The 502,659-nt window shown below is 47.5% G+C and overlaps 3 protein-coding genes and 3 long non-coding RNA genes across 18 annotated transcripts in view; 3 read left to right on the forward strand and 3 right to left on the reverse strand.

Annotated features, from left to right (window-relative positions):
- Window positions 1–48,649: 48,649 nt before the first annotated feature.
- On the forward strand, window positions 48,650–52,757 carry LOC132685906 (uncharacterized). The gene is made up of 3 exons (XR_009613340.3): window positions 48,650–50,947; window positions 51,888–51,950; window positions 52,427–52,757. It is a non-coding gene; the product is annotated as an uncharacterized LOC132685906 (long non-coding RNA).
- Window positions 52,758–116,827: 64,070 nt separating this feature from the next.
- DNAH14 (dynein axonemal heavy chain 14) lies at window positions 116,828–440,257 on the forward strand. Its single transcript, XM_078440753.2, has 86 exons — window positions 116,828–117,005; window positions 135,004–135,109; window positions 143,684–143,835; window positions 151,411–151,542; window positions 157,207–157,337; window positions 160,189–160,341; window positions 161,721–161,833; window positions 171,172–171,234; window positions 175,948–176,092; window positions 179,855–179,986; window positions 187,712–187,962; window positions 193,501–193,630; window positions 201,145–201,424; window positions 201,924–201,969; window positions 202,061–202,158; window positions 206,076–206,242; window positions 206,961–207,305; window positions 213,208–213,549; window positions 216,026–216,395; window positions 218,123–218,310; window positions 221,244–221,489; window positions 228,230–228,351; window positions 230,167–230,338; window positions 238,869–238,973; window positions 239,062–239,180; window positions 239,931–240,005; window positions 245,416–245,503; window positions 248,615–248,868; window positions 253,196–253,427; window positions 254,135–254,188; window positions 255,576–255,721; window positions 257,408–257,476; window positions 258,285–258,471; window positions 259,420–259,496; window positions 262,599–262,770; window positions 273,098–273,187; window positions 275,191–275,325; window positions 284,053–284,268; window positions 286,865–286,958; window positions 288,234–288,442; window positions 289,204–289,456; window positions 300,703–300,787; window positions 301,901–302,130; window positions 309,836–309,952; window positions 313,411–313,569; window positions 315,149–315,281; window positions 316,879–316,940; window positions 317,860–318,047; window positions 319,237–319,365; window positions 321,220–321,357; window positions 323,099–323,266; window positions 324,165–324,335; window positions 328,140–328,307; window positions 329,134–329,226; window positions 337,920–338,117; window positions 340,528–340,689; window positions 343,112–343,303; window positions 344,372–344,553; window positions 345,081–345,189; window positions 346,139–346,264; window positions 348,883–348,977; window positions 352,759–352,918; window positions 358,974–359,105; window positions 359,472–359,567; window positions 369,812–369,952; window positions 371,075–371,290; window positions 374,546–374,776; window positions 376,037–376,158; window positions 377,966–378,210; window positions 381,540–381,958; window positions 382,036–382,234; window positions 388,274–388,510; window positions 390,518–390,603; window positions 393,207–393,363; window positions 394,680–394,890; window positions 398,368–398,470; window positions 400,132–400,359; window positions 409,572–409,769; window positions 410,780–410,976; window positions 415,325–415,485; window positions 416,922–417,118; window positions 433,985–434,097; window positions 434,993–435,132; window positions 437,563–437,726; window positions 438,784–438,930; window positions 440,025–440,257. Exons 1-86 carry the CDS (start codon window positions 116,903–116,905, stop codon window positions 440,238–440,240), a joined length of 13,983 nt encoding a protein of 4,660 aa, XP_078296879.2. The 5' UTR covers window positions 116,828–116,902; the 3' UTR covers window positions 440,241–440,257.
- On the reverse strand, window positions 410,357–412,926 carry LOC144614860 (uncharacterized). The gene is made up of 3 exons (XR_013553094.2): window positions 412,482–412,926; window positions 410,844–410,987; window positions 410,357–410,629 (listed from the first exon to the last, which is right to left on the reverse strand). It is a non-coding gene; the product is annotated as an uncharacterized LOC144614860 (long non-coding RNA).
- A 652-nt stretch (window positions 440,258–440,909) lies between the features above and the next one.
- On the reverse strand, window positions 440,910–463,945 carry LBR (lamin B receptor). Its single transcript, XM_078440752.2, has 14 exons — window positions 463,823–463,945; window positions 460,206–460,384; window positions 458,549–458,752; window positions 455,926–456,009; window positions 455,002–455,191; window positions 454,115–454,311; window positions 453,070–453,124; window positions 450,134–450,325; window positions 449,395–449,498; window positions 448,442–448,567; window positions 444,691–444,859; window positions 443,139–443,219; window positions 442,919–443,041; window positions 440,910–442,786 (listed from the first exon to the last, which is right to left on the reverse strand). The coding sequence occupies exons 2-14, from the start codon at window positions 460,368–460,370 to the stop codon at window positions 442,626–442,628; spliced, it is 1,851 nt and encodes a 616-aa protein (XP_078296878.2). The 5' UTR covers window positions 460,371–460,384; window positions 463,823–463,945; the 3' UTR covers window positions 440,910–442,625.
- A 166-nt stretch (window positions 463,946–464,111) lies between these two features.
- Window positions 464,112–466,555, forward strand: LOC132676221 (uncharacterized). Its single transcript, XR_013553008.2, has 2 exons — window positions 464,112–464,857; window positions 465,724–466,555. It is a non-coding gene; the product is annotated as an uncharacterized LOC132676221 (long non-coding RNA).
- Window positions 466,556–497,305: 30,750 nt separating this feature from the next.
- Window positions 497,306–502,659, reverse strand: part of ENAH (ENAH actin regulator) — a 136,406-nt gene continuing 131,052 nt past the window's right edge. For all 13 annotated transcript variants that reach the window (XM_078440789.2, XM_078440799.2, XM_078440798.2 and 10 more), the window contains 2 exons: window positions 500,770–500,827; window positions 497,306–500,234 (listed from right to left, as the gene is read on the reverse strand). In XM_078440789.2, the coding sequence (XP_078296915.2) occupies window positions 500,197–500,234; window positions 500,770–500,827 (96 nt within the window). In that variant the 3' untranslated portion in view covers window positions 497,306–500,196. The remainder of the gene's footprint in view (window positions 500,235–500,769; window positions 500,828–502,659) is intronic.

A 502,659-nucleotide genomic window follows, 5' to 3' on the forward strand; every position in this document is an offset into this window, starting at 1 on the left:
CCGGAACCCAGTGTCCAAGACCCTCAGGGCCGGACCTGCACCCTCCCCAGCATTGGCACCAGTGGCTGTCACTCCATGTGCTTTGTGTCCCCGAGAGATGACAGGAAAGGAGACTTTTCACTGGCGTGTCATGAGGGCCTGGGCTTGGACGTGACATAAGTGAAATCCTCTGCTGAGCACGAACATGGTTTTGTGCTTGGACCCTGACCCCACGCCCTTGAGTTCCCTTGGGGACCACTGTCCTGTGAGGGGGGCGTCCCTTCCCAGGGGCTCCCACGTCCTCCCACAGCTGGACCCACGCATCTTAGGTGGATGCTGGGGTGAGGACCGACCGTACTCGGCCACATTATCCACCCCGCGGGCGGTCTCACGAGGGGCCCCAGGTGTCTCGGGGGCTTGGCTGAGCTTTGCACACAGAATCGGCTCGGTGAGCACAGCTCCTTCCTTGCATTGCAGCCTGTTGAGTGCGGGCATCCTGCCGTTCCAGCATGCACCTGTCCCCCAGGAAAGCCAGGCTCCTGCGTGGACCAGGCACCCCAGGGGCAGACACACAGCTTTTGGTTTAGAGATGCACTGGCACCAGGAGGCTGTTTGGCTCCTAGAGGGTGACTTACATACCACCACGGCGTTTCCGTCCCAAATGCCGTGATGGGGCTCTGAGCGGCCAACCCTGTCTCTTTCAGAGACACCTGGTACCTCAGAGAAACAGCACCACCTTCCCCGTAGGAATATATTCCTCATTCGAGGGCAGGGGAGGTAGGGAAAATGAGAGCTGGATAAACACCAGTCCCCGTGTGAAGTTATGATGAGACACCCCCATCAGGCCCCAGGGCTGGGCACAGTCTGTTCTCCGAAGCAATGGGGACAGCAGGGGCGGAGCTGGAAGCTTCCAGGGAAGGGTGGCCGGTTAATGGTATCAGAGCACAGGTCCTGTGATGCTGTTCTGATTTTCCCGCACTTCCATGGAGAGTAAGTTTGCTTTGGGGTGGACTTCTGGGCTCCGCGGGCTGCTGAGAGCCCTCTCCACAGAGGGGACCAGGGGCCCCGCGTCATGCCCAGACCCCAGGGACGGCCTGCACCCTGCACCCTGGGCAACTGGTCTCCAAAACCATCAACTCTTTGTGCCGAAGGAACATTTCACGATTGGATGAAGACAACTTAGCGCTTGCCTCCCAGGGAAGCAGTAAGGACACAGCCGCATGTCCAGCAGCGGCCACGTCTGAAACGAGAAAATGAGACACGTGTCACTTAGGGCTGCATTACTGGGAGACGCCCGTCCTAGGTCTGGGGAAGCTCGCAGTTGGGGAGCCAACCCATGCCAGACCCAGGTGGTCAGGGCAGTGGGATGATGGGACTTCCTAGGGAGACACAGGGGCCCCATGAGCGCTGGTTCCTCGGGCAGCGGCATCCTGGACACTGGAAGGTCGTCCGGATGGGGCGCGAGGGCCTGGCACTGAGCCCTGTCCCGTTCAATGGTTAGTAGCATCCGTGACTCTCACGTGAAGGCCACCGATCCATCCCAGGAGGACACAAAGCTGAACAGGATTCCATCAGGACAGGCTCAGAATAGGAGATGAGGCTCCGAAAAAGCAGGAAAATCCAGGCGGGGCTAGGAGCCCAGGGCATCTGGCGGGCAGTGGGTCCTGGCGCTGAGCTGAGGCAGGGTCAGCTTGTGAGGCCCCTTTGTGGAAAGCGAGGGTGGGTCCCCAGCGTCCTCGGCCGCCGCCAGCAATCCCGAGGGGCACTGTTCAGCTTGCGGCCGCGTGTTTTACGAGGGATACCGGGAAATCGCATGTGCCCGGAGCAGGGCATCCAGAGTCCCTTTTGTAGGCTGGGCAGAGAAGCTTCAAGAAGACTGTCTACAAAGAATCCAAGGTGCCACGAGGGCGGAGGGCAGGGCCAGGGTGGAAACACCCTGCCCCTCCTTCCAGGGCGGTTCTGGAGATGCCGCAGGTGGAATTGGAGCTCTGTGCTCGCACACCTGTAGGAAGGGCAGGGCCACGTGCCCTGCAGACTGTCCCCAACCTACCTGTGCAGGGAACTCTGGTCACGGTGTCACAGGGGGAAGGCTTGCAGGGCACTGGCTGTGAACTGCAGCCGTGGGGAGGAGTGGGGCAGAGCCGTGGGGTCGAGGGTGGCCTGACAGACGAGCACGTCGGAGGGGGTGGGATGGGTCCACGAGGGGGGAACTAAGGATCGGAATTAGTGTGAGAAAGTGGGCTTGCCCCAAATTGGACAACAGCATAATAATTAATCCACAGAATTCAAATGCAGATAAAGGCAGGAAGGGCTCGATTCAGGATCCCATGGATTATAAACTCTCTCTCTTTTTTTAAGTTTATCTATTTATTTTGAGAAAGAGTGCGGGAGCAGCAGAGAGAGAGAGAGGGAGAGAGAATCCCAGGCAGACTCCGCACTGGCAGCACGGAGCCCGACGCGGGCTCAGTCCCACGAACCGTGAGATCGTGACCTGAGCGGAAACCAAGAGTCAGATGCTTACCCGACGGAGCCCCCGGGCGCCCCGTAAGCTCTTGGAGGACAGGTTTGCATTAGGAAGCTCCAGACCTGGGGTTAGTTCGTATTAGGACGCAGCAAGTAGATGTCGAATGGAACGAGAATCACTTGTGGAATCAGCGGGAAACAGAGAGAGCTGCTCGGGGTGTTAGGAGCCGGTGTCCTGGGAGGAAGGTGGGGGAATGACTTTAACCCCGACTACTTCCGCAACATCACCCACGGTGCGGGCCCAGCTTTGGGGCCGGTGGGCCTGGTCCCAGGGAGACCGGGCAGTGGGCAGGGTGCAGCCGGGCCCTGGGGGTCTTGTGGCTCCGGGCGTGGGGTCACCATGAGCCTGACTCCATCTTCCATGCATTTGCCCACATCTGGGCCCGCGGATGAGACAGCCTGTGTGCTCCCCCGCTCGATGCCGGTGGGGAGATCCAGCCACACACAAGCCGGCCTGTGCGACGGACCCCTTGCCGAGCCCCACCGCTGATCACAATAGAAGCCGGGGCCGCCCCCTCATCACTCTCACACCCTCCTGTTGGGGGCCTGCTCCGCTCCCCCGAGAGACCCATCCTGTCAGTGATTAGACTCCGCCTTCCTCTTGGAGCGCCTGCACCATCAGGCCCAACATCCGAGTCGCGTTTTGAGTGGGGGTTGGTGCAGCCCCCATTCCAGGGCGAGCAAGACCCGTGGTGACAGGTAGACCCTGGATGCAACGGAGGCTGGTCAGCGGCCCGCGTCACGGTCCCCGGGAGACGCTGCTGGCAGGGGGCCTTCCGTGAGCCCCTTGGAGGCTGGGCCCTTCCATCCCCAGGCCCCACCCGTCCAAGGCCCTTGGGCTTGACGGTGCTGTGCACAGACCGGCGGGGGCAGGGACAGTCGCACCACAGGCCTGTGAGGGGGCAGGTGCGAGCCGTGCACACTGTCCTCACTGTCCGTGGCCCGGGGCTCACCGGCTGCACGGAAGGCGCCGTGCAGCCCGTGGTTCGGTGAGCGACACCATCAGTGGGTCATGGAGGGAGGGGTTAGAGGAGAGAAAGCTCCGGGCTAGTGCCGCACGTTTGTAATTGACCTTCTGGACAAAGAGGGGGAAGGCGGTACTTTTCTCCGTAATATCCTTTCTGGCTGATTTTCATCCTTGAGGACTGCCTTCCAGAGCCTCGCTGGTGGCAGCGGGGTGTTGTCGGGGGGCAGGAAGATATGGGGTCCCGTCCCCTTTGAATTGGACTCCGCAGTTTGTCCACTCACCCACACCCACGCACACTCACGTGTGCTCACTCACACACACACACTCTCCACACACTCACATGTGCTCACACACTCGTACATGTACACACATGTGCTCACACTCACACATGCTCTCACACATTCACCCCCACACACTCACATGTGCTCACACACATACACGTGCATACATGTGCTTACTCACATACACGTGCACACACTCACACACTCACCCACATACCTACATGTGCTCACACACACTCATATACACACTCACATGTGCTCACACATACTCGTGCATGCTCTCACACATTAACCCCCACACCCACATGTGCTCACACACATACATGTGCATACATGTGCTTACAGTCACTCATACACGTGCACACGTGCTCACACTCTCACACACTCACCCACATACCCACATGTGCTCACACACACTCATGCGTGTGCCCGCATGTGCTTGCGCTCACTCATACACGTGCACACGTGCTCACACTCACTCATGCACACTCTCACACATTCACCCCACACACCCACATGTGCTCGCACTCACGTGCACACACCCACACACTCGTGTGTGCACGCTCACACACACATGTGCATGCCCACACGCACACTCATGCACACTCTCACACATTCACCCCACACACCTACACGCACTCACATCCATACACTCTCACATCAGGTACCACACTTATACACAGGCATACACTCACATCACACACCGCCTACCCACACACACTCACATGCACACACACCCTCATATACACCCCCTCACAGTCTTCTACATTCACCCGCACTTACACATACCACACACATATGCAGTCACATTCACACATATGCTCACACACATATACATGCACACACATGCAAATGCTCTTACATCACACACCACACTCACACACACCCCCACTCACACACACACACACACATTCACACGCTCTCACGTCGCACACCCACACACATCCACACAAACTCTCATAGCATATACCACACTCACACAGCCCTACACACTCATGCATGTGTACACACACTCACACACACGGACACCCACACCACACACACACGTTTACACTCTCACGCATGTACACACAGACGTGCTCTTATGTCACATACACATTCTGACGTATTCACCCACACCTTTACACACTCACACAAATGCTCACAGACTCTCACAGCACATACCACACTCTTACACACACCACACACACACCTCATATACACACCTTCACTCACACTCACACACCATACACATATACACACACACACCCATACTCTCACATGTGCACTCACACATACACACTCACATATGTGCACGCACACACTCACACACGCTTTTTCTCAAGATCAGTCCCTCGGGTCCCCTGTCCTTCTAAGCCTCTGGTGAGAAGGAAAAGGAAGAGGCAGGAGACCAGGAGGGGAGGGAGGGCTGAGGGCAGAGGGGAGAGGACGTCAGTCGGCTGTTTTAAGGACATGAAAGTCCTCTCCTAAGTCGTTACGGTCTTGCCAGTTCATTTCTTTCAAATGGAGTTAAAAGGTAATCTGATAGGTTTCATTATCTTCACAAATAATTCATAAATTCAGATGAACTCGGAACCACGACATAGCGTGTGGGAAGATTTCAAGGTCTGACAAGGTGATAATTATGGGGCCACGCTGGAGCTGACAGCCGGCGTTGCAGTGATCTCCTTTCATTGAAATTCTCTGTGTGATTAGAAAAAAGGCAACGAACGGAGTTCAGTGGGCACTCCTGCCCCAGCGCAGCACCCAAGAGGTGTGTGGTGTGTGTGCGCGGGTGGCTTCGTGGGCAGAGGACTCTCATGAATAGCCAATGACAAGAGCAGCACAGATGTCTGCAGAAGAAGGGCGTGTTCAGCTGCAGAAGCCTGAGAGAGTCAGAACTCTGTTATCAGCACAAGCCAGCTCATGGGCGAGAGCTACTGCTCTGCTCAGTCTGGACACGCATCTCTGAGGCGAAGACAGAGCACACGTGTTTGTCTGGTGGACCAGAAGGAAAGGCAATGACTTCTGGAAGGAATAAGGCATTGCTTTGTGCTAAGTGTGCTTAAGTTGGCAGAGTATCTTCTACAACCTTGACATACACGTAAGCTCATGAAATAAACCATGAGTTTCAGGATAACCACACAGTGAGTGCCATCCATCCATCATACATCCTCCATCACCCCCATCCTCCATCACTCCATCCCTCCACGCACCTATCCATCCACCCATTCACCCACTCACCCATCCATCCCTCCACCCCTCCATCCACCTACCTATCCATCGATCCCCTCATCCATCCATCCACCTATCCATCATCCACTCATCCATCTATCCATCCACCTATCCATACACCCATCCATCCATTCATCCATCCATCCACCCACCCATCCATACATCCCTCCATCTATCTACCCACCAATCCATCCACCCATCCATCCCTCCATCCATCCACCCACCCACCCACCCATCCACCCATCCACTCACCCACCTATCCACCCATCCATCTATCCATCCACTCATCCATCCAGCCACCTATCCATCCACCCATCCACCCATTCATCCATCCATCCATCCACCCACTTATCCATCAACCCATCCATCCACTCATCCACCCATCCATCCACCCATCCATCAATCCGTCATCTACCCACCCTTCCATCCACCCCCCATCCATCCATCCATCCACCCACCTATCCACCCATCCATCTATCCATCCACTCATCCATCCACCCACCTATCCATCCACCCATCCATCCACTCATCCACCCATCCATCCACCCATCCATCAATCCATCTATCTACCCACCCTTCCATCCACCCCCCATCCACTCATCCATCCACCCACCTATCCACCCATCCATCTATCCATCCACTCATCCATCCACCCACCTATCCATCCACCCATCCATCCATTCACCCACCTACTCACCCATCCATCTATCCATCCACTCATCCATCCACCCATCCATCCATTCACCCATCCATCCACCCACCCATCCATACATCCCTCCATCCATCCACCCACCCATCCACACACTCACCCACCTATCCACCCATCCATCTATCCATCCACCCATCCACCCATCCACCCATCCATCCACCCATCCATCCACCCATCCATCCACTCATCCACCCATCCATCAATCCATCTATCTACCCACCCATCCATCCACCCCCCATCCATCCATCCATCCACCCACCTATCCACCCATCCATCTATCCATCCACTCATCCATCCAGCCACCTATCCATCCACCCATCCACCCATCCACCCACCCACCCATCCATCCATCCATCCACCCATCCATCCACTCATCCACCCATCCATCAATCCATCTATCTACCCACCCATCCATCCACCCCCATCCATTCATCCATCCATCCACCCACCTATCCACCCATCCATCTATCCATCCACTCATCCATCCAGCCACCTATCCATCCACCCATCCACCCATCCACCCACCCATCCATCCATCCATCCACCCATCCATCCACCCCCCATCCATCCATCCATCCATCCACCCACCTATCCACCCATCCATCTATCCATCCACTCATCCATCCAGCCACCTATCCACCCACTCATCCACCCATCCATCAATCCATCTATCTACCCACCCATCCATCCACCCCCCATCCATCCATCCATCCACCCACCTATCCACCCATCCATCTATCCATCCACTCATCCATCCACCCACCTATCCATCCATACACCCATCCACCCATCCACCCACCCACCTATCCACCCATGCACCCATCCATCTATCCACTCTTCCATCCATCCACCCACCCATCCATCCATCCATCCATCCATCCATCCAAAGTGCTCATTGGATCCTCATCCTCAGCAGATGTCGGAGATTCCACTGTGTTTCAGCCGCCCAACATTATAGCTCTGTGAAACTCTGAAAGCCCTCCCGTAGTTCCTCTGTGTTCCTGTCTGCTGCCATGCTTGAACCGTCCATACTCCAATGCATTGGTGTGAACACAGAGATTTGCCCCATCATGGCTTTTGCCTCTCCAACTAATGTGGCTCAATTATTTTGTGAGTTTAGTAATCTTACATAAGGTGAAGGGGAGCGAGGGGAAGAGCCACTGTAGAGGCTTCCCCCTTCACCCCTTCCTCTTTCTCTTCCTATGTTTCCTCTAAAGGTACACAAGTGAACCCGACTTGCAACCCTCCCCACCCCACGGCACACACACACACACATACACACACACACATCTTCTAGTCTCGTATTGAATAAATCATGCCCTGAAGACTCAACTTTTACCCTAAGTGAGTTAGTCAAAAACTGTTTTCTGAAGAAACCTTTCCAAAAGGAAATCTAGAAAGAAAAAAAATTCTTTCCCCCTCTACTATGTATTATTTATCTACGTAGATTCTATCTTAAAACCCCAGCGGAATGTCACTGGTCACCGAGGTCAGGTTTCCTCATGTGGCCGTGAAGACGGATGTCCCAGCACAGGGGCCGTGGGAACAGCATCCTAACCTAGAGGGGAAATGATGCACAGCCAGGCAAACTGATGGGCACGTCTGCTCGAACAATCACTCTGTCAAGCTGAAGACCTCGCCTCAGTCACTTCCCTTAGCAAACAGAAGTCCGTGTGTGCAGACAGCAGCTGACAGCGTCGAAGGTCCCACGAAAGATTTTCTCTGGGACACCGGTGTTTAAATGTAACCATTCCTCCTGTTGAATTTTCCCGTCTCGTGGTTTGCCTTTCAGCGACAGAGGAAGCAGGGGGTTTTTGAAAGGTGACAGGGCACAGATCCAGTGGGTGCCTTCCAAACACACCCCCAGCTGCTTTTGCCAATGCAGGAGAGGCTAGGAGCCAGAACCCCCCTGTAGAATGTACAGAAATCACTTACCTACCAAGAACTTCATCCCACACTACTATATTTTTTGTCTCATTCCATTTTTTTACGTTGTTTTTCTGTTTCTGGTGAATTCTTCTTCACCAAGCCAGCCAACAGGGAGAGTGGAGAGACGGGATCCATTTCTGAGCCAAGGGGGTGTTCACTCATTCATTCAGCCGTCACCCGGTGAGCATGTGAGGTTCCTACAGGGCGGTGGCCTATTCCGAACTCATTCACCATCCTCTGACTGTATTTACCAAGTGCTTTTCAGCTCCCTGGCACCCTGGTAGATGCTGTGAAGTTGGTTTTGTTTTTTAAAGAAAAAAAACGCAGAAAGCAAGTAAGAGAAGCAAGCTTCTCGTTCCTAAAAGATCTTGAAATGCCCCCGGAAAACTAAAATTAACATGAAACGATCAAGAAACGTAACAAGACGGTCGTTTCCCCCCAAACAATGGGACTTTATGTTTATGGATCCTTCTGTGTTCTACACATTCATAGAAACTTCTCTCGTGACAAAATGTAGAAATGATCCCTGAAGGGTCGTCTGAAGACAGTGACGAAGTGCAAATTTCTGTGGGAGCACCAAACGTGCAAACGGGGGCCGGCCAACAGGAGCCGGTGAAAGTCAGGGAGGCTTCTCAGGGGAGGTGTTGGGGGCAGATCTCTGCCAGCAGCAGTGGGCTTGCAGGGGGCTGCTTCCAAGAGCCCGGGACAGCAGAGTAAGAAGGGGGTGCTCTGGACCAAGTCCCACCTCCGTGACCTGGTTTCATCCCGAGCCACACATTGTTCCACGTTGCACCTCACCCCTCCCCCGCACCACCGAGAAAGCCCAGAGGTGAGGCGGATTCTGTGATGAGTACTCAGGTTCAGACTGGATCCTGACTCCTCAGCCCACACCCCCGAACCCCCCGCCGGTGCCCCCGACCCCCCCATCCACAACCCAGACCCCCCAGCCCGCACCTCCAACCCCCAGCCCACGCCCCCTTCAAGGACCCGACTCCTGGGGTCCAAACCCCGGGTCGAGGCCATCGTGGGGATGACCTGGGGCCAGGGCGTGAGCCCCCAGCCTGGGGGACTGGTATTAATCACCCCATCTGGAGAAAACTGAAGGAAGAAATAAACACTATCCTTAAGTACCTCGAAGCTGGTGACTGATGCGGATTCCTCTGGAGGCATCCGAAGAGAACTAAAGGGCAGTGACCACACAGTTGGGAGGTTTGGGGTCAGTGCCCTGGGCTGCTGCCCGCCCTGACGTGGCCGACATCTCTGCATAGGAACCGCCCGTGAGGGGCCCTGGGGTTCTCCGAGGGTGGCCCCGGGCAAACCAGGAACAAGAGTCCCTTCTCTGGGTCACCCTGGTCCAGCCCTGCCCATGGGGGCCATGACCCCCAAGATGACCCAGTGGCCCTCAGTCCCAGGGGTGAGTTGGGCAGAGAGGGAATCTGGCTGAGACCCCCGGCCCGGGTCAGAGAGGCCGGTCGTGGCTGGGCCCACCCAGCGACGCCCCAGCTTGCGGGCACATCGGGAGCACATTGGGCGAGGCCTGGACACAGGACGAGGATGCGTGACCCTGATGCCCGGTCATTCGGGGAGCAGCCCCGCCCCAAGCGGGGAGCCACCACCTCCCCCTCCTCCCTTGGGCTCCACACGAGGAAACTCATTCACCATCTCGTGGCTCCTGCGGGACGCGTCAGGCACAGTTCCTGACAGTTAACGAGACTGACTTTCTGAGCTTTTTAAAGGGCGCTATTGTCTCTGGAGTAATTTTAATTTGATCTCAAACAGGAATTCTTTTAAAAATGGAATGGTTTGGGGATGCCTGCGTGGCTCAGTCAGTTAAGCTACCGGTTTCAAATTTTTTATTCATTTTTTGAGAGAGAGAGAGACAGAACACAAGTGGGGGAGGGGCAGAGAGGGAGACACAGGATCCAAAGCACGTTCCAGGCTCCGAGCTGTCAGCACAGAGCCCCACACAGGGCTCGAACCCACGAACTGCGAGATCATGACCTGAGCTGAAGTCGGACACTTAACCGACTGAGCTGCCCACACGTGGTGCCGGTGACAGGCCGGCTCCAGGCTCCAGGCTTCGCTTCAGCCCCCGGCCTCCTCGACTCTGCATGGCGGCCCCTCCCGGGAAAGCCCAGCAGTCTAGCTTTGTGCCACTACGGGCCTTTGCACGTACGCAAGGACATAAAACAAGTAAGACACGGTCCCGGCTCTCAAGACCCGCACAAATCCTCCCTCGGTGGAGAAAAGCAGATGCATGGAAAGGGAAAGAATGTGCCTGTGAGCAGGAAGTGGCCTGGGAATGGGGGTGGAGTCAGGGAGGGCTCTCTGGAGGAAGGGGCACTTGCTAGAGCTACACGGAGTGAAGCAGGGGTAGGTGCTTGGGCTCTGCGGTTGCCTGGAGCCGGGGTGAGTCTTCTACCGCTTGGACGGGTGTCCGTCCTGTCCACGCCTGTAACCTGTGGTGGCGTTAGGACCACTGTCCTGCACGGCTGTGCTGGGGCCCGTGGGCTGCCTGTACTGTGTAGACTGGGCGTGGGGGCAACGAGGCCAGAGAGGGTCAGCCTCGTGCTCATAGGAGGGTCAGGTTGCCAGAGCCTGTCCCCTTCCCTCTGAGGTGGGGACACCCTCCCCCCCCTCGGGGTGAAGCCGTCCCTTGTGCAGCTGGTGAGCCTGACCGGTAAGCCATCCGGAAGGAGGGGGTTTCAGAGAAGAAAATTCGCTTCGGCTTTGTTCCTCAGAGCAGTTCCTCTGGCGGGAGGTGGGGAGGCCGCCAGGGAGAGAGGCCACTTGGGGGACAGAGAACCCTCTCGTGCCTCCCGGATTTGTGCGGGTGTCCCTGTGCTGTGAGCATGCCTGAGAGGAAGACCGGCTGGGACCGCTCACTGCCTGGCTTGTCTCTCAAGGTGCCCGTCGGGTCTGGTCCTCAGTCCCGCAGACTCACCAGAGAGCCAGCTCGGGGACCCTGGGGTCCAGGCTCCTCAGGGGGCCCCCCGCTTGTCCCATCCCTCCCCTCACCTGGGCCAACCCCCCAGTGTTTCCAGAGCTGGAGTCCAGGGCCTGGGGGACCCCGGGGTCAGCCGGCCGGCTGAAGCCTGGCCGCGGTGTTGGACTTTCCCGATGGAGCCTTGAACAGGACACTGGCTTGTCCACTCCCTTTGACACGTGTCCGGCCTTTCCTCCCCCCGGGGCGAAGCGTTTCCCTGAGTGACCGACCCTGGGTTCCTGCAGCGAACTCTGGGGTGGGGGCTCAAAACCCACACCCGCCAAGGAGACTTCATTTCTGGGATGGGGCTGTCCCACCAGAGGCTCCCATCCCCGGCGATCCCAGCGCCCCCTCTGGGCTCCCGACTGCACACGTCCTCTCTCGGCGCTGACCGCCTCGTGTCCCCGGGGGGCAAGCGGCCTGACGTAACTCACCCTTTGCAGGAGAGCATCACTCTCCCGGAAGGGCTGGCCTGCGGCAAGACAGCGGCGTCTACGAGGCAGAAGCGCTGGGTAAAGATAAGCCACGCTCATTAGGCGGTTCCCTGCCCTGCACGGCTGCCCCAGACGTCCCTCCTGTTCTGCCCAGGTGGAAACAGTGTCCCTGTTTAGAGACGGCACGGTGGGAGGTAAATGAATCGGCCAGGAGGGGCTGATCACAGCTCATCGCACCGAGAAGCTTAAGAACCCTTTATGTGAAAACGCTAACGCCCGTCAGGTGGGGCCCGTGCCGGAGGCCTGACGTCCTTTATCTCCCGTAACCCCGGCCCTGCGAGCCTCCCCTTCTTCCAGCTGACGAACGTCGGCCCGGCAAAGCGAAGCAGCTGGTTGGGGCTCACGCGGGTAGCGCCGGGGAGACCGTGCGTCACACGGTCGTGTGATTTTCACCAGACCCCGCTGCTGGCGACGCACCAGAGCGCCGAGGCGATCGGGACCGCGTTAAACCCGCTTCCCTCGTGAGCGTCGGGCGATTCTTGGCCTGATGTTGGCCGAAGGACGGTCTGCGGAGAGGCTGCTCGGGGCGGATGAAGCCCGAGGTTCACCTCCCGCTGCTGCTGTGGCTGAGACCCCCCCCCCCCCCACAGGCTGCCCGGGTCCCAGGCTCTCGGCCGGGCTCCCATCTGTGATGCCCTCGGTGCCCTGCCTGCCGGTGTGCGCCGGCCTTTCCCGGGCAGCTAAGGACAACGGCCCTTGGGATCGTGAAGGAGTCCCCCAAACCCCGTCCCGATTCCGAATCGGAGACAAGGGGAAGGGTCAGGTAGAGGACGCCCCGCAACCCCCCAGCCGCGGACAAGGCTACGTCTGAGGACACCACGAACCCCGAGATCGGGGGGCTTCTGCCGCACGAAGCAAGTCTGAGGTGGGCAAGAGTTTGCGGGCGGCGGTCTGGGAGCCGCGGTGTCGGGGACGGTGGGACGGAAGCGGGGCGGGCGGTGGGAGAGGGGTGCCATCCCCCCTAAGGCTCGGCCGGACCCTGGGCGCTGGCGGGTCTTTCTGCTTCCCCGAGTCCCAGCCATTGGGTTCAGGCTGCCGTGGAGACCTTGGGGGTGACTTTGGGGCTGGCAGCAGAGGGGACGAGTCCTTCAGCCCCCAGAGTGGGTCCTGGCGCCACAGGGGAGCGCCAGCAGGGGATGACCCGCCCGCTGGATTCGTGGCACCCGTTGTCCTCCTGCGGGTCGGGGGCCGTTCCCCCGACGGGACGGTGACTCCACTTCCTGCCAGGTCTCCCGGCACAGGTCTCCCGGCACGGCCGGTAACTCAGGCCCGGTGGTCCTTCCACTGTGTCCCGGTGGGAATGGTCCCCATGCTCACCCTGGACCTCCAACCCTACACGGCCCATATCCCAGGCGTGCGTAGCTCAAAATCCCCAGCGTGTCACCGGCAGTGGCGGTACAAAGGCCACATCGCCACAGCTTCCTCCCGCTGAACCCCAAATTTGGGATTAGCGGTCCAGTGGGTCAGGGCTCTCCCTCCACCCCACTCGTACGCAACAGCCCAGCCGATCCCCCAAGGAAGGCACTGGGTCGAGGTGGCCATCGTGCTCTTCCCAGACTGAGGGACAGGGGTCACCCAGGGTGAGGGGGCAGGCACACCGGTGTTTTATGGTTGGGCCCTCCCCCGATATGGAGGGACTCAGAGAGGGGTGTGAAGAGCGCGCCTTCAGAAGCTACTGTTCGTGGAGAGCTCATAGCACCGGCCCTGCTGAGCTTCTCCTCGCTCTTCCTCACAGGCAACCATGCTGGAGCCCTTCTCCTCAGTTTCCCTCAGTTTCCCTCACAGCCCCCAAGCCGAACCCTTCTCCTCAGTTTCCCTCAGCTCCCCGCAGCAGCCGGCCCTGCTGAGCCTTTATCCCCTTTATCTCCCTCACAGCAGGCCCCTGATGTGGGGACTGTCTGCCTCCAGTTTGTTAGTGATGAAGTGAAGCCAAGAGGGGGCACCAGGGTTGCTTAGTGGGTAGAGCTGCAGACTTGTTTTTGTCTCAGTTTGTGATCCCAGGATCCTGTGGTTGAGAGCTGAGTGGGGCTCCGTGCTGCAAGGGGAGCTTGCTTGGGATCCTCTCTCTCCTTTCTCTCTGTCCCTCCCCTGCTCGAGCTCCAGCTCCCTCAAATACATGAAGAATTAAAAAAGAAAGAAGCCAGGAATCAAGCTGAGTCGACCCTGAGGGTGTTTGTGAAGCAAATTCCTTGCTTTGTCTACATCATGGGGCTCCGGTCCACAGCCCACTGGACCTGAGGTGCCAGGCCTGGGGCAGGCCCCGTGAGCTGGCACCCAGATGGGGCCCACAGCCCGGGTTGGGATGTGGTCGGGATGGTTCCGTGCATTCTCTGAGCCTGTGGTTTTCCACCGCTGGGTTTGCCCGAGGAGTTTTGAAAAGAGAGACGGGGGCGCCCGGGTGTCTCAGTCGGTTAAGCATCCGACCTCGGCTCAGGTTGTGATCTCCTGGTCCGTGGGTTCGAGCCCCGCATGGGGCTCTGTGCTCACAGCTCAGAGCCCGGAGCCTGCTTCGGATTCTGTGTCTCCCTCTCTCTGCCCCTCCTCTGCTCGTGCTCGTGCACTCTCTCTCTCTCTCTCTCTCTCTCAAAAGTAAATAAACATTAAAAAAAAAGAGCCAGATGGCCCGTCCACATCCCTTGAATAGTTTGCCTCGCTGACCTTTGACCTAGGGAGGGCTGCCCAGGTTCTCTACAGGTAGGGCTGAAGTGGAGAAAGGCTGGCTCACCGCTTGCCTCCCTGCAGAGGCTGGGGGCCTCCTTTAGTTTCTTATCAGCAGGTCTGGGGGTTCCTGAGGATTTGCACCTCTACATGTTCCTGGTGCTGCTGGCCCTCAGGCCCCCACTTGCAGAACCGCTGTCCTACCGTCCCGTTCGTGGTCTCTGACCCGTCAGCATCCTGGTGGCAACACGGCAGTGACCAGAGGTGGACGGTGGCTGTCCCGGCTCGCTGTGCACAGCCTCCCAGGGTCCTCCTTGATTTGCTGCAAACCGCCTTCCACTCTTGAGCGAGCTCTGCCCGGGCCCCTGGGCCACAGCGTCTGCAGGGGGACCCGCCTTTGCCCCCGGTTCCCCAGCCCGGACCCTTGGTTCCTCCTCAGTCTTGCCCTGAGCCTTCCTGCACCCGACCGCTGACCGCGGACGCCCCCCGGGGACCACATCCAGCGCTGGCTCGTGGGCAGGCGTCCCGAGGGGCTCCAGGAGGAAGGCCGCCGGTGCCGGTGTCAGCGGTGAGGATATGAACGCGCTTCTCAGCGTGGCTCCCGTGCTGGGACGATAGCCTGGCATCATCAGGAGCCACCGTGGTAGTGCCGTGGCTCGCGCGTCTCGAGTATGTCGTGCGGGGCAGCTGGTGCGCCCAGCGTTCGCGTGGCTCCCCTGTTGGTTTCTCGTCTCTCCGACTCGACCGCGCATGCCCAGGGCCTGGGTCACGTCCCGCACCGGCGCTCACCACCGCACCACTGCAGGTTTCAAGCGGTGGAGCTAATGGTCTTGCGTGGCTTGTGGTTCACTCCCCCGCCCCCGGTCCCGCTTTCTAGTAGGCAGCGCGCTGTGAGTAGTTAAAAGAGAGGGGAGATAGTGAGGCCCGTAGCAGGGCTGTCTTGCGTCACCGGTGAGTGCCGTGACCTGGGAAGCTGCATGGCGCCCTCAGCGGCGGGGAGCACCGCGGGGGACCCTCCGTCCCGCTGCGGTGCCGAGGGCATTCTCCCCCTCCCCCTCCCCCTCTGCAGCAGGTGCTGGGGGGACGCCCGGACAACACGTGTAACTAATCCTGGGTCATCGGAAGCACAAGGAAAGCCCAGGACCGACGGCGGGGATGCCAGGGATGGCAGGATGCGGCTGATCTGCAAAGATCCGCAGATCATTTGATAGCCAAGGGTTCCAGAATTGCTCCCGTCCACGCTTCAGGGCGGCAGAGGCTCCCGCTAAGACGTGCGGTGAAATTCTAATCTCTGTTCTAGGATCACGTTTACGTACCTGACTTAAGACTGTCTGGCGGTGGATTCAGGCTCTTTCCGAAGGCAGACTTCCAAGGGCCGCCTTACAGAGACCGTCTGTAAATATTGGCTGAGGTGATGTTAAGGAGAATAACATCCACGGATTGGAGAGCTCTCATCAGAACCCAGCCCTGCCGGCTCCTGGGTCTTGGATTCCCCACCTCCAGACATGTGAGGAATAAATGCTCAAGCCCCCGGTCGGCGGTATCTTGTTGTAGAGCCTAAGACACCGTCCCAATGTGTGGGGGACCATGGCCGAGTCTACCTCCCCTCCATTCTGGCCCGTCAGAGGCCGTGCATGAGGGCGCTGGGCTGGGAAGGACTGGCCGCCTGTCTCCCGCCTCATCCGGAGCCTGGAAAGTGACCCAGGCCTTCAGTTAGCGCGAGGTGTGCCCGGGGTGCAGGGCCCCGTGAGCGGATCAGCATCCGGTGGACAGTGTGGGACGGTGGGAGCCCCTCCCCTTCTCAAGCCGTGTCCACAGGATTTGCTGATAAAATGCACTTTACAGGATTTGAGAGGATGAGAAAGCGAACGATTCTCAGTTGAGAGAAGGACTCCGAATTTTCGGGGAGGCATGGATAATTTGGTCGGGTCCCCTGGAGACTGGCCTCTCCCCTGGCCCCTCTCCGAGCACATCCAGACATCACAGCCACAGAGCAAGGGACCTGGTCTAAAACATGGCAATTGGGCTTGGGGGACTGTGTTCTAGACCTACACCCTAGTCTTGGCCCTTCAGATGTCGCCGCATTGATGAGAAGAGTCCCAAGGACAAAATTAAATTCTGGAGTGACAGTGTCTCCTCGACCCCCGGGTGTGGAGGAGAGAGAACCCGGGAGTCTCCTTCCAAGGGAGCGTTTGAATGTGTCGGCTCAGCGCTTGGGCTGGAACATCCCCATCAGAGAGGAAGACGCTATCCAGTAAGAGAGAGAAACAGATTCCGGGACGAGGGGCGGGGGCCCCAGGAGTCAAGAGTCACTTGGGTGGGTTCCAGGGAGGATGTTCTTTGGGAACACCAGTGAACATTGGAATTGCTGTCACGAGCACAGATGAGACCATCCTGTGCCCTGTAATCACTGTTAACTCTCCTATGCCCTCCTCCTTCCGACCATGTACTTTCTGAGTCTCCCCCCACCCCCCAACCATGGTCTCGTTCCGGGACCTAAAATTTGGAAGAGCCTTGTTGAGCCTTGAACCTGTGCACCTTTCCAACAGCCTCAGGCACGTAAGAAGCTCTCCATTTTCTTGAATCGATTCTGCGCCCTGGAACAACGCTTGCAGGCAGGAAAGGAGGCTTGTGAGGAGGTGCCGCTGCTGGTGTGACAGAGGAATCGGTTGCCCTGGGGATGGGAGCATGTTTACTTTGGAAGGCAGCTGCGTTCACGACGGGGGGATGTTTACTGTGATGGCTGTGCTTCCCGAAGGTGTGAAGGTTTGGGCGTCTTCTCCCACAAACCGGAAGATGATCGCGGACCCGTGAATGGGTACAAGAAGGAATAAAACCGAAGACTTGGCTGGGTGTATTTTGAACTAATGTCCGGGCAGCTGGGTCCCCTTCTTCACTAGCAAACACTTCGGTTTGTCAAACTGTGTTTCCTGGAGGTTTATGTTGGGCAGGGCTGGCCCAGGGGTCCGCTGATGAACTCCCAGCAACAAGAGCCCTCAGGCAGCCCTAAAAGACAGCCGATCTGACCCGTCCTCTGCGGCCCCTTCGGGAGGTAAAGAAATCATCCCAGTGGTATATTCTCACTACCCTCAAGCCTCAGCCTCACTTGAAAGGCACACAGGAGAGGAGAGCTTTCGGGGCGCCCCAAAAGCCATCTGAAGAGGGCCGGGTTGTCAGGACACAGCCCCATCGAGTCCTGTTTACAAGCTCTCCTGGGTTCTTCCTCTGGCGAGTGGCCCCTCTCCTTGGAACCCTCTTTGTTCCGGACCCATTTCAGGAAGAGTAAAATCGGGGGAGCCGAAGCCTGTGACGCCCCCAGAGGTTAGAGAGTGTAGTTAACTCCTGGTCGTAGCTGCTTTATTCTTCTGCTAACGACCTGGCCTAGTGTTGTCCCCATTGAGGACGTCAGTGAGATACCAGCAAGGTTTTCGCGGCATCTCCACGAAGGTAGTCCTCTGACCTCCTCGTGGCCACCATCCCTCTCGTTCTCGTTGTAGGTGTGCTGTGTGCGTTAACCACGCCTTTTCCTTTTCTGTATTTTCTTATGTTTTCACATTCCGGGGCCCCGCTGATCCTGGAGAGACAACTCCTCCCAGCATTAACTAGTTCCTGGAGTCGTAAAGGTCGTGAAGGTCATGCCAATCAACTAATCTGGAGCCCACACGCCCGACCGTCTGGGCTGTCACAGGGTGCTTACACTGTGAGTCTCTATCCACCTGCCCTAGTCCCCCGGGACAGCCCCTACCCACCTGACACCACAGCAACCGCATCAAAGCTCTGTGCCCACCGTCCCCCCTCCCAGCCTGCCGACCGGCCCCGTGTGGTCCTGCGTGGCCCGCACGCTCCCTGCTCCTGGGGACCACAGGGAGCAGACTTTCTCAGTGATCGTCACCCCCTAATCCACTGTCTTCACGGTGAAACCTACACTTTAAGACACTCTAGCACAGTGTGGGGGGCACGTTCATGACACTTGGTATATACTGTTGAAGGGACACCAATGGACTGCTTTGCCCGTCAGAAGGTGCCTCCACGGAGCAGGAAGTTCCTGCACGTGAGGCCCACTCCCGGTCGACTGAATGCCAGGCCAAAGGTCACGGCCAAGGTTAAGTTCATGTTTCTATCATATCTGCCACATCCTTCAACCAAACTTCCCAGAGCCCAGACCACGGGAAGGTCCCGGAACGATGCCACGTGGCAGGAGGAGGGCGGGCCCCAAATCCGCTGTGTCCCCGTGACACTGGAGCGTTCAATGTCCCCTCCATAGCCAGAGCGATTCGCTGTCCCCCGGAGAAACGAATGCTCCCTGAAATTGCAAACGTTATAGCGGTCCTCGCTCGGAGGTCTGCTGGGGGCCAGGGTCTCTCCTGCAGGAGCTTGGGGCGTCTTGCCCCTGAATCCACGGGCTGTCTCCGCGCTTCCAAGCTGGGCTGACTCAGGGCCACTGACTCAGGGCCCTTTCCAAAGCTGCCACACTACTTAATCCTGCAGCGTCTCCGGAAGAAACCCCCAGATGTGACCATCACAGCAGCTAATCATCTAAGGAAACGGTGATCTTACACGAGCAGCCATCAGCGGGAAGCATCCTACGAGATCGCAGAAGTAATGAAATTCAACACCTGTTCCTAATAAGTGCTCTTTTAAAAATTAGGAATAGATGGAAACTTTCCTCACCCGATTATAAAAGTATCCCATGAAACAGTGAAGCAGGCGGCCCGGCTGGCTCAGTCAGCACAGCATGTGACTCTTGATCTCGGGGCCGGGAGTTCGAGCCCTGTGTCGGGCATGGAGCCTCCTTAAAAATTTTTTTTTAAAGTTTCACACAGTGACATTATGACAAACCAGGCACAAAGCGAGGAGGCCCATAATCACCATTATTATTTATTTTTCTGGATGTTCTAGCAAATTTGATAAAAAGAATAGAGGGGAACCTGGGTGGCTCAGTCGATTGAGTGTCCTACTCTTGATTTCAGCCGAGGTCATGATCTCAGGGTCATGGGATCAAGCTCCATGCTGAGCATGGAGCCTGCTTGAAACTCTCTCTCTCCCCTCCCCACCCCTCCCCCACTCACCCATGTGTGCGAACACACGCTTTCTCTTTAAAAAAAAAAAAAAAGGAAAACAAAGTCCTAAATATTGTGAAGAGAGAACAAGACTATTGTTGGCAGATGGGAATGCATCTATAAAAATTGAAACAAGTAAAACTGGGGGAAAAAATGAGAAGCAATGAGTAGCTGAGACGCATAATAGAGTGCATTCAGAGTAGCTGAATGCATAATAAATACATAAAAATTAATAGCTTGATTTTATAACCTAAAAGCCAGATAGAAAATATAATAAAAACTGGAATCCTGATTATAGTAGCAGTGAAAATACAAAATGCTTACAAACAAGCTGAACAAGGAAATTGAACAATGTACTTGGAAAAAAACTATAAAACTACAGCACGTTCTTGAGAATTAGAAAAGCAAACGGGAAGGGAACGGTCTCGGGATATAATGATGTCAATTCTTTATAATGTACTCATTCTATTTAATGTTACTTAATTTGATCGTACGATGTGATAGTCTCATTAGTGGGGACAAAAATCATTCCTCCTCTCATCTGGCAGAATAAGCAGACCAAAGTATGAGTTAGGGAGGGAAAGTTAAATTACTAGGTATTAAAATTCAGAAAACTTCAGTAGCTCGAAGGTTGGTATTTGTACGGGAACAAGCCGGGGGCTCTTGCCATGAGCCGTCATGGCACACGCTCTCTGTTCTCCTTGGCTGCCGGACGCACCAGAACACATGATGGTTGGTTTGATCATCTGAGCTGTCTTCTACCCCCGGGCCCCCGAGGCCTGGCCATGTCTGGCACACGGCGGGCACTGAACAGATACTTGCTGAGCGAGTGCATGGAAACAGAAGAACGAGGGAAGAAACACATTCTATGGCAGATCAGGAACCCGCCATCTCTCATAGGAAAGAGACTGTCTTCAACGAATGGAACTAGGTTAAGTGGCGGGGAGTTGGAGAGAGAAGTCAGTTGAGCCTCATCCTACATACTAAATTCCACACCTGATCCCACATACTGAGCTAAATGCTTGAAGGAATGAGGTAAATGTAAAAGCATTAAACCATGGAAGAAACAGAAAAGAGAAAGTGGTAGGTATTTCCCAACCTTCCATGCTTAGAAGCGGGAAAGACTAGCATTTGGCAATATAGACTTAAAACAATTTTTTTTAATGTTTTATTTATTTTTGAGAGAGAGAGACAGAGCACAAGTGGGGAAGGGACAGAGAGAGAGAGAGAGAGAGAGAGAGGGAGACACAGAATCCGTAGCAGGCTCCAGGCTCTGAGCTGTCAGCACAGAGCCCGACTTGGGGCTCGAACCCACGAACCGTGAGATTCGAGCCAAATCTGAGCTGAAGTTGGACACTTAACTGATTGATCCATAGATTTTAAAGGCTGCTGTAGGTCCCATAATCAATCATGAACTCAGATGTAAACAGATCGCTAAAATTAAAATTTCCCATACTGAGGGAGAAATGACAGAATAAACAGGACACCTGTGTCCTCTGAGAGAATGACGTACCGATATGTGTGCAGGAAAGGAAGGGATCAGACGTCAGTAGGGGTCTCGGTGCAGCCCTGGCTGGGCTTTGTATCGAGGCCAATGAATGTCTGAGTCTCAGTTCCTCCATTTACGATTTGGTGACGTTAGCGTCGACCTCGAGAAGTCATTGATAGGAGTAACGCAGGTAAAGTCCCCGGCGAGTGTCAGCGCTCAATAAGGGATCCTGATTATTGGCCGTTATGACTATTTCATATCTAAAAAATCTATTTCAGATCACAGCTAACTATGAAGTTAACTTTATGCACAAAGGTGTTGACCTGGGTTCCGTCCAGTCAGAAATGCCCTAACTGACCTCCCAAGGGAGCAGCTACATAAACGAAGCTTCCTCTGCTGGCTGGGGTACCTTGTGGCCATTAAGATGTTTACGAAGTTTACAGAATACGTGGAAAAGCGCTCACAGCAAGAGGCTGGGTGAGAAACTGCTTTTGTGGCGTGTTGACAGCCTTGTAAGGGAACGATGGGACCACGGTTCAACAAGAGACCACGAGAGACACTGAAATCGAGACACTTGTTATAGGTCCTGGAGGGAGTGCTGGGCATGTGTCCAGGGGCTGCGTGGGCAGGTTGAAGCAGGAGCAGGCAGGGAGAGGTAGGACCCAGGGCCCATGGGCGGAGGGACTTGGGGTTCCCGGGCTAGGGCCAGATGAGTCTACTCAAACCCAAATAGTGGGGTTTGGGGGCGCCCCACGGGGGTCCCATCCAAGGGGTGCACACGGCACAGGGGTCTGGGAGGCGGGGTAGACGCTGATCACAGGCTGGTGGGGAAGTGCTACCAGGAGCTTGAACCTGCTCTTGACTCTGTGGGCTGCTGTCCGGGCCGGTGCTGGTGTGGGCTGCCGTGGCGACTGGCTTCATGTCCCCGCAGGCTGTTAGGCGGAACGAAACGGATGCTGAGGCACCAACCACGGAGTCACTGAGCTAACCTGTTGACAGTGTGTCCTGTTGAGACGAACTTCGTCCACCACGAGACCTTGGGGAAATCGCTTCTCGCGTCTGAGGCTCAGTTTCCAAACCCAGGAAGTGACTTGCTTACAGGGTCGCTATAAAGCAGAAATACACAGTGGCTGGCACACAGCAGCGTTGCCCCCGACGAAAGTTAATTTTCCTTCCAGAGAGAGAAGCCTCCAAATCACATATTACTGTTTACGTAATTAGCCGCTATAGACTGCTCTTTGCAAACTTTTAATCTACAACTTCCACTTAGAATAAAAGCTCTTTTTTTTAAGCAAAAACAAGTTCTTTAAAAATTCTTATTAAAAGCAATTGTAGATGTTTTCATGGCAATATTAAAATACTTTCATACAACAATTGCAAATATGTAAACTTGTACAGAAATATACAAACTAGCTGAAGGTACAGAGAGGAAACTTATTTTTCCCAACTCCCCAGAGGGAACAGGAAAGGGGACATTTATTAAACAGTAGTCTGCAGCCACGTGACGTGCATTGTCTTACTTATTTAAAGCTTTTGGCCATTTTCTTCTTCGTTTTTTAGCAAATGAGAAAACTTCGGCTCAGAGATAGCAAGCAACTTGCCTAAGATCACACAGCAGTGAAACCTGATTGAACCCTGAGGCTATTTGACTTCAAAGCATGGACTCTTTCCTCTGCCAGTTTTGGGAACCAGCCCGTAAAAGGGGTGTCGTTAGGGCCTCGCCCCGATTTCCTGCCCCTTCTTCTCCTTCTCCTGGGCCTCTAGCTGTGTGCGCCCTCAGAATGGCAGGGTTTCCAAGGCAAAGCTGAAGCTGGAACTTAACATCCTCTGGTGCGTGGGGTTGCGCGCGCTCCCTAGGACTGAACTGTGTGATTTAATGCACTTGGGAGTTTATGTGTTTGCTTGCTCGTTTTTGGCCAGCGGAGGAGGGAGGATCCAGGGACAGAGATGGGCGGGAGAGCTGGGGAGGAGGACTACGCGGCTCCCTGGTGGGCCCTTGTCATCTGTATTTGTTCGTTTTTGGATCCCAACGTTGGAGCCCTCTTGGCGTATTCGGGACTTCCATGGCGTGAGTTGAGAATGCGGGCAATTGTTGTCCTCGCCTTCTTGCGGCCCCGGGTGCAGCGTGTGACCGGGGCCCGGCCTTCAGAACAACCCAGCAAGGACTCGGAGTTGGGGGCTGGTGGGCAGGGGGAGGCTTGTTCCAGAAGCTGAAAGGTCAGTGTCCCTGATGGACCTTGTCAATATCCGGGAACTGTTGGCATCTCTTTGGGGCCAAGAAGCAGCGCGACCCAGTTGGAGAGGGGGCCGTCCTTCCTCTCGGTTCCCAGGACCCGGGGAGCAAGGCCCGGCTGGTACCCTGAGAAGTCCGGCTTCGGAGAGAAAGTCTTGGTCTCAGCATCGTCCTGGAGGGCGCTGGCCTTGGAAGGGCCAGGAGCAGACGGCACCTGTGAGATGCCCCCCCAGGGCGTCCACAGAGACCGGGGCCGGGGGGGGGGGGGTTTCCTCACAAGGCCGGCCTCTGAATACACGGTGGGAAAAGGGCCGTGGTGATTTGGGACAGACGGGGCTGTGATACGCGGGTGACCTATGCGGTCCCGAGGTCTCGACGCCTCCACCAAAGAGTGTGGGCTCGAAGCAGTAAAGACCCAGTTCACATCCACCTCCAGCACAAGCCAGGTGCGTCAGTGACACGGCACAGGAGTGGGGCCACGGTGTCTGCACCTGTGAAATCAAACCTTATCTGCTGTTTGCAGAGGTAGCATGAATAAGTGAGTCTCTAAGAGCAGCACAGTCTCGGCGGGGGAGCTGGGGATTCAGTACTGGTTATATCTGTACCGCGGAAAACACTGCCTTAGCCAGTGCCAGGAAGGTGAGAGGCATCCACGGCAGAGTTTTGATTTCCTTATGATTGCCTCTTACACATTAAAAACATTTTTTTAACGTTTATTTATTTTTGAGAGAGAGAGAGAGAGAGAGAGAGACCAAGCGTGGATGGGGGAGGGGCAGAGAGAGAGGGAGACACAGAATCCGAAGCAGGCTCCGGGCTCCGAGCCCGAGGCGGGGCTCGAACCCACAAACTCTGAGATCGTGACCTGAGCCGAAGTCGGACGCTTAACCGACTGAGCCATCCAGGCGCCCCTAAAAGCGACCCTTTTCAGGTGTACAGTTCAAGAGTTTTTAGTTTATTTACAAAGTTGTACAACCGTCTCATGTTTTTTAATAGATTACCCGGGGCGTCACTCTCTCTGGGGTCCAGTGTGGGACAGACGCATGGGGTCACAGGCCTCTGGTGCCGCACGCGAAGGCAGACCGGCCATGCTGGCCCATCGTGTCTGCCTTTGGAAACCACCTTTCCAGCTTGTTCTTTGTAGGCCCAGCGGGTCCCCCTCCTGGACGTTGCAGAGTTCGCTTCTGTTGCTCTGCGTAAAGCATATCTCAACAGTCAGAGAGCTTTGTAATTTACGTAATGGAGACAAACTGTCGCTGGAAGCAGCTTTTGATTTTAAAGGGGAGGGTGGTCCCGAGATGATGGCGGTAGGTTCTGAGAGGTGCCCTCCTGTGGCAGGGGCTGGGGGGGGGGGGGGATGCGAGGAAGAGCCGGGTGGTGCATCTCTCGGCAGAGCCACGGCGCGTGGGGCGTGGACACGGGCTGAGGGGAGGGCTGAACCGCTCCGCTAGCAAAGTGGGGGAAGTTTCCAGAAGATAAGTAAGCCGAACAAGACGGTAGGAGGCTCCCATTGAAGAGAAAGCGGCCAAAGGAATTCTGAGAATAAGGGCGACGTATCTGTTGCTAAGTAGTTTGTTACTTCAGTGTAAACCCAACGTCCATTTCCCCTGGGGTGAACACGGGTGCGCACGGATGCCTGTATGAGTGGATGTGCACGTACGTGTGTGCGTGTGCACGTGCCTCCGTACGACTGAGCGTGAGCGAACCTGTGTGCGTGTGAGTCAAGGCAAGACGCGAGGATCCGTGTCTGGCAGGACGTGGTGTGGAAGGGGGTGGGAGACCCAGGAAAGCAAGAAGATTCCTAAACTAAACCCTTTCAGCCAAACAGGGTGGGCTCACCGGCCCCGGAGAGCCTGGACGGTACACGGCCCTCCCCTGCGTGCGTCTTCCCGTTAATCTCGGCGGGCACAGTGCTTCAGCTGACATTGGGTCGTGGGATGTGGACTCACGTGTGCGTTTTGATGGCCCAGAGAAGAGCGTGGGAGACGAGCACGAAGGAGCCTGTTCCTCCTGCCAAACCACAGGCGCACCTGTCCACACAGCCTGATGCCTGGGGCCGCTTGCACCCGATTCGGGCACAGCTGACCCGCCCCACAGGCTGTGTGGACGGCAAAGCCTGGCAAAGTTCCTCGGCAGCCCTTCGAGGGAGAGTTGGCCTGTTTCTGCCTCAGAGGCCAAACAGCCTCGTGGGAATACGTCAGCCTTTGGGTCAAGGTTTAAAGAAAAACGTCTTACTATGTGGCCCCATAACCCCGAGGTGAGGTTACACTGTTCATCTCCAGAGAAAACAGCAAATCCAAAATAAGTACAAGAATGCCTTAAAAAAAAGCTTTGGTCAGAGACTTTCTTTTCTTTTTTGTTTTTTGTTTTTAGTTTATTTTGAGAGAGATGGAGAGTGAGCAGGGGAGGAGCAGAGAAAGAGAGAGAGAGAGAGAGAGAGAGAGAGAGAGAGAGACCCAAGCAGGTTCCGCACTGGCAGCGCAGAGCCTGATGTGAGGCTTGAGCTCACGAACCGTGATTATCACGACCTGAGCCGAAAACAGAGTCCGACGCTTAACCGGCTGAGGCCCCCCCCGGTGCCCCTGGTGTCAGAGAATTTCTTAATCCTGTTCTTTCTACTGCCAGAAGCAGCCTGGTAGAGGCAAAGGGCACAGGTGTGGGGCCGGTCGAGGGTCACAGGCCTGCACCCTGGCTCTTTAACACACTGGTTTCGTGACCTTGAGCAATGTGCTCGACAGAGACACGTGCCTCCTGGTTTGTCAGCCGGCGACTGAGGCCCACGTCACGGGGCAGGTGTAAAGGCTGCAGGGTGTGACGATGCTCCTGGAAAGTGGTCGGTGCCCCCCCCCCCCCCCCAGTGTATTGCTGTATTTGGGGCATTTGCACCGGCAAGCATCCCGAGGTCTCTCTTCACTGCTCAACAGTCGTAACTGCGTGGACGGGCCCAGCCAGGAGATGAGAGCCGGCCGAGGGAACACGCTTGGGTCCACTCAGAGTCTCCACGTTAGTCTAGTGGGGAGGGGATTGGACCCGCCTGTCTCCCTAGGATCCCCCACCTTCTGAGCCCCAAGTCCCGTGTCAGGGCCTCAGTGTGTGTGTGCGGAGAGGAGGCCGAGGCGGTCAGGGGCTTTAGGCCAGACCTGGCGGGGGGGTGGGGGGTGGGGTCGGGGCAGCGGCCCCATGGAGGAAAGGTCCAGGCTGAGCTCTGGAGATGCTTTAGGACAAACACCTTCCCCCCCTTGGGAAGTGGTTTGCTGGATATGTGACGTGACTACGGGATCCCCGCTTGAGCCCGGCAGTGCCCCACCTGGTCCCACAGAGGAACCACCCGCCTACCGCATGGAGAGCACGTCACAGACGGAAATGAGCCCACAGCTCAGCCACCAATGTGGCCTCGAGGTCTGGCCTCTTGGACTGGACTACGTGGCGGGACTCGGGCGCCCACCGCGCTGTCTCCCGCTTGGCCGCCAACCCGGCAGCTCCCGGGAGCGCGGGATCAGGGGAATCGCAGCCTCCTGGGTCAAGTTCAAAGTCCCCTTCGGCCTGGAGAAAATCGTTGTCACCGTAACGCCGCTGGTCCCACCACGGGCAGAGCTCTTGGTGAGCACCAGGGGTCTTGCACAGACCTCATCCTCCAAAGGCTGGATCTCAAAACGGAGGCGCTAGGGTGTTAAATCACTTGCCCAAGACAGAGCGGTCAGGTGTTCCCCCGAAGCCCCTGTGCTGGCTGTGCTCGCCTCCAGGCCCCTCCCCTGGAGGCTCTGACCGGGCGGGTCCGGGCGGGTTGGTGGGATTTGGGATTTGATAGGTGATTCCTGTCACCAGAGAGGTTGGGAAATGCAGGAAGTCCTCAACCCCCTCCCCCACGGCCTCAAACTGTGACATGTGGAGGCTGAAGGCAGACTTGCACAGGACAAGGCCAACAGGCCTCTGAGGACACCGTCCCTTGTGAGCTCCAACGTGAGGAGGTGGGAAAACCCAGTGAGAACAGCTCCCTTTCCCCTGGGCCCGACTTGACTCCTCGGGGACAGAAGACACGGCTGGTAACCAGGACCGGGGGACGGCACTGAATTAGCATAACCAGCTGCTGTAGCCGAGATGGGAAAACCAGCCAGAATGAGCTGATGACCGACAGAGGGGGACTTCTCCGGCTGCAAGGCCATCGTGCCTCAGTGCCCCAGACACCTGCAGATGCGAGGTCACCAAGCCGCAGGCCACAAATGTCAGCCAGCCGTGTGGCCTGAGTGGCTCGCGGGGTGTCTGTCCTACAGAGTGAGCGTCCCTCCTCCCAGCTGCTGGAGATGTGCCACAGAAGGCCCGCATGTCCATGGCAAAGACAGGGACAAAGAATTTAGAAAAGCCCTTAATTTACAGCAAAACTGACAAGAAGTCTTTTGCGTTGAGACATTTCAAGGATTAAAACAAAATCATAAAGCATTTATCTCCAGGCAGAAAGCCTTTCAGAAACAGAATCGCAAAGAAAAAGGCAGGGACCCAAGGGAGACTTTGTCTAATGTTCTGAACGGGCAGGCAAAAGAAGAGGGGAAAAAAAAAAACACAGAAAGACCAGAAAAGAAAAAGAGAAAAGAATAAACAAAAACAATAGCAAAATAATTTAAAAACAGAACAAACTTTTCTGATTGTCTAGGATGAGAATCCTTTGGTCCTGTTACCACCCAGAGAGTCTTTTCTGCTGGTGCGTGACGGCCAGAAGAATCCTTTCTCAGAAGTATCTGTTCGGATCAGGTCCAAATGTGCACAATGGAAATCAACAGATAAGCGAAAGTGGCTTCCACAAGATAGTTCTCTCCATCATAAGAGAAGTCAGAGGGAGGTTGTCCGGAGCTAAAGTGGCCATTCAGAGTCTTGAAGACCTAGGCTCCAGGCTCCCTCTTCCCACCTGCCCTTCCTTCGGCATTTGTTTTCTGCCCCAAGAAGGTTGCTCAGCCTCCGGCCATCACGCCCACAGTCTACTCTGCAAGAGTGAGAGAGAAGGTGGCAAAGCGTGAAGTCGTGTGTCTCACTTCGGATCGCGTCTCACCGACCAGCGCTTACCCCGTGGCCGCCGTTAACTGCAAAGGGACAGAGGAAACTGGTCTTTGGCACAAGTGCCCGACTAAAAACAAGGGATTCTACGTCTGAGGCAGGAGGGGCCCACGGGGAGTCGAGTGGCACACCGTGGTTCTCACCACGAGACGTGACGCCCGAGCCACAAGGAAGCGGCCTCTCGCTCTGGGTTAGGCAACCAACGGGATGCGGAATAAGCCTTTCCTTTCGTGCTGTGCCCCCTCCCCTAAAGCGGGGAGCCCTCTCTTGACCCCCTCAACCGTTCCACCCCAACAAAGCTCCAAGGAGGCGGCCCAGGAAAGCTCTTGCCGCTCTGGGAGGTTGCCCATGCCGCCAAGTCTCACCCGCATCTCGCGACTGACCGTGACCGCCGTGGGGGCGGCGGGCTTCACTTTGCCGTGTCACTCAGAAGCGGGCCGGTGAGAGCTTCCGTGCAGAGCCCACGTGGGCCCAGATCCCCAAATAAGACTCTGCCCACGTAAGCCTGCAAGCGGCCCCTTTCTCCCCCCGCTTCACCCCTCCTGCCCAGCTCTGCCGCGTCTGTGCAGCTGTCAGTCTGCTAGCAAGCGGGCAGGGCATGCACGGAAAGGGATAATTTATTCCCCTTCCCTAGCAGCTGCGGGGGTCACCTCCCCGGGGACAGACGCTCGCTTCCTGTACAGACAGAAAGAGGCAAAATCTGGCATCCTAACGAGCGGCCAGCTGGGGCTTCACGCCTGACGCTCTCGGGGAGGAGGAAGGGGGAGGCTCTCGTCCCGATGCGTGCGCGCGCCGCGGGGGGATGCTGGCTGGCTGCTGGGACCCGTGAGAGCCGGTGCCGCAGGCCCCGGATGCTTCCGGAGACCATCAGAGAGGGACTAGGCTTCGAAGATGAGAAGGTTAGAAGGTTCGCTTTGGGGGGCGTCTGGGGGACTCGGTTAAGCGTCCAACTTCAGCTCAGGTCATGATCTCACGGTCTGTGGGTTCAAGCCCCACGTCGGGCTCTGTGCTGACAGCTCAGAGCCCGGAGCCTGCTTCGGATTCTGTGTCCTCCCTCTCTCTCTGCCCCTCCCCTGCTTGCACTGTCTCTCTCTCTCTCTCCCTCTCAAAAATAAATAAAACAGCAAAAAAGAAGAAGAAGAAAAAGGAGGAGGAGGAGGAGGAGGAAGAGAAGGAGAAAGTTTGCTTTCGTTGTTGTTTAGTCTCAATTTTTATTTTTCTAATAAAGTTCGCCTATTTGGTTTCTGTAGCCATTTTCCCCATTGCCCATGGCCGGCCAATACTACAACCCTGTGGTGGTTCTATCAGATTCAGACCCGTGGGCAGACGTCACGAGAACAACTTCCTCGTGGCAAGTCTCCATCCAGACCAATTCTACACGGCTCATAGTGGCCAGAAGGAAAAAATGAATTAATTGCTCACAAGATCATCTAACTCCTTCTGGAACTGAGACCTTAAAGGAGTTTCTGCTAGGGTTCTTCATAAGGCGGCCTTTGTGCCACAGCGAACAAGGTAATAGGATATTCTCCTGATTAGGATTGCCATTTCTAGCCAATACAAATACAGAAGACCAGTGAAATTTAAACTTCACATAAGCAGTGAATAATTTTTTTAATGTTTATTTTTGAGAGGGAGAGAGAGAGAGAGTGCAAGCAGGGGAGGGGCAGAGAGAGAGGGAGACACAGAATTCGAAGCCGGCTCCAGGCTCTGAGCTGTCAGCACAGAGCCTGATGGGGATCAAACCCATGAAACATGGGATCATGATCTGGGCCAAAGAAGGACGCTTAACTGACTGAGAGCCTCCCCAGGTGTCCCCCCAAAATTAAAATTTTAGAACGTTGATGTTCATCTGAGATTCAGATTGAACTGGGGTTTGCATATTTTATCTGGCAGCCTGACTTAGGACAAATTCAGCATCGAGGCTCGTAACGCTGCTTTCATTCTGTTCCTGTGCCATCTGATTTCCAGCCAGGCTACGTGCACAGTCAGGAAATCAGACTGTTCCACCCGGCTTGCGACACTGTTCCCTGTAGTCACTTCTCACAGCTCAGAAACAACCCTCTTCAGCTCCTCTGAACTCTCTGGCGAGGAGATCTGGCTCCGTCTCTCAGGTGCTAGGCTTGGACTGCTGTGTACAAGATGAGAACATGAGGCTTCACCGCCCTGCTCAGGCAAGCTTCCCTTCTCCGCAGCCTCCCGAGAGAGTTTCAGGGTCAATTCTGACCCCATCCACAGTCAGGGTTTACGTCACTGTGACCAGGCCAATCCTGTTCGCCAGCCGAGCCAGTCACATTTCCTTTGTGGCAGAACTTTTTGGGAGTTTTCTGGGGGGGATGTTAGTAATGGTCTTTTTCACTTAGTTTTTAAGGTGTTTATCACTAACTCGTCCCAATTGTGTAAATCCTTCGATACACTCGGCCACGCCGGGCCTTCCATCAACGTCATCTTCTGGATGACACCCTTCCCCCCTCCCACCTGCTCCCATGTGAAGTGGTTCATCTACTGTCCAGCCTCACCTGGGGTGGCCCTCGCCGGCCGCTGGGGACCGTCCCTCCCCTCTCGTGCTGCATCACCTGCTCCCTGGAGGCAGCGACTCCTAGTTCTCGGGTTCGCTCCCTCGTGTTGATGGAGCAGACCCCTCCCAGCCCTCCATACCTGCTGGTCGGATGGGCCACGAGAACCACGTGTGGGATGAAGACCAGAGCCTCGGAGGGTGGCCATGCCCTGGACTTGGCTTCGCGTGCGTTGTGGTTCCTGAGACAAGGTCTGGACCCCGTCTCCCTGCCCCCACCTGCAGCCCCTCACCCTCCACGTGAGCTGTCGGGGTGAACCGCACCGGTGAGCTACCTGACGAGCGGCCCCGGTTTGCGGGTCCCCTGCGTCCCGTGGGCTGGGTGCGGCCCAGGGACACCCAGGTGCCGTGCTGTAGGACCCACCAGCGAGAGTGACGGGTGGGGGAGCGCGTGGCATGCTTGCTTTGTGCTTTCTTCTTCACTAGCGATTAATTAAATACAGTGCCATCTACCAACTGGAAAGGGATGGTTCTCAAAGGGGGCAGATTCATTTTCTGTCTCCAGAGTGTTCTGTTTTCTGATTCACACGGTCATTCTTCTCCGTCATTCACTGCTCCACCCGACAGAATAAACATCGTGCAGGATGAACTCTCATGGACGCCCCTCTCGTGCACGCTGGAGACAAGCGCCAGGCGCCCCTGGTCTGACCAGAGGTCATGGCAGGACCACAATCGTGATGCTTTGTGGCCCAAGCTATCCATGTGGATCAAAGTCCATTTGTTCGAGGGCAGAAGGGGCTTCCCTCCCCGCGATGACACATGGGTCGTGAAAGACCAAGGAATCCAAACGCCTCTCTTATCCTGGACTCTCGTGGTAAGAGCGAGGAGTGCCCACCTCCGATCCCACTGTTCGGCAATTACTTGGTCACGACTTTGCTCCCTGCTAGAAAGCGTGCACCTCTGAGACCATCTTATTAATTTCCACAGCCTGAGAAAGTGCCAGGATGCTGGAAAGACAGTCCGTGTCTAGAAAGTTATTTCTAAACAACAAAATCTGTTGGCCGATTTCACAGGTAACTGTTTGTTATTTAATGACAGTGATAGCTTGCTTTTGAATTATACTTTATAATTTTCAAAGTAGGTTCACATACATGATCTGATTTGCTTCTCGGAGCTGACTGTGCAGGAGGCAGGGCAAGTGTTAAATAGAGCTTATCCAGAAAATTCCATCACTTCCTCCTCCATTTTGGAGAGATGATAAAGCCTGATAATACTGGTTATTGTGTGATGAGAAACCACGGGGACCAGTGTGTGCTTCATCAGAATCCTTTTGTGGGATTCTAGAAAAACAAATTCTAGGTGGCCTCGGAATTCCTCCTAATCATCTGTAGCTGTGAACAGATGGCCTTGTTCCCCGAGTCAGGATGGCAAAACTCAGGCACACATGTGCAAAATTACTCTTGAGGCTATAAACTCAGCAGCAAGGACAGAAGGTTGGAGAACAAATCTATGTTATCTTTCAGGGTGTGAGCCACGACAGCTCGGGCTTCTGCTGCATCACTGGTCCCTCTGCTTTGGGGTCCACCATCTGGACCCTAGGAAGGACCGCACTGGAGTGGAGAGAACCCCAGGGTAGCCGCTGAGCTTGGAGGAAGCTGTCTTTATCCCCGTGTGTGGAGAGAAGCTATAAAACTATGATTCTGGGGGCGTCTGGGGGCTCAGTCAGTTAAGCATCTGACTTCGACTCGGGTCATGATCTCACCGCTGGTGAGTTTAAGCCCCATGTCCGCTCTGTGCTGACAGCTCGGAACCTGGAGCTTCTGTGTCTCCCTCTCCGCCCCTCCCCTGCTCGGGCGCGCGCTCTCTCTCTCCCAAATCAAAATAAATAAACGTTAAAAAAATTAAAACAAAATTATGGTTCTGGGAACGGGGGAGCAAACAGCAAAGGTAGTCTGAGAACAGGCCTTTGTGCGTCTTTTCCTGCACGCTGCGCCCCCATTCTTGTGACACCTCTGACTCCTTTGAAGAAACCCTTTCGCTCGGGGAGGTTCTGGCCAGGAAAACCCGCTGGCAGCTGGGGGACCACGTCCAGGGCAAGCAGGGGACCCGGCGTGGCCGGCGAGGGTCTCCCACCTCCCTCTCGGCAGAGACTGGCTCGTGGGAGCACAGACGATTCGAGTCTCTGCGGACTCAGCGGAGGCCCTCGGGAGAGGCGATTAGAAGGAGACTAGGAGCGCGGGGCTGGGGGGGCTCACCGCGGCCTGTCCGGGGTGAGGCCCAGCAGGAGGAAAGCAGAAGAGAGAGGAGACACGGGCTCAGTGTGCTTGACCTCCTTCCGTCCCCGGGCACGGCTGCACCTGCTCTCAGTGCTACTGACTTTGGCCTTTGCAGTGACGTCGGCTGATCCGTACGTAGTGAGCGGAGAGCTCGTCCTTGGGTTCACGCGTCTGCGCGGGCGTGGGGAGGACAACGTGGGCGTGTACGTGCACGGGGAGGACGTCGTGCGTGGGGAGGACGACGTGCGTGGGGACGACGCCGTGAGGGCGCACGGGCCTGGGGAGGATGGCGTGGCCGTGCACGAGCGTGGGGAAGGCCGCCGGGGAGTGTTACTCGCTGGGGCGGCAGGTGCGGGCCAGACCGAAGGAGAAAGATCGGCGCGGGTGGGTTGTCAGGAGGTGTGGCCGGGAAAGCAGAGGTAAGACCTGGCCGCAGTCGCCGTGTTTGGGTCCAGGGAGCACTCTGTTATCAGGCCCTGAGAAGCACCTCGGGACCGTGTACGTCGACTTGGTACAAGTTATATGGTTGACACACTTCCTTCGGGGTAGAAGAGGTGAAGAGGAGGGGAGTTGACTCCCTGCCTGGGGTCCCCGGCTCACCGATAGGCCTCAGAGGATCCGTGAGCCTCCAGGGCTATGTGCAAACACTGCGTGTACGTTCGTTTTTCTGAGCAGAGGGTCCTATGCTCCAGCAGGAAGATGCGTAGAGGGGAGGTGGTTGGACCTGAGCGGACACCCGTCCCACCCCTCCCGCCCTCCGTGCCCCTGGAAGCAGGGGTGAGCCAGGGCCTGCCTGTCTGAGAGACGGGCGCCGTGGCGGGGCTGCCCTAACTCGGGGAGGCAGACGGCCTCCGAGAAGCAGGGACGGGAAGGTGGGCCCACGGCCCGGAGAATGAGGCGTGAAGCGGGTGGCCCCGCAGATGAGTCGCGATCTGTGCTCTGGGTCGCGGGGGCTCGCTGGTTCCCGGGTCAGGTACCCCTAGCGCCCGAAGCCTGGTTCCGCCTCTGCCTCGCCACCTGTGACCCGCTCCGAGCTCTCTGCATTTCCCTCCTCTCTCTTTTCTTAAAAAGGGACCAAGTGAGGGCTCCCGTGGTTATTTCCTTTCTTCTGCTAACGTTGGACATAGCCGGTGTTTTTTTCTGGCTCCTTGAGATGCAAAGTTAGGTTGTTACTTGAGGTCTTGGTTCCTGTTTCATGTGGGCGTTTGTCCCAGTAAACCTCCCTCTTAGGGTTGCCAGTTGCCGCATCAGTGGTTTTCTTTTCTTTTGTGTCCAGGTATCTTCTGTTTCCCCTTTTGGTTTCTTCTTTGATCCCACCATCGCTCAAGAGCCTGCGGTTTAATTTCCACCTATTTGTAATTCCCATCCTTCCCTACGCTGTTGACTTCTAGTTTAGTCCCTTGTGGTCAGGAGATTGGTGGGGTCTCAATCTTCCTCCGTGTCAGAGATTATTTTTTTTTTAATGTTTATGTATTTTTGAGAGAGACAGAGTGTGGGCAGGGCAGGGGCAGAGAGAGAGAGAATGAGATGCAGAATCCAAAGCAGGCCCCAGGCTCCGAAGTGTCAGCACAGAGCCCAACACGGGGCTCGAGCCCACAAACTGTGAGATCATGACCTGAGCTGAAGTCGGATATTTAACCGACTAAGCCACCCTGGCGACCCTCTCGTGACAATTTTTGACGTAAAGTCGATTTTCTCTGACGTAAGTATTACCACCCTGTTTTCTTGATTTCCATTTGTGTGAAGTATCTCTTCCGTCCCTTTGCTTCTGGCCTTTACACGCCCTTGAATCAACATAAAGTGAACTTCGAGCCCATGGTTGGGTTGTGTGATCTTAACTCATCTTGGTAACCCTGTAAGTAACACAAATCCTTCTCATTTCCGTTGGAGAGGGAGGCCCCGGTGCTCACAGACTACATGACCTGCTCAGCCCCAGTCTCCCCGTTGGTAAAGCAGGGCTGTTTCCGCAGACCCCCCACCTCTCTCCCTCCCGCCCTTTTCCTCCAGGCACAAGAGGACCTGCCTAGAGGTGGGGCACAGACGCCAGGCGAGGAGTCTGGTCTCAGGCAGAAGGGCCCCAGAAAACCTTGGAAACTGTAGTCTTGGTGGTCACAGGCTGACATGCTTGAGGGTCCTGTGGTTGGTACGTTATCGTGGTTCTGGCACTCAACGGTATTAGGTGGTATTATCTGTCCCTTTCTCCGTATCATTTTATCATTAAGTGATATCACAAGTTAGGTGATCTCCATCCACTATTGGCGGTTGTCGTGGGGGATCACCATGTATCTCTGCAGGCTGCGATGGCCGCGGGAGACAGCAATTCCGCGTGGGGGAGCTGCCCACAGACGTTAACGTGGCTCAGAGCTCCTCCGCCAGCACTGGGGGGGGGGGGGACAGGGAGCGTGGGGGCGCGTCCACACGGCTTCAGCCTGGCCACACCTTCCCACGTGCACTCCGGGCCGGGGAGGCTCCAGAACGTTTCCAGGAGGCTCGGAATACTTTTGGAAGGTTTCTTTCTCTGCGGAGGCAACATAGAAAGTTAGAAGGAATGGTTGGGATTTGGACGAACCAGTGGCTTTCACACAGTTTTGGAACGCGATCCACAATACGAAACGTGTGTGTGTGTGTGTGTGTGTTCACACAAATGCATGTGTGTAACAAGTATTAAACACATAACACTTAACGCACGCTGTGGCCTCCTCAGTACTCCGATGATTCCCTCTAGTCAGATAATTCGTTCCGGTTAGTTCTGACCCACTAAATACAGTTACCACCAGTGAATCCACCCCAGGTCGCGAGTGTGGGTCTCTGCTCCCCTCCACTTCCCCGTCAGGACGGGGCAGGTGGGTGTGACGGGGACGTGCCGTCCGTGCTCACCGGGCGTGCGGGAACTTTCCCAGCACAAGCGCAGGGCCTGGCCCAGAGTTGCTGGTTGTTCGTACTCTTCTGCACCCCATCCTGCCCGGTGCTGCGGGAGGCGAGTGAGGTGTGGCCCTGTCGCGCAGGCCTTCACAGGGAGAACGATCTCGGGGCCTCTGTATCCACCGTCAGCCAAACCCGCGTCTGTAAATAATTAAGGGTAAAGACCCAGGAACGGCACTGGACTGGACCCGAAAGAAACTTCCTAGGAGTTCACCCGATGGAAGCAATAACTCAAAAACTGGCGAGGAAGACGAGGGACGGAGCGTAAGCCTGCACTGCACGTGCACAGCGGGTCAGAACGGCTGCAGGGCCCGCCTCTTGTCGTGGATGCATTTCAGTGCGTCCGGGGGAGGCTCAGGACAAGCTGTGAGGACTTCATCATGACCTGGAAGTGACGGCATGCCGTCGGTCTCCATGGCACGTGTGCGTGTTTTGTACTCGGTCCACACGGTGGATGTGAGGCTCCTGACGGCGCCGGGGGGACCTGGAACCCTTAGTACTGAGAAAAAAGCCTTTGCGGTAAAACGGGGTTCGTCCGAGCCCTGCCACCTTCCAGCCCCCGTGGCCTTCGGCCAGTGGCTTAATCTTGCAAAACGGGGCCGGTGACCACACCCACATCACAGCATCTTTGGGAAGTGGATTCAAATACTCAGAACCCTGCACGGCTTCTAGCGACGACTGGATGCTCCAGAGCTGCGTAGACTCTCCCGTGTTCACTGCCCTGTGCGCTCGGGCCCGAACCTTGGAGAGCCAGAGAGAGGAGGGGTCACCGCCACGGATGAGGCTTCCCCTCACACGTTGTTCAGGCTTCCTGGAGGGGGTCGTTTCCATGGTGGGGGAGGCTGGCGGTTTCCCCAGCCTCAGAGAAGGTGGAAACAGCCCAACCCCCCGAAGGAGAACACGCCTGGGTCTCAGCCACACCCGCTCTGCGAGCTCTGCCATCCCCGGCACAGGCGGGGTCACCGTGTCTCACCCGCTTCTCTGAGGTTGACAGAAACAGACATGAGGCAGGTTCAGGAGCAACTATTTTTGGTGACACAAAGTGGCTGCAATCAGCCTGTCCTTTTTCCTGGAATAATCCTCTGCACGGAACACAGCATGTTCCATGGTTCCTGCTCTGGACTTGGCGGTGTCCTCCCACCTGGCGTTGCCCTGCCCCCACCCCTCCTCCTAACACACCTGCCCCGCCCTTGGGGGAAGGGCTCTTCCTGCCCCAGGGGCGGCAGGTTCTGTCCCCAGCCAGACATTTGGCGTCACCGGGGCCCTGCTGACATCCCGCCAGCACCACACATATTGGAGCCCAAATACTTAAAGCTCCTTCCACGTCCGAAACTGCCACCCTGTCCTCCAGTCTGACCCTGCTCCTCCTGTGGGGGGACAGACGTGATGATGAGGGGCCCTCAGGGGACAGCCACACGCGGCCAGCCTGTTGGGTGTGGAGGGGCCTGGCTCCCAGGCCGCACCTAGAGGTCGGGGTCTTCAGATCCGGCCGCTGTGTCCCAGGTGGACGGTTCTCGATCAGCGACCTGTCCTGGGGAGGTGACTGTCGCCCCGTGACCAGCAGGTGCCGCGTGCTCCCTGGAGATGCGCGAATCAGACCTGTGACCCCGCCGCTTACACCCCACCAGGTGGGTGTGGTGCTGTGGCAGGTGAAATACGGCGCCCCCGCACCTGGGCCAGCCGTGTGACTCGTCTTCACACGCAGAGCGCGTCAGGCACGCCGCGTGACCACCACGCCTGGGCCTCAGCACGCTTGCTGTCCCTGCTCCTGTTCTCCAGGAACGTTGCTCAGGAAGATGGCATTCAAGATGCCATGGCCACCCCAGTGACCGAGCGCGGGGGCCCGAGTCGGCCCCGGCAGGACCTGTAGAAGCACCTGCTCAAGCGGGACCCGGAGGAACGGTGAGCGGTCTGAGCCCCCAAGTCTGGAGCCGGTCTGTTCCCCGGCACCTGCAGGCTAGCAGAGAGAAAGTTGAGATTTGGGGCCGCCTGGGAACGGGCCCCAGGGGGTGGGGGGGTTGACGGGCAGGACCGGTTCCAAAATGTCCTTAGTGGTAATGAGGCCGTGTTCACCTGTAGGGCCTTCTGGTTTGCGGGGGTCTTTCGCAGACTTTAGCGCCATCGATTCTCATAGTGTTCCTTCTGGTTACGGGCTCCCCAGAGACAAGGAGCGGGTGGTCCCGTGTGGGAGGGGCTTCCAGGAAAGCACAGGGAGGGAGAAGGCACCGGCCAGGGCTACGGCATCTCAGGCCAAGCTTCTTCAGGTCCTTCCCGGGGACAAGGAAGCCAGACTTCATTCTCTGTGCCTCTTGGTCACTGGTGCAGGACTGCCGGTGTGAGGGGCACAGAGAAAGGAGAGCCAGTTTCCAGACGTTTCTCGCCTCCTTCCCTGGGGACAGAACTTTGGAAAGGAGCTGCAGGCCCTGTTTGTTGGGAATATACCAGAAGCAGGCAAAGCCGGGAGTGTGGGGAGCCCCTCTGCGCTGGGGCCTGGCGCCCAGGCACAAGTCCCCGCAGGGCACCTGGTGCCCTGTGTGCCTCCACAGGGGAGTGAGGAGCCAGTGGCAGGCCCTGAAGGGGCCTGGGAGGACGTCCAGAGGCGGGGCTCATGGTCCTGATGAGATTGGAGGCTTTCTGTCTCGTCCCACCCGGGACTCCGTCACTAGGAGACAATGTGGCCGCAGCATGGCCCTGACTTGCATTCTGTGTCCCTTTATGGGGTCATCGGTCAGGTGAGACTGTGAGAGGAGGCCGAGGGAAGGCTCAGGAGCACAGTCCGTTACGCTCCCAGGTGCTGGCGGCGGAGGCTGCGGGCTCACAGGGCCATGTGAGACACCAGGCGGTCAGGAGACAAGACAGGAGCGAAGGAAGCGTCAGGCCGGAGGAAAAGGCAGGCAGGGCTGGTGAACAGGTGAGGACGGGCCGGCCAGTTTGAGGCCCGTGGGCCGGGGGCTACGGGATGTCCCCAGTAGTACGTGGCCCCGGGATGGTCGAGGCAGAGGAGGTCCCCCCCAGCCACGCATGGTCACTCTGCAGATCAAAGGCACGAGGGGGCCTCTGCTGCTCCAAGAACTGGTTCTCTAGAGGGGGCAGTCCCTCCCCAGCCCCAACAGGCTTTAAGATGTCAGAATATCCCACCATACGTCCAGAATATGAGAAATGTTTGTGATACAACTTCTCAGCAAAAGGCGTCCCACCTATGATTCTTTGCTTCTTTCTTATTCAGTTTATTTCTTTATTTTGAGAGCGAGAGCGAGCAGGGGTAGGGACAGAGAGAGGGAGACAGAGAATCCCAAGCAGGCTTTGAGTGGTCGGCGCACAGCCGGATGCAGGGCTCCAACTCACGAACCGTGACGTCGTGGCCTGAGCCGAAAGCAAGACGCAGACGCTCAACCGACTGAGCCACCAGGCGCCCCTATGATTCTTTGCTTCTTGAGAGAAACGTCCCGTGATTTATCATTATCGAACTTAAAAACAAAGTGATGGCAAGTGTCCCAGAAAAACTACCTTCACGTGTCAGTTTTAAAACCGTGTTATGTGCTGTTTGTCAGATTAGAAGCTACGTTATAATCAGTTTGAATTGAGATGTTTCAAAAGGGTGACTTTGGTTGACACGAGCAGCCAGTGCTCATCCTACATTTAACTATTTTGAAATCATTTCAGACCTGGAAAAGTCATAGTACAAAGCAGAGCCTCCGAGCTGTCAGCACACAGCCCGACATGGGGCTTGAACCTACGAACCGTGAGATCGTGACCTGAGCCCTGAAGTTGGACGCTTAATGGACTGAGCCACCCAGGCGCCCCTCTCACACGCTGAGTTTATGTCTGTTTTTATTACAAGTGAGGTTCGCTCTGATCCTGTGTTCACAGTATCATGTGCCAGATTTACCCATTGTCAAGTTAATGTGGTTGTCTTTTCTGATAAGTATTTGTGGGCAAACACTTTGAAACTGTAAATATCCTGTTTCTCGTGCTTTCTCTCACGGCATTCGTCTCTTGTGAGTGGTTCTGGCCTGAAGCGATTCCGCTGTGCTGCTTTCCAAGTGGGACTTTCCTATTGTCCGTGATACTTTTATGAGTTGGGAAAGCTTCTCCTTCCCCCCATCTATTTATTTGTGTCGGTGTGGATTCGTGGGTTCTTTTGTTTTACTGGCTATAATCCATGGTGGCTTTGTGGTTCAGATTGTCCCGTATTTGGCCAGCAGAGCGGCTCCAAGCTGCCTCCTCTGTCCTTAGTCGTCCCTCATCTTTGTGAAGCATCTGCTTGGTTTCTGGCTCACGAGATGCTCTCGGCTTCTCCTGTGTACTCAGTGCCCCAGCCCTGGAGCAAACCATTTCTCCAAGGAGACGTGCCTTGTGATTGGAAAATGAATTCGGAAATCAAGGTCTAGGCACGGGGTATGCTCACTGGGTTTCCCTTCTCTGGGGTCAACGTGAGCCTCCTCGGTGAGCAGACCTAGGACGTGTGTCTTATGGAAGTTTCTACAACGTGAATATGCTCCTCCACACCCATACCCACATCTGCGTGTGCGTGCACGTGGCCATGAGCTCAAGTCCACGCTGACACCTCCAGGTCCCCTGCAGCACCACACAGGGTTTATTCTACCACCCCCCCTTTTCTTATTTATGAGTTTCTTCTCCAACAGTGAGAAACCCCTCTCACTGTCTGCAATGAACAGTCAAACCTTGGTTTGCAAGCATCATTCGTTCCAGAAACATGCTTGTAATCCAAAGCACTCGTATATCAAGGCGGATTTTAAGAACCATCGGCTCAGTTGTGATCATGTGACGTTCAGCGTCACGTACAACTCGTGTCGCAAGACATCGCTCGTTTATCAAGTTAAAGTTTATTAGAAACGTTTGCTCGTCTTGCGGAACACTCACAGAACAGCAATCCAAGGTTTTACGGAATTAACTCATTTACTCGGTGCTAGAATAGAGCTAAAGTTGCATTGGAGTTGGTGACCCCATGAGCCCCAGTGAAAACAAATCCGCTAACTAGAGCACAACATCCATTTACCTACAGTAAGTCACTCCAGTAACGTAACTTCTGTTCCCTGCGCCCCTTACCTCCTCCAAGTGGTAATTTTGCTCGTTGAAGTACAGTTCGGGTCACTGTACAGACACTAACATGATTTTTTTTTTTTTAACATTTATTCTTTTTGAGAGAGAGAGCATGGGCAGGGCAGGTGTAGAGAGAGAGGGAGACACAAAACCGGAAGCAGGCTCCAGGTCCTGAGCTGGCTGCACGGAGCCCGACGTGGGGCTCGAACCCGTGGACTGTGAGATCGTGACCTGAGCCAAAGTCGGAGCTTAACCGACTGAGCCACCCAGGAGCCCCTAATTTTTAATACGTTTTAACGGAGGAGGGGGTTCACAAATGCAAAAGCACGTAGGGCCCACGCAAGCCACACCGTGGCCCGTGGTGATGCAGCTGGGGCTGCAAGGTTTTCCACTCCGCACGCTGTGTGCTTTTGGCCCAGGCCACGTGGGGGTCTGGACTGCGTGCAGTTCCACTCGAGTTCCACTCGAAAAGCTGGAACGTGAGGGTTGTCTGTAGGAGCCACGCAGGAAGCTGCGTCTTGGGGACCAGGAGAGCCAACGAGGCGGGACCCCCTTGTGGCTCTTCCCCGTCCCCCGGAGTCCAAGGGATCTGGTCAGGAGCGCCCGTGGGAAATGAGGATTGGTGCCCAGGAAGCAGTGTGTCAGGGAGCGTGTTTAAATCCACATTACTGTCTGTGCAGCATACGGACGATTTTGATGGGGCGGTAACGTCCCCCTCAGCAATTGCTCACATCGGCAGTTCGTACGCGGCCAGTGTAACTTTGCCCTTTTCTCCACTCCTGGGTGCTGGCCGCAGTGGCCCCGGCGTCTGCATCTCTCCGTCTCTGCTGACACGCTACACCCTTAACAGGTGGAATTTAACAACATTCCACCGGATTCATTTGAGATTATAAATAGACTTACCGATTTTTTTCCAAGTCACTTGTATTTATGCCAGTTTATGAAACGTGCGGTTCTAAACACCACGGACGCGACGGTGTGGGGTGCAGCCCGAAGAATAAGCAATTATTTGCTGCGAAGAACCCAAAATAACCCCGTCAGGTGGTGCCCAGGGGCTTCCATCAGGGGTGGGGAACGAGCCGTTGTCAGTGTCACTGCACCGTGGCTCGATGTCACTGCTGTCCGTGTCCTTTGTTCAAGCATGGGCTCCTCGACTTCAGTGCCTGTATGACACGGTGAGCCTGCAGGGAGACGCGGAAGGGGGGCCATGTGCCTGCCCCCCAGCAGGCAGGACTCGGTGACAGGTGCTCAGGCCCTCCCCCTTCTGTCCCCCCCCCCCAGGTGAGCCCAAAGGTCACAGCGGCCTTGTTTCTGTGACTTCATATGCGAGTGGCTGTTGTGACATGTGCCCTTACAGGAGGGAGACACTGTCCTGTTGAGAGACACAGACCCCAGCGTGCCACACGCAGCTCCTCTCCTACCCCCATTACCCCCAAAGGAGAGCAAGGAGCAGACAGGGGAGCCCGAGCTGGGGCCGGGGCCTCGGGGAAGGTGATGGGCGCCTTCCTCTCTGGGTGCTGCGTCCCAAGAGGGGGCCGGGGACACCCCTGGGATCGGTGAGCTTCGTTCTCAGTCCCAACTTAGCTTTGAAATGACAGGAAGAGCTTTCCACCTGTGAAGTGAGAGTTTTGTCAGATTAACCCAGAAAGAAAAAGTAAACCCCAGGTCAGGGGCCCATCTCTGCCACCCCCCACCCCCACCCCCACCAAGGCTGCTCTTGGAACCGTCCTCTTACCAGAAATGCAGCTGGGCTCCTTTAATGGTGCAAAAAAGCCCCTCCGTCAAGCACTGGCTTGGCTCATTCAGTCCGCTGACGACTCGAGGGCCCAGAGAGAGAGTCACAGGTCACAGCCTGGTCCACCTGCTGGGTCTGCCTCCCGCCCCCTCCCCGCTGCTGCACCTCAGAGGAGACACAGCTGCTCCTTGGGCTCCGGGCTCCGACCCCACGGCTGCCGCTCTCTGGGGACCTCGGCTCCGGCTCCGAGCCCACTCCCCTGGGGGCGCCAGCCACGTGTCAGGACGTCTAGTTGGGGTTTTCTTGTAGAGGGGGCGGAGAGCTGGGCATCATCCGTTTCAGTGTTGCTGGTTTCCCCCGGTTTACGGTTTGCAGTAGCCAACTAGGGGCAAGGGCAGCATTTAAGGAACGAAATGGAACAGGGGTGCCCGGGGTCTCGGTCAGTTGAGCGCCCACTCTGGATCTCCGCTCAGGTCGTGATCTCATGGTTTGTGAGTTCAAGCCCCGCGTCGGGCTCTGTGCTGACAGCTCGGAGCCTCCTTGGGATTCTTTCTCTCTCCCTCTCTCTGTCCCTCCTCGCCTCGCTCTCTCACTCAAAATAATTAAAAAAGAAAAGAAATGGAATAAAAACAGCACAAAATAGATGAGGGCCCGGCACAGGATGAGCCCCAGGAAGCTTCTGTTGTGTTTGTACGAGTGTGAAGGTCTTGTATGTGGGACCATAACGCTGGTTTCTTACGAGATCGTCCTCACGGAAGTTTGAAAACCGCGGGTTCTATTTTACCACGTCTCCGACTCCGTCTGCTGGATCACTTGCCTCAGAATTACCTGGAGGACGGCCTGGTAGTTAACACGCAGGGTCCAGATGCCCACAGGGCACGTCTGAGGGCAGGGGTGGGGAACCTGCACTTTGGTCCCCTGGTCTGGTCTTGTGTCCATGTGCCCCCCGTGCTTGGAGCTGCTTGCCCTGCGGACCAGTTCTCTGTGGCTCCTCTACATCAGGACCTGGTCCATGCAGGGGCGCGGGGGAGTGGGTTGTGTGGGGCTCAGTGCCTCCACCTCCCTGCCTGGTGACTCAAGCACTCAAGTTGGTGGTCCTGTCATTTTAACAAGGTTTCACGGAGCAGAGACCCAGAGAATCTCATGTAGCAACTGCTCAGATCGTATGTTTTTATTTTATTTTATTTTTTTTTTTTTGAGAGAGAGAAAGACAGTGTGAGCAGGGGAGGGGCAGAGAGAGGGAGACACAGCAGCCGAAGCAGGCTCCAGGCTCTGAGCTGTCAGCACAGAGCCCGACGCGGGGCTCGAACCCACGAACCGTGAGATTGTGACCTGAGCCCAAGTCAGATGCTCAACCGACTGAGCCCCCCAGGCGCCCCATGCAACGTGTTCAAAACTCTAAACTGCATTGTCCTCCCTCAGCACGTGCGATGTCTGCGTCTTTGAACCCGTGTGAAGATCGGATGCAATGGCATGTCTCCCTGTGTCACCTGCGAACTCTCCCGTTGGAGCCCCTGGAACCGCCGCCTCCATCTGGTCCCCTCCCCTGCTGGCTTGTGCTGCCTACAGGGGCCACCGGTAAGTCTCGGTCAACCGAACATCACAGAACATCACGTCGAGGGGCGATGGGGGCGCTGGTCCTCCGGAGAAGGGGCCGAGGGCCTTCTCGCACTCAGCCCCCTCCCACACTGGGGGAGCCCAGACAGCCCTGTGTTTCCTTTCCTGCTCCTGTCTCGTCAGGGGGACATCGTGTGGCTCCTGGCTGTTCCCTGACACCCCTGCCTTTCCCTGGGATGACATTTCCTGACCTGTGTCACCAGCCGCACAAGGAGAGACCCCAGCCTTAGTTAAGACCCCCCCCCCAAGCTGTTCCTGGAGTTTCTGGGGAGGCTCTCATGAGAACCCACAGAAGCCATCTCATGTCTTCCCAATTGCCCGTGAAGCTTGTCTGGGCTCTGATGCAGGCACGACCCCACCTGTGTGGGGGGAGGCCCACCCAGCTGCCTGCCCTCATGAGATGGGTGTAGACTTCACTGAGTTAGGGCCACCCGGCCCCAAGCAGGAAGGAGGACAGGGCCCCTGCTCTGGTCAGTGTGTGTGCTCCTGGGTCACACAGAAGCCCCTAGAACCTCCACCCTCCCTGCAGCACCTCTCAGGGTGTGGATCCCCAAGTCCCAGTCTCCCAGCAGCCCCCGTCCCCTCCTGGCAGCCCCCATAATCCCAGCCTGTGGGCTCTCCCCCGCCCCATCCAGGTCCCCTGGGCGAAGAGGTGCCCCCAGGTGCCCTACTGCACAGCCCGTAGATAAGACGGCTCTGAATCCAGGTATGGACCCGGCGGGCGCAAGCTGGGACCTTGTGGTCCGGGTGTTTCCCTCGTGTCTGTGCCGGCCCTGGGAGGAGCCGACACACACAGTGAGGGCCTTGCCCCTCTGGGCACCCAGCTCAGAGCAGCAGAGCGCTGATCATCAGATGTCACATGACCACAGCACTGGCTGTGACCGGTGAGCCAGAAAGCCTTTCTCCCGGGAAATGAGCCATGACAGGTGTCCCTGCTGGGTGTCCCTGTGGAGCTCAGCATGTGGACCCAAGTGCCCTTCTGGCCTGCTGGGCTCTCCTGCCCTTGGGACCTTCTGGAAGGCGTGGGACGCAGTGAGAAGCGGACCTTCCAGCATGTTCCCTGAATTCCCATCCACCCTCCGCAAAGCCCTGCTCCCCACCGGGACCAGAGAGACCTCTTCAAGGGCACAGTTCTGGCTACGTCCCTCCGGGGCCTGAAGCCTTCAGATTAAGGCCCAAATCCTTCCTGTGACCCTGAACTGTTGATGGGGTTTTGGGGTGATGGGGGTTCGCAGCTGATGGTCAAGAAAGAATTCTCGAGACATCGTTGGTGCAAAAGAAGGTGATTTTATTGAAGCACGGGGACATACCTGTGGGTGGGAAGAGCTGCGCTCTGGGTCGTGAGGAGTGACTCCTTCTCTACTGTGGAGGTGGGGAGGAAAAGGCAAAACGGAGTTTCTAGAAGGACTTGATACGCTAAAGAGGACCCAGCAGACACCAGGGGCCTCGCTGCTGTCAAAGTTGTTTCCCTCTACTAAGGCCTTACCACCAGGAGGGGCGGGGCTCCTGGACAAATGCTCTGCTCTGTATTTGCCTCGAGCATTTGTCCGCGGGCTTCAGGTCACGAGGATGCTCAGTTTCAGCCCCTGTTTCCTTCTGGCCTGTGTTCCCCCATCCCTGTGGAGGGGAGGGTGATGTGGGGGCTCCGGGAAACTGAGTCTACAGGTTTGTAGGGATGAAGCCGTTGATAAGACCGCCTTTGCCTTGTAATTTACTAACAAGATATGTGTAAACTGATCTCAGCCGTTTGTTTTTCCCTTTTGTCCTTGGGCAGCCTGGAGTGCCTGAGGAAAGAATGTCACCCATATCCCACCTGGGGTCCGGGGATGCTAGCTTGTGCTGGGCCTCGGCCTGCCTTGTGGTCCCTCATCACTGTCACAGCGTCAGTTAGTGTGTGAGGTAATGGCGGGCTCTTGGTCCACGTGCAGGCACGGGGCTGGGACCACGGGGCTCCTCGGTGGGTCCCTCCCTGGTCCTTGACGGTAGCTGGACCTTCTCACCTGCCCCTGGGCTGCAGGCTCCCAGGAAGGACCAGCAGGTTCTGCAGGGGCCGTTTCTGAGCAAGTGTCGGGGTGACCGTGCCACGGCCGCCCTCTGTCTGAGCGATCGCTAGCTCCACCCAGACTCGGGGAGGCCGGGACCTGCCTCTCGATGTGCTGTCCATGAACTCACAAACCTGCATCCTCCCAAGTTGTGGCGGGATGCGGAACAGCCAGATAACGGGGTCCACCTGCCCTGACGCCCCATTTATGTTTCTGGGCTCGACACCAAAGCACAGAGTTGCGATTTTAACAGTCTCGTGCACCGGCCCTGGGGTGACTCCTAGCGGGAAGTACTCAGCGTCTTCATGAGATTCAGGGTGAGAGGTGGGGCATCCACTGCTCCCCTGGGGGCAGCGGGTGCATGTCCTGAGTCAGGAAGGAGACCCTCACCTCCCCTCTGAGCACTGAGCAGCAGCGTCATGTTAAGTGGCTTATTTTCGCGGCTTTTCTCCTCGGGTGAGGGGGCCCCAGAGCGGTCGTGACTCCTACGCGAGCAGGCGCCTGCAGACCAAGGCTGGAGGGAGCCTTGGAGCAGGTGTGGCTGTGCCGAGGGAAGACCACAGAGGATGGGTTGGCATCGGACGCAGAGGCTGGCGGGCATTGGAGGCCGTGAAGGCGCAAGGCCAGGAGACGTTGGCACAGTTCTCCCTGGCGGATGGGCAGCGGGTACCTGTGCCGGCGGGGGTCCGTGTTGAGGTGGAGGTGGGAAGGGCCCGCAGCCGGGCTCTGATGGACACGATTGAGCCCTGGGGTGCCCATTACGTGGGAGACCCTGTCACTCTGTCACACACAGGCGAGCTGCGTGCTGTGAGCAGAGCCTGACCCATTGAGATTCCCCCAAGGTGACCGTCGGGGTCACAGGTTTGTTAAAACACTGCGCAGGGGGGCGCAGGGGGGCGCAGGGGGGCGGTGGGAACAGCAGGAGCGTGGCCCTGCCCTCCCGGAACTTCGACTTACCTTGGGGAGACAGATCATAAAATGCTAAATGTACCCATAAGCACACTACTTCAGTAGTCACGCCATGCTGTCACGAGAGTGACCGGGTGGTGGGGGGGTGGGGCACAGGGGTGTTGGGAAGTACTTTCCGGAAAGGCTTCTTGGGGGCCGAGTCCTCCGAGGTGAGACTTGCAGAATTCAAGGGGCAGAAGGACCTTCTGGCCGGAGGAGAGAACAAACACGGAGGCCCCGAGTCAGGAGGGAGGCAGGGAGGCCTGTGGGGTGGGAGGGGAGCCAGGGGCTCGCCATCCAGCTGGATTTTGTGAGGAGTCTAGATTTTACTCTAAGGGGAAAGGGAGGGGTCAGACCTGTGGGGCTCACGGGGGTGTCCAGTGCTCAGAGGAGGCCACGGGGGAACTGGGTGCCCGTTCTCAGGAAGGTGCTCTGGGTCACGCTGGCCTTCCCCGTGGTCCCGTCTCTCCAGGTGGGCAGCCGTTAGAGCTCTCAGCTGAGTGCCCTCTGCCTTTGTGCTCCCATTCACGTCAGGATATTAAAGCACAGGAAGCGTTCGGTAAATTCCGCGTTCCTCAAGAGGACAGCGTGGCAGTAAGAGGCTGTGATGGGCGCCACGCAGGAGGGAGGCCATCGCGAAGCTGTCCCGGAAGGGTGCCGGCTGCTTTGGGAGAAGAGCCCCGGGGCCTGCAGCGCGGACGCTGGGTCTGGGGCCCCCTTCGTGTCACCCCTGTAGGGCGGTGTGAAAGCCATCACGGTCCCCCTTCAATTCCGGATGCCTCTTCTGGGCTTCCCCGTCGAGCACGGGGCCCTAGCCTGGCGGACTGGGGTTACCTGTGGGCTTTGGTGGCAGTCACGGTGGCGTTCTGCTGCCGCTGTCTCTTCGCCTGACCTCGAGGGACCCGGCTCCGCCTGCCTCTGGGTCACGTCGCTCATCTGGCCCCTTGGCACCCGAGTCGGTACAAGAGTCAGGGGTGTTGCACGAACATGCCGAAAGGCGGGCAGTTTACTCCCTTCTGGAGATCGCGATGGACACTGTCTCCTCCTCCACCAGGTCACAGACCCTGGTTCACCCACGTCCACCCTTCGCCATGTGACTGGGATGCTGGAACGCGGCGAGCGGCGTCAGATCCCGTGCGCGGGGGCTGAGAGGCCCTGGGGCGGAGCATGGGCGGGAAATCTGTTGAGAGGATCAAGTTCGAGGCAAGGGCACAGGCCCAAGAAAGACGCCCATTTGAAGCCCAGAGAGCTTCTCTGACACAGACGAGTGGGGAGTGTGGTCAGACGTGGCCACGTGGGTGAGGGGGCTTCTCTGACGCCGACCTCATACGCAGCTGCTCACCCTGCAGCCCTTGCTGCGTTTCCAGGGATAAAACCCTAGATTGCAGCTTACCGCTGGAGTGACGGTGGTGCCCTCTTTATTCCTCCTCCAGGGCCCCAGGGCTTGCTTTTAGGGGCCACATGATGTGGTCAGAACGCTTTCCCTGTCCCCCTTCATCAGCGCTTCCCACTCCAGGCCACCGACGCGCCTCCTGGAATGGCCAGTGGCATTGATGGCACAATTTTCTTGCCTCCCACAACGTTAAGTCCGAGTTTTTCTTTATTTTTTTCTTTTTTAATGTTTATTTATTCTTGAGAGAGAGAGACAGAGTGTGAGCAGGGGAGGGGTGGAGAGAGGGAGGGAGACACAGAATCAGAAGCAGGCTCCAGGTTCCGAGCCGTCAGCACAGAGCCCGATGCGGGGCTCGAATTCATTAATTGCAAGATCTTGACCTGAGCCGAAGTCAGTCGCTCAGCGGACTGAGTCACCCAGGCGGCCCCGTGTTTTTCTAAAGGAATATTTCCTGTCTCCGCTGAGGCTATGATGATTTGCAGCAGTGAAAAGAAACTGGTAACTAAACATTCTGCTTTCAGTTTTCTTCTAGAAGTCTCTCCAGGTGAGCCACATAAGTATAGGAGGAGGTGGGGCGTGGAGGGGTCCAAAGTGCTCTTCTGTGTTCTGAGGTCAGTAGCGAGTTGAAATAGACCCATTAGATCTTGGGGAAGAGGTCAATATTCCGAGGACATCTACTGAAAGCGGTCTCAGGAGCGCTCAGAGGGAAGGGCTGATTAAATTCATTTAAACAAATGCCACCTGTTATTGAGCCTGTGTGTGCCCGCCAGGTCCTGCGGGAGCCACACAGGACTAAATGGCCCTGCCTACCGGGCACATATAGATTTCCCAGGGAGCCTGCCCCTCCATGTTGGAGTGGCTCCGCGCTGGGCGGTCACCGGGCAGGGGCGCTCACCAGGGGAGCCCTTTGATCCTCTGTCCTAGGAAAAGTTTTACAGCGTTTTGTTCTGAGTTAACCTTAGGCCAGGAAATTAACACTGACGCGGTACAGTTAATCAGCCACAGATCTTACTCAGAGTTTGCAGATTAGCCCACAGATGTCCTTTTTCTGGTCCAGGATCCTGCATTTAACTCTCATGCCCCCTTAGTTTCCTCCAGTCTGCATCTTGAGGAAGTTTTAGCTCGTAGGTTTGGGGGATTCCCTTTCTCAACAGCTTTACAAATGCAGGTCCCCCTTCGGGGACCTCTGCTCCGGAATATAATACCGATACTGATAATAATACTGTTTCTAGTAATTCCTAGTAATGGTGAATGTCTCTTAGGTGCTTCGTGTACCAGACGCCGTTCATCATGTTACATTTCGCATCATGTGAACCTCACAACGAGCCTGTGAGTTGGGTTCCGTTACCGTCCAAATCTTTCAGCAGAGGAAGCGGGCACAGAGAACTTAGGCGACAGAGCAGCTAAGCAGCGGAGCCGGGATTCAAACCCGCGCAGGCGGGCTCCAGAAGCCCCGCGGGTCTGGAACCGCCGTGGTCGTACTTCCTCCGGGGGCCGATGGTGGTTCTGTGATTGCAGACCGCGGGGCGCTGCGACACGGCAGACGAGATCTGGGACACAGGTGGTCAGAGCAGGGCTGTTCCAGAGTTCTGTCCACAGAGGAGGAAGTCCTGTCCCCGGCCAGAGAAACTTCCCGGAGCAGGTGGCAAGTCAGCTCATCCAATACTCACAACCCCAGGTGATGTCTGCCGGGAAGTGGGGACCTCCCAGGAGACAGCTTCCTTGTTCCCCACAGGCTGAGTGCAGACGAGGCTGTGAGGCCAGAAGGGCAGGCCTGAGCAGGGCATGTGAGGGGCCTCCAGTGCCGAGCCAAGGATCGCGGTCGGCTCCCCGCGGGGAGGGGGAGATCTGAGGCAGGGGATTTCGCAAAGATGTAAGTCGGCAGAGTGGAGGATAGATCTGGGCGGCGGGTCCCAGATTACATGCCCAAATGTGAGCTGGAGGTCACAGTCAGAGCAGTCCAGGGAAGGAAAAGCACCTGCAGAGAGGAGGGGGGTGGGTCGTCTTTGTTACACAGAAAGCCTGACCGAGAAATAGATAGCTTCTCATGGGCAGGTCTTTGTCAACACGTGGTGTCCTAGTTTGGGCCCCTCAGAAGGGGACCAGATATGAGGGCTCTGAGGCGCAAAGCCGACCTGAGGAGCAGGGGGCCAGGGTTTAGTGAGGAGATGGGGGAGCAAAGCAGCCTCCTTTGTGAGCGTCCCGAGCTAATCCCTGGGAAGCTCAGATGATAATGTAAAACAGGCTCCTTAGAAAAGACCCCCGAAGGGGGAGGGGTCTGAAGTACTTGTACAGGGACTCCTGTCTGTGACCGTTGAGGGCAGCTCCAGGGGGGTGTTAATTCCAACCCCTGCCCGGCCCTTGAAGCAGAGAGAGACATGCCCCCCCAGGGGTCAGGGCCCCAGAGCAATGGGTGGGGCCACGGAGCGTCTGCTGACAGGGCTTGGCGGATCCAGGAGAGCGAGCGAAGCAAGACAGATCTTTCAAAATGGCATAAAGTGACATGTTTTCATCAAAGCCACAGAAGTTTCACCTGTCAGCTTTCGGTGGTGGAGGACACGTACACAATGCTGACACCATTAGTGTCACGAGGGTGGGAGGGCCTCGGGGAAGACCCGGGATTTAGCCCAGGGTGAAGGACCGGCGCATTCCAAGAGGCACAGTGGCATCCCCGTGGAAGGGTCTGTTTGGTGGGAGCAGTGCTGTGCACGTGGAAAGGGATGGCGTCGTGCCTGGAACAGAGGTGTCGGGAAGAGGGAGGCAGATGCTCTGATGACGTCCGCAGGGAGTCCCGCAGGGTCCTCTGTCCACAGGGAGCTCCGGGCTGAAGAGTGAAACGACGTGTTCCTGAGCGGTGGGCACACGAGGTAGAGAAGGTAAGTGTGAGGGCCCAGAGTCAGGACCCCCTCCAGCCATGGGGATCAGGGCAGGCTGCCCGGGAGCACTTCCGTTAGATCCCGAGAAGCAGGTGGGGTTGGGACAGGTGAAGAAAAGAGACTCGGAGCCAGATACAGGGACAGATTTTCTCCCCTGTGCTTGAAGAAGTGTAGACTTTAATTGATAGCCGTGGAAGCCTGTTGAACTGGGACCGGCAGTGTCAGAGGACAGGTCGGCCAGGGGACTGCGGGGGGCAGGAGCTGGAAACAGTGAAATTGAGAACAGGACGTATGATCCGGGAGATGAACCAGCCGGATCGTGCGTGACGCCAGGCGAGCGGCTCACGTCCAAGCTCGTGCCCTTTTGTGGCTCAGAGCGAGGTCCAGGCTTTACCGTTGAGGCAAATTCGGTGGGGCTGGCCAACCTTGAACATGTCTCACGGGTTAATTAGTTTAGGTTTTCCTGCTCTTCCAAGATTTCACTCTCGCAGCCGTAGCTGCCTCGCTGCCAGCGGGAAGCCGTGGGCAGATCCAAGACGGCCGGCGGGTGAAGTGCATCGAAATGCATCCGTCCAAAAATTCTACAAGTCTGTTACCAAGTGACAGTGTTTACTGCCGTGCAACAAAAGTTTGTTTCAAATGACCTTGAAGGAAGTTGGACCGCCTCCCGTGTCAGCCACGAACAGATGGAAATGTGTGCACAGACGGCAAGAGAAGAATTTATTTTGAAAGCTCTTGAAAAATCATGTCTCCTACCAGTGTCAGAACACGTATCAATGTAAGAATACACTCTTCTGGCATAAACAATGAGAATCTTATTTTACTCCCGACAAACAGTGTTTGTTATGAAACCATATGAATGTGTGCTCTGTTTTCTCCATAAAATGATGGAGAATTTTTGTTTTAATTTTAAACGTAGCAGTCAAAGAACAAGAAGCCGGAGGTTTGCAATTTGAGGTAGCCCTAACTACTCCCATCATGATTAGAAATGGAAAGAAAAGGAGTCTCCTGACGGGGAGAGCCCACAACATCACCGTCGCGAGATCTCTGTGGCCGAATGCATTTTCCCCCAAAGGCACGGGGATATCTCTGCTTCTACGCGTGCTCCCAGAGCATCACCGCCGCCCCCCACCCCCAACCCAGAGGTGGAGTCTGTTTTCCCTCCACTTGAAATTGGGCTGGGGGTCAGGGCTGGGTGGACTTTGCACCTGCCTCAATTTTAGACTATGGTGGGAGAGGGACTCCAAGGTCATGGAAGGTGGGATGACTCCTATCCGGCTCACTCTGTCTCTCAAGACCCTTGCCTTTGGGGCTCAGCCACATGCGGAGGCCACGTGTCGCTGCTGTCGTGTTAGACTCGCTGACAGCGAGCATTAACCACCAAACACGTACCTGCACCCTCAGAGGATTCCAGTCGCCAGCTCCAGACCATCCTCACTGAAGCCGAGTAGAGCAGAGACCAGCTTCCTCCACCCGGCCTTGCCAGACTGCAGAGTAAAATAAATGTTGTTTTAGGACCCTGAGTTTTGGGGGAGCTTCTTAGGCAGCGATAACTGGAAAAGTCCCCTAAAGCTGAAGCCTGGGGCAGAAGAGCGTGCAAACAGGATGGCCGTGACTTCCAGGTGCCCGTTTGGAACTCTTGACCACGAAGAGGCCGGGCAGCACATAAGAAACTCAGAAGAATTGCAAGGATTTGTAGCAGTCCGGCCCACGAGGAACCTACGTATGTCAGCAAGGTCAGGTTCAGTGCTGCAGGGGGATCGCTTTCGCAGAAGCACAGGCGTGAGCCCAAATGAGCATGCGCACAAGCAAGGCTCACAGTGTTACTGACGGGATCGAAGAGCCTGCTGACAAACAGCGATTCGTAAGGAAGCCCGAGCCACGGCTCCTGGACCACGGGGGCAAAACCACCACCGAGCGTCCACCTCCCCTTCCCAGTGAGGACCACTCAGCCCAGCTCTTTCGCCAGTTTGCCCATCGGTACAGAACTTCAGACACGTATCACCAAAATAGGTACATATCTTTATTGATAGATTATGTCCGTATACAGCTGTGCCGGTACAATGCATACATCTAAAAATTATGCAAAATACAAAACATTAGTGGAGTTTTCATATTTAAACCCTGTCCTCTCGAACACTGGGTTCTCTTGGGCTCCACTTTGCGGACCAGCGGTTTGGAGTTTGGATCTCGGAAAAAGCCATGACCAAATCACTGCATTGCCGTGCCGTCTTGAGTCTGTTACTTAACCACTTTAAGGTGCATCTCATTGTGAGGGTTTGGATAGGCAACAGCTGACAAAGAGACCCAGTTGTATAATGGCTGTAACACAATAGCCTTTCTCTTTTTACCTTTTGATCCCCCCCACCCCCCCAACCCCCGCCCCAGCCTTGTCTGCCTCTGGCGACCTCCAGTCTGTTCTCTGTATCTCTGAGCTGGTCTTTTTCTTCCCTTTTTTTTTTTTTTAGATTCCACTTATAAGAGAGATCATACAGTATGTGTCTTTAGCTGAGCTCTTTCGCTTGGTGCAATGCCCTCAACGGCCACCTATGATGTTGCAGGTGGTAAGTTTTATTCTGTTTATGGCTGAATAATATTCCGTTGCATACAGAGAATGCAAAGCAGGCTCCAGGCTCCGAGCTGTCAGCCCAGAGCCCGACGCGGGGCTCGAACTCACGGACCGCGAGATCGTGACCTGAGCCGAATCAGGACGCTTAACCGACTGAGCCATCCAAGCGCCCCTGAGTTTTTAAGGAACCCCCGTACCGTTTTCTACAGTGGCTGCAACAATTTACGTTCCCACCAACAGTGCATAAGGGTTCCTTTTTTCTCCGCATCCTCACCAACATCTGGTGTTTCCCGTGTTGTTAATTTTAGCCATCCCGACAGATGTGAGGTGACGTCTTGCTGTGGTTTGATTTGCATTTGCTTGATGATGAGTGATGTTGAGCATCTTGTCACAGATGTATCTGTTGGCCACCTGAATGTCTTCTTTGGAAAAATGCCTATTCCAATCTTCTGATCATTTTTAAAAAGTGGATTGTTTTCTTGCTATTGAGTTGTGTGAGTTCTTTATATATTTTGGATACTAACCCCTCATCATAGATGATTTGCAAATATTTTCTCCCATTCCATAGGCTGTCTTTTCATTTTATTGATGGTTTCCTTTGCTGCGTAGAAGATTTTTAGTATGATGTCGTCTCAATAGTTTATTTTTACTTTTGTTGCTTTTGGTGTTGGATTAAAAAAATCATCACCAAGGAGTTTATCCCCTATGATTTTTTTCTTACAAGAATTTTATGGTTTCAGGTCTTATGGTCAGATCTTTAATACATTTTTTTAAAAGTTTATCCATTTTTTTCAATACGAAATTTATTGTCAAATTGGTTTCCATACAGCACTCAGTGCTCATCCCAACAGGTGCCCTCCTCAATGCCCATCACCCACCCTCCTCTCCCTCCCACCCCCCATCAACCCTCAGTTTATTCTCAGTTTTTAACAGTCTCTTATGGTTTGGCTCTCTCCCTCTCTTTTTTTTTCCATTTTGAGAGAGAGAGAGAGAGAGAAAGAGTGTGCAAGCAAGGGAGGGGGAGAGAGAGAGAGAGAGAGAGAGAGAGAGAGAGAGAGAGAGAGAGAGAGAATCCCAAGCAGGCTCCACACTGTCAGCACAGAGCCCAATGCGGGGCTCAAACCCATGAACGGTGAGATCATGAATTGAGCCAAAATCAAGAGTCAGATGCCTAACTGACTGAGCCACCAGGTGCCCCTACTCTTTAATCCATTTTGAGTTAATTTTTACATATAATGTAAGATAATGACCTGGTTTCATTCTTTTGCACATGGCTGTCCAGTTTTCTTAACATCACTTATTGAAGAGACTGTCCTTTCCTCATTCGATATTCTTGGCTCCTTTGTTGTAAATTAATTGACTACAATTTTTTAGGTTTATTTCTGGGCTCTCTATTCTGTCCCATTCATCTACATATCTGCTTCTATGCCAATACCGTATTTTTTCATTACTACAACTTGATAATATGGTTGGAAATCAGGGAACATGATGCTTCCAGGTTTATTCTTTTTTCTCAAGATCTCTTTGGCTGTTTGGATTTTTTGTGGTTCCATACAAATTTTAGGATTATTTTTTCTGTTTCTTTGAAAAATACCATTGGGAGGGGCACCTGGGTGTCTCAGTCGGTTAAGCGGCCAACTCCGGCTCAGGTCATGATCTCGCGGTCCGTGACTTCGAGCCCCGCATCGGACTCTGTGCTGACAGCTCAGAGCCTGGAGCCTGTTTCATATTCTGTGTCTCCCTCTCTCTGACCCTCCCCCATTTATGCTCTGTCTCTCTCTGTCTCAAAAATAAATAAACGTTAAAAAAAAAGAAAAGAAAAGAAAAAGAAAGAAAAATGCCATTGGGGTTTGATAAAGATTGCACTGAGTCTGTAGATTGCTTTGGGTTGTGTGGACATTTCAACAAGACTGATTCTTCCAACCCATGAGCACAGAATATCTTTTCATTTATTGGTGTCTTTTTCAATTTATTTCATTAATGTCTTGTAGTTTTCAATATAAAGGTCTTTTGTCTCCTTGGTTAAATTGGCTTCTGGGTATTTTATTCTTTTTGATGCAGTTGAAATTGGATTGTTTTCTTAGTTTCTCTTTCTGACGGTTTACTAGCATATACAAATGCAATCGATTTTTGTATGTTGGTTTTGTGTCCTGACACTTTACTGAATTTTTTTATTAGCTCTGACAGGTTTTTGGTGGAGTCTTTAGAGTTTTATAAATAGAGTATAATGTCATCTGTTCATAATGACAGTTTTACTTCTTCCTTTCTGGTTTGGATGCCCTTTATTTCTTTTTCTTGCCTAATTGCTGTGGCTAAGACTCCTAATACTATGTTGAATGAAAGTAGGAAGTGTGGTCATCCTTATCTTGTTCCTGCTATTACAGAAAAAGTTTTCAGTTTTTCTCTATTGAGTATGATACTAGCTGTGAGCTTGGCATAGGTGGTCTTTACTATGTTGAAGTACATTCCCTTCATATCCATGTTGTTGAGTGTTTTTATCATAAATGGATGATGAATTTTGTCAGATGATTCTTCTGCATCTATTGAGAGGATCATATGATTTTTATCCTTTATTTTGTTAATGTGGTATGTCACAAGATTTGTGGATGTTGAACCATCTTTGCATCCCTGGAATAAATCCCATTTGATCATGGCGTGTGATCCTTTTAATGTGTTGTTAGACTCAGTTTGCTAATATTTTGTTGAGGATTTGTACATCTATGTTTATCAGGGATACTGACCTGTAATTTTCTTTTCTTGTGGCATCCTTGTCTGGCTCTGGTATCAGGGTAATGCTGACCTCATAAAATGAGTTTGGAAGAGTTCCCTCCTCTTTTACTTCTTTGAAGAGTTTGAGAAGGATTGGCATTAACTGTTCTTTTAATATTTGGTAGAATTCATCAGTGAAGCCAACTGGTTCCTGGACTTTTGTTTATTGGGAAGTATCTTTTTAAAATTTTTTTTTAATGTTTGTTTTTTAGAGAGAGAGAGACAGAGTGTGAGCAGGGGAGGGGCAGAGAGAGAGGGACACACAGAATCCAAAGCAGGCTCCAGGCTCTGAGCTGTCAGCACAGAGCCTGACGCAGGGCTCGAACTCATGAACCATGAGATCATGACCTGAGCTGCAGTTGGATGCTTACCCAAGTCACCGAGGTGCCCCTGTTGGGAAGTTTTTAATTACTGATTCAATCTCCTTACCAGTAATCAGTTTGTTGAGATTTTCTATTTCATCATGATTCAGTCGGATTGGTAGGTCATACATTCCTAGGAATTTATCCATTTCTTCTAGGCTGTCCAATTTGCTGGCATGTAACTATCCATAGTGTCTCTTATGATCCTTTGTATTTCTGTGGTATGAGTTGTAGCATCTCTTTCATATCTGATTTTTTAAAGTTTATTTATTTATTCTTGGTGGGGGGGGGGGGGTTGGGACAGAGGGAGAGGGAGAGAGAGAGAATCCCAAGCAGGCTCCATGCTGTCAGTGAAGAGCCCGATGTGGCTGTCTCTCATGAACCATGAGATCATGACCTGAGCTAAAATCAAGAGGTGGGTACTTATCTGACTGAGCCCCTCTGATTTGATTTATTTGAGTCTTCTCTCTTTATTTCTTGGTGCGTCTAGCCAAGGGCTCATCCATTTTGTTTATCCTTTCAAGGAACCAGCTCTTAGTTTCATTGATCTTTTCTATTTTCTCTTTACTCTCTATTTCATGTATTTCTGCTCTGCTGTTTGTTATTTCCTTCTTTCTACTAACTTTGGGCTTTGTTCTTTTCCTCGTTCCTTGAGGTATAATTTAGGTTGTTTGTTTGAGACTTTTCCTGTGTTATTGAGTTAGGCGTTTATTGCCATGAATGTCTCTTTTAGGACTGCTTTTGCTGTGTGCCACGAATTTCGGTATGCTGTATTTCCATCTTGGTTTGTCTCAAGGCATTTTTTGTTTTCTTTTTCGATGTCTTCTTTGAGCCCTTGGTTATTCAGTCGCATGTTGTTTAACCTCCACATATTTATGAATTTTTCCGTTTTCTTCAGGTAATTAATTTCTCGTTTCATACCATGTGGTCATAGGAGATACCCATGTGCACACTTAGCACAGGGCTGGCACATTAAAGGTGCAAAATAACCAGCAGCCTTTCTGGGGAGAGAGAGGCAGGAAGGGAAGGGGGGAGGTGAGGGGGTGGGAGGCTTGGATCCTTGGTGTGACCCTGCCACCAGCTGAATGACCTTGGACAAATCACTGACTCACCCTCTGGGCCTGTTTTCCCACATAGAAAATGAGCAAAGCAGACTCATCATTTGCGGGGTTGCATATGTTTGCACACTTTAACTCACGTTACTTTTGGCTTATGTTTTCGGTCCTCATTAGACTGACCTCCTTGAGGACAGAGTCTGTAGCTCTTACCCCTGGCTTTCTATGGAGCCCTTCTGTCCCCTCAGTTCATTCCACTCCTCTCCCAGCTCTCAGGCCCCCAATGCTGTCCAAGGTCATCCACCCCCTGGCACTAGAAAAGCGACTAGATACCTACATGCTCATCCGTCTAAATGTTAGAAAACCTCATCCCATCTTGGTTCCGTTTGAGTGAAAAGGTCTGATGGGGCGGGGGGTCTTTGGTTCTTAGAGATTGCAGGGTCTCTTAGAGCTGAGAGGCCTTCCCAGAGCCCTTACCCCATTGCAGAGTGTCCCCGCAGGCTCATCAGCCTTCCAAGGGAGAAGAGGCTAATTTTTTTTTCTGTCTTCCAATTTATCTTTCCATAAAAAAAAAAATGTTTATGGATATTCTGGAGGCCCAGGGGCCCTGCTTCGTCCTCCTGTGTTCCACACCACCCACCGAACTCATACCCTCTCACTGTAGAGCAATCAAGCCACGATCGTTGTGGGGACAGATCTGTGTTTCCGGACGGCTCACCTATATGGGCATGTGGACCTTCCACATGGCCCAGAAGCCACAAGCAGAAAAGAGAAATTAACAGAAGGACAGAGCACAAACATTTATATTATTAGCTGGCACGTTATTTCCGGAAGACTTGCTTTCCCCAGGGAAATAGCTTGTCACAAGCTTAATTCGTTGGCAGAGAGCAGGACTGAACCGTTTAGAGAGCACACTTTCATATTGATCGTCTTATTTATTTGGGACTCATCGGTGAAGACACAGAGGCCCAGAGAGGCTGTGACTTGCTCAGGGTCAAACAGCTAAGAGGTGGCAGAGACTAGACTGGCACGCAGGTCTTTGGGCTCCCGATCGAGTGCTCTTTCCTGGGCTGAAAGCTACTTTAAAATGCAGAGCTTTTCGGGGCGCCTGGGTGGTTCGGTCGGTTAAGCATCCTGCTTCAGCTCAGAGTCATGATCTTGTGGTCTGTGAATTCGAGCCCCGCATCAGGCTCTGTGCTGACAGCTCAGAGCCTGGAGCCTGATTCCGATTCTGTGTCTCCCTCTCTCTCTCTCTGCCCCTCCCCTGCTTATGCTCGCTCTCTCTGTCTCTCTCTCAAAAATAAACATTAAATGTTTTTTTAAATGCAAAGCTTTTCAAATCAAACATTAACCTCTTCAAAGAACCGATCAATGATGTAGAAGGATTCTTTGGGCTTGTTGGCAGAACTTTTCTCCTAAATTCTCATCATCGCTACAGTGTTCAGAGAGACTCGATGGTGGGGCTGACGGCGTTTACTGCACATTGGGTCCCCACCTGCCTCCTAATTGCAGTGATGCCGTTGTCACGTTCCAGTCCCTGACTGATGTCCTGCCCTAGCTGTTCCCCACCCCCGCCATACTCCCCGCCTTTATTTCAAGCAGGAAACAGGAAGCACGGCCACGGGTACAGCCACGAGACAGGAATGCAACATTTGCTACTACATCCTTCATTAGACTCCAAAGTTAAAATAATTCATGCAGATGGCAAGGTCATCAGCGCTCTGCCGGTTTATCTTCGAAGTGTTATTTTCCACAATTCAGATGCGGGCTGGATGCCAACTCTAATAAGGTAGAAAATTCTTACAGTGGAAAACCGAGTGTGTGTGTGGCTGACAAACTCTGAGGACCCACAGTGCGTTGCCTCATGTAGAGATTGTTTTTGTTTCCTGGATCATGAATAGGCTCGATGTCAATCTCAAAGGCAAATGTATGTGGAGATGTAAAGAAATGGGCGAGTGGGGAGGGGGGCAATTTAAAACACGACAGGGTCTCAGCAAAATGAATAATTAAATTCTGGATTTGTTGTCCAACAAAAGTGGTAATACGGGCAGACGCCGATGGAAGTGTGACCGTGGTGTTAATGACCATGGATTGAATGAAACATTGCGCTGTTCTCTTGTTGTGTGAAGTTGGGGTGAGGGAAGGAAACGCATTTACGGACAGAGCGTCCCACGGAAATGAAGGCAATTCTGCCGTTTTGTGATCTTGCCACGGAATTCGTTTGTCCTGACTCAGAGTTTTATTCTCTTTCATTCTATTTTCTCTCTCACTCTTCCTTTCTCTCCCTTTCTGTTCTTTCTTTCCATCTATCCAGCCCTGGTTAAACACCTTGATCTATTCCTTGATGCTGAAAAATTAATAGGTTAGGAAGAAGGCATTTCGTACTACCGTCCACGTTCGCAGCTGATACACGGGCCACAGCAGCAGTGTTCACGGTAATCGTAGACAGGAAGCTACCAGCCAGGAGCATGGATCAGATGTAGCGTCCCCACCCAGCAGAACGGAGATGACCTATAACTTCCTGCTACAGTGTGGGTGAACACCACCTACACAACGTTCAGCCAGAGGAGCTGGACAAGAGAGAATACGCCATAGGAATCAATTTACAGACATAGAGCGTAAAACCAGGCAAAACCCAACCCGTCCTGTTAAAAGCAAAGGCTGGGCTCATCTTTACAGCTTTTAGTGACAAGGCAGGGAGGGGACCCCTTGGGTTCCTGTAATCTTGCTTCTGGATTTGGGTGTTGGATCCACAGGTAGAATCTGTTCGGTTTGTGAAAAACCTTTGAGCTTAGCGATCCTTTTTTGCACATAGCTTTTATTTTATTGTTTATTTTAAAGAGAGCATGGGCAGGGGAGAGGGGCAGAGAGAGAGGGAGACACAGAATCCGAAGCAGGCTCCAGCTTCCGAGCCATCGGCACAGAGCCCGATGCGGGGCTCCAACTCACCAACCGTGAGATCATGACCTGAGCCAAAGTTGCATGCTCAACTGACTCAGCCACTCAGGTGCCCCAGGAATAGTTTTTACAAAGGGACTTAACAAATTATCATGTGTACGCATCCGGGACCCCAGCCGGATGGGTGTTGGTGCAGACGGAGGAAGGAGGTTGACAAGCAGAAGTCATCACACAGCCGTGTCCTTCCTTCCCTGTGCTCTGCTCCCTCCCGGCTCAGCCTGGGGTTCTGGGTTGTCCCCCTACTCTCTCCAGCTTTTCCAGTCTTGCCCATTTCACTTCATTCTGGGGAGTGACACCTGCTGGAGGCCACCGTGGGGTTAAGAGCCACACAGGCTGAACAAGTCACGCTGGTGGTGAGGAAACAGTTTGCACCTTGTTTGATACAAAGAGAACAGTGAGTGTGCCTGCGACCCCTGGGTGAAGAAGACAGCCCCCAGGGCCCCAAGCATTTGCAGGGTCAGGGAGGTGGGGCAGAAAGGAAGAACAAAGCACAGCACTGGGAGCACAACCCCAGAGGGAGCACCCTGGACCGGCACTCGCCCAGGCCGGAGAATCGCGCTGGAGTTGCGTCCCCTGTGTCTGATCTGTCACACACTCATCATCCACGATGGGACGGCGCAATCCAGGCACAAATCTGATCTCCCTCCAGCTGTCCAAGATGCCAAAAGATAAAACATCCAGCTCCAAAGGGACTCCCCCGCTTTGTCATCCGGCCCTGCTACGGCCAGCAGCTGCAATCGAGTCTGGAAGCGTCTCCCGCGATTAAGGACCGGGCCTTGGGCCGCCAAACCACTACTCACCTGCGGCAGGTGGCCCCCACACACAGACCAGAGACAAAGCAGGAGAAGACGCAGAGGCAGTGGGCCCGGATGCCCCCCTGAGAAGCCCCCTGACCCTCGAGCAGGGGTGGAGCCCGTCGCCACCCTGGGGGAGGGAAAAAGCTTCCCCCGGCACTGGCAGCACATGATGGGGGCCCCCTTGAGCACGCTGTCTTCCTGTGGCTCGTGTCTGCAGAGCCCTGCATGGTCCAGGGGAAGGCAGGCCGGGCGGCCCGTCCACAGGCAGGCCCGCACCCCTGCCGCGGTCTCACAGGTCATCCCGGAGACAGCGGCGCTCAGGCTGGGCTGCTGGAGGCGATCAGGACCAGCTGTGGCGGGAGACGGGATGGGATCCGCCACCACTGGGTGTCCACGTCCCGCGTCCCGAGCCGCCGGCTCACGGGCTGAGCTGGAAAAGGCAAAGGATGAAACACTGGCCACTGAACCGGGCTGAGTGGACGCTGTTGAGCGTTCTGTACACAAAAGTAATAAAAATTCAGCCAGTGTCAAAAACACAACCCCACCCCCCACCCCGAAATCTGACCAGGCCTCTCCCACCCAGGTGGCCTGTGCCCTGGGCCCGTGTCACACGCTGGGAACAGCCCAAGTCTGCCCGCCACATGACCGTCTGCCCGCCTTCCCGGCTCATCTTGTGTTCTCCTCCTCCTCCACCTCGAAGCCCATTCCTCTTCTGACTCGTGGGTCCTTCCTTCTGGAACACCCCCTACACGTCCACACCATTACCTTGCGAGTGGCAGTGTCCGTGTGACCTCTGGCCACCGTCCCGTCAGTTCTGGGACTGGCTTGTCACTGAATAGAGACCATTTCGGTTCCTTCCCCGAAGCGTGCGTTCCCTGCCACAGCCGGTCGGTCCAGAAGTGAACACCTGGCCAAAGCGAGTGACGTAATGACTTACGGTTTTTCTGTGGGACATTTTGGAACTAGAACAGAGAAGGAGAAATCAGTCTTTTGCAGGAGTTGGCTGTCGTATTTAAGAGCCATATCAGCCGTGTTCCCTGAAACTGGGACACAGAGAAGCCCTTGGGAGAAGGAGGGGAATAAAAATGAGGGAGGGACAGAGAGATGTCATAAGAAGGCAGAGCTGAATGCCGGAAAGTTCTGACAGTGTTCAGGTTCTTGGTTACATCCTTTCCCGAAGGCCTGCGGCTTCCTCGGGGCCACAAGGTAGCCCACTGTCCGTAGTATAGACTTCTGTTCCCTTCTCTTTCTTTAAGTTTATTTATTTTGAGAGAGAGAGAGCAGGGGAAGGACAGAGAGGGTGAGAGAATTCCAAGCAGGCTCTGTGCTATCCATGCAGAGCCCGACATGAGGCTTGATCTCACGAGCCGTGAGATCATGACCTGAGCCAAAATTAAGAGTCGGACACTCAACGGACTGAGCCACCCAGGAGCCCCAGCTTCTGTTCCCGTTAAACAAGACCCTCGGTGGTTCTAAAATTGACCAGTATCTTTGGGTCCTCACATTCACAGTCTGACGGCGTTGCTGGTCAACTTGCTCCCCATAAGCAAAACACAAAGTCCTTATTTGTAGCATTTGCAATTTCCATGACATAAATACTCCCACCAAGGCCAGTTTCGAGGAACCAGAGTTTTAACAGGCGGAAACCGATGAGCGTCCACACTGGGAGAAGCCGGCCCCGTGTGCCCCTACCACGGTTTCTCAGGTCCCCGTGCGCTCCTGGTGTTGTCTTGTGGCATCTCCCAGCAGCTCTCCCGTGGCCTGGTTACTTCCTCGGGGCCCATCTCCTGCACCACCTCCTCCCCAGAACCTTCTGGAACCCCCTCGCCACTCCCTCGGTTCCCTTTGTTTGCTCCTGTGGTGCTTGCGACCCAGAGCTGAGGTTCACATGTAGACTGTGTCCCCCCCACCCCGTCTACAACAGCCATGTCTCAGTCACGTCTGTGGCCCCGTGCCCATGTGCCTGCTGCATATGGCTGAGCAGGAAGGGGCTGGGATGCCCTGCGAGCCATCTGGCAGGTGGTCCCTGGCTAGGACCCTGCAGCGGGGACCCTGTGGGGACGGGCGGCTGCGTGCTGGCTCCTCGGCCTTGGCCCTGAGACGCTTCAGGTCAGGGCGGCCCACCGCTGATGGGGACAGCAGAATCAGGGAAGAAATAATCACCGGCTGGAGCTTGACTCTCGTCCTGGGAAAATGGCTGTGGCTGAAACAGAAGCAGCACCAGACTTTCCGGGGAGAATCCAATGCCAGGAGTTAAGAAATACCAGTCTTTGTGGCTAAATGCATCAGATGAGAGAAAAGTGCTCAGCTCCCAAACGCTTCCACCTTCGAGGCCGTCTGCCGCCCCCTCCCCACTCCCCTGTGCCAGGTGTCTGACTCACAGCAGCTCTGTTTTCTAAAGTCTTAGCACTCTTTTTCTTTTTTTCTTTTTTTAATGTTTATTTCTTTTTGAGAGAGAGACAGACCATGAGCAGGGGAGAGGGAGAGAGAGGGAGACACAGAATCTGAAGCAGGCTCCAGGCTCTGAGCTGTCAGCACTGAGCCCCACGTGGGGCTCGAACCCACAAACCGTGAGATCATGACCTGAGCTGAGATCAAGAGTCACTTAACCTACTGATCCACCCGGGTGCCCCCCACAGAAGTCTTAGGACTCTGATCTACAGCATTCAGTTGCCAATTAATCATGAATTGATTATAATATTTAGATAACTTACATTTTTATGAAATTCAATTTTGCGGCACCTATGCATATCAGTGCCAAGTTTGAAAGCCAGGAGCCGTGATTGCGCCTTTCTGTAGGAGGTATTCCTTGGTGTCTTTGATCGTGCCTGGGAATCGGGTTTCTCCTTGGATGCTCACCTAGAACAAAGCCAGAGAGCCTCTTCTCTGTGTGGGGGACGGCTCAGGGCCTGGCAGCCAGCAGCTGGGGACGGTGCCCAGCACTCAGGTTCACGATGCTTCTCTGTGAAACGCGAGCTGCGTCTTCCTCCCCGTCTGAGGGTCACGGCTCAGACAGAAAGGTTGGTGCTGCAAGAAGGTGGGACCCCTTGGGGCGCCTGGGTAGCTCAGTCGGTTAAGTGTCCGACTTCTGCTCAGGTCATGATCTCATGGTTCATGGGTTCGAGTCCCGCGTCGGGCTCTGTGCTGACAGCTCGGAGCCTGGGGCCTGCTTCAGATTCTGTGTCTCCTTCTCTCTCTGCCCCTCCCCGACTTGTGCTCTGTCTCTATCAAAAATAAATGTAAAAATAAAAAAAATTTTTAAAAAGAAGGTGGGGCCCTGCAGGGGCCCCCTGATCACAATGTCACTCTGGGATCTCGCAGCCCAAACTTGCCCTTGTGGTTCATGAAGCGAGCCGCTCCCGATCCTGCTAATTACGGGACATTATCTGAACCAGACGCTTTCACGTGAGGTGAGGCCTTTTCTCAAAACCTACCTGTCCCACCAATGGAGTCTCTAATGTCTGTTTATTTTTGAGAGAGAGAGAGAGAGAGACAGGGCACGAGTGGGGAAGGGGCAGAGAGCGAGGGAGACACAGAACCTGAAGCAGGCTCCGGGCTCCGAGCTGTGAGCACAGAGGTGCCCCACGCACCCGACCCCCTCACCCCATCCCGCCTCAGCCCACTTCTGCCGAGCGTACTGAACTGAACGTCCCGAAGCCCGGGGTTTAATAGCGGGCGTGATCACAAGGCTCCGGCTTCAGGAATGTTCTTATGGCACGTGGAGCCTGAGGAACGCCAGCTCCGGCCAGGGCGCGGGGCCCTCTGCTGGGGGCGGACACCTGCCCCGCTTGCCACGGGGGAAGGGCAGGTCACTGGCTGGGAACAAAAGCGGGGGAGTGGCAGAGGCTGGTGAGGGTGGTTTCGGCTCCGCTCCTCAGCCTGCTCCATCCCACCCCGTTCCCGTGACAAACACGGAGTCTGGAAAGTTCGGAGGCTCCTCGCGCTGTCCTGTGTGTCTGTGTCGGGGAAGGTCCGGCCTAGGTGGCGAGCTGAAGACCCCAGTTCAGGGGCGATGCGCTGACCAGAGCCCCGCCCCGCTCGACGGGGAAGCACCCGGGACCCTGACCGGACGCCCTCCCGCTCCACGGGGAACCCGGGGCCCCTGCGGGACCCCCACCCCCTGCCAGGGGTCTGAGTGCCCGCTCCCAGGGCACGGATGGCGAGCCGGGAGCGGCAGAACACGGCCCGGGACCCCACGTGCCAGCTAACACTGCAGGCCTTAGGAGAGGCAGGCCGGCCCCCTGCACTTACGTGTTTCACCTACTCACCTCTGCACGCGCACGCTCAGGACCGCCTCACCACTGCCTGTCGGGCTTCCGCCGCTCTGTTTCTTGGTTCCTCTTGGGAAACAGAGTCAGCATTTCGTCTCAGCATCGCAAGGCCCCCATCTAGCAGCCGTGAGAGCCAACTGCAGCTGTGACCGTCCCCTCTGCCCCCTGGGAAGTCCCCGTCCTTAGGAAAAGCCAGGGTGATGTTTGATGTGTGAGTCAGAACTGGTGTCTAATGCGGATTGCCGACGCAGAATGGGGCGACCGTTTTAGGGGGGGGGCGTGTGGCACTCACGGAAGGGAGTTTGCCAGGACGACACTTGTGCGGGGTTGGTGGGGGTGGGAGGGTCCCCGGAGCTGGCTGGTGGCCTCGCTGCAGGACCCGGGACGGTGGGTGGAGGAGCTTGGCCCTGGCGGGAAACTGTCCCGAGACGCCACGGGATCAGCCTCGAAAGCCACCCCCGGCCAAGGCGTGGCTCCCAGGGAGGGGTCGGCTGCGGGGGACGGGGGTCAAGTGCGTGGGTTTGGATCAGACGCGCCAGCCGTGCTCCCGCTGAAGGCATTGACCTCGGCGCCCCCTCTGGAAGTTTCCGGAGGATGCACCTGCGGCGGGGTCACACCTGGGCCCCGAGGGGGTGCTGTGAGGGTTACGAAGGGTGGATGGAGCACGTGCAGGGCATAAGCTAGGTGCCCCCCACCCCCACCCCATCCACGGCGTCGCTGTTAATGCCTCCCTTTCCCTCGTGGATCACTTTACTCCCCCACCCCCACCTCCGCAGCTTTGACTTGCTTTATTCTTACCCAGGTGTCTTGTGTGTCCTACTTGGGTAAGAGGACAGCAGACACACCCGTTGCTATGGTAACGGGAGCAACACAGCCAGGGCAGTGGCCCCTCCACGCCCACACCTGCAGGTGCAGAAAAGAAGAGGCGGAGAGGCCACAGGACGCCTGGAGGGGCCGGGGGGAGCTGTCAGGGTGCAGGGGCTGAGGACCCGAGGCCTTTCCCTTCGCCAAGAGCCAGAGAGGAAGGCGCCACCCCACGGGGTGCCGTGGGCTCTCCAGGCTTGAGGAGTGGCCGTGAGTAACCTGCACGGACCTCCGCTTGGGAGTGCTCTGCGTGTGGGAGGCACCTGCCCCGGGAGGGGCTGCGGCCGTTTTGCTGGAGGCAGAACCTGCGTTGGGGTGGGCAGGGAGCTTGTGAGCGGCCGGGGGACCGACCGCACCAGGGCGGTGGTCCCCGGAGCAGGGTTCGAGAGGAACCGTGAAGCGTGTCGCTCGGGTCCTGTCCAACCCCCAGCCCACGTGGAGAGGCCCCAACTCCAGCTCCCGAATGGGGTGGAGGAGACGGAGACAGAGAGGGCCCGCTGTCGAGGGGCCCCACCTCCGTGAGTGCCCTGTAACCCCGTGGAACGGTCTGTAGCCCCGTGGAAAAGTACATAACCCCATGGAACCGTCTGTAACCCCTGGCGCAGGGCCTGTCTCTTACAGTCCCTAAGTGTGACTACTGCCCTGGACAGGTCACCAGCTGCGACCCTGCACGTGGCACAATAACGCACGGTCTCTGTGCTCGAGGAGCTTCTGTCCCGGGAAGGGGGGAGCCGCGGTGCGTGGGTAACCCGGGCAGTGAGTTTTTGGTGAGGGCTGCACGTTTTTACCGACTTCTTTATGGAGGAGACAGATGCTTTGGGTCGGACGTCAGTATTCTTAGGTGAGTTTGTAGCTGAACAGAAGACCAAATCCAGAGTCCTTAATTAATAGGTGCCGTGCGGGTGGCAGCATGGGGCAGAAATGACCCAGGGGACTCCCTCCAGGTTGTCTGCACAAGCAGCCAGCTCGGCTTCGGGGCATCTGTTCCCCTGTGGCACATGGGAAGTGCCCGTGGCGTCCTCCCGTGAGCTCTGCGGCGTCCCATGGCCCCGGGTCCCTGCTGGTCCCCCTGCTGGAAAGCAGCTTGCGTTCCCAAGAAGGCCCGGGAGCAGCCGTCCCCCAGACCCGGGCGTCCGGGGAGGTGGTTCTCCAGCCCCTCCCCTGGCCCCCAAGGTCACACGGAGAGGGCGGCTGTAAGGCCCTGGCCCGCCCCCTCCCCTGAAGACCTTGTGAGAAAGGACGACCCCACTCTTCCCTGCTCCTGCAGACCGTCATTTTTTTTTTCTTTTTTTTTTTAACGTTTTATTTATTTTTGAGACAGAGAGAGACAGAGCATGAACGGGGGAGGGGCAGAGAGAGAGGGAGACACAGAATCGGAAGCAGGCTCCAGGCTCCGAGCCATCAGCCCAGAGCCCGACGCGGGGCTCGAACTCACGGACTGCGAGATCGTGACCCGAGCTGAAGTCGGACGCTTAACCGACTGAGCCACCCAGGCGCCCCTCGGACCGTCATTTTGTAAGCTTTCCCCTTTTCCTGGTGGGGCTGTTCCCTGCCCAACCTGCCTTACGCCGTGAAATGCCCCCAAGTCCTGGCACGTGACTTTGTACCCCACGTGACAAAGATCTTCCAGATGGTTCGGATTCTGTGTCTCCCTCTCTCTGCCCCTCCCCAGTTCGCACGTGCTCACTCTCTCTCTGCCTCTCTCTCTCTCTCTCTCAAAAATAAACATTAAACAACATTAAAAAAAAAAAAAGGAAATACTTGGATGGTGGCATCAAAATTCCGAAAGGTCTTAACACGTTGAAGTTTGGGGCCCACACGCTAGAGAGGAGCCACAAGGTCAAAAGAAATTTGCCACAAAATGGGAGCATTTGTCTGCATAGGGGGTCATGTGAAAAATACCTGGGGCTTTTGCAGAACGCAGCTCCTTCCACGCCCCCAGTACCGTGCGGTTGACAAAGAAGCCAGTTCAGCCTCAGGTGATGGCAGGAGCAGGGACAGCATTTCGTTCCGGCAAGGTCCCCCCCCCCCCCCCCACCCTTGGCTGGCTCAGATCCGGAACGTTCCGCACAGCCCGGGAGCCTGTGACAAGCTGGAGGGCAAGAACAGTGTCGGGAACGGAAGAGACGGAGCTCGAAGAACACAGCCTTCCATTTACCACAGAGTGGCTTTCTTTAAGAATGTGACCCTTGTCCCACCAGCGACACGTGTCCCACCGCTCCATTAAGCACTCACTGTCACACTGAAGGGAAGCGTGGATGTGTCCGGTGTGGTCTCATGAAGCGGAGCAAGTACAACTTGGCAAAAGTCACAGGGAAAGGATTGTCCCAGCCCAAAGCAAACGAAAGAAAAAACAGAGACCCTCAGACATTTATTGTTCCAAAACCGTGGCAGGCCGCGTCACAGAGAGGTGCCCTGCCGCGTGCTGAGGTCGTGGAGGCAGAGCCCTGGGGCCGGGCCTTGCGAGGAGTTTGGTGGGGGGGGGGATCCTGGAAGGAGGCTCCCGTGGCAGACCCTGCCAGGTGCCTCTCCAGTGCACACTCCCCCCTCCTTTTAAAATATAAAGCCCTGATTTTAACTTAAAAAAAATTTTTTTTTAAATCAGACCTGATTTTTAAAAAATGTTTTACATGTTTATTTTTGAGAGAGAGGGAATGGGAGTGGGGGAGGGGCAGAGACTTCCCTCTGCATTTTCTTCCAAGCTCTGTAGTTAAAATTTCCTTCTAATTTTTTTTTTTAATGTTTACTTATTTTTGAGAGAGAGAGAAAGAGAGACAGATCGTGAGCAGGGGAGGGGCAGAGAGAGAGGGAGACACAGAAACCGAAGCAGGCTCCAGGCTCCGAGCTGGCCGCACAGAGCCCGACGCGGGGCTTGAACCCACTAGCTGTGAGATCATGGCCTGAGCCGAAGTCGGACGCCTAACCGACTGGGCCACCCAGGCGCCCCAACAGCCATGTTTCTTCTGCAAAAACAACGCCCAGGAACGTACCCAGGGGAACAGAGAGGAGGAGAAGCAAGAAAAGGCAGCGTTTTAGAAGCGGGGTGGGGAATGAACGCAGACGAGAGGATTTGGAGAGTGGCCGTCCTTGACCTTCAAGAGGACAAAACTGGTAATGAGCTCCCAGCTCCCTTAAATTCTCTAAACCTGAGTCTCTTTCCTCTCTGGAGCAGGTTTACAGAATCTTTCCTTTTTATGCCTATTATTGAGATGTATGTTAAAAATAGATTTCAGCAACTGTTGGGGAGCATAATTATTCCTGACACCAGAAGTACATCCAGTACCGACTTCTTTTGTTGTCAGTCTCCCGAGTGCCACCCAGGATCGCACACCGTGCGGTGGCGGCAGCTGGTTTGCAGCCGTTGACGTGTCGAACTGAGAGGCTTTTCACGAGCGGCTTCACGACGGCTCGTCTGCGGGCCTGAAGGGTGTCTGTGTGCCGTATGCCTGTCTCTCTCAGAGTAATAAATCACACCGCCGACATCACGACCAGGAAGCACACGTCCTCCTTCTATCTTGAGGGGTGTGCAGGTTATGTTTCTAAAAACACTCCTTCTGTGAAAGTGCCCTTTTTAAAAAATTTTTCATGTTTATTTATTTTTGAGAGAGAGAGAGAGAGAGAGACAGAGCGTGAGTGAGGGAGGGGTCGAGAGAGAGGGAGACACAGAATCCGAAGCAGGCCCCGGGCTCCGAGCTGTCAGCACAGAGCCCGACGCGGGGCTCGAACCCACGAACTGTGAGATCATGACCTGAGCTGAAGTCAGATGCTTAATTAACCGACTGAGCCACCCAGGCTCCCCCTGCCGCCGTGAAAGTGCCCTCTTGATTGTCAGGGGGGCCGTGGGCGGTTGTAAACATCCCCAGGCATTTCCGAAAATGGTCTGTGTTTGAGCGGGAGGCGGAGGGACAGGCAGGCAGGTGGTGGAGTGGCCTGTGTGCAGCGCTCCCAAGCCCCGCCACCTTCTCCCTCTGTCGCTCCATTGTCCTGGCCTCTGCATGCTCACCCCCTCCAATGTTATTGTCTTTTAGTGTTGTTTTATTTATTTATTTTGAGAGAGAGGGTGCGCAAGACGGGGAGGGGCAGAGAGAGAGAGGGAGAGAGAGAATCCCAAGCAGACTCTGTGCTGACAGTGCAGAGCCCGATTGCAGGGGTCGAACGCGTGACCTGTGAGATCGTGACCTGAGCCGCAATCAAGAATCAGACGCTCAACCGACTGAGCCCCCCAGGCCCCCACCCCGCCCAGCATCCAATGATAACAGCACGTTTCTCTCCGTGCTTCACATGGAGAATGCAGGGCCTTCACCGCTGTAACAGGTGCTGCGAAGTTATTTCCTGGAGGACGAACACGGCCACGATTCGGGGGTGGCCGGATGGGGAGCAGGGCAGAGGAAGGGGCCCCCGTCCGGCTGTCAGGGGACTTCTCGGCAGAGCCTTGCGGGCCAGGAGGGAGGGCGCGTGCTGTACTCCAAGTGCTACAAGGAAAAAATTGCCCAGCTATCTCTCCGGTTCTGTTTTGTTTGTTCAGACTTGTGCAGAGACAGTCGGTTGGCCTTCGGGTCCGGCTTCCGTCACTGACTTTACGCATCTCAGGTCTGCCCGTGCTGATGCGTGTGCAACGATAGTTCAGCCTTCCTTATTTGGGGCGTTATTTTGTGTAAATGTCCCCCGGTTGATCCACTCGTCTAAGAGCACGTGGGTCCCTTCCCGTTTTCGGCGGTTGCAAATAAAGCCACTATAAACATGTGCACGCTGGTTTTTGAGTGAAGTGACATTTTCCTTTCCCTTGGGCAAATATCTAGGAGTAAGGTCGCCGGGTCATGTGGTCAGTGTATGGCTAACTTTGTAGGGCGCCGTCGGGCTGTTTCCAAAGTACTCGTGTTTTCTGTTCCCGCCAGCAGCATGAGAGCTCTGGCGGTCCACGTTCCCGCCAGCCTGCCCCCCGCCCCCCGTAGGTGGGCCAGCGGATGAACAAATAGTGGCATCTCCCTGGTGGCCACTTATGTGGAACATCCCACGTGTGCTTCTTGTCAACCAGATGGTTTCTTTGGTGAAGTGTCTGTTCACATCTTCTGCCCATTTGAGAAACTGTGTCGTTTGTTTCTTTAATTAGTGAGTTTTGGGAGTTCTTTGTATATGCTGGATACAAGTCCAATGGTGCAAATGTATAGATGTATTCTCCCAGCTGATGGCTTATCTTTTCATTCTGTTAGCAATGTTTCTTAAGTTTTTTTTTTGAGAGAGAGAGAGAGAGAGAGAGTGGAGGAGAGGAGCAGAGGGAGGGAGAGGGAGAATCCTGAGCAGGCTCCGCACTGGGCACAGCCCTGCGATCGTGACCTGAGCTGAAATCAAGAGTCAGATGCTCAGCCACCTAAGCCACCCAGGCGCCCCATTGTTTCTTGCTTTTAATAAAGTCACACTGGTCTGTTTGAAAGCACGGTTTAAGGAGAAGAACACGGAATTCAGACATCCTGAGATTTGCAAGATGGAAAGATGCTGGTGCTGTGGACACAAGCTGGTGACATGTATGTGTGTACGTGTGTGGGCTGGGGCCTGTGTGGTATGCACGCGTGCCCGTGTGCATGCAGGCACACGCGTGTGCCTTACGGGTGTGCGGTGGTGTGGCTGCGCGTTGTACGTCTGTGAGCATGTGCACAGTGCCCGGGTGTGTGTTTGGGGCGGAATTAAGAAGCAGCTCGTCGTAAACTTTCCCGGATACGTTTATGCCCCAGTTAGGGAGACTCAGGACAGAAGCAGCTGGAAAGAAGCACAGACGTCATAGGCCACCTCTCATTGGATGTTCTCTACGAAGTGTGTCATGTTTATGAAGTTCTCACATACCTCAAGCATCATCCACGTAAGTGGCGGTAAAATACGGTCTGCGTTTTCTTCATCCGTAAAAGTGAAGGGGAAGTAAATACGCCATGGCCTCCTTTCTGTCCAAAGTACTGTGTTTCAAACACACATTTTCGGGAGGTACAACCATCATTTTTTAATTTTAATTTTATTTTTTATTAAAAACTTTCTTTTAATGTTTATTTTTGAGAGAGAGAGAGCGAGCGAGAGCAAGCGAGCATGAGCATGGGAGGTGCAGAGAGAGAGACACACAGAATCCGAATTAGGCTCTAGGCGCTGAGCAGTCAGCACAGAGCCCGACGCGGGGCTCGAACCCACGAACCACGAGATTATGACCTGAGCTGAAGTCGGACGCTTAACCGACTGACCCGCGCAGGCGCCCCGAACGATAATTTTTTTAAAAGTCCTCAAGGAAAACAGCAACCACGAGAAAGCCACCGTGTGGAACAGTCTGGCTGTCCCCTGTCCCCTGTGCCTGCAGCCGTCAGCAGGGCCCCAGGACGAGGCAGGGCGGCCCCGCGCCCCGTCTCCAGAGAAGCCGCCAGAAGACCACAAAGGCGGGAGGCAGGAGGAGGGAGGGACTCGGCCAGCTGTGGCCCCTGCCCTGGTGCACAGTCAGCAGGCTCGCTGGTCGCCTGTGCTCACTGACCTGCTCGTCCCTTTCTGTCCCTTCCCCTCGCTCGGAAGTGATGCTCGGGGGGCCCCACCTTTTCGGTAGGGCGCTCGATCCTCCTCTGGTCTCTTCCCACCTTCAGATTACCCCATCCTCCCTGGTCTCTTGCCACATATTCACAGATGCCTCTTTCCCCAGTGAGGAAGCCAGGCCGGAAAGGGGCTCGGTGGCTCCCCCAGCCTCGCACAGCCGCTTGCGGCGCACTCACCAGCCCCGAGCAGAGCTTAAGATCACCGCATCCTAGGCTAAGTGACACCTTAAGTCTCCCCACGGTCGCTCGCCAGCGAACACTGACGCGGACTTCCCCGTTTCTGCTTGTCACCACGGAGAGAGCCGGTGAGCACGGTCCAGACCCGGCCCGGTTTCTGAGCGGCGACCAGGGATGGGAGCCCGGGAACGAGGCTGGCTCCAGGCCCGATGCCGTGAACTGATCCCGACCACGGAAACCCGCCTGTCATCCACCTGCAGGACTTCTGGGTCTCTTCGCCTCGCTCTCGAAAAGGCCGGTGTAGGGTCACCTTTAAAGACTACACTTGCGTTTGGAGGACGTCAGGTGCTGATCTCGTAACGTAAAGACTGATTCGTAAATGCGTGGGAACAACAGCTCTCGGCATGCAGTGGACTAGATCCTAGAGGTTGCACTTGGCGGGGCTCAGACGGTTAAACGTCCGCCTCCTAGCTCAGCTCAGGTCTTGATCTCAGGGTCGTGAGTTCAAGCCCCACGCTGGGCTCGGCGCTGGGTGTGGAGCCTGCTTAAAAAAAAAAAAAAAAAGAATGACTAGAATAATTAGAATAATGACCAAAGGAACCCTATGTTGCTCTATGCATATACATTTACATACGTGTATAAACAGGAATACTAAACAGAGCTATTAAATAGAAATATCGAATCAGGTTGACAGCTCGTAACTTTTTGTGGTTATTTTTCTTTTGGCGTAAACGCCCAAACGTTTCCTGCCCAAGCTGAACAAATCGTGAGGCCTCTCTTGTTGCCGCCACGCTGGACAGTTGAACCCCACACCAAAGTGACATCTATGAAAAGATGATGAGCCTGTGCCTGGAGAAGGCTGTGTTAGTCTTAAGGCACCTGTTCACGCTTGGGAAAGGAACAGCCTTTTACTAAAAATGCTTGATCTCTTCCGGAAAGAAGCCAGCTTTCGGCGTAAGTCGGTCTGGCTCCTAGGGTGACTTAGGAGAATGGTCCTGACTGGCCCATAACGAGCACAGAGATTCAGGCAGGTCAGAAAAGAGCAGAAACCTAGCACCGCAGCCATTTAGAAAGGAATGGGCTGTGAGCATTTGTTCTAAGGCTATAAAAAGGGTAATTACCTTGGCAAGTAGTTCATTTTCTGCCCCATAAAGGCAGCTGTAGATGGGTTATAAATAAATGATGGCTCATAATTCATTAAAAACAAGAAGACGGGCAAAGTTTTAAGGAAGCGTGAGTTTTAAGGAGAACCTTGAAAATTCAGGAAAGGGCACAGAGTTCTGGAACAGCCTGAGGCCCACTGCACACTTGGCATCGAGATAACCCAAAGGGGCTTCTTCCCTCACGGGGGCTGCACCTGCCCAGCGCCACCTGCCGCAGGCGCGTCCCTGGGGCCACCCTCCCTCCGCAGGAGCAGGCAGGACACAGGACTCGGAGTCAGAAGGATTAGATCCAGTTGACTCCCTGTCTTCTCGGCGAATCGCTTATGTCCTGGAGCCTCAGTTTCCTCAACTGCAGAATGGGTAAGAGAGCACCTGCCTCACAGAGCGGTTGTGGGTGTGGCTTATTCACTCGACAGACACCCGATCAGGGACTGAGGTCCTGCCTTGTGCCGGGCCCTGGGGGGGGGACAGCGCCGAGGATGTAACGCCAGGCCCGGCACCCCGAGAATCCAAGCACCGCTGTGCAGGGCTTCCCTGAGGCCAGCTGTGTCCCAACGTCTGGGAGGGGCCCTGAAGGCCGGTGCCTTTACAAGATCCCCAGGCGAGCTCAGGGCTAACTTTACCTCCACGGCCAACGCCACTGCTGGAGGTAAAATGCTAGGTAAATAGCAGGCAAGGGTTTCACAGGTGGTCTGGACAAAGGCACGGCAGGTTCGGCCTTGACCTTTGGACTCTAGGAAGCCCAGGACGCATTGGCTCATGCCCGGGAGCTGAGTTCGAGGTGCAAGGGAAGGTGTGCCCACGGAGGGACAGGTGCTGTACTATCGTGAAGGCAGTGGGGAAGACTGGTGCTTTCCATGTGCACATGGACGGGGCCCAGGATGCGCTACCCCCCAAATGTGGGGGATTAAATATTCCTGAGCTGAAGAAATAGCAGAGGCAGGACGGTCACCCTGACCTCCCCAGCCCTGGCCCCTCCTCCCTGGAACAGGCCATGACACCCCATGTGGAAGTGCCCTCCCTGTACCAGGAGGACAGGAGACAGTCTCGTCACCAGAGACCCAGAAACGGGGAACTGGGGGCCAGGAAACCTGTGCAGACAAACCTTGTTAAAGCAACCTCACCTTCCTAGTTACTTCTCCACCACTCACCGCCCCCCCCCCTTCATCTTGAGGGTGCTTCACCATCTATCCCTTTCCTGCCTAGAAGCTATAAAAGCCTCTTGTTCTGTTTCAGACCCAATCAGGCACCCCAAGAGGGTCAAGGGAAAATTTTTGACAAAAAAGGAGAGCATTTGACAAAAATCACCACCCATTCATGATAAAGCACTGGAGGGAATGTACGTCAGCATCGCAAAGGCCACAGCTGACATCGTAAACAGTGAAAGTGAGAGCTTTTCCTGTAAGATTGGAAACAAGACAGGATGCCCATTCTTGCCACTTAGTCAACAAAGAGCTCAAGTCCTGGCCACAGCAATTAGGCACAAAATAGAAAGAGAGAGAGAGATAGAGGGAGGGAGGAAGGAAGGAGGGAGGGAGGGAGGGAAGGAAGGATGGATGGATGGATGGAAGGAAGGAAGGAAGGAAGGTAGGGAAGGAGGGAGGGAAGGAAGGAAGGATGGAAGGAAGGAAGGAGGGAGGGAGGGAGGGAAGGAAGGAAGGATGGGTAGAAAAAAGGAGCGGGAGGGAGGGAAGGAGGGAGGAGATCCAGATCAGAAGACCCAAAACTGTCTCTATTTGCAGACGATATGGTACTATATATAGAAAACCCTAATGACTCCCCAAGAAACTCTTAGAATGAATAAATGAATTCAGTAATAATTCATGATTCAGGGCATTCTGCTAAGTGAAATAGTCCAGACAGAGAAAGGCAAACACAGGAGAACATCACTTACGTGTGGAATCCAACCCTCCCCCCGTCCCCGAACTCATAGCTGCAGAGAACAGACGGGTAGTTGCCAGAGGTGGGGGTGGGGAGTGGGCCAGATGGGTGAAAGGGGTCTGGGGGTGCCCACTGCCAATACCAGAAGAGTAAGCCCTGGGGAGGCGAGGCACAGCACGGTGACTGTGCATGGTGACTAATACCGCATTGCGTATCTGAAAGTTGCTAAGAGTAAATCCTGGGGGTTCTCATCACAAGAAACACAAACTGTGCTCTGTGTGGCGACGGATGATTTCACGATGTGTACATAAGTCATATATTGTACACCTGAAATTAATACGGCAGAAACACTTTGTTCAGGCCCGGCCAGGGGACCTCAGCAGAGCAGGAAAACATCTTCCTCCCCTGCAGTGTGTTAGGAAGACGAGTCAGACGCCAGGAAGGGGATACTCCCGCTCTTAGAGAGGACGCATGGGGGGTAAGGACACACATTTGGGTACCAGACCGCATGGGCTCTGTTCCTGAGGGGGTCACTTACTCGCTGTGCTGATGTTGGGCAAGTGAGTGCCTTAACCTCTCTGTGCCTCACTTTTCCCAACCACAAGTGTGATTAAAACCAATTTCCAGGGGTGCCTGGTGGCTCAGTCGGTTGAGCATCCGACTCTTGCTTTCAGCTCAGGTCATGATCTCGTGGTTCATGGGATCAGGCCCTGAGTTGGGCTGTGAGCTGCTGGTGCAGAGCCTGCTTGACATTCTCTCTCTCTCTCTCTCTCTCTCTCTCTCTCTCTCTCTGCCCCTCCCTGCTTGCACTTTCTGTTTCTCTCTCCGAATAAGTAAATAAACATTAAAAAAAAAATTTCCATCTCCTGGCTCTGTGGTTCGGATAAAGTGACCTCCTTGTCGTGAAGCAGTCAGAGCAAAGCCAACACTCAGCAACACTGTTTGTTACCGTCAATTTTCTTTTCTTTTTTTTAAATTTTCTTTAATGTTTATTCATTTTTGAGAGAGAGAGAGAGAGAGACAGAGACAGAGACAGAGTGTGAGCGGGGGAGGGGCAGAGAGAGAGGGAGACACAGAATCTGAAACATGCTCCAGGCTCCTAGCTGTCAGCACAGAGCCCGACATGGGGCTCGAACTCACGAACCACAAGATCATGACCTGAGCCAAAGTCGGATGCTCAACCAACTGAGCCACCCAGGCGCCCCTTCTTTTCTTTTCTTTTTTCTTTAATTTTTAAAATTTTATTTATGTATTTATTTATTTATTTATGTGTTTATTTTAACTACTGTCATTTTTCAAGTGCCTGCTCCAAAGCCCCTTCCTCTGTGAGCCCCATCACGCCTGGTAAACGCCTCTGTTTTCTCCCTGCCATTTGTATGGTGGTTATGTATCTATATGCTTCTCTCCGGAGGCTGTGAGCCACCCAGGGGCAGGACTGGTCTTACTCATTAACCTGGCGTAGGTCTGGGGCAGGGACTCTCTGCTTATTTATGGTATATGATGAAGTTTTGATTAACTTAAGAAAATAAAAACTACTAAAGCAAAGGTGTTTGAACCACCAAACAACAACCTTTTATTGTGTTTTAAAAGACCGAAATCAGATTTTTTTCATGTGTTGAGAAAGGGCATGCAGAGGCAAAGACATTTCAGTACCTTTGTTTTTTTGCTGTTAAGACTTTGGCCTTCTTGTGGCATTTTGGATTGCTGCAAACCCAATAAAATATTTAGTTTCCTAAGCACACTGGACTTTAATCCTTGTAAGGAACCCTCCGTCTGGAAACATCTGGCATAATTTATTAACTCCTTTTTCTCGCACACTGATGGTTATAATTCTGCATTTCTAATTGGGAGCTGAGTTGCAAATACAGTGGAAATACACAATGGGATGAATCACTTTCAAGGCACAGTTAAGGAAGCGTTTCAGGATGATTTTGCAACTCTAGTGAATGCCTTGTGCGGCCTGATTCATGGGATGGTTTCAGCTCACGGGGGCTCTGGCTGGTCCCTCTGCCCAAATGCCTCCCCCCACAGGTATCCCAGAAGCTGATGCCCTCACCCCTTTCAAGCTGAAGGGGAGTAGAATACGTGACCCCAAATGCGCCTCTTTGGCATAAGGGTTATCTTGAGTTGGTTATTTTTATTATTTATTTCTTTAGTTTTGCATGTTTGTTTATTTTGAGGGGGAGGGGAGAGCAGAGAGAGAGGGAGGGAGAGAATCCCAAGCAGGCTTCATGCTGTCAGCACAGACCCCAAAGCGGGACTCAGTCTCATGAACTGTGAGATCATGACCTGAACCGAAATCGAGAGTCGGACACTTCACTGACAGAGCCCCCTGGGCATCCCAAGCTGGTTATTTTTAAGAAACAGCAGCCATAAGAGAAGCTCTGGGAGGGGTGCCTGGGTGGTTCAGTCGGTTAAGTGTCCAACTTCGGCTCAGGTCATGATCTCACGGTTTGTGAGTTCCGGCCCCACGTCAGGCTCTGTGCTGACAGCTCAGAGCCTGGAGCCTACTTCAGATTCTGTCTTTTTCTCTGCGCCTCCCCCACTCATGCACTGTCTTTCTCTCTCTTTCTAATACAAATAAACATTAAAAAAAATTTTTAAAAAGAAGTTCTGAGAACTGACTAGAAGTGACCCTTTCATAAGACACCTTGGGGCGCTTGGGTGGCTCAGTCGGTTGAGCGTCCGACTTCAGCTCAGGTCACGATCTCGCGGTCCGCGAGTTCGAGCCCCGTGTCAGGCTCTGGGCTGATGGCTCAGAGCCTGGAGCCTGCTTCTGACTCTGTGTCTCCCTCTCTCTCTGCCCCTCCCCCGTTCATGCTGTGTCTCTCTCTGGCTCAAAAATAAATAAAAACATTAAAAAAAATTTAAAAAAAAAGACACCTTTACGTTTATAAGGGAAATCTCCATCTGTACAGTGTCTCCCTCTCTGCACCAGGAAGGGGGAGGATGACCAAAACTCCAGAAACTCTTATCGGCGAAGAAGGCAATGTCCTAAAAGTGCCCAACAGCCCTATCCCTTACTACTATGTTTTGTCTGAACTCACATGACCGGTTCCCCAGCTGCCCACCCCTACTTCCCCAACCCCAGCCCTACTCCTGCAGTCTCCTTTTGTCTTTAGCCGGAGACAGTATTTAAGGTGACGATCTGGGCCATTTCAGAGAGTTACTCTGGGGTCTCTCCCGTGGATGTAGGAGGTACATGTATCATTAGACTTCCCGGGGTTTCTCCCGTTACCATCTGTTATGATGAGAGATCTCAGGCGAGAACCTAGAAGGGTGGATGGAAAATTGCTTTTCCTCCCCTGCAAGGTGCCTCTTCAAATTTACACTCTCTCCTCCTGCAACCCACCTCCCCCTCCTTAGGCATCCCTGGCCCCCCTTTACCGTACCGCTCTGTCTCCTTCACCTTCCTGGGCTGGCTGCACCCTCACCCCAGCGGAACATGAGTTCTGAGGGCTGGGCACTCTGTTTTGTGCCCCGATGGAGCCCAAGGGCCCAGGTCAGTCCCCTGCATACAGTTGGTACTCAACAAACATTGGTTGTATCAAGAACCAGCTCCCCAAGATCACCAACATCAACCATTGATAAGACATAGCTGGAGGGGAGAACACCACCTTGACCTCAGGGTCTCCCAGAGGGAAGGGCTGGTTGGAGTTTACTGACGGTTTGAAGTTGGGTTTAAGGCAAATCTCACAAAGGGAGGGGGCATCCTAGTAAGTTTTTAACGCCTTTAGAAATACCTTTAGGGGGCGCCTGGGTGGCTCAGTCGGTTAAGCATCTGACTTCGGCTCAGGTCACGATCTCACGGCCCGTGAGTTCGAGCCCCGCGTCGGGCTCTGTGCTGACTGCTCGGAGCCCGGAGCCTGTTTCAGATTCTGTGTCTCCCTCTCTCTCTGACCCTCCCCTGTTCATGCTCTGTCTCTCTCTGTCTCAAAAATAAATAAACGTTAAAAAAATTAAAAAAAAAAAAGAAATACCTTTAGTATCTTCAAAGCTTTAATATTACATTTTATATATTTTTATTTGTTTATATTATCCTGAAACCAGGAGGTCTCTGGATCCAGGCAGATGATTATTTACTTAACAGCAATAGCTTTAGAGTTCCCCCACAGGCCAATTCTTGCCTCTTTTGGGGCGATGTGAGAGCCAGATGTGTGTACGGGGGGCTCCCTGCACCACAAGACAGGAACCCCGAAATTGTCAATCTGTTTACATAGGGCTTCATGTGCCGTACCCCGGATCCCCATAAACACGGTCTCCTTGGGAAGAGGCAGATCCCCCTGGAATGTAACTAAATGTCTCTGGGGGATACATAAGACAAGCCTCTCAGGACTTCCTCACAACCCTGGAGTGTCTCTATGTGCATCGCCAGAGAGGTGATCCTTTCTGGCGTTCTGTTGTATCTACACGCCCTTCGACGTCTGAGGCTTGTCCTTTGACCAGATCCCAGTAAAGCTTGCTCAGAGAGCCCTATGAAAACGTTTACTTCCCAACATAGCGTTAATTGGGACTGGGGGTGGATCGCGACACAGCGGTCGCCGGACCAAAGGAAGACCATCCACATGAGAAGAGGCAAAGACTGTTTATCAGAGCAAAGACGTCAGCCACCATCGCCTGCAGTCAGCACAGAGACAGAGGAAGGCAGGGGAGTGGGAAAAAGGGAAGTCACGTGTGTCCTGATTGGGGCCATCGGCACCGGGAAGGTACGGGCAGGCTGGCCAGACGCACAGCATCCGATGCAACTGGTCAGGGGCACATGTCTGGCTTTCTCCTTCCGTCGGTCCGAGTGGGAAGTAGGAAACCAGGCAAGTATTGATCGAGTCCTGGCTGCTTGAGGCGAGTTACAGGCGTCACTGCTTGGCCTCCTGGACCGTTTGCGAGAGACGGTGGGCTTTCTCAGAAGTCCAATCTGCAGGTGGTGGGTTGGCTTCCTGGGCTGGTTTCTGTTGACGGTGAGTCTGTTCCTGGGCTGGCCGCCGCAGACGGTAGGTCAGAGCTCCATATGTGCGGTCTGGGCACTGCTCGTTTGAGGATTGTGTCTCCCGTGGTTTAGAATGGGTGGGAAACGGGCGCCCGGGATGCTCAGTCGGTTAAGCCTCCGACTTCAACTCAGGTCATGATCCTGTACCTCATGGGTTCGAGCCCCACATTGGGCTCTGTGCTGACAGCTCAGAGCCTGGAGCCTGCTTCGGATTCTGTGTCTCCCTCCCTCTCTCTGCCCCTCCCCTGCTGGCACTCTGTCTCCCAAAAATAAATCAACATTAAAAAGATTTTTTTTTGAATGGGTGGGAAACAGCAAGGCAAAGATTTTGAAGCAGAGAATTCTTAGGCTGCAGTCCCTCTGTTGACGGTTCCTAGGCAGAGCTGGTGAATCTTTGGGACGTTCTTCTAATGAACAAGCGGGTTATTTGCTTGGAATAGTAAGGTTACATTAATGCAGACGGCTCTGCGAGAAGGGCGGACGGGTAGTTAGGGTTTCCCGGTGAATGGACTGAAAAGAAGGGAAGGGAAGAATTGAGATTTGTCTAGTGTCACAGACGTCCTCCATTTTAGCCCCCTCCGCACCCCCTCAGCTACGTGTGGCTCTGGGATAAAAACGAGATGGTTCTATTTCACAGGAAACCGAGATTCAGAGTTTCAATAGGCCGTCCGGGGTCACGCTTAAATTCACACCCAAAGCCAGCTGTGCAGGACCTGTCATCCGTAAATACAACAGAGCCACGATTTCACTGGCAACATGAGTCTATCTGGGACGAGCGGAGGAATTGCAGTTCGGGACGAGCAGACATAGCAAAGCAGGGGCAGGTCTGAGGGGACAGAGGGCAGGTCAGATTCCATTAGATTTCAGGAGGAAGTGGGGAGGGGTGTTCTGAGCAAGCGTTCGTGGACGAAGAACAGGACGTTGTGCGGGTGTCTCCACGGCCTGCTGCAGGGAGGGATTTTCCTTTTCCCTAGGAGTCAGAGATCCCGCGTGGAAGGTGTCCTCCCTCCCCCTGCTGGGGGTCCTCGCGCCTTAGGGACTCTGGTTTTGGTGAGGTTTCCCTTCTCGTGCGCCCCCTCCTAAGCCCCGTGCTCTCTCTAGAACCGGGTGCTGCCATCCCGAAGTGTTAGTATCGCCCAGATCACCTGACTGCCGTTGCCGTGAGTTCGCGCAACGGGTATAAACGCATGGATGTTTTGGGGGAGACCGAAGGTGGGGTAGACCTCGGACGGAAGGAGGACGTTTCGAGTGTACATGTTTTTCCTGGCTGTTTTTAGGGCTGAAGCCAGAAGTGAAGTTCATGTCTGCCCTTCATTTCAAATATTCTCTGGACTGAGAGAAGGCCCTCTGAGCTGCTGAATTACAGTAACACGTTTCTCCTTAATTCCTCGTACTCCCCCCCACCCCCACCCTTACCAGTAACTGGCAAAGCAGCTGGCGTTGGCGTCGAGTCGTTCAATGTACGTGATTCCCGGGAACCGGTTCAGATTTTGCCCGCGCTGTGCCGCTTCCAAGAAACACGGGGACGAAACTTCGGGCTGTTCCCAGATCCACAGCCTTCGCGGTGTGCCTTCTGTGCCGCTGGCACTTGTACCACGCCGGCAGGCTCTCTGGAGAGCATCGTTTTATCTGTTAGAAACCATTACAACAATAATTAGTATTGTTATTACCTTCCTCGCCGCCGCAGGGGCGTGCGGAGATCGGCCTCCGGCTCACGAACGCGAAATGCTGGCAGCGACGTCGGGGGGCCGGGGAGGGCTCCGTGCGGCCTTCGTCCGAGCCGAGGCCCTGAGCCGTGGGTAGGAAAGCGGCGGGGAGGGCTGGGCGGTTGCCACGAGCCCCTGCGCGCGGCTGTGTTCCTCTCTTCTGCCCCGGGGCGGGGGGCAGGGGGAGGTGAGCGACTATCCCACTTGCTGCGTGTTGGAATCAGCAGGGAAGCTTTGCCCGCAACCCACCCCCGGGCCGGACCCCAGACCCGTCAGTCAAAGCAGAAGTGGCTGGGCGTTAGTTTCTCCCACGCTGCGCAGAGGACTCCCAGTTCAAGGTCAAGTTGGGGAATGAGTGGACGAGAGCCCAGTGCAGGTGTGTTTCCCAAACGCCCTGGGAATCTCCGAGGGCGGTTCCCGAGAGTGTGGAGGAAGGGGGCGGACGCTGGAAGCGACGACGGTGGCCCGGGGCCATGGGTTGTCAGGCGCTGGTGGCAGCTGAGACTCTGCCCGCCGGATGGCTGCCTGGGGCCGGAGGTGGGGGTGCATGTGTGTCTGCGTGCCGGACAGGCTGACGGCTGGAGTCCTAGACAGACACTCTGGACGCCTGTCTGGGGGGCCCAGGGGCAGGTGGGGATCAGCTTCCCCGGAGGGACTGCTTCTTAGTAGCTGGCGGAGTGTAGACCCGCCTGGGCAGTGCTGTGCGGGAGCGGGCACTACGGTCTTGTCCACAACACCCACTGCCCAACCGGCCCTGAGCACCGTCACCGGCCCCCGGTGCTTCTGAGCGGCCCCGGCAGGCTCCACGGTGACAGCCTTCGCGGATGTGTTCAGGGACGGAAAGGAGCCAGCTCAGGGCTGAGGTTCACGTCTGTCTACTCGGAGGTTGGAACGATGACCACTCAGCTCAGAAAGCTGCCTTTCTGCGGGGGATGGGCGTCTCCTCAGCAGGCGCACATCCGGGTGAGACCGAGTCCTGCTGGCCTCCACTGGTGACTCGGGGGCACGAGGCACCCCGGGCACGTAAGTGGGGGGTGGCTGTCGGCATAGCCTGGACTTCTAGATTTCCTCTGTTACCGCAGTTGATGAGGAAGGTCAAGTATCCACAGAGTTTCCGCAGAGGCCAAGAAACCAAACAAGGGGTACAAAGACCCCATATCCTGAGAGCTCGTCTACCTGCACAATTTCTGGAGAAGGACGGTCCGATCCGTGACGGAAGAATGCCTTTGTGAAATGCAGTCACCCTCTGGCGTGTTGTGGCAATGTCAGATCGCCAAAACGTTTCCACGCGCTCCGCCCCCGTGTTTATGCCTTAGCGGCCTAGAGCAGATGCGCATCGCCCTCCTCTGATCCACGGGCCATGGGACTCAGGCCAGGGGGAAGAGAAATCCCCTCCAGAGCTCAGCCACGTCCCCGGAGTAAGCAGGGACTTCAATGTGATTCACACTAGAAAGGAACAAAACGAGAGGCTACAGAGAAAAGGGGGGAGCTGTGCGTGGGAGGTGTCCCCGTCCCCGGGAGGGGCAGGGACGGAGGTTCTCGGGGACCAGGACGCGGGCTGCTCGCCCTCCGTAAGAGCCTGGCCCAGGCAGCCTCCTGCCGTGTGGGGACACCTTGATGGAACGAGGCTAGAGCCACACCAAAGGGAACGGAGACTGGAGGGAGGGGACAGCGCTGAGTGGCCGTGGGAGGCGTGCGCTGAAGCGGGGGCAGGGACGAGGAAACCTCACAGGGCAGGGGGCCTGGGGGGGCGTGCCTGCCTCACGGAAGGCCTGGCCCCAGGTTACAGCACCAGCCAGAAAGCACTGCACCTGTCCCCCACCTGGTCCCCTCCAGGCCCGCTGTGGCCTCTGTAGCCTGAGGCCAGGCCAAGCTGGGGAAGGGAGACTGGATGGGGTCCGGGCTCTTGACACTGTACTGGCCTTGATGTATTATTGTTTTGTTTTGTTCTTTTAATTTTTTTTTTAAATTTATTTATTTATTTTTGAGAGAGGGAACCAGTTGGGGGCAGGGCGGGGGCGGGGGCGGGGGTGGACATAGGATCCGAAGTGGGACCCGTGCTCACGGCAGCAAACCTGACATGGGGCTCGAACCCATGAACCGTGAGATCATGACCTGAGCCAAAATCAAGAGCCGGACTCTCCACCTACGGCGCCCCCCCCCCCCCCAGGCGCCCCTGGCCTCGATGTTTCAATACCTGGAAGGATAATAGACTGTTTGTTACCTGAGAGTAACCCGGTAACCACTCCGCGGGCCCCTCGTGTGAGAGGTGCCCTCCCCGTACCTCTGCAAGGAACATTTGTCTCCAAATTGAGGGACGATGGGAAGACGCCAGACGAACAGACGTTGCTAAGTTTCCCGTTTGCTACGGTTAGCTCGTATTCTGCTTGTTTTATGTCCCCGTGACCTCCCCCTCTCCAGCAAACCCAGCATCGAGGCGCTCGGCTTTCACAGTTTCCCTGAGTCTTCATTTGCTTACGGAGCCTCTCGTGTTATATAAAATTTTTTTTCCTGTTATGTTTTTCTCCTGTTCATCTGTTTGGGTCAGCTTAATTTCCAGATCCAGCCGGGGACCCTAAGACAGTTGAGGAAAACGGTCTCTTCCTCTCCTATACTAGCGTTGTTTTCCTGGACCCGAGGGTCCGTGCCTCGGTTTCTCATCTGTGAAATGGGGAAAATAGAGTTGCTGTGAGGATGAATGCATGAATGAATATAAAGCATTCGAAACAATGTAGGAACATTGATTATTAATCGTGTAGGAGTCCCCTGGCAGCTTGTTAGAAGTACCAGGGGTACCTATGCATTAAGTCTGGGGTGGGGGACCAGAAAACTGCATCTTAAACAGATACTCCCAGATTTTTGATGAGGGCGGATTGGAGACTATTCTGTGAAATACTTGGTTTAGGGGAACACAGTGTCCCGTGTGTAAGACATTTGTTCTGGTTAAATGGGAATGAGGTTAGAGGGTTGGGAGAGGCAAATATTAGAAACTAGTTAAAATATTCTGCGGTCAAGATGGGGCGCCTGGGTGGCTCGGCCGGTGAAGCATCCAGCTCTTGGTTTTGGCTCAGGTCATGATCTCACAGTTTCATGGGTTCGAGCCCCGCGTCGGGCTCTGTGCTGGCAGCTCGGAGCCCGGAGCCTGCTTCGGATTCTGTGCCTCCCTCTCTCTCTGCCCCTCCCCAGCTCATGCTCTGTCTCTCTCTGCCTCAAAAATAAATAAACATGAAAAAAAATAATAAAAGTGTTAGCTATTATTTAAAAAATAAAAATAAACATAAATAAGAATACCTACATCCCATAAAGAACTATCACAGCAGGTGCTGCATTCAGTGGGCGTATGTATGTGAAACACGTAGATAAAAATAATGATGAGTGGGTTGTCCTCATTTTTAAATAAATTAAAAATAATGAAAAGTTGTTTCACTGGGGGAAAAAAGTCCTCTCTGAAAGAAACTTCATCTGCAACCAAGAGATCACCGATTATCTGGAAAAACTCATCTCCTCTATTTTTTAAAAAAATGTTTAAACATTTTTTTTTTTTTTTTTCCGAGAGACAGAGAGAGACAGAGCGCGAGCTGGGGAGGGGAGGAGAGAGAGGGAGACACAGAATCCGAAGCAGGCTCCGGGCTCCGAGCTATCAGCACAGAGCCCGACGTGGGGCCCGACGTGGGGCTCGAACCCACGAGCTGTGAGATCATGTTCTGAGCCAAAGTCAGATGCTCAGCTGACTGGGCCACCCGGGCTCCCATCACTGCATCATTTCATAGCCATTTGCACAAAGGACTTCAGCACTAGCAGATTTGGTGAAAGCAAATTGTATGAAGGAGATTTACATGAAATAAGAATTGATTGAACTAGGTGTCTGTTTCCTGTAAGTTTCTAGTGGATATGTCTTCTTTTTATTCACTAAGTCAGAATGTTTGGGCCATGTATTTTCTATCAAACACCATTATATTTTATTTTTTTTATTTTTAATTTTTTTTCAATATATGAAATTTATTGTCAGATTGGTTTCCATACAACACCCAGTGCTCATCCCAAAAGGTGCCCTCCTCAATACCCATCCCCCACCCTCCCCTCCCTCCCACCCCCCATCAACCCTCAGTTTGTTCTCAGTTTTTAAGAGTCTCTTATGCTTTGGCGCTCTCCCACTCTCACCTCTTTTTTTTTTCCTTCCCTTCCCCCATGGGTTTCTGTTAAAGTTTCTCAGGATCCACATAAGAGTGAAACCATATGGTATCTGTCTTTCTCTGTATGGCTTATTTCACTTAGCAACACACTCTCCAGTTCCATCCACGTTGCTACAAAGGGCCATATTTCATTCTTTCTCATTGCCACGTAGTTCTCCATTGTGTATATAAACCACAATTTCTTTATCCATTCATCAGTTGATGGACATTTAGGCTCTTTCCATAATTTGGCTATTGATGAGAGTGCTGCTATAAACATTGGGGTACAAGTGCCCCCAGGCATCAGTACTCCTGTATCCCTTGGGTAAATTCCTAGCAGTGCTATTGCTGGGTCATAGGGTAGGTCTATTTTTAATTTTCTGAGGAACCTCCACACTGTTTTCCAGAGCGGCTGCACCAATTTGCATTCCCACCAACAGTGCAAGAGGGTTCCCGTTTCTCCACATCCTCTCCAGCATCTATAGTCTCCTGATTTGTTCATTTTGGCGACTCTGACTGGCGTGAGGTGATATCTGAGTGTGGTTTTGACTTGTATTTCCCTGATGAGGAGCGACGTTGAGCATCTTTTCATGTGCCTGTTGGCCATCCGGATATCTTCTTTAGAGAAGTGTCTATTCATGTTTTCTGTCCATTTCTTCACTGGATTATTCGTTTTTCGGGTGTGGAGTTTGGTGAGCTCTTTATAGATTTTGGATACTAGCCCTTTGTCCGATAGGTCATTTGCAAATATCTTTTCCCATTCCGTTGGTTGCCTTTTAGTTTTGTTGATTGTGTCCTTTGCTGTGCAGAAGCTTTTTATCTTCATGAGGTCCTAGTAGTTCATTTTTGCTTTTAATTCCTTTGCCTTTGGGGATGTGTCAAGTAAGAGATTGCTACGGCTGAGGTCAGAGAGGTCTTTTCCTGCTTTCTCCTCTAGGGTTTTGATGGTTTCCTGTCTCACATTCAGGTCCTTTATCCATTTTGAGTTTATTTTTGTGAATGGTGTGAGAAAGTGGTCTAGTTTCAACCTTCTGCTTGTTGCTGTCCAGTTCTCCCAGCACCATTTGTTAAAGAGACTGTCTTTTTTCCATTGGATGTTCTTTCCTGCTTTGTCAAAGATGAGTTGGCCATACATTTGTGGGTCTAGTTCTGGGGTTTCTATTCTATTCCCTTGGTCTATGTGTCTGTTTTTGTGCCAATACCATGCTGTCTTGATGATGACAGCTTTGTAGTAGAGGCTAAAGTCTGGGATTGTGATGCTTCCTGCTTTGGTCTTCTTCAAAATTACTTTGGCTATTCGGGGCCTTTTGTGGTTCCATATGAATTTTAGGATTGCTTGTTCTAGCTTCGAGAAGAATGCTGGTGCAATTTTGATTGGGATTACATTGAATGTGTAGATAGCTTCGGGTAGTATTGACATTTTGACAATATTTATTCTTCCAACCCATGAGCATGGAATGTTTTTCCATTTCTTTGTATCTTCTTCAATTTCCTTCATAAGCTTTCTATAGTTTTCAGCATACAGATCTTTTACATCTTTGGTTAGATTTATCCCTAGGTATTTTATGCTTCTTGGTGCAATTGTGAATGGGATCAGTTTCTTTATTTGTCTTTCTGTTGCTTCATTATTAGTGTATAAGAATGCAACTGATTTCTGTACATTGATTTTGTATCGTGCGACTTTGCTGAATTCATGTATCCATTCTAGCAGACTTTTGGTGGAGTCTGTCGGATTTTCCATGTATAATATCATGCCCTCTGCAAAAAGCGAAAGCTTGACTTCATCTTTGCCAATTTTGATGCCTTTGATTTCCTTTTGTTGTCTGATTGCTGATGCTAGCACTTCCAACACTATGTGAAACAACAGCGGTGAGAGGGGACATCCCTGTTGTGTTCCTGATCTCAGGGAAAAAGCTCTCAGTTTTTCCTCATTGAGGATGATGTTAGCTGTGGGCTTTTCATAAATGGCTTTTAGGATGTATCAAACACCATTTTAGGTGCTGAGGAATAAACTGATAAGTGAATATATATCCAGCCTCTAGGAATAGAGATAAATATAATACCTACCTCTGTAAATATCCATACATGTAAATGTGAAGTCCTAGAGAGCATAGTCAGTGCCTTGGGGCGTCTCAAAGCTGCCAGTTCAAGAAGCAAAAACATATGCGACCCCACTGGTTAACTAATAGGATTGTTTGGGGGCAAGTTACAGAAATCAGCTTGAGACACTTGAAGCAGAGGGTTTTCCTAAGGGCAGGGATGCAGCTGGGCCTCATGGAGGAATGGGATGGAAACCAGGAAATTCTGGCTCTTGTTTTGGTTCCTCTCTGCCGGCCTCTTCTCTTCCTCTGTCGTCTTCTGTGAATTGATCACTAGCACAAATGTGGGGCTGGGTTTAGAGACCCAGCTATGCAGTTAGTCTGTTTTCTTTTTAGCTTCCTTCTTCCCCCCTTCCATTTCGATTCCCCGCATAACCGAAAGCACCCCAAGCTGCAGGGAGCAGAACACCCAGCCCAGGGTAGCTTGGACCCTCATACTGCAGGTGTGGTTTATGGACCAGCATCGTCACTGTCACCTAGGGAAACACAATCTTGGGTGCCACCCAGGCCTGGTAACTCATGGCCGTACTTCCCGAGACCTCAGGAGGGTGGACGCACGTTAGTTTAAGAAGTGGCTGAAACAATAAGGCCGATTCATCCCCTCCTGTAACAACAGGGCCCAGGACATGGTCCCAGGGCTGGGGGTTGGGGGGCTCAGCAGTCACCAGCGTCCCCCTCCTGCTTTGCTCTCCTCCTCTCGGCCTCAGCACGTGCCGTCTTCCCAGGATCCCCACCCTCGTGCAGTAACACCCTACGGCTGGGAGACAGGACGCTCATCTTTCTAAGAGAGGAAAGACATTTCCAGTCTCCCCTGTGCAGACTTCCCTGCCTGCTGCTGGCCGATCGTGCGGCGTACCTATTCCTAGATCTGTCGCAGGCACGGGGATGGCCTTGCCCTCAGTGCCAGACTAGCCAGTCCACCCGGATCTGGGGCGGCCCTACCTTGACCAGAAGCAGAGGGACTCCCACTCTCTAGACCAGAGTTTGGCTCTGAGATCAACGACCCTGGGACGAGTGGGGCACCCGCCCTGCCTGCACGGCAGCAAACAGCCAGGTGGCCACAGCACATGCACGTGTGAGTCTCATTCCTTAGTGCCACCTGTTAGTGGGGGAGGAGCTGGTGCTCAGACAGGGACACACGAGTTCTCTGGTCATTTCACATCAGTTCCCCAGCAACCCCCATGTTCACAGACCTGCACCAGCGACCTTCACCTCTTTGTCAGAAAGCACTTTCTCCAGAGAGACCACCAGGACGAAATGAATGCTCTTGCATTTGGAGAGCCGGGAGAGCAGTGGTGAGATGGCCGTGATGCTTTCTGGCGTGACGTAAGTCACCGCGAGAGGCAGAAAGTTTTCCTTTTCGTTTTAGTTATTCCATATGATCTGAGTCAACAACCCAAACTCTGGACTGATATATCAACTAGTAACTGGAGTTTATTGTCAGGCACTGTTCTAACGTGCTCTCCACGAATTAGGCAATACGATCACTGCCTCAACCCTATAAAGTATATACCATTATTACCTCCAATTGACAGAAGAAAAACCAAAGCGGAGAAAGGGAAGATAACTTGCCGAGGGAACACTGTAAGGTACAGACGCGGGTCTAATGCCAGGGCTCGTGTTCAGAAGCTTTGCAGCAAAGGAGCGTCCCCTGGCTTTTATGCACGTCACCGTCTGCAACTGGAAAAATCGCTGGTTAAAATGATCTCAGGCAACATCCTGAGAATCCGGGATTAACAGAGGAAGGAAATACATAAATGATGTCCTTCTTTGGGGCCAATATTAACCCGCACAGAAATTCATTTCTGAGTTATAAACCCCTAGGAGCGCTCTGCCCTTGGATTTTTCTTCATCTGTCTAGTGGTTTTATCATTTATAAATAAACTCAAGGGAAAGAAATGAGCTCATTACGTAATAATGCTACTCGCTGGTTTAAACACTTGGTGATCGCCTCTATATCCTCGCGTGTATATGTCCCAATTACTGGCTAATAGTGTGGGGGAGAAAGTATTATAACTAAGATAGTCACAGGTTAGGATCTCCAGCTTTCTATCAGCTACTGGTTTTTAGTATCTACCTTAGGATGTGATTTAGTGGTATATGAAGCTAATTTAGTCTACACTCCAAAAGGTAGTTACGGTTTCATTATTCTTGGGTTGTTTTTGAAAGAAAAAATTTAGGTATCTTTTTATGGTTATTCAGGAAGGAGTCTAGCAGCCTTACTATATTGTCTCAATAAATTCTTTTGTTTTAAGTGCTTGGAGTTAAGTAATAGTATGTAATTCCTGGATCTCATTTTTTTCTAAATCAGTTCGTTCTGTTGTCACCATGAGTCCTTACCTCCGCGGCGAGTTCAAATGGGCAGATAGGAGGTGAGTTGTAAAATTTATGGATTTTTAAAATACTAGAGGATTTATAGGCTCACACGAGAGAATTGTTAAGGTATTAATTCATCAGTGACCACGGAACTAATCAGAAGAAAATGTTATCATCCTCAGATTTTAACAAACAAACAAACAAAAAAACCCTAAAACACACATGGAGTATTCTATACTTGAGTTTTCCATTAAGTAATGTTAACGCTGGTCTACCAATAGAAGAACATTTGTTGGAATTGCATATGAAAATTATCTCATTTAAAAAATTTTTTTTAACATTTATTTATTTTTGAGACAGAGAGAGAGCATGAACGGGGGAGGGTCAGAGAGAGGGAGACACAGAATCTGAAGCAGGCTCCAGGCTCTGAGCTGTCAGCACAGAGCCCGACGCGGGGCTCGAACTCACGGACCGCGAGATCATGACCTGAGCCGAAGTCGGCCGCTCAACTGACTGAGCCACCCAGGCGCCCCGAAAATTATCTCATTTAAACTGAGGGCTGGAAGATGGTGGCAGAGGAGGAGGACCCTAGGCTCACCTTGTCCCATGAACACAACTAGATAACTATCAAATCATCCTAAATATTCTGGAAATCGACCTGAAGGCTGGCAGAACAAACTCCGCAACCGAAGGTAGAGAAGAGGCCACGTCGAAGAAGGTAGGAAGTGTGGAGACATGGTTTGGGAGAGAAGTGGATCATGGCTACTGTCATGGAGAGGGAACCATGGTTGCAAGAAGGGTGAGAGACAGACTGGCACAGGGGAGCTCACGAGGAAGACGAACCCCCAGAGCAATTGACTTGGAAAGCAAGAGGGACTAAATCTCCTGAGTTCTTGTAACTAGTGGGGCTTTAAGCCTGGAGTTCTAAAGGTCAGCAGGCTTGGCTGGCATAGAGCCTGGAGGGCTTTGCACTGCTCTTGGGTAGCAGGCAGGTAAACAACGCACAGACATGCAGCATGGAAACAGTGCTCTGGAGAGCACCTGGGGCGCACAGTGGGGAGGTCATTCGCTCTTCTCCAAGCACGACCCTGAGAGACAGCATTCACAGAGAAACCTCTCTGGGAAGCACAGGGCCACCTTTGGGAACTAGCACAGAGCCTACGCTGCTACCTAACTTGCTTACACCAAGCCCCACCCCTCCTTCCAGGGGATCGTCTCTTCTCGGTCATGCTTGCCTCAGTCCCAGCACGGTGGGCCCCCTCACCTAGAAGACTGGCCCAAACCCCTGCTCGCAGTGTGTCTCTGGACACAAGAGTTTTGTAGAGCCTCAGTTCCAGTGGTGGTGGTGACAGGCCTCATTCTGCACCACATTCAGGCCAGGTACCAAACACTGCCCATAGCAGAGAAAGAGAGACTCTATAGATGACTGGCCCTAAGGATATAGCAGCCAGGACAAAGCAGCAGAGCACAAAGAGCACACATTAGAGACATTCCTGGATGCACCAGGCCCTGGAAACGGGACACTACACAACAGGGCACTATAGGACCTCTTCCTCATAAGGCCATTACCCTCAAGACCAGGAGATGTTGCCAACTTTAACACATAGAAATAGGCACAGAGAGTTAGACAAAGTGAGAAGACACAGGATTTGTCCAAAATGAAAGAATAGAACAAGGGTACATCCAAAGATCTAAGTGAAATGGATATAAGTAACATGCCTGATAGAGAATTGAAAACAACCATTGTGAGGGTACTCACTGGACTTGAGAAAAGAGTGGAAGACATGAGTGAGATCCTCTACAGACAGATCAGAAATGACGTAGCAGAGATAAAGTGCTCAATAAATGAAATGAGAAACACACTTGATGGAATAAATAGCAGACTAGAAGAAGCAGAAGAGTGGATTAATGACGTAGAAAACAGACTAATGGAAAGTAATTAAGCTGAACAAAAGAGAGAGAGAGAAGAATTAGGTAAAATGAGAATAGACTTAGGGAACTCAGTGACTCCATCAAACATAATAACATTAGTATTATAGGAGTCCCAGAAAGAGAAGAGAGAGAAAAGGCGGCAGAAAATTTATTTGAAGAAATAATAGCTGAAAACTTCCCTAATCTGGGGAAGGAAACAGATATCCAGATAGAGAACCCCCAACAAAATCAACAAAAGCAGATCCCACACCAAGACACAATGTAAGTAAATTGGCAAAATAGTGTGACAAAAAAAATTTTAAAGCAGCAATACAAAAGAAGTCAGTAATTTACGAGAGAAAACCCATAAGGCTAGCAGGAAATTTTTCAACAGAAACTTGGCAAGCCAGAAGGAAGTGGCATGATGTATTTAACATGCTGAATGGGAAAAATCTGCAGCCAAGGATACCCTATCCAGCAAGGCTATCATTCAGAATGCAAGGAGAGATAGAGAACATCCCAGAAAAACAAACATTAAAGGAGCTCATGACCACTAAACCAGCCCTGCAAGAACTATTAAAGGGTACAGTTTGAGTGGAAAGGAAATACCGAAAGTGACAGATTGAGGTGGAAACAAAAGCAGTAAAAAGGAATATTTCTGTAAAAAAGCAGTCAAGGAACTCACAAAAAAGCACATAAAATATAATAACATATGTCTAAAATGTGAGAAGAGGAGAAAAGAATGGGTTCAAACTTAAATGACCATAAACTTAAGATAGACTGCTATTTGCAGAAGAGGCTATATACAAATCTAATGGTAACCATATATCAAAACTACTAATAAATATGCAAAGAATAAAGAGAAACAAATCCAAATACATGTCTAAGGAAAATCAACAAACCACAAAAGAAAGAAAGACAAGAAAGGATCAGGTAGGATCTTCAGAAATAACCACAAAACAAATAACAAAATAACGATAATTACATACTTATCAGCAATTACTTTCAGTATAAATGGACTAAATGCTCAAACAAAAAAAAATACAGGGTGACAAAATGCGTAAAAAAACAAGGCCCATCTATATGCTGCTTACAAGAGACTCATTTTAGGCTAAAGACACCTGCAGATTGAAAGTGAGGGGATGGAGGGGCGCCTGGGTGGCTCAGTTGGTTAAGCGGCCGACTTTGGCTCATGTCATGATCTCGCGGTCTGTGAGTTCGAGCCCCGCGTCGGGCTCTGTGCTGACAGCTCAGAGCCTGGAGCCTGTTTCAGATTCTGTGTCTCCCTCTCTCTGACCCTCCCCCGTTCATGCTCTGTCTCTCTCTGTCTCAAAAATAAATAAACGTTAAAAAAAAATTTAGAGAGTGAGGGGATGGAGAACCATCTATCATGCAAATGGACATCAAAAGAAAGCTGGACAAAGTAGACATTATTGGACAAAGTAGACATTAAAACAAAGACAAAGAAGGGCACTAAATAATAATAAAGAAGACGATCCAACAAGAAGATATAACAATTGTAAATAATTATGCACCCAACATGAAACACCCAAATACATAAAACAGTTAAGAACAAACATAAAGGAACTAACTGATGATAATACAATAATACTAGGGGGCTTTAACATCCCACTTACATCAATGGACAGATCATCTAAGCAGGAAATCAACAAGGAAACGATGGCTTTGAATAACACACTGGACCAGATGGATTTAACAAAACAAGCCATCCTAAAACAGTAGAGTACACATTCTTTTCAAGTGTACATGGAACATTCTCTAGAATAAGTCACGTATTAGCCCACAAAGCAAGCCTTAATGAATTCAAGAAGATCAAAATCATACCATACATCTTTTCTGATTACAACAGGATAAAACTAGAAGTCAACCATAAGAAAATCTGGAAACACCGCAAATACATTGAGGTTAAGTAATATGCTACTAAACAATGAATGGGTCAACCAGGAAATATAAGAAGAAATTTAAAAAGTACATGGAGGAGCACCTGGGTGTCTCAGTCAGTTAAGCATTTGACTTTGGTGCAGGTCATGATCTCACGGTTCGTGAGTTCGAGCCCTGTGTGGGGCTCTGTGCTGATGGCTCAGGGCCTGGAGCCCGCTTCAGGTTCTGTGTCTCCCTCTCCTCTCTGCTTCTCCCCTGCTTGTTCTGTCTCTCTCTTTCTCTCTCTAAAAAATAAATATACATTTTTAAAAAGTACATGGAAACAAATGAAAATGAAAATACAACAGTCCAAAACCTTGGGATGTAGCAATAGCAGTTCTAAGGGGGAAGTTTCTAGCAATATAGGCCTACATCAAGAAGCAACAAAAATATCAAATAAACAACCTAACCTTACACCCAAAGGAGCTAGAAAAAGAACAACAGACGAAACCTAAAGCCAGCAGAAGGAAGGAAATACTAAAGATTAAAGCAGAAATAGGGGCGCCTGGGTGGCTCAGTCGGTTAAATGTCCGACTTCAGCTCAGGTCATGATCTCGCGGTCCGTGGGTTCGAGCCCCGCGTCGGGCTCTGTACTGACAGCTCAGAGCCTGGAGCCTGTTTTGGATTCTGTGTCTCCCTCTCTCTCTGACCCTCCCCCATTCAGGCTCTGTCTCTCTCTGTCTCAAAAATAAATAAACATTAAAAAAAATAAAAAATAAATAAAGCAGAAATAAATTATATAGAAATTAGAAAAACAATAAACAGATTGATGAAACCGGGAGCCGGTTCTTTGAAAAACTCAATAAAATTGACAAACCTCTAGCCAGACTTATCAAAAAAAACCTGAAATGACAAATGAGAGAAGGGAAATAACAACCAACACTACAGAAATACAAACAATTATAAAAGAATATTGTGAAAAACTATATGCTAACAAATGGACAACCTAGAAGAAATGGATAAATTCCTAGAAACATAAACTACCAAAACTGAAATAGAAAGAAATACAAAATTTTAACAGATGACCAGCAAAGAAATTTAATCAGCAATCAAAAACCTCCCAAAAAACAAAAGTCCAGGGCCAGATGGTTTCACAGGCCAGTTCTACCAAACATTTAAAGAAGAGTTAATACCTATTTTCAAACTATTCCAAAAAATAGAAAAGGAAGGAAAACTTCCAAATTCATTCTATGAGGCCAGCATTACCCTGATATCAATACTGGATAAAGACAGCACTAAAAAAGAAAATAACAGGCCAATATTCCTGATGAACATAGATGCAAAAATCCTCAACGAAATATTAGCAAAACAAATCCAACAATGTGTTAAAAAAAAATCATTCACCACGATCAAGTGAAATTTATTCCCAGGATGCAAGGGTGGTTCAATATTCACAAATGGATCAATGTGATACATCACATCAATAAGTGAAAGGATAAGAACCATATTATCGTTTCAATAGATGCAGAAAAAGCATCTGACAAAGTACAACATCGATTCCTGATAAAAACCCTCAACAAAATAAGTTTAAAGGGAACACACCTCAATATAATAAAGGCCACATATGAAAAACCCACAGCCAACATCATCCTTAATGGGGAAAAACAGAGAGCTTTCCTTCTACGGTCAGGAGCAAGACACCAATTTGATTCACCATAGTACTGAAAGTCCTAGCCACAGCAATCGGACAACAGAAAGAAATAAAAGCATCTAAATCTGTAAGGAAGAGTTAAACTCGCACTATTTGCAGATGACATGATAGTATATACAGAAAACCCTAAAGTCTCCACCAAAAAAACAAGTAGAGATGACAAATGAATTCAGTAAAGTCACAGGATACAAAATCAGTGTTCAGAAATCTGTTGCATTTCTATACACCAATAATGTAGCAGCAGAAAGAAAAATTAAGAAACAGTCCCGTTTACAATTTCACCAAAGATAATAAGATACCTAGGAATAAACCTAACCAAAGAGGTAAAAGACCTGTACTCTGAGAACTATAAAACATGGATGAAAGAAATTAAAGAAGACACACAGAAAGACTTTCCATGCTCATGAATTGGAAGAACAAATATTGTGAAAATGTCTATACTCCCCAAAGCAATCTACACATTTAATGCAATCCCTATCAAAATACCAACAGCATTTTTCGCACAGCTAGAGCAAACAATCCTAAAATTTGTATGGAAGAGCAAAAGACCCTGAATAGCCAAAGCAATCTTGAGAAAGAAAAGCAAAGCTGAAAATATCACAATTCCAGATTCAAGTTATATTACAAAGTCATAGTAATCAAGACAGTATGGTACTGGCACAAAAACAGGCACATGGATCAATGGAACAGAATAGAGGACCCAGAAATAAACCCACATTGATTTGGTCCATTAATCTTTGACAAAGGAGGAAAGACTATCCAATGCGGAAGAGACAGTCTCGTCAACAAATGGTGTTGGGAAGACTGGACGGCAACATACAGAAGAATGGAACCGGACCACTTTCTTAACACCACGCACAAAAATAAACTCAAAATGCATTAAAGACATAAATGTGAGTCCTGGAACCATAAAAATTCTAGAAGAGAACACAGGCAATAATGTCTCTGACATGGACTGTAGCGACATTTTTCTAGATGTCTCCTGAGGCGAGGGAAACAAAGGCAAAAGTAAACTACCAGGACTTCATCAAAATAAAAATTTTCTGCCCAGTGAAGGAAATATTCAACAAAACTAAAAGGCAACCTACAGAAGGGGAGAAGATATTTGCCAATGACATATCTGATGAAGGACTAGTATGCAAAATCTATAAAGAACTGATACAACTCAATACCCAAAGGACAAATAATCCAATTAAAAATGGGCAGAAGACATGAGTAGACACTTTTCCAAAGAAGACGTCCAGATGACCAACAGACACATGAAAAGATGCTCAATATCACTCGTTATCAGGGAAATACAAAGCAAAACCACAATGAGATGCCACCTCACACCTGTCGGAATGGCTAAAACCAACACAAGAAACAACAGGAGTTGGCCAGATGCTTCATCAAACTTTATCAATGAGCTCTCTCTCCTCCCCCCAATTTACTCAGTGCACTAGCTTTATTCTTGCTGAGTGTGGACGCGGATGTCAGCCTGGAGTTCGTGGGCGGTCTCCACGTGGCTTGTGCTTCCCCGGGTCCTGCCAGCCGCGCTTCAGACCGGGTCTGAGAATCCTTGTCCAGGTGTGACGGGGACACCGCTTCCAGCCTGTCGTGCAGGCACAGAGCCGGAAACGGCCAGCCTTTCCCGCCCCTCGCGGGCTTGCCCGGGGGCTGAGCCAGGCCTGTGTGAGCCATGGTGGCAGAAGATGCCTCTTTGGCAGCAGGGTTATTATGAGCGGATTATTTTGGGAAACAGCAAACACAGGAAGGAGAAGCTTTGGAAATAGAATGGACGTTAGCCTTTTCTAAGGGACTGGACAATGGCAAAGGGGATCTATCCCCCCTCCTGTGGCAGGGAGAGAAGGATGGCTACGTCTCAGGACACGCTCACCAACGGAGAAGACACGACTCAGATCTGCATGACGAACCTCAGTCCCGTTTACTTTTCCTGGTCACCTGCCCAGAACTGGCCTCAGCCACAGCTTTGCTCTCTTCGATTTAGCTGAAGCTGTACTGAAGCCTGAGTTCCAAGCCACCTCTTTGAGATGTACTTGCTTCTCCCCAGGCGTGTCCCATGTACACATGAGGTCTGTGTATTAATAAACTACTGTTTGGAGCGCCTGGGTGGCTCAGCTGGTTGAGTGTCCGACTTCGGCTCAGATCGCGATTCTGTGGTTCACAAGTTCCGGCCCCACGTCGGGCTCTGTGCTGACAGCTCGGAGCCTGGAGCCTGCTTCCGATTCTGTGTCTCCCTCTCTCTCTGCCCCTCCCCCACTTGCAATCTGTCTCTCTCATAAGTAAACATTAAAAAAATTAAAAAGAAAAAAATTTTCTTTCTTTCTTGTTAATCTGTCTTTCGTGGCAGGACCTACAGCAGAGAATTTAGAAGGGCGAAAGGAAAATGGTGTTCCGTCTCCCACACCAGAATCTCCATCTGTGTCCACCTTGCCCTTTCTCTCACTGGGCTGCCGGCGCTCAGACTGCCCACTTTCCAGTGTATTCGCGCATCCCGTTTACAAATTTTCTGGCTTCTGGTTCATTTCCTAGCATTCTCTCATTGCTGATCCACAACATTGTCCCATATTCCGTGACAACGGCCATGAGTCCTTTCCGCTGCCCTGTGTAAAAACAAGTTCCTCCCACCTGTATAATATTCTGTTCCGTGTGGCATTTGTGCTCTTCCTGTCTCCGTAGTGAAGACCTTGAAAACAGGCAGCTGGTCTCACTCACCGTCGTTTGGTTCAAGGCCCCCAGGAACTGTAGAGAATTCTCAGCACATGGTGACTCCCCAAACTCCCCGTGCTAAGAGACATGAGCAAACGCGAACACGGTTTCTGTCAGGCTGAGGCCAGCGTCCCTGGGACAACCCAGCCCTGCTTTGACCCGTCTGGAAAAGCTCAGAGCTGTGGAAAGAATTTACGGTTTGTTCTAGCCAACACCTGCCAATCGGCCTCTGACCTCTGTCTCTCAGAGCATTCGCTATAAAGGGCATACAGTCGTGAACGTCTCTGTCCCTCCGAGGTGTATATGAATCTCCTGTAACTCCGGGTGTCTCTCTCCGGGACATGACAGCCATCAGGAAAGACAGGGCCTCTGCCTCCCGATCCGGTGGGTTGATGGTCTTGACTCTGACACTTGCCAGCTAGCGGACATAGCTGCCTAATGACGTTTACACTGGCCTGTGCTTTGTCCTTTTTCACTTCTGTGATGACTTGTGTCCCCCCACCCAACTTCTCCCTGTAAAGTCCCCAGCCACGTCTGCACAAATCGGAACGGAGCTCCGCTCTTCCCTTGCCATCAGCAGGTGGCGAATGCCGTTTCCATCACCTTGACTGACGCCCGGCCTTGCTGCTGTCCGCACCCTAGCACGGGCCGTGTGCGACAATGTTTGGCAACGCCCGGAAAAGCCTGCAAGGCCAGTTCGACTATGGGAGTGTGGGGGGCTGTGCAGCGCGATGAACGCATGCATTCGTTCACTTCTGCATTTGTGAATCGCGCCCCGGGCGCTGCGGCATGCCACGTGACCCACAGAGGCCGCACAAAGGGAGGACCTCGGGCTCCCAGAAACCAGCCCCCGCCACCATAGCACTTTGTGCAGACCCCGCGGCGTGTGGAGGGCGGATGGAAATTGGGCAGGCTGACAGATTTAATCACAAGGGTGTTGTGGCATTAGAAAACGTAGTGTATTCTTTGCATTTCGACGGAGGGTTGTAAAAGCTCAGCGCTCATGATTTTGTGAAGTAGATATAGCAAGTAAGAGATCGTTTGCACCTGCCTTCCGGATTTGCGGTTTCGCAAGGTTTTTTCGGTTGGTTTAGCGTCTGCTGCTTGATGTCGTGTTGGAAATAGACCTCCGAGAACCCTACCTGAATGGTGCAGAATGAGTTCCAGGTGTTTTTCCTTGTTTCTTCACCCAGATATCAAGTCACGGGCTTCTCAGCCTTGTGATCATATGCCAGTACTCCGCGAGGTGCTCAACCCCTGTGTTCGATTCCCCAATTATATTGTCTCTCCCCCCTTCCTCACCTAAAGGTTACATTTACATAAAAGATATTCAAGGATGACACTTTACCATCGAAGAGGCTTGTGTCCTTACGTTACAGGCTGTGGCGGTGACAGGCCGGTCTGAGAGACTTCTCGGCGATCCGGGCGCAGGCTTCGACGTCGTCACTAAATCGTCCTCATTAGGGAGCTGTAACATTCTAGTGTCTCAATTACCGCCTGTTACAAGCCTCCGTCCCACGCGTTGTCTTACCAGCCTGACTTTCGTCATGCTCTCCCATTAAAGGTAAGAAATGGAGAGATTATGCTCAGCTCTTGTGCAGTTCCCAGACTGAACCACGCATCAGAATCAGCTGGGGTTTATACACACACACACACACACACACACACACACACCCTCACTCACAGAGAGACAAATTCTGTAAATCAAAGGTTGGAGCGCAGGAATTTGTATTTTTTTTTTAAGTTTGTTTATTTATTTTGAGAGAGAGAGAGTGGGGAGGGGAGAGAACGAGTGGGGGAGGGGCAGAGAGAGACGGAAAGAGAGCATCCCCAGCAGGGTCTGCGCCGTCAGCACAGGGCCTGGCTCGGGCCTTGAACCCGTGAACTGTGAGATCGTGACCTGAGCTGAAATCCAGAGTCAGACGCTTAAGCGACTGAGCCCCCCACGTGCCCTGGGATCTGTATTTTTAAAGCCTGCCGGGTGCCATGGACACATACCAGGACTGGAAAACAAGTACCTACAGAACAGAAATGTGTTATGCAGCCACGCCAAAGGAGGGGTGTAGTAACCACAGGCAAATAACGGCCCGGAATCCAAGCGCTTCCCAAAAGACAGAGTAGCGTTCTTTGCCGAACCCTGTCCTCTCCCCCCCCCGCCCCCCACCCCCCATCACAGGGCATGTCGGAGTATAAATACCTCTCTATGCACCCCAGCATCACCAACGACGCCCCAGGAAGTGTGAGCTCATGTGAAAAGCAGACACCACGTCCACGGTGGGAGGGCCAGCCAACGTTTTAGCAAGACTTCGTTTACCTTACATGTTTCTTAGTTTGCTTGTCCCTGAAATAAACTCTTAAGACAAGGGCTTAGATGCAAGTGAGGGAGCGGGAAACGTGAGCCAGGGGAGGGAGAAAAGCCAATAAGGACGTGCCATCGTGCGGGCTCCCCCTGTAGTGACCAGGGCTCGGTCCTGCAGTGTGGATGTCCTGCAGCTCAGGATGTTCCAGCAGGGGCCCGGGAAGCAGGAGGACTTCCCCACCGGCAACCGTCCCAGGCCGACTGAGGGTTGCCACTGGGGCGTTAAGTCCCGGACATTGGGGGTGGCCTTTCCCGAACAGGCAAGCTTGTGGGGTGCCTGGGGAAGTCTCCGCAGAGAAGCACAGGTGTGGGTCCCAGAGTCTAGAAGTGGCCCGTGTGCACAGATGCTGTCCGCTGTCACTGCAGGCGAACTGAGAGCAGGCAGAGGGCATCCAACATCCGTGACAATATCTGAAGCCTGAATTTTGAGCCATCTCCAACTGGACGTTACCTGGGTGTAGTCTCAAAGGCCCTGATACAAAGGAGTGACCGTGCCAGACTGACCTGGGACGTGGTCAGTGGGAAATAAAAGACCGGAGAGGACCAGGCCACAGACGTTTCCCTTCCCATGGCCACGAAAGGTTTCATTTCCTGCGAGGTAGCAGCTACTGGAAGGCATTTCTAGCACTGAACTACCTGCTCTCAGATCCTGCCTTCCTCTGTGCTGTGTGGCAGGGAACATCTTTTCCAGACTCGCTGGCTTCCTGGATAGGTGGACTTTGCCAAAGACGGAAGGTGGGGGCAGGGGATAATTCCAGAGCATTCCATCCCACCCCCCGCTTTGAGGTTGTTCCTTCAATCGCTGCGCTCCTCTGTGACTCGACCTCCCATTGGACAGCCCGTCCCCAGTCCTGGAGATCAGAATTCCAAAATGAGTCTCACCGGAACAAAACCAAGGGGTGGGTCCCTTTCCTGCTTTTAAGCACTCTCTGGTCCACCCAGATAATCCAGGATGATCTCCACATTTTGAGGTCAGCTGATTAGCAACCCTAATCCCATTTGCTACCTTAACTCCCTGTTACCAGGTAATGTAACATATTCCTAGATTCTGGGAATTAAGATGTGGACATTGTGGGGAGGCCACTGTTCGGCCAGCTACACCATATTTCTAAACTATCAGCAACTCTGTTTCTTCTTTTTAAAAAAATTTTTTTTTAATGTTTATTCATTTTTGAGAGAGAGAGAGACAGAGTGTGAGTTGGGGGAGGGGCAGAAAGGGAGGGAGAAAAGAATCTGAAGCAGGATGCGAGCTTTGAGCTGTCAGCACGGAGCCCGACGCGGGGCTTGAACCCATGAACCGTGAGATCATGGCCTGAGCCGAAGACGGACACTTAACTGACTGAACCACCCAGGTGCGCCAGCAACTCTATTTCTTCTGCAAAACAATGCCTTTAGGTCGTGGAAGCATGCATGGTTACATCTAAGGAAAAAGGAGAGGCATGGCGATATGTAGCAAATACGGGAAGAATGTCCATCTAGTAGGGTCATGGTGAGTCATATATTTTGCTTTCTCCTAAAAGGAAGCTGGGTTCTTCTGTCTCTTTGTCCAATATTTAGTCCACATAAACACTTACTAGGTACAAAACACCCTCCCACAAAGGAGATAAAGGTAAATCTGGCATGGCTTTTACACTCAGGTAACTTGCAATCTACCAGGAACTTACACGTGTCCACAAATAATACAGGAAGCAATGAAGGGAGTGAGCAGAGCTGAGTGAAGTTCTGCACAGTCACAGAATCGCTACATCAGCCTCGAACTTCCAAGTTCAAGCCCTAGTGGTTATCTTCCAACCTTGGGAATGTCTTAAACGTCACCCTGGGGTAGACAAGGGAGGCTCAGGCTGCAGGGAGATATGGTCACAGGACACTGAACATGTTACTCTGTCTGAATCACAACTTACATGTAGGATTTATTCTTGAATCCTTTGGGACAAACTGGACGTGCCCTTCTGTTCTTTCTACATCTCATGAGGTCATCGAGCAGACATTTACTGCCGTGAACCAGGGGCTTGAACATCTCCACGGCCTTTCATTTTTTCTCCCGCTTCCAGTGACGGTCCCTGTTCCGAGCTGCTTCAGTGTTTAATCCCTTTAAGTATCCTGCATTTCAAAGGTGTCTTAACCTTAAAAACTTGCGTCTCTAGAGTGATTATTTTATACAATCACAATTGATCTGTATCGAAAAAGTTACAGGAGATCCTTGCCATGGTGGAGGTCATGTTCAGATAGAGATGACCGTGGGTGGGGCAGGACTGGGGGGCTGGGCCCAAGGATTAGACTAGACTGAAGGGAAACAATCGGGGATCAGATAGGACATTTTGTCATAAGTCACGAGAACCAATTCAAGTTTTCAGGGGAAAGCTCGGGGAGGCAACTGGAAACTAAGGGCCGTGGAGATGCAAGAAAGCTTTGTTGCTCATCTCTGCCTCTCTCTTTGGGGCTCTTCTCTTGTCCTTTACCTACACACTCGCTTCCCCATCAAGTCAGCCAACGTTGCACCATGTGGCCCCACACAGCGATTGCCTGTCTCTCAGTCCCAGTCTACACCGGTAGGAGGAGAATCTGACTCACCAGTTTTGGTCAAGGGTTGACCCCATGTCTAGCCAACTATGGGTAGGAGGGCAAGACCATGTAGTGTGAATGAGGCCATTCTCAGAGAAAGAATAATCTCCAAGAGCTTCAAAATGACGACACAATGGCGGACCATGTCCAATTTCAAGTCCAGGAGAGGCAAAAGGCATCTGTCTGGAATTAGCCAAACTCAAGCTTAGGGGCACAGTTCTCTAGACTGTCACGTCCGTCCAAGACTTCTGACAGCAACTGCAAGTTTACAGGTTTCCCAGAACTACCCTCAGGTTCCAGATCTCACAGAACTCACTGAGAATCGTTATACTCACGGACACATTTACTACAGGGAAAGGGCACATGTTAGAATCAGCCACAGGAATAGACAGAGGACAGTCCAGGAAGCTAAAGATGTGGGTTCCATTGTATCAGGTAACTCAGGTAACTTGCGCCTCCCTGGGCCCTGATGTGTGGCTATACTCAGTTGTCAGTCCTAGAAGCTCAGCCCAGCTTTGACGTCCAGAGATCACACTGAGGCTTCGTTACCTAGGCATGATTGATTGATCAATTGCCCACGTGTTTGAACTCGGTTTCCAGCTCCCCTCCCTGGAGGTCAGGCTGGAGGCCCCGGTGCTTAATCACATGGGTGGTCTTCCTGACCTGGCTTGCCCCCACCCTAGAGTACTAGGTGTGTCCCTTGAATAGTCATCTTAGTAGGATAACTCTCAGGTGTGGTCCAAGGGGCCCACCATGAATGAGAAAGACACCCCAATCGGGAAATTCCAAGGAGCTTACCACGTGGAAGCAAAGATAGTAGCTATTCTGTTTAAATGGCCTTAATAAGCAAAACACGATGAAGTGCGCTCTAATTTTAAAGAAAGCTTCACGTTTTCTGCTCTGTGGTGACCACGACAAGCAGGGTCAGAGGCCTCGTGGTGGACTCCGTCCCTAGCGGATACACCGGCCCACAGTGGAGTTTACCGCGGCCACTAGTCCTAGGTGGCCGGAGAGGATGACGGTTCCTGCAGCGCCGAAGGGCATTCGGGGCCACGCTCGGTTCCAGTGAGCAGGACGGGTTCCACGTCCCGTGGATTCGGTGAAGTCGGGCTTCCAGATTCCACCCCCTTCCTTTTCTGTGTCCCTGCCCGGTGTCCGGGGCCCTCACAGCCGCCTTCTGCAGCAGGGACCCAAACCCCAGGATCACAGCTTCTTCTTTCCCGCAGCCGGCTCCATTCACACACCCCTGCCCACAGTCCAAATCACTCAGCTGCCCAAGAGGCTCGGAGTCAGGTAAACTCATGCAGACTTTCAAGTTTAGTCATGTATGTCCTTCACGAATCCTCTTCTGTTTACAGGGAAGGAGACTGGAAGTAAGAATTCAGAGTGAAATACAGTCAGGGACTAGGTTGTGAAAGTTGCCGAAAGCAAATCTGTTATTTTAAGCAATTTGATGCGAACTTGGTCAGAAACACGGGTTCAAAGAACGGGAAATCAGGCAGCACAAATGAGTCAGGTGGAGAGCAAATTATCTCTAATTGTTGGAAACAGACTATTGCAAGGCTTCCCACAAACTCAGGTGCACAGACTCCTGCCTACTTCTTCCTAGAGGATCTAGGAAGGATCGTCTGCCTACTGATGATTTTAGCTGAGAGCACAGGTAGAGAACAGAAGCCGTCTACACCAGCAATTCTCTGAGGCAAGTTCAAGGTGACGAGTCCCGGACAAGGGACTTTCAAGCTCCACCCTGTTTCAAGCTCCCTGTTCTTCTGAATTGGAATACAAGACCTATTTGTGAACGCTCCCAATGGGACCAAACTGTGCAAGTGAATTGTGTGGAAGCAGAGAGAAAAACGAGCTCATCTAGATGGATCTGAGCCTCACGCAAGCCTTCACCACGAAACCCAGTGTGAAAACGATGCAGAAGTTGCGATGCCGGAGAACCAGCTCAGCCTCATTGGGTACGACGAAATGCAAACTCGGGGTGGCTCCCAGGGCTGAGGTCACCAGGCTTTCTCCAGACTCAGTCTCCATGTCTGTAAGATTCATGCTTGAGCGTGTCGATGTGGGAACTGCCCATCAACTCAACTCAGAACAGAAAACGGAATCTGTTTGGTGACCCGAGAGACAGAATACCTCCACAGAGGTGATACTAGTTCACGCTCGGGGGACATTCTGGACTTGGGTGAATTCCCTGGGAGTGGCCTCCGTTACCGACATCAGCAGCATGTTACCAGACAAGAGTCTGAGAAAAGTCTTTGGATAACACTGGTTAGGAAATATTTTTTTAAGTTTATTTACTTTTGAGAGAGAAAGAGAGAGAGAGCATAAGCAGGGAGGGGCAGAGAGAGACACACACACAGAATCCGAAGCAGGCTCCAGGCTCTGAGCTGTCAGCACAGAGCCCGATGCGGGGCTCCAACCCACGAACCGGGAGATCATGACCCAGGCGCCCAGATGACATTGGTTATTTCCATAGCAGGCCTAGGGAAGTCCTCAGGTTTGTCTCTAGATGGGTACCGATTTTTACAACTTGATTTACAATTGGGAATTTAAGGTTCTTGATTTAAGTTGACAGATTTGTGAGTCTAAATTATTGCAAATTTCTGACTATGCCAGTGATCTTATGTGCTTAGACAGCACTGCTTTGGACGGTTATGTTAATTGCTATAATTTTCTTCTGCCATTTTGAATCAATTTCTTTTGTGTGTGTGTGAAAACAAACTGTTACAAATCGCCATTCTGCACCACAGCTTAGCAATCAATTACAGTATATTGAACTAAAGTGTTTCTGTTGTAACATAGAATGGAAGAAATTATCAAAATTTACTATCCATACTGAAAAGCTTGGTGTTCATTGTCTTTTGTAAACATTAAGATTAAAACAATTAGCAGGAAGAAATGAATTTTGTTTCTGACAACAAACACAATCAATTCTATTCATCTTTTCTGGTCTTTATGGAACCCATTGTTCCTTCTGTGACAGTTGGACATATTTAGATGTTATTCTCCCAGGCTTCGTTGTGAATTAAACACACTCAGTAAGTACTTACAGGGCGCTTACAGTTGTAGGGTGCTGCTGGGGATACAAGGGGACAGACCTGATTTCTGTCCTTGAATATTTAGGCTCACATTGAGATATAAAGGTCCCCGTTCAGGGGTCATTTTCTAGGTATTTTTATATTTTTTAAGGTAGAGAAAGTACTTTTGGTAAATGTAAGCTATATTCTAAGGTAGATATAGCACTGCGACTGGGGGCTGAGGTGTGAGAACGTTCCAGATGACAAGTGAAAGGACCCTCAGTGCGTTTCCAGACAGAGTCAGGTGCCCGCCTGTAAAGAAAGTGCCAGAAGGGTTTGGAGGAGGTTGTATAACAACAATTGCAGAAATCTCCCCGGGGAGTGATTTATGAATCTCCATTTCTTCTTGGAACCTCTGCTGGGTATGTTTGACCCCCTCGTTCTAGTTATTTCTTGGAGCAGATCTAAATTTTGTAGGTTTGCCTTTGTAATGGAACCAACGTGAGTTCACTCCTTGGTGAGTCGGAAACCCCACGAGGTGCATTGTCGCACGAACTTTATTTGCGGCAAATGGTTTCCAAAGTGGTGACTCCCGAGGGAGGATGAATGTGTTCCTCTCACTTAGGACGAGTATTTAGGAAGGAAAGCCTTGGGACTGCATGTAGAGGCAGGCACGAGGTCACACGTGTGCCTTTAGGGAAACATGCCTGCACATACGATGTACGTTATGTAAATGAGGCCTTTGCTCCTCCTTGGGCAGAGCTTTTCTATTACAATGAGGTAAAGTTAGCCGTCAGTCATTCTAGAGGTCATTCCATGGTCCCTCTGTGCAGGTGCTTGTCGGGTTTCACGCAAACGGGCCTGGGTGATCGGGGTCGGCTAGAGGACCCGTCAGGACCATTGCTGTTGCTGCACAGGTGGTTTGCTTTCCACGTGCCTGAGTTAAGCTGGAGAGAAGAGTCCAGGGAAAAATGTGGGATGGAGGTCAGTGAGGAGAAGCAGGTGGGCGGCCAAGGTCAGGTCTTGGGGTCCAGCTGGTGACACCTTGACTTCTCTGGCCTGCATTTTTCTTTCTTTCTTTTTAATGTTTATTTTTGAGAGAGAGAGAGAGAGAGAGAGAGACAGAGCTCAAGCAGGGAAGGGCCAGAGAGAGAGAGAGGGAGACACAGAATCCGAAGCAGGCTCCAGGCTCTGAGCTGTCAGCACAGAGCCTGATGCGGGGCCCGAACCCCGAACTGTGAGATCATGACCTGAGCTGAAGTTGGATGCTTAACCAACTGAGCCACCCAGGCGCCCCACACTTTCAAGGATCTTTAACAATAAAGGCTTAATTGTTGTGTGAGTTACCTAATCTCCCCTAACTTCTTCATCTGAAAATAAGGTTGAAAGTAGAACTCACTTCATAGGGTTGGGATGGGAGGCGAACGAGTCAATATACTTAAAGGACCCGCGGTTTGATCCCGTCTGGAGACAGAAACCACACAGTAGGCTCAACTCGGGAAGTTTCATGTGAGAATGTATTAATCATGATGAAAGACTAAGTATACGGTAGAGGGAAACTCCGTGTGGTCCCACAGGCTGAGGGAGGCGGGCAGGACAGACCTGGAAAGAGCTCAGACCTCCGTTGGAGAAGATGTGGGTCAGCCCACGAGTAGCAAAAAGTGACCTTGTTTGGCCAGGCTGGAGCTTCTGGGAGAGGAACAGACCTCCCTCTGGAAAGCAAGCTGGCGATGAGCAGGCATGGTTGGGGCTTGCAGTGGGCGTCCGCAGGGATGGGAGCCCTTCAGGGCCCACGGCTTCCATGTTGAAAGGGCTTTGGAAAGTGTATCGCCAGGGTCACAGAGGCACCAGTTTGGGCCCGTGGCTGGCGTGGGTTCTGCTGAATGAACTCACGCCTCTACCACCGACCCCCGCTTCTGCCGGAAAGGGCAGGAGGGCCCCCTCCTCTGGCAGTGTGTTTCCAGAACTCTCTACTGAGAAAGCTGGATGCTGTATTCACTCGAAGGGGGAAATATTCAAAGGAATTCCACTGTAGATCAGAGCTTACACTGAAGGGTGGTCGGAACTGAGGGAGGTTATGGGGGTCACTGGTATGGAATTCAAAACGGTGCCTGGTTCTGGCTCCATGCTGTTACTCTTGTGTTCCTTTCTCTGTTTAATAACCTTGAGTGAGGGAGACACCCGTGTAGCCTGGTGGGGACCAACAGTTGTACGGGATGTCGTCAGCTCTTCTCAGTTTTAATTTGAGAGCCAGCAGATTCTTTCTCTCGTATGAAGGGTTAAGGTTGATACAAAAAAACAACCCTTAGCCCGAGTGTCTTTAGAGGTGTTTCTCCAGTGGGGTCTTCCCCTCCCTGCCGGCTGATTGCCCTGATTATTGGGCACTGATGCAATATGGAGGGGTCTTCGTACAAAATCAAAGACCTCACTTCTTTTTTTTTTCACCTTTGTTTATTTTTGAGAGAGAGAGACAACGTGAGCAGGGGAGGGGCAGAGAGAGGGAGAGACGGAATCCGAAGCAGGCTCCAGGCTCTGAGCCATCAGCACAGAGCCCGATGCAGGGCTCGAAATCACAAACCAGGAGATCATGACCTGAGTCGAAGTCGGACGCTCAACCGACTGAACCACCCAGGCGCCCCTTATTTATTTATTTTGAGGGGGCCAGGGGCGGAGAGAGGGAAAGAGAGATGATTCCAAGCAAGCTCCACACTGTCATCACGGAGCCCTATGTGGGGCTTGAACGCACAAATGGTGAGATCATGATCTGAGCCAAACCCAAACTGAGCCATCACGCGCCCTCACCATTACTATTCTTGAACACATCTACTCTCTTATGTTTTGGTAAAATCAGCTTTTTAGATGCAAATGTATTCTATATACACCCCTGTGAAATTGGGTCATGGTGGATTTGGTCTACTGCTCCAGTTAATTGGGGTTCTCCTGGGTCATGGCTCAGTCACCTTACGTACCCCATTCCTGTTTTACGTTGTACACACCTAAAATAGCATGCCATACACGCCCACGTCTCAGTCTCTGAAAACAACTCGTAATGAGATTTGGGCCAAGGGCAGGCTAGAAACATGATGTTAGAAATCTTTCCCAGGGCACGGATGGCTCAGTTGGCTAAACGTCTGACTTCAGCTCTGGTCATGATCTCACTGTTCAAGAGTTCGAGCCCCGCGTCAGGCTCTGTGCTGACAGCTCAGAGCCTGGAACCTGCTTGGGATTCTGTGTCTCCCTCTCTCTCTGCTCCTCCCCTGCTCATGCTCTGTCTCTGTCTCTCTCTCTCTCTCTCCAAAATATACATTAAAAGTAATAGAAAACATAACTAAAATGGGCACGCATACAAATAGAACCTGGTGGCGGAATTGCTGTGGATTTAACCAAAAAGGTGGGTTTTGAGGTGTGTGTTCAGATTGTGGGGGAGTGCGAATTCACAGAGGGTAGGAAGAGCTTTTCAAAAATAGATGAATTTCAGTCTCTAAAATTAGAGCTAAAAAGTGGAAGAAAGATATGACTCACGTGGGAGCTGATGTTTTTGCAAAGAAAACAATGCTAATTTATTTATCAATCTTACTTCATTTGTGTGATGTTTGTGTGATATTTGTTGAGAATCTGCTGTGTGTTCACCACCGCGAGAATGGTGTTGAACGAAGCAGAGAACAGGCCCTCACGGAGCAAAGTCTAGTTGGGGTGACACACGTTAAACCAGTAATTATACCGATAAACATATAATTATAAAAGGTGATGTGATTGCCAAGGGACACAATTTAGATTGGGGCACCAGGGTAGGCTTCTTTAAGGAAGTGATGTTTCAGTTGCTGCCTGGAGGGTGAGATGAAGTTGAAGAGGTGAGGGCTTCGGGGCAGACAGCGGAGGCAGAGGCATCAAGGTCACGGTGAGTGGCCCGTGGTCCAGAGCGGAGGAGTAGAATGACAGACGGGCTGGGCTCTGGCCATCCTGGGATAGAGACCTTTACAAACAATTATTAGACAAAATTGTTTTGGAAATCACCTTTTGTGAGATGAATGAGGTACTTTTTTCCCCAAGTACTTCACATCTCCATGGGAAACATGATTTATTTCAGCTATTGATGGGATTAAACAGGGTTCAGCAATTCTGGTCCTATTTTTCATTTTTATAGCTGAAAGAGGCAGCACCCACGTTCATATAACTACAACAGGTAAGAATGAAGGAGTTTTGGGGCGCCTGGGTGGCGCAGTCGGTTAAGCGTCCGACTTCAGCCAGGTCACGATCTCGCGGTCCGTGAGTTCGAGCCCCGCGTCAGGCTCTGGGCTGATGGCTCGGAGCCTGGAGCCTGTTTCCGATTCTGTGTCTCCCTCTCTCTCTGCCCCTCCCCCGTTCATGCTCTGTCTCTCTCTCTGTCCCAAAAATAAATAAAAAACGTTGAAAAAAAAAATTTAAAAAAAAAAAAAAAAAAAAAGAATGAAGGAGTTTTGTTGTAATTGCTTGAACCCCCGAGTTACATGCGAAAATCCAAAAAAAATTCATCGTAAAAATTATTTTCTATAATCTATCAGTTAACAATTTTATTAGATCTTCCTTCAGTTTTTTTTTTTTTTTTTTAGAAAGCAAAAATTTGGAAAAGATTGATTTATAACCCTATATGCCCTAACATTCACAGGGCTGAATGTAAAGGAAGCCCCAAAACATATATTTAACTCTGTAAAAATATACAGTTGATTCTTGATATTTCCAGAAGCTAGGTGGTAAAAAGTTGCTGCAAGCACTGATTTAGCAAATATGGAATCATTGCTTCGAGGGAAATACAGGGTTAGGTTCCTGAGAGCATTTACTCACAGCATTTTTATCAACTGATCAATCCATAGCCTTGTTTTATGTATGTTTCTGTTTAAAGGTGTTTAATATGTATTATGATTCATTGACATTGAACTCAGAGCCAAGAGCACTGTAACAAAGCCTTGAGCTAACTGTATCTAACACATCTATTTTCTCTCTAGGACACATCATAGCCTTCTTGCACTTAGGAACACTAGATAGCACTACATTTGGGGGCCATTTAATACAGCCAAAATACCAGCAAAAGTCATAAAAACATGTGAAACATGGCACTGGCTAGGTCTGGAAAGATCGCCTGTTCACAGTATGAGGGCTGAAACGAGAGGTCAGGGCATCGCCTCCTTCAGCCTCAGCCAGGAACCTGCCTGTTGGGCCACTCAAAATTGTCACCACTCTGTGCATGTCCACACATAACCACAAAGCCCCACAAGTACTGATTTGGGGGATACACACACATCTGAGTGAGCAGGCAAATGTACAGATCTAGAACCCATGAATGAAGACGGGCTGTTGAAATCAAATTCATACATTGCCAAGTGAAATAGATTCTCTGGATCTCTATCATCATCGATCTATCTCTTTATCTACATATAATGACATGGAAGGCTAGATTTAAATTTAGAAGTATCAGATCCCTTGGGGTTCTACGCAGGAGTAGAGCAGGAAGAGTCTACTCAGCTTGGCCGGACGGAAGAGAAGGGCAGAGGCTTTGTGCGGACTCCCTGCTCCCCCGGGAGCCGCCCAGCAGTGGAGGAAGGTCTCAGGGTGGTACTGATTACCTACCCATTCATTCTCTCAATTTTAGACAAGTATTATCTCCAAAATATTACCAAGATTTTTATCAAAGAATTTAATTATACTGTTGTATCTTTTTACCCTAACAGGTGCCTCACTTAAACCAATGTTTTCAGAAAGGGCTAGGAAAACAGAAGTATTTTAAAACATTTTTAATACACTTTTGATAATACAATTTTAAAGACTCTTATTATTTTCATGTCTTTCAATAATATCTTTTTGCCAAAACCATGAGACCATCAGTCTGTGGATTTAGTTAACTGAGTTTATGGAAAATGTCTGCTGTTTATGAGCATTGCCAAATCAATTAGGTAAATCGGATGGACTTTCGATCATAAAATTTTACTTCAGTTTTTAATTCAAACAAATTGATTAATAAACATTTCCAAAGCTATTACAGAAAGTACTGTGGAAGAAATTATGGATGCATTTTTAGAAATGGATTAATAAAGCCAATCAAATCAAGGTTAAGTAATGTAGATGTACTCATATTAATAAGCTATATAAATAAGAATAAATCTATATACCATTTCTAATTACTTAAATTATAATACTGCCATGTAATATGTAGTTAAAAGATACATGATTCATGAATGAAGGGTTGTGATTAAAAGCATGCTACTTCTTTGGTGTTGAAAACTGATTATCAGCTTTTGTGGTAAAGCATCGTAGAGATTGCTTTGGAAATAACTCTTTATGTCATATATGTCATGAGCAAAATATCTCTACGTATTTAAATGAAGGATGTGAGACTAAAAACATGAATTTTTTTGATAGTAGAAAACATTACACATATTGTGAAATAAAATGAGAAGAAAATTCAATGTAATTTAACTTCATAGTTTATAAAATTAAATGATACTTCATGGAATAAATTATATCTATAGTTCATGAGATAATTAGATAAAATGCTTTAACTTAGTGTATCACAGGATGAATTTAAAATAAATCTCATAACATTTTAGTCCTCAGGTTTTGTCCAGTGTGTTTTTGAAGAATCTGGTGGTCTAGAAAGTATTCTAGTTACATTTAGAAGAATTAGTGTCACTAACCTGTTTGAAGGTTTTTTATTGCTAGCTAGTGTATTCTGGGGAATGAGTGTTATGAGCAGCTGAAAAATATTGCTTACATTTTAATACTTGAAATAAAAGCCCTATTTAGTAAGCAATATTTATTAGTGATTCTGTTTTGCATTTATTGGATTCTCCATTAAGAGCAAAGAATTATTTGACGCTGGTCAGGGTATGGAAGAGATGAGTCCCTTAAAAGAAAATCCTCATGAATCCATTGGCCACATTATGTACAGTAATCTGCCATCAGGACAGCCTAATGGCTGTGATGTCTAACATCCCTCTTTGCTCTTGACAGAAATAAAGACAGAAAAATGGGAAGGCTTACAACGTGCTTACAGATGCCTTAATTAATCATTAAGAGATGTGCCTCATCCTGATTTCTTCGTTTTTCGGTTTTTTGCACTGGCTTTTTGGTGTCCTTGCAAGTTTTTGTAGTGGGATTTCAGATAGGAGAGCACTTGTCTTTCTCTTGTAAAGTGGATGAAGGGATTTTGAAAGAGGGGTTAGAAAAGGCGAATCTTCAGGCTTTTAGCAAAGGGTATATATGAAGGTCTGGATCTATAAACGGATTCCTTTAAAATCATCACTATCCGCACAGCCCTGAAAGTCTGTGATTCCTCCAGAGGCACCGTTCCCTAATTTGAAGACCATTGCTCTGCCTACGGCTGAAACAGTAAGGATGGGAACAGAGTGACAGACCAAACATAGTTTGTGGGTAAAACCTGCAGGACTTGGTAATAAATTCAACTGGGGTGGGGAATAGGAGAGGAAAATGTCAAAGAAGATTCCACTCCAGAGACAGGGAAGACTGAAGAACATGGTTTCACAATCTGTCTTTTTCACCTTGTTTTGTTTTAGACGTTGTGTTGACGGATATTTTATTGAGTTGACAATCAACGTTTTGGCTAATTTTATCAAATATAAATGATTATTGGCATATAGTATTTCCAAAATGATTTTTCCTTTTAACGCGGTAGCTTTCCTCACCCTCAACACTCAAACCCTCTCAACAGCTTCTCAAAGGCTCAAAGGCATCAGATTTTGTCCTGACATGCGGAATGATTATATATTCGAGCTTATTAACATTAAATGTGGGAAGTGTATTCTTTTTTTAAGTTAAACACACTTTTAGATACAGTAGACCCTATATTGTTTTTCTGTGGCCTCTACCACGAAATGTAAAGAAAGGGGCCTATGTGCCTTGTGCACCTGGCATATAGTAAGTGCTCAATAAATAGTTGGGCGAGTGAGACACAGGACATTCCGTGTTGGTTTTTTTTTTTTTTTTTTTTTTTAATAAGACACACAAAAAGGAGGTATTTTCACACCCACGCTTCTTAGAATGTTTCTCCTAGACCCATTCTATTACATCTCCATATACAATCTTTTGCTATTAACAGGTGCCTATTCATGCCCCCGGGTTGTGAAAATCTTAATCACTCCTGTCGTTGGTCCCAGAGCCGCCTGATCTGCAGTCACCGGTTTCTCCAGCATTCAGGCCACCTTCAAGCAGGTGAGAGAGAAGTTACCCCCGGGTCCTTGGCCTGCTTCTTGTACCGATCTGATCCGCCCATGACGCGCATTTCTGGGTCCCGGAAAGGCATGGCCGGTGTCACGACGCCCCCCCCCCCCCGCCCCCCTCGGGTCCATCGCCTGGATGGGGGCCTCCGTGGAGCCACCGCCCGCCTCCTCCCTCACCTGCGAACTCCATCCCCAGCCTCGGACCCCAGCATGCGTTGCGCGAACCACTAGCCCCAGCCCCCAGCATGCGTTGCACAGGCCTTGAGGCCCTTTTCCCGGCCCCGAGGCCCAGCACGCAGGACACGCTGCGCAAGCAGCCCCAGCATGCACTGTGCAGGCCTCGAGGCCCAGCACGCAGGGTGCACTGCGAGAGCCGTCCCCCCCCCCCCCAACCCCGGCCCCGGCCCCGGCCCCAGCCCCCAGCATGCACTGCGAGGGCCTCAGGACCCCAGCAGCCTCGAGGCCCCAGGCTGGCCGGCGGTTACGAGCAGGAAGGGTAGCGGCGCCAACCCTCGACCCTCGGGGTTGTCCTCGCCCGGCTCTCTCCGGCGTGTGCCGGCCGGACCTTCGCCTCTTGGCCCGAAAAGCGGCCGAAGCGGCCGTGCGGCCACGGCGCTGTAGGTGAGGGCGGGCGGCTGGGACCCTCGACGGCCCCCTAACTTTGAGGGGGGGGGTCTGTCGAGCCGGGCTTGGGGGGAGGGGCCACGCGGGGTGGGCAGGGCTGGGGCGGGGCCGGGGGAGCCGGGCTGAGGTGTGGCGGGGGGAGGGGCCAGGAGCGGGGCGGGGTCAGGGGTGCCAGGCCTGGGCCATCGGGAGCCGGGAAGGGGCTTTATTTCTGAGAGTTTGTGCCATTACGAGGATTCTCAGTTCTTTGCGTGTTGGAGAAAGCTCGTTGGCCAAACTCCCGTGGCCTCGTGTCTTTGCGTAAAGGAGAGCCCTGTGGGCACTCTTCCTCTCCTTTCCTCATCAGCGTTTAGTTTTATTGATCTTGATTCTTGCTCGTTTTCTGTTATATTAATTGCTTTTACTTTTAGCTTGTTCATAGCCTGGCTTCTTTATTGAACACATTAGCCTTTAAAATATTAAATGCATTAAGGGCGCCTAGGTGGCTCGGTTGGTTGAGCCTCCGACTGGGGTTCAGGTCAGGATCTCACAGTTTGTGGGTTTGACCCCCCCCCCCCCCCCCCCCCCGGGCTCTCTGCAGGGAGCCCACTTGCAGGCTTTTGTCCCTCTCTCCCTGCCCCTCCCCTGCTTGAGCTCTCGCTCTCAAAAATAAGTAAACGTCAAAAAAATAAAATATTAAAGGCATTCAGTACTCACAAATTTTAATTTCTAAGTCTTAAGAACTACTGTAGCTGGGTCCACCAAATTTGAGTATGTGATATTTTAATTGTGGAATGGTTCTAGAGGGTAATTTCCTTATTTTTAATCCATGGTTTACTTAGGAGTGCTATTTCAGGTTTCTAAATAGGGAGCACTTCTAAAAGTGCATTTTTGTTGACTTACAATTTATTTGCATTATATTGGAAAACGGGGCCTGCATAATATTGAGTCTGAGATTTGTGAAGTCTTGTTACGAAGGATATGGTCAGTTTTCATAAATGCTTTATATGATTTGAAAAGTGCATTCCTTGATTTTTATGTATAGAGTTCTTTGTTAGGTCAAGCCTATTAATTGTGAAGGTCAAATACTTCCTTTTTTTTTTTTTTTTTTTTTTCTTCTTTTTTAAGAGACAGGGACTTTTTAAAAAATTATTTATTTATTTAATTAGAGAATCCCAAGCAGGCTCCATGCTGTCAGCGCAGAGCCGAATGCGGGGCTGGAACTCATGAACTGTGAGATCACGGCCTGAGCCAAAACCAGGAGTCAGATGCTTAACTGACTGAGCCACCCAGGTGCCCCAAGGGTCAAATACTTCGTTTACTTATTACTTTAGTTCCCTTGATCTGTAAATCATTGAAATGGGTGTGTTAAAATAGCACACTGTCACTGTTTTTTTTGAAATGTCAGATTTTCTGTCATCTGTCAGGTTTTGCTTTATATATTTTGAGGCAGTGTTAGGGATGTAAAAGTTGTAAGTTGTAGCTTCTTGATGGATTTTCCCTTCTATTATGTTGAGATGCAGTTACTCCTTACTGCTTTTCCCTCACTTTGTCTGGTAGAATATTGTTACCAGTGTTTTTTTTTTTTTATTAAATATTTATTTTTTTAAATTTATTTTTTAAATGTTTATTTATTTTTGAGAGAGAGGGAGAGACAGAGCATGAACAGGGGAGGGGCAGAGAGAGAGAGAGAGAGAGAGAGAGGGAGACACAGAATGAAGCAGGCTCCAGGCTCCGAGATGTCAGCACAGAGCCCGATGCAGCGTCGGAACCTATGAACTGCGAGATCATGACCTGGGCTGAAGTCGGACGCTTAACCGACTGAGCCACCCAGGCACCCCACCAGTTTTCTTTTTGTTTGCATTGGCATAGTATGCTGTTTTCTATTCCTTTATTTTTTTATTGTGGTAAAATACGCACAACATAAGATTTATCACTTTAATCATTTTTAAGCATACAGTTCAGCAGCTGTACACAGCAGATTCACACTGTTGTGTAACCATCACCAGCATCTATCTCCGGAATGTGTCATCATCCCAAACCGAAATTCCATACCCCTTGAGCAGTAACTCCCCTATTACCCCTTTCTCCACTCCTCATAGCCGCTGGGAACCTGATATAAGTAGAATCGTACAGTGTTTGTCCTTTGTGTTTCGCTTAATTTACTTAGCATGATGTCTTCAGTCAAGGTTTATCCATGTGGTAGCACGAGTCAGAAAATCTTTGTGTGTATGTGTGTGAGACACTTGGGTTGTTTTTGACTCTTGACATTGAGAATACTGTTGCAGCAAACATGGGAGTGGAAATGTGTCTTCAAGATTCTGTTTTCATTGCCTTTGGCTGTATTTCCAGACGTGGGATTGCTGGACCCAGCTGGAGCCATTATTACTAAAATAGTAATCTCGTTTTAGTTTAATGAGGAACTCCCTACTGTTTTCACAGTAGCTATGCCAGTTGCATTCCCACCAACCGTGCACGACGGTTCCCTTTTCTCCACCTCCTCGCCAACACTTGTTATTCCTTTTTGATAATGGTCATTCTCACAGGTGTGAGGTGATATCTCATTGTGGTTTTGGTTTGCATTTCCCTGACGATGAGTGTGTCGAACACCTTTTCACGTACCTATTGCCCGGCCGTTTGTACGTCTTTAGAAAATCTGCCCATTTGAGTTGGATTGTTTGTTTTTTTGCAGTTGAGTTGTGTGAGTTTGTATATTTCGGATATTAACCCCTCATCAGAGGACTGGCAGGTGTTTTCTCCTGTTCCCTGGGCTGCTTTTTTGTTTTGTCGATGGTTTCCTTTGCTGTGCAGAAGCATTTTCATTTGATGTGGTTCCACTTGTTTCTTTTTGTTTGTATTATTATTTATTTGTTTTTGGTGTCATTTCTTTTGGTGTTTCTTTTTGCTTTTATTATTATTATTGTTGTTGTTATTTTTGTTTTTGGTGTCATCTGAAAAAAATCACTGCCAAGACCAATGTCAGGAAGTTTATCCCCTATGTTTTCTTCTAGTAGTTTTATGGTTTCAGGTCTGAAATTTAAGTCTTGAATCATTTTGAGTTAATTTTTGTGAGATAATGTGATTCTGTACCCAATTCCAACGTGTGTGTGTGTGTGTGTGTGTGTGTGTGTGTGTGTGGTGGGGGAGGGCGGGGAGGGGGGGGTGGTTCTTACCACCAAGCAATGCCCAGACACCTGGTGACGTCCTGCAGTTCAGCTCACTTCTGACACTATCCATCTGGACATCCCATCCCATCTCACGGGTTAAGGGCTCAGTCCTGTAACCGTGTACTCATCCTACCCCTTCCCCACTTCAATGCCAGTCTCAGGCCCAGGTCATCACCTGTGTTTCCGACTGACCAGCTGTAGATAGGAGGCTGTAATGACTCCTCTGTGGGTTCCATTACTTTGCTAGAATGGCTCACAGACCCCAGGGATATATTTCATTTATTACCGGTTTGTTATAGATGGGTATAACTCAGAAACAGCCAGATGGAAAAGAGGCCTGGGGACAAAGTAGGGGGAAAAGGCACGGGGCCTCTATGCCTTCAGGTGCACCACACTCCCTGAGTCTCCATGTGTTCACCTGCTCAGAAGCTCTCTGAAACCTATCCTTTTGGGTTTTTACGGAGGCTTTATTGCATAGGCACGATTGGTTAAATCATTGGCAGTTAATTCCACCTGCAGCCCCTCCCCTGTGTCCAGAGGTCAAGGTGGCGGGGCTGAAAGCTCCAACCCTCTCATCAGTCATGTGGTTGGTTCTCTTGGCAACCAGCCTCCATCTGTAGGTGAGGTCCAAAAGTCGACTCATTAATGTAGCAAAGGACACCTTTATCACTGTACTCATTTAGGATATTTTTGGGAGTTTTAGGAGCTTTGTGCCAGAAATGAAGACAAAGACCAAATAAATATTTCTTATGAAGTACAGTATCACAGAGGTGTGAGACGGTGGTCCAGTTTCATTCTTTTGCATGTGGCTGTCCGGTTTTCCCAACCATTTGTTGAAGAGACTGTCCTTTCCCCATTGTATATTCTTACCTCCTTTGTCATAAATTAGTTGACCATGTATGTGTGGGTTTATTTCTGGGCTCTCTTTTCTGTTCTTTGGTCTGTGTGTCTGTTTTTATGTCGGCACCATGCTGTTATGATTACTATAGCTTTGTAATATAGTTTGAAGTCAGCTTCTAGCTTCAGTGTTTTTTTCTCAAGCCTGCTTTGGCTATTTGGGGTATTTTTTGGTTCCAAACAAATTTCAGGATAATTCTGTTTCTGTGAAAAATGCCATTGAAATTTTGATAGAGATAGTACTGAATCTGTAGATTGTTTTGGGCAGTGTGGATATTTCAATAATAGTAATTCTTCTAATCCATGAGCACAGAATATCTTTATTTGTGTCTTAAATGTCTTTCATCAGTGTCTTAGAGTTTTCAGTGTTCAGATCTTTCACCTCATTCGTTAAATTTATTCCTAAGTATTTAATTCTTTTTTGATTCACTTGCAAATGACATTGTTTTCTTAATTTCTCTGATAGTTTGTTGTTAGTGTGTGGAAACACAAATGATTTTTATGTCTTGATTTTGTATCATGCAACTTGATTGAATTTGTTGGTTCTAACAGAACTAATCTTTCCCTCTTCAAAGCTAGCCCGCAACAGATTGTTGTGAAATAATAAGAAACGTATATATTATAGGTCGCTGATCCTGGTTCCTGATGCAGGACTCCTAAACCCCTTGTAATTTTTTGGGTGATAGGAGTTTTTCATTTTGGTGGTGGTGGTGGTGGTTCTTATGAGGTTCCTCTAGGCAGGCTCTTGGAGGCTTCTGGAGAGGGGGGGCTATGTTATCAGAAAGACCCAGCCATGATCAGGAGCTTGACATTTGCAGCCCTTCCCATCCCTCAGTGTCTAGAGAGGGAAGAGGGGCAGGACGTGGAGTTAATAGGTGGTCGTGCCTGTGTGGAAGTCCCCATAAAAACTCCAGTAAGATGGGGTCCAGAGAGCTTTCAGTGTGGTGAGCACGTTCACATACTGGGAGGACGGGTCCCATCTCCACAAGGACAGAAGCTTCTGCACTCGGGTGTAGACTTCAACCTGTGTATCTCTTCATCTGGCTATTCATCTGTATCCTTGATCACATCCTTTAGTAACTGGTAAATTTATGTCATTGTTTCCCTGAGTTCTGTAAATGATTCAATTAATTGGGAAGGGGGTCCTGGAAAACTAATTTTTAGCCAAGTCAGACAGAAGTTGCGGGTCTCCTGGGGACCTCCGACTTGCGATTAGCATCTGGAGTGGGGAGCAGTCTCCTGGGATTGAGCCCTTAACCTGTGGGGTCTGACATGGTCTCCGGGTAGGCAGGGTCAGAACTGAGTTAAATTGTAGGACATACGGCTGTTGTCACAGAATTGTTTGGCGTGGGAAAAACCCCACTCGTTTGGTGACCGGAAGCACTTGGGTGTGGCAAATAATGTGAAAGGAAAAGAGATATATCGGAGGAAGACTCAGTTTTTCCAATTCTGCTCCACATCACCCTGATACTCTGTAATTTTTTAAGTCCTCTTGTCAAAAACTTAAAAAAAAAACTTAAGATTTTGAATGGGGTTTTATTGAATGTAAAGATCAGTCAAGAGACAAGTGACATTTTAATGTCTTTCTATTAATGCTTAGCTCTTCTGATCTTCTCTAGTACGTGTTTGTTTTCTCTTTGTTAAGTTTCTGCTCTAGGTTTTTTTCTGAAAATTTTGTTTCCGGTTTTATTGAAGTACATTTGACAAAAATACTGTATATATTTAAGGTGTAGAATGTAATGATTTAGCATACATATGCATCGTGTAATGATTACTGTGAGTAAATTCACACATCTGTCACCTCGCAGTTACACGTGTGTGTGTGTGTGTGTGTGTGTGTGTGTGTGTGTGTACACGGTGAGAAGCTTATACTCTTGGCAAATTTCAGGTATACAACATGGTATTATTAACTACAGTCCCAGTGCTGGAGTTCACCTTAAAGGTAAAAACTACCAGTTATCTTACCAACAAAAGGTGGGTTTACTTGGGAGTAAAAGAGAATTGCAATCCAGGACAAGCAAGCTGTGGCAAAACCCCAGACAAGTCTGGGGAACAAAGAAGAGGTACACTTTTTTAAGGAGAAAAACGGTAAGTTGGGAAGCTGTTATGAGCTAAAAGTCCACTGGAGTAAACTGGGAGTTCAGAGTGTGGTGGCTTCTCATTGGCTGAGCTGTTGTGAGGGGCTGGGGGTGGGGTTCGGGGGGAATGAGGAAATTGTCTCTTCCTTCTGCCAGAGTAGCAGAGTAGTATCCACAGGCAAAGGTAAGGTCAAGTTGGTCTCTTCCTGTTGGGTCTGCAGTTGCTAGGAGTGGTAGGGCTGAGATCTCCCCCTGCCGAAACCCCCGACCACATTTTTACGCCGTACGTTAGCTTTCCAGAACGTAATCGTCTGGTAACCGGATGTTTGTATCCTTTGACCAGCATCTCTCTGTCCCCTCCATCACTCGTCCATCATTTGACTCTCTAGGAGTTGAGCCTTTTTTTCTTCTTCTTCAGATTCCACATATAAATGATACCGTACAGTATTTATCCTTCTCTGTCTGGCTTATTTCACTTAGCAGCACATCTGCAGGTTCATCCGTGTTGTTGCAATGGCCTGAATAATATACCGTCGTATACACAGACCACATTTTCTTCATCCATTCATCTGTTGACAGATACTTACGCTGTCTCCCTGTCGAGGCCGTCGTGAATAATGCTGCAGTGACCATGGGGGTGCAGATACCTCTTTGAGGTGCTGATTTCATTTCCTTTGGAGGTGTGTCCAGAAGTGGGATTGCTGGTCATGTGGTAGTTCTATTTTTAATTTTTTGAGGAATTCCAGAGTGATTTCTATAGTGGCCGCATCAATTTACATCTCTCCTAACAGTGCACGAGGATTCTGTTTTCTCTTCATCTTCGCCAGTATTTGTTATTTCTTGCCTTTTCGAGTCTAGCCTCTCTAACAGGTATGAGATGATATCTCTTTGTGGTTTTGATTGGCATTACCCTGATGATGAGTGGTGTCGAGCATCTTTTCATGTCTGTTGGCCACCTGTGTGTCTTCTTTGGAAAAATGTCTGTTTAGGTCCTCTGTCCATTTTTTCATCCAATTATTTGTGGGATTTTTGCTACCGAGTTGTAGGAGTTTGTTACATATTTTAGATATTAACTTCTTGTCACATCTGTGGTTTATGCACTTTTTATACCACTCTGTAGATTGCCTTTTCATTTTGTTGATTATTTCCTTTGCTCTTCGGAAGGCTTTAGTTTGATGTTGGCCCCACTTGTCTATTTTTGCTTTTATTACAAGTGCTTTTTTTGTCATGTCCAAACAATCATTGCCAAGACCAATGTCAAGGAGCTTTCCCCCTCTGTTTTCTTCTGGGAATTGTACCATTTCAGGTTTTCAATTTAAGTCTTTCATCCATTTTCAGTTAATTTTTGTGTATGGTATAAGATAAAGGTCTAGTTTCATTCTTTTGCATTGGAATATTCAGTTTTCTTAACACCATTTAGTAGAAAAACCTATCCTTTTCCCATTGTATGTTCTTGGTGCCCTTGTCAAAAATTAGTTGATGTGTATATGTGTAAGTTTATTTCTGGGCTCTCTGTTCTGTTCCTTTGGCTTATGTGTGTATTTTTATGCCAGTACCGTACTGTTTTGATTACTATAGCTTTGTAATATACCTTTTAAGTCAGAACATGTGATACCTTTAGCTTTATTTTTCTTTCTTAAGATTGCTTTGGCTATTTAGGGTCTTTTGTGGTTTCATACAAATTTTAGGACTTTTTTTTCAATTTCTGTGAAGATGGCATTGGAATTTAGATAGAGATAGCACTGAATCTGTAGACCATTTGGTGTAGTGTGGACATTTCCATTATATCAATTCTTCCATTCCATGCTCATGGTAGAGATTTCCATTTATTTGTGTCTTCTTCAGTTTCTTTCATCAGTGTCTTAGAGTTTTCAGTGTACAGGTTTTTCACTTCCATGGTTAAATTTATTGCTAAGCATTTCATTCTTATTGATATTATTTGTAAATAGGATTGCTTTCTTAATTTCTTTTTCAGATAGTTTGTAGTTAGTGTCAAGAAATGCAATGAGACGTATATGTCGATTTTGTATCCTGCAACTCTACTAATTTATTAGTTCTAACAGCGTTTTGATGGAGTCTGTAGCATTATATATATATATATATGTATATATATATATATATATATATATATATAGAGAGAGAGAGAGAGAGAGAGAGAGAGAGAGAGCGCGCGCGCATCATGTCATCTGCAGTTAATTTTACCTCTTCTTTTGTAATTTAGATGCATTTTATTTTTCTTGCCTAATTGCTCTGGCTAGGACTTCAAGTACGGTGTTGAATAGAAGTGGCGAAAATGGGCATCCTTTCCTTATCTTTGAGGAAGGGTGTTTACTTTTTCACCATCGACTATATATAAAATTATCTGTGGTCTTGTCATATATAACCTTTATTATGTTGAGGTATATTCCTCCTGTGTCTAATATGTTGACAGTTTTTTCATCATAAGAGGGTGTTGAATGTTGTCAAATGCTTTTTCTGTATCTGTTGAGATGATCATATGGATTTTTATCCTTCATTCTGTTAAGGTGGTGTGTCACATTTATTGATTTGCATATTTGAACCATCCTCACAACCCAGGGGTAAATCCCACTTTATCATATTGTATCATCCTTTTCTTGTGCTACTAATTTGGTGTGTTTTTTTGGTTGAGGGGTTTTGCTTCTGTATGCCTCAGGGATATGGCCTGTAATTTTATTTTCTTGTTTCCTAATCTGACTTTGGGATCAGGGTAATACTGGCCTCATAAAATGACCCTGGACGTGTTCTCTCTTCTTGTCTTTTTCTGGAAGAATTTGAGAAGGATTGGCATTAGTTCTTCTTTAAAGGTTTGATAGGGTAATGTTGGCATTAATTGCTATGAACTTTCCTCTTAGAACTACTTTTGCAGCATAGCATAGTTTTTGGTATGTTGTATTTCCATTTTCATTTATTTCAAGATATCTTTGATTTTCCTTTTGATTTCTTCATGGACCCAATGGTTGTTTAGGAATGTGTTGTTTAATTTCTACTCACTTGTGAATATTTCAGGTTTCCTCCTGTTTTCGATTTCTAGTTTTATAACATTGTGTCTGGAAAAGATATGTGATATGATTTCAAGGCTTCTTTAATTTCTTAAGACTTCTTTTGTGGCCTCATATGTGATCTATCCTAGAGAATGTTCTGCATTCACCTGAGAAGTATGTATATTCTGCTGCTGTTTGATGGCGTGTTTTCCATGTATCTGTTATGTCCATTTGGTCTAAAGTGTAGTTCAGATAAAAAGTTTCTTTGTTGATTTTCTGTCTGGATGAAGATTTATCCGTTCTGAAAGTGGAGTACTAAAGGCCGCTACCTATTATTACTGCATTGCTATATATTTCTACCTTCAGATCTGTTAATATTTGCCTTATATATTTATGTTCCCTAACGTTGGGTGCCTATATGTTTACAGTTGCTATATCCTCTTGATGAATAGATTCCTGTGTCATTATATAATGGCCTTCTTTGTCTCTGGTTGTAGTTTTTGACTTAAAGTTTATTTCATCTGATATAAGCCGCCCCCCATCCCCAGTCTTTTTTGGTTACTGTTTGCATGGAATATCTTTCTCCATCTCTTTTCTTTGAGCCTGTATGTGTTCTCAAAGTTGAAGTGAGTCTTTCATAGGCAGCATACAGTTGAGCCTTTTTAATCCAATCAGCCATTCCATCTTTTTATTGGAAAATTTAGTGCATTTACATGTAAAATAATTATTTGCAGTTAACAGCTTGTTAAATGTTTTCTGGCTATTTTATAGTTCCTTTGTTACTTTCTCCCTTCTTTGCTATCTTCCTTTGTGGTTTGATGATGTGGTTTGATTGTGGTTTGGTGTGCTTTGATTCCTTTCTTTTACCTTTTATGCATTTACTATAGGGTTTTCCCTGGTGGTTACCAAGAGGCTTATATACAACCGCTTATTGTGATGATAGTCTGTTGTAAGCTGAAAACAATTTGACTTTGCATACAAAAGCTCTGTCCTTTTACTTCCCTCTCCCACATTTTATGGTTTTGATGTTATAATTTACATCTTTTTATATTATGTTTACATTAAAAATTATTTTAGCTATAGTATTTTTAATACTTTTGTTTTTTAATCATTATACTAGAATTAAGTGATTTATATACCCCCATTATGGTGATATTCTAAATTTGTCTATATTATCTTTACCAGTAAGTTGTAAGTTTTATACTTGCATATGTTTTCATATTACAAATTAGCACCCTTTTATTTCAGCTTGAAGCGTTCCCTTTAACATTTCTTATAAGGCAGGTCTAATGGAGATGAGCTCCCTCAGCTTTTGTCTGTCTGGGAAGGCCTTTATCTGTCCTTCACATGTAAAGGACAGCTTTTCTGGGTACAGTATTTTTTGTTGGCAGATTTTTCCTTTCAGTACTTTGAATATATCATTCCACTCTCTCCTGGTCTGCAAGGTTTCTGGTGAGAAATCCCCTGATTGCCTTACGGGAGTTCCCTTTTATGAGATGAGATTGTTTTGTCCCACTATTTTCAAAATTCTCTCTTTTGATTTTTGATAGTTTGAATACAGTGTATCTTAGTTAAGTCCCCTCTGTGTTGAATCTGTATGGGGATTTTTTTTTTAAGTTTTTATTTAAATTCCAGTTAGTTAACATACTAGTTTCAGGTGTAGAATTTGTTGATTCAGCACTTACATAAAACACCCTGTGCTCATCACAAGTGTACTCCTTAGTCCCCATCACCTATTTGCACCCGTCCCCCACCCATCACCCCTCTAGTGACCAGCAGAATGTTCTCTATAGTTAAGAATCTGTTTCTTGGTTTTCCTCTCCTTGTGCCCCACCATGATCGTTTGTTTTTTCACTTAGCGTAATATACTCTACATCCATGTCATTGCAGGTGGCAAGATTTCATTCTTTTTTGTGGCCGAGTGTCAATGTCCCATTGTGTATTTGCACCACATTTTCTTTTTCCAATCATCAGTCACTGGATACCTGAGTGGGCTCTTATTAGCTTTACGCACCTGGACGTCCCAGCTTTCTCCCCAGATATGGGCAATTTTTAGCCATTGTTTGAAAAAACGTTCTCCTCCTTTCTCACTTCTTCTGGGACTGTCATATCCTAATATTATTTTACTTGATAGTACCCCACATATGCATAGGCTTTCTTTAGTCTTTTTCATTCCTCGTCCTTTTTCTCTGATCGCATAGTTTCAAATGATCAAGTCTGCTGTTGATGCTGCTGCATGTTTTTTTCATTAATAGTTTTCTTCAGCTCCAGAATTTGTTTGGTTCCTTTTTATGGTTTCTCTCTCTCTGTTGGCCTTGTCAGTGTGTTCACATTGTGTTTCCCTGATTCTGTTTAGTTGTCTGTGTTCTCTCGTAGCTCACTGAGCTTCCTGAAAACAGTCGTTTTGAATTCTCTGTCCAGAAATTCATACGTCTACGTTTCTTTGAGATCTGTTAGGGGAAAATTACTGTGTTCCTTGGGTGGTGTCACGTTTCCTAATTTTGTGGAAGCCCCGTGTTGATGTCTGCTTTTGGTGGGGCGGTCTCTCTCCCAGCTTTAGGGACCGGCTTTGATGGTTAAAGACCACGTGCAGGTGGATGCAAGGGCACTGGCTGGGGGCAGGGGGCACTTCTGGCTCTGGGAACGACCCTGCAGCATAATGTCCGCATAGCGTCTTCAGAGAAGTCGGTGCGGGCATCGATTTGTCCCCCTGTGAGGGCTGTTACGGTTGAGGGGATCCCTCTCAACTCGGGGTCTGGCTCCCGACTGCCCTGGTAGTGGTGGCAGCACTGGTGTCTGACGTGTGGGCGCTTTGGGAGTGACAGGAGCTTCGGGGTCTGAGTAGCTGGTTACCCCACAGTGGCTGCCGGGCCTGCGACGTGGATGCCTGCGGAGTGGCCACGAGTCGGCCTCTGCCTCTGCGTCGTGCACACAGCTGGAGCACTCGGGGCGCCGGGACCCACGGTACGTGTGGGGTTGCAGCCCGGGGCAGCAGAGCGGCAGCCCCTTCTGGGGGGAGGGCTGCAGCAGTGTCTCCACGCGGAACGGTCCGTGGTAGTGGGGGCTGTTGGTTCCCTCGGTGGCTAAGGCCGCTGCTGTCCTCTGTGGAGCAGCACGCTGGGGTCCGCGCGACTCACACTGTGGGATCCTCCCTGTGAGCGCCGTGGGGGGTCTGCGGCTGTTGTGGGGGCCGCTGAGATCCTCGGTGACGAAGGCTCCCAGGGTCCTCTCTGCAGAATGTGCCACTGGGGACTGTGATGGCAGCCCCTGTGTGGCTGATGCTGACAGCCCGGCTCCTTTGTCCTCAGCAGGCGGCTCAGCGCAGCCAGTCTCCGCAGGGGTCCTTCTGTGCAGTTACTCTCTTCTCTCCTCCCTGTGTGGCTGCCGGTTCTTAATTGGACTCTCGAGCCCCCCGGGCCTTTTTTGCACGTAGCTAGCTGTCTGTTCTTTTTGTGGGGGGACAAAGAGTGGGTTCTCCTCCTCCATATCTTGCTGATGTCCAGAGGCCTGATCTCTTCTCTGTTTTTTTCTACTTTCTTTGCATTTATAAAGTTTTGCTTTTTCTAACTTCTTAATTTAGATAGTCTTTTTTTATATGAGATCTTAAAGCTTTTATTTACCTATAAGTACTTCTTTAGATGTATCTCACAAGTTTTAATACTTAATATCTTAGCATCTAATTGTTAATGTTTTGGATTTTCATCGTGATCCCTGAGTTACGTAGGTTTTTCTTAATTTCTGGATTTATGAAATTTCATTTTTTATTCCTTTACTTCTAATCTGGTTGAATTGTGGGTGTGGAATTTGGATTGTATGAAGATAAATTATTTGAAATCTGTTGAGATCTGCATTATGACCAAGTAGTGGTTAATTTTGAAACTGTGCCCTGTGCACTTTAAAATACATGCATTCTCGGGGCGCCTGGGTAGCTCAGTCGGTTAAGCGTCTGACTTCGGCTCAGGTCATAATCTCCCGGTTCGTGGGTCTGTGCTGACAGCTCAGGACCCTGGAGCCTGCTTCGGATTCTGTGTCTCCCTCTCTGTCTGCCCCTCCCCTGCTCATGCTCTGTCTCTCTCTCTCAGAAGTAAACATTAAAAAATTTTACTAAAAAACTACATGCATTCTCCATTTCTTGAGTTGTACACAGTGTATTTGTTAGGTCATAGTTTTAAATTAGATTAGTAAAATCTGTATCCTTACTAGTTTTGTTTTTGTTTTGTTTGGTGCCAGAGGGGGTTGGCCTGATTAACTGAATTTGTCACAATGTTTCATTATCATGCTATGTTCATTTGTTTCTCCCTATGATTCTGTCAGTTTTGAATTGTGTATTTTGTATTACATATTTTGAAGTCATGTTGTAGGTGGAAGTTCAGAACCGTTTCATTTTTCTGGTGAAATGAACCTTAATCATTATATAGTGAACTTCTCTAGATCTAGTGACTCTTTCTGCCTTACTGCCTATGTTTCTGATATAAATATAGCTATAATATCTTCATTTTGCTTAATAGTTGTCTGGTATATCTTTTTCCCAGCTTTTACTACATCCTTTTGGTATCCTTTTGTTTTAGATACTTGTCTTTTAAGATCTACCTGGATTTCTCTCCACCCCCCGGTTTTTCTGTCTTTGTCTTTGTAGAGAATTTAGTCTACTTGTAGTGACTATAATTATTCATATGTTTTGGCTTATTTCTGCCACCTTATGTTGTGGTTACCATAGAAATTTTAAGACGTATGCTTAACTTACCAAAATGTCAATTTAACCAATTTTAATCTTCCTGCAGAAAATACAAGGATCTTAATTTAATTTTGATCATCCCCCTCCTGACCTGTGTGCTGTTGTTATAGAGTCTGGTTCCACCTCACTTTTAATCCCCCAAGAAATGATTACTGCTTTATGTGGTTAGTGTTCATTTAGATTTACACATATTCATTACTTCTGCTGGTAATTATTTCTTGTATCTTAGACCTGTCATCTTGGGATAGTATTCCTTCTTTTTTAAGTCCTTGTGGAGTACATTTTATTTGTCTGTTGACTTTATTTGCCTGAAATGTCTTTATCTTGCCTTCATTTTTTGAAACACATTTTTGCTAGGTATAGAATTCTAAGTTGACAGCACATAGAACATTGGAGATGTTATACTGTTGTTTCAGGGGTGTGTGTGCACGTGTGTGCACACGCATGTGTGCTATAAAGAAGTTCATACTTAGTCTCATTTTAAGTAATCTGTCTCTGGCTACTGTTAGGATCTCCTTTTTGTCTTTGGTGTTCTACAGTTTCACTGTGTTGAAGGGGTGTGTGTACACGTGCATGTGTACACTTATATATGTATACGTTCATATATATGAACATATGCGTTAGAATTTGTGGAACTCTGTGAAACTGTAGATCAGTGTCTGCAAAACTCTCGGTCATTATATTCCCCATTATCTCTCTTCTTCCAGACTCCTGATGAGTGTTATGTCAGATTTACCATTCTGCCGTCTCTACTGTTTAACCTGTCCTCATTTTTTCCATCTCTCTCCCTTGATAATTTGTTCAGATCTACCTAAATAAAAGGTGGGTACTATTTGGGAAAGGGAAGGAGGGATTGAATATTATATGGGCAGCCTACTGAAGTCAACCACAGTCATCCTTTGTTTATTTTTTTTTTTTTTGGTGTTTTAAATCCCTGTTTTGTGTAAACACAGAGTTGTGTTTTGCTTCTGATATTTTGAAAGGTTCATGCATTATTCCAGTTCTTCTAGACTTACAACATAGAATATATTTTAACCTTTATTTTGTTATCTATGCACTTTAGGTATCATCCGTTGACTCCATGTTGTGAAATGAAGAAATTAGAACATAATTCATGCATTTACATTCTTAACTGGCACCTCATACTCCCAGATTTTTATTGCATGTATTATAATTTTAGCTCTTCTTGTGGGCATCTTTATACTTTTAAGTAATATAGTTAGACTTCTCTTATTTATCAGGTTTAAGTAGTGGCTGTTGACCTGTGTATTTGAAAGATGAGGAACACTCATGCTTCTAATATTCCATTTACTTTCTCTTCTCCCCCTCTTGATTTTTTTCAGTACTAATACTATTTTTCCTGTACAAAAGTGTTCGGTTCTGTAATCATACGTCCAATAGTTGTTTTGACCTAATTCTATACTTGAATGAGTTTAATGCTCTTACCTTTGTTTTCTTTATTGCCATATTTTTGCCTTCATCTCTATGCAGAAATTATTGCATACCTTTTACAAGAAAGGTCCGTGGACGATATCTTCACTGAATTCTGCACGTGTGAAAATGTTAGCTTCATACTTACATGAAAACTTGGCTCTGATAAAATTCTTAAGCCACTCTTTTCTCCTGAGGAAATGTTCTGGCATTTGAATGTTGCTGTGGAGAAGTGTGAGGTTGACTTGATTTTTTCACTTGTCTTCTAGGAAAAAAGAATAACTCATTTGATTTTTTTTACCAACTCATTTTGATTTTGTTTAAGAGTGAGATTGAACAACTTTCCTCTTTTTTTTTTTAATGTTTGGTGGTGATGGTGATGGCATGAAAGTATAAGCCACTCCACAGTTAAAGTAGCTGTTGGGACTGATGTCTCCTCTCTAGTGGTGGCTGGCAAACGATGGCCTATTGGTTGAATCTGGCCTGCCACCTGTTTTTCTGTGTCTACAAGCTGAGAATGGTTTTTATGAAGGAATAATGACAAGCAGTTTGATGATAGGTAACACTAACTTTGAATCCCAATCACATAAAATGTTGTCCTTCTCAAAAGAATTCTATGTTCTTCATTAAAAGGTTTGTATTGGGGTGCCTGGGTAGCTCAGTTGGTTGAGCATCTGACTTGTGATTTTGGCTTGGGTCACGGTTCCAGGGTCGTGGAATGAGTTTAACGCTCTTACCTTTGTTTTCTTTATTGCCATATTTTGTACGGCAATATCCCCTCCCTTCGAGTCCTGCATTGGGCTCAGCGCTGAGCAAGGAGTCTGCTTGGGATTCTCTCTCTCTCTCCCTCTGCCCCTCTCCTCCGCTCATGCTCGCTTGCTCTCTCTCAAAAAAAAAAAAAAAAAAAAAAAAGGCTTGTAGTAAAAACACTTATACTCAGCTATTTTTGTACATTGAATTTCATCAATAAAACATTTGTGGAAATTTGTTTTATCTTTTGTTGTATGACTAATACGTAAGTAACATATTTGATTTTTGCCTTCTGATCCACAAGCCTAAAATGCCCTTTGGCCTTTTAGAAAAATTTTGCCGACCTCTATTCTGTTGCAAATCCAGAATGGGTTTGATTCAGGGATGCTTTTGAATCTAGTGGGAGTCTCCCTTGGATTCGTCTCCTTGTCTCAAGTGTGGGCCCCAAATTTGTAGCCTTCAGTTCTTGGTTGCAGTAAATGATCTTTCTGTGGCCGTTCCTGGTACTCTTTGGGTCTGATTTCTACACTCTGAGTCTCATCACCAGATAGACCTGTCCCGTGTTGATACTGCTGTTGTTGGCTTCATAGCTAGTGTAGAACTCTCTGTCCTTTCTATTCCAGTAAGAACTACTCTTGCCTCTGGCCTATTGCAGTCATAGTTGATTTGTCTGATGCTGAGTCACATGACAATTAAAGCTTTTTCCACCCTACATGGATTCTAGACTAACATCTTGCCTTAACTTTAGTTACAGTATACTTCCACGCCTGGACAGAACATCATCCTTTTTTGGAAGATTTCTGGATCTTGTTAGATTTCCCTCAGGAATCAGAAAACAAGCCTTTCTTTTTTTTATTTCAAAACCCGCTCCCTTTTGTTCTGTCTGAAGAATGCTGGTGGTGTATGGATATGGCCTTTTCGCACTTAGTGAATGGTGAACGAGTTTAATAGCTTCGCCACTGGTTATGTTGACTACCCTACGTTCTTTCTGATGATTCTTCCTGAGGGAGGCTCTTAAACCTTATAATTACCTTTAGTATGGAGTTGAAGGGAAATTGGAGTTATATGCACACAAACCCGTCTTTGTAAGGAGGAAAAAGCTGCCTTAGAGGATGTTAGAGAATACAGAGACTGCCCTGAGAGGAATAGCTAGCCTCGTGAAGGGTCAGGAAATTCTGCGATTCGGAGAAAATACTTGAAGGTCATGGAGATGCTAAATTAAGCCTAGTGGGAGGATGGGAACCACATATGCAGGTTTGAAACTGCTAGTCATAGCTGTGAAAGCATCCTTTATGTTTAAAAGATAACATGAATGTATATTTTGCAGCCTGTTATTTCAGAGTCCTGTTTAGAAAAAAAAATATCGAAAATATACCCATTGACATGATGACAGATGAAGACATGAACCAGGAGAAAAGCAACACAAAAGCAAGGTAAAATAAGATATAACCAAGTTAACATTTCAATACTGTATGCTAGCGGTAAGCCCTTCTGACGGTGAAAAATGCCAAGTGTCCTGGGAGGAGTCCTGGGAGGATCGGATGATGGTGCCGGCCTTTATGACGGAGTGGTCCTTAGGCGTGGTGCCGGCAGGACGGGCGGATTCACCCCGGCTCCTCGCTCCTTCCCCAGCCCAATCCTGGATGTGCCAAAAAGTGAGAGAGGAGTTGATGGAAATGAGAAAGTGACCAAAAACTGAAAAGCCCCGGGAAGGCAACAGGTGGTTAGTTGTTGGTGTCGATGGTGGATGGAAAACGACAGCTCAGAGCGGAAGAGGCAGCGCAGAGTGGAGAGGAGGTTGGAGGGACCCTGTGTTTTCCTTTTTCACGTTCCTCTCGGATCAGCATCCACTCGGGAAGAAAATAAGGAAACGCTGATGGGCTCAGGGTCTCCTTCCTGAAATCCCACTGAGCTGGTAGGAGGAGACTACAAAGGAACGAACCCACAAAGGACGGAGGGGGGAGACAAGAGCATGTGGGAGACACCGGAGGAGTTCTGGGAGACCAGAGACACGGTTAAGTGACTACGGACTCCGCAGAGAGGACACAGCACACCCCAGGCGGCGGCAGGCGAAGCCCGGAAGCAGCTGCTTCACCCCTGCGTCTCTCCCCGCCTCTCCTCTTCCCTCCCCTCCCCTCCCCTCGGTGAGCATGCTGGGGCTGAGGGGGCAGTGGCAGTGAGAGCAGGAGCTTGGGAGTTTGTAGAAGCAGCAGGTAGAAGGCAGGTGCCCTTCGTTCACCCCACTCAGCCAGGAGAGTGTTTCTTCCTTCATTCCGATACGAGAGTTTCGGGATGTGGGGACAGCAGACCCAGCTGAGGGTAGATTACTGTCCCCGGGTCAGAGGCGACTTTGGTATTCTTCCTCCGCTTGCCTCTGAGAACACTCACAGCCAAAGGTAAGAAAAGCGTCCTCTGGGAAACTGACCAGCCAACAGGAAAGATCGACACCTAATGCCAGCGGGGAAAACCTCCGATTATCCCACAGTGAAATCTGCCATTTGACAGCATCCACCAGAGCATGAAGAGTGGCCCCACAGCTTGATCTCGGTGAGGATTCTTAAACACGAATGGGTGACCCGTGACCATGGGAGGGAAGTTTATAGCTTGATAGAAACTCAAATCACAGAAGCCTATCGTGGATCGTCAGGTGACCGAGGAAACAGCAAGGGGAGAATTAAAAATGAGGAGTGTTTGGAGGCAAAATATATTTTGGAAATTAAATATATAATAGCAGAAGTAAAGCTGAGGAAATTCTCCAGAAAGAAGAATGAAAAGGTAGAGATAGAAAATTGGGGAGTAGGAGGGGGAGGAAGATGGCGGTGTAGGAGGACGCTGAGCTCACCACGTCCTGCAGATCACTTAGATTCCACCCACACCTGCCTAAATAACCCAGAAAACCACCAGAAGACTATCAGAACAGATTCTCCGGAGCCAAGCGTAGACGAGAGGCCCACGGAAGAGGGTAGGAAGGGCGGAGAGGCGGTGCACGCTACATGGACTGGCAGGAGGGAGCCGGGGCGGAGGGGCAGCCCGCTGGCAAAGCAAAGTAGAGGCCCCGAGTCTGGCTTGCAAAAGCGGAGGGCCCAGACAGAGTGTGTTCTGACAGCAAGCGGGACTTAACATCTGGAAGGTTATAAGTTAACAGCTCTGCTCAGAGAGCGGGAGGGCTGGAGGACAACGGGAGGGAGGGTTGTTGAGCCCCGGATGACAGAGCTCAGCTTGGTGGAGAACAAAGGCGCTCACCAGCGCCATCTCCCTCGCCCATCCCCCAGCCAGAATCCCAAAGGGAACCAGTTCCCATCAGGGAACTTGCTTGCACTGCGCAAACACCCAACGCTGTGCTTCTGCAGATCCATCCCTCCGGCGGCGGGTCTGACTCCCTCCCGGTGCCGCAGGGCCCCTCCCGAAGCAGATCACGGAAGGAAAAGCGAGCTGAGCCTGCCCTCCCACCCTCATGCACCTTGCCGATCCACCCCAGCTAATACGCCAGATCCCCAGCACCACAAGCCTGGCAGTGCGCAAGTAGCACAGACGGGCCACGCCACCCCACAGTGAATCCCGCCCCTAGGAGAGGGGAAGAGAAGGCACACACCAGTCTGACTGTGGCCCCAGCAGTGGGCTGGGGGCAGACATCGGGTCTGACTGAAGCCCCGCCCACCAACGCAAGTTATTCAAGACAGCACAGGGGAAGTGCCCTGCAGTCCTACACCACTCCAGGGACTATCCAGAATGACAAAACGGAAGAATTCCCCTCAAAAGAAACTCCAGGAAGTAGCGACAGCTAACGAACTGATCAAATACGATTTAAACAATATAACAGAAAGTGAATTTAAAATAATAGTCATAAAATTAATCGCTGGGCTTGAAAACAGTATAGAGGACAGCAGAAACTCTATTACTACAGAGATCAAGGGACTAAGGAACAGCCAGGAGGAGCTAAAAATGCTGTAAATGAGCTGCAAAATAAAATGGAGGTGACCACAGCTTGGATTGAAGAGGCAGAGGAGAGAATAGGTGAACTAGAAGATAAAATTATGGAAAAAGAGGAAGCTGAGAAAAAGATAAAAAAATCCAGGAGTATGTGGGGAAAATTAGAGAACTAAGTGATGCACTAAAGAGAAATAATCTACACATAATTGGTATTCCAGAGGAGGAAGAGAGAGGGAAAGGTGCTGAAGGTGTACTTGAAGAAATCATAGCTGAGAACTTCCCTGATCTGGGGAAGGAAAAAGGCATTGAAATCCAAGAGGCACAGAGAACTCCCTTCAGATGTAACTTGAATCGATCTTCTGCATGACATGTAGTGAAACTGGCAAAATACAAGGATGAAGAGAAAATGAAAGCAGCTAGGGATAAACGTGCTCTAACATATAAAGGGAGACTGATAAGACTCATGACAGATCTCTCTACTGAAACTTGGCAGGCCAGAAAGGAATGGCAGGAAATCTTCAATGTGATGAACAACAACAAAAAAAAATATACAGCCAAGAATCCTTTATCCAGCAAATCTGTCATTTAGAATAGAAGGAGAGATAAAGGTCTTCCCAAACAAAAACTGAAGGAATTCATCACCACTAAACCAGCCCTACAAGAGATCCTAAGGGGGATCCTGTGAGACCAGAGACATCGCTACAAACATGACACCTACAGACATCACAATGACTCTAAACCCATATCTTTCTATAATAACACTGAATGTAAATGGACTAAATGCGCCAACCCAAAGATATAGGGTATCAGAATGGATAAAAAAAACAAGACCCATCTATTTGCTGTCTACAAGAGACTCATTTTAGACATGAGGATACCTTCAGATTGAAAGTGAGGGGATGGAGAACTATTTATCGTGCTACTGGAAGTCAAAAGAAAGCTGGAGTAGCCATACTTATACCAGACAAACTAGACTTTAAATTAAAGGCTGTAACAAGAGATGAAGAAGGGCATTATATAATAATTACAGGGTCTATCCATCAGGAAGAACTAACAATTATAAATGTCTATGCGCCGAATACGGGAGCCCCAAATATATAAACGATTACTCACAAACATAAGCAACCTTATTGACAAGAATGTGGTCATTGCAGGGGACTTTAATACTCCACTTACAACAATGGATAGATCATTTAGACACACGGTCAATAAAGAAACAAGGGCCCTGAATGATACATTGGATCCGATGGACTTGACAGATATATTTAGAACTCTGCATCCCAAAGCAACAGAATATACTTTCTTCTTGAGTGCACATGGAACATTCTCCAAGATAGATCACATACTGGGTCACAAAACAGCCCTTCATAAGTATACAAGAGTTGAGATCATACCATGCATACTTTCAGACCACAATGCTATGAAGCTTGAAATCAACCACAGGAAAAAGTCTGGAAAACCTCCAAAAGCATGGAGGTTAAAGAACACACTACTAAAGAATGAATGGGTCAACCAGGCAATTAGAGAAGAAATTTAAAAATATATGGAAACAAACAAAAATGAAAATACAACAATCCAAACGCTTTGGGATGCAGGGAAGGCAGTCCTGGGAGGAAAATACATTGCAATCCAGGCCTATCTCAAGAAACAAGAAAAATCCCAAATACAAAATCTAACAGCACACCTAAAGGAAATAGAAGCAGAGCAGCAAAGACACCCCAAACCCAGCAGAAGAAGAGAAATAATAAAGATCAGAGCAGAAATAAACAATATAGAATCTAAAAAAACTGTAGAGCAAATCAATGAAACCAAGAGTTCGTTTTTTGAAAAAATAAACAAAATTGATAAACCTCTAGCCAGGCTTCTCAAAAAGAAAAGGGAGATGACCCAAATAGATAAAATCATGAATGAAAATGGAATTATTACAACCAATCCCTCAGAAATACAAGCAATTATCAGGGAATACTATGAAAAACTATATGCCAACAAACTGGACAACCTGGAAGAAATGGACAAATTCCTAAACACCCACACACTTCCAAAACTCAAACAGGAGGAAATAGAAAGCTTGAACAGACCCATAACCGGCGAAGAAATTGAATCAGTTATCAAAAATCTCCCAATAAATAAGAGTCCAGGACCAGATGGCTTCCCTGGGGAATTCTACCAGACATTTAAAGCAGAGATAATACCTATCCTTCTCAAGCTATTCCAAAAAATAGAAAGGGAAGGAAAACTTCCAGACCCATTCTATGAAGCCAGTATTACTTTGATTCCTAAACCAGACAGAGACCCAGTAAAAAAAGAGAACTACAGGCCAATATCCCTGATGAATATGGATGCAAAAATTCTCAATGAGATACTAGCAAATCAAATTCAACAGCATATAAAAAGAATTATATGAATTCAATCAAGTGGGATTCATTCCTGGGATGCAGGGCTGGTTCAACATTTGCAAATCAATCAAGATACATCACATTAATAAAAGAAAAGATAAGAACTGTATGATCCTGTCAATCGAAGCAGAAAAAGCATTTGACAAAATTCAGCATCCTTTCTTAATAAAAACCCTCGAGAAAGTCGGGATAGAAGGAACATGCTTAAACATCATAAAAGCCATTTATGAAAAGCCCACAGCTAACATCATCCTCAATGGGGAAAAACTGAGAGCTTTTTCCCTGAGATCAGGAACACGACAGGGATGTCTACTCTCACCGCTGTTGTTTAACATAGTGTTGGAAGTTCTAGCATCAGCAATCAGACAACAAAAGGACATTAAAGGCATCAAAATTGGCAAAGATGAAGTCAAGCTTTCACTTTTTGCAGATGACATGATATTATACATGGAAAATCCGATAGACTCCACCAAAAGTCTGCTAGAACTGATAACATGAATTCAGCAAAGCCGCAGGATAAAAAAATCAATGTACAGAAATCAGTTGCATTCTTATACACTAATAATGAAACAACAGAAAGACAAATAAACTGATCCCATTCACAATTGCACCAAGAAACATAAAATACCTAGGGATAAATCTAACCAAAGATGTAAAAGATCTGTATGCTGAAAACTATAGAAAGCTTATGAAGGAAATTGAAGAAGATACAAAGAAATGGAAAATCATTCTGTGCTCATGGGTTGGAAGAATAAATATTGTTAAAATGTCAATACTACCCGAAGCTATCTAGACATTCAATGCAATCCCAGTCAAAATTGCACCAGCATTCTTCTCGAAGCCATCAAAACCCTAGAGGAGAAAGCAGGAAAAGACCTCTCTGACCTCAGCCGCAGCAATTTCTTACTTGACACATCCCCAAAGGCAAGGGAATTAAAAGCAAAAATGAACTACTAGGACCTCATGAAGATAAAAAGCTTCTGCACAGCAAAGGACACAATCAACAAAACTAAAAGGCAACCAGCGGAATGGGAAAAGATATTTGCAAATGACCTATCGGACAAAGGGCTAAGTATCCAAAATCTATAAAGAGCTCACCAAACTCCACACCCGAAAAACAAATAACCCAGTGAAGAAATGGTCAGAAAACATGAATAGACACTTCTCTAAAGAAGACATCCAGATGGCCAACAGGCACATCTGGGGGTGGGGGTGGGGGTGGAGGGGTGGCCTAGGTGGGTACAGGAAGATCTGCAGAGAAGATGAGTAAATTAACTGTTCAATGGCAGTTAGTCTGAAACACAATATCAAATTTTTAGGAAAGGTATGAACAAAATAGGCTCAATAGGTAATAGGGAAGATGAACTTTTTATCCACTAAAATTGTCGTATTGGTAGTTATGAATCATGACTGACCCCCCCCCCCCCCACACACACATACCAGGCTCAGGCACATTCCCAGAGTTTCTGAGTTTCTAACAGGTTTACAGGTTCTAACATAAATTCAAGAAAAAATAAGTCCAGTCTTTCACAACTTCTTCCACAGAACAGAAAAAGAGAAGATAGTCCCTAAATTGAGTTAGGACATAATCTTCCTAGTCAGTTTCATTCACAACCTGAGAAGTAAAAAACCCTAGATGCGTTATAGGTTACAGGTTACTTAACCTGTAACCTACAGGTTATAGCAGCTTGTAAAAGTAGATGATACACCAAGATCAAATTGAGTATCTCATCTCAGAAGTGCAAGGTTAGTTGAACATTAGAAAATGCATCGATACCAATTACCATTAGTAGATCAAAGGAAGAAAAGCATTTGATAAAATGCATGCATTGTCTGTTAATGATAAAAACTGTTAGCAAACTACATGATTAAGGGCATTTACCAAAAATCTGAAGCAAATATTTTTAATGGTCAAGAGCTAAAAGTGTTCCTTGTAAGTTGAGAAAAGTGACAAGGATATTTGCTATTGCCACTTCTATGTGACAGCCTATAAAAGGTCCTAGGGCAGTAAGACAAGAAAAAAAAAAAGAGGACAAAAGGAGATGAAAGCTGAAAGGTTTAAAAAGGGAGAAACCGTAATCATTTATAAATGATGTCTAGAAAAAAGTAGAAAGGAATTTACAAAGTTTCATAATTAATAAGTGAATTTAAATTAGCAAGACTGCTAGATTAAAATCAATTTATGTAAGTGAATTTCATTCCAGCGATAGATTGAAAATGTAAATAAATCATAACTACCATTTGTAATTGTAATGAAAAATCCAGTACCTGGAAAAAATCATTTTTGAAATTATATGTTTGACCTTAATGGAGAAAATTACAAAATATAATTAAGAATGCAACACAATTTGTATAGAAAAGCAAAGGGCCACGAGTGTGTCAGCACTCTTCAAGAAAAAGAAAGTTGGGAGTCTTACCCTACAGCTGTCACAACTCTAGCAATTAAAGCACTGGGATACAGAAACAAGGAGAAACCAATACAAATAAAGAAACGGGTGGATAATGGTATATACATTTTGAGTAACACGGACTTGTTGTTACAGGTCAGGGAAGGGAAGGACGGGGGTGTTCGATAATGGTGCTGTGGCATCACAGATCCTTATGGGAGTGTGGGGGGGAGGGCCTGCCCCACACATCATACCCAAAGCTCAGGGATTTAAGAACCAACATATGATGTATAAGACTTGTAAAAGGCAAAACTTTAAAACTGTTAGGAAATAGTACAAGAATTTTGTCAAGATTGGAGTAAGGGCAGATTTCTTAAGAATAAACACAAATCATACAGACAAAGATAGATAAATTAGCTTATATTAAAGTGAAGAACTTACATTTGTGAAGACTTCAAACCAGAAGACATCTTCAGCACATATAAAATGGCAGAAGGTTACTTTCCAAAGTGCATAAAGAACTAAGCGTTGTTAAGAAAGTGGTATGCGATTCAGTATAAAAAACGAACAGAGGGTATGGACTGACATTTCAATGAAGAGGAAACTGTTCAAGGAGTTTTTAAACTAAGGGGACTCAAAACACTCAAGGAAGATTTAACACCTAAGGAAAGTATCCATGAGCAAGTATAGAGAGGTCGTGCTCCGTCTTTGCGAGAAACTTCCCTTCTTGTTCAGGTGATTAAGTGTTTTCATTTACTCTACTGGTAGTTACTGTTTCCCACCGAGCAGTATGTGAGGATCTACAGAACCCTGAATTTCCCCCGCCTCGTAAAAACACGGTCTGTGGTGTAAGTCATTTGTAGGCAGTGATTGTGAATTCGGTTCTTATGAAAAGGTTTTCCAGCATTTACAAACAGGCAGTTGGCTAATGTATTGTGAAAAGATTTTGGTTTGAATCTCAATAAGTGTGGTTGTGGGTGATTGTTTTATAAAGAAGGGTACTGAATTCCAGGAAACTGTATTCTGACCTCACTCTGCCGCTAATCGGGTAACAGTTCTTCATCTTTTAGGTTAGGTGAGGATTCTTAAGTCCTTTCCAGCATTAGAATTTCAACAATAATGTCAGATCTCTTTTGCATTTAACTAGATAGACTCTCCTTGTTCAGATCTACTTTTTAGAGGGTCTATCAAAAATTGTTTGAAAGGATAGATGTTATATTGTATAGTATAAAGATTTAAGCGTCAAGTCCTAGAGAACGTCGACCACGCCATCTGACTTTCTTTGTCACATCAGGCTTCGGAAATACGAGGAACAGGAGTATGGAGACGACACATCATCAGAGACTCAACCAGCTAAAGCAGCAGCAAAGGAAACCTTAAAATATAAGACACTTGAAACGTTTTCTGTAGCCTTGAAGTCAGGACAGACAGAAGAAATCTATCAAGGTTACTATCCAGGCATGTCAATTTATGTTTTCTTTTACGGAGATGGGAAGAAATTTCAATAGTGTAAACTGAGAAAACAAGTAATGTACGCTGAAATACTAGTTCACTTTCAAAATACGAGGTTTGGTACTTGACGGGTTTCATTAGTCTTGGCAGTTGGTAATATCTTCAGATAGAGAGCTTGCCTCTTAAAGGGGACATAATCTAAATGCTGTCATCGTAATCAAAATGACAACGGTGATCTCGCTGCCACCACCGAGAAAATCTGACGTTTCTGTAACTTTGGGGGTTTTTGTGAGGCAAGGACTCTAAAGTTGGCTCAGCATTCCCTGAAGGCCCCCGTACCTCTGGTTGTGCCGTGACCTCCTTTGTCGCTCTTGTCTGTGGGGGCCCTGATTACTCCTCCACACGCCTCCGTTGGTTCGGTCTTCTTTCTGCTCGTCTCAAATTCTGCCGTTAACCATATGTAAAATAAATTAAAATTTTTTTTAATTTTTCAACTTTTATTTTGAGAGAGAGACAGAGACCGAGGGCGAGAGGGGGAGGAGCAGAGACAGAGGGAGACCAGAATCTGAAGCAGGTTCCCGACTGCACGCTGTCAGCACAGAGCCTGACGCGGGGCTTGAGTGCACGAACGATCACGACCTGAGCCGAAGTCAGGAGTCGGACGCTTTCACCGACTGACCCCCTGGGCGCCCTGTCCACAGCTCTTTTATGTCCTCACCTTATGAAGGTTCCTCTTTGGTCTCCACCCATGGCCCCCTTCTCCCTCCAGCAGCCTCTGTGATACCAGTATCCTCCGCCCTTCCCACTTCTCTGCTCCCGGGTTGTCAAAACTTCAGCGCTACTCAGTTTAATTGCCGGTTTTCCCTGCTTTCCCTCTCGGACTGGTAAGCCTTTTTGCAGAACGCTCTCGCACCCTTGTCTGTGTGGGTTCTGTTCCCCGAGTCATGGTCCCCAGCATCTGTGGGGCACTCCGCGCCACCTGGTGCCAGCTGGCCTGCTTTTAGCTTTGCCTCTCGTTGCCCACGGCGTCTGTTTACCCTGTTGCGGTTCAACCTTAAGCCTCTCTTACCTGTTTATGCTTCCTGCTTTATGAAAACTAAAAATTAAAATCGAGGTAATCACATGGAGACATCTAACTTGTAGCTCCCCGGCCCCACGTCGGTACTTGTCTCGCTCCTAGAGTGCTGGGCCTTATAGCTAAGTGTCCGCAGGGCTGGCAAAGCTTCTGCTCCAGCAGAGTGAAAAGTGGAAGAGCTGTGACCCTTCCGTCACTTTCCTCAGTAAACGGGGGGCAGAAATACAAGGCTGGATAGGAATACAGGGGCCAGGCAAAGTAACAGCTTGTTGGCGGTGTCAAGGATTCAGGTCCTTATCTTGCGAAGACAAAAGCCATGGCGAGGGTCTAAACAAAGAGCTGACATCAGATTTCTACTTTGAAAAGATCACTCTGGCTGCAGATTGAAGAATAGACTGGAGGGGAAGAAGAATTGATACAGGGAGCCTTTGGATATTCTTTTTTTTTTCTCCATTTTTTTTTAATTTTTAGAGAGAGAGAGAGAGAGAGAGAGCACACAAGCAGGGGGAGGGGCAGAGGGAGAGAGAATGAGAGAGAGAGAATATCTTAAGCAGGCTCCATGCTCAGGACAGGACCTGACACGGGGCTCGATCCCACAACCCTGGCATCATGACCTGAGCGGAAGTCAAGAGTCGCATGCTCAAGCGACTGAACCACCCGGGCGCCCCGAGGCTTTGGCTGTTCTGAAGGCAGGATTATCAGTCAGGGTGGTGGGTTGGTGAGAGAGAGGTGGTGTCAAAGGTGAGAGCTAGGTTTCTGGCTTGTCTGATAGAACGAATGGTGGTGCTGTTCTCTGAGACCGGGAGCCCTGAAGAAGGGTCGGCCTGTGGGGGCTGGGAGCAGATTGTGATTTCAATTTGGGCCACGCGGAATTTGAACTGCCTTTGGTACACTCCGGGAGATGTCAAGCAAGCAACCGAATATATGTGTCTGGGGCTCAGAGAAGCCAGGGCAGAGACGACGTACTTGGAGTAGTTATGTGGGTGGCGGCTTAAACCGTGGACGCGGTGAGATTCCCGAAGGAGAGAGTACGAAGTGAGACGGAAGCGGGACCGAAGAACTGGAGCAGCGATGACCCGGGTAAAGGAGGGTGGCTGTAGTGGACACGGGGGGATGGTCAGAGCCAGGCTAGATGGAATGATGAGCTAGAGGATGAGTACGTGGTGTCACAGAAGCCAGAGGAAAAAACTACCAGGAACGAAGGAGTGGGTCCCGGTTCAAGATGGCTGACGTAGAAGGATCCTGAACTCCCCTCTTCCTGCACGCACACCAAGTATACAGCTACGTGTGTGACCGTTTCCACCGGAAAACACCCCAAAACTAGCTCATCATCGGCACATTGGGGAATGAAGGGAAAAGCCCCATCAAAATGGGTAGGAGAGACTGAGGCACAGTCTCACCGTAATCCCCGCCCACGGCCCCGTAGCCCACATCCAGGAGGGGACTCACAGTCCTGAGCCTCTCCCTGAGCCACACTGGGCACCCCAACTTTGAAGGCCTATCCCTGAGAGATGAGCCCCGCAGACAGCTAGCTTTGAAGTCCAGGGCTTCGATCCAGGACACCTACAAGGCTACAGGGAACTGAGAAACAATTCTTAAAGGACTTAGCGGTCACCCTCCCCAGGGCCTAGCGCACAGGCAGGCGAGCGAATGACTAAAACGTTCCCGGCCTTTCAGTGAACGAGGCCTATCAGATTATCCTAAAGCTCAGCTCTGAGAGTCAGGCTTCTGACATCCAGGGCCCTATTGAAATGCTCTCCAAAAATGGAGACTGGCAGGTGCCGTCCTGACCCTCTCCCTGTGCCTTGCTCCAGGGCCCCAGCATCTCCAAGAAAGGAGCACGTACACTCACCTGGCGCCCTGAGTTTCGTGGCTGCTGCCCTGGGGGAACCCCTAGATGGCCTGACCGGTGGCCAGAGGGGCTTACACTGCAGGTCCCACAGAACTGTTATAAGGGTGGAATTCTTACCTGGCTCCACCCAGGGCCCAGCACAGACTCAGCAGACTGGAAGAGACCCCCAGTCCTTCTGAGAAAGGGGTCTGTTGTCTTGTCCTGAAGCTTCAGCCTACAGGGCAGGCTTCTTTGGTGAACATATGAGGGCCCACTGAGATACCCTCGGGGGACAGAGCCCAGTGGGCACATCTGGTGGGGGGTGCTCTCCTCTATCTCACTCTGGGTCACTGGACTCTCCTGGGGTGGGGAGCTGGCGCACTAGTCTGGCACCCTGACTTTTGTGTCTGCCACCCAGGAGACCCGTTTTGACCTCCTGGGCCTGGTGACCATGGGGCTCGCACATGTGAGTCCTGCTGAACTGTTACAAATGGAGAAATAGCTCTTACAGGCCATCTGTCCCACAGATCAGAGAGCGTAGTCAGGTGCATCCACAGTCTGTCAGAATAATCTGTGTAAAGGGGGTGGGTTAATCACTTATATGCAGAATACTTATGAAGGTTAAGAGATTAAAGTAGCAAAAAGAACTATGACCACGAATTGTTGTTAATCAATACACAGGATAAAAAAGTAAATTGTGAACATCAAAGACATAAAAATGTGGGATGGAGGAGAAAAGTGTAGAATTCTAGAATGCATTCAAACCTAAGTTGCCATCAACTGAAATAGATTGTTATAAGTTGTTTTATGTAAGCCTCATGGTAAGCACGAGGCAAAAACCTATGGTAGATACACAAAAGATAGACAGGAATGTAAGAATACACTATAGAAAACCATGAGATCACAAAGGAAGAGGGCAAGAGAAGAAGGAACAAAGGAATTGCAAAACAACCAGAAAACAGTTAACAAAATGGCATTAAGTCCATTCCTATCGTTAATTACTTCAACTACAAATGCACTAATTCTCCAAACAACAAATACACAGTGGCCAAATGGATAAGAAACAAGACCCGTCTATATGCTGCCTACAGGAGACTCACTTCAGTTGCATAAACACACACAGACTGAAATGAAAGGATAGAAAAAGATACTCCATGTGAATGGAAACCAGAAAAAAGCAAGCTGGGGTAGTAATGGACCGTAATAAGAGACAGAGACGTCAATATATAATGACAAAGGATTCAATACAGCAAGAGAATATAACGTTTGTAAATATGGACCCAACATAGGGGCACCTGAATAGAAATAGATAGCGAAACAGTAATAGCAGGGGACTTTAACATCCTACTTACATCAGTGGTTAGATCATCCAGACAAAACAAACAAAAACAAAACCCACACTCCAAAACAATAAGGAAACCTTGGTCTTAACGTGTGAGACCAGATGGATTTAACAGATGTAGTAGTACATTTCATCTAAAAGCAACAGACTACACGTGTGTACATGGGACATGTGTGTACATGGGACAGACATTCTTCAGGATAGATCATACAGCAGGCCACAAAACAAGTCTCAATAACTATAAGAAGATTGAAATCATATCAAGCATGTTACCTGTCACAATGGTAAAAAACAAAAAACTAGAAATATTTACAAAAAGAAAACTGGAAAATACAGAAACATGTGGAGATTAAGCAGTGTGCTACTGAACAACTAAGGACCAAAGAAAAAATTAAATACCTTGAGACAAATGAAAATCTAAATACAGCATACCAAAGTTACAGGATACAGCAAAGTAGTTAGAAGAGGGAAGTTCATAGCAGTACAGGCCTACTTTGATTAAGTGAGAAAAATCTCAATCTAACTTTACACTTGAAGTAGAAAAGAAAAAAGTCAGTAGAAGGAAGGAAATAATGAAAATCAGAGCAGAAATAAATGAAATGGAGACTAAAAAGACAATAGGAAAGATTAATGACACCAAGAGATGTTTCTTTGAAAGGATAAACAGTTGAAAGACCTTTAGGAAGAATCGCGCACGTGCGCGCGCGCGCACACACACACACACACACACACACACGAAGACTCAAGTGAAATGGGTGAAGGTGGTCAGACGTACAGACTCCAGTTATAAACAAGTTGTGGGGATGTGATGTTCAGCATGGTGACTGTTAATGATACTGTCTTGCAAATTTGAAAGTTGCTAAGAGAGTAAATCTTCGAGGTTCTCATCACAAGAAAAGAAATTGTAACTGCGTGGTGATGAATGTTAGCTAGACTCTTTGTGGTGATCATCTTGCAATATATACAAGTATCAAATCATCGTGTTGGGCACCTGAAGCCAACCTGATGTTATTTGTCAATTATAGCTTAAAAAGGAAGGAGAGGTTGAAAGTAATGATACTGGTGAGTAAAATGAGGGCTGAAAGTGTGCATTGAAGTAGTAACCCCGAAGGGTCAGTCGCAGGAGTGCTGTGTGAGTGGAGGTCCAGAACCTGCCCAGAAGAGAAAAAGAAGTGGCAGAAGATGAAGAAACAGAATACTGATGACGTGCAACTCTTTCTAGAAGTCTGTGACGGAAGGCAAGATAGAGATGGTCAACTGGAGGGGAGTGTGGTCTAGGACGAGGTGATTCATGCTGGGAGCTGGACACACAGAGGAAGAGAAGAATCGTTAATAGTGTAGGCATGAGGGGGTGGTGTGGGCAAAAGACGGAAAGGATTGGTTTGGATGGGAAGAGAAACACACCCCCCCTTATTTAAGTCAGAAGGGACGGGAGGGAAAGACGGGCGCAGGTGTGGGTTCGTTGGCTTGTGTAGTCGTGGCACGTTGAGAGAACTCCCGCCGGATGCCTTTGTGTTCCCCGGGAAGTAGGCATGAAGAGCAGGTGAGTAGAGAGCGGAAGGTGGAGGTTCAGAGGTTTGAGGCGCATGGAGGAATTCTAGCCACCGATGAGCCAGAAGGGCAAGTCAGCCAGGCAGACCGGGATTTCAGGTTGTGATTAATAAAGGTGACCTTCGGGAGTTACCGATCCACTCGTTGTGGGCCTTTGTGTGACGGCACTGGGCTGCGGGACGTGGGCACGTCGAGCACGCAGAGTTGGGTTCGTCCAGGGCCGCCGCTCTGCCACGGAGATGAGATCAAAAGACGGTGAGGGTGCAGCGTGTTGGCGACATAATTTCAGCTGGATAGAGAGAGAGAGGAAAATAAACAGAGGGATGATGGATCGTCAGTGATGGGCCACGAACTGGAGGTGCTGGTGAAGTTAAAAACGTGACGCTGGGAGTATTAAGTGTGCAGGAAGGAGACGGGCAGGTGACGGCAGGTGCTGGGCTGTGATCGGGCTAGAGGTGAGGCTGTTCAGGGAGCGGGCCAGGGTGTTGTATCAGATGCCAGAAAGATGGCAGGTCTGATTTGGGGGAACAGGCCCTCGCTGGAGCCTGGGCCCCAGACTCATCGGTGGATGTCCGTGAGCTGTGCAAGAGTAGGACGTAGTGAGAAGGCACGAGTTTCGGGCGTAGGGTCTTGTTTAAGGGGGTGAGACGTAATGGTTCGGGAGTGGAAGTGGGAGCGGGGACGAAAACGAGCCCACTTTCCAGGCTTGAGGCACGCGGGGTGCAGGACTGTCACCGACCACTGCTTGAGAGGGCTGCGTGTGCGTGACGTCTGGGTGATCACCGGGTTTCAGTTAAGGCACAGGAGTGTGAGAAACTCCTGGGCTCGATGTTGGGGAGAAGGGAAGGTTTCACGGCTCTTTCCCACAGACGTTCTCGTGGCCCCCTGGACGGTACTTGTGTTTTCTTACCTCTCTCCTCCCCAGCCCTGTCCCCGCCGCAGTGAAAGTGCTTACCCTCCTCGACATGTGATTCCTCCGGCCGGATGGGTGTGTGATCTCTGACTCTACACATGGGATGTTCTCTCTGTCTGTCTGTCTGTCTGTCTGTCTCCTCTGACTTGGGACTTGGGTGGAAACGGAACCTACCGGCTGTGTCGCTTGTACTCATTTTGTGTTGTGTGTAATTATCGTACCTTATTCCCTACTTAACTGGAGGCTCACCACACTACATACATTTTCATCATATCAAGGAGAAAATGTATAATTTGTTTGCTTTTGAAAAGTGCATTTTCAGTAATTTCTGCCTTCTTCATGCTGAGATCCCACCGGTCAGGTGAGTCATAGAAGGAATCTGGGAAATTGGCCAAATGTGACTTTTCTGCATTTGTATCTGTTTCTGGCCTTGTTACTAAACCGCAGTTAATAAAAAAAAGCTTTTGTTGTAGATTTCACAGGAGCATTCTGCATTTTAAAGGTTTATTGTAACAATAAAGTTAATACTGGTCTTTGTAAGCACTTACCATGCGCTTTAAACGTAGGAACCGGCTTCAGCCTCTAACGCCCTCCGAGGTTCTCCCTGGAACAGTCCTCGTTTCCCAGGTGAGGAAAGGGAGGGGGACGGTTCCTCACAGAGGAAATCACAGGACTGGGCAGGGAAGCTCGGAAGGGCGCGTGGAGCTCGGGCCGTCTGACCCGGAGCCTGTGCTCTTAGAGACGGAAATTGCACTGTGATCTCCTGCGTGGCCTGGCACGTAGCGGGCCCTGCCATCGTGTATGGCGCGTGCTGGTTACTCAGTTAACGATGCTTTTGTTTTCAGAGTACCTTCAAGAAAGTAGAACTCTGCAGGAGCTTTCAAAGCCAGTTCCTCATAAGAAGAAAGAGGTATCAAAGGAGAAAAAGGGCCCAACTAACGCTTGTCCAAAAGTTAAGAAGAAAAGGCTTGCGTCGTATGACAGGACAGGTACGTAGCATCGCTGACCCGCCTTGTTTAGAAGACATTACGTTCTTTCAGATTATTTTGTGGTTTTATGTGCTTAAGTAGGACACTGATTTTAGAAGAAACAGTCTTACTGAATTCGGGTTGCTTAGAATTGTTGGGTTTCTTTAAATCCTTGAAAACCTAAAATATCAATAGATCAAAAAATTGACAGATGGTTCACTATGTTCTTAATTAGGAACAATCCCTGAAGGTTATGGTTAGAGAAGTGTGAAGAAAATGAAGTCGTGTGGTTTTGTCTTATCCTTTCAGTAAAATTTTATAGTATCATTAGATTTAATAATTTTGTGTCTTTGTCTGACACGGAGGTTAAGTCCCCAAATAAGTAATTCATTGAAACTGAATTTCTTACTGACATTCTCCAGTTTGTACTTTCTCTATGCCTCCAATTCTGATTTGTTTTAATATTTTCAGTTTGACAGGAAAAGGAAACTTTTCTATGTTTTACTGACATACCACGGTCCAGGGCAGATTAATCGTAAAGCTATTGAAGCTTAAATTTCCGGGCCTGACATAAACAGGCTTCATTCTTTTATTTTTTTTTTTTTATTATTTATTTTTTAATGTTTATTTTTGAGAGACAGAGACACAGAGCATGAGCAGGGGAGGAGCAGAGAGAGGGGGAGACACAGAATCCGAAGCAGGCTCCAGGCTCTGAGCTGTCAGCGCAGAGCCCGACAAGGGGCTCGAACCCATGAACTGCAAGATCGATCGTGACCTGAGCTGAAGTCAGACGCTTAACCGACTGAGCCACCCAGGCGCCCACTATGTGGGTGTGGGGGTTTGTGCTTCCGCAGTCCCTCCCTGCGAGTACAGGCAGGACCCCAGCGGGATGGAGCCTTGCTCCCAGAAGTAGGTCATTCCGTGTGGCATTTCTGAGATGTAGTTAAGGCCCTTTTTCCTGGGCAAGCCCTCCCTACTGATGGGCCTGTAAAAGAGACCAGAGGCAGTAGTAGATGCCACACTGCCGTCACCGAAGGGGCAGACTGCCATGTTGTGGGCGGGGCCCCATCGCAAGTAGCTCACGAGAGTACCCCGCCAACAGTCAGCAGGAAAATGGGGACCTCGGTCCTGCAGCCACAAGGAAACGGGCTCTGCCAACACCCGAGGGGAGCTTAGAGGCGGATCGCTTCCTAGCGTGTCTCGAGATGCGGGCCTGGTCAGCCGACATCTCTGTTTCAGCCCCGCAGACGCTGAGCCGAGATCCCTGACCCGGGAAACTGTGGGGCTCTGAAGGTGTGTTGTGTTAGACCCGGTTTGTGGTAACTTGTTACGCAGCAGTAGAAAGCAGGTACAGGGGTGACATGGTGCAGGTGTAGCGAAAGGCAGTCCCCTTTTCTGCTGCCCGTTCTCTGGCCCCAGTTACAGTTCACGCCAGCGAACGGTTATTCTGAAATCGGTGACTCGTTTCCATTTACGGTTTTATGCATTTTCTCTATTTATATTCATCCATCATGGTGGTTTAAAAATTTGTCCACATCTGTTCTGACACCCCTTCCTTCAAAAGGTGGAGCCTTGCTCTTCTCCCTCTTAAGTGAAGGCCAGACTCACAGCCTCCGTTCTAACCAAGTAGTATGGTGGAAGCGACAAAGTACGGTGTGGTGGAAGGGACAGTGTGTGACCGCGCATAGCGGTGCCTTCTGCTTTGTCGCGCTGCTCACTCTCTGGGGGACGCCAGTGTCACGTGGGACACTGCAGCCCTGCGGGGAGGTCCACGCAGTGAAAGAGCTGAGGCACCCGAGTGCGCTGTCCTGGAAAGTGATCCTCCCGCCCCAGAGCCTTCAGGTGACTGTCACCCTGGCCGACATTTTGATTGTGCACTCGTGGGAATCTGGGCTGGAACCACCTAGCTAAGCTCCTTCTGAATTCCTGACCCATAGAAATTGAGAGATGATCAACATTTCTTGTTTTAAACCTCTAAGTTTTAGGACAGTTACTTACACGTTGGTGGATAACTAATACATCCATTAAACACATGCATTATTTTGTGCGTGGGAAGGTCACACAGAGAAGGATACATGCGGTACGATTCGGTTATATGAATAAACCCTAGGAAAAACTGATCCCTAATCTTAGAAATCAGCGAGCGGCACTTCTGTGGGAATGGGTCGAAGCAGGAATGGTAATAGGGCAGGGCTTCAGGGGGGACGTTAGGATGGCTGATGTCACTTCCTTCCTGACTGCTGTGCACGAAGTCCTCTACCTACGCGTGCCGTGTGTGCTTCCCCGTGGATGTCACGCTTCAGTGGAAGTGTTAAAGTCTATGCCTACGTGACATTTTATTGTAACCTTTTGTAACCTGTCTTTTTGAGATGATTCTTGCTGACGTGTGCCTTTGGAATTTACTCCTTCGCTCTTTTTTTGTGTGTAGAATGCCCTCTTTTCTTTTTTGCCCGTCTTGAGCCTTATGTTAACATGCATTCTGTGAGTCTCTTAGAGCTCTCAGCGAGGCCCCTAGAGTGCAGCGGCGTCCCGCCTCGGAGCTCACATGGCACTCAGTGGCAGTATGGCTGTTTGACGGCTTTTCATTATGACGACACGTTCACATGGCGGGATAGTGTCATCACTTATATCTTTGACTCTAAGGCAGCAGTTCCGTTTTAAACTTTTCAAAAGAAAAGTTTTATTTTCATTCTGAAGATAATGTAATTTTCCCCTTAAGATGCCAGAACTTTTCTTCGCCACTGTCTTCACTGTCGCTGCTGTCGAGGATTCTGTCCTGTGGTAGTGCCTTTTCAAGGCTGTGAGCTGAGAAGGCGAGGGAACTAGAAGCTCAGCCTCCATGCTCGCTGGTGAGGTTTTGTTGTGTCTAGAACAGAAGATGCTGTGCTGTGTCTACGTAGCACAGTTAATGTAGTCTTTATGCTGCTCTCTCCCTCTCTCTTTTTCTTGTTTCATGGTTTTTCTCTGGAAGGCTTTCTCTTGAAAGTTACAATTTCCTGACCTGACTTCTGGTGCCCTTATTCTTTTTGTTTTGTTCTGTTTTTTTTGAGTTCCGTGATTATTTGTTTTGAGAGAAACGGAGAGAGGGCACGCACACACGTGAGCGGGGAAGGGGCAGAAAGAGAGGGGGAGAGACAGAATCCCAAGCAGGCCCCGTGCTGTCAGGGCAGAGCCCAACGTGAGGCTCAATCTCACGAACTGTGAGATCATGACCTGAGCTGAAGTCAAGAGTCAGTCGCTCAACCGACTGAGCCGCCCAGGCGCCCCTGGTCCCCGGATTTGTGACTCACTGCGAAAGTGGGATGCAGGCTTATCTTCTATTTCTGATGTAAAGAATTGCTGTCTGGGATCGTACCGTGCACCCAGCATGCTAGGGCAGGGCCTCACACCCCAGTGTTAAGGTGTGTAACCACTGTCTGGTTTTAGTAAATATCTGTGATTTTCTGAATTAATCTGGCTTTTGACAAAAATTTCCCCCCGGCTTTTTGGAGGATGTATGTTTTCCTTAAATTTACTATTTATTGTGAAAAATCATTTTTTTAAAATTTGCCCTAAGTCGCTTCCATTCCCCAACGGCCTCCATCAGTTCATTAAATCTGCCAGGTAGCCACCAAGAACGGACGTGTTCCTTGATGCTTTTACAATATCGCGTAAGAGGAATACTCTGGTCGGCAGTTGATATTTTCTAATTTAATATTTTGCAAGTCTGATGGGTGAGAATGAATTTTCATTATGATTTTAAATTGTGATTTCCTGAATACTAACTGGGTTAAACATTTTTTAGTATGTTTACTGGCTGTTTGTCTTTTCCTATAAATTGTTCACCTTTGTATCAGAATGTTTATTTCTTACTGATTGGGAAGAATTTTTAAAATATTTTATACATTAATCCTTAGCTTCTTACATAGGTTATAAGCATTTTCTTCTCACCTGTTAATTATGCTTTAACTTTATTGATGGTGGCTTTTTTGCACATAAGTTGCTAAATTTGAAGAAGTCCAATAACATGCTTTGATTCTTTTTCAGGAACATATTCTATATTTTCTTCTAATATTTCTATCATTTTCTTTTCCACATTTACTTCTGTAATCCATGTGTAATTTACACTTGCATATAACTGCATAGTTTCCAAGTGGCTAACCACTTTGCCGTTGTGATTTGTGAACAGGTAGTGATTCCTCTATTGATTTGAAATATCTTTTTCACTTACTAGATTGTCTTTTGTAAATGGTCCTATCTCTGGACTCTAATAGGTTCTCTGATCTGTTTTCCTAGGTCATAACCATATCCTTTGATTTTGGTAGGTAGGTGTTTTTGTACCCTCGTCTGTATTCCTTACGTCTTGGTCCCTTGTGCCGGTCTCTGTTTGTACTAATATTCACTAGCTGTCTTGTCAGTTAAGAATTTTAAGTTTCTTTCTGTGTTTCAGCAACAGATAGGGCCCAGACGAGGCTGAGGCCAAGGGCACAAGGTTTAAAGAGGAACCGACTCTTGGGGTTTTGCAGGACCTTACCCTCATTCTGTCCTGATGCTGTTTTACATAACAGTTCAAGTCTCCCTTAATCCTTAGCAGAGACCCTGTTTCGATCAGCTGGTGTTTGTTGTTTCTACATGACCAGAAGTATTTTTTTAAATATTTTTTTAAATGTTTAAATGTTTTGAGAGAGAGAGAGCACAAGCTGGGGAAGGACAGAGAGAGAGGGGGAGACACAGAATCCAAAGCAGGCTCCAGGCTCTGAGCTGTCAGCACAGAGCCTGATGTGGGGCTCGAACCCACGAAGTGTGAGATCATGACCCGAGTCGAAGTTGGCTGCTTAACCAACTGAGCCACCCAGGCATCCCTAGAGGACCAGAAATCTTTAGAAAAAAAATTTTTTTTAATGTTTATTTCTTTACTTTTGAGAGAGAGAGACAGAGCAAGAGCAGGTGAAGGACATAGAGAGGGAGACACAGAATCTGAAGCAGCTCTAGGCTCTGAGCTGTCAGCACAGAGGCCGACGTGGGGCTTGAACTCACAAACCACGAGATCATGACCTGAGCTGAAGCCGGACGCTTACCCATCTGAGCCACCCAGGGGCCGCAAGAGGACCAGAAATCTCGAACAACTTCATAGCGTTGCCGGTTTTGCCAGCATGGCGTTGGGATTGCTTCCCTTCCCGTGATGTATCAAGAAAAGCTTAAGGGCTAAGAGGGACAACCTGTAGGCATGGCAGATACAAACCAAGCAACAGGAACGTTTCCAGAAGGAGAGAATCTTTAGCCGCTAAGAGATCAAGAAAACAAAGGTCTCAAAGGTGTCTGTGGGATGAGTATCTTTAGGAAGCATATTCCCACCGTGGGTGGTCATCACTTCTTTCCCAGCCCAGTGTAGGCTTCTGTTAAGAAAACCTTCTAACTGGCGCCTGTTCCAGTGTCTTCTCGTGCCACCAACCGTGTGATTGTGGAATTAGGGCTTCTGCGATACCTTTCTTAGACGGAAAAATATTATTCCTTCTTTCCAGCTTATGTTAAAAGTAAATTTTAAGCTATTTTTTCTCTTCCAATTATAGAGCCTTTGTGTAAACTTTTAAGTTCCCATTAAAATATTTTCTCCGTGTAGAAATATTTGGAGTAGTATACATTATCCTTAAGTGATGCCCATATTCACACTTCTATTGGATCTTTTTTTTTAATGTTGTAAACCAGAACCGGAGGATGATGATGTGACAAGACATATTATAAGGCTACGAGAAAAGTTTGGCTGGCAAACAATGTTACCGCAGCGCTGTTTGGAGTACAAAAGTTCCAAACTTGCAGTTCAGAAGATTATTCTAAAGGTATTACTCTGTTTTATTCAGTTTTGTGCTATAAAAGTTGTTATTGGAAAGTGTATCTCAATCTTTATTTCATTCACTGCACATATTACATCAAAATTAAATATCCCATTAACATCAAATTAACAATCATGATTTCATAGTACATGCTTATAAAAGTGTTGGATGTCGGGGAGCCTGGGTGGCTCAGTCGGTTGAGCGTCCGACTTTGGCTCAGGTCATGATCTCGCGGTCTGTGAGTTCGAGCCCCGCGTCAGGCTCTGTGCTGACAGCTCAGAGCCTGGAGCCTGTTTCAGATTCTGTGTCTCCCTCTCTCTCTGACCCTCCCCCGTTCGTGCTCTGTCTCTCTCTGTCTCAAAAATAAAAAAACGTTAAAAAAAAAAATTTGAAAAAAAAAAAAAAAGTGTTGGATGTCAAAAAAAAAAAAAAACAAACAAAACCCAAAACAATCAAAAACTGAAAGTGTGGGGCATCATTTCATTTCACTTATTCCAAGAACGGAGAAACAGATACAACATATGTCCAAAATTTGAATCTATTCTTATGTTCCTGTTTATCAGTTATTTTGCGATTTAAGAAGAAATCCTAACGTGTGTTTGTAGCATGTATCTGCACCCTTACTGCTTGTGCCCCATTTTCTGTCTCATTATCTGTGTATGTCCTTATCCCTTCCTGTTCGGGGAAGTACTAGCATGTCCTGGGTCACGTGACCGGGGAGTACAGGCAGCCACAAGCACTGGTAACTCTGCCTCCTGTGACCTCCTTCATTACAGAAGATGAAAGACTGGGCAGGACCCTCTCGTCCTACTCCGTAGACCCAGGGCGCTCAAATGGCAGGCCCCAGGCCAGCAGCATCAGTGTCCCCTGGAGCTTTTGAGCAGTCCGAAGTCCCCTCTCTGCCCCCGACTTGGGAGTCAGAGACTCTGGGGGTGGAGCCCAGCGATCCGTGTTTTATGAAGCTGCCCCAGGCGATTCTGGCGCACAATTGAGAACGGTGTTTCTAGACCAGGGGCCGACTTCCCTTTTTCCGAAAAGCGCCACATGGTAAATATTTTAGGCTGTGCGGGCCCCCTGACCTCTGTCGTAACCACTCAGGTCTGTCATCGTGGTGCGGGAGCAACAAGTGGGTGTGGCTGTGTTCCAGGGGGACTTCATTTACTGAAACAGGCGCGTGGGCCCGGCCGTGGTTTGCTGGCCCTGCTCTAGGCTGTCACCAGGAGGATAAGTGCTCTTTTGATCATTGTCGGAGGCAGCGTTAACGTAAAGGCAAGCACCACGCATGATGGAATCGGAGTCTCCCGGGTGTGAGGCTCTATTTGTACGCTCCCGGCGTTATTTTGGGCAAGTTCCTGGCCTCTCTGAGCGTCGGCTTCTTTGATGTTGAAGCGGAAATAATAGTACTTAACGTTAGGGAGCTGTGGCCAGGAAATGAGGCAATGCGCGTGGCGTGTGCCTGGCAGATGGTGGGCGCCGTGGTTTCACAAAGCTGTCCCTGAGCTGGATGCCCCTGGACTCACTGACAAGGTGTGTTTCGCGTGTATGTGAAGAGAGGATTGAGAATGTGAAACAAATACTTGTTTTTAATCGAAAGACAATATTTAATTGGAACATTCTGTGCTTCTTGTACGTGGATGACTTCATTACATACACGACCCATTGGGAGAGTCGTGTCTGCGTTAAGGTTCTAACATCCTTAACTTTTTGAACGATAATTAGAACAGAAATGCCTCGAGTGGCCCAGTAACTGGAACACAGCCGCCACCGTGCACGTCGCCATCCAGAGCTGAGTTATTAACGTTGACTCGCGGTTTGTAGACTTGTTTCTTAAGGTTTCCAGGGATGCATTGTGTCCGGTCAGAACAAGAAAAGGGAACGGTTGAGACATTGAGAAGGAACACGAAGGGTCTTAAGGGAAGATGGTTTTTTGAGAAGTAAAACTGGATCCAGAATTTTAAATTCCAGTAATTAGAAACTGTTTACTCAGTTCAATAGCTTCTGAAGGCATCACTGAATTATAATTTTTTTAATAATAAATTTTAATTATCCAGGAATGACTAACTTGAACTTTCTTGTAGAGGGTTCATAGTGACAGTTAAAAATTTTCAAAGCTAGAAGAAAGAAATTTCACTTAGATTTTTTTCTTAATGTGGAATGGCTGATTTCTCAATAATGCCAGGTAAAAAAGAAGCAGGTATTAGGGTAAATTGCAGTGTGTCGGAGTGTGGGTTTGGTCAGACACATGCTCACATCTTAGCCTGCCCCTGCCTGTCTTTGTGACTCTTCTCAAATGACCTAATCTCTCAAACTAGTAATTTCTGCATCTGTTTAACGATCATCATCCATGGTTAATTTAAAAAATTAAAGCAATTAAATTCTCGTGGTTATAAATATAACATGAAACAGTTATTACTTATTAAATATTTATTATTTACCTAACAAATTATTTACCTAACAAATATTAGCTATTGTTACTCTAATACTAAGCCACCGTCATTAACAAAATAAATGATTAATGTGCTCAAAAGGCTTCCGGTGTTGGAAGATTTACTGAAGGTGGAGCGTGTTGTAAAACGTATGTTGCCAAGTTCTTTGTGTGAATAAGCACGCATGAGTGAACACATAGATCAGTTTTCGTGAATGTTTTTTCACCACGCTGTAAGAATGAAAATTATATATTTTAAATCTTTCATAAGATTGATCTTGTTGAACTTTGGACGGACACAATTTGATGTTAACTTTCCTCAGGGATATTATTCTTAATTTTCATCTAAAATTGTTTCAGTTTATTGAGTAACCTGTTCAGCCATTTTACTACTTAAGTTGATCAAGTTAATTAAAATTTTTTTAACCTCAGGAACCTTTAAAAGATGATGGAGAATTTGTATATTGCCTTTGTCGGAAAAATCGTAAAGGTGTCTATAATCCGTATGACCTCCAGGTGGTCTCTGCTCACAGAGCTAGACATGGCAAAGAATTCTGGATTATTACAGCATCATCTGTCTCCAAGGTAACAGAGGGCGAGCGAGCTCAGCTTGGAGAGTCATAATGGAAAAATATTATTCGATTTAGAATATCTTTGTGTGTTTCAGACAAACCTGGCCATTTGAGAAGTAGCTTATGTTTCAGATCCTCTTGGGGAGAAAGCTTTTTACTGGCGAGGTTCCTTTTCTTTTTTATAGAGATTTAGGTTTGGGGATTCAGTTTTATCTCAAATACCTTAAGTGTGTGTGTGTGTGTGTGTGTGTGTGTGTGTGTGTGTGTTTAAAGAAAACTAGACTACAGGGATTTGCTGACATCATAGGAATTATAATAATAAAAGAAAAAACTGTTTTCTCAGGTTGGTCAGAAACTTCATTGCCAGAGGTAGAAACCCCACTCCCCCAATACACTCAAATAGTGCTTTGATACTGATTACAAGTTGTGATCGTACAACTTGTTACTTGTTTGGGCCGTTTGTTTAGTGTCTGTGGTGCCAGCCTCCCGGCTACACTGTAAGCACGTGTGGGCGGGGCCACATCCAAATGAAGCAGATCCGTAGGTGCACGTGTGGGGACGCCCCGTGTGTGTTATCAACTGAAGATGGAAAGAACGACTTCTATATAAACAAAAGTATGCACGTAAATACGTATATGGTGATATAGACATACTTTTATTTCTAGAAGACATTTAAGAAAAGGCTGCCATTCGCATGGGGGAGAGGGGTTCTTGGGAAGAGAATTCCTTGAGGGAAGAAAGTCCTGTGGTTCTTGAATGTCAAAATGGGGTATCTTGGGGCACCTGGGTGGCGCAGTCGGTTAAGCGTCCGACTTCAGCCAGGTCACGATCTCGCGGTCCGTGAGTTCGAGCCCCGCGTCAGGCTCTGGGCTGATGGCTCGGAGCCTGGAGCCTGTTTCCGATTCTGTGTCTCCCTCTCTCTCTGCCCCTCCCCCGTTCATGCTCTGTCTCTCTCTGTCCCAAAAATAAATAAAATTTGTTAAAAAAAAAAAAAAAAAATGGGGTATCTTGGCAATGGGATTATTAGCCCCTCTGGAACCACTCTATCCCTGTAGTTAAAATTGAGCTCATAAATACTACCTGCATAGAAAATGTGAGAATTACGAGACTGAAAAGAACAGGTATCTGTGGAAAGTATGTCAAGGTGAGGAAGTTTCCCGTATTCTTTATCGGAGCACAAGAAATAGCATTAGAAAAATGGCAAGAATAGAAGTCGTGTGGGATGGGAAACCAAGTTTGGGTAGAGACGAAGTGGTGGAGGTCGTATACAGAACAGGCCTCATTATCAAGGCAAGCAGTTATGAGGCAAACCCAGGGTTGCCTAAGTCCTTGAAAATTGTGCATATTTGTTTTAAGGCAATAAAGTCGTGCTTTTGTGCTCTGTGTTTACAGGTTACTAACGTAGGTGGCGTAGAAGAAGTAGAATCTGTACCGACTGTGGAATGGCTTTTAGAAAGAACGTGTTACCATTTATTGCAGCAGTTCAGGATATTTTCCAAGTTTCGGTGAGATGAAAGAAAACGCAGCCAGTTATTTGCAGTACGGTCCTGTTGAAACAGGAACCGCTCAGCTGACACGTGGGTTCTGCCGCCCGGTGCCGCCTTTGTGGGGAGTTACAGAGGAAACGGGGTACTCCATAGGGGTGTTTTAGGCTAGATGCAGGTGCAGGAAGATCCTGAACTTACTACCTCCCACAGACACAACACACCTACATGTGGAATCATTTCCTCTGGAAAAGTCCTGGAAACGGAGGACAGAGGCCGCATGGAGACGGGTAGAAGAGACAGAGACACGCTCTCACCAAACAGCCTATCCCCAGTGCGGCAGCCACAATCAGGAGAGATCTCAAAAATGTGGGGACTCTCCCTGAGGAGTAGGGGATGTTTCACACATCAGGCACCTCAATCGTTGGGTTCTGCACCGGAGAGATGAGCTGCCAAAATGTAAAACAATGGGGATTGTGTCCAGGAAAACCATAAAACTGGGGAACAGAGAACCTGCCCGTAAAGGGTTTGCACGCACACTCAACTCACCCTGGGACCCAGAACAAAAGCTGCACTTTGAGAAGCATCTAGGCCATACCGAAAGGAGACTGACCCCCTTATTCCTGAAGTGAATGCCAGAGAAGCAGGATCTTTCTGCGACAGGTGTCATTTTGCAATCCCGTTGTACTTTGCTAATGCCAGTGTTGGTATTAGCCATTTTGGCAATCTTCCTGTAACCTGGGCATGCCCCATCACTCCATGCCACAGCCGCACCACAGCCAGCTGGGCAAGCATCCTGTCTTCCCCTGGCCGTAACTGCAGCCACCTTGCCAGATGAGTGCCATGCCTCTCAGTGCCACAGCCCCGGCCTCCCCACAGCCAGCAGATGCGAGTAGCCCACACTCGGGACTGCCCTGGAGGACCTGGCACTGGTGGCCAGATGGGATTGTGCTTCTCGGCCTCAGGGGTCATCTACACAAGGCCACTTCTTCAAGACTGGGAGAGGTAGCTGTTTTGCCTCATGTATAGAAAAAAAAAAAAAACCACATAAAATCAGGCAAGATGAGACAGAGGACTTATCTTCCAAATGAAAGAACAAGACAAAACCTCAGAAAAAGACCTTAATGAAATGGCAACATCAGTAAATTACCTGATGGAGAGTTCAAAGCAGTGGTCATAAAGGTGCCTCCCGAGCTTGGGAGAAGAATGGATGAGCGCAGTGAGAACTGCCACAGAGAGATGGAAAACACAAGAGACTACCAAATGGAAGTCGGAGAGCTGAAGCAGAACAAATAACTGAAGTATACGCTAAAGGGGTTCACCAGCAGACTGGGCGAATCAGAAGAGGTCGGAGAGTGAACCAGAGGACAAAGCAATGGGACTCGCCCAGACAGAGCAGCAAAAACGAGAGAGATTTTTTAAAAAATGAAGACAACTTAGGTGACCCGTGGGACAATTTCAGGCAAAGTAACATTCACATTATAGGAGCCGCAGAAGGAGAGAAAAGGGGGCAGAAAAACTTATCTGAAGAAATAATGGCTGAAGATTTCCTTAATCTGGCAAAGGAAACAGACCTCCACATCCAGGAATCCCAGAGAGTGCCAAATAAGAATCCAAAGGGTTTCACCCCAAGATATAATTAAAATGTCAAAAGTTAAAGGTAGAGAATCTTAAAAGCAGCAAGAGAGAAACAACTTGTTTACACACAAAGTAAACCCAGGAGGCTATCAGCAGGTTTCTTAGCAGAAACTTTGCAAGGCAGAAGGGAGCGGCAGGACATATTCAAAGTACAAAAAAATTGCAACCGATAATACTGTACCCGGCCACTCAGAATTGAAGGAGAGAGAGAATTTTCATATAACAAAAGCTAAAGGACATCATTACCACTCAGCCAGCCTCACAAGAAGTTCTAAAGGGACTTCTTAAAGCTAAGAAGAAATGGCACTAATTAATGACAAGAAAACATATGAAAGTGAAAATCTCAGTGGAAAAAGGTAAGTATATAGTGAAGGTAGTAAATCATTTATAAAACTAATATGAAATTCAAAAGACCAACATAGTAAAATTAACTAAAACTACAATCATTAGCTAAGTAATACATAAAAAGTTGTAAAATGTGACAAAAAACCTAAAACATTAACAGAGGGGGATGACAATGTAGAATTTTGGAATGTATTCACATTTAAGTTGCCATGAACTTAAAACACATCATTATATACGTACGATGTTGTATCTGAACCTCATGATAACCACAAAAACTTTCAATGAATACACAAAATGAGAAAGGAATCTCAACACTAAAAGTTATCAGACATCAGGGGAAGAGAGAAGGGAAGAATAAAAGAACAAAAACTGTAAAAACAGCTTGAAAACAATAACAAAGGGCAGTAAGTACATACCTTTTAAAATTAAATGTAAATGAACTAAATTCTCCAATCAAAGGATGTAGAGTGACTGAATGGGCTTCTAAAAAAAAAAAGTCTCCTCCGTATGCTGCTGACAAGAGACTCAGTTCAAAAGTAACGGCACACAGACTGAAGGTGAAGGTATGAAAAAATATATTTTATGCAAATGGAAATGAAAAGAAGGCTATGGTAGCTTATATTCACACAAAATAGACTTAAAGACTTATAGAAAATAAAGTAGGGCATTAAATAGATAATGATAAAGGGGTCACTCCAGCAAGAGGATATAATATTTATAAATGTATATGAACTCAACATAATGTTTAATGAACCCACAAAATGTTTAAAGGAAATATCAACAGACATAAAGGGAGAAAGAGACAGCGATCCAATAATAGGAGGGGACTTTAACATCCCACTTTTGTTAATAATTAGATCATTCATACAGAAAGTCTGTAAGGAAACATTGGCCTCAAATGACACATTAGACCAGATGGACTTAATAGATCTATATAGAACATTACATTCAAAAGCAGCATAATATGTTTCATCTTGAGTGCACACGGCACACTCTTCGGGGTAAATAACATGCTAGGCCACAAAAACATCTCAGTAAATTTAGCAAGATTGAAATCATCAAACATGTTTTCAACCATGATGGTGTAAAACTGGAAATCAGCTACGAGAAGAAAATTGGAAAAACCACAAAAATGTGGAGATTAAACAACATGCTACTGAAATGAAGGGACCTTTGAAGGAAAAAAAGGAGAAATTAAAAAAAAATACCTAGAGACAAATGAAAAACATATCAAAAATCTACAGGATGCAGCGAAAGCAGTTACGAGAGAGAAGTTCATAACAATACAGGCCTACATTAAGAAGAAAAATCCCAAACAGCCTAACTTTAAACCTAAAGAATTGGAAAAGAAGAGCAAATGAAACCCAAAGTTAGTACAAGGAAGGAAATAATGAAGATCAGAGTGGAAATAAGTAAAATAGAGACTAAAAAGACAACAGAAAAGATCAATGAAACCAAGAGCTCGTTCCACAAAAAGATGAAATTGGTGACTAATGAAGAAAAAGAGAACTCAAAATCAGAATAAAAGAAGTTATAACTGACACCATAGAAATATGAAGAATCCTAACAGAGACAACAGTCACACACAGGCAAACCGGACAACCTACAAGAAATGGATAAATTCCTAGAAACATATAACCTAGCAAGGCCGAATCATGAAAAGGTAGAAAATTTAAATAGACCAATTACTAGTAAGGAGATTAAATAATAATCCAAAACTTCCCAACAAAGTCCAGGATCAGAATTCACTGGTGAATTGCACTAAACATTCAAAGAATATTTAATACCTAGTATTCTTAAACTCCTCAAAAAAAAAAAAAAAATGGAAGAGGAATGACAGCTTTCAAAGTCATTTTATGAGGCCATCAGTTACCCTGATATCAAAACCAGAGCATACCACAAAAATAAAATTACGGGCCAATATCCCTTATGAACATACATGCAAAAATCCTCAACAAAATATTGACAAATCAAGTTAGGAAATACATTAGAAGGATCATACATCATGGTCAAGTGGCATTGATTTCAGGAATGGAAAGGTTCAACATCTGCAAAACAATGTGACATACTGTGATACACCACGTTAAAAAAAATGAAAGATAAAAGTCGTATCATCTCAATAGATGCAGAAAAAGCATTTGACATAAGTCAACATTCATTTATGATAAGAACTCTCAACAAAGTGCATATGGAGGGAATGTACCTCAACACAATACAAGCCATATGTGACAAACCCACAGCTAAAATAATATTCCAACTTTGAAAAGCGAAAAGCTTTTACTCTAAGGTCAGGATCAAGACAAGGGTGACTACATTTCTTAGCAGAGAATTGGAAGTCTTCGCCACGGCAGTTAGGCAAGAAAAAAATAAAAGGCATCCAAATTGGAAAGGAAGAATTAAACTGTTATTATTTACACATGACATTATACTATGTATGGAAGAATAAAGCTGTAGATATTGCAATCTCAGATTTCAAGATCCACTACAAAGCTGTAGTGATCAAACAGTATGGTACTGGCACAAAAATAAACATGTAGATCAAAGGAACAGAATAGCAAGCCTAAGAGTAAACCCACGATTATATGGCCAATTAATCTTCCACAAAGGAGGCAAGACTATGCCATGGGAAAAAGTCTGTTTAACAAATGGTGTTGGGAAAACTGGACCACTTGCTTACACCACACACAAAAGTAAACTCAAAATGGGCTAAAGACTTGAAAGTAAGAACTGAATGCATAAAACACCCAACAGAAAGTAGGTGGTAAACTCCTTGACGTCATTGTTGGAGATGTTTTCTTAGATCTGACTTAAAGGCAAAGGCAGCAGAAGGGAAAGTAAACAAATGGGATGGCATCTAACGGAAAAGCTTGTGAGCAATGAAGGAAGCCATCAATAGAATGGAAAGGCCAACTACTGACTGGGATAAGATGTTTGTAAATCATATATAATGAGGAGTGAATATCCAAAAAAAGAAAAAAAAAGGAATTCATACAACTCGGTAACAAAAATAATCCAATTCATAAATGGGCAGAGGATATGAAGAGGCATTTTTCCAGGACCTGCATACAGGTGGCCAACAGACACATGAAAAGATGCTTAACATCATTAATCAGGGAAATGCACGTCAAAACCACAATAGGATATTACCTGCTGCATGTCAGGATGACTATTATTAAAAAAAGAAATCACAAGAATTGATGGGGATATGGAGAAAAGGGGCCCTCGCTCACTGTTTGTGGGAATGTAAACTGGTGAGGCCACTATGGAAAACAGGATGGAGATTCCTGAAAAAATTAAAATTAGGACTACCAAACAATCGAGCAATTCCACTTCTGGGTATCCTAAGAAAATGAAAAGACTACTTTGAAAAGATAATGCACTCCTTTGTTTCTGGTGGCTCTATTTGCAATAGCTAAGACATAGAAACAACCAAAGGGCTCTCACTGATAGAGATGAATGGATAAAGAAAAGGTGGTACCTATATACGACAGAACAGTACTCAGCCAGAAAAAAAAAAAAAAAAAAAGAAATCTTGCCATTTGCATCAACACGGATGGGACCCTAAAGTATTCTGCTAAGGGAAGTAAGACAGGGAAAGAACTATACCACATCATTTCAAGTATATGTGGAAACCGAAACAAAACCAAGACTCATAGATACAGAGCGCAGAGTTGTGTCTTGCCAGAGGGGAGAGGTGCTGGGTGGGGGATGAAACGAGTGAAGAGAAGGTACAGACTTCCCGTTATGAAATAAGTCACAATGATGGAATGTACAGCCTATGGAATACAGTCCGAGTGCTGTATTAACCATACGGTCACAGATGATAACTACATTTATTGTAGGCATCAGTTCACAATGTCAAATTACTGTGTTGTACACCTGAAACTAATATAATACTGTATGTCAATTATACTTTGATACAGTTTTCTTTAGATAAAGGAAGCTTACCCATTTAGGTATGAAAACGCCCATCTTTTTGGATAAATATTGTAAGAAAAAGATTTTTTTATGGTCAGGTTTAAGTTGACTATAATGACCTTAATTTACCGTGTATTTTTCATGCATTGATTCATTAAATGAGTATCTATTGAGAGTTTGCAAGAACCACGCATTGTTCTGGATGCTGGAGAGACTCTGTTGAACAAAACGGTTGTCTTGCTCTCAAATGTCTTGTAGTGGGTAAGAGGTAAAAACATCAGTACGTGGAATACCAGGGGCAGAAGGAATGTTATAGAGGAAAATAGATCAGAATTAGGGGGCTGGGGCGGCTTGGTTCGAGATCATCACTTAATAACTCATCTAGTTCTGAGTGACACGGCGGGACAAGGACAGCAGGGTTTCTGCGAGTCTGATCCTTCACACAGAGGTCCCAGATTTGTTCTCCTAGTGTTTGTACCTGGCTTTTTAATTTCCTTTTGTTTCGTGTGTAGTCGACACCTGATGTGACATTAGTTGCACCACGCCGCACCCGTCCCCGAACAGAACGGTGCCGTTACCATAGTTTTTTTGTTTCTAATGTATGTATTTCCTTGTGGTCTGCTGCTACCTGGTGGAGACTAGGAGAAGAGATGTCATATCTTAAATGGTTACATTTGATATCAAATAGTTGGAATAACTAAGAACCTGAGGAAGTTTACTTGTACAAGAGAAGTGAGTGGATTTTGTAGCAGAGAAGTTACTCACTTACAAAACAAGTATTTATTGTGTACTTTTGCTCCACCGTTCTGGGCACTGGAGGTATCCTGGTGTAAAAAACGTACAATGTCTGTGTTCCTGTAGAACTTCATTCTAATGGAGGGAGATAGATAACAAGTAAATAAATAAGATTATTTCAGCTGGTGACAGGGGCCAGAAAGATAATAAAGCAGAGATGTGTGGTTGCTACTTTAAGTGGGACGGCCAGAGAGGTGCTCTTTAAGCGGAGGCCTCACCCATGAGAAGGACACGTCCACAGGGGGTCTTGAGGGAATAGTTTAGACAGAGCACATAGCAAGGCCGGAAGTTGGGAGGCAGGATCAAGGTCGCCGTGTATCCAGAGGTAGAGATGGTGCCGCTGACGCCGAAGTGTCGGAGAGGTTGGTCCGCAAGGACGCGGGCTCTGGCTGTCTGTGCGAACCTGAGTCACATGCCGCGTGGGTGACTGAGAGTTCTGAGAAGTTTGTCTTCAAGAAAATAGATGATCATCGCATCCCTGTAAATTAGGTGCCAGTGCAAACTGTCATCATTGGGCTTTCCACCGTTATCCTTGCCTTGTAACACATGCTTGGGGTTCGCTCCGTTCTAAGTAATTTCAATTGATTAAGCTTTTGAAGCATAGTTGGAACTGGGATGAGTCATCTTCTAGGACATTTAGCATCAGTAAGTGCATGGTCAAAATGGTTCATTTTTTTAAAATTCACGTTAATCAAAGTATAAGTTAAAGTTTACGCAGATTAAAACCTATAAATTCATTTGATTTAAAAATTTTATTTTTAACATTTTGTAAAGTTTTTTTTTTTTTATGACTAATAATTGTAACAACATGTCAAGCAGAAAAAAGGTGAATCTGAAGGGTTAGTGGCTCACAGAGGCGACGTGCTGTGTCCGGTGCAGGGGGGGTTAGCGGCTTATGGAGGCGACGTGGTGTGTCCAGTATAGGGGGTTAGCGCCTTACAGAGGTGATGTGTGTCTCGTGCAGGGGTGACTTGAGCTGCAGTGCCCGCCTTTTACCTCGTGGGCCGTCCCGGAGGACTTGTGCCATGGCCTGGTGTGGACACTCATCACACTGTCGTTGGGGTGATTCGTCTGGTTTCCAGGGTTCTGGAGTCCTGAGGTTCTGTGACCGGATGGAAGTGAGACGGGAACTTGAATGCCTGTTGGGAGCCTGATTTAGGTCACGTTACCAGATCTGAGGTGTTTCTAAGGCCTTGGGTGTGCCTGTTTGTGTGACATCATGGGACGCTTTCTGAACTGCTTGCTTGTCCCTGGGGCTCCTTCAGTCTTCTGTGGTTCAGAATCAGCCAGGAAGATAGGCTGGTTCCGATTGGCCCCTCAGGCGGTCCTCTCCCAGTTGGCTCTTGCCTGCCGCGTAAGGAATCTCGCTTTGGCAAACAAGTGTCACCTTGAAAGTGTCATCAAGTGTCACCGTTACCATCCTTCTCAGACGGGTTCCTTGAGGTTTTAAAATTACAAATGCATCCTTTCAAAAACATAAATTAAATATCAATATGATATACACTATCTTAATTTTTTATTTACCAGTATACAGTGATTTCTTACCAACGTTACTTTTCTTACCACTGAAAATTGAATCTTGACTCTTCTCGAAATAGAATCTCTTTTAAAACCAGTAAGCAGGGGCGCCTGGGTGGCTCAGTCGGTTAAGCATCCGACTTCAGCTCAGGTCACGATCTCGCGGTCCGTGAGTTCGAGCCCCGCGTCGGGCTCTGGGCTGATGGCTCAGAGCCTGGAGCCTGCTTCCGGTTCTGTGTCTCCCTCTCTCTCTTCCCCTCCCCCGTTCATGCTCTGTCTCTCTCTGTCTCAAAAATAAATAAAAAAAACGTTAAAAAAAATTAAAAAAAAAACCCAGTAAGCTAATAAAGGTATAAGGGAAAAGAATATGTTTTTATAGATTTATATTAATTGGGATGTGATAACTGTTAGGGTCAGGCGTAGGCTAGGGTAAAGGTAAGAGTCAAGAACTATAAGTTTTAGCAGTCAAAGGCTTTATTGGGAACTAAGGTCCCGGGCGAGGTTCCGTGACTCAGGGAGAGAGAGAGAGGAGTTAGGGAGGTCGCGCCCGGTTGTGGTGGGGTAGGGCTTTTAAGCTGCAGCGTTCCGGTTCCGGGTGGGCCTTTTTCGCGCCAGGTCATGCTGTCGCTCGGTGATTGGTTGACCTCCAATTCGTTCTGGCAGCTACTAGGGGCTTTTCATTGGGTTGCACTGGCAAGATGGCCGTCCCCTCCGCTGTGGTTCCAGGGACATCCTAACAGTAACTAAACTAATTATGTGTCTATGAGAATTATAATGAGTTTTGATGACGCTTACTTTCCTCTGTTCTGTTGATAGTTTGGGAGAGAAGTGATGTGGTCTGGTATTTGCTTTAAGTAAAGTTTATGATGAATGCAACCTGTTCTAGGAAATCTAGGATTTCTAAGACGTTACTAAATGTATTCCAAACCATGAGAGACTCTTACAAACTGAGAATAGACTGAGGGTTGATGGGGGTGGGGGGGGTGGGGGGGATGGGTATCGAGGAGGGCACCTGTTGGGAGGAGCGCTGGGTGTTGTGCGGAAACCAATTTGACACTAAATCTCATATTAAAAATAAAATAAATGTATTCCATATAAATACATGACTTACAAATATAGAATGTAAGAAATATCTTTCCTTTCAGAATTAATAAAGCATTTGTTACTTGGAAATTGAATGTTAGAAGAATTAAGACAGAGAAGAGCAGGTAAGCTTAAAGAGGCAAATGCATTTTTAACTATGTTAAGGGGAAACCTTATTTTAAATATGTAGTATGGAAGCAGGTATAAATCACTTTTCACTCAGTGATTGGAAAGTCACATCACGGTTATGAGTAGGTTTAGTCAATCTTACTTTCAAACACCATTTTTGTATATCACACGTGATGATAAACACTGACGACATTTCCCAGTATGTCAGTCTGCGGCATGAGGAGATGATAGTTCTGTGAACAGCTTACGATGACTTCCCCTGGTCGCTTGATTGACCTTTCTGCTTCCAGAAAGGGGAGTGACTACGTCATAGGAGTCAAATGGCTGTTAATCCTGTTTTACGGGGTCTCTGGCAGCCCCGTGTTGTTGTTGTTGTTGTTGTTGTTGTTGAACTTTGTACTTTGAGGTAACTGTGATTGAACGCAGTTGTAAGAGATGATGCCGGGAGACATCCTGTTTCCCCCAGAGGTAGAACCCCCAAACTTACTGTACAACACGGCAGCCAGGACAGTGGCACTGACGTCATCAGGATACAGAAGACTGGTCACCGCAGGGTCCCTCGTGTTGCCCCTGTACAGCCATACTCGCTTCCCTCCCAGCCCCACCCTCTTCTTAGCCTGTGGCAGGCACGACGCGGGTCTCCATTTCTGTGAGTTTGTCTTTTCGAGAATGTTGTATAAATGCAGTCATGCAGTATATGACCTTTGGGTTGGGGTTGGCTCTCCCCTGAGCGCAACTCTGGACTTCCGTCCAGGCTGCCGCATTTATCCGGCGTTCCTCGATTGCCGGGGAGCGGCGCGTGCTGGGAGTGGGAAGTACACCTGCTGTTCTCCAGCTTTTGTTTATTAGAGATAAAGCCCTCTAAACCTTCATATGTAGGTTTTTATGGGAACACAAGTTTTCATTTCTCTGGGGTAAATGCCCAGGAGTGCAATCCTGGGTCATACGGCGATTGCACGTTTAGTTTTGTTTTGTTTTTTCCATCCCCGACAGCAATGTGGGAGTGATTCAGCTTCTCTACCTCTGTGCCGCCATTTGGAATTGTCACTGTTCTTTTGTTTTAGATATTCCGGTAGTTTTCTGGCAGTGTCATGTTGTGGTTTCAGTTTGCGTTTCCCTAATGATGTTGAGCATCTTTCCATGTGCTTATGGGCCATCTGTGAATCTTCTTTGGTGCGATGTCTCTCTATGTCTCTCTGGTGAGATGTCTCTCCATGTCCCTTACACATTTTCTGGTGGGATTGTTTATCTTTATACTGTTGAGTTTTTAAGGGTTCTTTTTATAGTCTAGACACGAGTCCCTTGTGCATGGTTTATAAACATTTTCTCCCAGATTTGGCTTGTCTTTTTTTTTTTTTAATTCAAAAATATTTAGCATCTCTACATGCCAGGCATTAGGCTAGAGTTAGCCTGCTTTGTGAATGGGTTAACGTAACTTTCTAGCCTCACTGCTTCATTGGCCTGGGTGGCTTTGATGCGGAGAGCTGAACTCCTCCTCTGTTCAAGGGACACCCTTTGCTACAGGGGTGGTTGGAGGGAGGGATGTGGGTGAGGGGTTGGGAGGAAGGGGGGTTGTTGATGGCCATTCATTTCTAGGAGACAGCATATGGTTTGATCATGTTTTCAGATCCGTCTGCCAATCTCGGTCTTTAATTGCTGTGTTTAGACCCTTTACGTTCAGTCTAATTATTTATTCGTTAGGGCTTAAGTTTGCCATTTTATTTTTTGGTTTCTGTTTCTTCCCTCTGCTTTTTGTCTGTTTCTTCTTTCTGTGGATTCTTTGAATATTCAACTATAGCAGTATTTCTTAGAATTCTATTTGGATTTTTCTATACTATTGTTTAAAGTATGTCTGTGTAGCTGTTTGGTGGTTGCTGTTGGCGTAACATCATACATACGTAGCGTGCAATTTACTAGCGTTGCATTTTATTAGTTTGAGTGAACTGTAGAAACCTTACCTCTGTGTGTCTCTGCCCTCCCCCATTTACAGTATGACGGTCTTAAATGTTTCCTCCACTTGCTTTCGGCACTGTTACCGTTTTTGCTTCCACCATCAAATATACATTGTAAAACTCGAGAACGAGAACGACAGTCTATGTGTTTTTAAAATGTATTCAGTTTGGTTTGTTTATCATGCTCTTGCTTCTCAATGTCGCAGGGCTCCTTGGGCTGTTTTGTTGTGTATTTCTGTTGCGAGAACTTCCGTTAGCCATTCTGTTAGGGCAGGTCTGCGGGCAGCAAAGTCTCCTGCTTCTCCCGTGTCCGAAAACATCTTCTTTGTTTCTCCGTCATCGAAGAAGATTCTGCTGAATATGGGATTCTGAGTGGACAGTTCTTTCCTCTGAGCCCTTCTCCTGGCCTCCATGGTCATTCGAATTGCTTTTCTTCCGTAGTTGGTTTTTTCTCTTGCTGCTTTTGACACTTTTTCTTTTGGCTGTAGTTTTCAGAAGTTTGACTTTGATGTGTGGTGGTTGGACTTCTGTCTTTATCCTGTTGTAGTCACCCTGGCTTCTAAACCTCTGGCTCGTGCATCCGTTGACAAACTTGTTGCATTTTTGTCCATATTTCTTCAAGTGTTTTTAGCCCTGCCCTCTCCTTCCTCTGCTTCTAGGACTGGGGATGCAAATGCTAGATCTTTTTTATGGTCCTTCTGGTCCCTGAGGGTCCGTTTATTTTTTTCAGTCAGCCTTTACTCTGTTGTTCAGATTGAATGCTTTCTGTTGTTGTTCTTTCAGTTCGCTGATTTCTCTGTCCACTCCGTTCTGCTGTTGAGCCAACATACTGAGTTTTTCATTTCAGTCATTGTATTTTTTAACTTATAAAATTATATGTCTTCTGTTCTCTGCTCACCACCACCCAGGGAGGATGACCTTCCCTATTCCCTGCTCAGCTTTCCCTGAAAACCCCCAGAGGACCGCTAGGGAAGCTCACTACCAGTTGCCCGGGGCACGATGCCAGGCTCTCCACGTGGCCTTTCCCCCCTGTGGTATCTCGCTGGGATAGAATGGTGGTTGTTGAAAAGTTTTCTGTCTTGCTCGGCTGCCCCTTTCTGGCCCTCGAGCCAGACAGCAGGCGTTTCTGTCCGCACCTGTTGGCATTTCCAAGCCTGGGCTGTAGAAGGCAGAAGACGACGCGCCTGATCACCCTGTCACTCCTGGCCGGTCTGTCTTCTCTACCTCTCAGTGTCTTCTCCCGTTCACTTCATATGTAACGTTCACAGTTTTTAGTTGTACCTAGAGGGAAGAGTAGTGGAAAGTACACTTACCCCATTTTTAGAGGAGCCAGGACCTGGGTTTTAAGAGATTTCTGTGATATATGTTCTAATGCCAAGCAGTTCAATCTTGTGAGTCAAGTTTGCGAGAATGTATTTAGCTCTCTAGTACGATACAATGGAAGTTTGTTGGTGAGTTCCTGGTAACACCTTTGCCTGAATAGTCATCAGATGATGCATTATTTTTCTCTTGTCAGATCTCACCATCACAGTTCTAAATGTTTTCATGCTTTCCCCCCCTATAATTGTTTTCACAATGAACCCTCCCTAGTTTCCTCATATCTGTGTTAAAATACACACATAAAGTCAATTATATTTTTTTAAAGGAAAGAAGAAAGCTTTAAACAATTCTGGGTAATGTGGATTCATTACTATGTGAATCTTCATCATCATTCTCTCGTGAATAGATCCCAAGATGGGGTTTGATTTTTTTTGTGGCGGTTCACTTTTTGGAATGTGCCATTTGTCTTTAGTATGATTTCTTTTCTTCCCTGTACTAGATACCCAGGGGAGTGTCCGTGAACAAATTCCACCTCTGTGAGTAGCTCCAGGTTATGCGAGGCCTGTGTCATTTGAGGAGGCCTTTATGACAAAGACCACAAGGCCTTGGGGAGGGGAAGGGCAGTGAGAAAAAAGGGCCCAGGGAGCTTCTTCATGGTGGATAAAGCTTTCGCCAATAAAATGGAAAGACAGGAAAAGGCTAATTTCTGATGATTATATTTTTATATAAAATATACCAAAATCAGCTATAAAAGTTAGCCGCCCACAAGGGATCGGTGAAGGGCAGAAGCCCCCCTCCCCCCCCCCCCCGCCCCCTTCTTTGATACACTGTTGCACAGGGAGGTTCGCTTTTCTTGATCCAGTTTTTAAGGAGCCTGATCTCTTTCACTTTGCTCTTTTCTCCTTCAGTTCTGTCTTGTGTTGTTAGAAGTGATAATACTCACCTTTGTGACCACGATCGGACCGGCAGAAAGGGGCAGAGGAAAGAGCAAGGCTCATCTTTTCTATTCTAGGATATAGGTGGTTGGAGAACTTAAGAAACATTCTCCAAATGGTTCCCAAGTCTAGCTAATTTTTCTTCCTGTAATTGGGGAAAACATAAATTGAGGAAAAGTATTTAAATTTAATAGGGGAAATATAACTTATGTTGTACATCGCTGCCTACTGTTTCAAAGTTGTTAGAACTCAGTGGCATAAAATTATATCATCACTTGTTTGCCCTCGTATTTTTTTACTCAACACACCCGATACCAGAACCTTGCTTTCAACATTATCAGCCAAACAAACCCCATTATGCTTACTAACGTTTATTAATGTCATTTAAAATACAGTAGATATAATACATATGGATACAAAACCAATTACACAGTTCCGTCTAAGTGAATTGTATTCATTTTGAACAGGAGCCAGATAAGTCTGGAAAGTGTTTACCTTTCAGGTCATTTTTGTGCCGCCATCTTTTTGGGGCTGATGAGTTATTTCAAGGCTGTCTGCTCTGTGTGAAGGGACTTTGTGAAGATGCAATTGATCACAAACGTGGAAAAGAATATGAAGAAACCCCGTCTGCCATTTGCCTCATCAAGGTGAGGAGCAGCACACTGCCGTTAGTCTCTGTTTGCAGGTAGAAACCAGGAGGAACAAAAGGAGTTTTGAACCAAAGGAATACCTGTCTCTAGATCCGGAAGAAACCATCACTACGGATGACTAACATTCCACAATAGTTGCAAAGAACATCGTTTCCGTGGATAGTCATTTTTAATAATTAATAACATTCCTTATTTAAAAAAATTCTTTTAAGTGTATTTACTTGAGAGAGAGTGAGCAAGCAGGGTAGGGGCAGAGAGAGAGAGAGAGAGACAGAGAGAGAGAATCCCAGGCAGGCTCCGCACTGTCAGTACAGAGCCCGGTGAGGGGCTTGAACTCACAAAACGTGAGATCATGAACTGAGCTGAAATCATGAGTTGGACGCTTAACTGACTGTGCCGCCCAGACGCCCCTAACAACATTCTTTATACATAGTTTCATCCCTCAATTCAACCTAAGTCTGTTATGAGGCCCTTTCTTTATTTTCAAAACTCTGAATGTGCAATATCATTTATAAATAGTAATTTCTAATATATAATTGTCAGCTACCTGCGATGTTCTTCTCTCTCAAGATTACATGGCAAGAAATTGTCATAAGTTGCCACTTGGAGGTTTTGCTTCAATTTATGGGTTTTTCTGTTCCACAGTTCTAAGAAAGGGTGACCTTCTTTTTAAAAAAATTTTTTTAATGTTTTTATTTATTTTTGAGATAGAGACAGAGCACGAGCAGGGGAGGGGCAGAGAGAGAGGGAGACACAGAACCTGAAGCAGGCTCCAGGCTCTGAACTGTCAGCACAGAGCCCGACGCAGGGCTCGAACTCACAGACTGTGAGATCATGACCTGAGCTGAAGTCGGATGCTTAACTGAGCCACCCAGGCGCCCCAGAAAGGGGGAGCTTCTTCCTGAATGTTTTAGTTTATATAGTTCTTTCTTTTTTTTTTTTTTAATGTTTTATTTATTTTTGAGAGAGTGACAGAGTGAGGGTAGGGAGCAGAGAGAAAGAAGGGAACAGAGGATCGGAGCGGGCTCTGTGCTGAGAGCAGGGACCCTGATGCGGGACTCGAACTTATGAGCAAAACCATGAGAATGTGACCTGAGCCAAAGCCAGACACTTAACTGACTGAGCCATCCAGGCGTCCCTAGCATAGTTCTTTCAGAGAGGTTAAAGTATATAGAACTATATGTTTTAAGTGTTTAGTATACAATTGAACAAGATTCTAGCAGCTTTTGCTTCATTTACCCACTGTGTGAAGGAGGTACTAAAAAGTAAAATTGATAGTCATCTAGACTTAAAAATAGTGAAAGGATTTGATAAATCAACTCGAATTTGATAATCAACTAAAAAATTAATTGTGTTGACTGTATATGTGTAATATGGTTAATACCTATAAATCAGCGTATTTTTAGAATTGATTATATATAGTGGCTGATACGTAGATGCTTAATAAGTAGTCTTCGAGTGAATAAAAGAATTAATGAAAAAATGAATTATTACAGATGAAGTGTATTTTTTATAACTGTATTGAGATTAATGTTTCAAAAGGATTAAATTCAAGTTAAGTATGAGACATTTCATTGAAGAGTACTTTTATATGGTTTTATTCTAGAAGGAAATTGGTTGGACAGCTATATTAGATTGTTTTATGAGTGACTGAGTCACAGAATTTACCAGTTAATGGTGGGCGTTAAGGCAAAGGAAACTTCAGTATATCTGTGAAGGCTGTGCCTCATGGATGGTCATGCTCACAGAGTGACAGAGAAGGGATGATAGGACTCTTCCCTGGAGACCTTAGACCCTGTAAATATTTGTCAATTACCTATTTTATGCAGAGGAGATGGGTAAAACTAAAAATGAGGTATTGTTAATTTTCCTTTGCTCACAGTTTATTGGAAGAGATGATTCTTTACATAGAAAAATGATTGCTAATTCTAGAGGTAGTCCCTCAATTTTGCTAATCATTCTAGCCAACCAGGTAGCAAAATAGAAGGCAAGGAGGATTTATCGGCAAACAATGCTTGTGAAATGCTCACGCCCCAGAGATTCAGGGGAAGCAGAGATCAGCCTTTGCAGTGGAAGTCTAGGCGTGTTGCGGGAAAGGAGGACGTGATGAGCTGGGCCGTGCTGGATTTGAGGAGCTGGGGAGCTGGGTCGGGTAGGGGGGGGTGTATGTGAATGTGAGGAAAGCGCTCAGTTTATGTTCGATTCGAAAGTTAGGTTGGGTCTGAACGTTGGGCCAAGAATAGCAGACTAAGGGAGAGCTAGGAGCTGAAGCTGCTGTGAGCGGGGGCGCTCCTGGTGGGGGTCGTGAGGAAAGGTCGCAGGGACAGGAGTTCCTGAGACCCACTGGAGAAACCAGGCCCAGAAGGAGGGACAGCAGGGATTCGTAGCCTGGAGAACCGAGTCGGGGGTCAGGAGTCAGAAGGTGGACTGCTGGGGGCGCAGGTACCAAGGAGGGGTCCCCGAGGCAGGTGTGCACGTGCTGTGTGGACGAGTGTGTGCCACAGGGCCCCAGAGCGTCCACAACAAATGGGAAAGGGCCTGCGTTCTCATTTCGTCCAGACCTAGGGAGACCGGTTTATCCAAGGCCATAGAACCAGCTGGAGAGTTGGGATTTGCGTTCAAGAATAATTGTGTCTTGGGGGCTCAGTACTTTGCCTTGTGCACATGTGACTGTTTGTGTCCCACCCCTGGCGGGGGAGAGTGCAGTGGGCAGTGCTAGTCACCTACACGTTTCACAGGCTCCCCGCGCGGTTCTTCTGCAGAGTAAACTCTGAGAATTATTCTTAACAGTGATTGAAAGTTTCTGAACATGTCATTTTAGGAAAATTAATGTGATGTCACTTTGTGGGGGCAATGGAAGGCAGGGAGAGGCAAAGAGATGGTTAGAGCACTAGAATAATGCAGGTGTGAGCAAGAGTGACTTCAGTTAGTGGTTGGCAGTGAGCTCAGAAAGGAAGCGACATTTTGAGACACCTTTACTGGAAAGATCAGGGCCTGGTAACCAGAAAAAGGACGAGGAGAGGGAGCACACAGAGTTAATCCAGAGTTTTAAGGTTAGGGGAGCACTTTTCAGTTTTTTTTTTTTTTTTTTTTTTTTTTGCAAGCCTACACTTACCAAGTATTAGAGTACCACTAGGGATAAAGGTGCGTGTTTGTTGATGAAAATGCGTTTTGGTGAGAGAATTAACACATGGTGGGAAAAACAGGAAAACACCGCAAGGAGGAAAGACACTGGGCTACCGTGAGTGGGCGAAATGTCTGTGTGCTGTGGGGCCCAGTAGCACAGCCGCTGGGATTTCCCCCGTGCTGCATGCCGAGTGAGCTCATGCACACTTCACGTCATTTGGATTATTTAATTTTAGCCTCTTTATCTGACGTTTAGTGCTCACATCTGTAATTTTACACGCAATCGAGATTTCAAGGGTAAAAGCAGTTCCTGGGTTTGGTGGCTCCCCGGGGCTCAAATATTTCAAAACACCTCAACTCCTGAGTTCTTCTGCTTAGGCTTAATCTTCGTTACAGTTAAAATAATAACGTATTTTTCTGTGTTTTATTAAGATGTAGTTTAACTGAGTGTGTGGATTTGAAGAACACGGAAAGCATTTGGTGTATAAAGCATAATGTGTATGAAAGAGAGTTTAAAATATGCTCTTTATGACATGAAAGGATGACCAGAATGTTTCGTGTCTTTTTTTTTTTTTTTTTTTTTTTTGTAACAAACTTTGACTTTCCAACATTCAACATCTATCGGGTGAGTAGCTGGATAGGTCCCGAACGTATTCTCTGGATGGATTTTGTGAAGAACAGGCACGGCAGGCTACCCAGGCAGTGAAACAGCTTGAGGATATCAGAGAGAAGGCTATTTGCGAAATGAAACGTACATTTTTAAAGGTAATTCTTTCATTCTCTCCTCTCTCTCTCTCTCTGTCAGCCTGTAACATACTGACCGAAGCAGCGTCTCCGGGTTGCATGCCTGGAGGCAGAGTTAGAAATGGGCAGGCGGAGGGACAGAGGTGGTTCCTTAGGCCAAGCAGCTAATGCCGCATGGTCGCCGGGCATGGGACACTTTGCAGGGGCCGTGTGGGGTGCAGGTGTACGCGCGTGCAGGTATATCCCCACCCCCCGCCTTGTGAAAGTTCATTTACGCCACTTTGCTTTACAGCAGATGTATATGCATAGCTGGTTTGTTAGCTGAAATCCAGAGAGGATGTTGCTTTTACAAAAAAAAGGCCAGAAGCACAGAGAACCCGCCGCGTCTATTACAGCGGCGGTTACGGGGCAGCGAGGGCGCCGGCCCAGCGGCCCAGCTCCTTCCCCAGGCCCCACGTGGCCGGGGCTGCCAGCGGAGGCGTCTCTGAGCATCAGTTAGTTTTGTGCAGCTGTCAGCAAAGCCTTTTGGGGTGTGGGAAGGCTCGAAAAATTTCCATATAAATTAATGGTAATGGCTTCTTGGCTTTATGCTGCTGCGGCTTTTGGAAGGTTTCGTAGCAACTCTACCTTTGGAGAGTGGGGAAGCCTGCATAAGAGTGTGTGTGTGCGCGTGTGCGTAAATGCACGCGTATGGATGTTTACGTATGTACCTTCAAGATACTTAAAATCTAACCCGACCTGGCATATATAGGGAAATACGATTTGTTACAAAGTTCGGTGTTTATAAGACAAAAACTCATTGCTCAAGAGAAACACAACCAGATGAGACAAAACTTGCCTGAGGATTTTATGAAAAGGACTCAATAATTCAATGAGCAATGTCCTCAGAACATTGTTCTCTGAGATGCTGTGACTCACTTGACAGGATTATTTTACGGAGCTTCCCCGGTCGGGGAATGACAGTGCATGGAAGCGTCATTCACAGACGCCCTTGGATGAGGGACTGATGCCGTGTTGTCTGGTTACAGGCTGGTGGCCTCTCTCCGCTGCTTTGGCCGAGTCCAGGAGCACAGCGGAGGCTCTCCGGGGGAGAGGTGGACCGGGTCCCCCTCGGTTTTCAGACCGAGTTTCTCTGAATTAATTTCTGGTGGAGACTGGGTAGCAGTGAGTTCAAGGCTTCGCCTGTTGACAAGAAGATGCAGCGCGGCTGTTTTTCATCAATGGAACAAGGACTCTCCTTCCTCATCTGCTTCCTCAGTCACCCTAACTTCCTGAAGCCCAGTCGTGTCCCAGGCAGACTCCGGGACACTGGCCAAGGGATTAACGGCATCTGTCTTGGGACCCTGGTTACGGATTACTCGCAGTCTGGTTTCTCCCATTCAGCTCCATCAGGGTCTCGTCATAAATATTTGTTAAGAGGTTTCCATTTAAGTCGTGATAGGCAACAAGTCCTCCCTCCTACAGAAACTAGTTTGATTTGGTTTATATGACTTATAACTGAAATGTTTAGACTTTTTTTACTTTAAGTTTTTATTTAATTCTCGTTCATTAACATATATGGTAAAAATTGGTTTCAGGTGTAGAAGTTGCTTATTCGTCTCTTACATACAACACCCAGTGCTCATCACAGCAAGTGCCCTCCTTAATGCCCATCGCCCCCACCTCCCTCCATCAACCCTCAGATTGTTCTCTATAGTTAAGGCTCTTATGGTTTCTCTCTCTCTCTCTCTCTCTCTCTCTCTCTCCCTCCCTCCCTCCCTCCCTTTATTTTTCCTTCCCCTATGTCCACCTGTTTACTTTTTTTTAAATTTTTTAATGTTTATTATTTATTTTTGAGAGACAGAATGTGAGTGGGGGAGGGGCAGAGAGCGAGGGAGACACAGAATCCAAAGGAGGCTTCAGGCTCCGAGCTGTCAGCACAGAGCCCGATGTGGGGCTCGAACCCACAAACCACAAGATCATGACCTGAACCAAAGTCGGATGCTTAACTGAGCCACCCAGGTGCCCCCCCTATCTGTTTTGTTTCTTAAATTCCACAAATGAGTGAAATCATATGGTATTTGTCTTTCTCTGACTCACTTACTTTGCTTAGCATGATACACTCTAGCTTTATGCACATCATTGCAAATGGCAAGATTTCATTCTCTCTTCCCCCTTCCCCCCCCTTCCCTCCCTTTCCCCTCCCTCTTTCTCTCCCTCCCCCCTTCTCCTCCCTCTGCCCACTCCTGCATGCTCACTCTCTGTCTCTCTCTCTCAAAAAAAAAAAAGTTGCTACAGCTGAGGTCAGAAAGGTTGCTGCCTGTGTTCTCTAGGATTTTGATGGTTTCCTGCCTTACATTTAGGTTTTTCATCCATTTTGAATTCATTTTTGTGTATGGTGTAAGAAAGTGCTCCAGTTTCATTCTTATGTGGTCACTATCCAGTTTTCCCAATACCATTTGTTGAAGAGACTGTCCTTTTTCCACTGCATATACTTTCCTGCTTCGTCAAAGATTAGTTGGCCATACGTTTGTGGTCTATTTCTGGGTTCTGTCTTCTGTTCCATTGATCTGTGTCTGTGTTTGTGTTAGTACCATATTGTCTTATTGGTTACAGCTTTGTAACACAGCTTGAAGTCCAGGATCGTGATGCCTCCTGCTCTGGTTTTCTTTTTCAGTATTACTTTGGCTATTTGGAGTCTTTTCTGGTTCCATAAAAATTTTCAGATTGGTCTAGCTCTGTGAACAATGCTAGTGGCATTGTGATGGTGATTGCATTAAAGATATAGATTGGTTTGGGTAGTACAGACATTTTAACGATGTCCGTTCTTCCAGTCTGTGAACATGGAATGTTTCTCCTTTTTTTGCGACATCTTCAATTTCTTTCATAAGTGTTCTATAGTTTTCAGGGTGCAAATCTTTTATCTCTTCAAGTTAAGTTTATTCCTAGGTATTTTGTGGGTTTTGGTGCCATTGTAAATGGGACTGTTTTCTGAATTTCTCTGTCTGCTGTTTCATTATTGTATAGAAGTGAAACAGATTTCTGAACATTGAGTTTGTATCCTGCGACTTTGCTGAATTCATGTGTTCTAGCAATTTTTTGGTTGAGTCTTTCAAGTTTTCTACAGAGTATCATGTTGTCTGCAAATAGTCAACGTTTGACTTCTTCCTTGATGATTTGGTAGTCTTTTATTTCTTTTTGTTGTCTGATTTCTGAGGCTAAGATTTCTAGTACTATGTTAGATAGTATTGGTGAGAGTGGACATCTGTGTCTTATTCCTGGCTGTAGAGGAAAAGCTCTCTGTTTTCCCCCATTGAGGATGATATTAGCTGTGGGTCTTCCATATATGACCTTTATGATGTTGAGGTATGTTCCATCTATACTTTGTTGAGAGTTTGTATCATGAAAGGATGCTGTATTTTGTCAAATGCTTTTTCTGCATCTATTGAGAGGATCATATGGTTCTTATCCTTTCTTTTATTAACATGGTATATCAGGTTAATTGATACACAATTAGTGAATCAACCCTGTAGCCCAGGAATGAATCCCGCTTGATCATGAGGAATACTTCTTTTAATGTACTGTTGGATTCGATTTGCTAGTATCTTGTAGAGAATTTTTGCATCTGTGTTCATCACCTGTTCATTCTCCTTTTTCGTGGGGTCTTTGCTTTTGGAATCAAGGCAATGCTGGCCTTGTAGAACGAGTTTGGAAGTTTTCCTTCCATTTATATTTTTTTGGAACAGCTTGAGAAGAATAGGTATTAACTCCTTTAAATATCTGGTAGAATTCCCCTGAGAAGCCATCTGGCCTCGCACTCTTGTCTGTTGGGAGAGTTTTGATTACCGATTCGATTTCTTTGCTGGTTATGGGTCTGTTTAAATTTTCTATTTCTTCCTGTTTCAGTTTTGGTAGTTTGTATGTTTCTAGGAATTTGTCCATTTCTTCCAGATTGCCCAATTTGTTGGCATGTATATATTTTTTTAAATTTTTTAAAGTTTATTTATTTTGAGAGAGAGAAAGCTCACAAGCGGGGTAGGGACAGAGAGAGACAGAAAGAGAGTTCCAAGCAGACCCTGTGCTGTCAGCACAAAGCCCTGTCTGGGGCTTGAACTCACAAACCATGAGATCATGACCTGAGCTGAGCTTAAAGTCTAATGCTTAACCAACTGAGCCCAGGCACCCCTTGGCATGTAATTTTTAATAATAGTCTCTTATAATTGTTTATATTTCTGTGGTGTTGGTTGTGATCTATCCTCCTTCATTTGTGATATTATTTGGGTCCTTTCTCTTTACTTTTTGCTAAGTATGGCTAGAGGTTTATCAATTTTATTAATTCTTTTGAAGAACCAGCTCTTAGTTTTGTTGATCTGTTCTGTTTTTTTGTTTATGTCTACATCATTTATTTGTGCTCTAGTCTTTATTATTTCCCTTCTTCTGCTGGCCTTAGGCTTTATTTGCTATTCTTTTCTAGCTCCTTTGAGGTGTAAGGTTAGGTTATGTATTTGGGACCTTTCTTCCTTCTTTTGTTAAAATTTTTTTTAACGTTTACTTTTTGAGAGCAAGAGAGAGAAAGTGAGCGCAAGCAAGCGGGGGAGGGGCAGAGAGAGAGAGAGAGCGAGACAGAAGATCCAAAGCATGCTCTGTGCTATTAGCACAGAGCCTGACGAGGGGCCCGAACCCACAAACCGTGAGATCATGACCTGAGTTGACGTCAGACGCCTAACTGACTGAGCCACGCAGGTGTCCCCTTTCTTCCTTCTTGAGGTAGACCTGTATTGCAGTATACTTCCCTCTTAGGACTGCCTTTGCTGCATCCCAAAGGTTTTAGACTGTTGTGTTTTCATATCCATTTGCTTCCATGTACTTTAGTTCTTTAATTTCTTGGTTAACCAGTTCATTCTTTAGTAGGATGTTCTTTAATCTCCATGTGTTTGTGGTTATCCGAGTTTTTTCTTGGGGTTGACTTCAAGTTTCATAGTGTGTGGTGTGAAAATATGCATGGTATGATCTCAATCTTTGTGTACTGTTGAGGCCTAATATTTGATCTGTTCTGAAGAATGTTCCATGTGCATTCAAAAAGAATGTGTATTCTGCTGTTTTAAGATGAAATATTCTGAATATATCCATTAAGTCCATCCGGTCCAGTGTGTCATTCAAAACCACTGTTGCCTTGTTGATTTTCTGCTTAGATGTCGTGTCCATTGCTGTTAGTCGGCTGTTAAAGTCCCCTACTATTATTGTATTATTATCAGTGAATTCCTTTATGTTTGTGCTGAATTGATTTATATATTTGAGTGTCTCCAAGTTTGGGAATAAAAGTTTGTAATTGTTAGATCTTGATGTATAGACCTCTTAATTATGATATAACGGCCTTCTTTATCTCTTCTTACAGTCTTTGGTTTAAAAATCTAGTTTGTCTGATACAAGTATGGCTACTCCAGCTTTCTTTTGACTTCCATTAGCACGATAGATGGTTCTCCATTTCCTCATTTTCAATCTACAGGTGTCTTTAGATCTAAAATGAGTCTCCTGTGGGCAGCATATAGATGGGTCTTGTTTTTTTTTTTATCCATTCTGATGCCCTGTATCATTTGATTGGAACATTTAGGCCATTTACATTCAGAGTGATTATTGATAGATATGAATTTGGTGCTATTGTGTTATCTGTAAAGTTGGTGTTTCTGGTGATATTCTCTGTTCCTTTCTAGTCTTTGTCACTTTTGGTCTTTTTTTTCCCCCACTCCTAAGAGTCCCCCTTTAATATTTCTTGCAGGGCTGGTTTAGTGGTCACAGACTCCTTTAGTTTTTGTTTGTCTGGGAGACTCTTTCTGTCTCCTTCTGTTCTCAGTGACAACCTTGCTGGATGTAGTATTCTTGGCTGCATATTTTCCCCCTTGAGTACGTTGAATGTATCCTGCCACTCCCTTCTGGCCTGCCAAGTTTCTGTGGGCAGATCTGCTGCGAACCTGATCTGTCCTCCCTTGTAGGTTAAGGACTTTTTTCCCTCGCTGCTTTCAGAATTCTTGCCTTGTCTGTGTGTTCTGTGAATCTGACTATGATATCTTGGCAGTGGCTGGCTTTCGTTGAATTTGGTGGGAGTTTTCTGTGCTTCTTGGACTTCAGTGGCTGTTTCATTCCCCGGATTGAGGAAGTTCTCAGCTATAGTTTGCTCAAATAAACCCTCCGCCTCTTTTTCTCTCTCTTCTTTTGGGACTCCTATGATACAAGTGTTACTGTGCTTTTTCCCTAAGTCTGTATTTGTGATCCAGTGCCTTTCTTTCCCTCTTCTTTTCTGAGTCATTATTTTCCATAGTTTTCCCTTCCATGTCACCAGTTCGTCCCCGTGCTGTGTCCGTCCTCACTGGCATTGCATTCAGTTGGGCTTGCAACTCAGTTACAGCATTTTTAATTTTGGCCTGACTGGGTTTTAGTTCTTTTATCTCTGCAGTAAGGGATTCTCTGGCGTCTTCTGTGCATTTTTCAAGCCCAGCTAGTATCCTTATAATTGTTTAATTCTAGTTCAGACATCTTAATTATGTCTGTGTTAATTAAAACCCTATCTGTTACTTCTTCCTGTTCTTCCTTTTGGGGTAAATTCCTCCATCTGGTCATTTTGTCTACATCACTGTTTTTTGGTGTGTGATTGTTAGGAAAGCCTGAGAGTGCTGGCTATATTAGGAAGAGGTCCAGAAAAGAAGGGGTGAGGCAGCCCCTCTGCACTCTGCTGTCGTGTTCTGGCTGCTCCTGCCCTCAGGCCAGTCCTTTGCAGGGTTTCTCCTTGCCTGCATGGGGGGTGTTTGGACCTTGTCCTTTCACCGTATGGCAAGTTTTAACTAGATGTGTTTTGGTCTGCTCGTTAATAGAAGCTAGGTCAAAAGAAAAAGAAAAAGGAAGCTAGATCCTGTTTGCCCTAGAGATGAAATTTGCAGCCTCTTTGATGAGTAGACTTGATGCGTGGGGGAGGTCTGTGCTGGTCTTCTCCGTGAGGGGCCTGCAGCGCTGACTCTCAGGCGGACTTGCCCGAACGAAGATGCACCTGCAGGGCACAGGGGCGCGGGCGGTGTAGGTGGCTCCTGTCTCCACTGGGGGGTGCTGTGTTCACTGAAGTTCATCAGTGCTGGTGGGCTGGAGCTGTGGCAGTGGCAAAATGGTGTCCCCCCCCACTCTTGTCCCCAGAGTGGCGAGTTCGCACCTGTCACTTTTCAGGAAAAGCAGACAATCACCCCTCTCGCGTCCCCAGCTTCCGTCAGATCCCTGCCTTCGCCCTGTCTGCGTCCGAGCTGTGTGCCAGGCGGCACAGTACTCCTGTGTGTTATCTGAGGCACGTGGCTGGGTGTCAGAACTCCACATTTTAAGGTCCCACGTGGCGCAGACCCCCGCCGATCCTCTGGAGGAGGGTCTCACTGTGCTTTTGCCATTTGCCGTTTGCCAAGGAACCTTTTATTTAGATTTGACTCTCCCCCGTTGGCAGCTCTTAGTGTACCTGAGGAGGGTCCCTCTATGCAGGAATGCTTAGGTAATCATCAGTATGTACTTCCCGTTGGACTTCCATAAACTCGTCTGCTTGTAAGGGACACCCTGAACTTCATAGGCCTCTTTTGGTCTGCTCTTCAAATACAGTGCAAACATGAAGTTTTTGAAAGTTGTCCTAATAACGTTGAGTTGCAATGTTATTTAGACTAATGGAAATACTATATATTAGAAATCGTGCTGTATGCACATAGAAAGTTGTCACTTGTTTCTCCATTGTTTATTGAATTGTAGGTGGCAGAAAAGAAAGAAATTAAAGAATATTTTGAGTCAAACCTCTCTGAAGACTACACAACACATTTCAAGCTGTCTGAATATCGACGTTTATTAGAAACAATTTTGAGGTTTCTGATGCTGGTTGACTACATATTTCAGGAACTCATCCGTCAACTGATGAACACTGCCGTCACACTGCTTTTGGAATTATTTAATAATTCTGCTAGAGTGCCATTTTCAAGGGAAAGAAAGAATGAAAATCTCATCAAGTAAATCGCACTTTTTTGGCTTGTAAAAAGAATTTATGATCATAATGTAATATGTCGCCACTTACGGAGGAGATATCCAATAACTTAAGCTAGAATTTGAAAATTCTCCTTGTAAATTATATGTACTCAGTTTTTGCAATTTTCTGAACTTCTTATCTGGTAATACCTTCCTTAATACTGTCCACGAAATTTAAGAAAATTTCCCTTTTCCCCTTTCCACCCCCAAATTCTGCATAGGTTAGCTTGCCCTTTGAAGTACATGATGTCCAGTGAAATTTGAAATTCAGATTAACAATGAATAATATTTTAGTACAGTATGTCCCAATATTACCTAAATTATTGTTTATCTTGGAGTTCAAATTTAATTTGGTGTTCTTTATTTTTAATTTGTTAAAGCTGGCAATCCTATGGGTAGGTATACTGTATCTTCAAAGTTCAGAACTAGCCCTTAAAGATGTGTGAGGATGATTCTGGAAGTAGCCACAAGGTTCATTTGGAATTTGGGTCAATTCCAACTATCTACTGAAAACAAAATGTTTTCACCGTCTATTTAAATACTGCCGTTAAAACATTTTTCTTATTTGCCGCAACTGGATCTATCACTGTGCCTTGTGAGCCATGGAATATGAACTGAGACCGTAGGATACTTTATGTTCAAACTGTCAAAATTTAGCAATATTATTTTAAGTCAAATCAGAGTTTTAGTATCATAACTGGAGAGTGAAAAATATATCAATTCATAAAATTTTGAAGAATTTTAAATATGTTATTTCTCTAATTTATTATTGGATCCAGCAGAGCTTAAGTCATTGATCTAAGGCCTCATAAGTGATTTGAGTCAGTGCCAGGACTTTAACCTATATAAGAGCACTATTTAGTAATAGCACATTATAACTTTATTTCTCCTAAAACTACAAGTATGTGTGTGTGTGTGTTTGTGTGTTTAGGAGAAGTTTTTAATTTGGAACTAACTAACTTCCTTCCTTCCTTCCTTCCTTCCTTCCCTCCTTCCTTATTTATTTATATTTTAGTGTTTATTTTTGAGAGAGAGAGAGAGAGCACAGGCAGGGGAGAGGGGGACAGAGGATCCAAAGAGAGCTCTGCACTGACAGCAGACAGCCCAATGTGGGGCTCGAACTCATGAGTCACGAGATCATGACCTGAGCCAAAGTCAGACACTTAACCGACTGAGCCACCCAGGCGCCCGAACATAATTTTTTAAAATATATATTTATTATTATATTAAATTGGTCATATAATAGAAAATATTGAAAACAAAAATTACCCTAATTCCATCACTTAAAGACAATGTCTTATTGTTTTGGTACAGTTTCTTCTAAATTTTTCCTATGTATTTTTCCATGGTACTATTTCATAGCTTATTTTAAAAATACAACATGCCTTGTATACTTTTTTTTAATGTTACAGGAGAAATACTTGTGTATTTCAAGTATACGTATTTTTGGAATCATACCACCTGGGTTAATCCCTGTTTCATCTCTGACATGTGTGACTTAGGTTAGCTAGTAAACTAACAGGTTATATAAATTCTTTAAACCTCAGTTTCCTCATCTATAAACTAGAGATAACAATAATACCTATATCATTAGGTTCTTTGAGAATAAACAGATTAAATGCCTGCTAAGTAGGTGCTACCATTACTGAATCCGTTCCCACTGACCTCCTTAACAGTATTGGTTTGTATTTCCGTAATGACTAATGATATTGTGCATCCTTTGGTATTATTGGCTATCTGTATATCTTCTCAGATAAAATGTCTGTTCAAGTCCTTTGTCCATTTTTATTTTTATTTATTTTTTAATGTTTATTTTTGAGAGAGTGCAAGCAGAGGCAGGGCAGAGAGAGAAGGGAACAGAGGATCCAAAGTGGGCTCTGTGCTCTCAGTGGAGAGCTTGATGTGGGGCTTGAACTCGTAAACTGCGAGATCATGACCTGAGCTGAAATCAAGAGTCAGACACTTAACTGACTGAGCCACCCAGGTGCCCCCGTCCATTTTTAAATTGTGTTGTCTTGGGGGACCCTGAATAGCTCAGTCGGTTAAGCATCCGACTTCGGCTCAGGCCATGATCTCACAGTTTACAGATTTGAGCCCGCATCGGGCTCTGCTGACAGCTCAGAGCCTGGAGCCTGCTTCAGATTCTGTGTCTCCCTCTCTCTCTCTCTGCCCCTCCCCCATTCATGCTCTATGTCTCTCTATCTGAAAAATAAACAAACATTAAAAAAAACTGTATTGTCTTTATTGTTAAGTTATAAAGAATTTTAAAAATATATTTTGGGTACAAGAGCCTTATTATTATCAAATAATTACTTGCAAAAATTTTCTTTCATTCTGTACATCATCTTTTCACTTTCTTGATAGTATCCTTTTGAACACAAACGTATTTAATTTTGAAAAAGGCCAATTTATTTTTTCTTTGATTGTACTATTTTTAAAAATTTTTTTAACGTTTATTTATTTTTGAGAGAGTGACAGAGCACGAGTGGGGGAGAGACAGAGAGAGGAGAGGGAGACACAGAATCCAAAGCAGGCTCCAGGCTCTGAGCTGTCAGCACAGAGCCCGGCACAAGGCCCAAACGCACGAACTGTGAGATCATGACCGGAGCTGAAGTTGGACACTTAACTGACTGAGCCACCCAGGCACCCCTCCTTGATTGTACTTTAACTGTCATATAAAAGAAATCATTTCCCAATCCAAGTCATGAAGATTTATACCTTTATATTCTCCTAAGATTTTTAATTTTAGCCGCTGCATTTAGATCTTTGATCCATTTTGTTTTAATTTTTGTATACGGTCTGAGATAAGGGTATAAATTCATTCTTTCCCGCGTGGATATCCAACTGTTCCAGCACTGTTTCTCAGAAAGACTATTCTTTCTCCATTGAATTGTGTTGGCATCCTGTTGACAATCAGTTGACGATAGATGTATGGATTTATATATGGACTGTAAATTTTGTTCAGCTGATCTCTATGTCTGTCAGTACCACAGTCTTGATTACTGTAGCTTTGTAGTAAATTTTGAAATTGGAAAGTGTGAATTTTATAACACTGTTCCTTTTCAACATTGTTTGGACTATTCTGGGTCCCTTGCATTTACTATGAACTGTAGAATAAGATTGCCAATTTCTATCTAAAACAAAAACAACAACTGGAATTTATGTAAGGATTGCACTGAATCTTTAGATAAATATGGGGAGCATTTTTATTTTAACAGTATAAAGTTTTCCAGTCCATGGATGCGAGATTGTCTTTGCATTTATATGGGTAGTCTAATTTCTTTCAGTAGTCTTTTACGGTTTTCAGTGTATGTGTCACACTTCTTTTGTTATGTTTATTTTGAAGTATTTCATTCTTTTTGATGCTATTGTAAACACAATTATTTTTTAAGTTTTATTTTGGATTAATTGCTAACGTATTGAAATATAGCTGATTTTTGTATATTGATCTTGTATCCAGCAACCTTGCTCAACTTGTTTATTAGTACTAATGGTGTGTGTGTGTGTTAACTCCTTAAGATTTTCTATACAGGATTATGACACCTGTAAATAGAAATCGTTTTACTTCTTTTTTCCCCAGTCTGATATCTTTTATTACTTTTTGTTGCCTGATTGCCCTGGCTAGAATCTTCAATACAACGTTATTAGAAGTGGCAAGAGTGAACATTCCTGTTTTATTCCTTGTCTCAAGAGGGAAACTTTAAGTCTTTTATCATTAAGTATGATGTTAACTGTGGGGTTTTTGCAAGTGTTTCTTATCAGGTCGAGGAAGTTCCCCTCTACTGTTAGTTTGTTTAATGTTTTTGCATGAAATGTTGGATTTTGTTAAATGCTATTTTTCTGTGTCAGTTGATCATGTGTTTTTTACTTTATGCTGCTAATATGGTATACTACATTATGTTACATATATACATTTTTGTATGTTGAACCAACCTTGCATTTTTGGGATAGTTTCCACTCAATTATGATATATAATCCCTTGTATAGGTAGCTAGATTGAGTTTGCTAATATTTTGTTAAGGATTTGTGTGTCTCTATTCATAAAGGTATTAGTATTTCCTGTAGTTTTCTTATGATGTCTGTGTCTAGTTTTGGTTTCAGGAAAATTCTGGGCTCATAGAATGAACTGGTATAATTTCTTTCTTAAATATTTGACAGACTTCATAAGGAAGCCTGTCTGGGCCCAGGGCGTTCTATTTTGAAAGCTTACAAATTATTTGTTCAGTTTCTTTAATAGATGTCCTATTCAGATTATCTGTTTCTCTGATTTTTGTGACGGGATGTGGAAAGATTTTTTAAAATGTTCTGTGCCATTCTCTTGCTGCCAGAAGCTCCTAATAGTTTTATTTTCTGCCCTTTTCACCTTAAATTGAGATGCCTATCTTATTATGGTTAGATATTGCTTTTTAACTTAATCCAATAGTTTCTGTCTTTTAATTAGGAAATTAAACCTATTTAGATTTAGTAACTGGTATGCTTTGCTTTTGCGCCTCCCATTTCATTTATGCTTATTATTTATTTTACTTTGGTTTTTTTCCTCTTTCCTTTTCTGTTTTCTTATTTTTCTTGATTCACTCAAATGGCTCTTAATTCCCTATGCCTCCTTCTTACCTCCTTGTTTTAGTGTTTCTTATGCTTTGCAGTGTGTTTACGTATTCTCCATCTTCCTAATAATTATTATTTAAATTCTATTTCCCTGTTAGCTTATATTTGTAAATCTTTACTTTTCCATAAAAATGCTTCACTTATTAAAAGCTTATTTTTAGACAGAGGGAGACAGACGAGCAGGGGGAGGGCAGAGAGGGAGGGACAGAATCCCAAGCAGTTTCCATGCTTTCATCGCAGAGAGACTTTCTGTCTATGGATTTACCTACTCTAGGTACCTCATTTGGTGGAGTTACACGATATTTGTTCATTGTTTCTGGCTTATTTCTCTTAGCATAATGTTTTCAAGGTTCATCCATGTTGTGACACGTACGAGAATTTCCTTTTTAAGGCTAGATAATCATTGTATGTGTATACTAGATTTTATTTATCTGTTCATCTGTTAGACATTTGGGTCATTTTCACCTTTTGGCTATCGTGAATGATGTTGCTATAAACATTGACGTGTAAATATCTGTTTGAATCACTGTTTTCAGTTCTTTCGTTTATATGCCCTGAGCTGGTGTTGCTGGATCACCTGGTAATTCAACAGGTAACTTTCTGAGGAATTTCCCCGGTATTTTCCACAGTAACCGCCCTATTTTAATTCCCACCAGGAAGCACCAGGATTCTAATCCTCACCAACACTATTTTCCTCTTTTAGAGAATAGTAGCCATCCTGTTTGGTGTAAAGTTACATCTCATTGTGGTCTTGATTTGTATTTCCCTAATGATGAGTGATGCTAAACATGTTTTCATGTACTAATTGACCATCTGTATATCTTCTTTGGAGGAATGTCTAATTATTTATGTGTTCTGGATATTAGTAAGATATCAAAGTTTAGAAAGACTTTTTTTTTTCTTATTTCTTAATCTAGAATATACAAGAATATCTTTACTTTCCCTGGAAAGATAACAAATGATGGTGAAGAATTTGCTGGTAATTCAAATTTACGTGCCACTCCTGTTTCAAAGTCAGAAGTGAAAATGGAAGCAGATATTAATGAGGTAAGTGGTCTTTGAAAAATATAAGCACAGATTTTTAATGTAAAATGAATAAGTTTTGTAATTAAAAATGTGACTTATGATTACTCACAATTGTTGGCGCACCACACACACATACACGTCCCTCCCACTGTAGAAAGCTGTAATGACACTCATCTCAGTTGGTTCATTTGTTCACGCATTATCGAGTACTTAATATACACCGGTCACTGGGCTCGGCTCTGAAATTCACCAGCGGGTGGAACGAATTCCCTGACCTCTTGGAGCTTATATTCTGCGCCAGGAGAGACAGGGACTGAAGTGATGAGTGCAGGGAGGAAGCACAAAGGTAGACAAGGGAATGCGGAGTGCTGCCGTATGCTGCTTTCACACGGGACTGGTGCGGGAGGGCCACCCTGTCTAAAGTAGCAGTTACCCCCTCCGCCCCCACTATTGTCTACCTTTGACTCTTTACCATTCTACAGAAAACAAATAACAAAAAAATGTTTTGTTATTAACTCAAAAATGAGACAAGCCAAATATGAAAACTCTTAACAGAATCCTAGAAAAACTTACACTAGGAAATCTTTTTTTTTTTTAATGTTTGTTTATTTTGAGAGGGAGAGAGAGTGCACGTGAGTGGGGGAGGGGCAGAGAGAGAAGGAGAGCAAGAATCCTAAGCAGGATCCATGCTGTTGGCACAGAGCCTGATGCAGGGCTCGGTCTTACGAACCATGAAATCATGACCTGAGCCCAGATCAAGAGTTAGATGCCTGCCTGACTGAACCACCCAGGTGCCCCGGGAAATCTTTTCTTGACATGAGGAATTGTATCCTGCCCCCGACAATATTTTCTCGGGATTAAACTTTATACAGTAGATACTTTTCCTACTTTGCAAAAGCAGCATTTTCATGAGATAGCACTGTATAATATGTATGTTTTACATATTTTTTAATATTTTAGGTAGATTTGGTAACAAGGGAAAATGTTCACATTTTAAATTTCAGTTTGTATTTCTCTTATTAGTAGCTTAATTCTGTATTTTTAAAAATACGTTATTGGAGGGGCGGCTGAGTGGCTCTGTCGGTTGGGCGTTCGACTTCGGCCCAGGTCATGATCTCACGGTTCGTGAGCTCAAGCCCCGCGTCAGTGTCTGGGCTGACGGCTCGGAGCCTGGAGCCTGCTTCGGATTCTGTGTCTCCCTCTGTCTGTCCCTCCGCTGCTTGCACTCTGTCTGTCACATTGTCTCAAAAAGAAATAAACGTTAAAAAAAATTTTTTTTTAAATATGTTATCGTAGACTCATATTTTGTCTTCTATGTTTTTTGTCCATTTATCTGCTGAATAGATTTTTCTATTATTTTGTAGGAATTCTTCATATTTATATTGCAATGATCTTTTCTGCTAGATGGCTTGCTACTTTTATTCCCTCATGGTAATTTTTATCCATAATTCTTCATTTCAGTGTAGTGGAATTTATCAATCCTTTTATTTGTGTTAGTGTTTGAGATTAAATTTGCCATCCTGAGTCATAAATATATTTTCCTTTATTTTCTCATAGAAGCTTTAGAGTCTGGCCTTCACACGTATCTTTAATGTGTCTGTGTGTGGTGTAGGCTGGGGTCCATTTTCAGGTATTTCTGTGCGAGTAGCCATTGCCCAGACGTAGTTTCTTTACATCCTTTCCCTGCTGATCTGCACTGGCAGCTCTTCCTTTATCATTTACCATCCGATTCCCATATGTGGGTCTTCTGTTCCCCAGCTGTTACTGTCCTGTTGATCTGTTTGCCTCTCACTGTGCCGATCCCACACTGGATTAATGGTATATAGCTTTGAGATAAGTCTTCTTTTATTCTCAGCCATTTGCTCTTCTGTATACAGTTTAGATTCAAACCCTATTTGGATTTTGGTTGAAATTGCCTAGAAGATGGGGAGAGTTAATATTTTCTGATATTGAATCTTTCCGACATGATTGTGCTATTTAAGTCTTCTTGAATTTTTTCAATGTCTTTTATAATTTCTCCATAAAAATCTTATATATTTTTTTGTTAGATTTAACCTGTGAGCCTTGTAGCCCCAGCCTGTACTGGGAGTTGTTATTTTATTTTATTTTATTTTTTTAATTTTTAATGTTTATTTATTTTTGAGAGAGAAACAGAGCATGAGCAGGGGACAGGCAGAGAGAGGTAGACACAGAAGCTGAAGCAGGTTCCAGGCTCTGAGCTGTCAACACAGAGCCCGACACGGGGCTCAAACTCACAAACCGCGAGATCATGACCTGAGCCGAAGTCGGACGCTCAACCGACGGAGCCACCCAGGCGCCCTGGGAGTTGTTATTTTAGATGCTTCTACTAGTTGTTTATGAACACTTTGGAATAGAAATATTTTTAGATAAAAACACATGCACTGTTTTTTTTTTTTAATTTTTTTAATGTTTTAAAATTTATTTTTGAGAGAGAGAGACAGAGTGTGAGTGGGGAGGGGCAGAGAGAGAGGGAAACACAGAATCTGAAGCAGGCTCCAGGCTCTGAGCTGTCAGCACAGAGCCCGATGTGGGGCTCGAACCCATGAGGTACGGGATCATGACCTGAGTTGAAGTCGGAGGCTTAATCGACTGAGCCACCCAGGTGCCCCTGCACTGTTTTAATTTTTTCCTTAGGATTAATACTCAATCAGCACAATAGGCCTTTTTGCAGTCTTCCATTTGCAGAGTATCTCTTTAGACAAGGTTATACTGATTTCTATTAAAGAGTGCCTTTTACATGTATCCTGTTTTATACTGACCGTTGCTTATTGATAACTGAAATCTCAGATTAACTGATCTTTTTACTTATTACTTGTAGTGGGTGTTTTTCTTATACTTATTAGCTATTTGTATTTCTCATTTTTATGACCTTTTGATGTTCTTTCCCATTTTTCTTATGGCGTTTTCTCTTCCTTTTTCTTACTGAATTACAAAACTATTTATAAAGTACCGACCATAACCATTTGTTATATCATGAAAATGTAAATCTTAATGCATTGTTTTTTGTTTTGTTACTAGTGTTTCCAGTATGAGGAAGATTTTTTTTGAGTGATTAAAAACCTGCCCCACCTGGGTTCACTGGTAAATTCTACCAAACATTTAAGACAGAAATTATACCAATTTTCTACAGTCTTTTTCAGAGGAATGCAGAAGATAGAATACTTTCTAACTTATTCTATGAGACCAATGTTACTTTAATACCAAAACCAGACAGACAGTACAAGAAAGCTACAGACAGATATCTCTCATGAACACAGATGTAAAAATCTTCAAATCATAATCCAGCATAGAATTGTACACCAAGTGGGATTTATCCTAGGTATGTAAGCTAGTTCAACTCTTGAAAGTTAATGCAATCCATCACATCAGTAGGCTAAAAAAAAATCACATGCTCATATAATAGATGCAGGAAAAGTATATGAGAAAATATAATACCCATTCATGATAAAAGTTCTCAGTAAACTAGAAAGAGAAGGTAACTTCTTCAACTTGATAGAGAATCTTTACCAAAAAACCTGTAGCTCACCTTATATTTAGTGGTGACAAGCTTGGAGCTTTTCTATTAAGATCAGGAACAAAGCAAAAATGTTCCCTCTGATTAATGCTTTTCAACATTGTACTGGAAATACTAGCTTATGCAACAAGACAAGAAAAGGAAACAAAAAGTATACGGTTTGGGAAGGAAGAACTAAAACTTCCTTTGCAGATGACATGCTCATCTATGTAGAAAATCCAAAAGAATCAACAAAAAATCTGGAACTAATAAGTGATTATAGTGAGGTTGCAGGCTACAGGGTTAATTTTAAAAGGTCAGGCACTTTCCTATATGCCTGCAGTGAACAAGTGAAATTTGAAGTTGAAAACGATACTATTTACGTTAGCACCTTCCCAAATGAAATACTTGGGTATAAATCTTACAAAATACATACAGGGTATATAGGAGGAAAACTACAAAACTCTAATGAAAGAGATCAAAAGAGAACTAAAAGAATGAAGTGATAGTCCATGTTCATGGATGGGAAGACTCCGTATTATCAACATGTCCGCTTTTCCCAACTTGATCTATAGTTTCAATGCGATGCCAATCAAAATCCCAGGGCCTATTTTGTGGATCATGACAAACTAATTCCAAAGTTTATATGGAGAGACAAAAGACCCAGAATAGCCAATACCATACTGAAGGAGAACAAAGTTGGAGGACTGACACTGTCTGACGTTATGATTTACTTTAAGGGTATGATAATCAAGACAGTTTGGTATTAATGAAAGAACAGTCAAATAGACCACTGGAACAGAATAGAGAGGCCAGAAATGGATTCCCATAAATACAGTAAAACCTTGGTTTGTGAGCATAATTCATTCCAGAAACATGCTTGTAATCCAAAGCACTTGTATATCAAAGCAGATTTCAAGAACCATTGGTTTAGTGGTGATCATGTGATCTTTGGTGTCACATACTACTCGTACTGTAAGACATCGCTTGTTTATCAAGTTGAAATTTATTAGCAACATTTGCTCGTCTTGTGGAACGTTTGCAGAACAAGTTACTCACAATCCAAGATCTTACTGTATAGTCAACTGATCTTTGACAAAGGAACAAGAGCAATACAGTGGAGCAATGATGGTACTCAATAAATGTGCTGGAACAACTGGACGTCCATGTGCCAAAAAAAATGAATATAGACTCAGACTTCACATCTTTCACAGAATTAACTCAAAATGGATCATAGACCTATTTGTCAAATGCAAAATTAAAGAAACTCTTAAAGGTAATATAAGAAAAAACCTAGATGACCTTAAGTGTGGCAGTGACTTTTTAGACACAACACCAAAGGCACGATCCATGAAAGAACTGATAAGCTGGACTTCATTGAAATAGAAGACTTTTTGGGTCTCCTGGGTGGCTTATTCGGTCAAGCATCTACCTCTTGGTTTAGCCTCAGATCACGATCTCCTGGTTCGTGAGTTCGAGCCCCACATCGGGCTCTGTGCTGACAGCACGGGTCCTGCTTGGGACTGTCACTCCTTGTCTGGTTCTAAATTGTCCTTGCTCTAAATTGTCCTTGTTCTAAATTGCATTTCTCTGATGACAAATAATGTGGACCACCTTTTCATATGCTTGTTTGTCACCTGTATACTTTCTTTGTTGATGTGTCAGTTAAGGTCTTTGACTCATTTTTAATTGGGTTATGTGTTTTCTAACTGTTGAGTTGGAAGGGTTCTTTGCATATTTTAGAGAACAGACCTTTAGCAGCTATGTCTTTTGCAAATGTTTTCTCCCATCCTGACTTGACTTCAAGTCTTGTGGCTTGACTTCACTCTTGTAACTTTGGCTTGACTTCACTCTCATACCTTTGTATTTTGCCAAGAAGCTTTCTATTTTCTATTTATTTATTTTGCAAGAGAGAGAGAACGGGCAAGGGAGGGGCAGACCCATGACTTCTGCCTTACCACATGCTGGCAATATAGCCTTTAACAAATTAATACCAGATTTTTTATATATAATAGTAATAATTTCTGTCCAGGTTGCTGTGAAGATGAGGTGAGGGCAACTTGTTTACTCTAGCGCCTAGGACATGATAAGCACTCACCCAAGAGTAACTGTGTCCAATAATAGAGTGTGCTAGGAGTATACTGTATCAGGTATACTCAAGCAGTGGACACAGATACAAGTATGCCGTATCGAATAGTAGTTGTACTACGTGCATTTCAGGAATGATTCTACGCCAACTATTTGTAATACTGTAACATTAGAAAGTGTGTAGGGCTCAAGGTCCAGTCGTTACCAGGATTAGAGGTTATTTTCCAGAAGAAGCTATACAACGCATCATGTTTGTTTGAAATTGTCTTTGAACTTCTTGATTGTGATAAAACATACATAACATCCACTTGCCCGTTTCGAGCATATTTTACACGTGAAATTCAGTGGCGTTACCACACGCGCGGTGCTGTGTGCAGTCACCATTACCCACTCTGCAGCAGTGTGTCACCCCCCGAAACTCCCGCGTTTATTTGTGTACAACCTCTAAAGATTGCGTGTCCCCTTCAGCATCTGCTCAGGCTCTTCCTTAGCGGCTTCACAGGGTGCTAACGATGTTTGTTTACAGTGTCAACTGCCTTTATTCGTTATGGAGTAGTTGAGGTTCTGGCAGGTGAGTGAGACAACCACTCTGAGAAACCCTGGATGCCTCCAGAACAGCGGGCTGTGTGTGGGTAAGAGAGATGGATACGTTAGTTGAGAACACCTGCCTGGACAGAGCCTACGAGCAAATACATTGTCTAAGAAAGGTATTTATCCGAGAAATAGTCTGGCTGTTTCTCAGTAGGGACAGGTGCCCGTACCAGAATGGGCATGTTCCAGCAGGGACGCGTACCTGTACCAGGATGTGCATATTCTCAGTACATATGCTCTGTACCAGGATGTGTATACTCCAGTAGGGACGGGTACCCGTACTAGGATGTGTATACTCCAGTAGGGACAGGTACCCGTAGTAGGATGTGTATACTCCAGTAGGGACGGGTACCTGTACCTGGATGTGTATATTCCAGTGAAGAAGTCAGACCTGCAGCAGTGGTTTTGAAGGAGAGTCCCGATTTCTAATTCTCAACCGTGAGTACACAGTAGACTCACTTGCACAGCTTTTAAAGGATTCATATTCTTGGTATAAAATTGTTCAATCAATGTATTGTACACCTGAAACTAATATAACATTGTATGTTAATTATACTTTAATTACAGAAAGATTCTTGGGCCCTGCCGCAGATCTTTTAACTCAATCTCTGGGGATGGGGCCCAAGAATTTGTATTTTTAATTTTCTTTTTTTTACATTTATTTATTTTTTTGAGAGACATAGAGCACAAGTTGGGGAGGGTCAGAGAGAGAGGGAGACACAGAATCTGAAGCAGGCTCCAGGCTCGGAGCTATCAGCACAGAGCCCAACACGGGGCTCAAACTCACAAACTGTGAGATCATGACCTGAGCCGAAGTCAGATGCTTAACCGACTGAGCCACCCAGGCGCCCCCAAGAATTTGTATTTTTAAAAAAAAATTTTTTAATGTTTATTTATTTTTGAGACAGAGAGAGACAGAGCATGAACGGGGGAGGGTCAGAGAGAGAGGGAGACACGGAATCCGAAGCAGGCTCCAGGCTCCGAGCCATCAGCACAGAGCCTGACGCGGGGCTCCAACTCACGGACCGTGAGATCATGACCTGAGTCGAAGTCGGATGCTTAACCGACAGAGCCACCCAGGTGCCCCCAAGAATTTGTATTTTTAACAAGCTCCCAAATGATCAATATGTAACCACCCTGGTGTTAATTTACACAGTCTTTTGGGGGAACTCCTGCATTACAATGCATCGTGTATTTTACATTACCTTATTTTAACATGCAAGTATTCATTACACCAAAGTTATTGTTTATCATTTAAAGTTTAGGTCTATATTATCCTGAATTGAAAGGAATATTCTTTCGGTTATATATTGTCACTGTCACTCTAATATCTATTAATTAGATTTTGAATCGTATCAAAGTGGAGAGCAATTTGAGAAAAGTATATGCACCAGTATTTGAAGTGACTCTACGCTTGAGGTCTCCTGAAGAGAGTGACTCTTCAGAAACTTCCACAGAGAACTTTCATGAGTCTGACAATGGCTCTGAGGAACCTGGGGTGTGTGAACAAGAGGAGGCACCAAAACATGAAGTCAGTTGTGTCATAAAACAGTCGAGTGAAGAAATGCCAATAATGAAGAAACCAAAAAAAGTTTGTTACAACCGTGAAGAAATACCTTCAGGTAAGATGAGTGAGACTATTAAGAAGGAAAGGAGATAGCTAACAGCCGGAAAAGAGCAAATGACAGAAAATTTTAGTAGTTTATCTATTATCGCTGACCGGCGATAATAAATATTAAGAAATAATATCACTTCTCAGCAGTATAAATGTTAAGAAAGCTCTAAGCACAAGCTCAGATCATCTGTGGCGCATGTAAGCGATAACACCGTTACTCATTCTGGTCTCCTACGCACACCATTCTCAGTCCTGGGGCCTGATGACCCCCTTCCTGGCAGTGAACACCCCTGCGTGCTTGTCAGAAACCCAGGCCCTCAGACCGCAGCTCGGCCCTCATTATCACAGTCCGGGGTGCGGTGGAGTGCTAGAGTGCTACCTCTTAGGTGACCTTCCCGCGTATTCTCGGATGTCTGGAAAGCACTGCCACGTAGCAAGTGGCCACCTAGCTGGTTTAAATACCAATCAGTGTTTCATTCTCTCTTTTTTTCAATGGACTCTTGTAGACATAGAAATCATGACCGAGTTCGAGAATAAATACATGTATGATGAGTAAGTAGCAGACCTTTTTGATATTACAAGTAATTGTAGTCTCTGGTGGTTACTGCATTTTTCTGAAATATGCTTTTATTTTTTTTTTCAGGTTTTCAGAATTTGCTACAAATCTCTTCATAGTTCCCAACAGATTAGATTTTTCAAGAAAAATTCAAAATATGGTGACTGACATTGAAAAACGTATAAGTGAGTGTTTTTAAAGCGTAGCTAGATACACTGTCTCCTTTGGGAATATTCTCTCAGGCTCAGGCACCTGATGTTCACACCCAGTGGTGGAGCGCACACCACCGTCCATTGGGATCGGGAATGTGCAGTCTTTGGGATCAGCCGATGTGAATTTGGGATTATCTGAGGATGTGTGACTTCTACACGTGACTGTAGAGTGCATAAAAGACGGGAATTAGGAAAACAGTGTAAGGTTTGGGTTTTTTATATACCACAGAATTTTATAAGACTTAACTAAGTTATATCTTACTAGCATAACAGATACTGTTTCCATCTGAAACGGATTTCGATCAGTCCTTTTCTAGTTCTGTGTATCCAGTCTGACGCTACACAGCTATTACTAGCCTGGCCCCCGAACGTGTCCCTTCCTCTCGGTCTGAGTCTTAAAACATCTTAAAACAGCAGGACCCGTGGCAACTCTTGGAAGGTGTATGTTTCCTCTTGTTATTAGTCAGTTTGGGGAGGGGTATTTTGAGGTTGTCAAATATCTTTTTGTTTCCTCTGAAAATTTTACCCCCTAATTTTAGCCTTTATTAGCGGATCTTATCACCTTAGCAGATCCATTTCTTTATTCAGTTATTTATGTAAATGTGGACTCACTGATCTACATTCACATTTGTATATGTTTGCATACATACGTGCATTTGTGTGCATGTAAACTTACTGGAGAAAAAAATAAAAAATTTAAACCACCCCATCATTTCAGCTGCCTGCATATAATATGTGTTTTCACATAGTTTTTGCATTTTTACCTTCGTAAGCATACAAGAGTGAAAGTTACATTTAAAATGGTTTGTTATCAGGGTGCTTGGGTGGCTCAGTCAGCTAAGCATCTGACTCTTGATCTCAGCTCAGGTCATGATCTTGCAGTTTTGTGAGTTCAAGCCCCGCACAGGGCCGTGCGCTGACGGCTCAGAGCCTGCTTGGGATTCTCTCTCTCTCTCTCTCTCTCTCTCTCTCTCTGCCCCTCCCCTGCTCGTACTCTGTCTCTCTTTCTCAAAAATCAGTATTGAAAAAAAACTTTAACAAAACATTTTATTATCACTTAGCGTTATATTGGAGGCATTTTCCTCATTGCTGCAGTCGCTCTCATAATCGTCACTTAGATGGCTAGATAATACTCCCTTACGCTAACGTGCCATAATATGTTTAACCATGCATGCAAAATTAAACGTTCTCATTCCTATACCCAGTCATGAAGTTAACGTCTGGCACACGGCTTGTGGCTTCCATGGGGTCCTTCTCAGACTAAGTCCACAGGAGCGGCACTGATGGGGCAGAAGTCTTTCTCGTACTGCTTGGTAGTTCTTCTGGGTTAAGAAAATTAACCCTTAATCTTTAATATGAGTTTTAAGAAAAATAGGTCATTTGCCTTGATTTATGGTGATATTTTTTCCTAAGCAGAACATTATTTTTAAAGTATAACATTTGTAGAGCCTTTGGAAAAAGGCTTCAGGGCACTGTATCATAGAGACGCTTGCCCATATTATGATCACATATTATAAACAGCATTCTCCTACTTGTCTTCTAATTATGATTTCATTTTTATGTTTAAGCTTTCGATTGCTCTAAAATGTATTTGCATACACTGACTTATAACTTTTTCCCAAAGCACTCACTAATGATGTGTCTGTCCCAGTATCATTCGTTGAATAATCCATTCCTCACCCTCACTGACTTGAAACGCCACTGTGATCATTTATTGTATTTTAGTATTTTATTTTATTTCATTTTTGGACTGTGTCTGTAACTCGTGTGCCAGTACTGTGCTGTTTTAATTATGTCACATTTTGCCCCCAGGGATTTCCTAGGTTCAGGGATATTTGTGTTAGTCTGGGGAGTATAAAGAGAGTATTACTGTTACTTAATTTGTTGCTCAGGTTGGCCTTATTTTCGGAGAACCGCTCTTTCCGAATGGGCCCTGTGCCCTTTTGTGGAGAGCACTGTAGCTTCTTCGGGCACAGGAGGCTCACACCCATCTTGTGTTTCCTCGGGGACAGCCGCGGGACGGGCTCATTGTGGGAGTGGGGCCGCTTAGAGGCCCATCGGTGAAAAGACCTAGAAAGTAACATGGAAAGTAACAGTGTAGTTACTGACTTGTTATACAGGTAAAATAATGTCAGAATGGCTGCTCCGCACCTGTTTGAGACGCAAATGTATCAACCAGAGTGTTTGCGGGCGGTTTTTTTTCCCCTCTGTCCTTAGAGTTTTCAGTCAAAACACTGCTCTCCAGAGTCTCCTTTGTTACCCCTCCTCTTGAGTCACTAGTAACACAGCAGGCTACTTTGTCACCATCCGTATTCGTGTTGGGTTCTCCCAGCATCCTGCTTGGCGTTTTAAGACCTACTTCGTCACTCTGTGCGCCATGCAGTTTGTGGGTTTTGACAATTACATATCCGCCATCCAGGTTCCATACAAAACCACTCCATCACGCCCAGGTTCCCTGGTGCTGCCCCTTCGTGGTTGGACCCTCCACACCTCTTACCCCCGGCAACCTCGGATCTGTTTCCTGTCTTTATAGTTCTGCCTTTTCCAGAAGGTCATACAAGTGGATGCGTAGGTAGCCTTTTGGGTCCGGCTTTTTTCGCTTAGAAAGGTGCATTTCAGATTCGTCCATCTTGCTGTGGGGGACAGCAGCCTTACTCCTCTTCATTGCTGAGTCATAGTCTACTGTCTGGATATACCAAAGTTTCTTTCTGCAGTCACATCTGGGTCATTGCCAGTTTGGGGCAACTATGAATAAAATTGCCGTAAACATTCACATACAGGTTTTTGGACAACGTAAGATTCCTTTTTTCTTGAGCTGATAACCAGGGGTGGGCTTGCTGGGCCATATGGTAGGTGTATGTTTAATTGTATGAGAATTATAACGTGGTTCTATCATTTTGCATTCCCGCCAACAGTGTATAAAGCTCCAGTCACTCTGTATCCTTGTCACCTCTTGGTATTGTCAGATTAAAAAAAAAAAAAAAAAAAGAGCCATTCTGGTAGGTTGTAGTGGGTCTCATTGTGGTTGTATTTTGTTTCCCCGTTCATCTCTTCATGAGCTTATATGCATATGCTTGGATACATTTTTTGTGGTCGGATCTTTACGTCTTTTGCTTATTTTCATTAGGATGTTTGTCTCTCTATTGTTGGGTTGTGAGAAGTCTTTATATGTATCGTTGATACAAGTCGTTTATGAGATACAAGATTTGCACACATTTTCTCCCAGTCTGTGCCTCATCTTTTCATTCTTTGTCACAGAGTGAACCTTCTGAACTCTGATAAAGTACGGCTCACCACTTTTTTTCTATTATGGGTTATGTTTTGTTGCCTGCAAACTCTTTGTCTAACTCACAGCCATACAGATTTTTCCTGTATTTCCTCTTGGAATATTAATAAAGTTGTGCTTTATATTTAGGTATACGGCTTATCTTGAGTTCATTTTTGCATAGTGTGTGAAGTGTAGGTTAAAGTTTTGTGTTTGTTGGTTGGTTGGTTTTTGCCCATGGACACCCGGTTTTTCAGCTTGTCTGTGAAAGCACTGGCGGTGAAGCTTTGTCTCCCGTTCATCCCCTCACTGTGCTGGTCTAATGCTGTCCACGTGGCATCACATAGCGTGGGCATTGCAACTACTTCCTAATGACTTTCCTTAGCTTCTGTTTAATTGTGCCTCGCCCCAACACCACCCAGTACCTGCGAGTGGTTCTGTTGTTTCCAAAATATTAAATCCAGACTTTTGCACTGTCTTACATTCCGTTTATCGGTATAGAATACTGTTTGGCCCTCATAATAAATTAGCTTCAGTCCAGTGGTTTCAGATGTCATGGATAGTTTTAAGGTGTTGTTTTCAGTGGGACACGAGAAAACATCAACTTTCGAATTATGTATTTCAGCCAAGATTGTTCCTCTTTGCCAAGATCCCCGCCTGTCTGTCTTTACCGAATCGGTTTTAATTGTGAATTTACCTAACAAGACTGAAAGTGGCATTGCCTGTAAGAAGACAACCAGATGGCCAGATCGTCAGGTTCTTTTTGAAATGGATCCTACCTACCAAAACAAAGTGAGTGTAAGAACGATTTGTCTTAGGGAACACTGGGCTGATTCTTAGATTAAAGGGATTTATTGAAAAATTTGAGTATCCTAACTTAGGACAATTGAAATGCCATTTCCATCTTCTCTCCCGTCTGTCCCACTCATGTGCTTTCAGCTCGGTTCTTCTCCTTTGTTCTTTTCCAACTTCCCCTCCGAAAATGAGCTTTCTGTTTTATGGTTCCAGCATGATATTGACTTCCAGTCGTTGACCTGCATTGGCCCCTACATTCCCATTGCCACCTGGCTGGGTATTTTTGTTCAGATTTACAGGAGAATCTAATTGTCTTCACTTGGGTCAGATGACTCCTCGTCCAATAGCTGTGTCTTGGGGGAGTTCACACGGTACATAGAGGTGCCCTGGTGCAGGGCTGTGCACAGTGTCTATTCTGAAGTGGGATGTCAAGCGAGGGAATGAGGGATTGGTGTTTCTAGGCCACGGCTCAAGACAACATGCTGACGATAAAGATGAATGGCTTGGTAGGCCTTTTCAGAAACACCACATATTTAAAAGGCTGTCTTAATTTCTTAAAGTCTTATGTTTCCAACATAGTTCTTTAGTGTAGGTTCCCAACAAAATGAACTCCACAAAAAACTATGGTTTTAAATAGTTTAATAGAACTACTAGCCCCTTAGAGCATAAGTTTTTTACTCTTAAAATTCTGACTTTTTGACATTTTTATTTACAGATTGCCAGTCTCCTGACCGTTATTGGTAACTCAATGGGCCTGGTTAGTGCTTACAGCTGCCAGTTTAGAAAATACTGTACCATCGTACAGAGTGCCAAAGTCATGAGTATGAAAATGTCCTCTATGGAAGAATTAACTCCAACACAGTTTAAAACTATACTAGCTAAATTCAGAAAGTATCTGAAACACATTGTCAACATGGTCATTGAGAAACGCATTGGTATCTTCAAAGTTACAAGTCTCGATTATCAGTCAGAATGCTTACCATATGTTGAGAATATCATACGTCTGAGTCACGACCTCCTGCGATCTGTAATTGAAAACAAGAGCACAAATCTATTAGAAGTAAGTGTTTTTGGAAATGCCTCTTGCGTGAGAGTCTTTACGATCATCGGGTTATAATTTTAAAAGACGCACTTCGGAAACATACTTGATGAGTGTTATCCTCAGAAATGTGATACGTATTACATTTGTTTGGGTCTTTGATCAGATGTCATTCCCTCAAAGAAACCTCCTCCACCATCTCCAAAATTGCACCCCACGTTTTCCCTTTTTTCCCTGCTGGGAATCGTTGCAAGATTATAAATGTGAAAACGACATGATACCACTTTCATTTCTGCAGGGACCACTCTGGCTGCAGCATAAAGAATGGATTCAGGTGGGATGAGACGGGAGGAGAGTGGTTTCTGGACCCTAGGGGAGAGGTGACGAGCGCTCGGACAAGGGCAGTAGCCGTGTGGAGTCTGGGGAGCAGAGGGAGTTGAGATCTGTTTCAGAGAGACAATCGACAGGTTCAGCGATTGGCAGAACGTGGGAATAGGAGAAAGTCAGGAATTAATGACACTTGCAGCGTGTTGGTTAGGCAGCGGGGCGGGCCGTGGGGCGCAGGAGAGGGAGCACCGTGCTTGCCTCACGGTGCCGTCCTCAGGGAGAGATGTGCACGTGTGCACGTCCGGCCAGCAGGAGGGAGTCGGTACGGGAGCGCACATTTAGCCACCGGCACGCAAGTGGTCCTAGAGGTCGTCAGAGTGAATGGGAATGCCCCGGTCATGTGTGTGGTGACGATGGAAAAGAGCCCCCAGAACGTCAATATTTAGGAGGTTGTTAGAGGAAGGGGAGCCTGCAGGGTGACCGGAGAGCTGGGGAAGCGAGGGAGTGTCCGCAGGAGGAGGGAGCGTTTAGTAGTTGTTAAATCCGTGAAGGGTGAAGAGGATCGCACGTGTCCGTTAGACCAGAGGCACTGTGTGCTGTGTACGCTGGGGTTCCCGTCATCTTTACAACCACAGCAACCCTGAGACACATGGGAAGTCACTTCTGGCTCACTCGGGACCGAATTCCCCCAACAAGGATCCGAAAGCCCAGAAAAGGCCATTAAACGGCGGGTTTCTCTGTCTCGTGCGAAAACAAGCCTGGGTGCCGGTCGCCCAGGCCGCTCCGATGGCCGCACGTGGCCAGGAGCCCAGCGTCTTGGCTCTTTCCGCTCGGCTCCCGTGGTGGGGACTGCTCCACGCGCGCCGCGCCCTCACTTAGGCAGAAATTCGGGGAAGCGGCAGCGCTGCATGTGACTGCACGTCCCCGTGCCGCCTCCGCCCCCGGCTGCAGAGGGACCTGGCCCAGTGGGCGCGTCTCAGGCTCCTCTTCCGTGGCGGCGGAGGGAGGCAGGCCAGAGAGGGGTGGCTTGAGCGTCAGGTCTGCCAGTTCACGGCGTCCGCGCACTCGACGCCTTGGCTGTCCGCACCCTTCTTCCCGTGTATCGAGATTCAGGGGGCACGGTAAATATTCCCACTCTTACCCGGCTGGGTACTGAGCCAACTGAGAAGTAAGACAAGGTAAGGCAAAGGGAGATGAAAATAGTTCCTTTGTTGTTAACTGATAAGGTGGACCTTGGGGAAGATGGCTTCTATTTATTTAAAATTAGCCCTCCCCAAACTGAAGGTCAGAATGAGGGAGAGACTCAGCCCTCTCGGCACCGGCTGCCCTAGAAACTTTGGCCAGCCCCTGGCCTTGTCCAGCAGTGAGCAGAGGGGAGCACACGGCCTTTGTGGGGCAGGCTGGCTGGCTGAGAAGAGGTACCTGTGCTGAGCCTGGCGCTCCCTGCCCCCACACTCCGCGTCGCGGGAGTCACTCGGCTTCCCCGGGACGTGGGTGCGAAGCGGTGGGACACCAGGGGGCTAGGCGAGCGGGGCTCCCTACTCGTGGACACCTGAGAGGTAGGGGTGAGTGTGGGCCCCGCGCCACATCCGGCCCTCCTTATCAAGTGCGACCTGGCCGCTTAGTGTTCTGGTGATCCGTAAATAAAGACCAGGCTGCAGCCCCCCTGGCCCGGGGTAAGATGGTGAAGGGACAGGGTAACTGTAATTAAAACTTCCCTGCTATAAAAAAAGAAAATGGAGAAGTAGCTATCTTAAGTGGTCTGCAGCTAATACCGAATCTTGGTGGACAGAAGGGACAAGAATTTGCTTCTCGGTAGACTAATTTCTGTGCTGAGTCAGTCTGGCAGCCTTCCTCTCAGATCTCGGGGGAAATCTCCGTCTCTTGTCCCCTGCGGCCCCGCTTGTGCCCGTAGGATGACTCTCCGGGTGTATCATTCTGCGTGACCCACCCCATCCGAGCCGGGCATTGGTGAGGTTGTGCTTGCTGGGCACTGAACAAGTATGGCAAGGGCATGAGTTTGAACACCTGGGTGGGCCTTAGTAAGCATCACTGATGACTATTAGGCTTGGACTTTCTTCCTTAAATACTTTTTCCCTATCTGCTTCTGGTTAATTGCATACAAGTCCAGGTGTGATTTTTAAGCCTGAGACCTTTTTATATTTAGCTGCTGTCTGTGCTGCACACTTCCCCATCCCCCCTAAATGTACGGTTCTGTGTGTGGTGCTGTTTGGAACGTGGACTTGGGGGAAAGTTACACCCTTACTAGTCCGCCGGCGAGCTTTCTGCCCGTCCTGTCGTCCCACCTTCGGTGAGGGTGCTCGGTTGAGGCAGGGCTCTAGTCACCTCTCCTGCTAAGGCCACCCCTGAAGCCGCCTCTTTCATCGAGAGCTCAGAAGCGGTTAGCTGTCTCAACTTCTACGGCCTTTGTCTTCAAGGATCCTCAAGTCGACCCTGTGCAGGAGGCAGAGGAAGATTTTCTTACCAGAGCTGCGGTTCCCTCAGTCTCTGCCCAGCTTCGTGTGGCGTGAGGTCACCTCCCGGGGTTTCACTGAAAGTAACAGAAGAGACAGCACGCGATACCAAGTTTTCCTACTATTCGCCCGAAGCTGTGGCTTTGGTCAGCACACGGGATCAGCCCCAAGCAAGAGCAGGCACCATCGTGACCACCATTTTGCCACCGCCTGTAACAAACGCGGCTTCCCAAAAGAAGACGGTCGCCAGATTCAAGTGTTCCCAGCGTCGCCGTCCTCAGGGAAGTCCGATCCACAGGGAGGTCCCACCGCACTCCCGTTTCAACGGCTACAATTGAAGAGGCCGACAATAGCACGTTCTGAGGAGGACGTGGAGGGACCAGAGCTTCCAGCCGTTGTTGGTGAGAACGAAGCAGGTGCAGCCCCTCGGAAAACTGGCCCTTTCTTATAAGGGGACGTGTTTACCGAACAGGAATAAAACCAGGTCCACACACAGACTTTGACTCAAATACTCGCAGAAGCCTCGCCCACAAGTACCACACCACAGCCTGTAGTGAATCCAGATTCCCCGCAAGACGTGAGCAGAGAAAAGGCGGCACGTTCGTGCGTGGGCGTAGCGTTCACCGGGGAAAAGGAGCTTAACTCCCCCTATGTGCGATTTGGATGAATCTCAAAAATACGTTGACCGAAAGAAGCCAGACACAAAGGAGTGCCTGCTGGACGACTCCGTGTGTATGTCACGTGACAAGTCCGAGATTACCCGTGGTCACAGCAACCAGAGGTGGCTGTGTGAGGCCAGGGGCAGGAGAAGATTGGGATGGGGCCCGAGGGGTCTCAGGGCAGTGAAAGCTTTCTATGTTTTGATTATGGAGGTAACTACACAGGTGCATAACTGTGTTAAAACTCACCCTAACGTTCAGTTAGCATCTTTTATATGTAAATTTTGCTTCACCTGATTTTTTAAAAAAAAATCTTGGCCTTTCCGTTTCCTATGTGGAAGACCTTAGTTAATATCCTTATTCTCACCCTACCTCAGTTTCTTTATCTGTAAGTTGGGGATAATATTAGCCACTCACCTGGAGAGGTCGTAGGAGTGAAATCAGGTACCGATCGTAAAGCTCTCAAACGCTTCCGGAACACAACCCTAAGACACACGTGAGTCTCCGCAAACCGCATCTCTGCGGCTGGAAGAATCAGGGTTTTTTGTTCCAGAAAACTCTCTGAGTTGTAATTGGTTTAGGAACCTGTGCTGAAAGTTCTCTCTGTTCATCCTCTCTCTGGCTCCTGCATGCTCCCTGGTGTGTTTTTATTATTTATTTCCTGAGGCTTCGGGTAGCTTCCCTTGATGTGGTTAAAGCAGTTCCCCTATCTGGATGAGAGTTGCTAATCTGACACGAGTAATTTTTATCAGAAATGAATTTTATTAAATGCTTATTCTGCGTCTATTGACATAATCATGCAGGGTTTTTTCTTTAAGCCTTTAACGTGGTTGTTACATTAATTGACTTTCTTAGGTCGCTCTTGCCTCCAGACTGCCTTAGCGGCCAGCATGCACGTGCACATACACGAACTTTATATTTTTTTTAATTTTTTTAATGTTTATTTACTTTTGAAGGAGAGGGAGACCGAGCATGAGTGGGGCAGGGGCAGAGAGAGAGGGAGACAGAGAATCTGAAGCAGGCTCCAGGCTGCAGCCCAACGTGGGGCTTGAACTCACAAACTGTGAGATCATGACCTGAGCTGAAGTTGGACACTCAACTGACTGAGCCACCCAGGCTCCCCTACAGGCATTGTTTTTAAGACTTTTGCATCTATTCCCATAAGTGAAATTTGTCTGTGACTTTCTTTTACCATCCTTATCGGTCTTTGATATCGGTGTCCTACTAGTGACATAAAGGAAGCTTAGGTATATTCCACCTTTTCCTGCCCCCTCTTGCGCAAAATTGGAATTATCTGTTTTCTTTGTGATACAAATCTACATTTTAAAATGTTTCTTTTCTCTGGCATTTAAATGGGATTTGTGGGTAAAGTCAAGATAGCTGTGTTTACTTGGTCTTTTGAACATTGTCAATCAAATGTGGAAGTTTTATCCTCAGAACTATAGGTGAAGACTCCAAGTTTATCAAGGTAAAGCTACTTGCTCAGGGTCACACAGGAAGTGCTGGAGCTGGGATTCAGACGCAAGCCTCTCCGTAAAGCCTGCTCATGTGAACTGCTGGTGGGTTAACAGTGGTGATCTCTGAGTGATGGCGTAACAGGGACTTTCTCTTTGAAAAGCTTTTTTGTATTGCGTGTTTTGTACGAACATCTATTTGACGATCAAAGAGAATATAGTGCTTGAAAAATTAGACACGTACAGTCAATTAATTCAAGCCTGTGAAGTTGAAAATGGAAATGACATTGCTTCCAAAATCACGCATGAGTATTCATTAAGAGCCTGGAAATCGGAGACAAAAATAAAAATCGTAATGTGAGTATAGAAATGCAATTATTTTGAAGATTTTCATGGAATGATATAAATACACTTAGGAGAAGTATTGATGTTATGCATATAATTATAATGAATACTTACAATGGATAAAAATAGGATTTGGAATCATGTCTGGGTGAATCATAGCCCTGTAGCTCACTACATCTTTGCCTGCAGTGAGGTCAAAACTGAATCCCTCTGAGACTCATTTCCTCCTGCATAAACTGGAGAAGATAACACCGAATGAACCAACACGCGATCAGAGCAAAGCGGGATCACGTATACATAGAGCTGGAATGTACACGCTCCAAACATGGCGGCAATTCCGCATCATCCACATGGTAGCCACACCCTTCCCATCGTTGTTGCGTTCATTTCTTAGGGACAAAATTATTCACGATATTACTTCCTTTGTATCTTCGCGTTCATTTTATATGCAGGTACCTTCACGTTCCCTCTATTAACAATAGAGAGGATTTGAGCGTGTTCATGCTCCAGTGTTTAAACACTATCTAGAATAATGTCTGGGCGATGTCTTCATTTTCTTGTGAAATTATAATTCTGTAAGGTAGTGACAGATGCTAAGAGTAATCAGTCTTCTAAAACAGTGAACAATCCTCCTGTAATGACAATTGATGTGTTAATGATCCAGGTTGTGGAGACCTCACTGAGGAAGATGGAGTGCGATCCCACTGAAATTGAAGAATTTGTGGAACATTTTGCTTTTTTGGAGGGGATTTCCTCAAAGTTGTCTGTGTTAGAGAAAGAACACTCCATCGTTGCTCAGCTGCATTCTGTTGTAAGGTATTACCAGGTCCAGATTTCAGGAGAGCAAATTGCCATCTATAAAATTCTTCTTGTCAAGTTTGGGCAACTAAAAACCTCCATGAAGTTAAGGGAGATGAATAAAGACGCCGCTGTTGCTAAATTCAGAGACAATCTGGAAGCTCACATCACGGGTCTGCGAGTTGACGTCAGCAACTTGAAGACCAAGGTCAGTGTGTGTTTTTCATCAAAAATCAGCTGGTTCTTAGTTTCCCGTAGGCCTAATAAGCATAGCGGCACTTGCTGCCTACAGAATCTTAGGTAAATAGTTTAATCCAAGTATTCCTCACCTAGACTCCGCAGACAGCACGTTGGTGACTTGTGAACCTCAATGGGAGGAAAAATTGCATGTCTGTTTTCACGAACCTGTAACTGACATTTAGCATCGTCTTCGGTGATGAACGCATGCAGACCACGAACAACAGCACAGTGGTGACTTTTTCCGTAGGATTCATCGTTCTGCCACAGGAGGCCCCTGGCCCAAAGAGCTAGACCCGTGAAGTCTCTCTGGGCCTTATTCCAGGCCGGCGGTAACGAGTGCTACCACTTGAGTCACTTCAGAGGAGCAAAGTGTACGATAAACACCCTCCCCGAGTGTCAGAGATGCTGTGTGCCGAGTGCTTTACGCCTGTACCTGCCGGCAAATAACAGTGAGATTTAAGGAGGTCTAGTAGCTTGCTGAAGGTCACACAGCAAGTCAGAGCCAGGCTCCCGAGACCGTGCTTGTGTGCACCTCTCTGCCCTCAGCACCACCCCAAGTTGTGAGTCCCACGGACTGTGCCTCGGGCACAGTGTCATTCAGTGAGATTATGCCTGTTCAGTTTCTCCACCGACACGGGCGATCTGTACTGTTTCACACAGACACAGGAAGGTGAAACACGTTCCTCATGAAGGTGCTTGGTGCACACATCCCACCTGCGGTCTTTCAGGTATGACTGAGGGGCTCTTGGGGGCTCAGGTGGGCGACCGACTTTAACTTCGGCTCAGGTCCTGATCTCCGGGCTCGTGAGTTGGAGCCCCGCATCGGGCTCTGGGCTGACAGTGTGGAGCCTGCTTGCGATTCTCTCTCTCCTTCTCTGTCCCTTCCCCTGTGCACTTATTTTAAATAAACAGTACTCGAAAGTTACAGGCCCTTACACAAGTGTCCGGTTTACACAATTCACATTTGTTAAAGTGTGCAAGGTGGGACACCCGACTGAGACCGGGGCCTGTGTTGCAGGTCGTCTGCACCAGTGAGCAGAGCTGAGCTCAGCAGGTACCGACCTGTCTCCACCAGACACCCGGGGTGGGGCCTCCTTACCGCCTTCTGACTTGACCTGTAACGTTTCACACGATTTATGTGCCCGAGGGCTGAGGTCCTTCTGTGAAGATCTCAGTTGGAAAAGGTAGCAGACGGGGCTGCAGAAACCGACCGCCTGTGGGCCAGGAAGACCCTTTCTCCAGCTGCCTCTCCCGGAGGTTCCTCATCGACAAACACAGACGAATGTTCACAAATGGAAAAGTATGGGAGACGCCTAAGGAAAACTTTACTATATACGCATGACGCGGGCATCCCTCTTAGTACATATTAAGCTCTATCCATTATCACCAATACCGTTTAGTAGTTTTATACAGCGTATTACGTTATGATTGTTCTCAACGTTTACTGGGTGACCACACTGCATATGACACAACGTCACACACAATTCCATTCTACATTTTCTGTACAAGGTTCCATGAGGTGTTCAGAAATAAGTGGATGAAACTGTCCATCTTGAGAAGCTGATAATTTAAGAAGTAATAAATCAGGGAAGACCTTTACTTCTATCTTTGTTTGGAGGTCAGTGCTGCAAATGCCCACCATTTCATGTGCGGTAGTCAAACCCAAATACAAGGCAGCGTGTGACAAGCGCCCTGAAAATAGTACAAAGTTACAGAGTTACGGGGTGCCTGGCCATCTCAGTTGGGTCGTGAGTTCAGGCCCCGCATTGGGTGTAGAGATTACTTAAAAAAAATAAAATCTTTTTAAATTTTGTGTAATGTGTATTTTTGAGAGAGAGCGGAGAGGGACAGAGAGAGGGGGGGGACACAGAATGCGAAGCAGGCTCTAAGCTCTGAGCTGTCAGCGCAGAGCCCAATGAGGGGCTCAAACTCACGAACTGTGAGATCATGACCTGAGCCGAAGTTGGATCCCCAACTGACTGAGCCACCCGGGTGCCCCTAAAAAAATAACATCTTAAAACAAAAAATTGTACAAATTTAAATAGACTCAGAAAAAGGAAATGACTTCAGGAGCCAGCCATACCCTGAAACTGCCACTTACCATTTGATGATGGGACAATTATTGATAACTAGAACTTCCCTGAAAAATTACGAAAAATATTAACTCCTCTCAGGATTGTTGTCCGGATTTAGTAAGTAAGGTAATGTGTTACTTAAAGTTCCACAGTGCCCGAGAGAGGGAAGGAACACGACAAATTATTGCTACGATGGTAATAATGATTAAAAGTCCTTCTGATAGACACAAACAATTATAAATTAAGGACAGTCCTTGCAGATGATGACTGTTTATTAAAACTTAGGTCACATGCTAACCTGCTGTCAGTAAAACACGTTGGGGTCCTGAACGTTACGGTCTCTTAGAATGTCTTCCTGCCGTGTTTCAGATCAGAACTCCTGTTCTGCTGTGTGCCGAGACTGGCGTGGCCAGCGCCGTGGAGATGATGCGGACGCTCACGGAGGAAGCCGCGGGTCTGGCTCACAAAGCTAGAACCTACTCCAGCTTCCAGCACTGCTTTGACGACGCCCAGTCCCACATGCACTCCCTGAACATGGAGGACGTCGCGCAGATCGTCCGTGCGGAGATCGCGGACATCGAGTATGACCTGACCTTGAGGAAGACACTGTGGGCTGCACAGGAGGAATGGAGAACGCTCCTTAGGGAGTGGAGGAACAGACCTCTCCACAGTGTCGACACAGAATCCATGCAGAGAAACGTTTCAAGATGGATGCATGTGATCTCCGTGCTAGAGAAAGGTAACGGCATCTATTTCAAGCTTTCCCACCTAGAATTACGCACACCGACCTTAACCGCTTTGCCTATTCCCAACGCCTGGCCATGAGTGGCTGGAGAGGCAGCACAGGAGCGTAGGGGCCAGAATCGTTTCCTGAAGAAGAGAAAGATTGAAATTTGGTGGGAAAAAAATTTTTTTTGAGTAATAACAATTTTGTGTATTCTTTGGAAGCCATTTCCCTAGGCCAGACCGCAGACGCTTCACCACGATCGCGGCTCTGATGACAGAGGCCCACCCGTACGCGGAGGGTTCACCCAGATGCTCACTGTTTTCGCCCACAGCTTCCCTTGGCCAGTGGGAGAAATAGCTAAAAAGTCCCTTTGAGAGGTTTCCCTTCTGCGAATCCTCAAATTTGAAATCTTGCCGACACTGATGTTCCTGTTCCAGCGATTCTGTGAGACCTGTCCTCTCCGCAAGGCGAGTGTCTCACCCGCCTGGCAAGGGAGCACCTTCGCTCTTGATGCTCCTCCCTTACCCTCAGGACGCTGCAGACTGCAACCTCCTCGCCAGAAAAATACTTGACCTTGCTCGGGTTTGAATTCTACGAGAAATAATAACAATATCACGAAACATTTAGAAAAGAGGAAAGTCGGGGACAGACCATCCGTAGTGTCACTGCTGGGACGTGACGCTCATTTTGCGAATCCTCTCCCGGCGCCTTGTCCCTTCTCTGCCCCAGCGAACGGTGTGTGAAGTAGCAGATAGACACTGCTTCTCTTATCCACAGTTTCCCAGAAAAATCTTGCTCTTTTCCAAAATGTAGCCTTAGAGAAGCCAAAGCTATTCTCTTTTCCTTTAGGCCTCTAGAAACATTTTATCATTCAGCATGGCTTTATAAAAGAAGCCCCATCTGGACAGATTGGATATTCAAGCATATAGGTGTAGTTTTTGGGTTTTCTGAGTCCCCGTCTTTGGCTAGGCCTCTGTCTCCTGTCTTTTTCTTTTAGGAGGTTTGCATCTTCAGCAGCAGAGGTTTTGAGTCCCATCTGGCAAGGTTTGCCAGGGCCAGAGGACAGACTGGCCCTGGTCTGTGGCAGAACTTTGACCTACGTGCCTATGTTGCAGAGTTAAATATGTTCTTTATGAAATGCTAGTGAGGGACCCCCGCCCTTTGATGGTCCTCCTTACTGGGCAGAATGTAAAAGCCCCAAACCTGTAACAGTCTTTTGAATGTGTATATGTGTACTAGTCCGTATATCTAGTCAGTAAAAATCTGGGAAACTTTATGTTAGCTGGCGTCAAATTTGCCAAGAAAACTTGGCTTTGCTGGTCTCGGGTTTTAATCATCAGTTCTGATAACTGTTCCTCTTTGTTTTTTCTTTTAATTTTGTTTTAATGTTTATTCATTCTTGAGAGAGACAGAGCATGACTGGGGGAGGGGCAGAGAGAGAGGGAGACACGGAATCTGAAGCGGGCTCCAGGCTCCGAGCTGTCAGCACTAGAGCCCGACGCGGGGCTCGAACTCGCGAACTGTGAGATCGGGACCAGAGCCGAAGTTGATGCTTAACCGACTGAGCCACCCAGGCCGCCCCTCTTGCTCTTTGTTTTAATCCACAGTTGATTCCTCTGGGAGGGTGATGTTAATAAAACTCACTATTTTAGTACAGCCTAATAACTGCAAAACTAGAATTATGTTAAATAGCAAACTTGTTTTCTGGTTTAAAAAGTATGATTGGTTGTTATTTGCAGGTTTACCTAAAAACGACCTGGTGACCCATCTTAAGCAATCAGTGACAGAATTCAAACAAGGGCTGCCTACTATCATAGCTCTGGGAAACCCCTGTCTGAAGCCAAGGCACTGGGATGCTCTCCAGATTATTGGAAAGTCAGTTTCTCTTGATAAGAACTGCACAGTAGAGAATCTTCTAGCTCTCAAGGTAAACAAAAATTATTTGAAAACAAAAATAGGTTGAAATACCAGAGGGGCCAATTTTTTAAGCAAGTGAGTAAATCTGCAAGGAATAGGAATTAGAAAAGGGAGACGTTGGTTGACCGTCCGTGCAAATGGGTGTGAGGCTGGCAGGGGACAGGTGGTCAGAAACTACGTGTAGCTGCAGGTACGGGGTACGCCGTGCCGTTGCACCGTGATCCCGGTGATTCGAGAGCAGCGGCAGTGGTTTGCCTGTGTGACAAATGAGATTAGCGTTTTATTTTTTAGCGGGGCTACTTCTCACAGAGAGCACACCTTCTAGGAACAGAAACATCAAGCTGCTGTATTCCGTTTCACGTAAAATGAAGAGCATGTTGGGATGGCTCTGCCGGTAACTTGATATGATACTTCAAATACACAATTAGGAGCTATTTGCTTTGCCATCTAGGGTTTGTTCTAAAAATAGAATCCATGATTTATATGGTTACAATTTTTTCTATTTTCATAACTAGTTTGCAGTAAGCTTCATTTTTCTTTCAGGCTTCGTGATTAACAGCGTCTGTTGTCATTTAAAATAGTATTTTATAATTTTCTGCTAAATGATCTGTTGCAATGAGGAAATGGGGGGGGGGGATAGTTTAAGGAATTTAAAAAGAAGAATTTTAAAAGACACCTTTAGGTGATCTTTAAAATTAGATTACCGCATCTGTCTTGCCCTGACCTTGGTTTTCCCCCTGAACTCACATATCCGCTTCCCTATTTAGTAGGTGCACTTACGGGTCTCAGAGACCTCCCAGGTAGCGTTCTCCGTCTCCCAGACCCCACTCTTCCTTCCCTTCCCCATCTCAGCACATGGCGCCTCCATTGTTTTCCACTTGCTTAGCCTGAAAGTGATGAACTAACCTTTCAGTCTTCTTTTGCTCTCTCCATCCTCATCCCGTCTAAATCTCTTACCCTGTCCTGGGTCATCATCAGGCCTCCTAACTGATCTGTGTGCCAGCGGTGAATTCAGCAAATCGTCTAGATAATTTGAGAACTTATATGTCAACGTCATCGGCTAGGTGTATCCAAAACAGCATTCCAGAAACATAGCACGACTGCAATGACATTTTCCTTTACAAAGTCTTGGGCTATGGGAGTCATCATCCCTGGGCAAGTCACGTAAAGGGTGACATTTGGCAGTCTAGCAGCAAGCACTAAAAGTGAGGGCAGACGGGCCTCGAGGGGATCAGCTGGTGGGCTGGTGGCTCCAGAACCGGAAAGGGTTCCAGCGTGCTATCCCTGTATTTCTAATGTGAATAGATAGTTTAAAAAGGGATTCTCATGCAGTTTTCGAAGGATCCAAATTAAGACAGTTAATGCAACATCTGAACAAAAGTGAACAAGGTCTTCAGCCTCTGCAACGCTGTCGGCGGGAGTCAGAGGAATCCTCTCTTCCCGAGGTTGATCATTGCAGTGGTCAGAGGGGAGAGCAGGCCATCAGCTGCTCATCTTAACTGAACTCCAAGAGTTCCTGGAAGATTTGGATCATCCCGTTTCTGTTCACCAACTTACGTAGTAGAGCGTGGGTACCTAGATGGACAGGATTGGGCCTAGGGACCCAGCCTTCATTTCCTACAGGATGCGTATCACGTGGTTGACCCAGAGACGGACGGCGGTCATGCTGCAAGACTGCTCAGGACAGCCCGTGACAGGAGCCCACTTGTGGTCCTACCAGGTGGATAAATGATGACGTTATATGACAGCAGTTTCTGTCCAACATGTTATGTAGTCTCTGAAAAACCTGTGACGTGTCACAACGTAAATTCAGAGGAAGAGCTCGATAGTTTCCATAAAACGAACACAGTCACTTCGTGGTTGATCTTTTTCACTTTAGAAACCGTGTGCTTTATCACAGAGGCAGATAATCAACGATAGGCCTAAGACTCATCTGAAGCCTCCTAGATATTACCAAGTTACTTGGGAGATCCGACCATTGGTCAGTCGGGTCCCAGACTCAGACCATAAGGCATTGAAAGGGCTATACGTACACTTTGTTGAGATTTTGCCCTACACGTTCTCAGTGTTTGGAGTGGATTATTAGCAATTTCAGAATGTCAGTGTGACGCACAAGGTTCTTTGTTCAGCACAGAAGCTTGATGGTCCTATGGTTGCCTATCTGCCTTTGGCTGAATAATCTGCATCCAGAGGCACGCGTCCTTCTCAAACTGTCTGTTTAGGCCATAAGCATTCAGCTGATTTCATCACCGTGATGCCCGTCTCTGGTAGGTGATGAACACTGGTCGTGTTTTACCAAAACACAGGTTCGGGCATCACTCTTCAACCCCATGGAGATGACATGTGGGACCAGCGGGAGATCCTTTAAATGATAAGAGCAGTTAGCCCGTGAGTTAATTCTCCGATGTGGAGGTGCAAAGCTCTCCCAGTATCTCTGTGGCAGTGATTGTGAGATCTTGTATCAGGATCTTGTCTGTGGGGACTGGAAAGAAGGCCTACGCGTATGCTCCATCCACCGATGTATGTTCGAGCCGCTTATCCTCATGGAGATAAGGAAGGGAAGGGAAGCCAGGGAAAGCTGGGTCTTTCGGATTACGTTCTCTCAGATCGTCGTATCACGAGAGTTACTGTCAGAAGTAAGAGTGTGTCGCGGAGGGGTCAGGCCGTCGGCGTTAGTGCAGAGAAGGGAGAGCTGAAGGGGGTAGGGCCATCTGCACGGGTACCGAAGGTGGTGTCCACTGACCTTCTCGCGGGCTGCAATTAGAGGAAGTACACGATGACTAGAAACTTCACTGAGAGCTCAGAGTGGGAAATGGGAGATGGTTAGGAAGGGCCTTGTCCTGAGGGTCAGGCCGGGAGGGGCACGCTCACGGAAGTCCCGCATCGTAAGCGCATCAGGAATCCTTCATCCGCCGAATATTAAAGAGTAATGTTTCATTTCAGATGTTTCAGCACCAAAACGAAATAAACGAAATCTCAATCTCCGCCACTAAGGAGGCTATTCTTGAGAAAACGCTGTTTAAGATTATTGATCTGTGGAACACGACCCCGTTACACCTGGTTGTGCATCACTCCGAGACGCACTCCGTCCTGATCATTTCGTCCATAGACGACATACTCACTCAGCTGGAAGAGTCTCAGATCACACTGGCAACAGTTAAAGGGTCTTCCTCTCTCGGGCCCTTTAAGGTAAATATTACGGCAAAGGGAAAATACTGTCATTGTTTATAGTTTTATTTGTCACTTTAATTTTGTACATTTCACAACCTTTTGAATTGTGTAAATCATGTATATACCCATATAGAAATGAGATTATTTAGTATTTTGAATACTAGAAATAACTTTTTTGGGAAACATTAACTGTTCACGAAGAGTTGTCATAAACTTCAGTTTGGGCAAATAAAATAAGTTTAAATCATACAAAAATAGGACCCCGTAAGCCAGGACTTACCGGCAGTGCCACTGCCACTGGAAACATCCGTGGTTCTGGCGGGGCCCACGCCAGTTCCACTGCCTGCAGACTCTGCTTGCTGATGCAGTCGCTTCATTTCTGTTTCCTGTGCGGTTGCTCTTAAGATGAGTCCTGTGTGTCCACACCTGTGTGTGTCCCTGCAGCTTGCTAGAACGCATCATGGTTAGGAATTGAAACATCGGGTCAGCTCAGGTTCAGTGGTCCTGATAGTCCCTCTCTGCACGGCCCCACATCCGCTAACGTGGCCAAGAATCACTTAAAGAATTAAGGAAACTCAACAAGGCATGTAATAATATGAACGTCCTTAATAGCAAAGCTACCATAATTGATTATAGGTAGTGTGACAGAGAGAAATGTGTACCCATCAAATGGAGTTCATATTATTTGCAAACACACTAGCATTTAGGGAAGATGTCAGTTAATTGAACCTTAGAGGGGAAAAAAAAAACTCAATAAATTGCAAAAAAGGGATAAACCATATAAACCATATTCTCCAACCACAGACATTAAAATAAAAAACGAACAACAGAGAAACAACAAAAAATAGACAACAACAGCAGCAAAACTATCACAAAAAAACGAATTTAAAAGCATCCCTAAGAATATATAGGAAATGTACTAAAATATTTTAAAATTAGAAAAAGCAGAAAGAATTCTAAATCAAACCTTGTCACAATTGGCTTAGAGCCCTGTGAAAAGGAGTATTTAGAGCACCCGGTGCTTTCATTAAAAAGTAAAATGAAGGGGTGCCTGGGTGGCTCAGTTGGTTAGGCATCCAGCTTCAGCTCAGGTCATGATCTCACGGTTTGTGAGTTCGAGCCCCGTGTTGGGCTCTTTGCTGACAGCTCAGAGCCTGGACCCTGCTTCGGATTCTGTTCTGTGTCTCCCTGTCTCTCTGCCCTTCCCCTACTCACACTCTGCCTCTCTCTCTCTCTCTCAAAAATAAATGAACATAATAATTAAAAATAAATAAATAAAAAGTAAAAGGAACGTAGTGAATGATACATGGGGCGTACTCAAGCTGAACAACAGCACGCCTGTGTGCACACACACCCACGCGCGCACACACAGGCACACACACCTGCACGTGCACATACATGTACACCAGCGTGCACGCACATGCGTGCACACTGACTTCCGCTTCCAGGTGAGGGACCAGATTCACCTTCCGCCTGAAGTACCCACAGCAGAACAGAAGAAAAGAGACGGACCGTGCTTCCAGGGTGCGACATCAGGCATCGAACGACAGGACCCCGCAGAGAGGGGAGACAAACGAGAAGGGCCGAGGCGGCCCCCACCTGAGTTTGCAGGCCTTGCGTGGGGGGGAGCAGGGTGACCCGGCCAGAGCCTGGAAAGAGGAGGTGCTGCTGAAAGCTGGCCGGAGCCTGCAGGCTGCGGGACCAGGGGGGCCCAGCTCCAGGGGCCCGTGGAAGTACTGATGCTGGCACGTGAACTCCAGGAAACTCCTGGGCGCCCGGGAAATGACCACGTGTCAGGGTGAGGGGACCACTCACACCGGGCTGGGAGCAGTGCCCGTGTCCACCGGCCGCGTTCCGTGAGTTGTCGATGGAGCGCTTGAAGGGCACAGCAGTTAGCCTCGTGTTAAACGCTGCTCTGACACGCCTTGACAGCAAAACCCGTGAGGGTGAAACCGGTTCTAAGCAATTTAACAGCGCTCGGAACAAAGCTCAGGAATATTCATAGGAAAGTACTTATAGGAGTATTTACAGGAAAAGTACCCAGTACCCACATGATAAAATCACTGTGTCTCGAATCCAACCAAAAATTATCAGACATTTTAAAAAGTAAGAAAATAGGATTCATAATGAAAAACGTTTACTGGTGGAAATGGATCCTGAACCGATGCAGCAGTCTGAATTGGAGACGAGGACGGCGAAACAAGTAGATTGTGGAAGACCACGTACGTACCCCAGATACAAACGTGGAGACCAAAGTCACACTTGTGCAGATAAAAACTGTAATACCTTAGGTGACATACACACCCCGGGTGGGGGAGGGAGGGAATTGGCTGCAGGTCAGAAGGTGAAATGCACACTGGGGGGGATTGACCGCAGATCAGACTTTACAGGAAAGAAGATGGGTGACTCTAAAGTTTTAAAAAGAACAAAGTAGACGATCAACACTACCTGATATTAAGACTTCTTGTAAAGCTAATCAGAACAGTTCTTTGTATTGGCATAAAGATAGACAAATGGAACAGAATAGGGATTACAGGAGCACCGGGGTGGTGGGGGTGGGGCTCAGTCGGTTAAGAACCCAACACTTGATTTCAGCCCAGGTCATGATCTCACGGTTTGTGGGTTCAAGACCCACTCAGGCTCTGCACTGCCAGTGCGGAGCCCGCTTGGGATTCTCTTCCTCCCTCTCTCTCTCTGCCTGTCTCAGTCTCTCTCCCTCTCTCTCTGTCCATCCTCTGCTTGCACTCTGTGTCACTATCAAATAAACCTAAAAAAAAGAATAGAGATTACAAAAAAATTATGCGTGCGTACACACACACACACAGGCACCTGATGTTCAACAAAAGTGTAAAGACATTTCCAGAAAGAAGTCTTTTTAGCAATGGTGCTGACAAAGCCAACGGTTATATGCAAAACAAATTTTTAACATCCCCTCAAGCCATATCTTGTAGCACATGTAAACTTTAACTCAGAAGCAGATCATAAACCTAAAAGATGAGAAGGAATTTTTGAAACCTTGAGAAGAAAACAGAAAATTTTTGTGACCTCAGGCTAGGCACTTTTCTTCAGCGTGACACCCAAAGACTGATCAATAGAAGGAAAAATCTATCAACTGGATTTCATCAAAATTAAAAATTTGTGCTCCTCAAAAGACACTGTTAGGGCAAATATATATATAAGCCAGGACTGGAATGAAATATTTGCAAAGCCTATGTTTGGTAAAGGACTTCTTTCAAGAATATATAAAGAACTCTCAAAAAAACAAAAAAAACAAAAAAAACAGAAATGGGCAAAAGATTTAAGTGGATTCTTCACCAAAGAAAATATTTGGAGGGAAAATAAACATGTGAAAAGATGTTAACTTCACTACTCATTGGGGAAAAGTTGGATTCCCAGTGAGGCACCACTGCACGTCTTATGGAATGACTAAAACAAAAAAGACCGATCACCCCAAGTGTTGGTGGGAACTCTCGTACACTGCCACGTAACAGGTAAAATGTTATAATCACTTGAAAGGTTTCTTTAAAAGTTAAAAAATAGACCCACCACGTGATGCAGCCATTCCACTCCTAGGTGTTTACCCAAAAGGAAGGAAGGTTTGTGTCCATACAAAGACTTACACCTGAATATTCATGGCAGCTTTATTTGTATTAGTGAAAAACAGACACAACCTGGGTGGACGCTTGGTGAATGATACACGCATTGTCGTATATCTATACCGTGGAATACTACTCAGCAGTGAAAAAGAAATGCAGTACTGATCTATGCAACAACATGAGCAAATCTCAAAATAATTACGCTGAGTGAAAGAAGTCAGACCAGAAAGAATACCTATCATATGGTTTCATTTATATAAAATTCTAGAAAACATAAACTAGGGTGTCGTTTCAGAAAGTCAATCTGAGCTTGTTTAGGGATGGGAATAGGCAGGTGTAGGGGAAGGAATCACAGCAGGGCACAGGAAACCTTTCCAAGGTCAGGGTATGTTCCTTATCGTGAGGTGACTGCTTCACAGTTAGAAACACGTGTCACCGCTGCAACTTCTTACTCAACATGTCTCCGGAGGCAAGGGAGACAAAAGCAAAAGTGAACTCCTGGGACCTCGTCAAAATAAAATCTTCTGCACGGCGAAAGAAACAACCAGCAAAACTAAAAGGCAACTGACAGAATGGGAGAAGATATTTGCAAATGACATATCAGATAAAGGGTTAGTGCCCAAAATCTATAAAGTACTTACCAAACTCAACCCCCCAAAACCAAATAATCCAGTGAAGAAATGGGCAAAAGACATGAATAGACACTTCTCCAAAGAAGACATCCAGATGGCCAACCGACACATGAAAAAATGCACAACAGCACTCATCATCAGAGAAATACAAATCAAAACCACAATGAGGTACCACCTCACACCTGTCAGAATGGCTAACGTGAACAACTCAGGCCACAACAGATGTTGGTGAGGATGCGGAGAAAGAGGATCTCTTTTGCATTGGTGGGAATGCAAGCTGGTGCAGCCACTCTGGAAAACAGTATGGAGGTTCCTCACGAAACTAAAAAGAGAACTACCCTACGACCCAGCAATTGCACTACTAGGCATTTATCCACGGGATACAGGTGTGCTGTTTCGAAGGGACACATGCACCCCCATGTTTATAGCAGCACTGTCGACAATAGCCAAAGTGTGGAAAGAGCCCAAATGGCCATCGATGGATGAATGGATAAAGATGTGGTATATATATACACAATGGAGTAATACTCGGCAGTCAAAAAGAATGAAGTCTTGCCATTTGCAACTACGTGGATGGAACTGGAGGGTATTATGCTAAGCGAAATTAAAGAAAGACAAAAATCATATGGCTTCCTTTATATGAGGATTTTAAGGGACAAAACAGGTGAATGTAAGGGAAGGGAAACAAAAATAATATAAAAACAGGGAGGGGGACAAAGCAGAAGAGACTCATAAATATGGAGAACAAACTGAGGGTTATGGGAGGGGTTGGGGGAGGGGCGATGGGCTAAATGGGGGAGTGGCACTAAGGAATCTACTCCTGAAATCGTTGCACGATATGCTAACTAACTTGGATATAAATTTAAAAAAATAAAAAAGAAAATTAAAAAAAAAGAATGATTTAGATATACGCACAGGTACGTATATTAACATATTTAAATGTAACTATAATATCAAAAATGCAATTGTAGAATAATGCATATAGTACAATTCAATATTTGTTTTAAAAAAATCTAAAGTTATCTACCTTTTGTCTATATTTGTTTGAGTGTAGAGGAAAGCACCAAATGATTCATAGCAAACTACTAATAATGGTTACCTCAGCAATGTGTGAAAGAGAATTATAAGCTTTTTCTTAATATACCTTAGTACTGTTTCCATCATATGAAGACGATGTGCTACTTTTACAATTTTTAAAAATATAATACACTAAAGAAAAATGGGAGGAAATACCAGGAGCTGTCTCTGGGTGTTAGGATTTTGAAATTTTTAAAATTCTGTTTCCTTTCTTTTTGTGTCTCAGTTTTGCAATGACCATAAATGAATTAAATGAATTTAGTTTTAAGTAAATTTTAAAAATCAGAAGTCAACTATAAAAGAACTTTGAAATGTAAACAAGAAGCCATTGTACTCAGTGGAGCTTCACTTGCCAACCTGACTGTAATGTTTGCTCACAGTAACATTTAAAATGTGAAACTCATCAGATGGCTTTCCATCAGAAGAATGCAGTGTTTCTAGTCTATGAAAGTTTTGATATTTAAAAAAAACACACGTCAAAACATTAAATTGTGTGATTTAAAAATGCACCATTTACTGAAGTCCGTTATACCTTAGTAAAGGTATTGAGATGTAAAATGGATTTAGAAGGAAACACGGAGATACACAGCAAAAGTAAATGACTTATGCGTGGGTCCGTCTTACGAGTCCACGTTAGGGGGTGGGCCGGTCTCCTGGTTTGTAAGCGTTTTAGTACTAATTGGTTTTTAACCATTTTTCTCTTACTTTAATAAATATACTAGCTGGAGAAAGATGTGATATCCACAAAATGCTTACTATATTTTTTTTTTAATTTTTTTTTAACGTTTATTTATTTTTGAGACAGAGAGAGACAGAGCATGAACGGGGGAGGGTCAGAGAGAGGGAGACACAGAATCCGAAACAGGCTCCAGGCTCTGAGCTGTCTGCACAGAGCCCGACGCGGGGCTCGAACTCACGGACCGCGAGATCATGACCTGAGCCGAAGTCGGACGCTTAACCGACTGAGCCACCCAGGTGCCCCGTAATGCTTACTATATTTAATTAAAAGAATGCGGGGCGCCAGGTGGCTCCGTCGGTTAAGCCTCCGACTCTTGATTTCGGCTCGGGTCATGATCTCACGGTTTGTGAGTTTGAGCCCCGTGTCGGGCCCTGCACTGACAGCTCAGAGCCTGCTTGGGATTCTCACTTTCTCCCTCTCTCTCTGCCCCTCCTCTGCTCACGCGCTCCCTCTGTTTCTCTCGAAGTAAATAAATAAACGTTAAAAAAAATTTTTTTTAATAAAAAAAGAACTGTGAGTACTGATGTAAAGCCTCTCTAAAAGACACTGTTAGGTAAAAAAGCCAAAAAAACAAAACACAAAAAAGTTAGAAAGCAATGTGTATAATATGAGTGCATTTATGTAACATGAATGTAATATGTGCTATTTATGGTTACATAAATGCAGCCATATTATACACCTTGTTTTGTGACCATGCATGTGTTTATCTTACAGGATCTTGTGGAAAAGTGGGATCAGAACTTGTCTCTCTTCTCTTCTACTCTTGAGGAATCGATGAGTTGTCAAAGAAATTGGCTTTATCTGGAACCAATCTTTCATTCTGTGGAAATACAAAGGTAAAAAAAAAAAGGCTATATAGAGGTTAAAAAAACATATGGTGGGTATTTATTGCCTGTAATCCCTGAGAAGTCATTTGTTCAATGAACATTCTAAAATAATCTGCCACGGGCACAGGAGTAAATTGTGCTGAATTATTATTTTTTCTTTCATGAAAGTTTGCAAGCATCAGCTCTTTAAAAAAGTCCTGTTTCTCAATTTTAGATATAAAACTGTTAAGGATTGGGTAAGAAATGCCAGGTCATTGTAATCGCTAAACCACAATACCATGTGTCTACTTAGTTCTAGAACATTAGTGTGGTGTTGATATGAGCAATACACATGTTTTTAATAGTCTACATACACGAATGGTAGTTTGTTTCTTTGGACCACGTGAAAGAATGGAGGTCCTAGACAGTTGGGGGAAATTCTCCCTTTTCTTTTTATTCACGGCATTCAGATTGCTTGGTCTCTCTTTAAAGTCACTGGTCTTAAGTGTGCATAACTTGTGACATCTGTGACATTTACATCTGAAATAAGTAGGCATCACAGAGCGCGTGTTTGTAAGGTGTTAGAGCAGATGAAGGGAGACCTTGGATATCAGGTTAAGTATTGCGAAGTTTATTTTAGGGGCAGAGGGAGCTTCAAGCGGCTCACGAAAGAAAACTGTGTAGGTTTGAGTACTGCGTTGCAGAGAACAATATCCATTTTTGTAATACGTGTATATTTCTTGTCGGAGGACGGCTTTCTAAAGGGCTTGGGTCAAGCTCTAGTTATTGTGTAGTTCTCACGGGAAACCACATACCTGGGGAATGTGTCCTTTGTGGTTACAACTTAGCGCCTTAAATTCAAACTTCAGTAGTCCTCTTTACTAAAGACTTCTTAACCGATGGAGAGATACGACTTCTGGTTCAGAGTGTCACCATGTCGTTCTTCCCAGGCTATTCCCAGGGAGCTATTTGCTCCCTTTACATGAAAAGGGAGCATGTAATTAAGGGGTGCTGAAGACTCCTGCACCCCAGTGCGAAAGGAAAGGAAACACACGTCTGCCATGGCCCTGCCTTTGAGAAGTGCAGAAGGATGGTGGGCCCTGATTCCGGGGGGAGTGTGAAAGAGAGGAAGGGGAAGGGAGGTTCATTAGCAGGGAGAATTCCTCACAGAGACCGTGTGGGGGACAAGGATGCAGTCCATTCCCCTCTCTCCAAACTCCCCGTGAGGTCCCCCCAGAGCCTCCTGTTGCAGTCGGGAGGGTGCCCGACAGAGGGGAGGGTGAAGGCCCCTCCTCGATAGGATTTTTGCTGAGCTGAAGAAGAAGTTTCTAGGCCCATCGCCCCAAATGGGGAACGGGATAGTGGTGGGGGGCTCGTGGAAGAGCTTGACAGGTATTGCCCTGGGGTTGGGGGCATCGGAAATGAGGACCTGAGTCTTCTCTGGACAGAAGCACGAGAGCACCTAGCTGCTGTGGGCCACCGGTTCTCAACCGCAGGCGATGTTGCCCTCTCGGGGACATTTGGAGAAGCTAGTGCCCAAAATAGCTGCTTGGAGAAGCAGCTCTCTAAGATCCCATTTCCTCTAGAATTGCAGTAGCCTTTGTTTTCCTACATCCTAGGACACAAATCACTTTTACTCACGTTACGTGGAACTGTGTTTATCTGTCTCGGAACTCGCACCAAGTATAATCCCGTTAAATGACGGATGGATGTCTGGTTTGTCACAGATTTCCTACGTGTGCGTCGCTGTATATAATAAAATATCTGTAGTTAATGATCGGCAAAAATAAAACATGTCACGACATTTTTAAACAGATGACGTTCTCTCTTGTTCCCTTCCTAAAGGCAACTCCCTGTGGAAGCAAAACTCTTCTCTCACGTGATCTCCATGTGGAGAGAAATCATGTCAAAAATACAGAACAAGCTGGATGCTTTGCGGATCACCATTTCTGCAGGGGTCCTTGAAACTCTGCAGAATTGCAATCTGCATCTTGAACATATAATGAAAAGTCTTGAGGTAACACCGGCAATCCGAAAGTGGGGAATGATTGTATCTTCGAAATGTAACGTAGGGCATGACGGAAACGAATCCCAACGTGGATTTTCTGTACTGTAGCTGCCCACGATATTTCCAGCTCTCGCCAACTACAGGGTTAATGAAAATACTATCAAGTCAAACAAAGAAGTGGATAGACCGATCTAAATGGCCTGAGACAAAACCAATTTTTCAGTGCCTAGGTTTCCTTCTCTTCACATTGGGAATAATGGCGGTGCCTACCTTGAGGGGCTTTGTGTTAAATAAGATAATGCGTTTACAGCACGAGAGCTGGCACAGAGAAAGTATTTCATGAGTGCCAGTTATTTATAGTGGCACTACTGTTGCTATCAAATTGACAAAATCAGCCAAAGTTGAAATTGAAAATAGTTCGATGGTTTTATTTTTTTTAATTTTTAAAATATTTTTTAAAGTTTATTTTCAGGAGAGAGAGCGCTCAAGCAGCAGAGGGCCAGAGAGGGAGGAAGAGAGAGAATCCCAAGCAGACTCTGAGCCATCGGCACAGAGGCCGACTTGGGACTCAAACTCACAAACCACGAGATCATGACCTGAGCTGAGATCAAGAGTCAGATGCTCAATCTACTGAACCACCCAGGCGCCCCTTTAATTTGATCTTAAATCCAGTATAGTCAACATGGGGCATACTACTAGTTTCAGGTGTACGATATGGTGATTCAGGACTCCTGTATCCTACGGTGCTCATCGTGACAGGTGTACTTTAATCCCCTTCACCGATTTCACCCCCCGCCCCCCACCTACCCTCTGGTAACTACCTGTTTGTTCTCTAGAGTTAAGTGTCTGTTTCTTTTTTTTTCCCTTTGTTTATTGGTTGTTTCTTAAATTACACATGTGAGTAAAATCACATGGTATTTGTGTTTCTCTGACTGACTTCACTTAGCCTTTTACCCTCTACAAGTAATCCATGTCATTGCATATGGCAAGATTTCATTCCTTTTTATGGCTAATATTCCATTGTGTATATACACCACATCTTCTTTATCCATTCATCATTCAGTGGACACTTGGGTTGCTTCCGTAATTTGGCTATTGGCGATAGTGCTGTTATAAACATTGGGGTGTGTGTATCCTTTTGAATTAGTGTTTTCATATTCTTTGGCTAAATACCCAGTAGCGGAATTACAGGATCACATGATAGTTCTATTTTTAATTTTTTGAGGAACCGCCATGTTGTTTTCCATGATGGCTGTGCCTGTTTACATGCCCACCAACAGTGCCCGAGGATCCCTTTTTCTCCACATCCTCGCCACATTTGTTGTTCCTTGTGTTTTGGATTTTAGCCACCTGACAGGCATGAGGTGATATCTCATGGTGGTTTTGATTTGCATTTCCCTGATGGTGAGTGGTGTTGAGCACCTTTTCATGTGTCTGGTAGCCATCTGTATATCTTCTTTGGAGAAATGTCTGTTCATGTCTTCTGCCCATTTTTTATTTGGATTATTTGGGGGGTTTTTTGGTGTCAGGATATATAAATTCTTTATATATTCCAGATACTAGCCCTTTATCAAATATGTCATTTGGAAATACCTTCTCCAATTCTGTAGGTTGCCTTTTAGTTTTGTTGATTGTTTCCTTTACTGTGCAGAAGCTTTGTATTTTGATGTGGTCTCACTTGTTTATTTTTGCTTTTGTTTCCCTTGCCTCAAAAGACATATACAGAAGGAAGTTACTGTGGCCAGTGGCAAAGAGGTCTGTGTTCTTCTCTAGGATTTTAATGTTTTCATGTCTCACATTTAGGTCTTTAATCCATTTTGAATTTATTTTTGTGTATGGTGTGAGAAAGTGGTCCAGTTTCATTCTTTTGCATGTAGCTATCCAGTTTTCCCAGCACCATTTGTTCAAGAGACCATTTTTTTCCCCACTGGATATCCTTTCTTGCTTTATCAAAGATTAATTGACCATATAAGTATGGGTTTATTTCTGGGTTTTCTGTTGTATTTCATGGATCGATGTGTCTATTTTTATGTCAGTACCATGAAATCTGGGATTGTGATGCCTCCAGCTTTGTTCTTTTTCAAGATCACTTTGTCTACTCAGGGTCTTTGGTGGTTCCATACAAATTTTAGGAATGTTTGTTCTCATTCTGTGTAATGAGAACATCCTGGGAATAAATTCCACTTGATCATGATGAATGAATTTTAATGTATTGTTGGGTTCGGTTTGCTAGTATTTTGTTGAGGATTTGTACATCTATGTTCATCAGAGGTTTGGCCAGTATTTCTCTTTTTTTTTTTTCTAGTGTCTTTCTGTGGTTTTGGTGTCAGGGTAATGCTGGCCTCATAGAATGAATTTGGAAGCTTTCTTTCCTTGTCTATTTTTTGGAATAGTTTGAGAAGAATACGTATTAACTTTTTAAAAAACGTTTGGTAGAATTTACCTGTGAAGCTTCTGGTCCTGGACTTTTGGTTTTTTGGGAGGCTTTTAATTACTGATTCAATTTCATTGCTGATAATCAGTCTGTTCAAAGTTTATGTTTCTTTCTGATTCAGTTTTGGGAGGTTATATGTTTCTAGGAATGTATCCATTTCTTCTAGGTTGTCCAGTTTGTTGGTATATAATTTTTCATAATATTCCCTTATAATCTTATAATCCTCTGTATTTCTGTCTTGTCATTTGTTATTTCTTTTTCATTTCTGATTTTATTTGAGTCTTCTTTTTTTGGGGGGGGGATGAATCTGGCTAAAGATCTATCAATTTTGTTGATCTTTTCAAAGAACCAGGTCTTCTTTTCATTGATCTATTCTATTGTGGTTTTTTAGTTTCTGTTTTGTTTATTTCTGCTCAATCCTTATTATTTCCTTCCTTCTACTGATTTTGAGTTCTGTTCTTCTTTTTGTAGCTCCGTTAGGTGTAAGGTTAGGTATTTGAGATTTTTTTTCTTCATTGAGGTAGGCCTGTATTGCTATAAACTTCCCTCTTAGAACCACTTTTGCTGCATCCCAAAGGTTTTGGACCATTGTGTTTTCCTTTCATTTATCTCAATGTATTTTTTAATTGCCTCTTTGATTTCTTGATTGACCCACTCATTGTTTAGTAGCATGTGTTTAACCTCCACGTATTTGTGCTCTTTTCAAATCTTTTCTTGTGGTTGATTTCTAGTTTTGTAGCATTGCAGTCAGACAAGCATGGCATGACCTTGATTTTGTTAATTTGTTGAGACTTGTTTTGTGGTCTAACATGTGATCTGTTCTGGAGAATGTTCCCTGTGCAGTTGACAAGAATGTGTATTCTGTTGTTCAGGGAGGGAACGTTCTTAATATATGTTAGGTTCATGTGGTCTAATGTGTCATTCAAAGCCACTGTTTCCTTATTGATTTTCTGTTTGGATGATCTATCCATTGATGTAAGTGGATTGGTAAAGTCCCCTACTACCATTGTATTACTGTTGATTATTTCCTTAATGTTTGTTATTAGCTGATTTATGTATTTGAGTGCTCTCATATTGGGTACATAAATATTTACAATCATTCTATCTTCTTGTTGAAATATTCCCCTTATGATTACATAGTGTCTTTCTTTGTCTCTTGTTACAGTTTTCAATCTAATGTCTACTTTGTCCAATATAAGTATTGCTACCCTGACTTTCTTTTCACTTACTTTCTTGATATATGCTTTTCTATCCCTTCACTTTCAATCTGTAGGTGTCTTTAGGTCTGAAATGAGTCTCTTGCAGGCAAGATGGGTCTTGCTTTTTTATCCATTCTGTCACCCTGTGTCTTTTAATTGGAGCGTTTAGTCTGTTTCCATTCAGAGTAATTATTGACAGGTATGTACTTATTGCCATTCTGTTACTCATTTTGTGGTTGTTTTTGTGGTTCTTCTCTGTTCCTTTCTTCTCTTGCTGTTTTCTCTCATGGTTTGCTGACTTTGTTTAGTGATATACTTAGATTCTTCTCTCTTTATTTTTTGCGTATCTATTACTGGTTTGGGATTTGTGGTTCCCATTGGGTGTGTATATAACATCTTATGCATATAGAAATCTATACTAAGTTGATGGTCGCTTAAGTCTGAGCCCATTATAAAAGTACTAAATTTTTACTCCTCTCCACATTTTATGTATATGGTGTCATACTTTACATACTTTACTTTTATTTTGTGAATCCCTTGACAGATTTTTACATATATACTTATTTTCACTGCTTTTGTGATTCCTGCTTTTCTTACTCCTGTTTATGGTCTTTCCTTTCCACTCAGAGTCCCCTTTATCATTTCTTGTAGGGCTGGTTTAGTGGTCATGAACTCCTTTAACTTTTTTTGTGTGTAGGAAGCTCTTCATCTCTCCTTCTGTTCTGAATGATAACCTTGCTGGATAGAGTATTCTTGGCTACAGGTGTTTTCCTTTAAGCACTTTGATTATATCATGCCCCTCCCTTCTGGCCTGCAAAGTTTCTGCTGAAAAATCAGCTAATAGCCTTTTGGGGTTTCCCTTGTATGTTACTGTTTTCTTTTCTCTTGCCGCTTTTATAAATGTTTACTTATTTCTGAGAGAGTGACAGAGAGAATATAGGCGAGGGGCAGAGAGAGAAGGAGATAGAGGATCTGAAGCGAGTTCTGTGCTGACAGCCCAAAGCCCATTGTAGGGCTTGAACTCACACATGGCAAGATCATGACCTGAGCTGAAGTTGGACACTTAATTGACTGAGCCACCCATGTGCTCTCTCTTGCTGCTTTTAAAATTCTCTCTTGATCACTACTTTTTGCCTTTTTAATTACTATGTGTCTTGGTGTTGACCTCTCTGGGTTGGTTTGTTAAGGGTTTTCTGTGCCTCCTGGATCTGAATTTCTGTTTCCTTCCCCAAATTTCGGAAATTTTCAGCTATTATTTCTTCAAATAAATTTTCTGCCCCCCTTCTCTCCCTTCCCTTTCTGGGATCCCTATAATGTGAATGTTACCGTGCTTCCTGGTGTTTCTGAGTTCCCTTAACCTGTTCTCAGTTTTTATTATTCTTTTTTCTCTTTTCTGTTCAGCTTGATTGCTCTCCATTACTCTGTTCTCTAGGTAGCTGATCCATTCTTCTGCTTCCTCTAGTCTACTATGTATTCCCTCTCGTGTATTTTTAACTTCAGTTGTCTTCTTCGTCTCTGATTTCCATCTTTGTTGAGTGTCTCACTGAGATGCCCCACTGTCTTCTCAAGTCCAGTCATTTATGATGGTTACTTTAAATTCTGTCAGGCACATTACTTATCTTTCTTTCATGTAGCTCTCTTGATGTGATTTTGTTCTGTTCTTTCATTTGGAACCTATTCCTCCGTCTCCTCATTTTGTCTACTGCTGTGTCTGTGTCTCTGTTAGCAAAGTCATTTGTGTCTCCGGCACTTAAAGCAGTGGCCTTAGGAAGACGAGGTCCTGTAGTGCCCCACGGTGCAGTGTCCCCTCTTCACCGGAAAATGGTGCTTCAAGGGTGTCCCCTCTGTGCGTTGCTACAGGGGTGTCCTACTGTGGCCGAACTGTGTTCACCTTCCATCCGGTCGTCTGAAGTGGCTCTGCCTGTTGTGGGCAGGGTCCGGTCCCTGTGCGGTTAGTGGGTCGGTCTGGGGCGCGGCGGATCAGAGCAGGAGTTTGCTAGAGATGCAGTAGCTCCAAACTGCAGGGCACTTCCCCTGTGTGGTCCGGAGAAACTTTTATTGGTGGGCGAGGCCGCAGTCAGACCCGATGTCCGCCCCCAGCCCACCGCTGGGGCTACGGTCAGACTGGTGTGTATGTTATCCTCCCCTTTCCCAAGGGCAGGACTCACTGTGGAGTGGTGTGGCCCCTGTCTGGGCTGCTCGCACACTGCCAGGTTTGTGGTGCTGCTTCGATGGGGCCTGGTCACGAGCGTATTAGACAGGGTGGATCCGCAGCATGCACATGGATGGGAGCACTGTGCTACCATGGTCTGTGCAGGTGTACTGTGGGAGGGGACCTAGAGCTGAGGTCTGGCTGGAGGGGGTCTGTACACACCCGAATAAGGGGAGTTGCTGTTAGCAAGTTAGTTCCAGGAGGTGTCAGGATATCCAGGCTGTGGGGAAGGGCAGGAAATGGTACCTGCCAGCAACTTTGTTCCTGGAGAACTCCCGCACCGATCTCTGTCCCTCCAGCACAGCTACTGATTTTTAAAATTCTAGATTTTTTAGTCCTGTTGGTTGTAAGAACTTGTAAAATTTGACCCGTCTCATTTTCCAAGCCAGATGTTATGGGGATTTGTTTTTCTCATGCTGGCTCCACATGAGAGGCTCTGTTTCTCTCCCTTCTCTGTACCCATTCTCTCCTGCAGACAGACTCCTAGGTCCATCTGGGTCCTCAGCACCTCTCTGCCCTTCCTCTCTTCCCCACTGTGACCTCTTCTCTACATTTAGTTGTGGGGGGGGGGGGATTGTTCTGCCAGTCTTTGTGTCATTTTCTGAGTTATATATGCTGACGTGGGTGTTATCTAGGTGTACCTGGGTAGTGGGGCAAGCCCGGGTCCTCCTACTCTGCCATCATCCCTAGAAGTCCTAGTTTGATAATTTTATAAAGTAAGTTATTGATTACATACATTTAAATTTCCAGGGCACCTAGGTTAAGTGGCTTAGTCGATTAAGCATCTGAATCTTGGTTTTGGCTCAGGTCATGATCTCACAATTTGTGAGATCGAGCCCCACGTCAGGTTCTATGCTCAGTGCGGAATATGCTGAAGATTCTTTCTCTCTCCCTCTGCCCCCTCCCTGGCATGTGTTCTCTCTACATCTCTCTCTCTCTCTATCTCAAATAACAAAACAAAAAACACCTTTGCCAGAACATTAAATTGTCATCTAGACATACATATTTTTTAAAGATCAGGTTTTAATATTTGAGATTCGGGGTGAATATATTCACTTCATAAACCAACATCTCTTTCCAGTTTTTTATCTCTTTTTCCTTGTTGAACACAATTCACAGTGGTTGGAATGACCTCTCCAGAATACCTACATATGGCAGTTTCAGCCTATTGAAAGTTCTGTGCCCAGGAAGACCTTCTGCTATATGAATCCAGGATCTGAGGCCCCTCCCGGAGGGATCTGGTTAATAATAGCAAGTTTACTGAGTAGGGACTGAAATAAGTCTTCTCATTATTTCTAGCGCATCTTTGGACTATTACTAAGCATCATTACCACCCAGGGATTTTCCATTTATTCATGTATTGAGCACCTGCTTCATACCAGGCACTGCAGCTGCATACTGGGACTCCCCACATCCTCCCCTCCTATTACAGAACTCGAGATCTATTACAGGAACCAGAGTAGAGAGATGCTAGCATGTGATGTATGCTGTGATGGGTTGGATGGTATGGTCACATGAAAGGAGACAGATTCACCCCTTGCCCCGGGGGAAGTGAGAACTCACCTGGGTTTGGGAAGAAGTGTGTGAGTTAGCCAGGTGAAAGAGTCCGGGAGGGGGTGGCTGGGAGGAGCACCCTAGGCCAGGGGGAAGGACACGAGCAAGTGTGGCACGTTCGGGAGTTGTAAATGGGTTGGTACAGAGGATGCCTTGGTCGCAAAGGGGCAAGAGGGGAAAGGGGAGATTCTCCGGGAAGCAGGACCAGATGATGAAGGGCCTTGAATGTCATTGGATTTTGACTGGGGGAGTAAAATGACTTGATTGAGAAATGTGTCCGTAGACGGGAGCACAGAGTATGTCTAGATCGGGGGCAGTGGGAATACGTATACAGAAACCAGTTAAAAGGCTAGAAGTCCTGGGGGGACTGAGGGAGGACGATGGTCAGGATGAAAGAAGGTGGACCGGGAGCTTCAGGTGGGTGTGTGGAGGAGAGAGGACAGAGGCCCAGGGTCATGGCCACGGGAGGGGAAAGTGACTACACTGCAGGGATAGGAAGTAGGGGGAGGAGGCTTGCGTGGAAACAAGTGAATTCTGTGCATGTTGGAAATCTAATTCTTACGGGGCAGTCAAATGAACATCTTTGATCAGCATTTGGACGCGTAGGTGTGGGACACAGGGAAGTGACAGGAGCCACGGGCCAGGTGCCCAGCCGGGCAGGAAGTACAGTGGCAAGTGGGAGGAGAGAGGGGCTGGGGAGCGTGGGCTCCACAGCAATCCTGGAAGCAAATGGTCATGAGTGGCGGAGGGATGAAGAAAACAGGAGAGTGGCATCCCTGTCAGTCCATTAGCAGGGGGGCCACCGGCAGAGGGACCTTGTCCTCAATGGGACCACAGGGTCAGGCAACAGCAGAAAGGTGGGGCCTGGGGGCCCACAGCGCTTCGTGAGTGGTATCTGTGCACATGTGTTCACCTGCGGGACTTTTGCTTTTATTTTCATTTGTTTTAGTTTTGTTTATTAAGAATTGTTTTTAGCAATTTAAGCATAGATCCAGCACGGGTCACCCTTTTACTGCTAGTCTGCACACTGCAATTTAAATACTGTGGGTTTTGCGTGTAAACAGAGGCCCAAATGGGGAAGTGAGTCATAGCATAATTAATCATAGATTATGAACTCTCATTTCTTTTGGTTCTGGACAGGACTACCTTGAAACTAAAAGAATGATTTTCCCCAGATTTTACTTTCTCAGCAACACTGAACTTCTCGACATCATAGCGAATAGCAGAAATCCAGAGTCTATACAGGTAATGTCATCATTCCACGCTCAGCGATGCTATTTCCCAACCAGGTCAGAATTTCTCAGCGGTGCTGACATTCGTTTCTGGTCCATAGCCTCATCTTGCGAAATGTTTTGAAAATATAAAACAGTTACTGCTGTGGAAGCAAGAAATTGGGCCCCCTGCCGTCATAATGCTCATATCCGCTGAAGGAGAGTGCCTTCTGCTGCCCAAGTACGGTTTGTAGGTTACAGACTCAGCATTCCCAGCCTGTAAAACTTCTTTATTGAATAATCTGCTTGGACATTTCTGATATTTCACGGAAGTTTGCTGAGCCAATGATTTCTTCAAAACTAATGTACCTATGCAGAATTTTACCTTTCCATTTCTGTGTATTTGTTGCTATCGTCCTGAATGCCACCACGAGGTTTTATTCTAGGAACTTAGGAAGGAGATTGGCAATTTGCTTGGGGTTGTTCATGCTGCTTCCCCTGCCTCCTCCCCGACCCCGGGCCCCGTTGTGAATGTCCCCAAGTTAGCCAGGTCCTGCTGCCACACTGGTCCAGTTTGCCAGCCAGCCTTTGGCGTGTGCTTCCTGATGTGAGCCGATTAAAAAGGCTACGCCCAGGTGCTCCCATCACCAGCCTCCCTAACCCAGCCCTGCCCCAGGCCGGCTGTTGAAAAGAACCAGGGAGGAATACAAAAACGCTTTGTAATGTAATTTATCTACTTTGTCAGTTCACGTCTTACTGGAAACTCTTAATTTTGTAAACCCCTGGTTTCGACGTCAGGATTTCCTCAAGTTAGGTGGTATGTCTTCTGTGTAGATTTCCAAATTAAGATCTAGAATAAACAAAATTACAGATTTATGATCTTTTGGCCTGTGAATGTTATAAGTGTAGAAGACTTAGTCTACAGCCTTATCGAAGGAACGAGACGTGAATAAAAAGAATTCTTTGCAAATTATTTTTGAAAAAAATATAGGAAAATTCGAGTAAGAAGTGCCGTGGAACAGTGGCTGGTAAATGTGGAGAAAAGCATGTTTGATGTGCTGAAAAAGTGAGTACGATTTTTAAATCCTAAGATTACATTATATATATTTTAAACTCAGTTAATTATTTATTAATCTAAGTGGAAAGTATCCGCAGAAATGTATGGAGTAAAGCCTTTGAAATGGGCTTTGATAGAACACGATGGCGTATGGCTGAATGGAAAATAATCATTTTTACAATGTGAATGTCTGTTTGAGAGCATCATCACGGACCGCACTCAGGCGGTTTTTGTGTGCTTTGAGACTCGCAAGTATCTTCAAACTGGCCCGGACCTGAACTTGGGGTGGGCATCGCCACCTGCTTCCAAAAGACCCAGCTCGCCCGGCTTCTGCTTCCTCACACTGTTCGGTTCAGTCTTCATAATGTTCTCCTCCTTACATTTCAGTCTGTCGTTGGCTGCTGTTCTTGAAGGAAGAGCTTCAGAGTGGGAACTTGTAAAACTAATTTGACTAGAGCAGTCTTGTACATTTCTAATTATTTATGGTCGATTCTAGAAAGGCTACTTACTGGTTGGGGGGCGCCTGGGTGGCTCGGTTGATTAAGCATCCAGCTCTCGATTTCAGCCCGGATCATGATCTCATGGTTCGTGAGTTCGAGCCCCACATCGGGCTCTGTGCTGACAGTGTGGAGCCTGCTTGGGATTCTCTCGCTCCTCCTCTCTCTCTGCCCCTCCCTGGCTTGCTCTCTCTCTCTCAAATTAAATAAAAATAAACTTAAAAAAAAAAAAAAGAAAGGCTACTTATTGGTCTTGAAGTTTTAATATCTGTATTTATTAATATGATCCTGAATGCCCATGCAAGGCTTCTAGAGTAGAGTAGATTATTATTTACTTACATAAATAACCACAGTGGCTTTCCCTGGCTCTGGTTTTTCCCTGGGGTGATGTGATAAGGGCCAGATGTCATCTTATGTGTGAGGGCAGGAACTCCTGTGGGCAAGGACGCCCACCCCCCCCCCCCCCCGCCCCGCAAAAGGCATCTGGGCATTTGAGAGACCAACAGATTTCCACTTGTTACTCTGGGAGTTTTCTGGTTAGAGTGGTTAGAGAGTCTTGTCATTTGCTAATAATGATAATACTGCTACTAATGTCTCTTTACAGTCCTTTTAAAAGTGTCACTCCTTTTCATGTTGTTTAGGATGACAGATGTACAGTGTTGAAAAGCAGAGGTGACAGTGAGCATCCTTCTCTTGTTCCTGACTTTACTGGGAACATCTCTAGTATTTCCCCAGTTGTAACGATGCTTAGATTTCTGGAATATACCCCTCATCAAAGTAAAGAGTTTTGTTCTATTCCTTGTTTGCGGAGTTTTTAATAATTAAAGGATGTTTATTAAGATCAGAGGGTTTTTTTAATGAAACTATCAAGAATCCCAAATAGTCTTTCAACTTTGATTTGTGGTTGTCATGAATTACAATAACAGATTTCCGTATGTTGAATTTTCCTTGTTTTCTTGTTCATTCTTTGGTCCACTTACTTTATTTTTTAGAAAACCGTGTTAAACATTTCTTCCTTTTCTGTGGATTTTTATCCTTTTCGTATTTCTAGCATTTCTTTCTTTCTTTTAAAAAATTTTTAAAAAGTATTTGTTTATTCTTTGAGAGAGAGAGAGAGAGAGTGAGCATGAGCGAGAGAGGGGCAGAGAGAGGGGGAGACAGAATCCAAAGAAGGCTCCAGGCTCTGAGCTGTCAGCACAGAGCCCCACTTGGGGCTCGAACTCACGGACTGTGAGATCATGACCTGAGCCGAAGTCGGTCACTCAACCAACTGAGCCACCCAGGCCCCTCTTTCTTTTTTTTTTTTTTTTTAGTTTATTTATTTATTTTGAGAGTGCACGCATGCGTGTGTGAGCTGGGGAGGAGCAGAGAGAGGAGAGAGAGGATCCTAAGCGGGATCCACGATGTCAGTGCAGAGCCAATTCAGGACTCGAACTCACAAACCGTGAGATCGTGACATGAGCCCGAGTCAAGAGTTAGATGCTTGACTGAGCCACCTGGATGCCCAGCACTATTTTTAATAAATAAATGCTTCACCACCCCTGTTGCCTCCCTTAACCTTGCTGCACGTCTGCAGAGTCCCTTCCGTAAACTCCCCGAGTACCCTCGTGTGTGCTCCTTCCCGCGGTTTCCTGTTGTATGTCTTCTCGTGACTGGGCTCTTGGTTTCGGTGGGGGGAGTTCACTTACTGTTGTTATATTGAGTTTCCTCATCTCTTTTGGGGTTGACATGCCAAAGTCAGAGACACTTTTTCCTGGTGAATACTCTTAAAGTGTTAATGTAGTCAAAGCCTGTGGTAAAATCCGATTTGTCCCCAGTGTGCATGGTCACTCCAGAATGCCCTCCCGTCACCTCCGGAATCATGTGGGATTTTATTCCAAATTGAACTCCCTGTGTATGCATCTGTAATTCTCTAGTGTTAGTAATTTTTTGGTCTATTTGGTTTGGTTTTTGTTCATGATGGATTCATACGTCTCACACTGTAGACTTTAGTTTCATTCTGCTATATATTTCCAAGTAATTTTTTCAGAAAGCATCTGTGAGTGGCAAATATTTTTATTTTGCTCTCCTACTTGCATGCTAATCTGAATGGAATTAATTTCTAAGTTCAAATCCAACGTGTTGAATGCTAGCTCCCCCAAAATATCACCAAAGCGATGCGTTGGGGAGGAAGAGCTGAGCGGATCGGGTCAAGGAGAAACACCGCCAGACCCTCGGAGCACCAGGCGGGCAGGACAGAGCCGGAATGTCTTCTGGGATGCTGCAGTGTGGCCTCAGGCGGGCCTCTCAGTGGGGGGCTTGATGACACCTGGGTCAAGAGCAGGAGACAACAGCGCAGAGGTGGTGGACATGCAGGGTCTGCCCTCTTCTGCCGGGTTTTGGGAGAAGCATCGATTTTGTTCTGATACGTGACCATTCTGCAGGTCAGCCCAAACTGAGGTCTTCTCTCACCTTTGGAGAAGTTACTTTTATTTTATCGAGTGTTGTAGGACTTGGCAGTGTTCTGTCTCTCCAGGTGAGGTTCGTATTCAGAAGTGACACTCCCCTCTGGCTGAGCGATCGTCAGCCGCTGCCCACCCGTGACATGCATCGGGTCCCGGAGCCTCGGATGTCTGCTCGCTTTGGGAACGGAGCTGCGCGAGGCCGCGTGGGCTCCGTTCACACCGCACCCCTGGGCAGACTGGGTTATTCACGCTCACACCGGCGAGTCCCTGTCCCCCTGCGAGCAAACACCAGGGCGTAATCGCAGCGGGCCGCCCGCCACGGCTGCAGTTGGCAGGACGGACGCGGGGCCCAGTCCGTGGTGGCTCATCTCTCAGCGTCTGAAGATTCCTTCTGTCTCTCCCGGAGCCTGCACACCCCCTCTGTCACCTTGCAGGTCACCTCGCTGGTCCCGGAGTTCCAGCCCCGCTTCAGATCTTCCTCCTCTTAGGGGAAAATGCCAGGGTCCCCTTCCCTTGTTTGCTTTCCCTCCTTCTCTCCCCACCCCCACCCTCCCTTCCTCTTTATCTTCCCCATCCGTGGTTCAGGGTGTGTGCTGTGATTTCGGGCACTGCTCTGCTGCTCCCTCCAGCATTCGCCCTAGGACGCTCCCAACGCCCCCACCCCCGCCCGGAAGTCAGCACAGGGCGGGTGGTGGAGACACAGGCAGAGGTCACGGCTCTCGTGACCATCCGAAGATCCTCCCCGGGTGCTGTTGTGTCTGTCGCACCCGACAGTGGTGTTCTTTGGTTTCTCTGCTCTTCTTTCTGTAATTCAGTCCGTTTGCTGTCCGTCTGCGAGAGACTTTCCACGTCGCCAGTGTCCCAGAGCACACTTTGTTGTCGTCCAGTGTGGTGTGCATGAGTGTGCGTGTGTATGTATAAAATATGTAATATGTGTATTATATATAATATTCGCGTCTCATCTGTCATTTGAAAGAATATGGTTCAGGATGAAGACAGGATTATTAAGTCAAAAATCTTGATCCACTCACACTATAGACTATAAAAAAAACAGAATAAATATTTGCCAGATCCTGGGGGAAACAAAATAAAGAAAATACAGTGTGCAGTGGGTGGGGGGAGGGGGTCAAAATAAGAATAAGATCCTAATTAAAAGATCTTGTCAAAAGATAAATGGAACTGTATCCTGTTTGAGAGATACAGCCATGCTACAAAAAGTTATGAATAAAAGCAATAAAGACAGTTCATGGAATAACAAACCAAAAGAAAACAAACACTAAATGAAATAAAAGACCAATTTAATTGAGTAAACATACATTCGCCACTGATGTTGTCTTGAAATCTATAAAAAGTCACTATAAACGTATTTGCCCTCAGTGGCAATGATAAAGAAGAAAATAATAAAAACAGACACCATTTGCAATTACAGCAAAAATTAGAATCAATATTCATTTTAAAAATCAAATAAATTCCAGAGGCACCTGGGGGGCTCAGACGGTTGTCTGACTCTTGGTTTCAACTCAGGTCATGATCTCACGGTTGGTTCTCTCTCTCTCTCCAAATAAATACACATTTTTTTAATTAAAAAAATAAAAAAGTCTAAATAAAGATTGATAAATGAAGTATTAGAAGAAAACAGATTTAGTGTTGAGAATTTCTAATTTCAGTGAGAAAATGTGTGAGAATTTCAGTGAGAAAATGTGAAGAGTCATCAATTTGACTATATAGAAACTTAAAACTGTGAGTGAAAAAAACCCACCGTAACAATATGAAGACATATACTGATGGCACACATGAACTTTAGTCTTAAAGAAAAATTTCTACATATTTTTCATAAATCCTATTTTCTTCATTATGACTCATTTTTAAAGTTAAATGCAAGGCTTTACTGCTAAAGTTCATTTGGTGGTTTCAGCCCAGTACTCCATCTTGTACAAATTAGTATTATTTTTTAAACATTTTATTCATTTTTGAGACAGAGAGACAGAGCATGAGCATGGGAGGGGCAGAGAGAGGGGGAGGGAGACACAGAACCCAAAGCAGGCTCCAGGCTCTGAGCTGTCAGCACAGAGCCCGACGCGGGGCCTAAACTCACGAACTGTGAATCGTGACCTGGGCCGAAGTCCGACGCTTAACCGACTGAGCCACCCAGGCACTCTTGTACAAATTATTTTAAACGCTGACTTTGTCACTGATAGTATGAAATTCAAACCTAAATATGTGTCATCCCCCCCTTCCAGCTTTACCATCCCCAAAACTTGGTGGCCCCTCACTGGACAAGTACAGGTGGTATTAAAGAGAAGTTTAAGGAATATTCATTATGCATGAATTAAGGCTCTGTTATCTCTAGCATTTGGTCCCATACATATACCTAGAGTTAAAAAATCAGAGATCCTAAGGGAAAATCTTGTCATGCTTGATCATTAAGGGGCCACAATGATTACATGTAATAATGGAAATAAAACGTTTTGTTTATAGATTTGTAAGTCAAGGGGTCGAAGACTGGAGCTACCAGACTTTTTCCGTGTGGGTGGTGTCTCATCCGGGACAAGTGGTCCTCACAGTGGTAAGTTCATTTGAACTAGACTGCCAAGAGAGCAAAGTGTAGAAATAAACCATCATGAACGGTACTTATATGTGCCACTTACTTTGAAATGCATCAAAACATAAGATGGACGAACGGATGGATACATGGACAGATGTGCGAGAAAGCAAATGTAGCAAAAAATTAGCACATAGGTGGCGGGTATATGGGTATTCGTTTTATAATTCCACCTTTTCATGTTTTTAAATGTTTTCATAAGAAAACGTTGAATGGAAATAAATCGCACACTATTTTCTTAGGGATGTCACTCTGTTGCATTGTGTTTGTTTTCTACCATCGCCATTAGAGAGTTACCGCAAACTTAGCACACATTCATTACATCGCGGCTCTGCCGGTTCCAGGCCTCCCTGGGCTCACTGGCTAAAATCAAGGTGTCAGCTGGGCCACATTCCTTCCTGGAGGCTCTGGGGGAGCCTCCCTTTCCTCATCTTTTCCAGCTTCGAGAGACCACTGACACCCCTTGGCTTGCGGCCCCTCCTTCATTTTCAAAGCCAGCGGTGTTTGTGTCTCTCTGGCCGGTCTCCTTCGTCTGACCTCCCTCTGTTTGCAGGCAGAAAAAGTTCTCCCATGTGATCATATTGGGACCGCTTAGATAATCCGGAGTAATCGCTCCACCTCAAGGTCTTGATTTAATTAAGTGAGGTGCCAGAAGCACCTGGGGATTAGCACCTGGATATCTTTGCAGGGAGCCATTATTCTGGGCCTCAAAGGAGAAGAAGAAATAAACGCAAGGCACGTGTGGTACCAAGAAAGCCAAGGCAGGCAGCTCCTGTGAGCAGAGCCAGTGAAGTAATGGCTGAAGCTGAGAGAGTGTATAGAACCTGCAGAAAAAGACAAGGAAGAGGAAAGACCCCAGTGGACACCCACCTGTAACAAACAGAAGAAGGAGGGGGCTGTGCAAGGATGGAATCGAGCGCCCAGGAGGGGGGTCCTGGAAGCTAAGGGAGGAGAGAGGGAATTTGATGGACTTTTCTCTAGAAAAAGTGCATGGTCATCATTTTAAAATGCTCTAGAGAGGCCTGAAGAGTCCTCTGTGTCCGTTGGCGATGAGGGTCTGCAGGAACCACGGAGACCGTAGTTTTCCCGCAGTGGTGAAGGCGGAAGTCTCGTCATCAGGTGTTACTGTCGTCGAGTGGCTTTATTAAATCCTCTATTAAATGTAAAACCAACATCACCTCGTTTTACTCTGCCTTGTGCCACCACAGCTGCCGAGTCTCTGTTAAGAGAACCTGGGATTATGGACCCGAATTCCGATGTCAAATCCCCTTGGTCCCGTTTGTCGTCCCCTTGACTGAATATCGATCAGATCCTCTAAGATCCTGGGCTGAGGACTTGCTGAAGCTGTTGTCTGCAAAGGCGGCGAAATTGTAGTGAATCCATCTGGATGTTTCTGTGGTTTACCACGCATTCGAATGATCGAATCTGCTCTACGAAGAAAAGATCTTCCCCAGATCCCTGGTCCTCCAAAAATGTTACCAGTAAGAAGCAGGCTGGATCATTTCCAGAAATGCTTTATTATAGGCTTGAGCTTAAATCACCGAACAGACTTTGCCCCGTTTTCTCCCAAGCTGTCTACTGCTCATCTCTCCTCCCTGTACAGTTGAAAGCCTCCCTTTCTCCTGTGCACGTGACGTGACTGGGAACCTTCTCCCGGCAGACACCTGTGGGCGGGCGGGGGTGAGATGTTTGCACGCACTGGCCACCGACAGAATTCCAGAATCCCAGCGTGGGTTTATCCAAGCCGTAGCGAGTGAGGACTCCCTTCCATCCATCTACATAAATAAATGAAGATCTGGTTCCCAGTCCACCTCACTGGGACCAAATCCTCCTCCGTCCCCACTGCTGCAGCCCAGGGAGGGCACTCGGCCATTGGATGCTCTCCCCCGAGGCTGGGAATCTTGAATAGATGCCTCAAACCCAGCAGTGGGGTGGCTTCGGCTCTGGTAAGTGCTGTGGCCTCGATGACGGTCCCTGCCGCCTGGCCCAGACTTGCTCCCGCCTACTTCCTGAGCCTCCGTGTCCAGCCTCCTGTGGATCCACTGCTGTGGGTTACCACGTCCTTGAAGAAAGTCAGCCAGCAGCACCGACGGGTGCATCAGGTGTCCCATCCTCTACCCTCTGACCTTGCTCTGGGCAAAAGCTCCCCCCCACCCCCCACGCTATGCAGATTACCTCCATGTTAATTATTCCGGTATTTATTTCTTCACAGACTTACTTATATGTTTCTTAGGCACTTCAGATTCACAAAATCCCAAAACGAATTCACTGTCCCCTCTCACCCGCAGCACACTTCTCCCTCAGCAGGGCTATCCTAGTGACCGAAATCACGATTTATCTCATTATGGGGCAGAAGCCTACAAGCCTCCTGACGTGTCCCCTCCACCGACTTCCAGGTCAATGTGACGTTAATCCAGTAGCCTTCTTAAAACAGCTCTGGCGTTTATGGGAAGAGTGAGCGTCCGAAGATGGATCAAGCAACAAGTTATTCGGAGTTCCTGAAAATTATGATTGCAGACACCATATTCTAAGACTAGTATTTCTGGGTTCAACTGAGGAAACGGTGCTGACTTCCTGTTGGGGTTTTCTACCATTATTACTGTCCCTGGATTATTACTCAGGCTAGTGATGGTGGTTAAGAATACAAGATTTCAGGGCACGTGGGTGGCTCGGTCGATTAAGCGTCCGACTTCAGCTCAGGTCATGATCTCACAGTTCATGAGTTCAAGCTCCACATCGGGCTCTGTGCTGACAGTGTAGAGCCTGCTTGGGATTCTGTGTCTCCCTCACTCTCTGCACCTTCTCCACTCAATGCTTTCTCTCTCTCTCAAATAAATAAACTTAAAAAAAAAAAAAAAAGAATACAAGATTTCAAAAGTATAAACATTGGTGGTAAATACATTTCGGCTTCTTAAAAAACAAGGGCCCCACAGGCGTTAACCGGAGTTCAGTGTCTTACTCTCAGATACGTACAAGCGGGTAAACTTGCAGAGAAAACACACTCACGTGGTATGAAAACGTCTGGTTTAATTCATCAAGTTTATTCTTCACTCGTCATCTTGACCTCTTTTTCAGAGCCAGATCATGTTTTCTAACGATTGCATCAGAAGTTTTGCGAGTTCTCGTTCAAGAGAGGAGCTGGAGAAAGTCCGTGCTGGTCTGATGGGTCAGCTGGAGGAGATTTCGGAGCTTGTGGCGCTGGATTGCGGTAACGCGCGCACAAAAGCCGTCCTGGGGGCGCTGCTCACGCTGTACGTTCACTGCAGAGACATAGTGGGGGACCTGCTGCTGAAAGGGGTCTTCAGTGCAGATGATTTTGAGTGGACAAGGTAAGTAGGTGAGACGACAACACCACCTAAAAAAATAACTCGTCCCTCGTCCAGCGCTCCCTCTCGGTAAATTAATTCTCTGGCTCAGATTTGGTCGAACCCAAGTTTTACTTTTCCAGGACGTGTAGAAATTCTGAGCAAACCGTGTCGGTTTGGATACCGCGTGCCTCTGCTGCTTCCTCCTTTCCACTGTCCTTCCGCTTGGTTCGAACCTCTTTCTGCTCCATCTTCCTGGACTGGCTTCCTTCTTCCTGTGGTTGCGTTTTCTCTCGCCTTTCAGCCAGAGGGCAGCTCTCAGTGGGCAGTGACAGCAGCTCTCCCTCGGGCCTCCCAATTCCCCCCGTGCGCGCTCGATTCTGGGACACAAGTCAGGTGTCAGAACCCCTTTCTCCCAGCAGGAGCCTGGGAGCGCGTACTCACACTTACGTGGTGTTTCGTGTGCAAACACGACACTGTAGAAAACAGAACCACCGGCTTTGGGGAGAAAAGATCAAGCAGAAGAGTCCTGTAATGTGCAGTTTCAAACTTCTGAGCTAATTTTTCTCTACGGTTTCCTCTGTTCATAGAAAAACAACTGTCCTGCCTGCGTAAGGTCTTTGGTTCTTAAGAAAAGCTCACTGTTAAGAAATTCTGCGTTACTATAAATCTCCTTATTTTTGATGTAACAATTTCCTTAAACTCTAGGGAAAATGGAGCAGAGAGGCCGATATATTTGACTAACACCACTTGTGTATATCTTACCCGAGTACTTTCTATTTGACATGTATTCACACGTTCGTCTTCTGGCAGAAGTATAACGGTCTACATTTTTAATTGCCAAGGAAATACGCCATCTTTTTGAACCATCACCCCAGAGTTTAGTGTGTCATTGCGACTTTGCTAGTGACTCTCGGAGAGTGAAAACCAAGGGTGGAAGAGCATATGTAGAAAAGCAAAGTGGAAAAGACGTGATTCCAATAAACCCTGAGAGCACCTGTGATTCTAGGGCTACGGTTCCCAAATTACGGGCCAGCATGACCTAAGGCACCACAGGGAACTCACGGGACACCAGTGAGCAAAAAACGTTAAACTTTTGAAGGACTCGGAGGGATACAGAACACCTGTCAGACACCAGGCAAACTAGTAGCTCTGAGTAACTGACAGGTTTAACGTGAGACCACGCGATAAACGGTCAGTGATTTCTTATCCTTGCAAAGCTAGGTTTTGGACAGTTTCCCTGATTAATGAAAAAGGCAAGCACTAAATGAAAATTAACAAGATTGTGAATAAACAAGATTGTGAAACAAGATTGGCAGTATACTATCTGATTCTAAGGTTTGAGGAATTATGTAGTGCACAACACATACACACATCCCATTAGTAAATAACTGTGATTATTTAACAATGACAAAAAAAGGATTTTCTTTTGGGGCACCTGGGTGGCTCAGTCAGTTAAGCATCTGACTCTTAATTTTGGCTGAGGTCATGATCCCGGGGTCATGGGATCAAGTGGAAAGATAACCCATGATCAAGGATTGAAAAAAATTAATATTGTTAAAATGTCCGTACGACCCAAAGTGATCTGTGGATTCCATGCAAACCTTCTCAAAATTCCAATGGCAATTTTCACAGAAATACAAAAAAAAATCCTAAAATTTCTGTGGAACCACAAAAGACCTCTCAAATATACAAAACAGTCTTTTGAGAAAGAAGAACAAAGAAGGAGGTATCACACTTCCTGATTTCAAGCTATATTACAGAGCTATAATAATCAAAACACTATGGTATTAGCATAAAAATTGACACATAGACCAATGGAACAGAATAGAAAGCCAGGAGATATATATATATGTATAGACATGCATATAGACGTATATACGTGTATATGTATGTTGACGTATATGTAGTCAATCTGTGACCGAAGAGCCAAGAATAGGCAATGGGGAAAGGATAGTCTCTTCAATAAATAGTGTTTGGAAAACTGGACAGCTGCATGCAAAGAATGAAATTGGACCCCTACCTGATGCCACTCACAGAAACCAACTGAAATGGATTAAAGACTTGAACATAAGACTTAAAACCATAAAACTTCTACACAAAAACATGGACAGTAAATTCCTTGTTATTGGTCTTGGCAATAATTTTCGGATTTGACACCAAAAGTAAAGGAAACAAAAGCAAAAATAAACAAATGGGTCTACATCAAACCAAAAGCTTCTGCACAAGAAAGGAAACCATCAATAAATTTAAAAGGCAGCCTATGGGGGCACCTGGGTGGCTCAGTCAGTTGAGCGTCCGACTTCGGCTCAGGTCAGGATCTCTCAGTTCGTGAGTTCAAGCCCCACGTCGGGCTCTGTGCTGCCAGCTCAGAGCCCGGAGCCTGCTTCGGATTCTGTGTCTCCCCTCTCTCTGCCCCTTCCCCACTCACACTCTGCCTCTCTCTGTCTCTCAAAAATGAATAAATGTTAAAAAAAAATTTTTTTTAAGTAAAATAAAAGCAGCCTATGCAATGAGAGAAAATATTTGCAAACCATTAATCTAATAACGGGTTAAGATCTAAAATATATAAAGAACTACAACTCAGCAAAATAAATTTTTTTTATTAAAAAAATGTGCAGAGGAACTGAATAGACATGCAGTCAAAGGAAGAAATGCAGATGGCCAACAGGTATGTGAAAAGCTGTTCGGCACGACTCATCACCAGGGAAATGCAAATCAAAACCACAATGAGATATCACCTCATGTGTCACGATGCCTATTACCAGAAAGACCAGAAGTAACAAATTTTGGTGTGGCTGTGGAGAAAACACATTTATACATTGTTGGTGGAGATGTAAATTGGTGTACGTACTCTGGAAATGGATGGTGGTCTCTCATAAAATTAAAAATATAACTACCATGTGACCCAGCCATTCCACGTCTGGGTATTTTCCCTAATGAAATGAAATCACTATCTCAAAAATATATCTGTACCCCCATGTTCATTGTACCATTATGTATAATAGCCAAGACATTCATTAACTGATGAAGGGATAAAGAAAATGTAGGGGCGCCAGGGTGGCTTAATCAGTCGAGCGTCCGACTTCAGCTCAGGTCACGATCTCATTGTCTGTGAGTTTGAGCCCCGTGTTGGGCTCTGCTGACAGCTCAGAGCCTGGAGGCTGCTTCGGATTCTATGTGTCTCTCTCTCTCTCACTCTGCCCCTCCTCCCCTCCTTCCCTCTCTCCCTCCCTCTCTCTCTCTCTCTCTCTCTCTCTCTCTCTCTCTCTCTCTCAAGAATAGATAAACATTAAAAAATATTAAAAAAGAAAATGTAGCACATGGATAGAATGGGATATCACACAGCCATAAAAAATGAAGGAAATCCTACAACATGGATGGACCTTGATGGCATTGTGCTAAATAAAATAAGTCAGATAATCTATGACCCCACTTATATGGGAAACCCCAAAACACTGAATTCATAGAAACAGAGAAGAGATTGGGGGTTGCCAGAGGCCGGGGATGGAGCTGGGGTGGATGATGGATGAAGGAGGTCATAGTACCAACTTCCAGTTATAAATAAGTTCTGGGGATGGAATGTATAGCACGGCACCTGTAGTTAACAATTCTTTATTGGAACGATGCCAAGACAGTAGATCTTAAATGATGTCATCACAAGAAAATGAAGTTCATAACTGTGTGAATGAGGGATGTTACCTAAATTTATTGTGATTCTTTCGCAATATGTACGTGTATCAAATCGTTATGTTCACCTTTAACACAAAGGTATATGTCGATATCTCGTTAGAAATGGGGGGGGGGGGGGAAGAACACATACTGTAAAGCTACAGATTGGTCACAACTTTTACCCAGAGCCTCTTATAGAAGAGAAGATTTACAGTTACCACACAGTTGACGGGGTCATAAGATAAATACAATGGTTTTGTTCGATACTAAGAACAAAGAGCATTTCCCTCAGTTACCCTTATAGGAAGGGGCCTGGTTATAATGAGCAATGTCATAAGCCACGTTTTTATTGAAAACCGTAATAAACTTCATAGGGATGATTCTTGTATAAATCCTCCGTTAGTGCTGCCCACACCACACCAAAGCAGCGGCAAGATTCAGCAAGGCCATTTTCCTCGCCGGGAAAAGTGCTCGTAAGTTTGTAGAGTTCTGAGTCCTAATATTTCGTGTCTGATGTAGTCGTTGAATGATCTGTAACTCCTGTCATTTTTATTTTAATATTTGTACTTGTTTTTTAGTCAACATCCTGTTTTTGGTTTTTACTGTGTTTCTACATGTGCAAAAAAAACTAAAAATAATTTTGTCCAAATAACATGAACATTGAAAATACCGTTCTCAGACATTTGCAGTATCAGTGGAACGAAAAACAACAGCTGTGCTACGTGTCCCAAGGCGATGCCAGCTTTACTTATGGCTACGAGTACCTGGGCTGTACCCCCAGACTGGTCCTTACGCCCCTCACCAACAGGTGCCAGCTCACGCTCACGGGGGCTCTGCTCTTGAATCTCGGAGGCTGCCCCTCTGGGCCCACCGGGACGGGCAAAACAGAGAGTGTCAAAGATCTAGCAAAGGTAAGCGGTTTCTGTATCCAGAATAAATACACAGACCTTAACAGTACCTTAAATTTACACTGTTCCTGCTATTGAGATGTTCCTAACATTTAACAGACATCTCACCACGCTTATTAATTCATATAATTCGTCCTTTAATTTTTAAATGTCCACAGTGCACGGGGACTTGGCCTCTCTGCACGCCGAGCGTGCGTCGTGTTTGGGATTCCACCGGACAAGCTGACGCATGAACGGTGGTCTTGTCCCCCTTCATTTAAGGGTGACCCGTTTTGTTTGAGCCCCCCACACAGACTTTTACCTAGTCTTTGTGATTAATAGCAGTGTGTGTGTGTGCGTGTGTGTGTGTGTGTGTGTGTGTGTGAGAGAGAGAGAGAGACAGAGACAGAGACAGAGAAGTAACTGATGAACGCAAGACGTATTTGACGTCCCTGGAACGATGTCACTGGAATGCTTTTTTCTCAGTTACTTGTTGGTGCGTTTTAAAAACAGGACCTTAGCGTTCCACGTACTGATCAACTTAACAAACAGCGTATGCGCATTCAGACTCCACTCGGTTTTGAGTGTTTCTAAATTTGGTGGGTAATCCATGCTTATGTTGCAACGTTTTCTCAAAAGAGTAAAGACATTTTATTACTCTAGAAGTTTTAACATTAGTATTTCGCATCAGAAGCTGAGCAGTGTACTAAAATAATGTTGTTGTTTTTCAGTCGTTAGGCAAACATTGTGTGGTGTTCAACTGTTTTGAGGATTTGGATTATAAGGTAAAGTCTATTCATATCTATGCAGGAAAAAAATAGCATACATAGAAATAGTCATGGAGGATTGAAAGAACAAGGAAAATATTTCCCTTGGAGAGACACTGAATGTTAACAACGGCAAATGCTGTTAATTCTTTTAAATTAACGTAACTGAGACTTACAACATTATGCAGTTGAACTACCTAAGACAGTGGTTTTCAAACTTTCTAATGGGGGACTTTTCCAAACAAAATCTGATATGGGACGTGACTATATTAAGAAGTTAAGAGTACTGCTTTATTAATATAAATTTATAAGTTCTAACCTTATACCTTTATTTCCTGAAAAGGTAATCATTAAGAACAATGAGGCTATTAACACAAAAATGTGAGGCAGGGTTGATACGGAGGATTGAGTTTATGTCAGCCTTGTTATGATAGCACGTGACCTAAGGCGTAGCTCATAACATTCTGAAATATTTATTAAAATTTAATGTACCTCTGTGCCTGTCCCCAATTAACCTGAAGTTTCAAAACACTCTATTTTGTCTTGCATGTTAAGTTCCGGCCAGTTACCTTTTATGGCAGTCAGTTTATTTGCAGTTCAAAGTCCATTATCGGGAGATCTTGCGTTTTCAGTTTGTGCTCACTTAGCACATCAAGAATATCAGTGAAACCTAAACAAGCTGATTGCATCCTATCATTAAGACCCTTAGGAAGTAGTCTCTTGTCTCTTCCTGCGGTGGGGGCAGCAGGGCTGGGGGAGAGACAGGACTGAGGCGCCTGCCTGCCCATGCAAAACCTGAGGGGGAGCCGGGAAGCCTGCTAATCAAATAATATTTTAATGCAATACTTTTTTAGAATCAAAATTAGTGCCAAAAAACCCCACAATAAACCGAATATCAAAATTTTAAATAAAGACACGATGTGATTCCTGCAGCCAGTGGGGAGAACCAGGCCCTGTGTCCCACCCGGAGGGGCTCCCACGTGCGCTCCCATCTCCCATGCCCCAGCTCACACGGTCCCTAGCCTGTCTTCGTCCACACAGGTTGCTGGGCCTACAGAGTTTTCACTTGTTTCTGCGGCCAGCATTTACCCATTGGTAGGTTCCAGACCGTGAGTCTCCCGGGAGCGCCGAGAGCCCCGGGCACTCCGACCTGCACCTGCCGGGGCTCTGGGGGGCCGCCCCAGCGTGGCCCAGCTCCCGCAGGTCCTCGGGTGCGTCACCCAGCAGCAGCACGCCCTCCACTCAGCCCCAAGGCTGTGGCTGCAGGAGAGCGGATGTGAGGACCCCTGTGCTGAGCCTTGAGCTCCCCAGAGCGCCAGCCTGCCCTGCGGGGTCCGAGCACCTGCCGCGCGCACGGAGCCATGGCCCCGGGAGAGTGTTCAGCTGTGTAATAATTGTTTTCAAGATAATAGGGAGACTCTTCCTCGGACTGGTTCAGTCGGGAGCGTGGTGCTGTTTGGACGAGTTCAATCGGATCGATGTGCAGGTCCTCTCTGTGATTGCGTCGCAGATCCTAACAATTAAGGCCACAAAAGACAGCTATTTGGTCAGGTATCGGTCGAATGTGTTTGGTTACTTACTATCAAATATTTGTTGTACGGTAAGTGTTTGGGTTTGGGTTCTTCCCCCCTCCCCAAACATAGACCGAAAAGAATGACATTTGTCTTGAATGTCCCCTTTGCTCGTCAAGTAACGTGTGAATATATGTAACGAACTTTCATGCCAACCTGGGGGTATCCAGGCTCTTGCCCAGCCTTGGAACGGTCTTGGGAGCCACCAGGACAAGGTCGCAAATATGTTCCAACTAATTTTACTTTAGGGCTTAAATTCAATTAGTACCGATTTCACGTGAAGAAACCAAAGACTTTTTCTTTAATTCTACATCTTTTTAAAAAATAAAATTATACTGGCCACACACCTGAAGCCCTCCCTTATCCCATTACTCTGAATTAATAGATTTGTATTGAAAAAATCCTGTAAAAATACTATTTGTATGTTCAGATTACTAATGTTTACTAATCCAGGCAAAAATGTCTTTCTCGTCAGATAAATTCAGGAGTTTACATGATTTATGGGTGTAATTGGACTTGTGGGTTTAAAATGTCTATTACAATCTTTTAAAAAAAAGTGTGGGGGGGGTGTCCCCAGGCTTTGTTGCCCGTGTTTTTCCTTTCCTGCTTCGACCACCCTCACCGGTGGTCGAAAAATCACTGGAGGATTTCTCTCCGTGGTCCCTCTGTCTGGTGCTGACAGCAGGGCGCTAATGTCCATGCCAAGGGTTCTCCTTCCCAGCGTTCCCAAAATTACTTAGTCGGGGAGCTGAGGGTGGGCTGTGTCCCATGCTAATGCAGGAACTCTGCGCCATGATCACTCTTTGCCCCACGGTGTCACCAAGGGAGAATCCTGTGTCCGAAGGTCTCCTAGGGCTCTTTTCCCGTTCAGTCAGTTCATTCAGGTGGCTGCCTTCCCGCCTCAGGCCCCACAAAACTCCGCAGACACAATCAAATAAATCTGAACCCCAGCAGGGCTCGCAACATGGGCTCGAGATCAGCCTCTTCTTTCCCTCTTACAGTCATTTTTCCCCAGTCCATGCGGTTTAAATTTAAATGTAAAACAGCCTTAGGAAAGTTCCCAAGCTCACTTATAGTTTGAACATCCTTTGGCTTGGAGAAAACAGTCCTCTTCGTAATGAATCATATTGTACAGGGGAGGAAAATTTTTCCTTTACCCTTTTAGGCTCTTTTGGCCGACGTAAGATAAATTAACAGGAGAAAACTTTAATTCCATACATAGGGGAGCCTCACACACACGTGAGACGTTCAAAGACAGGCAGACAGTTAAGGTTTGTGTGCCATCCTGAGCTAAGGAGAAGGGGGAAGGAGTCTGGGTCTTCGAGGGAAGGAAGAGAACTCACAGGAGATGGGAAGAGCACATGTTTGGTGAACAGACAGTTGTCGTGTCCTGCAAAGACCATGGGACACAGGAATTGGGATGAGCAGGCTGTGCTGAGCTCCCCACAGCTCGCCACACGTGGCCCAAACCTGCCGTAGTCATCTCTGGTGACCGCTCTCTTTCTGGACCGGGCCCTCCGTCTGAATTCTTAGAAGCAGTTAAGGGGGAGGTAGAAGGTTCTTTCTGGGTTTTTCGGGCCTTCGTTTTCAGGGGAAAATAATCCACCTACCAGAGTGGCACGTGGGGGTGGGGGCTCATTCTGAACCCCTTTCCAATGTCTTCTAGGTTTGTACTGGAAGGAAAAGACATTCGTATCAATATGTCTTGTGCGGTATTTGTCACCATGAATCCTGAGTAAGTATCGGTTAACCTGTGCTGGCGGTTGGAGACAGGTCAAAATCTTTCCTTAAATCTTAGCCATGACGCAGCTGCCTCACACTGTAATCTGCCATCCCCTCACCAACGGCCAAATCTCTCTGCCCCCACGTGCCTTAAACAGCCGTGGCTCCGGAATTATCCACGTGGACATTTCTGACTGAGGGATTTTTCACTTCATGAATAGCCAGGGAGAAAGGCAAAGGTCAGCAGTTTGTCACAAAGAAGACAGAAAACACACAAACAGAGAGTAGCAGAGGGAGTAGAATATGGTGGTTACAAGGAGCGGAGGCTGGGAGGGCTCGAGGGAATAGAGGGAATACGTATGGTCCCATCTGACGAGGGGATGGGGGGCCCTGTGGAAGGAGGCACAGGAAGAAAGGACAGTAAAGGAGGAAGCTCTTGAGATGAAAACTACAATAGAAACTGTCTTGCAAACTTGTTTTCAGGTAAAGGTCACACAGGGCGCCTGGGTGGCTCAGTTGGTTAAGTGTCCCCCTTCAGCTCAGGTCATGATCTCACGGTTCTTGAGTTCGAGCCCTGTGTCGGGCTCTGTGCTGACAGCTCAGAGCCTGGAGCCTGCTTTGGATCCTGTGTTTCCCTCTCTCTCTGCTCCTGTTTCCCTGCCTCCCCCTCACCTCTCTCTCTCAAAAATAAACTTAATGTGACAAACTAGTAGAAAGCTAACTGGATTATTTGGGGGAAAACTATATTGTGTGGTTCCTCATTAGAAAAACTGAAAAGTGGTCTGGTTTTTTTGTTTCTTTGTTTTTCTTACCCGCTTAAGGTACAAAGGCCAAGTAGAACTCCCAGATAACTTAAAATCTCTGTTTCGCCCAGTGGCGATGATGGCTCCCCATTATCAAATGATTACTGAAATAATGCTGTTTTCATCCGGTTTCAAATCTGCAAAATCCCTCTCTGGAAAGCTGGTTAGCATTTACGAATTAGCTAACAAACAACTCTCACAACAGGTAACAAACTGCTTTTCTCAAAATAGAAGTGATTCTATGAAACTTAAAATGAGACTCTTGGGGCATCGGACCAGGGATGACCTGGGGAAATAATGGAGCTGGAATCCTGTTAGCACATCGGGTTCATGAGCCAGTTCGGATGTGAGGTGATGTGTAGAGTCAGGCAGGGCTCTAAGCCTTTCCTCTGGGCCCTGGAGACAGTCATGAAGCATCTGCTCTTTTACATGATAGGCTGCTCTCTCCATACCATGAAGCTGACAGATATAGCAGTGACTGTCACACCTCATTGTGCTTCGAAACACTTGGGAGGACTCGTTAAAACACCAGTCACTGGACTTCTCCCACCAGCTTTCCGCTTGTCTGGGGTGGCGCTTGAGACTTTGTGTTTCTGACAAGTTCCTAAGAGTGCCTGACGCTGCTCATCTGAGCGCCATGTTTTGAAAATGATTGTCCTGGGATACGCCAGCGTGAAGAGTACTTGTCTGTAACCCAACATGGTTGGGACAGGGACAGCTAACTTTCTTTTTAGAAGGAGGCTTTGAGGGTCCTCCTGGGGGGCTCAGTCGGTCAAAGCGTCCAGCTCTCGAATTCAGCTCAGGTCATGATCTCACAATTCATGAGGTCGAGCCCGACATCAGGCTCTGCACCCAGCCTGAGTGGGACTCTCTGTCTCCCTCTTTCTCTGCCCCTCCCCCTGCTCGTGCGCGCATGCGCGCTCTCTCTCTCTCAAATAAATAAACTTTAAAAAAAAAAAAGGAGGCTTGGGGCACCAGTTTGGGAGGGAAGCGAGGGGATTGGAAGCAAAATGGAGGCTTTCTTGAGTTGCATCATGGTCTGTCTCCATGGTGTACGTGAAGAGGGGGTTGACTGTGTCGGAGACCCATTTATTTCTAAGTTCCGTTTTTCCCTGAGACACTTTAATAACTCAAATATTTTAATGCTTTATAGGATCATTATGATTTTGGCTTGAGGTCTCTAAAGACAGTTATAATAGTGGCTGGAAAGAAGAAATGGGAGTTTAAACGGTGAGTTGAATTTTGATTGAGTGTAGGTCAAAGAGAGTTACATGACATGGGGAAAATAATTTGTAAAAACCTAAGTCATGATGTCAAGATAAAACAGGGAGCTCTCAGGATGTTTAAGTAGAGATAAAAATATGGTAGAGGTGAAGAATGTTTAAGAATCTGAAAGAAGAAGAAGAAGAAAATGCACAAAATCCCTGGGTATTTTTCCACAAAAGGACCTGTTCTTTTTAAAAAAAAAACAACTGTGTCTTAGCTTTATATAATAAAAGATACACTGGGGCGCCTTCAGCTAAGTGCCCAGCTTCAGCTCAGGTTATGATCTTGTGGTTCGTGGGTTCAAGCCCCACATCAGGCTCTGTGCTAATGGTTCAGAGCCTGCTTGGGATCTTCTGTTCTCCTCTCTCTCTGCCCCTCCCCACTTGTGCACATGCTCACACACGCTCTCTGTCTCAAAATAAATAAACCTAAAAGATACACTGGAATAAAAGGCCTCATTTAAAATGAGAGATGTAAAAAACCTATATGAATATGCCTATATGAAAAATGTGTACAATCCACACGAAGAAAACATCCGTAAAGGACACAAATGAAATGTGAATAAATGAAATAATATACCATATACGTAATATTATAACATCTTAAAGGGCTTAGCATCATAAAGATTTAAAGACTCTAAATGTTCATTTATAGATAGAAACACAGCCCAGTGAATATACCTGAAGGTATTATTTGTTTTTACGTGGGCTGATTCTAAAGTTCACATAGACAAACAATAAAGACTAGCTAGAAAAATGTTTAAAAGTGAGGGCAGTGAAGGAGAAATATCCCTGTAAGTATTGAGACGTATTATGGAGTTTCACTGGTCCCGGCACCGTGGTGCTGGCTTACGGACGGAGAGGCGAGCCATCGGGTCAGGAGAGCAAGCCCAGAGGTGGGACCTCACGACTGGGCATGTATTCTGTCATCAGTTGTGAGGCAAGAACAGACTTCCGGTGAGTGCTGATGGGGAACTAGACTGCCATGTACATAAGACTGAGTTGGAGCCACAGTCAACGTCATTTTCCCAGATAAAAGGACCAAAAAGGCACTAAAAACATACAAGTATTTGAAGAAACAAAATGCCCTTTATATCCTGCAACTAGAGAAGACCTTTAAAACTAAGGCTCAAAATCCAGAAGCCGTAAAGGTAAAGACGGATTGATAATGGTCGAAAAAACACGGTAAGGTCAGAAGACAGATGACAAACTGGAAGAAAGGTGTTTGCATTTCCTGTCACGGTGGGATAGGTCATCCCCATGACGCGCGAGGACTGCCTAGAAAATGCAGGGAAGACATTGTAGGCCCAAGGACAGTTCTCAGAAAAAGAAACGTAAAAATCTTGAAGGGGCGCCTGGGTGGCTCAGTCGGTTAAGTGTCGGACTTGGGCTCAGCTTATGATCTCGAGGTCCGTGAGTATGATCTTGAGGTACAGAGCCCCGTATCAGGCTCTGTGCTGACAGCTCGGAGCCTGGAGCCTGCTTCAGATTCTGTCTCCCTCTCTGTCTGCCCCTCCCCCACTTGCAGTCTCTCAAAACTAAAGTTAAAAAAAAAAAAAAAAAAAGTGCCCAGTAAAAAGTACCTAATAAATGTTAGCTATTACCTATCTTTAGTAAGGATCGAAGACTTAAAAATTACCACCATCCTGATGAAGAATTTCTGGACCATCCGTCGACAGGAGAGGAGAAGGACACTTTTGCACAGAAAACTTTTCTTCCTTTTCCTCTCTACAATTGTATCACACCACATGCAGTTACTTCTTTCGGTTGCCTGTTTAATATATAAGAATATGTGGTGAAGGGATGAATGTGTAAAATGTTGTTATGGGACAACATATTATGTGACAGCTTTTACATCTGGAGCCCTTTGTGGAAAATGACAGAAAACTGAAGCTGGCTTAAACAGTAGAAGGAATTTACTGTTTCAATCAGAAAATGCAGAGGAGGGCGGGGTCTGATGACTTGGATGCCGGTTTCGGCTGTATTTCTCTTCGATGTTGTCAGCACTGCAGCCCTGCGCGTCCTGGCTTGGTCGGCTTCCTTTCTGGTGGTTTGGAAGGATCCCCGGAGCCACCCGCCCCACTGAACCGAGTCCCGAACCACTCTGAACACACAGGGCATTGGAATCACTGTGTCCTCGTGACTGCCACTGACCAGAGCTGGGATCACATTCCTTTAAGGAACATTTGTTAGGCCCCATTCTTGTCTTTCTTTTTTTTTCTTAAATTTTTTTTTTAACGTTTATTTATTTTTGAGACAGAGAGCATGAACAGGGGAGGGGCAGAGAGAGAGGGAGACACAGAATCTGAAACAGGCTCCAGGCTCCGAGCCGCCAGCACAGAGCCCGACGTGGGGTTTGAACTCAGACCGTGAGATCATGACCTGAGCCGAAGTCGGACACTTAACCGACTGAGCCACCCAGGCGCCCCCATTCTTGCCTTTCAAAACTCCCTTATAATCATGACTTAAACATACAGCCTGGGCAAACCAGAGACAGTTAAACTACAGTCTGAACCTGAAGCTAGTGGGAAAAGAAATTGGATCTGCACAGAGGGCATTCAGGCAAGGGTGACAGCCAGCAGTCCTGGTCACAGCATGAGTGGCGTTCACACGCAAGGCCCCTGGACCTGTTACGTTAACTGTCAGGTGTTCACAGGACCGGTTCTGTAGCATAGTCTTGGCCACTGTTCCCAGCTATATAGCCTGCGAGCCGACTTCTCTGGCCCACCTAGAGATTTTTAATAAATCATCATGTTACTTTCCATTTCATATCAGCCCACATGAATTTCTGTTGTTGGCAGCTGAAACACCTTACTGATACAATGCCCATCCCTGAATCAGTGACTGGGGAGTGACATTATCCTGATTGTTCGAGACCAGCCACGGTCCATCTCTGGATCTGGGGACCAGATTAGCCTCACCCACACCACGTGGCTGCTCTGCAGTGAAGGAGAGGGGGAAAGGATGTGGGATGGCCACCTCTAAAAAAAGACTAAGGATGGCCTTTAATGTCAGCAGAGCGTACTTGCTAACTTGTTCTTTATATGTCTTTTCTTCCCCCCCAAAGTAACACCAATAGCGAGCTTTCTGAAACGGACAAAAGTCTGATCCTTACCGAGGCTGTAAGAGAAGTTAGTTTACCAAAATGTCTCCCTGAAGATGTCCCACTTTTTGAAAAGATCATGGCAGACATTTTTCCTGGAGCAGCAGTTTCGACAGAAAATCAAGTTGCCTTGGAGGTAATAAGACTTTTGGAAATCGTCACAAATGGTTTAGATGTGGAATATTAATTAGGATAAAAAGTGTAATGTAAGTTAAAAATATTATAGTTCTTCCTGAAATAGTCTATTCCTGTTATAATTGGGGGGATAAAAATACTTGCACGTATATTTTCCCTTTGGGAGAGACACGGCCTTGACGAAGCTTCAAGCGAAGAAGGTGCTCTCTCTTTGGTTTCCCGTTTTCCCATCTTTCCAATGGGGGTGATAATGTTTTCTCTTCCTCCTGTAAAGGGGTGCTTTCAGAATCAAATTAGGTCAGAATTATGAAAAAAGACTTTAACATGCAAATAGTTTGTGATCGTGAAAGATTAGGTGTTAATGATTGTAGAGCCCTCTGTTTTCCCTCTTACACCTGCGGCCTTACGGTCATTGCCTTCGTGTGGGTGGGACCCCGACAGCTCTCGTACTGGGAGCCAGCCTCCCGCTACCCCCTGGCCTCATCTGGGACCGGTGGCCGCCAGCAGTGCTTTCCAGAAACATATGTTTGATCACATCAACAAAGCCACTGTTGGACGAAACCCAAAATCAGTTACCCTGACATATATTCTTAGGATACCTCCACGGTCTGGCCAAACCAGGCCACCATTCCAGGATCTCCCATCCTTTGTCCTTCTGCCGTTCTTTCTGTCCTGGATTTCTCCCAGTTCTCTGGCTCTTCCTGGGCTCTTATCAGGTGTCAGGCCATCAAACCCACAGATTCCTTTCCCTGGGACCCTGCCCAGTTTTTAAAAAGACTGTGTAAGTTTATTTTAAAATACATGGGCACCTGTTGGGATGAGCACTGGGTGTTGTATGGAAACCAATTTGACAATAAATTTCATATTAAAGAAAATACATGGTTTCAGTAGTTTATAGTTGAAACACCTTCATAATGATCTGTTCTTTAAATACAGGCATAAGCTATATATGTAACTTCATTCCCAACAGGCGCAGAATACGTATTATTTGTAGGCCACATGAAGCACTTTGCAAAAAAAGCTCATTCATTAGGTTATGTATTTGGGAGCATGTTCCTTGAAAACCACGTGGACCAGGAGTTTTATGACAGGGTAGTTCTTTCATGGTTCTGGTCTAGTTAGATTTCATGTCCCTCCTGGGTCAGTTTCGTTAAACTAGGTAACATTCTCATTTCATTCAAGTGTTAGAACGCCCCATGTGGATTTGAGCAAACCCCTACCTTGATATCCTTTCAGTTTCCAATTTCTGACATCATTTGCCTGGTCATTTCTTGTTTTCTTAACTTGGGTTTTCTCCATTACATAGATTGCCTAGAAGTTTATCTAATTGCTTTCTTCAAAAAACCCAGCTTTTTATTTATTTAATACCTCTTTTTGATTTCCAGTCTTTCAATACCTGTATTAATATTTTTTAAGTATCTTCCTTTATTCCTCTGGGTTTTGTGTTGTTTTTCTCTGTCCAGCTGTTTGAGGAAGATGTCTAATCCATGTAGTTTATTTTTTTACTAATGTAAGTTCATAAAACTATATAGCTTCATCCAAGCACTGCTTTAGTTACATATGCTTAAGTTCAGGTAGGTAGGGTTTTCCCAAGCATTTTTTCTCTAGAAATTCGATAACTAACTGTTCCTTTTTTTCCCTAAGTATTCCTTTTTTTATACATAATTGTTTTAATGTTTATTTATTTTTGAGAGAGAGAGAGAGAGAGAGAGACAGATGTGGGCAGGGGGAGGGGCAGAGAGAGAAAGAGACACAGAATGCGAAGCAGGCTTCAGGCTCTGAGCTGTCAGCACAGAGCCCAATATGGGGCTTGAATTCACGAATCGTGAGATCATGACCTGAGCCGAAGCCGGATGCTCAACCGACTGAGCCACCCAGTGCCCCCTCCTAAGTGTTCTTTTAAAACAGAGTTTTTTCATGCTTTTAATTTCCAGATAAAGAATCTTTTTATTTTCTGATTCTGTTGCCAGCTACTTACTGAATTATGTTCAGAGAATATTGTCTTTGTTATTTTTCCTTAAGAATTTAATTTAGACTTTTTAATGGCCTAATATATAGGTGATTTTTATGAATATTCCCTATGCACATGGAAAAAAGATATATTCTCTTATCGGCTGCAAATATAGACAGAGTTCAGTTTATCTCCATTTGTTACGACTCTTAAATTAGCGTTCGTTAAGTGGAGCGCAGGATGTGGGAGGGTGAGCCACGGTCAGCAAGAGACCACGAGAGACACTGAAATCAAGATGCTTATTACGGGCAGTACTCTGTACAGGCCTCCAGGGCCCCTCAGGCAGGGTGCAGGCAGAGAGCAGCCAGGCCCCCGGCACATGCCTTCATCAGGGTCCGTGGGTGGCGTGCTTTGGGGGCTCCAGGCTAAGCCGGGGTTGGTCAGTTCACACCACGCTCAGCAGGGTCTTGGAAAGTTCCACGTGGGTCCTACCTAAGCTGTGCATGGGGAGAAGGCCCTGGGTGGTGGGAAAGACCTACCGGGAGCTCGCACCTGCTCCCGACTCCGACTCCGACTCCGCGGGTTCCTGTCCCTGGGGGCGCTGGCGTGGTGGCTTCCTGTCCACGCAGGCTGTCGGGCGGAACAAAAGTACCTTCTCTGAACCCTCAACCCCATTTTCTCTGTCTTCTTGATTATGTTCTGTGTCCTTATAGCCAGACGTGTACCTGTGTACTTGTTTTCCTTGGGCCCAGAGAAGTGAGGGGATGTCTCCTACTAGCACATGAATGTTTACTCTTAGGATCTCTGCCTTCTCCTAGTTAGTATGTTGTTTGATATACAAACATCAATACCGAGTCATTGTATGAGTTGTGCCCTTTAATAATACACAGTGCTTTTGCATTTCTTGGCTACTGCTTTTTGGCTTGAATTCCACTTTGGTAGGACTGTTACTCCATTTTTTGTTTGCCTGGTATACTTTTGGACTATTTTTCTTTCAAACTATAATTTCCACCGAGTGAAGTGGTTTTTTAACTTTTGTTTTATTCTGCTGATGTTCCTGCAGGTTAATATTTTACTCTAAGGGTAACTTTGTACATTTTTATAGTAATACCCATAATTTCCTACTTACTTGGGTATTGTCTGTTAGTTCCCTGATACGAACAATGAGGAAGATTAGTTCGTGTCTCTTCTCCCCTTTCTGTTGTCTCTTTGCCCAAATTTACACAACAGTATTACCTGCCTTTTTTTTTTTTTTTTTTTTTTTGAATCTTTGTAAATGAGAAGTGATGTCTGTGACTGCAGGAAAGGCACCCGTGAACTTCCTGTGCTCCCCCAGGCCCCTGGCCTCATCCCTCCCACTCTTCTCAGGTGTGTCACTGCGGCACGGCCTAGTGACACAGTCAGCTGCTTCCCGATGTCGTAGAGTTTTTGGTGAAAGTGGTGTCATATTTTTATGATACTCCTAGAGGTTTATTACAGGCGTATTGAAATGCCTTTGATTCGAAGCTCCTCTCGAATATGACAACGTTGCTGAATTCTCTTATTCGTCCAAAATTAGCTCTGATTTTGTGTGTCCTCTTGGGGGTTCCCATCATACAGACAGTGGGACCTCCTCCCTCCAGTCCTTGGGTCTCCTGTTCTTCTTACGATACTTTTCCGGTGTGAAATCACTCCCACATTCCTGGGATACTCCATGCTTTATTGCCATGTGATTTTTAACACACCAAGAAGAAGTTAGTTAATGTCTTATTTAGGATTTTCACATGTACACTTACACGTGAACTATCCTTATCTGTTTTTAGAACTAAGATTATTACTAGCTCCTCAAAATAGGCTGAACGACAGATGTTCTTTTGTTTTCTGAAAAAAACTTGCATGAGATTGAGATGAACTATTGCATAGATTTGTGGTCAAACTCACTATGGAAGTATTTGGATCTGGGTTTCGTAGGGGTGGGAAGGAGAAGCTTTGACTACTATTTTAACTTTTTGTTACTTAGCGATCACATTCCCTATTTTGTATATAACATTTCTGTGTTTCTAAATTTATTAACTTATATCTCCCACTCTCATCAGTTTTCAGTCTCTGCCACAGTTATTTCTTTTTCTCATTACTGATCATTCTTTCTTGAGGTCTGCCAATAGTTAGTTTTCCAAAGAGCTAACTTTTGGTTTTGATTATTTTCCCTTTTTTTTTTTTTTTTTTTTTTATTTGGTTGATTTCTTTCCTTCACTATTTACATATTCCTTTATTTCATTGGACTTGTTCTCCTTTTTCCTAGTTTTTTGAGTTTAATGCTTAGTTTATTTACCTGTGTTTCTTCCTCAAGTATTTAAAGATCTGAGTTTTCCTCTATATACTCTTTTGGCTATCTCCCGCAAGTTTTCACATGTAGTGTTTTAATTAGCATTTCTCTAGAAAGGTTTCTTAATTGCCTTTATGACTTTTTGTCACCCAGGAGTTTGTTTTTTTTTCCAAATTCGGAGAATCTAAACTACCCTTTTATTATTAATCTCCATTCATGGTTAGTTTTGACTGGGGACAATATGCTGTCCCGTATGTATTTATCCCTTTGAGATAACCTTCTTTGAGCTTTTCGACCTCCCCTAATGGTATTGTTTTATAAGTGATTCATGTGTGCTTAAAACAATATGTATTCTGTGCCCATTGGATGTCATGTTATATATGTACACTATTCTGTCCCTTTGATATCTGTTTCATTTTTATCGATCCATCAGTTTCTGGAAGGGGTCTATTAAGATCTTAACTACAATTGTTGATACATATTTTTTCCCGGCCTTTCCATCAATTGCTGGCCTTACATAGTCTGAAGATATAAGCGGTATATATATTGATGTCTTCTTCTTAAATTCCACAGAAGGGTGAAATCATATGGTATTTGTCTTTCCTTGACTGACTTATTTTGCTTAGCATAATACCCTCTAGTCCCATCCCTATTGTGGCAAATGGCAAGGTTTCATTCTTTTTATGGCTGAATAATACTCCATTGTGTATTATACCACATCCTCTTTATCCGTTTATTTACCAGTGACACTTGGGCTGCTTCCGTATCTTGGCTATTGTAAATAATGCTGCAGTAAACATGGGGGTACATATATCTTTTCAAATTACTGTTTTCGTACTGTTTAGGTAAATACTGTGGAATTATTGGATCATATGGTAATTTTATTTATTTACTTATTTATTTTGAGGACCCTCCATACCGTTTCCCACAGTGGCTGCACCAATTTGCATTCCCACCAACAGTGCACAAAGATTCCTTTTTCTCCACATCCTCGCCCACACTTATTGTTTCTTGTAGGGTTTTTTTGTTTTTTGTTTTCTTTCTTTATTTTAAAATGTTTAATTCGGATGTAGTTAACATACAGTGTTGTATTAATTTTAGGGGTAAGTATAGGAACTCAATAATTCCATATATTGAATGCATTCTTTTTTTAAATTTTTTTTAATGTTTATTTATTTTTGAGAGACAGAGAGAGACAGCATGAGCGAGGAAGGGGCCGAGAGAGAGAGGGAGACCCAGAATCCAAAGCAAGCTCCAGGCTCTAAGCTGTCAGCACAGAGCCCAACGCGGGGCTCGAACTCACGAGCCGTGAGATCGTGACCTGAGCCAAAGTCGGACGCTCAATTGACTGAGCCACCCACGTGCCCCTTGAATGCATTCTTAAATCCCCCTCTCCCCCCCACATTTTAGGTATATGGTGTCATACCGTATATCCTTTTATTTTGTGAATCCCTTGACTGATTTTTATGGATACATGTAGTTTTACCTCTTTTATGCTTCCTGCTATTCTTACTTCTGCTTATGATCTTTCCTTTTCACTCAAAGAATCTCCTGTATCATTTCTTATAGGGCTGTCTGGTGGTCATGAATTCCTTGAAATTTGTCTGGGAAACTCTGTCTCTCCTTCTGTTCTGAAGGACAGCCTTGCTGAATAGAGTGTTCTTGGCTGTAGGTGTTTTCCTTTAAGCACCTTGAATATACCATTCTGCTCCCTCTGGCCTGCCAAGTTTCTGCTGAACAATCAGCTGATACCATATGGGGTTTCTCTTGTATGTACCTGTTTTCTTTTCTCTTGCTGCTTTTAAAATTCTCTCTTTATCACCACTTTTTGCCATTTTAATTACTATGTGTCTTTTTGTGGACCTCCTTGGGTTGATTTTTTGGGGGTTCTCTGTGCCTCCTAGATCTGGATTTCTGTTTCTTTCCCCAGATTTGGGAAGTTTTTGGCATTATTTCTTCAAATAAATGTTCTGCCCCCTTTTTTTCTCTCTTCTCCTTTTCGGATCCCTATAATGCGAATGTTACTACACTTGAAGGTGTTGCTGAATTCTCTTAACCTGTTCTCAGTCTTTATTATTCCCTTTTTTTCTCTCCGTTCAGCTCGATTGCTTTCCATTACTCTGTCCTCCAAGTTGCTGATCCATTCTTCTGCTTCCTCTAGTCTGCTGTTGATTCCCTCTTGTGTATTTTAAATGTCAGTTATTGAGTTCTTCATCTCTGATGGGTTCTTTTTTTGTTTTCTCTCTGTGATGGTCTCGCTGAGGTCCTCCACCCTTTTCTCAAGTCCAGTGAGTATCTAATGACTGTTACTTTACATCCTCCATCAGGCATATGACTTATCTTTGTTTTGTTTAGATCTCTTGATGTGAATTTTTTCCTGTCCCTTCAGTTAGAACATATGCCCCTGTCTCATTTTGTCTCTCTGTGTCCGTTTTTATGTGTTGGGAAAGTCATCTACGTCTCTTGCTCTTGAAAGCAGTGGTCTTACAAAGAAGTCCTATGGTGCCCTCTGTTCTGTTGACTAGAACTTGGCACTTCAGGGGCGTCTCCTTTGTGTGACGCGCGTGTCCTACTGTTGTGGCTCAGCCGCCTTTGCCTTCAGTCCAGTCGTCTGCAGTGTCTCCCTTTGCCTCTCGTGGGCAAGGTCCTTGTGTTGTTAGCGGGCCAGTCTGGGGCTCCCTGGGCTCAAGTCGGGCCAGGCCTGGCATTTGCCGGAGCTTTGGTGGCGTCAGACTACAGGACATATTCCCTGTGTTGGGTGGGGCCAGAGTCAAACTCATACGTGTGGTTATCCCACCCTTTCCCTGGGGCGGGAGTCACTTCAGAGTGGTGCTGGTCGCTGTTGGAACTGTCTGTACCCTGCCGTGCTTGCGGTCCCACATCAGATAGGCTTCTGCCGAGGGTGTGTTGGAGGGGGCAGGTCTGCAGGAGAAGGTGCAGGGGCGGGGTGGGAGGCGTTAGCAAGGTTTGCGTGGGTGCGTGTGGGACCCGGAGCTGAGGCCTGGCCGGAGGTGGCGTGTCCGCAGGAGAACACGGGGTGGAGCACACTGTTAGCAGGCCGGCTGGAGAGTGTCCCCCTGCACTGGTTCCTGCAGGTGTCTGTGTACCTAGGCCAGAGGACGAGGGAGGGAAATGGTGCCCACCAGCTCCTTTGTTGTTGGACGAGTCTCCGAAGATCCCCGCTCCTCTAGCACGCGTTCCGAGATGAGCAAGTACGCCTCTTCCCGTGTATCCCACGTGTTTTTCAAACTGCTGCTTTTTTTTTTTGCTGTGTCTCAGAGGGGCCGCTTGTTGTGCTGTGTCTTTAAGGGCAAAGACTCGACTTCCTCTCCGAGCTGCTGATATTTAAATTTCCAGGTGTTAAGCCCCACTGATAGTAAGAACTCTTGAAGTTAGGCCCCTCTGGTTTTCAGAGCCCAATGTTACGGGGATTTGTCTTCCCCATGCAGCACCCCTATGTCTGGGGTGCCCGGGGCGGGGTCTGCTCCTCTTCTCTCTCCATGCCCACAGGTCCCTCCCTCCCATGGACAGTGTCACAGGTCAGTTCGGTTCCCAACGCCATCTCTGCCCTTCCTACGCTCTTCAATGTGGCCTCTGGTCTACGTTTAGCTGTGGGGAGTCTGTCCTGCCGGTCTTCGGGTCATTTTCTGGGTCATTTACGCGGATGTTAGCGCTGTCTCCTTGTAGCCATTGTATCCACGGGATGAGGTGATCCCAGGGTCCTCCTACTCTGCCAACTTCCCTGGAAGTCTCTCTGGGAGTTTTTAAAACTTTCATTTTGTCTTTGATATTCTAAACCTCACTTTAAATTCTCTAGTTAGGAAGTTTCATATTCTGTTAGCCCTTTTAATATGTAATCATTTATTTTTAGTTCTCTAAGTTGATAGCAAGGAGACTTACCCTGTCAGATTCTCTCTTCCACATGATTAAACGAGTTGGACTTTTCCAGACCACCAAAGTGTAGGTTCAAACTCTAAGCTAAGTAAGCTGAATAAGCTTACCTATTCTCACAGCACTTACATGAGTTTTAGCTTTTGTACGTATTTTTTTGTGTTCTTATTTTAATAAAAATGCAGTTTGATATCAATTCTATGTATATCTCTCTGTGGTGCTCTGCGTGGTTTCCAGGGGAAGCACAGTGGATATTTGCCCCTAAGCTGTTGCCTGTATTTTGAATTGAATGCCTGTACATTTACATTTTGAGAATTTTCACTTTGCTAGCACAAAGGAAGGAAGATGTTAGTTGACAAGTCTTGCTTTCTCTGTCTTATATAAGCATTTTTCATCCCAACCCGACAGGACCCACAAATTCCTTCCTCTCCTTCCTCCAGTTATGTGTTACCCTTAACATTTCTCAAGTCACAGCTAAAACAAATAGCGTGGCCATCATAGTAGCATTTCTACATGCACATCGATGATGTGACTTTTTAACTTCATTATATATTCACATTTTCATCAGTTTTACAGTTTTTTGCAGGCTGAGCTTATAGAAAAGTTTTCTGTAAAACCTATCAGTGTATTCTGCTACTTTCCCCTTCATACAATTTTTATATTGCTAAATATGCAGGCTCTCAACTGTTAAATAAACAAACTGTTAATAAAATGTCACCAAATAGCAATATATGGCTCAAGAAATAGCACAAAGATCGCGATTTAAAGTTATCATTTTAATACTAAATTTCAAATAATCCAGTCTTTTATTTAATGGTGTATTTTTGATGGTTTACACACTGATCGGTCATATAGCATATCCACACAGGAATATATGTTACTAAATAAATATTCTGTAGGCATGCTGTTTATACTTCTTGTTCATTTGAGATACAAGAATCCGAATTGCGTGCGATGGGCGATTGGAATATATCCAACTTGTTCACGTTTCTGTCGCTGACAGTATCTTAACAGTGTGGGTGGGGGAGGGTCATTAACTCAGAGCAACCAAGGGATTAACAGAGAATTACTGAAACCATATCCTGCAATAAACTATATATAGTCTGTCATCCCGTTGACTCTACGGGACATCGTTTACAGCCATAAATACTTGACAGTACGATTATGATTTTATGTTAAAACCTTCTGTGAAAACCTTTAGCCAACTCGGATTACCTGTCCAAATATCTCTTCTTTGACTGTCCCATTTCTGCTGATCTTCTGTGCTAGCCATGCTATCCCTAGTCCACTCCTGCGGGCCTGTTTGCTTACATCCAGGGAGATGTCTAGGTTTGTATTATCCATGGCAGAGGACTCCTAGCCCCTGCATCTAAAACCGCTCCAAGTACATGCCTTAAGTGGGTGTCTCATCAACTCCATTTAAAAGAGATTGCTCTCAGCTGATTTCCTACCCCCAGGGGCCTTGCCATAGGAACTACTTTTTCTCTATTTGTACAGCCCCTGCTGAGTGTTCTGGGTCTCCTTCAGCTGCTCCCTTGTCCCACTGTGGGAATGCAAGGAATGGGAAATGGACTGGGAGAGGTCGGTGAGAAAAAGGATAAATCCCGCTTTTTTCTGTCGACAATTACCAATAGTATTGACCCCGCTGTGGGAGGAAACCTGGCTGCCCTCATAATTCCTGTGTTATAATATTAAGCATCTTTCCAAGCTGCAGCCACTTCTGGATGTTTTAATATATAACCACATCAAGTCTTCAATCTTAACAAATTGTACTTACTATCCTAGAATATTCTGAACATGGAAACATTAAAATACTTGTTACAGAGCTGAAAATCTACCTTAATGGTGATTGGAATTACACAAAGATAGAGACTCTTAAATTTTCTTTTAGTGTAGGATAATTAGACAGTCGCACTATGGTAACAGTTCTTAAATACATCCTAAAGAATAAATTACTAAATTGAGGGAAGGTCTATGAATCTGCTACCAGGGATCTGTCAACATAAAATTTTGTGTGTATCGTAGTTTGGGGGGAAAGTAACAATCAGGTTGAGGAACTAAGAAATTAAGAACTACTATCTTAAAGTGCAGTATTCAGTACCTAGTTAAGAGAGATTTTATAGGATTATGTATTAAGGGTTCAATTTGCAATGCATTTTAAACGTATTTATTTTCTTTTAGAAAGTAGTATCTATTGCAACGCAACAGTTGGGTTTCCATCAGTGGCCAGCTCAGAACAAGAAAACCATACAGTTTTATAATCAACTTCAGGTAAGTGTAGAATGGCATGTTGGCACTTCTTTGCTCCTGAATTATAATAGGTCTGATCAAGGAGAAAACCAGGATAACGATAAAAGAGAACTAGTCTAATGTTCTTCAGAGTAAAGTGGCTTACTCATTTATTTACCCACATGTGGTTATTCAGCCCTCACTTTAACTTTGAACAGATTCATTTTCTTCACCTTCATCCCCTTAATACATAATTGTAAAAAAAAACCCCACACATGTGGTATAAATGTGGCCTTCCATAACTACACCTTCTTTGAATTTCCTATCCCTGTGAATGAACCATTTGGAAACGGTGATGCATTTCATTGATGACTGGTAAAACTGTATGCCTTTGTCTATATTTACTTGCCATTTGAGTGTCCTGTGAATTGCCAGATTATGTAATATACTCATTTCTCAGTTGAGTTTTTTGTCTTTTTCTTACCAAACGTGTAGGCTTTTCATTATGCATTTTACATCCTATTTCTTAATTGTTTATATGGGTTGCAAATAAATTCTCAAAGTCTTGGGTTTTCAGAAATGTTCCTTGAGTTCAGGTGCGCAGGAGACGTTGTTAATGCAGTAAAGTCTATTGATTTGTTGTTATGGTTTGTGTTTTTCTGAATTTTTAGAAATCTTTTCTATCCTATTTCATAAAGATATTTTCCATAATTTTTTCTAAAAGTTTCTGATATTTGCACTTTCCATTTTTAAGTTGTCTGGTATTTATTTTCCTCCAGGAGGATAAAGAGATTGGAATGGAAGGGAAAAAATGTTTTAGCTTCATCCATATTTGAATTTTAATGTATGTGTGTGATGCGTTATTAAAAATAATCCTTCCTTTACTACTATTACAGTAGTCTAGAAGAGGGCGAGCTTCACCATCTGACCCTTTCCCCCTTGGCTTAGTCCATCTGGGAGGATATGACAAAATACCACAGACCAGGCGGTTTAAGCCACATTTATTTCTCACAGTTCTAGAAGCTGGAAAGTTTAAGATAGAAGCGTTAGCAGGTTTGGTTCCTGGTGAGAGCCTTCTTCTGGCTTGCAGGTGGCCACCTTCTCACTGCGTCCTCACATAGTGGAGAGATAAGGAACTGGTCTCTCTGCTTCTAAGGACACTAATCCCATCACAGACCCACCCTCGTGACCTCATCTAAACCTAATTACCTACCAGAGGCCCCACTTCCAACATTATTACATTGGGTGTGGGCTTCAACATTTGAATTTTAGGGAGACACAGACATTCACAGACTTTCCACTCCATAACAGCGATTGTGATTGGGTTGGAGAAGAAGATGGAATCAAGCAGATTTTATAAGAGCTGAGGGACTTTGGACAATGTATAGCTAGTGATTTTATTTACTAGATCAGGAATTAAGAGAAGTGACAAGTGTGAAAAGAAGGTGTAGAGTAGATTATGTTGACTCTGAAAATCTTGTGAGATGTCCAGATGGAAATATACAGTAAACTACCAAAATTTCACTCAGGCACACAGAACCAGAGACTGGAAGAAATGCGTACGTTAGGAAGTCATTAGAACTCAGGTTGTAGTTAGAGATATTCAAGTTGATGAGACAGGATAAGGCCAATGTAGGAGAGAGAGAGAGAGAGAGAGAAGGATGAATTAGGGAAGACTAACACGGAAATGGCATTCAAAACTCAAAAGAGAAAAAATTCAGAAGAGGAAAGCTGAGAGAAAACATATTACAGAAACCAATCTTCGAGAAAGGTACAGAAATAAAGGAGAATAGGAAAGTGAGACAAAGTGTCAAAAACAAGAATTGACAGTTATGCTTTGAATTTGAAAATTAGGAGATCTCTGTACATTTTGACATTAACCTAGTCAATGAAAACAGAACACAGATTACAAGAGATTGAACAATAATTTGAAGGAAGGGTTTGTGGATATCAAGATGTATTTGTAAATTAGAACCTTCAGATTTCAATTTAGCTGAACCATCAGTAAACCAAAATTAAATCATAAATTTGCAATTTTGTTTTAGACCTGTGTTGGTGTGATGTTAGTAGGCCCAACAGGTGGAGGAAAGACAACAGTCAGAAGAATTTTAGAAAGAGCATTAACACTATTACCAATTGAAGACTTCCTATCAACTAAAGAAAGCGAATCTATTTCACAGGTAAATTGTGTACTAACCAGATGTTTCTCTATTTCTTCAGATCTTTATACTTCAGTAACATTTTATATCCTATTTATATGAGTATATTCTTGTTAAATTTATTGCTGGGAATCTTGTAATTAGGAATCATTGTAGTAAATGGGACTTATTTTTTTCATTTGAATCTCAAACTAGTAATTACTAGTGTAAAATAAATGTAGCGAATTATATATTTATTTTGTATTTAGTCACCTTAATGGACTGGTAATGGTAAGTTGTAATTGTTTTTATAGATGATCAATTGAATCATCTTCAGTGAATATAATTTTGTCTCTTTTGTATTATTTATATAATCTATGCTCTTATTGCATTGATTAACCCTCCAAAACAACGTTAACCGTAATAATATTCCTTACTTTATCTGAAATGCAGTTAATGTTTCTACATTTAATATGGTATTTGCTCTTGGTGTATGATAGATACTCTTTCATACTTTGGAAATTTTCTTCCATTCTCATTGTACTTTGGTTTTTGACTTTTGGGGGTTTATGAAGTAATTTTTTAGAATCTATTTTTTTATGTTTTAATTGGTTAATGTAGTAAGTTACGTTGATAGATTTGCTAATGTTAAATTGTCCTTGAATTCCTAGAATAACTCCCACTTTTTCACGGTACGTGTATTTTTTTTAAGTGAAATTGTAGTTAACGTACAGTGCAACATTGGTTTCAGGAGTAGAATTCAGTGATTCATCACTTACATACGATACCCCAGTGCTCGTCACAACACGTGTCCTCCTTAATACCCATCCCCCATCAGGGCGCCTGGGTGGCTCAGTCGGTTGGGCATCCGACTTTGGCTCGGGTGAAGATCCCACGGTCTGTGGGTCTGAGCCCCAAGTCGGGCTCTGTGCTGTGGGAGCCTGGAGCCTGCAGCCCGCTTCGGACCCTCTGTCTCTCTCTCTGCCCCTCCCCCACTCACACTCTGTCTCTCTCTGTCTCTCAAAAAATGAATACACGTTAAAAAAAAATTTTTAAAGAAATACCCATCTCCCATCTGGCCCACCCCCACCCACCTCCCTCCATCAACTCTCGGTTTGTTTTCTTTCATTAAGAGTCTCTTGTCGTTTGTTTCCCTCTCTTCTCTTCCCCCGCCCCCCATATGTTCCTCCGTTTTGTTTCTTAAATTCCACGTATGACTGAAATCCCGTGGTGTTTGTCTTTCTCTGATTGACTCATTTCGCTTTAGCGGAATACATTCTGGCTCCATCCACATCATTGCAAATGGCAAGGTTTCGTCCTTTTTGATGGCCGAGTGATACTTCATTTAATATAAAGTTAGATTCCAATAAATAACGTGTACTTCAGTTCTCTTATTTAGAGACCCGTTGGCAGTATATTCCAAAAGTTTTAGAAAGTCAAGTTCTCAGTTTTGTGGATTTTTTTTTTTTTTTCAGTTAGTGTGCAATTCCCTGCTTCAAAATCGTGCCTGTGGCGGGCGGTTCATAGCCTTTGTTCTGTTCTCTTTCTACCTCCCTGTCAACAAGTCTGAATTAGTTCTTAACCAATTATTGTCATTAATAAGAGGTGAGCTATGACGGTAGTAATGATATTTATGGAATACTAAATATGAGTCAGATATACTGGCTAAAGCACTTTTAGTTGAATTGTCTCATTCGTCCTCACGAGAGCCCTGTGGGCAGGAATTTGTTCTATTACAAACATTTTTTAAATTACATAAGAAGTATGTACAACTGTGAGAAACTTGGGGAAAATGCAAAAACATAAAGAATTAATAACCACCTAGAGAGAATGACTACAAACATTGCTGTATTCCCTCTGATTATTTTTCCTACACAAAATATATTTTGAAATAATTGAGATAGTACTGTGCATAAATTGCCTCAATTTTATTAATGTTGGCATTCTCACCTAATACTGTACACTGAGAATTAACCCCATGTCATTCAAATTTTCTTACAGTGTGATTTCAGTGACTGTATTCTGTATACATGACTATACTATCATTTATTTATAATTCTCTCATGCGTAACATTTTTAAATTTGGTGTTTTTAAAAATGTAATGACAACAAAATATTTAGGTTGGTGGCAGGGCCTTAGGTAATGGAATTGTTTTTGATCTTCCTCCTTAGTTCATGGCTTTTTGCACTCTTCAAGACCTTCTCTTTAGTTTCTTATAGTGCAGTTTCGTTTCCTTTATTTCCTAACCTTACCCTCTCTTCCCTCTTCATCATAGGATCTCTGTAATGTGTTTGCTGTGGGTCCTTGTATATGTGTATCCCTTGAAAATGTCTCTCTAGGAATGGGATTGGTTTGCAGTAAGGTATAATTTCGCTACCTACTGTGAGGTGAGATTGAAGGTGAAACTCACGTATCATGTAATTAGCCCCTTCAAGGTGTACGGTTCAGTGACATTTCGTGCACTCACACTGTTGTGCAATCACCACCTCTCTCTGCTTTCAAAACTTTTTCATCACGGCAGGAGAATACCACGTCTCCATTAAGAAATCTCTCCCCATTACCTTCTCTCTCTATTCTCTGGAAACCGCTGGGCGGCTTCCTGTCTCTATGGATTTTTGTTCAGAATGTTTTGTGTAAAAGGAATCACAGCATGTGACCTCTTGTCTCTGGCTGCTTTCAGTTAGCATATGTTTTTCAGGTTCATTCAAGGTATAGCATGAGTCGCTGCTTAATTCCATTTCATGGCCGAATAATGGTCCATTTTGTGGAATCTTTGTCGATCCGTTCATCACAATGTATCTGTTCCTCCTTTGATGCATATTTGAGTTGTTTCCACCTTTTAGCTGTGATGAATAATGTCACTACAAACATTTGTGTACAAGCTTTTATGTGGTTATATGTTTTCATTTTACGTGGACATCTGTGCCTAGGAGTGGACTTGCTGGGTCATACGCCAGTTCCGTTTACATTTCTGGGGAAGCACCAGACTTCTCCACAGCAGCCGAACCATTTTAAATTACCACCAGCACTGTAATGAAGCTTCCCGCTTTCTCCAGATCCTCACCTACACTTGTCTTTGTTTTTTTCCATTTTACTGGATGTGAAGTGGTATCTTGTAGCAGTTTTATCTGCATTTTCTTAATTACTGACAGATGTTGAACACCCTTTCACGTGCTTACAGGCCATTTGTGGATCTTCTTCAGAGAAACACCTATTCACGTCTTTTGCCCATTTTATAATTGGATTGTCTTTTTTGCTGTTGAGTTGGAAGAATTCTTTATATGTTGTGCTTATGAAGCCCTTATCAAATACGCGATTTGCAAATATTTTTTCCTGTTCTTTGAGTTGCCTTTTTGCTTTCTCGATAATGTCCTCTGATGCACTAAGGCCGTTGATTTTTATCGGGTCCAATTTATTTTTTCTTTTATTGCTTGTGCTTTTGGCATCCAATCTAAGAATCCGTGTACAAATTCAAAGCCGTGAAGATTTACCCCTGTGTTTTCTTGTACTAATTGTGTACTTTTAGTTCTTAAACTGAAGGAACCCATCTATTTTGAGTTAATTTTTTGTATATGGAGTGAAGTAGGGGTCCAACTTCATTCTTTTGCATGTGGGTATCCAGTTTCCGTTCGTTAACGAAATTATTATTCTTTTCCATATAGAATGGTGTTGGCATTCTTGTCAGAAATCAGTTGGCCATAGGGATGCCTGGATAGCTCAGCTGAGCATCTGTCTCTTGATCTCAGCTCAGGTCCTGATTTCAGGGTTGTGGGATAGAGCCCTGCATTGGGCTCTGTGCTGAGTGTGGAGTCTGCTTAAGATTATCTCTCTCTGCCCCTCTCCCCTGCTCCTGGTCTCTCTCTTTCTCTTTAAAATAATTTATAAAAAATCAGTTGGCCATAGATGTTTGCGTTTGTTTCTGGACTCCCAGTTTTATTCCATTGTGCTGTGTGTGTCCTTGTCCCAGGATATACATAATTTGATTATTGTAGTTTTCTAGTAAGTTTTGAAATTGGGAAGTATGAGTCCTCTTTGATTTTTTTTTTGGTTTGTTTTTGTTTTTTAATATTATTTTGGATATTTGAGGCCCCCTTGGATTCCATATGAATTGCCTATCCCATTCTTTTTTCTGCAAAACAGGCCATAGGAACATTCATAGGGATTACAAAGTATCTGTAGATTACATTAGAGAATATTACCATGTTAACAATATCAGGTTTTCTAGTTTACAAACATAAGATGTCTTTCCATTTTTAGGTCCATCGTTAGTAAGTAAGAAATTTTTTTTCTTTTTTGTAGTTTTCAATAGGTAAGTCTTTCTCCTCCTTGATTAAATTTATTTCAAAGCATTTTTTTCTTTGGATGCTACTATAAATGGAATTGCTTTCTTAATTATTTTTTTGTTGTGTTGAAGTGGGTTCATTGGTGCTATATATAAATGCAGCTGGTTTTTGTATGTTGATCCTGTACCCTACAAATATGCTGGTTCATTTATTAGCTCTAGTAGTTGTTTTGTAGATTCATTGGGATTTTCTGTATATGGAATCATGTCATATTTAAATAGAGATACCTTTACTTCTTTCTTTCCAATTTGGATGCTTATTACTTTTTTTTCTCACCTAATTACCAGGCTAGGACTTACAGTACAGTGTTTCATAGCTGTGGTGAAAATGGGAAGTCTTGCCTTGTGCCTGACTTGAGGGAGAAAGTTTTCAGTCTTTCACCACTGAGTATGATGTCAGCTGTGGGTTCTTCACAAATACCCCTTATCACAGTAAGGAAGTTCCTTCCTATTTCTAGTTTGAGTGTTTTTCTCATGAAAGGGTCTGGAATTTTATAAAATGCTTTTTTGCCTCTCTTCATATGATTATGTGGTTTGTTTCTTTTGTTATATTAACATGATATATTACATTGATTGTCTTATGTTGAACCTGGCCCTCCATTCTTGAAATAAATCTCATTTGGTCTGAGTGAATAATCCCTTAATGTGTTGTTGTGTTCTGTTTGCTAGCACTTTCTGGAGAATTTTGCATCTGTATTCATAAGGGATGTCTGTCTGTAGTTTTCTTATGGTGTCTTTGTGGGGGTTTAATATCAGGGTAATTCTGGCCTCATAGAATGTGTTAAGAAGCATTCCCTCCTTTTCTATTTTTTGCAAGAGTTTGAGTAGCATTGGTGTTAATCATTTTTCAAGTGTTTCGTAGAATTCATCTGCCATCTGATTTTGGACTTTTTAGAGATTTGAGTTACTAATTCAATCTCTGTACAAATCTGTTGAGATTTTCTACTTGTTCTTGAGTCACTTTTGGTAATTTTTGTTATTTCTAGGAATTTGTAGCCCGTGGATTATGTAATTTGCTCCTGGTGTTCTCTTATAATCCTTTTAATTTCCTTAAGGCGCTAGTAATGTCCATACTTTTATTTCTGATATTATTTGTGTCTTTTTTGTTTAATAATTATTTCCTTTTAATTGAGGTATTATTGACATACAATATCATATTGCTTCAGGTGTACAACCTAGTGATTTGACTTTTATGTACACTGTGAAATGATCACCACTAGTCTAGTTACCATCTGTCACACACAATTAATGCAGGATTGCTGACAATACTCCCATGCTGTGCATTGCAGCCCCATCACTTACTTATTTTATAGCTGGAATTTTTACTTCTTAATTCCTTTCACCTATTTTGGCCCCTCTACCAAGACTCTTCCCCTCTGGCAACCACCAGTATAGTCTCTGTATCTGTGAGTCTCAGGTTTGTTTTGTCTTTTAGGTTCCACATATAAGTGAAATCATGTGGTGTTTGTCTTTCCCTCTCTGACTTATTTCCTGAGCATAACCCCACGATCTATCCATGCTGTTACAAATGGAGAGATTTCTTTCTTTTTTAATGACTGAGTAGGATTCCATCACGTGCGTGCGTGCGTGCATGTGTGTGTACACGTCACATCTTTATCCATTTGTCCATCAGTGGACGTTTAGCTAGCTTCTGTATCTTGGTCATTGTAAACAATGTTGAAATTAACATGGAGGTGCATATAGCAAATTAGTGTTTTTGTTTTCTTTCAAATAGATACCAAGGAGTGGAATTGCTAGATCGTATGGTAGTTCTATCTTTAGGTTTGTTTTTTTTTTTTTTTTAGGAAACTCCATACTGTTTTCCATAGTGGCTGCACCAATTTACTCACCCACCAAGAGTGCAAAAGGGTTCCCTTCCTACACATTCTTGCCAACACTCGTTTGTGGGGTTTGGGTTTTGTGTGTGTGTGTGTGTGTGTGTGTGTGTGTGTGTGTGTGTGTGTGTGTGTGTCTTTTTGATAATAGTTGACAGATGGTATCTCACTGTGGTTTTAATTTGTATTTTCTTGATGATGAGTGATATTGGGCATCTTTTCCTGTGTCTGTTGGCCATCTGTAGGTCTTTTTTTGAAAATTGTCCATTCAGGTCTTCTGCCCATTTTTTAATCAGATTGTTTGGGTTGTTTTGGTGTTGAGATGTATAAGTTCTTTATATCATTTGCAAATATCTTCTCCCACTGAGGAAATATTATAATTAAAACATAAAGTTGTTTTATGTTTTATGTTTTATGTTTTGTTTTGTTGTTGATTTCCTTCACTGTGCACAAAGCTTTTCATTTGGATGTAATCCCAATAGTTTATTTTTGCTTTTGTTTCCTTTGCCTTAGGAGACACATCTATAAAAATGTTGATATGGCCAGTGTCACAGAGATTACTGTCTGTGGTTCTCTTCTGGTTTTTTTTATGGTTCCAGGTCTCACATTTAGGTCTTTAATCCATTTGGAGTTTATTTTTGTTCATGGTGATGGAAAGTGGTCCGGTTTCATTCTTTTACATGTAGCTGTCCAATTTTTCCAGCACATTGAATGAAGAGACTGTCTTTTCCCCATTATATATTCTTGTCTCCTTTGTCATAGATTAATTGACCACATAAGTGTGGATTAATTTCTGGGCTCCCTGTTCTGTTTTATTTATGTGTCTATTTTTGTGCCAGTACCATACTGTTTTGATTACTGCAGCTTTAGAATACAGCTTGTAGTGTGGAATTGTGATACCTCTAGCTTTGTTGTTCTTTCTCAAGATTACTTTGGCTATTCAGGGTCATTGTGGTTCCATATAAATTTTAGGATTGTTTGTTCTAGGTTTGTGAAAAAATTGTATTGGTATTTTGATAAAGATCACATTGAATCTTTAGATTGCTTTGGGTAGTATCAACATTTTAACAGTATTTGTTCTTCCAATTCATGACTATGGAATATCTTTCCACTTAAGTGTCATCTTCAATTTCTTTCATCATTGTTTTATAGTTTTCAGAGTATGGGTCTTTTACCTCCTCGGTTAAGTTTAATCCCTAGGCATTTTATTCTTTTTGGTGCAGTTACAAATGGTAGGTTTTTTTTTTATTCCTCTTTCGCTACTTCATTATTAGTGTATAGAAACACTATTTCTTGGTATTAATTTTGTATCCTGCAACTTGACTGAATTCATGTATTATTTCTGATAAGTGTTGGTGGAATCTAGGATTTTTTATGTATAATGTCATGTCTTTTACAAATAGTGCCTTCCTTTCTACCAGTATGGATGCCTCTTACTTCTTTTTCTTGTCTGATTGCTGTGGCTGGGACTTCCAGTACTAGGCTGAATAAAAGTGGTGAGAGTGGCTGGCCATCCTTGTCTTGTTCTTGATTTTAGGGAGAAAGCTCAACTGAGAGTTATTTTATGGCTTCTTTTCAGACTAACCTTCATCCAGGATGGTTTCTGTCAATTTATTGTCTTTTTAATGGACCAAGTTTTTATGTTTCTTTACATGCCTTGTGGTATTTGTTGAAAATGGGGCATTTATAAAAACAGCCACCTTTCCCAGTCTTTACAAAGCTGCTCTTTCACGGGGTTGTTCCTCACTGATTAGCGGGGTCTCCTCTCTGAGATGAAAGTTTAACATCTTCTCAGGTTTTTTCTGGGCAATGCATCTTGACTGGGCTTTCACAGTTTGACTTTCACCATTCCACTGGCTACACAGCTTAACTTAGTTTCCTAAAAATTCCTCCTACCCTAGTGTTTCCCTCAGGCTATATATGGTCTTAGTCTTAGTTTCCTAAAAATTCCTTAGTCTTAGTCTTAGTTTCCTAAAAATTCCTCCTACCCTAGTGTCTCCCTCAGGCTATATATGGTCTGTTGCTTGAATTCATCCATAAGGTCTGGTTTTGGGCTTTTGTGGGTCTGTAGTCTCCCTGAAGCCTTCACAAGAAGTGCCTGACTCTTTTCCCACCTGAGATCTGAGTTTGGTGGAACGGACACCGGTCCTGCAGGCAGCCCCCAGGCAGGCTAGGAGGTAGCAGACAAGGTCTTCTTGGGTGCCAGCTCTGACCTGCAGCTAAAAACTGTCTTCTGCTCTCCCGCATCCATATGTCTAGCCCTGACTCCAGACACACCACATCCCAGTTCATATGTTGTGTTCCTGGATGAGGACCAGTGGGATTTTTCCCCCCATTTCTTCCAGAGATATCATTATAGTATTTAGAATTTTTAAAGTAGTGATTTGAATATTATGGCTAATTTTAAAAAGTCAATTGTTACTGTCTTTTTTAAATTGCTGTCCTTTTTAAAATTTAAGTTACTGTCTTTATCAGGTATCTTTCTTTGGAGTGAAAAACCTCTCCTAAAACCCTTTGGTGTTAATAGCGCAAAAATGTAAATAATTATACTCTGGCTGATGCTTTTAAAAACCACACTGGATTTTGTTCAGGTTCCAGGAAGAAGAGGAAAGGTAGATATTTGTGTTTTAAATCCAAAGTGTATCACTCTTAGTGAACTATATGGACAACTGGACCCTAACACTATGGAATGGACTGATGGATTATTATCGAGCACAGTTCGAAATTATGTATATTCTAATACTGCAAGGCACTCAAAAAAAGACAGCGATCTTGGACTGAAATCAAGAATCTCGGATGCATCTAATGTAAGTTAATATGGAAGGATTATTATTATTTGACTCTGTGGATTACTTCATTGATTAAAAATTGGTATTTAAGCATTATTAGATACTTACCAGTATAAAAGTAAATTTAAAAGTTATTATAATCAGTTTTTAAAAAGAAAAATTATAAGCTATGAAAAACAACAGAAAATATGTCATTGCGTTTTAAAATGGTTGGGAAACAATAAAATGAAAGATACTTGCTTTTCAAGGAACATAGGGGATTAGGTGTTAGTGGGGGTTGCTCTAGTGAATCTAGCACCACCAGGACACCTTACAAATTAATGAGCTACGAAAACACTTCAGTGGAAAAGCGAATAAAGCTTTTGATACAAAGTTCATCGTAGAATAAACATAAATAGCAAAAGACTTTTGAAGACTTGTATTCTCATTAGTTATAGAGCTTACTAGTAAATTTCATTAGCCAAACTATATTAACAGAAAAATGACATTTAGAACCAAACAGATAAGCAGAGTTGTTTTTTTTTTAAGTTTTTACTTAAATTGTAGTTAACATAGTATAATATTAGCTTCAGGTTACAATATTGTGATTCAGAACTTCCATATGTCACCTGATGCTCACGCTCACAGGTGCACTCCTTAATCCCCGTCACCTGTCTCACCCACTGCCCTACCCACCTCCCCTCTGGTGACCAGCAGTGTGTTTTCTGTAGTCAAGAGTCTGTTTCTTGGTTTGTCTCTCTCTCCCTCTCTTTTTTCCCCCTTAGCTCATTTGTTTTGTTTCTTAAATACTACATATGAGTAACGTATAGATTGTTGAATCACTATGTTATAGACTGAAACTAATGTAACACTGTATGTTAACGACACTGGAATTAAAATAAAAAAAGAACAATATTGAGTCTTCTAATCCATAAAAGTATTTATATCATGGACACACACACACACACACCTGTATATTCTGGATACAAGTCCCTTATCAGGGACTATGATTTGCAAACACTTTCTTTCATTTTGTGAGTTGTCTTTACTTTCTTGAAGGTATCTTGTGAAACACCAAAGTTTTCAACCCTGATGAAGTTCAATCTACTTTTTACCTTGTCACTTGTTTTTTTGTTTTTTTGTTTTTTTTTTTTTTTTTATATCATAGTTTTAAAAAGCTTTGTATAATTCAAGGTCACAAAGACTTTCTTTTAAGTTTTATTCTAAGAGTTTTATAGTTTTAAGTTTTACATTTAGGTCTTTAGTCTATTTTGAGTTGATTTTTTGTGGACAGTACAAGGCAGGGATCCCAGTTCAGTTGTTCCGGAATTATTTGTTGAAAAGACTATTCTTAAAAAAAAAAAAAAAAAAAAAAGACTATTCTTTCCCCCATTGCTTGAATTGTCTTGTCACCCATGTCAAAATCGCTGATCATAAATGTAGGGATTTATTTCTGGACTCATAGTTCTGTTCCATTCATCTTCATATCTGTCCTTATGCTAATGCCACACTTGAAAACTAGAGCTTTGCCCTGAGTTTTGAAATAGAAAATTAAAGTCGATTTTAAGACCTTGGCAAACTGATTCTGTAACGTATATAGAAGAACCAAGGGCCATGACATTCCCGAATTTAAAAAAAGGGAAGAATTTGGGTGATGAGATCTGCCAGATGTCAAGAATTATTGTAAAATTAGGGGAAAACAGTGTGCTCTTGGTGCAGAAAAAGATGGCAGTTCTGGGCTATTAAGTACCTGTGACATAATGTAAACATGTACGTCAATTTCATAGGGAAATTGACAAATGCAAAGCTAGTGTGAGATTTTATTACATCTTCCTCAGTAATTGACAGAGAAGGAACATGATACAGTTCACTAATTATACCAGTTAGAAATGGAAATAGGAAAAATTCTAACAGTGATGCCACTATGAAAACTATATTGGAAAAATGTACAAGAAAGGAACTTGTCATAGCAGGATGGCAGGGACGGGGGCAGGGGAGGGGGGCAGGGATGCCTGTGCAGTTGGCAAAAATGGAATAAATGGAAGATATACTCTATTCCTGTATAAAAAGACTTCCATCCTAAAAATGCCAATCTATACCAAATTAATATATGTATATAGTGTCTTTCCAAGCAAAATCCCAATTAAAAAAATCGAATTAAATGATTGTAAAGTTCATTTGGAAGCATAAATGTTCCAAGAGTTTTAAGAAATCTGGGAAGAAAACCATAGTACTTTATATTTCTAAAATGTTATTACATTTTAGAAACATTTAACATTTTAGTGTGTTACCCCCAAATTTTAAAACTACTGTGAAGGAGGGTCTAGGAAAAATATATACTGAAATATCAACAGTTTCTTTATAGATGGTGGGAATTCCGAGAACATTTGCTTTTTTGCTTTATGGCATTATTTTAATGCTGAACAACAAACATGTACTAACTGGAAAAAAAAAAACAAAGAATTTTCTAGAAGAAAATGGCCTGTACTCACAACTCACCTAAGCCACCCTGTGCTGGTTACAGGGAGGTCTTTCAGCCACAGAATGTGTGCCTTTTCTATTTTAGTACTCAGCATATTGAAGTGTTTGAGTTGGAAAGTGTGATGAAATAAACATTATTGATTACCTGTTTTAGGTTTTCAAACTTGATTCCTCTGATATAGCAGATATTGACGATAATATTTCTAAGAAGGAGATGGAGAAAGATGTTAAAATCCCAGAAAGTCAGAGTAAGTGTTACTATTAAATTCAGTAAAGATGATTCATTAACAGGGAAGAAACTGAACAAATGAGCTGAATCTATATCTTTAAAAACGTTGATGTTTGTTCCTATGCTATTTACTTTTCCCTCACTTAAAATTTACATACGTGCGTATTTACCGCATGTTATGGCATCCTACCTACATACATAATCATGGCGCTGAAGTGGTAGGTCGTGCACGGCCCTTTCAGCTTACAAACGGACATTAAAATCTCACAAGAAGCAAGCAGACGTTCAAGTAGAGAGAAGTCTTGGGTGGAAGCCTGCGGACGCTCCCAGCCCAAATAACACAGCCCATGCACACGCGTCTAAACAGAACTACGCATCCATCGCGTGCTGCTTTGTGGCGTGGGTGTGCGGTGCGGGGTGCGAGGAGGCGGGGCACGGAGAGCGTGTGGTAAGGCGCCTGCTCCGGAGGAGGTGAGCGTCCCGGCCGGAGCCCCATCAGCTCACTGCTCCGGGCTGAGCCTCGAGCACCGCAGGCACCAGCCGGACGCTTATGTTCCAGGCCCGGAAAGAGACTTCTGCTCTTGCTTGTCCTGATTCAGAATTCCTGAATGTCTGTGTGTCCCTCTCCTGCATTCAGGTTGGGGAGGGTGGTCTGCGGGCAGAGCAGGTGCCTTCCGGGGGTTCTAAGGCAGACCTGGAGGCAGGTATGGCAGCTGCTGACTTGGCATCCCGGCCTCTTGGCCCCGGCTCTGGGATCCTTTAAAGTCCTTCAGGCGGCTAACTATTTTCCGTCTGCACGGTGACCCACACGCTCCTCCCCTGTCTTGACCGACAGATTTCCTAGAACTGAGGAGCAGGTTGGCGCGTGTAGAACATGGAAAGAGGAGCCAGTGGGGCCACAGCGCAAACAACTCTATTTGTCTGCTTCCCTTCTCTGTCCCCCAGAGGCAGCATGTCCAGAAAGCATCCTGGGTGGAAGGGGAGCTCACCAAGCACATGATTATGGGAAAGACAGATCCAGGGTCTTGCTCTTCTCCGAATGTAAGGGCCGACTACACAAGCAGCAATCAGAGAACGTGGGCCAGGTTTGAAGAGTGGTTAAGCCTGTGGTCCGAGTAGTTATTTCTACCTAACATGTTAGAGACTACACATGAACACATTCACTCTGCTGTTCTCTAGGGTGTCATTTTTCACCTTGTTAGAAAATATTTTCCAAACAAAATAGGGAATTTGTAAAATTGTAACACAAGAAGACTGAGATACTCTGTTACATTAAAAATATTTCTCTCTCCAGACCACGATTGGCAGTGGATTATTTTGGATGGTCCAGTGGATACGTTTTGGGTAGAAAATCTAAACTCCATGCTGGATGATACTAGAACGCTGTGTCTGGCAAACAGTGAGCGAATAGCCTTAACTAGTAACATACGAGTGGTTTTTGAGACGGACAGTCTCTCTCAGGCCAGTCCGGCAACCGTCAGCCGGTGTGCAGTGGTCTACATGGTAAGTTCCCAAAAACAAACGTGTTAAGGAAAACGTGTTGTTTAGGGTAATAAGGGTAATAACTAGTCATTACCTACAGCGTTCCTGATGATGGTTTTATGATTACCTCTGGACCTGGCAGGGTTTTGTGTCCCCTCAAGTCTCCTAACCCAGGAGTGAAAGGAGCGTAGTCTCTCCTATTTAAATGAGGACGACCCGGTAATTGGGGTGGCAGGTGTCCCACAACTGTGAGTGGTGCTTTCGGTGGACAGCACAGGCTGCTGGTGACTTGTCTTTCCCACGGAGGAGAGACACCTTTCCTCACCTGCCTGTGACCCTGAGGGCCCGTGAAGTATATTTTGCCAAGACAGTGGTGGGGGATGGAAGGCACACAAAGACTAAGTGTCTTCTCTCCATGAAATTAATCATTAGCCATGGTTGGCCCTGTGTTCTGATCCGCTGAACGGATCTTAGCTATAATGAAGCTAAGAACAGCGCTGCTTTTCTGGCTAAGCCGCTCCCCTTGCCGGGTACACGTAACCTCCCCCCCAACCCCTCCCTACACACAGTTCCCCACCACGTGTTGTCTTGTAAGACCAGGGTTAAAACCATAAGTCGTCTCAGAGACAGGTCCTTCTTCAAGGTCTTGATCAGCTGCCCTTTGACGACTGATGATGCTGTGTCTTGCTGGGGGCGGAGGTGAAGTAAAGATAGTAAGGAGGAGGATGGACGCCTCATTTTTCTTTACTTACGTAAAATTACCTTGTGCTTTATATCGTTAGGATCCTGTTGATCTGGGATGGGAGCCCTATGTCAAGTCGTGGCTGTTGAAAACTTCTAAAATTATGAGCCAGACAGGAGTGAGTTGTCTTGAATTGTTGATTAAAAATAGCGTCACAGACGGACTACAGTTTATAAAGAAGCATCAGAAACGTCAGCCGTTTCCTGTTCAGGACCTAGCAGTGGTCACAACTCTCTGCAGGATTCTTGATGCCTTCTTTGAGTTCATGAGTGAAAATGGAGGCTTTGGAAAATGTGAGCTTTTTCCCCTTCTGAGTCATATCAATGGTCTTGTGTGTCACTTAATCAGTGCTAACTATTTATCACCTTCTATTAAATTTTACAAGAGAAAACAGAGAAAGGAAGACCAGGAATTCTCAGTCTATTTGAACCAGACACACACATGGAAGAAACTAAAAATCACTAACAAAGGGGCATATCAGTGACATAAACTGATGTCGGACATATGTTGGTGGGTCACATGGAAAACGAGGATAAGGAATTCCAAGAGGGTCTTTCTGAGGGAAGAATGCTTTGCTTGTTTGTTGGTTTTAAGGATTCTTAGAGATGGAAATAATGGAGGGAAGTGTGTCCAGAATCCTCGGCAAAAGCTGTAATCATGCACAGGTGTAAACCTGGAGAGTAGTAAAACGTGTTGGGTGAGAGCAAAAGATTCCGGAAATAGTGCGGCATTATTGCTAACAGCACGGCCCCTGGAGTCAGAAGCCTGCCTCCCAAGACCAGTTCCATTGCTTCCCGAGGAGATGGCTAATTAGGCCAGGCTCCCAACGCTGTCTCCAAAACCCAATTCTGGATCCCCCCAAACTAACAGAAATGGTAAGAAGCCCCTGGGGTGACAAGAGGGTAAGGTCCCACGCGGGGAGCACGGTAGGTCCGAGAGGAAGAGAGCCGGATACCACGAATGGGCGAACATTTAGGTTGGCCTCTCCCCTTCTCGTGGTTTCCTTGTAGCTTCCCTCAGCGGCTGACCTTTCGTAGTCCCATTTTCACCGGGAAGTTCTTTCAGGGCCTCAGGGCCCCAGGTCCATTCAAGAGTCTAATCCTGCTGCCTTCCTTCTCTTGCACAAAGTCCACCCTCCTGGATCACTCATAAAAGCCCGGTTCTGCCGCAGCCTGTACCGGGTGGCACACCCCAGGGCGCAGTGGGTGGTGCGTGTGCATTTACTCCTCTGACTGTCTTCTTTGTGTCTGATTCTGAGGGAGCGCCCCACCCCCTTTTTATAGCTCAGCTGTGGTTAGCTCTTGTTAGGATAGTTTTTCTCCACACTTATGTGTTTGTGGTGGTAGGTAGCCGTCTATTTCTGGCTGATTTGCCACATTAATGAGATTCAGTAAATTGGAAAACCTATTTGAGATGGATAATTTTGAAGTGAAATATAAATTTTCCCAAGTGATCTTTAAAAAAGGAAAAATCTGATAGAAAGTTGAATTTTTTTAACATTTATTTTTGAGAGAGAGAGAGAGAGAGAGGGAGGGAGACACAGAATCTGAAGCAGGCTCCAGCCTCCAAGCTGTCAGCACAGAGCCCGATGCGGGGCTGGAACTCACGAACGGTGAGATCATGACCTGAGCCGAAGTCGGATGCTTAACTGACTGAGCCATTCAGGTGCCCTGAAAGTTGAATTTTTAAAAGGCTTCTCCCACCCTCCCAAAAATACTGAGCCAAGCTCATTAAATTTTGTTGGTAAATTTCACCAAGCTTTTGCAGAACAAATTATCTTTATAGAATCTGTTCAAAAAAATAGAAAAAGAAGGAAAGCTACACAACTTGTTTTACGAAGTTCGTATGCAGTTGATGCCCAAACCAGACAAGGTGATACGGAATGGACAATTATAGACCAAGTCTGTTCATAAATGTGGATGCTGAGATTATAAAAAAAAATACTAGAAAACTAGGGGGACTAAAGATACACCACGACAAAGTAGCTTTGCCTTCAGCATGTAAGAATGATTTAACGTGACAATTATCTGTCAGAATAACTTGCCAAATAAGCCCATCAAAAGAAAGAAACTATGTCATTATTTCAATAAATGGGAAATACATTTAAATAACATTGTACAACTTATATGTTAAAAGACACTTGGTGGGGTGCCTGGGTGGCTCAGTTAATGGACTTCAGCTCAGGTCATGATCTCACGGTTTGTGGGTTCAAGCCCCGCGTTGGGCTCTGTGCTGACATCTCAGGGCCTGCAGCCTGCTTTCAGATTCCCTCTCTCTGGAGCCTGCTTCCCTCTCTCTGACCCTCCACCCCCCCCCCCAAAAAAAAAATAAATAAACATTAAAAAAATAATAAAAGATACTTGGCAATCCAAAAAAAGATAACTTACTTTTTTTTTTTTTTAATGTTTATGTATTTTTGAGAGAGACAGAGACCGAGTGTGAACGGGGCAGGGGCAGAGAGAAAGGGAGACAGAATCCGGAGCAGGCTCCAGGTCTGAGCAAGCTGTCAGCACGGAGCCTGATGCGGGGCTCAAACCCACAAACTGCGAGATCATAACCTGAGCGGAAGTCGGACGCTCAACCGACTGAGCCACCCAGGCGCCCCAGAAAGATAACTTTCTTAACCCTTGGCTTTTTCTATTAAAAACCTACAGTAAACATTTTCAGCAGTAATCATTAGATGCATTCCTATCGATTCAGAACCTTGGGAGTTTCTTGGGTGAATCTGAAACTGGCACCCACGCCTGGAGGGTGAGGAGAGACCAAAGAAAGAGGCAGACTAATCCAGATTGGGAGCTGGCAGGGTTTTCTTTTTTGTAACTGAAGCAGAGTTAACAGACAGCATTGTTAGTTTCGGGTGCAGTACAGTGATTCAACCTTTCTGCACCTCACCCTGTGCTCAGCATGATGGGTGTTCTCTTAGTTCCCTTCACCTGTTCCACCCATCCCCCACCCAGCTCCCCTCTGGCAACCACCAGTTTGTTCTCTGTTTTTAAGGGTCTGGGGTGGTTTTTTTTTTTTTGTTTTTTGTTTGTCTCTGTTTGTTCATTTGTTTCTTAAATTCCATGTATGCTCGAAATCATATGGTATTTGTCTTTCCGACTGATTTCACTTAGGATGATGCCTTCTAGGTCCCTCCATGTCATTCCAAATGGCAAGATTTCATTCTTTTTCATGGCTCAGTAACATCCCACTACACACACACACACACACACACACACACACACACCACTTCTTTATCCATTCATCTGTTTTTTGTAAGTTTTTACTTAGATTTCAGATAGTGAACATACAGTGTTATATTAGTTTCGGGTGCACAGCACAGTGATCCAACACTTCCCTGCATCACCCGGTGCTCATCACAAGTGCCCTCCTTAATCCCCATGTCCTATCTCCCCCGTCCCCCACCACCTCCCCTCTGGTGACCATAAGTGTGTTCTCTAGAGTTAAGAGTCTGTTTGTTGGTTTTCCTCTCTCTCTCTTTTTTTCCTTTTGCTCATTTGTTTTGTTTCTTAAATTCCACATATGAGTGAAATCATATGGTATTTGTCTTTCTCTGACTTACTTTGCTTAGCATCATACTCCCTAGCTCTGTCCACATGATTGCAAATGGCAAGATTTCATTCTTTTTATGGCTGAATAATATCCCATTGTATATATATACACCACATCCTCTTTATCCATTCATCAGTCACTGGGCACTTGGGCTATTTCCATAACTTGGTTATTGTAGATAGCGCTGCTATAAACATAGGATTGTATGTCTCCCTTTGAATTAATATTTTTGTATCCTTTGGGTAAATACCTAGTAGTGCAATTGTTGGGTCATAGGGTAGTTCTATTTTTAACTTTTCAAGGAACCTCCACACTGTTTTCCAGAGTGGCTGCTGCACCAGTTTGCATTCCTACCAAAAGTGCAAAAGTGTTCCCCTTTCTCCGCATCCTCACCAACATCTGTCCTTGCCTGAGTTGTTAATTTTAGCCATTCTGACAGGTGTGAGGTGGCATCTCCTCATGGTTTTGATCTGCATTTTCCTGATGATGAGTGATGTTGAGCATCTTTCCATGTGTGTGTTGGCCATCTGGATGTCGTCCTTGGGAAAAATGCCTGTTTATGTCTTCCGCCCATTTTTAATTGGATTGTTTGTTTTTTGGGTATTGAGTTAGATCAGTTTCTTATATATTTTGGATACTAACCCTTTATTTGCAAATATCTTCTCCCATCCTGTAGGTCACCTTTTAGTTTTATTGATTGTTTCCTTCTCTGTGGAGAAGCTTTTTATCTTGATGAAGTCCCAGTGGATTATTTTTGCTTTTGTTTCCCTTGCCTTAGGAGACTTATCTAGAAATAAGTTGCTACAGCTGAGGTCAAAGAGGTTACCAACTATGTTTTCCTCTAGGATTTCTATGGTTTCATGTCTCACACTTATGTCTTTCACCTATTTTGAATTTATTTTTATGTTGGTGTAGTTCCATTCTTTTGCATGCAGCTGTCCAGTTTTCCCAACACCATTTGTTAAAGAGAGTGTCTTTTTTCCATTGGATATTCTTTCCTGCTGTGTCAAAGATTAACTGACCATAGCGTGTGGATTCATTTCTGGGCTTTCTGTTTCATTCCCCTGATTGATGGATGGACACTTGGGTTGTTTCCGTATCTTGGCTATTATAAATAATGCTGCAAGAAACATACGGATGCCGTATCTTTTTGAATTAGGGTTTTCAGTTCTGTTTAGGTAAATACCCAGTAGTGGGCTTCTGTTTTCAATTTTTTTTTTTTTCAACGGGTTTTTTTTGTTTTTTTTGTTTTTTTTTTTTTTTTTTTTTGGGGACAGAGAGAGACAGAGCATGAACGGGGGAGGGGCAGAGAGAGAGGGAGACACACAGAACCGGACACAGGCTCCGGGCTCCGAGCCGTCGGCCCAGAGCCCGACGCGGGGCTCGAACTCACGCACCGCGAGATCGTGACCTGGCTGAAGTCGGACGCTCCACCGACTGCGCCACCCAGGCGCCCCTGTTTTCAATTTTTTGAGGAACCTCCCTACTGTTCCCTACAGTGGCCGCGCCAGTTTGCACCCACAGCGGTCCAGCATAGACCTCATCTGTCAGTTTCCTTGCCTATAAAAACCGCCTGCTTCTGCTGCTACAGTTTAGCAAGCTAGGGAACTAAGAGATGACGCTTGTCTTGGGCAGCTATGAGTAGGTCTCCACACCTGCTTTCCAGAGTTTGAAAAGTTTACGTAGAGGCCCTTCATGAGGTTTGGTAACGTACATAGTCCAGATGGCGTCAACACGTTGCTGTCTCAAGGCCGCGTCCTCGAAATGGCTCCGAGCGGAGGAAGCGGGCAGAACATCCATCCCCAGGACAAGGGAGGGGAAGGAACCTCTGATTACCTCCATCCAGCTTAGAGGTCACCAGCAGTCATGTCTTCTCGATGACTTCCTTCACCATTGTATCTCCTGCGATGGGTTTTTTACAATCTTAATTGCCCTCTCTTCCACAATGTGCCCTGAGTGGTCGGCATGGGGTCTCAGCAGCATGGAGATGGCTCGTTTGGTGGTTATCTGGCCGCACTGGGGCAGGTACCACAGCAACAATACAGGCACATTCAGGAGAAGACACAGATGAAGATGATGATTCCCAAAAGAAGCAACAATGTTTGTTTCCATTCGGAGCCCCGTGACCCAAACCACTGATTTATCAAGTGCCCGAGGTTGGGGCTGGGATCATTAACACCTTCACTTGTGGGTTCATGTGACTTTATGATACATTAACAGACTCATCAGGTATGAACGCATAATATTTTGCCTGTATAATAGTACGGGGGCCTCCTTGTTAGACAGTAATCATGTCCAAGGCCGTCTTATTTTGGAAGACAGCTTTTCTCATTAGAGATATTTTCGGATTCAGTAAAGATGGGCTCTGTTGGCTCTCATTTGAGGCTTGCTGAACGGATTTGGTGGCTTCTGTGTGTGCTGTGGTGCCCTCCAGGCCGGTGGAGGAAAAAAGATGACAGCCACGCGAAAACGGGACGTGCCCACCTTGCCTTGGGGTGAGAGAGGTCGACAGCTTTAGAAACCTGACTCGGTTGTGCACACCATACCTGTTGGCCAGGGGCGGGAGCTCCTCTGTTCCAGTGGGATGACTCATTGCAAGTCCTAGGAGATAATGTCTTCCCAGGCACGATGGGGCTGGGATGTTTCCTGTGATTTTACATCTTTATGCTACCGGGTGTTTGGGCTGGGGTCCCCAGTCTGGCCCGTGGGGGCAGTGGACTCTGACTCTTCACACGTCTTAAAGCCTGGGCGGTACTTCAGTCTACCTGGCCAAGGAGATTTTACTCGTCAGTAATTCAGTCTGCCGCTTTATATTTTTTTCAGTTAACCTTTCTGCTTGCAGAAGATACTGGAAGGTGCATCCTGCATTTAGTGTGGTGTTCTTTCGCCTAGTCTTGTATATCATGACCTTTAAAATGTGGCCCTCAGTCATTGTTCTGTTCAACAAGGGCATTGGTATAAGGGGCTCAGCTTCTTTAGTCCCCTCACGACAATAGCCGGGCTTGCATGGCAGTAGGGGAAAGCTTGGGTGAGACCCCGTGTGGCGTCCAGACCAAATAGGACATGTTTAGAACCCTCGCTCAGAGGGAGGAGTTCAACATAACCAGTGTGCTAATTCTTGATACCAAAGCTTATTTTTCCTTAGGCCGATTAAATAGAGATCTTTTATAAATTAATTTTGACAATATAATCTGGAGGTACAAAAATGTTGTTTATAGAGAGCATATACCCAGACACATACATACACACCCAGACAGCTACAGAGACCCTATAGCTTTAATAATAAAATGCACCCAGGAATCTGGTAAAACCCACTAGTTTATAAATAACAGTTGAGCTCAGACCGTGTCTGTGGCAGATGGGGCAAGTTAAGGTTTCCCGACCGAATGGCCAGAGTGTTTTACTGGTATTCGCGGGGAAGACTTAAGGTTTGTGTTTGCCCTTGATGAGTTTCCTCCTGGAGGCTGAGGCCTGGATGTGGGGGAGAAGCTTGTACTGCCCCCTGTATCCACCCTTCTGTTCCTGTCTCAGATGCGCAGGGGCGGCGTCTTAGTTCTCTCGCGGGGTAATCACATTTTAAAGACACGATCAGATTTCCATTTTCAAGGGACAGAGAGAAAATGTAAGTTTTCCTCCTAGGACTTTTGGGGTGTACTTCTGTATTAGCAGACGTCCGGGGTAGTCGCTGTTTAAAATCTGTCTTCATATTAGGGTCAGATGACATGGGGCACTTCATCTGCTCCGTTGTCCAGCCGAACGTCCTCCCCTCTGCTGCCCTCATTTTGTCCGTGATTCCCCCTCTTAGATTCCCCATCAGGATATGTCCGAGGGCTCGGGCCGTGACGGGTGGCACTTGGGCCCTCCTCGTTCCGTAAAACCAGCAGACGGAAGAGGGGGCAGACAGGTGCACATCTCGTTCTCACCTCGGTTCTTCTCACTTCCTAACCCGAACTCCAGACCCCGCTCGGGCGTCAGTGGCCAGCCCCTCACGGCAGCCACCGGTGCCCTTCTCTGCTGCACCGTGCTACCGTGTGTCCTCAGCTCACATCCGACTCGGGGGCCATCCCTCCCTGTGCAGAGGTTCGTGGCTAGCCTGGGACTTCCCCTCGTGGATGCCTTGTTCCCAAGTCGAGTTTCTTTTGTCCCCTGACAGTTGTAGGTTTGCTTCCCGGGTGGAGTTCAAATTGGCCCCTATACGCGGAGGCAGGGAGACACCCAAGAGGCCACTCCAGGTTGTAGGTGGCTGTGGCGGTCAGCAAGAGAGCCTACATACAAGGCTCGTCTTGAAGGACTGCAGGATGAGCGGATCCCCGCACCCACACGCAAGAATCTTAAAAGCTTATACAGAGGCCTTAGTGGGATTCAGTCGTCCTATTCATTCAGGGTGTTCTCGACAACACGTTGCTCTCTCGAGACCACATTCTTGGAATGGCTCCTGGCGTTGGAACAGTGGGCAGCACGTGCACTCCAACGACGGGAGAGGGGTAACAAATGTCCAGTTGCCTGGGTCCAGCTTGTGGCCCAGCCGCGGTCGCGTCCTCTCGATGGCCTCCTCCAACAATTCTGTTAATGCTGCTTTTACTCCTGTTACTATTCAACATGGTCTTGGGGGTGCTAATCAATGTAGCAATAGTTAGAGGGGAAAAAGGAGGTTTCTGAGAAGTAAAAAGGAAGAGGGGCATCTGGCTGGCTCAGTCCGTTAAGTGTCTGACTCTTGATTTTGGCCAAGGTCACACATGAACTCAAGGCTTATGAGTTTGACCCCACGTCGGGCTCCGAGCTGGCAGTACGGACTCTGCTTGGGATTCTCTCTCTCTCTCTCTCTCTCTCTCTCTCTCTCTCTCTCTCTGCCCCTCCCTTGCTCATGCTCCCTCTCAAAAATAAACATTAAAAAAACAGAAAGAGACAAAGAGACAAAACTATTACTGTATGCAGAGGCTATAGTCCTATTCATTATTAAAAAAAAAAAAAACAGAAAAATCAGCAGTTGATTAGAATTGGAGATTACAGCGAAGTCACCAGATGTTAAATCAGTGGGCAAACATCAGTAGTGTACTTACCACCAAGTTTCATAAAAATATCCTTCTATATTTTATAACCTGGTTATGAAATATATTTTGTTATAACCTATATTTTTTAACCTTGTTAGAGTTTTATTTTTAGCTTAAATTATCAATAGTGTAAAAAGAAAACCTCAGACTGGGAGAAATTATTTTCAAATCACATTATCTGCTAAGGAGTTAATATCCAGAATATATAAGGAATTCCTGCAACTTAACAAAAACCCAAACAACCTAATTAAGTTTATTTATTTATTTATTTTGAGAGAAAGAAAACAGGGGGTAGGGGCAGACAGAGAGGGGTGCAGAGGACCTGAAGCAGGCTCCGAACTGTCAGCACTGAGCCCGACGTGGGGCTCGAACTCATGAACCGTGAGATCGTGACCCGAGCCGAAGTCAGACACTTAAGCCACTGAGCCACCCGAGCACCCCAAACAACCTAATTTAAAAGGAGGTGAAAGACCTGAATAGACCTTTCTCCAAAGAAAATATGCAAATGGCCAACAGGCAAATGAAAAATGCCCGACATCACTAATTATTAAAGAAATGCATGAAGGCAAACCCACAGTGAGATACCACTTCATAGCCGCTAGGATGGCGATTATAAAATTTTTTGAAAATCAGAAGATAACAGATTGGGGCATGGATGTGGAGAAATTGGAACTCTTGTGCACTGTTGATGACCATGTAGAATGAGGCAGCCGCTATGGAGAACGGTATGGCTGTTCCTAAACAGATTGGACATAAAATTATCACTTGACCCAACAATTCCACTTCGGAGTATATATGCAAAAGACCTGAAGCAAGGACTTGAACAGATATTTGCACACCCGTGTTCACAACAGTGCGATTCATAAGAGCCAAAAGGTGGAAACCACCCAGTGGTCTCTTGACAGAAGAATGGATATTCTTCAGCCACAAAAAGGAATTCTGACACATGCTACAACATGGATGACCCTGGGGGACAGTATACTAAGTGAAATAAGTCACAAAAGGACACAATTGTATGAATCCACTTATATGAGGTACCTGGAAAAGGCAAATGCACGGGGACAGAAAGTAGACTAGCGATTACCAGGGTCTGGGAGAAAAGGGAATGGGGAGTTGTTGTGTAAAGGGTGTAGAGTTTTAGTACGAGATGATGGAAAGTTCTAGATATGGATGGTGGAGATGGTTGTGCAAAGCCGTAAACGTACGTAATGCCATTGAACTGTACAGTTAGTGGTCAAAATGGTCAATTTTATGGTATATATTTTACCTAATAAAAAGAGTTTTTTAAATTATTCCCCCAAATTTTTCAGGACTTGATATAAACCCTCAAATATGCAGTGGCATTCCTGCCCTCATAGACCATTCCACACCCTACAATGTATGCGTATACAGAGGATTCTTCCTCCACATTTTCAGCTAACCTAGCGACCGAGACAGGATAGAGGGGAGAGCAGATGTAGAAGTTACCCGAGTCCGGGGATCTTTTCACAACTACTAAAATTTCCAATACACAAAATTCTTAAGAAAATGTTTAACCTTACAGATCATGAAAGGAACATTTCTTTGAAAATAGCATACAATTTTCATCGGATAAGAGATTTTTGAATGAAGAAAACACACCGATAGCTAAATGTATTCACCTATAAACTCTCACAGAAGTTATTTGAGGTATAAATTGATTCAGCCTTTCTTAGTGAACCATCTGGCAATCTATGTTAAAAATATGGGGCGCTTGAGTGGCTCAGTCGGTTGAGCGTCCGACTTCAGCTCAGTTCACGATCTCACGGTTCGAGAGTTGGAGCCCCGTGTCGGGCTCTGTGCTGACAGCTCAGAGCCCAGGGCCTGCTTCGGATTCTGTGTCTCCCCCTCTCTCTGCCCCTGCCCCTGCTCACACTCTGTCTCTCTCTCTCTCGACAATAAATAAACATTAAAAAAATTTATTTTTGAATAGCAAAATACTCTGCCCTAGAATCTCTTATTCTAAGAATTCATTATAAAGAAGTAATAACTGAAGTATATAGATTTATGCACAAGGAGCTTTATTTATAGCATAATTATTTATAATCCTAAAACAGCAAGAATCTGAATTCCATCAGCAGGAGAAGGACTTCCTGGACTGTGGTGTGGCAATGTCACATTTCACTGGAAAGACATGAAGACGAACTTAAAAAGCAGGATGAGAAGCCAACCCTCTTTCTAACTCTTGATTTGAGCTTAGATATTAAAGTATTGTATTTAAAAATACTAGAATGACATTGTATTAAATGCCATCATGACATGCATGAGCATTTAATCATCGTTACCCACGTGTGGTGGAATCGTAGAGTGACAGGTTCTACAAGAAGCCTGTATTATGTCAGTATAAAGAAAACAAACATCATAACAACAAAAGTAAGCTAAAGGGAGGAAGAAATAATCGCTCACTCTTTGTGCTCCTGCATGGTGTGCGTGACGGGGACGAGACAGGTGGGTGACAGGAGATGGAAGGAAACCAAAACCTCGACCCCCTGCCGAAGATGCACCTGTTTGCTGTTTGTTTCAGCGAATTTAAATCTGTTGTCTGAAAGCGTCCTTCTCTTCATCAGGACCCACGTATTAGTTAGTTTGTCACATGCACCACATTACCTGAATGTTCTAGGGTTTCATGTTAGAACAGTCAAACTTACAGAAAAGTTGCTAGAATAGAATGACGAAGTGTGTAGATGTACGCTTCAAATAAGTAAGAAGCATTTCAGACAATGGCAGGTCCGTTCCCTGCTCCTCTTTCCTTCGAAAGGTAGCTCGCACTCTGGTCTGATGAGGTAGCTGTATGTGCAAGAAAAACCTCTGTGACAGTTCAGAAATGAAACAGTGTTGAATGTTAACCTCGCTAATTAACCAGGTAAATTCTGGGTCTATTGTTCACTGTGGAAAAATACTCTTCCCTTTTTAAGGTGACGATTGGAAGGACGTTTCAACTGGGGAGAAAGATTCTCCACGTGCAAAAGTTTCTGCCAAATTCAAGAATACAGAAGAGAGGTCAGTTATTCATTCAGCAGACATGGTTAAGTACCTTCTGGGTGCCGGACACTCCAATAAGCACAGAATTACTAGGCAATAAACCTGTACCAGTTCTGGAAAGAAGGGGTCGTGTTTGTTTTGTCTGCAGTAGCTGATACACAGTAGGAATTCAGTAAACATTCTCTAAATGAACTGTTTCACAGGACTGGAAATTTCAAATACCGTGTGTGTGTGTACTGTAGAATGTTTGCCAGTACGCTTCGGTTCAGTGATCTGTTTTTAGGATTTTCATAATTTGTAAATAATTTTATGATAATGCTGAATCCTGAACTATTTTACATGCCTTGAAATCAGGCCCAAGCCCCTGATTCAGCTCCATCACCTTCGGCCCGGTTTCTGTAGAATTTCAGGGTCCACAGACCAGGGTGACCCCGTCAGCCCAGACTGGACGAGACTCTCCCCACACTTACAGCACCTGCCACTAGCCAGGTTGAAGTAAATCAGGCCCTCGGACTTGGTTGAGAGGAGACAGTATGAGTAACTATTCACTTGCTTGTGTATTTCTACATAAAATGGAAAAAGACCAGATCCTCTCCCAAAAGATAGGTAAATCTCAGCTAATAACTTGACCTAAAATAGAAGTGAATCACGTGTACTAAATCAGTGAAATAAAGGTTGACTACAAATCTCTTACACTAATGGTACTTTAAAAATAGTGACAATATTGGGGCGCCTGGGTGGCTCAGTCGGTTAAGTGTCCAGCTTCGGCTCAGGTCATGATCTTATGGTTCGTGAGTTCGAGCCTAGCATTGGGCTCTGTGCTGACACCCCAGAGCCTGGAGCCTGCTTCAGATTCTCTGTGTGTGTCTCTCTCTGCCCCTCCCTCATTCACGCTCTATCTCTCTCTCTGTCTCAAAAATAAACATTAAGAAAAATTGAAAAAAAAATATTAACAGTATATAATCTACATGACTTACCAAAGAAGATTCTACATTAACCTTAAAACATTTATGTCCATACCTAACTGTATCCTAACGTTTAATAATGAGACTTGGACATGAAATTGAAATACATCACTGAACTTTCTTCTAAAAATGTTAACCTTCGTCCTTCTACATGCATCTACGCCAGAGCTGAAAGTACATGGTATCTGGAAAAGAATCCTGATAAATTGAAAGTAGTGATTCAGAAGCTCTTCATGTTTGCCTTTACGTGGGCGTTTGGAGGTGTTTTACAACATGAAAGTGACCCTGAAGGTGAGACGGTGCTGTATCGGAGCTGTGATCCCAGTTCAGCCGCCAGAGTCACTTACGGCTTTGACAATCTCGTCCGCAAACTGTTTGAAAATAATCCACAAGTAGGTAAGTTCTGGGCGGTGTTCGGGGGAAACAGTCGTAATTATGCTCACTTTAGAATGTTAGTTTGAAACTCCGTATGGTTGGGCTCATATTAAAATGCCCGTCTTTGCAAATGTGAGGTGAAAGGCAAAACGTTAATATGCACACTCCAGCCCCGTCCTCCCAGGAAATGAGGCGGAAGGAAATTAGATTCCGGGCTGCTTCTGGTTTCCCAGGAAACTGTAATGCAAGTAAAGCAGAAGAACAGAGGTAGCGCCTCAAAACTGTGACCTCAGCCCCGCTGAGCCCTTCGGCTGAACAGCTGGGTCTGTATTCTCCACAGCATCTCCCAGCGGGAACTTCTGCAGAAGGAAATACCAGTTTCATATGGTTTTATTTTATTTTTTAACGTATGTTTAATGTTTATTTATTTATTTAGAGAGAATGAGCAGGGGAAGGGCAGAGAGGGGGGAGAGAGAGAGAATCCCAAGCAGGCTCCACACCATCAGTGCAGAGCCCGACGCAGGGCTCGAACCCATGAACCGTGAGATCATGACCTGAGCCGAAATCAAGAGTCACACTCTTAACTGACTGAGCCACCCAGGCACCCCATATTTAAAGACTAACATTTTAAAAATTATCTTAGGAGGACTTAGGTTTCTTTATTGTGTATGTTTTTTGCATCAGTTCTAACAAATGGAATCTATCCTAATGTTCTGAAACAGTCACCCTTACCAACTAGCTGTTGTTGATTAAAGGGACCTGGAAAAGACAAAGGCTTCATTGGTTCAGGTGCCCGAAAGGCCCAAATACTGAACGTGAATATATTTAGAAGAACTTTGTTAGATAAAGATGAGAGAGAAAAAAAAAATGACCAGAAGTACAAATTCTACTACTTTGTGTGATGTAACTCTTAAAGCATCCTTTTGAAGTTATTTCTAAAAGTTCTGTTTAAGACGTCTGGATCGCAAAGTTTTATGTTATTTCCTATGGAAATTAACTTTTAATGTCAAAGCATGGCATGTTAATTTGTTGTCAAACTCTGTGATTCCACTTGATGTCGCTAACTCTTATGGTGTATAAACTGCCCTCAGTTCCATTGTTTCCTCTCCCTGTGAGCCTGAAGACAAGACCATAAATTACACATTATCTTAGATTGTTTATCTCAAAATGCTGAATATGAAATTCTGTTCTGTGATCTGAAGCACCAGTGGAAAAGCTAGTTTGGGACGAGCGTGTATGAAGGAGAGGCAGGTGGTAGCAGTTGTACAAAGTCCAAGACCATCAGAGTGGAAATGAGAAGAGAAGACAGCCCACAGACCTCCCACTCGTAATCATCCCGTGAACAAAATTGTAAAACACAAAACAATACCAACAAAGTCACCCATCATTATATTAACTCATTCCAGATGAAAGTATCGGATCCTAACAGAGACTTTACTTTAATGTGAATGTGTTTAGGGTTCTCTAAAAGATAAACAAGGAAATGGCATCTGTTTCTACATAAATAAGCAATTATGAAGCAAAAACAAACAAACAAAAACAAGTAGAAATGAACAAACATGTGGCTATGAAAAAGGACCAAATAGAAATTCTACTCTTGGCATCACCAGAGAAAGAATTAGTAAATAGAAACCTAGAGACAAGTCTTCGAGTTTTCTTCATATTGACTTTGTGTATTTCTTACTAAGCTTAGTTGTAAGTATTCCATCTTTTTTTCCTTTGGTTTTAGGTTTGCCATTCTAAATGGTGGCACTTAAAAGTGCTTCCCCAGTAAGTGTGGTCCTGGTTTTGTTGTTGTGTCCGCACTCTTCTCATTTTTAGGAGCTGTATTTGGTTCCTTTGTTTCAAATAGGCTTTGTCACTTTTTCATAGTTTCTCATCCTTTTTAGGTATTTTCAAGCTTACTTTTATTTCTTTCAACATAACAAGCATGGCCGTCTTAGTTTATGCACCTGATCGTTCCAGTCATTCAAGTCTTGTTAATTTACGGCCGTTCCTTTGTTTCTGCTCATTACCTTTAACTGATGATTAAATTTGAAAAAACTATCTGTAGGAATAATTTACGGTTGAGGCTAACAGTTCCATTCTGTAGAAAGTGTACCCACTGCAGCCGTCACAGCTAAAGATCATCAGTGCATGTTACCCTTAGGGCAGAATTAGGTGAGGGGCAGGCTCGTTCCCTGACCGGAAACCGTTTCCTCACAAACTAGCTCTTAGTTGCAGGAGATAAAAACAACAGAGAAAGAAGGCAAAGGACGGATGTTACAATGAGCCTCCTTGCAGAATAGTGGCTTCCCGGAGATTCCCACATCTCACCCCTTGGACCCTGTGAATATGCTGTCTCATAACAAAAGGGAGTTTGTGGATGTGATGAAGTGAAGGATCCTGAGATGGGAAGATTATCGTGGGTTACTTTACGGGGGGCCAGTCTCGTCACAGGAGTCCTTTCCGATGCAAGAGGGAGGCGGAAGAGTCCGAGAGCGGGTGTGAGGATGTAAGTGCATGGCTGAAGAGATGGGCAGTTGCCGGCTTTGAAGATGGAGGCGGGGGCCACGAGCCACGGACAGCAGGTGGCCTCCCAAAACTGGAAAGGGAAAGAGCGGGATTCTCCTCGAGAGCCTCCAGAGGAACAGGGTCCTGCCAACACTCTGATTTTAGCTCAGTGAAAACGGGTTGGACTCCTGACCTCTAGGACTGAAAGAGAATAAATCTGTGTTGTTTTAAGACCCGTAAGCTTGTGGTGATTTGTTACAGCAGCAATAGGAAACTTACACAAAGGCATTTTTAGCCTGAACTCCTGCTTTCTTTGCTTGATAGATACGCCGATCATGCAGAAGTGAAATCAACATGTGTACATTTGTTGGCACAATAGACACATTTCTCAGCTCTTTACTTGTGTCACCCTTCCCTTGGCGGCACAGCCCAGTGCCGGGAGGGGAAAGTGACGGCGTGTGTGTGAGCAGCCAGCTTCTCAGTTGTGCGGGACCCTACCAGGGAGGCCCATTTCTCGTTAGCCCCCCACAAAGGACTGAATTGTGAACTATTGAGTGTGGGGCAGTGAGTGGCTGGGAGAACAGCAGTCAGGATTCAGAATGGAGCATGTGAAAGGGACACGAATCCTGCTGAACAACTTTAGGACTCCAAGGAGCTCTACCCATGAGCTGCTGGGGACACCTTGCCTGAGGATCCCCTGAACTGGCCCATGGGCACCTGAACACTCCATGAGCCTCACCCATAAACACCCTCATCCGGTGGCCAGCACCCTGTGTGCACCACAGAAGGCAACTTTTTCAGATGGCTCGTACAAAACTAGCCCAGCTGCAGGATTGGGAGAAATCACACGCAAATACAGCATCCAACCACCACCTTAGGGAAAGCAACAGGGAGGCTGTCGGTGCCCCGCCTGGCCGGGCAGGATGGAGAGAAGGCATACATGCCCAAAAATTACCCAACTGGAGAGAACCAGAAGAGGGCAGCAAGCGTTTCCATAGAAAATACTGAGAAAGCCTCAGAATCCTCAATGGGTCGAAGGGAGTTTTTTCTCTCCTACAGCCGGTTAGTAAAGACTTGAGGAAACTGCATCATCAAATGTGGAGACTGCAGTGAAGGACTTCAATGAGCATGAAAAGTCAAGGACACATGGCAGCCAAAGAAGTGCAGTATTTTTATAGTAACTGGCCCCAAAGAAACAGAGGTCTGTGGTTTTCCCAGTAAAGAATTTAAAATACTTGTTTTGAGGAAGCCCAGTGAGCTAAAAAGAAAATACTGGAAGATGATTCAATGAAATCAGGGAAACAAAATAAGAAATTTAACATGAACAAAATAAGAAATTTAACGGAGATAGGAATCATAAATAAGAACCAAACACAAGTGGTGGAGCTGGAGAGCACAACGAGTGAAACAGAACATCAACCAGACTGGATCAAGCAGAAGAAAGAACCTCTAAGACAGAAAGCAGGTCATTTGAAATTATCCACTCACAGGAGAACAAAGAGAAAAGAATGAAGAAAGCCTGTGAAATATGGGATATCATTCATTTTTAAAACTCTACACATTACTGGGGTCCCAGAAGGAGAAGTGAGGGAGGGAGGGGCAAAGGCTTAAAGAAATTATGGTAGAGAACTGACTGAATCCAGGGAGAGATTTAGATACCCGTTACATGAATTTCAGAGGTCCTCCAATAATTTCAACCCAAGAATCTTCTCAGACACCTTATAAACTATCTAAAGAAAGATAATTTGAAAATAGGCAAGGGAAAAAATTGCCCACCTACAGGGAATACCATAAGCCTCAGAAAATTTCTTGGCACAAACCTTGCACACCAGGAGAGAGTAGGATGATATATTCAACTTGCCGAAAGAAAAAAAAAAAAACTGCCAACCAAGAATACTTCACCCCACAGAGTTGTCCTTCAGAAATGAAGGAGGGATGAAGACTCTCCAACACAAAAGCTGGGGAGTTCATCACCACTAGACCTGCCTTACAAAAAATGCTAAAAGGAGCTTTTCAAATTGAAATGAGGAAGGATGTTAATTAGTAACAGGAGAACACGTGAAATTATAAAAAACATTGGTAAAGGTTAGTATATAGTCAAATGTTCTAATATTGTAACATGTCGGTCTGTGAATCACTTAACTCTAGTATAAAAATTAAAAGATAAAAACATTAAAAATTACTGTAGCTCCAGTAATAAAGAGAAGTAAACTGTGACATGAATAGCATAAAATAGGAGGAGGGGTAAAAGAGTTTTTGCATGTGACTGAAATGAGCTTGTTATCAGCTTAAAAGACTATTATAGCTATAAGACACTGTATGCAAATGTCATGGTAACCACAGACCAAAAACCAAAAACCAACTGTAGATACACAAGAGATAAAGAGAAGGAAATTCAAGCACACCACTAGGGAAAATCATCAGTTCACAAAGGAAGGCAGGAAGAGAGGAAGAGGGAACAAGGGAACTATAAAAGACTGAGTAGACAAAACAGTCCTGTTTTGGCAGAAGAACAAAGCTGAAGGCATCGCACCCCCTTATATCAGACTGTATTACAAAGCTATAAAAGTCAAAACAGCATGATGCTGGCACTGAACACAGACACATGGACCAATGGAACAGAACAGAGAGTCCAGAAACAAGCCCATGCTTATATAGCCAACCAATTTTTGACAAAGGCACCAAGGAGATAGTCCCTTCAACAAAGAGAATTGGGAAAACTGGATAATCACATGCAAACTGAATAATGAAGTTGGACCCCTATTTACACCACTGACAAAAATTAACTCAAAATGGGTTAAGGACATAAATGAATCCATAGAACAGGAGAAAACACTTGAACGCCATATACATGTGTGATAAGGGGTTCATAGCCAAAATATATAAGGGACTCCTACAACTCAATAGCAAAACATAAATTCATAAATAACCCCAAATGCTCTGATTAAAAATGGCAGAGGACCTGAACAGAAGACACTTTCCCAAAGACACACAAATGACAAATAGGGCCATGAAAAGTCCAGTGTAATCATCACGTAAATGCACATGAAAACCGCAATGAGGTATTATTACCTTACATCTGTTAGAATGACTATTACTAAAATGGCAAACGACGGCAAATGTTAGGACGTAGAGAAAAGGGAACCTTGTACACTCTTGGTGAGAATTTAAATTCACATGGCCACTGTGGGAAACAGTATGGGGTTGGTGCAGCCACTGTGGGAGACAATGTGGAGGTGACTCAAAAAATTAGAAATAGAGCTACTGTGTGATCCAGCAATCTTATTTTGGGTGTATATCCAAAGGCAATGAATTCACTGTCTCCAAGAAATAATATTATCCCCATGTTCATTGCAGGATTATTCATAATAGCCAGGACACGGAAACAACCTAAGGGTTCATCGACAGATAAATGGATAAAGAAAATGTGATATATATGTAGCAAAATAAGTCAAACTGAGAAAGACAGATACCGTACGATCTCACTTATACGTGGGGCCTAAAAAAGCCACACTCGTGGAGAATAAGACGGTGGCTGCCAGGTGCCCGGCGGGTGGGGGACATGAGGAGATGTTGGTCAATGAACACAAACCTCCAATTATCAAATAATCAAAACTGGGAATGTAATGTGCAGACTGTATATCGGAACGTCGCTAAGAGGGTAGATCGTAAATGTTCTCACACGTTCACAGACAGATAATTATGTGAGGCGATGAAGTTATTAACTAACCTTGTTGTAATTTTTTCTCAATATATGTATGTATCAAATCATCCCATTGTGCACTTGAATCTTACGTGATATCATTTGCCATTTATGTCTCAATAAAGATGGAAAACTAAAAATTTTTTAAATCAATACCAAGTGTTAGCATGGCTATATAGCAACAGGTGGTTTCATCTACTGCTAATTGTAGGATAAAAACACAGCCACTCTGGAAAGCGGTATGAGTTTCTTAAAATGTTCAATATGCATGTACCATAGGACCCACCATCATGCCTCTAGGTACTTATCCCAGATCAATGAAATCTTATATTCAGTCAAACCTACACACAGATATTCATGGCAGCATTATTCGTAGTTGACAAAAATTGGGAAGAACTCAAGTGTTCTTTAATGGGTCAGTGGTTAAACAGACTGTGGTCCACCCACACAGTGGAATACTATTCAGCAGTGAAAGGGAATGAGCCATTGATGAAGAGTGATGAACGACAGGAATGAATCTTAAATGCATTATGTAGTGACAGGACTCAGTTTCAAAAAGGTGCATACTGTAATTTTCCATTTCCATGCCAGTTTGGATAAAGCAAATATAGAGAACAGGAGCATCTGGGTGGCTCAGTTGATTGAGTGTCCAACTCTCCATTTTGGCTCAGGTCATGATCCTGGGGTCACGGGATCGAGCCCCACATTGGGTTCTGCACTGATAGTGCAGAGCCTGCTTGGGATGTGTTCTCTGTCTCTCTCTCTCTCTCTCTCTCTCTCTCTCTCTCTCTCTCAAAAAATAAATAAATAAATAGATAAAAGTAAAAAAATAATAGATCAGTGGTTACCAGGGGTTAGGACTGAATACAAAAGGGGTAGGCACAAGGGAATTTTGGGGGGTTTTACAATTGTTCTCTTATCTCGTCTACTGTAGTGATTACAAGAATACATTCATGTGGTAAAAAAAAAAAAAAAAAACTCATAGAACTGTATACTCCCCAAAAATGAATTTTCCTGTGTATGAAAATTTTAGAAATGATTCAAAGAACTATATGAAATGTTAGCACTGTTATCTTCATATGGTGAAACCACGGCTAAATGATTCTGCTTTTATTATCCTGTATTTTCCCGAATCTATTAAGAAAATTTACTAATTTTATAATGGAAAAGTGAATGTGATTTGCAAATAAGTGGCAGACTTACCTGATATATTGTTTTGGCTCTACCGGTGACTGTCACTTAATAATATCCAGCACAGGGTGATAAGCGGGGCGTCCAGGTAAGACCTCAAAGAGTATCACATCATGATTCACCTTGCTTTGGGGATATAAAAAAGATGTTTTTATATAATTAAAGATAAGAAGAAGAAAAAGATAGGCTTGTTTTATATATTTGGATATACCCTTGGTGAATAGTTACTGTTTCTAGTTCAACAATCAGATTTTTCACAGAGAGATCATATCATTAATGAAAATTCCATAAACAAACCTTTCTTACTTGGACCTGTTTATTTGTCATTTTCAAACACAGGCATCAGCCTACCAACTGGTAAGCATTCGATCTTTGGGTATTTTGTGGATTTACAGCAATGCGAATTCATACCATGGTCAGAGTTACTTCCTAGTATTCAGACACTCATTCAGAAAGGTAAGACTAATTCTAAGAACCATTCTCTAACTTTTCTAAAATATTGGAATTACTCTACATATAAAAGTAGATATGTCAGCAACTTTGAAGATTGATATATTCCAAGTTCGTGCGGGATCTAGGTTTTTTCCCCCTTTTTTAAATATGATTTGTTGTCAAATTGGCTTACATACAACACCCAGTGCTCATCCCAACAAGCGCCCTCCTCAGTGCCCATCACCCACTTTCCCCTCTCCCCCACCCCCCATCCACCCTCAGTTTGTTCTCTGTATTTAAGAGTCTCTTGCGGTTTGCCTCCCTCCCTCTCTGTAACTATTTTTTTCCCCTTCCCTCCCCCATGGTCTTCTGTTAACGTTTCTCAATATCCACATATGAGTGAAAACATATGGTATGTGTCTTTCTCTGCCTGACTTATTTCACTCGGCATGATACCCTCCAGTTCCATCCACGTTGCTACAAACGGCAGGATTTCATTCTTCCTCGTTGCCAAGTAATATTCCGTTGTATATATAAACCACATCTTCTTTATCCATTTGTCAGGTGATGGACATTTAGGCTCTTTCCATAGTTTGGCTGTTGTTGAAAGTGCCGCTATAAACATTGGGGTACAAGTGCCCCTATGCATCAGCACTCCTGTATCCCTTGGGTAGATTCCTAGCAGTTCTGTTGCTGGGTCATAGGGTAGATCTATTTTTAATTTTTTGAGGAACCTCCACACTGTTTTCCAGAGCGGCTGCACCAGTTTGCATTCCCGCCAGCAGCTCAAGGGGGTTCCCGTTTCTCCACATCCTCGCCAGTATCTGTAGTGGAACCAGTTTAGATCTATGTTTACAAAACATGCCTTCAAACAAGGTACCACTGCATGTTGCTTTCTGAGAAACTGGAATATATTTGATTGTGTCAGGTGTGCATGGTGAAGCTGTAGTTGATTGAAGGGCTTCCTGATGGAAAATACGTATCATTTTAATTAGCTGTGATGACTGAGAGCAGAGAAGGGGGAGGACTTCTTTTGAAAGAGGAAAAGCAGGGGAGCCTGGGAGGCTCACGTCAGTTATACGTCCCGACTCCAGCTCAGGTCATGATCTTATGGTACATGAGTTCGAGCCCCACGTCAGGCTGTCTGCTGTCAGCCCAAGCCCACTTTGGATCCTCTGTCCCCTTCTCTCTCTGCCCTTCCCCTGTTCACATCCTATCTCTCTCTTTCTCTCTCAAAAATAAACATTTAAAAAAAAAAAAAGGACAACTATATATGTAAGAACTACACTTGATTATAAAAGAAACTGCTGATGAGAAAACCAACCGTAACCTAACACCCACAACATGCTGCATGGTTTTCATTCTCAATGTTCTGCTTATACACATAGAAAACAAAGATGTAGAAAATTGTTGTGCCGTGAGAGCTCGGATGAAATTGAGGCAAAGCTGCACATACAGGAAATTCAATAAATGCAAACGGAGTTGAATTTCTTTGAGGTTAGGCTTCTCTCATCAGTGAATTTCAAAGTTTGGTTATAAGACTTTTTGATAGAAAACAGCCAGAGATACCATAATTATAGGCATCCAGAAAGCTCTATTTTTGAACTAATTTATACAGACATTCTACATATAGGATGTGGAGAAATGCTGGTACCAGATCATTTGCATAAATAGAAGCATCTTACATACCTGCTCAGTAGGTCAGGAACAGGGAAGAGTCCACCAGTATAACAAAACAACTTTAACTTGTTGGTACTATTGAAGATGCGTACCTTCAATCTGAAAATTATGTGTTCTTTATTTTTTATTTTTTTAACAAAATAAATTATACAATATTGATCTTAAAAAGTACGTGAGTATTAGTGGGTGATTCTGTTTCTTTGAAACCTCTGAATTGTGTCTCATATGTCAAAGCAGCTAATGTTGGTTATTTTTATCCTTAACTTTTACTACTACATACAAAAATATAACAACATCAGTGTACGTAACTCAGTATCTTAGTGTGCCGTTCCTATGGGAAAACAGAGGTATTTATTTCCTCCAAACCTATGAAGATCCCACTTCCCCCGCTTCCGTCTTATCCTAATTGTAGGCAACAGGCTTAGAAGAAACTGAAACCCTCTCAAGCTTTCAAACCCAAACCTGTAACAGGAATCTAAATGTCACAGCATCACAATGTCCTCTTCGATCCAGCACCATGCAAAGTAAGTTAGGGGTCCTGGTCCAGGCCAGTGTCTGGCATTCCCACAGAAAAAAAAAAAAACAAAAAAACAAAAAAAAAAAACCAGAAAAAAACCCCCACGTTTTGTTCATACAATAATCCAGAAAGCATCTCAGAAATACCACTGGCTGTGTGAGGTGCTTTGGAAGGAAAGCACTGGAAGGCAGTTTGTCAATACATATCAAAATTATAAACCGTGTCCCACTTTGTAGTGACCCGACAACTGTGCACATGAGAAGCTATGTGCAAAATGGTAGGCGTATTTTACATAAACTCAGCCCAAGACCGAAACCACAGTAACTATCCATTGCTGGAGCGCTGGTAAGAAAAGTACGATACATTCATCAAATAGAAGAATATTAGCTAGAAAAAAGTCTCTGTGGGATAGAGGATCTCTAAAATGTACTAAATTTTTAATAATTGCTGTGCAGGGTACACAGTGTGGGGTGGGGACTAGTCCCTGGGATGAAGGAGTGAGGAAGAGACCGCTGAGTGCATCCCCCGATGTACGTTTGAATTGTGCACCGTGTGAATGTCCTGGCTGGTCCGTTTCTAGTGCTTCAGAGATGAAGTGAGGTCTGTGTTGTATTTAACCCTTTCGAGAGTTTTGTCTGTGTAATGTGGGGGGAAGAATTGGGATGGTATTCACAGGAAGCTGTTGTATCAAGAGAGACTTGGTTTAGTTTTTGTTTGTGGGTGTGTGTGTGTTTGTGTTTTACTTCCTATAAAATTGCCTATATTCAACGGGTTTTTACTAAATGTCAGTTCCCATAGTTCAACCAATAAAAAGATTGGAGATACTAGTGCATACGTGTTTACACAGTGGAAAATTTCAGCAGAAAGAAAGAGACAGATCACGGGGCGGGGGGGGGGGGGGGAGGGGGGGAGAAGTCTCACCAAAGGAGCGAAGTTCTTTAAAAGGACGCAGGAGAGGGGCTGTCTTCACTTGCACTCCAGGGAACGAGGAGGAGAAGCGGGCAGAGCAGAGGTGGGTGGGAAGGTGGGAGGGTGTGTACATGGTAGACTTAGGGATGGCGGGGGGTGGGGGGGCGGAGTGGTTTCCAGCTGCGAGTGTGGACGAGATCCACAGGGACCCACCCCCCGCCCCCCCGCACTTGCATCGGGTTTCGCTTACCCGCACATGTTGATATCGCTTTATATATACCAAACAGACTTTTCCAGGAAGTATTTAGAACCTAAGAAAATAGCTTAACATTTATGTATAGGCTCTTTGAAACTTTTTTTTAAAACTTTACCTTAGGAACTTCAATGCTAGCTGACCCGCAAGCATCCAGCGAGAACCTCTTGAAGATCACAGAGTACGGCGAGAACATCAACCATATCGCCACCAGCGACACGGTGTCCTTTTCTTTCCTCATCAGCCTTCTTTTAAAGAATTTCTGCCCTGTACTTCTCACAGGTATTAAAAAGATTTAAAGAAGGAGATTTTCAGAGGCACCTGGGGGACTCAGTCAGTTAAGTGTCCAACTCTTGATTTCAGCTCAGGTGATGATCTCACAGTTCGTGGGTTCGAGCCCCACGTCAGGCCCTGTGCTGACAGCTCAGAGCCTGGAACCTGCTTTGGATTCTGTGTCTCCCTCTCTCTCTGCCCCTCCCCCACTCACTCTCTGCCTGTCTCTCTCTCTCTCAAAACTAAATAGGTAAACTTTAAAAAAAAAACAGGAGAATTTCAGGGTTAGGAAGAGGCTTAGTAATTACTTAGTCTAAACATTTTATGTTAAAACTTGGGGAAAAGATACACCCTGAAAGCTTTATACACTATATATCAATATATATTCTTACTAAAAGTATATGAATGCCCATTTCCCCACATGTTTGCTCACAGAGGACATTATTAGTCTCTTCATGTTTTCATTCCTTCCCAGACAAATTCCAGAAGTAGACTACAGGATTCATACATGCATGGCCTTCACAGCCTGTGGGCTGATGGCCCCAGAGGGTGCCTGATGGTAGGCACGTTGATTGGTTTAGCTAAATTTACTCACATAATTACATACAAGGAAAAAATTAAAAGAAACTGCCTGATTTTTTAAAAATTTACACATATAGTTCCTCAGCCCAATGTTAAGAATTTTCAGTCTTTTAACATTACCAAATGAGTAATTCAATACGGTCCCACTTCTTTGTTAGCATTTATTTTACCCTTTTCTTACCATTTCTGGCTCCTACGCTGTGCTGCCGGTCACCAGAGGCAACAGGACGACACTCCGAGTCCCGTACTCGGCAAAACAAAATCGGAACTCTCAGATAATCCACACCTTGCCTCCAATTTGGTCTAAGGAAATTCTTATTCTTACTTAATATTTGGTGGATTGTAAAGTCATGACTCCCCATTCTGTTGCTATAGTTCATCCTCTCCTCTCTCCCCAAGACTGTTTTGGCAAAAATTTTCAGGGAAATTCATTTCATGGAGTAGCTCTGCTCTGCTAGAAGCAAAAGGATTTGTGATAGGTGTGAATGAACATTTGATTAAATACAATGGCTAACTCCTGGGGCATCTGAGTGGCTCAGTTGGTTAAGCGTCCAACTTCGGCCCAGGTCATGATCTTGTGGTTCATGAGTTCAAGCGTCAGGCTCCGTGCTGACAGCTCAGAGCCTGGAGTCTGTTTTGGATTCTGTGTCTCCCTCTCTCTCTGCCCCTCCCCGGCTCATGCTCTGTCTCTGTCTCTCTATCTGTCAAAAATAAACTAACTAACTAACTAAATAAATAAATAAATAAATAAATAAATAATTTTTTTTTTAGATAACGGCTAACTCCTAATCTATCCTTTTATAAGAGATGTAAATACTTAGAGCGGATTTCATATTTACTCGCCGGTTTACCCAATCTTAACCACATTTTTTAAAAAGGGAAGAAAAGAATCCATTTTTTCACGCAATTTTCAAGTAAAATGTTACTGGTTCATCTTAATATGTTAACGTCTATTCATTTTCTTGGCTATAAATCTAACCTGATGTCTTTTTTTTTTCCCCCTTAGGAGACGCTGGTGTTGGGAAAACCACTACCATTAATCAAATGCTTGAAAGGTTGGAGGGCCCTGGAGCATTTGATGTGAAATATGGGTCAATTTTAGGAGAAGTCCTGTTGTATAACGAAATTAAAAAATCAAGGTTGTATATTTAAACTCTAAATTTGATTTGTCTGGTAAAAAAAAAAAAAGTTTGCTCTAATATATAAATGTGCCTTGTTTTAAAAAGCAAACCTGTTATGTAAAAATGCAAAATTACTCAAAAGAGGAGTTAAGAAGAAAATCTTTACTTTTCCAAAGTATTAACTCCCGGATTAATTCCTTTAAATGAGAAATTTTTACATTTATTTTAAATATAACTAAACTTAAAATCTCAATTTTTTTACATAACAAAGTTATTTAAAATCTCAATTTTTTTTACATAACAAAGTGCAGGTATGAGCTATTTTCCTTCCTGAAGAAGTGCACCTGAAACATACAGATGAAGTGTTGCACGTAATGGGTTCTCTTGCACTACAAATACATTTTCTTCTCATGAAATACAAAAGTATTCTTTACAAAGAACTGTGTCATTCTCTATGTCTCCTCCTGAATTACAAAAGAAGGAATGGAAAAGAATCCTAGAAAAATGCAAAATTTTGAAGTTAATTAAAATGGTAGGTGTGCTGTTGTTTGGACGGAATAAGCAGGTGGACCGTGGGGACACCCGTGTCGGGCCCTCTTGTAAACGTCAGACACGCAGGTCCGGGGCCCCCTCGAGGCCCAGCACGAACCCGGCCCCGTGGCTCAGGCGCAGGTGCGGAAGAGACACCTGCCCTCCCTGCAGGTGGTCTCCTGGTGGGGAGCCCGGCTGATTCCCCCCAAGCCGCGTTCCCATTTTGCATCCGCGCTAGTCACGGCTGCCCTGTCTTTACCCATGTCCCAAGACATCATGAATTCCTGCCCCTGTCTTTACCCAGTACCACTCTTGGTCTGGGCCATTGTCACCTATGTGTTACGCGAGTGATTTTGGAATAGAATCCCACTGACCTTAAATGAGGCTGTGAAAAATCAGAAAAACATTTAATACCATAGGAATTCTTCCTTATCTGAATTGTTATAGTGGACCTTAAAAAATAAATCTCACTCTGTGCTCACTATTTAAACTGAAGATTTTAATAAAGAAAGATAATATTAAAAAGAAACACCTGAAGCCAAAACCAAACTAGACGTGAGCAGGGCTTTATAAAGGGACAAGTGAGTTAATGGTTCACTACCCATCGTAAATACCAATAGCCTGGAATCCTAAGAATTTGTTTGTTTTTAAAAAAATGTTTTTAATGTTTATTCAGTGTTGAGAGACAGAGCGTACGTGGGGTTGGGGCAGAGAGAGGGAGACACAGAATCCGAAGCAGACTCCAGGCTCTGAGCTGTCAGCACAGAGCCCGACACGGGGCTCGAACCCAAGAGCTGTGAGACCTGAGCCGAAGTCGGATGCTTACCTGACTGAGCCACCCAGGCGCTCCTGTCTGGTTTGTTTTTTAGAGTCAGCCTGTGTTGTTAAGTCTGGGTATCGGTTGTGATGGTGACAGTGGTGACACGGTGTTACCTGTCAAAAAGTGGAAACAGGAAAAAATATTTGTTTCCCTGTAGGAGAGAGAGATAAACTCAACACCCTGACACTTTGATTACATTTTGTTCCTCCAGCTGCAGTGGTAAACGGGCAAATTTTGAATCTTTAAAACCTTTTGTTCCAACAGCCTGAAGCAGAATATCAGCATCTTGCTTTCTGAAAGTCACAAGACAGGATCCGCAAGTCTAGGTGTGTATTAATTACCTCATGTGAAAACTGCTTCCTGTCTCTGCTTGTGCAAGTCACGGTGTGCTTGTCAGGAATCTCAGAACCAACATTTCCACTGATAGTTTCAAATGGAAGATCCTGAAAAACATCCACTCTCCTGTCAAACGCCATGCCCCACCCAAATGCTGGAATAGTTATGGGAGAACTTGCCAGAAAGTGGGACTCTGGCTTCCCCGGGGATTCTGGACTAGGTCTGCGTGTCCCTGAAGGCAGCGTCACCCTGTTCTATTCTCGTGCTTGTGGAGAAGTTAAAATTCTGGATGAGCTTCCGGAACCTCGTCCTGGAGAGCCCTGACTGAAGGGTTTGGGAGCAGCCCCCCATTTCTGAAGAGGAAGAGCCAGCCGCCCACAGGGAGCTGCGGGGAAGGGAAAGGGCCTGGCCGCAGGGTTCCTGCCACAAGAGTTTTGGGGTCTGGTTTTCCCTTGACATTTGCTGTCGTTCCATCCCAAGTGGCCGTGGTAGACAAGCCTCACTCGGGGAATGAATGGGTCCTGCTTCCGATGCCTTCGGTGGACACACCTGTGTGCGGCCTTCACGCCTCTCACGTGCACTTCCAGTAGATGCGTAATGTCTTGCAAACCTAGATATTTTTAAGTCGTAGAAAGTTACCCGTGTCGATTGTGCAGAAATGTACGGTTTGTGGCTGTCATACCATTGCATGTGGCCGTGGTGGCACAGAGACTCTGCACACCACATACGAGTAAGGAAGTCACTGGAAACATTCCTTCTCTCACTGAACTGTCCTCAGGGTAATTGCTTGAAAATGACTACAATATACTAAAATTATGTAATTTTCCTATTTCCTAACACCTTAAAATAAATCACGGATATTCTTAAAGTACCCTAAATTTGTGTTTCTTTCCATATTTGGCATAACAGATGGGAAGACTATTAAAAAGCCAGAAGTCAAAACTGAAGAAAGTTCACTGAAAGATAATAATAAAGGAATTATCGTCTCAACGATAAATTTTAGCATCAGTATGACCGCTGCCAAAGCCAAGGAGATGATCCTTAAGAAGTTAGTAAGAAGAACGAAAGACAGTCTTGGAGCGCCAAAGAGCAACCAGGTGAAGCCCTCCCATGCCTTCTGACCAACTTCACCCACTCACCTCATAATGTGACTTATTTTCATTAATAATAATAAACAGAAAAGGATAAGTGTGACATAGAGTCCTGCGCATTACTAGAAAATGCACTTTGAAATAGAGGCTTTGGTTTTTGGTTTTAATGTTTTTTTAAGTTTGTTTATTTTTGAGAGAGCGCGAGTGGGGGAGGGGCAGAGAGCGAGGGAGACACAGAATCCGAAGCAGGCTCCAGGCTCTGAGCGGTCAGCACAGAGCCCGACGCGGGGCTTGAACCCACAAGCCGTGAGATCGTGACCTGAGCTGAAGTCGGACGCTGAACCGACTGAGCCACCCAGGTGCTCCATGGAGACTTTGGTTTTAAAAATCAATATAATATGGTTTCCAACACGATGAATTATACTCATTCAGAATTACTAAAGCCAAAAGAAGCTCCTGGAATCTACATTAAACGTGAACAGAGAAGGCAGGAAAATGTGTTAGATGCCATTGGTTTGGGAACAGTGTATTTGACCACGTTTTCTTCCCATGAGCATGGCTCGGGACCGTTAAAAACCAAAATTTAGCTGAGTAAACTTTTAACATTTCTTGGCTTTATTCAGTTATTTGTGAATCTGCGAGGTATCCACCTAGAGACAGAGGGAGCTCCACGAAGCTGTACGAAATGAACGACTTTGCCAGGCACAGGGCGCGGGAGCAAGGAGGTTACTCCGGGCCAATAGCGGTTGGTCGTGGTGGTGTCACTGTCCTCCAGGCTGGCACGGTCCGCCGGGCAGATGACCTCATGGTGCTGAGGGTCTGCTTTAAGATTCCATTGTGGGAGAGCAGACAGCTGTCGCTCTGGGTTTGGTGACATGGGGCTTACTGTTAAGTGATGGCTCAGGGTCTGTTGTGTTATTTTGAACATGACAGAAAGAGGGAAACTACCCACAGCCTCAGGGAACGGTACCAAGAGGATGACCTTGTGGAGTAGTTTCTGCTCTTCTGAAAACGTGCTGCTTTCTAAAATCCTGTCTTCAAAACGGAATTGGGGCTGCTGCTTTTCATAGAAAAACAGGGCTGTCGTGACACATGACTTTGTTCGCACGCCGCAGCATAATTACTGTTCCTAATTTGTAATTTAAAGGAAGGCAATACTAACTCATGTGTTCTAAAACCTTTTGTCTTCCTCAAGATTGTAATATTCATTGATGACCTGAATGTGCCCGAATCGGACACGTATGGGGCACAGCCGCCCCTGGAGTTAATCAGACAGCTACTGGATTTGGGAGGACTTTACGATACCAAAAAACTCACGTGGAAGGTACAGTGTACCTAAGATCTTGTTCGCGTTAACTGTTGTTACTCAACAATGAAATATTTATAACGGCTTTGAGTGAATTGAGAAATTTAGAATATCCAGTCAGATGAACATATAGAACAAATCCAAAATCCTAATTTCACCCTAATTTAACCAATGGCACCTTTTGCAATTTGACATAGGTCCGTGGGTTCATGGAGATTCTTGTAGTAGGATTAAATATTGGTAAAAATTACAAGTGTCCTGTAGGTTTAATTTCTGGGTATATATAAATGCTCACTATTATCACATCAAGAGTTATCCAAACTTTTCAGTATGTTGGCAGTTAACGCATATGAGAAAAGCTAGTGAAAATGTGCCCTAACAAATACATGCTTACTCTCTATGGAAGACTACTCTTCGTCTTTCTTTTCTTTTTTTTTTATAAACTTTTTCGAATGTTTATTTGTTTTTGAGAGAGACAGACAGAACATGAGCAGGGGAGGGGCAGAGAGAGAGGGAGACACAGAATCGGAAGCAGGCTCCAGGCTCTGAGCCATCAGCCCAGAGTCCGACGCGGGGCTTGAACTCATGAACTGGGAGATCATGAACTGAGCCGAAGTCGGACGCTCAACCGACTGAGCCCCCCAGGCTCCCCTCTTCATCTTTATTTTCAAGAACACAGATCAAGGATCTTTAGTAGTATTGCAAAGTTCAACAAATTCCCAGGGAGCTGTTCCTGTGCGATTATTTTTGTTAATGGAACCAAATCAGAATGGCTTAAGGTTTTTAAAAAGTAAATGGACATGCCTCATTTGATTCCTTCTCGGTAAATCACGAGCCCTGTGCTCCAAAACGGACTTTATCTGTAGAATTAGACGGTTGCATTACAAATGGTTTCGTGTCTCAGAGAAACTTGGGCCCAGGATCCTGGACGACACACTGGCTGATGAGTGGTGTCGGCTCAGACACCAGACCATCCTGAACCATCCATTGAGCCCAGTGGAGGGAGAAGCCCAGGGAGAACCTAGGAGACTAGGGCAAGAGAGGGAGCAAGGAATGGGTCTGGAGGACAGCCTGGAGAAGTTCTGGAACTGAGAAGAAAGTAGCGAAACCGACCTTTTGTGGAGTTTCTGTGGCTGGGCCGGGGCCCCAGGCAGAAGCACACCTGTTAAAAAACATTTCCTGTGCGTAGATGAGACACCTGCAGGGCCCCACCCAGCTTGCAGGGCTGGGATGCTGTGATGTGACAGTGCATCCACGGGCTATGGCTGGATAGACAGTCCCCAAGCCAGCCCTGGCTTTTCTGGAGACTCAGTCACGTTCCTCTGGTTCCTTGCTCATCACCAGGCTCTCTTCGCTAGCCTCAGTAACATGTTGCTTATTTTCCAGTAATTGCTTTTTAAAAGATAGGCTATTTCTGGGGCACCTGGGTGGCTCAGTCGGTTGAGCGTCCGACTTCGGCTCGGGTCACGATCTCGTGGTTTGTGGGTTCGTGCCCCATGTCAGGCTCCGTGCTGATAGCTCGGAGCCTGAAATCTGCTTTGGATTCTGTGTCTCCCTCTCTCTGCCACTCCCCTGCTTGTGCTCTGTCTGTCTCTGTCTCTCAAAAATGAATAAATGTAAAAAAAAAAAAATTTTTTTTAAAGATAGGCTATTTCTTGATGGCCTTTAGAAAGCCTCCTAGAAGTAATATGCCTTGGAATTGCATTTTAGGATTTTGGTTACTTCTAAGAACATAGATTTCTGTTATCATCATAACTTTTGTTTTTGCAGTAAGGGATTTTTTTGTCTAAACAAATGTAAAGCTTGGTTCGTTGGGGGCTGGGAAATGGGTGATACCTCTCTTCTGCATTGTCCTTTTCACTCTTCCCACAGAATATTCAAGATCTTTCTCTGGTTGCCGCTTGTGTCCCTTCAGTAGCCGGGAGGCACATGAGCCCGCGTCTCCTCAAACACTTTTCCGTTCTGGTGCTGCCGCATCCTTCACAGAGCGCCTTACGTACGATTTTCCAGGTAACACGTCCACTACATTTTCTACTGAAAAAGAATTTTAGTTCCACAGTGTGAGAGAAAACGTGAGAGTTTAAAACCACTGATGTTGAACGAAAATTCCCTTAAGGAGGTGGGTTTTACTCCCCCGCTTTCCAATTCTTTCTGGCCTGTGGTTGTAATTTGTCTCTAAATAGCAAAAATGTTGTGTTAGTGTGCATAAGAAACACATGTGGTGCACACTTTTTAAAGATTTTTTTAGAGTTTATGTATTTATTTTGAGAGAAAGAACGAGCACGTGCAGAGTGGGGGAGGGGCAGAGAGAGACTCCCACGCAGGCTCCCCGCTGTCAGCACTGAGCCTGACGCGGGGCTCTATCCCACAAACATTGAGATCATGACAGGAGCCGTAATCAAGCCCCCCAGGTGCCCCGAGAAACACCTGTGATGCACATTTAATGCATGTTTGCAGGGTAGACCCTCAGACCCCATCTTCACAGGATTCTGATCCAGTGTCTCTGGGTTGGAGCTCGGGGAGCTGAGTCATTAATCAGCACACCTGAATTTTTGCTAAATGATTTGTTCTTTTTGTTTCATTGTAGAATACAAAACGAGAGAAAAAAATCTGAAATGCCTTATTAGAAAAATAGCTCAACTTGAAATTAGTTTGATTAGAAAAATAAATCTGCGGGGCACCTGGGGGACTCAGTTGGTTAAGCGTCCGACTTCAGCTCAGGTCATGATCTCACTGTTTGTGGGTTTGAGCCCCGTGTCGGGCTCTGTGCTGACAGCTCAGAGCCTGGAGCCTGCTTCAGATTCTGTGTCTCCCTCTCTGTCTGCCCTTCCTCCACTCACTCTGTCTTTCCCTCTGTCTCAAAAATAAATAAAAACATTAAAAAAATTTTTTAAAGGAAAAATCTGCAAGATTACCAATTTCTTCAAAACTAATTATATGTTTTCTTCTTCATAATATAAAATTTAAATATTAATTTTTAAATCTATTTTTCAAAAAGCACTTGGTAATTCTACACAATAACCCACACCTAAAAGAAAAAGTCTTGATGTACAAGAATGTGTGTGTGTAGGGGCGCCTGGGTGGCGCAGTCGGTTGAGCGTCCGACTTCAGCCAGGTCACGATCTCGCGGTCCGTGAGTTCGAGCCCCGCGTCAGGCTCTGGGCTGATGGCTCGGAGCCTGGAGCCTGTTTCCGATTCTGTGTCTCCCTCTCTCTCTGCCCCTCCCCCGTTCATGCTCTGTCTCTCTCTGTCCCAAAAAATAAATTAAAAACGTTGAAAAAAAAAATTTAAAAAAAAAAAGAATGTGTGTGTGTACATGTGTGTGCGTGTGTGTGCGTGTGTGTGCGTGTGTGTGCATGTGAGTGTGCGTGTGTGTGCGTGTGCGTACATCAACCCAAACCAAGGTAATGGTTTTATCACTTTGTGTTTCATCTCATGATCTCTACTGAGGAGCAAAGAGGTACAAGAATTGCCAGGGCATCCGGTGGGATACACACAAGTAGGGCATGAATCTTCCCCAGAGAACGCACAACACAGCCCTCTGGATCATTCGCCAGACTCGGACCGGCCGGACTTGTCCCCAGTTTGCGAGAACTGAGTGTTTGCCATCTGCTCAAAACGGATTCGAGATGCTAACGGTTTAAATGCCGTTAATCCTTCGTGAGAGCACACGCCTCTCCTTTCTATCAGGGATTCCCTAGGAAGGATCGTGCTTAAGATTTGGGGCTAACTATAACATTTCTTTCTAAAGGCTCATTTGGGAATGTATTTCTCCATCAATAACTTCACCGTCGACGTCCAGAGAAGTAAGGATCAAACGACATCTTGCTCTCTGGCTGTGTACCAACAAGTCTGCCAGAACATGCTGCCGACCCCCGCCAAGTGCCACTACATATTTAACCTTCGAGACATGTTTAAGGTGTGTTTTCAGTTCATTCGCCAGCCTCGTGGTAAATGTTAAGTTGAGCAGATGTATTTTACTAACTTGATTCTTTTCTCCATTTCTCTGCCATCAACGTGCGATTATTAGAAGGGGGAGAAGGAGAAATCCAAGTCGATTCGTTTTGCTATTTCTCAGCCACTTATCCCGGGAGCCACTTAGAAAAGAATCATTAAGATAATTCCACGCAGAGAATTCGGTGATGGAGCTGCTAAGACCGTTAGCGTATTAAGATTCTCAGCGGGGAAAGCACAGACTTGGGGTCCGCTCTCTTTCCGAGATGTCACTGCAGCTCTCGGGAAGTGAAAGCGTACTTGCATTTCATAAAGATGCTTGAATTTCCACAAGCCCTGCTCTTCACGACAGGAAATGTTGCCCGCGGTGCCGATTCGGTCATTAGCCTCGGTCAAATAATTTTCCGAGTGAAAATAGGAAGACCGACTATTTTGAATTTGGTCTTTCTCTCCTTGCCATGGACTCCATAGTCCAAGATAGTGCATATCATGTTTGAGTCCCAATTCACAATCTTAGGACATGTCAACCTTAAGAAGCACGTCTCTGTCACCACCGGCACCCTGCCTCCAGGTCGGCACCAAAGTCCAGACTCGGCTTCCCGTGCTGGCGAGGCCTCCAAGGCGCCTGGCCGAGGGGTCCTCAGACCCTCTCCCTCCAGGGGCGATGCCATGCCGTCTTTCCCTGACTGGTGACCGGCCCATCTCCTCAGAACTTCAGTTTGTCACTCGTAGAGATGGACAGTTCTTACCTTGGATAATTGCTTCCATTTTTACAGAATCCTAAACGTGCAAAAATTGAGCCTTTACTTCACACACTGCCTTCTAATGTTAAAAAGGAACTCTCATGCTGCGATCTCTAATAGCTTCTCCTAGGCTTGCTACAAGCTGAGAAGGCCGTTATCAACTCCAAAGAGACGGTGGCCCTGTTCTTTGTTCACGAAGCCACTCGAGTGTTCCATGATCGCTTGATTGACTCTGCTGAGAAAGGGCTTTTCTATCAGTTTCTTTCAAAAGAACTTGAGAACTATTTTCAGGTAAACTTCTATTTTAAAAAGTATTTCAAATGGTATCTTGGGCAAAAGTATTATTTTCTAAAAATCCTCAGACATTTCTGTTTCTTTATTTTAATTTTTTTAATTTTTTAATTATTTTAGAGAGCGCTAACGCAAGTGGGGGGGGGGGGGGGGAAGGGGCAGAGGGAAGACAGAGAATCCCAAAGGGGCTCTGCGCTGAGCCCGGAGCCCAACGCGGGGCTCGATCCCACGAACTGTGAGATCATGACCTGAGCCAAAATCAAGAGTTGGACAGACGGTCAACCAACTGAGACCCCCAGATGCCTCCTTAGACATTTCTATGGTATTAATGAAAGGAGCTTTATTAACAATCGCCTTTTTCACTTGATAATGTCTAAATAAGTCTAGATTTGATATGATGGAAATGATGGGGTCTGGATGCCTCTGCTCGTGCATTTGGCCTCCGCGAGCCCTGAAGCTGCTCATTTCTCTCCAGGCCGGGCAGGCGTGTGCACTCGCAGTACCTGCGCCCCCTTCAACTTTGTTCTCCCAGGTGCCCTGTGGTCCAGGTCCCGAAGGAAGGAAGGAAGTTCCGTGGACCGGCCCACGAGGGTTGTAAGGAAGCGGAGGGACGAGCTCAGGGCCTTTGAGGGGCCTCCTTGCTGGCTCCTCTCAGGAGAATTAGGGAGACGCTTTGGAATTCCTTCCCAGAGGTGACGCCTCTGTTCTTTTCTGTCTTCTTGGTGGTGCCTCTTTCTCTCGGCCCATTTGCAGGAGCCCAGGAAAGATGACAAATTCAAAGGTACTACTATATTTACAACAGTAAAAACAGAATGTTGGAACACAGACCTTATCCATAGAGATACACACATGAACATAAACTCGGAATACGACACGTGCACGGGTATGTCAATCTGTGTTCATGAACATATGTACTTTTCACACAAGACACAAATTCAGAAAACTTTCAAAAATATTTTCTAGGGGTGCCTGGGTGGCTCAGTCGGTTGAGCATCCGACTTCGGCTCAGGTCGTGATCTCACGGTCTGTGAGTTCGAGCCCCGCGTCAGGCTCTGTGCTGACAGCTCAGAGCCTGGAGTCTGCTTCGGATCCTCTGTCCTCCTCTCTCTGCCCCTTCTCTTCTTCACTGTGTCTCTCAAAACACACACACACACACACACACACACACACACACACACACATTAAAAAAAACCAACTATTTTCTAGACACTCTCATCCTTATTTTCTTCCAGTCCAAGTTCTCTGCTCCTCCGTCCAGATACCTCTTGCTGTCTTCGTGTTAATGCACATCACTCCGCCCTCCAATCTTTTTTTTTTTAACATCTAGTAAAATAATCCTTCCTGTGCCCATGTTCAGCTCCACCTCCACTCTCTTGTGGAGTCTCTCAGGGCTTGGCCAGCGGCCGGTTCTCCTTCCTTGGACCTGGGGTAGCCCGCATACCCACCTCGTAGTCTGAGGTGGGAATTAGCGGCACTAATTTACGTCAGATGTTTAGAACAGCTTCTGAGGGAAGAACTAGACCTTATATCGACGCTTTGAATATAGACAAGTGGTTGGCAGAAAGAACCTGAACTCCAAAGCCAGACCTTGGTTTGCCGTCCAGATCTGTCTCATGCTCCCCAGGGTACTTCACGCTGAACGCACAAAACCACCTGCAAGACCGTTCGGTGTTTGTCCACTGTGCCCTCTGCACCGCCCGGCCGCCCTGGCCCGGTGTTTCCCACCTCGGGTCGGGGGTGTGGCACACCCACCCAGGCCCGCAGCCGCACCAGAAACCTCGGCATCTCAGCCCACGGGGTGGCCGGAAGGTAGCAGTGTCCCCTGTCTCTGCCTCCACTCGGTGGGTCCCTCCCCAGGCGCGCCTCTGGCCACCCCTCAAGATCCAGCTCGCACATCCTCTTTCGGCGGATTTTTCTGGCCAACACCATACCCTTTCCAGTTTGAGTGTCCCCTCTCTGTATCCTCCTAGGACTCTGGACTCTTTCTACCTTACAACTTATGATCATGTGATTACTTACCTCTCCCTCCAGCCTCTGAGTCCAAGAGAATGAAGTCATTGATTTTTCTCTCTTCCAAAGTCTCCAGAATTTAGCACCCTCCTTACTCTCAGTTGGTGCTTGATAAAGATATCTGGGGGGAAGGGAGGGAGGAAGGGAGGGAGGAAGGGAGGGAGGGAGGGAGGGAGGAAGGAGGGAGGGAGGAAGGAGGGGAAGGGTAGGAAGGAAAGGATGCAGAAACTTTGCTAAAACAACTACCTAAAGAGAGCCCATTCCTGCCCCCGGTGAAGTTCTTAAACTCTCTCCTGTAGATGCCGACTGCAGTTCGGATTTAGGGCTTTGCTAGACCGGGGGCGCCTGGGTGGCTCAGTGGGTTAAGCGTCTGACTCTTGATTTCGGCTCAGGCCACGATCTCACGGTTCCTGAGTTCAAACCCCATGTGGGGCTCAATGCTGACAGTGCAGAGCCTGCTTGGGATTCTCTGTCTCTCTCTGTGTCGTATTTTATTTATGATTTATGATTTATTTATTTCACAAGCTTAAAAAAAAAAAAAAAAGACTTTGCTAGACCAAGCAATAGCTGTAGAGGGGGTAGGACACGAGTTTGCCCTAGACTCCTGCCCTGTGGCGGGCCGCAACAGCTGCGGTGCCCCAAGTTAAAGACAGAGTAACAAACCTTCCCGAAGGACAGAAGGTCACCAGTTACCCCCCGTGCGAATGAGGGTGTATGCAGTATCAGTCCGTCAGCTGGCCGGCTGGCTGGCTTTTTAAACAACAACATGCGGTGACGCTGACAGCAGCTAACGCTGGGAGCGTGCCTGTTTTCAGAGAGGGTCTCCAAGGCATCCCTGCGAGGTACGTTCCGTTGTTACCCTCACTTTACAGATGAAGACACTGAGGCGGAGAGGGGCTGGGAGCTTGTCCGAGGTGACAGAGCTCGTTAGGTGGTGGGGTCCTCCAAACCCAGGGTAGCTGCCTCCAGGTGCCCCCGGAACCGGAGCCTCGACCTTGTCTCCCGAGTGCCTGTCAGGAAGTCGCGTCCCGGACACCACGTGACGGCAGTCCCAGGACCCCACGCGGGGGGCGTGTCTCTGGAAGTGCCGAGACAGGTCCACGCACATGCCGCGAGGACGGGACCAAGAAGGAATGCTCCCTCCCCCTAGTTTTAGGGGAGCAGGACATGGTCCGACTTCAAAGGGGAGGTAGCCCGTGACCTTGGTACGAAAGATGGGAGCTGGCCCCGGGGGAATGGGATGGTGTCCTTGTTGACTAAACTACAGACTTTATTTGGAATCGCCAGCGTTTAATTACGCATTCGTGGAGGCGGGGAGATTGCAGTCTGTCTGGGAACCATCATCACGTGGATTGGTTATGCGAAACCACCACCGCCGTCGTGACCTAGAACTGTTCCCCGCCCCCACCCCTGCTACCAGCTGCCCGGTGGTATTTAACACACGAATAAGGGAAGAGTCTTTATTTTTCATTGTTGGTGAGACTTCAAGTTGCTATTTCCACAACAGGGGCTCTTAGGGCCCGCAGGCCTTCAGGGAGACCGTAGACGGAAGTCCACATCACTGCGTGTGGTTTCCTTTGCAGCCCCTGTATGTTACTCTCCGCACTTAAAATACCGTCCGGAGAAAGGCTGCATGGGCCTCGCTGCCTAAAAAGGTCCATGGCACAAAAAGGTGAAGAACCCCCGTCCGGATCGACTGTGCCCAGAGCTTCTCCGGAGTAGATATATTACATTCGTTCTCATAACAAGTAGAATTTTGCTCTTAACAGATATTCAATTATGATCTTACAATAGATTAATTGGACCAAAGAAAAACTGATGGACGACTCAATTGTCTTTGTGGATTTCTTGGATATAAACAAGCCTCACAGAAAAAAGTTCTATCAGAGCACCAGCGACTATGAGAAACTGGCCAGTGTACTGAATGAATTCCAAATGAAGCTGAGTTTATCATCCTCGGAGGTACGGACACGCACCATGTGAAATCGGAGGAGTGCTGTTCTTGTGTGCGCGTGCGCGTGTGTAAGAAGGAGCAGGGGAAGGGTGTGCCCCCATCAGGCGGACCATTGGAACTGCAGGTTTCCACGGCTCCGCCCTGGCTGGCTTCCGCTAGCAGGGCGTCGTAAGCCAGGTGCACGACTCAGGCTGTGGGGGCTGCGGGATCAGGGCGAGAGGAGCTGAGAAATGCAGGAGAGGCCGAGGCCGCTTCGGGAACAGCCCCCCTTACGTCGCGGTCGTGGGCAGAATGGTGTCGGCACAGAGGCGCCCTCCAAGTCATAGACGCCGTGACCCCATTTCCTGGGAACCCCCCTCCCCGCCCCCATGTCCCGCCCCTAACAGAGCAGTAGAGGCACAACCTGGATGCTGTTGTTCCCCCGCTCCTCCTCCCTCCAGCCCGTACCCCCCTGCTCCCCCTCCTCCTCCCTCCAGCCAGAACCTCCCTCCCCCCCCTCCTCCTCCCTCCAGCCAGAACCTCCCTCCTGCCCCTCCTCCTCCCTCCAGCCCCAACTCCCCTCCTCCCTCTCCTTTCTCCAGCCTGTACCTCCTCCTCCTTCCTCTCTTCCTCCCCCTCCTCCTCCCTCCAGCCCATACCATCCCCCGGCATGCCCACAGGAACACTGACGTAGGGACAGGCCTCCTCGCACACGTTTCCCTTCCACACGTGTGACCAGTTGACGGGATTGGAGAATATTGAGTCTCACTCCTGGGTCCCTGTATGTACAGCTGCAATGAACACGTGATTTGCCTGTGCCTCCAAGCAGTTTTCTTGTCCCCTTTCCTCTCCCAGACTTCTCATTCCATGGTGTTCTTCAAGGAAGCCATAGAACACATCGCAAGAGCGGCCAGGGTCCTCCGGCAGCCGGGGAGTCACATGTTACTGGTAGGGATTAAATTGCTCAGATATTTTTAAGCTCGCAGAGTAAACATTGAGGAGGTCTGATAAAATCTACCTCGCTTACAGAAGTCCTATTTATGCCAACCTTGTGTACCTGTGGAAGCTTGCAGCCATCGAGCCCCGCGGCAAGACCGTTTTCCTCTCTAGGGTTTGCATAAGACATGTATCTGCACAGAAAAACGCTTGGTTTGGGAAGGCAGGTGATGGCACTGTCACCGTCTGTCACATGTCCCCAGCACTCGTGCAGCCTCTGTGCAGGTGGAACTTGAGAACAGTGCACTTATTGGAAGATTGACTTAGAAACATGAGTCTTCGCACAAAGTTCTACCTCTCACGAAAGCAAGTGGGAGTTAGATTTTTGGACAATCCCCAAGTAACTGGACTAGAGGAGAGCTTTCAGGAGGCTCAGTGAAGTCCAACATATTCGGCCAATTACACGAATCATGTTATTCGTGAACATTTAAGCCACCGTTCATGCCTATTACTTATCTATTTCATACCCTTGTAACTATTTGCTTAACACCGTTTTTTTCCCAGAAGTGCTAGAGCTTTCTTTAAACAGACGTGTGCGAGACTAATTAAAAGGAGTTAAAATTTGAAAAATTGAAGTAAAAACGCGAAAGCCACTACTTTCTCCACCCAAACGCTCCCTCTACTAGCCTTTCTCACCTCATAAATGGCACCCGCGTAGATCTGCTCTGGCCAGAAAGCCAGGAACCCCTCATTCTTGAGGCGTCTCCGTCACACCCCCCCCTCGGTCATCAGTATGTCCTGGCGATGCGACTTCTGAGATATATTCCAAGTCTGCTCCCTTGTACGCATCTCCACTGTCGCCACCCTGCCCGGGCCGCTCCCACCTCCCCTGGGCTCCTGCAGCCGCTTGCCTCCCGCAGTCCCTGTCACTCGTCCCTTGATTCCACTTCCTAGTCCTTAGCGCTATCCGATCTGATCTGTTTAATTTGTCACTTACTTATTATGTCTCCACATTTGGAACAGAAGCTCTAACAGCGATGATTTCCTGTCTTATTTCCATTATCAGCACGTTATTTTTTTACTCCCAAATGGTACATAGTCTCCGTTTGCTTCTTTTACCACAAAGTGACTCTTTCCTAATAACAAGTAAGTTTACCAAAAGTTCTCAATTCTAAAATTCCTGAGATTGCATTCAGAACAATTTTTTAAAACATAACACTCAGCGGGAAGCTTGCCTCCTTAACGATGCTTTCTCACGGTCCTATCATCGTATCAGAGGGAGGCCCTGTTAAAATACAAGGTAAAGCCTGGCAAGTCCCTGTTTCCTCTCTGATCCTGTGTCTACTTTTCCCAGTTTAACACCATCAATAGATCTTTGCCCTGGGTCAAGCTAGCACTAGGGTTCACTTGTGTAAAACAGTAATATGGGGGTGCCTGGATGGCCCAGTCAGTTGAGTGTGCAACTCTTGATTTCAGCTCAGGTCATGATCTCACGGTTGTGGGATTGAGCCCTGCATTGGGCTCTGTGCTGACAGCATGGAACCTGCTTGGGATTCTCTCCCCACCCCACCCCCGCTGTCCCTCTCCCCCACTCACACTGTCTCTCTCTCTCTCTCTCTCTCAATAAATAAATAAACATTTTTTTTTAATTTTTTAAATTTATTTTTAAAACAGAGAGAGAGCATGAGTGGGGATGGGGCAGAGACAGAGGGAGAGACAGAATCCAAAGCAGGCTCCAGACTCTAAGCTGTCAGCACAGAGCCCGACGTGGGGCTCGAACTCACGAACTGTGAGATCATGACCTGAGCCAAAGTCGGATGCTCAACTGACTGAGCCACCCAGGAGCCCCTAAACATTTTTATTTTTAAAAAATAAAAATAAAAACAAAAAGTCACAGCTGGCATTAAAAAAAAAACAAAAACAAAAAACAGCAACATGACTGAAAGCTGACCCAGCCTGAGGCTTCAGCAAGAAGAGGCAGCTGGAAGGAGTGTAATGACTTGACGAAGAACATCTAAAACAGATTTAAAAATACACAAGATCTAGATTCGTTAATTCAAATGAGCTTAGTTGAATAGGTAAAGTAAAAAACAAATCCTACATGACTTGTTAAAAGTAAGCATTACTTAGTTCAGCTGGATTGTGTTACTGAACTACCAGAGCCAGAAAATAAGCTTCTAGAGGCTGCCTTCCCACCTTGGCTCATGGCTCCTGTCTCCAAAACCGGCAACATGGCATCTTTCTGACCCTTCAGCTGTCACACCTCTCCCTCTGTCTCTCCATCTGACCACAGCTAGGAAAGGTTCCCTGTTTTTAAGGACTCATATATTTAGACTGGGTCCAACCAGATTATCCAAAATCATCTCCCCGTTTCAAGGTCCTTAATTTTAATCACATTGGCAATGTCTTTTTTGCCATATAAGGTAATCCATTCACAGGTTCTAGGGACATATTTGGGGGTGAGGGTGAGGGTTGCAAGGGTATTATCCTGCCTAACACAGACAGTACAAATATACATTTCTTTTAACTGCTTTCAAAGACGGGTACATAAAACAATAATTATAAAATTGTTAGGCTTATGACATAAATATTTAGTATCTATAATAATAAATAGCACAAAAGAGGAAGGAGCAAATGGAGTTATACTGAAGCAAACTTTCTGTGTTTTACTGGAATTAAGTCAGTATTAATCTGGAGTAGATAAAATATCCAGCATAATTCCTAGACAAACCATGAAAAAAAACTCAAAAAATACATTATAAAAAACAACAAATGAATTAAAATAGAACTCTAGAAAATATTGAGTTAACGCTAAAAGAAGGTAGTAAAGGAGAAACAAAAGGGAAAAAGACACAAGACATGTAAAAAACAGCAAAATGGCAGACGTAAATCAAATCATATCAATCATAACATTAAATATAAATCCACGAAATGTTCCAATAAAAAGACAGAGATTGTAGGAAGCATTTGTAAAAGGACAAACTCCAAGCATACGCCATCAACAAGAGTTGCGCTTTAGATTCAAAGACACAGAATGGTTGAACGTGGAAAGATGGAAAAAGATAAGTCATGCCAACGATTCCCACAAGAGAGTTGGAGTGGTGACACTAATATCAGACAAAATACACTTTTCAGGGAAAAAAAGTGTTCTGAGGGAAAAGAAAGATGCTGTAATGATAAAAGGATCAATCACCAGAAAGATATAACAGTTATAAACACACACACACACACACACCTAACAACTAAGCCCAAAATATGCGACGCCAAACAGACAGCAGTGAAGAGAGAGAAATAAGCATTTCAACAGCAACGATTGGAGACTTCGATGTCCCCACTCTCAGTAACTGGTAGAGCTGCTAGAGAAAAATCAGCGAGGACGTAAACACATCGATGATATTGTAAAACAACTTGACCTAGTTGACATGTATAGAAGACTCCATCTAGCAGCAGCAAAGTACATGTCCTTCTGAAGCTCGCTGGAACATTCTCCAGCATAGACCACCCGCCAGGCTCTAACACAGGCCTCAAAGTTAAAAGGATTGAAGTCATTCGAAGTAGGTCCTCTAACCACAATAGAATTAAAGCAGAAATCAGTAACAGAAAGAAACTTGACATATTCACAAGCATGTGGAATTTTAACAACATACCCCTATGAGCCAAAGCAGAAATCACAAGAGATATTAGAAAATACTTTGAGATGGATAAAAACACAAGATACATAGAGCGGTGCTTGGAGGGAGATTTACAGCTATCGATGCCGATATTTTTAAAAAGAAGAAAAATCTCGGCCTTCCACATTAGGAAACTACAAGAAGGAAAGAAAACCCAGCGCAAGCAGAAAGGAAGAACCAATAAAGATGAGAGAAGGAAGTAGAGAACAGAAACACGATAGAGAATATCAATGAAACCAAAGGTTTGCTCTTTGAAAAGATCAGCAAAATTGACAAACCAAGAAAAAAAGAGAAAGAAAAGTCCATTATTAAAATTATTGAAACCAGGAATTAAGGAGAGGACGAAACTACCAACATTACAGAAATAAAGGCTCTATGAGAATATTGTGAACACCTGTCTGCCTGCACATCAGATGGCCCAGAGGAAACGGACACTTGCTGGGAAGACACAGATGATTGAACTAAGGAAACCGGAAGTCTGAATAGACCTCCACAACGAGATTTAACTGGGAATTTGAAAACTTCCCATGAAGAAAAGCCCAGGGCCAAACGGCTTCCCTGGAAAAATCTGTCCAACCTTTAAGAAACAATTAAATGAATCCTTACAAACTCTTCCAGAGAGTAGAGGAGGGAACAGATCACAACCCACCCACGAGGCCAGTATCGCCCGATACCAAAACCAGACAGACACATCAAGGCAAGAGAACACTACAGACCAAGATCTCTTGTGAAGAGAGTTGTAAATTTCCTGAACAAGGTATCCGTGAACCAGATGCAGCAACATGCTAGGTATCCTCCGCGGTGGCCAAGTGAGACTTCTGCCAGGAATGCGTGTCTGCATTAATATCCAGAAAGCGGTGCTGCAGTGAATCGTATTAATACGACACAGGGCAAAAAACCACAGGAGTGTCTGTGCAGAAAATGTGTTTGATAGAATCCAACACCATTTATGATCGTTTTAAACTCTCAGCAAAAAGAAACAGAAGGGAGCTTCACCAAACTATAAAAGGCATCTGTGAAAAACTTGTAGTTAGCCTCATGCTTACTGGTGAAAGACAATGTTTTCCCCTCAGACCGGGAACAAAGCAAGGATGTTGTCTCTCACAATTTCTAGTCAGCCATACACTGGTGCTTCAGCCAATGCAGTTAGACAAGAAAAAGGGGGAAAAAGGCATCCAGATACTTATAAGAAGTAAAACGGTCTTTATTCACAATCCACATGATCCTGTTTCTAGAAAATCCTAAGGATGAACTACCTGATTAAAAATAGTCCAAGGGGCACCTGGATGGTTCAGTCGGTTAAGAGCCCGACTTCAACTCAGGTCATGATCTCACAGTTGGTGAGTTCAAGCCCCACATCGGGCTCTGTGCTGACAGCTCAGAGCCTGGAGCCTGCTTCCAATTATGTGTCTCCCTCTTTCTCTGCCCCACCCTTCTGTGCACGCTGTCTCTCTAATAAAACATTAAAAATTTAAAAAAAACATAGTAGGAATTGCTAGCAAGGATACTCTGTTTTTCGCTGGTGGGAAGGCAAAATGGCACAGTCACTTTGAAAGATAAGTTGGTGGGTGTTTATAAAACTAAACGTAGCCTCACCCCATAGTCTAGCAGTCATGCTCCCAACATATTTGAAAACTTATATCCTCACAAAAACCTTCCCATGCGTGATGATAGTGACTTCATTCTAAAACTGGACACAACCAAAACGTCCTTCAATAAGAGATGAAGTGGAGTACAATGGAATATTATCCAAAGTCCCAAAGAAATGAAATAAGCCACAGAAAGACATGGGCAAATCGTAAAGGCTTGTTGCTGAGTGAAAAAAGTCAGTCTGGAAATCCTACACACCATGTGATTCCAGCCCTGTGACATTCTGGAAGCAGCGAAACCATAGAGATGACACATGACTGGGGGTCGGCACGGGCTTGCAGAGAGAAGGGAAGGTGAGACACCTGCTGTCGGAGAGGAGCGGCTATTCTGTACGATGCCGTAAGGAGGAACATGGCACCATGCGTGTGTCCAGGCCAAAGAGAGAACCTTGATGTATAAAACTTTCAAAAAGTCATTTAGGCGGTCGGGGGTCCCAGGATGGAGTGCAGAATGTGACAGGACGATCAGACTGTTGCCAAAGGTGCAGCGAGCTCCCCGAAGAGGGTGGGGGGGAAGGAAGTGACCTGAGGAACTCTGGAAATGAGTGGCGTCTGTAAGACCAAAGGTGGAGGAAACCGCTCGCGAGCACTGATCTGGAGCTGATGAAGTGGTGTCCATGGGCGGACGGTTAACTTCTGATGCCACCATATGTATGTACGTACGTGTCACAGCTGAACAGTTAGGTAAAGGATGGCACGCGGGGCAGCCAGTGTCCTCACCACGGGAGTAGGCAGTTACAGACGAGCCAGCGGAAGAGGCGACAGTGATCCGTGGAGTGACGGATGAGAGGTGAAGACCTCAGTCGGACTCACGTTGGATTTAACATGGATGGTTACATACAGACGTACTTACGGGAAAGCGTGTGTGCACAGGGCTGGCGTACAACCACAAGTGTCCTCGTTGTATCAGCCGAGAGAAGCTGGAAACGTGCAGCAGGAACACAGGCACACCCAGCACCCAGGTCTTGGTTTCTGATGCCATCCTTCAATAAAAGGGCCAGGGCTCCTGGGGAAAATGGCTTCCTGAGGGCTGGCATGAGAGTCACCGTATGAGCATGGAATGTCTTGTCTGGTAGGGCCAGAAGGGAAGTGCTTCAAAAGACTCTCAGTGACAGGAGTATGTCAGAGGGATAAAAGGAGCCAACTTCGAGATCTCCCGGTGGCCGTACCCCAAAACAACAAAACAAAGTAGTATTGGTTATAACTCGAATGATAAATCTCCGTGAGTCCATGCATGTAAAAACACGATTGGATAAACAAGTGGGGGAAAGAGACACCTCTCCCGTACAGAATTCTAAATAATGTATGCAGATATCTGCCCGCAAGGATTTGGAGCAAAACTACCCCCTCCTTGACTGTGAGCTGCTATCGGTGACTTTCTCCCAAAGGGCGCGGAGTGGAAAGGGGGAAAAGCAGTAACTTCACGGTGGAGAAGCCTGACACACACAACATTATCTAGGTGGCCGAGGTCAGCATCGACGGTGATAAATCGTGTTGGTAAATGGCACTTTATCCCTGTGGTCTTCCCACCCCAAAGCACGTACCCCTAGTGTGGTCACAAGGAAAACACCAAGAAGGTCCCAACCACGACGCCTGACCAGCACTCTTCAAAACTGCCCAGGTCATCAAAACCAAACAAAAACGAAAAGTCTGAAACCGTCATAGGCCAGAGGAACCTACGGAGATTTAACTATTAAATGTGATGTGGTGTCCTTGATAGGACCCTGACCCAGAAGGGGACATTAAGGGAAAATGAAGGAACGCCAAATAATGTATGGATTCTAGTTAATAATTATGTATCAGTGTTGTTTCATTAGTGGTAACAAATGCATCCTACTAGTTAGATGTTCGTAGGGGAAACTGGATGTCGGGTATATGACAATTATCTTTTGTATCTTGGCAATTTTATTGTAAATCAAAACCCTCCTAAAATTTTTTAAAAAACTTATTTTTTTTTAACAGACAAGAGATTTAACTAGATAATTCACTAGAGAAGATGCATGAATGCTAGTAAGCATGCAAAAAAAATAGTCAACGTCATTAATCATCAGGGAAACGCAAATTGAAACCACACTGAGATGTCACCACACATCTACTTGAATGACTGTCGTCAAAAAGATGGTCAGTAGCCAGTGTTGACCAGGATGTGGATAGACTGGACCTTGGATACATTGCTGATGGGAAAAGAGTTTGAGCATTTCTTCTGAAGTGAACCCAGACTCACCCTTTGACTGAGTGGTTCCATTCCTCTGTATCTACACAAAAGAAAGTAAAACAAATGTTGTCTTAACAACTTGCACAGAAAGGATCACGGGAGCATTATTATAGCGGCCACAAAACGGAAACTCTCGGAACATCCATCAGTAGATGATGCATAAACAAAACGTGGTCTAGCCCATCCAACAGGATACTATGTAGCAGTAAAAAGGAGCAAGCTACTAACACACAGGAACCACACACCATCCTGGTGAGTGATGTACAAAAGGCTTCATGTTTATGATTCAGTTTGTAGGAAACATCCAAACACTGCGAATCTGTAGAGACAGGAGCATGTTAATGGTTGCCTGGGACTGATGCCAGGATGAACGCTATAGACAGGCCTTGGGGTATCTTTCTAAACATGGACTGTGGTAGGGGCGCCTGGAGGGCTCAGTCGGTTAAGCATACGACTCTTGGTTTCAGCTTAGGTCATGATCTCATGGTTCATGGGTTCGGGTCCCTGCGTCGGGCTTTGCGCTGACAACATGGAACCTGGAGCCTGCTTGGGATTCTCTCTCTTCCTCTCTCCCTGCCTCTCCCCTGCTCATGCTGTGGCTCTCACCTTCTCTCAAAATAAATAAATAAACTTTTTTTAAAAAATGGACTGTGGTAACCGTTGCATAACTCTGTGATTTTACTAAAAATTATCATATGGTAAGTATGAAAGCCGGTGGTCTGTAAATTATACCCCAGTAGAGCTAATACTTTGGTAATAAAGGTAATACTTTGTCATGATTACCAAAGAGCACTTAAGTTTTTACTACTCAGAATAAAAGACCTACTTCAATTCTTATAAATGAGAAATCAAATATTGGCAATAACATGACGATGATTTGGTAAACCCGTCGATGCCATTTTTCCAGATGGTGTTATCTTTACAGTGAAGGCGTCTCATACATTTCAAGAGACCATAAAGAGCAAAGAAGAAAATACTGAATGTGTATGAACACCTTACAGAACTCTGGTCAATGCTTTAGCTCTGTTTAATGTGTTTCCCAAAAAGGTTATAAAAATAGGTACTTTCACTGTGTGAATTTCTGGTGCACAGACTTGGGAAACGGTGAAAGATTGAAAGATTCCCGGGGCGTCCACAGGAGTCTCATGTTGGATTGTTCTTCTTCCAAAGATTGGAGTAGACGGCTGTGGGAAGGAAGCGTGTGCGACCCTGGCGTGTCACCTGATGGAGTGCAAGCTGTCCCCCGTGCCCTCAGCTCACAGTCAGGCCCATGCGGGGTTCAAAGAAGCCCTCAAAAGGGGGGTTATCCAAGCAGGATTAGAAGGGAGCCCCACCGCTTTGATAGTTGCTAACATAAACCTAAAGCAGGTAAGTACCTTTGACCTTGGTTATCTGCTGACGTTTGCTGTGTAAGTGGCTCCCCCGCCCATTCAATATCCGGAAAGAAAATCTGGCCGGCGCCTGCTGTGTTGTTCATGATTCTGCCCTTCCCCACGCACAGCCCACAGAGGCCCTGGTTGGGAACCCACACTGCACGTAGTTTTGCATGAGCCCTATGACAGAAGCATTTTCCGTCTTTATAATTTTCGTTGCGAGTAATTTGTCTGTGTAGCTGAACTTGTTTTCTCGTCTGGGTTTTGGAAAAAAAAAAACCCCAAAGACACAAAACAAAAAACGCTATCCTCTGAATCCGCTGTCTACTCTTGTGCACAGCGTCCTGTGCTAGTTTCACCGTCGAATTTAGCACTTGCCTTGCAGGAGATGCTTTGTTTACAGATAAGCAAAACAAACAAACAAACAAATGCTAATCACCCAGCTACTTTTTTAATCTGTTGCTTGGTGTAAACCATGCCTTTCCACGGCCTCCACGGAACTGGGGAATCCGGCTGAGGTTGTAGTTACTTCTTTGTGGCGACATTTAAAGGCAACATTATTTATGATCCACGATCCAGACTCGTACGCTTATGAGCGTTGTTTCACTTTCCTCTTGTTTCTTCTCTAATCCTGAGCCTCTGTCCCTAGAGTTTTGTTTTTCCTTCATGTGGTATTTTGAGGGTAAATCCGAGTGAGGGCTATGTTGTATCTGCTGTTCTCCATAGTGTCCAATTTTCTGCCTTAATTATATGTCTTCCCTCTCCCAAACGTATTTATTTTTTTTAAGTTTCGTTTTTGTTTTTGTTTTTTGAGACAGAGACAGGGTGAGTGGGGGAGGGGCAGAGAGAGAAAGAGAATCCCAAGCAGGCTCCACGTGGTCAGCACAGAGCGCAAAGTGGGGCTCGAACACGTGATCCGTGAGATCATGACCTGAGCCAAAACCAAGAGTCGGTGATCAACCAGCTGAGCCACCCAGGCACCCCTTCCTCTAGATACCCTGCCCTCTTCCTCTGCTTGAGGTTTCTTCCAGGCACTTCTGGATTTCAGAGGATGTCCTGTCTCGTGCCAGGGGCCTGCTGTTTAATTTAAGAAATCATTTTTCAGAAAACCGCCATCAGGTCAAAGCTGAGATGGACCCATCTTATCCAGGACTTCAAGGTCATTGGATCTCGTCTCCACACTCTCCAGGTTTCTCCTGGCCACATCAGTGCTTTCCATGTGAATCCCCAAAATGGTGTCATGACCCTGTTAAATTAACATTCGTTAAGTGGAGCACAGGGGGATGGTGAGCCACAGTTCCGGAGAAGACGAGAAGAGACGCTGAAATAGAGAAGTTTCTTACTCACAGGTCCTGGAAGAAGCACACGGCCTGCCTCGAGGGACCGTGCGGGGAGGTCAAGGCGGGGTGCGGGCAGAGAGGCAGGACCCGGGGCGTGTGCCTTCATCGGGGTCTGTGAGTGGAGTGACTCGGGGTTCCCGGGTCGGGGCCAGATCTGTCCGCTCAAATCTAAAGAGCAGTGTTTCAGTGCGCCCCCACGGGGGTCCTATCTAAGGGGTGCACTCGGTACGGGGACCCCGGGTGGCGGGGAAGACCTACCAGGAGCTCGTACCTGCTTGTCACTCTGCCGGCTACCGCGTGAGCGGCTGGCGTACCATCAGGGTCCCCGCAGGCTGCTCGGTGGGACAGAATAGATGCTGAGGCCGGGACACCACAGAGTGGCTAAAACTACCAGTGGGAAAGCGGTGTGTTTCATAAGCTGAGTCCCGGGAGCGACAGGAAACCCGGTAGCCCCGCAATCCTGGTAGTCAGCAATCCTGGCCCCTGCCCGCCAGCTGGCTGCCCTCTCCCACCCCCGCCGGGGCTGAAACACCAGGAGCCTGAGGAGCCTGAGGATGGTAGAAATGCATGTTTTTTAAATACGGCTTGGATTTATTCTTAAAATGAAAATGCTCGTACTTTTCAGTAAGAACTCCTCTCGTAGAGTTTCTTTCACCGCCCTTTGTCCCCCGGCCCCTCTCTCGCTGGATCTGGAACCCTGCCGCCGTGTTGCTTGTAGCCCGTGCGTGTGTGGTGGTCTCCATAAGCAGTCTGGAGCCAGGTCCCCGCGCCGCTCGTACCGCCCCCCACCCCCCACCCCCCACCCCTGCCATGAGTCGGGTCCCAGTGGCACGGGCGTTTGCATGCCCTCAGTACCGCACACGTCTCTCTCCTGTTCCAATGAATGAACGGAGGGACGATGCTTATTTTTACTCAGACAAAAAAGACATTGGATGGGTTTAAGAGAAGTTTAGCTTTCAAAAAAAAAAAATTAACCTGAATTGTCCTTAAATACTTTGGCCGTCTCAGTTTGGTGTGTTAAGAATGGAATCACTCCTGATTGAATGAATATCCGTTTCACCTAAGGAGTCATTTTTGGAAGATTTGGACAGCGTTCTCAACTCGCAGAAAACCCTTGGCTTGTTTGAAGATGACGAGCTGGGCTCCATCGCGCTACAGATCCGATCCTTTGCTGAGCCGTCTGGTTCTGTTGACGACAGGCAGTCTTTACTTGCACTCTTCCAGAAGGTGAGCTCTTGTGGGTTCGCTTCAGCAAATTACCACTTACATTAAAGTAGACACATGTATAATTCTGTACGTGGTTTCCAAGTTGGATCATTTTTTTTTAGGTCTTTAAATGAGCCTTGCTTTTTTCTTTTTTTTAATCCTCTCAGGAGGGGATAAATGAGTTTTCAAAGCTATAACTAATGGGTCCACTCAAACCATCCCCACACATAGACACACACACATCACACTCATAGGGAAAGCCAAGATTAGCAAGGATCTGGGCCTGCCCGGTGATCGGGGGCTAAAGAAAATGGTAACAGTGAGAGGCAATGATGAGAGAATGAGGGGATGCCTGGGGGGCTCGGTCGGTTCAGCGTCTGACTCTGGATCTCAGCGCAGGTCATGATCTCACGGTTCGTGGGTTCGAGCCCTGCATCAGGCTCTGCGCTGACAGCGCGGAGCCTGCTTGGGATCCTCTCTCTCTGCCCTTCCCCTGCTCGTGCTCTCTCTCTTTCTCAAAATAAATAAATAAACATGAAAATTTTTTTCTAAGTGAAAAATAAGATAAAAAAGAGTAATAAGATCCTGGGAAGGGCAGGATACAAGAATCCCTTCGTCCTTTCGTCCCTTTGACAGCCCTGGAAGTGGCACAGGAGGAATAATCCAGAGAGGGCAGGTGATAGTCAGAAGGAGCTCAGCAGTGGGGTCGGCAAAGGACTGGGTGGGAGGGAGACAGAGTCCAGACCAACGAGCTAAGCTTTCTGTGTCTTAAAGGCGCGATGACTGACCAGCGGCTCAGTGGAGACAGATGTGACCACCCAGACTAGGTGTTCACAGGGGAAGGACCACAGGCCGACTTGTTTCTGGGATCCTTTTCTGTCTATAATGGAGTCATCTGAAAATTGAACTGGGCCGTCTTCCATTCTCAGTGGACAGTTAGTGATCCGGCACAAGGAGAAGATGTAGAAAATTCCAGGAATGGGATCCACAATTAAGAGACAATGTCATATGAATGGATGTTTACATTGAGTTATATTTTTATTTTATTTTTTTTTTTTTTGAGAGAGAGCAAGTGTGAGCAGAGGAGGGGCAGTGAGACAGAGAATTCCAAGCATTCTCTGTGCTCTCAGCAAAGAGCCCAATGTGGGGCTCAAGCTCACAAACCGTGAGATCATGACCCGAGCCAAAGTCAAGAGTCAGACACTTAACCGACTGAGCCACCCAGGTGCCCCGAGTTATATTTTTTAAATGCTATGGCAGAAAGAAAGAGCAATTTTTCTGATCACTGGTGGCACTCCAGTGCCTTGTTACTAAATTGGTGTATATAGATTATGATCAGTAAGAACAGCAAAGAAATTCTCATTTGGAGTGTAGAGAATAGTGCATGCCAGAAGTAAAAAAAAACAGACCAAGAATTCCAGTTAGAAATCAGTTGCAATTGTTTATTTAATTACTTACGTGTGTATTTCATGCCACAATGCCACTTCCAAAAATGATTTGAAGTGTCTTCCAATAATCATAACAGCAAAGGCATACTTTAAACCGTGAACACTGACTATCCTGAAGTAGGAATTTGGGGATGAGTGAAGCAAAGAGAGGTCATTTCGTTTTTGATTTAAACATTTCTGTGTTGTATGCATTTTGCGCCGAGTGGTTTAATTTGCTTTTCTACGTTTCTGAAAGACGAAAAGACAGAGAAAGAATCTTACGCACATCACTCTTCCAGCCTTAGCACACTTCTGGGGCACATAGGTTCCTTCACACGCAAGCACACCATCGCTTTGTACACACGGGACTGTGCGTTGAACGCTGATCGACCGCAGCTGCTTTCGGTAACGTGGGTTCCTTTAAAGTGACACCTGGAAACGAGGGAGACTCTGTGCCCACGCCGGCCTGGCAAGAAGCCAGGAAAAGCAGCCGCACCGCAAGGCTTTCTGGAGGGAAGAGGCAGGGAGATTTCACGGAAACTAGCGCTTTGCCAAAGACCTACAGGAGCGTGGGGGCTCCGATCCTTCTGCTGTGGGAGTTGAGGGACGCCCCCCTGTCTGTTCTCTCTGTGCCTTTCAGCATTCCATCACCTGCCCACTTGTCCCCTTGACTTTCTGAGCGTCCCGAATGCCCGCACCCCAGAGAAAGAGGGCAGCAGACGCCCCCCCCGCCCCCCCCCCCCGCGCCGCATCTGACCTAAGGTCCCTGTGGAGCAGAACTTGAGCGCCACACCCCCCAGGGTCCGACTTGTACAAGGGGCGCTCCGGGCCCCCCCCACCTCCAGCACCACCCGGCTGCTTCCCCCACAAGAGCTCCCCGCTCTGGGAGGCCCTCGGTCTCCTCTCCGCCCATTGGGTAAAGAACGGAAACGAGTTCCAAATGGAACTTCCGTCACGGTGTTTTTTCCAAAGCAGTGGCTTCCACGTTAACGGCTTGTGTTTTTATTAATTTGCAGAGAATACATAAAAATCTTCACGTCTTTGTGACCGTGAGTCCCACAGGACCCAGCTTCCGCCAGCAGTGCCGACTGCGCCCTTCCGTGGTCACCGCCTGCACGGTGGACTGGTACAGGGAGTGGCCGGCGGATGCCCTCCTCGCTGTGGCCGATTCTTTCCTAAGAGAGAAGGTGGATTTAGGGAGCAGGGAGGTAAGCACGGCCTCCTTTAAAGACCTGACACGAGGGAAGTTCCAGGCTGTTGACGGCGTCTGGCAGAATTATGTCCGGAATAGCCGTGAATCCTAGGTGGACAAAAATTTGAAATACGTCAAGCGGTCGTCTCGACTCTATCAGCTCCCGTGTCTTTTGCCCCCTGGTCCATCCGATTTCAAAGACGCCCAGACTCCTGCCTGCCTGGGTCTCCCCGCTACTGTGCCCCGAGGAGACCAGCAGGTGTCCTTGACGGGGAGAAGATGTGCCAGATGCCGTGGTGAGGTGGCCGCAGCCTTCTGTGTGTTCCCCGGAAACGCCTCTGGCTTGTGTGCAGCCAACCACATTCACTCAGGGTTCGTGAGCCGCAGTAAGGAAGGCTCTTTACCCAACCTTTGATAACAAAGGAAGCTGTAAAAGCATACACCCCGAAACTCGGAGCGGCACCCAGAAAAGGGCTTGCGGCCTTACTAGCCAAGCGTCCAAGGAGTGAAAGGCTGGGGGGAGAGTCTGTGCAGAGTCGGCTGGGGGGAAGCTGACCAGGGAACGGCTAGACCCCCGTGGGCTGGGGTGGGCGCCAGCTTGTGTCTCAGACAGAATTCTCCCTGAAACTTACCCCCGGGCGTTCTTTCTCCTCTGGTTTTCCCACCCAGCGTATCAGTATATCCTTTGAGGCCTTACGTTGTCACAGCTTTACTTCACTCAAGGAAGTGAAATTGAGTCTTGTGCATTTGATAACCCACTTTAGGAGAGGATGATAGGAGATGTTAATCAGTCAGTCAGTCACCGTGAACCTTGGCCATGATAACGGCTCCGTAAAACCCTTGGATGGCTGTGGCAGAAATGCGGGTCAGGCCCGGAGGAACGAGTCATTAGTCACTGGCCATATTGTTGCCTTGTCCACTCCTGGCACCATCCAAACCCCTAAAACTTCTATTTTCTTGGTCCCCTTCACCCAGGCTCTTTATCAACTGCCCCACACCTCAGAATGATACTCTTTCAAGTTACTCAGCATGTTCAATTTCCCCTTTCTTGATGCATAAATTCTTGAAAATTATTATTTTGCAGCACTTAAAGGAAAAACTCGCCTCGACGTGTGTCCAAATCCACAAAAGCATAAAAGACTTGAACACAAAATACTTTCAGAAAACCGGACGGCGTAATTACGTCACTCCCAACAGCTACTTGCGATTCATGGATACATTTGCTCACATTTTGAGGTCACGCCAGAAGGAAATGCAAGCAAAGAGGTAAGACTTTGAGGCCAAATCAGAAACGCATATCTTTTTTAAATTGGTGCTTTTAGGGGCACCTGGTGGGGGGGGGGGGGGTCAGTCGGTTAAGTGTCTGACTTCGGCTCAGGTCATGATCTCACCATTTGTGAGTTCAAGCCCTGCGTCGGGCTCTGTGCTGACAGCTCAGAGCCTGGAGCCTGCTTCGGATTCTGTGTCTCCCTCTCTCTCTGCCCCTCCCCTGTTCGTGCTCTGTTTCCCTCTCTCTCTCTCTCTCTCTCAAAAATAAACGTTTAAAACAAAATTTTTTAATAAATAAATAAATCGGTGCTTTTATTTGTAAAAGAAAAAAGAGACACAAATACGAAAGAATGAGCCGGAATCTACCTTCCCAAGGGGGAAAGACAAAACCCCAAGAGGTAAGGCGTTCGGAGGCTGCCACAGGGAGTCGGCACCTTCACGATGACCGCACGTGGGCACAGAAGGTCCTGCTTCACTAATGTCTCATCGTGTCTCACACCTTCTGAACCCTCTCTTCCCCGCAGGAGTCGTTTGCACATGGGCCTGTCCAAGATCCTGGAAGCCAGCGCTCTGGTTACAGAAACACAGGAGGAGCTCTTGATTCTTGGCCCTCAGATAGAGCAAAAAACAAAGGTGCGTCTGGTGTGAAACCTCTTTTGAATACTTTATAGTTGGGTATGACAGGCTGGGAAGCCGGGCCCTCGCACTTGGCAGCGACGGATCAGAGCCCCGCTGTGTTAGCACTTGGCTGCGTGGCCTCTTGGGCTCAACTTTCTTATCGTAAAATGAGCAAAACAATAACAATGATAGCAAAATAGTAACGTCGTTGTATTTTCTAATTAAGTGTGATAGCAGGCATATAACTAATTATAAAAGCTCACACAGGAAAATTCTGTCATTCTTAGTTAAATCAACCTAAACCATGCTGTAGTAACTTGCAACCTGCAGGGTGTTCTAAAAATCACGCTTCTCACACTGCCTGGATGGCTCAGTTGGTTAAGTATCTGACTCTTTTTTTTTTTTTTTTTTTTTTTTTGTGAGAAAGAGAGAGACAGAGTGGAGGAGGGGCAGAAAGAATGGGAGACACAGAATCCAAAGCAGGTTCCAGGCTCCGAGCCGTCAGCACAGAGCCCGACGCGGGGCTCGAACTCACGAAGCGCAAGATCGTGACCTGAGTCAACGTCGGACGCTTAACCGACGGGGCCCCCCAGGTGTCCCTAAGCATCGGACTCGTGATCTCAACTCAGGTCTCGATCTCAGGGTCATGAGTTCAAGGCCCATCACTGGGCTCCATGCTGGGTGTGAAGTCTACTTTAAAAAATAGAAAATAAATAGTAATAATAATAATAATAAATTAAAATACGAATCATACTTACCACTCTTGACGTGCATTGCAAGAGAATGATCTTGGCTATGTCATCCTCTCTGGTTTCGTCTGTTAACCAAATATATTTAGGCTGATTCTGATACATTTTATAGTAATTAAATGAGCTGTGGATGTTTCTTTAAACGAATTTCTCTTCAAAAAAGAGATGCCGTGTCTCTGAAAATTCATCTTCCAAAGAACTGTGTGTTTCATTAGGAAAAGGAAGCCCTGATGGAAAGACTGTGGAAAGATTCACAAGTAGTTGAGAAAGTTCAGATGCTGGTTCAACAAGATGAAGAAATTGTGGCAGAAGAAGTCAGAATTGTGGAAGAATGTGCTCAGGTAAGACTAAAATATAATCCATGACAATCACTTGGAGGTTTGCAAAATTATCCCCCAACCCCAAAATTTGAAGGTTGGGTTGACTGCTGTTAAATCTATCGTGCTCAAGTATGGATGCTTTTAATTCTTAGCCCCGCAAGGATTTATTGTAGACGGAACCGGGAGCACAGAGATGCAGGATCCCTGTCCCCCAGAAAGCTGCCTCCCCAGGCAGAGACAGAGACAGCCCGGCTCTCGGGGTCACCACAGCGGGAAGTCCCCTGAGCCACATCACAGACACACGTGGCCTGCGAGAGGGGCGCCTGCGGGGACCGAGCCGCCCGGGGCACCCGTTGTCACCAGTTACACGCGTAACCAGTCTTAACCCTGTTTCACTGGCCGAGCCCTCCTCACCCTCTGGTGGGAGCCCGGCAGGAATCCGCTCGGTGCAGCTGTCGGCCAGCTGCCCCCCTGGGCTGCTCGGGCGCACCCGCTCAGAGGGCATGAAGGGTGAGCCTCTCGCATCTTCCACGGGCGGCGGTTTCTCCTCCATCAACTCCATCCGTCCAAAAGCTACATGTAAGCCGGTCCCCGCGATCTGTGTGCAGTGACTTATTTGCAAATGACACGCACGAGCTCCTATCGCTAGCAGACGTCACAGCACAGTCAGCCCCCACGGGCGGGTTCGCGCGAGCAGAGTGGATGCGGACACACACCTCAGACGGTCCCCGAGGGGACTTACAGACGCGACGGCTGGCTCCGCGTCGGGCCCGATTCGATCAGCGTCGTGTTCACATTAGGCCATGGCTGAGGAGAGGGGGGGGCAGCTCATGCCCGGGACAAGCATGGAGCGGCCACCCCCTCTCTGCCCCCTCCTCCCTCCGGGTTCACGTCCCCAAGCCCCAGCTCCTCTCGGGAACCTTCTAGGACCCTGTTCCTTTTGAGGGCTGGCTTACTTCACACTCGATGGCGTAAGAGCAAGTGCCCTTCCTTACGTGCAGACAAGCACACGTCCTAAATGGTGGGCCACCCCCTGCCAGCCCTCCCAGCGGTGGGCCTCTCCCCTCCCTCGGGTCGCCAGAGTCCCCCGTGGGCGACCCGCGGGCCCTGCTGGGCCTGATTTCAGTCTTGAGCTTCCGGCCGAAAGAAAATGGATACAGAAGAGTTCATGTTTTGTTCTGCGGTTCCTGTCTGTGCCCCCATCACAGGATGTGGCTTCAGGGACAAGTCCAGGTTGTGCGGGGCCTGAAGCTCACACGGCTTTGGGGGCATATTTTTTAGAATCTAAAATTACTAGTTCACAATTAAACATAAAAGTATTTATTTAGATAAGTAAAACATCAAATGAAATACAAATTTTTAAAAGCTGACAGTTACTACAAACGTCACAAAATCTAGAAAAATAACATGATAATGTTTGTTGATTATCTGCCTTAGATGCCCGGTAACGCCTCCCCCCCTGCATTTTCCCACTGCGGGCTGAGCGTGTCCTCGTGTGAAAATCGGGGCTATCGTTCCCATGGGGTGGCCAGCGCAGTTCACAAAGGTGCGGTTTTAGTTTTTGCTGGTTTAAGGCGTTTTCCTTCAATTTCATAATGTCACTGATAACATCATGAATATTTTTAACGTCACTCTCGATGGCTGTAGGCAAACTGGCATTTCAAGGTTTCTTGGTGAATAATTTTAGATGTCGAGTGAATTGAAAGCATTCATTACCAATTTTCCACCAGTGTCTTCAGTTGTTTTCTGATATTCGTGTTTTCATTCATGTCAGTATTTCTTGCACACTCAGCCGGAACCTTGAATTTTTCCAGTGTGATCACATGACACATTCTTCTTTATGAACTGGATTATTAAGCAGACAAGGGGCAGATCATTACCTCTATCCTAATGTATTTTTTCCTCTTAATAAATTATAGCTTTTGGTATGACCTGAAAATTGGCATCGCATTTCCTCCTCTCTCCACATAATCTGTATGGATTTTAACACTTAATCCCTTTCGTGTTACGGTCCATGAATTTTTGCCTTCAATATTTATTCGTAAATAAAAATTTTACGTTATAAAATAAGGCACTTTTCACATATATCTGTGTGAGGAACCTGTAATTTTTCACGGTTCATTGAGATATCCCAAAACAATTTCTTAAATGCAGTCACTATTCCCCAAAACTTAGAAATTCTGACGAATTCTTTTTGCGTAGCCTCCCTTCCAGAAAAGCGGAACGCGAATGGCAGGTTTGGAGTCGTGTGCCCTGCATTATCTGGAGTCGTCGCGAAGGCGTGAACTTCCGCTTTGAGTAGGTGTCTGTGAGAACCTGACCCCCCACTTCCTGATCAACAGAAGGACTTGCCCAGGACCCAGAAAACCCGGGTTCTGGATGCAGATGTCGCCAACCTCGTTTCTCGGCCGCTACCCACTGAGCTCTGTTGTACGAATTTATCTTACAACAGGACCCCTGGCCCCAGCACCGCAGTGTCGCACAACCAGGAGAGCTGGGGCGGGGGACGGCAGAAGTATCTGGAAGTCGTTCTGACTTGAGACGGCTTTTGCGATAACGGAATCATACAGAGAGGTGACCGTGCACGGTGTATAAACCCTGTGCGTTCACACGGCCTCGGGGGCTTCTGACTATTGCAGAGAACCGCCAGAGAGATAAGGAGTGTGCTGCCAGCTCTGGACAAGGCCACCGTGGCCCTGAGCACCCTGGATAAAGCCGACATCACCGAGCTAAGGTAATGCACCTCGTTCGTTCTGAGTTGGAAAAGCTCAAACTAAAGCATAAACACGTGGTAAAGTTATGAGTCTGTATTCAGACATTTTCAGATTGAGTCCCTTTTGCCCGTCTTGGCTACTTTAAATTCTTCGCTCTGTGCGTCACCTGCTGCACCTTCTCCGTGTCTGGTGCCATCAGAGGCAGGCGCGTTGGCATTTTTGGGGGCCTCAAGAAAGAAAACTGACTGCCAGGTAAACTGCGTGTTGGGCTTCTGGCTGTGAACCAAACGCCAGCCTCAGAGACGTGAGATGTGCCCCCGGGACCGGCGCAGCACCGTGTGCCCAGGTGTGCAGGCGGAAGCCGTGGCGGTTCCGGAAACCCCTGACGCGGGGTGACGTGGGGTCCCACAGGTGGGGTGACAGCGGTCGTGGGGCCGCTGCCTGTGCCCATGGGCTGCAGGGACGCAGGGACACGCGCCTGGTGCTGCAGCCCCCCGGGACCCACCGCCCTGTGCCCGAGCCCAGGCGCCTACTGCGCGGGAAGCCAGGAAGGACCAACGCGTAGGAACATACCAGGAGAAACGAGATGCTCCGAGGTCCAGAACCTGACCTGTGTGTCTAGTTCAGATCTTCGGGTGAGACACTCCAGACTGGAGCTCCGCAGCCCAGCAGGCGAGACTTTGCCATCACCTCTCGGATGTGTTCCGTTTTCTATTATTTATAGAAAAGTAGGACATGTATTGCAAAACTTGTTTTAATGTTTATTTATTTTTGAGAGAGAGAGAGAGTGCACATGTGAGCAGGGGGGGGGTCAGAGAGAGAGAGGGAGACACAGAATCTGAAGCAGGCTCCGGGCTCTGAGCCGTCAGCACAGAGCCCACACGGGGCTTGAACCCACAAACCGCAAGATCATGACCTGAGCCAAAGTTGGACGCTCAACCACCTGAGCCCCTCAAGCGCCCCAGGAGAAGTAGTATTTCAATTAAAGATGCAGGAGTGGGGGCGCCTGGGTGGCTCAGTCGGTTAAGCGTCCGACTTTGGCTCAGGTCATGATCTCACAGCTCGTGATTTCGAGCCCCACGTCGGGCTCTGTGCTGACAGCTCAGAGCCTGGAGCCTGTTTCAGATTCTGTGTCTCCCTCTCTCTCTGCCCCTCCCCCGTTCATCCTCTGCCTCTCTCTGTCTCAAAAGTAAATAAACGTTAAAAAAAAAAAAATTAAAAAAAAAAAAAAGATGCGGGAGTGAGCAAATCCACCATGATATTTACAACATTAGTAACTCTGGGGACAAGAAGAGAAGACGACAAAGAAGCAGTCTTTAATCAGCGTGACTCTACGGGGAGGAGAGTGTGCGCCATGGGCTGGGAGGCTGGTCCCATAGCGACAGTCGGACGCAGAGACAGACGACAGGAACAGAAGACGTTTTTGATCGTTGTCCTTTCTGGCCTCACTCTCGGGAATGCGTCCTCACGCGGTCATCCCGCAGACGTTCTCAGTGTCCGACGAGGCGGCCGGGAAGCGGAGGACCACGTGAGGTTTGTACGTGAACCAGACGGGTGTCTGCAGAAGGAATGTTCTAAGCAGGAGAGATGGAAAGCGCCAAAGTCCAAAAGCAGAAATGTGCTTCCTGGGTTTCAGGAGCTGCTGACGCCACGATGGCTGCGGCCTGTGAGCGCGAGGGGGTGGCTGGAATCGGCATGGGACGGGAGCTGCGCCCGGGTCTCCCCAGCGTCACCCTCCCTGTACCTCCCGACTTTGTCCCAGAAGTCCTGTTCTCTTGGCTTTTCTCCGGCAGATTCCCAGGAGAGCCCAGCTCGATTTCCAGTTGGCTCCTGAGCGCAGGGTGTGAAGGGGGCTGAGCCCACGGCTCCAGTGCCAGGCCTCCTGGGTTGGGACCCTGGCTTTGCCGCTTTCTACCTGTAGGGCTTCTCTGGGCCTCGGTTTCCCTCTTGTGCAGCGGGGATCACAGGTTGGATGAGTGGAAACATGTGAAGTGCTCAGAATGGAGTCTGGCTTGAGGCAGGTGCTAAGCCACTTCAATGCTGACAGGTGTCCTTGGACCCAGCGGCACCCCCCCCCCCCACCATAGTAGCTCAAACAAACTCCCTTCTCCGGGATTCCTTCCTTGTGTCTTGCGGGGGACGGGGGGAGGGGGGGTGTCTGTCTGTCTAGGATTCTCCCTTGTGATGTTGCTAAGGCACATGTCTTCGACCCCAGTGCCAGATAACGGGGGAGCCTTGTGGCACAATCGTTGTTGCTGCTCTTAGGAAGTGCAGCAGAGGCGCCCAGCGGAGACCAGTCCAGTCCGTTCTCCTTCCTCAAGGCCGTTCCCAGCATCTGAGTGCAAACAACGGCCCGGTGACAGCACGGTCCTTTGCCAGCTAGCAATGTTACCGCTAGGAGGGAGATAGGAGAAGGTGCAGATTGCAGCAGTACTGAACCTCTAAAGCAGATTGTCAGTGTCAGTAGGTCTCACTTGGAATCGGGCATTTGTTTCCGGAAGGTGACATGTAGGCGGAACTGTAGTCAAGTCAATCTGTTTTCCCTTTAATTTACATTAAAATTTTAGAGATAATACATTTCATCTCAATTTGACTACATTCCTGTGATGTTTGCTTTAAAAAGAGGCAGGGACTCCTGGACTGAGTGACCGACTCTTGATTTCAGCTCAGGTCGTGATCTCACAGTTGGTGAGTTCAATCCCTGCATCAGTCAACACAGAGCCTCCTCAGGATTCTCTCTCCCTCTCTCTTGGCCCCTTTCTGCTCGTGCTCACTCACTGTCTTTCTCTCTCAAAGTAAATAAATAAACTTAAAAAAAAAAAGAGAGCCAAACACAGGCAAAACTGAGGAAAAGCTTTTTTTAGGAGCTCTCATTTCTCCTCTGTGGACCTTGTCTCTCTCTCTCGCTAGTTCCTCTGTTATGATCATTCTCCTTATTTCAAAAAAGCCATACTGAGAATCCCAGAAAAGCAATCTGATAAATTAGTTCTAAACACAGTGTTAATGACTTAATTACTCAGTTCTGAAAAATATCTGCATTTTAAAAGGAGACTGTAAAAGAACAAAGGTGAATCTAAATGAATGAATCTCTAATGATGAAATTTAAGGCAGGGCGGCCTTCCCGGTGACCCCTGTAGACAGTGTTGCACTCGTAAAGCTGGCTTCGTTGCCTGCCTTCTTTTGGGAAGTGTGTATGGCTTCGTGCGGGGGAGACCCATTACCACGGGGGGACCTGCCCTTTTGTTCCCGAGTCCCAAAGGCTGTCGCATAGCAACCACACCTGGTGGCTTTTCGGCGAAACTCGCTTCTTGTGACTGTTATCCTGACCCCTGGCTCTCCAGAGTGTCGCCTTCCCGCTACTCGGACTAGGACACAGCGAGAGGCGGCCTCCGGTGTTCCGGTAATCACATCATTAACCACCCGAGAGACGCCCCCTCCCGCATGGTGTTGTTTCCGTGACTTTACGATAGGAGCCCGAGATCAGGATGAAGAGAAGTCAGACGACGCATTTGAGGGGAGGGGTGTGCTGGTCTCGTCACGTCGTCACTAGCACATCGACGCTGGGACGGAACAGGAGGCCTCCGACTCTAAGGAACTGTACCCTGAGTGCGTTCATAGTGACGAGAACTGCCCTCTCCCTCACTGTTCTGCATGTTCAGGTTTTATCATTTCGTCTTCCTAAAGCAAACATACCCACATTCAACAGACCCCCCCGTTTAAAGATCCCCAAGGGTGAAATCGCACGACCGTGCCTGTTCAGTATCTGTGCGTAGTGACCTCGTGGTTTCCCGCCCGCTGCAGGGTGTACACGCGGCCTCCCTCCCTCGTGCTGATGGTCATGAACGCTGTGTGCATTCTTCTGCAGAAGAAACCCAACTGGGCCTCGGCGAAGCTGCTGCTTTCTCAAACCGGTTTCCTAAAAAAACTGATTAACCTGGACAGGGACAGCATCCCCGACAAGGTAAGAGAGTCGGTGCCTAATTAGTGCGTAATGAACGCACTCCACCCCTTGGTCCCCAGTGTGGAACTTGGACCCGTGCGCTCCAACTGGAAGGCGGTGGGGCAGCAGGCCCCACGCCCACACGCGGCGGGGTCGCCGGGAGCGTCGGGGACAGCAGCCCGCCGCGCCGCCCACGTTGGAAAACGCCTCCACCGAGAATCTCTGTAAGGAGCGGGGAGGCCACCGGTGGGAGAAGGTCTCTCTGGGGGGATCGCACCACACCAGGTAACGGCAAGGAGCGATTCAAGCGTCTGAGATTTTTTTTGTTTGAGATACAGTCGGCATGTAACGTTGTATTGGTTTCAGGTGTGCAGCATTCGGTGTCTGTTCCCGGAATGATCACCACAGCACATGTGCTTATCATCTGTCCCCCTCATAGCTACAAATGTTTTTTCTTAGGATGATAGATGATAACTTGTAAGATCTACTCGGTAACAACCCTCAAATGTACAACACGGTATTGTTAACTATAGTCATCGTGCCGTGCGTTACATCCCCAGGACTTATTTATCTCTCCTAACTGGCAGTAGGCACCTTTTGACCCCTTTCACCATCCCTCACCCCCACCTCTGGCGGCCACCGGTCCACTCTCTGTGTCTGTGAGTTCAGTGTTTTGTTTCAGATTCCACATCTAAGTGAGGTCGTCTTTCTCTGTCTTATTTCACTTAGTGTAATGCCCTCAAGGCCCATCCGTGTTGCCACACTGGGAGGATTTCCTTCTTTATTACGGCTGAATAATACTGCATTTGTGTGTGTGTGTGTGTGTGTGTGTGTGTGTGTCGCATTATATATGTGTGTGTGTGGATATATATCACATTATATATTTGTGTGTATGTATATATATCACATTATATGTGTGTGATATATATATATCACATATACGTGTCTGTGTGTATGTATATCACATTATATACGTACGTGTATATATATATATCATTATATATGTGTGTTATGTATATATATGTCACATAATATATGTGTGTGTGTATATATATATATATATTGCATTATATGTGTGTATATATTGTATTATGTGTGTGTGTGTGTATATATATATATCTCACATTATATATGTGCATGTGTTATATGTATATCACATTATTAGTGTGTGTATATATATCACATTATATGTGTGTTTTATATATATATCACGTTATATATGTGTGTGTGTATATATATGTGTCACATTATGTATGTGTGTGTAGATATATCTCACAATATATATTTGTGTGTATGTATATATATATATCACATTATATGTGTGTATGTTATATATATCACATATGTGTGTATATATATCACATTATATATGTGTGCATATATATTATATCACATTAATTACATGTGTGTGTGTATAGATATGTATTATGTTATATATGTGTGCGTATGTATATCTGTATCATGTTAGATACATTATGTTATATATATATACATTATATGTGTGTGTATATATATATATCACATTATATGTATATGTATATATATCACATTATATATATGTGTGTATATATATATCACATTAATTATGTGTATGCGTGTGTGTATATATATTACATTATATATGTGTGTGTATGTATATATATGTACATCACATTATATGTTGTGTTATATATATATCACATTATATGTGTGTGTGTATATATATATATCACATTATATGTGGGTATATATATATAACATTATAAGTGTGTGTGTATGTATATCACATTATATATGAGTGTGTGTATACATATCACATTATATATGTGTGTATATATATATCACATCCTATATGTGTGTGTATGTATATATATCACATTATGTGTGTGTGTATATATATAACATTATAAGTGTGTATGTATATCACATTATATATGAGTGTGTGTATACATATCACATTGTATATGTGTGTGTGTGTGTATATATATATATATCACATCATATATGTGTGTGTATATATGTATCACATTATATAGGTGTGTTTATATACACATCACATTGTATATGTGTGTGTGTATTTTTTCTTTATGTGTTCATCCTTCAATGGACACTTAGTTGGCTCCCATGTCTTAGTTGTTGTAAATAGTGCTTCAGTGAACATAGGAATACATGTACCTTTGCAAGTTCGTGTTTTTGTTTCTTTTAGGTAAATGCCCAGAAGCAGCACTGCTGGATCATATGGTAGTTCTGTTTTCAATGTCATTGAGGAGCCTCCGTACTTTCTTCCATGATGGCTGCCCCAATTTACATTCCCACCACCAGTGCACAGACGTTCTCTTTTCTCTACATCCTGCCAACACCTGTTGTGTCTTGTCTTTTTGCTACTGGCCATTCTGAAAGGTGTGGAGTGGTATCTCATTGTGGTTCTGATTTGCATTCCCCTGATGAGGAGTGATGTTGAGCATGTTTTATGTGTCTGTTGGCCATCTATGTGTCTTCTTTTAGAAAAATGTCTATTCAGATCCTCTGCCCATTTTTTAATCAGGTTGGGTTTGGGTTTTATTTATTTCTGTTTTTTGTTTTTGTTTGTTTTTGGTGCATTTTGTTTTTGTTTTTGTTTTTGTTTTTTGCTATTGAGTTGTATGAGTTTTTTATGTATGTTGGATATTAACCCTTTATCACCATATGTGGTTTGCAAATATTTTCTCCCTCTGCGTAGGTTGCTTTATCATTTTGCTGATGGTTCTCTTTATTGTGAAGAAGCTTTTTAGTTTGATGTAGTCATATTTATTTATTTTTGCTTTTGTTGCCTCTGTTTTTGGTGTCAAATCCAAAGTCATTGCCAAAATCGATGTCAAGGAGCTCACCACCTGTGTTTTCTTCCAGGAGTGTTATGGCTTCAGGTCTACCTCCAAGTCTTTAATCCATTTTGAGTTATTTCTGGGTGTGATGTGAGATAGGGGTCCAGCTTCCTTCTTTCACATGTGGCTGTGCAGTTTTCCCAACATCATTTATTGTACAGATTGTCCTTTCCCCGTCATATATTCTTGGCTCCTTTGACATAAATGAATCAACTGTATATATGCATGGGCTCATTTCTAGGCTCTCTGCTCTGTTCCATCGACCTGTGTGTCTGTTTTATGCGAGTACCACACTGTTCTGATCACTGTAGCTCTGCAACACAGTTCGAAGTCAGGAAGTGTGACGCCTCTAGCCTTGTTCTCCTTTTTCAAGACTTTTGGGCTATTTGGGGTTTTTTGTGGGTCCATATACATTTTAGGATTATTTGTCCTATTTTTGTGAAAAATGCTATTGGAATTTTGATAGAGATTGCATTCGATCTGTAGATTGCTTTGGGTATTACAGACATTTTAACAATATTCTTTCAATTGGTGAGTATAAAGTATCTTTTGACTTACTGTGTCTTCCTCAGTTTCCTTCATCCGTGCCTTATAGTTTTCAGGGTACTGGAAGGTCTGTCACCTCCTTGGTTAAATTTATTTCTAAGTATTTTATTCTTTTTTTTTAATGTTTATTTTTGAGAAAGAAAGCAGTCTCCTTACCAATAATTATTCTGTCCAGATTTTCTATTTCTTCATGATTCAGTTTTGGTAAGCTGTATGATTTTAGGAATCTGCCCATTTCTTTTAAATCGTCCTATTTGTTGGTGTGTAATTGTTCATAGCAGTCTCTTGTGACCCACTTGTACTTCTGTGGTATCAGTTGTGATGTCTCTTTTGTTTCTCCCTTTATTCTCTGGGCACTCTCTCTTTTTCTCTTGGGGAGTTAGCTATAGGTTTTTCAATTTTGTTTGTTTTTCCGAAAAAACCAACCCTTAGATTCATTGATCTTCGCCATTGCTTTCTCAGTCTCTATGTCGTTTATTTCTGCTCTCGTTCCTGTTGTTTCTTCCTTCTACTAACTTTGGACTCCACTCGTTCTTCTTCTGCTAGTTTTTGGAGGTGTGTTTAATTACAAGACTGACCCTCAGGTCGAAGCAAATAGGCCTCTTTCACTGACATATGTCTCTGCACCAGCCCTCTCAGGACTGTTTCTCAGCTCACTGTGGCCTTGTGGGTCTCATGAATAGAAGCCCTATGGATTTGCAAAACTAGGTGTTTCCAGTATCTTCTCTCAGGTGCAGGTCTAAAAAGTTGAGGTGCAGGGGTGCCCAGGTAGCTCAGTCGGGTTAGGTGTTGCAGCTCAGTTCAGGTCATTGTCCCCCAGTTCATGGGTTCGAGCCCTGCCTTGGGCTGCATGCTGACAGCTCAGAACCTGGAACCTGCTTCGGATTCTGTGTGTGTCTCTCTCTGCCCCTCCCCGACTTGTGTGTTCTCTCTCTGTGTCTCTCAAAAATAAATAAACATTAAAACAGTTTTTTTAATTTAAAAAGTTGAGGTGCCAGATGTGGGGTTCAAGCCCTCTACTCTTCAGAGAGAAGCTTGGGCTGCTGAGTTCCCTCCCGATTGTGGGTTACTGTGCCAAGAGTGGAGGTTACGGCGAGATTGCGTCTTAGCTCCTCCTGCCCATTTCGAGGGTGTCTCAGAACATCCACCCGATGTCTATGGGTCATTCAGGTCGTGTCTGGGTTCCTTTTGGAGATAACTGTTCTGTGTGTAGTTCCCGGTGTGTCCGTGGGAGGGGACGAGTGTGGGATCCTCCTGCATCGCCATCTTGAACTAGATCCCTGAGATTTATTTTTATTTGCTCAACAAATATCCATAGAACAGCATGTGCCAGAAACTCTTATGAACACTTAAAAAATATTAGTTCATGCTTGAGGAGATGGGGGACAGACTGGGGCATAGAACAAATTGAAGAAAATAAGGTAGTCTGGAGACATTATGCTAGGTCACAGGAGCAACCCGTTCCTTTATACGTAATAGGGAAGCCAGACATTCAAGAGCTCATTTCACAGTTAATTAATTACTTAGAATGATGATCTGGCTATTGGGATGTAGGGCCCTGTATGAACAAGGTGAATTGTTTAGCAGAGTGTTAATGTTGATGTCCATATTATTCATGAATTAACGTAACAGCTGCTCACTCTCTGAAGCGTTCTTGCCAAAAGGATTCCCTGTGGTTTAAACAGATCTTTCAAGCTAAAATAATAGCTCACCTAAAGAAGTTGTTAAAAGCATGACAGTGTTCGAAGCAATAATGAGAACGCCAGTAGTAATCCGATAATGGGCCACCGGCCATCTCAATTATTTAGCAAAATGGTTCTGTCCTACAAGAGGGGAAATGCCTGGCTGAAAAGGAAGACAAAAGGACTGTCAGTCTAAGAAAGATTTTATTCCGGTTCTGGCTCCCCAAAGTAGATGAGAAATAGTATGTGCCCACCTCGGAACAAGGAGTACCATGGAGCTGAGGTGGCTCTCTTGGCACGTGACACGGATGAGCGAGAGAGTGTCCTCAGTGAGCCTCCGTGTCCCCCCGGCCGCACCGCCACCCCTGACTAGACAGACCTTTAAATAGGCACCGTGCCCGGCGGATGTGCCTCTCGGGCAGCAGAAGCTGCGGGCAGGGTCCTGCTCCCTGACGCCTCAGGTGCACAAGGAGGCTTCAGACCTTGCAAGCTGGAGGAAGTTAACCTGGTGTACTTTTGTTTTAAAACGGAGTTCCCGGGACAGCCGGGGGGCTCAGTTAAGTGTCCGACTCTCGATTTCGGCTCAGGTCATGATCTCATGGTTCCTGGGATCGAGCCCTGTGTTGGGCTCTGCACTGACAGCTCAGAGCCTGCTTGAGACTCTCTCTCTCCCTCTCCCTGCCCCTCCCCCCCCTCCTTCTCTTTGTCTCTCTCTTAAAATAAGTAAATAAACTTAAAAAAATAAAACAAAGTTCCTTTTTAAACAGTACAGCAAAGCCACTGTGACAACAGTAGCAATAATCAGATGTTTACAGCAGCGACTTCCCCCTCCTCTACTGCAGGGCCGTTGCACCCGCGGCTACGTGTCGTTAATTCTGCCACCGAATTAGTAGTAGTAGTTGAGTATTTCTCATACGAAATAAAATGTCACTTTCATGTGAACTGGGGGAAGAAAGCCTCAGCTCAGCACGTCTTTTTCTTGTAATACATGAATTGTGTTTTCTCTAGGTTTTCATGAAGCTGAAAAAAATTTTGCTCTTCCCTGATTTCAACCCAAACAAGATCGCCCTCGTTTCTATAGCCTGTTGCTCTATGTGCCAGTGGGTCATAGCTTTGAATAACTATCATCAAGTGCAGAAGGTACGCTCTTTCCCCGGAAATATCTAGAACAGCCCGGAAGGGACGCTTCCTCGTCCCAGAAGTAGCTCGTGCTTAACAGTGCTCACAGAATACCTCACGAGAACCACTTTCCTCAAAGACCCTATGCCGACGCCTGCAGATAGCAAGTGCATCTGTCGGGTTGTTTTATTTACGGCAGCTGTGCTGTTTTAGTTGTTTTAGTGTGTGTTAGTTACCATAGTGAGTTACTTCACACCCCTTTTGTGCACATCATCCCAGGAGAGGTTGTTATAAGAATTGACACAAATGCCTGCCAATCAAAAGCGACATTTTTAACGGCAAACTTGACCTTTTTGAACACTTAGGTGTGGTGACCTTCTTTTTCAGCTCGTGGGCCCCAAGCAGATCCAAGTGGCAGAAGCTCAACGTGTCCTAAAAATTGCACGACAGAGGCTGGCCGAAAAACAAAGAGGTTTGCAGCTGGTAAGGCATTATTTGCTTGTTAAACTTACAGCCGCTTTGTGAGACGACTCACCAAGAAGAGTCATTGTCCCAGGAGAGTTTACCAGTTCAGGAGAAAACGAGGATAACAAGGGTGGTGAAGAGATTAATTGTGGTTAAGTAAATAACACAGACACTATATGTAAGGTGCCATCACATAATAAGACGCTCAGTAATGCTAATTATTACTGTGTCCGTAGTATATTGACCCGTTTCACCGAATTTCTCCCAGGAGAGCTTTGTGACTTCAGTTTACCGAAGACTCGCCCAGTATCAACCTGTGTTCTTAAAAACTGTCCTTAACCACCTGTTTATATCAATTACTCTGTTGCTTTGTAAAGACATGGTTGTTTCTTTTTTGTTTTTTTTTTTTGTTTTTTTTTTATGTTTATTGTTGAGAGAGAGAGACAGAGTGTGAGCAAGGGAAGGGGCAGAGAGAGAGGGAGACACAGAATCTGAAGCAGGCTCCAGATTCTCAGCAGGCTCTGAGCTGTCAGCCCGGAGCCCCACGTGGGGCTCAAACTCACGAACCGTGAGATCATGACTTGAGCCGAAGTCGGACGCTTCACCGACTGAGCCACCCAGGGGCCCCAAGACATGGTTATTTCTTAAATGTCTTGGTTTTAAGCTAAAGTTGGGGTGTCATTATGAGAGCCAGGACTGAGGTCACCAGCCCTCGGACACACATCCTGAGACTGGGTGAGGTGGCACCCTGCAGATGGCCACATAGCAGGGAATGTCTCCCAAACCCCTACATTTCAATGTGGTTATCTACACTTTAAAATCTGGGAATTTATTTAATGGGGCACCCGGGTGGTTCAGTCAGTTGAGCGTCCAACTTCAGCTCAGGTCATGATCTCGCGGTCCGTGACTTCGAGCCCCGCGTCGGGCTCTGTGCTGACAGCTCAGAGCCTGGAGCCTGCTTCCGATTCTGTGTCTCCCTCTCTCTGCCCCTCCCCTGCTGGCACTCTGTGTCTCTGTCTCTCTCTCTTTCTCTCTCTCAAAAATAAACATAAAAAAATTTTTTTAATTTAAATCTGGGTATTTATTTAAAATTTGAATTTCTGTCTTCTCCTGATTAATTCAGAAGATCCGGCAGCCCTGGGCCGGCATGCTCACCAGGCGATAATGAGCCCCAAGTCACGTCAGGCATTTCTGTCACCTGCTTGGCCCCCTGGGCATTTCTTGTAAACCCAAATATATATATAAAGTGTTGGACATTTTTGAAGGAAATTATTAATTTTTTTTCTTTATGTGGATAAGTCATTTTATTGCTAATATTTTTTTGCAGGTTATGACCTACCTATATAGTAATATTTAGATATGTGTGGATAATAGCTGACATCTATGGTGTGTGTGCAATATGTTGCAAATACCATGCTGATGCTTTATACAGACTTGTCATTTAATCCTCAGGTCAGCTTTCAGAAGGTTTATAAGGGCGGTGTTTATAAGGGAGAAAACTAAATGGAAAGATTCAACATTTGTCCAGCATCTTTTTTTTAATGTTTTTATTTTTGAGAGAGAGAGAAGCGTGAACAGGGGAGAGGCAGAGACAGAGGGGGACAGAGGATCTGAAGCAGGCTCCACACTGACAGCAGAGATCCCGACGTGGGGCTCGAACTCATGAGCCATGAGATTGTGACCTGAGCTGAAGTCAGACACTCAGCTGACTCATGCCCCCAGGCGCCCTATTTGTCCAACATCTTGAGCCTCTAAGTGGTGCCCACGCTCTAACCCAGGCCGTCTCACTCAAACCCACACACTGACCTCCGACCCTACAAAACTCTCCTATGCAGGAGTGATATGGGAGGTATCCGGCAGCCATTGTGGCTCAGGCACCAACCAGGGAGCGCCAACTCTTGTCACAGAGCAGCTTCAGGTCCAGAGGCCACCAGAGAGGACTGACGGGGGGTAGAGGGCCAGGGTGGGCAGGGGTAGGGCCGACAGTGGGCTCTCCAGGGCATGAGGCAGTCCCGTTCAGTAACCACCACAGATATAGCTCGACATTTTAACAACCGGTGTGCCTACATCAGCCTAGTTCTGTCCCACACACAAGTTAATGATCCAGGAAAGGAAAAAGTCTGCTTCGGAACTTAAAGGAAAACAATTAGACGTTATACAACCCGGTAAGCAGGCAGCTCGAGAACAGATGCAGTCGAGTCTCGGACAGCACCGGTCCATCTACACAGATTTTTCCCCATAAATACCAGGACAGGCCTGTAAATGTATTTTTCTCTTCCTTATGGTTTTCCTAACGGCATTTTCTTTTTTCTACCTTGCCGTATTGTAAGAATATAGTCTGTAATACATGTGACATGCCGCGTGTGTGTTAATTGACTGTTACCAGTGAGGCTTCTGTTCAACAGCAAGCTATTAGAAGAGAAGTTTTAGGGAGTCAAAAGTTTTACGTGGATTTTCAGTTGCATGGGGGGTCGGCACCCTAACCCCTGTGTTCAAGGCTCAGCTATAATTTTTAATTTAGCGTAAATGTCCATTTGGGCTTTTTTTCCAATAATTATTAGAAACACTATGTAAATAAATCTTAAAATGATGATGTGCCTGGTTTTCCAGGAAATTCTTAGTCACTAAAAGTCAATTAAAGAAAACTTGAGGGATGCCTGGGTAGCTCAGTTGGTTGAGCGTCCAACCCTTGATCTCGGTTCAGGTCACGACCTCATGGGTCATGAGTTTGGGCCCCGCGTTGGGTTCCGTGCTGACAGCGCGGACGGCCTGCTTGGGATTCTCTCTCCCCCACTCTCTCTTTGCCCGTGTCCTGCTTGTGCTCTCTCACTCTCTCAAAATAAATAAATAAACATTAAAAAAAAAAAAAAACTTGAAAGACTGAACAAGCAAAAATCAGAGATTTAAAGGGTCTGAGACAGAAGATGAGGAAAGAGAGGGATGAACAGAACAGTAAACTGATGAGACCCACAGACAGTGCAGGACACTCCACGCAGCAGCAGAACCCACGTTCTTCTCAAGTGCACATGGACGTTCTCCAGGGCAGACCCGACGTGAGGCCACAAAATGAGTCTTCGTGGGTTTTAAAAGATCGATATTGTATCAAGTATCTTCTCGGACCGCATGGATCGAAGTTGAAGCCAACAACAGAGGAAAACTGGGAAATTCACAAATATGTGAAGATTTGTAATCTGTAAACAATAAACTCTTAAGCAATCCCTGGGCCAAAGAAGAAATCATAAGGCAAATTAGAAAATACTTAAAGGCGGGGCACCTGGGGGGCTCAGTCAGTTGGGCGTCCGACTTCGGCTCAAGTCATGATCTCGCTGTTCCCGAGTTTGAGCCCCACGTCGGGCTCTGTGCTGACGGCTCGGAGCCTGGAGCCTGCTTGGGATTCTGTGTTTCCCTCACTTTCTGCCCCTCCCCCGTTCATGTTCTGTCTCTATCTCAAAAATAAACATTAAAAAAAAATTTTAATAAATAAAATAAGGTTGCAAAATGCTAAATCAATATACAAAAATCAGTTGCATTTCTATAAACCAACAACAAACTATCCAAAAAAGAAATTAAGAAAACAATCATATTTACAATTGTGTCAAAAGAATAAAATGCCAAGGAATACATTTAACCAAGGAGGTGACAGACCTATTTTCTGAAAACGTTAAGACACTGAAGAAAGAAAAGGAAGAAGACACAAATAAATGGAAAGATACTCCATGCTCATGGCTGGGAAGAATTAATATGGTAAAGCGCCCACACTACCCAAACCAAGCCTCAGATTGAATGCCACCCCTTGTCAAAATTCCAAGGCACTTTTCACAGAAATAGAACAAACAGTCCTAAAATATGTATGGAACTACGAAACTTATTACCTTTTGTCTTTTTGATGATGGCCATTCTAACAGGTGCAAGGTGGTGTCTCATTGTGGTTTTGTTTGATCAGCATTTCCCTGACGATGAATGATGTTGAACATCTTATCCTGCTGGCCTTTGTGTGTCTTCATTGGGAAAATGTCTGTTGAGTTCCTCAGCCCATTTTCCAATCAGATACTGTGGTTTTCTGTTATTGAATTGCAGGAGTTCTCTGGAGATTAGCCTCTTCTCCAACATATGGGTAGCAAAACTGTTCTCCCATTTTGTTAATTGTTCTTTCGTTTTGTTGATTATTTATCTTGTTCTGCAGAAACTTTCGAGTTTGAGGTAGTCCCATGAATCAATTTTTGCTTTTGTTGTTTGTGGTGTTGGTGTTACGGCTAAAAAAAATCATTACCAAGTCCAATGTCGAGCAGTTTCTTGCCTACATTTTCTACTAGGAGTTTTATGGTATCAGTTCTATGGTATTTAGATTTATTTGGAGTTAATTTTTGTGAGTGGTGTAAGATAGGAGTCTGCTTTCATTGTTCTGCGTGTTTTCCCAGCAGCATTTGTTGAAGAGACTGGCCTTTCCCCGTTGGGTGTTCTTGGCTCCCTTGTTGAGTTGCCAGATTTGCCAGATTTGATCCTGGGCTCTCTACTCTGTTCCACTGGTCTGTGTACCTATTTTATGCCAGTACCACACTGTTTTATTACTGTATAGAAATGCTACTGGTTTCTGTGTGTTGGTCTTACATCCTGCAACCTCACTAAAATCGTTGATTAGCTCTAACAGTTGTTTGGTTGAGTCTCTGGGATTTTATCACATCATTTGCAAATAGTGACATTTTTACTTATTCCTTTTTTTTTAATTTTTTTAATCTTTACTTATTTTTGAGAGAGAGAGAGAGACAGCGTGTGAGCAGGGGAGGAACAGAGAGAAAGGGAGACACAGAATCGGAAGCAGGCTCCAGGCTCTGAGCTGTCAGCACAGAGCCTGACACGGGGCTTGAACTCACGAACTGTGAGATATGACATGAGCTGAAGTCGGACACTCAACCAGCTGAGCCACCCAGGTGCCCCAACTTATTCCTTTCTGATTTAGGTGCTTTCTATTTGTTTGTCTTGCCTGGTTGCTCTAATCAGGACTTCCAGGACTACATTGAATAAGAATGGAGGGGGCGGGTATCCGTGTCTTGTTCCTGAGCTTAGAGGAAAAGCTCTCAGTTTCTCACCGTTGAGTATAACATTAGCTGTGGGTTTGTCATAACTGCTTTTTATTTTTTTTTAATTTTTTAAATGTTTAGTTTTGAGAGAGAGAGAGAGTGAGTAGGGGAGGGTCAGAGAGAGAGGGAGAAACAGAATCTGAAGCAGGCTCCAGGCTGAGCTGTCAGTACAGAGCCCAACATGGAGCTCAAACTCACAAACACCGAGATCATGACCTGAGCAAAATCAGATGCTTAACTGACTGAGCCACCCAGGCTCCCCTGTAACTGCCCTTCATCATCTTGAGGTTTGTTCCTTCTGTATCCAGTCTGTTGACAATTTTTATCATGAAAGTGTATTATGTTCTGTCAGATGCTTTTTCTGCATTTATTGTGATGATCATGTGATTTTGATCATTCTATTGATGTGATGTAAAACATGTACTGATTTGCACATGTTCAACTACCCTTGCATCCAGGGGTTAAATCCTTCATGGTCATGTGTAACAAATCTTTTAATGTGTTTTTAAATCCAGTTTGCTAGTATTTTGTTGAGAATTTTTGTATCTATATCCATCGAGGATATTAGTCTGTAGTTTTATTTTTCAGGTCAGTTGCTTTATTATTCTGTAGTTTGGGATAAATAATTATGTTTCTGTATCTTTCTTGACTCTCTGTGTTGGTCTCTGTGCATTTGATAAAATAGCCACCCCTCCCTGTCCTGACAGAGTGGTCCAGAGGAGGGGATGAACCTCATCAGCCCAGCCTGAGCTCCTGGTTGTCTCTCACACCACTGTGACTGCCCAGGCAGCCTTGTGCGCTCTCAGCGGCTCCCCGTGTTCAGCGTGTGCCAAGATCTATCAATGTCCCAAAGAGGAGCATCTCAGTCAGCACTGAGGCTCATTGGAAGCCTGTGTAAATAGTTCTCTTCAGGGACAGCTTGGGAGATGGGTGTTTCTGTCTGCGTCCTCGGCACTGAGCCAATTAAGATCTGTTTCTTTGTTTATTATAGTTCTATGGGACCCACAAATGCAAGAGCTCCTGGACACCAAAACCAGGTGCTCAAGTGGTATATCCTCTGGGCCACAGCCACCAAGGCCGGGATGCCATATATGTGCACAAGTTCCTTCCAGGGAGAGGGCAGAGACCTTGAGTGCGCCAAAGGGAGAATGTGGAGATGGTACCTACTGGTCCCCCCTAAATGTGCACTAAGCTAGAAGCCTGGCTCAGTGTGGCCTCAGGCCACAGCCTCATTCAGAGAGGCCTCTTTAAAGCAAAGCCTGGGAGGGAGGCATTTCTATCTCCACCTTTGTGCTGCGTCCTGGGGGAACAGCCAGTCAGAAAGTATTTGTTTGCTATAGTCTAGCGGTCTCATGGATGCAGGCCCTCTTGGCTTTCAGAGCTAACTGTTCGGACTCCCATCCCTCAGGCAGAAGTCTTAAAAGTTGAGACACTAGGTGTTGGGCTCAAAACCTTTGCCTTCAGAGAGAAGTTGGGAGTTGGGAGTTCTCTCTTGTGTATCTCTTGCATATCGCTGTGCCAGGGGCGGGGTTGTGGTGAGAGTGTGTCTCAGCCTTCCATGTTTGGATGTGAGTACTTCTCGTTCGCCCAACGTATAGGAGTCGCTCCGCTGGTTTCCGAATTTCTTTCATGGGGAACGGCCCCATGTATGGCCGTAGGCTTGGTGTGGCCACAAGAGCAGGTGAGTTCAGATTCCTCATCTCACCATTTGGGACTGGAACTCCCTTTCACTTATTCTTGACTCGTGGTGTCTTCCATTTTGGTATGTACTCAATTCCCATGATCCTCACGATTTTTTGTGTATTTTTTATATTTTCACTCATTTACCCAACAAATACTTATTTATAATACTGTCTATTTGTTTTTATTATTATCAAGTAGTAGGCGAGAAAAAAATAAAGTCTAAATTTCCGTCAGAACCTTACTCACTGATACTCTCCATTCCCCTCCAGCTCACAACCATGGCCTTCATGAGAAGTTGCTAATATGTTAACTCATTGAACTCACACAAGTGTATTTGAAATGTATTTATGTATATAAAATACTGACAGATACACTTAATACTTTAAAAGTGAGTGTAGTAGTTAACTCCACTGATTTTAAGCCCTTCACTGAGGTTTTCTCCTCACTGAGTTATATTCTGTCTCCCATTTTAAAAATAGGTCTCTTGTTCATCTGTGCCCTAGTGTAAAAAAAAAGTTCGTAAAACTCTAGGGAACTTAGGGGAAATCAATAGCGCAAGTACATATTATATTACATGAACGTTCATTTAAAAATGTTACCTTGGGGAGTACCTGGGTGGCTGAGTTGATTAAGGGTCCAACTCTTGATTTTGTCTCAGGTCGAATCTCATGGTTCATGTTTGAGCCCCACATCCGGCTCTGCACTGACTGCACGCAGCCTGCTTGGGATTCTCTCTCTCCCTCACTCTCTGCCCCTCCCCCATCCATGTGCGCATGCTTTCTCTCTTGACCTCTCTCAGAAATAAATAAGCTTTCTAAAACACGTTACCTTGGGAACACAGTGTTGTCATATAATAGAAATTCCGTGTGTTCAAAGATGCTCAACATCACTGACTGTCAAGGAAAATACAACAAGGTGCCATCATACACCTGTCAGGGTGGCTAAAATCAACAACACAAGAAACCACAGTGCTGGCAAGGATGGGGAGGAAGGGGAACCCTTGTGCACTGTTGGTGGGAATGCAACCACTGTGGAGAACAGTATGGAGGTTCCTCAAAGCATTAAAAAGAGAATTTCCATATTATGACCCAGTAATTCCACGACTGGGTATTTACCCAAAGAATACAGAAACACTAATTTGAAAAGAGGTATGCAACCCTGTGTTTATTGCAATGTTATTTACCAAAGCCAAGACATGGAAGCAACCTAAGTGTCCATCAGTAGACAAGTGGATAAAGAAGATGCGGATATATACACAGTGGAATATTACTCAGCCATAAACAAGAATGAAACTTGCCATTTGCGATAACGTGGATGGAGCTAGAGAGTATAATGCTAAGCAAAATAAGTCAGAGAAAGAAAAACACGTATGATTTCGCTCATACTTGGAATTTAAAAAAACAAACAAGCAAAGGGGAAAATAGAAAGAGAAACCAAGAAACAGACTCCTAACTGCAGAGAACACAGTGCTGGTCACCAGAGGGCAGTGAGTGGGGGGAATGGGGGAAATAGAAGATGGGGGATAAGGAGGGCACTTGTGATGAGCACCGGGTGATGTAGGGAAGTGTTGAATCACTGTATTATACACCTGAAACTAATATAACCCTGTACATTAAACTGGAACTAAAGAAAATAAAAAATTTAAGTAAGTAAGTAAGTGATGGTACAAAGCAAACAAAAAAAAAAAAAAAAGAAAGATTTCATGTGTTTAATTGAATCCGTAAGTCGTTCGCTTGAATCTTTATATGACTCGCTCGGCCATGAGTAGCAAGAGTGTTTTCTCAGAAAAATCAAATCGGAGGGAAGGAGCAAGCAAACACAACATTTTTAAAAAAAAATTTTTTTTTTATAACGTTTATTTATTTTTGAGACAGAGAGAGACAGAGCACGAACGGGGGAGGGGCAGAGAGAGAGGGAAACACAGAATCGGAAGCAGGCTCCAGGCTCTGAACAGTCAGCACAGAGCCCGACACGGGGCTGGAACTCACGGACCGCGAGATCGTGACCTGAGCCGAAGTCGGCCACTTAACCGACTGAGCCACCCAGGCGCCCCTACAACATTTTATATCAGAGTAGAAGCAACGGAGTAATGATTGTGGGTGAACCAGGAGTGAGTCGTAAATCATTAGTCACTCCAAAAGTAGCTCGTGTGTGTATGTGTTTAAAGATTAGGCATTTTCACCAGGATAACATGTTTAGAATAGGAGGAGAAATCACAAATTATGAACTGCATTCAGTAAGCACAGTTTTGTGTACACAGTTTGTGAACCTGCCGTGTTCAAGTCCCCATGCTAAGTACAGTCTTCAAAGATTTTGAGAAGATGAAAATATCTTTCAAAACTACAAATAACAACATAAAGATAATATAAGGATACTAAGGGGGCGCCTGAGTGGCTCAGTCGGTTAAGCATCCGACTTCGGCTCAGGTCATGATCTCGCGGTCCGTGAGTTCCAGCCCTGCGTCGGGCTCTGTGCTGACAGCTCAGAGCCTGGAGTCTGTTTCAGATTCTGTGTCTCCCTCTCTCTCTGACCCTCCCCTGTTCATGCTCTGTCTCTCTCTGTCTCAAAAATAAATAAACGTAAAAAAAAATAAAAAAAAAATAAAAGAAAAAGGATACTAAGGCCACAACCCCAGAGATAATAACAGGCAAGGTATAATTACTTCTCAAATGGCAGTTATAAACTGTGGATTTGACAAGACTGAGGCTTTGTGACAGCTGCAAAGTGGTGAGAATTTTAAAGAATGCTTTGGATTTACATCCCTTTAAGGAACGGTTTCAGGCATTAGGAAAGGACGGGAGCCACATCCCAGAAGGACGCACATTTAAGGAGTGTTTCAGAAATGTGGACAAAAGCAGTCTGGCTACAGTGTACTATTACGGGAAAGGACATGGCATTGAGGAGGAGGGGGTTGGGGTCAGACCGTGGGGGCTTTTATTGACAAGACCAGAAATTTGAGCCATATCTGTAGGCAGTCACTTCTATAGAGACTCAGATGCTCAAATGCTTTTGAGCAAGGGCGCTAGCAAGATAAGTGGTAATTTAAGGAAATCGTCTTATCGGCTGTTCATGAAAATGTGTTTCCGGCTGACTGCCTGCGGATAGTCTAATGGCCACTTCGTCCGACCAGCCTTACTTCGAAAACTCATCGGTTCCTCCAGGCTGGTCATCGTATCTAGAATGACGAAGTTCGGTCATTTTGTTAGAGAAGGAAACTGGATGTGACACAACATTTTCAGTGCAAAAAATAAATCAGAAAAGGATGAATCTTCAAGGGCCAAGCTCGTAAGAAAGCCTAGTGAGGAAGGTGGCATTTTACACAGTAACTTTAGTATCAAGAAATCCTGTACTTAGTTACTACATTTTTCTTGTCAACACAATCCTCTGTCCAGGATGTGTAAATGGAGTGGTTACACACCATACGCATACAAATGACAGTTAAACTCTTGAGGCAACATGAGAGTGACACTTGGTCTCAACAGTGAACGAACTGTCTTTCAGGTGGAAGAACACGTGCTGGCCTTGCAGGCGGCCTACAAAGACCTCGTGGCCAAAAAGCAGCTGCTAGCAAACAGAAGGAAACTGGCCACCAGGCGCCTGCAGTGTGCATCTGTCTTACTAACCAGCCTGGAAGGCGAGAAGGTGTGGCTCTCTCTGGCTTTATGTCCCGTCCTTAATGGCTACTGGGCTTGGCAAACCCAAGATGTCACTTTCCCTGAAGGTCGTATCACGTACCTCCTCAAACTCTCTTCTCATCCAGTCTTTTTAACTGAGATCAGCAGACACTCCTGATAAAAATAAAGGAGTCCTGGGGCGCCTGGGTGGCTCAGTCGGTTGAGCGTCCGACTTCTGCTCAGGTGATGATCTCACGGCTCGTGAGTTCGAACCCTGCAGCGGGCTCTGTGCTGATGGCTCAGAGCCTGGAGCCTGTTTCAGATTCTGTGTCTCCCTCTCTCTCTGCCCCTCCCCCACTTGTGCTCTGTCTCTCTGTCTCTCAAAAATGAATACGTGTAAAAAAAAAATTTTTCTTTTAAATAAACAAAGGAGTCCTGGTCAAGTAGCCTTAAGACAGAGGGAACAGACTATGCAGATCAGACCTTACTTTCTCTTGCTCCCAAGACGTCAGTTCCCTTGTCTGATGAGGGGCACAGAGTCCATGAGTATGTCATGAGCTCCCCGGTCCAACGCAGGGACCACCCCCGCCGAACGCATAAAACAAGGGTGGCTGAGAGGGAGGGGATGTCATCAGGAAGGGAGAGGAACACCTCTAGAGCTCTTTTATCTTCTGTTTTACATTCCCTCTGATCCTCCCTAAGCTTCAACCTCCTCCTCCGAAAGTGAAGTCAGTGGCTTTTACTTAACAGGGTGTTAGAAGTGCCAAGTGAGATGTTCAAGGTAAAATGCCGGTTAGACACGTTAGGATTCGATAAATGCCGATCACTGTTATTATTGAATATCATTAATAATACAATGAATTACTCTACTTATGTTAAAAATTATCTTCATCACACAAAGGATTTGACATGGCTATCAGCCCTAACACACATGACACTGTTGACAAATCCAAGGGTAGGACTCGTGTTATCCTCAGAAAACAGTTTGTGTTATAATGTCCTCCATTACTCCCTTTGATGCAAACACTGATGAAAAGGGTCATAGTGGTAGCAATGCTGGGTCCCAGTAGAGGACCATGAATACCTAAATGTCTCATGATAGCATATTTGATGTCAAGTTTCAAGAGCTCACTTTTATGTTAACATTTAGACTCAATGGCCAGAAACAATCGATCAAATAGACAAGAAGTTGGAAAGAATCTGGGGTGACGTGCTTCTTTCAGCAGCGTGCATCGTCTACAGCGGGGCGTTGACAGCAGAATTTCGCCAGTTGATTGTGAACAAATGGGAGACTCTCTGCACCGAAAACAGCATCCCTTTGTCGCCCAACTTTTCTTTAGTTGAAGTCATGGCCCCAAACCACGAGGTACTAACGTATTTCTGTTATCAGTTAAGGGGCTGCTGTTCTTGATTTGAATTTGGGGCGTAAGTGCATTTTGTTTTGGCTTAGATCTTTTCCCCAACTTGTTTTAACAAAGGAAAATACTGAAATTTGTTCCGGGTCTTTAAAAAAAATTTTTTTTTTTTAAATTATAGTTCTTTTTTTTTTTAATTTTTTTTTTAACGTTTATTTATTTTTGAGACAGAGACAGATCATGAATGGGGGAGGGTCAGAGAGAGAGGGAGACACAGAATCTGAAACAGGCTCCAGGCTCTGAGCGGTCAGCACAGAGCCCGACGCAGGGCTGGAACTCACGGACCGCGAGATCATGACCTGAGCCGAAGTCAGACGCTTAACCGACTGAGCCACCCAGGCGCCCCTTTTAAATTATAGTTCTAATGCCTCAGTTAGTTCCATCTCTTTCCCATCCTCTGGGCAAAAGCCACAGAATATCCTCTTACTCGTTGTAATCCTCCCGACCTACCCTAAGAAGTATAGCCAGTTTCTCTCCCAGAAACCCCTTTCATTAATAAAATCAGTGAACTTACTGAACCACAGGTAGCGTTCTTAGAAAGAGCCAACAATATAGACCTCACATTTATCCACGTATCAATAAATATTTGTTGTCGATCTATGTTGGAAGGTTAAAAAAAAGAAATACCCCTTTTTAAATTCATCCCCAAAGAGTAATTTTAGATTGATTCCCCCAGTGATAACTTAAACTGACTATCCAATCTATAAAAAGTCTCAGAAGCAGATACTGGCTTCTCATTTTCATAATAGTAGTAACCAACTTAAGCCCAAACATATCCATAATTATATTAGATGTAAACAGTCTTAAAGGTCCATATGTGTGCCAGGACAAACAGTGACACCAAAGGAGAACAGAGAGCCCAAAACAGGCCCATACACACACGGACAAAGCTGATATTACAGTGCAGGGAGGAATGGGTAGTCTTTTCAGTAAATAGGGCTGAGTAATTGAATATCTGTAAGGAAAGAAAGAAAGAAAGAAAGAAAGAAAGAAAGAAAGAAAGAAGAAAGAGAGGGAGAGAGAGAGAGAGAAAGAAAAGAAAGAAAGAAGAAAGAGAGGGAGAGAGAGAAAGAAAAGAAAGAAAGAAAGAAAGAAAGAAAGAAAGAAAGAAAGAAAGAAAAAAAGAAATTTGACCATGACCTCACACCAAACATAAAAAGTCAACTGCAGTTGAACTGTGGACCCAACTGTGGAAGACACAGGAATAAAGCATAATTTAGGAGAGTATGTTCATGACCCAGGTTAAGAAAAGATTTTTCAAGAAGAACTAACCATAAAGGAAAACATTAATCGAATTACATTAAAATTTACACCTTCTGTTCATCCAAAGACACCACTGAGAGGGTGTAAAGAGAAGTCAAAGAACAGGAGAGGATATTTGTAACACCTGAGTTCAACAAAGGGCCGAAGCGTCCTAGCCGTGGTACAGTAACCACCAATCAATGAGCAAGAGACGTTCAACCCAGTAAATAAATGGGCGAGAGCCTTGAACAGGTCGCTCACAAGAGACTATGCAAATAGCCAATAAATATTTGAAAGGGGCTTACCATCACTATTCATTGGGGGAATGAGAGTTAACTCTAGAGATATCACAACACATCAGCCAAAGGACTAAAATCTGAAAGACTAACAATATTAAGAGTCAGCACGGATCTGGAGTAACAAATTCTCATATACTGCTGGTGAGAATACAAAATGCTAAAATCATCTTAGAAAGCTGACTTTAGCTACAAGTATTAAAAATCCACATACCCTAAGACCCAACATTCCTAGGTGTTTGCCCAAAGAAATGCGTATATATGTTGATCAACAGAATATAAAAGAACGTTCACTGTGGCGTTGTTTTAGCCAAAAACTTGAGACACAATCCAAGTGCCCTCCCCAATAGGACGGATAAATAAAGAAGCCTGGGTATGTTCATACAGTGGATACAGTTGGACCACTACACCCACGAAGCCAGACAGAAAAGAGGATATACTTTAACTTTCCTTGATCGAAAGTTCCAAAATTAGCAAAATGAAACTATAGGAATACATACTTCAGTAAGACAATAAGGAAAAGCATGAAAGTCGGGGGCATGATTAATTTTTTAAAATACAAACTCTGGGGGCGCCTGGGTGGCCCCGTCGGTTAAGCATCCAACCTCGGCTCATGTCACGATCTCACGGTTTGGGAGTTCGAGCCCCACGTCAGGCTCTCTGCTGACAGCACGGAGCCTGCTTCGGATCCTCTATCCCTGCCCCTCTGCACCTTCCCCACTCACGCCCTCTCTCTCAAAAATGAATACACATTTAAAAGAAAAAATCCAGAAACAATTACTGAATATGAAGTTTTCTTTAAAAAAAATAATAGCGTAAAGTAGAAACTCGAGTCTGCAGCTTATATCTCTGTCCACGCTGACCTCTGCTCCACGCCTCGATTTGGGCGCAGTCTGTGCCCCAATCAGCGGGACTCCCTGTGGTTTTCAGGATTCTTCGCCCCCTCATGTTTCCTTCTATGTAGACGTCAAGAGCACACAGTTCTTCACGGGCTTAAACAAAATCTTTTTCTTTCTTTCAAAACTGAAAAGTATCCTTGGCTCCTCACGGGGATGCCCTGGCGCCTCTCCCTGGAATGTCTCTGCTGTCCTTTCCTTCCCCGACCTCCATGGGCCTTCTGGGCTTTTTTCTCCCAACCTGCTGAGACTGCCAGGAAATCCGGATGAAGTTTATCCATTGGAGTCAGCTTCGGAGTCAAACCCTCGGTCTGCCTCTTACTCTGACGGCACGACCGCGGGCGAAGCCCAGTTCCTCCTCGAGAAGTGAGGGCTGCAGCAGTTAACTAGACGATGACGTGTGTCCTTGGCGGCGGCGGGAGTGCGGTGGCCGCCGCGCCGCCATCTGTACGATTCTGTGGCGTTGCGCGTGTCACAGACGCATCAGAGCCCAGCGTCCTTGGGAACAGGCGCCCGTCATATTTCGTATCGATCTCCCGTCGCATCTTTGTTGTGGGGGCCGCTCCTCCGTCCTGATGAACAGAAAGGGGTAATTTAGCGAAGGGTTACCCAGAATTTCGTATCCCAGTGTTTTAAATGATTCATGTCCTCACTCCTTTTAAATGTCATTTGCTTTTTCTAAAGCAGTGGCCCTGTAGGGTGCCTCAGTGTCCCGTAGGGACAGCGCGAGCAGGCGTGCGGAGCAGTGAAAGCACTAACGCTCTCATTCCAGATCCGCCGGTGGCATTCTCAGGGGCTCCCGCTCGGTCAGGATTCAGCAGAGAACGCCATCTTGACCAGGAACAGCCTGCAGTGGCCGCTGCTGATTGACCCACATAAGCAGGCTCACAACTGGATCCGGCAGACGGGAGGGTCCAGGCTGCAGGAGCTCTCCATGGAGGACGGCAGCCACATCCAAACTATTGAAAATGCTGTGAAGACAGGAGGGAGTGTCCTCTTGCAGGTATTTGGACGGAATGGCCTAACTCCCTAATTCTGTGCAGCTTCAGTGTAGACCGTGCACTGAGTGTAGACTCCCCTAATTCGTGCAGCTGCAGTATAGACCATGCACCGAGCATGGACCCCCTAATTCCCTGCAGCTGCAGTATAGACCGTATGCACCAAGCATAGACCCCCTAATTCATGCAGCTGCAGTATAGACCATGCACCGAGCATGGACCCCCTAATTCCCTGCAGCTGCAGTATAGACTGTATGCACCGAGCATAGACTCCCCTAATTCGTGCAGCTGCAGTATAGACCGTATGCACCGAGCATGGACCCCCTAATTCCCTGCAGCTGCAGTATAGACCGTATGCACCAAGCATAGACTCCCCTAATTCGTGCAGCTGCAGTATAGACCATGCACCGAGCATAGACCCCCTAATTCTGTGCAGCTGCAGTATAGACCATATGCACTGAGCATGGACCCCCTAATTTCCTGCAGCTGCAGTATAGACCATATGCACCGAGAATAGACTCCCCTAATTCGTACAGCTGCAGTATAGACCATGCACCGAGCATAGACCCCCTAATTCTGTGCAGCTGCAGTATAGACCATATGCACCGAGCATGGACCCCCTAATTCCCTGCAGCTGCAGTATAGACCGTATGCACCGAGCATGGACCCCCTAATTCCCTGCAGCTGCAGTATAGACCATGCACCGAGCATGGACCCCCTAATTCCCTGCAGCTGCAGTATAGACCATGCACCGAGCATAGACCCCCTAATTCTGTGCAGCTGCAGTATAGACCATATGCACCGAGCATGGACCCCCTAATTCCCTGCAGCTGCAATATAGACCGTATGCACCGAGCATAGACTCCCCTAATTTGTACAGCTGCAGTATAGACCATGCACCGAGCATAGACCCCCTAATTCTGTGCAGCTGCAGTATAGACCATATGCACTGAGCATGGACCCCCTAATTCCCTGCAGCTGCAGTATAGACCACGCACCGAGCGTAGACCCCCTAATTCTGTGCAGCTGCAGTATAGACTACACACCGAGCATAGAGACTAAAAGCTTTTAATTACAGGTAACTTTGTCAAGGGAAAAGTAATAAGTACGTACGTACAGTGACTTGTCAATGTTCCGTTCTCTCAGATCAGGCTTTCTTTGGTGCCCAAGTACTAACAAGATTTACATTTTTAAATGCTGTGACTTTCCAACTGACTTATTTATTATAAGATGAACTTTTTATTTATGTCTGTTGGGTCTTTCAGAATCTCCCTGAAACATTAGCTCCAAGTTTAAAGGCAATTTTGAAGAAGGAGATCTATCAGAAAAGAGGACAATATTTCATAAGGGTTGAGGATTCTGAGATTGAATACAATTCCCAATTTAGGTAATGTCTCTCACAGTTAAATTGAGTCAAATGTTTGTATTCTCTAAGATCGATATCATGGAAGGCCCTGTGCCTCAGTCCTGGTGAGCTTTTCCTGGAGGAAATGGTGAGATTGCGTTTGGAATGTTTTGTTTGTGTTTCCGGGGCACATTCATCAGTACACAGAAGAGAGAACGGAGTTTTGTTCATCAAGCCGTTCCCAACCAGTATTTTCCGTGCCGTGCCTGATAAAACCTGGGCAAGAGGGGTCCCCAGAAAGGTGTGGAGCAGCAGCCAGCCGGAAGCCGGACCCCACTCGACCCCACTTGATCTGTTTGCATCACATCTGATTTTGGCAGGAAAAGCTTCTGCTCCTTTATCAAACAAAATCCGTACTGGATATCTGGAGGGAGCAGGGAGAGATTTTGCCTGGTCCGATGAAAACGTTTCCATGTTCCCGGCAGTTAGGGACCTTCAGGAACTCTGCCCCCCCCCCTCCCCGACCAGCCAGCTTTGCCAAGGACTTTTATACAGTCACACGGAACACTATAAAAATGCAGTTCCCAAGGGAATGAGACATTTGAGTTGCCAGAGACAAGCACTCTCCCCGTGAACTCCTAACCAGCAGGTCGTTATGTAGGGAGTGATCAGCACAGGGGAGTTAGAAGCTGGGTTTACTGGTACCCAGCCCGGTGCGCTTAACTGCGCTACGGGGGCTCTGACACGCTGGGTCCTCACCTGGTCCTGGTGGTCAGTGGGTCGATCTGTCGGTCAGCGGGTCCTCGCCCCCGGGCACGGTCCCAAAGTCTGGCTCTTCACCACCCTCTTGCAGCCGGGAATCCCCTCTCCCAGCCTCCCTCCTTCGGTTAAGAAAACATTTTGCAAAGTACAGTTATGTTCCTCCAAACAACATTCTAGGGATCTGATAGGTGTCACTCAAAAAAGGGGTCCCATAGTTTTGAAAAGCGCGAGGTTAAAGAAGGTTAGACGGGAGGCTTTTTCCCTCGAGGACTTAAAACCCCTGATTTAACAAACACTCTCCGGGACACAGCCGACAAATTACGGATTGAGCAACAGCCCCAGGAATGAATGAAGCAACGTCCTGCTGAGTGGACAGCCCGGTGCCCGTGTCTGAATTGTGTGTGTGAGGAGGGGGTGGAGGGCACGGTCGCGGAGGGCAGACTGGCGACAGGTCCCCGCTCTGTCGCTTTCTGGCCGTGGACCCTCGCAGCCCCCGTTCCACCCTCTATAAAATGGGACGAGGAATCGCCCCTGCTGTATTGGGGTATCGGGTCATGTGGAGACCGCACAAGACCCAGAATCACTCCTGACCCTCCCCCCGGGCACCACCCTGCTCCAGGCCACCATCACCTCTCCCATGTTAACCAGTCTCCCGCTTCCTTCTCCCCCATCCCCACCCCCACCCTGGATACTGTCCAGGCGGCAGCTGGAGGGGCCCGTTGGAGAAGGCCGGCCACCCTCTGTCCCCAGCTTCCGTGGGGCTCTCACTCGGTGCAGACACCACGGTGCTGACGGTCCCCAGAGGGCAGGTCAGGGCTCCTACTAGTTAGTTAACGCTTTCCTCTCCTCTGTCCCGATGCGGGGACCACATATGGTCGGAACGTAATCTGCGGCTGTATTTTAAGTTATAAATAGCAAATTCATTCACAGAGTATAGATTGAGAGCCTATTTTGCATACAGGGCTGAGCAACACTAAAAATTAACCGTGTCTGCTTCCGGGAGAAATATTTCTTTCGTAAATTAGTTTCCTTTGTTTTCCTGCCGCCGCGGGGCCTTTGAATAACTGGCGTCTTTCTCATGCTTTAGGTTGTTCATCTCCACAGAGGTAGACAACCCCCATCTTCCTCCGTCGGTTTATAACTTTGTTACCGTGATCAACTTCACCTTAACGTTCCGAGATTTGCAGGATCAACTCCTTTCTACAGTACTAACTCACGAAGTTCCTCACTTAGAAAGTCAACGTTTCCAGTTGTCGGAGAGTATATCCCTTGATGCTGGGAGTCTTGAAGAGCTAGAAGAACAAACGTTAAATGTACTGGAGACCGTGCAAGGTTAGTAAAGGTATTTCGTGGCATTGGGAGACCTCTGCTAACTCCGTGAAGGACAGAAGAAAAGCCAGAAGGTACCTATTCTGAATCGGTACCAAAAATACCACATCTGCCGTTTCCACCGGAGAACTGATTGATGGGGGTGAAACACCCTGTCTCTAAAATGAAATGCGGTCCCACCTCTGTGTCAGCTCATCATGCCGTAGGACATTCGCCACGAGGCAGTCAATAGAAGTTGTAAGAAAAATCCTACAGAGGCTGGTTGGTGCCTCCTTGTTCTCTGCCATTTACGTCAGTTGTCTGACATCTGTTCTGTGTATCAGGTTAGACCGGAGACCTAAAGAGTAGGTTTCCCCACGAATTCATAACTAACATATACAAGGCCATAATGCGGTGACTTGTGTGTGTCCCATTAAAAGATGGTGTTTGTTACAATAGCAGTAGAAATTCCTGTGTTCCTCTTCAACACAGGAGGTAGCTAAGAAACCAGAGTCTTTACATTTCAACAACATAATTTCTAAACAGCTAAAGATGAAGCATTACAACTTCCTGGGGCGCGCTGGCTGCTCTGCTCCTGAAGGGGTCCTGGATCCCCAGTTTCAACACGCAGGATGGGGGTGCGCTCACGCGAGCAAGCACGAGACGCTAGACGGGCGTCCTACGGGCGCCGCCATCCGACACTGTCTCCCCGGAGCCGGCATCAGATTCCCTTCCCCTTACGGTTTCAGTCCCACGAGACCGCCCCCTCCCCACAGACTTCAGATCGCAAGTTCCAGCAACCCCTCCTGAGGTCTGATTCATTTGCTGGAGCGCTCACAGAGCCCAGGAAACCCGTTGCTCTCTGGATCCCTGGTCTCTTGTGAAAGGATGGAACTCGGACCAGCCAGGTGGGCGTAGACGAGGTCCGGGGAGGGTGCGGCTGCCATGTTAACCCTCTGCCCACCGCCCGCCGTCCTTAGGTGGAGTCCAGAGTCCCCTTGCTAACCTAACAAAACACACCTTTCTTACCCTCTTCTGTCCTTTGGAAATCCCCAGGGTTTGTAGAGCTCTCAGCTGGGAGGAAGACCTCGTGTATATTTCTTATTATAGGTCACATACTTGTTATCTAACGGTGGGTTCCTGTTCGTTCTCTCTTTACTGGCGACTCTGGGGCTCAACCAACTCTCAGATGCTTTCATTCCTATTAAGGATCGACTACATTCCCTCCTGTTCTAATCACAGCCATTACGCTATTTCTGTGTAACCTATGGCTAAGCCATGCTTCTGTTAATGACAAGACCAGTCACATGGACCAGGTTGTCACGTCTGTTTCCCTCGGGAGGTGGAATGAGTCAGCAGCAAAAGCAGGACGCGTAGGACTTAGGTGACACACAGAAGGAGACACGGTTGGTCCGACTCACAAGTCCCGTTTCATGAACCGCTATATGCAACTGTCACGTTTGGGCTATAACTTTTGTCTACATTGAACCAAAGACAGACGTGATGAGACAAAAGGAAAGTTGTTTCTGATAACACACATCGGCACACGCCCACACACGCCTGCACACGTCCACGCACGTCCACACACGTCCGCACAGCGTGTCATTATGCCTTTGGTGCTTATTCCTACCGCTTGTTCCTCGTGGTAGAGTCTGAGGGTTTTTTTTTTTTTTAAGTTTATTTATTTATTTTGAAAGAGAAAGAGCACAAGTGGGGGAAGAGCAGAGAAAGAGAGAGAGAGACAGAATCCCAAGCAGGCTCCACACTGCCAGTAGAGAGCCCAGCACAGGGCTCAGTCCCACAAACTGTGAGAACTTGACCTGAGCCGAGGTCAAGAGTCGGGTGCTTAACTGACTGAACCCCCCTGGTGCCCCTCTGAGATTTTTGTAAAGACTAACCTTTTACTAATAGTGGTTATAATTTTACCAGTAGTGGTTATAATAAAAATTGTTCTGGAAAAAAAACTAAAGAGACTCCTTGACTCAGTACACATTTTTTCTTCCCTTTTTCCAAGTTTTAGTAAAGTAGATCATCCTTACTATCTCTTTGTAAGTATTCTGTCTTTACTGTGGCTCCCCAACCGCTGTGGGAAACCCAGGTAGAGTGGGGACTATGAGAGGTAGCCCACAGCTGAGGTCCAGACATCACTTAGGAAGCATCACCGAAATCAAGAAGCACGCGGTATCCCGGTCGTGAAATATAATAATCCCATCATTCCTTAAAATGATCATGTGAAGCTAGGTTTAGTCTTAGGTACCACGTTTTAAGAGGGCTCTTTTCAAACCAAGGTGTCCCAAGGTAAGCGTCAAAGACAGTGAGGAGTCTATCAATCCTATCATTTACAAAAGGACCTGAGGAAAATGGGAATGTTTTGTCCATAAAATAATAGAATTTATGATGGAAATATGAGAATTGTCCTAAATAATTCAAAAAGGATAGAATTATTCTGGATTTCTAGAGCAATGCCTTTTCAAAAGATAAGTTGTAGCCTGATAGTGGAATGAGAAATCACTTTCCTTGGTCATTATCAACTTGATTTACTTAACAAAATAGAATACAATAGAAAATATCAGAGTACATCACAGGAAATAATGAGGCACTTGTTCTTTTCTGGAAATTTGGTTTTCATTTCCTTCCGTCCTTCGGACGGAATGGCTACTTATTATGTGCTTACAGTAAAAATAGAACGCACATGGGGTGCCTGGGGGGCTCAGTCGGTTAAGCATCCGACTTCAGCTCAGATCATGATCTCATGGTTCATGGGTTCAAGCCCCACATCAGGCTCTGTGCTGACAGCTCGGCTGAGTTGTGTGTCTCCCTCTCTGCCCCTCCCCCACTCATTCATTTCTCTCTCTCTCTCTCTCTCTCTCTCTCTCTCTCTCTCTGTCAAAAATCTATAAAAATTAAAAATAGAACCCACACACACTGAAATAATATAAAGAAGAGATGGGGGGGGTACATGTATGCTATTAACCAGATTATTCAGAAATATGACTCAGTTAAGAGCCCATCTCCAAAATAAAACCACCAAAAAGTCAACTGTAAAAACTCTTACAGAGGGGCACCTCAGTGGCTCAGTCGGTTAAGCATCCAACACTTGATTTCAAGCTCAGGCCATGATCCTGGGTCCGTGGGATCGAGCCCCACATTGGGCTCTGTGCTGACAGTGTGGAGCCTGCTTGGGATTCTCTCTCTCTCTCCATCTCCTCCCTCCCTCCCTCCCTCTCTCTCTCTCTCTTTCAAAATAAACTTGAAAAAAGAAACTCTTTAGAGAAAGATTTGAGGATGAGGGAATGTACTGTGTTTAACATTCCCATGATTTTTATTCATTCAAATTCATTTTTTGTCTGTAGCATGTGTGTTAGATGATGAGGAAACTGTAGACATCTTAAGAAAATCCAAAACGACTTCAGATGAGATTTCCAAGCGCATCAAAGCGACAGAAAAAGCAGAAAGTGAAACCCAAGCGCTGCGGGAACAGTACCGGCCTGTCGCGACTCGAGGCGCCCTGCTCTACTTCCTCGTGGCCGGGCTCGCCCGCCTCAACTCCATGTACCAGTTCTCCCTGGACTGGTTTCGCCAGGTGTTCGTTCGATCAGTAGCTCCCCGAAGCAAAGAACAGGAACACGGCCTGAAGAGGGAGAAAACGTCTCAGAAAAAAGTTGGTGATATCACAGACCTCGCCAAGGAACCAAAGTTAGAGAGCGACAGGCACCTCTTAGAGAAACATCTTCAACAGTCGGTAGATGTGCTGACAAGAAATGTTTTTAAGGTGAGACCTTCTCTTCTGTGACTTTTACAGACTTCTGTGCAGGAGGAGGGCTAGTCTGACGTGACGTTTCCCCCTAGGTGGTGTCCTCAGCTCTGTTTCACCAACACAAGCTGTGTTTCTCCTTCCGGCTTTGCACCACGATCATGCAGAATAATGCCGGGGGCAGTCCAGTGCCGGATGACATCGGGTCCCTACCGGACGAAGAATGGGACATCTTCTTACATTCCGACACGTTGACGAACGTTAAAGGTGTGATGCCCCAGCCTAGACTTAACAGTAAGTAAAAGGTCCTTGCTCTGGGTTCAGCAAAAACCTGTTAAAAACGTGTTTCCCTGAAAAACCCTGAGAGATGTTTAAGGTGCTCCAAGCCGGTGCTTCTATATGGACTAAACTAAAAGTAGCTTCAGGTCAAGTGTGACGTGTAATTCATCCTTGTATCTTCATCCATTGAACATATAATTGGTGCTTAGTAATTGTTGAAGAAGTGAATGAATGAATGAATGAATGGCGTTTGCTGTGGTTATTGTAATCCTGATGTATTACACCGAATGCCCAGTGCTGGTCATTAAGGACACATGCACACACACGTACACACACACACACACACACACACACACACACACTGATTAAATACCACCTAGAGCGAAACTTTACCCCTCCTAACCACAGTCCCCCTCAGTTTCTTATGAAAATTCCTTGAAAATTTGAATCACAAAAAATCATGCTTATGCAAAATGGTCAGCAAAACCATGTAAGTGCGGGATCTTTTCAAATCCTGCTGTGTTGCACATTTTTAAATATATTTATTTCTTAAATTGTGGTAAAATACACACAGCATAGAATTCACCTTCTCAGCTATTTTTAAGCATGCAGTTCAATGGCACATCGTAGTGCTGTGTTGGGACCTTAAGTCACAGGAAGTGTCCAGTTAAAGGTCGTCTGATGCTGTCCCCGAGGGAGAAGAGGGGCTGGTTTGGAATGTCCTCTGTCAAGTTTTTGAGACTATTAGCAGAGCATAGAAGTCAGAAAGGAAATACAAAAGAATTGCTCTTGAGGACACCAGACGTTTGGATAGTTTTGTTTTGCTTTTCGTTTGTTTTTATGTTACTGAAGCCTGGTATGCGGATGTTTGGTAAGTGACTGTTGAGTCAGTAAATGTTCTTATGAGTTTATTAAGATTGCTTTCCTTGCAGAAAAAGAGACAATAACTCTATCTTGGGGCGCCTGGGTAGCTCAGTCAGTTGAGTGTCCGACTTTGGCTCAGGTCATGATCTCGGGGTTCGCGAGTTCGAGCCCCACGTCGGGCTCTGTGCTGACGGCTCGGAGCCTGGAGCCCGCTTCGGATTCTGTGTCCCCGTCTCTCTCTGCCCCTCCCCTGCTCACGCTTCTCTCTCTATCAAAAATAAAAACATTAAAATTTTTTTAATAACTCAATATCTTAAACCAAAAAATAAAATAAAAATGTTGAGAAGGAGTCTGGGATATCTCAGGAAACAGCAAGGAAAGTACGCAGAGCCACGCAGCAGCACGAGAAGAGCGGCGACTGCTGTCACCACAACTCAGCGCCCAACAGTCCTCGGTCTGACTCCACGGGTCCAAGAGGGCGGGTCTGCGCGCCACAGCCCCAGTCAGGGACCCACTCCCGAACCCCTCACCTGTGACCAGGAGACAAGGCCGGCAGCCAAAGAGCCAGCCCACCGGCATCCCCTTCACTCGGAACCCTGAAAACATCTCCAGTGTATTTACAGAAACAACAAACTTTAATAGCTTCCTTTATTATTATTATTATTATTATTATTATACAAGCAGCATGTGTTTATTAAGCAAACCATTACAACCTACAGAGAAGCAAAAAGAAGCAAATGAATCTTGTGTAATTCCACAATCCTGAGATAATCGCTGTTAATATTTTTGTGGTTTTTCCTTCCACTAGTTTTCCTCCCTATATGTCTTCTTTACATACGTTCATATTCATATAGGAATACTCCTGTATTCTTTAAGGTGACTTTGCTGAACAGACTTACACCTAACTTTTTTCAAATTAATGACATGTCACAAGTAGCTTCCTCTGTCAGGAAATAGACTTTTAATGTCTACATGACATTCCAGTTTTTGAATGGACCAAAACTCAAGTAAGCACTCTCTTAAGTTAGAGACTTGGGTCTCGAAGCACTATGATTGACATATAAAGTATCCTTTTCAGTCCACATGGACTGAAACTAGAAATCGATATCATATGAAAAAATCCAAAATGTGGATATTGATGTGGATATTAAATAACATACTCTTAACCAATGGGTCAAAGAAGTCACAAGGGAAATTAGAAAATATCTTGAGACAAATAAAAATGAAAACAATACATCACTTATGGGATACAGCAAAAGCAATAATAAGAGAGAAGTTTATAACTATAAATGCATACAATAAAAAAAAAAAAAAAAAACAGGTCTCGGGGCATCTGGGTGGCTCAGTCAGTTAAGTGTCCGACTTCGGCTCAGGTCATGATGTCGTGGTCCGTGAGTTCAAGCCCCACATCAGGCTCTGTGCTGACAGCTCAGAGTCCAGAGCCTGCTTCCGATTCTGTGTCTCCTTCTCTCTCACTCCTGCTCATGCTCTGTCTCTCTTTCTCTCTCTGTCTCTCAAAAATAAATAAAACATTAAAAAATATTTTAAGGGGCGCCTGGGTGGCTCAGTCGGTTAAGCGTCCGACTTCAGCTCAGGTCATGATCTCACGGATCGTGGGTTCGAGCCCCGCGTCGGGCTCTGTGCCGACAGGTCAGAGCCTGGAGCCTGCTTTGGCTTCTGTGTCTCCCTCTCTCTGGCCCTCCCCCACTCATGCTCTGTCTCTGTCTCAAAAACTAAATAAACATTACAAAAATTTTTTTTAAATATTAAAAAAAAACAGGTCTCAAACAACCTCAAAGAACTAGTAAAAACAAAGAACTAACTAAACACAAAGCTAGCAGAAGGAAAGAATGAAGCACAAATAAAATAGAGAATTAAAAAATAGAAAACAAGACCTATAGCTGGCTTCTTGAAAATATCAACAAAATTAACAAAGTCTAAGCTACATTAAGAAAATAAGACTTGAATAATTAAAATCAGAAATGAAAGCAGGAGCATTAAAACTGATGCTCAAAAATAAAAAGGATCATAGGGGACTACAATGAACAACTATATGCCAACCAGTTGGACAGCCTAGAAGAAATGGAAACACATAATCTACCAAGACTGAATCATGAAGAAATGGAAAATTTGAACAGACTTATAACAAGTAAGGAGATTGACTCATTAAGCAAAAATCTCCCAACAAAGAAAAGGCCTGGGCCAAATGGCTGCACGGGAAAATTCTACTGAACATTTAAAAAAGAATAAACACAAATTTTCCTGAAACTCTTCAAAAAAAAAATGAGGAGGAGGGAACACTTCCAAGCTTGTTCTGGAAGACCAGCGTTAACCTGATACCAAAGCCAGGGATTCCTTCAGAAAAGAAAACTACGGACCAATATTTCTGATGACTATAGATGTAAAATTTCTCAACAAAATACAGCAAACCAGATTCAATAGCCTATTAAAAGGATTACACACCATGACCAAGTACAATTTATTCCTGGAATTGCAAGGACGTTTTTACATAAGAAAAATCAATCAGTGTAATAATCACATTAACAGAATGAAGGACAAAAACCACATGACCATTTTAATTGAGGCAGAAAAAGCATTTGATAAGATTCAGCTCTTTCAGGATTAAAAACAGTCAACAAACTGGGAATAGAAGCAAAGTACGTCCACACAGGAAAAGTCATTTGGGAAAAACCCCCAGCTAACATTCTACTCGGTGGTGAAACACTGAGTTTTTCTCTAAGATCAGAAACAAGGCAAGGATGCCCCCTGCTCTCACCACTTGTTTTTAATGACGGAAGTTAAAGCCAAGCATTAGACAAGAAAAAGAAAGAGGAGACATCCAAATTGGGAAGGAAGAAGTAAAATTATCTGTGTTCACAGATGACATGATCTTCTATGTAGAAAACTCTTAAGTGTCCACAAAACCCCTGTTACAGGTAGTAAACCAAAACAGCAAAGTTGCAAGATACAAAACCAATGTACATCATCAGGTGCTTTTTTATACATTAACAACAAGTAATATGAAAAGGAAATTAAGAAAACAACCCCATTTATAATAACATCAAAAGGAATAGAACACTTCGGAATAAACCTAACTGAGGAGGTGAAAGACGTGTACACTGAAAACTATAAAACGTTACTGAAAAACATCAAAGACAACACAAATAAATGGAAAGACATCCCATGTTCATGGATTGGCATACTTAATATTGTTAAGATGTCCATACGAACCCAGAGCAATCTACAGATTCAGTGCAATTCCTAACACAATCCCAAAGGCACTTTTTGCAAGTATAGAAAAATTCTTCCTAAAATTCATGTAGAATCCCCAGGGACTCTAAATAGACAAAACAATTTTGAAAAAGAAAAACGAAGTTGGAGGCTTCATACTTCTTGGTGTCAAGCTATAGTATAAGGCTACAGGAATGAAAACGGTCTGGCCCTGGCATAAGGACAGGTAAACAGACCAATGGAGCAGAACAGAAATTCACCGTCACCTATATGGTCCAGTGATCTTCAACAAGGATGGAAAGACCACTCAATGGAGGAGAGGACAGTCTCTTTAACAAATGGAGCTGGGAAAACTGGGTATCCACATGAAAAGAATGAAATCGGATCCTTATGCCAAATCAAAAACAAACTCGAAATGGATTCAAGATCTAAACGTAAGACCTAAAACTACAAAACTCTTAGAAGAAAGCCTAAGGGAAAAGTTTTCTGATACTGGAGTCGGCAGTGATCTCTTGGATATGACACCAGTGCACAGGCAACAAAAGCAAATACAGACAAATAGGACTACATCGAACTTAGAAACCTCAAAGGACACAATCAACAGTCAGAAGGCAACCTGTGGAATAGGAAAAGCTATTTCAAATTATATATCAATAAGGATATAATATTAATAAGGATATTGATAAGGAGTTAATGTACAGAGTACCTAAGGAACTCAATAACTCAACAATAAAAAAAGCAAATAACCCAATTTAAAAATGGGCAAAGGACTTGAATAGACGTTTCTCTAAAGATGATACACAAACGGCCAACAAGCATATGAAAAGATGTTCAACATCCTTCATCATCAGGAAATGCAAATCAAAAGATCATAATGAGATATCATCTCACACTCATTAGGATGGCTGCTGCAAAACAAACAAAACAAAACAAAAACAGAAAATAACAAGTGCTGACAAGGATGTGTGGATATCAGAACCCTTGTGCGTTACTGGTGGGATTGTAAAATGATGCAACTCTTTTTTTTTTTTTTTTTTTTTTTTTATTTTTGGGACAGAGAGAGACAGAGCATGAACGGGGGAGGGGCAGAGAGAGAGGGAGACACAGAATCGGAAACAGGCTCCAGGCTCCGAGCCATCAGCCCAGAGCCTGACGCGGGGCTCGAACTCACGGACCGCGAGATCGTGACCTGGTTGAAGTCGGACGCTTAACCGACTGCGCCACCCAGGCGCCCCTGATGCAACTCTTAATGGAAAACAGTATGGAGGCTCCTCAAAAAATTAAAAATAAAACTACCATATGATCCAGCAATACCGTATCTACGTACATAGCCACAAGGATTGAAAGCAGGGTCTCAGACTGATATTTGCACACCTATGTTCACGGCAGTACTGTTCACAACAGCCGATAGGTGTAAGCAACCAGATATCCACCAACGGGTGAATGGATAAACAAAATGGTGTATACGTACAAGGGAATATTTTTCAGCCTTGAAAAGGAGGACAGGCTGTCGCCTGCTACGGCATGGATGAACCTTGAGGACATCGTGCTGAGTGAAATAAGCCAGTCACAAGGAGACGAAGACTGTAACTGCACTTACACGAGGTATCTGGAGTGGCTGGGATCCTAGAAACAGGAAGTATGACGGGGGTGCCCAGGGGCTGGGGGAGGGCTGTTTCATGGGGACAGAGTTTCAGTCTCTCAGGGGAAGTTCCGGAGATCTGTTTCGCGACAATATGAACGTACGTAACACTGATGAACTCTACACTTATAGTTGGCTAAGATGAGAAATTTTATGTGTTTTTGCCACAATAAAAAGCAGCCATTTGTGTAACTGATTTTTACATAACATGGCTTTTCCTCAACAACAGATATTTATTAATCATCTGCTTTTGGTGAGCAACTCAAAGGTCAAGAACATCGTCTCTTCTAACATGCTCCTTTCCCATTCTCTATTAGACAGGTATGAAACTTGCAGAAATCGGCACCTTCAGTGGTTGTCGGATTCCACGTGGAAGCAGTGTCTGTACGTCAGCCACGAACTTGAACCGTTCGCTCTGCTGTGCGAGTCCCTTCTATCAAATGTGTCACAGTGGGACGCTTTCAAAACCAGTAAGGCTGTCTATTGCCTGATGAGCCTGCCTTTCTCTCCAGAAAAGGCTCCAGCGGAGGAAAGGAAGAAACCACCGGAGGGAAGTAAGAGAGCATTCAACGTTCTGTCTACTCTGACCTAGTCGCGCGTGTGCGTGCGTGTGGATTGTCAGCTTACACATGTGGCTCGATATCTTATGAGAAAATCGCAGGGAGGAACGTAGCTCAGCTGTGAGCCCGGCTCGTGTCGCTTAATGCAGGCTTCACGCGGGTCTTGCGACTGAGCATGAACTCGGGCGGCTCCTGCGCCACCCACCGCCACACGTGCACCCCACCCGTGTCCTATGGGTCGTTTTATGTAGCAGGTGCGCTCTGGAAGTCGCTCACTAGATGGCGCTGTTTTCGGCACACCTGTCCTGTCGCGTCTGCCCCTCGGGCGCCCTGCCCTGCCCCCTGACCTCCACCCACATCCTAGCAAGTCTCCCTCCACACTCCTTTCCACTCTTCTTCCAGATTCCTGCCACAAGATGCCACTCTGTCTCGCGGGAACCGACACATCCTTACAGGCATTTCCTTTGCTCTTTTTCCTTGGGACAGGCGGCCAGAAAGGGAACTCGTGGATCAAAAGCATATTATTTTTATGGTAATAGATTGCCGCTAGGTTGCTTGTCTGAAAAGTCCAGCGTAACTTCTGTTTCCACGAGCGATAACATGACTTCCTCTCTTCCAAGAGGGCTATTGATTTTTTGGTAACTTTTGCCAATCTGAAAACGTTAAGGTCCTCTAACTTGGATTTCCTGGCCAGCACTACATTTAAGTACCTTCTCGGGTGTTTGTTGACCATTTGGATTTACCTGTTAATGTACTCGGCCCATTTTTCTACTGAATTGCTTATTCTTTTTTGGCCATCTGTAAGAACCCTACTGGTGTAATCGATGATCAGCTTTGTTTTGTTGAGGATACTAACTTGTTCGTTCAAGTATTTTTACGAATCGGTCACTGTTGGTTGGATTTATCGATGGTGTCTGTGCCAGCCATGGTGAAGTGTCTGTGTGGCCGGTAGTTACGTCTATTTTTCTTTCTTTTACAGCTTCCTGACTTCCAGTTCTGATTTAGAAGCTCTCCTCCCCGCACCCACCCCCACACCCCCCCCGCCCGGGTCATTATTTTGTAAAGTGAAGATCTTTTTATTTTAGGGGGAACAAAACGATGTATCCATTTGTAACTAGACTTTCATGTATCGTAGGCTTTTTTTTCTAAGACCAGCAAACCTATTTTCACTCTATTCAAAAAAGCTATTTCTATAATCCAAGTTGTATTTAAAGGTAGACGCTGGGGAAGGAAAATACCTAGGGATAGGAGGTAGGTAGAAACCATGACTGCGTCGGGGATGGCTGGAAGCGAAACCAGAAGGCTCCCCGCCTCGTGGGGGCGGGTGAGCCCAGAGGAGCCTGTGGCAGCATGAAACAACCAGATATGGATAATAGTCAGTTTTTCCAAAATTTAGGAATCGTGTTGCGTTTCCATTTAATTCTCATGTCCCATATCTGTTACAGGTAGATTATGAATAGAAATCTCTTTTTTGTATATATTTAAAAAAAATTTTTTTAATGTTTATTTATTTTTGAGAGAGACAGAGACAGAGTGTAAGCACGGGAGGGGCAGAGAGAGAGGGAGACACAGAATCCGAAGCAGGCTCCAGGCTCCGAGCTGTCAGCGCAGAGCCCGACACGGGGCTCGAACCCACGAACCACGAGATCATGACCTGAGCTGAAGTCGGATGCCTAATCGACTGAGCCACCCAGGCGCCCCATGAATAGAAATGTCTAACCCCTAGAGTTATCAGTTTGTACTCACCAGGAAAGCATGTATTCACATGCGGAGCAGGTTAGGAAGTGTTGGCCAAGCCCTGCTCCCTGGCCCAAGGTCCACCTCACCTATGACCTCGAGGACCCCTCAGGTCTTATAGGAATAAAGTTCATTTTAAAAGAAGTCAGCCATGTCTAAAAAAAAAATTGACAGTTTTATGCCAAAATTTTCATCGCGGTGTCTCTCTAGTGACCCAGGGCATTTGACTGTCCATCTCTGTGTCTCTCTCTAAATTTTATCTAGCTGAACTTCTGAATGAAGTTGAAGAAATATATAGTCCTGTGAATTTCCACTGGGAGAAACTCACTCCATTTCAAAGACTCATTTTGGTAAGATGTCCTACAAGAAAGTAGTGATGTTCTCAGTGTTTTGAGCACTTTACCAGTAACTGAAACCATTCAAATTTAAATTGTTATTAGCAAAATACGTGGATTTTACAAGTAATGTTGATGTTGGAGGGAAGCAGTCAGCTCCTTACTGTTTCTTTTGTGCGGAGGGTCCAGTCTGGTGGTGCTCTGCCCCCCCCGACCCCCACCCTCCCCCCAGGGGATGAGGACTTAGAAAGTGAGTACGTTTGAGAGATGAACAGTCCTTCTCCCCAGCCCCTTTCAGGACCCGCCTACCTCTTCCAAGTACATCATCCTGGATTCAGCCTTATCACCCAAAAAAATCTTTTCATTTCCTCATCCGGCATCTAGTTTAGTGATGGAGAAATCCCTCCTCTCTCTCCCACTTCAGCCCCGACTTCTGCAAACAGCAGCCTCAACAGCCGGTAACCTTCGATTTCTGCCTTACATTTTATTCTTGTAACACTTTAAAATTTACTCCAGAGGGTGATTGCCCCAAACACTGCATGTGGCTTATAGACGTGTTCACTTTGTCTTGCTTGTCTCAACATTTCGAGTGTAATTTGTCCCAGACCAGTGAATCTGAACCTATGGAGATCTTTCTTACGAGACTTCAAAGTCTCGAGGAAAGAGAACCAGACTAACACAAAGTTACGTTTAAGCCGTGTTAACACGAATGCTGGGCACCAGTCTGCGGGTAGGACGCCCCTTGTGGAAGAAGTGATGTGCACACGCGCACAGAGAATGGAAGGAGCCGCAAGAAACGACAGTGGTCTTCTAGAAAATAGGGCCTTCATTTTTCACCTTCTGCCTTTTCGTATCACTCGAGTTTTATGTAGCCGGTATGTATTGCCTTCACGGCGAAATTAACTGGTCGTTAAGGCCTCTGCTACACTTCCTTGGCCCGGTAAGCGCCAGATGATCTCCGCTTGTGAACTGCAAACTTTGTGAGTATACTGATCCCGTTTCCCAAGCCCACGGTCGGAAGACCTGGTCTGATAAAGTGTTGCATGTACGTCCAAAGAAACTGGTTAGGATATTTGAAACGGGGTCTGACCTGTAAGAGTCAGAAACTGAGACACCCCCTGCGAGATGAAGTGAGACTAGATTAGAAAGAAGGCGGGGCGCCCGGGGAAGGACAATCCCGCAGAGCCCCATCAGGACAAGGCCCGGTCCAGTCAGCGCACCGCTCGCCATCGCGACGGCCTGCCAGACAGGAGAGCGGCCGGGAAGGATGGCGACGGGGGGGACATGGACGCGAGGAAACTTTCCAGAACTGCTCGTGGCTGCTTAGAAAAGAGTTCAGCACCCACCCGACCTACAGTGCTGCTCTGTTGGCCAGTAAAGTAAGGGGGCGGGGGGTACACTCACATCTGGGAGCACAGACCCTCGGCGGTGACACCCTCAGCGGTGACGTGTCGGGACCACACCTCGCTGTCTGCTGGCCTCAGCTGATTCTAATGCTTCCACTCACTGGACACACTGGCCGAGCTTGGCCCTTAGACCCCAGATGCTGCGTGTGCGGCCGATACTCATTTAAAAACATACACACACAGGGGCGCCCGGGGAGGGGCTCAGTGGGTTCAACGTCCGACTCTTGATTTTGGCTCAGGTCATGACCTCTCAGTTTGTGAGATCGAACCCCGTACTGGGCTCTGTGCTGACAGTGCAGAGCCTGCTTGGGATTCCCTCTCTCCCTGTCGCTCTGCCCCTCCGCCCCCTCAAAATAAATAGTAAATTTTGTAAAGACTTGAAAGAAAAATGTATATATAGACACACACATACATGCTCCACTTAAGTCAAATAAAAATTAAGATTAGTTTTTCCAAGAAGTAACAGAAAAGATTCGAATTTGACGTATTGATCACACGTATTATGTTAAACAGCGACTTTGCCGATATTTGACGGATTTGACATGTAAAAATGGCAACTTCCCACGGTCCAGCCCAGGGCACCCTCGCAGACCCACACGGTTTCAGCTTTGCCTTAACTGACGGACTCTCTGATGCTGAAAATGCTCAGGACAGAATCCATGGTCAGTTCCCAGACAGCACAGAAGTGGCTCGTTTGAAACGATTTTCATGCCGAAGGTGTTTCCTCTGAGAGGTGCAGTGAGTTCTTCCGACGGGCCCTGAGCCCCTCTACTCACCACGTGGACACGGTTTCCAAAACCTTTCGGTCCCGCTAGAGTTCTTTCCGGATCCGCACCCAGCTCGCTGGGCCGTTTATCTCCGTGTTGTTCCTAGAGGAGCCAGGGTGCTCCTGACTTGCACCCACACGCGGTGGGGTCTTCCTGCTCCAGACGCGGAGCGGGGAGGACACGCCCACGAGAAATCGGGGACCATAACCTGGATCTCACGTCCGAGGCAAGATCTCTGTCAGGGTGTGAGAGACAGAGGCCCCGAGGAAGGGCCACGTGAGGGCCCCCGAGCGGTGGCCGCGGTCTCCCCGCCGCACAGACCCGCCCGCTGCAGTTGCCCAGAACGAGGGACACCGCAGAGCTCCGGGGACGCGCATGACGAACGCCTCCTTGTTTGGTTCCGTTTTGCCACAGGGAACGTGCCTTTGGTGCTTTTCTCTTCCAGATCAAAATTCTTCAGCCGGAGCAGCTAAAGAATTCAGTGAGAAGGTTTGTAACTGAAAAAATGGGAGACGAATATGCTCTCGGGACTGGAATTCGTTTGCAAGAGTCCTATGAGGGATCCAGGGCCACAACTGCACTGATACTTCTGCACTCCCACGGTAAGAGGCCCGTGCGGCGCTCACCAAACCGGGCGCCGGGGGCTCCGTCGGCGAGGCGTCCGACTCTGGGTTTCGGCTCGGGTCACGATTTCATGGTTCGTGCGTTCAAGCCCCACGTCGGGCCCTGTGGTGACAGCGTGGAGCCTGCTTGGGATTCTCTCTCTCTCTCTCTCTCTCTCTCTCTCTCTCTCTCCCTCTCCCTCTCTCTCCCTCTCCCTCTCTCTCTCAAAATAAATACACTTTAAAAAAAAGGCGTAGAGAAGTAGGTTCTGTGTTGGGTATTTTTATGTTTAAAGTCTTTTCCTATTCTTACTTACACATTTGGGGAAAGGGACAGATTAAAACGTTAAGTTATATGAAGACTGAATGTTTCCAAAAATGTAAAAGAACAAAGAAGAATACAATTTCCCGGATTCATAACATAACCGTGGAAAAACTTACCGGTACCAATTTTCTGTGCAGAAAATATCTCCTAAACACATATTATTGATCTGGAAGTTGGGATTGCCCTTGTATTTATCAACTGTTTTAATATGTTGGCTCATGAATATGTATATAAAACAAACCATCAGAAAGCGGCCCCGTCCACCCAGCCCTTGTATTCCTCAAAGCTCCAAATGCTTTTTCCCTTGTCTTTGCCCAACAGACCCTAAGCAAAGTATTTTAACTCACCTTTCATTCTTCATCATCTCCAGATCAAATATGTCTTTAGAATTCACCATTTTCAAACTTTGATTCTATTAGGCAAAAAAGACTTAGGAAAGTGTGTCTTTGTGGAGGCTTTGTCTCTCTAACCTTTCATGTAAAGCAGCCACTCTGTGCCTGACACACTCATAGTAGGTGCTGTGCATTTCCTAAGGACGTAGCCCAGGGTGGCTGCCAGGGCTCCAGCCCTCACGCCCACGCTCCAAACAATATATAGAGTGGAAGAAAGGAAGTATTACACAACAATTCAACAAACTGCTACCAACTTAGATGCCCGTACTTAGCTGCTAAAAATGAAATATTTCAGCTGGGGACACAGTCATCTTGGGTAACATTGGGGTCGACTGCTAAGGAGAGGGGGACAACTAGATGCTGGAATAGATAACCAGCAGTCACTGCTGTAGGTAGGTACTGTCACCCCCATATGTTAGAAAACCCAGGCCACCCAGTTAGTAGCAGAACCAAGATCTGAACTCCGTGTTTGATCCAAACCCTGTAGTTTCCCCTCTGTGACTGCGCCTCCTGCCACAACCCGTCATCACTAGGTTGCATTTTTTTAAGAGGGAACGAAATGTATTTACAACAGGGTGCACGTTTCCACGTTGTTACAGGGACTGACCTCACCAACATGCTCCTGAAGTTTGCACAAGAGTTGAAAGGAAGAACGCAGCATGTGACGGTGCTTTCCCTGGGCCGTGGCCAGGCCGCTAAGGCAGAAGAGGTCATTGTGAAGGCCCTGAGCAGCCCCACACGGTGGGTCTTCCTCCAGAACTGCCATCTCGCCACGTCGTTCATGCCACGGCTCTGCTCCATCATAGAATCGTAAGAGGCTTACGTGTATTTGTAAGGGATCCGCTAATTACCAAAACAGTGGGATGAGGGGCGCCTGGGGGGTTCCCTCGGTTGAGCCTCCGACTCTTGATTTCGGCTCAGGTCATGATCTCGTGGTTCGCAAGTTCGAGCCCCGCATCGGGCTCCGTGCTGACAGTGTGGAGCCTGCTTGGGATTCTCTCTGCCTCCCCCTCTCTCTGCCCCTCCCTCCTCCCTCTCTCAAAATAAATAAATAATCTTAAAAAAAAAAAAAAAAGAAAGAAAAACAATGAGCTGAAAGTGGAAATGAACGCATTTAAGCAATAATAAAATAACGTGCCGGGCCACTCGGGGGAAAATTAAGCTTTCTTACCTGGGTTCTTTTTGCCGCAAGAACTTTAAAACTCCACTAAGAATACGTCGGTTTTACAGGGAACAAAAGCCTCCCTGACTGTTGCTCTCCATTCCGTTGACCACTTTCTCCTCCTCAGCCCTCCCTCTCAGCAGAAAACATGCCCCACGCACACACGTGTGCATCCAAACCATAGATTTTAACATTCTACCCGATCCCAAACAGCTCCTGTCCCTCCTTTCTGGCCTATCCTTAGCGCTTCCTCTGACTTTCTCTGGCTTGGTCCCGTTGTCCAGACTGGACCTCCCAAAGAGACGCTCACTCAGGCAGAAGCTGCCCGGGGCTCGGGCTTCTTGTTGGCGGTGGAAGTAGCTGGAAGGTAGTTATGCTAACACGGAGCGGCGGTGGGCGGGGTTTAAACTGGTCGAGTTTTAACCGGTTGCCATCGATAGTTTTCTCTCCAACGGTTCACTTGTGTCGGCCTCACCTGGGTGGTCGGCGCTGTCCTGTGAGTGTGTGCGCATGCGTGTGTGTAAGGCCCTCCCCTTCACACTGTGTTCTAAGGCTGGGCACACCCACAGGGAACCAGAAGCCAAATGCACCTGCCTCGATTAAATTTCTAAAAGCTTCGCTAGGATCGTCCATTCTGTTCTGACTCCTGTGCCTTCAGCAGTTTACAAAGTTCTTAATAATTTCCTTCTCGTATGTACTTTGTCATTTAAGAGCCAGAAGACAAGACTGCTCAGTGGTGTGATTTCAGTACTTGTAAACCTTGGGAGGTGACATGATAATTCCCGCCACGCCCCTCATTCATTAGTCATTCGAACGCTACCAACAGGGCACCTGCCAAGAATCAGTCTAGGGACTGTGCGTGGGAGGGACCAGACGACGTCGGTCAGCCTTCCAAAGTGCATTAAGATCGAGAACGACAGAATGGCAGGTAGCAATGTATCATTTTAAAAAAAGAGACTAGTTGGGGCGCCTGCGTGGCTCAGTCGGTTGAGCGTCTCGGTTTCATCTCAGGTCATGATCGCACAGTTTGTGAGTTCGAGTCCAGCATCGGACTCAGCACCGGTGCAGAACCTGCTTGGGATCCTCTCTCTCTGCCCTTCCCCTGCTCTCTCTCTCTCCCTCTCTCAAAAATAAATGAATAAATAACCTTAAAAAAAAAACTTTTAAAAAAAGAAAAAGAGAAATTAGAGGAATGTTCTTCAGAACAGAATTTCAGAAGCTTAATAAAAGTAGTTAACAGCGCATAAAAAAAAAAAAGCAGTCTATGTAGTCAGAGTATAATTAAGAGGAATTCACACTTCTTTGTCAAATTAAGCCTTTTAGGGTTTAAGACTACAACCTACTATGGGAGAGAAAACTGTGAAGCAAATTTCTTAGATTTAAGAGTTAAGGAAATGTGTTCACAACATATTACTAAGGAAAACTATCAGGCTACAAACCGTATTACGGTGTAGTGTTTTTATTTAAAAAAAGAGAAAGAGGAAAGGAAAGGCGTACTTATACCTAGTTAGTGGGATTTTACTGGGTGGGTATTTATTCTGAGAGAGAGAGAGAGAGAAAACACAAGTAGGGGAGGGGCAGAGAGAACCCCAGGTCAGCTCCGCGCTCGGTACGGAGCCTGACGTGCGGCTCAAACTCAACAAACGGTGAGATCGTGACCTGAGCTGAAACCGAGTGAGAGGTTCGACCAACTGAGCCAGCCAGAGCCCCAGGGTTTTAGTTTATTTTTGTTTTTCTGTTTAATTCTGTGTTTGATTTTTGTTGTTGTTGTCTTTTGGGTTCTGTGGGGTTGTTTCACTGTTCGTTCATTTGTTTTGCTTTTGTTGTTTGGATTTTTTTGCACATTTGACAAAAATAATCAGACATGCAGAAAAGCTGCACGAACGGGATAACCGCTCCCCTCCCCTGCCCTCTGGTTCCCAGTTGTTAACATTGGCCATTTCTTGTCTTTCGCTTGTTCATACATTTGTATGTAATTCTTTTCTGAATCGTTGGAAGTCAGCTGAGAACATGATGCCGCTTGGTGCCTCAGACACGCCAGTGTGCTCACCGATGATCTGATCACCCCAATCTTGCCTAGCCCGCTGGCCCCCAAATAACATCTTTTACTGCAAAAAAAAAAAGAAAGAAAAAAGAAAAAAAAATTCTGGTCCGGGTTCTCATTCAGGATTTCTCATTGCATTCAGCTCTCTTGGCTCTTAAATCCTCCTTATTCTAGATCGTTCCTCAGTCTTTGTCTTTCATAACTTGGACGGTTCTGAAAAGTACCAGCCGGTTCCACCCGTTTGGTTTGCCTGCTGTTTTCTCACGGTCAGACTGTGGTTACGCGGTATTGCAGAAAAACCACGCAGTACATTTGTGTCCCTGGTGCATCGTATCGAGAGCACACAGTTGGGATTTTTTTTTTTTAATTTTTAACGTCTATTTTTGAGAAAGAGAGCATGCGAGCTGGGAAGGGGCATAGAGAGAGGGAGACACAGAATCCGAAGCAGGCTCCAGGCTCTGATCTGTCAGCACAGAGCCCGATGCAGGGCTCGAACTCACGAACCGCGAGATCATGACCTGAGCCGAAGTCGGACGCTCAACCGACTGAGCCACCCGGGCACCACCATTGGGAATTTTTGACTGAATTATGGCTTTATTATTTGCCAAACAGTGACTTTCTAATTCCACAATTCCTTCTAAATTTATTAAGTGATGTTCTTTCCTAAGGAGGAGGCTTACCTTCTCCTGCATTTATTCACTGGCTTCTTTGTATCAATCATATTCCTGTTTTATTCGATGGATAATCTGTGGCCACCGTCACTTATTTCGACGTTGTTGTTCCAGATTTGACCGGGGAAACACTTCATTCACTTTGTTCTTAATTTGTACTTTTTTCCAAGGATTTTTGCAGCGAGCACTCTTGAGCTTACAGGTGGAAAAACTACTTTTCAAAGCTGGGCCTTACTGGGTCTTATGCAAATCCCTGCGTCGCAGGAGAGGGAGAGCTGGGGGGCTCATACACGATTATTTAAATGAGCTCTAGGTCACTTCCAACATAGAGATTCTGGGATTCCTAAAAACATGTTGGTTTGGCTTGACTGTTTTTCATCAAACTAGGTTATCACCCTTCTGTTTTGCAGATTTAATAGCCCAGATGTGACAGTGGACCCTGAGTTCAGGCTGTGGTTAAGCTCAAGGTCGGGCAGTTCTTTCCTGATTCCTATTCTTCAAAGGAGCATAAAGGTAGGGACAAAGCAGGACGGGGCTTGGTATTGACTGAGGAACACTGAATGTAAATTGTCTTGTGTTCATAACTCGGATTTCGAAGAGGGTGCTGAGTGTAGCACTCTGAGTCTCTCCTCTGCGCTCGGCCCTGCACGGTGGTCCAGGAGGGACACTAACACAGCAGGCCAGATCCCTGCCTCCAAGAGACTCACAGTTCGCTGGACGTTTTCTCAAACAGGGATGCTTAGACTTCCGGCAGCTGTGAACAGGAGCACGGGATGTGTGTCCTCTGCCTGGCCGTTTGGCCCGGGCTTTTCCTGCCTCTGCTGCCGTCACCCGACAGCTTATTCTCTGGAAAGGCTCTGGCAGAGAGCGGCCAGAGAGCAGGTGTTGGGGACAGGGGCCCGAAGGGCGGCCTCGCGGAACATTCCACCTCAAGCAGGTCCATCGCTGCGATTAGCAAGCCACGGCTTCACTTCAGATATTAGCAAATTTCTTCCCCAGGGTCGCACTTTCTCCCTCCCCCTCTCTCTCTCCCTCTCTCCCCACCTGCCCCCGCTCTCCCTCCCGCCTTCCCCCTCACATGTGCTTCCTTACGCGGGTGCGAGACACGAGCAGGAGTCTCCAAAGATCAGCGATGACAGGGAACACAACGAAAATTCCTCATTTCGGCATCCTCAGGGCTTTCTCGGCCAAACTTGCTGGCCATCTGCAGTGAAGGGTATTCGAAAGGTCAGCATGCTGGGAGGTACGGAACACCCACTCCACTGGGCGCTCTCCAGGCCCCGGGCCACAGTGTGAGAGTCTTAGGCTCCGGGGCGGGGACCGGTCCCTCCTCCTCTCTCCCCGGAGGGGATCTGATTGTGCTCCCCGGCAAACCCGCGTTTCTCTGTCCCTGGAAGGAGGGGCTGCTGTGCCGGACACTGGCCGTTCCAGATAAGCAGCGAGGTCCTCTTGCGGGACACAGACCCCGCTGCACGCTCAGGATACATCCGACTCCCGCTGGGTCGCCCTGGGGGGCATCAGAGCCTGGCACCAGGAGCGGCTCTGCGAATGGTCAGTCTGAGCCTTGACCCAGAAACCTGCCGTTCACGTACACACGTGTCCGTGTATCACCTACGCGTTCCCACCCACGGATCCTCACACGTGCACACGCACGCAGCTGGTATGTGTGAGTGCGCGTGCACGCGTCTGTGTTTGTGTACAACGTGCACACAAGGGAGCTTTGCAGACACCTCACGGTTTCAACAGTTAACAGCCACACTCTTTTTTTTAAATTGAGTCCTATCTTCTTTTTTTGAAGTTTATTTATTTATTTATTTGGAGAGAGAGGGAGAGAGAAAGAGAAACATCCCAAGCAGGTCCCGCGCTGTCAGCAAAGAGCCCCACAGGGAGCCCGAACCCACGACCCCGGGATCACGACCTGAGCCGAAATCGAGAGTCGGACGCTCAGCCGACTGAGCCACCCAGGCGCCCGACGGTGTTACACTTTTCGTTTTAAAATCTGAATTGGAACAATAGGAAATCTGGTACAGTCCTCTTATGGAAACATTCAAGTGAAAAAAGAATTAACCCGGGATTTTTGTTTTGCCCTCTTAGCCAGTTCCCTGCCCCGCTCTGTCCCCTCTAGACCTGGTGCCTGTGTCTCACGTGCTGTCCTTCTCACACCTGTTCTCAAGATTGCAGTGGAAAATCCGCAAGGATTGAAAAGTAACTTACTGCAGACGTTTGGATACAGTGGCAGTGGAGTGGTGACAGAAGAGAGATTTGAAAAACTGGACTGTGGACCGTGGTGGAAAAAGCTTTTATTCGGCTTATGTTTTTTCAACGCTCTAATCAATGAGAGAAAAAATTATGGAACACTGGGCTGGAATATTGCTTACAAATTTAGTTCTTCAGACTTGGAGGTAAGTGCCATACCTTCAAAATAAACAGTAACAACAAATGAATAACAATATATACAAAGTACACGGACAGTGAACGCCGTAACTAGGTAACAAAGGCTAACGTTTCAAAGCTTGGGTCTCCGCACTGGCTTTTCTGGAAACAGATCACAGCTCTCCCGCTTATAGATGTACGAGTGTTTACTCCGTTGGGTGAGCTCATTAACTCTCAGGGTCTTGGTCCTGGACCAAGAAAGGAAAAAGCAGGATGAGGGAAGGCAAGCCAGATGTTACACCCACTCGAAAGGGCACTGAAGGAGGCAGGCTCGTTAACATAGGTCACGTAGCACAGTGCGTGACTCACAGAAACCGCTCGAAATGTTTGCGGTTTCTGCTGGATTTGTGTAAAGTAGGAGAGAGCGCACTGACCCACTGGGGGCGGGGGGGGGGGGGGCACAGCTTAGGAGTCTTTCTTTACTATTCTCTGTCTAGAACCTTCTCTCTGCTTCCTAATGCATGGTGGTTTTTATTGCTAAGGTAAACATGTGGCGACGCCTGCTTAAACTTTCGCCAGGTTAGATTATAGGCCAAAAACCTGAGCAAAATCTTGATGCCGCCTCTGGGTGTCCACCACCTAGACCCGCCCGGACGGGCGTCCTCCCGCCTCTTCTGCGTCCTCATTGGGCTTCTCGGCGCTCACGCCCTCTGCAAGTCAGAGTATGTGCCTCTGCCCCTCACCAGACAGGACACCGAACGGCTGCGCTCTGGGCTTTTGTCAAGGGATATGGGCTCAAGCACTTTGTCCAAACCCCACTCAGTCAGCAGGCTGACTGGCAACACGTTGGGGGAAATACCTGTAGCATCTACTATGTCAATGGCTAATATGCCAATATGCTAACTGTATGAGGATTTCTTGTAAATTAAGAAGAGAAAGAAAACACCACAATGGGTAAAGGACCCGGAGAGGCAGTTCACAGTATAAATACAAAAAGGCAATCAGATGATGAAACTTTGTTCAATTCCATTAGTAGTTGTGCTGTTCATTTTACATATCAACTTGACTGGACCCCAAGACCCCCAGGTATTTGGCCAAACGTTGTTTTGAGTATGTTTGTGAGGATGTTTCTGGGTGAGATTCATATTCAAACCGGTAGGTCATAAAGCAGATCCCTCTCCCCGATGTGGGTGGGCCTTGTCCAATCGGTCGAAGGACTGACTAGAACAGAAAGGAAATCCTCCTGCCTGTCTGCCTTTGAGCTGGAACACTGGCTTTTTCCAGCCTCTGGACTTGAACTGAAACATCGGCTCTTTCGGGGCCTCCAGACAGGAAGTACACCGTCGTCTCTCCTGCATCCGCTGCCACAGGTCTGGAGATTTGTCAGTCTCCATAATTACGTGAGCCAGGTCCTAACAGCAAGTCTCTCTGCATGTGTGCTCCTCACCTGGCTCTCTGGAGAACGCGGGCTCCTACAGCCACCAGGGAAATGCTCGTTAAAGCCGCAGGGAGATTCCACCTTTCGCAACCACGGTGGCTAAAACAACGGCACAGAGAGGCAGGAACTGTCACTAAGTTTCTGGAAGGCAACTTGGTAATCTGTATCAAAATTCTTCAAAGAGTTCCTATTATCGTTGATTTAGAAAGAAAGAGTCACATTGATAGGACTGATCAGGAAAATTGGTTACAACCGAGCCCGTCAGCAGGATTTCGTTCTGCGTGTATATATAACTCATCTCTCTTACAGATGATTTTCTAGAAAACGTATCCTAAACCACCTGCAGGGGAACGGACGTAGGAAGTGGGTGGCCCGGTGTCAGCAGGTCTTCTGTCGCCCCAGAGCGCGTGTGGACTTGGCGCAGGCTGGCATGCCCGGGGTGCTGATGCTCTCTTGGCATTTTGCAGAGAGGCTTGCTCAAGCCGGACGCAGCTGGCTACATCATGGCGCTGTTGTCCAGAAGAGGACAACCTTCCCTCCCCTCCCTCCTTCCCCCTCCCTGTGCGGCGCGTGCGACAGCAGCCTTGCCAGTGGGAGGGAAAGGCCCTGCGGGTGCCGAGCCGACGGTCTGGAAGTTCTGGGAGCTTTGCGGGGAAACTGGATTTATGCACAGCCCCCCTCGTTGAGGAAGTGGGAACTTCTAGTTCCCTGGGAAGTTGAGTTCGGACACAGCTCCCCCCACTAGGGGGAGCGCCCGGCCAGCCAGCTGGTGGTCAGGCAGCTTGGGGTGTGCTGGGGGACCCTCAAGGTGACCGTGTCTACCGGCCCACGGGGCCAAGCACCAGTGCATTCTCCACCACACACAGGCTACGGCCCCCGAAAGCCCCCCAAAACCTGGGCCTGAGCCCCAAGGGCAAGACCGAGAAGATCACATACCTAATGCGATCCAGTGGCCAGAGAGAGAAAGAACAGGAAACGGAACAAGCAACGGAACAGAAAATTGTAAGAGCCCGAAAGGGTATACACGCTTCACACACATGCACGTATTTCACACACATGATGTTTGTAAGTGAGCCCGTGTCAGTTTCTTTTTACCTTCTTGATGGAAGAGGCAGCAAGATGGTAAAACTGACTTCTAAAAATATAGGAAAGAAGTTTCTGGAAATACTGAGAGAGAGAGAGTCATGAAATACGATTGCCAAGTCGCATCCCAAACTGATAAATACCCTACAGGCAATAACACTGTGCCTTTGGTCTGTAATTTTCTCGATGAGCCGGACACCGTTCGTGTGTCCGAGGGACAGAATTCCTCCGCGTTCTTCTCAGAAGGAAGCACATGCAGGCCGTCGGCTTTCTGTAAACTGGACTCGGACAGAACTCTGGGTGCTCTGGCCAATAGCACGTCAGAACACAAGTGGGTGCTCCTGGAACACTTGCGCGTCCGCGAAAGAGCGCCGGATGCTGCCCCCGCGTGGCGTGGAACAGATGTGTGCTCGCCCTTCGGCCTCCTCCCCCATTTGGGAGTTTTTACTTTCGTCCTAACAGCTCTGCTTGTGATTTGCATAACCTCCAAAGGTTATTCGTTATCACAAAATAACAGGGCGGGGGTCGGGGCGCTTGGCCCCGGTTTGCAGGGGCAGGCCAGAGGCGCCTCGGTGCCCAGGCCCCGCACACCGTCCTCAGCAGACGCCGCGCACCGAGACTTAGGAGCTAAACACGAAATGAGACGGGGGGGGGGGGGGGGGACAGTGGTGGTGGTGCAAAGTCGAGTCAACGGCTGGAAAGATCAGATAGAAGGAACACCCCAAGCACAAGAAGGAAATGACAAAACGATGGAGATCACGAGGGACAATTAAGATGTCTGAAGAGTAACCTCACCTTCAAACGACAGGGATTCCGGCTGAGAAGATGGAGAAAAAGTAGGAAGAAAGCGGTTTTACTCCCCCCCCCCCCCAACTGACGACATCAGATCGACAACAGATCGGAGTCTGCGGACTGAGAAGGCTCACAGAGCCGGCACGAGCTGTGAGGACCCCTGGTGGCGCTAGGCTGGCCAGGGGTCCCGCCAGAAGGCAGTGGGGGAGCAGGCACGGCCGGGCCTGGAGAAGACTGTGTGGGGGTCCCGCAGTGGGGGGTGATTCCTGCATGGGGTCCTGCACAAAGGGAAGTCCTGCGGGGGGGAGGGTCCTGCAGAGGGGGTTCCTGCATGGGGGGGGGGGGGGGGGCGGGGAGGGGTTCCTGCACAGCCCAGCCTGGCTCTGGCTCTCGTCCTTGCAAACACGGTAGCAGCTGTGTGCGACCGCATCGGGGCCGAGGCGGAGACACAATGAAGGGAAGTGGCCAAGCGGGGAGTGTGGAGAGCAGGAAATCTGTGGCCCGGCCGCATTGTTAAATCTAAATAGACAATAACGAACTGCTGAGCGTCAGTGGTCTAAGTGCTAACACAGATGATTTAAAAGGAAGGCTCGTGCTGCAAGAAAAGTCCCATAATCGTCTTAGGCTGAAAACACTAACCTCTCTCAGCGGAACCCAGGGGTCGGGGAGAAGGGGCACGTGTGCACCGGGGTCCCGCGAGAACAGGAAGGGGAGGCCGGGCGGGCAGAGGAAGAAGCGGGAAGTGTTCCCACTAGGGGCGGGGAAGTAGCTGTCGTCTTCTTGTCACTTGAAAAAAGAAATGTTACGTTAAGAAGACTTGAAGGAACGGAAAGGTCGCGTGTGTCTAAATCAGCAAAGAAGAGAGAGGAAAATAGCCGTTGGACCAACCTGTCAGAAATAAGGAGGGAGAGAAACGACAAAGTAAAATAAATGGTACAAAGTTCTACGGAAGGAATCTTCTCAGGCTGCGTCTGAAACGTGAGCGGGCCACGCTCCCTCTCGAGGAGGCACGTGCAACTTATAAGAAGAACACTTATGTTGTGCAAGACAGTTTAAAACTGCCAAGAAAATAAAAGCAGCGAGAAAGCAGGAATGGCAATGTTACTATCAGACAAGATGGGATTGAATCTGAAAAAGCACCAAAGAGCAGGAAGAGGACATGTGTGAAGAAACAATGGTGTGAAAACGGTGACTTCTGCGGAGAGTGTTCTGGGGACTGATGAACTTGGGCCTCACGTCGGCCCCGGCCCCGGGAAGAGGGTCGTCCTCCCGCATTTGAGGCTGAGGGAGCTGCGGGAACGGACAGGATTCGAACACAGGCGGCCTGGCTTCGGCGTCTGTGCGCTCAGACATTACACGGTCCCGACACGTGGCAGACCGTAGCCTACGGTAGCACGTGTGCACAAACGTGCGTGTGGGTGCGTGGGGACGCGTACATGCCTGTGCGTGCTACGGGTGTGTGCTCCTGTGTAACCACTAGGGGGGATTTCAAATCCCCTTTCGGAATTAGGGCGCTCCCACAAGCAAGAGTAAGACAGATAATAGAATAATGTAATCAACAAATTCGATTAACAAGAGTTTTGTAGAACCCAACATCCCTCCAGTAGGCAGCACACGTTTTTCTTCATACATCCAAGGAACTCGTAGAAAGTTCAGCCAGGAGCATGGCCACAGAATAAAATCTTTAATTATTGTGTGGGCCACATTCTCGGATCGTAATCTAATAAGTATTAAAAATTCGACCCCAAAGATCTTAAGGTGGAAATTAAGAAACATGCCTGGAGATAAGTCTTTTATCGAAGAGGATGTTCAAAGGAAAATCACAAAATATCTCAAACACAAAGGAAATGAGATACTTCACACTGAAACTATGACAGTATAAAATATGCTCAGAAAGGAATAAACTATGGCTTTAAATATCTTCATTATTAAAGAGGAAGTGCAGGAAAGTCATAGTCATCTTAGGAAATTAGAAAAAACAACAAAAGGGACAAATGAATCTAATTTTAATAGTGATAAAATAATACACAAAAAAATAGTAGAACGGAAAAATAAATCCAAAAATTGGTTTTTGATAAGACAAAGTTTGAAAATCTGTATGGATCCAATGATTTCTGGGAAAATACGAATTATCAAAATTGACTCCAAAAATATGAAAGTTCTGAGTGGACCAACTGCTATAAGACACTGCAGATAAACACCGGAATGAAATGGTTTCACAGCCGAGTTCACTCTGGACCTTAAGACACGGACATTGATATTATTTAAGCTATTCCAAGCCTTAGAAAAAGATGGCAACTTCCCCAATCCATTCTATGAAACCATAATAGTAATGTGAATACCTGATAAAAATAATATATGTAAGAATACAGGCTAGTTGTACTTAGGACTTGATGTAAAAAATTCTGTATAAATTATTGATAAGCTTCAGCAATGAATCAAAAGCATAACGCACTATGACCCCCTAGGGCTGAGTCCAAGAACACGAGAATGGCTCGATAGCTGGAAATCTATAACTCGCTTTCCATGATCACGTGAGTAGATGCAGAAAAGCCTCTCATTCAGGAAGCCATCAAAACCCTAGAGGAGAAAGCAGGAAAAAACCTCTCTGACCTCAGCCGCAGCAATTTCTTACTCAACACATCTCCAAAGACAAGGGAATTAAAAGCAAAAATGAACTATTGGGACCTCGTCAAGATAGAAAGCTTCTGCACTGCAGAGGAAACAATCAACAAAACTAAGAGGCAACCGAAGGAATGGGGAAAGAGATTTGCAAATGACATATCAGATAAAGGGCTAGTATCCAAAATCTATAAAGAACTCACCAAACTCCACACCTGAAAAACAAATAATCCAGTGAAGAAATGGGCAGAAGACATGAATAGACACTTTTCCAAAGAAGACATCCAGATGGCCAACAGACACATGAAACAGTGTTCAGTGTCACTCATCATCAGGGAAATACAAATCAGAACCACACCGAGATACCACCTCACGCCAGTCAGAGTGGCTAAAATCTACAAATCAGGAGACTACAGATGCTGGCGAGGATGTGGAGAAAGGGGAACCCTCTTGCACTGTTGGTGGGAATGCAAACTGGTGCAGCCGCTCTGGAAAACAGTGTGGAGGTTCCTCAAAAAATTAAAAATAGACCTACCCTATGACCCAGCAATAGCACTGCTAGGAGTCTACCCAAGGGATACAGGAGTGCTGATGCATACGGGCACTTGTACCCCAATGTTTATAGCAGCACTTTCAACAACAGCCAAGTTGTGGAAAGAGCCTAAATGTCCATCAACTGATGAACAGGTAAAGAAGTTGTGGTTTATATATACCATGGAATACTACTTGGCAATGAGAAAGAATGAAATCCTGCCATTTGCAGCAACGTGGATGGAACTGGAGGGTATTATGCCGAGTGAAATAAGTCAGGCAGAGAAAGATACCATATGTTTTCACTCATATGTGGATCCTCAGAAACTTAAGACCATGGGGGAGGGGAAGGGTAAAAAAAAAAAAAGTTACAGGGAGGGAGGGAGGGAGGCGAACCACAAGAGACTCTTAAACACTGAGAACAGACTGAGGGTTGATGGGGGGTGGGGGAGAGGGGAAAGTGGGTGATGGGCACAGAGGAGGGCACCTGTTGGGATGAGCGCTGGGTGTTGCATGGAAGCCAATTGGACAATACATTATATTTAATACAAAAAAAAGCAATTAGAAAAAAAATCTGGGTTCGAAAGGCAGGACAGTGTCGAGTTGCTTAATTTTTCACATGGCATCAATTTTTGCCTACCCACAAAAGGCAGGCAGAAGAAACTTCAAAAGCAGTATGTCCGAGTTGCGCATCAGCGGGCTGAAACTTGCATGATGAAAGGTACATTATGGGCAAGCTTCTGTCAGTAGTTCATCCATCGGTGGCTGCGTTGTGTACCATTCGAAGACACCTGCACAGTTTGACAAAGACATTGTTGGTGCCCTGTGTAGAGCACCACGTGAAACCCTACTCGTTCCCTCAGTGAGAGGTTGGTGGGTGTGTTATTGTTCTCCACAGCTTTCCGAGACTTCAGTGGTCCCTCACAATACGGTCTGTTGGCTTCTAGCAACCCAGGAACTTCCGTGGCTGTCATTTGGCTGCTGTTGGCTATTTGATATATAGCTACCTGCGCCCTGACTGGTGGTACGACATGCCTTTTCATCACGTAGCGTTTGTGACCCATTCTTGGTATACAATTACAACTCAAAGAATTACTTGTTTATCTCTCTGTCTTAAGACCAATCGTTGGTTCATTTGAGTTTGGTACATTAATATTAATATATATATCTACATAATATCAATATAAATATACTAATAAATATCATAAATAAAAAAAGAAGTCTCTCATTATGAATTCAGACACCATTCCTGATAAGAACTCAAAAATATATAGGGATTATAAGGGACTACTTAAATATGGGAAAGACTACCAAAAAACTATAGCAAATATGATTTTATTTTATTTTTTTTTTTTTAACATTTATTTATTTTTGAGACAGAGAGAGACAGAGCATGAACGGGGGAGGGGCAGAGAGAGAGGGAGACACAGAATCGGAAGCAGGCTCCAGGCTCTGAGCCATCAGCCCAGAGCCCGACGCGGGGCTCGAACTCACGGACTGTGAGATCGTGACCTGAGCGAAGTCGGACGCTTAACCGACTGAGCCACCCAGGCGCCCCTAGCAAATATGATTTTAAATAGCCAACACTGAAGTTGTTTTTATTAACATCAAGAATCAAAAAAAACAAACAAACAAAACAAAAAGAATCAAACAGGGATGCTGATTACACCATTAACATTCAGCATCGCCTCAAAAGCTCTGGTCAACGCAATAAGAAAATGACATAATTCACATTGGTGATGTCAAATCATATTAATCCGTATTAAGGATGAGGGAATAAAAAGAAAAGTGCACGTACAAGCTCTATCGTCCAGTTGCAGGACAGCTGAGCTGTCAGCACAGAGCCTGACGTGGGGCTCGAACTCACGAGCTGCAAGATCATGACCTGAGCCCAAGTCGGTCGCTCAACGGACTGAGCCACCCAGGTGACTCTGGACTAGCATTTTTGGAAGGAAAACAGGAAACAAAGATGAAAGGGAGGGAAGGAGGGGAAGAAAGCTGGAAGTTGAAGTAGAGAGGTGGGGAAGGGTGTCAGAGAAGCAGGAATGAGATCCACTCGGTGCAGGGAGTTCAGAGAACATCTGTGTAAAGGGGCCCAAGAAACCTCCCAAAGCCACCGGGGCCTCCGGGAGGGGATCTGACTGGAAGAGCAGGGGTCTCCAAAGACTCACGTCCCCTTGCTTACCCCGTTGTGCCTTCCGAATCTGGTGCCACCAGCTTGTGGGGTCTGTTCCAAATAATAGTAATAATTTTAATTTAGTAATTCGATCAACAACAAAAAAGAATGGGTGAAGATGTATATCCTGATATTTTTATCCCTCTTGCTATTTCCATGTACAACTGACCCTTGAACAAGGCGGGGGTTAGGGGCACCGACCCCTGTGTGGTTAAAAATCCACATATCACTTCTGATGCCCCAAAGCTTTATTAATAGCCTACTGTTGACTGAAAGCCTTACCCATAACACCAACAGTAAATTAATACGTATTTTGTGTGTTATATGTATCATATACTGTATTCTTACAATAAAGGCAGCTCGAGGAAAGAAAGCATTACTAAGAAAATCACAAGGAACGGAAAATCCATTTACGGGAACGGTGAAAAATTCACATATATGGGGACCCACACACGTCAAACCCACAGTTGTGCAAGGGTCAACGGTATTTTTAAAGAGAAAATACAGGTAGCTGTTGCGAGTTGCTGATTTTACATGCAAACATCAAAGTGGGCTGCAAACACATTCTGAGATAGTAAAGACTAGTGGATTTTCTACAGGTTGCCATAAAGGTTCTGGAGAACTCCCTGAATGCACAGACCGGTGTTTCGTGGCAGAAACTGCACTACCTCCTTGGGGAAGTGACTTACGGCGGCCGGGTGACGGACACCTGGGACAGGCGGTGTCTAAACACCCTTCTGCACAAATTCTGTGACCCGGAAGTGCTGAAAGATGACTTCAGTTTCTTCAGTGATGAGGTGGGAACAGGCATTTACTTACAGCACTTGATCACTGAAATGTAGTTGCATTCTCTAAAACCTGCATTTAAATGGATTTTCATGTTCACTTTTGATGGCTCTTATTAACTGCCAGCAGCATAAAAACAAGTCACCATTTACCATGTCAGCTGACATTTCATCTACCCACGCATCCTCTCAAGGCCAGAAAGACCAGGGTCTGACCTCTGTCCCCTCGCTTATCCAAGAAGCAGACCATTCGGTTAGCCTCCGTGCAGGGAGAGAATTGGGCTCCATGTTTCAAAGGGATCGCGTCCAAGAAGCCGTGGGCGTCTCTTTATCCAGCATAGTCCTGTTCGTCATTATCACCTCATAGGTTCTAGAAGGCCCATTTTCTCCCCAGGGGATGTGACACGAGAGTCATCCTTACAGAGGGGAACTTAGCCACACAGCTAATCGCAGGAAGAAGGAGCCGGTGACCAGCATGAAGAGCTCTCCCACACCATCAAGTAGCTTTTCAATTAAAACAAATTTATTATGCGTTTCATACCTGGGATTTCATATCTTTTGACCACCTTCACCCATTTTGCTCCCCCCCGCCAAGTGTTCAGACGGAGTCTTAACATCGTTGTCACATTCCTTCTGTAGCTTCACCGAAGAAAGGCGGTTTGTTGAGGCTGGATTGTGTCCGTTATCTGTGGGTATGGGTCACTGAGGCAACAGGTAGTCAGAACCGAAGTGGTTTCCCTTCTTCTGTCTCTTTTCCCAACAAGAAAGTTACTGTGCGTATCCCAGAGCCACACTTTACAAACGCAGTCGTCCCAGAGGTAGCTTTTGACAGGAGTGTCTGGAATATGCCACCCAGAAGTAAGGGGAGCCCTCTGTGAAAATGTTATGGGAATTTTATATAATTTATCTATGGTATTTATATACTTATATATAGTATACATTTTACGGCAAGAAGTATCTACACGCATTATGGAAAGTAGGTATCGCCCTGGACAAAAACTAACAAGTGGTTAAATGTTCAGATACATCAGCCAGTGCCGAAATCGGCGAGCTTGAGGGATTACATACACATCATCCAGTCCTTACCTGACGACGACACGCCTGAGCTCTTGGGACTGCACCCGGAGGCCATAAGGGGTGGCAGAGAGATCCAGGGCCAGCACCTTGTGGACAGTCTCATTACCATGCAACCCGGGACCGGCGCCGATCTCGTGGTCCGGTAAGAACTCACTAGCAACAGTCGTTAGTCGGAAATTATTAAATATTCATCTTAAATAATTAAGTGTTAAGTGAATATTTAGGAATTTGAAGAGCTACAGTGCGGAACTTGTAGACAAATAAGTCTAAGATATAGCGGGGGTGCCCAGGCGGCTCAGTTCTTGGTTTTGGCTCAAGTCATGATCTCACGTTTCGTGAGATCTAGCCCCGCGTGGGGCTCTGTGGTGACAGCGTGGAGCCTGCCTGGGATTCTCTCTCTCTCTCTCTCTCTCTCTGTCTCTCTCTGTCTCTCTCTGTCTCTCTCTCTGCCCCTCCCCCACTCATGCATGCGCAGGCTCTCTCTCTCTCCCTCTCTCAAAGTAAACTTTAAAATAAGTGCAAAATACAAAACAATCTGAACAGAAACTAAAGTGTAAGAGGACAGTATGATGAAGAGGGCCAACGATACGACAGTCACAGGGCCTCAACACCCTTACTCTGCTTATCCATAAACATAGAATGCCTGTCTCCCTGTCAAAGCCACTGTGAGCTTTAAAAGCTGTAACAGATGGGGGCGCCTGGGTGGCTCAGTCGGTTAAGTGCCCCACTTTGGCTCAGGTCATGATCTCACGGCTCATGAGTTCAAGCCCCGCGTCAGGCTCTGCACTTCGGATTCTGTGTCTCCCTCTCTTTCTGCCCCTCCCCTGCTCATGCTCTGTGTCTCTCTCTCTCTCAAAAATAAACAAACATTAAAAAGCTATAACAGATGTAACCCAAATTCTCAAGCCTCCACAGCCTGTAACTAGAAGACAAGGTCACGTTTGTCAAGGCCACAGCTACGTGGTGTGAGCTCAGTGGCCTCACCGCCTCCCCAGCAGTGTGTTCCTGCGGTTCCCAGACGTCCTCTCGGGTGCTTGTTCACACCCGCTGAGGACGCAGGTGGCCCACGCAGGCCTCGCCTCCCTCTTCCCTCGCTGAGTTCAAATCCCAGTTCCACCACCTGACTTTGCAGACTTGGGGACGTCACTTAAGTCTTCAAGTTCATCACGTTCGCATCTGAGATAATAACCATGCCTACCTGTGGGGCTGTTCTCAGAATACGAGTTCCTCAGGTTAAGGGCAGCTTAAAAATCTAATTTTTCAATGTGTAAGTCTAACAGATTTTAACAATAATTTTTAAAAGGTCTTTGAATAGCGTTTGGTTATCTACTGACGTAAACGCTTTCAAGTATAATAATATTCATTACAGAGTTAATGTACTTCAGCTACCTCACCGCCAAACCTTCTTCAAATCTTGCAACAATTCTTATAAATCTAATAATTAAACAAATACGTGGGATCTTAAATTCTCTTATGTCTTCAAGTATATCAACTTAGCTGAATTTCAACTCAAAATCGTAAATTGAAACCAATTTCCCCACTTCCTGTTGTAAGTCAGAGTCCCAAAGCTGACCTTCAGGTGTTAAGAGCCCCAAATCTCTTAAATATCATAAATATTGAAAATCCCAACAGGTACAGATTCCTCACCACGAAAGTACCGTCACTGTGGTTTTGATTCTGTTAATCCTGTCTATACCAACTTCTCAGTCTTCCCCGGGACCAGTGACGCCACTGTGCGTGACATGGGAGTTTGCCTTCTTGGTGTGCTTCGGGCTGGGGGGAAAACAAGTAAGTAAACTGAAACCGAAATTTAAACCACTTGTTGGGAACACACATCGGATGCCTTGAACCCCGATTATACTTGTCGTAAGGTCATCGCAACTCCAACCCCCGGTGATGGTGACGTTGCCCACGTCCCCGGGATCCGAGTCCACGTTCCCCTGGGCTGTTAGTCTGTGGGCTCACAGATCGGGTTTAGGGCCCTTGTGCTCTGCAGGAGCACCGGCGGACCTGACCACCTGAGTCCTCAGTCTTGTCCTTGCCGCTGGTGCACGGGTGGCCCCGCTCTAGGTAATCCCCCTGTGACGTCACCACAAGGCGTCTCGGGCTTTGTGGGGGATGGGCGTGTGCGGCCAGGGCCTTCCGCGCACAGGCGCCCCCGATGGGAAGTTCCCCCGAGTAAAACCGTAAGTGGTCCCCTTAGTCTGGAGGACACGTCTCCCTCCTCCACCTCCTAACAGGCTCCTAAGATACACGTGTCTTTTTTATATTCTTTTTCCACTTAGTTCTAAAACCTCTGAACCTGTCGGAACTCTGTACGCTTTGGTCTTCTCGTCTCTTTGTTGTTGTTTAGTTGTTTTTCTTGAGAGAGACAGAAACCAAATGAGAAGGGGAGGAGCAGAGAGAGAGAGAGAGAGAGAGAGAGAGAGACACTCCCAAGCAGGCTCTGTACTGTCAGCACAGAGCCCAACACAGGGCTCGAACCCATAAAACTGTGAGATCATGACCCGAGCTGAAACCGAGAGTCGGACACTCAGGCGACCGTGCCACCCAGGCGCCCCTTCCTGTCTCTGGACCACGAAACTCATATTAAAATGGTATCTGATTGGATCCTCACTGTGGCTTTGGCTGACCATCTGGTGCTCTCTTCCAAGGTCATTGCACTGACACAAAACAGGTGTAACCGAGCCCTCCCCCCACCGACGGAGCGAACGCGTCCTACCTTCTACGTGCAGGAAAGCTGCACACACGGCGAAAGAGGAGTGGCTACTTGGAAGCCTTCCCGTGTGCCCCCAGAATATCAGGTTCAATTCCCTGCGCGTCCTGCGCTCGTAAACACTGACGGCTGTGCCTCCCGCCTTCAACAAATTCGCCAGTAAGAGATGGGTTATGGGGCTGCTGTTCGCAAGCATGTTGAGTGTGTTTATCCGTGCCCCTCGGGCATTCTGGGAGGCTGGGATGGCTGCCATTATGCTGCCTGTGCTCAAAACATACTAGAAACTCCTCTGCATGACTAGATCTAAAAGATCCGTCCCATTTGACTTAACGCCCTCAGGGGTAGCAAAGAGTTGCCCTTTGAAGGTGTGTGTTTTTTGAAGTCTTTTGAATCATCAGAAGCCACCTTGGACGAATGCCACTGAGCAACCTTGCTTTAAAGTCACCGCCTAAGTGTGAAAACAAAATGGGAAAACCTCCTACTTGGTGTGAGGGGTGGGCGGACACAGAAGCAGTGCACTGAGCGTGGTCGTGGCTTCCAGGCTGTCGCTCACCGTGCAGGACGACACCCTGGCTGTGTGAGACCCGGGTGACGGCTGAAACCAGCCCCTGCCAGCAGTTAGAGTAACAGCACGAGCTCAGGGGAGCTTTAGTGTTTAGAGCTCGTCCAGCTTTCGCGCTCTGCCCCGCCTGGCCCAGGCCTGTGCCCCCACGGGCCGCCCAGCGTCCCCGAGGAATCTGACACGCGGTTGGTGACGAGCACAGCTGTCGGGGTGCCGCCTGCGTCTTCATTTCGGTATTGACACTTCACGCAGATGCGTTCCGACGATGAATTGTCGACAAAGAAATCTTAAGAACCCTTTAAAAATACATATTTTCTTGTAAACGTCTAAAGTGCAGGGGGCACCTGGGTGGCTCAGTCGGTTGAGCGTCTGACTTCGGCTCAGGTCACGATCTCACAGTCCGTGAGTTCAAGCCCCGCGTCGGGCTCTGGGCTGATGGCTCAGAGCCTGGAGCCTGTTTCAGATTCTGTGTCTCCCTCTCTCTCTGACCCTCCCCCGTTCATGCTCTGTCTCTCCCTGTTTCAAAAATAAATAAAGGTTAAAAAAAATTTTTTAAAAACACATATTTTCTTGTAAACGTCTAAAGTGCAGGGGGCGCCTGGGTGGCTCAGTCAGTTAAATGTCTTTTTTTTTTTTTAATGTTTATTTTTGAGAGAGAGAGAGACAGAGCGTGAGCAGGGGAGGGGCAGAGAGAGAGGGAGACACAGAATCAGAAGCAGGCTCCAGGCTCCGAGCTGTCAGCACAGAGCCTGACACGGGGCTCAAACCCACAGACTATGAGATCATGACCTGAGCTGAAGCTGGACGCTTAACCAACTGAGCCACCCTGGCGCCCCTTAAGTGTCTGACTCTTGATCTCAGGGTCGTGGGTTCAAGTCCCGCATTGGGCTCCACACTCCTTGTGGAGCCTATTAGAATAAAAAAAAAAAAAAAAAAAAAAAAGGTTAAATTATAAATAAAATAAGAATTTCTCGGGAAGCAGGGCAAGGGGCCAGTTTTATCCCGACCGTTGATTTCAGCTCGGGTCGTGATCTCACGGTTGATGAGGTCGAGCCCCGCACCGGCTCCACGGCCGGCCGCTTCCTCATCTGTAAAATGCACGGACTCCGTCGTGTGCCTAGTCGCGTGCGGCTGTGAAGCGGCTTGGCCCCGGGCCTGAACAGCAGGCTGTCCTGGGTCACCCAGATCCGCATCTCTCCGTGTCCTTTGTAGTCCCGAGCAGAGTAACGACGAACTGCTGATGGAAATCCTGTCTGACCTGCTACAGCGGCTGCCGAGGTCTGTGGAGAAGGAAGAATGTGCTGGAACACCCAGCACCTTGAAGTGCATCATGTCCAGCCCCCTCTGGGAGTCTCTCTGTAAGAGCATCCAAGGTAGGCACAGGACGTGCGTCCTCGGGGAAGGACTCTGGCCCCAAGGGGAAGGGGTGGGGGTCCCCCAAGACCCCACAGAAGCAGCCAGGCCGAGTGAGGTAGGCAGTGCGGTCTCTACGCCCCCCCCTTCCCACTCTCCAAGCTGAGAGACCCCCCCCCCCCCCAAGCTTGGGGCAGAGAAGGAAAGGGTGCTGTAGCTTTGTCTTCCTTTCTGGTTTTGGTGGGGCAGGGGGGTGGGTGGCTGGGAGACTAAAAGTGAAGAAATATGCTTGTAGCGGGGCGCCTGGGTGGCTCGGTCGGTTAAGTGTCCGACTTCAGCTCAGGTCATGATCTCACGGTCCGTGGGTTCGAGCCCCGCGTCGGGCTCTGTGCTGAGCTCTGACAGCTCAGAGCCTGGAGCCTGTTTCAGATTCTATGTCTCCCTCTCTCTCTGACCCTCCCCTGTTCATGCTCTGTCTCTCTCTGTCTCAAAAAGTAAAATAAACGTTAAAAAAAAAAAAAAAATATGCTTGTAGCAAAGCAGGAAGGAGCTGCCCTGCCTGAGGCTATAGAGCAGCTTAGGGGTCCCTGCCCCGCCCGGCCTGCCTGCGGAGCACAAGGAACATGGACCCTCTGACCGGCGGCCCCCGCTCTGAGGGCTCCAGAAAGGGGGCAGGCCCAGGGGCGACAGGGCACCCAGCCCCGGGGGCCAGCGTCCGTGCGTGGCAAATGACCCAGTTAACTTCTCAACATCCATATCTTAACTGTTTATTTTTGAAAATTTTTTAAATATTTATTTATTTGGGGGAGAGCACAAGTTGGGGAGGGACAGAGGATCTGAAGCGGGCTCTGAGCTGATGGCACAGAGCCCGATGCCAGGCTTGACCCCCCCAAACCGCGAGATCATGACCTGAGCCAGTCAGACGCTCAGCCAGCTGGGCCACCCAGGCGCCCCTATACCTTACGCCTTTAAAGAAAGTTCGTCGGGAGCCCAATGCTGAGCGGTGGTCTGTGACACAGGTGCTGTTGTGGAGTCGGAACCACGGTCAGCACCCTAGGGCTGTGGCCAGGTCCAGCCACCGTTCATTCCTGTGCAGCCTGAAAGCTAAAAGGGGTCTCACATTCTTTACTGGTTGGAAAAAAACAAAAGAATATTTTAGGACCCATAAATATCATATGAAATACGAACGCGAGGGCTGCTGCACAAGTAAAACTGTATTGGCAAACGGCCAAGCTTATCGGTTTTGCGCGTCCGCGCCTGCGTTCGCACCACGGAAGCAGAGCCCAGCAGTCGTGACGCAGACGGGGTGGCCACGGAGCCTGAAGTAATTCCTGATTTTCTGCAGAAAATGTGTTGCGATCCCTGGTCTTGACACATGAAGTTCCTTCCATTTCCAAAGCCTGTGTTTCTCCTTTTATCTGAAAAATAAGCTAATGTTCCGTCTTTCTCGATCCAGGCTATGATCCCCTCATCCACTGTGTCCTGCTAACCTTTCTGAGCCAAGAAATCGAACGATTTGATAAGTTCTTAATTGTTGTGCATGAATCTCTGAAAGGCCTTCAACTTGCGATAAAAGGAAAAACCATCCTCACCCAAGAACTGGAGGAAACGTATGAGTCTTTTCTCAATAGAAGAGTGCCTACGCTGTGGCAGGTGAGAGCCGTCACGCTACCCCGTTGGCTGCTGAGCCGTAAGCGTGGGGTGCGGGCAGGGGGTGGGGGGCGTTCACCGTGGCACCTGATGAAGTATTAAGTATTATTGAAAGATGCTGACGTACTTTGGGTGCGGGCGTGTATTAATAAAACCTCTTAGAGGGCAATCTGGCAATTCCACTCAGATAAATTTAAGATGTGTTGTTCATTTTAAGTTTCAGAAAATGATGTCATTTTTGGAGATTATAAAAACCTATATACTAATGTGTGCGTACATGTGCTTATAAAAACGCATCTATGCTTTAGATTCAAGAACCCCCAACCGAAAGTCTTGGAAGAAGATGCACAAACAACTCTTCCCACTGGTGGCCTTAAATGAGGGAGACTGGAGGGTCTTGTGGGTGGGAAAGAGGCTTTAACTTTACATTTTACGTATCCTTGTATCTTACTGTACTGTTTTGATTTTTTTTTTTTAATCACATTCATGTCTTTTTAAGTTTTTATTCCGGTATAACTGACCTACAGGGTTAGATTAGCTTCAGGTGTACGGGACAGTGATTGAACACGCGTATTCACTACTCTGTGCTCATCATGACAAGGGTGCCCCTTAATTTATCCCCGTCACCTAGTTCGCCCATCCCCCCCACCACCACCTCCCCTCTGGTGACCAGCAGTGTGTTCTCTGTAAGTTAAGAGTCTGTTTTTTGATGTGTCTCTCTTTTTGCTCTGTTTCTTAAATTCCACATTTGAGTGAAACCATATGGTATTTTCCTTTCTCCGCCTGTTCTTCCGCTTAGCACGATACCCTCTAGACCCATCCATGATGTAGCAAATGGCAGGATTTCATTCTCTGCTATGGAGGACTGCTATGCCGTCGCGTACGTATGCCTCTTTGTCCGTCCACTCGTCTGTCGATGGACTTGGGTTGTCTCCACCCTTGGCTACTGTAAACAGTGCTGCAGTAAACATCAGGGTGCACGTATCTTTTCGAATTAGTGTTTTTGGTTTCTTTGGGTAAATACCCAGTAGTGGAATTACTGATCATATGGTGATTCTACTTTTAATGCTTTGAGGAGACTTCATACTGTTTTCCAAGTGGCTGCACCAGTGTGCATTCCCACCAACAATGCAAGAGTGTTCCCCTTTCTCCACATCTTGGTCAATATTTGTTGTTTCTTGTGTTGTTGATTTGAGCCATTCTGACAGGTGTGAGGTGGTATCTCATCGTGGTTTTGATTTGTGTTTTCCTGATGATGGTGACGTTGAGCATCTTTTCACATGTCTGTTGGCCATCTGGATGTCTTCTTTGGGAAAATGTCCGCTCGTGTTTTCTGCCCGTTTTTAAATTGGGTTATGTATAAGTTCTTTATATATTTTGGGTACTAACCTTTTATCAGATCTGTCATTTGCAAGTATCTTCTCACATTCAGTAGTTGTCTTTTAGTCTCGTTGATTGTTTCCTTTGCTGTACAGAAGCTTTTTATTTTGATTCAGTCCCAATAGTTTATTTTTCTTTTGTTTCCCTTTTCCCAGGAGACGTGTCTAGAAAAACATTGCTACAGCCAATGTCAGAGGCATTACTGTCTGTGCCGTCTTCGAGGATTTTATGGTTTCAGGTCTCACATTTGGGTCTTTAATCTATTTTGACTGTCATTTTTGTGCATGGTAAGAAAGTGGTTCAGTTTTATTCTTTTGCTTGTAACTGTCCAATTTTCCCAGCACCATTTGTTGAAGAGACTGTCCCATTGCATATTCTTTGTCTTTTGTTGAAGATTAATTGACCATATAATTGTGGTTTCACTTCTGGGCTCTCTATTCTGTTCAGTTGATCTGTGTGTCTGTCTGTCTGTAATACCATCCTGTTTTGATTACTACAACTTTGTTGTAGGTCTTGAAAGCTGGGATTGTGACACCTACACTTTTAGTCTTCTTTTTCAAGATTTCTTTGGCTATCTGGAGTCTTTTGTGGTTCCATACAAATTTTAGGATCGTTTGTTCTAGTTGTGTGAAAAACGCTATTGGTATTTTCATAGGGATTGCATTAAATATGTAGATTGCTTTGGGTAGTGTTGTTAAATATTTTAACAATATTTATTCTCCCAATCCATGAGCATAGAATGTCTTTCCATTTGTTTGTGTCATCTTTAATTTCTTTCATCAGTGTTTTATAGTTTCCAGAATATAGGTCTTTCTGTCCTAAACTCTTTAGTCAAGTTTATTCCTAGGTATTTTATTATTTTTGGTGCAATTGCAAATGAGACTGTTTTCTTAATTTCTCTTTCTGTTGCTTTATTATTGGTGTATAAAAATGCACTGGATTTCTATATGTTGATTTTGTATCCTACAACTTTACTGAATTCATGTATTAGTTGTAGAATTTTTTTGGTGGAATCTTTCGGGTTTTCTATCTACGGTGTCATGTCACCTATAAGTAGTAAATTTTTACTTCTTCTTCACCAATTTACATGCCTTTCATTCTTGTCTGATTGCTGTGGACTTTCAATACCATGTTGAATACAAGTGCTGAGAGTGGACATCCTTGTCTTGTTCTTAAACTCAGGAGAAAAGTTCTGTTTTCCCCATTAAAGAAGCGATGTTTGCTGTGGGTTTTTCACATATGGCCTTTATTATGTTGAGATACCTTCCCTCTAAACCTACTTTGTTGAGTGTTTTTATCATGAATGGATGTTGTACTTTGTCAAATGCTGTTTCTGCATCTATTGAAAGGATCATATGGTTTTTATCCTTTCTCTTATTGATGTGATGTATCATGTAGATTGATTTGTAAATATTAAATCACCCTTCCATCCCAGAGATAAACCCCACTTGATCATGGTGGATAATTTTTTTACTGTATTGTTGAATTCGGTTTGCTAGCGCTTTGGTCAGGATTTTACATCTGTGTTCATCATGGATATTGGCCCGAGTTCTTTTTTTTTTTGTAGTGTCTTTTTCTGGTTTTCTGTATCAGGGTAATGCTGGCCCCATAGAATGAATTTGGAAGCTTTCCTTCCTCTTCTATTTTTGGAATAGTTTGAGAAGAACAGGTATTAACTCTTCTTTAAATGTTTGGTAGAATTAGGGGCGCCTGGGTGGCTCAGTAGGTTAAGCGTCCAACTTCAGCTTAAGTCACGATCTTGTAGTTCGTGACTTTGAGCCCCACATCAGGCTCTGTGGTGACAGCTCAGAGCCTGGGGCCTGCTTTGGATTCTGTGTCTCCCTTTCTCTCTATCCCTCCCCCACTCATGCTTTGTCTCTCAAAAATAAGTAAACATTTTTAAAAAATTAAATGGCGCGCCTGGGTGGCTAAGTTAAGTGACTGACTTCGGCTCAGGTCAGGATCGCATGGCTGTGAGTTCGAGCCCCATGTCGGGCTCTGTGCTGACAGCTCGGAGCCTAGAGCCTGCCCCAGGTTCTGTGTCTCCCTCTCTCTCTGCCCCTCCCCTGCTCATGCTCACTTGCTCTCTCTCTCTCTCTCTCTCTCTCTCTCTCTCTCAAAAATGAATAAACATTAAAAAAAATAAAAATAAATTTAAATGTTTGGTAGAATTTACCTATGAAGCTGTCTGGTCCTGGACTTTTGTTTGTTGGAAGTTTTTTGATTACTGATTCAATTTAATTGCTAGTAATTGATCTGTTCAAATTTTCTATTTCTTTCTGGTTCAGTTTTTGGAGTGTATATGTTTCTAGGAATGTATCCAGTTCTCCTAGGTTGCCCAACTTGTTGGCACACCATTTTACATACTGTTCTCCTATAATCTTTTTGTTATTCTGTGGTGTCAGTTATTTTTTTCCTTTTTCATTTCTGATTTGATTAGTTATTTGAGTCTCTGTTTCTTTTTTTCTTTTTTTTCTTTTTTTTCTTTTTGAGGAGCCTGGGCTACGCTCTTACCAATATTGTTGGTCTTTTCAAAACTCCAGCTCCTGGTTTCATTGACCTGTTCTATGTTTTAAATTTCTGTTTCATTTATTTCTACTCGAATTTCCTTCCTTTCCTTTCCTTTTTGGTTTTATTTGTTCTTTTTCTAGCTCCATTAGGTGTAAGGTTACGTTGTTTGAGATTTTTCTTGCTTCTTGGGGTAGCCCTGTGTTGCTATAAACTTCCCTCTTAAAATAGCTTCTGCTGCATCCCAAAGATTTGGGACCATTATATTTTCATTTTCATTTTCTCCATGTGTTTTTTATTTTATTTCCTCTTTGATTTCTTGATCAAATTGATCCATTTATTGTTTAGTAGCGTGTATTTAACCTCCATGTATTTGTGTTCTTTCCAGATTTTTTTCTTGTTGATTTTTAGGTTCATAGAGTTGTGGTCAGAAAAGATGCATGCTATGACTTCAGTCTTTGGCATTTGTTGAGACTTGTTTTGTGGCTGGATATGTGATCTGTTCTGGAGAATGTTCCATGTGTACTTGAAAACAGTGTGCATTCTGCTGATTTTGGATGGAATGTCTGAATATACCTGTTAGATCAGCTGCTCCAGTGTGTCATTCAAAGCCACTGTTTCCTTGTTGATTTTCTGTTTACATGATCTGTCCATTGATGTAAGCAGGGTGCTAAAGTCCCCACTATTTTTGTATCCTTATCAATTGCATCCTTCATGTTATTAGCTGCTTTATGTATCGGGGTGTTCTATGTTGGGTGCATAAACATTTACAATTGTTATATCTTCTTGTAGGATTGTCCCCTTTATTATTATATAGTGTCCTTCTTTGTCTCTTATTACAGACTTTGTTTTAAAGTCTATTTCATTCAATAAGAATTGTTACCCTGGCTTCCTTTTCACTTCCATTTACATGATAAATGCTTTTCCATCCCTTCACTTTCAATCTGCAGGTGTCTTTGGGAATGAAATGAGTCTCTTGTAGGCAGCATATAGACGGGTCTTGCTTTTTTATCCATTACGTCACCCTATGTCTTTTGATTGGAGCAAAATGGATTGCGTCCATTTACATTCAAAGTAATTATTGATATGTATGTACCTACTGCCATTTTGTCACTCCTTTTATGGTCGTAGTTCTTCTCTGTTCCTTTCTTTTGAGAAGTCTGCTGCTTTCTTTAGTGATATATTTGGATTCCTTTCTCTTTATTTTTTGCATATCTGTTACCAGTTTTTGATTTGTGGTTAACATTCGGTTTGCATATAATGTCTTATGTGTATAGGAGTCTATATTAAGTTGATGGTTGCTTAAATTTGAACCCATTGTAAAGGCACTAAATTTTTACTCTTCCCCATGGTGTAGGTATCTGGTATCATACTTTACATACGTTAATTTTGTGAATCCCTTGACAGATTTTTACATATATACTTATTCTTATTGCTTTTGTGATTCCTGCTTTTCTTATTCCTGCTTATGGTCTTTCCTCGCCTCTCAGAGTCCCCTTTATCGTTTCTTGTGGGTCTGGTTTAGTGGTCATGGACTCTTTTAAACTTTGGGAAGCTCTTATCCATCCTTCTATTCTGAATGATAACCTTGCTGGATAGAGTATTCTTGGCTGCAGGCTTTTCCTTTCAGCACTTTGATTATATCATGCCCCTCCCTTCTGGCCTGCAAAGTTTCTGCTGAGAATGCAGCTGATTGCCTTATGGGATTTCCCTTGTATGCAACTGCTTTCTTTTCTCTTGCTGCTTTTAAAACTCTCTCTTGATCCATGCTTCTTGCCATTTAAATTCCTCTGTGCCTTGGTGTGGACCTCCTTTGGTTTTGCTAGGGGCTCTCTGTGCCTCCTGAATCTGGACTTCTGTTTCCTTCCCCAGATTCAGGAAGGTTTCAGCTGTCATTTGTTCAAATAAATTTTCTGTCCTCTTTTCTCTCTTCTCCATCTAGGACCCCAATAATGCAAATGTTATTAGGCTTGATGGTGTCACTGAGTTCCCCTAACTTGTTCTCATTTTTTCTTTTTCTCAACTACTCAGCTTGATTTCTCTCCATTACTCTGTCCTCCAGGTCACTGATCTGTTCTTCTGCTTCCTCTACTCTACTATTTATTCCATCTCGTGTATTTTTAATATCAGTTATTGTGTTCTTTGTCACTGATTGGTTCTTTTTTATGTTTTCTGTCTCTGTGTTGAGGGTCTCACTGAGGTCCCCCACTCCTTCTCAAGTCCAGTGAGTACATTTATGACCATTACTTTAAATTCTCTACCAGGCATATTACTGCATTACTCATTTCATTTCATTACTCCATCTCCATTTCATTTAGTTCTCTTGCTGTGATTTTTGTCCTGTTCATTCACTTGGGACATATTCCTTTGTCTCTTCATGTTGTCTAACTCTCTGTGTCTGTTTGTGTCAGCAAAGTCAGCTGCGTCTCCCGCACTTAAAGCAGTGGCCTTAGGAAGACGAGGTCCTGTAGTGCCCCGCATTGCAGTGTCCCCTGTTCACGGGAAAATGGCGCTTCAGGGGTGTCCCCGTGTGAGTTGCTACAGGGGTGTCCTACTGTGGCGGCTGAACCGTGTTCGCCTTCCGTGCAGTGGCTCTGCCTGTTGTGGGCAGGGTCCGGTCCCTGTGCGGTTAGTGGGTCGGTCTGGGGCGCGGCGGATCAGAGCAGGAGTTTGCTAGAGATGCGGTAGCTCCAAACTGTAGGGCACTTCCCCTGTGTGGTCCGGAGAAACTTGCATTGGTGGGCGGGGCCGCAGTCAGACCCGATGTCCGCCCCCAGCCCACCGCTGGGGCCACACAAACTGGCGTGTACTTTATCTTCCCCTCTCCCCGGGGCAGGACTCACTGTGGGTGGTGTGGCCCCCGTCGGGGCTGCTCGCACACTGCCAGGCTCGTGGCGCCGCTCTGGATGGAGTCCTGCCACGGGCACGTCGGAGGCTGATCCGCAGGAGAACAGGGGATGTGGGGTGCACAGTCTGCCGTGGGAGGGGCCTGCACGGAGGACTGGCTGGAGGGGCGAGTGAAGAAGAGTGCAGGGGCAGGGCACACTGTTAGCATCCTAGGTGGGAGTGTTGGAGCTGCGCCCGGTTCCCACAGGTGTATCTAGGCTGGGGGAGGGAGATGGTGCTTGCCACCTCCTCTGTTGTGTAGAAGTGTCCAGAGGACCTCTGTCACCCCAGGACAGGCTCTGTGAATAGCCTACAAATCCCTCTCTCTTGGCCTAGGGCTGGGGGGGGGGGGGAGGTCAAACAGCCCCTTCTGCGCTGAATCTCCACAGGCTATTTGTTGTTCTGTCTCTTTAAGGGCGGGGACTCAGTTTCCTCTCGCCTTCCTGCCTCTCCCAGGGCTGAGCTGCTGATTTTTAAAGCTCCAGGGGTTAAGCCCCACTGGTTGTAAGAACTCACAAAGCCACAGTTCTGGGGATTTGTCTTCCCTGGGCTGGGGGGGGGGGGGGGGGTGGCTGAGATCGTGCCTGGTGCCTGGTGTGTCCACTCCTCTCCCCCTCTGCACCCACCTCCTCCCTGCCTCCCACCAAAGGTCTGTTCGGACTGTGTCTCCTTTCTGGCCCTTCTTGATGTGGCCTCTTCTCTACTGAGCCATGGCAAGTACGTCCTGCCAGTCTTCGCGTGATTTTCTGAGTTATTTACACTGATGTGGGGGTTAACTTGGTTGTATCTGTGGGACGAGGGGAGTGTAGGGTCCTCCTATTCCTCCATCTTCCGCCCCGGAAGTCTCACGTCTTTTAATTAGTATAAAATCTCAAATATTTCCAAAGAAACTATAAGCTACTTTTTCCAGTAAAGCAAGCTTGGTTATTTGTACCAGTTTCTAAATGAAAGCAACCAAAAACCCTGGGTTAAACATAAGTAGGGAGCAGGCAGTAAAATAAGAAAGCCTGTCACTGAGCCGTGGTAAACTCCAAGTCCTCCCCTGAAAGAGTCTGCAGCCCAAGTCCAGTGTGAAGGGCACGTGGAAACGCAACCAGAATGCCTCTCGGGGAGAAGAGACCTTCCATCTAAGGCCCAGGGCGTCGCACACGTGTTTTGCAAGGAACAATCAGTCAAAAATAGCTAAACACACATAAACACAAGGACCGTGAGTGAGAACCATAGCAAAAATACAGCACAGGTGACCTGGGCGGCTTGGTCAGGTGGGCGTCCAGCTTCAGCTCAGGTCATGATCTCACGGTTCGTGGGTTCGAGCCCCACGTCGGTCTCTGTGCTGACAGCTGGGAGCCTGGAGCCTGCTTCAGATTCTGTGTCTCCCTCTGTCTCTGTCTCTGTCTCTCCCTAAGTAAACATTTAAAAAATAATAAATAAAACAGACTGACCCTAACACTTCAGACATTTCAATTACCAGATATGGATTACAACAAAATACTTCCCGTGTTTAAAGGAACAGAGATTTAAACGAGCTACATATTTTAAGAGAACAAGAAACTACTGAAAATGGCAGAGCAGATTGGAAGAAGAATCCAGAAATGAAAATCATTCGTTAAGTAGAATGTAATAGTGTTCGCAGGCTTGGCAGGAGATTGAACGGAACCAGAAAAGAGAATCAGTAAGCCAGAGAATGGAACAGAAGAGAATGTAGCCCAAAGAGACTGAGGATGGAAATAGGAAAGAGCCGTTAGGATTCGTAGGGCAAAGTGAGAAGTCAGACACAAGTTTAACTGAAGTTCAGGGAGAGGAGAGCAGACAGAGCAGAGGCAGTAACTGATAGGATAAAGGCTGAGAATTTTCCAGAATTAACAGATGGGACAAATTCAATCCCAAGCAAGATAAAGTCTTAAAAAAAAATACAAAAAAACCTTGCGCATATATACATGTTCATGGAACTGCAGAAAATCAAAGGAAACTCTTTTTTAACATCTTTATTTTTGAGAGAGAGCGTGAGCAGGGGAGGGGCAGAGAGAGAGGGAGACCCAGAATCTGAAACAGGCTCCAGGCTCCAAGTTGTCAGCACAGAGCCTGACATGGGGCTCGAACTCACGAGCTGTGAGATCATGACCTGAGCCGAAGCCAGATGCTTAACCGACTGAGCCCGTCAGGTCCCCCAGAAAATCAAAGGAAAATCTTAAAGAAGCTAGAGGAAAAGTAACATTCAAAGGCGTGAGCATGGCATCTTCAATATGTTGGAAGAAGTGAAATGTTACACTAAAGCTGTGTAGACGAAACTCTTGTTTCTAAATTGAGGATGAAATAAAACAGGCCAAAAAGAGGGAAAAACAGAATTCGTCACTAGCAAACGCTAATAATGTGAGCTAACGGACATACTTCAGGCAGAGGGGAAAGAGAAACAATTGAAAGGTCTGAGACGGGAGAGGAGGAAAGCAAGTGGTGAATCGATCCCGAGAAAAATCAGGCAGCGTACCAGCATCCGGCTTTTGGAGCAGGACGGGACGTTGACCAGATGAAGCGGAGGGACGAAGAATAACGTATAAGCCAGGCCTGGGGAGCGTATGGAGGTTTTAGGTCTCGTGTTATCAAGGAGGCTAGTTAACAATGACCTGGAGACTCGGGCAGGTCAAGTATGCACGCTGCGGTTTTTAGAGCAGCCACTAAAACAGTCGAAAAAAATTGTACAACTTCCCCAATCTTAGAGGAGGGAGAGAAACTTGTTCTGCTGTTTCGTGCACGAGGAGTTTTTAAGTTCCAAGGTGGCACACAGTCTGATCTCGACTTCGTAGGTACGTAAACCCTTGCACCTGGGCATCAGGGGACATGTACAATGATATTCAGAACATCGTTGTTAGTCACAGACAGTTCCAACGTGTCACCCACAACAGAATGGATAAATACGTGGTGTATTCACACAACAGACAATACAGTCATGCAGGGGAATGAACCACAGCTACAGCTCTGTCGACAGAAGGAAGCTCAAAGACGATGACAAAACTACACACACACCCCCTCATACAGGTCACTCGTCACCACTCAGGCATTGCGTCTTTGCACGCTTGCCTGCTTGCTGAAACTAATTTCTAACTCCAAAACTGTACTCTCAGTGCTTAGGGGTCATTTACACGTGTGCCGAGTGCGGAAACGTTTCAGTCCCCCCCGCCCCACCGTGTGCACAGCCCCTCTCTGTGCATACTCCCCCCCCCCATGCACACTCCCCCTCCGTGCACACTCTCCCTCGGTGCACACCCCCCCCGGGCACACTCCCCCTCTGTGCACAGCTCCCCTCCGTGTACACTCCCCGTGCACAGTCCCCACCCCGTGCATGGTCCCCCTTCATGCACTGTTCCCCCCCCGTGTGTACACTCTCCCCCCATGCACACTCCCCCTCCGTGCACAGTTCCCCTCCATGCACAGCTCCCACCATGTGCACACTCCCCCCCCCCCATGCACAGTTCCTCCCCCCTGCACAGTCCCCCTCCGTGCACAGCTCCCCTCCGTGTACACTGCCCCCCCGTGTACAGTCCCCCCCCCCCCCGTGCACACTCCCCCTCTGTGCGCGGTCTCCCCGCCCCGTGCCTACTCCCCGCTGAGATCAAACGGGTGACATCCGGCTTCTTGTTGTGGCTCTCCTAGTGTCACACAAGTGCTCTCTTCGCGCCCTGTCTAGTGCCACAGCTTTCATGCTTGTGCTTTTGGTTGGTGGTTTTGCTGCTTGCAACGGCAATGCTGAAATGCCGTGTGAAATGCCCTGCCCAGAAGGCTGTGATGTGCTTTATGGAGAAAATACCTGTGTCGGATCCGCTTTGATCACTCGTGAGTTCTAGTGCTTTTGGCCGTGAGTCCGGTCTTAACGCATCAATACCATCAAGATGTCTTTAAACACTTTACTGAGTATGTGACAAAAATGTAAACAGGAACAATAGTTCAGCACCCACTAATGCAGTGTTCGTGGTGACTTCACTACACAGAGAACCAGCTGTGTACAGAGCTATATATGGAGAGAGAGCTGAAGAGAACATACAAATTTGCTCTGGGTGACACAATTCTGCGTGATTTCTATTTTTGCCTTGTCCTTTCTAGATCTCCATATTTAGATGATGAGACTGTATAGGAAAAAACTGAATGGCACTTTTAAATTAAAAAAAAAAAAAAAAAAGGCAAGACAGAAAGATGAATGACTCCCGGGCCATAGGCTTAATCAGAAAACCAAATCATAGAAACACGAAGTTTATTAGAACAAGAATAAAATCAGCCGTGAAGTTCTGGCAGCGTGGGGTAGGAGGCGAGCAGGACTGTCGAAAAGGTAACACGATGTTGAACACAAAACCGTTGCTCCTGAAGTTTAATTCTCCCTTTATAGTTAGTACCAGCCTCCCTCAAACCCTGGATCCTACACCAGATTTAAAATCTGTATAGAGGGGCACCTGGGGGGCTCAGTCACTTGAGCGTCTTGATTTCGGCTCAGGTCACGATCTCATGGTTCGTGGGTTCAAAGCCCTGCGCTGGGCTCTGTGCTGACGGTGCGGAGCCTGCTTGGGATTCTCTCTCCCCCCACCCTGGCCCCAACTCGTTCTCTCTCTCTCTCTCTCTCTCTCTCTCAATTAAAAAAAAAACCTACATAGGCACATCAAAAAGACGCTTAACATCATTTGTCATCAGGAAACTGTGAATCGAAACCATAGCGAGATACAATTTCACACCCACCAGGGAGAGTAGAATCCAAAGGGCAGGTGATAACGAACGCTGCAGTCACATGAGGCTGGAGGCTTTGGGTGCTCGATGGGAATGCAAAATGGTGTGGCCGCCCTGGAAAACAGTCTGTGAACGCCTCAGAAAGGTAAATAGTCCCCATCTGACCCAGCACTCCTGCTCCCAGGTACATACCCAAGGGCAATTCACACCTTGCCACACCAAAACTTGCCACGAATGTTCACGGCGGCATTGTTCGTAAGACAGAAACCACGCCAGCGTTCCTGACGAATGGACAGACAGAACACGGTAGGTACGCAGACGTGATACACACGAGCACGTCTATACCGAGGAACATTATTCACCCATCAACAGGACTGAAGTACAGACACGCTACAGCCTGAATGACCCCCCAAAACATTATGGGAACTGAAAGCAGGCGGTCCGAAAGGCCACGTGTCATCTCACTTCCACGAAACGTCCGGAATAGGAAACTCGGCCAAGCTGGGCGGTAGATGAGCCGACGCCCGGGGCTGAGGATGGCGGGGACTGGCGGCTGACTCGTCAAGGGCGTGTGGGTTTTGTCTTCGAGTGATGAAAATGTTCTAAAAATGATTGTGGTGATGGTTCCACAAGGTGATGAATATACTAAAAAGCACTGAAGTGAGTGAATTTTATGCTATCTAAATTGTATTTCAAAGTAAAAAAACAAAAACAAAAACAAAACCTGCCCACAAAACCCAGAGTCCCAGAAAGCGACAACTGTGCGCACGCCGGCACGGAAGGTTGAGGTGCTGAGTCCGCGGACACGGGAACTGAGGGGCAGAGCGGCTAACTTGTGACAGGTCCGGGATGTACATGAGTTCAAGGTCAGGCTGAGAGAACGTGGCCCCCCCGTGGGTCACTAGCAGTACAGCCACCCACGGCTGAGTCGGCACCCCTGCCAGAGTGACCCGGGCTAGAGCTGGCCGGGTGGAAATGTCCGGCTTGGACGTCCGGGTGGCCAGGAGTGCCACTGGCTGTGTGGAGTGCCACACGGACGGCGGGCGGAGAGCTGTCTGAGGCAGATGACCACAGCCTCCTGTGGACACAGAACATCTGAGGACCTAAAAGGGCCTCTGGGCACAGCTTCCACTTTTATTCTCGTAAGATCTGTGCCCCTTGACAACATCACCCCCGTTTCCCCCGCCCCCGCCCCAGCCACCACTGTCCTAGTCTCAGTCTCTACGAAACGGGCTTTTCTGTCTTAGATTCCACACGTGAGGGATCCAGTTCTTAGGTTTCTCCGTCTGGCTTATTTCTGGCAGAATGCCCTGCGGGCTCATCCGTGTTGTTGCAAACGGCAGGACTTCCTCCTTTTTTTATGGCCGAGTGACACCCGATTGTGTGTGCACACACCACGTTTTCCTCTTCCGGTCACGCGCGGAGAGACGCCTGGGTTGCTTCCACATCTGCGCTGTTGTGAATAAAGCAGCAGGGAACGTGGCAATGCAGACCTCTCTTCAAAGCACTGATCCCTTTTCCTGCGTATAGGTGGCCCGGGGTGGCCTTGCCAGGTCGTGTGAGAGTTCAGTGTTTAAGTTTCAAGGAGCTACAGTACTGTCTTCCATAACGACCGAACCATCTGAAATTCCCGGCAACAGTGTATCAGGGCTTCCTTTTCTCCACATTCTCCCCAACGTTTGTCATCATCTGTCCCCTCGGTAGTAACCGTCCTCCAACCTTCATGAACCAACCTTCATCCGCAGGTGCGAGGTGATCTCTCCTTGGGGTTGGGTTTGCATTTCCCTGATGACTACTGATGTTGAGCACCCTCCAGGTACCCGTCGGCCATTGTGTATCTTCCTTGGGAAAATGTCTCTTCAGGTCCTTCGCCCATTTTTTAATCGGATTGATTTTTTGGCTGTTGAGTTGGATGAGTGAGTGCTTTATATACTTTGGATTGAACTCCTTGTCAGATAGATGGCTTGTGAATAGCTTCTCCCATTCTGTAAGTTGCTTTTCCAGTTTATCAATTGTTTCCTTTGCTGTGCAGAAGGAATCTAGTCCCGCTTGTTTGTTTTAGCTTTTGTGGAATGTGCTCTGGTGTCTTATCCAAGAAATCACTGCCAAGACCAATGTCAAGGATCTTTTTCCATGTTTTCTTCTAGAAGTTTTATTGTTCCAGATTTTATTTAAATCTTTGAATCATTTCTACTTGACTTTTTAAAATTAAATTTAAATTAGTTAACATACAGTATAGTATTGGATTCAAGAATATAATTTAGTGATTTGTCACTTACATATAAAACCCAGTGCTCGTCCCAGCAAGTGCCCTCCTTAATGTCCATCAACCCATTTAGCCCATACCCCCACCCATCTCCCCTCCAGCAACCCTCAGTTTGTTCTCTGTATTTAAGAGTCTCTTATGGTCTGCCTCCCTGTTTTTTACCTTATTTTTCCTTCCCCGATGTGCATCCATTGTGTTTCTTAAATTCCCATGAGTGAAATCATATATTTGTCTTTCTCTTATTTTGCTTAACATAATACACTCTAGCTCCATCCACGTTGTTGCAAATGGCAAGATTTCATTCTTTTTGATCACTGAGTAATATTCCATTACACACACACACACACACACACACACACACACACACCCCATGTCTTCTTTATCCATTCATCAGTCGATGGACATTTGGGCTCTTCCCATAATTTGGCTATTGTCGATAGTGCAGCTATAAACATTGGGGTGCATCTCCTTTGAATCAGCATTTTTGTAACCTCTGGATAAATATCTAGTAGTGCAATTTCTGGGTCATAGGGTAGTTCTACTTTTAGTTTTTTGAGGAACCTCCATACCGTTTTCCAGAGTGGCTGCACCAGCTTGCATTCCCACCAGCAGTGCAAAAGAGATCCCTTTCTCCACACCCTCGCCAACGTCTGCTGTTGCCCGAGTTGTTGGTTTTAGTCATTCTGACAGGTGTGAGGTGGTATCTCAGTGTGGTTTTGATTTGTATTTCCCTGATGATGAGTGATATTGAGCATTTTCTCCTGTGTCTGTTAGCCATCTGGATGTCTTCTTTGGGAAAATGTCTATTCATGTCTTCTGCCCATTTCCTCACTGGATTGTTTTTTGGGTGTTGAGTTTGATAAGTTCTTTATAGATTTTAGATACTAACCCTTTATCTGATTTGTCGTTTGCCAATATCTTCTCCCATTCCGTCAGTTACCTTTTAGTTTTGTTGATTGTTTCCTTCCTTGTGCAGAAGCTTTTTATCTTGATGAGGTCCCAATAGTTCATTTTTGCTTTTATTTCCCTTGCCTTCAGAGGAATGCGTAGTAAGAAGCTGCCGTGGCCAAGGTCAAAAAGGTTGTTGCCTGTTTTCTCCTCTAGGATTTTGATGGCTTCCTGCCTCACATTTAGGTCTTTCATCCATTTTGAGTGTCTTTTTGTGTATGGTGTGAGAAAGTGGCCCGGGCTCATTCTTCTTCTTGTCACTGTCCAGTTTTCCCAGCACCACTTGCTGAGGAGACTGTCTTTTTTCCATCGGATATTCTCTCCTGCTTTGTCAAAGATTAGTTGGCCACACGTTTGTAGGTCCATTTCTACTTAACTTTTGTGAGTGGTGTAAGATAGGGATCCAATTTCATTATTTTGCATGTGGAGACCCAGTTTTCCCAGCTTCATTTGTTGAGGAGACTGTTCTTTCCCCCAATCTGTGTTCCTGGCACCCTTGTCAAAAATGAGTTGACAAAAAAAAAAAAAATTAGTTGACCACATACGTCTGGGTTTGTGCCTGGGCTCTGTTCTGTTCCACTGGTCTATGTGCCTGTTTTTATACCAGAACCCTATTGTTTTTACTACTACAACTTTGTAAGATACCTTCAAATCAGGGAGTATGATGCCTCCAGCTTTGATCTCCTTTTTCAGAATTGCTCTGGCTATTCGGGGTCTTTTGTATTTCCATACAAATTTTAGAATATTTTTTCTATTTCTGTGAAAAATGCCATGGGGATTTTGCTTAGGATTGTATTGTAGTATAGATTTTTCTGTAGAAAAGAATTTTTCACAATATTCTTCTAATCCAAGAAGACAGGAAGTCTTTCCAGTTACTTCTGTCTTCCTCACGGTCTTCCACCAACTTTGTATATTTTTTAGTGTACAGGTCTTTTATCTCCTTGTTGAAATTTAGTCCTAAGTATTTTGTTATCTTTGATGCTATCGTAGATAGGACTGCTTTCATGATTTCTCTTTCAGACAGTTTGTTGGTAATGGGTAGTAATGCAACTAATTTCTCTGTTGATTTTATATCCTGTGATTTTACTGAATTCACTTATTAGTTCTAACAGTTTTTTGGAATCTTTAGGGCTTTCCGTATATAAGATGATATCACCTACAAACGGAGGCAATTTCACTTCTTCCTTCCCAATTTTTATGCTTCTAATTCTTTTTCTTGCCTAATTGCTATGGCTAGGACTCTCTGTACTATGTTGAATAGAGATGATGAGAGTTCTTGTTCTTGATCTTAGAGGGAGGTTTTAACCTTTCACTACTCAGTATGATGTTAGCTATGGCTTGTCACATGTGGCCCTTATGCTGACCAAGATTCCTTCTTATACTAATTTGTTGGGAGTTTTTATCATGAGAGGATGTTGAATTTTGTCAAATGCTTTTTCTCCATTTACCGAAATGATCATATGATTTATCCTTCATTCAGTTTATGTGGTACGTCACATTTATTGATTTGCCTGTGTTGAACCATCCTTGCATCCTGGGGTGAATCCCACTTGATCATGGTTTATGATCCTTTTAATGTGTTCCTGGAATCCATTTGCTAGTATTTTGTTGAGGATCAAATAGGTAGGATTGAGTGCTGGGTGGTTGTGTTTTTAGGGTACAAGCACATTAATAAACAGGGTGGAAAATACAAAGCTGACACTACAGAAGGTAGAATTCTCCAGAAAGGCTGTGCAGAGCATGGGGCAGGGGTCAGCTGGACTCTGCACTGGAAGGAGAAGAGGCAGCTCATCAGTGGTTGGTGGGTGGGTTATAGGATTTGCCCCCCCCCCCCCGAGGGGGGCCAAGAGTTGGAATCGCTCACATTTAATGGTATGTAGAGTTAGCTGCCCAGAGAAGGGGGGAGGGGCAGACCAAAGGACTTAGGAAGAGTGAGAAAGGCGTTCAGCCAGGATGGAAACATCAGGCATTCTGTCTGAAGCACGGTCACCATGACGGTCGGTCTTTGGGTTCCCCATTATGTGCTCTCCACTGGAAAATGGCGTCCTCCTGCCATCGTTCTCCCTGGCAGTCGAGTCTGTGACCAAAGTTTGCAGAGATGTTCCCAATGACCCCAAAGACAAATCCTAAAAAAAAAATTTAAAAGTGATGTGCTTGTCTCTAAATCCCAACAGAAACATGCCTACAAGTCCTGTAAGCCCCTGAGTTCCTGGGTTAACGATCTCATCCAGCGAGTGAATTTCTTCAACACTTGGGCCAAAATGGCTTACACTGCAATACATCATCGGTACGGATGAAAGCGGCTTTATTCTCTTCCTTAATTTTGCGTAGAACTTAACGGTTTGCCACGTAGTTTCATGTGGTTGGACTTTTGGGTTCTCAGAGCAACATGTGAATCAAGCGGGGTCGGGGGGGGGACTGTTGTCTTCAGTCTAGGATGGAGACCTGGAGACACAGGATACCCTGGGTCCTGTCCATGGTCCCTCCGCTCAAGGACACACAGGACCAGACCTGGTACATTTCCCTTCCTGTTTTTCTACACTCTGTCCTGTGACACCAGCAGAGGGAAGTGCAAAAGGAAGTAAGGGTTAGTTACGTGTAATTTTTAAACGAGTTTAATACATAGATCAAAATCATTTGAAGGGCACGAGAGCAGCTATCGCTCAAGGAGTGCCTGTGTCCCACGTCCTCGTGTGACTCTGACAGTAACCCTGCGAGATGCAGTCAGCCTGGTCATTTGTCACCCTTGTCTTAGATATGAGTGAGGCACAAGGATGTGAAGTAGCTTGCCCAGCGTTTCACAACTAGGGTAGAAGCCTTGAGATCTGAAGCCAGAAAATCTGGTTCCAAAGTCTGTACCAAACCGCCTTTTGTGCCACTTACCTCTAAGCAAATGCTCGGACCTATCCTCTCAGAGTCACCAGCTCCGGAACGATCCATAGACTCCTCGGCGCCCAGTCAGGATGCCCAGTACGTCCCCCGTTGCCTAAATCCATTGCCTTCCAGCAAGTTAGGGCCTCACCCTCCAAAGCCACAGCTGGTCTCCCCTGAAGGACAAGACGAGGGTCCCGAGTGGGGAAAGCCTGAGATGAGAAGGGGAGGAGGGGCCGTGGAGGGCCCGGCCGCGTGGACAGGCGATGACGGTGCCCTTGACCCCTCGGTCTACGGTCTGCCTCCTACAGGTACATGAGATTTGTCGCCACCGGGAAGCATTCCATTCCTTCATCCACCCAAAACCCCAGATCCTCTGACGATAAAACCAGTGATTTCTGTGAAGGATTTCCTGCAAGATACTGGCTCCCAGCTTTCTTCTTTCCGCAAGGTGAGCGTGAGAACAGGGCCGGGGCCCCCTCCCAGCCCCCCACGTTCGTGCTCCCTGCCAGCCTCCCTCCTCCTCCCCTTCAGCGTGAAAGACCCAAAGCCACAGCCCTGCATCCCCAGGCACTACGCCCTGGGGGTGGGGAGTCTCTCCTCCCTCCCTCCGCTTCCCTTCCCTTCCTCATCCCCCCTCCCCCCTCCCCAGTAGGACCACCCTCGCCTGACTGCACCTGCCCCTGGCAGGAGCGTCACCACCTCCACCGACTCTGATGTCAAAGGCCGACGTGACCTCCCTCAAAGGCCACCACACTTTATCGGGGCCGCGGGAGGTGGGTGCCCCCCAAGGACAGAATCTGTGCCTCAGCCATTTCTGTTCATTCATTCATTCAACAAAAGCGAACGCCTGGAACTGTGCCGGGTCTCAGGAGCCACTGCTCAGGTCACGCGGGAGGGGAAGACGTCCCCACGGAGGGCGTTACGATGCATGGTTGGGTGACGGGGCGTACAAGACACCACGGAGCCCCACGCGGGCAGCCCCCCATCTTTCTACTCCAGGTCGCGCAGCCCCCAGCGCCTTAAACTCCCGATACGTAATCCCAGAACCGTTACACGAGTTTCTGAACGAATGTGTGAATGAGTGAACCAGTGAGGGCTTTGGGAGCATAAAGCAGGGGGACCTGAGCGGGGACCGGGAAAGGCTGCCGAGACAGAGAGCCGGCTGCCGGAAGCGGCAGGTGCCGAGCGCACAAGGGGACGGCGGTTAATCCCCGGACCCGTGCTCACCGGGGGCCGGGCGCTGTCGCGAGCTCTCCGTGGAGAGCGGTCCTCACGACAGTCCCGTGGTGGTGTTCACACGGCCCTCCCTGTTCTCGGGAAAACCCTGGCACAGAGAAGGTAAGTAATTTTCCCAAAGTCACACAACTGAGCCGGGATCGGAACTCGGCTCGTGTGACTCAGAAACCCACGTGTTGAAGCACAGCATTGACCGGGAATCGCGTTTCTGTTCGGGTCCAAGGCCAGATACGAGGGGGGAGAAGCCCACGTGAAACGTTCAGTGTGGGCAGAGCGAAAGCCCACGGAGGGCGAACGGTGTGGGATGAAGCTGAAGAGGTGGGAAGGGCTGGCTCCTGGTGGGGGCGAGGGGGGAGGGGGGTGTCTGGGCCGCTGCCCCGTCTCAGGCTGGGGGGCCTTGACCTGACTCCACAACACGGGGGAGGAGCCGGAGTGGAGCCTGGGTCCCAGGCACTTAGGCGTCTGCTTTTCCCCAGGCGAGAACTGGCGGTGGCCTGGAAGGACAGCAGAGGAGGGTGGAAGAGAACAGTCGTAGGACGCTGAGGGAGCAGAGGGGGAGGCTCCCCGGTCTTGGGCTCAGAGAGCTGGGTGGCGGCTGACGACCACTACTGACACAGGGACACGGGGACACAGGGAGAGGAGCAACGCGATGGGCAGAGAGGTGGCCGTCACCTGTCAAGTCTGAGACGTTCGGAGGAGACCGCATGGTGGGCGGTGGGCAGGTGGCTCTAGGGGGCCGGAGCTCAGGAGACACGGGGGCTCGACGGCGTGGCAGCGTCACTGAGCGCCTGGGGGACAGGGCCAGGGCGTGCCGGCTGCCACCAGAAGCACAAAGAGGTTGGTGGCCCAGTCTTGTCCCCTGGAGGCCACGGACCCCCGAGAGGCGCACAGAGGAGGGCCGGGGCAGAGACGGCTTCTCGGGCCTTGGAAAGTTCTGAGGAGATTGGAGAAAGAGTGTCCCAGGAGGAGGGCAGGAGCAAAGTCACCAGCAGGGTGCCCGCTCAGACATTTCCCGCAACGGCACAGCACAGGAAACATGCCAGTGTGGCGGGGGCCTCAGTGCCCAGGTGACTCGGTGAGCACTGGTGTGGAGACCCCGGCAGGGGCATTACACGATTCAGAAGCAGAGTAAAGTTCCTAACCTGGCAGTTCACGCAGGATGGATTAAGCAGGAGGGGGAACTGGCTGGCAGAACAGAACAGTTGGGAGCTGTGTTAGGAATCCTGGTGTTAAGACACAGGACGCAATCCAAACCTGCTTGAGCAAAACAGGGCAAGTCATAGGCTCGTGCGAGTGGGAAGGCAGGCCAGAGGTCTGGCTTCAGGAACGGCTGGATCCAGGTGATCGACTGTCCTCTGCCTCCTCATATCTGGGCTGTTTCCACTCTGTCTTGGTCTCCTTTTTCTCAGCTGCACGTAGCCTTTGTCCACACAGCCAAGGGGACACCCAACAGCTTGGCCACCCCAGAGGAACACGTGCCCTCCTCTTCCCACTCGTCTGTGTGCCGTTTCTTGACCCAGACTCTGACGTGCTCGGGTCTTCTCCTTGCTCCCGGGAGCCAGCTTGTTGCCAGGAGGGAACGCAGAGCCCTTGGTGCCCCCTGACTCGCAGGGAACTCGTCGCTCTGTGCTTTTCCCCAAAGCCTTTCTCGTTGCCGTGCTTCACGACTACGGACGGTCCCAAGGAATCTCTCTCGGCGCCCTCGCGTTTACCCACCGTGTGATCTCGGACACCGCTGACAGCAGAGACGAGGGGTTCTCCGCAGCCATCCGTGGGAACCTCAACACAGTCAGGACAGCCTTTGAGGTACCAGAATGCTTAGGGCACTGGCAAGAGCAGTCGTGCAGTAGGCCCTCCCCTCGCCAGCCTCCACTCAGCCGCCCCCGTGCCGCGCACCACACAAGTCCCCTCCCTTTTCCCTTTTCCTTCAAGCAGCTTTCACTTTTTCCTACTTTTGTACTATGGCAGAATATACATAAGGTAACACTGGACTTGCCATTTTAACTATTTCCTTTTCTAAAGTTTACTTACTTAGAGAGAGAGAGAGTGCGTGCAAGTGGGGAGGGGCAGAACCCCGGGCGGGGCTCGAGCTCACGAACTGTGAGACGGCGACCCGAGCCGAAGTCCAGAGGTGGACGCTCACCCGACTGAGCCCCCCCCGGGCGCCCTCATGCTCACCGTTTCTGAGTGCACAGCTGGGTGGCCCTGAGCACGTCCACGCTGCGGGGCGGCCCTCACGCCCTCCACCTCCGGAACCGAGGCACTGTCCCCGTGGACGTCCACGTCCGGCCCGCCTGTCCTGATCGCATCTATTTTTTGTCCCTATAAATCTGGCAACACGAGCCTCCTGTAGCGTCTGTCCCTGCGACTGGCCCCTTTCACTCGGCACAGTGTCTCCAGGACTCATCTGTGTGGTGGCCGGTGTCGGGACACAGGAGCGCCCCTCCACGGTTTCCGTGGCTTCAGTGGCCCGTGGTCACCGGTCGGGATCATACAATCCCCCTCCTGAGCGTCAGAAGGCCAACAAGAAGGGGGGACGCGGCCAACAAGACCTCTTGGGAGGGAGGGAGACCACATTCACGTGGCTTTTATTACGTCGTGTTGCGAGAACTGCTCTATTTTGTTCTTAGTTATTGCCGTCACCCTCTCCCCGTGCCCCGTTTATACACGAGACCACGCCGTGGGAGGGTAGGGAGACCCCAGTCCACACAGGGCTCGGTGCGAGCTGCAGCTTCGGGCGTCCGGGGGGCGGGTCTCGGAGGGCAGCTCTCCGTCTCCCCCAGGACCCTCCCCCAGACGGAGCTTCGGTCGAAGGAAGCGCCCTGCCCGGGGACCCACCGACACCGCCTCTCTTTCATCTCAGGGCACAGACCGCACTCACGTCGGAGTTCACGTTTTCGGTTTATTCATCGAGGGGGCAAGGTGGAATCGGGAACAAAACATACTAGAGGACTCGCTGCCTCGAGAGCTCTGTTATGATTTCCCTGAAATCTACTTCCTGCCAACAAAGGTAATTGCACGTGTTTACCGTGCAGTCGGCCTTGTGGGCCTTCCCGCGGGGACCCGAGCCGTTCCTTCCTGTCCCGTTCCCCGTGGTTTCACGAGGGACATTTGCTGACACGCTTTAGACAACGTTAAAAAAATTTTGTTTTAATGTTTACTGTTGAGAGAGAGTGCGAGCGGGGGAGGGGCGGGGGGGGGGGGGGGTGGGACACAGACTCCGGGCTCTGAACTGTCAGCACGGAGCTGGACGCAGGGCTCGAACCCACGAACCGGAGATCATGACCTGAGCCAAAGTTGGATGCTTATTGGACTGAGTCACCCAGGCGCCCCGGTATGTATTTTTAATATGTACTTTTCAGTACTCACTGAATCACACATTTAAAGTTAATAAACACAATACTTATAAATTCTGCCTCAAGAAACTTCATTTTTTTAAACATCGTTGTTTTAACGTTTATATTTTTTTGAGAGGGAGGGAGGGAGGGAGAGCGAGCACACGCAGGGCAGGGGCAGAGGGAGAGGAAGACACAGAATCTGAAGCAGGCTCCAGGCTCCGAACTGCCAGTGAAGCCCAGTACGGGGCTCGAACTCACAAACTGAGATCGTGACCTGAGCTGAAGTCGGACACTTAACCACTGAGCCACCCAGATGCCCCTAGATGGCAAACATGTAAAATAGCCTGAGTGGCTCAGTCGGTTGAGCGACCGACTTCGGCTCGGGTCACGATCTCTCAGTCTGTGGGTTCGAGCCCCGCGTCGGGCTCTGTGCTGACCGCTCGGAGCCTGGGGCCTGCTTCGGATTCTGTGCCTCCCTCTCTCCCTGCCCCTCCTCCACTCACATTCTGACGTCTCTCGAAACTAAACATTAAAAATTCTTTAAACATAAAAATAAATACAATAGCCTAGAACATTGCTAAAACCTGGAATAGATGCTCTACCAGCTGCTTCTCCAGACTGTTCCGGAGGCCACGATGGTCACACAGGTCCTCCGGCCGCAGAACCCCTAACCAGCCGTGTGTTCGGCGAACGGCCGACCCCCAAATCTGGCGCGTGGAAACGTGAGCTCCTGCTCTGCCATCTAACTGTTGGATTTGTTTTTCAGCTTTCCACTGAGCGAGCAGGCGCTTCTGACCAGACAGATACGCAGCTCTACACGTTTGAGTGCCCGGTGTATCAGACGCCTGAGAGGTCAAGAGCCGGGACAACCACCGGCTTGCCTGCAGGCTTCCTGACCTCCGTGCACTTACCCACGAAGAGACCCCCCAGTCACTGGGTCACGACGCGGGTTGCCTTGCTGTGTGAGAAAAAGGAGAAATAAACGTGCGCACCGCCCCATCTACTTTTTGTCTCTGAGCGGATTTGTGATCCGGCACCTGCCACGAAAACACCCGCGTGTTCAGCCAGACCGGACAGGTGCGGTCTTCTCCCTCTGTACCTGCAGTGGGGTCTTCCGGCTGCCCCATCCCAGGTGAGTGAGTGCCCGGGGGCGTCCCAGGGACAGCAGGTGGGACTTGGCCGGGCGCCGTGGTTTCCACTCGGAAGACGGCAGGGCATGTCGTCTGCGGTCACGTACGACGCAACACACGCGAGGGGGTCCTCGGGAGCACTTTTCCCCGGCCGCACGGGGGCCACGGGACTGGCCCCACGCAGGCTGCTTCCCTTGATGAGACGTGGTCTTGTGGCTCCACCAGACCTCCTCCCACGAGAAGGTACCCGGGCTCACCTCACCGACACAGGCCTCCCACGTACTAGGCGCTTCCGGGGCCCCGACAAACTCCCGTGAGAGTGTGACGGGGTCTGAACGGCGCGGCCGTTTCTCTCTTCGCAAACAACCGGGACTAAACGCACGGACCCCTCCCCTCTCCAACCTTCTGAGAGCCACGATGCAGGCAGGGTGGGCGGTGGTCACCTACGGGCTCCCGTGTGGGCCCCAACGATCCCAGAGTCACAGGCACAAGGAAGAGGCTCTGAGGCGCAAAGGCCAACATCTTTTTTATTTTCGACTTTATTTCCAACTTCAAACTTCATTATAAAACTTGTCAAACATGTCAAAAACAACTAAAAACGAATCATAGCTGATATCCAGAAACTGCAGCACTATGTTGGTAAAGGCTCTTTTCACATTACCAGAGAAAGAACTAGACCTCCTCCTTCCTCCCCCGAAGCTTCGCTGGTGACTCGAGGACACGATGGGACGCGCTGTCCGACGCAGGAGAAAAGCGTAAGAAAAGCCGCTCGCTTCCATCAGCGCGGAAGACACGAAGACCACGGGGTGCGGGCGAGGGTGCCAGAGGCCGCCAACGTCACCATCACGTTCACGGAGCAAAGTCACACGCGGCGCCCACGGCAACGCAGGACAACGCCGCGGACCTGTGTCTCGTCTACAAGATGCATCGACGCCCCAGACGCTCCGTTCGATCCCCCACAGTTAAGATCCCGAGAACAATTTAAATACAATGTTTTAGTGAATCTGCTACTGGTCCGTTGCAGGACAATTAATTAGGAGACTACATCGGCTAGAACTTCACAGCTACGGCTGCCCCGCGCACCTCCATTAAACAAAAATAAAACTAAAACGGACCAATGACTAAACAAAATAGACTCTTCCCTTCAGTTATCTGTAGATCAACAGGCTTCTAAAGAGGAGCGCCGCCTCCCGTTACGGGGAGGAGCGTTGGTGAAGACAACGGATGTACGAGCTACAGTATAAACGGCGTGGCCTCACCCGTAGCAAAATCACGGTTTTATCTTAAAAAAGTCAAAAACGTACAAAAATATTAGCCTGAAATGGCAAGTTTTCAAAAACCAATCTGTGTAAAAATGTTTAAATAGTGCTGTGACTCCAAAAATATATATTCTATTTTTTTTTCTATCTGCAACAGTTTATAAAGGCAAAACGGACACCTGCGCGTGAGGTAGCAAAGCCAAATCTGCCAGCTTTGGGTTAAGGAAGACACCCCCCCGGGTCTTACCAGCATCTTTTAGACAACGTTAAGTGAATTCTAATGGTTTCACAATTTTTAATCGACAGGTATTACTTTATAAAATTTAATTTAAAATACTGCAAACGTTTTCGTTAAGAAGATCCTTAGTCCTAACGCTTATTTCACATTCAAAATACTGTACAGAGAGATCTGCAGTCCCCATATATTACATAAAATCTGTGTACTTACACTTTCCGGCGCAGTTCCAGAAGCGGAGGGTAAGCGAACTGCTGAGGGTCTCCCTTCATCTGCCCCTGCGAACGGCCCCGTCCCCGCTCACGGCAGCGGACACGGGACCCGAGTCCTCTTTCGAATCCCGTCGCCCACGAATGATTTGCTTCAAAAGCAAGCAGACGCGAGTTCTGTTCACGAGACGTGGACGAGGCTCCACGGGGCGGCTGGTGTCACTTAGGAAACACGAGGACAGAACGAAACAGTCACAGCTGGAAAGTCCTGGAGACCCACAGACGTCACCGGGATTGTCTCAGTGCATCTTCAAGGACGGCCCGTCTCCCGGCACAAAGCAAATCCCAACGATCCCCCTTGTCCTCCGTCCGGCGTCAGGACCGAGTGGCCGCAGGCGTGGCTGCGTTAAAAGACCACCGGGCCCCCCGGTCCGGACTCAGAAAGAAAAGACCCCGTCGGTGCGACAGATGAAGATTCGCTCCGGAGCCTTCTCTCGGTCTCCCGGGGAAGCCGCGGGGCAGGCGCATGGGCGGCTAGTACACGCGGGGCAGGATACGGTAGGGCACCCGCCGGCAGTACTGCTCCCACGCCAGGCCGTACCGCCTGCGGCAGTGGCGCTCGTCGCGGGCCTCCCGGTGCACCAGCAGCACGGTGAAGTAGGCGACGTAGAAGTACGGCAGAGCGTGACCGAAACCTGGGTCACGGCACAAGCGTCAGTGACGTTTCCGATCCCTACGCGACACTCCCCCAGCCCCCCCCCCGGCCCAGGTGAACCGCGAGATTCCCCAGGCCCCCCCCCCCCCCCGACTCTGCCCGCCGCGCTCACCACAGGGGAGGGACCACGCCAGGGCCATGAGGAGGTCACCCAAGTAATTGGGGTGGCGAACAAAGCCCCACCATCCAGAAACCAGAAGGTCTTTTCCCGTCGAAGTGTGAATGGTTTTCAAATCTAGGTGAAAGTAAAAAGACATTTATAATCACCTCTAGACAGACGGACGTAAAATCTTTATGTAACGTAAACATCATAAATATAAACCCGTACTTACGTGCAAGCTTTGGATCAGCGGGATTTTTCCGGAATGCGTTTTTCTGAGAATTTGCACCTCGGAAGATCACATATCCACAAACTGTAATGTTTTTAAAATCTCACGTTAACAATTTAGACACAATCTAATACTTAAAAGCATCAGTGATTCCACTTAGGAATTCTGTGCTTTGAGGAAACTTCCAAAGTAGAGAATACTCTGCTCTCTTCAGAACAATTAAAGGGGCGCCCGGGGGGCTCAGTCGATTAAGTGCCTGACTCTTGATCTTGGCTCAGGTCGCGATGTCACGGTTGGCGGGATCGAGCCCCGTGTCAGGCTCTGCGCGGACACTGTGGAGCCTGCTTGGGATCCTCTCTCTCTGCCCCTCCCCTGCTCGCATGCTCTCTCTCAAAACAAATAAACATTTTTTAAAAACTCAAACCCGTCACCTCAGGACATCAAGAGAGGAGTATCCTGAAATGTCACTACTGTACCGCTTTCCTCATCCACCGGGGGACACAAAACCAACCGATACGGTGCCACCCACAGACGAACGCTACTCCGGCCCCGGTGAGAAGCACAGCAGTACTGGGGCTCACTGCCGCTGTCACACCCACGAGCCAGAACACGGACGCCGCCTGGACCCGAAGCAGGACGAGAACCTGCACGTACACGCACACACGGGATCCCCCTGCAGGCCGACTGCTCTCGTCCAGATTTCAGAGCGTCAGATTGAGAGGCCCTGACCAACAACCGCTGGCCATGAGCCCTCGAGTCTGTCTGTCAGCCCCCCACAGCGTGGGAAGGGACGACTCCCCGTCTGTCGCTGACCTGTAAACTACGCGGACCGCCTCGAGTGATACGCAGGCGTGGTCAGCAGGAGCCGAACCCATGTTGAGACTGAACCTTAATTGTAACCCTCGCCTTAAATCCCCTCTTCTCCCCGGGATGCCAATCAGAGCAGCAAAAGTCCCTATTTTTGGAGTTCACGCTAATTTTCCTGCCCCGCCCCCGCTGGAGGCATTTACCAAACACGTCACAGAAGAGCCGCTGCTGTGACACTCAGCCACGACCACCCGTGATGCTCCCCGGCTCCGGCCAGGCTGCCCCCCCCCCCGATCCCACTTTAATCCCACTTTACCCACTACAGTTTACACTTCAGATCGAGCGATCGAGCACCCTCCCCCACCGAGGCCACTCGGACCGCTACTCCCCCGAGACCAGTCCCGACCGCCTTCGACATGGCCGCAGTGGGCAGCGGGCCCGCCACTTGTGCTCGTACGCCTCGCCCCGCGCCTGAGGGCAGGCCGGGCTGGCACAGCAGGGCCAGACTTCCTACTTTTCAAGACGCCCACCAGAAGGAGCAGCCGCTGCAAAGAAAAACCACCCCAGGAACGAAGCACCCGTTCTCTCTGCAAGGCAGGCGTCTTTTCAAATGACTCATCAAACCGCTTACTGCACACCCGAGCTAATCACGTCCCTCTCCGAGGGCGCGTTGTGAATAGGCCCGAACGAGAGCCCAAGAGACTCCGTGCGCGACATTTAATCCACAGAGACAGAGGTCGGCACTCACGTTTCAGGGCGATGATGAGAGAGGCCATCGGCCAAGACACTTCATTTGGGTGGCCGACCAGATAAAAGGCTTGGAAGCTGTAGATGAAGGGAACCCACGCTAGGTCTCCGAACGCCAGCATGAACCCAAACCCGTCGTGGGTGATGTCCATGGTTGTCAACAGTGCTTCCTGTTAGGAAAGAGAGGGAAAGGCAAATTTTAAGAACGTTTGGGGAGGGGGGCGGGGGCCGCCTGGGTGGCTCAGTCGGTTGACTCTTGATGTCGGCTCAGGTCATGATCCCAGGGTCGTGGGATCAAGCCCTGCATCAGGCTCTGTGCTGACTGCAAGGAGCCTGCTTGGGATTCCCCCCCTCCCTCTCCCCACCCCCCCACCCCGGCCCCTCCACTACTCGCACACTTTCTCAACAACAACAAAACACTTGGGGAATGAAAATTCTGTGTTCCAAGTGTTCAAACAAAGCACCGGTTCATAAACGGACGCAGGGCTCTGGGAGGGCACAGCAGCTGCAAGTTATAAGAGAGGGGAGGGGCGCCAGGGGCTCAGGTGGTCAAGCATCTGACTTTCCGCTCAGGTCACGGTCTCACGGTTTGTGGGTTCGAGCCCCGTGTCAGGCTCTGCACTGACAGCTTGCTCAGAGCCTGGAGCCCGCTTCGGATTCTGTCTCCCCCTCTCTCTGCCCCTCCCCTGCTGGCACTCTCTCTCTCTCTAAAACAAACATAAAAAAAAAAAAGGCGGGGGGAAGAGGGGTTCTGGTTCCTGGGCCCGTGTCCCTCACCAGGTCACTTTGCCGCCTTCATCTCCACTCACGGTACCCTCTCATCCCACGATCTGGAAATGACACGTGTCCAAAACGCCTCTCACGCTTCCCACCTTCACCCGGGCCGTTCTCCGACCTCGGCCTCCTGATCCCCAGTCACCCCCCAGCGGCCTCCCCTGGACCCCTCAGACGAGGCGCTTGTCAGATGCCGCACCTGCTCACAGTGGGCGTGCCAAGTCCTCACTCTGACAGGGACCCCAGGTCTCCAGCTCGTCACCGTCACCCCAGCACGCGGCGCACGGCTGGCGCGCTACACAGTCAGCATTTTCGGCGTTTGCCGGAGGAATGACGACACTGCCGGCTGCCCCGTATCAACCCCGCGTGCACCCGTCTCCCTTCTGATCACAACACGGGATGCCCCTGCTTCCCCCTCCGCTGACGATGCAGGCACAGGGTTTGACCCGCACGCGCAAGCCGCCAGATCACCGCTGGGCCCAGACACCTGCAGGCCGGACTCCAGATCGGAGATGCCACCGAGGTCAAACTCAGAAGGCCCGGCCCGAGGGAATGTCCAACCACCTCCAACCTCGGGCCACGCGGCTGACGCAGAAAAGCAGGGAGCAAGCTCCACTGAGGGGTCCGAGGCCCGATGAAAGGAAAAGGTGGGAACTCCAAAGACCCCTTTCTTCCAGAAAGCAAGCAAATGGACCATGGAACGGAAAACCGAAGTCACAACCTCCGGGCCCTCAGGCCACACTCAAGAGCACCGATCCCCGTGCACGATCCCCGTGCACACAGGCTCTCAGGACCTGCCCTCCGATCTCCCGGGAGCCAGCAGCCTGGTGCACAGGACAGGAGAAGGGACGAGCTGTCGGGCAGCCACTGCCCGGTCAGGCGCTCCCAGGACAGCCTTGCAGGCAGAGGGAAGTCACTTCTATCTAATTACCGTCCTCCGTTCCCTCAGGTCAACCAACTAACAAGAAGGGGAGTCAGCCTCACTGCCCGGCCACAGCCAGATGCCCGCGAAAATCATCAAGTCAAGCCCCTTTGTCCGCAGAGCTGGGGCACTGATGACACACAGGGAAAACCACCCCCAACTCCGGTGCTCGACCCCCAGGACCTGCGACAAACCGCCTTCACAGAAATCAACAGAAGTCACCGTTCAGTGAAATCTCTGGAACACGTGAATTTCTAGCGAGGGCCACGGTGACTCCCACCGCATGACAGCAAGCTAGAAGAATTGCTCATCGCTGAAACGCCACCAGAAAGGAGTGTAAAGAGACATCTCTGTGACACTCAAGCAACAGTGAAGCATCACCGGGCTCCTGAGACGGAAGGTGCCGGCCCCCTGGGAGCCGCCGACTGCGCCACAGAGGAGGACGCCCACCCGCAAGTCCTCTGGGGTGGACCTGGAACCTTCTGAGGCCCCAGCGGCGGGTGCCCCACGGGCCTGCAGTTCTCAGAGCGCAGAGCCAGGAGCTTGACAAAATCCGTACCCCGGCTACTCGTAGCTGAGGTTTATTTACCTCGAAAGGCCCTGAGTGACCGAACAAGAGGCAGATTACGGAAATAGCAACATGACGCTTTCCGAGTCACCCTGAGCGACTCCGTGACCCGGTGCAGCAGCCAAGCCTCCGACTCGAGAGGTCAACACGCTGTCGTGAAGACTGACTCGGACGTGGTGATGTAGGGAGGCCAGTTTTGTTTTTACTTTTTTAAGTTTACTTAGAAGGCGGGGCAGAGAAAGAGCGGGAGAGAGAATCTCAAGCAGGCTCCACGCTGTCTGCACATATCCTGACGTGGGGCTTGAACTCACCAACTGTGAGATCATGACCTGAGCCGAAATCAAGAGGTGGATGCTTAACCGACTGAGCCACCAGGCGACCCTGATTTTGTTTTTGTTTTTGTTTTTTTTTTTTAAATATTTTTTTAACGTTTATTTATTTTTGAGACAGAGAGAGGCAGAGCATGAACGGGGGAGGGTCAGAGAGAGAGGGAGACACAGAATTGGAAGCAGGCTCCAGGCTCTGGTCCATCATCAGCCCAGAGCCCGACGCGGGGCTCGAACTCACAGACCGTGAGATCGTGACCTGAGCTGAAGTCGGACGCTTAACCGACTGAGCCACCCAGGCGACCCTGATTTTGTTTTTAAAACCGGAAGAAAACTCAACTTGAAACCTGGAGGCACAGGTTACAAAGGTAACAGGAAATTGATAAAGTGACTGTAAAACAGGCCTGAGGAATACATGATTTTTAAAGGGAATATATTGAAACAAAGATTAGGAAAATATAAGCCAGTCTTCAAGAACTAGAAAACACTGATCAGACTTTTTGTTTTTAACGTTTTACATTTGAAAGAGAGAAAGAGACAGAGCATGAGCAGGGGAGGGGCAGAGAGATGGAAACAGAATCTGAAGCAGGCTCCAGACTCTGAGCGGTCAGCACAGAGCCCGACGCAGGGCTCGAACTCACGAACCACGAGATCATGACCTGAGCGAAGCCGGACGCTCAACCGGCTGAGCCACCCAGATGCCCCAAAAACACCAATGACGTCTCCATGTGCCAGTAAGGGCACGTGTAGGAGCTCAGCTTTACTTACACCCGTTTCCCTGGTCATCACGACTCCTCATTTAAGATGCATCCGACGGGAGCTATTCTGTACATTCCGAAGCACCACCACCAAAACACCTTCGCTATTTAAGAACCGGCTGCCGCCTGACAATCCAAAGAGCAGGACCCTAACTCCGTGCTGATCTATCTGTCCACGTTCGTTTGACACGGTAATTAGGAAATTAGGATTTATTTATAGGAACCGGACACACGCACAGATCTTAAATACTTCGCGTCAAGGAGCAGATGACGCACACGCTCCCCACGCCGCGTGGACGGGTGCCCCGCCTCCTCCCAGCAGCCCTCCTCACCCCGTGTCGGAGGCCGCTCGCCCACACTCAACGCCGCCAGACCCGAGGGCCTCTGCCCCTAAGACGACTTACCTCGTTCCAGAGCGCGTCCACCACATACAAGAGCTGGAAACTGTTAACCAGAGTCATCGCTAAGGACGGGGCAGCTCGGTTCTGCAGCCTCATCTCAGCCAGAAGCATCGCCAGGTTCACCACCACCTACAAGAAAAGGGGCAGGTGCGACCTCAGGGCGCCGCCCAGACCCGTAGCAACAACGGCGACCTGCAGGGGTGACGCCAACACCACGAACCCGGGAGCGGCACTCCGGGAAGGACCCCCCGGTCGCCTCCCCGGTACTCCGGTCAGAGCTGCGTCACTCACTCCAGTCACGAGGACGCGACGGCCCCTGACAAAGTACGTGACCGGCGCTCTGCAAATGTCACGGTCACGAGAGGCAGGGAAAGACTCAGGAGACAAAGCTGAACAGCAACCACATGCTCGAAGGGCTGTCGAGAGAGGGGCCCAGGACAGAAAAGGGCCAACAGTGGAGGAAGTGGGGGCGGGGGGGGGGGGGGGGGAAGGGCAGAAAGAAGGCCTGGGGTTCAGCTACTATCACGGTGACAGTGGGAATCTGCCGGGCGGATACGGACACAGGGAGAGAGTGAGGTGCCAGAGGGAATCCTGACTGTGTGTTTGCAACCCTCCCACAGGTCTATGATTGGGTCAGAATTCATTTTCTTTTCTTTTTAAAAACAGGGAAAATATATTTTTTGTCACGTGAATTCACCTACATGATCACGTTCCTACCTAAATATACCGATATAAGCAAAATGAAACAAACTCTCCATCTTTAATCACCTGGAACAGGGCACCTTAACCCTGTGCACTCTACTCATGGGAACAACAATACTTGAAATACAGACTCATGGAAAGCTGTAATCATTCCTAAAAAATACCACCCCCCACTTTAAGTCGTCTAAAAATCTTTTCTGAACACAAGACTAATTTGTACTCCTGAACTGAACTTAAAAACAAAGAAAACATACCCATCCAATCAATCCAGGGCGCAATTCACAAAAGTATTTGAGGTCAAAAGTACCGATCCGAGGATTCAATTCACGGCCGATGAAGAAATCATAAATGGCATTTCCTGGAAAGGGAAAAGTTCTTATCCAAAAGTACGGCAACTGTGAGGCTTTAAAATAAGCCTTGCTGTCTACCATCCAGGGTCCCAATTCAGCCTCTCGGGGAGCCCGGCAGGCGCCGGCGTGGGCAGGCGGGCACAGAGGCGAGGACCGAGGAGGCCAGAGGGTGCCCACCCTGGCTGGAAGCAGCTAGGCCCCTAGGGCCAGGTGCCCTGATTTTAAGGGAACTGGAGCTTTTTTTAAAACGAAGACTCACCATTTTTTAAAAGAAGCAACCTGAGTTTTTAAAATATTTCAATACTTGAAGGTCAGAATCAACCAATGTATAATCTCTGTTATTTTGGGTCGTTTTAAGGATGTTTATGAGACCAAAAAAGAAAATTGTCGTAAACTGTGATGCTAAGTTACTAAAATGTCAGTTACTATAATAAAAAAGTTACTAAAATAAACTGTCATCAAGTGACTGAAAAAGGAACAGAGATGAATAGGAAAGTCAGAAAAAAATAGCGAATAGATGCTTTCCCTTTAAGCGTATCTTCCTTCCCATTTTTTTTTTTCCATCCTGTTATTTCTTCCTCCTCATCATGGCTGTGACCTGGAGCTGGCGGGGGGCGGGGGGGGGGGGGGGGGGGGTGCTTACCGGAGCTGGAGGGGGCCAGGGCACCGGGAGGTGCCCCCGCCGCCCGCACCGCCAGGTAGACACTCAGGCCCAGGGAGAAGGCGGCAGCAGCCAGCGCGAACTGAAGGAAGTGGCCGTACACGTAGTGCAGGTCCGCGCCCCAGAAGACGGCTGCTCCTATGACCGCGGACGTCAGGAGGAGAGCACAGAACCCTTTAAAGAGAAAGAGAAAACGTGCACGTGAAACCCGGGCTTCGCAAGATCCATACCCTGAGAAAACACCGCAACGTTATTGCTTCCGAGCTTACTCGCACGAATCGGGCTCAGAACACACGAGCGGGTAAGCAGGCAACGCCCCGGTCTTCAATACAGACGCTGGATCCCTCATACGGGTCAAGTATTTTAATTTGTTTTTGAAGTTTGTTTATTTTGAGACAGAGCGCGAATGGGGAAGGGCCAGAGAGAGGGGGAGAAAGGGTCCCAAGCAGGCGCTGCGCCCACCTCGGAGCCCGATGTGGGGCTCGAACCCACAAAACCGTGAGATCATGACCTGAGTCAAGACAAGAGTCGGACACTTAACCAACTGAACCACCCAGGTGCCCCGGGTTTTCCAGTATTTTAATAGTTCATATGCTATTCGTTTTCACTGTGAATCATCAATATGTGCTTTTCATGAAAACAAAGCTAAAAGTGCACAGAAATTCACTATTAAACAGCAGAGAAGAACCTCAAAATTCACATAATCCTAACCTTCGGGCCCAAATCAGTAACAGACCTGTGCCCCCCCACACACACACACACAATCCGTGGGGCGATCTAGGCAGTTACACCAGTGTGTGTACTTTTACCTGAAACGCCTTACCCGCGATGGTTCCAGAAGAGCCTAGCTACATCCCACCTCCCGGGGAACAGATCCCAGGACCCTGGCCTCAGAGAGCCCAGTGCGCACAGGCCATCGGGTCACAGGCAACTCCCGACTCCACGGCGCCCGTGAGGCCCGGGAGGCCCGCGCCAGCTGGCCCCGCTCGGGCTCGCGTGTGCCCGGCCTGCCTCTTCCGCGAGCCAAAGCAGGAGTCACGCGTCCGGAGGGAGCGCCCCGAGAGCCACCTCGCTCGGATCAACAAGGAAACAGAAGAGAGGCGGCCGCGGCTCCCACACGAACGCTAACACGGCGTCTCCCGTGCAGCACTGCGCGGTCTCTGGGCCACCGCATGCCAGGTTTTGGCCCTAGGGTAACTCCGAACGGTTGTAACTTTCCCTTCAGCTTTTTCAACCATTCGTTTACTCTCGTAAAATGTATGAATGTTAAAGGAAAACGGCAGCAGACAGAACAGCTTCCTGCGCTGTGGCCCACGTGCATTAAAATGAACCCTTCACGATGTCCTGGGCGCTTCCTGTGTGAGGGGTAAAATCTCACGAACAGAGATCGAGGACGACGGAGGCAGAGGAACCAGACGGGGAATCTGGAATCTGAAAGAGAAGGACCGGGCAGCTGGTCCAGCGGGCTGCCATCCAGCTCGCGCCCTGTCGGAGGGGCCACAGTCCCTCACAGGGGACTGAAAACAGAAAACAGGACCTTTTACAAAAGAAGGCAATCAGCGCCCAGGAAGAACCCACAAAGATCAAGAGACCAGAGGGCAAGAACCTCGCCACCGTCCCGACTCAGCCTCACTGGCGTTGCAGGCAGCCTGGTTCTAACAGCAGCAAATCTGGTAAAAGTTTGTAAACGCCCGACAGCGGCAAGTGAGTGTTAAGCACCCACCACGGGTCAGGCACTGAGCTAGGCTCGATGTTTTCCACACGGCACGAAAGGCATCTACGGGATCTTCAGCTGTCCTTTCAGAATCCAGCAGAAGGACTTCACAAAGCAGGCGCTAAATAAGCCACAGGATAAAGTATCCACGGTTAGAAAGGTAAAAAGTGACAGGACTGGGGCGCCTGGTGGGGTTGAGCATCTGACCTCAGCCCAGGCCATGATCTCATGGTTCGTGGGTTCGAGCCCCGCACCGTGATCTGTACTGATGGCTCAGAGCCTGGAGCCTGCTTCCGATTCTGTGTCTCCCTCTCTCTGCCCCTCCCCCACTCACGCTCTGTCTCTCTCTAAAAAATAAACATAAAAAAGAAAAAAGAAGTGATAGGAATAGGATTGAAAAGGCCAAGAATGAGAACGTACAATGTAATTCCCAAGGAAAGGAGGACAGTCTACGCGGTCCTGTTAAAGTGGAAAACCCTTTAGGGAGAACTCTCCTAAGAGTAGGGCAGCCGTACCCGACAGAGGTACAGACCTGCCCGGTGCTCACAGCTGACAAGCCTCCCGCAGGCCAGCCCCCTGCCCGGCACCAGGGGTCCCCAGGGACCCACAACCAAGGCCCCCGGCCCGGGACTGTCGGGGAGGCCCATAAACAGGACGATGGGGACAGAAAGAGAGCACTGGGTCACACAGGGGAACGTGGAGTCACCAGAGCACACCCGAGACCGGTGGAACACCGAACGCTATCTACCCTGCAATTAAAATAAGATTAAAAACTAAAACTAAAAAAATACATAAAAAGGAGAGAAAGGGACCCGAGGGCTCCTCTGAGCAGAGACGTGACAGGAATGATGCAGCTGCCACAGGACACTTTGGGGACAGTTTTCCAGAAAAAGCACCATGGACCCAGCCAAGTGACGCCAGAGGCCAGGAGTTGGGGGGGGTGGGGGTGAGGGGTGGGGGAGGAGTGGCCGAGAAGCCGGAACGGGCGTCCCCAGACCGTGGCGGTGACCCAGGGCGATAAAATATAAACACGGCAACCAGTGACTGTACTAGGAAAATGAAACCGCGTGCCAGGGAGAAGCGACGGGCGCCGTCCCCGCACCCGCACACCCCCCGCCCGGCTGGACCCGGCTCCCACGGGTGGCGGAGCGCGACGCTCGCAGGCTTCCTGCGCTCACTGGTTGGCGTGAAAGCAACAACTCACCGTTGAGTCTGTACTTGAGCCTTCTTCCATCAGCAAGGGGCATTCCTTCCACCACCTCAAAAAGAAGAGAAAGGGATTTTCTTCACCTAAGACTTTAAACAGCCTCACGTCACACGTCGTCGATTCCCACAGGCGGGAGGAGAACCAGGACCCCCGGAGGGAAGGCGGCGGCCAGCGGCAGGCGTCTCACGGGCACCGCTCGCCGGCGGAGCCGTTCCGCCAGGATGTCTCCGGCACGCGCCCCAGTGGTAGCGGCGACAGCGGGAACGGCCACCCGCCCCCGCCCCCGCGTGCGCCACCACCGGCTCCGCGTACTTAAAACCCTCTACGATCTCGTCCACCGCTCGCTCCCCACCACTGAGAAAGCAGAGCAGGGGCCTGCGGCCTCCGGTCGGCGAGGCCCCCATGCGCCCGCGCCCCACCCAGCCGCGGACGCCGCCTCGTGTACTTCTCGCTCCTCCACCTACACAGGTGCGCCCGCTCGGTCCCTCTGCCGTTCCACGTGATCCTTTACCTCCAAGAGACGGGGAGCACTTCGCGCGCGAGGAGCACTCCGTCTCTGTCGGCAATCGCGCATGGCACACCCGCACCAAAGGTGCTCGACAGACACGCGCCTCCCACGAGAGGAGTCAGAATAAAACCCCCACTTGCCCGACAGCGGCCACAGCTTGCTCCCCAAAATAACTACTCAGAAATGTCGCAATTCATCTTAAACACGAAACACCAGGGGCACGTGGGTGGCCGGGGTTAAGCGTCCGACTCTCGATTTCGGCTCAGGTCGTGATCTCGCGGTCCGTGAGTTCGAGCCCCGCGTCGGGCTCCGTGCTGACAGCTCGGAGCCTGGAGCCCGCTTCGGATTCTGTGTCTCCCTCTCTCTCTGCCCCTCCCCTGCTCACGCTCGCTCTCCCTCTCTCTCAAAAATAAATAAACATTAAAAAATTTTCTTAAAAGTAAAGATACAGACTGAGGTCCCTGGAACTCGGGAGCTTATCGGTTGAGGAGGGAGGAGGTCCCGGGACAACGAGCCCCACCAGCAGAAACTTACCTTCCCGACTGGCAGCAGGTAGAACAGAGCCTGCATCAAAAACCAGAGGACGTAGACCCCAAACACTCTGGTTTCCCACAAATCCTGCCAGGCCGGCAACGGAGGCGGGAAGTTCAGAAGACTGGGCTCCTTCTGTTCACACATCAACAGCAACAGGCAGAGGCAGGCGGGCAGTCCCAGCATGATGAGAAGCACGCCTGCAGACAAGGCTTGAATTTCAGGCCAGTTTATCTCGCTCTGTCAAGACCCCTCTGGACTTCTGAAGTCACAACTGGAGCCTGGCTCCCCGCTGAAAGCGATTTCATCACAGACTCCTGGCTGCACCCGCCGCGCCCGGTGGCCGAGTGCCGTGGCCGCTGAGGACATCGGCCGCTAGCCAGCACCGGACAGCTGACCTCCGCCCCAGAAACCAGGCTCCAAAACGTGTCAACTCCATCCACTAGGGAGCAGACAAGCTGAGATTCCGGCAAGCTGAAGATCAGAACATCTGAAACCATCAGCCTCCTCTTTTCTAAAAAAGTAAAGCACTCTCTACACCTAAGTTTCTAACAGAACAGATTCCCACGTAGCAGTGCACAGATTCTAGGCACCTCGGGACGCCGTCTCTCACAGACCCGCTAGCCCGCAGGGTTTGCTTACAAAACACGAAGCAACTGAGCCGCGCAGGACTTGGAACCGGCCGAAAGTATTTTCCTTTACTAGCTCATAGATCGTCACTACTTTCAATCACCGCCCACTTACTAACAGCGAGCCCGGGCCCCCACCCGGCTTGTGGCCTGGCCGCCTCACATACCTCCTGAGAAAGGCCTTTCCTTTGGCGCCACTGCCGCGATGGCTCGTGCCCCCCCCCCGCCCCCCCCCCACACCAAGCAGGGGGCGCTGCCTACCAGGGACTCCCCCAAACTCCAGGTCCTTGGTCTGCGTGGCCGGAGCTTCCGAGGTTCTCGGCAATGCAGACCTTGTTGTTGTAACAATGTTTTCCTCCTTTGAATCCGTTTCTTTTATCTCTTCTCTTCTAGGACGCAGGCTGTACTGTGCAGATACGTAACTACGTTCCTCTGACACATGGAATTTTTCCTAGTTGAAAAATAAAAAACGCTAAATGTTTATAGTCGATAATTATCAGGGCGCCTTGGGTGGCTCCGTGGGTTAAGCAGCGGGACTCCGGCTCAGGTCATGATCTCACCGTTCATGAGTTCAAGCCCTGTGCCGGGCTCTGTGCTGACAGCTCAGAGTCTGGAGTCTGCTTCCCATTCTGTGTCTCCCTCTCTCTCTGCCCCTCCCCCGCTCATTCATTTTTTTTTTTCTCTCTCTGAAAAATAAACTTAAAAAATTAAAAAAAAATAAAAAATAAACTTATGGTCAGTAATGATCATTAATGCCATCACATTAACTAAACTCAGGATCTTAATATAGCCATCTACTAACAAGAATACATTTGTTAAATCATGTTGAGCCTTAATTTAAGGACAGAATTTTAGAAAAGATGGTAAGAAAACACTGGTTTTCAATGTGATTTTTTTTTAACTTACTTATTTTCAGAGAGAGAGAGAGAAAGAGAGCAAGTGAGAGAGACAGCAGGGTTGGGGCACAGAGAGGGAGACAGAGAATCCCAAGCAGGCTCCGCACTGTCAGCACAGAGCCCGACGCGGGGCTCGAACTCATGAACCGTGAGATCGTGACCTGAGCTAAAACCGAGAGTCGGACGCTCAACCGACAGAGCCCCCCCAGGCGCCCCTCCAATGTGATTCTTGAGGGAAAGTCACTTTAACAAAGAGAAAAAGCGGGGGGAGGAACGGGACACCTCGCACCTCAGCGTGTCTGTGAGGCATGCCACCCCTCTTGGTGCGCTCAGTCTCCCCGTTGTATCTGCTGATGCTATTTCCAAATGGCTTCTAAAATGAAGAAGACGGAATATCGTGAACTTAAGAAAGAATCAGACCTCGTTAAACAGGACATGATGTCCGAATGTTGTTATGAAATCAAGCAATAAAACAAAGATTTTCACAGCTTCAACTCTGAAGGATTTCAGCATACTTTTGTTAAAAAGGAAGAAGATTAAAATCGATTAGAATTTCCCAATCTTTAAGTGAATGGATTTGACAATATAAATTTCTACACAAGATCTTTCATTTTTTAAACACGATCAGACTGAATGTTTTAATGCCATTGTTCAATGGCAAACACTAACAATATTTGCTAGGAGTTAGATAAGGTAAAACTCAGTTAGTTCATTCACTGGTTAGGAAAAAGGGGGAAAGACATTCACTGGCCCAAAACAGCCACCAAGGGGAAATTAACAAGCAGCAGGCACTGGGGAAGCCCTGCCCATGACCCACAAACTGCCTCCTTGCTGGGTTCCGGCTGCCTGGTTTCTACTGAGCCCCACGTTCTCTCTGCCTGTGGGTCTCCGGACGCGAACCTGCACCCTCACCAGGCAGCGGAGTGAATTTATTGCACTGAACAGGGGAAGTGCATCAGCTTGCAAAAGACCTTCCGGGCAACACGTGGCTGAAATCTGTCACTGAGCTCCCGTCCACATCCCTGATACGTTATCACGCTAATAAACCAACAGGAGAAAAGCAAGTTAAAAATGCAAGTATGTCCTCGGGAGGCCCACTGGCGAAGGACGGCAGTGATGCGGTGTCAGATTCTAGCTCCAATCAAAGCCAGACTGAGCGGTGAGAAAGCTCAACGTGTACCTCAGTTTACCAAAGTGCCAACAAGCCGCTCGGCAAATACCTCGCTCTCCGCGGCACGGAGCGACAGCCGTGACCCCGTACTGCGGGAACTCTGCTGGGTGCAAGCTGACAGGACGCTCACGCAGTGAGGCAAGTTACTGCGAAAGGTCACGATGAGGCACCCACGGCAACAAGGTGCAGTGACTGTCACAGCCACACGCAGCACAGCGATGGTCTTTCCCGGGCAACACACCGTCCTCACTCCCGCGGCGGCTCCGCGGTGGCCCCGGGCTCCGCCGGGGAGCACAGCCAGCCTGCAGCCCTCGGGTCACCAGGACTGGAAGGAGGTCACACTGCAAGAATGTAACGGGCACTAAATGCTACAAATGAAAATGTGACAGAAAGCAGCACGCGTCACCCGCCTGGTAAGGAGAGCCGCTGTTGGACAGAACGTTCGAGCTCACAAGCAATTCTCAGAATGCGAGGTAGAGCGGTGGGCAGATACTCTTTGGCAATCGCGTTGGCCAAAAAAGAGGCCAATTATGGTAATTCTCAGAATGAGAAAATGGGCATCACACGCTAGATAGTGGTATAAACCTTGCGCAAGCGATCTGGCAGCGTGTATTAAAGGCCTCAAACCCGCACTACCGCCGACCTGGTGGTTCCGCTTTTAAAAATTTATCTGAAGGAAACATCAGATGTTGTATAAGCATATCTGCTCACCACGATGAAAATTTAGAGAAAAGGCTAAAAGCCTACCCACGAGGCATTTTAACAATGACGTCACATCTGTAGAATCTGTGGTCTAGCCAAACAATACCATACGACAAAAATGACGTACAAAAATGTAACGTAGGTTATTCCCAATATATTTTAAAATTTACAAATCTAGCTTCTAAACAGTGTGTATTTCATCCAGTTGCTTAGGGTTATTAAAAGTCTGTGTGCATTTTACCCAGTAAAGAGGTAATATTAAGTGAATAGAATAAAAGATCATCTTTATTCAATTATTTTTCTTAAAAATCACTACTAGGGGCGCCTGAGTGGCTCAGTCAGTTAAGCGTCCAGTTCTGGATTTCGGCTCAGGTCACCATCTCACGGCTCATGGGATCAAGCCCCACCGATAGTGCAGAGCCTGCTTGGGATTCTTTCTCTCTCTCTCTCTCTCTCTCTCTCTCAAAATTGATAAATAAACTTACAAAAAGAAAATCATTTCTATTTAGCCTGCCATCCGAGACAGCCACCGCACAGGGGCCTACAGGCTTGCACCACAACCTTTCCAAGCTTCAACTCGGAAAGCAACTCCTTTGAAGTTACCGTCTTGGGAGAGAAGTGGTCGAGGGTCAAGGGCAATGACACTGAGAGACCAAGAATACGTTTTTAGAACCCAGTGACGTCCCACTGTCATTTTATACGTGAACATCTATAAACCGTAAAACTTTTTCAGTTCAAGCTAACAGTCCTCCTCCATTTCCAACGTGAACACTGCTCTTTTTTAAAACCACAATATTAAAAAACACAATATTTTTTAGAACCACAGCACTCTCGTAACTGAACCTTCTTTTTCACCGGTAATCAGAGCCTCGTGCTTCCTACTCTTCCCGACCCCCGCGTGAGGGTGTGGCCTTCCCGAGCCGTCGCGTTGGACGGGAGGTCCCCTCGCTGCAGGCAGTCTGGCGGCACAGCACAGAAGCCTGTTGGGGACTCGACCCCGGACGAGGGCCGAGGCCCCGCGCGAGCCGTGTGCACCCACCAGCACGAGCGGGGTCAACTTCACTTCCAACACTTCCTTCCTCATCTCCTTAATGTCGGCCTGGTGCGACGCAGAGGCGGATCGGCGGGAGCTTCGGGGAGGTCGGCCCGGGGATCGGGAGCGGGACCTGGACCTACTCCCTCGGCGTCTGGAGGGAGAGCTGGAGGCTGAGCCGCTCTTCCTTTGCCTGAAGGAAGTCAAGGGCTAGAGAGGGACAAGAAGGCACAGTTTCACCACGAGGCAGACCCGGTACCGTCGGCTCCGAAACCACCCCGGGCCTCAGGCCATCTGAGTGCCCGCTGGGCCCGGCCAGTGACACGCGGGACGCACGCGGCTGCTCCACGCCTGACCCTTCTCAGAAGGCAGAGCCACGCGGAGTGACCGCGCCTAAACCAGCGAGCCGTGCGCTTTCCAACCGCACAGACTAGAAGGGCTCCCGCCAGCCCGCTGGGTTAACGGGTGATGGGGCCGGGACGGACGGCAAGAAACTCGGTCCTACGGTTTCACTCTGGGCGACACCCACAGGCAGGTCTGGAAAATGGGCGCGAGGTGCATTACGCTCAGCGACGCCGCACCCCGCCCTTTCCTCTCCCACCTGAGTCCGTGTGGCCCAGGACCGAAGCGTGGCTTGACACTTTTTAAATGATTGCAGATGAGCAGAAGGAAAATGCAACTTTGGGACACCTGAGAACCCCTGAAATTCAAATGTCAGTGTGCACAAATGAACTTTTGTTGGAACACAGCCACGTGCACCCACTCCCGGCCTGCCCTGCCGGGGGCCGCTCTCACGCTGCGGAAAGATGGCCCAGGAAGCCTAGAACAGTTACTATCTGCCCCTGTCTTCAAGAACTTTGCCCCCCCCGGGCCACAGGCCACCGGTTCAAGAACCGTTTCTTACTGATCTGTGACAAAAAATGAAATCGAGAACAGATGTGTAGGAATTTTTATAGCATTTTGACAAAGTAATTTTAGGCTTGTTGACTCTAACAATAAAAAGTTGGGGCTTTTACTTTGTATGTCTTTTTCTCCATCCGAAAATAGAGCCATCTTTCTGGTACTTTACATATGATTTCCACACCTGGGCTTCAGATCATTTTGAGCCCAGGCGCTCACAGACACGCCGAGAAGCCCCCGGCCAGACTTAAGTCTAATCAGCGTCACTCTCCTGATTAAATCCTTGGTGGTCAGGGCGAAGCCCAGACCCCTCCGGTTCTGCTCCCGTTTAACCCACTCCTCGCCCACCACGTTCTTGGCCCTCTGGGTAACCACCCCCGTGGCCCCCCCCCCACCCCCACCCCCAAGCCGTTGGCATGCCACCCTCCATCCCGAGCTCCCTGTGTGGTCTCGGCACCCGCCCAGGCGTCCCCTGCAAGCCTGAGACTGGGACCACCCCCCACCCCCATGCACAACAGCACCGCCCGCCAAACGTCCCCCCACCCCCGGGAGAGGACCCATGGAAGGTCTTCTCCAAGAGGCTGGGAGCCTCCCGGGGACAGGCCGCCGTGCGCAGTCGTGCGTCCCCAGAGCGGACCCGGCGTCCGACCCAAAGCCGAAGCGCAGCCCTGCTGGGGGCCAGGTCGGACCGCCCTGAGCTCAGCCACATCACAGCCCTTCCCGCACCGCGTGACCGCCTCTGGGGGAGCCGAGGGGCACACACCTTGATGTCACTCTCCTTCAGCTCGAGTTCCGTCCCGTCCTTGTACTTCACGGTGTAGAGCTGGGAGCCGCTGTCATGGCTCAGAATTTCAACTTCGTAGTAAAGCGAGCTCCCGGGCCAGCGACCCCGTACCACCTCCCCGTCGGCGAACTTCCGACTCGGCATCTTCAAACACCAGTCTGAAAAGTCGGAAAGGAAACACCGGCGTCACCGCGGACACGCTTATGTGGCTCTTTCTTTCGCAGGCTGAACACTCAGACACGACCTCCCCAAACGCTTAACTGGTCAAGATCTTAGGACCAGGAAGGGCTCTGGAGGGGAGGAGTCCGACCCTGAAGTGTGCAGGTGTTAACCGGTTTTCCCAAGGACGGAAACGCGGGCAGAGCTGGGACCCCCAGAGGCTGTTCTTTCCGCTGCGCGTGTATCAGCTGGAGTCACTTTACCCAGGATGACCGCGCCACCGAGCCACTGTGGTGCCCGCCAGGGACCCACAGCAGCAGGATGCAGCAGGACACGAAGGCACCACGCGGCCTGCGCTTTGCACAACACTTTTGCGCCCAAGTGACCAGATCACTTGTTATACAACAAGGCACGGCCACAAAGGATGACTTTTCTGATTTATAAATTCCCATATAGGGCGTGTGGCTCAGTGGGTAGAGCATGCGCCTCTTAACCTCGGATTGTAACTTCAAGCCCCACATTGGGCATGGAGCTTACTTTAAATAGAGAAATTCGCATGGTGTTACAAAGGCTTTAAAGTGTATTTAATTTCTAACACATTATCTACATGAAAAACAATAAACCCTAAGAAACCAACCCTCTGGGAAAATCACGGATGTACAATTAACATTCCTACAACCCACCAACAAGGAGAGAACTATTTCCAAATCCGTGACGAATAGCAAATTTGGGGTTCTTTCATTCAGCCTTCGTCTTACAGCTAAAGTCCCAAATGCATCCCGAGCATCTGTGTCACCCCACGGCCAGCCGGGCGGACCCCCACCACTGTCCTGACTCCCCACCCCACCCGCCCCCGCCCAGGAAGCCCCGTTCCTCGTTGGAAACCACACACAGTCCGGGAGCTGTCGGCCCCCCTCCCTCAGAGCTCACCCGGCTGCAGGGTGCCTCCAGCTCTCGGGACCGGCAGGTTCCCCGGTCACCCCGGTACCCCCCACCCCCAGCCTTGTGTCACCGGCCAAACCAGCTGGGCCTGGTCTGAGCAGAGTCACCTTCCTCCCGCCCAACTCGACAACCCCGCCCGGCCGTCTGGGCCCAAGAACACACACCCCTGGCCCAGCTCCTCCAGGGGCGCTGTCCGACCGTGGGGTTCAGGAAGGAGAGGGTTACGTTACCCCGCCCGCCCCCGGGGAGAATCTTTCATAAGTGCTGAATTTCTTCACTGTTAATCGCCTGAGAAGGTACTTTACAGGCCTCGGTTGTTTAGAAAGACAGCGGCCAGGCAGGCAGATGAAAGAACCCAGCAGCATACACTGGTGATTAGGGGGCGTCAGGGCTACGTGTGAGCTGGGACAGCGCCCGCTGCCCAGCACCGGCCGAGATGGCATCACCTGGCACTGGATGGGGCGGGGAGAGGGGCTAGGGGGTGAGGTCACAGGGGTCACACCTGGCTGAGGACTCACGGGGAGTGGGGGGGGCACTAGAGAAGCAGGGGGCAGGGCACATCTCGGGGCACGGAGGAGGGGCACAGAAAGGAAGGTGACAACAGCCAAGTCGGCCTGTTTCAACACTTAGGTCAAGAAAGAGGAAGGAAGCGTGCCGTGCCGTCTCCTCTGTTCTCTCGCGCCCCTCCCCCTCCCGGGAGCCCCCCCCCCCCCCCCCCCCAGACCCCGGCCTTGGCTCTGATTCCCTGATGTGGGCCACCGGGGCTGAAAGCCGGCACTTTCCACACAAAGATGCCATTCGTGTCTCCGACAACGCTTCACGGACCTGAAACACACAGTCCCCCCGACTTTTAACAGAGGGTTTGTAAACAGGCCCGTGAGCAGACACAGCACCTTTCTGAACACTTATTTACCGGGACCTTCTGTTACCTGGTTAAATACTCCGGGTTAAACTAATTAAGCTATGCAGTGGATAGGTTAGGTCCCTAAGCTTAATTAAAAAAAAAAAAAAAAAAGACAACTAAGATTTGGGACTTCCAGCAACATTGGGTCTGGTGGCTGAGACAAAAGGCTGGCCAGCACCCCCTCGGGACACCACCACCTTGTCAGCAAGTGCTCCCAAAGATGAAACCAGCAAGGTCTGTGCACCTGCGCTGCGCACACATCCTCCCACCCCTGGGACCCCGCAGGCCCGTCCCAGTAGCACCTCCTGGAGGAGAGCGGCCAGGACGGGACACATGGGCCTCTCTGCCATCACACACGGAAAGGCCTCCCTCCAGTGTGAAAAGAAAAAAGCTGTTGACCGAACACAAAGTCCCCAAGCCACGTGCTTGCTAACTTCACTGCCAAGGCGGCCCCAAAATGCTACCATTCTGGCACACGACAGCGGGCTGACCGCAGAGCAGGTGCTTGCAAGGGTCTCCCGCCCTCCTCCGCACCCTGCCACGTCCCACCCGACCCGGCAGCTGACCGCCTCCCTCGCACAGCTGGGCCCAAGGCAAACACCTGACCGCTCCCAGAGTGACAGAAATGTCCAGAGGGAAGGCCCGGCCGCTGCTGCTCACCCTTCTCCCTCCTCCGGAGACAGCGCTCGGCAACTAAGCGGGGCGGCGCGGCCGGGTCTACACACCGGGCCCTGCTCACAGCTGTTGCCCGTGTAACCACCCTCGCTCCGGTGCGGGCGGCAGGTGCGCGCGCCCCGTGCAGGCCTCCCCGGCCAGCTCCCGTCCCCACCCCCCCAACCGCCGGGCCTTGTCAGGGGGCTCTTTCTGAGGCCTTGAAACGGTGAGAACACAGGATCCAGCTGTACTGAGCAGGGGCGCGCAGCCCGCATCACCTTCCTCTCAGAGCCGGGGCCGGGGGCAGCCAAGCCGGAGGGCATCCCGGTACCTGCTGTTCCCCGTCCCGCCCGCCAGGCTCCCCCATCGCCCCCGGCGCATCTCCCATCGCCCCCGTGTCCCCCGTCCCCGTCCCGCCAGGCTCCCCCATCCCCGTCGGCGCATCTCCCGTCCCCCCGTGTCTCGTGTCCCCGTACCCCCCCCCGCCAGGCTCCCCCATCCCGGTCGGCGCACCTCCCGTCCCCCACCCCGTGTCCCCGTCCTGTCCGCCAGGCTCCCCCATCCCCGCCGGCACACCTCCCGTCCCCCCGTCCTGTCCGCCAGGCTCCCCCATCCCCGTCGGCGCGTCTCCCGTCGCCCCCGTCCTTGTGTCCCCCGTGTTCCGCGTCCCGCCCGCCAGCGCACCTCCCGTCTCCCACCCCGTGTCCCCGTCCCTCCCGCCAGCCTCCCGCGTCCCCGCCGCCGCACGCAGGGACCCGAGGCCCCACCGCCGCCCTCCCGGCCGACACCGCCGCCGCGCGCCCAAAATGGAGGGACGCGTCCTCGATTCGGATCCACCGCGGCTGCACTTCCGCCGCGGCCCGGCCGACCGCCCGCAGAGGAAGCCGAGGCCGCGCCCCCGCCCCGAGTTGCCGAGAGGCGGGCGCGAAGCGCTCACCTGTGCCGGGCTCCTGCGGGAGACGAACGGCTCCGGGACAGTCGCCGAGCGGCACCGGCGGCGGCTCCCGCGCGCACGACACCGCCCCGCCGCGCCCGCTCCCCCCGCGCCCGAGCGCGCGCCGCGCCCCGCCCCGGCCCCGCCCCCCAGCCGGGTCGCCGGGGGCTCCCATTGGCCCCTCGGCCTTTTGAATCGTCGCCGGCGCCGCCGATTGGTCGTGCGTGTGGCGCGTCCGCCCCGCCCGGCGGGGCCCGCGGGGAGGCGGGGAGGCGGGGCGGCGGGGAGCGGGGCCCGCCCAGCGCGCGCTTATCGCCGCTGCCCAGGCGCCGCGCCCCTGCCCCGCCTCCCCGCGCCCCCGGGTCTCGAGTCCCCGCCGCCGCCGCGGGCTTCGGGGCGCAGGGCGGCCTGGAGGCCGAGATAATAAACAGCCGCCAGGACAACAGTACGTTCGCGTGCGGACGACGCGGATCAACCGTCCGCGGCCGCAGGTGCTTCGGGCCGAGACGCCGGCAGAGCGCTCCCAACCGCTTGGGGCTGCGGCCGCCCCGAGGGCGCCCGACTTCTTTGTCCTGGCGGCGGCGGGCCGGGCCGGGCCTGGGCCGCGGGCGGGGGGCGCAGGGACCGGGGGGAAGGCAGGGGTGGCTCGGGGTCCGGGCGCAGGGACTGGGACGCGCAAGGACTAGAGCGTGCGGGGACTGGGGCGGGGACGGGGGGGCACGGGGTCCCGGGCTCCTGTCCCGCGACGGCCGCGGGGGCGGAAGCGGGGGCTGGAGGTGCCAGGGACCAAAAACTCTTAGACGCTGAGCCTCCGCCCGCATCCCACGAGTCTGGTGTTAATTGGGCCACATCGCCAATCATTACGTTAACTCCGGATACGGTGTGGATCCTAAACCCTTTTTTCCTCCAAGTTATCATCATTGGTTAGTTGGTTTCCTTCCTTTGAGGTCGAGAATTTAAAGAAGTCCATTGAAGTTCCCCATTTTGTAGTGTGGTCTTAAAGTATTTCTTAACCCGACTACTAGGTTAACCTGCCAGGTAAGTTTTAGTGAATTTCAGTTGTGAAAGCACTATCCGTTCAATTACAAGAAACAGGCATTTTCATGTATAGCGCAGATTCAGCCTCAAGAGTTTTCTTACCTCGAAGTTATAACAAAACATCCAGGTTTACTACTAAAAAAAAAAAAAAAAAAAAAAAAAATCTAGTAAGCTGGGCTTTCTCAGACATTCACGACCAGTGTGAAAGTTTTCATTAGAGCCTTTCCTGAAAACAAGCCCTGACCTCAAGTCGTCCACTGTCCTGGGATTTGCCCTGTGGAGGTCTCTGAGCTACAGAAATGCACATTGACTGCACTTCAAAGTCAGAAAACCTAATTTGGGGGCAGAGCCCTAGGCCTGGGTCGCCTTAACCTTTAAGGTAGGTAATATTTGCAGCAAGTGACACAGAAATGAAAACACTATCTCAGGTATAAGGGCCCCTAAGATAGCTTCTATTCTTCATAGCCAAGCGGTGCTGTGCTGTTCTCTTGTGCTACGTCCTACCCAGAACCAGGGTTTCACTGGGTTTCCCTTGAGGTACACATTTCCTGGATCATTACCGTTCATGAGATAAAGGATTCTCTTACACACACACACACACACACACTTCACTTTAAACGTCAGGTTCCTAAAGCTTCATAACAAAATGAAGCTAAAAGATCATAAGCCACCAGATTCAGCTTATAAGTTATAAATCACCAAAAACATTTTTGGAAACAACTGATTTTGACCTCAGAGAAACTAGGCAACAGTTACTGTTTGTTTCTCGTTAGTAGACTGGAGTATGTCGTGAAAAATCAGGCTTAGCACCTCGGCCGCTTTCTCGGTGAAGAAACGGTTAGTGTTCTCTTGTTTTGCTTTCACAGAGACGACGGACAGTGTGTGTACTTGGGAGTGGAGAATTTCCAGGGTTTGCTCTCCGAGAGATGCTTGTCAGCCACAATCGGCCAGATGTGGCTTCGTGGAACAGGCAACGAAGACCTGACTTACAGAGCCACGTCTTGGTGCTGCCGTCGTGAATGTAGACGCGAGGGGCACAGTCCCCCTCCCCCGTTTGCAAGGAAGGTGAGGAGTGGAGGGGCCGGGAACCCCACACCGGAAATACAGGATCCTCCCTGCGGATCCCTCACCGCCCTTCTTCGGTCCTGCTTCCCAGAGGATCTGGGCTGTCAGGACTAACGATTCTCGTAGGAAGTAGGTCTAGGCTCCGTACCACGTGGCGTGAGCACGTCCAGTTGGACCCATCTGGTGCTGTTTTCAGGAACACGCTGCCACACCCTGGTTGCTGCAGAAACCTTTTCATCAGGTGGAAATCCCCCGGGGCCACCTGATAGCACATTTCTACGGATGTCTGATCTGAATCGTTTCTGTTCACGCCGAAGCGGAGTTCATGGTGACCGTGAGGGAACAGCTATGTCCGTCTCGATACTGACTGTCTTCATTTTTATCTGAAACACATTCGTGTATATCTGTAGCACTTCCCTGGTTTTGCTCAACGTCTCACTAGCACGAGGGGAAGCTTTGAATGAATTGATCCAAATACGATGCTCTCCTCAGCCTTAACGGAATCTCTTAATCCATGTAGTATGAATGTGTGATTTTTTTTTTCTGCCCAGATACTCATGCTACATGCTCCCGAGAGCTGCTGGGTCAGTACTCGAGCCGACTCTGCGACCTCCAGGTAACCCGTGTTGGCATCACACGCCATCCGTCTGAGAGGATCACACGGATGTTTAGTCATTTATGTCGGCGTGTGTTCTGAGTAAAATGCAACATACTACTGCGCTCCAAACAGGTTTTAGGTTGTACAATCATTTAGGATGTTCTTGCTTCAAATAAAGTGAAGAAACTTAAAATAATTATGCAAATTTTATTTTAAACATTCATCTCGAGGGGCACCCGGGGGGGCTCAGTCGGTCGAGCGTCCGACTTCGGCTCAGGTCACGATCTCACGGTCCGTGAGTTCGAGCCCCGCGTCGGGCTCTGTGCCGACAGCTCGGAGCCCGGAACCTGCTTCGGATTCTGTGTCTCCCTCTCTCTCTGCCCCTCCCCCACTCGTGCTCTGTCTCTCAATAATAAACGTTAAAAAAATTTTAAACATTCATCTCGAATATTTTACATCATCGCCCTCAAGCATGTTTTACTCAGATCTAATTGCACTGGATCCTGTACTCATAAGGATTACGGTGATCTTGCCCTGGTTACCTGAGTCTTTGTTCCAAGACAGGCCTTGGGAAGGACAGACAGTCCTCCTGAGTCCAGAATCAGGGCATCAGAATGAAGAGTCCCGGAGGGAAAAATCAAAGGGTAGAGGCAAGGCCAAGTTCCTGGGCTCAGGGAGAGCAGTCTCGGGTGTTCTTTGGCCCCGAAATGTAGACAGAAAGCCCACGTACGAGCCGCTTTCTGAGCGGCCGGAGAAGCCTCCAGCTCATGGAACGGTGGGGTCAGGTGGAGTGAAAGCTCCGTGTGTCTTGACGTTATCAGCCTCGAAGCTCAGAAGTCCCCAGGAGGGACAGAACGTCCTCTAGTCTGGCTTCTAGAGGTACGCGTACAACGGACTTCGAGTCATCCGTTTGTGTGATGGGGGAGACGCCCGTGACGGGGTGAGGGTGGTGACAGGTGTACGTGGGACGTGTCCTGGGAACACGACAGAGGAAGGTTTAAGTTGGACCGTCCGGAATGATCTCACTTGTAAAGCACGAAAGTACAAGGTGCGAACTTCCCACGGCGTCAACCCACAGAGCAGCATCGTGACGGCACCCCCCAAAATATCACATCTACAGACACGTAGCATTCCCTTTTTAAAAATGCCCAGTACTTTTTCCTTTTTAACTTCTTTTTTTTTTTTTTTTTTTTTTTTTTTCCTTTTTAACTTCTGACCTTCTCTGTGATCATTCCCCGGAGACCGCTGCCGTTGATCCGTAGGTTAAGCCAAGACTTAACCCCCGTGGTGACCGGAAGGAAGGACGCCCAGGGCGTCTGTCTCTGGGGCTCCTTCTGGGGACAGGATAGGCTACCCGGGAACCCTGGTGCTCAGCTTTTAAAGAAATGCCCTAGGCCTTGACCCCAGTCTTCCTTCCCATGAGCCTATGGGGCAGTATATTCGCTTCTGGGCAGTCCTAGCGAGCTGACCACGGTTTCAACGGGATGCAGCTCCCTTTTCAACATTCCCAACCATAGGGTCAAATTAGGGGCTCCCGTTAATAACGAGTTTTCTGTATCACATCCAAAAGGGCAGCATAACTTCCTGCCGGTTACTTTGGAGACCCTTGGCTCACTCACTACCCTACTCAGTAACACCTGGAAACACTAACAATTTTTTTGCTTTCTTTGTAACTAGCATAAAATACACATAACATAAAATTTATCATCATAACCATTCCTTTTAAATTTTTTATGCTTATTTAGTTTTGAGAGAGAGAGAGAGAGAGAGACCGACTGTGGCCAGGGGAGGGGCACAGAGAGGGAGACACAGAATCCGAAGCAGGCTCCAGGCTCCGAGCGGTCAGCACAGAGCCCGATGCGGGGCTTGAACTCACGAACCGTGAGATCATGACCTGAGCCGAAGTCGGCCGCTTAACAGACTGAGCCACCCAGGCGCCCCTATACTAAATTTTTCTAGGAACGGCCAATACTGTTTTCCACAGTGGCTGCTCCGTGACCTTCCCGCCAGCAGGGCACAAAGCTTCCGGTTTCTCCACATCCTCACCAACACCCGTTATTTTCTGGTTCTTTGGCTTTTTTGTTTTTAGCAGCCATCCTAACGGGTGAAAGGTGGTCCTCCCAGTGTTCTTTTTGTTTTTTCTTTTTCTTTACTTATTTATTTTTAATTTTTTTTTAATTTACATCCCAACTAGTTCGCATATCGTGCAACAATGATCTCAGGAGTAGATTCCTTAGTGCCCCTCCCCCATTTAGCCCACCTCCCCTCCCACAAAACCCTTCCCATAACCCTCGGTTTGTTCTCCATATTTAAGAATCGCTTCTGTTTTGTCCCCCTCCCTGTTTTTATATGATTTTTGTTTCCCTTCCCTTATGTTCATCTGTTTTGCCTCTTAAAGTCCTCCTATGAGTGAAGTCATAGGATTTTTGTCTTTCTCTGACTAATTTCACTTAGCATAATACCCTCCAGTTCCATCCACGTAGTTGCAAATGGGGAGATTTCATTCTTTTTGATTGCCGAGCGATACTCCATTGTATATATATCCCACCTCTTCTTTCTCCATTCATCCATCGATGGACATTCGGGCTCTTTCCATACTTTGGCTCTTGTCGATAGCGCTGCTGTAAACATGGGGGTGCACGCGGCCCTTCGAAACAGCACACCCGTACCCCGTGGAGAAATGCCGAGTAGTGCCATTGCTGGGTCGTAGGGTAGTTGTTCTCTTTTCAGCTTTTTGAGGAACCTCCATCCTGTTTTCCAGAGTGGCCACACCAGCTCGCATTCCCAGGTCCTCCCAATGTTCTAACAAGATATTTGTGAACTAAAGATATCTTTATCACGTAGGCTGAGTCGACCACACAGGACACGGTTAGACAACGATTGCTCTAAGCCACTAACTGGTGTTTATGTCGTGCGTTTTGTTTTTGTTTTCGTTTGCACACCACAAGATGGCTGCCGAGAGAGCATAGCTCAAAATTCTGCTAACTCCTCGAGGCCAACGCCAAGAGTGAGAAAAATGCTGGAGAACCCTTCCAGTTCCCACAGGAAAACGGGACTGGAGAGGAGCTGGCGTATAAAACATTAACAAAAGTGAATCACCACAGAAGCGCACCGTCGCCTCAGATCGCTTCATGTCAGTCGAGGTCAAGGTGAAGGAGGACGCGCCTCACGGGACTGTCCTCCGCAAAGCAAGAGAAGGTCCCTCCGAGGGGGCCGTGTTCACAGATGCCGGTGAAGCCAGTAACCCACCTGGGGCTCCAAGGAGGACAGAGACGTGTCAGACGCTGTGGACGGCACCCAGCCTTGCAGGGCAGGTGCTGAGGTCACAAGAGTCCGATGCTACGTCTTCCCTTAAAACATAAACAGTTGGGGGCGCCTGGGGGGTGAAGCGCCCGACTTCGGCTCAGGTCACGATCTCAGGGTTCGTGGGTTCAAGCCCCGCGTCGGGCCCTGTGCCGACGGCTCGGAGCCCGGAGCCTGCTTCGGATTCTGTGTCTCCCTCTCTCCCTGCCCCTAACCCACTTGCGCTCTGTCTCTCTCTCAAAAATAAATAAACATTAAAAAATAATAACAAAAGCACGGACACAGGATCCAGGGGCAGGCAGCACTGCCCTGGGCTGTGCCGACTGACTGATTAGGGACCCTCAGGTTGGGAGGGGGTTAGAGACAGCGGAAGTCCCTAAGGAATTTGGAAACCAGGGGCTAGCTGCCGCTAGGATAAGATCACTTATTACTGTTCAGTAAAACCCCGGTCATGAGACCCTTCAGGTGCACATCCGGGGACCATAAGCTTGGAAAGGATTGCTAGCATGTATCTGGGCGGCAGAGATAAAGGAAGTTTCCAGAGGAATGTGTGGGTGGTAAAGCAGACATACAGGACCCCGGACGTGGGGCTAATGTGAAGCTACGGCTGCCTCTTGCCCTGAGCAAAGCGTCGTCATCGAGGGAGCTGGGGCCCTGGACGAGGGTCACTCTGTCTGTCTCAAGGACTGTCAGTGGGGTGTAGACAGTGAGGAAATTCACATTTTTCTTCTGCCTTTGCTTCCCACGTCACTTGTGCTTGGGGGTACCTCGGAATCCCAAACTGTCCCCCTGAAGGGACTTGTCCCCACCAAGGGACTTGGTGAACTTATGGTCGCCAGGGGATGGCAGGATGCCAGGGACAGGCTGGCAGAAAGCCCTCCCGTCGGCCGAGCCAGCCGTCCGCCCAGCACACGCAGCCGGGCCTCTGAGACCTCACCCACGGGCTGTCCTCAGAGGGTCCGCCGGAGGCCTCGGGCAGAGAGGGGAGGGCGCGGGGCGCGAGCCGGCTCGTCGTACTCAGACCTGGGGTCCCCAAGGTCACACGGCCACCCTCGCCCACGTGGGAATGACCTTGCGTGGTCCGGCCACGGGCTCGGGAGGGCCTCGTGGTGAGTTTGGCTTTCTGTCGGTGAGACCGGAGTGGTTTTCAAATGTTGTCGCTCCGGCGGTCCACGCGCCAAGTGTGACGAATCCCGGGCGACATCCCCGAGCGCCTCTACTGGCTCTGCTCCCGCGGCGGGGACGCTTCTGCTTCCATTTCTCTCCCACAGAGAGCGGTTTCCCGTCCACGCGGGGCGGGGGGGGGGACACAGGAGCAGGAGGCGCCAGTGGACGCATCGGGGGCGGCCTGCACTGCCATCTGCTCCGCTCGGGAACCTTCCAGAACCTTGTTGTAGGGAGCACACGAAACCGAAAGCGAAGGGGCTGGAAAGTCTTCCGCTGTTTGTTAGGCACCTGAAGAACTTCAGAGAGAACAACATGTGACCCCTTTGTTTTCTGTTTCAAGTTTTTAAACAGGAAGAACAAAACAAGGGCTTGATGCGCAAGAGAATCGCGGGGCTCTCCGGGGCCTGCAGGCACCCCCTTCCCCCCCGGGGCTCCCTCCACGAGGGGGCCCGGAGTCTGGGAGCCCGGCCTGCACCTGCCCGCGGGCCCGGCCTCCGACGGCTGCGAGGGTCCGAGAGCCCAGCCCGGCGCCGACCCGGTGGCTTTTGGGGACGCTCTGTGTGCTCTTTGTAAGAACCACAGAAGGTCAACTGGTGCAGAAGACGGGGAGCCGGGCCAGGGGGCGGCCCCGAGGTTGTCCGGGCGTCGGCCTGACCTCACTTCCTGGACGGCAAGGTCGTTGCCGCCCGTGCACGTGAGCAGGAAGCGGGCAGGCCCCCCGTTGTGCCCGGAGGTTCGCGAAAGAAGAAACAGACATGTCAGAACCTCTGTGGTTTGGTTAATGTCGCAACATGGAAACCGGGAAGCTGATCTTGGGGGCGCCGGGGGGCCACCTCGGCGGCTGGAGGCTCTGCCCTCCACGGGTCCTGGCGGCCAGCCAGGCGGGAACGCTTGGAAACGTGCCCAACATGTCATCGTGTCGTCAGAAAGGGTCAGAAGAGAGTCTACCAGGATGATATTTTTTAAAAAATTAGCTTGATCGTCCCGAAAAACTAACAGCCCCTCCCTAAGTTTGCCAGAGTCAGTGGGTGACAGGAGGTGGGGACACGTTGACGCCCTTGGGTGGGGTCACAGGGCGTCCCAGCGGGTAGAGGCAACCTGCCTTTTTAAATTTTTATTTTTAACGTTTATTCATTTTTGAGAAACAGAGAGAGACAGAGCGTGAGCAGGGGAGGGGCAGAGAGAGAGGGAGACACAGAATCGGAAGCAGGCTCCAGGCTCTGAGCTGTCAGCACAGAGCCCGATGCGGGACTCGAACCCACGAACCGTGACATCGTGACCTGAGCGGAAGTCAGATGCCCAACCGACTGACCCCCCGGGTGCCCCCAAACCTGCCTTTTTAAGGCTGTGAATGGGCTTGGCCTTGAAAGCCTGTCCGGCGTCAGTCGGTCAGCAATCGCCACCGGGGGCTGCAAGCCCTAAGGTGCCGGCAGAAAGGGCCGCCCGCAGGCGGCCGGGAAACCGTCTTTGCTGGAAAACCTCGCGACGCGACGCCAGTGCAGGGGGAGGCGCCAGGTAAGGGCAGAAGGGCAGAGGCTCCGTGTGACGGAGCATCAGACGAACCACCCTGTGACGGTCACACCCGAGGGGCCCCGACGCACAGGCGGGGTGCACCTCACTGGCTCCGGGGTTCGGGGAGAACACAAGCCCCCTGCAGTCCTCTGGCAGCTGGCGCAGCAGGTAACGGAGACCCGAGGAGCCCAGGAGCGGCCGCGCCACACTCCGCACGTCACCTGCCACACGCTCCCCACCCCCCCCCCACCCGAGTTCTCGTTGTCCCAAAGGATTGGACGCCACTGGTGAAACTTCCGCGGGCACCCCCAGCTGACTGCGGTGCTCCTGTGTCCCTGGTGCCCCTGGCGGGCTGCAAACCCCTGTCCAGAGGGTGGCGCCCCGGGGAGGGGGACCTCAGAGGTACTTGGATTTTAATTAGCACCGGGGACTTAAATACCCAGGCCCGGGGCAGGAAGGTGGCCCAGGAAAGTCCCAGGCTGTCAGGGGCTGCGGGGCGCGGGTACCCAGCTGCCTGGGTGTGGCCGGAAGCCCCTCCCAGTTCGGCCCGCCTGGCTCTGCCCCGGGTCCCAGAACAAGGACACCTGCGTGCAGCCACGCGGGAAGCCACCGCTGCAAACGCGCACAGGCCCAGAGCGGCAGGAAAGCACCGGCGCTTTGCTCGGGGTGAAGGGAGCATCCGGGGGCAGGGGAACACGTCTGCAGGGACCCCGAGTCCCCAGACTTTGGGTCTCGGCGGAAGGGACCTCCTCGGGGGTCTCTGGGGAGAGCCGGACAGCGCCCCACGGCCCTTGCTGTCCCCCAGGGGCCCCCGCCCGGCTGATCGCAGCCACAGGCTCTCGGGGCGCTCTTGCCTTGGGAGGGCATCCTGCCAAGAAGCTCCTGGAGCCCCGGGAAAGGCCCCTTCCCAGGGGAGGGACTCATCCTGTAAATTAAAGGGCTCATTTCAAAGACACTTTTAATAATCCCAAGGGTTGTTGCCAGAAAGAAAATGATAGAGTTGGCACCCTGAGGGACGGCTCGCTGGGCCCGGTGCAGGAGCCCGCGCTGGGGGCTGTAGCCCTCAGGACGCTAGGGAAGGGCACGCGGGGCTCGCGGATGGACCGCGGACAAACGTCCGCTCGTGCAGGACAGGGTCTACTGGGCACGCGTGGTGTGCAGGCCCGGGGCTGCCGCCTGGCCGTGGCCTAGCGGGACAGACAGACGGGGGCTGCGACCTGGACAGCGTGGGGGACATTCCAGTCGGACCCTGCAGGTCGGGGAGAGGCCGGTTCTCCACGAGCAGCACCCCCTTGGAGATTTCCCTGCTGCGGCTTCGGAAGGACCTGGGGGGTGGGCTCCCTCCCTTCGTTTCTTTTTTCAATTGTTTTTAATGTTTATTTTTGAGAGACTGGCGGGGGGGGGGGAGAACGAGCGGGGGAGGGGCAGAGAGAGGGAGCCACAGAATCGGAGGCAGGCTCCAGGCGCCGAGCCGTCCGCACAGAGCCCGACACGGGGCTCGAACCCACAAACGGTGAGATCATGACCTGAGCCGAGGTCCAGGTCCGTTGAGGCCCCCAGGCGCCCCCCTCCCGACTGATTTCAGCCCTCTCTCTAGCAGCTCAGAGGTTCTGAGCCCCAGGGACGCCTGGCCCCGCCCCCGTCAACCCAGGTTACAAAGATCTCTCCTGGGAATGTTTTCTCCTGGGGACTGAGGCCAAAGAAAACACTCCCCCCAAAGAAGAGGATGTCCTTACTCCTCCCTCCTCCCCCCCACCCCTCCCCCACCCCTCCCCTCCCCCCTCCCCACCCTTCCCCTCCCTCCCTACCTCTCCCCACCCTCACCCTCCCCCCCACCCCTCCCCATCCTACCCCACCCCATCTACCCCTCCCTGCCTACACACCTCCCTCTCGCCTGTATCCTGCGTCGCTGAATCCCAGGCTGCCTACCTGTCTCCACCTACCCCTCCCTCTCTACCCCATCCCCCCACCCCTCCCCACCTACTCCTCCCCACCTACCCCTCCCTCTCACCTGAGTTGCTGAATCCCAGGCTGCCTATGGCTCCGGTGCAGACTAGAGAAAATGACAAATAAAACAGGTCCCGGATCGGACACAGCCCCACCCACGGCCCAGGCCTGAAGCTTGGTCGTCCACGGTGCCCCTGGCAGGATTCGGGGCCTCGGGGACCCGGGGTGGACACCCAGCGCAGCAGCCCCCGAGACCGGGCTGACCCCCTGGGACCCCTCCCCAGGGAGACGCCCGCTGACGGTGCCCTCGCGGATGGAAACAGTTACCACTGAACCCTATCATCGGCTGCTTTATCTGTAGAACCTCAGCGGCGGGTGAGGGGAAAATCCCCGTTTTCGTGGCGCTCTGCAGCGTTCAGTGCGTCCACGCGGTGTGTCCCGTGAGCCTCACCGACAACCATGGGGGAAGGGGCAACTACCCACCCCCTTTCACCGGTTTTCTCCTCTGGAAGCGTGAGGTCCTGTCCTGTGTCCGCGTCCCATCTTTCACAGTGGTGCACAAGGCCCTTCCGAGTCTGCCCGGCCCCCAGCCCTTCACTGGCCTCATCCTCCCCCCAGCCCCCTCTTCCCCTCTGCTTACTCAGCCCCAGCCACCCCGGCCTCCTTGCCGTTGCCTTCCACCCCAGGGCCTTTGCACATCCGGCCTTCTCTGCTAGAACACTTCTGGACGCTCTGTGGCTCTCTCCCTCTCTTCTTCAGGTCTTGCCCCCACGTCACCATCTCGGCAAGGCCCTTCCTGACCACTCTATTGAAAGATACAGCCCGCGACCAAGCCCACGCTTCCTTTCCTTTTCTCCATGGCACTTTCCATCAAACACATATACCTCGCTCCTTTTACCTCCTTGAGTGTTTTAGGACTAGAAGGTCCTGCAGGGCGGGCGGGTGACCGCTTCCCCAGCCCTAGGACGACGACCCCCAGGGCCACGGCAGGTGCTCCCTCAATACCGGGGGAAGGAATGGCTGCTCAGCCTCCCTTCTGCAGCCTACGCCTCTGGGCGGCTGGCTGTCCTTTCTCCGCAGCACACGGCGGCTGTGGTGTAACCAGATGCCCTTGAACAGCAGTGTGGAGAAGGGACAGTCTCCTATCGGGCAGCGGTGGCCATCGGCAGCCAAGCCCCTGCGGTCTGGTTACCTCCTTCTGCAGCAGCTCAGTAATTTACCCCCCAGGCACCTCTTCATCACCGAGACCCCCCTTTGTTCTGGGAGCAGCATCTCCTGGAGCCTTTATTCAGATTACTTTTTAAGTGTCTGAGAACCATGCCTGTGAGACACCCTCAGGCTTCACTTTGTCCTCACCTGTCGGCCTTGGTGGGGGGGGGGGGCGGGGACCAGAGACCAGGTAGGAGGCCAGGAGAGGACACTGGGGACCGGAGGAGTCCCAGGCGTGCGCCCGCCGTGCAGAGCCCCCTCCAGGGTCCAGGGACGCAGCGCAGGCACCGGGGGTCCAGGAGCAGCGGCTCCCAGCACACGATGCCGGTGCCCGTTACAGGGGTGTGTGCACCGCCTGGCCCCGCCTGGGACGTGGTCTGGCCTGGCCCCAGCCGGTGGGTCCCTGCAGCCATGCTAGGGGCAGGGGGTGGGGGTGGGGGGGCGCAAGGCCAACGAGGTGATGCGTTTGCTCCACTGAGGCCCTGATTTCCTTAATCACCACGACAGAAATGAGCTTCTCACCTGCTTGGTGGCCGGGGCGTCATTCACAGCCCCCAAAGGCGGGAGCAAGCGGGGCACCCACGGACAGGTGAACGGATGAACGACACGGGGTTGGATGGAATAGTAGTAAGTCTCTTTTTTTTTAATGTTTATATTTATTTTTGAGTGAGACAGAGCGTGAGCAGGGGAGGGGCAGAGAGGGAGGAGACACAGAATCTGAAGGAGGCTCCAGGCTCTGAGGTGTCAGCACAGAGCCCGACGCGGGGCTCGAACCCACGAACCGTGAGATCGTGACCTGAGCCGAAGTCGGACGCTCAACCGACTGAGCACCCCCAGGCGCCCCGAGTTGTATTCAGTGTTAAAAAATAAGGAAATCCTGCCACCCTGCCACCACATGGGCAAACAGAAGGACCGTTACGTCAAGTGCAACGCGCCAGTCACGAGAAGGCGAACTCTGCGTGATTCCACGTGCACCTAGAATGGCCAAACTCAGAGAAACAGAGAGCAGAGTGGCAGGGGCCTGAGGCCGGGGGGCACGGCTGGGGGGTTGCAGTTTAATGAAGGCACGGTCTAAGTTTGAGAACACGGAATGTTCTGGAGACCGACGGCGGTGATGGCCGCACGGCACTGAACGTGCGTAATGCCACCGAAGCGAACGCCCAGACGCGGTTAAAATGGTAAATTCCAGGCACGTTGTACCACCACAGCAAGTTTTTCGCATCTGCGCTCAGCGCTTAGATGCGTGTGTGTTTGGGTGGATTTCATCCGCAGAACCCATCGGCTGGGGCACCTTTCGGTATTTACTTGGGGGGAAGGGGCAAGAGCGTCAGGTCCCAAGACCTAGTTCCTGCGTTGAGACTCCCGCGGCTCATCTGGCAGCCACGTGGCTTCTGGAAAGTCAGCGGCTCTAGGCAACACGTTCTCCTCGTTGGTAAAGTGGGGACAATGATCAGGCCTACCCCGTGTGGCTCGCTATTAAGGTCAGAAGGGGTAAGGCAGTAGGCACTCGGCGCAGCTCCCGACGCGCAGCAAATCCTCCAGAGCTGCCCTCGGGGACGTGGACGACCCGGTCCCTGCCCCTGCCCACTAGCGGTAACGATACAACAAGGTTAGACCGTGAACATATCCACAGGCGGGAGACAGGAGACCACGACAAGAACCCAACTAAATAAAAATGGTCATTCTTGAGGGGGCGCCTGGGGGCTCCGCCGGTTAAGCGTCCGACTCTTGATCTCAGCTCAGGTCTTGATCGCAGGGTCGTGAGTTCAAGCCCCGCGTTGGGCTCCATGGCGGGGCGTGAAGTGTCCGTGACAAAAATTCTCTTTTTTAATGTTTAATTCTGGAAAAAGATTGTGGTCATCCTCGAAAAAGGACGTGGCTCACATCAACCGAGGACACCCTTAGGTGCGGACCGTGCCTGAGGTTGGCCAGGGAGGGGTCCCCCGTGGTCACCCCCAAGGACCACTTCCTGGTCATCCCAGAGGAACTTCTCGTGGGAGACTCTGGTCACTCAGATCTTAGCTGAAACGTTGTCTCCTAAGAGACTTTTCCCCTCACCTGACCTACAGTAGCCCTTCCAGTACTCTTGAGGCCGTTACCATTACTTTCTTCGGGAGTACCTAAGGGTATTCGATATTATCTTGTTCACCACCGGCCTTCCCCCTCCCCGGAGTGGAGACTCCCCAAGGGCAAGGGCTCCTCTGTCTGGCCAGCACGTGGCAGGTGCTCAAGGTGCCTGCGTGAGTGACGAGGCCCAGGCATCTGCATTTTGAGTTCCCACAGTGATCCAGAAGTGCACCTGGGTTAGGGGCCCGAGGCCCAGCGAATCCAGCCTGTCACCTACCTGACATTCCCCAGCTGTGATTCAAGTACTGGTGACTCAGCCGGAGCAATGGAGACGTCAGCAGGAACAGCGGGACCGCCTGCTCCTGCTGGCCCTCCCACACAACCCACCCTTACAGCGAATCCCAGGAGACCAGAGCCTGCGCACCAACAGCCCCGAAGTCCACAGGAAATTACAAGAGGTCTTTAAGCAAAAGAGCGACCCAGATTATTCTTTTTTTATTCAAGGGACCTAGAATAGCCAAAAAAAAAAAAAAAAAAAAAAAAAAGAAAGAAAGAAAGAAAGAAAGAAAGAAAGAAAGGAAGGAAGGAAGGAAAAAGTCCTGGAAAAGAACAAAGATGGAGGGCTCACACTTTTTTATTTCAAAACTTACCCTCTTGTAGTAATCAAGACTGTGGTACCAGCACAAGGGTAGACATATAGGTCGATGGGATGGGATTAAGTCCAGAAATACACCCTCACATTTACAGCCATCTGATCTTTGACAAGGGAGCCAATACAAATCAATAGGGCCAGAAGAGTCCTTACAACAAATGGTGTTGGGACAATTGAATATCCACATGCAGAAGAAAGAAATTAGATCCCTACCTCACACCATATACAAAAATTAGCTCGGAATGGATCAAAGACCTAACTGTAGAGATAAAATGACAAATCTTAGAGGAAAAATATAGACATAAGTTTTGAGATTGATTAGGCAATGGTTTCTTAGATATGATACCAAAAGCATAAACAATCAAAGTAAAATATAGCTACTTTGGACTTCATCAGAATTGAAAACTTTTGTACCTTCTAAAGGACTTTAAAGAACACTATCAAGAAAGACAGAATACAACCCATAGAATTGAGAAAAAAATTTGCAAATCAAATATCTGCTAACAGACATGTTTTAAAAATACATGAAGAACTCTTACAATTCAATGATAAGAAGATAAATAATCCAATTTTAAAATGGGCAGTGGTGCATGAGTGGCTCAGTCGGTTGAGCGTCCAACTTCAGCTCAGGTCATGATCTCGCAGTTTGTGAGTTCGAGCCCCACACTGGGCTGCGTGTTGACAGCTTGAAGCCTGGAGCCTGCTTCGGATTCTGTGTCTCCCTCTCTCTGTCCCTTCCCCGCTCATGCTCTGTCTCTCTCTGTCTCTCAAAAATGAATAAATGTTAAAAAAGATTTTTTTTTTTAAAAAATGGGCAAAAGATCTGAATAGACATTTCTCCAAAGAAGATATACAAATGGTCAATAAGCCTACGGAAAAATACGCACATCATTAGCATCAGGGAGATGCAAATCAAAATCATACCACTTCATACCCACTAAGTATATAGTAAAAAAGACAGATAGACAGACAGACAGACAAAGAGAGAGACAGAGACAGAGAAATAATAAGTGTTGACAAGGATGTGGAGAAAACGGAACCCTCATACTCCACTGGGAGGATTATAAAATGGTGCAGTCACCTCGGGAAATAGTTCCTCAAAAAGTTAGACACCGAGGTACCATATGACTGCTAGGTATATAGAGAAATGAAAACATACGCCCTTACAAACACTTGTACGTGAACTTCATAGGCAGCATTATTCATGGTTGCCAAAAGGTAGAAATAACTCATTTGGTGTTCAGCCCATCATCTGGGGAACAGATAAACGAGATGTGGTATAACCATCCATCCTGCAGAATATCATTGGCCCTAAAGAGGAATGCTAACATGGTACAATATGGATAAGCCTTGCAAACATCACGCTAAGTGAAAGAAGCCAGTCACAAAAGAGCACCCAGTGTATGATTCCATGAATATAAAATGTCCAGCATAAGCGAATCCATACAGACAGAAAGTCGATTTGTGGTTGCCTAGGGCTGGGGACGGAGGCAGAAATGGAAAGTGACTGTCGGTGGCCCGGGGCTTCTTTTGGGGAGGATAGAAATGTTCTGAAGTTGGTTGTGGTGGTGGTTGACACTGCGAATACACTACAAACCACTGATTATCCATTTTCAACAAATGAATCACACGGTATGTGGATTATTTCTCAATAAAGCTGTTGCATTTTTTAAAGTTTTTAAAATGTTTTTTATAAAGCTTTTTTTTAAGTTTATTTATTTTGAGAGAGAGAGAGAATGAGCAGGGGAGGGGCAGAGAGAGGGGGACAGAGGATCCGAAGGGGGCAGTGAGCCTGACATGGGGCTCGAACCCACGAACCGTGAGATCATGACCTGAGCTGAAGTCGGAAACTCAACCGACTGAGCCACGCCGGCGCCCCAAGCTGTGGCATTTTTGCAAGGTGTTCTGCAGCTGGACTGGAGCAGGAGAGCACGAGGGTGACAGGACAGGAAGGGGGCTGCTGGGAGAGTTCAGGGTGGAGCCCAAGGATCCTGTCACTGACGGAGCTTGGGCGTGGAGGTGGGTGTGGCTCCTTCTTAGTGTCACCTGTGTGGCCACGTCCCGTGGAGGTGGATACTCCCGTGGAGTATCTCCTTTATTTATTCTTTCCCCAGAGATCCGTTAAGACGGGCACAGTTCATGTGCTGTGAAACTGAGGCTCAGAGGGGTCCAGGGACCTGCGGGGTCACACAGGATTGGCGGAACTGGGGTCCGAGCCAGGTGGCCCCACCCCAAAGCCTGCGTTCCTCCTTGTTCCTTCTGGGCCAGGCGACGGGGAACAGGGGACACCACTTTCCGAGAAGGAGGGACGAGGGCTGGGGGTCGAGGAGCGAGTTGGGCTTGGAGCAGGAGGAACTTGCGAGGCCTCCGGGATGGCCAGTAGGTATTCCATGTGGCCACGGGTTACGTGAAACAGGAGGCCTAAAGGACAGACGTCCGTGTCATCGAACACACCTGTTCTCCCTGGGAGTGACCATCACACAGAAGTGCATGGGAAGTGCTCCCCATGCTTGGGGAGGGAAGAGGAAGAGGAACCAAGGAAGGAGGTGGAGAAAAATCCACAAGTCAAAGGAAAGGCGCGAAGGGTGAAAGGAGAGAAGGTGCCAGATCTCAGCCCTCCTGGAGGGTGGAGACTGACAGAGGCCACTGCCACCAGGGTCCGCGTGGAGGGACACGGCCAGACGGCAGGTGGGTGGGAGAGGGGCACGGAGACATCTGTGTAAAAACCACCGAAGGAGATCCCTTTAAAGGCGCCTGGTCGTGAACGGAGGAGAGGATCCTAAGAAGAATCACGGACTCTGCCTCCAGGGGTCAAGCCTCCGCTGGGGTCCGGGGTCTACGGGCTCCCGGGTCACCCTTCCCTGCAGGGGGGGTGCAGACACTCCCTCTCCACCCCTGCCTCTCAGCCCAGAGCAGGGGCAGTGCTGGCAGGTCTGGCTTGCCTGCTTTGGGAGCACAGGACAGATTTCAGTGATAAAGGACAGTTCGCAGACGTTCGGGAACCGCAGAGAATCTCTATCGTGATACAATAATTTAAATCATTCCGAAGTTTGGATTGTGCTCCGAATGCCCCCTGCCCACAACCCCTCCTCGTCGAGCTTGAGGAAACTCTGGCTTAATGCCAAAGTGGCAACGGCCGCCCCAGCAGCCACCTGCGGCCCCGGCCCCAACCGGCCGCACCTGCCCTTGACCTCTCCCAGCTCCAAGCCTCAGCCGCCACCCGCCTATGTCCCAAACGCCGCTCTCTCGAGTCACACCCTCTAGGCAAGAGCAGGCTGAGTGAACAGCACCCCACCCCGTGCTTCTGGGTCAAGGTCCCCAAGGCCCCCTCACGTCACTGTTACCCCAACAAGGGCCCGCCCAGGCTTCTAGTTCCAAGGCAAACCTGGGAGCCCTGCACTGCCGATCAAGCATCTGCTGGGTGTGACAGACAGCGTGGTTCCTGCACCTGCCAGCAGGCCAGCACCTTGGCCCCGCCCCAGGGTCACTTCACCTGTCCCTCTAGTCACCCCTCTCTGCTCTGGGCTGGCTTGGGTGCCCCCCGCCCACACCAGCCAGCAGGGGTGGGATTGCCTGGTGCCCCCATCCCATGGGCCACTGTTCCTCCCAGCCCCCTCCTGGGTCCCCTGGTGTCTGCAGGGGGGAGAGGGGACTGTCTGGAGGGCAGGTGGGGCAGGGGGCGCGGCCCAAGCCCACAGGGACCGGAGGGCGTTGCATTCAAGCACAGGAAAACCCAACTGGCCAAAAATACACGAGAAACAATCCCCTAAAAACAAACTCCCTTAGGCAAGCCTCCTTTGTGGCTCGGTAGCCCCGCCCCTGCCCAAAGCGGTGCAGGTGCCCTGGGGTCTCTCGCGGAGCGCAGTCCCCCCACCAGCATCCTGCTCCCGGGGGGACCGACCCTGCGACCCCCCCTCCACCCCCGCCGGTTCAGAAATAGCCTGGTGGGCCCCTGGGGGGAGGGGACCCGGGCACCAAACAGGACAGGCCGGCGGGGCAGGTGTGCGGGGGTCTGGCCTGGCCGGAGCGGGGCTGACTCAGTGGGAGCCCGGCGCCCACCCCAGTTAAGGTGGTCAGGCTGGGGGCCCAGCCCCACAGGAAGGGCAGATAAGATCCCGTGACCAGCACTGGCTGCCTGAGGCGCTGATCTGAGGATGTAATTCTGCCCGGCAAGAAGGATCTCCAGGTGCCCAGGGGCGGGAGGAGGTGAAGACTCGAGGACCACAGATTTTCCCTCTAAATTAAAACGTCTGTTTCCATTGAGCTGACAGTAAATAAAGCTTGACCACTGGGGTTTCTCCTTTGCTGAAACTTGTTAAAAAACAAAAAAAACAAAAACAAAGACTTCATCTTGGGATTTGCCCACATGAGGAAATTCTGAGCAACTCTCGGTTCCCCTTCTTAAGGACGGGACCCTGGAGGCCTGTCTGGGCATTTATCCAGAGGCCCCCACCCGCAAGCCCACTGTGCGTCCTGCAGGAGGACGGACCCGAGGTGTGGCCGCACAGGTGCTGCGGTCCTGAGGCCGCCTGGGCCGCAGGTGCAGAGAAGAGGGCGGAGTGGGGGGCAGAGGCGCTGGGAGTGGGGGGCCAGGGGACGCACAGCCTGGAGGGAGCTGGCGGGAGGCCTGGGCTGGGGCAGCAAGAGGGGTTCTGTGTCCCTGTCGCCTCCACCGTGCTCCCAAGAGAGCGGGAGTGAGGCTCCCTGGGGTGGCCTAGGTATCTAATGGCCTGGGAGCTGAAGACGGAAGGTGACGCACGAGTGGGGTGGCTCAGGGCACAGGGGGCCAGGGTGGGACGGGAAGTAAAATCGGAAAGAGGGACCTGACCCCACCCGCTCAGCCCAGGCTTCGGAGAAGGAAATAGAAGCCTCATCTTTTTCTGGGTGAGCAAAGCGGGTGTGGCCGGATCTCCTGCCCCGTGTCAAGACCGGGGGCGGGGGCGGGGGCGGGGCCCCCGGGGTCGTGGTCTGGCCCCCCCAAGCCTGGCGCATCCTCCCCCTGGAAACAGGTGTTCTCCAGAGTCTCTGGCTGCAGGTGTGCGGTGCCCGATGGCCCTGGAACCGCGCGGGGGACGAGTGAAGTCAGGGGAAGGGCCCCCTCACCGCCACCCCCCCCAACCCCCTGCCGCCATGCCGGCAATGTCACAGGGTGGTTACACAGTCAGGTCAGTGACAGAGACCCGAACTTTTACCCACAAAAAGGCGATTCATCGGAAAGAGGACGAGGTGGCAGGAGCACGGTGTCTGGGCTTTGGGACGCCAGCAGAGCACCCCCCCACCCCACCCCACACCCCCCCCCCCCCCCCCCCCGCTCACCCGCGCTTCGTCCCCGTCCCCCTCCCCCACCCCGCCTCCGCAGTCGTAATCAGAGCCCTTAACGTCATCGGCACCCTGTTGAGCACTTGCCAAGCACAGAACTGACAATGTTACCTGGTTTCATCGCCATGACAACCCCGTGCGGTATAAGCATGACTGTCACCACCTCCGTTCTGCAGATGTGGGACCGAGGCACAGAGAGGTTGAGTAACTCACCGAAGGCCACAGAGCCAGGACACGGAGGGCCAGATTCTCGCACACCGCTCTCCTGTGCCGCCTCCGTCAGGAGCTGGACGGGACGCCCCCCAAATGTGCCTCCTGCCCTTGCCGAGTCCCCTCCCCGTGACCTCAGAAGTCAGCAGGGAGGACAGGCAGGAAGAAGGGGGAAGGGCCGCTGTGAGGCACCTGGGCGGGTTACCGTCTCTACGGCAACGTCGCACATTTCCTGGGCTCAGCTGCACCACAGCCCCCAGAGGAAACGGAGACCCAGCGAGAGAGGACAGGCCTGGGGCCTCGCTCACCTCGGCCGGGGCGTCGCCGGCACAGGGGCTGCGGGCCTGTCGGGGCACAGAAGTCACAGAAGCTCCAACTTCTCGCCAGGCCTTTCTGCGCAAGTCCCATGTCCACGTTCTCCAAGTCCTGACCCTCGAAGCCACCAGAAGAGGCCGTGGGGCAAGGTCCTCGTGGCTCCCACGTAAACCGCCTGCACGGGTGCCACCCTCCCTGCGGCCGCCACCCACTTCCTGTCTCAGTTCTCTGGGTGCAGCCATCGCAGGGCAGGGGCAGGGCGGGCCGGGAAGTTCTCCTTCCCCCGGGGAGCCAGTGCCGGGGTGGGGGTGGGGGCAGCAGCGTCTCCAAAACCATGCACCTGTTCCCAGGCTCCTTCCAGAAACACACAGAACTAAACACCTGGCCCCTCGCTGTGGCCCCCGTGCTCCTCGATGAGGCCCTGAGAGGCCCCCGGAGCATTTCCTCGTCAGTGGCAGGAGGGGTTTGGCCAGGGGACCCCTGGAGGGCTTGCTGGCTCTGCCCCCCAAGACTGTGAGTGGAACCCCCTGCAATGCATGCAGAAAACTCTAGGAGGAGTGACTCAGAGAGGGCTTCTTTAAGACCGTGAGTCCCCCTAAGTTAGGGGCGGGGCCCAGAAACTGCTTTCTCATGAGCTCGCGCCAAGACCCAAGACCATACGACCGCAGGCCCTTTGCACTTGGTCCACTAGAGCCCTTGTGCCCCGCTTTCCCCCAGACCGGCACCGCGCTCCCTCCGTCTCACCTGCCTCTGCTGAACATTCCTTGGAGGTCTTTCTCGACCACCTGGTCTAACAAACTAGTCGTTTTGCAGAATCGGCACGTCCTGAGCAACGTTCGGGAAACACACTAAGAAAGATTTTGTTGTTAGCCTGAAACTCGGATGTAACTGGGTGCCCTGTATTTTCATTTGCTAAATCTGCGGTTCCTGGGGCGGGGGGGGGGGGTCTGCACCCCCAGCCCCTGAGACAGGAGGCCGTTTGCAAGCTGGAGTTTTCAGGGGCGGCAGATGGGGGCGCCTGTCACCTGCCCCCACCCACCAGAGAGAAGGCAAGTGGTCTCGGGCGGGCCTGGGCACCTGCAGAGGGGGGCATAGGGATTTGGGGGCCAGGACCGGACCTAGGCTCTTTCTTCTCCCGTCTGCCCACCCCAGGTGGTCACACACGTCAGCGTGGGTCACAGCAGGTCGGTCACCTGCTCCACGCGGGACCCGGGGACCCCTGCCCGAGGAAGCTGGCTCCATGGGGCCGACTCAGAAATGGCTGACTCCTGCCCTGGACGCCAGGAACTATGGCAACTTGGGGTTGGGGTGAGTCGAGGGTTGGTTTGTGCTGACGTCCTAGCCCCAGGGCCCCGGAATGTGACCTTAATTTGGAGACAGGATCTGTGAGCTGATAGAAAACATGTTGGTCTCCACCCCTGGCTCCTGAAACCCTTGCCATTTCCTGGTTTATTTAGAGAGATTGCACGCGAGTGAGGGAGAAGGAGAGAGTCCCAAGCAGGCCCCTCCCTGTTGGCACAGAGCCCGACACGGGGCTCGAACCCACAGACCACAAGCTTGTGACCTGAGCCGAGGTCAAGAGTCAGGGGCTTAACTGACTGAGCCACCCAGGTGCCCCGACTGTCTCCTGTTCTAATGAGGCCACTCCCGATGGGCTCCTGGGTGGAGACGGTCACAGGAAAGACTAAGTGGTGATTCTCAGGAAGTGTGGGACTTCCAGAAGCCCCCTCCCCGCCCCATTCTCTTGAGAAGGGAGAGGGACAGAAAATGGAGTTAATACTTGGTCACACCTACGTGATGAGGCCCCCATAGAACCCCACTAGTCGCGGGTTCCGAGAGCTTCTGGGGGCGCAGGGAGAGTGACACAGGCACCCGGGCCTGGAGCTCACACGGACCTCGCTCCCCGACTTCTGTGAGGCGCTCTCGCAGATCAGTCCACCCTGGGGGAGGGATCATGGGAACTCCGGTTTGTAGCCAAATTGGCAGAGACGTGGGTCACCCGGGGGGCTTACTACTTGCCGCTGGCGTCGGACGGGGGGGGGGGCGGTCTCAGGGCACAGAGCCCTTCACCTGGGGGCTCGACGCGATACCCGGGTGCCCAGGGTCAGAACTGAGTTAAAGCACAGGACCCGGTTCGTGTCGCAGAATTGCTCACTGGCGGGGAAAACGCCACACGTCTGGTGCGCCCAAGTGTCAGAAGCGACAGGTTCTGTGCGAGTAGGAAGGGAGACAGACGGGGAGGAAAAGATCTGGAGTTTTCCCTACAAAGGAGGCAGGCTGAACCAGAGTCTGACCTTAACACCGTCTTCAAGACGTCGTCAGGAGGCGGTGAGGTCAGGAGGGTGGGCCTGGTCCCATATGACCTCACCCGAAGGGGGGACTTGGGCACAGACGCGTGTGGAGGGAAGACAGTGAGGACGCGGGCAGGAGACGGCGTCGCAGCTCACGGAGAGAGGCCTGGACACATTCCCCCCCACCGGCGCCCAGAAGAGCCAACCCGCCCACAGCTTGATCTGGACTTCTAGCGTCCACACGGTGAGGTCACGACACCGGGCTGGGGCGCCTGGGTGGCTCAGTCGGTTACGCGTCCGACTCCGGCTCGGGTCATGATCTCACAGTGCGTGGGTTCGAGCCCCGCGTGGGGCTCTGTGCTGACAGCTGGGCGGCCTGGAGCTCTGGGTTTCCACGGCTCCGTGACCTGGGGGAGCCCCGCCGGGGCGGCCTCCAGCCCCAGGAGCCTTCCTGGTTCTGGCCTGGGTGGCGGTGTGGACCCAGCTCTGCTCGGCCAGCGTCCGGATCTCGGGCCCCAGCCTCCAGAGCCGCGAGGAATCCGTGTTCGTCATTGAACCCCCACCCCCCGGCCCCCGCCCCTCCGGGCCAACGTGCTACAGCCACGCGTGTGGATCAACGCGGAACCGACTGGGCTTACTGTGTTTTACGGAGACGGATGCCAGTTTTTAGTGACTGCCTGCTTGTGCCTGGGGACCCCGGGTCAGAGGAAAGTGGGGAGAGAGGAGGGGTGGTGGTCCTGGGGCCCTGTGCCCCCCAGACGGGCCGTCAGCGCCAGGAGGGGTCTCCTCACACCCACCCAAATCCCTCCACGCCAGCCACACGTGTCCCTGCAGCCCCCAGCTGCCCCCGATGCTCCCCCACCGCTCTGGCCACGCAGGCTGGACGTGCTGCCGTTTGCTGGGGACTTCCCCCGAGCGGGGTGCCCAGGGACGGGTCAGGTGGGCTGGGGCCAGGACGGCTCCACAGACACCTTCCTGTTTGATGCACCCTGAGGTCGCATTAGCCCTCCTGGACCCGGTGCGGACTGTGCGACCTTCCCGGCTGCACATTCCACCTCAGGCGCATCCACTGCAGACACCTTCGCCTCGGTTTCCCTAACTGTAAAATGGGACGAGCACAGAGAGCACCTGCCCAGCCGGCTTGTGGAGGGAGGGGAGGCGAGGACGGCGGGCCGCCGCCAGGGGGCGCCCGAGCGCCACCGCCCCACGCTGTGACGGGTCCCTGCTGCACCTGTGACCCACAGCCCCGCAGCCCTGGGCCAGGAAAGCTGCTCCCAGCGACCCCTGAACCAGCTGCGCCTTCCCTGCACCCCACCTCCCTCCTGGAAGGCTGAGTGTGTCAGAGACCCGCCCCCAGATGTGCATCAAACCCCAGGCGCTGTGGCCGATGAGCAGGTGTGAAGGTGAGCAGGTGTGAAGGGTGCCTGGTGGGAATCGCAGGGACAGTGCGACCGGGCGCGATGCAGATTTGCTGAAAGAATGCATGTGACCCGCAGCCCGGTCACGGCCAAGAATACGGCAGAGCTGAGTCTGGCGCTTTCCCCAACAATCCCTTCGCTCACCCGGCCTTGGTGACCCTCACGGACCCTGTCACCCCTCATGCCCGTTACCCTGCATGAGAGCTCCCAGAACAGGGTCCCTTCAGTGGAGAACGCTCCAGGGCCACCAAGACAGGCGGCCCAGGTGGTGAAGTAAAAGGGTCTGGGGAATGATGCCTGGGACACAGAAGCAGATATCTGAATTCCACTTCCTCCTCTTGGCAAGGAAATGGGGCCAAACCCCTTTCCGGTCAGGGCCCCTTCCTCTTAGTGGAGGATGAAGCCAAGGGTCCATCTAGCTTAGAACAGAGAAAAAGTCCTGTTTCCAAAGAATCTGCCCAGGTCTTGGCAACCAAGGGAGTATCAGGAGGACACGATCTATGATAGCTGATTTTACATATCAAGTTGACTAGGCCATGGGGTACCCAGACGTTTGGTCGAATGTTAGTCTGGATGTGTCTGTGACGCTGTTTCTGGATGAGAGTAACATTTAAACCAGTAGCCCGAGCAAAGTAGATTGCCTTCCCTACGTGGGTGGGCCTCACCCAATCAGTTGAAGCCTGACTAGCACAAAAAGGCTGAGGCCCCCAGAGTTAAGAGGAAAACCCTCTATCTTCATTGTTTTTAAGCTGGGGCATTAGCTTCTTCCTGTCTATAGACTTGAACTGAAACATCCACTCTTCTCGGGTCCCCAGCCTGCTGGCTTTCGGACTAGAGCTGTATTATCACCCCTCCTGGGTCTCCAGCTTGCTGACTGCACACTTGGGACTTGTCGGCCTCTGTGATCACGTTATATATATATATATATATATATATATATATATATATGTATGTATACATCATACATATACAATATTCCTTATATGTGTATACGACGTATATTCCTGCTATGTATGTGTATATACACGCATCTAGTTGTTCTATTTCTCTGGAGAGCCCTAATACGGTGTTCTAATCAAAAGAGCAACACGACACCGTCTTACTCTCTTCTGCCACAGTGGCAAAGACCAGTCCTTTGGGCACAGGGAGGAAATTGGCACGTGTGCAAATCTGTCGAGTCAACATATCCTCTTTGGAGCCCGTCCTTGGAAACAGCTGCACGTGGTGGGGGCGTCTTGCGCACGTTAACGACGTTCACGAGGACGTTGTGGTTCCCCCACCCGCCAGCACCGACGGCCTCCCTCGTAAAGGGGCTCCAACGCCTGGCCAATCAAACCAGCCTCCCGGCCACAAAGACTGGCTCAGGGTTGGGCCCCTGGTCACGCCAGGCCAATTAGAGTAAATGAGTAAATGCAGGAACTGATTTTATTTTCATTTTTTTAAAGAGAGCTTGCTTCCTCTTCTGAGAAGATAGTTGTCAGGCTCCCGGGAGCCATCTTCCACCGCGAGGGAGACGGCCAGCCTGCCGATCCCAAGCCCCGGGAGACTTAGAGCCACATCAGCCCCACGCCAGAGACTTCTCCCGGGACAATCGTTTCTCTTGATTGATTCGGTAAGTTTAATTTGTGTTCCCATAATCCTGACTGGTTCCACAGGGCTGCACCGACCGCTACAATAGCGGGAAAGAAGACCATCCAGCGGCCATCAACAGGAAGTTAAGTAACTGGCCAGGATCCTGATAACGAAATCTCTCGTAACGATTAAACGCGAGGATGTAGGTCTATAGTTGTACATGTAGAGACGAGTCCACATTATAGTATCGAGTTCTTTTGAAGGTAATAAGACAGCCACAGAATATGCTCTGGACGAGTATGCAGCAGGAGTCTTACCTCCAGGGGGTAGAACCATAATTAAATATATGTAACAACTTTAGTGTTGTCTTGTTATCCTTCAGTGTCAACCTCTTACTTTTCTTTAATGTTTGTTTGTTTGTTTGTTTGTTTGGGGGGGGAGGGGCAGAGAGAGAGGGAGAGAGCATCCCAAGACTCCACGCTGTCAGCGCAGAGCCCGATGCAGGGCTCGATCCCACAAACTGTGAGATCATGACCTGAGCAGAAATCAAGAGTCGGAGGCTTAATGGGCTGAGCCATCCAGACGCTAACTTGATACCTTTCTAATCAGAAAAAAAAAAAATTACTTTCACTCTGGAAAAACGAGAGAATATTTGACATGTTGTGTTTTCGAGAGTTTGGAATATTCCCGTGTCAAAATGGCCACTTAACAGGGCCCCTGGGGCTCAGTCAGTTAAGAATCCAACTTCGGCTCAGGTCATGATCTCACGGTTCGTGGGTTTGAGCCCCATGTTGGGCTCTGTGCTGGCAGCTCAGAGCCTGGAGCCTGCTTCGGATTCTGTCTCCCTCTCTCTCTGTCCCTCCCTTGCTCATGCTCTCTCTCTCAAAAATGAATAAACGTTAAAAATATTTTTTTTAATGGCCACTTAACTACACATGCCTAGTGGAAGGGTGGAGGTCCAGTGACAGCAGCCAATGAGGTGGGGATCTGCAGCAGCGGAAACTCTCCTTCCCTGCCCGGTGGGGACGCAAAGTCGTGCAGCCACTTTGGAGGACATTTTGGTGCCTTCTTAACAAAACCTAAAAAACACACCCTTCCCGTACGATCCAGCAATCACGCTCCTGGGTGTCACCCCGAGGCAGGTGAAATTTCTATCCACACTAAAATCTCCACGTGGGTGTTTTAGCAGCTGTATTCAGCATTATCAAAACTTGGGAGGCTTCTGGAACTTCTACACCCTTGCCCCTCAGTGCTCAGCCTGGAACGCCCTTCACACATTCACCCTCCAAAGTTGATCTCAGACGCTCCCTCGGCCAGGAAGTCTTCCTCCGCACTCCCCCAGTACCTTTTTCATGCTGGTGAGGAATCCCTTCGGCTGCAAGTAACAGAAATTCTGACCAGCAGTGGCTTCAACACATGGGGGTGGGTGGGTATTTTTCCCTCAAGTAGGAAGGTAGAGGGTTGCTGACATTGGTTCAGTGATGCAGTAATGTCAGATCTGGTGTCTCTGAGATTCTCTCCACCTTCCCCTCATGACTACAATATGGCTGCCACTGCTCAGAGCATCAGACACCCACATCACATTCAAGGAAGAGAAGTGAGGGGCAGAGCAGAGTAGAACATTTCTCCTCATTTGCCTTTCTCGAATCCAGGAGGGAAAAAAGCTTTCCCAGGAGTTTGTAACAGGCATCCCTTATACCACACTCTAGAACAAGGGCCCCTTCAGCCCCAGCCTGGACCTACACTTCCGAGATGAAAGGACATGAACAAAATGGGGTCACGTCAACAGGAAAGGCCTTTTTTTTTTGATCCTCTTTACCCATTTCACCCTCACCCCCACCCCTGGCAGCCCCCAATCTATTCTCTGTATCTATGAGCTCAGGGTTCAGGTTTTCAGGTTTCACTATAAACACGGTCCTATGGTACTTTTCTCTGACCCATGTCGCTTAGTGAAATGTCCTCAGGTCCATCTGTGTTGTTCCAAGGGGCAAGTTTCATTCTTCCTTATGGCTGGGTCATATCCCAGTATCATGTGTATAATCACATACGTATCATCACCTACCCTTCCACGGACACTTGTGGCTTCCTCGCCTCGGCTGCTGTAAACAATGCTGCCGTGAGCGTGAGGGTCCTGATTAGGGTCCCGATCAGGGTCTCCCTCAGACAAACAGCCAGCGGAGGACTTCCTGGGTCACAGGGTCATTCTACGTTCAATTTTTCAAAGGACCTCCGCGCTGTTCTCCAGAGCGGCCGCACCGGGTCGCATTCCCACCTGCACCGGACGAGGGGGCCCCCTTCTCCGCATCCCTGCTGACACTGACTGTTCTGTGTTTCTGAAGACGGCCGTCCTGACAGGTGTGCGGTGCTCTCTCGCTGTGGTGTTGACCTGTATTTCCCTCGGGATCGGTGACGCTGAGCATCTGTTCCGGTGCCTGGTGGCCATCTGGACGTGTTCTTTGGAGAAATGTCTGTTCCGAGCCTCCCACTATTTTTTAATCGGATTTTTTTTTTTTTTTTTTTTTTTTGCTATTGAGTTGTGTTGAGTTCCGCCTGTTTTGGACATTAGCCCCCCCCCACCAGACAGACGATCTGCAGATCTCTTTCTCCCATTCTGCAGGTTCCCTTTTCCTTCTGTTGTTGGCCTCCTTTGCTGTGCCGAAGGTTTTTAATTTGCTGTGGCCCCACTTGCTCATCTTTACTTTCCTGCCTTTGCTTCCAGCCTTTAAGACAAGTCGCTGCCGCTTCTTGTATTCCTGAAATGGAGCCCAGCCCGTAACTCAGAAAGTCTGTGAGACAACATTCATGAGGCTCTGTGTACACATAAAATACCACCACCGCCTTGTGGCTGTTTACATCAACCTAAAAAATTTTTTTCTGAAGCGTATGCATTTATTTTTGAGAGCGAGAGCAAGCAGGGCAGGGGCAGAGAGAGGGGGAGTGAGTGAGAATCGCAAGCAGGCTCCACACCATCAGCGCGGAGCCTGATGTGGGGCTCAAACGCATGAACCAGGAGATCATGACCTGAGCCGAAACCTAGAGTCGAACGCTCAACCGACTGAGCCACCCGGGCGCCCCACAGATCAACCTTAACTTCTAAAGCGTGCAGTCCACGCCGCTGTCAGTGGCTCACTCCCAGGTTATAAAGGCCTGCTTTCGAGGGCTGCGTGTTTTCAGCAAAGAAAACCACCCCGCATAACCTTCTAAGGACACAAATGTGCATTTCTAGTGGTAAAATCTGTCACAGAGCAAGATCACAAGAGACCAAGCCGTTTGGACCGTTAGAAGTTCGCCTTGAAACTTTATCTGTTGTGCTACTCTCCCATATGCTTCTGGCCCACCCCCTGGGCAGGTCTGCAGACGACAATGTATTTAACAACCCAAATATAACGGAAACAGCGGATGTCGTCGCGCCCCCCCCCACCCGAAGACCAAATACAAAGCGCCAAACCAGCTTTCCTATCACTCAGATGCCCGCTCTCACCCCCCAAAGGGTCAGCAGAAAGCACATCGGAGGAGGAGTTTTTGTTTAGGTCACGTAAAGGAAGTTTCTGAAAGTTCCTCCCAAACGCAAGGCAGCAGGGAGCTTTACCCTGGAACCCCGAACGTCCACCTCTGCTGACGACACAGTCACGGCTGGTCCTCGCACACCTGCTCCGTCCCCCAGCTACCGACTAGAGATCTTCTGTGCGTTTCTATAATTACCGACCGCGGGAGGCTTCCTCATTCAGTCTTCGCAAGCAAACCAAAAATAGAACTTCTATGAAAATATGTAAATACTGTAATTGAGTTTGGAATATTTCGCATCAACTACAGATGTCTCAAGATAGAATTTTCTTCCTAGCTCATTCACTTTCGTTAGAAACGCTTCATTTTCCCAAAAAAGGAACACTCGCGTAACGAAAAGCCTATCTTCTTGCTGACAGAAAAAGAATTCCAGAGCACATGCACACCCACCTAGAACTGAAGGAACGGGACATCCGCGAGACAGGGCTCAACTTTTAAAAGTCTCCACACTTTCCGGCTGGACCTCTGACTTCGTGCCGATTACCTTCCTGTTGTCGACACCAAGCAAGTACCCAGGACGACACTCAAACAGGCTGGCGAGAAAGGAGTGACAACACGTGCGCGTCTACACAAGGGCAGAGGGCCGGGGGGCCAGGGCATAGCAGGGTCAGGGGACACCCAACCGTGGAGGAGCCCCTCCCCCCGCTCCAATACACAAGGGCATGCGGCTCCACATCTGTGCACCGAAGCAGCTCCGGGACCAGAGTCACAGGATGTCGTCGTTGACGCAGGGGAACAGGAGCCTGGGGTGCACACAGACAATGCCACCGCACTGTGCCTCCGGGCTGAGGGCTGAGACCAGACGCAGGAACGCTGCTGCCAGGCAGACACCAGTGTTCCGAGGGCACCACCAGGATCTGGAGTGACGGCACCGACCTCAGTGGTCGCCTCCCAGATTCTTCCTTGTTCCGAGGATGCGTGTTTCTGAGCGATTGGGGCCTAAGGATTTGGGCCACTTACAAGCTGTGCTTAAGGTAGAAGAGGGAAGTTTCCCTTCTCTCGGATCAAGAAAGAGTAAGGCAGCCGGCCAGTGGCCGCAGAGGAGACGCCACCTGTGAGGCCTAGAGGGAGGGGACCGGGCCCTGCACGCCCTTCCCCTCCGGCGAAGCCAGTGGGCCCCGCGCAGCCAGGGTGAAAGCAGTGACTTGGGCATCAGGCCCGAGGAGGGGCGCAGGGTGGATTAACGCAGATCCTGGAACACCACCTGCTCTCAGAGACCACTAACCCCAAATCTGCTCTCAGCCAAGGACAGGGGCAGTGACGAGGAGCGGTCCCTGTGGGGGGCCAGCTCCCGGCTCAGGCCCGAACACCCCCACCCCTCACCCTGGATACCTAGTAAGTAGAAGAAAAACGATGCCGGGTGTTAGCACGACTCTTCTGAGTATCTCAACCCTCCCAGTAGTTTTCTCAGGGAAAAGGGTGCTTCCGGAGATTCCGTGCCCACCACAGGGACTCTGCGGGCCGTTCCCAGCTCTACATTAGCTCCTCACCGGTGTCGCCTGGCCAGCCACCAGCATGATGGCCAGAGGGCTGTGAACACAGGCACCACCAGACTCGAGGGGGCACAGGGCCGGGCCCCTAGTGTGCAGCGGGCAGAACTGAACACGGGCTCCCCTGGGACGGGACAAGGAACTCCTAAGTGGAGACTTCCCACCTAAAATTCAATGAAGCAAACGCAGAGACGTTTAAAAATGACTTTGCTGTTTAGAAAAGGGACTTACAGGCTCCATGGATGTGACTAAGGGCACAGAACGTTGGGAGTTTTGAGAACCGATTTTGCAAAGCTGCCCATTGGTGCACAGTCTCGGGGGGAACACGATGCAGGGGCCGAGTGGGAGCCCAGAACCTACCTTCCTGGTCTCTAGATCTGAATGAGGACTCATGTACCTGATCCTTAGTGTAAATTTCTTTCCCTCTCAGTGTCGTTTCTCATGAAGGCCAAAGGGCCAGCTACACGCTTTTCTATACACACGAAGCCTTCTCGCAAAACCGCCACTTATGAAGAACACAGACTCCTTGAACATCATTCGCTACGTTAATGATTTCTTCTTTACGTATGGAAGCGATTCTGTTACCTGCTGCGGAAGAAATCGCTCTTGGAAGGGAGGGGGAAAGAGTTAAAGTTAGACACAATGAACTCGGAGGTTGTCACCCACCTACGGATTTTTTCATTCGGGGCATAAATACAGACTTAGTTTTCTAATGAAACACGCGAGCGTTCCTAATGGTTTTGATTCGAACAGAAAGTTGTACTCAGAACACCATGGAGGCAAGGTCACGTCTAGCGGCAGGTGCGCTGGCATATTTGAGGCTCCAGGTTAGGGAGTTTCTGGGCAACAGACCGCTGTAATCGTTGGAAGGAAAAGTCCTTTACAAAGACAAACTACTTAGAAAGACAGCTACACGTACCCAGTCTGTACGTGAGCAGTGTTCACACGTGTGCCCTCACCGGGAGACCCCAGCCGCCCACGGGGTCTGCACCGCAGATGCTGGTTTGTGTCAGTGCTCGATATCCTGACCACCCGAAACTCACTGTTTTAGCACTTTCTTTTCTAATCAATCTTGGGCTTTTTTTTTTTTTTTATTTTGAATGTTTTGTTCTTCCAGTATCTTTAAGATATAAAAATCTCTTGATCTTCAACCATTATCTAGAAATGACATAAGGGGACCCACACAGCCCGCAGACCTCCAGCAGGGCTCGGCTCACGCAAATGCCCTTTCCTGAAGGGCCATCCGCTCTAGCGTCTTCGTTTACTGTATTCAGACCCAGGAGAAAGCTACTCTGAACAGTGAATGTTCTGGGACGCCTGGGGGGCTCAGTTGGCTAAGCGTCCAACTTTGACCCAGGTCAGGTCATGATCTCACAGCTCGTGGGTTCGAGCCCCGTGTCGGGCTCTGTGCCGACAGCTCGGAGCCCGGAGCCTCCTTTGGTTCTGTGTCTCCCCTCTCTCTGCCCCTCCCCTAATCACACTCTCTCTAAAAGATAAATAAACATTAAAAAAAATTGTTTTAAGTAAATGTCCCCCACCACATCTTTATGTACCTGCAACGGTTCTGTTCACTCAGATCCACGGGTCCTTGGACACACACTTCAAGTTCTAACTCGAAAGTATCTAAGTATAAATACTGAGTGACTGTTCAGTGGCAAGTCAGGAGTACCGAGCATCAGTACTTTCGGTGTTACTCTCGCGATCCCTTTCTCATCCCTTAAGTTCTGAGGAGACGTACAGGGACAAATTCATGTAGTAAAAACAAAAATGGCACCACAGGAACAGGTCTGCTTTCAGGAAACAAGACTACAGAGCGTCGACATAAAGGAGCCTCTAGAGAGTTCTTTCACACGGCTCACTTCATGCAATGCCATTTTCATGCTGCCAGTGACAGAGGTGACAGGATTACAAGGTGGCCATCGACAGAATGACAGCGACTCTGCGGCATTTGTCAACGGTGCTCCGTAGAGCACTTCACGATGGCACTGGAAGGAGACACAGGTCCTCGGACACACGCGTGTGGCTGTGCAAATTTAATTGGTTGTCACGTTACTTGATGTACTTTTGAGCGGGATTTGTGATTGATACATGAAGGGAAGCAAAAGTCTGAGACAGGACAGGGAGAGGGGCACCAGTGGACCGTTTGGGGACGGTGGACGCTGACAGAGGGAAAACCTGGGTCTGGCAAAACAAGAAAGCCAAGGATAGCCCGTACTTCTGATGAACACACTCAAACTGTAAAATGGCACTCAAAAATCAGTATTCATGAAGTCAGGTAAAAAGTGTCGCTGCCTAATGAAGGTTTCGAGAAGCCGGCACACTGAGTAAATGGACACTGCAGACCAGACTTCACGGTGTCTAGAATTCAGGGCTTGCTCAGGCCCTGCTCCCTGCAAACCGCACGGGGAGACCGGACTGCGAGCGTGAGCGTCTAGGCCGCAGAACAAAACGGAGTGAAATCAAACCTTCGTCACTCTTGACTGGGAGACGCTGTGCCGACAGGGCTGAGAGGAGAGGAGAGGGGACACACAACAGTCATTCTGAACAAAAAGTACGCACGACCACATCTGCGTCTACGTTACTCAGGGTGTTCGACTTAGGGACTCTGGAGGGAACGGTGACGTGCCGTGTAAACTTTACGTGGTGAAGTCCTGGGCGTTTTGCACGGGCTTTCCACATGCAGCAGAACTTACTTCAGAGCCGACAGCCTATTTCACAGTATTATCTGAGCGTCACACACAAGCAACACGTATATACTGCAAGTTTATTTCAATCACACAAACGAAGTTAGCGTGTAGGAAATTTAAATGAAACAGTACGGTAAAAATGGCAGAGAACCGAAAAGGCTAAAGAGGAAGCACACCTAAAGCACGAGAATCCAACGTTCGTTAGTGTTTCGTCCTCGGTTCCGACAGACACTTGACGCTGGCAGAGTGTGGACGAACCGCGACCGGGACAGCCGTTCCGGAGAGACCTCGGCACCGGCGGGAGGTGTGTACATTCAGTTGGTTTGCGATGGACCGTCGGCCGTTGACACAGCGCACAGGACGGATTGGTCACGGGTCAGATCACAGTGTTGAGGAAAGAAGTGCCTTCCTGTAACTAGAAAGGACCCCTGAACTGCACTCAGCTTCAGACAGCCCGTGGACTAGAGCACAAAAACCATCGTCTGACGGGGTTCCGAGGAACATCGCTCTGAGAACTTCCCGCATGAGTTACTGAAATCTCTAACGATGACAAAACTGTCACGTAGGACAGCGGATGTGTACAGTGATTTCATCAAACGTCTTGTAAAGAACACATTTAGCAACCCGGGATAATGCAAAATGATGGAAAATGGCGTGATTCAACACTGGTTTTCTGTCATTTTACACAGATATCCTGCTAATGTTAGACCAAAAGGCACGAGACAGTTAGTGCGTAAACCGGTTCCTTTTTGAGATCTAGCGTTTTACTGCAGTCTTTCATCTCACTTTGGACCACGTGTACCCAGCATCCTATCCTACTAGAGACCAACAACCAACAAAATCAAGTGATTTCTCACCAGATTTATAGGGGACATAAGCCTTTATACCATCGAAGTGTCTGCATAACTGAAAGTACAATACTAAAGATGAAAATGCCTCCTAGTTCTTCTAGAAAACAGTACTTCAGAAGCCTGTCGCATCTTGAATGCCTTTACTACTGCCTGACCATGAAGAGGGACAGAAAACACAACCACAGACCTGAGTGAGGACAGCTCACCCATCACAGATTAATGTAAAACCGCAGTTTCTACACAAACGGGAACTACCGTAAGCAGGAAAAGCCTCCCTCGTTCACACCGTCTGGAAGGGTAATGGCAAATCTGCAGCCTTTAGAAAACTATGCTATCGGCAAGCTCCGTCTTCCCAAATGAGATTACGAAATCTAGAAAGCAGATGAAAATGGATTATTTCTTCAAAACTTTAGTGAAACTTCAAATAATCAAAGATTTCAAAGCAAGTATGGCACGTAACTGAAGCATACATCAAGACAGAGAGCCTGGAGAGTTTCTGATTTCCTAAATTTTCAAAAAAAAAAAAAAAAAAAAATCTATCATTGCAACATACAGAATGTCTCCCCTATTTTAATCTTCATGAGTTTCCAGGAGAAGGGTGTGGATTACGAACACACGCACACACACCCGAGTCGGGGTCAGCAGAGGATCTAATCCCGTCCCCCTACCCCAAGTCTCACTCTGTCACCAGAGAACTACTCAGAGCCCCTCGCCGGTCCCCGCTGCCGCGTGACTGACGCCTGTGACCTCAGTCGCTGCTGACATTGCCACTTCTTATGTTTCCACACAACACAATTCAAGAGCAGCTTTCCTGGTCAGAGCATGCACCTGAACACCTGTCCGACTGCAGGGCACCTAGGTCATAGTAACTGCCAGATTCAGGGATCAAGTTTTCGAGTCCCACAGTATGATGTGATTCATGTGAAGCTCAGAATCATGTTTCAGACCATTGAAATTACTGAAGCTAAAATACGAACAGCTGAAGACATGATGTAAAAGATTAAGTACTTGGTTCTGCTAACATATTTACCAATTAAAGTCACAAAATATTCCTCATTATTATTCATGCAGGTAATTGAGAAAAAAAGACAATGCAGAAATTAACTTTAAATGAAAACTTATTCCTTCCCTTCCTCCCACCCCCTACACTCTACAAAATGTTTTCCCTGGGACCAGGCCTTGAAAAGGCCACTACATATTAGTGTGACATGCATTACTGTTTGCAATTAAAAAAGCTAATTTTGTGGTGGTTGTAATTACATTATAAAAATGTCCACATGCATAAATCTAAAAAAGGTTGAAAACCTACAGTAAATCTACAATATATTGTTTTACATTTGACCACTGGTGTGTGTTATGTAGGAGTCATAGATTTGGTAAAGCATTTTAACAATTTAGGAAGGCATCTAAATCTTTAAATTCTGGATGAATTTTATGTTGTAATCTACAAAATTGCATGAAGGCTAACTCGAGAGACTTCCTATCATTCTAAAATTCCTCAAGCCAGACAAATCATTTTTAGGACACTTTCTTATAAATATCGCCCTTTGAAAGCACATACAATTCCATTTGTTCCACGTTTTAGGATCTTAACCTCCACAGGGCTGACCTCAATTACGGAATATCACACGTGATAGGAAGACAAACCTGAGAGAAACATGTACAATACAATAGCGTAACTTGCTAAATTCTTCATCAGCACTCTCTGAAAACAAACTTCTTAAGCCTTTCTCCTCTTTATTTTAGCAACGGGTTGTGGAAAACGTGCGATTTTGTCTTGACATGAAAATATTTCAATGCACGGCGATTCTGCCTGATGGGCTTAGGATTTTCTGCATAACCGTTAAATGGGAACTCTTATCCGACCCTTCCATCCTGTTGAAAAGGTCAGAAGAAAGCAGCAAACTGGAGGGAAATCGCTGATCGCCAGAGCAACAGCATCTGAAGGCTCACAAGTGCGCCGGCTCTCCTCCTTCCGACCATCTGTATCCACTTTCTTCCCGCGGCTCACAAAACGTAGGGGCTTGTTGTTAACAGCTGTTGTTTGCAGGGCTCTTTTTTCTTCCTCCAGCTACGGTCCTGTTTCTCCTGGGCTTGCTTCTCTACGCAGAATTGGACTTGCTCAGTTCTTGCCTGATCGCTGGGTACGAGAAGGAAACGCATTGCGAGTCAATTTGATGTGGAGGGAAAGATTCATTCCTAAGAACCCTTAGCGACTGTGTTCAAGCCCCCAGCAAAAAAAGATGGACTGACCTTGCACAGACCTTTGTTCTCTTAATACAAAGATGGTACTAATTCTTACGTGTGTACACACACGCACGCACGCACGCACACTCATTCACTCGCTCTCTCCCTCTTGCGTACAACACAGAAGAGTGGATGCCGCGGGCTCAGAACAAGAGGGCAGCGGGTGGGACTAGAGGACAGGCAGGGACGGGCCAGCTCCCCTGGACTCCACACCTGAGATGTCAGGACTTCTTTACCTCGGTTTTTACAGCTTCCACTGTAAGGAGTGGGCTCTTCCCGCACCCCGAGCCACGCGAAGGGCAGGATACTATGCGAAAGTAATTGGTTTGTGCCCCCAAGCAATAAACTGGCTATTTCTTTATGTGCAGATCTTTAAAGATAGGTATTCTCAAACGGTACAGGGGCAGCAAATCTGCTGACATACTCACCATCAATGAGCTCTTCTTTTAGCTTTGTTAATTCTTTTCTCATTTCATCTAAAATGTCCTAAAATATTAGAGAAAAACAGGAATGCAGACAAAAATTACTCCTCCAGATACTCTTGCTTGCATAAAATTCTGAGAATATATGAAGTTTGATGTACGGTTTTGCTGCCAGACCACTTATGTCTTAGAGTAGCCTCGGCAAATCATGTTTTAACGGTCTTCTCTGATTCCAGCCTAGTGAAACATGAGACACCAGAACGCTTTCTAAAACTAAAAATAATTCTGCTGTCCAGAGAAGGGCAGGATTCAGATGATTTCTAGAAAAGACAACAGCTCTGCTTTGAACCTCGTCTTCTGGGACCAGTCTGAGTTGGTGCAGAACGCAATTTCAAGGAACAGGGAAACTACACCAGACGAGCAGATCCTGGCCAAGCGGCGATCCGGTCTGAAGTACAGGAGTCCCCGGGGACCCCGCCACAGCTGCCAACTGTGTTCCGAGGACTCCGGGACTCCCCTGGCGGGCCCTCAGGGCTGCCCTACCGGGCGGACACGAAGCTGGAGGGGGCCCCGCTGGACCCGCACGGTCCGAAATGGCAGGTACCAGCCGCACGCAGCCACCGAGCACCGGAGACGTGGCCAGGCTGGGCTGAGACGCATCGCCCGTGTAAAACGCGCCAGAGTTCAAAGATTCGGCGTGAAGAAATAATGTGTGATGACGTGTAATAGCTCTTCAGTAATTTTTAAACATTGATTACATATGGAAATATCATTTAGTTCCATTAGGTTAAATAAGACGTATTAAAATGAATTTCGCCACTTCACTGACTTCACACGGCTGCCAGAGATTCTCCGGCATTCACGTGACCCCTGCCACACTACGATGTAACAGTGTCGACCTGGATGCTCCTTCCTCCAGGAAAACCATTCCATCCTCAAAGATTTTGCAAAATCTCGATTTCCAAGTTGATTCTGGAATAATAGACACCCCCACCCCCTTAAAAAATGACCAAGAACGGGGTCATGTGACAACTAAAAGGGTTTTTGACAAGGCGATGCAATCTGAAAAGTAACAGCCACCCTCGGGGTGGACTAGTTCCCAGCGTGCGACCTTCTTTAACGCTGCACGCTTCAGGTTCAGATTCAGCTGCTCTGTTTAAGGTTCATTTTCTCAAAAGGTTTTTCAGGTTTAAAATAAGGTCGAAACTATCAGTAACTCCCCCACTTTACAATAAGGAACAAGCACAGCAGTTATCAGAACAGCCTCACAGTGTCCTTATTCCAATTAATAGGAAAACCAGCGCTAAAATCAAACCTTTCCTCTCTTCTCCTCCCCTACAGACAGCCAAGAGCGTACCACGTTCTCAGGCGTGTGCAAGTACTCTAAAGTGTTTTCAAGAAAAGAAAGTCACGTTAGATATACGGGAAAATAGGGGCTTGATCATCAATGACCTCAAGCTTCCTTTTCAAACTACCTAACTCAATTTAACTTTTCAAACAGCTTTGCAGTTTATAAAAATTAGGTTTATCCGAAACATTGTTAGTATTTCTCTCCTTAATTCGTATTTGACTTTAATTCCGAACTCCTATCACTGCAACATTATCCGTCCCTTTTTGAGCCACGAACACCTGCTAGCATTTAAAAAAAGGAGTGACGCCATGGGGAGAACAGGCTTTGAGGAAAGGTCTGGGTTCTGATCCCGACTCGAACTACGGACGGGGCCGCGGGGCTGAGCGGCGGAACTTCTCAGAACCTCCGAAGCACACGGTTGGAGTATACACGCTGTTGGACGGGCCTCCGCGAGGACCCCTAGACGGGGCCGCACCGTGAGCCCGGCCAGTGCCCGGCCTGCGCGTCCGCCAGGGGGTCGGTACGAGGCCACCACGGGACCTGGT

The sequence above is a fragment of the Panthera onca genome, chromosome F1 (assembly GCF_046562875.1).
Source record: "Panthera onca isolate mPanOnc1 chromosome F1, mPanOnc1 haplotype 2, whole genome shotgun sequence".
Classification (NCBI taxonomy): domain Eukaryota; kingdom Metazoa; phylum Chordata; class Mammalia; order Carnivora; family Felidae; genus Panthera; species Panthera onca.

Excerpts from the sequence above, each read along its gene's own strand:
- DNAH14 (XM_078440753.2), top strand. The coding sequence starts at position 116,903 with ATGCCCCCGGGTTGTGAAAATCTTAATCACTCCTGTCGTTGGTCCCAG. Across the intron at positions 258,472-259,419 it reads ACAAACAACTCTCACAACAG|GATCATTATGATTTTGGCTT; the intron begins GTAACAAACTGC and ends AATGCTTTATAG. Across the intron at positions 388,511-390,517 it reads GAAGAAACCACCGGAGGGAA|CTGAACTTCTGAATGAAGTT; the intron begins GTAAGAGAGCAT and ends AATTTTATCTAG.
- LBR (XM_078440752.2), bottom strand. The coding sequence starts at position 460,370 with ATGCCGAGTCGGAAGTTCGCCGACGGGGAGGTGGTACGGGGTCGCTGG. Across the intron at positions 456,010-458,548 it reads AGTTGACCCCGCTCGTGCTG|AAGCCATTTGGAAATAGCAT; the intron begins GTGGGTGCACAC and ends TCTTCATTTTAG. Across the intron at positions 455,192-455,925 it reads TGCCTCACAGACACGCTGAG|GAAAAATTCCATGTGTCAGA; the intron begins GTGCGAGGTGTC and ends TTTTTCAACTAG.